The sequence below is a fragment of the Thunnus albacares genome, chromosome 4 (assembly GCF_914725855.1).
Source record: "Thunnus albacares chromosome 4, fThuAlb1.1, whole genome shotgun sequence".
Classification (NCBI taxonomy): Eukaryota; Metazoa; Chordata; class Actinopteri; order Scombriformes; family Scombridae; genus Thunnus; species Thunnus albacares.
Genome location: NC_058109.1, coordinates 20,027,421 through 20,537,967, shown reverse-complemented (window position 1 = coordinate 20,537,967; position 510,547 = coordinate 20,027,421). Strand labels below are relative to the sequence as shown.

The window sequence follows — 510,547 nt, the reverse complement described above, 5'->3', positions numbered from 1 at the left end:
AATCTGGGGAGGAAATGAGAATTAATATTTTGCTGGAGACTTAAAGGAGTCTTAGGGGGTATTCTGGCCTCAGTTTGCTTTGAACTGCTGTAGTTGTAAATAAGTAAACTGCTAATTACTGTAATGAACAAATGCTCATTCATACCTTTCAAAATCACTGTGAGGCAAAATATGAGTTAAAATAATGAAAAGTTACACGTAAAAACCATCATTAAAATTAATTTGTAAGGGAAAGTGCTAGAAAAATACTAACACAAACATAGTTTTTCAATTTTACAACTCAAAGAAATGAAAAATGGTCTATATATATAGCACGTCAATAAAATGTGTGATTTTTTTCAAAGGAAATGGACATGGACAAGGAAATGTGACATCATCAAGGCAACATATTCTGATCTACCGATTATGAATGGGAGGATGAGTTTGTTGGCAAATGAAAAAAATATTTGAGCCATAGGTTTTTCAGGAGAGGTACTATGAAACAGAGACAGCTCTGTACACATGTTCCTAGAAAATCACCATAGGTGCTGCCAACATGTGTTTTTTATTGTACTTTTATTTATACTTAGACTGGATTCATGACTCGCCTGCTTTAATCTTTAGGAAAGTCTTGGAGGATTCAACCAAGATGCCAAAGATGACAGAAGTACCACAATTCTTTTTAGAGCTGATTTTGCTTTAATGGCACAAGAGAGTCAGCTACCAAGTGTTGTTCTGTTTATAAATTATCTTGAACTGAAGGTCATCTGGTCATTATGACAGACAACAGGTGACAGTGGTGAGCAGATACATTCCCACATACTAGAAGTAAAGCAAACGTATGCAGCTGAAATTTTATTGGCAATGTTGTGCGATGCCATTGTTAATGTCCATGTGCTACATTCCAGTGATTCCTCTGAGCACACATATCCTCCTTCTTTCCATTTGTGTTGCTCAGTACGAGCCTGCTACGGAACTTAGAGACTAAAATGAATATGATGACGATTTTTAAACTGATTGATGGTGGTGACACATTACTGAAGAATTTGAATTTTGAATGTGGAAACCATAATACATTTTGAAAAATTCCTTATATCCAAAGTTACACAAATGGTCACAGCACTGAAAAGTGGGATTTGTCTGCTACTGTGTGGCTCCTTAAATTTCCAGCAACACACAGTTGCAAACCCTCAGGGAAAAGGCTTCTGGTCCTATCTACGCCACAAACCTTTTTTGTGGTTTTGAGCTTGGAAAATGGCAGATCCACTGGAATTTGAAAGGAGTAACATGACGGCTGAAGGCAGTTAAGCGCTGACTGGAAATTAAAAAGGACAACGATGAAAAAAGGATAATGATAAATTCAATCTAATGATGTAACTCGTGAATTTGTAGTGAAACTATTTAATGACCTCTCTAAAAACTAGATTTTTGGTGAGCTACATGAAATGAGCCAGCATGTGAATAATGAAGCCTGAATGACAATAACAAAAAAGAAAAAAAAAAAGCGCAGTTGGTGCTGAAAATTGCAAAGTTTGGTACAGCTAGAACATTCCTGGAGTTCAGCAGAAAGTAATTAGTGGATTAATGAATGCTCGCCTTTTCATGGAAGTCGTAGATGTGGAATAAAGTGATGGGTTTTTCATGGTTCTATGACGATGAAAAAGAAAAGAGTCAGTCAGTGCTGCAGAGCTTTGAAGGAGTTTCACCAGATAATGTTCACTTAGACTATTTGATTACAGAGTAAAACTGAAGTCGAGTAATCTCACTGTCAAGAGTTTGGGCCTTCTGAGCAAGTGTGCAGTATGCATAATAAGATGTAAGCAAGATGTAAAAGGATTGATGGTTAAAGTTAGGTGGATGTAGTTGGATAGTCTGTCAATACTCAACTTTGCGTCAAGTGATTCAAATATGTCAGTAAAGCATTTTGTGAGCTTTAGTAATATAATCTGTAGATCTTATGTGCAGATATACTTTGGTTTAGAATCTGTTAGAATATTGTTAGTAGTAAGCTGTGTACTATTTCAGGGACTAGATCCTGCTGAGTCTGCATAGACCAAATATTTCATAACAAGTTGGCATGGTCTGTCTCATTTCAAAGATTCCTCCAAATGTGGCTGAGAAATACAGCCTGAATTCAGAGCACACAACCCATATTTACTTTGCAGTCCTCAGTATCCTGCAATCCACTCTGTTTTCATCGATGTGTAAAATCCAGGAAGCTCCAGTGGTCATCAGTCAACAGTAAATACAAACTAGACCAATGAAAAAGCCACTGCAAGAGGTAAATAAATAAAATAAGATAAACTCACAGGCTGTTTACAGAAAAATATTTATATGGATTTGCAAGTTGTCCATCATATGTTGAAGTTAAATGTCACACCTTTTACCTTAAACCTACACTGGTTTGAGTTTACTGCAGGTATTTATTTTTCACTACAGCTGGGGGGCAACTTCTTGACTTTAGGAGTTGCAGGAACTCCTAACACACCATTAGTTCTGGTCTCTGTGAGGATAAAGTTAAACCTTCTCATTTGGAGAGGAGGTGCAGGTTCAGCCTGGCCTGCAGGTCTTCTGAAGGGCCCACCTTCGTGTTCTGAATCCTTTGAAATATCCAGATTCTGAACTAGGACACAGGTGCAGTATAGGGCAAAATGTTTTTATAGATTTAATAACGGCTCAGCAGTTATTCTGCAGAGATTTGGTCAACTTTGGTTAAGGATGAGTGCTAAATTATAAACATGGCAGTAATGTAAATACATGTGAAGCACTGTGAATTCAGGTGAAGAGGTAAACAGCATGAGGTCTGGCTTAAAGTTCCTGCTGACAGATCAAAGGACGGAAAGCTGCAACAGTAGAAGCCTAATAGACTGCTATGAATGAATGCTAAAGTGGAAGGGAAGTACGGAAGACTTTTCCTGCCATGAAAAAAGCAAATCAAGATGACAAGACGGGGAGAAGTCCAGGTTCCTTGCGGTTAAAATTAACTGTCAAGGAAATAGGGTGAAAGGAGGAGAGATTACAGATGGAAAAAATGATGCTGTAGGAGAACATCTTCAGAAAAGAGCGATTTATATATATATGTATAATACCAGGCCCAGTTCAGAGTGATGATGAACTAGAAGATGGAAATTAAGACTGCACACATGTAATGTTATAATTTAAATTGAAAGATATTTGATGGGTGAGTTATGGTGAAGTCAAATTTTATTTTAAAATTATGAATTAATGACTAATTAATTAATCCAGTGAAAATGAAAAATACAGTGTTGCTCTGTCCCTGTGTTCCCTGTCTGTCTCTACTGTCAAAAATCAACAATGTGGCTACAAAACATCATAAAATACAGAAGATATAACTATATATAATTGGCAAACGATAACTTGCATGTGTAGAAAGAGTGTTAGAAAGAGTTTTTTTGGGATATTTATTTTGAGTTGACAAATGTATATTGTTTGTCCAATCATATATTAACACTGATACATTTTCTTTAATTTGCTGGTGATTACTTTGAGTATTATAGTAATAAATTGATATTTTCACTTACTTCTCCAGCCGCTGAACCCTGCACAGCCCCCGCCCTGCCCCGGCTGATTCCAGTTGCTCAGCAGTTCCTTCTGCCGTTCCCACAGATATTGGGCTTTGAGTTGACAGATCTAATTAGAGACAAGGTTCAGGACCGAGCCACTGATGAAGTAAGAGACAAAGGATCTGCACGCTAATACTTTTGGCTCCTGCTGCTTATGTAATCACTCAGTACATGGGGTTCTCAGCCTACCATTTTCCTCTTGGTGATCCCGTGTCATGAGGTGCATGCAAAAAGTAGACCAACGCGCTGTAGGGTGCTGTCACTTCTAGATCAGTGGGTGCGTGATATATTCTGTGTGCTAACATCACTTAAAGCACTACACTGAACCATTAGCTTCATAGAAGACAGGGAGCCGGTGATTTCTGAGATTATAGCCACACATTTCAGAGGCTTGCAAGCTTAAAGATTTAAGTGAGTGTCCATAAGCAACCTTAAGTCATACATCACAGCAGCTCGAGACATATCTCACTAAAGCATAGAGCTGCAAGTTGTAACTTGCAGAAGGCAATAACTCATTCTCTTCTGAGTCCTTCAGGTGGGCCTCACTTCTGAGAGAATCCCCTGCTTCATTACAGGAGCTTCCTGAGTTTCTGCGTGGGCTTTTTTTAAAGTCAGGATCTGAGACATCTGCTTCCAAAACAATAACAGGATAAGGCCTCCTGCGGTGCGTCTGGAAACGTTACTAATATGCTGGATTGCCCACACTGAAGGGCATTTGGAGGAAGTGGCAGTGAATTCTGAATGAAAATAAAACAAACAAGTGAACAATACCCCTTACCTAATGCTTGTTTTATGTTTGTGGGACAGAATACACGTTTCACTCAGTGTGGCAACACAAGCAATAACCCATAAATCATATTTGATGTTTTGCTGAGAAAAAAAACCTGAAGGCTATATATGACTCATGCCACAAAGGGGTGAAGATTGGAAACTTGGTAGAACATAGTGATTAAAGACGTGCTATTGTGAATCACTTCATTACAAACTGTGGTAATGTCAGATAAACGTAATTGGGTTTTCCACATTCACATTGCCTTAGTTTATAAAAGCACTGAAATTGGGCTTATCATACATTATGACCAGTAAACTGTAATCCTCTTCCTGGTGCTGTTATTGGTATAATAAATCAGGGATGTCATCTCTATGAATAATATCTCATTTATTATATTTCTCTTTTTCATTTTATGAACACACCATGTTGTGCTGATTACTGTAGCTGGAAAGTGTGTTGAAAATTCATGGTAGTGGCTCAATACATCGACCAATTGAAGATACACAAGTACTACTCAAAACTATATGACTTGCCTGACTATTTTTTCAGTGCTTTTGTGTTTGTGTGTGTACACTTGAATGAAGAGACTCAAAAAGAGATTTCCAGCTTCAGAGTTGGTGGAATTGTAAAGCTGACATTGCAAGCAGCGAGACAAGTGATGTCAAAAAGTGTATGCCACTCTGATGGCGATTCTACGCTGTGACTTGAAGCAAAAATAAGAAAAAAATACATTGACAGCTGTCAGGTACAGCGGTTGTTTGATAAGCCTGCATTTTATTTACATGTTTACATGATTTGAAAAAGCATTTAATGTTTTAGATTGTCAAATCATCTGACAATTAACCTATTTTTAACAAGGTTGTAATCATTTGATACTTTTCTTCCTGAGTAATTCTCAAAGCATTTGGTGTAAAATCAACCCAATGCAGCAAATAAGGATCATGAAAGATATAATGAATAGAGTGCAACCATTTCCACTGTGACCTCAAAGCCTTGAAATTCAAGGGTATGGTGAGAGCAGAGAAAGAGAAAAAAAGTCTGTGTGATATTGACTAATAGGCAGAGGTTTGTTTGGATAGCTGAAACAGAGGAGACAGCGCCTCAGCTCATCAGTGTCAGAGCAATGGACACATTGACAATATATCACAGCCTCAATGTGACATTGTTTAGAGTCTCTTATGGGTGTTCGGAGCAAGGAGCAGAATATGAATATAAGAAGATATCTCCTACCTGCCACACCATGAGCAAATATCTGTGTCTCACAAATCCCCTTTTGTACTCACATTTTAGTGTACTTATGAGATAAGGCAAAACCAGCTTTTACTGCACATACACTGTGTGCTGTAGCATTTAAACATGCAGAAAGCAAACAAAATAAATACTGAACACAGAACTGCTTGTGATAAATCTTACTGCATGGCATTAAGTTGAAACAAAATAGATAAAAACTACATCTCTTATCTCTTAGTTTGGAGGAAAGCACAAGTTCTACCTGGAGTTTTGCCCAGAATGTTATCAAGACACCGTTGTTGTAATCGTGTAACATACTGTGATGGCTACAATGGGATGAATCGTGGACAATCAGGAGTCCTCTGTATGATCAGCCCACCTATGCATACGTATTGTAAGACAAGTCTTTTAGTTTGCATCATTTAGGCATTATGACATTTGATTTATGAACAAATGACCAACTGTGATAGATGGATGGACGGTTATTTTTGGACTAATGGGACACATTCAATGCCTATTCAAAGGAAAGGGCTAATACTTCATCTTGAAATGTGAAAGTATTCTCTATGACAGACATGTGTATTTGCAGTCAAAAATACAAAAGAGGAGTGGGTAAAAAAAAAAAGAAGCTAACTTGCTCTGTGTTTTTGTGTCAAAAACATGATTCACTTTTGTCAAAAACAAAACACATTTTCTATTTATGCTGAATTTCTCTTTAACAATCAGGCTTTTGTGATGTATCTGTGCAACAGGAAGATAGGAATCTGAATCTACAAAGAATTTACCTGTGGTATGTGAAAATGAGATTGAAGCACGAGCTAATTCACATTTCTCATATGTAGTCCTTGAATAAACGTAATCCTGTTTGCTACAGTAAAAAGTCTTACAAATAAACCCTTGGATGTGCTTGAAAATTGAACAAAAAATACTTTTTATGGTTTGAAGCAAGCGTTGCTTTTAAAGTAATTATACAACCTCAGACACAGAATGATAAGGGATACTTGGTTGTAGGACTTTAAATTTCATCAAGACAAGCAGGCTTGCCACAGAGCTGTACGTGAGGGAGGATAATCAGCGCTCTTTGAAATACCAGTTGCTCCCCTCTCTTGGACCATTACCTCCAAATACACCAGTTAGCTGCTGCCATTGTACTGTTTGTTATCCTTTGTGTTTGTGTGTGTGTGTGTGTGTGTGTGTGTGTGTGTGTGTGTGTGTTGCTGCGGGAGGTAAGGGGTTTTTGAGTTTATGGCACTATTACATACACCTGAAAAACTGCATCCTTGCATCTAAAATCTGCTCAGCAGTACGCCTGTGGCTCTCATTTCTAATGTAGTTCATGTCAGATTAATTCTGCCACCAGCCACTAAGTCACAGTGATTTAGAAAACCACTTAGAAGCTGCCATCAGTAAACCAGACATGCTCACGTCTGGAGAATGTGTCACCGCATTTTGAAGCTTTTAAGGGAAGTGTTGGGTTTCTGTTGTTTACTCCAACAATGACAAATCTGAAGTGTTCAAGTTTACTGGTATCTTGAATAATAACTTACACCCACCTCTTCCTTCAAATACAACATTGCTGTTAAAGTCTGAATAACAAAATAAATACAGAAATACAATCAATATGCAAATGAAATCAGTGGATAACGGGCAAATAAATAATATATAATATGTGACAGAGAAAGGGGTGTACGCCTCTATAAACATATTTATATTATATGCAAATCCTGACCTGGCAGTGGGTGGAAATAATACATTGTATATTAAAAAATATATTGTGAAATTACGATGACTGGTCTTTGCAAACATGAAAAAAGTGGTTTCACCCCATGGTACATAACCTTCATTTCACATTTACACTGTAGTCACACCTGTGGAGCGACTGCAGTGACCCAGATACACACTTCAGCAGGAGGACCCACAAACAGTTGGTCATTTCAAGAATCATTTTTTGAAATGTGTCTGATCTCAGCAGCTCCAACACCCACAAACAAACAGTACAATTGCTTTGTAAAAAGGGGCTCCATACCTGACATATCTTCCATATTTTACTGTCTCCAGGCTCAGAAATATTACAATATCATCCCAAAATATTTTCCTGTGTTGTACACATGGACATTGAACACAGTGAGGGATGTTTTATGTTTGTTTTTTTTTTACAACAAAAAAAAATCTATGATGTGGTGAGGGATTTGTCATCTACTATTGTTGCGGGCTGTATGTCTGCTTGCTTTTGTGTGTATCTAATAAAATAAGCCATATAAAATCAGATAATGAAATAAAGATAGAAAATAATTAAATGGAAATAAATGTGAATGTCAAAAACAACCTCAAACAATATACATCGACATAAACTCTTTCACATCTACATATAGCCCTCTGAGTTTGCTATTTTGTAAATTCGTCATTTTATAAATGATCATTTTCAGCAGGACATGCTGTAAACAAAACACTAACACATAAATACAGAGCCCAGGAGGTGTCAAGGGGAGGGAGGGGGGATTCAGGTGCACGGCTCAATTATTAGGGCCCTTGATTTAATACTTCTTGTGCATTAATTATATAACTCATTCTCTCGATTTAATCATTTGCACACATGAATTCTAATTTGTGTTCTTGATTTAATATCATATGTATTTTGCCTCTACTGCTCGTGTAGAGGGCAGCAAATGCATTTGGCTCAACCCATTCAGTCAGCCAGAAGTTTGAAGAAGACAAAGAAGTAATTTATGAAGCGCTCCAAAACCTGTGAGCTGAGTTTTTATGAACTGTATGATATCCACAGTATCTTCAGAGTTATTATGGCAAAACAGTCTGTAATCCTGTAAATTTTGTTTGAGGGATCTGGAAGATAACATAATGTTGTGTTTAACAGCCAAAACTCTGTGACTCAAGTATATCCATATATCTCAGTCCAAGATCAAAATAAAGGGACAAATGGCAAGAAGGTGAAAAATTATGCTAAATTGAGAGTGTGAATTAATTCTGGAGCATAAGTTACTAAATCATGTGCACAAATTATTATTTTGAGAGCATAAATTACTAAATCCTGTATATTAATTATTAATTTAATATAATCAACTCCAGCTGTGACGCAGTTTTGTTCTGTCATACCACACTGAGAGCATTTCAGAAGTGGAGTGTTTTGTTGCAGCAGCGCCAGAGAGAAGAGAGCCACCCCTGTACCTGGAGAGAAAACCAGGGACAGGGGCAGTCATGGCTAGTCTCACGATACCAGACAATCAGAGATCTCCACCTACTGAAATCTGGGGATTTCTAAATGCACGGTAGTTGTTTGAACAGTGGCGAGAGTGGTCTCTAACAAACCTTCGCCCCTTACATTTTGAAAAGAAACGCCTTACTTGAAATGACGCTCTCCCCCCATTCTCCTCCATAGTGAACTACATGTCACTGTCCCAATATGAAGGGCTGCCTTAAAGACTTCGGATTGGTTCTGCGATGTAGGATTTTTTTTTTTTAACTCTCTAATTGTTTCCACCAGCTTTAAAAGTGAAACCTGGAAGACTGTCCTCAGATTTTCCACTACCAAGATGAACCTCTCGTGGTCCATGGTGAAAAATATCCTCTGAGCGGTTGACTTCTGGCCTGTTGCCACCGGGTATAACGTAATGTTGATGTAGTGATGTGATATACGATTGGGAGTCTGCACAGGGTGTTATTTTGGAAAGTGACCTGATGATCTATGCCGTTCTTGTGTCTGGCTTCCTGACCGGCCTCGATCTGCTCTGTGCAGCTTGACGCGGCTTCTGTCAAAAATAGACTAGGCATGTATGTTTAGCGCAGCGCCACTCCTGGGATGCTTCTGAAACTCGCTGCAGCATGTCTGGTGGGATCACAAGCATTGACTAGAATGGCCGTGATCAGCTCCAGCAGCCACATCGGAGCCTGGAATGCAGACACAACTGGTGGGATCAAGACGTAAGTCAAATATTAAAGGAAGAGTGTGATTTATATCTAGTGATGAGGTTACACATTACAACCAGCTACTGTAGAAACATGGCAGTGCACCACGGCGGCCTCCGTGGAAGGGGACCTGCTCCCTATGTAGATATAAAGGGCTCATTCTCAGGTAAGGACAACACAACGGTTCTTATTTTCATGGGATTATACACTAATTAAAACATACTTATATTACACTTATACATACTTATATTATATTGGAATATTATATTCCAAGTCTGTTCCACTAGATGCCACTAAATCTTACACACTGGTCCTTTAACTCCCCTTTTGGCTTCGGTTTGGTTTCCAACAACTATATCTGCACCAAAAATATTTGGCTCTTTACCTGCTAAATGCACCACTATGTTCACCAGCTAGTCAGCAACTTTATCTGTCAGCCATTTGGGCTGTAAAAACAAAACAAAGAGCTGAAATACACTAATATGCATTATAGAGCTGAGGGGAAACTGCAGACTCTGTGATAATTCTCTTAGGGTTCGTCACTATGAGTCATTTGATCCATTTTGTAATAACAGAAAATTTGATTAGCACAGCTTTAGCAACAAATTTTGTTTACATGGTTAGATATGGTATAGTTGGTCTGATCATCTCACCTTTCACAAAACTGTTTTTTTTTAATTAATCTTCATTATGACAGCAGTGTTTATGTACAGAGGAGGAACAATCCTCAGACTGTTTAAATATGTCAGATAAGAGACTGGCAGGTTTATAGTCCTGTAATATGTACATGTACTGCATACAGCAAGTATTACACTATTCAGAGATCATGCATTGCATTAGAAATCAAAATTTAGTCACAAATGCACTTATAAAACTCCTCAAATCTAATAGATTCCTTGAGATTTTGCAGTGCTTACTTGTATTAGATTTATGTTGATGGTTATGTGACAGTCCAATGCTTCTGTTTCTACGACTACTGTTCATCCAGATTTCCAACTTCATGCTTCAGCAGTTGTTTGAGTATAATAATGTTATTGTTAGACAGTGGGTGAAAATCATGTAAGCGAACTTCTGCCCAGCCATCCTGCCCAGCACCAAAGAGTATGGAATCAGTGGTTAATAATCCCATTTAGTTGAAACAAAACATAATCCTCTTAGCAAGTGAAACTTAGATTATTAGTCAGTCCTCTATCACCCCATTAAGAAGAAGACTGAGGATTATGCTCACTCTGCATTAGTGTCAAGCTTTCCATTTAGTCCAAATAGCCGAGTGTCCATTGTGCTGGTGATGAATTTCACATCATTTTCCTTCATTATCTTCTATTGCAGATGGGAGAATACAAAGCTAAAATGAGCTCAATCAAATTCAAACTCAAATGTCAGTAGAATAGCTCAAGTCAGCTTACAAAGCTCATAGGGCTTTTTTTTTTTTTTTTATAATACATAAAAAGCCATTTTATGTGTATGGACCTAACAAATCACAGTCTTTAAAAACTGTACTTTTTGGATTAACAATGGACCAAACAATATGTGTAATGTAACTAGTGATGGACAATCAGCTCTATGGATATTTTTAGTACATTTGAGCTCATAGTTTTGGTTTTACAGCCTGCACCTTTACTGTTTTGGTTCACTCATCAACCCACTTTCTAGACTCGGCAGGCAGCTGTTTTTAGAGAAAAAGCTCTGATAAATCCATTGCATACAACCTGCTCAGCACCAAACGACAGTGAAAGTTAGCAACTTGTCTGTACATAGTGGAGCATTTAGCAGCTAAAGAGACACACAGGAGTTGGTGGAAACCAAAACAGAGCTAAAAGGAGAAGGAATATTGGACTTACTTTCACTGGTGGGCCAGAAACACGACTCCAAATGAATGCTGATGTGACTCTGTGTCTGCTGGATGTGTAAGTAAGCAACAACTATGTCAACTTTCAGTGTTGTGAGTACAGCTTGTTTCTGCTGTCCCCAAGTGGCCAAAAATCAGTTAATGCAAGTTTAAATACCACAAGCAATACTTCAAAGTTAGGGGAACAATTGCCAAAATCTTCTATAAGTCTCAGTTTGTTGCCATGTCCATACTTAGTGTGTTTATTCTTTTAAGGAGAAAACAAAAAAATATATGCTGAGGATAGTTATGATGGCCCCTTAACCAGTTGTATTCCCAGATTTCCATAAAAATATCTTGGAATACTTGTGTTGCTGTTGACAATATTGAACAGCTCTGATTGAGAGGAAACTCAACTTAGAGCTTGGCCATTTGTCGGTTTATTAATAAACTGGATCCAGGCATCTTGCTCTCATTCAAATGAACATTCTTCACTCATTCAATCAATTGTGGCAATTTTGCACTGAGCAGCAACTGTTTGGCCTCTCTCTTCAGTCTCAGCAGGGCTTTGGTTGTACCTGCATCTGGACACTCAAAACCTTCCTCAAAGGAATTTTAAAGAGCAACAAAGTCATCTCTTAGGTCCATGGTGAACTCATTCTTCATCTTTGAGCTTGCTTATTGCATTTTGTCTTTCATATATGGATGCTGCTAAACACAGTTTCAAGGACCATGCCCACCAGAAAAGTGGTGATTTAGTTTGTGGATATTTTGATGTGAAGTATACACTCACCAGACACTTTATTAGGAACACCTGTGCAAATATAATACAATCTAGTACAACAGCTCTGCCATAAAAAAGCTTATACATTTTCAGTTTTTGTTGACATTGTCAGAAAGGTGATAATACTACTTCATATTTATTATTGAGGTCGTAGTGGGTGCTGGTGGTGTACTGGAGTGCATTATACTGTATTCAAAAGTGTTCCTAATATTTTGCCCCCCTTATGTATGTTAATGGAGTGGACAAAATATTAGGAACACCATTCAATATAATGCACTCCAGTACACCACCACCCACTACAACCTCAATAATAAACAGAAAGTAAAATTATCACCTTTCTGACAATGTCAACAAAAGCTGATGTATGAGTTTTGTAAATGTAGAATTCATGGCAGAGCTGTTGTATTGGATTGCATTAGATTGCACAGAAGTACCTAATGAATTGGCTGGTGAGTGTATATATCTATACAGAGCAAAGTCTGCAAGTCTTTCACTATTCTCATTAATATTTTCATGTCCAGGATTCCCTGATACTTTCTCACACAAGGTTTTCATGAGTAATTTATGCTCAAATGATCCTAAGCACAAAGGGGATAAATAGATACGGTGGGTCACCTTTTGAAGCTGCTAGTAGCACTTGTCCTTCACATCCTCTCTTGTGTGTTTGTATTTTGACTTTGGTTGTATTTTATTTTGCTTTGTAGATTATTCAAGCTATGTTCAAAGAAGTTGTGAAAACCTCAAAGCTCTTGGCACAATTAGCCTTGCCAAAAAAGTCTTGGATGAAAAGCCAGACAAAAGTGATGTCCTGTCTGCATGTGTTGAGTTGTATTTGAATAAAGACCCATCAAGGGGCAAGTGTTGCAACCTATCTGGTATGCAGCACTGGTACAAATGTGGCCATTTGTGGTCCTTCAAGGGGTTGATATTTGGACATGATGCTAGTAGCACCATCACCTAAAAACTCCCTTACAAGACTTCAAACAAATTAGGTACTTTGATCTGAGATCAACCATTTAAAGATTTTGCAATTTTTTTGTTAAAGTTGCAGCTACAATGAACCAACCCACTCCTCCCTCTACTACTGCTGGTCCAAGCCAAAGGCAAGCCCAAATCCCCTTTAGCTAGTGGGAGGATGACTGAGGAGAGAGTGAATGGGTGCCACCCTGCGGTGACCCAGTTCATAGTGAAATACCGAGTATGGTGTAGAAAAGGCCAATGTGATCACTGAGCTGAAGGACATGCCAAAGCTGGCCATCACATCAGATGGATGGACCAGCCTCAGTCAGGACCACTATCTTACTGTTACAGTGCACTACACAAGCCAGGGCAGTGTAGTTTGCACTATCAAAGTTCATTCATGGTCACAAAACCACTACCCTTACTGACATGGCCAACATTTACACTCTGTCAGCACTTCAACAAAATCCAGTTCAAGTTGGACATCCTTGATGTCAGTGAAAGTAAATGGACAGGTTCTGGTCAAATGGTGACAAGCAATGCATCAACCTTTCTCCTCTCAGCAAAAGACTCAAAGTCATGTCTCTTATTTTATATAATCTTGCTGCCAAACCCTTCACTGAAATAAGAAAAAAACACCAGTGACAGATGGAGTTCTATCTTACTGTTACAGTGCACTACACAAGCCAGGGCAGTGTACAAATCGTAAACCAGCGAAGTAGTGGCAAAGAAGATCTCTGGGAGTTTGAGATAGAGTTTAGCAAGATTGTAGCTGTGACTGTTGATAATGCTGGCAATATGGATGTTGCCATCAAGAGGCTACACATCCTAAAAATAGGATGCTTTGTGTACACATTGAATCTGACAGCATCCCAAATCAGAGCAGTGATCATGTTGTTCAAGAGATCCTTGATGTCCAGAACAGTCTTGAAGGAAAAGCAGCAGCTCCTTGGTAAGAAGCCAGTTCAACACATTGAAGTATTATTTTGAAATTCCCAAATATATGTACAAGGACATAGAGATGTTTGATCATTTTATCCTTAAAAATGCAACAAAACTGTTAAAAATGCAGTGTACAGATTATACAGTCTGGTCAAGATCACATTTGAATCACATGCAGTATGTTCTAAGAGGCTCTGTTTAGTTCTCTAATGCTGATTAATGGATGTCTTCTGCCTCTGCCAGCACCATGGAGCACAGAACACTAACTGGATTTGATTTTATATGTTATTTAATTTCCTGTCGTATCCATGCTAAGTATCATTACAAACAATGTTTTGTCTCAGCCGCAGCTGCAATAAACATGCATCACTGGACTGATTGAAATGATTGCCAATAATATCAGTCCAACTAATTTCGAAACAACAGAGGAAATCTTTTACACAAATGCAATGAACAAATTGGCAATGGCAGAGATTTTAATCACTTTCATTTGGTTACTCACTGTACCCAGTCACACTCAGAGTTTGATCGGAGCAGTGTTGTGTCCATCTTAACCGTAATGCATCTGTTCTCAAGCTTGGGCCTAATTTTGTGCAGAGGTGTGATCTCGACCACTATGATCAGACTCTCTTCATGTTTTACAACTAGCTATATTGGTAAAGATGCCCTGTGGGAAACCACAAAGTAGATTTCCTTCTAATGATTTCATTAAACATTAAGTCAAATTAAGTCACAGTATAAACGATGAACTAGGCCTTAAATAAGATTACACATTATTCAACTGTGTGATAATTAATTCCAGAAAAAATGTAATAATAATGTATCCTAATTACAGGAAATACAACCTTCAGATATGTGGAAAATTAATGATCCTGTAAAAAACATGAAATAATACAAATCATCAGGGATACACATGAAAAACATCATCAGGCTAGATGATAATCAAATATAGATAATTTAATAATTGACAATAAGACTGAAGCCTGCTATCAGAAGAAGTGGAAAACATTTCCCCCTCAAGAGCCTGTTCATGCACTGGAAAGTAATACTTAAATATTTTAACATGCCATTAAAATGCACTTCAACACAACTCATTGAAGGTTAAAGTTTAAATTGCAGAACACTTGATATGATTGACTGAATATTACACAGTAAAATTAAAGTGTGAATTTAAACAAACCACACAATTAATCTCAATTTCAATCTAATGTCAGACTGCATAAATATATGTGTACATGCATTGAATATGAGTAGTTTGATGCCATAACATCAAAATCCATTTGAAATCCCAACATTGTGTACAAAAATGACTGACTGAGAAGAACTTGGACATAGTGCCACATCAATTATTGATGCTATTCATTTTATACAATCACAAAATACAACTCAACACCACGCTTGATAGAAAGAATACAACAGAAGCCAAAGTGACCACAGAAGTTCTGTGGTCACTATGTATTTGGGACAAGACAAGAGTAAAAACAAAAAATAAAGAAATAAAATAAAACAATATATTACTTCCTCATATGGAAGACAAGGACCTTTAAGACATAACTGGTCATTCATTTTGCTGGAGAAACATAAGGTCATGACGTTCCACCCGAGCCTGCAGTGATGGATGAGGAAAACTAATTTCTAAGCTATTCCATTACTGTCTCAGTGGAACTGGGCCTGTTGGACTGTGCAAAGGAGGAGTTATATCATCCATCCTAAGCATGTAAACAAAGAACTCCAGCATATGTGCCTCTGCACACAGACCTGAATCCCAAAAGGAAGAGTACATCCTCTTGGTTTCGTAAAATAATGTGTGACTAGGAATGGGTACTGACACCCAGTATTAAACGGGTCCCTGGGCTAAATTATTAAAGACCGTAGTATTGATAAGCTTTGACGTTATCCGTTCTGCTCTCAGTATTGGAGAAATTAAGGAAATAGATTTCCTATTTATTTAGGCTACATAAATGTTATCTTGCACCTTTTATCTCCAACTCCGTTTCTAATTTGCAATAAGATTAAGATTTTCAACTGTGATGCATTTTTGCTATTCCCAATGCAGAGAGATCTCTCTCTCAGAGCCTGTTGTATGTGCAAGGGGCGAGGGCCAGCTCTCTCTGCCTCTCTCTCTCACATGCACACACACACACACAAACAGACCTTGTGGCGATGAGAACTAAATGCATAAAAGTCTGATTACACTTCACTAGAGTTGATGCTGACAATGTTTATTGTCAATGTTCAAGTCTTTTGCATGTAGCGAGGAAAAACAAAAGCAATCTTATGAAACATCTAGCAGAAGTGCATCACATACACGCGGAGAAATGCGCAGTTTTCAACTGCCTAGCTTGTAGTTCATCTCTTGTTGCCCCATCCACCTCCGGTATGTTATGTATGCCAGCAGCCTAGAGCCCACACAGAGTTAACTAAATTATACAAACATGGGTTAATGACTAAAAGTAACAATTAGCTAGCTGATTATTTAGCTATAAACATGAGTGTGTTCATAAATTCAATCTGAAATGTTCAGAGCATCCTTCAAACTGTCATTCAGAAATTCACAGCTCCAGTTGCAGAGCACTCAAGCATCCTCTGGACACTCAGTCTGGACCAATGGAGCGGTCAGGTCAGATTGTTAGCTAACATTACAGGCTATCAATAACATTTTGGCAGTGTAGTTGCTAAGTTACCAGCCTACGACGAATGAAGTAAAAAAGTTAGCTATTTACCAAACTACTGTGTTATTTTTGATCAGGGTATAATCAGGAGCATACCTGCAGATTTGGGTCATTCATAAATTTCATTACAGTTCTACTATCTATGACACTCTGTCCAGAGTGCTCTGATCTCAGATCAAATAGTCAGATCGAATTTATGAATCATTTAAAGATTTTGCAACTTTTTTTGTTAAGGTTGCAGCTACAATGAACCAAGCACTCTTCCCTCTACTACCACTGGTCCAAAGACAAGTCCAAAACCATTCACAATTGCTGCTAGTGGGAGGATGACTGAGGAGAGGGTGACTGAGTGCCACCTAGCTGTTCATAGTGAAATACTGAGTATGGTGTAGAAAAGGCGATCACTGAGCTGAGTGACATGCCAAAGCTGGCTATCACATCAGATGGATGGACCAGCCTCAGTCAGGACCACTATCTTACTGTTACAGTGCACTACACAAGCCAGGGCAGTGTAGTTTGCACTATCAAAGTTCATTCATGGTCACAAAACCACTACCCTTACTGACATGGCCAACATTTACACTCTGTCAGCACTTCAACAAAATCCAGTTCAAGTTGGACATCCTTGATGTCAGTGAAAGTAAATGGACAGGTTCTGGTCAAATGGTGACAAGCAATGCATCAACCTTTCTCCTCTCAGCAAAAGACTCAAAGTCATGTCTCTTATTTTATATAATCTTGCTGCCAAACCCTTCACTGAAATAAGAAAAAAACACCAGTGACAGATGGAGTTCTATCTTACTGTTACAGTGCACTACACAAGCCAGGGCAGTGTACAAATCGTAAACCAGCGAAGTAGTGGCAAAGAAGATCTCTGGGAGTTTGAGATAGAGTTTAGCAAGATTGTAGCTGTGACTGTTGATAATGCTGGCAATATGGATGTTGCCATCAAGAGGCTACACATCCTAAAAATAGGATGCTTTGTGTACACATTGAATCTGACAGCATCCCAAATCAGAGCAGTGATCATGTTGTTCAAGAGATCCTTGATGTCCAGAACAGTCTTGAAGGAAAAGCAGCAGCTCCTTGGTAAGAAGCCAGTTCAACACATTGAAGTATTATTTTGAAATTCCCAAATTTAACAATTTAACTCAATATTCAACTGTGCGGTAATTGAATTTATATTGCATTTTGTTGTTATTTCAGGCCTTTTGCAACACTCACTCATATTTGATGTCAAGACCAGATGGAACTCACTCTATCTAATGATAGAGAAGTTCATGGAGCAGTATCCAGCAATCCAAGCAGCAGCCTTGGACCCATGACTGCAAAAGGCAATGACCAAGGACAACCTGGACCACCTGAAGGATGAGGTCTTCCATAAGGCTGAGGAGATTGTCCAGCTCATGACAATCCTCTACACATCCACACTGTGTGTGTCATGTGACAAGAATGACATTCTCCATTCAAGAATGGCCATTCTCCAAAAACTGGACGAGAGCTTCATTGTGAGGCATAAAGATACAACATTTCTGGCAACTGTCAAAGAAAAGATGTGGGGGAACCTCTCCCAGGGCTCTCAGGATGAGGACATTCAAGCCTTCCTGCATGAGGCCACAGCAATGGACCCCAGATTTAAAGGGAGGCCGGTAAGTGATGCCACTTGGGACAGACTGAGGCAGTTGTTGAGGCCAACGTGACAGGAGCAACACCAGTCAGAGACAGACAAAGAGCAGCAGTAACAGGAGGAGGAGTCTGAAGGAGAAGGAGGAGAAATGGAGGAGACAGACTCTCTATTGTACAAAACAAGGAGTGCCTTGGAGGAGTTGTTCTCAGAGGAGGACAGGGAGTTGAGGTTGACAGTCCAATAGAACACCTTGTCCCTCACCCTCAGTGAGTGTGTTGACCCAGAGTTCAGGCTCTACAAAGGCCTGCCTCCCGTCCCCATGGCTGAAGATCCTGTGACGTGGTGGTGGGTGAGGAGAGCTACTCTGCCCCTCCTCACTAACATTGCAACAAGCTAAGTTTGTGCTCAAGCCTCCTCCACCCCTATTGAAGGGGGATTTTTGGCTGCAGGGAATGCTTTGAGCCAGGAGAGGTCCTGACTTCTGCCAGAAAAGGCAAACATGTTGATCTTTCTCCGGAAGAACTGTTAAGAACTGTTAGGCCTTTTGCAGCCTACCTGCATGCCACACCATGTTGTTCTATAGCACTGTATTTTCTTTTAAAGGAAATAATTTATTTTACATTTCCATCATGACAACATTATAGAGTCTATAACAGTGATTTGTTCAAAACATTGCTTCATTGTCTCTTTTGCTGTAGATAATTGTTTATTTTATTTATTTTACATTTCAATGATCACATTATGGTCTGTAATAGTGAATTTTTCAAAACAGTGTTGCATTTGACACTCAAGAATGTTAATTTATATACAGTACATACGAAAAAATAAAGCAATATTAATTCTGTTGTTAATTTGTGTCCGTTTTCTTTTTACTCTCTCTTTCGATAAGAAAAATTGGATCAGATTGGATTGATAAGCAATATCAGTAAGAGTAGCAGTACCGTTAAAATCTTAACAATACCCATCCCTATATGTGACATTAGTAGAAAGGAACCAAAGTAATTGTGTGATTGTCTGTAAAACAGAAGATAAGTGCCAACATATGCACAACATCTCTACAGGCACAGCGCAATTAACTCCTAACTCTATTATAGAAGAATACCCCCCAAAATCTGTGTGAGGCATGGTGGCCAGTTGTGCCATCAGATTGACAGTCTGTCTTTGTTGTTTTGTGTTTATGTGTAACTCACAGACTTGGTTCAGAGCTGCCACTTGGGACTGGGGCTAGGAAATATTTCCAGGCAAGTGTAATGTGGGGTCCTAATTAGTTCCACCGAGGTTAAGATACTATCCAGTGTGGAGAGCGGATACCAGAATTTGAAAACATCATTTTCTGAGTGTCTGGTTCCCAACAGATTGGAATTATTTTTAGCCTTAGTGCTTTTTTATTTATTTTTTTTAACATCCTGCACTCATGAAACTCTTCCAAAACTGCTTAAATATATTCAATTTTCAGTAACTAACGCTATTTTCCAAAATATTACAAGATGAAAGTAAGGGCCAAATGCCCTGTTCTTTGGAAAACTTTTAACTCACACAAATGGATAAATTGAATTGCAACTGCTGTGACTAAAAGCGGATGATTCTTGTCTTACAGATGGCAGATAGGGAGGGTTGTGTAGATCTTGATGAATGAGAATGAGAATGAGAATGAGTGGCAGGCTGGGCCCTGGGGTCTGAGCTGTAATGAGCACAGGTTTACACAAACAGAGCACTGCAAACATACAAAAAATGGTTGTTTTGAGAATATTTTCCAGGATTTTCTTTCCTCGGTGATCAGGTTTTGTAGCTGCAGCAAACAACTGTCATCCTATAATTAGTCCTGTTAGTATTCATTGCTTGATATACACATGTTTAGTTACTGAAGTGTTTCCTGAATTATATCGCTAACTGGGTACCTGCAGGCTCTTTTTCTCTTCAAAGTGAGTCCCTGAGCTCAGAGGCTCCTTGTAGCAGAAAGGGATTGTCATATCAGAGAACAGGAAGTCAGACAATAAATTGCCCCCATGGTTTAGCCCATCCAGAAATCCCAGGACATTGCATTCCACTGCATCTTAATTGAAATGTTACAGCCAACCTACTCAAAGGAGGCGGCTGTAGTCATAGTTTGTAGAAATTACAAGAACACCATGGAAAGTAAATTAACTCAATTTGAAGAGAGGATTTAATGCCAAGAGAAACTAAATGAGAATGCAAATGTTCTTATGCTATTTTACATTTTCAATAGCCAGTTTCTCATTTGATGTCCACAGCTAATGTCTGCTCATACTACACTGTCAATAGAAAATGTGAAAAACAACATTTAATAGCTCTCAGTTAGACTGTACTCAAGCTGTATGAGCTAATTTAACTGTCAAAGTTTTAAGAAAGTAAAGGAGTAAGAATTGCTCCTCAGTTCCACATTTTTTATTTTGGTTTCACATTTATGAGGAAGTCTCTCATTTATTTTTAGCATGTTTGAAACTAAACTCTGTCTGCTGAGCAGCAGAAGGCATTGCAACAATTCTACATCTCATATCCATGCATAATGGATGCACTTCACAACAGTTTAGTTGAGAATGATGTAAGAGAGAAATGATCTGAGTGGAAATCTCACACTTTTATTTTCTGTAAAGGGAAAGGAATATATTGTTACGGTAGAAGTACTAAATGTAAGCTAAACAGTAGATGAATGTACTGGCAGCATCATGTGAACAATGTTATTTTCAGGGCAAGGTGGCAGCTAGAAGGAGTAAGAGGGAGTTTATGGATGTAAATGACATCTGTCACCCTGAAGCATCTGTCAGTACAGGCAGCAGAGCATATTTCCTTTTAAAATGTTTCTTCCCTGATCCTGCAGCATGATGAAACACAGTAGAAAGTACAAAACGTACATCAAATAACACACAAGGTAACTGTGGACAGTTGCAATGTCATATACTGTGGCACACACAGGATTATATAGTTGGCCCCCAGTGACAAGCCTCTTGCAGATAATAGATTTGACAACATGAACACTGTGTGCTGTCTCCAAGGAACCGTTTAATTTACAAGCAGTTGAAATGATTACATGCACAATGTTCTGAACGTATTAACACAGAGCTGATGTTTTCTTTCCCCCCATCGTATTACGCTATTTACAATCCCCTTGACAACTGAAAGCGCTGTGATCCGGCTCTATTAAAACACATTGTCTATCTATTTCACACTCTGACAGAGATCATTCAGGGGCACATCACTGAGGCAGCCAGATTTCTGGAAATGGCAATGCATGAGTTAATAAAATCAACTCAGTCTAAATGTCAGCAGTCTAGAAAAACACTGAGCAGTGATTCACTTTTCACTCTTTATAAAGCCAAACCTACAGTAAGCTTATGACCAGTCTCAGACTCAGTCACTCTGCAAATCTTTTTTTTTTCACCACATTCACACATTATTGATATTTTTTAATCTTAAATTGATTTTCATTTTATTAAAATAATCCTGAAATAAAGCTGATGTTAATGTTCTGTGGGGTTTTATTGTTTTGTAAATCTCACATCATCCTTGCACAGCAGCTAAGAGACGGATCACTCTTCCATCCCGCTGAGCCTCGATCAAATGGCAACAAAAACAAATACATTATTTGTTTCAGCAGATGAGAGGAAAGCAAATGAAACATTGCCCTCTGGAAGGACAGCTGGGTTTCTCGCTACGGTAAATCTGCTGCGTGCCGTGTTGGAGATGCAGGGAAACATTGGTAGGCATAGCATGCCTCACCACAGGTCTTTACTCCTACAATAATGTGATAGACAGGCATTACACTGCTGGAGTATCTAGGAAAAACAAACAAAAGTACCGTGAGGACAAATACTAAGAAAGAACCTCATAAAAAACATCCTGCAGAGATCATTGCTCCTCTAAAAGAAATGGTTTCTCTGACCTTTTACATGACAGCCTATAACAAATCCCTTCAAAGATACATCTGTTTTTACTCTCCAATTTCAGTTTCTTTTTGAGTTTTAAAATTTGGAGCTTATCCATTATCAATAATAACTGACATTATTGCACGAGTAAACATTAAATATGAGTCACCACTGCTGCTCAGTGTACCTAACTGAACCAACATTAATTCTCCTCAATATAAAGTGTAATGGTGGCTCTTTGGCTGTAACAATAACATCATGGACGAAAATCCAGCCAGGACACATCACCAAAATCTCTTCTGTATCCACTTTTGACTCTAAAAAACAGAATATGACACAGAATAAACAGTTAAATCTCCTTATTGGGTTATATTAGAGGACTAAGCTATGACATTCTTATATGTTATCGTTGTCTTATTTGATGATACAGTAAAGATTAAAACACACCAATGCATCAAACCCAGTCTGAAAATGTTCTAATTTACTGCTGGTAACACACACCATCAACAGGTTTTACCTCAGGAAAATCATCTGGCACACAGGAAGTGGTTACTTTAGTGTTTAACTCAGTTGTTATCATGAGCAGCAGTATTCACAGTGTCTGACAGATGTTGAGGCTGGCACCTGGAGAAAATCATCAAGGAAAACCCAAGAAGGAAGACTCCTCACACTGTTTGACTGTTGAGTGATTTTTGAGAAGGATACAAAAATATCACAGTTTTGCAGATCAGTAAAGATTGTTGTTTTTTATTAAATAAAAATGTTCTTTACTTTGTCAAATCCTTTCATGTTTCATCATAGCAATATAACTTTCTACTTCATAAATATAAATTGATAATGTACAAGGAGATATATTTTATGTTCATCTAATCTCTGAATGTCTGTGTGTAATGGTCCAACCGTCCACCAAGGAATCATCACAAACATGAAAAATGCCAAAAATGACACAAAAAAGAAGGGTTAGTCTGTAAGTGGGACTACTGAAAAAGAAAAGAAAAAAAAAAATCAATCCCATGACCTCCACCCAGAAGGGCTCCAGTACTGGAGGGCATGCATGGTTGTCCTGGTGTTTTCAATTTCCTGCTGAGTTCCCCAATATTTATTTTTATTTAACCTCTATTTCTGTTTAACCTTTGCATAATGCCAGACAAATACATTAAGAACAGCTTCTGACAGCCAGCAAAGAGGGAAACATTGATGATAGGGTGGCAGGAGAGACAAGGAAAAACAAAATGTTTATAATATATGGGGGAAAAAAACCTACAGTACAGAAGCCCTGGCAGAGACGTTATTTGTTGAGAAGCACTTGCATGTATGCCAGGAAATGTCTCGTAAACAGACCCAGTAGGCAGAGATAGAAATGAAATTGTCCAATTCCAGAGTCTTTTGCAACTCATTCCAGTCACTGTGAGACACAAACTGGAACTGGGAGTGGCTAAGAGGCGTTTCAGGCAGATGTTACAGCAGCCTGATGTGATTTGTAATGATGTGGTGTGTTCTATAAAGAGTGAAGGGAACATTAAAGTCTGATAAACATCAAGCCACAACACCCTTGCAGGCAAACATTGAAAGGGATGATTTTTTTTTTTTTTTTTAACTGAGGGGAACAGCAACTTTTTTCCTATGTGTCCTAAACAGTTTTTAAACCAGCAGCTGTTGAGTGTATAAATGTAAGTCTCATTGATAATCTACTCATTTAATTCACAGACTTGTCATGATTTGGAAAACCAGTTCTCCCTCCGGTGATTTCCCATTGCGATTTACTTCCCCTCTTGCTAAGATAACACTACAAGAATTAAACTCTGCAGACCCAATTCACTGTCCTCTATGGCTCCGCGTGTTCCATCTTATCCTCATACTAACCTAAATAATCGGCTCAAATGATGAGAATGTGTTTTGATCAAGAACAGTTTAAAAATAATCGAATTTCACTCCAAATATGAAGATAGAATGGAAGTTATTTTAAATCATTAAATCGTTGATAACTACACTACAGACTGAAGCCAAGTGCACCACTGATTCTGCACATGTAAAGCATGATGGTTGATGCTGCAGGCACATACGCATATTTCAAGGTGGTGGTACAAGAGATTATAAGATTATCCTCTCATGCATTGAAACAGTGCAAATATAGCAGAGAAAGATGTGGCAATGCAAGACTATTACATAAATTAAGCTAAGCTTGATTTTGATGATTTTAATATCACAGAAGGACCTATGTATTATTGCTTGTTTTGCAATACAATTCATTATATTCTGAGGAGGTCTCTGTGTACAGGGTTATAGAAAGAAAGTTTCACTGGCAGTACATATAGTTCACAGAATACGTCTTTAGTTAGACCACAATCACAATTCAAAAATTAATTTTCAGTGCTCACATACCTCATATTAACAATCGAGATGAATCAGGGAAAACTGTGCTAATCGACACAGCAGGAAACCTATTAGGATGACAGTGGAGAACACCAACAGTGTGACAAATTGCAGCATGTCCAGCTGCAAGGACTTATGGGAAGACAGATGGACGGAGGAATTGTATTCATCTTCTGTAAATAAAAATCATCAAGGCAAACAGTGGCTACTTTGGGGAATCTAAAATATGAAACATATTTTGATTTGTTTTAACACTTCTTGTTTACTACGTGATTCCATGTGTGTTATTTTATAGTTCTGATGTCTTCAGTATTGCTCTATAATGTAGGAAAAAGTAAAAATGAAGAAAAACCCTTGAATGAGTAGATGTGTCCAAACTTTTGACTGGTACTGTGTATCTTTTATTTGTGAAGCGTGCACAGTTAAGAAAGGTGCTATGTAGGTTAAGTTTATTATCATTATTTATGTGTTATTGTGATGGAAAACACCATATCAACTCTACTGTGTTTTAGTGGTAACCTGGATAATCTGTTTTTCTGCTCTGCTTTGCTATTGTGACTCAGCAGTTATCATCACTGCTCTGATCAGTGGTCAGGTCAACACATAGAATAAAATCATATCCAAATAATATTACTAAATGGGTTTGCAAATTAGTTAAGATTTTATGAAGTATCAGCAAATATGGTTTATTACTACAGGTCCCTGAATTGTGGAGGTAGCGAGCGCTCCTTGAGTTGCGACTCTGTCAGAAATACAACAGAAGGGCAAATGGTGTAACTGTTTACAGCACGACCAAACACACATTGTTTTAATAAAGAAATCAGTCAACAATAATTGCATCTGAGGTGTGAGTAGTTTTCCACACATCAGTAAAGTTGGTTACCTTGCTGAGGAGTTGGACATGTGCAGCCTGGTTGCCTGTAGCTCTGTAGCTGCTCCCTCTTATTCCATCACTCTCTGCAATATTTAAAACTGATCCACTGTCAAGATATTCAGGAAATATCCTTGTCATTTGTTTTTTTTTTTGGTGAATGAATTTGTAGTAGATTTGGTAGAATCTTTGACAAACGATTGTGGTCAGCAGTAACCTCAGTGACAAACACATGACAAATACATAAATACTGCAGCAGAAGGAAATGTTTGATTTGCATTAGCAGTAACTTAACACAGCTCTGATACAGCATTAGCAGAGTGAACAGTGACGCTGATATCAATGAGATAAAATTATGCTGGATTGCCCTGTGAATCCATCATGCATGTGAAGCCAATTTGAATCCAGCACAAGAATGGCAGACTCTGCCACCAACAATGAAAATTACTATATGGAGATAAGGTAATTATTGAATATCAATACATCAAATGGTTATTGCTGAAAAAAATGCAGAGCATAAATACTACCTGGTTGGGTTTAAGTTCATGAAAATTATGACTTTAAGCTAAATAAAGCAGTAAAAAACCAACTACGTTATCAGAAAAACTATGACACAAAGTGGAAAACAGGGCTGTTTTTCTTAGCTCAGGAAAGGTTTATGTTTTGGAGATACATGGTTTTCACAGGAGAGCAAAGCTTATTAATGAACAGCTTTAACTGCACTTGATATGGATTTAATACACTTTACAGCACCTGTCGGGGTGGGATTCAAGTAAGAGGCTTGATACATGAGGGCTCATCTCAAAATTAATTATGATTATAGGAGGTAAGAACCGGTCATGTTTCAATTAAAAAAAAAGCCTTGATGATAATGTTTTTCACCTCTAATTAACCTCTCGTCTGGAGGATGTCTCTCAACATGATATTATCCTTGATAACAAGCACTGACTAACCAGCCCTGAACGAGAAGATAAAAAATATAAAGAAATAAAAAATGTTCTAGTGGTAGAAGATTTGTTTAACCTTCGATTGAATTTGCAGTTAAAACCACAACACACATGAAAATGTGAGTTTGAATGCAGGGTTATTCTATACTGCTTCAACACTCCAGGCATAAATACACCAAAGGGAAGTGATCTGTAGTTATATACTCTATTGATCTCTGTAAGTTCTCTTTTTTGCTTGCTTTTCTCCATACAGAGGTCAAAGCACAAAGTCGGCTACAGCACAACAGAACCAGAGCAGATGGGTATTCAGTGTCCTGCCCAGATGACACTGAAGTGCTGCAGGATGTTTGTGTCTACTTTTCCAGCCAAAAGGAGGTCTCTCAAATGATTACGCAACCTGCTGTTGAGTGACCCATTCACATTTCTCTAAGTCCATAAACAAAAATGTGGGTTTATAATTCTATTGAGCAAACTTTTACTTCTCCCAGAGGAGCAATTAGATTTGAGCACTCATTAGGCTGACTCAGATATCACAAAACTAGGCACCAGATGCAGTACACTGGCTTCAATAGTATACAAGCAAGGCTTGGAAAAACTACAAGATTATTTTAATTGCCCGGAAAACTGACTCTAGTATCTGTATCAATATCAAGATTTTTTTTAACAAAATTCATACTATTTCGGTGACGTAATCTCACTATGAGCACAGTTTTTGGCATTCAATGACATACCCAACTCCTACTGAACCAATGCTTTACTCCAGTGCAGAACTAAAATGACTGATGCATGAAGAATATAAATTCAAAATATAATCACATCTAATGCTAAATGAATGCCACTCAAGAAGAACACAAATGCAGAAGAGCATTTAAGTGAATTCAAAGGGATTTGACAAACATCGATGGCAGACTTTGTTTTTGTTATCTAAGGGAAAACTGCATAATCGCACTTCAGTATGAGGGATCCTCTAGTGTATTCATGCAAATTTCTCAATACTGCCTGTGTAACAATAGTCATTTTGTTGCAAAAACCTACACAAATCTCTGAACAGTATCCTGTTCAGGATTGATAGAGGAACCTAATAGGATCATCTCTTCAAACCCACACAAAGAAACCTGCATATTAAATAGGACACATTATTCCAAGCGGTGGTGTACGTGCAGCTAGGTTTCTTCACCTTGTATAACTTCTACAGTCATCTACACATAGTTTAATTTAGCCATGTACCATTACAGTGGGGCATCACATCATGTTACATTAATAGGAACATTAGATAAAGGTATGTATCTGTTCTAAAAGGTATTTATGTGCTTTGCTCTCAAACCCACAACAACAGATTGAATTCACCAAATCACAGACAAATTGTGTGTTTGTTCAACAGTTTGCTCGAATCCAGCATCTGTCAGCCCACATTAAATCATTAAAACATGCCTGTGTTGCAATTGCACCATTGATGGGATCCTACCCTTACCTGGAGAACAATTAACTAAATTGCCATGCTCCCATCTGGCATGGTAATTAAATGCATAGATTCAAGTTGTGTGACGCAGTGAGCATTTTATATCAAACTGTAAACTCATGAAAGGAGAACTGGGATCCTTCAGTTGGATGGCCATGTCAAAACAATTCAGACTGAATGTTTTATTCTCATCAAATGAAAGGCTTTTGAACGGAGCTCAGTCAGTGCTCACAGTAGATGACAAGGCTTAAACAGTGAGGAAGGTGTGTCCACATACTTTGTAGCTTGTCCAGTTATCTTAATGCAATCTACTATTTGAACATCTTACAATCAAAGTTTGAGATGCCTTAGACTTCTAAGTGGAATTAAATCAAACACTGAACTCAGAGCAGAAGAATTTAGCCAGCTTTGACAGGAAGACACCGGTAAATACTTCAGTCATTTTTACAATACATCAAACAATATACATTCTTTAATAAAATAACATAAGTAAACAGAAACACTATATGTACAGTATATGGCACAGATGAATACTAGAGCTGGGCTACTTTTTAAAAAGCTACAATTTTCTGATGTTTTATCGTTTGCAGCTTTTGTGACCAATGATTACTGAAGTTGCAAATAACTATGAGCTGTTTCCACAGTATATAATATAGCACCCTGTCGCTGTATGTAGCAAACAAGCTATTTGATACTGTAAATGACTGTAATTCAGTCTGTCAGCCCAATATAGTAGCATTTCTATCTTTCTGACAGCAATGTGTTAAATCCTAAACTTGAATCATTCTGTCGGTGTTGTTCTAGACAAGTATATCAGGGATTGCAGAGGATTTGCATCTCTCTATCAAAGTGCTCACTCTTTGAAAGATGACAACAAAGTGTTCTCAGGAGGGCTCTTAAGGTCTATCATTATTTTGCATACTTTGCAACTGATCGATGACATTCATTAAAGTTACCACGGGCAAAATATAAAGCAGGTATACACTTGACTTAAGCATGACAGAGGCCTGCATATTAGTCTGATTTTTAGTAGTAAAACCAATCTCTAACCTATTTGAAAACTCTGCAAAGATGCTGGGAGCTGTCAAATAGCTCAATAATGGCCAAAGTCAGCATAAAGACTGTACAATGGGTCCTTCCAAAACAATAAGATGTCAAAGAAAGTACAGGATGAAATAGGAATGTGAACAGATCAATTCAGTCTCCCAAATAACACATCTGCTGATGTTTATTATGGACAAAGTCTGTCTGGCGAGATTCAGTTAATTATAGATTTTGGCAGATTTCTACAAAAACTCCTTTATCTGTGTCTCCTACTGTGTCTTCAAGTCTGTTACGGTGAACATGAACTTGCCAGTGCTGCAGGCGTTTCATTCGACCAGGTAGTTATTTGCATTCATTTGGCAGAGATCTCCATCATCATTTCCTTTTCGATTGAAAGGATGAAAACAATCACAGCTCTGCATCCTGAAGAATGGAGCTGGAAACTACTGCTTTAGTTGAACAACAGTTCAAGTTAAATTATATTTCATACTAAACTAAAAAACTATTATGTAACTAAAGTTCAGTAAGGTTCAAGGAAAAAGAGACCCACAGCCTTGCATCTTGTTCAGATTAGATCTTTCTACAAAGGTTTTGATGTGCCACAAGTTTAGAAAGAATACTGTAGTGCTGATATAATCAGCAACCTGGAAGTAAATCTCATAATGGAACATACCTTTCATTTTACAGCCTGGGTTTTGTTTTGTTTTGTTTTTAGTTCAGGTCATCATTCTTACTAGTTTTGGTGATATTTCAGTCAATGAGGTCTGGTGACATGGCCGCACCAGTGGCCACAACTTTATAATAGAGACCAGTAGACCAAAATATTGATGTGAAGAAGATGAACTTTAACCAGATCTTAATGATCATTGTTTTTGGTGACCTCAACAACCCCAATGTCCACATACTGTGTGTTTTGCCTTGTTAACCTGTCCTGGCCTGGGGTCACCTTTGCAAAGCATGTGGTAGCAGTAAATACAGCACATCTTCAAGACATTTAATTTCCCAGGCTCAGCTCAGGACTTGTTATCCATTTACAAAATTCCACTTGGTCATCTCAAGTATTTCCTCACATGTGATGTGACAGCATGATTCTACTTCGTCTGTTGTCTCCTTCAAACTATACAAACAAACAAAACCAAAAAACTGGTGGTAAACAATAACAATTCATGGTTTGACTTGCAAGACTTTTTTGCAAGATTTCAAGAGCATTCTTGAAGTGGTACGTGAGTGAGTTAGTCAACTGGAAAACTGCATCCACAAAAGACGGCAATGAGATTGAGATTCAGTGTAGAGGATTTTATGGTTAAGCTGATATTTCCAAGATCAAGAATGAACCTTCAGTCTCAACATTCTTGTTGATGTTCATTTTCTTTGTTTTGCTTGTGTTTAATTTGAGTTTTTCCTTATCATTACTAGGGTCTATGTTTGGATACAGTGGTTTTTATACACTATCTCATAATGTGGGCATTATAATGCCCATTGAGACTATAATTGAGAGATATAAGCTTGACTAATAACATTCAGTTTCAACAACTGCAGGCCCTATTTCAATAAATTCTAGTTCTCTGTGTTCAAATTTCTATCTAAGCTATATTTGACAAGTCCAACATATACAATATCCTGCCAAAACCATTTTTTGGTTTTTCCAATTGGTATAGCAGATGGAAAATCTTTTAAAATATGCAGTTACTTTACACATACTAGGTTTGATGTTGCATTTTAAAAAGGAAAGCCAAGGTAAAATAGTAGCATTGGATTAAAATGTCATGAAAATTAAAAAAAAAAAAAAAAGTGTAGCACACTTGTCAAAAAAGTTTGACACGCAGCCAAATGTGTGCCTGGATTGAATCAATTACCATGAATTGTATTTGTTATGTCTCTTCCTCACATATTATTTTGAATTTCTAATTTTCAGCCAAAATGAATAGTTTTTGAAAGAGAGAAATAAGAATAGGTGGTAGATTTTCAAGAGAATGTGTCACATACAAAAGTAAGTTGCAGTGTTCTATATTGGAAGATAATGCTTGACATCACTTGTTTTTAATGAAAGTAAAACCTATTTTCACAAACCTTCCTTTAATTATACCAGTGCAGTGTGCTGCTTGTTTTAAGCTACACTGATCAATCAGAACAGAGAGAAGCTGTTTTTAAAGTCCTCCTCCACTCAAAAATGTCCAACAATTTGTCATTCCAAGCAGAGGATTTTTATGTCCTAAAAAATGTCTGGAGGGGAGCTTTAAAGATTATAATGAGGTAATCGAAACCTTTCTTCTTTGGAAAATCCATATTAGATAAATTATTATTCAAAGCAACAGTGTTTTATATAAATCTTAAACATGTTTGAATGTCTGGAGATTTTGTGTGTTTTGTTTTATTTACTACCCAAGAATTGTTTCCTTTAAAATATTTTTGGGCAAAGAGCCCCTTATAAGCCCCCTAAGGTGTCATTTACATTCTGCACAATTGTGTTGTATTTGATCTATGTCCTTTTTTTGCGCAACTGAATAAATATGAATATAAGAGCAAAAGCATATGATCCTTTGATACCACAGTAATTCTCATTTGTTGTTTTTACATTTAAGACTATAAACACCAAAAAAAAAAAAAAAAAAAAGAAAGAAAATGCACTCAGAGCGCAGATCTCCACCAGGTGTGTGTGGTGGCATGTATTGTCTCAGTTTTCTTTAAGATGCATAGAATAGTGTAATGGTATTGTAACTGAGCATCCTCATGGGTTCACCTAACTGTATAAACTTAATAAGGTAACAATAAATAGGAAGATAAGTCCAAACTTCTCACTTGCTGCCCCAAACTGGCCAGTTGAGAGGAGTGAGGAGTCAGCAGTCATGGTGGTATAAAACAGGTTTTTCAACAACTGTGAATCACTGCGACCACGAGAGGTCCTTGAGCATACAGTCATAAAGGTGCACAAAAAATATTGGGCTGATGGGTCTGGTAGTATGCGACATTAGCTACGGACAGATGGACACATGGACACCACACATGATCTCCTCCAGGTTTATGTCTGGCAGAGATAATGAAGCAAAAATGAAGAATGTTTTTGGTCTCTATAACTGGGCAAATTGCTTCCTCCAGAAAAAAAGAAATCACTGGCATTTCTAAATGTGAGGCAACTCTACATACTTGCCTCTGGGTAATTCCTCATTCAAGTGAAATTAGTCATTTCATTTGTTTTAAGAAAAAAGGTTTTTAAGCCTAAAAGGCTTGTTAACACTGCTGCCATTTTGTCCTTGAGGCTGAGCTTAATGAGAGCTGCAGTCAGAGAAGTTCATGCAGAACAGTCGGTTCTGTGGGTTAATTTGCCCTGTTGGTCTGCTACTCTGCCCTCTCGAAACAGTCTCACTGATCCCTCACCATGACATTCAGATTGGTCATCCCTTCTTAGGAGGGGTTTTGCCGGTCACAAAAGGCTGTCACGGCTGTAACAGGGCATTTGGAAAATGAGCAAATGTAGATAAGGATCAGAGAGGGATATCATTACACAGATTTATGAGGTTTAAAATTCATTGCACTTTGTGTTGGACACATGACAAATCTCTCTTTCAACATTGTCACCCAGACAGACAAAGTAAAAGGGTACAGTCTCTGGATCTTTCCCAGAGACAGTATGTGTATAGAATCAATGATATCACTGCCTGCTTTACTGCTTTTAAGCCAGGGATCATTATCCAATTGGTACTTTTCTGTGGTTTCAAGCAAGACACATCCCTGCTAATTAAGTCGGAAACAAACAGCACCATTGTAAAGGAAAGACGTCAGGACGCAATGGGATCTGAGGTGTGTGGTATAACGAGAAGAACTGATATGAGTCCAGTGATGTCTGTCAGTGTGACCCTGCTTGGTCTGAGGGGAAAGACAAGTGAGTCAGAAGCAGCATGTTTCTGTCCAGGCTCCGGGCAAACTCTGTTTTCAATCAAGGTTGGGTCCCAAATGTGTTCCTGCTCACTCTCCCATGCACATATACATAAACACAACCTCCCCCTCTAAAGTGTTTACACACTTGCTTGCTTTGACCTGGGGTTTATTAAATTAAACTGACCCTGCTTACTTTTCTTTCAAAGAAAACAATCCATTTGAAAGCTACAGATTTTTTGCATGCTTTGAAATTGGAAATGACAGAGGAACCCCAAGTGACTTAACTCTGAATTTGAGTTGGCCAAACAACAACCCAAATATGAGGGAAAGTCCTAATGTGCAAGCAAAGACGCATATATGTAGTCATTCGGTGAAAAAAGTGCAGTTTTATGCATTTTTTGCTAATTCAATAAGTACACAACAGAAACAAAGTCCAAAAGTTTTGATCTGTACACAGTGTACAAAAATTCAAACATCTATTTGTGACTACAGGGGCAGTTAATGTTGAAACATAATTTGCATATGATCATCTTCTTATACAAAACTACTGATTGCTTACAGGTTTATTTCAGTTTAAACTGGATTTTACGATGGACTTAAAGCATGTAACAGATACAAAGAGTGGAATAAAGTAAAATAAAAAATAAAAATTTTATAATGTAGTATTAAAACTACAAGCAGCAAAAAAAAACTGGATATTGAAAGGTTGGCTACAAGCTGTACAAATGATGTTTACTTATGTCTACTTTAAATCAAAAAATACCAAACCAAATCTCAAAAACACTTAATTGCATTGAAACAAATTCAAGTATTGATTTTATAGTCCTTTTACTCTTGAGGTAGAGGATTTCTATAATCTAATGAAATACTGAAGGCTAAAGGTCATCATAGATCACAAGACTACAAATTATGTTAAACATTATTTAGACAGTTAAAAATGTATTACTACCAAAACACATGCAATAAACAGTGCAACTTCAGAGTATCATAAAGAAATGCCAGACAGGAATGTGCATAAAAAAAAAAAAAAAAAAAACACCTTGACTTGCTTGAAAGTCAGTCAAAGGTTTACTGGCACTGATTTAGTAAGCGAGAGATCTCTCTCTCTCTCTCTCTCTCTCTCTCTCTCCTTCACCAGTCTTCCATCTCTCCTTACATTTTACGGCGGCGTTTTCCCAGAATGGATGAAACGGCATCACTTTCTCTGGAGCTGGATGTTCGCTTTTTGAAGGCAGTCCTCTCTGTGACTCTATGAAAGAAGAAGAAAACCCTTTAGAAATTTCTGAATGGAAGAGAACAGAAATATGCTAAATTTCTTTTAAAAACAGTAATGATGTATCCTTAATTTTGTGTCCTGAAGGCTTTAAGAGAAAAGTAATGTCCTATTTTGTAGTGAGACATCCTTGCTTTTATTGCACCGCTCCACACTAACTATATACATTAACTCAACGTCAGCTACTCTGCTTCTGCACACAATCTATGAATACCAAAAAAAAAAAAAAAAAAAAGCTTACAGCAGTAAATCACCAACCAACCGTGATGTTCACTTCTGGAATATGAATCAGCAAATGAGCCTCAGAGGATCATCTTAAAGCTATAAAGACTTGCATATTTTTTTTAATCTACAGTTTTACGGGTGCAAACAGTCTTCTTACATTACATTTATGTAACACATACCACCCAGAAGTGAAGCTACTTTGTCGTTACTGAGAGAATTTAAAACAGAGAGAACTGAAACTACCAAGCATTTATAGTAGTAATTTGTGAAATTATGGTGCATAAAATATGTATCACACTGTAAATGAGCCAGCTGTTTACCTCTGCACAGGTGTGATGTGATTCTCAGCAGCAGGTGCACATGAGGAGGTGAACACTTTAGTCTCTGACAGCTGCTGGAGCACAAAAGGACACAAGAGACAACATTATTTTAAAAACATTTTGTTGTGACTAACAGACTTCATCAGCAATGTGCTAAACCTTTATGTCAACCCACACTAACATCCTCACTCCAGTCCTCCGCTACCCGGTCTTCCAAGGGATTCCAGCAGGCACTTAAATCTCGCCTTCTTCTCTCCTGCCATCCACCAACAGACCTGGGTGTGTATCTTGAGAAAACAGGCAAGACGGATTTGAGAAGAGGAATAAAACCATACAATTTAATCAGTTCTACACTTCAGTTATTTTCTGGCGAGGAATCAGCCAAAATGATTACTTTAACCATTACCATTTTCTGTGGATTAAATCTACCATGGCTCCAAAAATAGTCCCAGCACATGTGGCAAATGAGGAGTGTAACAGCCTATTTGCCTTCAGTTGCTTCAGTGTAACCAGCAGTTCATGCAGTCAATTAACACCAAAAGCCCTTTTACTTTGACCAACTAATGCAGTGGAGATGGTGTAAATTCTGCACACTGTCGATGCATTTCCTGGGTGCATTCATACTTGATTGTCATGCTGCTGAGAGTGATAGAAAAATTATTTCACTCTATCTTGAGCAGCAGGCTCCTTGACACCCCTCCAGCAAATACATTACAATGGACCAAGTGGTTGCTCACACCAGTAAAAATCACTTAGATATAACAAATGTCGTTTGCCGTCCAATTAAAAGGAAAAATGAATGTTTTTGCTAACATAGCTTTTGCACTAGTGCCTGTTCATCCAGCAAAGTGACAGAAAATAACTTTTCCATTTTGACACTTGGGTGGCTGAAATAACTGATTTCTCACCAGAACATGAACAACTTATTTTGCTTTGTAGCAGTAAAAAGTCAATTGTTTTCAAAAAGTTAGATCAACTTAACTTTAACCGGCCAGAGTGCAAGTTTTTATTTATCTTGAACATTGAGTTAACTTAACCTACAAATTTTGGATCTGTCTTACAGCACAGGCAAAACATACAAATTCTGTGCACACACTGGACGTAAACACTGAACCCCCGACTGATTTTATCCATTGACAATTCTAATAAAGTTGATTAAAGCAAGACAACCACATCCTCAAAAAAATGTTGACAATAAAGATAAAGCGGCGTTACTGTGTGGAAGGCTGGGAAGTTGTAGCATCAATAATTCTGAATATTTAACTGAATATTATCACATATTGATACTAAGATAATGCATGATTATCTCAACACAAATTCTATCCCTTTCCTAAACAATACAGTGAATGGAATTTCCAAAGATCTTGTCAAAATCTTGTAAAATGTACAAGGTAAATGAAACTCATGGACTCATTACACACTGAATGTGATCCATTTAAAATAAACAAGTGTTTAGACATTTTCATCATAGTCATTCTAAATTAAAAGATGATGCATATCACAGTATTTTATTACATTTTTCTGACACCATTTATTAAACCATGTTTGTTCTCATTTACTCGGGATGACATACACACACACACACACACACAATTCCTTGTTTTTATTCTAAAGGAAACTTCACTGTTGCCAGAGAAACACAGCTGGACCGAGTACTCCTTGTTACTAAATAACTTGTTTTCTCCTTATAGATTACCTATTGCCACATCAATATTTGTTGCTCTGCAGCTCAGGATGTTGTGTTAGGTGAAGTAATCACCTGACATAAACTGGTGGACGGAGATCTCCTCCACAGGAAATGGTTAGATAACATGTCTAAGAAACCAAAGAGGAGCCCTAAAACCACAGTGTCTTACATGTGGAACCCCTTAAAGCTTCAGCTGATTATACCATAGATGAATCACCCTCCAGCCAGTGACGAGGTCCTATGTGTCTTTTTCTTGATCGTTTAGGCTGGAAAAACAAAATTCCAACACTGGAATTTGGGTCAGAAGTCCACATGTGGGTAGTAGATGGATAGAGAAATATATAAGTATAGTGGATTGCCGGAAAGCAGGCGGTTGGCCACAACGCAAGCATGAATCATGACTAAAACAATCATCAGTTAAATTGTCATCTTTGCCAGAGTCTGGTACAGGCTGGAGGATAGAGATAAAGTCTTCCCAGATGAAAAGAAAATTTCCTCTCACACTTGTTGCAAGTGTAGAATTGGCTTTCTCCTATTGAGTTGATGAGGCATCTCAAGGCCCAATACTTCTGGTACACTATGACGATATGCAGAAAAGCGCTGTGTGGAATGTTGACATTAGGAGTGAACGCTGGCAGGTTTGGACTTTGCCTCAAGATCGTTCAGAGAGAGATTAAGAACTGAGCCTTGATTACCCACAACAAACACAGGGTGAAATGACATTCAGATGCATGTATGTGCTTCTGTTATTTTGTCAGCAGTGTGACAGTAAAGCAATCTGTATGTGAAATATCCTTAAAACAGACCTGCCTGTGTAATAGAAACAAACATGGTATCATCTGAATCAGTTTAGAATACTAAAAACGTATATACTTTACATATAACAGCCTGTTATTTGTACTTGCCCTTCCGATGGCAAGAGTTAGTTTAGCACCACAAGACTGAATGAGCTATGGGTCAGTTGTTTATGTGAGTCCTCTGGGGCAAAGAGCTATGTGTGACTGGCTTAACACACTGTCTGAATCATTTAAATGAGATGAGAGCAGTTATAGCAGAGTACCAAAATGGTACAGAAAAAAAAAGAATAAAACAGAATGCAGAGAGTCTGCCAAACATATATTATGTCTGATTATTAAGCCCACTTGTCATAGCTATAATTTGTTCAAAATATGACAACCTCTACCCCTGGACAATTGAATTTATTGCTGACATAACTCTTGTTTCTGACAGTTTAATTGGATAAAATAATCTATCCGGGAAGGTTAAGTTGTCAAAACAATCATCAGGAGCAAAGCTGAAACCAACTACAAGAAAAACGGCCTATTTGACAACAATTTCATGACAACATAACTGCTGGCTATCTTGCTGCCTCTTGCTGATAAGAAGTAACTTTCCTAAACTTTCTAAAGGAAAAACAGTACGTCATCACAAAAGGAACAGGCACAACTGATTGTACACACAGTCCAACTTTAAGCCTCAAGTGAAAAGCAACATCTACAAATGCAGGCTCAAGGACATACAGTGCTGCTGGTTTTGCTGCTCTTCTTGTTTTGCTGTGGTTCCAGGCCAAAAATAAGTGCCTCTTAACAAAATTATGGTAATCTTGGTCGAAAGCAATTACAGGGGAAGAATGTCAAGACATTATTTTATGAGATCCAGATTTTAGAAACTCCACCACATATAATAATACCCCAAAATTAATCAAAAATCTTTTATCTCGACAAACCAATAGAAACATTTCATTTCACCTGATACAACTATGCAAGTCACAGAACACGCAGACAGACGTATTCATGGTATGGATCCCATTTGTGCTAGAGCTAATTCTCTACTCTGACAAAACAGGCATACACCCACAAAGGATCCTTTGACTTCTAACAGACAGCTGGACAGAAAAAGATGGATGTCAGCGTGAGTAGAATCCTCATGTACATCAGGGGAAGATTATTATTAAAAATGGTCACAGAAATAAGATTCACCTACATACTCAACCCATCAACCCCATCTTATAATATAAACATGCAGAGCAAAGTACAACTACAGATATACAGTGTAGACGTAGGGGCATTTAGACAGTACATATGTATGTCCTAAACTGTGCGGTGGAAGACATTCACCTCAGTAAATTAACTGTTTTGTTCAGTTTGGCCTATGAAACAAATAATTACAGTGTAATTACTGGAATAAAGTCTATTTACACTCAATGTTTTGGACCGTGTGAAACATAAATTCAAAAAAGTAAGTTCCACCCAGAAGGCTTTGTCAGTGTGCTAGTTGTTTTTTTTATGTTAGCTACAGTTCGCGCACATGCTACCCTGCAGCTAGCATCATCATGTGGCAATGATTGAACACAAATGAGAGGCCAGATCTTGAAATCAATCCCATATCATTCACCTCCCCTGTGCAGGAAGATTATGTTTTCCCAGTAAATTGTTGCAACTCTGGACAAAAAGTGGCAAAACAGATGGAGACTTTGTGTTGATGCTGTTAAACCAAATCCAAGAAATGTTATGACTCTGGAAATTGCTTCATTAGACATGCCTATGTATTTGAAAGGGCATCACCTGAGTCTGTGAAGCAAAAACTGACTGGCAATGGCAGTCCTTCTCCCCACCATATTCCAGAAAGCTGACCCACCCCCCGTAGATAGAGACCAGGCCAACACCATTAGAGTGTTTATTGCTGCAGATAATGTCTGTGACCATACTAGAAACCACACAATCCAACAATATACTCAGTACTTGAGAAACACTATAATGTCCCTTCACATGCACACAGCTTTTGAATTTAATTGAAGCAATTATGGTGTCATGTTTTCTTTTAGCTTACACTTGTATGTACACATGTATTATGACCCATGAGCCAATGTTTTTCGAAATTAATTACAAGAAATTCTATCTTTTGTTTTCTCAGCTGGCACAGCAAAAAACAAATATTACATTAGTTTTCTAGGACAATAGCAATGACAGGAAAATCACTTACTCTAGGTTTCTGGCAGGCTCTGGACCAAAGATATCTGAAATAGAACTGCAAGGAGAGAAAGAGGAAGAGAAGAAAAAGAAAAGACACCATGTAATATACAATTTTTACTGATACAGAGGATTTACTGTAGCAACACATTATTTCTATAAAACAATATTACTGCATTGGTTTTTACCTGAGTACCTGCCCTGTCAACAGAGTACCGATTCTAAATACACTGTGGTGTTCCTCAATCTATGAATAATATATATTGTTTTAGACTCATATGAACAGGCGTATTTATCACATATCCTACAGACCAAATGTCATTGGCAAAGCCATGCCTTGACAAGATCAATGAAATGCCTGAGAAATCTTATGGCCCAGAATATTACTTCTAAACATATACTGTGAAAAATATGGACGTAGCCATCGCAATGTCACCGACTGGTTTCTGAAGAGTGGTTTTGAAGCTCAAAGTGGGTGGCTCCGCCCGTCGCCATCTTAGCAGTGCCCGACTCCGCCTAACTCCAAGCTAATCCAAAATAGGCAAAGAGGTTGAGCTGAATGAAGCCTGGTTGCTGAAACAAGCCACCTAGCACCTAGCGACCTGTCACTCAAAGCAGCCACGTCCTTAATTATGCATAACTTTACGACTTAATAAAATTTATACGGATGAGTTATAAAAAAAAAAATTCACCCCCTGTACAGTTGTCATGAAAGGAGAAATTAGCTATAGAGACCAAAAATGTTTTTTGTACCAGGCTGTAAACATGTTTATTTCTGCTGTAGAGTTGGGCATTTTAACATGGGGGTCTATTGGGATTGACTCACTTTTGGAGCCAGCCTCAAGTGGCCATTTGGGGAACTGCAGTTTTTGGCACTTCCGCATTGGCTTCATTTTTCAGCCCTGAAGGTTGCCGCTTGCTTCTAAAGAGTATAAAAATGTAGATGTTGTATTTTTCACACCACCTTATTCCAAAACAAATCCTCATTTCTCTGCCTGACTTCGAGCTAGAGGCAATAGATGTGTGAGGCTGCCAGAGGCAAACGCTTCATGACAGGCCAAACTACATAGAGCAGAACTCCCCTTTCATGCTGTCAGTCAATGAGATCTCACCAGCTGTATATGTCTCCCTTGCATCCTATATTGTAAAATTCTTCCACCTTTTCCATTTGCAGCTAATATAAAACCAGACAATGCAGCACTAACTACATCACATACAACCACATCTGCATTTGAAAGACTGCTGTCAGACACCTCTGAATTTATGGTACACCTAACGGGCGAAATTGCCCATTTCATACCGCATCAGTGCACCCTCTGCAAAGACAGTAAAAGGGGGGTCTCCTGTTGCAAAATACAGTCCATTGATGGATTTATATCTCTGAGAATCAGCATGTGTTGGTTCAGGCGTGATCTCTCTCTCCATTTATCATCCCAAAGTACAATTAAAAGCCTCACTACCTCATTGGAAAACAAGTGAGAAAAAATAGCAGAAAGAGAGAAGGGTGAGCATAAAAGAGAAACTAAACAAACAACTTTACTTTGTATTTCCTTATGGCTAGTTCCTAAATTAAGAAAATAGATAAAACTAAAAGCCTAACTGCATCAGAAAATATGTGAGAGAAAATATTAAGGAGAGAGTGAGGGAGAGGAAAGAGAGTGTAAAAGAGAGGGTTGAGCATAAAAGCGAAATTAAACAGAAACCAAAACACATTACTTGGTCTGTATTTCACTGTGATTAATGAATAAAAAATGTATACAGATAAAACTCTCAGTAACATTCAGGTAGTGGCCACACAGTGGATTTCATGCACTGCCAAATGCTGAAATGTTCTAGTTCACAGTAAGAGTCTGCAACTGCGTCACGAATATTAAGAATGTTTGGTTTGTGGAGATTCCCTCCAGAGCCAGTCATATCTCCCAGAACAGTAGGATGTTAATGAGGTACTGCCAGGTGTGCATTCTACTAGTGGCTCTGCAAGTGGAGTCGCCAAGGCAGATCAGCTAGTAGGAGGTCATCATAAACACATGAGGCTCATCATCCTTAAAGTATAATAATGGCAAGATCACACTTGTTGGGTCAGGTGAACTATAACCTCAGATTAGGTGATGATTTATGCTCCGTTATTTTTGTGTGACAAGCAATTCCATTGTGGGCATATTGTAGAACTGAGTTACAGGTGAGTTTTTCCAAAGTAATTGTGACTTAGCAGCAATACTACATTTGTTACGGATGAAAAACTACTATCCCACAAATCTGTAGCTTTGTGTGGAAAGGTTAACCTGACGTGCTAGATGGTTAGTTATATAGAGCCACCTGAGCAATTGTCCATGGAAACTGTTTGGAAAAGGGCAGGCATTTTCAAAAAACACTTGTCAGGTGATTGGATGAACCATCTCTTTATCACTGTCTATCACCATCTTACCTTATGAGGAAGTTGGATCTGAGAAGCTGTTTGGTCTGAACCACCAGTGGTTCGGACACAAGCTAATAGCTTGAAGCCTGACAAGATGGATTCTCGCGTGATCTTGCTAGTCCAGCTGCGTTGCAAGGACATGGAAAGGCAGCCTGCTGGCATGTTGCCAAGTTCCCCATTCTCTCTCTGTGCCTCAAGTACACACAGACACATGATGTGTTGCTGTGTGAGATCAATGTGGGGCATGCACTGTGTAATTGGTCCTATCATTCATGTGCAATGCTCCATCGGCACTCAAAATAAAAAGACTTCCATACTACAGATAAGAAAATGACCATTCCATTGTTACTGAAACGTGTCATGAGTGTTACGCAGTTTCTGTTTCATTGGTTTTCACTGTGTATCTCTGTGCACCACGGTTAGCAAGTCACTATCATCAAGCAACCTTAACCATGTGTATTCAATTCTGTGTAATCAATTCAGATTGTCTGACATGCTGAGGTGGAATTATTGGATTTTATTTGCATATGGAAGTAATACACCTACCAACTTGGTGTATGAACTGATTTTAAAAAGTAGAGAGAGGTTTTGGGAATAACATTTCTCTCAGATGTCTAATGGCTTAAAAAAAAAAAAAAAAAAATCAAAAACACAAGCTTAACCCGAAGCTATCTGAGGTCGGGGCAACAATCCAAGCTTAAGGCCAGGCTATCACCGAGGTGGAGGAGCGCATTTCAGATGTGAAGCAAGCAGTGCTGTAACCAAAGAGGCTCTGCTATGTCTGTTGAAAGAACAATGCAGGCTGTGGGGAAAAAGAGACAGATCAGGAAAGCAAATCCAGAGGAAACAACATTCGGATGCATGGTGTGACTGAGGACTCCGAGGGCAACTCAATGATCAAGTTTGTGGAAAACTTATTGACCACTGAGCTCTCGCTACCCTACAGTATATCCCTCCAAATACAAAGCCTTCATAGAGCTTTGACATGGAATCCAGGACTTGATTCTACTCCGTGATCCATTGTTTGAAACTTCCTGCAGTTTGACGTTAAAGAAACCGTCCTGAAGTTTGCTTGGAGGAAGAAACTTAAATAAATAACGAGCTGATTTTTTCCTCGATTATGATTATGCCTATGAGGTGATGGCGAATTGCAGAGCCTACAGGGTATTAAAAAAGCACTCAAAAAGAAAGGCATTTGCTTCCCGACTCCATTCACAAGGATTCAAATTCACTGGAGCACCGGTCCATGGACCTACAAGGACACGCAGGAGGCCACACGGGAGCTGAGGGTGTGGGGACTTTGGGTGACCACCACTAGAGAGGACCCGGGCTCCAGCTTGGAGGAGAACATACTGAAGGCATTTCCATGGCAACAAGCAGATGCCAGAGATGAGGGAAAACCAATGAAGACATGAGAGAAAAGCTTCAGTAGTTTAGGAGACCATCCCAACATTAAAAGAATGGAAACCACACAGAACAATATGTGAATTGACTGGGAATAAGGGAGGTAACTTTTTTTCTTTCCTTTTAAATGGTTACCCACTGACTTTATTCTGGGAGGTCTCTGTAATTGTTCTGATGTTCTCGGGCACAATGTTACTGTTTTGTGTTAAAAGTAGGGGAAATCTGTTTTTGTATTTTTCAGTGTAAGAAATCTGAATCTATGGAGGGTATTACCTTACATAATGTAGCACTTACAACTAAGACCTTGAGTATATGCACCACATGGTGGCTCCATCTTGGAAAAATGTCCACAGTGTTCTGCAGGCATTTTTCAGGATGAAATTTCATTTTAATTTTAAAAACATGTACATTAGTGATCTAGAAGAGCTTCACTGTGCAGAGCGAGATAAATAACTGTTGATGTGCCAACAATAAGGCCTGATTTTGTGAACTGTATAACTTATATAATGTTTTTTTTCCCTCCAAGTGCAGAATTATTATGGGTTAATATGAATATGCATGTATGTGCATGTGCACATGTATGTATGAGTATGTGTGTGTATATATACATACAAATTCTGACCAAGAAACGAGAGAAACAACAGTGTTGAAAAGCATAATCTAACACGACCTTTGATCCAACACCTATCAAACAGGGTGAAATTCAATGTTCAGCCAGCAGGTCATAAGACTGTCAAGACAGTCTACAATTAATCAAAAATGTCATGCACAGAGTGAATTAAACAAAATGAAATAGCTGCCTTTCAGAGCTTCCGTGATAAGGTTGCCTCAGCATACATTATTCTTGGTCTTACAAACAGTGGGTTTTCCCCTTTGGAAATGCCATAGGCCACTTCTACAGGCTGTATTTTTCAGATTTGGTGCTGCACATTTGTGGTCTAAAACCGCTGGTATAAAAAGGTTTATAAGTATGCTGGTTCTGTTAAAAAACAATTTCTGCTTTCCTTTTACAAAAACATAATAACATGCAGTATTTATTTGATGCAGCAGCTATTGCAGCAGCACAGCCGCTGACGTGCTCTTAAAGCTTTGTGTCTGGTATTTTTTTAACTGCGTCTCTGCCTTGAAATTAAACTAATCTTTATTTGGGCCTGATTTGATTGCAGTTACTTATTATTATTTAAAATGGCAGCTGATAAATCTGTCAGCTACAGTCAGCTACCAGTTACACTAAATAAACATGTACTGATAACAGACACTGGTGAAATATCATCGGCCAGAGTAGCATAATTAGAAAGCTGCTAAATGGAAAATAATAAGCATGTTTCAAAGTAACTGAACCTGATCCAGATAAGATTACAAGGTCAAAACAGCAGGGCACTGAAAAGACAATCTGAAAATTGGTCAGGAACTAGTTCTACAGTATCATATAGTGGGTACTTGGTCTAAGTTTATTGCATGCAGCGCTTCATGGCTGGCCTTAGAGATTACAAACATACTCTCAGTCCTTCTATAAAAGTCAGCATACACAAGCGCAGTCAAAAATTTGCAGGGCGTTGATATAGAAATATGTAAAATGTCTTCATTAGGGACCAACTTTGTAGAAACTTGCATCTGTTGTTGTAAAAGCCAGCTGCCACATTTACATTCCTAATAAATTGGTAATGCTTGAGAAGCCTCAAATTAAATTCCCTTGACCAACTTAAGGTTTATACAGTGGAAACCGTTTATAGTGATCATATCCATCCAGGTCAAATTGATCACTATAAGCGGATGATTATTATAACTGATTTTTTTCTTTTTCTTAATTCCTCATGCAGACTACCGTCTAGTTGACATTTGTATATTTATTACATGAATATAAAGTAATAAAAAGGGAAGCTTCACTATTTGCTGAATTTTATTGACTGTTTCAAAATACAGAACAGCTGTTTCAAGTGCTTCTTGTTTCACTGCTGCATCTCACTGGCTCGTTTTTGGCAGTTTGTCAAAAGCTTCAAGGAGACTACATTTTTCATTGACAGAAAATGACATTTTCCCTTTCTTTTTCCCCGTCATGGTTTCAATGTGCACACAGCACCAGCCTCCCAGCCCGAAGCAGATGGGTTGTGCGTTGAGGCTGCAGGGATGGGGGCCGCCGCGGGGATGGGGGCCGCAGGGCCGCCGCAGCAAGAAAGTTGAACTAGAATCAACTTTTGGAGAAACGCAACCTGTAATGCTGTCATCCCTGCCATGAGGCAAGACAGAAACATTACTAGGAAGAGGGGAGGACTATTCTCTTTGTTTGATAACGTTAAAGGTAAAGTTAAGCTTTGCTGACGGCTTCCCGACTCATTTTAAAAAAAGATGAGAGAAAGAGAGAGACAGAGAGAGAGAGCGAGAGAAGCAGTGGTTGAGCGTGCTAGAGAGTGTATGAGGAGAGCGAGCAGTGGTAGCAAGAAAGCCGGTGAATGAGAGGAATAAAACGTTATTTTCTGATTGTTTCGCGGAAGTTACAAATAATCACACCCATACCCGCAACACCTGATAATGGTAATGTATTACCATAGTTTAATTTTGTTTGTGTGTGTGTTTTCATTTTGGGTGTTTTCATGTAGGAAAACACCCAAATGTAAAGAAAGGCACGCAGGGCTTTTGGATGAAAACTCATATTATCCGATTGTCACATTGTCTCATCTCTGTCAGATTTATTTGTATGAATGAATGTGGCTGAAATTTGATTTGAAAAAACTTGTGCTAAGAAGCTCTGTTCTGACTCATTTTAAAGTGTCTGATTCCTACAATACTCTGTTGACAGCACAGAAAAGAGGCTATCAATATCAGTTTTAATGGCGTAGGAGCTTGTCTGGTTCTTAAGCCCCACATGTTAGGCTGATAGGCTTTATTTAGATATAGTAAGTGATCTTTTGCTATGTTTAATTATACTCGAAGTCATGATTGAGCCATGATTTCCTATTAATGCTCTTGGTGCTTAATTGGGAGGAAAAGAAGATCTGAAAAATAAATGAGCATTTCAGTCAGTAAATTTGTGCTTTTGGCAAAATTTAAAAACTACTGGAAAAGAAAAATGACAGTGAATACCAACTGATGTTTCTTATGTTCTGCTGCAACTCACAAACCTATAACCTATAACCTAGAATATACTTTTTGCAGTCAAATTAGAAACAGGCAACAAACAACCTCAGGGTTTTAATGAAAATATTCCAATAAAAAATGAAGTGTAGGATGTAAATGGTAGTAATTTTAGTATTTCTGCTTCAAACAGTCTGCAGTGTTACAAGTTAAGTGAAGGGGAATATAAAGGCTGAAAGAAGATGTCTAAAGCCTATGTGGTGTGAAAGAATAACTACTCACACTGATAATCTGTCAAGGTCCAAACTGAAATCCTATGTATTATACTGTGCTTGATTCAGTCACATTCCTTTTTTACTCAGGATGCATTACCATTACACTATTATTTCTTGTTAACCCCAAAGCAATTCCAGTGATTTTTCTATGAAACAAATTACAGTCAAGTGCATAGTCGATCTGATGTTTATTTGATACACTGTATTGAGTGACTGTGTCAATTTAACATTTAAGGGCCTAAATGCCTGTACTTGGTGGATATGCTCCAAGTGAAGCAATACTGTTACCCACGACTACACAACACTTACTTTCTTCTACCAAAGGATAGGCTGAGAATTTGCCACTGAGCACGAGTATGTTGCAATAGCTGGTTCTCCTGTTTGTCCTTTTGTGCTTGTTAACAGATACACAAGAGATGTTCGGATATTCAAAATAGAAATTGGCAGAATCCCCTTGATACAGTATTTTATCAATGTGCAGATTCAGTATGCATTGTGATTCTGTATTTACCGTAATGTTACACTCCATTTCCTCAAGGATTCATGTATTATAGCAGTTACACTCTGCTTTCTTAAAACAAGACTGAGTTCAAAGTAATCTCTGATGATCATCACTGTGAAATTAGTCATATCCAAAGTGTATAGAGGTATCCAACCAACACTTAACAACGACAGAGTCTGAGGGTGATCAGTCAGGATGTGTAACTTATCAAGGACTCACCTGCTGATGGACACGTCACTATTAGCGGGGCTGGGTGACAATTCAATCCTTCTCGTAGATGGCTCCTCATCAACCTCGTCATCCTCTATCTTGATCTCTAAGCAGCTCTTTGGTTCTGCAACTTGATCTGAAAGAGGAAAAAATATATATCATCATGTCAGACATTTAGGGAAAAATCAATCATTGGAGAAATGGTCTGTCAAACGGTGGACGCACAAAATGAATTCCCATGACAAACTAGTCTCCTTGGGACACTAGATTCTTTGCTTCATTTAGATTGCATGAACTGTTTGATGCATTTTCATTCACACATGAAATCACACATTAATTACAGTTATTGACATATCTTTATCCGCCCTTAGCTGATGAGCACCACAGTGGAGTGCACAGTCATATTGTGAATTTAGGATTGAGAAATACACTGAGTGCGCTTTATTTTTATTTTGCATGTAGTTAGACAAACTAATTTCTCATAGCAAATAATTTCTAATCGTTTTTCTATAGGAATTGTTGTTTTGTGAAAAAATACATAAGACACAAGGTGAACTTGCCACAGCTGGTCCCTGTTGGGATCAGGTGACTCACTCTGGAGGGTATCTGAGGGGCTTAAAGGTGTCCTGTGACTAAATTGTATTCTATTCCTTGAGAAAGGTGATGAGTGTTGCAATACCCGCAGAGTGTGTTTTTTGTGTATCCTTTCCTTCCTCAATGACTTCCTGTTTGATACGTGTCTGCCTAGTGGTCTCAAGGCGACTCCGGACCTGGGCAATCAGGCGGGAAAAGTCACTGCTGTGCTGCTTCCCTGTGGGAAAATAGCATAAAAAAATAGCATTAGTAAAGAAGGATGGAATTTTTAATGGAATGAATGCCATAACACATCCGACCTTGTATGTAAAGTACGCAATACGTACTATGCAAAACCACGTTGTTATTTAAAATCATAAGGGTGGCATACAGTAATACAGTTGTTGACACTGTACGGTTGACTAGATATCTTTCATGGAAAGGTTGGGAAACAGGTGACAGACACAGCCGACCTGGGGGTGCATCGAGGAAAATAATATACAGAAACAGATGGAACCCAACCCGCAAATAGGATACAGGCTACCATATCTTGGAATAATATCTATGGTGAATGTAGACTGCTATTTCTTTGTGAGACAACAATATCTGTAACATGCCAGGCTGATCAGATAAGTATTTTGACTTGGAAATGACAATTTCCAACCTTGAAAGGTTGAATAGATTTGGAGGAAGAAAAGATTTTATTCATGAGTTTCTATACTTGAATTGAAATACCACAGATACAAGCACCAAGATGAGATGACATGTGAAACAAATTATTCCTACTACTTGACATTATATCTGACTATGAATGGAAGCAGGCAGAAGAACAATATAGGTTATTAAGAAATGATCCAAATATAAATAAGGGATTTATTTCATGTGAACACAGACTAGAAGATTAGGATGACAGAACTGAGAGATTTAAAAAAATATTTATTTGTACCTCAACATTGTAATTAATGTTAGTTCTACAGTGTGAGCTAAAGATGAAAGAATTTCATGATTGCCGTTTTTGATCAATCTGAAGTTAATGAAAATAAATTTGAAGGAAAAGCCCCTAACACAAACACATTCAAAAACATAGCGAAACCCAAGCAAAGTCGACAAAAAGTGTGGGGCCACAGTTTTTGTTACTTCTGGTTACCATGATTAACAACAGCAGAATTTGACAATATGAAAAAATAGGTGTTTATTTAACTTGGAGGCCTTCTATTGTTTATTCGGGTCCCCATTAGTTGTTACCTTGTCAACAGCTAATCTTCCAAATTACGTCCATATATGTTTAAATTAAATATTTCCATTAAAGATGCTGTAGGCAACTATGGACAAATGAACAAGAATTTTCAAAATACTGAAAAACAAAAAGAAAAATCAATCCCCTCCTGTGGTTTTAGCATGCCAACATGGAAAATCTAATAAATACAGCTATTTTTTAATTTTTTATTTAACTAACAAATCTGTAATTTAGCTTTAACAATAATTGCCAGCAAAACTATATTTTCCTTTTACCACTGCAGGAATAAACCCACATGTGAGAGACTGAGTGACTCAATCTCTTAATGGAGAGTGGGCGCCACTCTGTTAGTATGAAACAAACAATGATTTTCAAACTTCATGACCTTGGAGCAACTCTGTTGCCTCAGACTGATAACTTTATGAGCAAAGAAGTGCTTTTTAGCCAACGCAGTTGCAAAGCTTTTACATTGTCACAGTGCCTTTTCATTTACTGACAAAAGCGTGACTCCTAAAACCCATCTGATAGACTAGACTAGACTGAATGGTGCATGTCTCAGTTACAAGTTATAATGAAATCTCACACACCAGCTTTATTGTACAGACACTGGGATGCAGCAGCTCAACAGACTCGACAGGGCAAAGGTTAAAGGTTAAAAAACTAAAAATGTCCATTACTCTGTTAACCAAAGTCTACAGAAAAACAATGACAGACCAACTCAGGCATCACTTCAGTCTGAAGGATTGTTTTGAAATTTTTTTTTTAACCCCTCCCAGAAATCTGTAACATTTCTGACAGCTGGGACTAGTGCTGCAACGGAACATAGTTGATCCGTGATCCGTATGGATCGCCCCCCACGGTTCAGCACGCATGTGAACTGCAGATTAATTGCAAAATTTAATGTCTCATTTGAGACAAAGTAAACAAACTGCTGTAAGTACAAGTCATGGACAGACAGCGTGTACCTAACAGGGATTTAGAAGAGCAACGACCAAACTAGCATCTAACGGGTCCGAAGTGACATCTGCAGGTATGTTAACATGCTGTTTAATGTGCTGCAGCTGAGCAGCTAATTAACTACCTGCTAACTGAAGTTAGCGGTGCACTTTTCCCCAGGCAATGTTTCTTTGGTGGCTCGTTCAACAAGCTAAGCTGCAGGACGAGACGTGTGTTCATGTTTGTAAGTTATCATCAAAATTTGATGATATGGACACAGGCTGTTGTTTTATTCACTACCATGTTTAAAGGAAGAAGGTATCATGCCTCATATTGCACTTTAACAACTGAGTATTTAATATTTCATATATTTTAATATTTTATTCAAACATTGGACATCTTGAATGTTGTTTTCATTTAAGACCATGGGAAAAAAGTTCCTTGCTTAAGGTGTTTTACAGAATAAATGGAAAGCAAAGTTATATTTGTCTCCCTTTTTTTTGCTGATCCAAAAAATGATCCGATCCGTGACTCAAAACTGCGTTATGATCTGAACCGTGTGTTTTGTGATCCGTTGCACCCCTAGCTGGGACACTTGTCGGTCAAGCATACATTAATCTTCATAAATCAAGATCAGTTCATTACTGAGAGCCTGATTCCTTGGGGTGAAAAATAATATATTTTAAATTTTAAATTCATGTCAGAATTCCCCACTTAATGAATTCCATGGTGGTTGCCACTTATAATTGGGCCAAAAAATAACATTCACCTTAGTTTTCTCTACCAAAAAAGGGGTTTAGAAACTTTAAAAGTGGCTACTGAGTGTTGCTCCAGAATGTAACTCCAGTCACGACACAGTTTTTTTCAATGATCGTTGAGAGGCACGCATACACATCAAACTTCTCCGGGGCTCGTCTCACAAAGCAGGATTTCCAGCTGTTTTTGCCTTGCAGTTATTCCAGTTTGTGGGAATGTTTTCTAAATAACCAGCTACTGATTATATTAGCACTAAAAGAACATGTCACATTAAGAAAAAGCTGCAAGCTCCGGGTGGATACGGTGTGGCTGTGTGTGTGCTGCCTTCACCTTCCTGTCTGCTCATTCACCATTCCCCATGCTGGCAGAGTGAGTCATCCACATCCTCCTCTGATAAATCAAGAGGTTATCACAGCAGTGCAGCTATTTTTAGAACCCACCTCGTGTGAGTCATCCATTTTTCAACCAATTTTAAAAGTTAGCACTACAGAGGTATTTCATCTCGTTCAACCATGTCAACGTGACTTCTGATAATGCTCTCTAGTGCTGATATTGTGGTTTGACCTCTGCCCTGATGATAAAACACAGACTTGATTTACAGTCCTATGCATCTTTACGTCTCTGAACAATTATCTATGAGCTCATATTAAACAACAAAAAAAGGTCAGGCAGACACATTTTCACAAAATGCTCTGACAGACAAAGTTTTACATTTTCATTCCACCCCTTGCTGCTAAATTACTCACTGAAGACACAGCCACTGCTTATTTCTGTTTCTGGTAATGTGTTGTGGAACATAAGAGGCTGGCTCCTAATAGAAAGCTTCTAGACTGAATAAAGTAAGACTGAGATTACAGCCGACTACACACTGAAGATTCAAAATAGTAATTATTTTGCTCGAGACATAAAAGTCTGCAATATTGTGAATATTGCCTATTCAGTTTCTAGAAGATCAGTCTCTGCCTCTCCACTCTATAACTATACAACAAATACTCAACTTCCACAGAAATAACACCATGCTGTTTCTGTGATGGATTACCTCTCAAGTAAGATTGAGGTCTTTACTAGTGGATTGTCCTTCTGAATTAGCTGCCTAGAAGGTACTGAAGTAAATGTATTGATCAGTTTAAACACCTATGGTCTGCTTTGGAAAGTAGTCATCACACATCGTCATTAAGATGCACAAAGTGTATCTAATCATTAGACCATTTTTTAGACATCTATTTAATAAGATAAGATATATAAGATAAGACTAGATTTCTCAAACTTTTGTAGCTCCAACTTCTGTCCTGCTTTGTTCTGTGGGCAATGACTCAGGGAGATTTTTAAAAAGTGGCCATCTGATAGTTTGACAGAGTTTTTTTTTTTTTTCTTTTTAACATAAGACTCCAATCATCAAACAAGGCTTTTCTCAACATTTCAAAGCAGAGGTGGGACACCTCACCTGAAATAAAAGCCTCCTCGATTCTCAGAAGATATGAAATAAAACATAAGTCTTGAGGGAAAAAAGAACAGAGTTCGCTTACCACCTTTGCTAACAATTTTTCTGAGGGAAACCAAGATTAAATCTAATGTTATGCTTTCGATTCAGCCCTTGTCTGATGAGTTTATTTGTAAAACACCTTTCAAACAAGATGCAGTTCACAGAGCACTACATAAAAAAAAGTCAATTAAATGAAAAATTAAATATGAGTTGAAATGAAATAGAATACAAGAAAGAATGAAAGTTAGAGTAGTTGTAGTTTCGGAAAGGTTGTAGCAAGTAGATGGAGTTGTATGGTAGATAGTAAATTTTAAATATTTAATACAAGCTTTATTGAAAGTTGTTTGGTCGCAACTATGATTTTAATTGTAATATCCCTCTGCAAAGCTTGTTCACAGAGAACTCCTCAGACTGAGATTTATAACAAACAATATAAGAAAAGTAAAAAGCTTAATGTTATTTTCTAGCCATGTTGCCTAATTGAGACACAGACTTGTTGTATTGTCTGCTTATCTTGACGAGCTGTCTCTTTGGAAGTGGTAAACCCAGTATGATTCACAGCTTCACACTCACTCCAACAAGAGGATTTCAAAGATAAGCACTCCTCAACTCTTACAAGAGCATTAATGTATACTGTTCAGGTAGAATGGAAAATCACATTTAAGTGTTTTCCAATATTATTTTTTAAAAATGCTAGAAAATATATGGTCACGGTAAAAAGGAGAAAGCAACATCACAAAGCACTTCAGTGAATACAAAATTGATCAATTCAACTGGAGCTCAAAAACAGATTTATTTTTGGAGGGAAGCGGTCCACCTCTCTGGGGTAACAACTTTTTGCATTTTGGTCCCACTTGTTTTCATTTCATACTCTATAGTATGTCCTTTTTCTGCATAAGACAGCATCCATGCAATTTTATAACTGAAGCAGTTTTGTTTTGCAGTTTGGCCATTCAGCTATTAGGCACAGAGGGTCAGAATGTCATCTACACCTACTGTGTCGCTAAAGTGACGAGGTAAATGTATGATATACCCTAGAACCTTTTAGAAAGTCAGAGTTGATATTCATGAAATGTGTTCTTTACGTCTAATTAATGACCTTCTGGATTTTTAATCAATTTATCCCAAGGCAATCATGCATTATTTGATTATTCAGTACCCTAGAAATGCATCAAGGGGGAAAATGAGACTTGATGTTTCATTTTCACTAACAGCATTAAGATGACTTTTTTTAGATTTAGTAATCTAAGAGTACAGAATGTCTTTGGAACTTTGTTTTATTGTGATATTATATTCCCCTTAGATTTTTCCGTCACCAGTCAGAAAGCAAGCACCCTGACACACCAAGCCAACCATCAGCCATTGCGGTCATTGGCTACCTAGCACCAGTAAACGCAATGTGTTTTTTCCTCTTCCACAAGACTAGACAGTACCAGTTGCAACGTTTTCTCAGTTCTTATTATGAGCAGTTAATGGAACATTTTAAACTGATTCACAATGGCTGAAAATGGCTTGCTAGTTTATTTTTAACTCCAATTCTGATCAGTTGGAGTTTCAGTTCCATGTGCACATTTGTTTAATCAGTTGTTTTCTCTTCTCGCGACAGACAGTACAGCATTTCTTTGCATTGCAGTCAAATGTACCTTTTAACAGAGGACATGAGGTGATGCAAAGCAGTTTAATTTGTTGTTGACCTTTGTCAGCACTGATTGGACAGAGAGGTCGGCTTGGTGAGTCACAGCTCTACGGTGTCAACATACTGATAATGAAAATTACAAAAAATATCACTTACTATAATTTGAATGCAACTCTTCAATCTCCTTCTCCGACTGATTCTTTGAGAAAATCATGACCTGCAACAGGTTGAAATGAATTAAATGACATAGATTAATATCATCAATGAAAAAACACAATATGACAATATCACATATACATAAGCAAAGCAATTGCTCTCTGTAGCTTGGCACAAGCCAGCCAACCAAAATTGCTTTCTACTCCTATTGTAATCAGGAAGTGCTCAAAGGTGGCCATTATAGTTTTCATTATAAGCATCTTTCATTCATGTTTCTCAATAAAATACTCACTATCTATCCTTAATGCTACAAACACTCTGAATTCATTTCCTGCTTCTACCTACTTCACTCCTTTTATGGCACATTACAGCCAACAATTGTCAGTACGAGGAGGACCTGCTCATCAGTACTGCTACAGTGCCACAAGAGATCAAGAAATCCACAGGGAAATACAGAAAAATAATAATTCAATCTCTCGAGATATCCCATTAAGCAGTTAGTACTCACAGGTTTGGCTTTCCCCTTTAGCTGATTTCTGATCTTCTCACTGGCCTCCACCTCTTTGGCTATATCTTCAGCTGTTGACAGAGGAAAGAGAAATCTTTATTACTCTTTAGATCACAAATATTACCTGTTAATATGAATTGTGCCATTGAGCACGTAAAAGGTTGTGGCCCATGAGATCACTGTTCAAAACTGAGGCACTCCTGGAGATACCAGTAAAGAAAAACATAACCTATAAGATATGTGTTGGTACATAATTCTTGTATGCGTTATGTCATTTTCAGTTCCATGTGCACATTTGTTTGTGCATTCACTCATATACTGTAAAGAGCTTTTTGCAAAGCACATGTGTATGTAAGGGATTCATTAGGTGATGCAAAACTCAGAGCCCTGTATAGCGAAAACTGTGTTAGTACACATGTAAAAGGACAGTATGTAAGTCAACATATGTTTACACAGTTCTTACATACACAGCATGAAACTTTGATGGACTTTTTATGATCAAGTTTGTTTCATTCACTGCAGTGACACATACACTTCATTAAGTACTCAGTGCCCTCACCTGATTTGGGGTTTGTGGAGTCACACTGGGCATTGTACATGTGGACAAACTCCTGGTGTCTTTTGATCATTTGGTCTCGAGAGCCCTGCACTGAGAGATGGCATTCCTTTAGCCTCCTCTTCAATTCCTGCATGGAAAGCAGGTTGTACACCAGCTTCCCCATCGGACGTCTCACCTTGCCAAGTGAGCTGCAAAAGACAAGCAGACTAATTTATTTCCGTAATCACCAGATACTACTTGGAGTTAGTTGATGGAGGCATTTTGTTCTGCTGTGACTACACTGAATGTCTTGGACATCATAAGCAGAATAGAATCATGAAAATGTCAACTTACTCACATCATACAGTGGAAATATCAGGTCATCTCATACCAAATAATATTAAAGGATCGGAGTTGCTATTTGTTAACCTGGCAAAGGTACATACCTCTGATGATTCATGCTCATTCATACCTGTTATAATCAGACAAGGCTGTCAAATGTGTGGTTTTTAGCTATATTGTATATGTGTGAGTTATTAGGGTTGGCAAGAAGAACCTTCTCCATGCAGGCTGCATACAATAAGGTCAGAATATTAAAACATCTGCAATTCATCATTATGACATCAAGGTCTCCTCTAGATTAAGTGTTTTGTGCCGCTGCACAAATACGACCAATCGTTAACAGAAAATCAAATTGCTGCACATAGCATTAGTCACCCTGGAAAAGCAAGTTTCAAGGGCCACTCACAAGGATTAGCCTCTCAAATTATGTCATAGACGCTGACTTTAACAAAAATATGGAATCCAATGACAGTAATTGTACACTTCTAGTAATAATCGCAATAATTGCAGTAATTCTGTCATTTTAGGCCAAAAAAAGCTGATGACACTAACTGAATGGATTGAGTGTCCAGGTCTTCAGGTTTTCAAAGATAAAATAAATCATCATGTTCTCCTTACTTTATCTAAAACATAATACATGGATACTTGCAGTGGAAAGAATAGATTGCAGTAAAATCCAACTTCACTATGTAACTGGCTCCATCCAAAACAGTCATTAAACCCCCTGGATGGACATCTGATCTTACGTTTCTGAGCATGTTTCATAGATTTCCATCAAACACTCTGGATATGGTGACCCTGGTATGTAAACAGGGCTTTTCAGGTGATGCTTGCAGTCACTACACCCAGCAGATGTTTGTCCAGAAATGGCCCCATACACATAATAGTTCCTAAAAATCACATCTTACCCATTTAATATATTATTTAATCTATTTAAAAGCAGCGATAGTATCTAAAAGACGCTGTAAGAAACATTGATGCACTCCAATACCCCTCTGTCAACATTATCATCTTTGGAAAATCTATTAAGTGTCTTTACTTTCATCCCACCTCCCGAGAGAGTATTATAGCTTGAGCAAATACCACTGCAGTGCCTCCCTTTGAGTGATCAGTAAGTGGCTATTTTACCTCCTCAAGCTTTCCTTCTTCTCTCCGCTGGTAAGACACGTGTCTAGATGCTTGTTGATAAATTGCTGAGACACACTTACAGAACACACAGGGCACTCCACTGCAAAAAGACACACAAGAAGATATTATTAGCAGCTTACTAAAAACAATAAACCCGTTTTTGGTGCTATGAGTCATATTCCCCTAGCTACCATCAAAATAGGGGGAAAAAAACACTAGCTGCTATAACACTGTAAGTCTTTCATTTACAATTTAAATTAAACAAATGAGGATATCCTAAACAGGATACACATAATCTAAAAACAGCAATATCCACTAATCAACTGCAAAAAGTAGAACAGTCCTTTGCTGAAGGACCATACCAGTGCATCTTAGCCCCCTTGACTAAAACTCTAACTCCTGATCACTTCCCAAAGTACACCATACATTTTTTAGATGGTTTCAGCTCATGTCAGTACACTACACTAATATATAATGCATAGACTTGAAACTCGCTGTATACAGGTAATAAATCAAAAACCTCTCACACAAAAGTAAAAGGTGGCTAGTTTAATATGACAGATTTTCAATATCAAGCAACATTAAAGACACAGCTATTTCTAAAAATATCAGTACGGAGGTCGCACCGCTCTAAGTTTCACCGAGTGACCTCCAGGAATGTTCACCTAGTTGGCTACAATGGAGTCAGAAGGAAGGGGCCCTATCCACCGACAAAACAATTAAAACAACACAGATTGATGAAGTTTTGTGTTTGGTGCTGAATATTTTTACTATAAATGTGGGTTTGACATAATTCATGTTTGTCCTTAACAAGTAGAATAGTTTGCTTTGGACAAGCTGTGTTTCCATTTAAGTTAACAGATAGGCTCTTTTCTCTTGTGTTGAAGTGCTTGAAACGTGCAGTGTTGATCCCACTTCACACATATACAGAAAGAGAATTAAATTATAAATATACTTAAAAAAATCTTTAAAAGCTAACATTTGACATTTTGCAGCCACAAGCTGATTTCTATAAAGTATTTAAAATCCACCAACTAACCCTAAGTAACAAATGATACAAGTATTGAATATAAACCCCTGAAAAATACACACAGAGAACAGCAACACTGGAAGTGTGCCAACTGTGCATGCCCTAGAGAAGCAAACAGGAATGCCTGTCTCATCTACTGTATGTATTTACTGTACTCCTATTCTCATATGTTTGTCGCCCACATTATTTTCTTTTTCAACTTTTTCTCCTCAGCTACATTCAGACTAAAAACAGGCCTATGTAAAACAATATAAGGGGCGGTGCTGGTGCAGGTGTGTTGTTTAAAGTACCTGTAACAGATTACTGCATTTAAAGGTTTATCAGAAAAACACAGCACAGGTTTGTAATATTTACATATAATTACAGACTGGATTTTACAGCTCTGAAGAATCACGGCTGCAACCTTGTTCACTAGTGCGCACATGTGGAACACATCTGCATCTGCGGACCCCGATTGTACTTTGTACTATGTATGGAACCGCATTTGCATCCGTGGTCTGTGTGCACGTCTGCAGCTGTCGCGGGAACATGGAAACCATGAATTGGCCTTAACTCGTATTCTCTGTACGTAGGGTAAATGTTAAAACTTCAGCAGCTTTTTCTTTCTTTGCCTGTGGATGGCTACCATCAACAGTCTACATCTGCAGCTGTAAACTACTGCAGTTACTTTCTTTTCCAATTAGGTGGAACAGTTTGTCAGCTATAGAACCAGTCACAACGTTTGTTTACATTAAATTCCGGGTAGAAAACCTCTGTGTCATGTACATACAATTTAATGGCGCAGAGTAAAAACAAATGTCAGTTTAAGCAAGTAAAGAAGTAAACAAAGAAGTGTATGTAAATAAGTATAAGTAGTGAGTAGGAAAAGTAATTTAAAGTAAGTACAAGTAAGTATAAATGAGTAAAGCACTGGTAAGACGGCTTCCCACTATGACAAAGTCAGTCCGACTGGCGGTGAGATGTCCCTATTGGGTAGATTTGATATATCAAAAATATTAGCAAAGCAACACAGTGCATAAAATAAGCGCAGCAGAAACGTCAAATAGGTTGGACCACTGTGTTTAACTATCTATCTTTAAACGTTACATTCACGGCTGAAAATGACAACAGAAATAAACAAGTTTGCTGATTTCACATACTGCATCTCCACAATTCAAATCAACTGTTAGTTGTCTACCCGTGATTCAATGTATACAACTGATCTGACGATGACCAAACAACTGTCCCTTGATGTGATTCTGTAGGTAGCTACACATAAATGAGTGAGATTTTGTGAGTGAGTTAAAAAGTAAGTTAGATGCGATGAGTCACAATTCAAAATACAAGTAGAAAAGCTTCACCTTTGATTACTGGCTTTACATCTTTTGATGGTGAAGAGGAATGCGCAGTCTCATTCCAAGTGTCAATACTGTTCGAGGCTGTTTCCTCCTGTTTCACTGTCATCAACCCCTGCATAGATGACTCACCCACATCCATCGGCTCTTCTTTCACATTCACTGGAAGTTGAGCAGTTACCGAATGTAGGTCAGCATCATTTGCATTGTGGATGCTTGTAGTCTGTATCTTCCCCTGCTGAACACACTGAGAAACCAAACCATCTCGCTGGGTGTCTTTAGTGGGAGATGTTTTGGGCCTCTTCTGGAAAAAGTGACTCAAAACAGAGCTGTTACACTTCTGGCTCCTCTCTCTGGGAGTTTTGCATTTGACAGCTGAAGCAGGGGTCTTTGGCGATATTGGAGGAGAGTCAAAATTTGCTTTTGACAACTGCTGCCTGGAAAAAGAAGAAAGGCAACATTTATGTGAAAGGAAACATGTGAAATATGATTTTCACACCCAGACAGCCACATGTTTAAATTCATTCTGATGCATACAGTAGCATCAGTAGCTCTGCTTCTCTCACAAGACAACAATTTACTTATCTAAAGAACACTGTAAAAATGCAAAAGTATAATTACATAAAACATATTATGGAGGAAAACTGACTCAAGATCTTCTTGAAAAACCTTATTGAGCACTTTAAAAAGAGAAGAGTAGTATGTGCCAATAAATACTCTTACAGTAAACTGAGCCCTTTGACTATAAACTGCACTTGGTCAATTATCTCGCTCCTTTCAGACTGAGCGTGAAAATGTAGACACATTGGCTACAGACTTGGAAATGTGGAAAGCAAACAAATTGCAGCATGGTCATTAGTTGGCAATAAAGTGGAACCAATGAGGTGTGTGATGTTCTGCTTTCCACATTTAAAACTTTTTATCTGCGCTTACTGTCCCCATTAGAGCAGGTTCACACGCATACATGCATACATGCGCACACACACACACACACACACACACACACACACACACACACACACACACACACACACACACAAACACATACACACACACAACTGCCTCTTCGCACAACTGTGATGTGGAAGCACCCCTTACCCCACAAAAATCTTGAAGAAATATGTCCCCCCACTATCATTCAACTGTTAATAATGCTGCAAAAAGCCAGGTATGCCTGTTACTGTTCAGTCCATTTAAATTCTTAATGTTGAACATTGTATTGCAACTAATTATTTTTAATTAGCAAAGTGCAATACATTTAGAGGTGTTAAGCAAAATACCCAAACAAAAATCATAAAAAAGTATCTAAATCATCATGAGTTGATGTGAAAAGTAGTTTGTTTCATAAGTTTATTTATTTTATATATTATATTTATTTCCCTGCTGTTAATTTGTATTCAAACATTTACCTTTAATAACTGTAGTGTTACTCAACATAGAAAACAGGAGTCTCCTGGATACTTTAAATATACTATCAACTCTTACATGATAGCCATTAGTTGTATGCATGTTACCTCATTTGAGCAAATACGTTTTTTTCTCCGTTTGTTTAAGCAGTTTACTGGCTGTTGCCATGGAGTGGACACCAGCCACGAAGCACAAATCAGAGTATATTGGTATATTTAAAGTGTATATTTAGAACACTTGTGACACATTTAAAATTAATAACCAACATTACAACATAGTTACACTGTGACAGATGTTTATTCCGATGCCACAATTCAGACTGCTATGTGACAGTTGGTCACCTCTTCTGTATATAAATGCTTTCTCTGTAGTGCCATAAAGACTAGGTAGATACTGTGATGGAAATACAGTGGCCCCAAAAGTATTTGGACAGTTAAACTATGAGCAAAATGTCCATGAGGTTCATAAAGATATTTCATAAAATGTTACATAAACTGGTATTTGATCCATAGAAAAAACACATTTAGCACAACTCTAAACTCTTATCTTTTTTACTAAAATAAATAAATCAGGTTGTCACTTGAGAAAGCATGAACATATCCCTCTAAATGGCAACAAAAACGTTTTTGGGACAAGTGCTGATTGTCAAACTTAATGGAATATGTCCACAGGTAATGTGATAAACTATACCTGTGGTTACTCTGCTAGGAACACCTGTGTGAATTTGAGTCATTTACTTTGTAAAGATACTATACATTACTGTGGAACTGGTCAGTTAAAAGCAACTGCAAAAATGGCAAAGACAAGTGAAGTGAACTCAGAGAAAAGGTCAAGCAAAGTCCAAATTCAACCTACATGGATCTGATGATAGAAAGTTTGTGTGGAGAAAGCCAGGAGAGGAATTCCAACCAGATTGCACTAAGGGTATGGTAAAGTATGGAGATGGGAACGTCAAAGTCTGAGGCTGTTTTTCTTACAATGGTGTAGATGAACTTTAATGTATTGATGGAATCATGATCTCTGATGAGGATTTTTGTATGCAAACTTAAAGAAATCCGCCAAAAAAAATATTCGAGCGACTAAAGTGAATTTCTCAGCAGAAAATGATCCAGAGCAAACCAGCTGCCTGTTGAAAGAATACTTTGCCCAAGAGAAGATCAAAGTCTTAAAATGGCCCTCACAAAGCCCTGAACTAAATCTCATAGAGTACCTATGGGATGCCACGGAGAAAAAAAAAAGTCAGCTTGTCTGTGCTCTAGTGTGGATGAACTGAAAGCTTTGCTAGTTGAAGCTTGAAGGAAACTTTCACCACAGCTATTACAGAAAGGGTTGGTTCCATTCCCAGACGCTGTCAAGCAGCTCTGCAAGCTAAAGGATGGCAAACTAAATACTAAAACACTGAAACTATGATCTTTAGTGAAGCCACTATTGGGTATCCAATTTTTTGTCTTCACTTTGAACTGTATGTTTATCATTTAAAAACATAAACTTCTTTTTGTGGAATATTTTGCTTGATAAGTGTGTGTGCGCCATCATTCTTTAAAATAAATGCCATTTGCTTTGACATTTTATGCAATGAAATGCATGCATTTAAGTGTGGCTTAAGTGTCCAAATACTTTTTGGGGCCAGTGTATCACTATTCTTACAACATTTAATAATTTCAGCGATAAGACCTTAACTGAACAGCCATTCCATTGTTGTTGTTGCCTCATTCCAGCACTGACATTGTATTAAACATATTTCATAGTTCCTCCTCAAATATAAGATTCAAGGTGTGCTTAAGCATGACTAAATTACATTCTAAAGATACACAACAGTTCAACCTCATTGTATCTACAATTCATTTTTGAGCAGCAGAAAGGAGACTCAGGCCATTCATAATTAATGGACCAGGTCTTTCTAGTAGATAAGAATTCAATAGATTTGGAGTGTTGGAGTGTTTTTAAACATTACCTATTAACACTAAATGACACAGGACACAAAAAATGATTTTAAAAAAAAGTTTGGTTTACATCAATAAAACAGTTGTCAGATATGTGAAATACTGTATAACAGAATGAACCCCTGAGTTTAGGCACTGTTTGAAAGCATATTGATCCTCCAGGTCTAGACTTGAAGTAACCAAAATAGCTAAAAGCCAGTCAATACCACCTTCTTAAATTACACATACTAATTGAATTTAAGTTGTCCTGTCATATTGATTCCCTCTACAAGTTGATTGTTAATAACCTTTTACAAATAGAAAGGGGTCTTAAATGCACAGCTATAGAATTTCTAAACTTACTGACCTTAAACACACACAGTGTATATGTTGAGCTACACACCCGTAAAGGTTTTTAACGATTATTTTGTCCACATTTCTCACAATAAACGATACCTCAATTATTATTCAACCCTAATGTAGAATGAAAACATACATTACTTTAGTGACAATGTATTGAAAAACGTGTTTTTCCACTTGTTTTATGAAAAAATGCAATTAGGTTATTATTTATTATTCCAATACCTACTTTAAAAAAAAGCAATTTACTATTAAAAAGTTTGAGGGTACTGTACTAGCCCATTATAAAACACAATGACAGAGTTCAAGAAAACAAAATGTACTGAATCCACAACAGAAAGGGGCACTGTGCCCTTGGTGATTAACTAAATGACATAGCAGTGTATCTACGTCTCAATGTATAAGATCCACTTCCACCTAAGTAAATGTGTGTACTGAGTGAGAGGAAAGATGACTGGTTAGTGTGACAATATAAACCTGTGTCACTGCAATAACAGCTAATTGTTTGTTAAAGAAATAGGCCTCTAGTTTAATGGCAGTATATGAGTGCAATCTGCAGATAGCTACTTAGTGCTATGTTGTCCACAAAGTTTCACAATGAAAAATGTGAAAGGAAGCAATCCACAAATAGCCTGCTTGCTAATGCAGAAAACCTAGCAACCATAGGCTGCTATAGTAACTCAAATATTCTCCCCTGTCATGCTCTGTACAAAGTTTTTACACAGACCAAAACATGGAATCTAAAACAAAAATACTATTACATTTGGGACATTTATTTCAGAGCAAAGGAACTCATCCAAAACAAAATTGTTTGAGACAAGTCTATTGCTACATAACAACAATACTTTATGACAGAGTCACCTATCAAGGAATCCTATTTTTCAGACACTCAGTGCTAGACAACAGGAAATTAAAAAATGGGAGAAAGAGCAGCTGCGAAAGCCACTCATTCGCAACGGCGATGACAATCAGAGGGTTTACAGTTTGAAGGGAGAACTTTCTGGGTGTTGATAACATTGAGGTGATTGATGAAAAGGGAGCAACATCATGGCTTCCTGACCAATAACAGCACTCAGGCTTTATATCAACATCAACCCAGATATTAAAGAAACAATTCAGATGACTTTAGTTTTAGTTTATGAATTTATTTGTTGGGGACAAAGCCATTAACCAGGCTTTTTTCATGTTTTTCCTGAACAAATATTAAAAGGAACGCTAAAACGTGGATCACCCATAAAACTCAGACTGTTATCTGTTTCTAAAATAGCAAGAGCTAAACAAAATATACATCCTAAAGGATGACATCCTAAAGGCTGTTCTGTTGTTCTTGTATCTTAATATTGTCAGTATTAGTTTATTTCTATCTCTTTACCAAACAATTGTCACACTGCAAGAAAACAGCTCAACACTTACTAGTCTGCCTCAGACAACCAGCGACTGCAGGCATATGGCTAGCTGCACCCATGTGGCCACTTCTACCAATAACAAGACACTCAAATGTAAGGAAATGTTTACCTACGCTGTGATAGTGTCACTGGAGAAAACGAATTTTAAGTACCAGGAAATTTCCTTTAGACCAGCTCTAGTCACCGCTCCCTATGCCTACATCCTGCTGTAATGAAAAAATATCAGCCCTAAAGCAACACAACACACACACATAACTACAATACAACCTTGGCTGACCTCAGTTAATGAAAACAAAATCCCCATTGGATTTGCAGAAAAGCCTTAATTCAGAAATAGATTACTGAAAGGCCATTATAAGTGTTTCTCCAATGCTGTTAAACGAAGTAAACCAATGCGAAGTAAACCAATGCGAAGTAAACGGAAATTGGTTCCCTTGTGTATATACTGTAATATTCTCAATAACAATGGGATCCCCTGAAATCACTAAAGTAATAGTTTTCTCTTCAATTCTTTTTTTCTCTTCAAGATGTTTTAAATGGTTGTCATTGTAGTCCTATTCCCTGATCTGCCACTTTTATTATTCTATTAGTCTATGTCTGAAGGCAAAAGAACTGAAAATAATCACCCTAAAAATAAAAACTACTGTACTTTGTAAATGGCTGTATCAAAAGGAATTGCTCAGAAGTTGTTCTTAATCAGTGCTGGCCTTCAAAGAGCCATAAAAAAATACTTGAACAGTACTTGATGATAAATTAAAGTATCATTGCTCATTAAGGACCAACAAGCCAGTTCAGTCAGAGACACGTATCAAAAAACTGGCCATTAATTGCAAATGGTTACAGAGTTAGTGGAAAAGGCTCTGCTCTCTACGGGAACTCTCAAAGAATCAAAGCAGCAACAAGAACTAATCTTCAATTAAGAATACAGCATTAGACACACACACACACACACACATATATATATATATATATAGTACACATGAGAATAAACATTAGCAAGATAATAATACCAAAGCTTCAGTGACATAAGGAGGACTTTGGAGTGGAGTTGTAGCAGCAATCAGTGTTGGGAATCAGCAGAGTAATGGTGAGCACTGACAGTTTAGAAAGGCCGCCATAAACACTTGTATGAACATGATTGTATATTTTTAGCTTACTGATGCATCAATATGCTAAAATGTTGTGACAGCTGACGCAAATCACCTGACATGCCGGCGACTTCAGTGCTCTGCCTGAACTAACGCTATGTTCCATTAAATCAGTCAACACCAAGTGTTTTGGTTTTCTGACTTGTTTATGCTGACAAATGTGAGTGATTAGGACAGTATTCATCATCACCATGCAATGCAGTTGCCTATATTTCTTATTTTATATCATTCACACAGATAATTGTAACCCTTTTAAAAACAGCTACTGATGCAGTGTGCATTCAGGTCCATTTGCAGAGACACTTTTCAGACATAAGACAGTTTAGTGGTCATTTGTAATGTGCGTTATGATTACCTTGCCGTTTGAAAGTTTATGACCAAGTCATCCAATAAACGGTTGTTTCTTAGATCTTGTTCTGTTGCTTGCTAAAAGAAAAGAAAAGGCGAGATATGAAGGAAACCTGTCTCCTTTATTAGATTAATACAATAAATAACCAAAAAATCACCTGCAAATATGTCATCCCTCTTGAGATAGTGACCGTGATGATTATGCAAATGAAACTTTACAAATTCAAGTCAAATTTATACTTACTGCATTGCAAACTGGACACAGCAACTTATAGGCAAAAAATTTTCTGATGCACAAGGAGCAAACTGTAAAATGAAATGCAAACAAAATATATGTTATATTTAATCTGTTGGCGAACAGGTAGATAACTTCCTTTTTTTCCAAAGTTGTTAGTCAGCATTAATTTGTACTGAATAATATGTAAAAAAATACACTTGAAATATTTTTCTCTTTAATGCACACAACTGTTTTCGGTCCACATATGAAGAGGCTCTAGTGTGGCTCAATCACAGCCACGTGAAGCAAAAAAGTATGCAGAATCTATGGACATAAAGAGATGTAGGCAAAGATGCATCCACCTATAATAAACTTGGATCACCTTAAGCAGGGAACTCACTCAACTGATGTTGAACTCATGAACCCAAATATAACAGCAGGATGTTGGATCCAGAAGGACACACTGTCATGACTATTGTATGGCTCACTTACTCGCAGTGATAACGAAACCAAAGTTAATATAAACCATGTTTAAACAAGTGGCCGACAAACACACACAGCAAAAATATTACACTCATTTGAAAAGACATCTCTAATAATTAAAATGTTCAACTCTTTCTCTATGATAAGCCCCCTGAATGATCGTCACAAGCCACTTTTTCCCCAGACTTTTTATTTTTTCAAAAGAATCTCATCTGCGAGTCACTTCATGGTGTTGCCCTCATATGCTTAAGTTTTTGCTAAACTTCATGAACAGTAATTAGTACAATAACTCCTCTAAAAGCTGCTCTGCTTCTTACTTACAGTTGTGGGAACATTTAGTCATCATTGAAATATTGAGGAAGTCGAAGCAAATGGGACACCGAAGCAGGGCATCAACATTCTGTAGATGAGAAAAACACTGATCAAAAACAGAAACAATTCAACTAATAATTAATTGTTTGTCAATAACTTTTAAAAAATTGCCTGGTAATGATACATCATGACATCATCGTGACAGGCTGGCCTGTGAATGACAATTTCTGGGGCAAAACTTAACTAGCATAAACATTCTCAACAGAGTAGCTCCAATTTCAAACATATAGCATTAATTTATTCAAACATTTTAGAATCTAAATATTTTTTTATTTCAGCGTAATAAAATAAAAACATGAATAAATGAGTGGATAAACATAATGAATGCAGATGCTTCTTCACGGGTGCACTGCATGGTACAATTAAGCAATTAACATCCAATCTTGCTCTGTGTACATGTATAAAAATGCTAACAGGCCCAGTTAATTCTCATTTTGTATCAAGATGGCAAGAAGAAAAGATCTAAGTGACTCTGAAAGAGGGTTCATTGTTGGGGCACAGATGGCAGGAACTTCAGTCAAACTGACTAAAGTAACATCTGCATTTAGATTTACGGGAAAGACATCAGTAAATAGGGTCAGAAGTTGTGGTCGCCAGCGCACATTTGATGACCTTGATGCTCGTGCATTAGTGCGATATGAAACGAAAAACAGAAGAGCAACTCTTCAAGTACATAAACCCCTCATAACAAAGATGAACGTTTGAGAATTCAGTGGTGCAAAAACCATAGGCACTGGTCTACAGAGATGTGGAAAAAAGTAATATGGCCAGATGAGTCATCCTGCACTATATTCTCAACAAGTGGGCAAGTGCATGTATGCTGTGCACCAAGAGAAGGATACAAGTCTGTATGCTTGACCCCTACAGTGAGGGGATCTGGTGGCTCTGTTATGCTGGTGGGCATTTTACTGGCATGGTTTCAGCCAACTTGTCCCCTTAGAGGGAAGGGTCACTGCAAATCAATACAAAATTGTTGTGAGTGATCACCTTTATCCTATGCTGAAACATTTCTATCCTGATGGGAATAATCTCTTCCAGGATGACAATGTCTCCATCCATAGGGAATGAAGGGTCATTGAATGGTTTGATGAGTGAATCATATGCTATGGCCTTCACGTCACCAGAGGTAAACCCAATTGAACACCTATGGGAGATTTTGGACCGACGTGTTAGACAGCGCTCTCCACCACCATCATCAAAACACCAAATGAGGGAATATCTTTTGGAAAAATGGTGTTCATCCCTCCAGAAGAGTTCAGAGACTTGTAGAATCAATACCAAGGCAACCCAACACCTTACTAAGACACTTTATGTTGGTTTTTCCTTTGTCATCCGTCTACATTAGGTTAGCTTAATTATACAATACAAATAATAACTTCATCCTTGCTCATGTCATGGAATATGTCAATATGGTGTTGGACAATGTTTAGCACTTGGTTTAACGTTACTGTCATGATACATAACGTTAACTGAAGTTTCCCAAAATAAATGAGCTACCTGATATCACCCTTACCTGCTAACTAAGTTATGTTTACGTAGTTTAATTATTTGTTTTAGCAGGGTAGTATTAACGGAGAGTGGCAACTTCTACCCTCTAACAGGCGATTTAGTATCCCTCAATTTAAACGCAACATGCTGAAGAATTATTTTATAGGCTACATCAATCTATCCTGATGCTAAACCAAAATCAGTACGCTGCTAACTGAGATCTGAATCCAGAGGTTATGATGTGATATGTATGACTGTTTGATGTGTTTTTGTACGTCAATGAAAAGAGTCATCTGTGTAACTGCTTGTTTAATCTGTGTGTAAGTTAAACCTCTTAAACGGAGCTGCCTAAGAACGCAATTAATAATTTAATTCATTTCAAACTGACAAATAAAAGTTCGTATCGCATCGTATTAAACGTTTTGGGTTGCTTTATTTAACGTTAAACATTGACTTAATAACGTTATACATTTTGAACGGACAGGTTTGACATTAACGCCAGCTTATGTGCCACGAACGATAACCTTTACTTAGCTTGTTTTGTTAATATAAATCACAAATCTGTTTGCGTTGTAGCTGTAAGATTAAGTAACGTTAGCTAATGTTACACGAGCAATTGTTAGCACACCAGTCAACTGTACTAGATAATAGCACTGGATGAACACATTCAATTGCTATGAAAAGGTTACGTTACTCGTCTTTTAGGTTAAGGTCCAAGGGGTAAGTTATTCCATGGATGTAGCTGTTTGGGTATTCATTTAGCTAGTTTTAATTTAGCAAGCGGCTATTAGCCAGCATGTTAGCAAAACAGGCACATTTCAAAATAAATATGGCTACAACTTACTTTCAGACATGCAAGGCCAGGTGGTAAATCCGTTTCAGTCTGCAGGGCCATGTCTGCTAAATAAAAAAGCAGCTATAAGAGAATGTTACACAACTTTTTATCTGAGCGGTCAACAACAAACAAAGTCCCGCTCGAAGGGATGCAGGATGCAGGACTCTTCTTACGTCATTTGACGACTTCCGCTGAGTGCGAGTTACAGATTTATGTCCTGCTGCTCATCCGTGATCCATGAAGAAGAAGAACAGGATTCATACGTTCAAGGCTGTCACTGTATAACTTATATTGTATCACATGTACATTACAGAATAATAGGCCTATTGCCAAAATACTTTTTGCACTATTGACCCTGAAACCCTAAACCTAATTTGTTTAATGAATATTTCATGAATCTGTACAATCTAAACAGATTTTTTTAATTGTTTGATAAATTGGAATAAATGTCAACAAAATGGTAAAACAAAAGCATTTGTATAATTAAGCATTGTACTGAAAACTTTTGGTATAGCACTGCACTGGTTTCCATGTTCACTTGTTTTTTGAAATGTCTATAAAAGATGCCGTATGATTCTAAATGCCAATCGACTTTTATTTCTGGATGATTATAGTGTTTTAATAGCAGGTAAAAGCTTCATTAAACCAAATCACCAGGATGAACATGATTAACGGTTTAAATGTAGTGAGTCCCATCATAGTTTAAAGACTTTTTAATGATGAGTACTGAGAGTGAACCAATTTTGAACAATCTATGATTATTCAGGGTTGCTTGTTATGTAAGACACTATAGAAAAACTGTAGAAAAAAGCACAGGCAAGCTTCAGTTAAGAATTAAGCTGAAAGATCAAAAAAGCCATAATGATTTTGTAAAGACTGCATTTTTAGATACCACTGAAGGGAACTAGGTTGAATGAAGGAAAGATAAGACAAGACTTTACCAGATGTTTGTATTTCGTTTTATCAAGTCAACCCCTCAAAATTTAAACTATATTAAATCTAACTATGACTACAACCAGGAAATCTGAGAATGGAAATGAGAATTCCATAAAAATGGACTTACATGTGGTGCCTCTATCCTGACAGCCTTGCTAGTTTTCATTTCATTTGATAAGGAGACAAATGATCCTGGATGGCAAGTGTCAGTATACAAAAATATTTAACCACTTTCAATGTTACTATTGAATACATGTGTGTATCCTTGACAGTTGGTTTCAGATTCTTGATGTTACTGATGGAAAAGTCTTAAACTAAACAATCCCTTCACTTGCGTTGTGGAGTTATCATAACATCTTGTCCTTGAACTGGAAAATGATTAGCAGGCTTTTAAGGGGCCTCACAGACAGTGAGCATACAGTATTGTAAGGAACTTTCACACCGGTAAGCTATTACCAGAGGCCCATGACCACCTATAAAACATCCCACTTCAATTACTCCCTATGTTAATATCATATTTTCTCACTCCTCACAATTACAGTCAGTGACAGGGATCTTGTTGTCTGCTATGATTGTATTTTACATTATTGTCAGTTGTATATCCTTGATTGAGTGCATGAAGAGAAGGTAGTTAATGTTTGTTTGACATCTCCTTTCATTACATGACATCAAAATTGAGTTTAAAATGTTCTGCCAACCCTGCCATTTCATTCTCTTACTTGACCTGTAATGGGTGTACTGCACCATCGGAGGAACATGAAAACCCCCCAAGAAATGATTTCTTTCAGACAACCTCAGCCTCAAAACAACATAAATTTAAGCTCTCAGAACAGACAAGAAATACAAAGTAAATGTTGTGCAGATGGTAATGAGCCCTCAGATGAAATGCTGACCTTGAAGGTAAAGACACTGTCTGTAAAGAGACATTTCTGAGTTGATCTGTGGCACAAAGCACTGGTGTATTCCAACTGACAGCTTGTAGCCTGTGGCAATTATAGTCTTCAATATCATTGATCTTGTGTCATTAACAAGCCACTAAGTGGTCCATATCTCTGCACTCTGGGTTCTATTGTTCCCAAGACACGCATACATGTTGCACGTTAAATGTGTGTAAATCCACAGCGGGGATGTGACAATTTCTTTGTTTAAAATGCTCACCAAGATAACCCAACCATCTTCAGAAACATCATTTTGTAAACTCAGTCTATCCTTTTTATACAATCATACTGTATTTTCATGTTTGCATGCTTGCATGTCACAGCTGAATCCGGCTGATGCTGTTAAACAAATTGATATTCTAAAAGGAAGGAATCAGCACACATGAAATGAGTTTCCATTAAGGTTTGACCACAACTTAAAAGCCCAATCAGTAAATTTGGACTATATTTCAGGCATATTTACACACATATTGGAAATAACTGACTTACAGAAAAAAGCATGTGTCAAAACTGATCATTATAAGTCTGTATAATTTGTTTACAAACATTGCTCATTTAAACAAACCATTAAAACCTTCATAAAACATTAACAACTTAATTAAAATTGATTTGTCTGTGTATTGAAGGACCTGCCAATCCATTTGGCAGGGACAGATGGGTCCAATTTTAAATTCTGATAACCTTTTGTTTATTTTCTTCGTTCACCATAGTACAATCACACAATTGATTAAAAAAATGAAAATATTATCAAACATGGGCAGGCTCTCCATGACGCATACCAGCAGCATATACAGAGCAACATACTCTTCACAGCTTGCTTGTTAACTGATTATTCAGCAGCACAGACACTGCATCACAGATATTCAGTAATGTAATGTAAGATTTACACCAGACAACAAGACATTATCATGTAAATGTATTTATGTTGGACCATGTCACATGTGTGCTTGAATGTGATTATTCAGTCACATGAATATTCAGATGAATTTACAGTACCGGTCAAAGGTTTGGACACACTTTCTCATTCAAGTGAATGGGAAGATGTGTCCAAACTTTTGACCGGTACTGTATGTGCAGTAATTGGATTTTTCCTGGTGGTTTGGATAATGAAATGCCTGGAGCCTTTGGTCAATTAAATCATTTCACAGTGTTACCAAAGCAATAATGACTCTTTCCGCACAGTCTCTATAACATTACCAAACAATTTGGTCACAAGGCTTTTCCTGCAGAAGAGGATGAGACCTTTAATTTGCACAGCTGTTTGGCATTTATCACAGGAATTGTCACAGAAAATGACATGCCTTTGTAATAGGTTGCTGTCATGTCATGTTATCATCTCCCTTTTTGTTTTTGGATGAGAATTATTCAGATAATTTTTCTACCATTCATGTTTTCTTCTGTGACTAATGTCATGCCCCTTACACAGCAAGGAAGTCAAAATGTGTCAGGTGTCAATAAAATTGTAAATGTCAAGGCTAATCAGGCTTCTATTTTTCAATTTATGGTGTTAGGTCTGATTAACTGAATTCATTCAGCCAAAGATAATATTATGCAGCTTTACTTTGACTTCTCCTGATTGAAGTCTTTATATTGAGACAATATCTTCAGTTGTGTGTGTGCTCCTTCATTTATTCTTACTTATTTGTTGTTATTCTTACTTAAATCACAAAAGACATGGCCCATGCTTTGAATTCTGCAGACTTATACTGAATGAGTAAATGCCCACACAAAATTGTTTTAAAGCACCACAAAATATGAACCACGTTACAATAAATACTTATGCAGAATTGATATAACAGTGACACATGAACTGACACACGGATAAATCATACTGAATGGACTTAAAGGCTGCTTTGTATCAGATTATGCAAGCTGGAGTTAAACCACTGTCCTCTTCCAGCACTCTGCTAAGACATTTTGATGGGTTTGGAAACCGGGAATGTTCATTTAGTGGATGCTCAGCCAAGCAGTAATTACATGCTTATATTAGCAAGATGACATGATGTACTGAATGCCTTTGAGACTCCGTTTCATGTTCTCAGGTATTATGTTACAGATTAAACCCATTACCAGGTATTTTACTCAGGGTCTATTTCAGTCTGGAATTTTTAAATGTGCTTTTCAGTGCAGCGTTTTATTACTGAATCTGTGTGTTTAAGGATTATCTACAGTACATTAAATGTTTTCTGATGTAACGTGAGACTATACCTGTCAAGTTAGGTTTTTTTCGTTATTCTGGGCTTTTTTCTAACTCTCTCCTCATATCATTATACAGATAATATCAAACAAATGGTCTCCACCAATCTTTCCTAAGAGTGCTGGTGAAGATTTTTTAGCGTATCTAAAGCCTTCATACTCCTGTCACCCCGAGTGAACAGAGAATAAGAAAATTATCTCAACAGCAGGGGTTATGATTTATTCATTTCTTAAGAAGGGGGTCAATTGAAGGCAGCCAGAGTTTGTCATATTGAAATCATAAAAAATATAGATTTTTCTTCATCACATCTTACTTCTTTGAGAACATGAAAGACAAATTCTTTGTTATTTCAAGGCTATTTAATAACAAAAGAAAGGTGATTAGTTCTTAGCTTTTTAGAGGAATCAGGCAACCTTTAAGTTTATTAAGGTAGAAAAAACTCTCCAAATGACCCCTGTTCTTGGAAGTTATGCAGGAATATGGCCCGACTAACATGTCACATGAGAAAGAAAGCTGTGAGGAAATCTTGTCCAGCTTTTCTCTGGTGAAGTGCAGCATCTGTAGTACTTTGATATGGATTAAAACAAGCATCACACATAAGAAATACATCAAGGGAACTGCAACTGAGGTTCAGGTTCATGATTTTATGCAGCGTTGTAGTAGCCTGTTGCTATGATTGAAATATGGTTCAAATGATGGGAGTATACAGTGGCAGACAGGGAGAAAATCTGTATTGCCTTTTTCACTTAAATATGTGCCTAAAGCAAGTTCCAACAAACACACTATAGATCATTGAAAAATATTCATTAACTTCCTTATGCCCAGGAAAAACGGGCTTTCATGTGAAACTAAATCCCTGCAGGATTAAAAGTATTTTGCAAATTCAAAATTGTTGCATGTGAACATAAATCCCGGGATGTCAAACTGCGAAGCTTAACATTCAGTCCAAAGGCTGAGGGTGATTTGTGGTTCATATGTACACATTAACAGTGGCTTTGTCTGAAACATCTGCACCATGACATACATGCTGTCGGAGGACTGTACTGTACTTTGCCTTATCATTCTTAAACTGTTATCTATTCTCCACATGTACATCTCTATCTAATGAGGCTCTTAGCATGTGAGTCATCCAGTCCTGTGTTAGCCAGTGAGCAGGGCTGGATCTGTCTGGGATCTTAACAATGGCAGGAGCTGTGGGAAATGAGTGCAAACAGATGAAGTCAAAGCTGCGTCTGGTGTTAAACAATGGACTTTAATAGGCCAGATAGCCTTGTCCTTGAAGATGCCAATGACAGAGCTCTGCTTTAGTGATTGATTCTTGATTATTCTTTCATGTGTTGTGTGTGTATTATTTCTACATTGTTAAAATTGTGTTTCAGTTTCATTTAACAGGAGCCAAATGACAACAACAACGTGTTTAGTGTTTTGTACCCCCTGATGCAGTGGAAATAATTTGCAAAGAACCTCAGCAGCAAAAATATAAGAATATTTTTGGCTATTTCTCCCCTTATGAAGCATTTTGGTTTTGATGCCTTTAATATTTACTACAATATGTTTTGAAAGTAATAGACGAGGGATGAAGGAAAAAGAACATTTCTTCTATCAATTCTCATCTTTTGTGGACAAACTGTATTTTATTTTACAGCCTTCTTTGTAATGATCAAAGTACTTAACTCACATTACTCAGAGCATGTGGAATGGAACTGAATTGAATTACTCATCTGTAACAAAGTGACTTTAATTGACACAATATATTCTCATCAGAAATTCTATATTTACACAATGTATTATACAGGTTACATGAATATTTTATCCTGAAATCCATTCAGGTGTTGAGCTGGTAGACGTCCTTATCTGCAGTCATGTCCTTTGTATGTGAGCATGCACTTAATTGAAACTTTGTTTGAATTAATTGCTATAAATTGTTGTTAACCATGGACTGTTAATTAGACTATACAGGATGTTCACTACAATCAGTGACTAAACGCACCATATTAGTTTCCCGATCGGTTGAATTGTAATGCTAGTTTATATTCTAATTATTTGAAACAATATACATATCACATATACAGTAACTCTGAAATCAGTCTTATTTCAAATATATTTGGTGTGGTTAGTTATATTCAAAATATATTTAGGATTTTATCATGATTTTTATGATGGGTTTGGGAATTTCTGCTAGGACATTATAGAGAGACGCAAAAGATCAGAGAGATTGTCGTGAGGCAGACTGTAATGTTTGTCAGTTCATGGTACCTTGTCCTTGTCGGGTACAAGGACACTGAATCTGAATTTCAAAAGATAAATATAATAGTGATATTTATGCAGTTTGTAAAAGCCGTGTGACCTACAGCGGTATGGTTGAAAAGAAAAACTGTCTACAATTCAGGTAGCTGCATTGGGTTATCAAACTCATGAGTAATAAATTAATTCTCTGCTTTCCAGGAACATTTGCATCAACAATAGAGAATCAATGAAGTATCCAATAAGACATTTAATCGTTATGTGTAGTAACAACAAATAAGACCATCTATCCCACAAATAGCCACAAGATGAAAGCTATTTGTTACTAATCATATTATTGGGGTCATTTGTTTTCACTTGAATCAAATAAACAAATATGCTATCAAAGGGTTGTGTCGTAATGCAGGTTCAGCTCTGCTTCAGGCCTCAGTGTTGGCATCTCTCTTCTTCAAAAACTTCACTTCAAAGTTCCAATATCACTGCAGAGCTACATTTGACATGCCTCTGCAAAAACATCATAAATATAAACAAGGAGCAATAAGTTCTCAGAGCTTTAATGTGCAATCTATGTGCTTGTGTTTGTTGTCAGGATGTATTATCAGGAGTTGTGTGTATATTGATTTTGTGTGGTATGCCATCTAGTCTTCAATGTGTTGTGTGTGAGGGTGTTCATGGAACAGGGAAACAAACCAGGCCGACTTGCTCTGTGTCTTTGGGTTTAATTTATTATGCATGCCATATACAGTATGCACTACCATGCTGCATCCCCGCACATCAAAGATACAGGCGTAGCTGGAAATGTCACCGGATTCAGAGGTGTTGCCGTCTGCTATTACCTTGAAAGTCTGATGATTGTTCACGTTCCTTTTCCATTCATGCTTGATGAGGCGAGTCGTGATGTGACTTTTTTCATAAATGCACAGAAACTGATAAGATGTTCCGTATTCTGAGTGAGGTCAGAAATTTTTATGAAAATGCATCAAAGTAAAATTATTGATTGCCCTACAGCATAAGGTATTAAGTATTTGAGGGATCACTGCAGCACTGATATCTGCCTGACACACTGAGACAAACTATGAAAAATGAAAAAGCCTCATGTTCTCATCTTTTCATAGGAAACTCCCCTGTCTCCCTCCTGCAAGCAATATCTGGATGGATCCAACCAAAGCTCTCTCTCTCTCTCTCTCTCTCTCTCTCTCTCTCTCTCTCTCTCTCTCTCTCTCTCTCTCTCTCTCTCTCTCTCTCTCTCTCTCTCTCTATCTCTATCTCTCTCTCTTTCTCTCTCTCTCTCTCTCTCTCTTCCTCAGCTGAAAAGTCTGGTTTTACTCCCTTCAAACATTCATGTATCTGGCCAAAGTATCTTTGAGCAGGGCACTGAACCCCTCCCCAACCACTTTAAGTTGTTGGGGATGAGTAAATGCTGAAATCAAATATACATTTTAACTCTGCACTGTATGTCTGCTCAATGATTGCCTCAGTACAACTCAGCAAAGTCATGAAATTATTTTTTGTTTTTGGTCAAATTCCCAGAACAAACTATTATTTTGGCCCTGATGATTCATTTTTGTGCTGTAATAGATTTCATTAGAAATGATGTTAAATGAAAGACCTTTCCACATCCATGTCTCAGCTACCACAATTGTACAGTACATTGTAACTATTCTGTCACCATACAATACATCGTGTCTCTCTATTATTCATTGTGATACAGCTTGTGGTAAAAATGTAAAAATTGCTATTTCAACACACAGAAGTGCATGTAATATGGAAATACATGAAATAAATTAAACATGATTTCCCCTTGTTTACATTGTTCTATTCTGATTATGAAAATGAATGATCTACAGCTCACTACTGGTCCTCTGGGGCTTTTAATGGGCTTTTAATTGAAGAATGTAACTGCTTAACCATTAATTATTTTGATGAGGCAAAGGTGAAGGGAGAGAAGCTGAAGGTTGAAACAGGAAGTTATGATAATTCCATCCTGCTAAGAGATTATGTGTTATTGAAGAGTTTGCTCTCATTTGCGTATTAATTAGAATGGACAAAAAGCCAAATTAGGCCACTGGAGGGGGCTTATGCAACTTATGTTTTTCAAACCAGCTGCAGCATCTGTCCTTCACTGATGATGCATACCTCGTCCCAGAGAGGCATCAAAAAAATGTATTTGCCAGCGGAAGCAAAGACAACAGCAGATTTGTTTGTCCGTAGCTTATTTCACTTCTTCTTCTTTATTCTTTACAAGTAACCTGCACTAAATTGGCAGTTTGTCTTTGTGCTAAAGCCACTCTCCATGGGCAAAACCAAAATGTATGTCCTAAGATTTGACATCCTTGTCCTGTAGAGCCTAAGCTCAGCAGGGATGTGCCACTGTGCTCATTAATTTTAGGCGATAAAAGGAAGCAGAATCAGTTGTAAAACCAGAATTTTATCATGCAGCATGACCGTAACCAATCAAGGAGAATCTGGGTTGTACTTCAGGATCTGATTATTATGCAGCTTGTAAGTTGATACTAAATTCATGTCACTCGCAGAAGAATGAGTCATCAGTGTCTGTGTTTTTTTCTGTTGTTGTAATTAATGTAATTTAACACACGTCTTTTCTCATGCCATCCTAATGACCATTTCTTCCTTTCTAGTTCACAATATGCATTTCCTTTCTTCATGGATAAAGGTAATATGCAATTAATTTTAGTAGTAAGTGAATTTGTATTTGATAAAAAATAGTATTGCTCATGCAATTATTCCTCAAGTCTGATCTCTCAACTTTATAGAAATACATAAATGGAGATCCCAGATTGATTTTATAACTTGATGTGTGAGATCCACTAGATCCATTGCTAAACACAGTAAGCTCACCTGCTGATATTTACTTGTCAGTAAGTGTTATACCTTCCAGAGTATTGAAAAATGTGAACACAGTTGCTTGATGAGCATGGATTTCTTAGGTGGAACAAATTGAATTTTGTTTATGCTCTGTCAGGGTGAGATTCCGATGTAACGCTCTATGACCAATGGACTGGAAAGCCAATTTCAAGGGGCGTTGTAACCATCTAATTTATACAAAACTCTGGGCGTTCTCTTAATGCTTGTTGCTAATCTTTACAGAGAAATCAACAGGGTGCTGACTACGCAGTCTTCATGGAAAGCTCATGTTCATCGGATACTTTCACTGCTGCAGTTTCTCCATCATGTGGCCACAGAATGAAGTACAGACTCATGTCGGTTACTCTTTTGGTTTTGTATTTTAAAAAAAGTTACTATATTTTATATATGTTAATGCTTTTGTTTGTTTTTTAATAGTAATCTTAAATGTCATACCAGCACCCTCCCTTTTCATGTTTAAATTGTTCAGTTTTTCAAGTCTGTCTTAAAACAATAATCAGGTTCCCATATAAACACTGGAACAGGTTTTTCTCACAGCAATTGTTCCTCATGTACATACTGACCATTAGAAGATCCCCTACAAATGCATTTCTAATCTAAGTGCATTTGTTTTGTCCTTGTTTTGTGCAAAAAAATGTGTCTCAAAAGTTTATCTGAAGATATTATGAGACTTCACTTTAGTCAAATGTTGTGGATATCTTCCAGTCTTTTTTAGTAAAAAATTCCCTCTTTGTGTCTCAACAGACAGTTTAAAATTGCAAAGCTATCCTTTAACATTATTAATATTTACTATCTGCCATTTGAAGTTTTCTTGTTCTGCATCTGCTGTAAAAACAAAAAAAACCCCCACAATAATAATGCTACTTTTTTCAAAGATAATTAGCTTTCACACATTGTGCTTGTATTTAAAGTATGGTCAGTTATACAGAGACTAAGGGGTGTCCTGGTGGCCTAGTGGTTAAGATACTGTACATACTATATGACAGCAATCTCCTCAGTTCAAACCTGGCTGGGTACCCTTGTTGAACATCATACTCCTCTCTCTTCATTTTTCCTGTCTGTATCTGTTTCAAATAAAGGCAAAAAATGCCTAAAGAACATAGACATATCTAGAAAAAAAGGTCTCCCTAACCTGTATTATCTTTGGGATTTCAGATTTAACACACAAAAAAAAAACACTCGAAATATCCAGATCACAGAGCAATAATGGTTTTATTTGGATGCAGGGGGTTTTCAACATCCAGTCAGTGGTATGGTGTACATTACATCACAGGGTTTCAACCAACCAGACACTCATCAACAAACAGCATCACTAGACAAACAATTAAAGAGAAGGTAAACAGTGTGACAGCGACTCGCACTCTGGTCCTCACAACATGACAGGCGCTCAGTCCGCTCTCTTACTGTGATGTACTTTTTTTTTTAATATTAACGTAATGTCTTCTCATGTCAGTAAACAAATAATGTTACCCATTTCAGCATACATTCCAGAAAAGAAAATGTCCATGTACATCACATGTAGGGGAAATAAGAGTGAACCAAGTGCCTTATAGCCTCTACAAGAAGAGGGTCCATATCAGTCCTGCTGTTGCCAACGTTACTGCAATGTTTTTGCTTTGAAAGGGAAGGAGAATGAACAACAAGAGTTTACGGCTCAACCACAGCACAGGCAGTTCACAGGGAAAACAAAAATATGAAAGAAATATTCTGAGATGATTCTACTGAACCGTATACCAGTAGATTGTGTGTACAGTAGTTTTTTTTTTTATAACTCCTATTCCTCAGGGATCACCCAAGCACAGACGAGCAGTTCATGATGATTCTTCTGTAATTCAAGAGGAATATTTTAACACAATATACTCCTTGGAGTGTTTGTGTATTTATGTAGGTTTGATGACTGAGTAGCAATAGAAAGTAACGCTAAAAAAGTAACTTCAGTTTATAATAAACATGACAACTAATACACAAAATATTACAGTTAAAAAAGTAAATATAAAAGTCCAATAAAAATTGATGTTGTGCACAAAAGGCACTCAAATTGTCTGCTCCACTTACACAAGTGTCTATAAATAAAACAGTCTAGTTAAATACAATGATGATAATTTCACTTTTTGAAATTGTGTGCTTTCTTCGTATTTCAATAAACTTTTTTTTTGTAACATTATCTTCATAGATTTAAACAGGTGCAAAACTGTAACCAAGAGAGACAAAAAATAACTATTTATATGGATGAGCTTAATGATTGTAATAAGTAGCTCCAGATCATACTCATAATGCCCACGTAAGGTGATGGCATCCACCATTTCGTTGCAAGAAGCAATACCAGCAGGAACCAGCAGAGGATGCCAGTGCACTGCATGACTTTGAATGTATATTGACTTTTTCTGGCTCTATGAGTTTTCTGCTCTTAAGAAAGAATCCTCCCACCTCTGCATATGTATGTGTCTGTCTGGAAATAAAACAGATAACAAGCAAATACTTTCAATTTACAGTGCGTACAGTTACACTGTAGAATGTACAGAACGACTGCAGAGTGACGGTGGGATCAGTGCCTGGTTTACATGCTCAATCAAGATATCAAGCTTGTTATTTCTCTTTCACTTCTATTTCAGCAACTGCTACAAGCGGCTTCATTCATCATTCCAAACCCCCGTAAATGTTGTTAAGGCCTGTTTTTTTTTTTCTTTAAGTCCAATATTTAAGTAATTTGTGCGTTTTACCAAGGCAAGGCACCACATACAGCCATTGTTACTCCCGCATAATATGAGTCAGACATTACAGCGCAAAAACATGCACAATAGAGCAGGCTCTTTGGGATGCAGGTTACAAGGTCTCTGGACTAGAGCTGTTAGAATGACAAAAGGTACAGTAGATATACGTATAACACTGAAATGTTCTCTGTTTAGTTTTCCTCCAACAAAATAAGGATTAATCTACAGTCGAGGCATAACTGTATCTATCAACAGAGATAAGAGAAAGGCAGGAAGGAAGGAAACCGCTGTGATAACAGTATGTCACAACATCTACTTCTCAAGTTCCTCAGGGTAAGTATCACATTTTAAATTTGAAAGAGGAACTGTCACAGGGTACACTTGAATATTTCTTATGTAATAATAAAATCATTCAAATCAGACTTGAACAGGAACAACTGCAAACTATTTCAAGATGAGCAAATGTGTCAAAAATATAATGGAGAAACATTTCTTCAGCCTTTATGGTGTGTTCAACCGCAATCAGTTTTCTACAGTATGGTTACCAAATGCATTCAAAGCACACAGTAGGCAAGATAAATTATTTGAACTCTATTTCACACAGCCAAAGAATATACTTGTTTACTGAGGATTAAAAGTATGTTTTGTGGTTAGTTGCGATCCTTTCAAGTGCCGTTCACATCAACCCTTTGCCTTTTCTGTATCAGCCTGTACAAGATTAACACTTACAAAAATTACTAGCTATATATTATGTACAAGTTTACCACAGGATTCCTACAATTAGTTGGTGCATTAGTTTTCTGCATTTAATATACAGGACATTGAGGAAAAAAAAGGAAACAGCAATGTTAAGTCTGCTCACTGTCCAACCGTACATGGTTGAAGAGGACTTGCTTTGTTAAGCTCTGATCAGTACTGTCTAAGTGATCATCTTCATGCCAGGAAGCTTTATCTTTACCAGAGGAAGTGAGGACTGCAGGTAAGACATTTAGGATACCATTGCCACACACATGGCAAATTTAAAACATGATACTGTTATGATCCCCATGTATTAGATTAAATATTTGGACATCAGAAACTTCATTATTATATATGTTTTCACCATCATGAATAAGATTTCAAACTAATATTTTATGCTTCCACTGATTAACAAGCTTTTCCACTGACCATATGAAAAAAACCCTCATCGTCTTTAATGTTTCCCTTATTTTCTCCAAACCCTGCATGCAGAAGTATAAAACGTCACTATGTTTTTACTTTGCTGAACATCCACTGTATTATAATACAAACAGAAAGCATGGAAACTTCAAGTAAGTATGTATGTAGAGCCATAAGGCCTTTGACCTAAATGGTAAACAGACATGATATTTTAGCCTGAATGTCTACACCAGTCCAGATGAGGTGTTTCATACACATCCGCTGGACAATGTACGCTGGGTGGAGACTAATACCAGAATTTTACACAAGTATTGCTTCACTTGCATTCAATGTATCTCTGGAACGAGAACATGGCCACAGATTTTGTTGAACTTGAGGTAAAACTGAAATACATGTATTCTTATTCACATCTACTGTAGACAAATCAAGTTTCAAAGAGAGTGGAGCTTTATGCTATCACACCTCTACAGCTTCTTCCACCGCTTTATCACCATGGTAACATACTGTAGGCTCGCTTCAGGAGCTTCCTGAATATATGAATTAAGTCAGGCAGAAAACACAGAGAAAAATATCCATATCTGCTTGTCACACATCGACACCCATTTCCATAAGCTTTCCCCTCACTTGGGAAGCTTTATAACCTTCTCACTTAGCAGGTTCCACCTTTGCTACATAGTGCCAGATTTATCCCCACCATCACCGGATGTATTCATATTAGAACCAGCAGCCGTATTGTTACTTGGAAACATCTTCTCAGTGGGAGTTACAGCAGGGCTGCCGACGCCTGAAGAGCTGGAGCTGCTTGAGCGGTGCTGGGTTGGAGGAGGGCGCACTGGCCTCATGGGTGGGGGGCGTAGCTGAGACCCAACCATCCGGGCGGAGAGAGCAGGCTTGAAGGTGGTCATCATCTCAGAGGTGGAGCTGCTGCTTCGGCGCATGGCTGCATCTGGGTCACGGATCATAATGGTGTGCAGTGGACTGCCGGGCTCAGAGCTAACTGGGTTCTTCATGGGTTCCAGGGTGTCCAAGACCACATCAGGAGCCTGCTTAACGGTGTTCTGTCGCTCCAGTTCACGTAGCTCATGGAGTGCTGTTGTCATGGTCTTCTCTATGTCCTGGTAGAGGAGAAGTGAAGAGTACAGAACGATCAGGAATAACAGCTAGGCAGTGTTATGGGATATCTAGACATACAAGGACAATAGTGTGTTTGTACAGTTTTAAATACAGACTATATACAGTTTCAGGCACCTATTGATAAATGTGATAACTTTAGTAAATGGTACATTTTTGTTGCATGTTAATGCAGTTTGATCACAGGTTGATTTGAGAAGTCTGTACTGCATTACCTCACAGCAGCAATGTGGCTTTAACAAAAATAACCACTCAAGAAACTTTAAAGTATTTGTAAATGAATGGAAAATAGCAGAATACTGGAATAGTAGACATATACATCCAAATTTATAAAACACAGCAGTATGGTTTGCAAAAAGGTTAGCATAAGTGATTTGTAGTAAATGGACTAACACATGCACAACCACCAGTGCAGTCCTTTAGGTTATTCTACACAGAAATGAAAATCAGGTAACTTTTTACACACAGCTTCAGTCAAGTTACACTGAATGGCTGCAGCCATTAGCTGATAAGGAGACTCTGGTGCAGAACCTTCGGTGCTCTTTAGCTTGTTATTCAGTTCCAGGCCTTGAGGTGTTTTTATCTCCCTGCTGCAGTCTTTCTCTGACATTTACCCCAAGACCCAGCTGCTGCTCTCAGATTGACAGCTACAGCAGGGAGCCTCTTTCTGTTCTACCAAACCTACCCAATCTGCTTACATGCTATATTTGTCACACCTCATATTATGTCTCCTACTGGCAACACAGTCACCAAACAGAGATATAAACAAATGCTACCAGAAGAGAGAAATTCTGTTCCTTGATATCACTTTTGCATCATTCTTTTCCGATCAGCTTGTCCTTGATACATGATTTCACACTCATAAAACATCACTGACATAATAGAAGAGCTTAGTATTGTGCCATTTTAAAAATGCTTACAATTCATTTTCTAGTATAATATATACACATTACAGTAATATCAATGATTACTTGATATTATCAGCAACTAAAACTCCAGAAGGCAGTTAAATGATAAGAGAGTATAAAGCAAAGCAGGAAACAGTCCAGTGAACTTCAAATCACACACATTCACGTTATGAAATGCTCTTCCATGAGTAAAATCCAGGTAAGAAAACCTTACCTCAGCCAGAGCTTCGGTCTCCAGTGATTTGTGGTCCCCGAGGCTGCTGTGACGAGTGGCCCCTGGCATCGGTCTCAGCGGATGGCCCTCAGGATAGGCCTTTCTGTCTGGGTAGTTGATGCTGCCTGCACTTCCAAAGGTGCCAAGGCGCCTCTTTTCTGGGCTCTCCATACGACCCTTGCTGATGGACACCTTGTGGGGGCTGCTGGGACAGGCTGCAGCCCGAGGTGGAGTGTCAGCCACTCTGGTTGGGCTGTGGGTGTCCGTGCCGCTCCGACGGCGTGGGATTGCAGCTCCATCGGACCGTAATCTGACCCTATGGAGAGAAATCAGATCAGACCAACGGACAAACAGGAAAACTCCTCAATAGTACAAAACTTTTAAACAGGAAAGGTGTTTATTCTTTGTTGCATCTACCTCCCCATGACTCCTCCAAAGTTGTAATCGGGTGATTGTTCACATGGTGATGGGACGTCGTTTTTGGATGAACCTTTATCATCCAGCAACGGTCCACTGCTCGCTTCACTATCTGCTTTCTGGCTGAGGTTATCTGAGAAAGCATCATCCCTAATGGTAAGGAGCATAAGATATGCACATGAAGTGTGAACGCTGACAGTCATTTATTACATTTTGGGAAGTAATATAGGGAGAAACTGAGTTACAAAACATGTTGTAATATTGTCTGCTTTACTGATGATCATTTCTAGAGATTTAGAGATTATGTAATACAAGATAACCAACAACAATGGCTAAAACACAGTTCTGCTGTTACTTACAGGTCTTGCACTACAATGTATTGATGTGGGATGAGACCATCCACACCATTGTGACGTCCCTCCCACCAGTCCTCAGACGCTCGGTGATACAGAAGCAGAGAGGCTCCCTTCTTGAAGGAAAGCTCTCTTGGAGTACGTCCTACATAGTCAAATTTGGCAATGGCTTCGATCTGTTCAACCTCTGAAAACATAAACAGACAAAGAAACATCAACAAAAAGCTTAATAGTTTAATTGAATTTAGTTTAAGGCACAGATAGGATAGTTTAGGCTATTTCTTTCCACGACTTGATCGACAACTTAAATGCAGACCCGAAGTAAATTGGTGTCCAAAACAAACAATAATACATTCTGAGAGATTTGAATCTGTGCTTCTAGTCCTTTATCAATCTGTGGCTGTGGTACATTATGTTATTACTTCCAGGAAGTTAAACTCAGTATGTCTTTATGGCTTTACATTGTAAATCACTCAGCTACACTACAGTTACAAACCTGAACTAAATCAAATAAATGTGTTTGTGAGTGTGAGTGTGTGTGTGTGCACATACTGTACATGAAAAAATGTGCGCATCAAACACAAATCACATGTTTAAAACTTAAGTAATTATTGAGCTACTGACTGTATGACAACCAGCCACTACTGTTAAAACATGCTGTGTGAACTATTTAGAGTAATATAAATTAGATTTAAATAGAAGATTTTGTCTAAAATTAAAGACATATCTACAGTGTACTTCAGTAAGCCAGCCAGCAGAGGTCAGTAAGGGTTAAATGAACATCAATCAGCAACAACAAAAGTCCAGTTAGTATACATTTTGGGAACTCACCAGAGGGGTGCAAAGGTGTTTAAGAAGACAGTTAAAGTAAGAGAGAAAAGGATGAAAAGCAGCTTTATTCAAATTTGGTTTCTATTATATAGTAATGAAAAGAGTAAAAATATTGTCATCACAGCATGGTTAATTAGTTCTTAATTTAACAACATGGTTTTTCCTCCAAAAACACTGTCTATTGCCCAAGAACACCCACATAACTGCTACAGAAACACTGCAACAACAGAGCCCATAATATCACATAAGTCTCTGAGCAATGAGGCCAGCAAGAGCAGAACCTGTAGCAGGCAATCAGCCTTTGCTCCTCTTCCAAGTAAGAAAACGGAAAAAAGGGTCAGCACTGATTACAAACGCAGCCAACAGCACAGATGAAACTCTGAGATAGGATTATCCCAGTCTGACCCAACATGCTCCATACTTCATGGACCTGTCCATTAAGTCCTCACTCACAGCACAGGAGATATTATTGTGTGTATTACCCGCATTTCAGCTTTTGTGCCTGGCCCAGTTATGCATTCAGAACTCAGAGGAGAATTGGGGAAATACTGCACAAAGGAGAAAGTCCCAGGAGAATTGCTGACTAACGCTGAACAAAGAGCGAGCAGGGGAGGAGGGGGGGATGGAGGGAGTAATAGGGAGAGAGAGAGAGAGGAGAGACTCACACACACACACACACACACACAGAAGGACGGATCAAAGAGGCAGTGCTGCATGCCAACACTGTTTACTCAACTTGCCTTCAGCTTCAAACATCACATAAGCCTCTGCGATCATAAGCTGTTGCAGCGCAAACATCATTCACCTTTCAGTCAAAAGCACTTAATAAAAAAGGTCAGTCTGCACTCAAGGCTTTTTCATCCACAAAGACTTCTAAAATCACATCACACATATTCTTATGTGAAATCCATGTAATACTATTTGCCAAGATGTGAACTGGTTTGATAAGTTTCTCTTTGAACGATCAAACAGCCAGGCAGTAGCATCTATCAAAAAAACAACAAAAAAACAACAAAAAAACCATACTTATTTCTAAAGTATTTGAAGTATTTTCTCTAGATGTGATACTGCTGTCAATATTTTGTATGAAAATTGAATTGCTACACCATGAACTTAAAGTCTATTTGTAATATCTATTCATTATTGGTAAAATAGTAGTAGCATTTATTTGTGGGTTGAGAAAACACAGCACACGGTAATAACTAAGTCCCTAAATAGAGTGGAAATGAGAAATGACAATTATGATGTACTGACCTTCATCACTGGTGTGTGGTTCAGTGCCATTGTCAGCCTCGTCAATGGTTCCTGGTTCACTGTGGGGGCTGTCACTGCAGTGAGTGAATGGAAGTGAAAGAAAAAGGTTAATTAATAGGATAATGGATGTAAAATGTTGCCTTGTTAAGAACACTTGTATATTATGTAATATCTACATGAAAAGAGAAGGATTATGGTTGTTGAATCTCATCAATTGGATTAATGAAATGGTATAAGATGTTGTCATAAGTTGTTACTGATATGTAGATATTGGAGCATGACAAATATTTATTAACTATTAGCATATTTAGGCTGGTGATTAGTTGATAAAATGTCACATATTTCCCTGTTAAACTAATTACAAGTCAGAGTTGACAGACCTGTAGCCTCAACGTAACTATACTTTGCTCATGTGTTCACCGCCTGATTGAGCCCATACTCACCAGTACTCCTCCCCACCAGTCATGCACTTTTCATACACTGGGCCGTCAAGCTCCCGTTGACTGGGAAAGATGACTTCATTGTGGATGATGATAGTCTTGATGACCTCATTAACATGTGCCTGGCATGCTACAGGATCCTGGCCGTCTGGGATGGGCATCAGGGTGGGACCAAAGCAGATAGCCAAATTGTATGGATCCATCATGTTCTCATCACTGTACTGGGAGAGACTGAGGGACAGAACATGTTTTACTAATGTAAACTCATCTTTAAGACAAATATGTGTAAATTTAGTTATTATCTAGTGTTTGTGTTTTGAAGTGATAGTGCTACAAGTCCTTTTTGTATTTTGGTGCTTCAGCCCTTTTGTCTACATTTGGATTATGGTATATTCCATAAACTGTTTGACTAGTTAAATTAATTATAATTATATAATTAATTATAAAATATTGGACCTGCAATAACTGATTTTTTTTGCCACTTGGGGGAAGGAGAAACAAGCTACACTGACATGTTATCACATTTTAAGTTGATATGGCGAACATGTTAGCAGACACTTGCTTATTTGCACATCCAGTACTTACAGAGCAACATTAGCATTCATCTGAATTCCTATTTCTGGTCACCTGGTAAGTTTAAGTCCCATATTCACTCTCCTTTTAGCTTTGTTTTTGGTCTCTACCAACTCCTGTCAGAAATATATGCCTCTTTAGTTGCTAAATGCTCCATGTCTATGTTCACCAGCTAATCACTAACTTTGTCTGTAATCTATTTATACATTTATACATCCATTTAACTGAAAACAGCTGCCTACACTCTATTAGAGTGGTGAGATTGAACCAAAACAGTAAAGTTGCGGGCTGGAAAACCAAAACAATGAGCTGAAAGACACTACAAAGCTCCATAGAGCTGAGAGGAACTGCAGAGTCATGTGATAATTATATGTGGGTTTGTCATTATAAGCGCCGCTGTTTACATAAAAGTAGTCATATGGTCCATTGTTAATATAAATATATTAATAATTGATTTTAGTTGCTTTAAGTTAAGAAATATCAATCCTATAATAATCTGAAAACAAAGTGCTATGTAGCGGAGACATCTCTTGAAGAGACATCTCTTAAAAAGTCACCAGCTTTAAGTGAAGTCAGATTTGACATACAGTATTACATCCGTCATTGCACAGCTTAGTTAGAGATTTGTATGAAAAGTACTCTGATCAGCCAACCCCTTCAACAAATCAACTTAGCCTGCACGCGCCACAACCCACTCTTAGTAAACCAAATCATCCAGTGCTTCAAGAGGAAGTCATAATCAGGCCATGCACATAATCAACAAGCTGCGGCAGAGCAGTAAAGCCACAGCTGGAACAGCTCCGACAAAGAAGGGGGTATAGGAGTAAAATGAGGGGTATGAAATCAAACTCTTTGTTCTGCAGGCTAACGCAGTAAAAGGAGCATTAATAACATCCATTATCAGTAGACAGGTATACTACTTCAGTGAGGCATGAGTTTCCGAGCCCGTAAATAACTTCTAAAACACTGCAGACAGATGTAGCAATAAATAGCTGGTTGTCTTTTTCTGTATGCTTTTGTTTATTTGTTTATTTGTTTAATTGGATCCCCATTAGTTGCTACCAGGGTAGCAACTATTCTTCCTGGGGTCCACGGGATTTTGCCTTTCCACCTGACTGTTGCTATTCTGTCTTTGCCTAATATATTGTTCAACATGGATTCTCCCCAAAAGAAATACATTTACATGTAAGTTAAGGTTTAAGAGTATGTGCAAAGAATAAACTCATCTCCACATTCTCTTCTGTATACACCAGGACCTGTTGCCTAAGATGTAATGTGAATGTGTATAAACTCACTGATTGAGAAAAGCAAAAAGGTATCTCATCACAATAATGATGGTCCGAGGAAGAGTCACAATAATCTGCTGGATATGATGCGCTCTCTCCGCTCCAGACTCCAGCTCTGAAACACAGAATACAGATATAGAGATGTATAACAACATTGGTTTACATTGTGATAAATGGGAAACAAATATAGCTTTGAAACTTATACTTTGCCTATAACAACACAGTCCACTAAAATATAGTATAAAGCTGAGTGTAGCAGGGCAAATTGATCAAGTGAGAGTACAGTGCTGAAGCAAAACGCATAAGGGATTCTGAAAACTGTTATTCGACACTTTAATAGATGCCCTCTCCTGCCTTTCACCAGAACCCTGAGGCGCACTGAGTGATCAAACTATTAGAAACAGCGGGGAAATGATTCTGCGGTGAAGTTGCACACGGCAGGCTGATGTGGACCTCACGCTCCTCTTCCTACTGGCTTTCTGTTAAAAATCGGGCGGAGAGCCCTGGTGTTAAGATTGCTTCCATGTGCTGCACCACATGCCTTTCTCTTCTTCAGTAAAGCTGAGTTTCCAAAAAAAAACTGTAAGGTGTGTTTTCTCTTTTCTTTTTGCCTGTTCACTAACAACTGTTATGGCTTTGAATACTTTCTGCTGTACGTGACTCACTGATGGTAGAGATGAAGTCCAGGAAACGCTCCTTTGGGAAGATTGGGTTCTCCAGTCCTCTGAAATACAGCTTCAGCACCCCTGCCACTGAGTTGATATCATGCTCATTCTGGTCATCAATCAAGGGATCTTCACCTGATTAACAGAAATAAGTATGCTTTCAGTGCTGATATTTTTTTAAAAGTATTCAATGGCTTTATCCTTTTTATGTATTGGTGACCTGATATAATGCCATCTGTTATTTTGTAGTACCATACAAACAGTAACTTACCTCTCTCAAATGAGTTTTTAATATCATTGACCTCCACCTGTGATCCCGGCACGCGGAATATGCCTTGCTGCTGCAACCCTAAAAGAAATACAATCCAGAATTTGCAGATAGAGTCAGACTTAGCTATCATTATCTCCAAACCCCCGTGCCAGCCTCATGAAAGCCTATTGGAAACACATAACACAGAGCAGGAAATGTAATCTAGTCATAAAGGGAGATGCGTATTTTTCCAGGAGAGGGCCCCTCAGTGAGGCTGCAGCATATGGTTTCAGTTAGAGGGCTCCTAATCAGTTTTCTGGAGTTTCATTAGGTCCAGATCCAGGGGAAAGGCCTGCAGGCTACAGCAACGAGCTGAAGACAGATGTGAAGGTAGACAGGGAGGAGTTAAAGACAGGGAGGTGGGAGGAGGGGTGAACTGACTAAACAAAGACCAATGGGACTTTCAAAACTCTCTGTGTGTGATCTATTGTTATGAGCTTGTCAAATCACCGGCATGCAGCTGAGCGCCTCAGAGACTGAGGTGGAGAGCAGAGCAGGTCAATCTCTGTGCCTGCAGCTATTTGCGGGAATAGATTGCCTCGTCCAATAGTTGCTGTCACTTCTCATGAGGCTGGAAGAGTTTTCAAAGGACCTTCTTTCTTTTTCAGCACTTTCATTCAGAAGTAGTAGTTGTAACAACATGATGTGAGACTTACCGTATAGATTGATGTATCTGACACAGCTCTCAACAACAAGTGGAATTGGTTGACCTGAATCCTGCAATGAAATGATATGAAAAACGAATAAATACAGACAATTCAAGACAAAAAAATAACAAAAAGTAATGCATAACTAAAAGAGGCAGTAAATATAATATTGCATTTTACTCTTATATGGCTGTTGATTATATAATGATTATAATTATTATATAATGATTGTCATTATTGTCATTGAATGTCATTATAATAATTAAAAATCTAATTGCTTGTCCTTATGGCTCATAAACATTTCATCAAGCAAATCTAAAGAGCATTATTAAACAAACAAACAAACAAAAAAATACAAGCAGCTATTATTAATAACCTGATGTCACAGAATATAAACAGTTGTGGAAAGTAGTAGCACACAAGTGAAGCTGAGGCAGTAGGAAGTAAAATACTACTATTAGTCAAATAGTTTTAGAGCATCTTGAGCCATGACCTATACTCTCTGACAACAGAGGTACCTGGATGCGGGTACGGGCATTCCTTCTTCCTCTGGGACAGAAAGCAGCAAAGCACAGAGCAGCAGAGGAAGAAAGGCAGAGAAGCACAAGGTTAGAAAAGCTCAGGTGACGAATGATCCCTCTGGAGGTTAAAGAAGGCTAAGCACAGGGACTGGCATTAGGAAAGCTACAGAGATGCAGTAAGGGTTGGGTGCAGTAAGGGACAAAGCAGACCCACTGCTGTCTCCTGCCTCTCAGTCACTCAAAGAGAGACTGGATTTAGAAAGAAAGCCAGAGATTGTAAATTTTTCTAGAGGGGAATAAAGAGACAGCTGACTGCTGCTCTGTCTGCACCAGCAGAACCACGGAAGGGAGGAGGAGGATTAGAGGTTAAACAGAGGCGTTACATCATGATCAAGGGCAGCTGGAAAAGGGAGCAACAGAAGGCCAAAGTGAGGAAGAGAATGAGAGTGAAGGCTCTAGCTGCCTTCCCCTCCTGCTCCACAGGGGCCGCTCAGTCATACACCACCACCAGAGGGTACCTTGATGAAGGTCTCCATATTGCCGTTAAACAGCTTATGGTTATACATGGAGCGTGGCCTAGGCTTCCGCATTTTCTGTGGTTTAGGGGGAAGGGTGGGGGGCCTAGGAAATGATGGACAAAAGGAACAAAAAGACCATATTCTGTGAAACTGTAGAGCAAAATGTAAAGGTTCAAAAGCAGGTATGAAAAACAGAGCAGTAAAAAATCCCTCTGCTTCGGTAAAGTCACGAAAAAAGAGAAACATTTTTATTTAAAAGCTGAACAAAAAAAGACATTGAGCCACTTCATCAAAGAGGTCTTTAATCATTAAAGCATGATATGTCTGCCCTTTAATTACTGCTGAGAGCTCGGGGTGTAAAAAACTCTGGATCTTCAATAAAATACTTTTTCTTGACTTTCTGGAAATACAGCACAGATTAATGAACATCATTAAAAAGGCAAATAAATCAAGCCCATCAGCTGATATTTCATGTAGTCATGTCACATACCTTGCAGCGATACAAGGCATTTGAATTCTGCTGAGACTCATAAATGCATGATTCCTCTCAAAAAATACAATTTCATGTTTCTTGTGATGTTCTATTAATAATAGAAATCCCCCAAAACTACTGTTAATGTTTTCTCCTGCATCATAACATCATGCATGCACATGTTTTCTCTCACAAACACACAGAAACATGCAGGCGCAACTTATTTTTGACAGATTCAGCAAGATGCAGCTGAAGGTCATTTTAATATTTATGACAATCCTTTGTGAAAGACACCACAAGAGCCACATTTAGTGTGTGCAAGTGAATGTGTCGTATCTGTGGAGGACAGCAACAACGGCAAAACCATAGCCAATGCTTGCCAATCTGTTTTTCAGACATTTTGCATTTTATGTCTGTATATAAGATATAGAGCATGACATTATTTTGACATGGCTTGATAGTCATTGACCACAAATAATGAAAAGCCATGCGCTATTGTCAAATATAAAATATACATTACATTCTTTTTTGTTATTAACATTTTTATAAATATTTAAACAGATTTTTATTGTTTGTGACAGCTATTGATGTGCTTTTGTCTTCTTTTCTCTTTGACAGTAGAATTGTACATTCTAAAAATCTGAAATCTGATGGAGTAAGCAGATGCTTCAACAGTGAAAGGAAGGGGTCAGAAATATATCACACGAGATCTTACCTTGTAGTTCCACATTCAGCCCTTTCCCCTGTGGAAAAAAACACAAGAGGGAAATTTAATATATTAGTGTCTTTATGGTGCATATTAGACAGACTCCAGTGTCCAGCCTCACTGAAGGGAGAGACAACATGACTATTGAGAGAGAGATGAATGGAGCAGTGCTAACACCATTCATTGGACAAAGCCATTGAGTAGTCGTCACTGAAACCTCAGGGGACCCAGAGGACACGGTGGGGGCACGGGCCTCCTCTCAGAGTAAGGAAAAAGGGGCTGGCGACAGCAGTGTGTGTATGTTGGGGAGGGAGAGGTCTATCAGTGGTGACATGGAGCAATGTCTGTGCTGGCTCACTGAGCCTTTTGTTATAATTTGAACAACACACACACATGTTATATGCCTATGTACACTGAGTGTTTCTACAGAAAACACCATCAAACTCTGCTATAAGAACGATGATATGATAACACACATACTACTGTGTGCTAAAACAGAATACAACAGCTTTCTAAATGAAGTCAATTCAAATATGACCAAGTGGGGCTTCATGAGCTGAAAGTAAGAGTGTGTCTTTGTCCGGCAGTAACTGGACTATCAGCTGGAAGGGAGTCAATGCCCCCCAAAAAAAGAAACAATGGCACCAAAGCATTCCAACATGACTTCTTTACTCAATCTAACAATGGACAGAAAGAGCAAAGGCTAACCCATTTCTCAACACATCATTCTGGCAGATGGGACAAGGTCTCTGGAGCATTCATGTGAAGAAACAACAGCACATTTCCCAGACATCATTCCACTGAGTGATATCCCTGTCTACCTCTGACCAACAGACCTCAAAATTACACTGAGTTTCTCAAACATGAGCAAAAAGTCAGAGCTGATTTTCCCTTAATTTCATATCCCAAAGTGCCAGAGCAACTCAACAACAGAGATAATATATTGTGCAATCATAAAAGGTGACAAGCACAAATCAAATTCATTGAACAAGGGAATTGGTGACTCCTTATCTGGTAAACAAGGGCTGGCAGATATCCAGGCACCATCTTCTCTTGCCAGTGATTGACATTTTGTTTTTATTAATAAATGTAAACGCCATGTGGCACCCACCAGACTCATCTTGTACCCTCTGCCATGCTCACACACAACAACCCACATACACAAACACACTATCTTTGGGTAAGAAGCAACGAGCTAATGAGCACGACACAGCCCTGATTGATCACCTGAATAATTAAACATGGGTGGTACCTGGAGACGCCATATGCCATGTTCATACACTCTCTCAGCTGCTTCACCACAAATATACAAGCAGATCTGTCCAGAGACTGATAAGACCTATAATATAAGTGTTTATGAGTATAACAGCATGTAAGTTGGTTGTTTGCCACAGAAGAAATCACAAGAACAATTGACAAAGCTCACCAAAGTAAAATAAATTAAGTAAGACTTGAATAAATTTATCCTCAGTGTAAATTCTGGAGATATGCTGTTTTTGGATGTACCATTTGTGCTATGAGGTCTCAGCTGTCTGAGCCTGATGCCCTTTTCTATTAGGTGAACCCCAGGAGCAGCTGCAGAGATGGATCTGGGCCTGGTCCTCCTGATTGATTGGGCGTAAACTGTTCACGGCTGAGGTGACAAGGGGACCCCTAGGGAGGGGAGGGGCCAAGGGAAACCTTTTTTTTTTTAAACCCTGGAAATGGAAACCCTCCCTGTGGCTACACCATATAGAGACTAACCGGATAATGCTTTAACCAGTAGAGATAAGTAGGAAGGGCAATGAATACCTCAAAGTAGCTGTGGTCTGCTTTTGGTGTGATAGTTTCTCATTTAAATATCAACTGTCATTGCCATTTCCTTCCCTAAAAAAATCTGTCTTTGTAGACTCCTATACCTCATTCCCTGCTGCTTATTAGATATGACCTGCACCACTATAACCCTGAAGGAAGTGATTTTACAGAGCTGTGGCAGGATTGTGAGAGCCGTAATTACAAGATGAAATGCTAGGTCAGGCGCATGTCATTAAAAAAACACCACAGACAGTAAAGTCAGATCAAAAGAGGAGGCTCCTTACCTTCTCCCAGTGTCTGTTTCAGTAAGTCATGCTTGGCCTGCAGCTTAATGATGAGGTTACTGCCATTCAGGTACTCCTTGAATTTCTAGACAGAGAGATGAAGGCAGCAATGTGAGGGCAGCTGTACTAATCTAGTGTAACATGAGCCAAGTCAAACAATTCAGTGTCACTCAAATGAGCATAAATCCAATCTGTTCTAGTTTTAATTTAAATTCTATTTTCAGAGCGTGTGGAAATTATGACTGATGGCTTGATTTTGAAAAGCTGTGCGAAGCGGGAGTTCATAGCAGGCGGTCATTAGCAGCTTCGACCACTAGACAAATCAAAATTGACATGAACTCACTGAAAAGTAGAACATTTCAGTCTCCTGTTGGTTCGACCTCCTCTTGGCTACATTCAGCTTGCTCATGTAGGACTCAGAGGCCACAGACTTAATGGATTCAGTGGAGCGACTATGTTGGAAGGCATCCGACACGTCAAAGTCCTCCACCGTCAGCATGTCCTGCAGCGTTTGCATGGTGGCATCCAAGGTCTTTCTCACCTGCACAGATGGGGAAGTATAGAAAAAAAAGAAGATGACAAATGAAGCATCATATCTTATTCAGTCTCGGTCATATTTTCCTTTTAACAGGAAAGAAATGCATTTTATTTTCTCCAAGCCTTGACAGAATTGAAGTAACTGATGACATTTTCAAGGGCAAGAGTGAGTGATGTACAGCACTAGCATATTTATATCAAAGACAAATTGACCCCTGCACAATAAATGACCTTGTTAGTTGCACTGAATAGAATAGAAGTTCAGAACAACCCCCAGGTCAGGCATAAATCAGAAAAGGAGTTGAAAATGATGAGTGTCTGGCAAAGATACAAACTGTACGTAAAATTACTGAAGCAGGCTTTTTGTTTAGGGCTGAGATTGATAAAGCCCATTTCTAAAATGGCATGGCTCGTCCATTATCCTCCAGAGCACATGACACAGGGAGACAGGGAAGAGGCAGAGCCGTTGGCACAGGCGAGTCTAACAGGGCTTGGTTATTATCACCTCCATTTGCACTTTTGTGTCTGCAGCTCTTAATGAGAAAGCCCTCTCTTCATCATTACAATAGACAATTTTATATAACCTCATAGAAAACACAACATTGGGGCTATGACAATATTCTAAATATATTCTCAGCTCCCGCAGAGCAAGGGTCATTGAAGAGTAATTGCAATGAGAGCAGATGGTGATGTGGCCCTCGTATTTGGCTCTGGGGAAAATGAGACAGGCCTCTCTGTTTTGGGGGTTGGGGCTGGAGGTGTTGGGGGGGCTGGTGGTGCTGCTGGACAGACACGGAGCCATCATAAATCCTCACCTCCTCATTCTCAATCTTGAGAGTAGCTAAGCGAGACTGCAGTTGGTGATAGCGCATCAGGAGTTCAGTCTGGACAGGCTGCTGGGCGCTCACCTGGCACACCTGAGGAGGAGGAGGACAAATGGGTTGGAAAGGAGCAAATAGATCCATCTGGAGTTTTCAGAGTTGCTTTATAAAAATCAAAAATGTTCCTCAGTCAGTGGTAACAGAGACAAATCTTTCACAAGAGCTGCAGCATCCAAAGGGTCTCACCTCATCTCCCATGTGTGGCAGGTACTCAAAGCGCATAGGAGGGCAGAACACCTGGTTATGCATATCCATGATCTTGTGCTTGTCACTGCGAGAGTCCAGGTTGTCCACTGCATTCTCTATGATATCTAGTCCCTCGTGACGTGATGTCTCCAAGTTGTACTCGGCAGATAAGTAGGTCCTGAAGGTTCGTGCCAAGCTAGCATGGTAGCCCAGATCACAGCACTGTGGAGATATAATACCTGATAAATGGCCAGGAAAAAAAACTTTGCACATGTGTTATTGGATGTAATGGCAGAAGGTATGTAGGAAAATGCATGTTGTTAAATAATTCATTTGACAAACTAATATAAATTTATCAGGGAATATGAATGTTTCAGTGCAAAATCGAGTCGTAACAGTTCAGCACCCTCCTTCCTGTTCAGACCTAGTTCATGGACTAAATCCCAAATTATATAGAGGCTACTTTTCAAAAATAGAAGTAGAGTTCACAGAATTACAGGAGCTAGCGCAGTAGGACACCTGGGATAATGACAGAGCCTTATCACACAGAGCAGTATGAACTAACCTAATTAAGCAGAGGATGATAGAGAGGAGGTTTAGAGGGAGCTTGAGGCAGCTGACAGTTCTGTGAATCACTAAGTAAACGCTCTTTAGCACTGAGGAAGTAGTCCTTGGTGCACAAGCCTCATTGCACCACTCAGTCAAAGTGGCTCAGTGGACTAAAGACTAAAGGGAGCAAATTATTATTAAATTTACATTATTAAATTATATTTCCACATCTTTTCCCAATTTATTTCATAAGACATTCAATTCTGAATATGTTCATGTTTACAAGTTCTACTCTACTTATTATGCATACAACATGTTTTAATTTTAACTGTCAATCACATTTAAGCACCACAAAGGATGTATTGTATGCATAATCGCATAATCGTAGAATATAAAAAGTCTACTGGTTTATATTCTACTTTTTTGGGGGGGTCATTTAGCTTTCAATATATTCATCTTATTTTCCAGATACAAGCCCTACTTATATCATACTGACACCACTGACCTACGGCACTCATCATGGCATTCATCATTTCAAGGCAGCGTTTCTGTAACGGTAGAACAAACTGAACATGTTGCTCTGAATTATATTTCAACAGTTCAAAGTCACTGATGCTGAATGACAAAGCCGACTTCTTGCTGCATGAACGTCTGGTTTGATGTGTGGTGGGCAGTTACTCTGACATGACAAACACACCCTTTTCTTCCTCTGCCCTGTTGGTGGCAGCCAAACTAGTCATGCTCACAATCCCATTCCCTGCAGCTCAGCAGGGATTTGGGATGACATGGACCTTTCAGTTTCCAGACACTGGATCCATCAAAGCTGCCCGGCAAAGAGATTTGATAGCCATGAATCAGGGTCTCAGTATGCCCAGCTATCGTGAATATATCACCATCACATTTCATGCAGCCTAAAACAGATTAAGCTACAATCTGTTCAAATAAACCATACTATTTCAACTACAGTTGTTCTTTTTTTAAAATCAGAAGTAATGTTCCTTAAAGCGGAAAAAATTGCTACAGTTAAAGAAATCTCACTGTAATCAAATCTTATCATGCCTGACCTGGAAAATGTGCATCTCTTACTAATCTCTTGTTATTGCTGATGTAGTGCCGTATGGTGGTCTGGCCTCAGGGAACAATGTGACAACCAGACCGTTAGCACAGAAAGAAAAGGGAAGTAACAGGCAGACTGGAGGGTGACAGCCTCAGTGATGGAAATCTGACCATAAGGTTTAAAGTTTCTTGATTGCCACCGACAGCCACTTCTTTTCCATCTGCCAAGAAAACGCTGCGACATAGGCCTTGGAAATAAAATATGACTACAGAGAATGAGTCAGCCTTGGTTTTCACTCCCCGACAATCAATGACAAAACAAAATGAATTAATGCAGTATGCTGCAAAGTGAAACACATTGAAAATTGGAATGACATGAGTAATATAATCACTAATTAACACAGTATAGATTATGATAACTATAGCACATTAGCACCACAATCTGAGATCTTCAGATCAGGAAATACTTGCCTGTGTGTGCACTGTGTAAAAGTGGAACTGGAACAAAATAACAAAACAGACAATAATGTGTGCAATAGCATTAACATAGGAAATTATACGCATAAGACAAAAAGAAAAAGGTCTAATCTCCGCAAAGAGGTAACTATTCTGTATGTATACATATTTACAGAATAGATTCAGAATGTTTCAAATGATCTTGTCTAAACTGCCCAACAAAGTCTTCTTCATCTTAATCTTCATCTGTTTGTCTGCAGGGTGACTGGTGGCAGGTCACCCGGGGCTGAGAATCCAGTGCCAACCACATTAACCGCATTCATGCCTGCATACACAGAGCCTCTGCTCACCAGCTGACTCTGACCGACTTCCAACCATTAGCGGTTTGCAAAACAAAGTCATCCTTTTAAATACTGGTCATCAGACTTTCCAGCAGTGCCACTGGTTCACAAACTTAATAACAGTGACTCCATATTTACTTAAACCGTACATAATGTTTGGGTCAAATTTGACCCATTTCGACATTTGAAAGCAATAAAAAAAACCTAAATTACATTTTTGTTTAAGCCCAATATTGTATGACTTTTCCTAAAGTGGCCCAGAATATACAAAAATGGAAATATTTCAAAATTATTTATTTTTGTGCAGCTGGTATATATTTTTGCACATAGAGACACCCTCCCGGGTCAAAGGGGGTCAAAGGGTGGTTATAGGGGAAAACAGTGAAACTATAGATTGGCATGTCTGTGTATTTCTGTGATTGGGACAGTGGGGACAGAGTTCAAGGAGGACCATGACACTGTCAGGAGAACTGCCCGGGTTCCCAACATATTGCTACATTTGCCAGGGTTCCCACCAGACGGGCTCATGTAGACCTTTGAGGTGTTATGGGGGATCTTGAAACAATGAAAGAGTAAAACAGTACATAGGCATCATCATATACGCTGTACATACAGCAGGGACATAGGGCAAACAAGCCTATACAAAGTAACAAATCAAACCCATCAATTCCCAAGCAACCAACATAGTGGTTGCCCGACACAGTCCTCCCTATAGTGGAGGGCAGCTTTCATAGGACTATAAAAAGCACCTGAGCCCCTATTTCACTATTTTGGTGGAGTGATTTGGTGGATCTGTTATTCCAAGAAGAAAAATGAGACAGTGGGTTGAAGAGAGAGTAGGCTATTAAAGAAGGATGACAACACAGAGAAAATGGAGGAAAGGCCCTTGTGACCTCTCTCATGCAAAAGTGACGTCACCTTCCCCACATGCCAGCCGCAGCAGCACAGTAGTCCAAATCTTGCCCTGATCAGTCTGCAGTCCCACAGTTTATTGCCACAAGGTTTGAAATTTGTAAGCCAGTTTGTTGTTTTGTTTTATGACTAATACACTTAATGCAGAGTTAATTGTGTACAATTGACAGAAAAGGAGGGCATGTGGTTTACAGGCAGTGTTGATTGATAGTTTTAATGGTTATAATGAAACCTAACATTCAAAAATGTTGATGCATCCCCGACTTTCAATATAATTCATAGAAATAATTATGACTGTTATGCTTTCCTGTTTTAGATAACATAAAATCATAATATAGTATGATTGTGAATGTATTTTCTCTATAAATGAATAATGTCAGACCTAAAGAAAACACTCTCTCTGCTCTCTGAAACATTAACGAAGGATTAATCATCCTTTTAGTAATGACTGGTGATATATATATACATATATGGATGCAAAATACATTAGTGCCTCAAAATTTGATAAAGGGACTAATTATAGAGGGATAGCGAAATTCCCAAAAGCTGCATCAACGTAAACAAATGAGTGAGGACAAGACCAGGGAAGAGGAGTGGGGGAGACTGAGGAGAAATGATTCTGTTAACACTAATAAATTAAACTGAATTAATTGAACTGAGCCCCTCGAAATTGAAATCGTCAGTAATAGTAGCTGCGTGATATTACATAGCATCTCTAAACTAATTCTCATGTCACCTGCAGTCACTCACCAGCATATCAGTGTTAGTTTTGTTATGTAGAAATAAGTATTGAAAAAACTGATGGCAAATGCGTTTGTTGGGGCCAACAGAGCAGCTTGGAAACAAACAGCTAACAGGCTGCGAGTGAATGAGACGCGGGAACAGATGGTGAGAAAAGCGACAGTGCTGTGGAGTTAAATCAACATCAGATATCCCAGCTGAGAGATGTAAACAAACACATGTGCCTCAACGCATACTTACATCAATCATATCAGAGACGTCATGGATGTAATATTTTGCCACAACTGCATTTGTTGCTGCCAGGTTCAACAAATAGTCATTCCGGGCTTTTGTGCATTTCAGCTTATTCTCTGAGTACTTGGCTTGCCTCTGGGGAGGAGAGAAGAGACAGAGCAGATAAAGGAAAAATCCATCAGTGTGGGAAAATCAAGCAGTAGGGAGGGTTTAAGTGTGTGCTCAGGCAGCCGAAGCTTTGGGACCATCAGACAGGTAAAGATGGCAGGGAAAGTTTGGAGAAACAGACTCCAGAGAAGCTGTCTCTAGATAGTAACATGTTAAGTGGCACAGGCAGGCTTGGATTTAGTTTTTATTATTATGTCTCTCAACGCTAAAGTGGAGGCTGCAGAATGTAGATGCTGGCAAAGAGACACTTAAAGAGGCTCTGGCTTAGTGAGGAGTAGAGTTAAAACACAATTTTTGCATATTTGTAGTCTTAATGTCATCCAGCATTCTGCTGGCCTGTATCACTAGAGTGAATTTAAACAAATACAACTGTGCTTGGCACTAAATTTTATGAGGGAAATAACAGCAATAAATAGCAGTTTCATAAAGTGACATTTCTGCTGAAACACAACATATTGACTTTGCAAATTCCAAACAGTGATACTTTGCTCATTATCTTAATTGTTTGTACATTTCACCATACGTGGACATTTTATATCCAATTTCACAAAGCCACTGTGATGCAAATTTCAGCAGTAGGTTAGAAGAAAAGAGATTAACTTTTATTCCTCCCTCTTCCTCCTCAAACCTGTTTGCAGGCAGAGTAATGAGACAACTGCAACAGCTTAGAAATGAGGCAGAGCAGGGGAAAAAAAGAATATTCATTGCTACGCTGTTATAAATAGTGTTCCCAAGCCAAGCAGCATCTCTGAGGATACCAGCCTGAGGAAGGAGAAACACTGTCGTGCCGACAGTCTTTTGATTTCCTGTACCTGAGAGATAATGGGAGTTTCATTTGCATGAAAAAATTCCAGAAGAAGATCCAGAATAAAAAATGCATGGGTGCATCTGAAGTACATTGTGCTCCAGAGACCACCAGCCCTGAACTGCTGGCAGACTGCTGAGACTACACAAACTAGAAATCTGCATAAGCTGGAAACTGAGTTGGGTTATTGGCCTGAAGTATTGCAGTTTCCTAAGTGTGTATCTGGCTGCGGACCCTCAGTATACTCGTGAGAGTCTGTGACATCTCACTGCTGTCTGTCTGCTGATCTATCCCTCTCTCACCAAGTCAAACAAACAAAATGAGCTGATTTTCCGTCTATAAAACCCGACTTTCCTAACCTCGTCATCACTCAGCTTTGAGGAGGAGCTTCTTAAAGGCATTATACATCCAAATGGTCAACTGATGATTTAGAATTATTAGCAAAAGGACTGAACAGAGCTATGTAATATGTAAACAAACACAACACTATCGACAGCTTAGGCATACTCACCTTCTCTTTCATCTTCTCAATTTTCCTGACCGAGCTGCGTCTCGGTTGGCGGTCCTCGTGCCGCAGGAGGTTAACGTTGAGATCTCCTGACTTGCTGAACTGCTTCTCCTCCTGTTTCTCAGCATCCTTCAGCTTGCTCTCTGCACTGATGCTCTCAGTGTGGTACATGTGGTATGTTTTCATCACCTGCAGAAGGAACATGGAAGAAATCCAAACAGATTGACTCAGCTTATTACATTTTACAGTTTAAGTTAAGAGGTAACCAGTCAGGATATCACAGTTTCATCAGGCACCAGTTGCTTAGTGTGTCACATACTGACATGAAACATTTATCATCAGTGCTGATACTGCCAACAACAAGGAAACAATAAGCAAAGATCATATCTTCCAAAGTCTTGAATGTCCTTCCCTTCCAAAATCTGGTTTGATCTTTGCTTTTTCATGGTGGCCTGGTGGATCAATTTGGGCATCAATACAGCTGAAACACAGATGTCACTACACATGGAATGTGTTAAGTGAATCCAGAGGCCCAAGGTTGTGTATGGTTTAGTCAAATTTCCAACTCACCCTATCATCCCCCTTCTCACTGCGGCTTTCTTCTCCATGATTTCTACAGTAAACTCTTCATCACCTCAGGCTTGTTCATTTTCAGCTCTTTTGTGCAGCGTCATTCTGCCTTCTCCACAGTTACTTCTTCACTTTGATCTCTGCATAGATGCTCATACTTTGACACTCAGACATCCCCTCATCTACTCCAACATGGTGATGACAAGACTGTAGTGACAGAAAACCTAGAAAACCCTCATTAGGCACGACAGAAGCATCCTGCATCTTTCTTAACTCGTCCCAGATGCTCATTGAGAGAGTTTCTCCCCTTGGAAGTCCATTTGTAAAGGAGCGTCCAGATGTGAGCTGCGTCTTCAAACGTCTTGCATTTTTGGAGCCCTGAGAGTATTCAGAAACGTCGACCAACAACTCAGGATGTTAGACAGTTAACGTAAACAGTAATTTATTTGTTTCCTTCTCCAGGTTTCCTGTGATCAAGTAAGTTATACTCACATGGTGCTGCACTTAAACAGCGGGGTTCCTTTTATCTCTATGAGAGCTACTCATCAAAATCACATGTTTGCCGTGGGGTCACTTGCAACTATAATCTTTCACTGACCTCCAACCCTGTGATAGTAATATTTACCAGTACTGCCACTTTAAAAGCCTCTATCTGTGCTGGAATAAACACTTCAGATGGTGCAGAAACTGTTAACAAAAGTGACAAAGAGCTGGAAGGCAAACACCTGAAAGTAAAATATATAGAATGAAAGACGCTTGTCTATTTTCAGAGTGACATCGATGAAAAAAAACTAGGCTAACATTCCTCCCCAGGCTGTCAAACCATTTATTTCAAATTCCTCTGAAAACATGCCTGATTTCCAGCCAACTTTTAACTATCTAACTACAGGACCCGCAGCTAAAGACACAAAGTAATTTGCAGGAAGACTGAGCTTCAGCTGTGTCTACAGGAGGTGTGTGTATAGTTGAGTCTTCTGACTACAGCCAGGGGCTATTTAACTCCTAAGCAGACTCTCTGAGCTGGTACGAGAAAGCCAGCAGTGAAAGAAAGGCTGGAGTTTTTTCTTAATAAATTCAAAGCCAGATGTAGATACTTCTATTCAACATAAATCTAAATATTCTCGGGGTGTCCTTGTGGCTTATAGGGGTTTAAAGCACTGACCATGATATCTATGTCCCTGGTTAGACTCTGGCTGTAGACCACTGTTGAGCATCATCCCTTCTCTTTCTATCTATAAAAAATAAAAATAAAAAGTAAAAATCTGCTATTAAGTCTAAAAGGTGCTTATAGCAATATTATAGTAAAATATAACTTGGGCAAAAATCTAACCAAAACAAAATTTAAACAAATTTGCTTTTTGACACAGTCAGATGGAACAACTCACTTTCAAGAAAGTCCTGATAAGACAGTTTATTTTTAGAAATTAATCCATTGTAAGGATGGTGAATAAGGAAAAATATGAAAACATGAGGTACAAAACAACTCTATCAAAACACAATATCAAAAAACATTATACAATTAAAATTATTACAACACCAGATCATATTATTATAAGATTATCAATATTTTTTGAGCAGGCTAAGTTAGTCCAACCATATCTTTTTACATTCATTTTGTTGTGATATTGTGATGAATGAATGACTACACATGAATGAATGAATCAATGCATGAATGAAAGCTACACCAGCACTCTGAATCTGTGTTGCTGTTAACAAGAGAATAACAGTGTATGAGGCTGAAGAACAGACATCAGACACAAGGTGGTAGATCAGAAAGATAAGATAAGCTCAAGCTTTATTGATCCCTGTGGGGATATTAAGTCTGTGTAGCAGGAAATTAACACAGGTTGAAGCAAAGAACACTGAGTCTCACAGAACAGTGTTGCTGGTCAGTGACTGATTCCTCACACATTCAGGCCTTTGCTCACTTTTCTCATTTCAGGTTCGGTACTAACAACAAGCCACAAGACAACAGCATCTTCGCTCTCAGTAATACATCTGCTGCGGTGTCATACTTTAAACAATATTTGAACAATAGCTTCAGCTCACAGTCTTACATCTCTCCCTTACCTCCCACTGTGCAGCCAGGGATCCAAATGGGATTTCACAGTTTTCCTTCAGCAAAATTTGTTTTGTTGGCAGCCAATGAAAAATGTTAGAAAATACCACTAGGCAATTACCATGTGGCCATGGTATTGATTTAGCTATTTCTGTACAATAAAATACTAACAGGGGTGCAGTCATAAAAAACAATACTTTGTTTCCTTACTGCTGCCCGCGGGGCATCTAGAGGAGAACTCAGATCGGTCAGTCACTCGTGAAATACTTGAAATCTCTATGTCTGCCAGTGCACTGCCTGGGAAAATCATTTCCTACAAATGATGTCAACTATGTACAGCCCTTAATTTCAATTCATTTCAAAGATCTTCACAATGAAAGAATTTACAATAAATAAAAAAGGCCATTCAAGAAAACAACAGGAAGACCTTTTAAACATGTGAGGAGGTACAAAAGCAGGGATCCCCCTTCAAATATGGACAAAAATCAAATGGAAAGTTAAACCAAGAGAATAAAAATTACATGTGAAAATGTATGTGGCTTCATTGACTAGCATGAAATTATAAATAGAAGAATGTGTGTTATCGCAGCAATGAATTTTCCACCTTAGCTGTGAAGCTTCACACACCTCCCACAATCTTTTTCTCATATTCAGAAAGAGCCGGGCTATACGTCAACATTTGGATTTTTAATCTTCAGTCGGATCACAGCTGAGGCCAAGTAGAGCATGAGAAAAGACTATCTGAGAATTTTATCATCACACAACATTGTATTCAGCTTGTGAGGGGAAAAATTAGTGAACTTATCGTTCATCACTCTAAATCCAGCAAGAATTGGGTAATGATCAGTTTCCCAGTGTTTCAGACCTCCATCATGAACCTGAAATATACTCTGATAGTGGCTGGAAGGCGCAAGCTGCTGTACAGGGAAAATAGTTGCATTTTCATATAAACATAAAGATGGAAAAGAGTTTTGTATAGCAGTCTTAGTCAAATCTGAAGCGTTTGACCAACAGCATTTGTCACAGTACCTTTAAAATGCATTTGAATGTAATTAACCTACAAGCACTTTTCATTATCTCATGTGCCCCACAACACTGATCTGCTGCAGCATCCAAATGTACAGATGGCACTATCAGGGAGACTTGCCAGCAGTGCCCTTTGGTAGTTTGACTCTCATCACATTGCTCAAATGAATAAGTCATATAAGGCAGCTCTGCCATCTCCTCTGTTGCACTTTGGGGGGTAGAAGATTGCTGAAGTTGCCTGGAGCTCATCCAGTTTTGGGCACTAAGCCTCCCTCAATAAGAGCTCATCTTTGAAACAGTGAAAGACCAGCACAGTATGCCCACATCCCTGACATACGTTTATTTATCTGCAGAGTTTCTGCAGATAATCTCATTATTTACAATTCAGTTACTGAGTTTTTACCAATTATTGTACAGCAAATACAGTACAACTGTAAATAGTTGGAGAAATAGGTCTAGAAAAAAATCTACAGCTACAGCAATGTTAATTACAAACATTTATCATAACAAATGTTAAGATTATTGCTTATGTTTTCTGACAGTGTTATAACAACACAGTCTGACAGCCCATTCAAAAATATAAATGAATGTCAAAAAATGTGGGCTTGGAGGACATGCTGCCTTCATTAATACTGCCCTCTAATCATGTTGTACTGATTTTTTATTTTTAAAAAGTCAGTTGACAGTTTGATAATATAGAATACAAAAACACAATGAAATATTAATTATATTATAATATTTATTATATGATTATTATTTTTTTGCTAAAGCTGCCCCAATTTGGCTATAAAGTACAAGAGGAAACATGCATCCATACACCCATTCACCACCTTTTTATATTAAAACATATGGGGAGCAGCTGCAGGTTGCTCAAGAGGAGGTCGCTATGAAAAAGAAGGAGAAAAAAAAGCAATTTGGGCTGTGAAAAAGCTGAGAAAAAAGATCCGCTTTTTAGAGAAGCAAGTGATGTGAACTGCTTTCCTTCTCAGGCGGCAAATCAAAAGGAAGAAGGAGGCCGTTTCGCACAGCAACAATGATGGAGAAAATATCACAGAGAAACTGGTCATGAGAGTAACTGACTATCCATAGCAAAGCCGAGTGGTGGCATCAGAAACAACAAAGAAGCTGAGCTGGAACAGATGACCTAAAATGAATGAGTAAGTCCATTGTTATGGAAACAAGATGCACATTATGCAATCTGCTTATTATTTCCCCTAAAAAGCTCTCTAGCTGCATTTTGCAGATACAAACAAAATTATGCAAACACTGTCTAAAAAATGCTGCGGTCAAGTGTTAAAGGCAAGCAATCAGGTCTTTCACAGGCCTCCACAGACACAACCAATGATGTGAACCCTGAGAGGGACTGCTGCTACCAGATGTGAATGTCACATGAGCCCAGAATGTGTTTCACTTAGAGAGAAATGTCATACTTTCATGACTAACAACTGTCCGTCTCTCTCCCTCACTTATCCTCACTATCATCATCCTCATCTTCAAAAGGTGTACAATAAATAAAAAGTTTTGACAGAGAAATTAATTAAATAATTGATACACAGCCTGCATGGTCACAACATGTATTACTTTTTCTTGGTGTGTACAAAGTCTATTTTTTTGCAAAAGAAATTAGACTTTCATCTAAAGAGTAAAACAATAAACAGCCAAAGTGAAAGCATTCAAGAAGGAATAAAAGAGAAAACATGAAAGAAAATGTCAGGAAGACAGAGAGAGGAAACAGAACTTTGGATGAGCTCAGTGGTAAGAGGAGGTGGGAGGGATCGATCTGTAGGAGGCACAGTGTATTACTTACAGTATAGAGTTCATTTGTCACCTTCACCAGCTCCTCGTGCATCTGGATCCCGATGTCCTTGCTCTGAAACACAACGAGCAGAGAGAACAAGGGTGAGAGAACAAATCATGTTTAAGCCTTCAGCTGTGACCTATTGGAGCAAACTACGCTGACACCATGACTTTGTGAGTCCAGCAACTATTGGATGGATTGGCACTGAATTTGGTGCAGATATTTTAGGACATGAGAGGATGATCTGGTGATCTCCTGAGTTACCATTTGCACCCACCTACCCAGAGGTCAGAATTTTTCCACTTGTCCACACTTCAAGTTCATTAAAAGGTGACTAAAAATGAAATAAAATAAAATGTAGCCCTTTGTCCTAGTGACACTTTCAGGCCAAATTTTTTGTTGTATCTCCATGTTTTATCTGCATTACAACCTCACAGGGATATTAGTACTGCAGCTATAAACTTCTAATCTTGTTGTAACAGAAGAAACAACAACAATCCCAACACAGAAAACAATAGAAAAGTCTGCATGAACAAAGATTGGACTGGGGGGAAGAAAAATCCCGACTTAACATGATGTCATATTTTGTTTTATTTGTACTTAATGTTCCGCTGTTTTATGTCAGATTAATTGAATTCTCAAAAGTTTGAAAATCTACAATCCAAAGCGTCGCTGCTCCCCCTTCCCTCTGTCTCAACAGTTCTTTCTTTCCAGCCAAACACGAAACAGCTTGCATGAGGAAATGAATGAAACTATGGGAGGACAATAAATTCAAAAACTAATCTTGTGCCTATTTGCACAGGGATTAAAGCAAGAAAAGATATGTGAGCCTGAAAAGTTGTCCAGCAGGAAATGTATACAACGTATTGCATTAAGTATTATATTAATTTAAAACTGAAATCAGGCGTGGTGCATGAGAACTTTAAGCACTGTTTGCATAATCACAATAACATACCAATTTAGACAGTCCTTTTTAGCAGACCTATTGTACATCTCTACTTGTTATTGAATAGCAAAAACACGTAACTACGTGCCTTTCATTTCCTGTGGTTATTGCATGCTACAGTACAGTACACTTGATATTTAGACTCTGTTAGTTTCACGCACTTAGTTTCACCCTTTAGCTATGTGTGAGTGTTTGTGTTTGTTCTCTGCCACCAATTTCATTTGGGTGCATTGTGTTTTGCTTGGAATAACACTGAAGAAACTCCCACAAATACACCTCATGAAGCAGCACAGTTAATCCTTCTTGCAGCTTTTTTAAGGCAAATGTACCTTGACTCTTTCACCGTCATCATACTGCACAGCAAGCCTTGAAATCCAAAACATGAGACACACATGGGCTGGAAGGGAAAATGCAGTAACTGATGGAGTGAATGTAATAACATCTGTTTTCATGTGAGAGAGGAATAAAGCCTTTATTTGAAAATGCACCAAAAGCATGTCTCAGTGTGACGGTCTGACACATTCAAAAAAACAGAAGTAACACCCCCTCTAACTTCACAAAGCTATAGGAAGTCGTTATGTTTGAGAGGGGTGATGCAAAACCATCCTCAGTTCAATCGCAAACAGGAAACTGTTTGAACTACCAGCCAGTTTGATTATAATAAGTTTGTCATTACATTAATATTTCCCAACATTACTAGCCAGTATTTAATGCTACCATGTAGCGGTGAACTCTCAAACCTCACAATTTTATTTACATGCTGGGTCCTCCGTTTCAGCTTGTTTTGGTTTGTTTGATTTAGTGGATATTCATTGAAAGTTATAACTAAAAATATAGACAGATATTCTACAAAACATGACTGTGTTTTAAGTTACTGTATCAACATGAATTGTAGCACAAAGTCCATTTTTAACTTTATTCCTGCATGTATCAGACATAGGTGTGATGTCTATAGGGCTGCAACTAACGATTATTTTCATTATCAATTAATCTGTCGGTTATTTTCTCCATGATTCGATTAGTTGTTTGGTCTATAAAATGTCAGAAAATGGTGCAAAACGTTGATAGCCGTTTTCCACAGCCCAAGATGGCATTCTCAAATGTTTTAGTTTGTCCTGACCAACAGTCCACAACCCAAAGATATTCAGTTTACTGTCACAGTGGACTAAAAAAACAGAAAATATTCACATTTGACAAGCTGGAACAAGAGAATTTGAAATTTTCTTCTTAACATCAATATGTCCCTCCAGGGACTGTAGCAGCCCAGTTTAATGCTACCATCATGTTATCTGTATATATATTTAGACAAATTTGGACAAGATACTTGATATTCTATGATTCTATGATGTTGTCAGAGACCAAAAAAAGTTTGCAGGAGCCAAAGTGCAACCCTGAGACATCTGATAATTACTGCCGTGTGTGCCGATACTGCACATAATTGCCGAAAAAAATCTGGTGGCTAAACTACAATCTCTCACAAAGTCTGGTTGCTGTGATGAATGAGAGCATGTAATGTGAAACACACTGCATTTTGGCATGGTGGACAATGGCCTCGTGATGTAAAAACTGATTTATGGGAAATAAAAATGAACATCTGCTGGAGAAGACAGTCAAATGTTTAGTTAAAGCTCTGTAAAAAGGATAGTAAGTAAGAGAAACTAATAAAATGTTTTTTTTTTCTTTGTCAAGCTAATGTTTATGAAGTCAAAAATGAACTTTCACACTTGGCTCTGCTAAAACTAAAACATGTCCAACATTCAAACATATTCCAGATTTCAAAGGTTTTTGCAGATGACAAACTGAAAGGAAAAACTGTTAAAAGTGTTCAGATGAATTACAATATATCCACGTTCAAATGAGTGAAACAATGAGACTTGTCTGTTGGAGATGGATGCACAGAGCTAATGAGCTGAGCTACATGTGGGCTGTTAGGCTGCAGCTAACAATATCTGTAAGCTGCATGCTAAAGTGAGCAATGTGTGACATTCAAATATGATAATATAATTAAAAATGGAGGGGGGGGGGGGTTTGCAAAAACCCCCGGAGCTCAAGCTTTCTTAGAAACTGTCACATTAGTGTCGACATCTGACTCATTTCTATTGGTGCAAACAGAACGCTGCAACTCAACAAGATATATAGTGGTACTTTCACCTATGAATCACTATGAGAAGTATTGTTTTCTGTCAGATTTTGCAATATATGTACTTGCGCATACACACATACACACACGCACGAAAACATACAAATCCACTCAAACCACACCTTACCACTGTTCAGAGGGATTCAGATGAAAGTTAACGTGTTTATCCACACCCTGCTCTGCTAAAATAACTGTGCTTGAAAAAACTTGTTAACGGTGAGTCAGAGACTAAACTAATCATCAAAGAGGGAAAAATTCATAAAACAAATTCTTGCTCCAACAGTTCTTTTCTAAATTAGATTATTAATTCTGCCCAAAAGAAGAATAACACAGTAACCTCAGTAGTACAGAAGGGATTTGCTGTTTTTGCATTGTTTTTATCTGGAGTGCAGGTATTAAGTCCAACTCAAACAAACATCGGACTGGATGTGATAAATGGGGAAAATCCTTTGAGGGCTGCAGCAGCTGGTGAATGGCATCTGTATGCATCGGTGGCTCTGAAGTGAGACAGACTGCAGCATGTACTGCAGAGGCTCAGGGGGAGCAAGGAGGGTTCAACCAGGGAGTGAACAAATGTGATGCAACGCTCTGAAAGAGATGTGGCATGTCGGCCCTTATAGTAATGCCAGCGAATATACATTGTATGCATATTGATTGTTATTGGGCAGAAAGAAGGGAAATTCTGCCCTCTGCACATTCACATTTGCCACACCTACTGTAATTGTATTAGTTTCCTTGTTATTACTGTATTTATTAGGAACACAGTCTTGTAACACTGAACCTTTCTACTGAGATATGACCTTCACACCACACCAGTAAAATATGGAAGCTGGGGTGTTTCCTGATAATATCTGGTTCAAAGCTGGTCCTAATTTAGGTTTAACCACCATAAGATAATTAACATGGTATGAGATGATAAATAAAATATATTGTTAACACTGTAAGTCACAGCTGTGCTACTGCAGTTGTTCATATATTAAACAACAAAGCCCTTGATTTTTTTTTTTTTTTTACCAGCTCTCTTTTTGTCCTTGATTATGTTGCCATGTCAATCATCCAAAACTCTTTTTTTCATTTCAGTTCCACATTTTTTAACATTTTTCTTCAGAGCTTAATGACACCATTTTTGATACATTATTTATCGCCTTCCAATATGTCTGCCAGCTAGCAGCCAGCAGAGCCATCCATTCATACTCTCAAATGTAGAAAAAGTTACCTGAAGCCACATGGCTCAAAAAGGATGGCACAGTCCTGGCACAGTCTCTGACACACACAGGCATCCACATAAGTACACAAACACAGACACATGCACATGTTCACACACACGCGGTAATATCTGAATGGAGCTTCGTAGGCAGAATGGAGCTCACCTACAGGAAGGCCTGCAAGGTGAAAACAGGGTTCTGATGTTTGGATAAGGCCTCAGTCATCTCTGCTATGTGCTGACAGAGAGCCAAATGTTTCTCACAGTAGTCGGGGCTGCAGAGTATTTGGTGAGAGAGGTCTCAGTTCCACATTTCCCCATGCTACTTCTACTGCTCTGCAGGCCAGACAGATCTCATACACCTTCTAGTAACTCCATGTGTGCTGAAACAAAGCTTGTAAGTACTGCAGTTCTGTTGGCTACCATTAGTCTGCTTAGCTTGCGAGGATTCGTGAGATCACAACATCAAGAGATTGTGCGAGAATCCATCTTGTCAGGCTTCAAGTTGTGCGCTTGTGTCCAAACCACCGGTGGTTCAGACCAATCAGCGTCCTATGAGGGTTCTCGCATGATCTCGTAATCTCGTGAAAAGGTAAGACGGCGATGGACAGTGACAGACAGATGGTTCAGCCAATCACCTGCTGAGTATTTTTTTGAAAGTGCTTGCCCTTTTCCAAACAGTTTCCAAGGACGACTTCTCAGATGGTTCTGTGTAACAAACCATCTGGCGCATCAGGTTATTAGTCTGCATAGCAAAGCCAGACTGAAGCCAACATTTAGAGTAATGGCTTTCATTCCCACAGCTAATAGTAAGCTTGACAGTTTTACATTAAAGGGATACGTAGATATGGAGTCTACACATGTAGCCCCCGAAGCTTCGTCATAGGCTATGCTCCACACTGCCTCAAAAATACAACGAGATGTTGCAACAGCAGTAGCTACGGAGATACCACATGGGGACCACAAGAACTGTGATTGGCTGCTTGTGCTTTCTCCTACAAGTTTTTAATGTACAGTACCAGTCAAAAGTTTGGACACACCTTCATATTCCCTTGAACGAGAAAGTGTGTCTAAACTTTTGACTGGTATTGTAGGTGGAGATTGTTGTACTTCTGTAAATCTAACAAAGCCCTCCCGACTGCAAACCTTCAGCTCACCATGAACACCACGTTCTATCACGGTGAATGAAGGAGTGTAAACACGGTGACTGCACAGGAGTAGTCTACTATTCAGTAATGAAACAAGGCTAATCATAAGTTACCTGGATGTAAGTATGTGAGTGGCCCACCATCACAAAGTAAAGGTATACAATCAAATTATGATATAGCCTGATAATGTACAATACATCCATCTGGGACAAAAATAGTAGTAGTGAACAAAGAGGGAAGAACGGTGGTCCCACTGACCTTCTTGAACAGGCGGATGACATCCTCGCAGATCTGGGCCAAGCGGACAATCACATTGTTGGTATAGATGTCACTGAGGGTGGCATGGTCACGGCTCTCCCGCCTCGTCTGGTTCAGCACCAGGTACCAGCAGTTTACTGAGGACAGCAGGTGCTGGTCTTTCCTGGAAAACAAGAGCAATACAGGATTGTTAGAATGTCTCTCAGAATAAATCCAAATCTGGATAGTGTAGCTATCTGGCAATGTGTTTTTCATTCTTTATATTTGTTTAAAATTTTCAGTTTTATCAAGTGTAATCTCAAGTAAAAAAAAATATGCTAAACGGTTTCTTATCCAGTAACTTAATGATTACTGTAAAGAATATCAACAATACTGCAGTCTCGTATTGACTTTTTTGCTGGCTAAAGACAGCACTGTGGTATTTTAGAGGCAGTAATAATGTTGTCTGACTAATGATGAAGGCATCCGCAGTTAACAATAAAAGTTAACACCACAGCAACAGACACAATCCTGGGTTTTAGTAAAAGAAGACAACCTGTTGTGGTATAAAATACCAGTGTTTCTTCCTCCTTTCTTTCATCCCCATTCATCATTTTCTCTCTGCCATCCACCATACTCCAAATAATGCTATGGTCTGGTAGGGCATCAACTGGTTAAATTTATAATGCTAGTGACCATAATGATCCAGAGAGTCATGGGCCCTGATTGCTGCATAATCAGTTTAAACTGTCTCTGCCTCGGGTGCTTTCAAATAGAAAGACTAAGGCACATAGACACAGAACGAGACAGGCACACACACACACACACACAATCCCTTCAAACCCATACCCTTGTCTGGATCCTATCGGTGCATTAATCAATCAACCAACTCCGAGGAAGAGACAAAGAGAGAGAAAGAGAGAGAAGGAAATGAGAGCAAAGGAGGGAGAGAGCGGGGTGGGGGATAGGGTTTCACTGTGGAGCAGAAAAAATTGATGAGCAGCACCAACATCAAAGAACCCCCTTCAGAGAGCCTCCATAATGCTAATCACATCTAATGAAGTTGATATCTAGCTACTCCAGAGTGCTTTCCCCATTATTACTTTACTTAACTCTGCCCCGAATTGCACTTACATCAGGCTGATGGGATACAAACACCAGCACATCATTCTCACAACGTCAGTACAGGGCAGAAGACTGGTTGGCATGTGTAGCAAAAGTAATCTATCCATTTATTATTGGGCCTGCTTCCTCAAAGTGAGATTAAGAATGGTGTCGTGAGATCCACTTTGTCTGAAAAAGCGAGTCAATTAATTTGGTAATTTTAAAGAGTTGAGAAATCCGCCCATCAATCAACGCCACATTTCAGTCCTGCAATCTTGAAGTAATAATGAAATGATTAAACTAAATTTTCTGTATCAAAATAAGATGAGCAAATCTGACAGACTTTGCAAAGGATGGGTAGGATTTAGGCTTCCTAACAATAGAAGACCTAATGTAGACCATGTTCTGCTTCACTCCTCTGGGATGGCCTATTTCTACTGTCTCACCATCCCTCATTTTGCACCAGTTCTGCTTGACCGACCTATCTGCCTGTAAGGGATGCAGCTCCTCGGTGTATAATTGCTGTTTGTGGTTGAGAGGTTTGGGGAACATGCACTTCTGCTCTCTGCTAATCCCTAAAAGTGGTCAGAGATGCTTCATCATATCCCTGAGCACAACCAAGCTCCCATTTTCCTACCTTTTTATCCTCCTCAGCTTCCCACTCCAACACTGCTCACTGTGCTCTATTCACAGAGGTGAATCCTTGATCAAACTTGCTGTGGACCTGCAGTCCTCAATAAAATACTGCTGGTAAATCTTTAGTCACTTTTTTCCTATAGATTATTAGGTGTTTCCCTTGACTGGAGTACCAAGTTATTTGCTTTTCATGTCACATTGACAATATCAGTAACCTACAATTTTTGGAATTTATACTGTAGGTATTTTCATTATTGATTAATCTATCGATTATTTTTATGATTAATCAATAGTCATTTGGTCTATAAAATGTCAGAAAATGGTGAAAAATGTTGATCACTGTTTCCAAAAGATCAAAGTGACCAATGATTAGAAAAGCAGCAAATCCTTTCATTGAGAAGCTGAAACCAGAGAATATTTGGCAAAAGGATTAACTGATTATTAAAAAAGTTGGCAATTAATTTTCAAATCAATTAATCAACTAATCATTGCAGCTGTGTACACAAAAAACAAATCATGTTCATAATTCACCAAACAAGACTAAGAGTCTACAACCATGCTAGCGGCTCTTTTAGGCACAGCAGTGCTTTGCTAATGTCAGCATGCTAACATGCTCACAATGACAATGTTAACATGCTGATTTATAGCAGGTATAATGTTTATCATGTTAACCATCTTAGTTTAACATGTTAGCATTGCACTAAATACAGCTGACTTTGATGGGAATATATGGCAATGCAAAATTTTGACCTCTAAACCACAATTGCCAACCTCATGGTGGTGCAAGAGGAAAAGTCAGTGGACAACTACAGTCATTAGGATTTATTGTCAACCTGTACAAAATGTCATGGCAGTCCATCCAATAAATGTTGAGATATTTCAGTCTGGACCAAAGTGGTTGACCAACACTACCATCCCTAGAGCCCTGCTGCTAACATGGCAAAAAACACACTGCACAGGACTTATTTCCAGAGGTATCACTGCCTATTCTTACATCAACTTTGACAGTTTAAAGCAAAAAAATGTACAAGGGTGATCTTGATTTGATTTTGAGAACAACCAAAATGTCTTAAAGTGGCCAGGTACAGATTGGTAATGCTGAGGGTTAAAGCCATGCAGAGAGACAGAGACAAAGGACACAAGATTTCTTTTTCCCCAGTCGCTGTCCTCGTTTCACAGGAATTAGGAGCAGAAGGTCGCTAATTAGGCCTGCGTACCAACCACATCTCTGGGAGCTGAGTATTTTAACACAGTAATAAATGTAGCTCCTCGACTTGTTTTATGTGTGAGACACTAGCTTTTCTATACTGGCTCTTCATGAACTAGATCTATATATCACAGAGGACCAAATTCTGCACACAGACTTTTACACACCTCCATTTCTACTATGTACACACTTCTCTTTGCTGGTTTCCCATAAAAAGCTGAGTATCAGTCAAGAGCATGCAGGTCAATTAATCTAGAGGGCTTCAAAAGGGTTTTTGGTTTTGGATGGCTCCTTGCCCTCGGTATTTATACACAGGATATCATTAACATGCAGAAGGCAAACGATGAGTCTCTAGAGAAGTGAGAAGGAAGAGGCGGAGGAGGAGAGACGAGTGCAGCTTTCTGGCATCCTATTACATCTGTCTCATCCTGCAAAGCACTGCCTGACTGTCTCCATGGTTTCCACAATTTCTGCTCTCTCTCGCTGTCTCCGTGAGGAAGAGACATGGAGTTTAATCTGTGAATGCATGGGAGAGTGTGAAGAAGATGAGACACGGAGACAGGGGAAGTGAATAGGGAAACAAAGAAGAGTGTATGGTCAGAGAAGATCGTGATAATCCTTTGATTCAAGGATAAACTGATAGCAAGCTACCTCCATAATGTGCATACCCTGAACAAGTAAGCTTTGTATAGAACAGTGCCCGTGCTTTAGTCATGGTTGCACTGAATGCCACCATCTAATCACCCAGAGTCTATACGATGTGTCTGAGCCAGGATTTCCAGAAGGAAGTGTGCATTTATCAATCCAAGACTCAGCTCTGTGAAGGCCTTTAATCCCCTCCACACTGGCTGTCTGCTGCTTATCAATGAAACAGCCGAAAGAAAGAAGGAGCCAAACACAGTTTCAAAAGACAAGGGGCACGTGGGCACATGCCGCTAGCTTTTCTATTCAAATTCCCCTTGCCCTCATTTTCAAGCAGGGCATCAATATGCCACATTGCTGATTTGCACATCATTTAGCAGGTTTTTTTTTTTTGTGAGGAGACACACTGCCAACATTTGATAATGTACAGCTGCACAGACGCAGGGGCCAGAGCAGAGCAGAGATCTGCAAGATCTGTAAAACAAACTGCAAACCAGCTAAAGTATTGATGTTGCACACGCTGACTTCCACCAGCTGGACTTGTCATTTTGACAAGAGCAGTGTATTGATAGTGTACTGCTGTGTTCAAACAACCCAAGCCTAGAGATATAATTTAACCTTTGACCCTTTGCCCCTCAGACCACCAGAGAGCAGCCATGGTTCAACAACATGGTTACACTAAATGGGACTTAAGCCATAGATGCACTTTGGTGCCAGTACCCAAAGGACACAAAGCACCAGTAAAGTATCTGGTACTATCCTACAGTTGCAGACATCATTTCTCATAATTGTATCATAACTAAAGCATGTGTCACCGTTTTTAAATGTGTTCTGGACACAGACTGCATCCCATTTAATGTTTAATGTTGGGAGATGTTTTTATAAAAGAAACTTGCTGGATATCCACTGATACATTTTCAAAGCTGTGCCCTGCTGACCACGGAATTAACAGAGACATCAATTGGATTTGAGCAAAGGCAACTTCAAAACTGAAAAAGCTCACATATACAAAGATCTGGCATTCTAAAGATACCAAACACTTTTTCTCCCAGCTCTTGCCAAACCAGTCACTTGGATATTATACACACAAAGAGATTAGCATACACACACACACACACATACACACGCACATATCTGGACACCACTGCAAGCCCTGTCTTATCTCTTCCAGACAGGTTATTCTCTGTATCAATATTGCATGAATTGCCTTCTAATGGTGCTATGTTACATCTATATCTGTCTGTATGACAGACGATACCAAGCCAATCTAATTTGATGAGGTACATCATAAATCCCATTCATCAGTCCCATTCCCATTCTAGCCTTTTGGGTACATTTACATTTGTTTGAATGTTTGTCCCTTTTCAAATAAAATAAATTGAAATTCATCATACACCCTGAAACGTCTGCTCCATAATTAAAATCAATTTAGCTGTTGTCTCTTAGGATCTGTGAACCAGTAGGAGAAAGGAAATGTTGCACTATCTGGCATAGCAACTGCAGTATAGAGCAGCTAAGTAACCCTTCAGTGTTTCTTTTCACTGTGGCAAATGAGGTAAACTGGAGGAGCAAAATGATCCGTGGTTGGGTTGCTGCGGTGTAGCTGTAGCTGCAGTAGCTGTAAATCACAGTGGCATTCAGCTTGCTAATGAATCTGCATTGGAAGGGTTCAGCCAACAGACTGTAGGCTGTGATCCAACACATATGGAAGTCTGTCCCGGTCAGGATGACTCTGTTTTACTGCTCTGTTTTGATGTCCTTCAAAAACATAAAGGTGTATGCTCAATATACGCGCCTGCTTTTGAAGTATTCCTCTCGAGTACAATACAGAGTTTAATGAGATTTTACTGAGACTTATGCAGATTTGTCATAACGGATAAAACACCAAGTCAAAGAGCAAAGACAAAACCAAAAGCAGCTAATTATGTACACAGAATACAGAGTTCTATCAGGCTGTTTTTTTCTGTTTTCTGTGTTTTTGATGGTGCATGGTTGGGCTTTATGCCCACAAAGTGCATTTATTGGACAAGCAGTGTTTTTCTTGCCTAGGCCAATTTGGTGTTTTGGTGGCTCATCATGAACTTAACCTCACTAAAGTGGGAGGAAAGGCACAGTAAAGGGTGTGTCACAGCTGATTACCAGGATTTGTGGTTGCCCGCCTGCTCAGACCAGGAGTGCATGGCATGAGGTGCAATCATGTTATGAGCCTTTTTGTGGCTTCACCAAAAGCTTACAAACTCCACTTTGGGTAATATATTGGTCAGTTTAAATTGGATATACCCTTTACCTCTAACAGAGGCACGTCTTTACAGTGTTCATTATAATACATACATAGATGTGTGTGGTGTGAAAGCCATGTCAGACTTTCAGTATGTAACAAACGAGTAGTAGCCTCCCACCCACATTTCCTTTGTGGTCTGTCATTGCATCAGTTCGCCTCTTTAGTTCATGCTGTTATTGAATAGTTCATGTTCTCTGAATGAATGGACTGGAGAGCATTAAGGGCACTGCATAAAAAAAGTTTTTGCATTAAAAATGTCAAATTGTTGTCAAATTTGATACCACTTTACTGTATATTTATGTGTGTGTGTGTGTGTGTGTGTGTGGCCACTGTCAAGATGCTGCACTGGGACTCTTGTTGGCCCTGTGGCTGTTAAGTCCACCAAGATCTTGGCAGTGTAAAATGTAACATCATTAGAACATGTGTCTGAGGATTAGCTGTTTTTTCTAACACCTGTCTATCGCCATGTGGATAAGATCAACTGTACAGTGCAAAGGTTAAGCCACCGTGTTGCAGCAGAGTTCTGTCTACTGTCAGCCAATTCTTAGACGCCACAGCATAGCCTGCTTTCTCTAACACAGCTGGACTCAATTATCCAGTCAAATCCTCAGCCACTTCACACACACACACAGCTACCCCACATACACTACTTGTATATATACACACACTTCTAAATGACCTTGTGCTATGGAGTGTCAAGAATGCCAAAATACCATCATGCAGTAAAAGTGCTTTTGATTTGCTGAAAATGCTTTTTTGTGGAAAGTAAGGCACAGTGACAAAAAATATCCCTAAACTTTAATCAAGGTTTGTAAAAATAATTGTCACCCACTCAGTTTGCATGTGTAAATCACACTTCTTAAAAAACACCACAATTGTTGTCAACTTATCACACATGTCTTGATGTGGAAAACATTTAAAGTGCTACATTGGCTGCTAGCTGATACAGGCTACAATATCGTCTCTATAGGCACTGACTGAATCTTATCCTCTTTTTTTTTTAATGACATATGAAAGTCTCTTGTTACAACAACATACCAACTTATCATTTTATAATGAGAAAAGTTTGTTTAAATAACAAACGCTCATTTTGTGAAATAAGAAAGTTATGCGATATAACGAGATAAAGTGGTATGTTGTTATTACAAGAAAAGTTTCTTGTTAAAATTGAATAATTTAGTATCTAGTAATAACAAGAAAAGCGTGTCATTATAAGACGAAACTATCTTGTTATACCATGAAAAAGATCTCGTAATAACATGTAAAAGATGGTGTTATGATGAGAACAGATTCTCATTATAACAAGAAACTAAGCAGATTTTTTTTTGTGATGGTGGGAGCAATACACTGGATGAAATTTCAAAAAGGCAGACAGTGAAAGTATATCTGTTTTTGAGGATCACCTGGTGAATAATCATTGTTTATCGAAGAGGGAGGCTGAGCCTGAGGGAGGCCCTGATTGCATTGTTCACACTGTAACAATTAGAGCATATAGTCTACACAATGTATTTTTACTCTTGCACTACAATATATGCACATGTAGTATTTACTATGCTACTAAATGTATTCTTTGTGTTGTCATTTACTGTATTTACTGAATATAGTACCATAGAAAATAAAATCACTGTCTCCATTTTTAGTTAGACATACTTGTTCATATGAAGCATTTCAGAATATGTTAGGAATGCGGTCCTGTTGTTTCCATTTGCATCAGAATAAGAGCTGGGGTTAGACTACAGTACCAGTCAAAAGTTGGGACACACTTTCTCATTCAAGGGAATGGGAAGGTGTGTCCAAACTTTTGACTGGTACTGTATATGTTGGTGTAGACTCAAACCCGAGATCTGCTGCCAAATCTCAGCTGGGTTAGTGCTCCCATTTCCAAACTGAACTAAGCTTGCCTGCTTGCCCGAGGTGCTTGATTTTGGGAGCAGCAGAGCTTAATTTCATGCCCTGCGTGAGTCATGTACCAATGTGTTAGCAGTGGTTTCTGTGCAGAAGATCGCTATTTTCCTCACTAGCATACATTTCAGTATTTCGAGAGCTGCAAATCTAAATGGGTCAAGGCTGCAGGTGGGCTGATTTTGATCTGATGACATTCACTGACCTTCCATCACTCTGAAGATCTATTTGTCCTTTTTGTGATTGAACTTTGCCATTGCTGTTACCTTTCTCTTCAACCCACTCTCTCAATAAAATATTACATGTAAAATAATGAAGTTCAGTAAAATAATTGACCAATTCATCCTTGTCAATCAATAAGATTACAGTTATACAGTGGTGCTTCTTTTGTTGTTAGCTCTCCAACCACAGAGGTTCATAAATAATTAAGTCAAAAATCGCCAACCAATAACACTGTATGTATTATTTTTGCTAATATTAAGCTACTATCTTGGATCAGTTACATGGTTAATTTAAAGGTAGAGTCAGTCATTCTGGAGAAAGTTTGTTGATATTTGAACTAAACACCCAAAACTAATACACCCCTCCCTTCGTGCTCCTTCAGAAGCTCCGCCCCCCAAATTCATGGACGTGCATTACCAAGGCAATGACCAAAAGAGAAATATGGCGGAATCCAGAGCCATGTGTCAGCTGTAGAGTGACTTCTGTTCCTCTTACACTTTATCATGAGCAGAAAAAAATTTAATCTCATGTGAGCACAAGAGTCCATCCACACTCTCCACCTCTCTGCAGCCTCCCGACTTCTCACTCGACTTGCGTTCAGCGTCTCTGTCCACAGAGAGGACAGCGACCGGACAAAGTGCGTTCATCAGGCTGAATGACAGAAGAAATTTACTGAACCAAAATAGTTTGCATGTCGGCTCCACAGGAAGAAATCGACAGTGTTTGTATTTATTGATTCAATAATACGGTTATTAAGTTCAAAACACATATACAGCAGGATATTTGTGTGATTTAAACAGCTGCCTGCTCAGATTATGCTTCACTAAACGCGACAGAAACAGACTTGGAGCATAAAAAAATGCGGGGGGTCTCCGTGAGACTGTCTCGGATTCAGTTTGGATTGATACATTTAATAAAATGGAAGCGTATCTGTTTCGTGAGAAAACACTTTCTATGTGAATTGGCCACAGTCTCTCTCTCTCCAGTTCGCAAGTCCTCCCCCACCATTCAACAGGTGGTAGAGATGGGGGACTGTCATGTCCTCACACCATGGATGTATAAAGAGAACTGGATACAGGGTCAGAGGTGGGGCCCCATTCATTCCTATGAAAGTTGCACAGTGGCGCATGAAGCTAAAAAAGTCTTCTTCAGCATAGCTTCCGGATCTGTGGGGCCCATAGAGAAAGCGCACTAGCGACTTTCACCTGCTGAGCCGACTACTTCCAGTTTAGCCTTCCGGCTAACTTGAATGGGGATAAAACAATTCAATCATGTGGTTCCTCTTGACTTTTCAAATGTTATCGGACTGAATGGACCAAATTCTGATTGTGAAATGAGTCATTTCGTGGGTGTTGTGACACTCAAAAAAATTCATCCGCCGGTTTACAGACATCTCTTTCACAATATAACGCTATGGTGAAAAGTCTTTTTGGGCCCAATAGCATCATGTGAAGTTGTAATTACACGGTTTAGCCACTATGTCAAATTGGCTTCCCGGGGACTTCCTGGGGGCTTGCTTCACACAGACAGCTGCTCTGATGACTGAATTGACAAATGACAAAAAGTGTTTTGCTGCAGAGATGCAGAGCTTGCGTAGAGGCTGCCACATTTGTTCTTAATGGACGTGATTCAACACATAATGAAGCATAAAGCTTCACTAAAAGCTTTCTTCTACAATGTTAAGTGCTAAATTATAGCACCAAGAGTGCATTGGATTTGTTATGTCCACCCCTCAACAGTCTTAAACTTCTTTAATGAACTGTCATGCCAGAACTAGTTGACCTTTAAAGACGTCATAAAGATCTCAACTGTAATAATAGATATTCCCTCACAGTACATAAACATAATGGAGTATATTGTTGTAAAGTTCTGCACTGTAATCAAACATGGCCATGTGATTAGCAGCAGGGCTCGGTCTTACAGTCAGGTTATAAACAGTAAGATGTTTAGAGGGGGATAAAGTCACTTGGCCTACAGATCCCTTTAATTTGGGATCATTTTGGGATCTGTACATGCATGCATTTTAACTCTGCAGGGAGAGGAACTTACTTGAACTGTTGGTGTTCCCTGGAACTGCGGATCTTGGAGGAGAACCTCTCAGCCAGTTTCTCTAAGCTGCGGGAGTACTCCAATTCAATCTCCGCTTTGCGCCGGAAGAACTCCTGCAGGTCCTGCAGCAGCTGGATACGAGACTCAGACTGTTGCTCCAAGCATTTGAACTGCTCCACCAGCTGGTTACGGATCTCTGTCCATCAAAACACCAAACAAAAATGATATGAGTCAACTGTTTACTCTGCTGTCACAACATGCCCTGGTCACAAAAACAACCCGACATAATGATGCCATTGCACTGCATTATCATGAAGTGTACTATATTATTGTTTGCCCAACAGGAGTAACTGACAATTTGAATCTTTTTTTCTCAAGTATCTGTCTTCCACACACTTATATCAAGTTGCAGGAATTGTTTTTTGAATTGCCACTTTGTGAGACAATGCACAACATTTCTAAACCGCAACATCATTTTCAAACTTATAGTGTTGCCAGGGTAAGATTACAGAGGCTAAGATGACAGGTGGGCGGTATATAACGCTAGTGTTATTATTAGTGCTGCTGTCCATATGAACCCTGTTGCAGATTTCAGATTGTTTCTTTAGTCAAAGGTTTTTGATATTGCTTTCCGGCAGATAAAGATACCGTGATTGATATAGTAATTGATCTGCCACCATGAGTAAACCTGTGGGAACTAGGGGACTCAGTTCTTTGTGAGGCAGGCATAATGTAATTAAGCAGGTCTCCCTCAAAATCTGAAATGTAACACAGTGTAGTAACAGGTAGTGCAGTGAATGGTGGTGTCAGCCAGTCTTGACATTAATATAGTTGTTGACTTACTGTCTAAAAATGAACACAGTAATAATTTATTGATATAAACAATTACCTGTAGCAGGTTTAAGCTATGGAACTTCTTAAAGGAACAGTTTGATATTTTGGGAAAGATGATTATTTGCCTTCTTGCTGAGTATGAGAACATTGATGCCACTCTCATATCTATCGGGTCAATATGAGGCTGGAGCAGGGAAACAGTTGCTATAGCTTAGCTTAGCATTAAGACTGTAAACAGCTAGCATGGGTCTCTACAAAGGTTACCAGTACCTCTAAAGCTTAGAAATTAATATTTTACATGTTGTCTGTTTAATCTGTACAAAAAGTGAAGAATAAAAATGAAGTTATGGTTTCTTAGGGACATTAAGTGCCAAACTATTTCTTGGCCGGGAGCTGTGACTTCCTTTATTCTCGGCTGGTTGCATGGCAACCTCACAGTGACAACAATAATCCATAGCAAACCTAATGAAGCACTGAGTGAAACATGTAGCTCTTACCGGTGTTAATAAAAGATTGTTATCAGCTGAACATTTGTGGTTTATCTTTTTTGACTACATGTTCCAACAGTTGCCAGCGCCTCCAGATCTGAGCACTGGGTGCAAAGCTTTTCTCCCTTTTTCACACGTATGTCAGTGAACTATTCCTTTAAGATCAATTTTTAAGTGTTTTAACATAGGACTGTGTCCAGTTTCTTATACTGTGTGCAACTACAGGGAATAACTTGGATGGCTTGAGCGTGTTTAGCTTTATCTAATTGTAACTGATAAAAATGACAGTTACACATAATATATTCCCAACAACATTTACACGAGCCAAGTAGGGCTGCACAATTAATCATGTATAATTTTACAGTATATCGCAATTTTAGCATTTATAGTGAAAGATTTCTTTACACTACTTCAGACTAGCAGCAACAAAAAGCCTCTTGGTTGAAAGTGAGAATGACCAGTGAGGCTTGATGCCAACCCTTTAAGATGACCTGTGTGTATGACCTCTCATAAGTGTCTACACTGTGGACATACTGTGAGCTCAAAACTGATTTAATGAGAAGCTAATGCACTCCCCCGCTTGGACCAAGCACTGTAGTAGCGTAACATTTCTCCTCAAGAGGAACCTGATTCTGCCAGCCAGACAGCAGATCCTCTACTGCCAGTGGGAACCCACGAGAGAAACCTGATTCCTCTTTGTAGTGCTGTCATCAGCAGCAATGATGCCTCGACTCAGGAACAGAGAAAGGCCTATTTTGCAGAACAAACACACAGCCTGCTGGAAAGACCTTCAGTAAACAGGATGAGTGGTGTCACTTCTCAAGAGGAAGGAAACCTCCTGAACTAATGAGCATCCTTTATTAGAAACCGGAATGTGTTTGATCATGTAACCTTAAAATCTCTTTACTGTCGCATAAAACCCTGTTTCCAACTCAAATCCGAGTCAACCCTTGAGGGAGAATTAAATGACATAAATGTAAGATGATAGCACAGCCAGCAGTGGCTTCATCCCTGTGCTTGCATGCTCTCAGTGTTTCTCCTGTGATCTTTTGCAACAAAAATACACAATCTAACACATTATATGCTGTTTACAGAGAATTTATTTGGCTCATTCAAGTACATTTTCCTTAATTGAAAAGGACATTTTTGTATTTCTGTGTTTATTTCTTTCTTTAAAAGGTCTGCATGGAAAAGCAGTTGAAAGCACTGAGTGACTTAAAAATCTACCAGAATAGTGCATTCATGGGCAATTCATGTGCAAAGCAGAAAAAATGAACTTTCTAATTGTAGGTCGCTGCATGTTGCAACATCCTTGTGTTACAACATGAGTTATTGCAAGTAATAACTTTTTAAAAAACAAGGACAAGGAATAGATTTTGCACATATTCGAGCCATGTTAGCAACCTCCTGCCAGACTGATGAGCTGCTGACTGAATGGTGAAACCACAGCAGTGACACAGACTGTGTTTCCATGCTGTTGAGGGTATAATTTGGTCTGCCAAACCCTCCTCATGGATATATGCAGGCTCTGACTGCTGAGGAAGCTTGTCATTTGAACTGAAACAGTGATGTTGTGCAGGGGAGTCTTTTCTCTCCCTGTGATGTCGTGCCGCCTGGCCTCAGCCTCGAGCGTCATGCTTCACTCTGTGGTTAACCATTGTCCCAGCCCTCCCTTTTATCCTGGGGCCTCCCTCTCCCTCCCAGCTCTGAAGGGCTTAAAGCTCAGTTTCTGTGGGAGGCCTGAACCAGAGAGCAGGGATGCCGCTTCGGTCCCGTCAGGAATGTCTTGCTTGTTCCCTGTTTGCAATGATTTTTCTATATTTTTTTCTTTAAAAGGGTGACACAGTGCCACAGCAGGCGAGCCAAGGAAAATGTTATGCTGATGTGCATGAGTGACAGGGAGGACTTTTGAAAACAGTCTTTCACAAAAAGGGAACTCTGTACCACCAGCTGCAGCTCCGCATTTGACAGACGAGTTTGGAAAAATAGGTCACGCACACCAGAAGTGTGCCCTTCCCTCTGAGAAACCATGAGCAGTTGGAGAATTATTCCCTAAGTATTCCCAGCTCTTTGACTGGCTTCATTCGCCGTGGTTTATTCAAAGTGAGGGACCCCTCTGTGGTTCTTTTCAATCAGCAAGGAGGAGGAATGCTGTGAACGTATGTCTGCAGTAAAAGTGAAGATGGTTGTTTATCTTTTTGAACACCACCAAAACATGTCTTGTACACTATTATTACACTATTAAAGAAGGAAGTCTTTCTGGTATCCATAATTGGTTTCTGCTCTGGTTTGCTACCAAGTGAAGAGAGTTAAAAAAAACAGTGTTTATAGAGTACATAAAGAGCAGCAAAGCACATGCAACAAGCCTTCACTGCTTTCAAGAATGATAGCTGTTTGAAACCACCAACATAGTGCTTTTAAATCTGTTAAAAATATTCATGTTTGATGTTAGAGACCTGTCTCCTTCTACATTATCTGTAAAATATGTAGTATATGTAGTATAGTATAAATGCCTCCTGAACTACACCTACTCACTCATACCTTGCTAACTTCCTGACATGTATGTAACAAGGCTTTGAACCCACAAATTTCTGTGTAAACACACTTGACATGGATGCCCCACTTTCAGCCGTTCTGGTTTTCTTGGAACAAAACCGTATTCTAGCTAACATGTCTCTGAGCATAGACAAAGCATTTTTTCACAAGTGGGCCTCTTAATAAAATTACACAATGTTCAGAAAAATGAATAAACCTCACTGATTTATGGAATGCAAAAGGATATCTGTCTGCCTGTTTAACTATTTAACTTTTAGCACAGCCCTTTGTTTGAGAGCAAAGCAGTCAAGGTATCAAAGCAAGGGCTCGTTTGAAGCTGTTGATCTTTAATTTGAGAAGTAAATTAGCATTTCAAACAGCACTTGTGAATATAATGTTACTGGGTTTATGGATAGTCAAGTACTCCCAGTACAGGTGCGATTGTTGTAATTCTTTTAATTCAAAGTGAGCAAGTTGTTGCTTGATTAAGCACACAGCTATTATCTGTTGGCAGACGTATTGTGTGTTGTGCTTCTATTTAGAGATGGAGCCATCTGCTTTTTTCTTTTTTTAAGGAAAGAGGTGGGGGTTATCTTCAGACAAAAAAAGCTGATGGGGAAAAGGGAGGATGGGGCTACAGCAGCTGAAATATGGTTCAATTCTGGTGGGATCGTACAAATGAAGGCCAAAATCTTTGTCTGAAGGATAAATATATCCTTCAAAGCTTTCAAACAGTCTTTAATTGGATGGCCAGAATGTGTGAAGACATTATAATAAAATTAGATTTTTGCTTGTTAAATTGAGCTTTATATGGACTTGTTGTTACTAGTTAAGTTATATGCAAAGAAATAATATTTCTGTGTTATGCAAATATTGTTCTTCTTTCCCATTAGTAACCACTGCTTCTGAACAGTTTGATATATGAACTATATAGTAATTAAGTCCATCCTCTAAACCTGCAAATGATGCTCAGCCAAAGCAAAAATAAATCCTGAAAGCTGCATTAATCCAATAACATTTCTAATCAGTGGTTTTCTGGAACACTAATGACTAATGATTAATCATAATCATTGATGAGTAATCATTGATTAATGATTGAGTAGTACAAGTAATAGTACACCTGGTATAAAAATACATTTGTTCATAACAACAATTCATTAATTTTGTGGGGATACAGGAAAATTTGTGTAATTTGTTGAAAGTGTATCCCCAGATAGCATACAGAAGTGGGCCACTTCTTCTGGCCCAGACAAAATGGATGTGAGCCTGAAATGGCCCACATGTAAAATTACAAATATGGCCCAAATATCCCAAATGAAATGTGGCCCTTTTTTGGTAAAGATGCCATGCTCTCAGGTATGTGTATTCTCGATGTGAGCCAGTTCTGGTTTATCTGGTTTGTTCTTGGTTTGTTCTTGGTTGACATACTGCTTGACATACTGCTTGCTTGTGGCCCAGATCTGGGAAACGAGAGCGGACCGCCCAAGTGCCATCATTCCATGAGGTATGTGGGCCAGATGAAAGTGCCAAAAGTGTCGGGTGTGGGCTAGATCTGGGCCACAGAAATTTTGCTATCTGGGTCTGTAGAGTGAGCAACTTTATTTGTAAGATATCATTCACTATTTGCATCAATATCACAACAAAATACACATCAGTTTTAGATCTCCGGCAGCTTTATTCCTGCTGCTCTTTATGTTACTACAACTTTATTATGACATATTATGAGAGCAGACAGTATATAATTATGGCAGAGACTTTACATTCCTGACCTTGAGTCCATAAATCATCATTATAAGTTCCCTGCCCCTTCCACTGGACACCTGCTCCACAACATCATATCTCCTACACTGCTTAGGGACAGGAATTGAACGCACAGTGGACACTTGTCTCCTCGCAGAACAGGAAAACCTCTGAAAACAATGGTAGGATGTCAGAAAGCCCTGAACTTTGACCCTCACAGAACAAATTCCTGTATTGGCAGCTGTGTTACAGCACAGAATGGCGATGGGTCTGCAATGACTCCAGCTGGCATAGAAAGATTAATGTTTGGGTCAAGGTTCAGGTTGAATGAACTAAAAACGGTTCACTTGAATGAGACTCCACCCAATCTTTTGCTATTAAGATATTATTGCAAAAATATGTCTTACTTGGTCACATATGTATGGAAATCAGAGAAGTAGATTATGCTATAGGGGTGGTTTGAAAAGTTTTTATTGATGTTTGAAACAGTCGAGTTTCTAGTCTACAGGGGGGTGATGCTCAAAATATTGTGGGTCAAGTTTCTCTTTAAAGAACTCACAATATCTGTAATATTTAATTTTGTTTTTCTCCTCCAAACATCAGCAGCTCAATACACAACTGTCTGAACAGATTCAATTGATTTGAATTAAAATCTTCAGCACTTCAAGTATTATAGCCTCTGATGTATTCCAAGCAGGGTGTGGACACATTTATTGAGCTGAGAACAATATGTCATTTATTATCTTATAAGAATAGAACCTGTGCCTCTCCCTGAAGTCAATTCAGGACACCAGTGACGATGCAGTGGTGCAGCATCTTATTGCAAGCCTGCCTGTTTAGGACGAAGGGCCACGTGATGTCTTGACGCAATGAAGCTGAGATAAAATTGGAGAGCAATGAATGAGGGAGCAGAGGGATTTTCTGCAGAGCATCCTAAGGGCAGAAGGGGAAGCTGGGCTGCACAGGACAGCAGGAGAAATGGTTCATATCACAGCAGGGTAACAAAGCTAAAATATAATCTCACATATGGTGTTTTTTCACGGTACATGTATCCTCTCTGCAGATCATTTCAGCCATGTTCAGTCCAAGTTTGAATACACTTTCTCATTCAAGGGAACGGGAAGGTGTATCCAAACTTTTGGCTGGTACTGTACATTTAAGTTAAGAGAGTTAATAAGAAGCACAGATTCCACGTTGCACTTTTTTTACTGGATAGTAAGTACTGGATATTGCTGCAGTGAGTGAGGAAGAACTACATGTCTTCCTGTAATGGGTATAAATTATAAATCATAACCAGGCTCAGAAGGTATTAAACACTTTGAAAATAATGTCCTTGGGCGTTCACATCACCATGCAGTAAGACACACAGAGTATGTACTGACGACACACACACACACCAGACGAAAGCAACTCTGAGCCAAATTCACTAACCTAATCCCCAACTCAGCTCTGCAGTATCTGGGCTCTACGCTGCAGAGCCAAATTCACATGAAAAGCAGACACAGACAAATGCAACCTTTATCCAGACCTTAATTCACTCTCTCTGTCCTTCATACTGAGTCTCATAATACAAGTTCCAGTCACTGAACTAATCTCCCACTTCTCTGTCCTGTTTTTTTTTTTAATCCCCTAATGATTAATGCAATTTTGGATTCACAAGGACATGCTCCTGATGTCAGCGCAGGTTCTTCTCTGTCTGCCTCTATCTCGTCTGTTCCCTCATTAGCTCAGACTGCTGCGGCACATGTACTCAAAGATAAGACAACAGGACCTGAGACCAATCATTGGCTGAGCAGAGGTGAGCTGATGGTGCATCCTACAGCAAGATGTCAGCTGTCAGTCTCTGGGTCGTCCCTCATCCTTAATCCTCCCTTCTAATTATCTGCTGCTTTATCGGATTTTCCAATGGCTGTTCTGTCCAACTAAAAATCAATGCAGGACTGGGCTGTAAAAATGTCCATCAAATGAGCTTGTCTGTGCATTATTTTCACTAATTTGTAAATGAATGTTATCAAGGCTACTGTGTGTTATTCAACAAACAATATTAGATAATAAGCTTGATGATAAACAGCAAGACTGCTCATTTAAGCTTCCCAAACTGTAATAAACCATAAACCACACTGCTTTGAATGAATACACTCAACTCAGCACGTTCTATGAGTCTGATGCTTCAGGGAAGCCCGAGAATGAGCCATAAACCAGAAACACGCCCTTAAGAGCGTAGCTGTCGGTCACTGCTGTATCCAGGATCCAGCTCTGCGGGGCCGGGCTGTTAGGTGTCTCCATGGCAACACGGGCGTGCACTAGTCCCCGGGGAGCAGCTTATTGGAAAGGAGATGGAGTCTGATGGATGCGGATAGGTGGCAGCATTGAGTGACGAGGCACGTGTGAGAGTAACGAGACATGGAGCAAATGTGTCTATGAAGCTGATAAGGTAACCACAGGGCGTCAGCATCTGATCAAAGCATTTTTCGATCAAAGCATTTCCCTCGGAACACAATTTGGCTCGTGGTATTTAAAAATGCACCTCCAACAATGTTTAGCTTTAACTGTATGGGCCTCTGTAATGACAGCTAAAGTGAAACAAAATCAAAAACAAGATCAGCCCTTCACTGAATGAAAGTAGGTGAGACTGAAAGCACAGTTCAACTGAAAAAAGATTTAAAGAGACATGTCATCTTTTTTTGCCTTTCCTGAGACCATCTGGTGAGTCACAACCAAAGGAGCCCCTTATTTTCTGCAGGTTTTAGGTTGACATTCAGTTCAGTTGTTCTGGTTCATGTTCTAGAGGCATCATACACTAGAATTTTAGTAGAGAAACTAGAGCTGAAACAATCTGTCGATTAATCAGTTACTCGATCGGCAGAGAAGTGATCGCAGCTATTTTGATATCTGATTGATCGTTGAAGTTGTTTTACAGGATCAAAAGCAAAACAATGACTAGTTACAGCTTTTCTACTGTAAAGATTTGCTGCTCGTTGTTTAAAGTGATAATAAACTTAATATCTTGAGGTTTTGGACTGTCACCTTGGACTGCATGAAAACTGCAGTTTCTGACGCCAAACAATGAATTGGGAATAATACTGTGAGGTTACATTACACTGAAAATAATAATTTGTTGCAGCCCTACAGTAAACAACTCATTAACAGCGATATAACAAAATGCCACAGTTTTGTGCTCCTGATAACTAATGAGCCTGTGCCACATATGGTTCTATTTCTACTGTCAGCGGAGGGTAAAAGGGATTTGTGAGCTACAAATAGTTACACTCTTTCATTATCTCAAGTGTATTGTAGGACATGTGCTTCAGTGGTACATAATAAAGTTAATCTAGCAGGTCCCAAGCTTGCACTATGGACTTAACTAATTACTTCAAATAGTGACTTTTTCATAGTCTCATTTTAGAGTTATTTTTGTACGATGACCTTATTTCCTCTGTTTCTAAAGTTACTCTCTCTCAGCAGGAAGTTCTTTTATAATCAGATTTTTTTTTGCATGTATCAACCTAGGCCTCTCATTATTGACACCTGTTGTGTAAGAAAGGCAAATAATAACATAATTTCCTATGACTTGCTATATTTCAACTCTCTAGCAGCAACATTTGGTGCATTTTTAAATATCTGCGTTCATGATTTTGTGTGAAAGTGTGCTCTATAAAAATGGGAGCAACTGAACTGACAGCCACCTCTCTCTCTCTCTCTCTCTCTCTCTCTCTCTCTCTCTCTCTCTCTCCATATATATATATATATATATACACCTCTTTTACATTGTTGGGCTTTATTAATTGTCTCCAGAAACTTCCCGGTGCATGTTATGACATACAGTACAATGTCAATCCTTGCATACTAAACTACAGGTTTTAAATCATAGCATCCATATCATAGCCTTAAGCATCCATTTAAACTTTCACAACCTTCTCAAGAAGGTTTTTGTCACTGCATGTACACAAAGCACACTGATACTACCGATATAATGCCAGGTTATAAATTGACTGAGGACTGAACCCAAACACTCCGAGTCTCTGAGTTTATTGGCACATGGGAGAAAATATGAAATATTAACCACATAAAAATAGGGCTGCACCTAACAATTGTTTTCATTATCAATTAATCTGCCGATTATTTTCTCCATTATTTGTTTAGTCAATGAAATGTTAAAAAAATTGTGAAAAAATTGCATTCACAATTTTTAGAGGCCGCAAAGACCTATCAGTCCAAAGCTTTAAAATATTAAAAGTCATATACAGCAAAGGAAAACAGCAAATCATCACATATGAGAAGCAGGAGCCAGAAAATGTTGAGCATTTTTGGTTGATGAATGACTGAAACGATTATTCAATTATCAAAGGTAGTTTCCAATTAATTTTCTGTTGATCGACTAATCAATCATTGCAGCTCAACCACAGGAATACCTCTATGCACATCTGAGGTCAAACTGTATCTTCACAACTCAAGTCAACATAAATCCGTAAAAGGACACATTCAATCTAATCATTTATTTATGTTAAAGAATTAAATTTGCTATATAGTCTTGTTCATGCAATCAGAAGTATTCATTCAATAATTGTTAATTTTAGAGACTCTTCCAAATAAAGATTTAACAAGCATGCTTTGTTTCACATGAAATTTAAGTGTAACAGCCGTGTGACTTGATTTGAGTCCCCCATGCAACAAACAGCAGCGCTTTCCTGGACTTATGATCATGGTGCTGAACGATATACTTCTCCAGACAGTGTCGATTTAAATTCTTTCAGCATAGAAAGACTGAATGAAATGAGAAGTGAAATCATGCACCAACTGGCACTAAATAACCAAGAAACTGAAGTGGGTTTTTTTTCTGTTTGAATGGACCCTTGTCTACTTCATCAATGCCAGCACACAAACCAAAAAAATATTGTTGACTGTGCTAAATGATAATCTATGCGTGGCAGATCACCCACTTCATGAAAGACTGATTATCTCCCGAATCCTTGTGAAACAGACAGAACAAACTCTCAATTTATCAACTGGCAGCTGCATTCATAATACTGAGCTTATAGAGAAGAGAGTCAGCAAGTCAAGAAAACTCCTTTATATGACGGCCACTAATGGTGGCAGAGAGCATGATGACAGTCCAGTTTGACATGAATATGTTGTTTTTTCTAAAGGGTTAGAGACAGGTGGATCTCTTGTCATTTTTGTGACACTTGCTTGGTTACTTGCCTTACTAAAACACATCTTTAATAGCTCTGTAATTAAATAATTTAGAGGATACAAGGTTTCTGACACATGCACATGAAGAGTGTGGTGGCCAGCATACAAACTCACACTCTTGCTGCCTCTTACACTGTCACTGCCATGAGAAATACACAATCAAATCACACTAATTTCTTCTTCTTCAAAAACAGCAGCACCAACGCTACTTGAGCTTCCTGTTTGTTTGACTAGTCACTGCTAGGCCATACAAATAAACCAACTTTGAATGAAACCCAACATTTATCGGACCACAGAATCAACAAGCTGTCCAACCTCAAGATTATTCTGCTTGGATGACAAGTAGATGATTTTCTCTTTGCAAATGTTCTCTAAGTCAGCAGCAGGTTTGCCAAACGAGCTGGCAGCTGGAGGATCCAAAGCCAGTGAGTCAGTGTGACCATTTCTTCAGCTCCCAACATGCCAGTTTCTACACCGCCAGCTTCACGCTGCCCAGCAGGGTGTTAATAGGTAACTAAGCAAATCACACCATAAGGGTAACAAGCTCTGATCGACTTGTTTACATTATCATCCGAGCAAGACATACAGTATCATTAATAAACCTAAGTTGGGTTCACTAGACGTACTTTGTATTTGGTGATCATTGCTGCATTGCTAACACTGTGAACTGTGAACAGTTTTCTGTATTTATCTCCCTCAGCAGAGTAGCCATATGTAGCCTGGAGCAACAACAAACAGGAGACACACCTAGTGTCTCACATAATTCTCATCAGCATTTAAAACCAACAACAGTTTTTAGGGTCATTAGAAGGCTTTTTATAATGCATAAGACATGCTTTAGATTTATTTTCATATAAGCTATGAAGCTCGTGGTTTCTGTTGTCACAAACTACACCTCATTTGTTGAGATCACTCTGCTGTTACTTTAAATACTGCAAGCTGATGATTGACATGTTTATAAAGCTGCAAAGAATATAACATTATATCAGTTAGTAATCTGACATGACAAGGTGTGCGTGATTACATGCTATGAAATGGCACTTTCTTGTAATTAATGCATCAGAGACTTATGAGTGTACTCTGCTGTAGAATTAGAGAAAACACTTCAAATATCATGAAGAGCCCTGTGATATGGTCAGTTACACCCACAGTCTTGTTAGAAATGTATGTTGATCAAATTACATTCAGGTTTTTATTAGGTCTGCTGGGGAGGTTAAGCTTGTTTGCATTTGGTCTGGCAGAGAGGAACTGGCAGAGACTAGCAATGAACAACAAAAAGAAACCTGAACCCAGAGGTGTAAAAACCACGCTTCCTTTTCAGCATCACCTCAAGCACCTTGTGTGTGTGACTGACATGGCATTAATATGTGGAGGACACTCAGAAATTTCAATGAGCAGTTTGTTTGCATTCATTTCCTTGATCAGAGCAGTTTGCTTGCAGCCTGGAGGAAAAACAGTTGAAAGCACTTCCAGTCTTCAGTAATTTTTATCACATCAAAAACTGTGCTTCCTCTCAACAATGCAACTCATTTATGTGTGTGTGTGTGTGTGTCTGTCTGTATGCATGTCTCTGGTGTCTATTGGTGTCAGGCTGTGTAATGACTGGTGTGGTCGTGCCCGAGTAAGACAATGGTTACATCTAGGAAATGACTTCCATCGTAGGCCATGAGCTCTATGTAAAGGGCAATCGCAACTAAATGGTTCAAATAAAAAAAATACTCTAAATTATCAAACAAAGCCAACAAGAGAAGAGACATTTATCTGCAAAACACTGCAGAAAGAACACTGTTACTAAAGATCCAGTATGCCAGAAAACAAGAGTAGAGCAAAATCGTGCTGCACTCCCAAGCACAATGAATCAGTGATTCATTGCGGAGTTTGATTCAGGAAACGCAGCCAACAGGACAGGCAACCTGCTGTCCTTCAAGTCAGAGAACAGTACAGCACAAAGATGTAAACACAGGACCAATTTAATCAAATAAATGGCTTCACGTGGTCTCGCCTGGGCAAACTCACCTCTTGAAATGTACTTGTGTCATTTAGAGCTGAAACTATATATTCCAAAATTATTTGGTACTTGTCTTATGTGATAGTAAACTGAATGTCTTTGGGTTTTGGACTGTTAGTCAAACAAAAAAAAGCTATTTGACACCAAATTTATGTTTTTGTCAGTATTTTCTGACTTCAATCAATTAACCAAGAAAAGAATTGGCTAACTATACAGTATATTATAATGAAAACAATGAATGAAAATAATTATTAGTTGCTTCATAAAGCTAGCCAGCTATGATTGCTGAACTTTTGGGCAGCCTGGTGGCCTAATGGTTAAGGTGCAAACCATATACCCACAACGTCTACTGTTAGATTTCTGTCCAGTGGACCCTTGCTGAATGTCACACCCCTCTCTTCCCTTGCCTCCTGTCTCACCACACTGACTCTCAAATAAAGGCAAAATGCCAAAAAAAACAATCTTTAAAAATAAATAAAATGATTGTTGAACTTTTGATGCATCCAATTTTGTATACTGTAGAGACTGAAGGTTCAGTTCATTCTTATCCTCGCGTTGGGGTTGGGGATGTATGATATTTTAGTCTTAGAACCTCTAGTGTAAACATCAAACAGCTGCTGACGGTTAAACTCGAGAGCAACACTTCACACGCTGCCTAAACCTTATAAAATGGGCAAACGGGAGGAGACAGAGCTGTAGTCCAGCAACCACACAGTGGTTAGCTGCGAAACGCAGTCCAAGCCAGGCAGCCTCTTTCTGTTCAGTGCATGAACCCTCTCTATTGACATGCTAATGCAAGATCTGCCAGCTGAAACAGCTTGAATGAAGTGAACACCATCTCCCAGGGTCCTTCAGAGACCTCGGCTTTGGCAGCCAGCCTCGAGGGTCGTCAAGGATTCATTAATGGCACTAAGGGGCTAAGATTTCTGAGTTGTAGTTTTGTTACACTGCAACAAAGGAATCTGTGTCCTGTATTTTGACAATTTGAAGTTATGATGTGCTTTCTCACCTGCAGCTATCCCATTTAACCAAACCCCATAATTACAGGCACCAGCAGCGTTTCTTCTTTGTTGTTAAACTGCTGAAACCAAGTGATTTTTTTTCTATCGCACATCTATTAGTCCTCATACATAATAAAACAACCTTGCGATCTTGTTATGACCCAATCAATGACACACTGATGATTTGGCCCCTTCTGCCATGTACACATTAACCATAAAGCAATAACTCAGAATAAGACAGGTGCAATTTCCAATCTGAATTTCATTATGGCTCACTCACTGCCTGGTTCAACTCATAACATTGCCATTGTTGTGAGGTAGTGGATGTCGGCAGCAGAGCCCTCCGTGTCTGTAGGCTATGCAACAACATACCAGCTGTGAATGAGAAACAAGCTGCATTCTCCATAAATTAACATCCTCCCTCCTCACATAGTTCAAGGGCTCTGTCTAATGCAAACAAGAGCAGACTGGGCCTGGAATCACGAAACAAGAGCATTGCTCCCACGACAGAGTCAGATCCAAGCTGAATAATTGATGCCTGAATTATCAAAAAAATAGCCTGGGGTCAAGTGGAAAGCAGCAGAATAAATGGGCATTGATAAAGCAGACACAAGACATGTTTTACACAGTTTTCTGAATGACCAGCACATGCCACAAGATAAAAAACTGAGGTTACAGAGGCAGAGAAGGTCCAGTAGGGAAGAATCAATCAGACCAGCAGCTGATCCTGTTCACACATAGAGGAATATGTCTGTAGATCAATCCTACAAATCCAACTACTCACGCTTTGAGCATCTAAAGGTCTGGACTAGTACATAACTGGAGGGATGATCAGCTAAAGCCCCCGAGACGTAACATTAGTGAAACCACAGAGAGTGAGAGTGTTAGTAATGGGTCCAGGGCCTTGAAACTGAACCCCAGCTCCACTTAGGGAAATGTCTGCACAAGACCAGTGCACTCTCTGTTTGTATGCATAGTCATTTTTACACTACATAGCAGAACAGTTCGTCACTTATCATGTGATTGTTTATTTGGATGCTCTGTATGGCCCCCCTTAATCACTGCCTGCCTGTATGAACTTGCGATATGCTGTTTGTGATTAGGTCTGTGGATAAAAGCTGAAGCCATTGAGACACTGAATATGGAAAAAAAATATGACAATTGAAGTCCATATGCATTGAAGCTACTCACAAATATGTGTTCAACATCTCTAACCACAGTGAGCCAAATACAGGCCCCCAAAATGTGAAAGAATGAAGTGCAATAATGCAACCAGTCAGTCCATCATTTTACCCGGCAACTAAACGTGCAGAACCAGGATCCTAAAACCACATTATCATAAACATTCAGCAAAGAAAACCTCTCTGCCTGTAGGTGAATAAATGAAAGAAGCCTTTTGCACGCAAGAGAGAGAAAAAAAATACATGAAACGCACTCTTGTCATTGGATTGACTGTCACGGTTTACCTGTCATTTCCCGGGAAAGTCTATCAGCGCCATATGTTTTAACATTGTACTATACAGCGTTAGCTGTTAGTGGTGGATTGCACAATATTATAAGAAAAAGACAAAACATGCAAGAGCCAGCCTGATACACTGGCTCTTTGGTCAGGCACGGACAGGCTCTGCAGAGACAATGCACACAGCGCGGACACACACATTCACACCGCACCTTTCACTTGGGTCTCATAGTCCGCAATGATCTCCTTATCCTTCTTGAATTTCGTAGATGACATGGTTCCTCTGGTTTTAGGGTGAGACCCTGTAAGTCGAGAGCTCTCTTGGGTTTCTGGTGGTGATCCCCGACTTGCGAGGTTGCAGCGCTCTCCTCCGTTTTATCTGCTTTCTTTCCTAGTGGCTCTGAGCGGAACAAAAGCTGTGTAGTTGTTGTATTCCTGCAGTCCGACTGTTTTCTATCGTGGATATAATCAGTGCAGAAATAACATTTGAGCAGCAGCCCGATGTTGCATTCCTCTCTTTTTCTCAGTGCCTGCTGGGCTTTTTTCTCTGACAGAGGAACCGAGTCCTCCTCCTCCTCCTCCTCCTCCTCCTCTTCACTGGTACCAGTTAACTCAAAGGCTTCAGCAGGGAAAAAAACAAACGCGAGCAGCTCAAAGCTATAACAACATGATGAAGAGGAGAGGGGAACGACGCTTGAAGGTTTCAAGCAGTCAAGTCCTTGAACCTTCTGTGGCAGTGCCCAAAAATGATCAGACATGCGTACGAGGAGCGAAGCAGGCAGACACCATCCGTGCTCTGACAAATTGCGCTGCAGGGAAACAGGAATTTAAAAGATCGTCACGTGAGCCTCCTCATATTGTCAACCTCCCCCGCCCTCATACACACACACACACACACACACACACACACACACACACACACACACACACACACAATTTATGCTATTTAGATTTATTGTTGCCACCTTTTCTGTTGCACAATTTACACAATTCACACACACACACACACACACACACACACACACACACTTATCATCATCATAATCAAATATTACTACCTGTTGGCATGCTGCTCACATTTTTAATATAATCATATACATTTTTCCAGAGGTAAAAATAGCCCTAAGTGAAAATTTCACCTCTCTTTTGACTTCATCACCATGGGAACCTCACACTTTTATCTCTGCATCACTTTCACCATGGCTACTGTTTTGGGGATGTGGCACATCTCAGCAGAGGTTTGTGAGGGATAATCTCTGACATGCTGCTCTGTCACACACCACAATTTGTGAAATAAGAAGCCTGGTGGTTGAACGGCTCAGACATGACACACCAGCCACTGATGCTTTGATACACAAGCCATTATCTTTAAAAGGGCAAATTGCCCCTGTGCAACACCCTCCTTTGTTGCAAACAGGTGTGTGTGTGTGTGTGTGTGTGTGTGTGTGTGTGTGTGTGTGTGTGTGTGTGTGTTCCATTGTTTACTCCACCTCTTCTTCTCTGCTGGCAGATCTGCTGCTGACAACTTGAGATGAGTGTGACAGCAAGAGTGACATCAGAGACAGCTACGTCTTCAGCTTTGTATGAGCACAGAAAGGAAATGAAACACCTACAGGCAAGATTGGGTGAAAGTGAGGTGAGAAAAACATCTCATCATGCATGTAGGTCAGCAAACATGCATGATAAAGGGAAGGAATACAAAACCTCTCAAAGTTGATTAAACTGTCCACAGAATTTAGTGTACATGGAAAATAGAGTATCTGAATTCATGAAGTGAAGCAGCTTTTCAAAGCATTGTAGTGACAGGGACTGAGTGTGTTCCTGACAGATACTGTCATCTAGGTGCTTCAGTGCGTTTTTAACAGTCCAGGGGACTCGGTTTCTTGTCTGTCATGTCAGCTATTCTCAGTTAAGGAAGGCTGTTGACTCACAATGAGGTAGCACAAGCCTGCAAACTGCCACTCTGTAGAAGGCCTCTGCATTTAATTTCTGTCTGCACCACACAGGCTCCAATGTATATTTCAAGCTGACAGGTAGGAGGGCTTTTTTTGTTAGACTTTAGATCTACATTCTGCCGCATTTTTATGAAAAATGTAAACAAAAAATCTTTCATTTATAAGTTGTAACTAATAGCTTTATTTATAGTTTATTAGTCAAATACTAATGTTTTTTAAAAAGGTTGTAAGGTTTTAATGAGAAAAACAGATTGGTTACCAGATTGTGAAAAATCTCTTTGACTGGTGCTTATTCCTCCCCGAACATGACGCTTCGTCTTTTTAAACAGCTCTTCAGTTCATCAGGAAGACTTCAACACTGGAATCATTCAGCTCATCTTCTGAAAATGTGCCACTGGTCCAAAATTCTTTTATTAACAACTTATTACAACTAATTACACAGACTTTATGGGGTGTTGGAAAAATCCTTTACGAATGACTTTAATGAACATTTATACATCTACTGCAGACTTGATGAGAGAAAGTGATATATGAGAATATGAGAAAGTGATAAACCAATGAACATTGGATTACCAACATATATAACTGATTTTTTATCAAATAGAAAGGACAAACACCAGCCAAAGGGATTTGTTGTTGTTTGTATGAATGGAATAAAATCTATAAAGCATAAAATACATCAGTCATTTATTAATTAAGAATAAATGAAGCCACAACTTTATACAGGGTGCTTTATTAGAAAGTTGTGCCTGAGGAAGACCTGTAGTTGATTGAAACATCACAAATAAAATTAAAGGTAGGTTTGATTTAGTGTGCAGCTATCCCAGCACTTATCCCAATGAGGTTTTGTGGATGTGCACACAACTACTCTGTTTTATTAGAAAGTTCTACCCAAAAGATTTTGAAGTTGTTTCAAATTATAATTCAGTTGATTCAACCAACATATCATTCTATGTTTTATATGGCATGGACATGAATTGCTTTGAGGAGATAACTAACAAAATCACTTTCATGTGGCTACAAGTGCATGTCAGTCAAAAGCACATTGTTAAGCCAGAGCCTCATGCTTGTCTGCAGCAAGTAACGCCAACTGAAAACACAATGTAATATGAAGATATTAACGTGCACAAATGAGGTGGAACGATTAGCTAGTCACCCAAAAGACTCTAATTGAACAAATACAGAGACAAGAAAGACCTCCCTCTCCCACCCAAAGAATATCCATTCACCATAAATGCAGGAATATACTCTAACAATGCCCTCCTGCAGTCATGACCTAAGAAATCAAGTTCAAATTCTTTGCTGGTCTTGAGATGTCAAAATATATTTTCTGGTTGCTGAACACAGCATGCACAACCCTTTGCAGGAGTAAAAGCCCCTGAGGAACTTTAAATGGCCCCTAGCAGTGTGTGTGTTTATATCTATGTCTGTGGTGTTCAGTGAGTCTGACTGGACATGAGAGAGAGACCAAGAGAGGCGAGAGTGTCTTCCTGTGTCTCACTGTATCGCGCCGTCTTTTGCATCTTTGCAGTTCTGGTGGTGATTCTAAGTTGTTCGCCAGGCCTTATGTGTCAACTACATGTCTGAGGAGTATACACTTCACTTGTGACACGCCAGCTTTGACAGAGTACTGAGAGGCCTGCTGGAGGGCTAGAGTGACAGCAGGGTGAATTCTGCTTTTGTTTGTGTTTACCACAGCAAAGTCAGCAGAGGCCACCTTTCTGTAATGCCTTCATCCCTCCCACAATCCCTTCAGTGTGACTCACGCCTACCTCTCTCATCAGGAATCTCAGAGGGGAGGCCTGGGAACCTATGACTTCACTTTTTTTAAGGCACAAAGATCCATTGTAAGATCCTTTTGCTGTTCCTTTCTAAAGAACAAGAGTGGGAACTGCTCTAGTCTCCATTCACAGCATAATAATAATAATAATGCCACAGTAGGATACAGTCTGGGCCTGAATGATGTGATAGATAATTATATAAAAAAGTGTTGAGGTGAATTGTTTTGTAGTTAAAAATCTCTTAGAGAATACCAATATCTTGCACAGAAAAACTTATCTGTACAATACTGGAATAGTTTTTCAAATAATCTTTTTCAAAATGACCCACCAAGAAATGTAATTGTTTCTTCAGTTTTTGAAGATGTTTTTTTCTTTAAAATTTACAGTATCATGTAGTTTGAAGGTCAAGAGTGACAGAAATTGTGAGGATAACTTGCAACAAAGTGTTAACCGAACCAGGGGTGTAATGGTTTTGGCTACATTTTTTGCTATGTTTTTAAAATTACTAATACTTCAGATTATTTACATCACATAAATACATAAACACAGAAAGCCCATCATTCATTATATTAATATCAATAGTATATTTTTACTCCTAATTTGGAAAAAGTCTAGAGAATATGTCACACTGTATGATGATTCATGTGAAGGTGCACAACTCAGGTGTCACACTGATAACCTGACCTGAGGGAGAAAAGACAGCAGATGAACTTTTTCCTAATATTTTCTTTCACCTCCATCCAGAGGGAGCTTTGTATGAACATGTGTGAATTCTCATATCACCCATAATTGAAACACCTTTAATTTAAAAGATCTATGCCCTGTGAGTCTCAGAGGAATCTTCAAATAGGTAGCATGTGATGTCACAACCCCTGTAATCCATGATGTTTCAGTAGAGGGCTGATGTGGATGTCAAAGTGTCTGATAAATGGTGAAAAAAAGTATAGGTTGTGCCATTTTGAATCTATAAGATTGTCAAACTGGCAGCACTGCTCATTTAAAGTAAGTAGTTATAGTGTGATGTTACTGTTTTGAGCTGCACTTTACAGATCAGCAAAATATTGCATGCATCCTATTTAATTTCATGTCATTTGCAGTCATAACTCTATCATTCTTAAAGTTTACAACATTATAAGTGAGATTTCTGCATAACCTCTAAAAGACTTAATTGTTCATGGTGGCGGATTAGAGCAAATGTGCAATGGGGGAGACTCCAACACTGGCTGTGATCTTTGTGTTCTGGACACAATGCATATAGTGTTATCAAGAAATCATTTGCCTTGCTGATGTCAACCGTCTGTCAGCTGCATGTATTTTCAGCATCATAAAATGGTGCTACGCTAAATGTTTTTTATGGTTCACATATGCACATATCTCTGGGCAAATATAGACTGCTCTTGAAGCTGGTTTCAGGTTATGACTTTTTTTCACCTGGTTAGTTAAAGGCTACTGAGGCGCTGACCTCTGTCTTTTGTAAGACAGTCAACTACAAACCACTGACCATCTCTATTCTAATCTGCAATACTTCCTTGATGCTGATTTACACTGTCATCAATCAATCATTGAGCACTCATGCTGAGAAAGAGCAGGCTCTTTGCTATGCCATGTATTATCTTCCCTAAGAAGAAGGCTCATATCTCTGTAACTGTCACTTTTATTCCAACAAGTAATACCACAGAGAGAGAGAGAATAATCCCACCGAGGGCTCAACACTGGGAGAAAATCCCACTGTAAAGTCTCACACAGTTTAACATACCTGACTGCTTTGAGGATATTCCCTTATGCTTGCATGCTTGTTTTGTCTCCACATTGCATGTTATTGCAGCTGAGGCTGATTAACATTTTAAGACAGAAGCATCTCTCTGTGTTGTATGGATAACGCCTGAATACACAGAGGTCAAACAGCAATGTGGTTGTGTCTGTTTGCTCTTCTGTCAAAGCAACAAACCTTGAGCTGCAGTAGTTTTTCAAATCTGAGTTTCCTTTCATCGTCAGCTACCCTTTGCTTATTCAGAGGGAATAAATCTATTCCATGCATTACGCAAAAAGTTTCCTCAGCTAATGTGTTTATAAAATTGTTAAACTGGCCATTTTGGATTGTCTGACTGTACTCTGTGCACAGACTGTGCAACAGTAGCCATCTGTTGTGCAGGACTTTTTGTTCCCTGAAATCAACACACTCCCACTCGTCTCTCAGACTTCATACTTACTAATCAGTTGGAAAGAATGAAGCTGGCTTAAAACAAAAAACAACAAAAACAACAAAACATTTTCAATAAACATACTGTATATAGTGTGGAGATGCAACCTATGGTATGGGTAATTTATTTTCCTTTCAAGGGAAGTACTACAAAGTACTGCACTGTCTTGTAATTGGGATTAGGTAATATACCAATAAACTTAACCACAGTGAGTAAGAAAACTGGTAATAATAATAATAATAATAATAATAATAGTAATAATAATAATAATAATAATAATAATAATAATAATAATAATAATAATAATAAAAAAGAGCTGCTTTTTATTTCTGGTGTTTGTTGATAGATAGAGAATTATTTTTAGCATCCACATGAAGTTTAAGCCGTTTCTTCCACTGAACAGAGGTACAATTATCACACAAGGAAATGTGATCCAGAGGAGAAGACAGTTACTCTTTGGATAACCTTGATTTATCGAAAATGTTAAATGACAAAAGGAGATAAAGGTTGACTTTAAAGGTACTAGCTGAGGGAGAGGTTCTTATTTTTGGCTATACTGATATTGTACCCACTAAAAAAGCCTAAATCCAGCTTTGTATTGTTACTATGAGCGACTAGTATGATATGGGTTTAACTGAACTGGAGTTTCACCTTATTGATGTTATTTTTGATAAAAGCATACTTAAGTTCATTCATGTAATTGAACATAAACATCAGAAAAAATGTTATTAGGCAAAAAAGTGGGGATATCTCTGTGAACCCAATGTCCACACAATTAATTACAACCATTGGTTAAATGTGAATAACAACGTATACCCAGAAATTACAGACAGAAATGTAAGGAAAAGGAGATGCTGATCCTCCATTATTTCTCCATTCTTACCCACCCCCTTACCCCCTCAGTGTGCCTCTCTCTTTCCATGCACTATCTCCTTTATTCTGCCTCTCTGTGGTTTGTTGTTTACATATTGGCTAAATGGTTTTGTTTACTATTCCTCCACTCTGCGGCAAAAATTATATTATGGTGCCCTCTGTCGATTGCTTATGGTAAAGCTGTACCCGGAAGTAATAGCCGATGAAAATGAATGAAAACCCATCTATAATGGAGATGAGTCCAGTTAGCAACAATTTCCTGTTTTGGTGTTTGGCTTTCAGAATAAAATAAATCCTTTCAGATTTAAAACAGTTGTAGTAATGTGATTTAGTAGGCTATTTAAACCCTATATCCTCTGATCTGTCACATATACATGGGCCACTGGTGTCAGGAAACAATGTAAAAAACAATAAAATGTAATCTTTTCTTAATTACAGAGGCTCCACATGGTAGACTGCATCTATTGTTTCACTTTATATAATTTGTATTTGTCAGGCTTCTCTTGTTGGCCTGTACTTTATCAATAGACAACATTTAAGCTGTTGTCTACTATTTCAAGAGAAACAAAAACAGATGACCCTCAAATTCAGCCATATAGTGTACACTTTATTAATATGTCAAACGTGCTTTCCAGTGGAAGAGTCTCTGAGAATTATTATTTTGAAAATGGTGAGTAAAAACTTAATGTTCATTTTATTCTCTGTCATTTGACCAACTCTATTTTCCAGTAGTACAGTGAAAGACATAGTTTGAAAGAAAGAAAGTCATAGTCACAGATAATCAGCATAGTTCAGGTTCCTTCTAGAGGTAATTCCATTTGAGGGTAAAAAAAAATTGTTTCCATCCTCATGTTAACATGTGTCTAATTGTGTGAATAGGAATAAGCAACCAAGTTCATCAGATGTCAGGTGTGAGTCTGTGGTTGCAGCTGGCCAGTATTAGTATTGTGTATGGGTGACTGTGCAAGAGTTTTAGGCACTTTAGATGTTTGAATTCTGACACATAATGTGATACCATCAGGTAGGCACCTCCTGACTGGTCACAAATTTATTCTGCAGGATAACAAAGACCCAAAACATACAGCCAGAGTCATGTATGATTATTTTAAGCAACAAGAAGAACAAGGAGTCCTGCAACAGATGGTATGTCCTCCACAGATCCCTGGTCTCAACATCATGGAGTCAGTCTGGGATTACAAGAAGAGACAGAAGCAACTGAGATGCATAAATCCACAGAAGAACTGTGACAACTTCTCCAAGATGCAGGAACAATCTACCTGCCAAGAACCTTGAAAAACTGTGTGCAAGTACATTGAGGAGAACTGGAGCCGTTTGTGGTCACACCAAATATGATTGTGGTGTCTACTGTTTACTGTACTTAATTGATAAATACTTTTGAAAGCATCCTCACTTTACTTTCAGTGCCTAAAGTTTTTGCACAGTACTCTATATTTAAAATCAAAGATATAAATTCATTTTAACTACCTTAATAAACAAATAAATTGTTCAGTGGACACTTTATCATCCAAATCATTGACCGTGTATTGCAGACTTTGAGGACGTTGTTTCAATCCTTAAACAAACAGAGTTTTAAGTGTTTCTGTGTGAGGATTAAGAACCTCTGACTCTGATTTGTGGTCAGTTTAGATTTGTGTAGATAATGGTTTTATTCTGAAGGACTCCGGCTGGAAGTCCTCGTGTTGTCGCTGCTAAGCGGAAACAATCGTCGCCTCGTGTTTGACAGTTTGGTCAGATTCTGGTTATCAAGTTTAGTGCTGCTAACCTCCACAAGATTGTCTTCAGCTTCGACAGTTCAACCGGTGGGCTTATTACATGAACACACTTCCATGATGTAGCAAGAGTTTCAGATAAAATAAATAACAGTGGCCTCCTTGTCATTTGTTCGTAACAACTTTTTAGCCTCTGAAAGCTAACGTTAGCCAGCTAACTTAACCCACGTTGATGCTAACCCCTCCAGCATTAGCGTGACATCTTTATTTACAGTGTTTAAACGAACAGTGTTTCGTACTAACTCGTCACAGCATGGAAACTGTCCTTTGATATATATTGTTCCCTTGCAAATTTCTCTATTCTAGTCATTAACAAAGTGCAGTATTGTCAGTTTCAATTAGGGTTGGGCGATATGGGCAAAATATCACGCTATATTTGACCAAATACTTCAATCTCGATGTTGCGACAATGTTGTAGGGATGACTGTTGGCGCTTTCACAAAATATTTACACATGTTTTGATAAATAATCGTCAGGAATATGGCTATAATGACTAAGTACAGCTTATAACAGTCTGGTAATTTCAAAAAATCACCATACTGTAATGCAGCCTTTAAAACCAGGAAAAGACAACACTTATGCCATGTCACGATATCTAAAATCTATGACAATATCTAGTCTCATATTACAATATCGATATATTGCCCAGCCCTAGTTTAATGCTCTCTTATCAATTGTCTCTCTTCAGATGTTACATGTGACTCACTGGCACCAGCTGTCACACACATATTACTCAGTTACACCTCTTGTGTCTAGTGAAGGGCAAGCAGCCTGCAGACATGTCCTCCCAGGAAGATGGGGCTGCAGAGCAGGACCCTGAGACCAAGCTGTCCGACTCTACCTCCACTGAGACTGATGCCACCGGTGGAGCCATCATCACTGTCACCATAGGGGCAACCGTACCCACAGGGTTTGAACACACTGCTGCAGAGGAGGTCAAGGAGAAGATTGGGGTTGACGTGCGAATCAGCAAAGATCGCGGTCGTATATACTTTCCAATAACTACTGACAAGCTTTTCCAGGTAAGATGAGACCAAGAGCAAATGCGAGAGCGTTTCTAAATGCTAAATTGTGTTATAGACAGAGGAAAATTTGATTTGATGCTAAATAATAGTAATTTATATGTACAATACTGTTTATATGGAGACCAGTGGTGATATACTGGAACCCCCAGTTTGATTTTACCTGGTAAAAAAAAGTGTGCATGCAGAAAAATCTTCTAAAGCATCTAAAATCTTAGACTTAGGGCCACAACTAAGAATTATTTTCATTATCGATTCATCTGTCAATTATTTTCTCAATTAAGCAATCAGTTGTTTGGTCTATAAAATGTCAAAAATGTCTATCACTGTTTCCCAAAGCCCAAGATGACACCCTCAAATGTTGCTTTGTCCTGACCAACAGTCCACAACCCAAAGATATTCAGTTTACTGTCATAGGGGACTGAAGAAACCAAAAAATATTCATTTGTATTATATTCTACTAGAAACCAGAGTTGTGAACAACTCTAATCTGTCTGTCTTTCTCCCTGGTCATTGAATTCCCCTCTGCAGGTCCATCTTCTGAGGTCTGTGGACAACCTGTTTGTTGTGGTTGAGGAATATGATCATTACCAGTTCAAAGAATCAAAGGTAAATTACAATCAGCTGTATTCTGTTGTAACTGATGTTAAGCACATACAGTATGCATTATTGTCAGGGTCACAAACACTGTGTTTCATACAGGAGGAGACATTGGCAGAGCTGCAGGAGCTTGCCTCCAAACTCCCCTGGACTAATGCCCTAGAGGTCTGGAAATTAAATGGCACCCTTAAAAAGAGAAAAGTCCACCGGAGAGGAGGAAATGTCACCAAAGTAAAGCCTAACAGTGAGACCATTGACGCAACTGTGGCTGACACCGAAGAACAAGAACTACCTGAGGCTGGTGAAGGCCAGACAAAGGCGGAGACCACACCTGACATGGAGGCTAGCATGCAGGACTCAGAGGACACAGCACCCAAGGCCAAAGTAATCAAGTTTCGTGTGACGTGCAACAGGGCTGGTGACAAACACAGCTTTTCCTCTAATGAGGCAGCCAGAGACTTTGGTGGGGCCGTACAAGAATTCTTCCAGTGGAAGGCGGACATGACAAAGTTTGACATAGAGGTATGCATGCTTGTTCAGACTGGGCTGACACTATACCATTATACTAGCAGCGAATACCATTGTACTAGCCAAAACTCTGACTGTTCAGACACAGTTCATGCATAAACAGTATGAGCCAATGTTTCATTTAAGCAGTAACAAAAGAAACAATAACAGCTCCGTTACTTAACACTTCCCATGTAGATAAGATTGTCATGCCATGTGACAAGTTGAAAAATGCCACATTTGGCTCCAGCATTGTATCACAGATTGGAGGTTAGGTGTGGTAACAGTTTTTAAAATAATATACAAGGTTTTCACACAGTGATAATGATCTGTGGCCTTTCTTCATTCTGTAGAGTTTGCTCAGTATTTTACTGCTTGGTAGCAGTTGCCAGTTGTGTGTAATTTGACTATTAAAATGTATTTTGTCGTTACATTACATTCATTTAGCAGATGCTTTTGTCTGAAGCAAACTCATTTAGTTCATAGACTAAATATAGTGTTAATAATAATTCTTGTTTAGCTGATATTCAAATGCATATTTTGATGCATGAATAAATATTTAGTTAATTGCTCTATATGTGTTTGTAAGTTTCAGTTTACTGAAGATATGAGACTATAAGATCAAAGTTGCAACTAACAGTAATTTCCATTAACAAGCAATGTGCTCATTGATTTCTCAATTAGTCCTTTGTTTACTCTATTAAATGTCAGAAAATAGTGAAAAGATGCCCATCACAATGTTTTAGAACTTATCGTGACATCTTCAAATTGCTTGTTTTTCTTGACCAAGAGTCTAAAACACAGAAATATGTAATTTACTATTAAAGGTAACAAACAAAAGAGGCAAATCCTCACATTAGAGAATCTGTAACCTGATGATTTTTGCATTAAAAAAAAACTAAAAACAATTTATCCAAATTAAAAAATAGTTGGCAGTTTATTTTATGTCAGCTCTATAGATAATGTTATATTTAATCATGTACTGTATGTTCCTGTACTGTAGGTCTTACTAAATATACACAATGAGGAGGTGGTGATCGGCATTGCACTCACTGAAGAGAGTCTTCACAAGAGAAACATCAGTCACTTTGGACCCACCACTCTTCGGCCTACCTTGTGCTATGGCATGCTCAGGTAACTCTTCCAACAGTTACACCATGTGATCTCGATTACCTTACACTATCAGGCTCAAACTATTCTTTGAGTGTCTTTGTAGCAATGAGGGTCCATGGGACATACATTTTGTCATTTGCTAATGTCAGAGACGGTGAGGCCGTGTCAGTTTTTGAGTGTATCAGGTCCTTTACAAGCGTATATTTGAGACCCTGAATTTAACATTTAATTTACAATCAGAGTATTGAAATAAATTTCATTTTAATTCCATAATTCTAATTGGCTGGATGATTTTGGTTCAGAAAGTCAAGGTTATAGTTTTGACATGACAAAGTTTAAGGAAAAAAAACCCAATATTTCCACTTTTGAACCACTCTCCTATTGACACTCATGTCATGTTTTGTACAAAGTTACAGAGAAAGAGTTGGTGACAAAAATTCTGCCAATGCGTAACCACAGACTTTCACCTCAGAGATGAACAGTTGCTTACTCTCAGTTACACAATAAACACACATCAAAATGAGAAAAGGGTGCTGACAGACAAGGATTAAATTCTCAGGAATATGAAGTTTGCTTATCTAATCGTAATCTTCGAGAGAACTGTTTTTCTTTGCACCTACGCAAAGTAAAGTTGCCTAAACCTGCATTCACACCAAATTTGACAATGCGGTACGTTCCCGCAGGGCTGTGTGGAGGTATGGGCGTGTTTAATAGTTCTTTAGAACATTAACACCATGAAATGATCAGAAAATAATGTTTGATTTTCTCTGAGTCACCGGTTTCTTCTCGCGCCACTGCTCCTTCTCTTCATTCACTCTGTAGCTTGCTCGACCACCGCTGTTCTCCGCCTTTCTCTTTCATGCTCTAGATCGCTTGATTTTTTTTAATGAGTCGGAAAGTCAACAGCATGGCCTAACTTTACTTTTAACGTTATCAAACGAAGAGAAATGTCCACCCCTCTTCCTAGTAATGTCTTGTACTCCCTCATGGCAGCGTTATACAGCTGTGCTACATAGTAAACAAGGTTCTTCTTCCCATTAGCATCTTTGGTTTGATTGCCAGCATAAGTGATTTACCACCGTGTTGGATTGCGTTTTGGCAGAAGTTGATTTTGGTTCAACTTCTTCCTGCACAGCTGCTGCGGTTTTTTGCTGCACCCCATGTGGGAGATTTCTCTAAGTTGTTTCTCGGGCTTGACAAAAACACTTCCATTGAAAAGCTGACACTGAGGTAGGCCTGCTTGCCCTTAACAAGTAGAAACATATCCAATATCATTGCCCTAGCCAAGACAAACTCTTCCCTGTTGAGATCAATTCTCAATTCACACACAGACTCAAATAACAGTAACAAAAGACAACAAGTAACAAACCACATAGACTCAAATATAACTGCTGCGTACACCATTATTACAATCTAATGTACTGAGGTGCTATTAACTTTGCAACATCCAGAGTTTTTTAAGGTGGTTGTTTAATTTAACAGGGTATATAATTGATCAACATATCAGTGATAGTGCAAGCCAGATGTTTGCATGAAGCATACAGAGTAGCAGTCAGTCCAGAACTGAGGCTTGTGGTGTATTATAATTATCACTGACCGCTTTTAAAGCCCTCAGTAGTTTCAGAAGTGGTTGTGACAAGACACCGGTTTATGGTTTGTACAGCAGAAGCAATTAGCCTGAGTAATTATTTTAATAGTCCATTGAGACACAATATTATCCCAATGCATCCATTGGGATAATATTGCACTTACACAAATGCAATATTATCCCAAGTTGAAAACATCATTTCAATAGCAGTAGCAACTGTAGTAAACTGCATAGTGCTGTGATCAGTTGTTGCCACAGTTAGAGATTTCCAGAAAATTTCAGTCAGTATATGCCCAAAAATAAATTTGTATAATTTCACATTCTGCATCAATGAACTTATCTGACAATTACACAAAAAATCATTATGTGCATTCTTAACAAGTACAATAAAAGCTGTGAGAACAAATACAAATCAAAACAATGTGATGCAGTGCTAAAAGTGACATAAATATGACTTGGATAAAATTCAAGTATTTCACATTTAGAGAGTCTACTTGTTGCAGTATAAATTGGCAATTGACTGACACACAGTATTTGAAGTTACTAATGTATCATACAAATAGAGATAATGGTGTTGAGGGAGGAGAAGTGCAGATTGGTGTAATGTTAATTGCAGGGCATAGGGCAGTTTCATTAAGTAGTTTCACCACTTTGTGTTTATAAGCACTATGTTCATCATTCTGGCAGGTCAGTACTGTTTCTGCTGGTGCTGGACTCTGTGCAATAGGTTTGGTGTGTTGATAATGTTGTGATCATTTCTCACTAACTCCTGCATTAAATATGCAGTATGGGTGCAGGCAGTTTTTTACCCTGGTTTACAAGGTCTTGTGATCAGAGGTAGAGCAGTTCCTCATGAACAATATACTAAACCCCAGATTTCTCCTGATGGCCAGGCAAGAGTGTTGAATGGCAGCTCCCGCACCATCTGTGTGTGTTAATGGGTGAGGAAAAGGCAAAATTGTAATGTGCTTTGTCCTACTAAAGTTGAAAAGTGCTGTTGAATAAATGAAAAGGCCTTTTCAGAATCCAGCTGACTTGATTTAACCCTTCTAGATATGTTATTTCATTTACCATTTATATCCATACCTTATTGTCTGTTGACAGGCTGTGTAAACCTCAGGCATCAGATATAATACTTGATCCAATGTGCGGAACTGGAACTATACCATTGGAGGTAAGACATAACTTCTGCACCCAGACTCGCTATCTGTCTGTTCATTTTGGTCATGATTTGTTCAAAATATATTTGGTGTAATCAAATTGGCCTCCATGGGTGAAGTACAGACTTCACCCATGGAGCAAGTTTCAAAAGATCAGAGACTTTGTGAGTTTACAGAGAACTTTGCTTATTTATGTTGTTTTCAATCATCAGAGATGGAAAATGTAAGCTTACTTATCACAAACCTGTTTTACTTGGATTGAGCTGTTGGTCACATCTGGACTTTTCTTAATGTTATTAGAAAATAGATTTCCTTAGTTGACAGATGGTTTGAATCTGAGGTTTAACAGATCACAGGAACTTTACACAATAACAAAACCACAGACTACTAATTCTGCTATCGTTTTCTTCATCAGGGCGCCATAGAATTTCCCAGTTCATTCTACATTGCCGGTGACAACAATGACATGGCAGTTAACCGCACAGTCAATAATACACGTCACATCCAGAAAAGGAGGGCAGACATGGGCAGGTGAGAGTGAACAGCCCAACATCTTAATAGAAGTTTGTTGGAATACATGTATGTGTAAATGATGATCACCATAATGTTTTTTATGTCTTTAAACAGTGTATCTGGATTGCCCATTGACACTGTGCGGTGGGATCTGTGCAATTTACCCATAAAGACCAGCTCTGTTGACATTATCATCACCGACATGCCCTTTGGGAAGAGGTACCATAACAGTGGTGTACATGAGTTCTTAAATGCTACCTATAGGTCATACTAAATAAGTTGTTAATTTTTGTTTATAATATTGTAAAGGCCCAGCCAGAGTTGAGTCCACCTGAACCACAGTGTTGGTTGCAAATGTATTAGCATAAAGAACATACACAAGATTTCATCTTTTGTTTTCTTGAAGAATGGGCTCAAAGAAGAAGAACTGGGACCTTTACCCCTCATGTCTGAGAGAAATGGCCCGTGTGTGCAGACCAGGCTCAGGAAAGGCTGTGCTGTTGACACAGGACAAGAAGTGCTTTGCCAAGGTACCGTTGTTCTCATGCAGATACAGGATTTTCAACTAAGATATTACTGAAAGTTCTCCGGAAATAAGATAGTTACATGAGAGCTTTCAAAAAAATCACAGTGTTAATCATTTCCTGCCACTGTCTTCCTGGTAATGATTCATGGCAGCTGCTGTTTGCCTCATCCAAATGTTTAGCCAGATAAACACTTGCTGGCAGACTTTATCAGGAGGGATTCCGACCGAAAACAGTCCTGCGTTAAAACAGTGCAGGGGGCTCTGTTGGTTGGTTTGTGTTGCTACATGTACCAGAGTGACATGAAATTACGATGCAGGAAGTCCAGTTAAAGTAATAGATCTGTGAATTTGATGCCAAATCAGTTACAAAGTAAACCACCAGGAATGTGCGCTCACATCTATGTGATTTTACCAATGCAGCACGTTATTGGATGACATCGCATTGCATTGTCTGCATTAGACTGTCACCATTCCAATGAATGAGAGGGCTGCATTTTTTCATGCAGGGCTGATTTCAGTCTGAAGGCGACCTTATGAATAAAACAAGTGTCTTTCTCACTAGCTTTATTCATCACAAAACTAACACCAGTAAACCAATGGGATTATGACCAACAATGAACCCCTGAAGCTATGGCAGGCAACACAGATAGGTGTAAGTAAGTGCAGCAACAAACACACAGGCAAAACACTTATATCCATTCAGAGTGACAATGATGCGTGTCAAACCTACAGTGGAGTCTATCTGTACGGGTCAACGCCTGTCAGCCACCCTTCCTCCCGACCAAGGTTGGACGCAGGCTGGCCATCAGGAAGGGAAATTTCAATTCTATCACTATTTAAACATCATTTAATTGACTTGTTGAAAAGAGAGATGGAGAGAGAGAGAGACAAAGAAATACAAAGTTAGGGAGAGAGGGATTGTGCCTGTGGACAATCAGAGAGGTGAGAATGAAACTTGATTTTTATCTGGTAATTATTCGATGTAATTCTAGCTGTTTATGAACTACACGGCAGACGGGTGTCTCTTCCAAAAGTGAGAAGTAGGTTGACAGCTGTCTCATGACTGGCTCTGTGGCAGGTTAACACACGTCAAGTTGACCTAAATCTTACAAGCTTCTACCGTTATCACTTGCACATTTTCGTCCCTTTCTGACGATGACACATAAACAAAAGATTTATATTAGATTTTTGCTCCTTTTGAACTCCACTTTAAGGCTGCATCATTTTTGATAAACACGCTCCCCGTTCAGACAGTTTTATCAACATGCACCAGCTGGGTTAACAATTGCATTGTGGGAGTTTTCAATTTAGGTCACATAGTATGCCTGACAGGTGCTACTTTAAATTAGTGATGAATAAGGTAAAAGTATATGCAACCTTTTTACCTATAATAATGATGATGACATAATACTAATAATAATAAGCATTACAGTACAAAATATGTGTTTTGTGATGACCCCTGGTGTCATCTTTGTCTTGCTGTGTGAGGTTGATTAAGTCCTGGCTGCACCACAGCTCACACACTCTCTGCTGCTTTGCCCCATGGCTGGGGGCTCGTCAGGGATCTGTTTGTTATAACCTGGCTCTTTGGCCACAAAGAAATAGGAGACATGTCATGTAACTTTCAACAAAAGATAATTTATTGAATCCAAATTAAACCAAATTGAACCAAATTCAAAAAACTGAAGATAAAGCATGGGGTGTGGATATCAATAGCGTCAGTGGTATAGGGTGTGCATGAATATAAGATATATGTGTGTGTGTTGTAAGGTGCAAAACAAAGGCAAATGGACACCTGAAGGGGAAAGGGAGAGAGAGCTGCAGCAGCCACGGGGCAGGGTGGCAGAGAGAGAGGGAGCTGTGCTGCAGCCAGGATTTAATTAACCTGGGAACACCCTCAGGTGTGAGCTAACGATCACCTGCAAAAGTAAACAGGCATGTGAACCACACAGCAAGACAAAAGTGATAATAATGTCTTAATAAGTCACTGTTGTAATTATCATTAACTGCTGATGGGACTGGGTGCCAACTGCACACTGTGTGCCCTCTGATGCTTTGCCATTTGCATGGAGCAGACACATGTTCCTAGTAAAACAATACACAGTATTGGGAACAGCTAGACTGATTTGAATTATCTCCACCCTTTTATAATCAATGGTTCTGCTGTTCTATTTCCACACATCACCTCACAAGCTTGAGCTGGAGTCATGCAAAGATTAAACTAAACATTGCACTGTGTATACAAATATGCAACCTGTTGCTATGGAAGTCATTTCTAAAAATAATACATTTGAATAAAGTTGTCTCTGTTTTGAAGTTGTTATCCAGCAGTAGCCTTCTCATAAGCCTCACCAACTGGCGGACTACTCAGTCACTTCTTGCTAACCTGTCTATCTGCAATAATCCATTCTGTTTGAAAACAAAACTGCTTTCAGGATTTTGCTTAATGTTTCTCAATATTTCTGTTAAAAGGATTAAATTAAATTTTATTGCAGTGACAAAACTTCATCAAAAGAGCTAGAAACCACCACAGTCTACATAGACGTGAAATAGATAGTGGTAGCCAAAATGTGTAACATCCATACTGTAACTATAAGCACAATAGACATAAATGGCTATCTAAGCCCACATTCCAGAGGAGAGTGAACAGAAGTCACATTTCTTAGTGATTCTGTGAACTGAACTTGCTCTCTGCAAATACCCTGAACTCTAAAGTGCAACACACTGGCCGTATCGTAAGGCGTTGCATCATTTGACACCCATAGCGTACACCAAAGGCATCATACAAACAGAAAAAGAAGTCAAGGCACAGTAGCCGGCATGTATAAAACCCAGAGGTGAATTTAAAAAAAATAGCTGCTTTCTTGGAGCACTGACATTTGTCATCAGAGGTTGATATGTGTCAACGTCATACTGAGATTATGACCACTTTGCAAAGAAAAGGGATGGTTGTGTTCAAGACAGCAAATTAGCAAAAACATAAAATTAAAAAGGCTTGATTGTAGTCAGTTTAAGCATTGATTAACCAGGTTCACCACTGAGACTTGGTATTGTTGCTATGGTTACCTGAAGTTTAACTTATTGTATCTTGCTCTCTGATTTACATTGGTGTTTACACTGTTGAACGATATATACAGTGTCCTGATATTCTATCAGATTAACAGCCTCATCACAGCACTCCTGTCACATCTCTCACATTGTAAGTGTTCTAATATGTACCCACTACAACCTTAATAATAAACCTTATGTAGAATTATCACTTTATGACAGTGTCAACAAAAATTGAAAATATATAAGCTTCATAAAAGGAGAATTTACGGCAGAGCTGTTTTATTGGATTGCATTAGATTGCACAGGTGTTCCCAATAAAGCACTCGGTGAGTGTGTATGTAATTTTCTTTAACACCCCACCATAATGACATTCTCAAAGTTTTGCTATGTTGATTGCATTAGATTGCACAGGTGTTCCCAATAAAGCGCTCGGTGAGTGTATATGTAATTTTCTTTAACACCCCACCATAATGACATTCTCAAAGTTTTGCTATGTTGTACTCTACAAACGAAGTATTGGTGGTTTCATCATTTATAAATGCCAGTGGTTTTTATGTTTATACAACTCCATCACATTTATACAACCTAATGTGGTCCTTCGGTTAAAAATCTTGTTCCAATTTAAGCCAATTTATCCTGAAATAATCTCTAAATAATCCCTCCATAGCCTGAGAGAGGCAGGTTTAACTCAGTTTAGACACAGCATCATGGAAAAGACTCTTAACAGCTGTATTTGTCTAAGCAAACATCTTGTTCCACAGAAAACAAATGTCTCATTTGTTAGTTTGCCCTCACAAGATTTATGTTATCTCCAGGCTCTATCGAGAATGGGCGGACTGTGGAGGAAGATGCACACTGTTTGGGTCAATGTCGGGGGTTTACATGCTGGAGTCTACCTCCTCAAGCGGACCGGAGCCGTGTTTGGTCAAACTCCTGAAGACGTCTATGAATCACGAGGAACAGTTCACACACATGAGAAGGGGGATAAGAAAGATGACGAGGAGCTCTCTTAATTCACATCCGGTGTTTAAGTTCTCGTAGAATTAACGTTATTTATATTCTCATTGCTGATTTAACTTTTCTTTTCAATTCAGGTTCTCTGGTCAAGTGTGCCAAGCAGTTTTAGTGTATATTTTTTGTATTTCTCATTCGGTTGAAAAGCTATTTCCATCTACTGTATCCACTTTACAGAAACTGCACATTGCCATTTGTTGTGACTAATAAAGGTTGAAACAAAAAAAGTCAATTGATGTAAATATTAATCATTTAATACACTACAGTGGCCAAGTTGATTTGTAAGTGACCTATTTACTATACAGAGATTAACCCTGAGTGAACAAAAACTGAAAAATGTTTCATAAATTTGGAGGAATATTTTATTTTTGACATGCTGGGAAGGAAATGAGGGGAAAGCCTCATAGATTTGAGCTTCAGGCTTTCCCTCCCGGGACAGCTCCTTCACTTCTCCATTTCTGACGTGCCGAACTGACCATACAACAGGTGGAGACATATGTGGGTAATTTCAGCTGAGATTAAGTCCAAAAAGGAAGCGGGAGTTTGTGTGTGACTCAGAATGACACTAATGGAGTGTCGCGTACGTGAACATTTGCATGCTAAAAGTACACCTCCTTCAGCCTTCCTACATCCCTCTAAGTTGTTCCCAAACTAGGAAAAGACTGTTGATTTGTGCAGTGTTGAATTTGATGTAATTGGGGTCTTGCAGGAACGAACAACTGGTAAGAATTTGGAGAAAGCTAAACATTATTTTACACCTGTAAACAAGAGTCTATGTAATTCTAGTGGTTTCATCATGAGCATTTTCCAAAATAAGGCAGAGAAATAAGAAGTACACCTTACACCTAATGAAATCTGATGTCTTTTGTAGTTGATTAAGACTTACTCTGTCTTGCATAAATTCCCATAATAGATAGCCTTACTGTATATCCTGCAAAACAAGTGTTAGATGGGAATTAGATTAATATCGTTTTACTTCCTTGAGTGTCCTTGGTTTACTCTTTTTTTTTTTTGTTTGTTTGTTTGTTTGTTTAAAGAATGACGTGGTATATGCTTCATCATGGAAGTTTTAGAGTCTGAAAATGTTATGACTGGACCGGTCGTCGGCTAATGACGCAATTGCGTGTAAGGAAGCCACATAAAAAGCATGTGTGGGTTGAGGACAGTACAGTGACTGAGGAGTTGGGACATAAACACACGAGATGATCTGGACCATTTTTCTGCTCGTCCAAGCTGCCCTGCTTTATTTCATTCTCACACACAGAACCAGGTAAGTTACTATGTGGGTCACCTGTGTTGTCTTTAATGCACTGGATATATGCTTAGAACAAAGAAAGCAGAGGAAGTTATCTGTTATGACACTGGAATCGTTTTTTTTACATTTCCTTTTAACATTTGTGTTTACATTGTCTATCTTTCACCCAGTGTATATTGTTTATGATACAAATTATAATGTTATCAAACATTTTGCGTCACTAAGAGCAGGTCATTAATAACAATACCATTGTGATGATAACAATAATAGACTTACCACGCGTTTTATCACCGCACCCAAGCAAACCCATTTAATCTGTTTAAGTTAAGGTTGTTTCCACTCCGGTCTGAGGAATGTGGCTCAACTACTACAGTGGTAGAGATAGAAGTGTCCTGGGGAACCTTCACACCTCACTGGTCTTTGTTTTCCTTTTGAGAAAATAAAACAAATCTGTGATGCAATGATCATTTTTCAACTAATCCCTGTTACTGTTAACAGTGACCTTTACCTCAAACAATAATCTCATGATAAAAGGCTAGTCATACAAACCAAACACAGACTGCACTCTGTGTACACTGAGAGCTACTGGAAACCCTAAAACTAATGTTGTTGTTTTTTTCTACTGGCAGACAATAAGGGATACGTATTTGTCAAATGAGATAAAATCACAGTTTTATTTGTCCAGGACTGTGTGTTTGGTAGTGTCCTTTAATACTGTCATGTCAGGTGGATGAAGTTCCAAGAGAGACAGATCAGTCTCTTTGAATTAACAATACACCTTTATATTTATTTGATAATCAGTTTCAGTTTTTATTTTTACTTTTTTTCTTTAGATCCAAGTCTGAGCCACCTTTAGACAAAGGAATAATCCCGTGGTTAGGCCATGCACTTGAATTTGGCAAAGATGCTTCCAAGTTCTTGAACCGAATGAAGCTGAAACATGGCGACATTTTCACAGTGAGTAGAAGAAACTTAAAGATGATGAACTTTTGACAAAACAGTCTCACCTCTGTAGATGTTTTTAAATGTCTAATGTCACTGTAAGGACGTAACCTCCCCGTGGAGGAGGTCTTAACATGGTTCAGAAAATATGAAAATTTAAACAAATTCAACACCAACAACTGGGCAAACAGGAAGATAATATGATATTATTAAAAGCAGAAGTTCTACAAAATAGACCTCGATATGATGTTGTTTTGCTATTTTCAATGTCAAGAAAGAACTTTGAACTCTGAATGTAATTTTACAATAGACGGCACTGAATGCTTAGTTAGTTTTGAGGCTAAATTTGGAGGGATTGCGTGAAAGGGAAGTGAATTGAAATCAAACTTGCTGTAGAATTTTCTGCTTGTTTTCATGTTACACAATATAATCTGGAGGCACTTCTGCTTTTCCAAATGTAATTTACACATTTGAGAATATGTTCATATATGCTGTTAAAACAAAATACAAAGTTTCATATTTCTTTAACGATATTAACAAATCATTTTCTTAAAAATGTAATCTAGAGTTTTGTATTGATTCAAGATTAAAGGGAAACTTTAATCCCTGAGAAACATAGTAAACTAGTGAATTTGCTTTCCTTAAAAAAAAAAACTGTAGTTAAGATATAAGATATATAAGAATAATCCCAACTAGTTATTGTGATATAATATCACATAATCCAATTCATGATCATTACTTGTAAATAAGATTATAAGCCATTTTCACTGCTTTTAACACTATATTTTTTAACTGACAAGCAGTTAACAGGCCTGAATTACTCATCTTCCTCAACATTATACCTGTATCTCATATATGTCTGCGCTCATTGATAGGTGCGTGCCGCTGGACGTTACGTGACAGTGGTGCTGGATCCACACTCATACGACTCAGTAATCAATGACTCCGGTTCCCTGGACTTCACTCGATATGCGCAGGTGCTCATGGAGAGGATCTTCAACTTGCGGCTCCCATATCACCAGCCAGCTAAAGCAAAAGCAATGATGAAACAGTATGTCCTTATTATTTATACTCCAAAATGAGAGCACGTACTGTATATGTTCATTTTCATATTATATTAATGTGGAAGTGAAATTTGTTCGTGGAAATCCGCCCAACTTCCCATGAAGTCTCATGAATACGTTGCTGGGGATATTTCTGTGGCACACCCTTCCCATTTTTGATAAATCTTGTTTTGTTATTGCTCAGTTGTGATCTACTACTCAGATTTAATCTGAGTTAAGAGTGCGCACCTTTCCCCTCCTTTCTTTGCTACTTGTGTAACCACTTCATCTCAAAGTTTGCTAAATATAATACCTATGTTATGTTACTAAAGGGGAAACATAGGTAGGGCTAAGTCAACAAGTGAGCATAAATAATGTGTGTCAGTGGTTTCACAACACTGTCAGGAATCCCTTTGACTGTACAGTAGTTCACTTTTTCTTCCTTTGTAACCTCAAACCTTCTGTGTCCGCAGGCACTTCCTGGGAATGAATTTTGCTGCCCTCAACAGCGCCATGAGCAGGCACTTGCAGGCCTTGCTGAAAGCTGAGATGCCTCAGAACCAGAAAGACCAGAAAGAGGAGGGACTGTTCAACTTCTCTTACGGCGTGCTCTTTAAGTAAGAACACCCACATGCTATGTCAAAAGAAACATGGGTTCATGTTAAAAGCACTCAGATAAACAGTTTACACACCAGTCAATCCTGCGGTTGTCTGTTAGTAAATACAGCAAGAATAATGAAGGATGACTCCGCTCTGTCACGCAAATGTTTGAGGACACCTTTGTGGTTGAACATGCAGCCCATTTTTGGTAGAGCGGATGTGAATCAAAATGTAGCCTCTTCTTTTGCAGCTTTCATGATAAGAGGTGTCATTTACTAAACAGAGAAGAGTAGTGGAGTCAGACCAGAATACATCTGGAACGTGAAACAGTATATGATAGAAATGTTTACCAGGAGGAGATGCTTCACAGTGTGTGGGCCAATGGAAAAATACCTGCTGAAAGTGAAGTGCTTGTGTGTGATGGCTTTCAAATGGAAAACCTGTATGGGCTTATTATCTTTCCATCAAGTGTAAAAATGGTTACCATTCATCAAGTGCAGGCTCCCACACTTTCTCACACTTTGTATCTACTTTCTCTGTAGGGCGGGGTACCTGACGCTGTTTGGAGGAGAGCAAAACAACAACAGCACAGATCCCTTAGAAGTCTACAAGGAGTACCGGAAGTTTGATGGTCTCTTAACCAAAATGGCAAGGGGCACACTGAAGCCAGGTACTAACCGCACACTAACAATTCTCACAATTAACCACTAAACTTAACGCACCCGCTGATATTATTCATCAGGTGATCATCGGTCAAAGAACAGTTATCTGAAAGCACAACTTAACTGTCATTAAATGATAAAAGTTGTCTCTCAGCTATGATTCATAAGAAGTGTCGATCTAAATCATCGGCTTTACAAGCCATGAATCAGGAGAAGATGTAACTCGTGACATCACTGTTTATCTTTGTCACGATGTCTCCCACTAATGTGCTTTGACATCATCAATCGCTGCTCCCTGTTTTGTGGTTGCCATGACAAGTCTCACTTCCTAAGCAGTTACTTACCTAGCATTTAGAGGTCTGTTTATGTTTTTTGGGGACTTTTACGATTCACCTCTACAGACTATGATCTAACTTGTATATACAGCTGACTACACCTTATTTCCTCAGGCTTTGTTTTCCTTTGTGAACTGTGTCATTGCACATGATCGAATCTGTTCCACCCATAGTACGCAGTGAAGTCAGCTAATTACAATATTATTGCGTACGTCCTCCAGTTGTGCCTGTTATACCTGTCCATTATTGAAATATTGTTCTTCTCCCACCTTTTGTGTACAATTATATCTATTCATTTATCATGGCATGTCATTCAACAATCAGATTGAGCTCAACTGTTACTATTTTCCCTCTGACTCACTCTCTCACTCCCTTTTTGATGTTTATCTGTGTGTGACAGAGGAGAAGAGGACAGCCCAGACTGTTCGGCAGAGACTGTGGGAGCTTTTGGCTCCAGCAGGTCTGACTGAGGACTCAGGGTCAAGCCCTTGGCTTCATGCCTACAGGCAGCTCCTGCAGGAGGAGGGGGCCGATGAGGAGACGCAGAGGAAGGCCGTGCTGTTGCAACTCTGGGCTACACAGGTGAGTGAGACGTCAGAAGAATGGAATGATGTGCAAAGCGATCATTTCAATTGTCGATCAGAACAAGAGATAAGGTGAGGTGCCTGTGTAATCCGATTAACTTGATGCTGCTGCATTCCTATGAGGTTGTTTATGTCTGAGATGTCCTCAAAGAGACTTGAATTCAAAGTGACATAGGGTTGCAGTACGGCTCTTTGGCACTTGAGTGTGCTGTTCACCTCTGCTTTCACAGCAAATCTGGAAAGAGCCTCAGGAATATAAGATAAAGAATTGTAATTGAACACAGTGTCTGTTTTGAGACTACTTCTTATCATCTTGGACCTTTAAGAAGAGGGAACGTTGGCATGTTTACTATTTTATGCCTCAGAAAACAACTTGATTGATAATTGTCACTATAGCACATAGTCTCCTAAAGAATCTGTGTGTGAAATGAGTCAAAAAAGTCAAGTATCAGGCTATAATTGCGCCTCCTCCCATCTTAAAAAAAAGAGAAGGGGATTTCTGTTGGTCTTGTCTTGTGTTTTGCTCACATCTAACTGGACTGACTCATACAGTCTTGGCTACAGTCCTGCTGGAGGGCTTTATTGCAGCCAGGGTGTTAATCAGAAATTTACTTCAACATTTGTCTTACCCTGCGGACTGTTACTCATCTTTTATTGTACTTGTCGCCATGGTTTACACAATTTTAGTTGAATCACATTTTCAATTTCCCTAAATCTTCAGTGGCAGACATTAATATATTTGTTCATGATATACTTGGACATTCAGAGGTTTTGTTAGAGGGAGAATTAAAACAGTTATAACAAACTGTTTTAATATTCAGTAAAATCAAGCAGTAAAATATTTCTATATCTGTGCAAAGTCTCCTACACTCAGTTTGGAAGGCGTGTCGTGGCCTTGTGACGCACATTTTAATGGAGACACAAGTCCTGCCATCAGCAGTGGACATGTTCTGTAAATAAAGCATTAATTACACTTTGTAGTGTATTTGAAGTGACTAAGGAGGCAATTTCATGGTAATTTATTCACTATATTATATTTGCATTGTTCACTATGTTATGTAACTACTCGTTGTGGTTTGCCGTAAAACTAAATAGCTTCGATGTCCTGCCCTTGGACGCAGGCAGATGGCAGGGGACCTAAGGTTTCAAATGGCTTTCCTTTTTAAGTAAACCATTACTGCGCTGTGCTTTGCTGGTAGTGATACTATCCAGAGCTTCTCATCTCAGACACATGAGAAGAGGCCGTTTGTTTTTTATCTCATCAGCACTAATAATTTATTAGACTATTTGATTTAATTTAACGTGCGCTTTTGTTCAAACTCTAATAAAACATCATGAATACTATGGGTGTCATGTGATGTTCTTATTTGCTGTTACCAAATAACCACCTGTGCTGTCACTATGCAACGGCAGAGTGAGAGAGACGACCTTATTGCCGTGCTCATATGAGTCTTTGTTTGTTTCCAGGGTAATGTGGGTCCTGCTGCGTTTTGGTTGTTGTCTTACTTGTTGACAAATCCTGAAGCTCTGACAGCAGTGAGGAGGGAGTTCAGCGAGATCTCACAGACGGAAACATCTGAGGCTCCTCAGCTGGACAGACCTGCGAACACCCCTGTGTTTGGTGAGTTAAATTCCAGTTTATGTAAACAGGTGGATGTTTATTGGTTGTAGGGTGTCTTTTTGTCCACAAGATGAGGTAGAAACAAAAGTCTGAATTCACAGTTTGACACGTTTACAGAATGCAACATAACATCCATATGAAGTGTAACTGGGACTAATGTAAATTACAAAATCATCATCATCATATTCACATTACATTTGAAAGAGAATTATTCAGCTAAAAGCACATCAAAGTGCAAAAAAAAATCAACAAATGAGCTGTTTATATATAAATCCAAATTCAGAATATTGTGCAATTTAGTGACTGCGAAAATCTGAGAGGCAAAAACACACAGAAAATAGATGAATGCCACAGAAATGTGAACAAAAATGTATATGACCTTTGTATTTGCTCTTTATAAGATGTTCACAACCTTTCTTTTCACCCCTTCCCAGATAGTGCCTTGGAAGAGACGCTCAGACTCACCGCTGCCCCCTTCATCACCAGAGAGGTAGTGCAGGAAAAAACCCTCCACATGGCTGATGGCCGAGAATACCTACTGAGGAAAGGAGATAGGGTGTGTTTGTTCCCCTTCAACAGCCCTCAAATGGACCCTGAGATTTACCACGAGCCACAGGTTTGTAGTCCTGTCTTATTGAAATAATGGCTTTCCTGTTCCCAACCTCCCCCACTTCATCAAAACCCACCTGTGCTGCCAACAGGAATAGAAGTAATTGTCTTAGGGACTAGTTGGAGGCAGACTTAAGTGTAATTAGCATCTGTAGTTTGTTTATGTAAGGTGGAATCAACGCCTACACAAAGTTGACCCTGTATTACCCAGTGAGAGGTCAAACCCAGAGCTGTGGACCATAGAGGGATTAGCCGAGCACTTGAACTGAAACACAGCTAATAGGCGTGGGAAGGACACTGCAAGGCTACATAATAAAAATCTGTCCTGCATAAATCAGACAAATAAACAGACATTAAATTGTATGATTAATTATTGAATGCATGCATCTAATGTCTGCTGTGCAAAAAAAATTTGTTTCCTTTTCAGAAATACAAGTACGATCGTTTCCTGAATGAAGACGGATCAGTGAGGAGAGATTTTTATAAAGGAGGGAGGCGGCTGAAATATTACACCATGCCATGGGGTGCAGGGACCAATGGCTGTGTGGGAAAACAGTTTGCCATCAATACCATCAGACAGTGAGTGTCCCAGAATTGGTGCACTACATAACTGGTTAAAATGTTCCACAGTGGAGGAGTTTGTTCCATTTATTTGTACGAGAATGTCCTAATTCAGTGTTTTATCTGTGTTTACTCTCCAGGTTTGTTTACATGGTGTTGACTAACTTCGATTTGGAGCTGTGTGACCCAAATGCTCAGATGCCGGAAGTGGATCCTGGTCGTTATGGATTCGGGATGCTACAACCAAAGGGAGACTTGCTCATCCGATATAAAACTAGGACTACACACTAGGACTTTCAAGTCAAACACATCAAAACATATATTTTTATGTACATTTCAGCACATGCACATTGTTTATAAAGTGTCAATATGCCCTTTGTACTTTTGTATTCTATATTTATATACAGTATATAATTATTTTGTTATTTAACAATAAATGTAAAACATTATGTATGATACTGTGTTGTCAAATTTCTTTGAGTGTTTCCAGCTTCTTAAAAATGGTCCTTTACAGCCACACATTGTGAGTAAAACTAAAATAATGATGCGGTGGAAATTTGACGAGCACTCACAATGTGTCATTTTAAAGGGCTGTGGGAACACTGGAGCATGGCTCTATAGTGAGTATGAGTGTAATGAGGGGACTGGCTGTACTGTAAACAGAGCCAGCCACACATCTGTCACACTGACACATGCCTGCTGTTTGCAGAGTGAAGCTGAGTGGAAAGTTTAGATTTGTGTGCCGTTTGGAAAGCAGCTGACCACATGTACTAGCAGGAGGAGATCCGCCACAGATTGTGAGATAATGTGTAGGTTATTTGAAGGGGAAAAACTCTATTTCTAGTCACATTTCAGTGTTTCTTTCAGTTTGGATCATGTTTAGGCCATGATGTGAAAAGATGATATCAAAGTGTGGATAAAATCATAGACAAAATCACACTCAGGAGAATTTGTATTGAGTCCTCTTGTATGGATTAATGGAACCAAACGATTCACACTGTCTTTGCTAAGGCCGTGAAAAATACTATTGAACAGAAATTCCTTATATCATACATTGTATTTTTTTTTTTTTTTTTTTTTACATTTTTTCACTACAGTATATTCACGTCCACTCATCCAAGAAAAAAAAATATTTCAATGGGGACTTACAGCATGTCTGCATGTCAATAGTGGTTTACTGCATTATACCTTTTAGTACTTCCATAGATCCCCTATTCCAATAGGAACATGTAATGTGTGGTAGCCTCAATTCGATCTGCAATAATCCTGCCGGAAACAATGCATTGTAATAGCATTATTATAATAGCTGTAGGTCTATTTTAACTTTCTGAAATAAAAGATTTGAAGGCCTATAACACTGTTTTCTACACACTGCTGCACAAAGCAGAATTACAGTGTATTGTGGATGCTCTTAGCTGCGGCTCTGTGAGGGTTAAACTCGCACAGGCTGCGCCGCTGGAGGAGCCTCAGTGAAATCAGCCCCTGCAAGATCCCGCTCACAGTCACAGGCGCCGGCCAGCAGGCATACACACACACACACACACACATACACACACACACACATACACAAACACACACACACACACACACACGCACACACTGTGATCAGGTAGAGGAGAGCTACTGAGAGTATCCTCGGCTGCTCTCTCTAGAGTCTACTTGTTGAATCACCACAGGAGGGGTGGTCAAAGCAGACTGGACGTGATATCGATGTAAAACAATTATATTTCTCAACATGTCGGGAGGTAGCTCATGATGCCTCCATCAGCTTCCAACAGAGCAACGGAGACCTGGACGGGTATAACAAGTTTTAACGCGTTTAGCCTACTCTTGAAATGTTGCTGATGTTCGTCCGCGAGGTGAATCGGGATATACTATACGGGAGACAGGTATGTGTTATATTTCTTTACTGTGTTTACATCTATGTTTGGCTTCAGGCTTCATTTTTATAGGCTAAAGAGCTTTGTAGCACTTGGGTACAGTTGGATATTCTATGTCCTGCCCTTATTTTGCTTAGCTGGTCACTATTATAATATCTGCTGTTTGACTGTCAGCTCATGTAAGTAAATGTAATGTTCTGTTGCATGACTCAGATATACGCAAAGTAATGTAGTTATTTGTTCAGTTTGGCTCGGTTAAAATTAACTTTATATATCCGTATATTTACTTGTCTTTTGAAAATACATGATTCTCGATATCGGCATATAACACTGCCTAAACTTGTAGAGAGATAATGTGTTATGGGCTCTTAATCAAAGTTGATAATCGGTGTTAGTATTAGTCCCGCTCAATATCCCTTGAGAGAACAGTTCAGCAACACATTCACATTTCTCATTCACAACTACGCTTGCCTGTATGAACCGGGATTGACGGCTGTCCCACTCGAGCTGAGACGTTTCAGCACCAGAGTCCGTGGACAGCGACAATCAGCAGAGTGACAGACAGGCGTTTCAGCACCGGACAGCGCTCACAAGTAGAGTCCAGTTTATCATTGGCCCGGCTCTCCACCCCCACCGCCACCCTTGTCAGCAAGAAAAGCGGCTGTGCCTCTTAAAGCTGATTAAAATATCTATTTCGTTCTCTGATGAGTGGATAAACCACCTGACATTGCTACTGTAGGACACCGGCAGTGCCAGTTTAACAGCGCCTAAATAATTTCTTTTTTTTTTTCTTTTATTACAGCGACAGGAAAAAAGGACAGACCCTGATGCGGTCATCTACAGGGCCATGTCTTCTTAATCTACCAGACTGTAACTTCCAGTCTTTTCAAGTGACGGAGTGACTTTGAGTCAAGATGAACAAAGGGGTATCTCGGTCGGCCCATACGCTGCCACCGGATACGATGGACATCATCCGGAGCAAGAACCACTCCCGTCGAGTGAGACTCAACGTCGGGGGTCTTCTCCACGAAGTCTTGTGGAGGACGCTGGACAGGCTGCCCCGTACAAGACTGGGCAAACTGAGAGACTGCAATACCCACGACTCTATCATGGAGATATGCGACGACTACAGTTTGGATAACAACGAGTACTTTTTCGACAGACACCCAGGCGCATTCACGTCCATTCTGAACTTCTACCGCACTGGAAAGTTGCACATGATGGAGGAAATGTGCGCCCTGTCATTCAGCCAAGAGCTGGACTTCTGGGGCATCGACGAGATCTATCTGGAGTCCTGCTGCCAGGCCAGGTATCACCAGAAAAAGGAGCAGATGAACGAAGAGCTCAAAAGAGAGGCTGAGAACATGAGAGAGAGGGAAGGCGAGGAGTTTACCACCACATGTTGTTCCGAAAAGAGGAAGAAACTTTGGGACCTCTTGGAGAAGCCAAGCTCATCGTTTGCTGCTAAGGTAGTGTCCAAGTCAGCTTTTCACCCTGCTCTTCTTATTGCCACACTGCCAGGGCACATAAGTGAAAGTAGTAGGTAACCTGAGAGAGAATAGCAATGCATTGCAGCCAACAGGCCTATATTTCTTAAGTTTTAAATAATGATTTTCCATCAAGTGGAATGAAGGTTGCTGAGTAGGTTCAGGCCCTAATGAGAAGTTTTTAAATTTGGAAAATAGTTAAGGCAAAATGAGAGAAGGGGAGCATGAGAATTTTAATATCCAGAGGCTAGTATAAATCTCACTTTGAGGCTGGTTTGATCTGATGTCTGCCTTTCTTTTAACCTGAATCAGTGCTTTTAATCCGTATCTTTCAGCATCTGGACTGCAAGAGGGAGAAGGAATGAGAGAAAGAAATGCTGTTGTACCCGGAGGTGAAAGTCAAAGCTTTCTGCAAAGTTTTGCTTATTCATCTCTGTGTGTAACAGTATAACTTTGGGAACAAATTTTGTTCCTCCACTTAAATCAATAATCTTAACTAGGTGTGCTTTCCTGGGGAAAAAAAGACTCATGTGCAGTTTTTCTGGTGTCAATTAAAACCCCCTCTGTTGGTGCTTTTTAGATGAATACACAACAGCCTTCATTGTCTCCTTTTATTGGATTTAGTCAGATCCCAGTTCCTAAGCCAGTATTGTCTGCATGCAGCTCTCTTGGGGTAATTATTGAATGTTTGTTTTTCATTGGCAACACCAAAGCAGATGCAAAGACAGACACTTTTTGTTAGATTAATAATGTCAGGACTGCAAGGAACCCTACTGCACAAATACATATTTTTAGACTATCACCTCCTTTCAACATTCACTCCTCTTGGCTTCATTAGCCACCCTTGCTTCATTTCCAGCCCTGTATTCAATCATCCAGTTCATTAACAGGCTCATAGCTCACACTCCAGGAACAAGAGTATTTCACTTTGCTGGATCAATGGGTATAGTCATGTTAACAGAATTTTTAAGTGAACTGACTTCGCGAAAGATGTGACTGGGTAAACTTCCAATTAAAATATTAAATATCTACCCAACTGTATATCACCAATACAACAACTGTTTTGGGAATCTGCACATTGAGGGATGTTGCCCTTTTCAATCATTTGACCTTTAGCAGGGAGAGTGAATGAGAACAGTTCAGCATATTCTGTGCTACACTTCCAGAGAGGATGTCAAGCTTTACTCATTCAAAATGTAGATTGAAATTATAGCCTCACCATGTATCACAGATTAAAATGCCTGACAGTGATACACTTGGCTCAGAAACATGTTGCAAAGACAGGACACCATCTCTGTGGGAAGTCATGTTTGGCATTCCAGACACAAACGATACCATGGTCAAATCATTACTCAAAGAAATTTCAATGCATAATTCATTCAATTCATCTATTGAAAAAACCTGCTCCATCCCTGATCTTGAATAAATAAAATTCCTAATTATTTTTCTTAAATATTCAATCACAGTGCTCAAAGACATGCCCCATTTAAGACACTCACCCCTCAGTTTTCTCTTGAGCTTTCTGAAACCATTACCAGCAGAAACAAAATATCACTTTACACAAGATCCTCTGGTATTCATGCCGATTGACAGACCAACTAGTAGCAAAGGAAATGTGTGTTAGATTAAAGTAAAATCTGACTTTAACACCTCATTTCAGTCAAACTGTAATGCTAATGCATCTCCAACAGATTATCTCTAAAACTGAACTTTATTGCAGCTGAAGCTATTAATCATCATTTTATGTTTGGTCACATGTTAAAGATCAAAACCATCTAAAGCAACAGAGGTAGTGGTAGAGGTTTACCAGATCCACTTATTTTAGTGGCGAGTAGCTAATTTATTTTTTTATTTTTATTTTTTTACCGGTAATCACTGAAATAGAGGTTTTGTCTGAGTTGCCAGTTGACACTGTGTACACCTATTGTAGTTATATATAATTAAGTCAAATACATAAGTCCTACAATAATTACTACCCTTACAAAACTGTAAGGGTAGACCAAAGTCAATTATTGTTGAGACTATGGCCAAGAAGTTTGAAAAACTAATTTTTAGCTGTTTCAGACCAATCAGAATATATCAGCAAATGCATTTAAAAATAAAAACATTACAATTTTTAAAAACTATCTAGTGAAAAACAACACTCTGATCTGTCAAAGGCTTTTCATATTGATGATCAGATTTATTAATAAATTGGATTTTTTGGAGGGGATGATTTTGCTAAAAGCTGGTTTATCTGGTAGAACTCGGGTTATATTTGCTGATGGTATCTAATCAACCCCCTTCAAATTGACACAGAGGTTCCTCAAGAATCTATAGTGGGTCCTCAATTATTGCCAGTGTATATTAATAATCTAATTTGTCCATTAGACATTTTTATGCAGATGACACCATCTTGTACACACCAGTTGAATCATTAGTAGATGACAATGTGTTTTTTTGATGCTCTTCATTTGTTTCTCATAATTTTTTGTTTTAAAATGCTTATTAACTACGTTTTATTTACAAAAATACATACAAAAATACTGCAGCTATTTCTCTTCCAGCTATCCAAACAAAAAGTTTTTTTTATATCTCAAATAGAGAGATGAGCTCAAATCTAAAATAAATGTCATATCCATATTTTGACTTGTTGGAGATAAGCTGTACTCTCACATTGCTCAACTTACCTTAAAATGACTTGATTTGAAGACTTGATACAGAGACAGATGCCATAGTCATGTGAGCTGCATGAGTATGTTAGGGATTGTACATTTTTCACCATTTCTCATATTAGGCTTTTTCTCCAAAACCTCTCACAGAAAATATTTCCTTTGATGATTTAAAGAGTATTAAATACTAAAGGATCACAGGACTGACTAGACAAAGAGAAACCATCTATCAGCTCTGGTTTAAACGATTACACAAGACTTTGAAAGTAGAATATTCTCTCTTGTTGTATAATGTTTAATCAATGACTTTCTTTTGTTGTTGATTGTTCCTTAATGCTAACACTATAGCCTGTGTTTGAATTGTGCTTATCATCTTTCATGTAGTTATTCTCAGGTTTCTTATGAAAACAAATTTGATTTCAGTGACACTACCTGAGCAAATAAGTATTTGAATCTGAATATTTACTCAGTTCTGCTGTTGTTCACTGAGCTCACAGGACCATGAATTAATTTTTTTTGTTATAAAATAATAGTCCAGAGCATGACCAAATATTCATAGTTTTCTTATGTAACAGTGTTTGCACTGCAAATTTGAAGTAGGCTCATGACATGGTCCATTACACAATAATTAATTAGGAATCAGCACCATTTGCATTTATGCAATATTTTGTAAAATTATTACACATCAGCTTCAAAAACATCTTAACAAACACAATTTCCATGTCATGAATGTGCCTTTAGGCTCTTGACATTCATTTTTGTACATTTTAACATCGGCTCATGTCTTTCCTCCACTGTCACTGTGCCATTCAGCTTGAATGATGTAATTCTTCACACACAGTCCAACAGAGCACAATTCATTCCCCCCAGCACAGCTCTATCTGCATGCAAGATCTCGTCCTCAGCTAAACACAGCCAAGCTGTACATGCTGTTTGTATATTTAAGGGACAGGGAAACTTTTGAATGAAAGTGGGGGGGTGACGGGGTTGTTTGACAAATAGGGCTATTGCCTCATGGTTTAGTTTTCCATATGAGGCAGAGAACAGTAAAAATGTCAAATTGAGGTTAAATGGCAGCCATTAAATGCAGCCTTGTTTCTGGAGTTTAATTGAAGAGTTGCGTCGGTGACATGGCTTGTTCCCAAACACATATTCCGCCTCATTTATTTTTCAGTGCTGATGAAATTTTAATTGCACATTAATAACGCTTGACTTAGTACCGGAGATAGAAGGTGTGATCCAGAATATCTATAGCTCCAGATGTCATCTCATCCTGAACCTTTAGGAGTTATAACCTCCCCAAAAATACACATAGGCAGCAGTGCTCGTTCTAAGACGAGCCATTTTTCACGTCAAAGTAGCAGTGAAGGACACCATGTGCATGTGCAGCACTGGATAGTCTGTCTTTCTGCTTGGAAGTGTTGAGGTGTTACTGAATAGTTTAAGGCCCACTTGAGTCTGCATTTCTACCATGGGCCTGCCCGCTAAATTATTTAACATAACAATATGGACTCCTGGAAACACAGGCAAAACTTTCAGGTAATCATTTCATCAATAAAAGATAAGCTCTTGTTGATACTGAGCAGTATGTGCCGAACGCATATGTCGTCATTTTTAATGTAGCCCAATGGGAGGAAAGGACAAGCGGGTTGTGAATGAAACCAGCCTATGTAATACAGCATGTCTCAGCAGGCCTCTGTTGCTCAGTACTCCCTAAGGTGCAGTTCAGTCTCGAAGGGTTCACAGTCGCCCTATAAATCATTCTCCCAGGGGTTTGGCATTAAAACCGTCACCACAGTAATCTCTGAAAATAGCTTAATTTAAAGGCCCTTGATAACTTCTATCTCATCAGTGTATTATGAGCGATGAACACACAGTTTCCTGCTAAAGTTAGAGGAGTTTAGGTTATTTCACCAGGAAGATTTCAGTGTCTGTGTTTTTGTCTGTGCTGGGTTGAAAGAGGTGATGTCACATACTTCCAGGAACCAATCATAATGAAGCAGTATTTGAATCATCTGATGACAGTGGGATGACAGTGCTGCTAAACCGATCAATCAAATATGATCAGATATTTTGAACTTTGATTGTGACTCATTTAGTTATGAATAATGTTATTGAGAAATACATTTTAAGTTTCCATGTGTGTAAACTTTAGTCAGTTTCAGCATAAGTTACCTTTCATAGTTTTAATATGTGCAACAGTATTATTGCAAAGTTAGATTCAATTATTACCAGAATATCCCAAGAGATATATTTCATCTCACATGCTTCACACAGGCATGGCGTCATGAATCTGGATCAGATTAGCTGCTCTTTTCTTTCTTTTTTTCTGCTTTGGGTCAGTATCAGCTAAATATTTAATGCCTTGGTTTTGTTTCAACATTGTAAGCACAAGCAACGTCCCAGAGCTTAGAAAAAGAGAAAACAAACATGTGTTTTGACATATTGAAAACACATCAATACACCTCAAATTCATAATGTGAAGACAGTTGATATTGTTGAAGACATTGTTTACAGTACAACTTTTTGGTAAAGTGACTGCTGATTGTTAAGTTTCATAGAAATAATGTTGACACATGCAGCTTTCACTTAAGAGACTTTTTTGACATTTTGACACCGTGGGAATTTGAATTCCTGTCTTCTAAAAGCATTGCAGAGCTCTCTACACTCAGTAAAGCTTTGGCCCAGAACAGGATACTGAGCTATAAAAACTGACACTTAGCTCTTTTTGCCTTGGCAGAGGCTGTTTGAACTAATTGCATGGAAACTTCTCCTCTCAGTGAGCCAGAGACAGCCATGACTAGAGGCAGTTAACTGCAATTCTTATCATCAGATATGCCCGCTTGACTTCACTGTAAGCACTTTGCTTTGTTGTTTGTGAAGTCTGAGATCACTCTGTGCACCCTGGCTATCGCTCTGTGTGGTGTCAGGGTGGAGCAACCCACTGTGTTCTGTTACCTGCGGCACATTCACCCCATATGGCCTGGCAGACCACTTTTTGTAAGAATGGGAAAAAATCGATGGCAAAGACATTAAGATGTAAGGCAAGCTGAGTAAAGCAAGGACACACCCTGACCAGCCATTAGAGAGGGAAGACGTGTGACTTCCCACAGACCACTGCGTGCTGATATCTCTGCACGAGGGAGTGCAGTCGCTCATGCTAACCTCCAGTGCTGTGTCACAGAGAGTGCAGTGACATCCAGCGATACTATGATTTTGTGGTCTCTGTTGTTATTTTCAGCTGTGTCTCCAAGTAATGGAGCAGTGAGTTTCCTCCGTCTGTCCTTTCCTCCCTACCGTTTTTTCACTCTGTTTGTATGTGTGTTGTATGCTAATAACCAGGCATGGGACTATTGAACAGGGTGTATTTTATGAGTCGTTTTCCAGGGTTGTTGCTGGGTGAAAGCAACTCCTCCATTGTGCTTCAGTGAGCTTTGAATAGCGGTAAATCAATGGCGCACAGTTTCCCAGCTGCCAGACTGATTGCAATCCCGTATATCGCCAAGAAGGCTTATGCAGAGTCACGAGGACTGTTTGAAAGATTGACAGATGGAAACAAAGTCTCTCTGACTCTTATCATATCATCTTTCTGTTTTCCTCTATTGTACTCCATCTGCTCATTATTCATACCCAAGTAACCTAATCAGCATGTAGGCACTCATTATTGTGCGATTTCCAAATGTATACAGATAATAACTATCCTCATACTCCATGACGCCCATGAAAATTCCAGTTCTAGCTTTTAATAGTCAGCTCCCAGACCAACAGTACCTCGCGCACTTAGAGGTGCATCCAAAATCAATATTTAAGTAGCCACACTTAGAATAGTAGTAATAGTAGCAATAGGTACAACTTTTTACTAATTCCACTTTCTTATTTCACTTTCTTTTTACACATTTAGATTGGTACATTTGAAGACTAGCTTGCTTACCTGTTTTGTTTTCTGCTCAGCCTTTTTCATGATTTCTTTAGCTTCAACTTCATATTAAGGCTGCACTTGAAAGAGATCAGTATTGTGCAATGGCAACCACGCAGACTGAAACGAAGCTCTGCTCTAAACTGAGACATTAGCATTATTGATTTAAACGTGCCTTTGATGCTGTTTGATAAGCGTGCGGAAACGCATGAGTGGAAATTTCCCCTTAGAAAGTAACACATCCCATCAGAGTGGCTGCTAATCAATAGAGACAATCTGCCCATCTGTGAACTGCAGAGATGAGGATTAAATTGTTTGTGTAGTGGGCCAGAGTGCGCTCCATATGCATCTTATTTGCTAAGCCTAAATGATTTCTCCAGGACTTCAAAGACATATGTTGCAATCAGAGCTTCCATATGCATTAGAGCCACAGTTTCCTGTACACTTGATAAATGGACTTTTAGATCCTTTATGCTTGTGACGATAAACAAAATCACTGTTAAGGTACTAATCTTCCATTTCCTCAGAAATTACCAATGAATACTTTTTCCAAGAACATGATTTAGTTCCTGTGGTCAATGACTTCTTCATTAATGGACGTGCTGTGTTACCAATCTGGACAGACCGCTCATTTTGCCTACCAGCTACTTTTCCTTCTGGACCTCTGAGGCTAATTGACTCCATAAATGACCTAATGCACAGGCTCGTTATACATTATTTCACTTCCCCTGTGTGGCTGTACATTGGGTCATACTGCAGGCATGAGAAAAGCTTTCCTTAACAGATTAAATTGTGGAGAAAATAGTCATTATATACGTTTTAACAGCTTTGATTTCTCCCCTACATGCATGGGGAGAAGGTTATATAGGATTAAGTGTTGTATAAGCACATGAAATTCTCCATCTGAGGTCATGACATGGAAAACAAAATTGGAGTTATGAGGTTTTCACGTGACAACTGCAATATGATTTTGCACTTGGGGATAATATGTTAAATTAGAAGCTCTCTTAAATTAGAAATCACTGTCATACACACGGTGTCTCAAACTTAAAGTGGCAATAATCAATATTTTACAATTTTAACAATGGATGAAATGATTGTGTGTATGTGAAAAGGGTCACTCATGATAATGGACCCACAAATAGTTATCACATGATTTTTGTTCACTGTGACTGCTCACATCACATCAAAAAAATTTCAAGATTTGTCATTGAAAAAGCTCTGATAATCCCTCTGTGCACTACCTGTCCTGCACCAAATAGCAGACAAAGTTAACAACTAGCTTTTGAAGATAATTGAGCATTTAGCAGGTAAAGAGCCCAATATCTCCCATTACGGAGACCAAAACAAAGCTAAATGAGTGAATTTTGGATTTACATTTACCAGATGGCACACACAAGTCTATATGAATGCTAATGCTGCCCTGTCTCTGCAGGGATGTGTAAGTAGCAACAATTTCACCATATTAGCATGATTATGGTAACATGTCAGTGTTGTATTTATGGCTTTTTTCCGCTGCCCCTCAGTTGACAAAAAATCAATTAATGCAGATTTCAGTTTTTGCTTGAAAACACAAAATGTAATTTTGAAGAAAAACTTTTCAGAGCATTTGAGATGTCATATTTTCACTGTACATTGGCCAGATACTCAATGTGATGTCTGAGCAGGTGGAATGACAAAGAATTCATACATCAATCCATTTCACCAGAGTAAAGAGGGCTCCTTTCTACTCGCTGCAGTTTGCAGCATATGGTTTCAGGAAGAAGTAAGCAACTGTAGCCCTCTGAAACCTGCCATTGCCCCACGGTTTCCATGGAGAGAGGTGATCTAGCTTATCGCGCAAGCCAGCTGGGGCAACATGCACACACACACAGATTCCCACTGCATAGTATCTCTGTTTGACAGACCGACAAAATCCATGCTTTATTTTTAGCACAATGCCTTATCTGGCTTTCCTTATATTCCTCACACATTGGTGCAACTGGGTGTCTGGCTGTAGAGGTCTGACATTTAAAAAGGTGAGAGGTCAACTGTGAGGGGGCGGAGAGACACGACTACTTTGCTGCAGAGCTTCATTCATTATTCAGATGGACCTGTCAGTGAGAGAACATCACTCAAGAAGATGTAGAGTGGTGTGGGGCCCAAGTGGTCACCTGCAGAGTAAAACCGAAGTTTCCAGAGAGTTAGACATTAGAATCCAAATCCATTGCGTGCTAAAGCTACTTCTTAAGCTACAGTTGTACACCACACACTAAGATTTCCATTGCTCACTTGACAGCGTGACACTGAAAAGGTCAGTTTCCAGCCACCCATACAGGAATGACAGGCATGACTGAATAATGCAATGAAACTCTGTAGTCAGTCCAATACATTTTCTGACAGCCGATCTATTTTCTGCGGAGCCTCAATCTGTGTAATCCATCTCTGAGCTTTCACAGATTCCTCCTGCTCTCTGTTGCTCTTTTGGCTTCTTACCCAAACTCAAGTGCTACATGTGCTTTACCCTGCTTGTTATCAATTGGTGACAGCAGAACAAAAAGATTGCTCATGCATTTTTAACCAGCTACCTTCGTCATGCACACCTCATCCAGGGTCACTTAGCCGTAAGGCAAATAGTAAAGAAACACAATGCAGTGATGCTGTAATGGAGGAAGTTCAGAGCTTTGGCCTTTTGTTTGGCTTCAGTACCAGAGCTCAAATGATTTCACCAGACACTATACTTACATCCACTCTTAGTCTTTGTTCCTCAACCATGATATCCTCTGGTCATTTGAGATGGTTGAAGGAGAAAGCTCAGTCACATTTAGAAGAAGCTGTGTCAGGGAGGAAAGATTGCAGCGCTATTATCTATAATGTAAGTTATTCTGAAGCAATTACCTCTCAAGAATAGTGCTGCTTTCTCAAACTGAATTAGTCCATTGTCTTCTCATTACTCTAACAAAAAGCTTCTCAGGTAAAGAAAATTAAACAACATCTAATTACTATTCCACTATAATGGCTTAATGATGAGCAGAGTGCATCTTTTGAATAATGGCTGTCTCCTGTAGGCTCACTATTTGAGACATGGCTGGTCACATGATACACAGGGGTAAGGTTCAGCTCACGTATATTCAAATCAGCCTTTTTCTTCCTAAGTCCATTAGCTTATTGTTATGTGTCCCTCTCAGGCCGAGAGGCGCTTTGTTAAAAGAAAGTGAAAAAGAAAGTGTTCTGAAGCTAAAGATGATGGTGGTAGCTGAGCAGCACAGGTGTTTTTACAACAACACAGACAAAATTTGTATCTACAAAAACAGGCAGAGCATTGTGAGCCGGCGTGTAGAGATTTAAACCGTAAAAAGCACAAATTCTCAACATGTGTTTTCTTTTGGATAAAGAATGCAGCTGTAGTATTTGAAGTCCCTTGTCTCTGTGAAGACGGTAGGAGATCCATGTATGCGCCGCTGCTTACAGTTGCTGTCAGACTAAGGAACAGTAATTACCTGAACTTGATACAGAACCCAACACCTGAAAGCTCCATGGACGAACAGTGAACAACAGGGGTTCAATTAACACAGGATCACCTCCAGTCTCTCACTGTTGGGCATCACTTCTGCCATGGTAGACGGGCTGAATCAAACAAAGTGTCAGGTTACAGCTGTTGCAAGCATATCACCTTGCAATGTTCTGGTAAATGCTGGTGATACATTTAAGTATGAAAGTGCTGCAAACAAAGGAGACTAGCTTCCAATGAGTTTATCTACCCGAGACAAATGAAGTTGCTAAATGAACTGATATACATGAAAAAGGAGAAATACGGAGACTACACACGTTATGTGACTGAAGTAAAATGTCAGCAGGAGTAGAGGCAGATGGGTGAGAGAGATACCCATTGTTCTCCAGTCACGTCTCACTCAATAGCTTCCACTCTTTAGCAAATAGAGTGACAACGCAAAGCAAACACAGGAGCAATGTTGAAAAAAAAAACCCTGTCATGCAGTTCTCATTTTACAGCTCACTTTGAGTGTGAGATGTTCACATATAGAGAAGAAAACTCACCAAAGTTCTAGATCTAGTTGTGTGATTGGTGCACATTTCAAACCCCCACACTGAGTTTGAGATGCTTTGCTCTCTGAGGCAAGTCCCAGCATGGTTTATAGAGATAATGCAGCTCTTGAGGTCAGGTTGGTTTGAGTGGGAGTGAGGTTACAGGTTTTTCCCAGTGTCCCCACCTCTAATGATTGTCATAGATTTGTCCAGTGCTGGGAGATGAGATCTTGCCTTTGCTTTGTTCTGACCTTGTACTCACCTCTCTGCATACCTGTGTGGACCCAAAAAGAGCAGCTGTTGCATTAGGGATCATTCTACTAGAACCAAGGCAGTGTGTGTGTGTGTGTGTGTGAGTGTGTGTCTAGTAAAAGAGAAACAACTGTGGGGAGTCCAGTTCGATTTCTGGATCAATGTGTCCACCTACTCTCTTTAATTCTTATGGAACTGAATAACTCATTCAAACCGAGACGATCAATAATGACAGAGAGCATGAAAAACCTGAAACCTGAAAAGGGTTTTTTTGTTGTTTTTTATTTACAGTTTCATGAATTTTGTATGAAAAACAAGAAAACGGTCATAAATTCACAGAAGAAACTGACATTGAGGCTTACTATCCTTAGAGGATTTGTGTTGCCTTTTGTTAATGGTGTTTGTTAAAAGATTTAGAAGGACAATGCAGAAGAAGTGCGGTTGTTAATATTATACAGGGTGTTGCTCATCCTAATGAGGCACAGCCTGCGAGGAGTGAAGCCACCTTAGTGTGACATCCAGCACAGCCCCACCAGATTTTCTACCTTAGCATAGTAATGGCACTCCTCTCCCAAGGGGCTTCTATAAATAAATACGCTGTCACACACATGTATATGCACACAAACACACACACACACACACACACATACACACACATGCATGAACTAACATTTTCCCATCCTGTCTTTCAAACACCTCTTCCTTTTTAGCCTGTTACTTTCCTACTTATTCTCTCCCCATGAAACACACACATATCTTTAAATAGACGCATTGATGTTGTAATTTAGTTGATTGTTTGTGACAGGCTAGAACCTTTTCATTGGAGTACATCAAACTGTTTGGCAATCATCTGATTTTCCAACGGCAGACTGTCAGATTGAGAGTATGTCTCTTTTTTAAATCAGCAGAAGGTACGGCAGAGGTGTTCTTTCATACAGAGGAAGAGAGGAAGAGGGAGTGTGAGGGAGCGAGTGAGAAAAAAAAGCCTTAGTGTAAAATAGACTGGCACTTAACTGATTGGTGTGATAGCAGAGTGTGTGTGGTGACGAAGAGTGGTTAGAAGGATGTAGTTTTACAAGCTAAGCGAGGTAGCTAAGCTAAGCTAACTGCTGGCTACAGCTTCATATTGAACTTACAGATACTCTTTGTGAGTGCTACTGATCCCGTCATCTAACTCTTATGAAGAGAGTGAATAAGAATTTTCCCCCAAAATTGAATTACTTCTTTAAATAAGGATTAGCCAGTGGTGTCCTGTGTAAAAAAAAAACAACACAAGCGCTTGCTTGTAGGTTACTTATTAACGGCTGCTGTAATTGCTACCTAATGGGTGTTTCATTTGCATTTAATGGTACAGAACAAATACAAGAAAATAGAAGAATGTCAGAAAACCCAGACACAATATCCCCCAGAAAACCAACTGAAGTACCGAAGAGTAGACAGTAAAAGGCAGTTATAGACCAACAGAGGCAGGATCACTCAGGATGTCATCTAGAAATAAAGAATTTGATAGATAAAAGAGTCTACATGAGCAAAAATTGTATACTTAACATGAAATTACAGACAGATTACAACATCTGTCTGCCTGATACACTGAATGATGAGTGTTTGTGTGCTGTATTTACAGTATATGCATACACAGCATGTGGGTGTGTGTATTTATCATGCTTCTCTGAGTGAGTGCAAGCTAGAGGGAGAGAGAGAGACAGAGAGAGAGAGATGTGATGTGGAAAAGAAAAGCTTTTCTGGGTCAACAGCAAAGAATTGCAGCAGACTTCGCTGCAAAACTGAATATAAGGACATATTTTGTTTTTTATTTGAAAATGTTTCTGTTATATAGCAAGTCAATCAACTGTGTATTTTATCCTCCAGGTTGAAAACTTCAAGTCCTGTCAGTCATGCAGTTATGCATTAGAGTGAGAAGAGCAGCTTAAAATATGTAGTGCGAACATATGGTGAAATGAGAGTGGATCAAAGGCCACATCCTTGCAGTATTTGTATGCTAATATTGATGCTAATTATGTGTGACTCCTGTGGTGTGCTGACTGAGGAGGAACTGATGTTCATTTGTTGTAATTACATTCAGGAGTAGCACTTTGGGTAGCAGAGTACTGTAGGCAAGCCATATGAGACTCAAGAGATCACCTTAGTGGTGCATGACTCTGTTTGCCAGGATGACACCACAAAGGAAGCCCCATGGGAGTGCCTAGAGGCAGTACACCTCCTCAAGTAGTTCACCTGAAACCCTGTGGCCACTCAGCACATCGCAAGACTGACATGAGCAGGTTTTTCTCATTAAAAGGGTCCCACGCATTTATCTGAATTTAAATGCTGTCCTTAGCATACCGCACTGCGTTACACTAAGAACCAGTGTAGCTGATTGTTTGGCAGCACAGAGTGGGTGGATGTGTGAGTTTCAATCACTATCCCACTAATCTCCAGGCAGCAGTCCCAGGAGTCCCTGTTCTCCCAGTCTACTGCCAGAGCCTCAACCTACTCTCTGCTCTCATTTCTCTCGCTCCTTCCTCCGCCTACCAGACACCAGCCACAAGCACATCACCTTAACTCTGTCTGGTGTGAGATATAGGCCATGGAGATATATAGGCACCCTGGTCTTAAGTGGGCCAAACAGGAGAGGAGAGGGGAGGAGAGGAGAGGAGAGGAGAGGAAAGGAGAGGAGAGGAGAGGAGAGGTGAGGAGAGGAGAGGAGAGGAGAGGAGAGATGTGGGTCACAGGCTGAAGGTTAGGAAATTATGGAAGGCGAGTGGGCAAGAGGTGCAAAATGACTGTACTTGGTCCAACCTTCACTTCTGTCCTCTGCTACTCTCCAGTGGTGCTGTTATTATTATTAGTAGCATGTACAACACCATATTCTATCTTTATGTTTGCCCTTCCAGTCTTTTGTAAAATCTAGTTGCTTCTGTCTGTTCATATGTAATCCCTCTTTGCTTTCTTCCTTGTCTACTTTGTATCAGTTTTTATGGTAATGAACACTATCATCACAGTTACATTATATGCGTTTAGAGTTGCTGGATTAAGCTCAGTCTGCGTGCAACGTCAATCTCTCAAACTACTTTGGGCAGCCCCATCCCCCTGGAGAACAGAAGCTGAGAGTCAACGGGTCCTGTGTAAACCGAGCAGCGTGATGTAAATTGAAAGGGTTAGTGATCTGTGGGAAACTTGACTCTCTTGTCATTACATTAACACATTTGTGGTTCCAGATGCGGAGGACAGAGACACAGACTCAACTGGAACAGTTTGGGTCTCTCAGGAGGAAGAAGAATGTTACATTCAGGATGAATTGATTGATTGATTGTGGAGTTTCAGTTATTTTTTTCAAGCAAAAATAGTGAAATTATTCCCAACATCCTGGGTCTAGCTTCTCAAATGAGAGTGTTTGCTGCTTTTCTTTGTCATATATCTTTGTGAACTGAATGTCTTTGGGTTTTGGACTTTTGGTTGAACAAAGCAAAACATATGAAGACATCACTGTGGGCTATGGAAAGTTGTGATGGGCATTTTTTTTTTGACATTTCATAGACTAAACCTCTTTGAATAATAAAACGGCTTAAAAAAATAAATAACAGTAAAATTAACTGCATATTTTGCCTAATTTTGAGCTGCTACCATAAAAAATAACTCAAATAACAGCATAACTCTAATATAAGCTTCCTGTTTTTTGTGCCTGTAGTTATATGTGGTAAAGTGGACCTGTAATTAAAGTTGACAGATACTGTCCTTTTTCATGTAAGACAAAGTGGTGCAGAAGACAGCATGTCCAATTCAAAGTAATTTCTTATATCTTATGATGCCTTTATGTAATACTGTTCCTCATGTGGTCAGCCCAGTGGGTTTGCAGCGGGACAGGGCTTTGAGAAAATGAGAGGAGAAGGCTGCTTATTAGAGCCTCTTCATCAACCCTCTGCCCAGATCAAAATCAGTATTAGACGGAAATCCCGGGGGCTATCCCATGGAAACCTTGACTCTGTGGATAATGCCAACAACAGCATTGCCAAATCTCTAAGGATTTGCTTTCTAATCTTAGCTTGATCTCACTCTCTCGCAGTCTAATGCCAAAAAGTGATTACAGACATGCTTGCAATTCTTGTTGTGAAACATACTCACTGTGAACAATGAGGATACCCAAAGAATAAGAGATTTAAATTGTTATATTGCATTACTGACAGATTAGTAAATTCTAACACCTTTTTTGTCTTGTGTAGTACAATCAAATATTTAACAAATTTTGTATGATTGTCTGGGATATAATTTAGTTAAAGGTCTGCAAAAAAGATGTATAGTTCAACCAGGAGAGCACAGCCTTAGAATAAAGCTTAATTAATGAATTCATTAGGTTACTTATAACATGAAATAATTTGGATTAACACAGACTTGAATAGTGGAAGGCCAGAAGCTGAGTTAGATGAGATAGTTGAGGTCCTGGATGATTGTGGTGGAGGAGGAGTAGGGACTCTGAAAGCAAATGATGTGTGTATATATTTGACAGGAAGTTATGGTTGGTTTGGTTACTTAAGGGATTTAGGAGTAACCACAAAAGAGAGGTGATTGTACTGATGGAATGAGAACAAGAGGGAGATGAATTAACAAATTTAGGGATGAAAAACAGGAAGAGAGCGGAGTAAAAGGCCGTAGAGAAGTATAGGCATGTTATAGGAGTGTTGCTGTGATGTGGCTGAATGTCAACTACAGCTTCATTAGTTATGACTCTGTGAATTGACATGACCTTTCATAGTTTTAAGACAAAAAGGCGACACATGGCTGGTGGGGAGGCTCCATTTAAGAAGAAAACTTAACTATAAATGTCCCGAGAGGATCCAAAATGTGAAATGTGTTTATTGATCCTCGAAGAATTCTCTTTATATTTGCACCCCTTCAGTGATATTGAAGTGGGGTCACAGCAACAGAACAGCACTTCAGCAGAGTGGCTGCTTGTAAAAAACTGCTTGTGACATTGAAAGCCGTGAAAGATGGTCTGTCTGCTGCTTGGAAACCCTGCAGCTTCACTTTAATACATTAACCAATACAGTAGTTGGTGGGCAGGACAGCAGCTGCACTAGCAACAGAAGAGGCAGATTAGTAGTGGGAAGGATAACAGCTGCAAAATTAAAACGGCTCCCTGATTGAATTCTTTCATAAAGGGAAGCGATGTGACTGCCTATTGGGTAGACAATAAAGTTCTGTTTACTCAACCTAAAATGAGGTTTGATTGGTGAAGGGGGGCTGCATGTGGTCACAAACAGGAGGTGAGGTCAGATCAGGTAAACTGAGGATCATCTGAAATGGGTGGTAATGAAGGTAAAACAGATCATTTGTAAACATGTGGACTTCAGGAGAGCATAGAGGGGGTCAGGAGAAGCAGAGGGAGACTGGTAAAGTGTGTTTTTAATCTGGGTCAGTATATCCATGTATGGCAGTGATTGGCTGGGCCAGCATGCTTGACTGTCGGCCAGTTTACAGCAGGCTGGATGGATATAAGCAACGTGTGGAGCATCAACCACCAGTCTGACATGTGTTTAGTTTTTGTCATGGAGTGTGGCTCTCTACTTGAGTTACATGCCCGGGAAACTAAAGTGAGAGCATAGAACTATAAGACAACTGTGTTTTTAATCATGATTTTATCTGGCTACTCACATCTAACCGCAGACTTGTGTCCTTCTCTCTGCCTAATGTCTCAGCTCCAAGATCCTCAGGATGGCAGCAGCATTAAACACATCCTTCCATAATTTAGGCTTTTGTTCCACTTGCAAATCATCGTCACATTCACTTTATACAACTGGGACACTTGGCCATTACAGACTGTTTATACTGGCGGTGTGCCAGCCGCTAACGATCCACAATCATTTATCATTCCAACAGCATTATGATGGCAAAGGTTAGGCTGGACACAGAGTGCTAATAATGACACAATTACACTCACTAACTCATCGATAATATCTATTCCATATTTTATATCTTAACATTCGCTGTCTGGTTTTATTTAAGAGCGCCATCACTAAAACAGAGGCAATTGATCATTGTTGTTTGTGTCATATTTGAAATACATCTTAAGATTAGTTTGAGCTTTCACACAGACTGCAGCCATGAAAATTGTATTATGAGTTGTACATTATTATAATACTTATGCTGAGAGAAAAAGTACAATCCTGAAAGCATATGTCTCTTCCCCCCATTGCATTGGTTTCTCCTTACTCTAATTAATGGTCTGTGCTTGATATTAGGGTTTTGTCCCTTTATGGCTCACACAATATGGAACCTGTGAAGCCCTTTGACACAAGGCTGTGCAAATAAGCATCCATTGACCACAAGTAGCAACAGTAGTAATTGTAGCATATGAATTTTAGTAGGATTATTTTTTTCTTTTCCCCGCATATTTATGAAAACACATTTCTGTGTGTGTGTGTGTGGTTATGTTCATTATCAAAACATAACTTGTCAAATTGACTTTTTGTGATATTCAGAACTGACTCATCAAGTGCTAAGCTGGCTCCCTGAAGCCTGAGAGAGATTACTGAACTCACCTCTCAGTGTTACCAGAAATCCTGAGTGTCAACATTGATGTAAAAGTGTATTTTTTCCACTGTGTGGTTCAATATGATCACATGTCACTGACCTCTGTTTTCCATGTCCATGTTTTTGTGAATGCCTTGCTGCATCTGTTATGCAAATGCTAAAAAGCCTCATGTCACCATGGAAACTATCAGCTGAACTGTACACCAAGGTACTGCAGTCTCCCCATGAGGAGATCTGCGTACGCTCTGTGGTGCTTTGTGCTGCTCTCTGGCTGGTCATGTGTGTGTTAATGTCCTTGCATGACATCAAAGTGTACTGTATGTGGGACAGAATATAAAAGATGGTGTGCGAGTGAAGCAGAGAGAGCATGTGTGTTCTTTTCCTCCTCTGTCATTACACCATGACAATTAAATCCTCTGCATTCTGCATTGATGGACCAAACCCTGTTTCTGATCATCAGTGTGCAAATCCTGGCTCTGTCAGCCACACAGATCACATGCAGCAGCCTGCCATTGTTTTCATAGGCCAAATGCTGTGACAGACAGCTGGGCACGCTTTTCTGTCTTATTACAGTCTCTGTCCACTCTTATTACAGCATGACTGAAAGGCCCCAGTGGCCCTAACATATACTGAAAATTTCACTGTAAACAAAAACACACAATGCAATGTACAGTTGACCGTATGTAAGTATGGTATATGCCTACAGTTACTGCACTGTTGTGTGTTAAAAGGCTTCATCCCAAAGTCTATTGTAATGAATGTTATATTTTTGTATCTCAGGCCTTTAAGCTCATAATGAATGTTCATCTTTTAAAGGTTAGATCCCTCTAAACTGTTCTTGTTGTAAATGTCAGACTCTCTGTTTCTGTCTTTCTTTTTATCTCTCTTTCCATCTATCTTTCGTTCTTTCTTTCATAGAAAATATATAATGAAATATATGTTTCTTAAATTCAAAACCTTGCTGGATTGTTGATTGGTGAAGTCAGGGGACAGAAAACTCCAGTTGGTGATAATTAAACAACTTAATTTTACCATTTCACTGAGGTGTCGCAGAAAATAGGTCACTTCTAAAGTTTTTTTTGGTCTGTTGCCTTAGGGCCCTTTAGTGCCTGTACATCTGAGCGGCATACATTATACACCATACACTGCCCTTCAAACATCTTTTTCTCTTGGTCCCTCTCTGCATTATGTATCCCCGACCTCGCTTCACCACTGAGGATGAGCGGGTGTCTCAGAGCGCCGTGGTCTCCAGAGAACAGCACAGTTGGACAGAAATGAGATGGACAGGGAGACATTTAGTGGTCTGACACTGATGTTGGAGACATGCTGTACTGACACACACGCACGCGCAAGCACACACACACATGCGCACACAAAGCTGCGGTCTTCAGTGGTCAGGCAAGAAGTTCCTTGGTCTGTCCTTCCACTCCTACTGAATCATTTAAGAGGAGACTCTAGTACACAGCAGGTGTTTCACTTCTACAGAATGAAAAATAGATGGTTTTATGTTACACTTAGCATCTGTGTTAAATGTATAAGAGGAGTATTCTTAGATTTGATTTGCTATAAAAGTCTGACTTGAGTATTCAACATGCAGCTAATAGTGCACAGGGTGTTGCTGACAGAAAGTGATGTGTAAGGTGAGATATTTTTATCCCATTTGTCACATCTGAACAATTTCATTTTACAAAAAAAACAAAAAAGAGCTGAATGTAGAATTGGAATCTGCCATACAGTTTGGATATTTAATGCTGTGTCAGCTGGATGCTTAATTCTCCACGGTAGATGCTGAGGCACAAGTGCTTTTAGAACAAGACTCTGGGCCATTTCTGTCTGTGTGCATTCAGATTTCTCATCACAGATTTTTATATAAAGCTGACGATGTCGATTGGAGCACAGTACATGTGCCATCTGGCGTTACAACTAATCCTTATGCTAATCATCATTTAAACAAAAATATCTTCTTACCCAACAGAGAAGGATATGACAGACACATGCACTAAGAGGGGACTTAAAGTATCAGTGAGGAAGAGGGAAAAAGTACAGAAAGAAAATAGATTCTGCCAGGCATCCGGTGGCACAGCACTTTCTATAATTGCAACCTAGTGAATTTGTTGTCATGGCTACACTGAATGGTGGGCCTGGCACACTGGGACCAGTTAAGATAATTTTAGTTTTGATGCATTAGCAGTTTCACAGGTACATACAGAGAGATGAGATGTGACAGACTGAGCTTCTCTGCCGCAACGATGGAATTGTCTGAAAAACTTGAGACTGTCTGCTGCTGCTGGAGTGTGAATCAACACAACATCCCTCGAGGGATGTAACCTCAGCTCTCTCAGGTTAAAGGAATAGTTTGACATTTTAGGGAATATGCTGATTCCATAAGATGCATATAAAGATGGATGTAGCTAGGTGTGACATGACCCATTGGTTTGCATTGGAGCCAGTTTGAAGCCCAGAGTTAATGCTTATGATAAGCGCCATCTTTTTGTTTGGAGCATAGACTGTATATAAATATGAGTGACATGTCTCCACTTCCTACCACTATGCAAAAGTGAAGCCAAAGTATCTAGTATCTGGGAGCTGCCATCTTGCTTGTGGGACGTCATTTGGAGCTAAAGTTTGCACAGTGCAGTAGAGTCGGGCACTGGGACACAGGCCTGTGGTACACACCCCCTAAGTCATCCCACCACCTGACAGAGGTTTGAGAGCGGCTGTCAATCATGTCATCACACCCCCTTTTTATATTGTCAAATAATTTTGGAGCCAGGACCATGGATGTATAAAGAGAACTGGATACAGGAAGAGTGTCCGACTTTGAAGCAAATTTGACATAGCAGCCAAACTGTGTAATTACAACGTCATGTGATGAACGCTGGCCCAAAAAGGCTTTTTCCCATAGACTTACATTGTGAAAGAGACATCTGTAAATCAGCGGATACATTTTTTTAAGCATCACAACGTCCGTGAAATGACTTGTCTCACTATCAGAACTTGATCTATTTAATCCAATCACATTTCAAAAGCCTAGAAGAGCTGCACAATCAAATTGTTTTATCCTCATTCACGTTTGCTGGAGGGCTAAACCGGAAGTAGCCAACTTGGCCGGCGAAAGTCAATAATGCGCTTGCTTTATGGGCCGCACAGATGTGGAAGTAATGTGGAATGAGTTGAGCTTTTTTGGCTTCATGTGCCACTGAGCAACTTTCATAGGAATGAATGAGGCCCCACCTCCGACGCTGTATCCAGTTTGCTTTATAATCCATGGCCAGGACCTTCCAAATAATGAGTGCTACCTCAGACCTAAGCTATGCTAGCTTACTGGGAGCACCGAGCAGTGCACACTTGGGCTAACGTTAGTTACTGTAGCTAAATTGTGTTAACAGGGCAGGTATCATAATCAAGTAACATTAAACTTAAATATCGCAACAATATTCTGACTCAGTGTGAGTCCTGGAGCCGTGGAACACAACAGGCGAGTGAACTGTCAGTCAACGCCCACACCATAGACATCAAAGCTACTATAAGTCTTCAAATCCTATTAATGGCGCAATAATTTCCAAAATGACCTCAATAACCTCGATCACACGGATTGATTACAGATTTAGCAATTGAGACTATTGTGACTCTGAGAAAAATATTGACTTCTTTCTAGAAAAAAGTTCACACTTTTTGAATGGGAGTCAGTTGGAGCATAGAGGCTGGTGGTGGCAATGCACTTTAAGACACTTCCACACTGGCTTCAGCCCCAAGCCATTACTATATAAACTTTTGTTTCCTAACCTCAATCCTGCTGTTATATTAATATTCTTACCTGTATGTTTAGGATTCTGCCTCTGTGTGTGTGTGTGTGTGTGTGTGTGTGTGTGTGTGTGTGTGTGTGTGAAATTTCATATTTGTGTGTCTGATGTTATATTTGAACCTTAGCACAAAGACTAGAAACAGTGGGAAACAATTAGCCTGGCTCTGTCCTAAGGTAACATAATCCGCCTACAGTAGCATCACCTCTAAATCTTACTAATTAACATGTTAGGCTATATCTCGTTTGTTTAAAAAAAGTCTGGCACATAACTCCCCATAAAAGCACAAACTGAGGTTTTTAGACTGACTTTTGTACAGATTAAACACGTGAAATATAACATGTCAATTAGTGAGATTTAGAGCTGCTGGTCTTTATTCTAAACTAAGCTAACCATCCCCTGGCTGTACCATCATATTACACCTGAGAGTCAGATTTAGTATCTGTCTTGAATGTCATCAGATGTCTAGCACTGAAACTGTAGTGTAGAACTGATATGGCATTATACAGGATTATGAGTAGCGACCAGGCCTCTCCTCCTGTTTCAGATGGTGTCCATAGTAAGCAGCCCAGGTAACTCTCTCCACTCAGTGCTGACACCCAATCGTGTCACAGGAACCCTGTGACATCTGCTCTTTTGGTAAACACCAAACAGGGCCGCTGTGCAACGGAGGCAGGTTACCGGAGACAGGAAATTTGGTGAGCGTTAATCAGCCGATACCAGATCAGTAAAGGCATCTTATTGGCCTTTGTGTCTGCTTCTTGGCACGTGCTCATATCAAGTTTCAGGTCTGAGATGCAAGCATGTGTTGAGGCTTTCCTTTTGTAGCCATTGAGACGATGGGCAAGTAAATACTGTAGCAGAGCTTAATGGCAGAAAAGAGATATTCCTCCTCATCAGAATGATGTAATGAGGTCTGGGCTTACGAAGCTTTCACTGGAAGCGACTCAGTTGTTTTCTATCATTCATTCATTCTCAGAAATCACTTTCTCTGACAGAGGTCGTGAACTTCGTTGTCTGATGTAATCTCTGTGACTTCTGTTTGCATCCCGGTAATAATCTGCTGGTGGCCATCACTTCTGTTTAGGCCGCCAGTCTGTCTCCTGATGTTGATTACTTGCTCTAATTGCAGTTAAACTTGACTCGAATTCAACAAAATCTGGTGGCTTTCTCCACTGGTACTTATCCGCTTGTGTAATGAACACATCACCACACAACCTATAATAAAAGATAAAAAAGAAACAATTGTTACACGCTTTGCTGTCAAATGGTCCAGTTTCACAGAGTTGGTGGTGATTCAGCATGATAAATTCAGTTCTTTTTTCATATTCCTGCCAACGTGGCTGCCAGTTTCAGAATGAGCAAAGACCATAGCAACAAGAGACAGCTGGAGCTCCAGTCTGGAAAAAAAAACAAGTATCAAGAACAAAGCCAGATTTTGAGTACTTGTCATTTTCAGCTGGGTGTGATGTGAGTATGCTGTGAGCCATGAGGCCTGCCTGTGTGCTGTGTCACGCCGGCATGAAAACGCCCACTGTATACCAGGATTGTACATCTCAAGATCACAGAAACCACACTTATTCCATTAGTAGGGCTCAGTTATGCAGGCTGTGTGTGCAACCTGGAGGAAATCCTCCCCAGCCTACTGAGTGTTCCCACAGCAGGTTGATACAGTCAGACAAGCACATGCTGTGAAGAGGACCTGCCTGTCTCTCAGACTCAGCAGAGACAGCAGATAGGGATGGCATACTGTTCATTAAAGGTTCAGCGCATTTCACCTCATCTGAAACTACATAAACAAGCTTCTTGAGAGGATGCCAACAATTTTGCTCTTTTGTATACAAATTTGTGGTAAACACTCACTATAAAAATAAGGCACACAGTCACTTATCATTTAGAACACCAACATATATTGAAAAATGTAATTTTATTTGAATATGTAGTTGAAGTTTTTATTATTGTGTCATGCACAGCCATCATGGGCTTACAAGACTCTGCATATTCATGTTAGACCAAGATGCTTCGTGTACAGTTTCAAACAATACTGCAAAAAGAAAGAAAACCTATTTGAGTAATTTTTAAATTTTTACATCTTCATGTCTACAAAAAAATGTTAATGACATAACATTATTGTATACTAGACAACAAAAAAGTAATGGAAAAATCTGAATTAATACTAATTAAATAGTCTATCTTGTCTTCTTTTCCAGGCACTTGAGACAAAGTTAGCAACTTAAACACATCAAAACTGAATATCCATTCCACTCTTTGATCATCACAACGAGCCATTTCAATAAAAAAAATTGTCAATCAAAATTAAATTATCATTATATGTAAAATACAAAAGACAATGGGACTCACTTTCCACTTCTCCAAAATCACACACCTCACATACCTTTTGTCATATGAACTACTTGTTAAAAACAAAACAAGTATAGATTACATATTTCATTTATATTGAGATGCATATGTATGATTTACATATACATAGAAAATAAATGGCAAAACATGTTCTGTACAGAAAAGTGTTGACAATTGCTAAATGCTTGTATACAAGGACATACTCTACACATTTCACAAAATTGCAGAAGGGCTTTAACATCTATAAAAAGTTTTACAAGGAATGCATTTTCAACACATGCAAAAAAAAAAAAATTCTGGGGATCAATCTCTGGTTTGGAATCAATAGTCTTATATCATGAAGGTGTCATGGATCTATAAGCCTCCTTTGCACTGCCAGTAGATCAACTCTCACCTGGTGTTTTATCACGTAATAATCTCTAATAAGTCTTTCATTTCATGCTTAAACTGATTTATATTCCTGACAAAATGACTCAGTTGGAAAGAGGGAGAGATGTGCAGCAGCCCAATATAGCATACACGAGATAGGTTTGTTATTAAATTCTCTGAAACTTTTTTAAAAATTTTGCACATACAGCAGGAAATCCGTTATTATAATCTTGTGGGATGCATTCTTCAGTGTACATCTGATAACACAGGTGTTCCAGATGTTTCAGAGTCAGGTTTTGTGTCCCAGGTGAAAGGCCAGTGGCAAGAGCACAGATGTTTTATCAGAGGCGAGTGACTCACAGTGCTACAATGCGGGTTTGTACATGAGCCACAGGGGAGCAATCTCTCATCTCACTTTCTCACTCTGTCACTCTCTCATTTCCTCTTCATTTTTCACAGTGTCACCTCTGTTCCTTTCATTCTCTCACCTTTTCTCTGTCACACACCCCAAAATATACATCCATGCCAGACACTTTGCTTGCTTGAGTGCAGTGAAAACACACAAAGACTTAAAAAGTTGCACATACCAATGCACACACATTTATGTTGTTGATTCCAAAAAATATTTATGAAAGTGCATTTATTCCCTGACTCTTAACATTAACTTTATCACTTAATCATACACTATCTGAACTTAATTTTAACTTAAACTGCCATCCCTGACCATTAAAAGAAAGCAAAATGTCCCATAACAACTTGAGTGTATTTTGGATTCATAAGGGATCAGATAGACCTACAAAAATCATACATGTGCACACACACACTGTGTGTCTGTATGCCTCGTTATTTTAGCACCACCTTGAAACCTGAAAGGACACATCCTGTGCGTAGCCGCAAGCTCAGTAATCCATCTCCTTGTCTCCTCGTCAGCACAGGAGGCTCATGGCACAGGATAGGCACAGGCTCCCTGCTATAGGCTTAAAGGTGGGACAGAAAAGGTTGCCAGGCAAGGTGAAACGAGGCAGATGAGGTAGAGGGCACATCTGTGCGAGACACAGGAGGTCTTGTCAATTTGAGAGATGCCTAATGATGTCATTGCCTAGTTTGGTTTAGAAACAGATGTGAAAGTTAGACTAGGGGAAATTATGTAATTATAAACCATTCATTGCTTTTCAGTCAGATTGTGATATAAAGTTATAAATAACTTAATAAGACTTTATAAGACTTATTGCTACTATTGTGTCTACTGTTCATTCTTTTACATCAATTTAAGCTTTTTAAGCTTTTTCATTTCCAGGCTTTTTAATTTACAGCACAGCTTCTGTAAATAATGCGTATTAATTCATGCAAAAATGTGAAAAATGAGATGAATAACCCTTGCTGGTTAAGAAAACTGAAACAGAATGGGGAAATGTACAGTATTTAATTAGAAAATTATTAACACTGTGTAAATGAAGCATCAGTAAATGACAGTTGACCTCTCAATGATCTCTTTTTTTTTTTTGTTCTTCAGCTTACTCCTTAAAGATCCTGCAGGAAATGGGTGTTTCTCCTCCCATTCCCTGACTCTGTTATGTCATCATTTTTTACTGGTAACAGTAAAAAATATTTCTCTTAACATTAAAGGCGTTGCTTGTTGTTTTAGGGGGTTGAAAACCAACAGTTCCAACAAGAACATGTCATTAGCCAAACCCACATAACTTTATTTTAAATCTTTGTGGCAATTACAAACTATCCAAATATACCAAATGTCAGGCTGAATTTGGGGGAAATGTGTAAGTGATGTGCAAGACATTTAGAATATTTCCATTTGATTGACTGGTGCAGTCATACACAACGTGGAGTGTGGTTTGAATATTTCACTCAGTGTAAACATTATATGGCTTCAATGAAGAGTTACAACACTCAACAACATTCAATCATTTCATGGCAAATTTCAAAGTTGTTGATACATTTTACTCAATGCCAGAAATGTCAACCTCATTTTGTTGCTAGAGGAAATATCAGGTGATCACCAAAGTCAGAGGGATTCTTCTTCTGGTGACCATGAATATCTGTAGAACACCTCATGGCAATCCATCCTATAGTTGTTGAGATATTTCAGTTTGAACCAAAGCTGTTGGACCAACAAACTAACAGGCTACTAGCATGGCTTGGTGAACAATCCAAAACCATCCATTATTTGGTCAAACTAACAAGTTTTGCCCATGTAGTCAAAGCCTTATATAGTTTATTCTTCTGTGCCGCAGACCACCATTGTACCATTGTTGTTCAAAAACTATCAAAAACACAATAATGAAACATATACTGTGGCACGGGGTGATATATTCCATCATTATGATGTGCATAGAAACTGTAGTTTATCCGACATACATCGTCCTGATGCTGTAAATACTCACTAGCACGCCAAATCTGTGGTTGAAAATAGTCCTCGATAAGTGCACTGTTTACTCCTGCCTGAGTCACATTTACTAAAAACAACAATGCTCAGCTGCTTTAGGAGAGAGTTTTATTTATTTATTTTTATGAAACTACATATTCATGACCCATTTTTAAAGATTTACATTTTCAGTAGGCTTGAGGCTGAGTTCTACAGACAGGGGCAGGGAAGTCAGAAAGTTTTAAGAGACTAACTGTTGGTTTTAGTCTTTTTATGGGGTTTGTTGACTGCAAAATAAACATAATATTGCCAGCCTTATTTAAACCTACTTAAGGGGGAAAAAAAGGAGAATCTGTATATTAAAGGGTTAATTGTAATTGGTTTAAGTGGGTGACAGGTGAATGTAGTTTTATTGCACCACAGTCCCTAGGTGGAACTTTCCAAGAAGGTGATTGTAACCCCAGGGAGGAAGTGTTTATAGCTGCAACAGGCTTACTTTTCTCCACTTTGTTTACTGGCAGCGTAATCCCATCCATCTTTTCCATTGTAGACTTACATAAAAACAAAAACACAGACACTGTATCCCGTAGAGGAAACAGAACCACAACAGACTGTAGGAGGAAGGTCAGCTGTCAGTGCACAGGGCCAGAAAACATTTATTGGCAAGTCACAGAAGAAGTAGAACAATAAGAGGATTAAAAATGCCACTTTGCACTCAACATGCCCAAAGAAAATAAAGTGAGTGAGTCACCGTGTGACATAATCCCTCCATTGATTCAACTCATGTGGTGAAAAGGGCAAATCCAGTTACAAAGAGGACAGACCAGAAGTGAATCAACATTTCACACAGCATGACGCAAGGGAAGACCCTAAATACAGGACAGAAAAGATTTCTTCTGGAAACCACAATGCTGCTTTATCCATCATGTCATCTGCTCTCAGCCCCAAATGCTAGTTGGGTGTTGTACTTCTGTTTTTCATTATTTCCTTATACGCCCTTAGTCTGACTCTCCTCTTTGACCTGACTGCTCTCTCTTCCTTCAGTCTCATCTCCTCTGCCTGGCCTCTCCTGACCTCTCTGTCTCTGAATCCTTCAATATATAAACCTCTGTGATTCAACAGTAATTAAACATCCTAACTACCTAAGTCCTCAGAAGAAAAACAACTCTTCCAAAATTTATCGGCCCAATTTTGTGAAACGGGATTGCATGTCATTATCTGGGTGAACTGTTGCTGTTTGAATGGAAAAATGGCAAAGGGATAACACTACGTTGACAGCAACTTTTATTTCATCAAGCAAAAGGATGGAAATACACTAATAAGAACAGCTTATCGTGATCACTCACCGGAAAGCAATTTGATTTCTGAGAGTGAGGATGTTTCATCTTAACTCCAGTGATCAGATTGAAACGGTAAATATTCTAAAAATAAATGAACTAAGTTAGTTAGGCTCTGACTAATGGCACTCCAATGAGTGCTGCTCATGTCTACTTTTGAGCTTGACAGGATCATGGCTGAGGGGTAAGACAGACAATATGATTTTGTTGCAACATACTTCTCATACAAAAAGTTTTCTGCTGTGAAAACTTGTGACTACTGTAATGCATTGTGACTGTCATAAATCCAAAATGACCACAGCCTCTGTTCTCCATGATGGAACAAAATTGAATTTTTTACAGCCGCCTTTCAAGCTAACAGTGGAAAAGGCTTTGATAATCAAAAGACAGATTTTGGGAGTTTCATTTCAAGTATTTTTGCAACTTTTCTATTACACTGACTGAAATGGATGAGACTGAACATAAGACTGCAGGGAGAAGAAGGAACCCAGAAAGCACAGAATTGAGTTGTCCATCATTCCTCTGCGAGGGATGTGCAGTACCTGAGGGTGGCTGTTGATAAAACATAGAGGTGGAAAAATCTGTCGAAAGCCATGAAATGCTTTCCACTCTTTGGAAACTAGCGCAACCTAGCTACATACCAAGAAATTGTTGAACTCCTAATCGTGATGGGAAGACTCTCCTTCCTTGTCTATCCCTCCTTCAATCGAGCATGAAGCAGAACTGACCTTATGTGGTGAAAGCAGTGTGAAAACTAGGCTACCTCTCTGGCTCTGCAGTCCGTCATGGCCCAGTGAGCACCTACTCACACACCTTTTCCAGGACAGGATAGCTTGCACTTCAGGAGGATATTAAATATTCAGTCTCCTGTCTCTTGGCCTGTGGGGAAGGGAGGTTTGAGGCTAATTACTGAGCTCAGAGTGAATATGCTTAGTGTGTCTGTGTGTGTTTGTGTTTGTTATAGACGTGTATACGTCTGAGTGTATTTGCCAGTCATGGCTGTGAAGAAGTAGCAGTGGTCTTAATAAGATTCAGCTCCGCTGTTGTCAGTTTATGCAAACAGGAAGCGAGGCAGGTTGTCCCCATGACCTCAGTGCTCATCATTAAGAGCTAATGAGGTAACACAAGACTAACCATAACCCTCTTTAACAGTGCATCTGTGTCTTAACGTCCCTGCTGCATTGTGAAGTATATTCATCCAAACACATTTTTGGCTCTGGTGCCTTTATACACACTTTACTCTAATTGTCTGTTCCTCTATTTCTGTTCCGCTCTGACGGGCAGCTATATAAAAATGTTCATATTCAATTTCCTCATTTATGAAAATGTATTTCCCCCTCATACACAAATCACACACATCAAATTGCCTAACCAAGGAAACTCACAAGTTTCACTTCCAAAGCTTTGACCGGGTTTGCCTCATTCCCTCTGTGTCACAGATTTGTCACTGTGCTGTCATCCCTATAATCTCTTCTCTGGCTGACCTGGGTTGGCATACGTCCGGGGTGGGAGGGGAAAAGGTGAGTAAGAGAGAGAATTTGACGGAAGGTGGAGCTGGTCACGCATTGGTTGTTGTTCACACGCAGAACACACCTAAGTTCAGTTTCAACGCTGTCTTTTGTATTCAGCATGATTCATTAGCCAGTCTCCAGGCTGGTCAGTGCGTCAAGCTAGATTAGTCTTGATCTGATGAGTGCGGTTTCCACTGGATGGCCCATTTTAGAACTGAGGCTCAGTCGCAAATGGCTCTCTGCTTTTGTCTTGGTCTATCAAAATGCTACTGCAGCAGACTTTGGGGTTTCTGATAACATATCTGACCTAAACGTTCTCAAAGAGCGCTGAAAGCAATGACTCCAACTTTTACCTGGTACTGTTAAGGGTGACGTTAATGTTTCATGTTGACATTAGTTGTTTTATACTCTTGGGTGTGGTTATTCAGTAGCAAAAAAGCTCCCTCTAATGGGTCGTATTTGAGAGTTTTCATCCGTCACTTGGGTCTCTTGGGATCCAGACCGGGAGGCAGGCTATTTCAGGGAAGGCCCTGATAGAGTTTAAATTTCAGTCTGCCCTTTAATTCACTCTCACAGCAGAACTATTTGGTTGGTGAAGTTGAAACGCCTTTACCCTAGTCTTTCTCCTGCCCTCCCTCACCTCTGCCCCAGCAGGGTTTCTCTGCTCTTAGTCCCTCTCTCCTCAAAGGCCAAGGTAGGCGTACAAGCAGTCACCTGTCAAGATTAATTAAAGCTTATGGTTGCTGATTGGTACGAGGGAATAATCCTGCTCGCCACTGGCCTGGGACACAGCCTCCACAGTGACCTTGTGTTGGATTTCACACTGATTCTGGGACAGGAATAATAGGTGTGGCACATCTACTCACCCACAACTGTGCAGCCGTCTTAATCCCCAGCACTATGATCAGGCCCTATTGTACTCAGCAGATTATATCATTAGTAGCTGGCTCAATGCTTGAGAGGTCTCTGGTAGTCTGTCAGTCACGCTCACTAAATATGCAGGGTGTGCTTTGTAAAACAAGTAATACATTGTGGTTTTCTTTTAGCCTTGGGCATTGAAGGATTGAAAGAGACTGAATAGAAACGGAGAGGGAGACGGTGAAGAGCAAGTGTGGCTCGCTTTAAAAATATGCATCAACACAATCTCAAACTCTCCCTCCTTCACTGTCTCTCTCTGTAATGCACATACCAAGACTTGAAGAGAAAAAAAGCATCTGCCCCAGAGATCACATTAGCTCTGACCTTATTTCTTTTGAAATGCTGACATGACATTTCATGAATGCTTTGGAGAGAGTAGCCAGAAAATTAAATGGGCCATGAACTAATATCATCAGAAAATGCCATCACTAGTTGGGATATTTTAGCCGGCTTTGAAACGCAATTTGATGTCACAAATGGAACCAGTCTGACACATTAAAATGGAGTTTCTCATAGGACCAGTCTTCTTCCTCTGACATTGTCAAAGCACTATTTCACTTTGGGGCATTTTAACTTTCAGTCATCAACTGTCAAATGTATCCTTTACTCTGCCTTTCAACATTTCAAATTGCAAAAATACATAATTACTCCTTCAAATGTATGATTGTACATGATGTAGAAATACTAGCTGGATCTAATTTTTTTGTTTGCTGTGTATACGATTGTGATAAATTTAGTTTTCAACATGAAAGCTTAAAAATTGGTGCCAACTACAGGTTCAAGGTTTTGAGAAGGACAATTGCACAAACTCAAAACAGATGGCAGTTAACAGATAAGTCCTTGCATACTCAATGCAGTCTTTTAATTTTCAGTCTAGGCGACCATCGTCAGTGCAGGGATGTACTAATGATCAAATGTTGGTTTCTTGTTTGACAAAGATTGAAAGACTGGATTGAACATGCAATTAGTCAGAAACCAATTGTATTTTGTTAATAGCCTAAGTAAGTACCTTGGTACGTACCCTGCATCTGGTTAATCACCTGATCCAACTCACTTTCAAACTTTAAAAAGTGAGCTATTTTTCAAAGTTACAAACAGAACAGTACTGGTGGCGGTAGAGGAAAGGTCAGGATATCCCCAAAGTCATTAGGATTCATCTTCTGGGGATCATGGAATTAAAATGAATGCTTGTACAAAATGTCATGGTAATCTATCCAATAATTAGAAATATTTTATTCTGGACCAAAGTGATGGACTGACAAACGATTGACCAACCAAAATGGCACAACAGCACAGGGCTTTATACATTATTGTGTATTCTTCAATATTTTTCAATATTGTTTTCTTCTGTTTTTTCCAGATCCTGGCAATTATCTCTATCCTCTTCATTGTGTTGTCCACCATTGCCTTGTCTCTGAACACCCTTCCAGAGCTGCAGGACACAGATGAATTTGGCCAGTCCACAGACAACCCACAACTGGCCCACGTGGAGGCTGTGTGTATTGCCTGGTTTACCATGGAGTACCTGCTCCGCTTCCTCTCTTCGCCCAACAAATGGAAGTTCTTTAAGGGTCCTTTGAATATTATTGATCTGCTGGCCATCCTGCCCTATTACGTCACCATCTTCCTGACAGAATCCAACAAGAGTGTGCTGCAATTTCAGAACGTCCGCCGTGTAGTCCAGATTTTCAGGATCATGCGGATCCTGCGTATTCTGAAGCTTGCCCGTCACTCCACGGGTCTTCAGTCTCTGGGCTTCACCCTCAGGAGGAGCTACAATGAGCTGGGCCTGCTGATCCTTTTCTTGGCCATGGGTATCATGATCTTCTCCAGTCTGGTGTTCTTTGCTGAGAAGGATGAAGAAGACACCAAGTTTAAAAGCATCCCAGCTTCCTTCTGGTGGGCTACAATTACAATGACCACAGTAGGCTATGGAGATATCTATCCAAAAACTCTACTGGGAAAAATAGTGGGGGGTTTGTGCTGCATCGCTGGAGTGCTGGTGATAGCCTTGCCTATCCCCATCATTGTGAATAACTTCTCTGAGTTCTACAAAGAGCAAAAGAGGCAGGAGAAAGCCATCAAAAGAAGGGAAGCTCTGGAGAGGGCTAAGAGAAATGGTAGCATTGTCTCTATGAATATGAAAGATGCATTTACCCGCAGTGCAGAGCTTATGGATGTGATGGTGGAAAAAACTGATGAGAACACAGGAAAAAAGGAAAAGGTACTCGATAATCATGTGTCTCCAAGTCTGCAGAGAGAGAAGCCCCAACTGAAGTCACAAACGAGCCACAGCAGCCCCATCAAAACCCTTGAATCAAGCCACCAAGAGCAGGCGAAGCCCTCTAGCAGCCCTCAGCACCTCAGTGCTCAGAAACTGGAGGAGACGTACAACAAGATGGCCAAGACCCAGTCACAACCAAACCTCAACAGCAAGGAAAAAGGGCCGCTATCCAAACCAGTTAGGCAGAGAGCTGAATTGGAGATGGGAACCATCCCTGCTGAAGCCATCTCAAGCACAGTGGAGGCAGTGACAGACATCAGAAGCATGTCCAGCATTGACAGCTTCATCAGCTGTGCCACTGACTTCGCTGAGAGCTCTCGCTTTTCCCACAGCCCAGTCAGCAACATGCCAGGGAAAGTCAGCACCAACCCCAGCCTAGAGCCCACCTTGGAGAATGAGCATGAGGGATCCCAGGGTACCACTACGCCCCTGGCAGGACGAAACACCATGACTGGCCCATATTCTGACAGCCCCAGGAGCCTGCGCTCCAACAACCCACTCAGAAGCCGCTCGCTCAAGGTCAACTTCAGAGGTGGGGAGGATTCAGGGACAGGGGCCCTCTCAGATAGCTCGTCAGTGCAGAGCCCTGAAGTGTCTGTCTACACAACTGCCAGCAGCATGACACCCAGCAAGAGCCCGGAGAATTTACTGCCTAGCATCTTCACATTCCACGATGCATCCATCAATAAGTTCATTGATGCTGACACAGATGAGGAGGAGCACTTGCATGATGGTTCAGGCACCAACCCATCCCAAAGACTTCTGGATAAAGCCAGCCCCAAGTTTGACCATCAGTCCGGCTTCCAGCAAGGGGTCAACCACATGGAGGGCCTCCAGAGGAAGCTTGGGAACAGCACACTGCCACTGGAAGGGCAGGAGAACCATGTGGCTCAGGAACTACAGCCACTTCAGGGAGAGAAGAGTCACTCTAATGCTTAAAGTTCTGATGAATGAGAGACCACACAGGAAACAGACAGGAGAAAAGGAAGCAAAGAGGGAGGGGGAGCAAATATGAGTACAGTGAACTCCACAAAACTGAACTTCCAAAAAATATGTAAGGCATTGGAAACATTTGCAGGAATATTTGAACAATTGCAACACAAAATACTTATCCCATGAAAATACAACAGTTGTGGACAATGGGAAATATCTTTGTGTTCTGCTCTCAAACATTTTCCTACAAATGACTCCTGAATAAATGAATTTCGGAAAGGACTGATCTAAGAGGTTTTAAAAATGGCAAGGAATGCCCATCAGATCATTTTTACTATTTTTACCTTTGTTTTAGCCCACATTATCATATCTAACAATTACAGCCTATGTATAAGAGTACAGTATATCATTTTTATAAGCAAAAACCTATTTTTCTGACATCCCTGGATACCACTTTAAAGCCGATAGCAAAGGCTGTCCAATCAGTAGCAAACCACAGAGGGCATTGAAACATGGCACTGCAAACTGGGGAACACATTCAGCTGAGATAGTTCACACAACTATGTTGTAGTGTGAAGGGGGAACATAAATTTTTCTTTAAATTATAGTGTTACAGTGTTTAATTGTGGCATTACGAAGGCAAAGTGTTGGGAAAATGTATAGTTGGCGTCCTTTAACTTCCTTCCTTCAAACTGGCCTTAGTTCATGTTGTCTCCCATGTTTTACATTCGTGTGAGTGAAAGAGAGAAAGACAAAGACACACAGCATATACACATACAAGTGTGTGCAAAAATGATCTTTCACATACAGAATATTTATTGTTATGTTCTTGGTCTCTTAAGTGTGAACTTGAAGAGTATCAAGTGTTTCCGTCTGTTTCTTTTCAACAGGAGTTTAGTGTCTTGCTTGTTGATATTTTTTACTGCACAGAATATAGTTAGACAACACAGAGAGACACTGTGAGGCTGCATCCATCAATTTCCTTCTTGTTCCCACTGTGCCCGACTGCCGGCAAGAGAGAGCACCTTAACATGATAATTATTTTTATTATGAACACAGAAAAACTCTTTATTCTTGTTTGTTTACTTTTTTTTGTTTGTTTATTTCTAAATGTCTATTGTGTGTCCTGCAGATTGGTGTAATCTAAGTTCATTCTGAAATCTGGAGAATTATTATTATTATTATCTTATTCCTAAACTTTCTCATAAGTGTTACAGAGAAGTCATCATTCCTATTGTAGCTGATCAACTGAACTTCATATAAAATGAAAGTGCTTATGAGCATCACCATAGCTGGAAAGACAACACTGAAAATCACAGAGATTTTCCATGTTGACATTCCAGTTTTGTAGGAATGTGAATATTGTACATGTATAACTATAAAAGTAGAATATTACAAAAATACACATTTATTGTACCAGGAAAAGAATCAAAATAATTTATATTTTTAAGATATTTTCTAAAAGAATGGACTCTTAGACAAATATATTGTGCTAATCTCATAGTTTTGCATTTCAATATACAGTATGTACTGCATTGTTTTGAAGGAGTTGCATTTATTAGACAATATACTGTAGTAGATACATTTGTATTGTTTGCTACTGTCTCCCTGTAAATGTCTGTCCCTTTGTCCTTGTGCAATGTGAAGAACCAAAGAAATGTTCTTTCTGATAACTTATACAGACAACAGTAAGTAAGCATTCCTTTTCTAAACAGCAGACATACTTCAGGGAGCCATACTTGCTCATTCGGTACAAACATGTAAGCTGGAGAACTCACAGATGAGAGGTCAGGCCTCTGAAGAAGAAAACTGTTGACAGGGTTCAAAAACACAAAATGAAGAGGGAACACACGCGCTTTAATTTACATCCATTTTCAAAAAAGCTAATTTGATTATTTACACTCTGTGGATTTTGGCAAGTGGTTCGCTTCCAGAAATCCCAAACATTATGCTCATATGAGTTCACATGACATCCCTAACAAACATAAAGCCACCCCATGGCTATAGCTCGCCACTCAGGCACACAAACTGCATGGAGGTACCTTGTGTGTCTGTGGGCAACTTTAGTCCAACCGAATATCCTGCATCCTGCTTTTCTGTATGCACCTGATTCCAAACATATGACCAAGCTGGGTGTTAATCATCTGGTGCCCTCATGCTCGTTCCAACATTAATCATACAAGCATGGTTTAAATAACATTGTTAACTTTATAACATATCATGCAAGCATTCTATTAAGCATCTACTTTTAATAGTAAATCATTAAGCTTAAGTATTAAAAAATAGAGGTATTTACTCTGTATGGCTGTTTTCCATTGCTGCAATCATTACACATAATATGAGTTAGATATTTATGTGCCTTTGCTTTTAACACCTGCCTGCCCCGCACACAGAGACAGTTACTGCTCCCTGTTTACTGGCGCCCAAATGACAATTAAACAAACTACAGCAAATAAATGCCCAGAGAACTGGGTCATCATGCTGTCAGACTGATATATTAGACATTCACACCCCTCCCTCTAATGTCTGTCTTGTGCACTTACTTAAATGCACCAAACATTTACATGAAAAAGGCCCAATCCACAAAAAACAAACAGGTGCAGACTCACTCAGTAGAGTGAGCAATCACTGTTTCCATGGTGACAGTTTAGATGACTGCATGGCTCACATTTGATGCAAGCAAGTAGCCTAATTTGTAGTGTTGGAGTCCTTAAAGGCTCAAATAACGTATAGCAAATATACACAGCATTTACACTCTTTTCATGCATTAATTTATTCAAACATTCATCCATCTCCTTTTTCCCTCCTAACCTGTGGCTTCAGTGTGCTGAAGCCTCCATTGTTAAAGAAATTATGTCAACAGAAAACTGGGCTGTGGGCCTTTCTACTGCCACATCATCCTTTTATTCTCTTAAATTCACTAACACACACACACAAACACTTCAGCGAGTTACAAAAGAACATAGCCTGACCGCAACGTCAGCCACAAACCCCCTGAAACTAAGGTGCTGTTGCTATGTGTATGTTCACTTCAGCTACCTAACTCCCATGGAGGGAGTGAGTGTGAAATGTAAATGGAATAGGAACAAGCGGTGTGTGACAGAGAGAGCTGTGCAGCAGATCTGTCAGTCTGATTACAACTGACATCCCTTTTGATGGCTGGAGAACTATACGCTCCTCCACTTTGTGTCCAACTTCAGCACAAATAACTCCTCAACACAGAAAAGATGACCATTCAAAGCATTGAATCATAAGGCATTCATAAGCTCTTTCAGCTCTTTTGATGCATTTTTGAGAGGGTAAAAAATCCCTCAGGCAAGATGATGGCCATCATGTTCTGTCACTGAGAAAATTACATAGTGAGATTATGCACACAGAACTTGTGTGTATTTTTCTACTACAAGGACTGGCCTCGTGCTTGAGTCTTTTGTGCAGAATGACGATGCAAAATGGCAGTTGGGGTGAGGATGCGTTCATTTCTGTGATTCTATAAATATCATCCTGGGCATGCAAAGGGAGGGTCTGGGACAGCAGGAAAGGCTCAGTTACAGAAATGTCTTTGGTCAGATGGTGTCATGGAGCTCTGAGAAACAAACTTTGTAACAAAGCAGTCTGGTAGAGGAAGGCTAAGAAGGCTGTTCAGCTTACAGGAAACTATACAGTCACTGGTGTGTGGGATTTGTTGCAGCCCAGCCCTTAACGCTGCATGGTAATGGGATAAAAATGTCAAACTGACAAATGGTCATATAACTTTCACTACTGAAGGCTTTCGAGACCCAAAGAAAAGACTAGAAAGATAGAAAGGGAGGGTGCGCTGCACAGTGAAGAGTGAAGATTCATAAGCATTCATCATACAACACTCAGACATGCAGTAAATAATAACAAATCTTTGGAAATGAGCCTCTCATCATAGTGGACTTACATCCAAACAAGCCATAGTCTATTTAAATGGTTACAATTTTTTTTTTTTCTCTGTTGGGTGAATGTTATTAATGTCCTTATTGCTTTTTATATCTTTTTTTTTCTTTGTTTTTTCTAAACTGCACTTTATTGATTTTCCTGAATTAAACAATCTGCTGTCTAGTCACCATGCAAATAAAAATGTCACCATATAAAAGGTACATATTGGTTGAAATACAATGCCCAAAAGCACAAGGTATAATATGATTATGTAACCATTTCTTTAAGCACAATCTGCTGCATAAGAGGTTTAAGCCAAATGCAGATACATAATTTAATTTTCAGAATCTTCCCACTTCTTTGGGGAAATAATCACCTCTGTTCAACTCACACAGGTAATGTTTGTTTTGTAAAGTTTCATACTTTGTACCAGTTGACTTTGTAGAATATTATCTTTGTGGTTTCCTGTTGTTCAACGCATGTAGCGCTATTAAACTTTGACACACAGAACTTGTAAATATAACCTAAGAAGCTATAGGAAAATGTCTATGATGAGCAATTTGGAAGCAATTTTCTCCTTTTACTGACTGATGCTTAATAAAAGACAATAATCCAGTGTTGGTCCTGTGAGCCTCACTTCATCAGCGGAAATGTGTTTTTATAAAAACCACTGAATACATACAACAGGAGTGTAATACACAGATGGTGAATACACAAGATGGTGAGATTGTGCAATGCCTGAGCTGGTGTTTGGTGAATGGAGACTGTGTATATTATACAACAGCACCCTCCAGTGTTCTGTATTAAAATTAAAACATATCAAAGTATTCACTTCACACAACGATTGACATTCATGGTAACATCTAGTCTTCTTTAAGTAAATTTTTGGAAACAATTATCACTGGAAGATGATCAGTTTGTAGTTTCTAATAAAAGTTGACAATTGCAGTTCATAAGGTCTATAGCAGTCTTATATTTTACTTTTCTGATTACCGATTTGGTCAATAAAATGTTTTTTAAAAAAATGTGGAAAAATGTTCATCACAATGTTCCTCAGCCCATGTGACATTTACATTGCTTGTTTTTCTAAAACCCAAAGATAATAATACTTACAATGTTATAAAACAGAGAAAAGTAGCAAATCCTGACAAGCTTTGTGCATTTTTGTCAGACAAATTATTCAAATGATTAAGCAATTATCAAGATTGGATACAATTTTCTGTCAATGGACCAACTGCTTTATCCACTAATCATGTTCAACACAATTTTATTGAACTATTTACAACTATTTTGATTCACTAAAATTGAGATTATGATCAAATGTATGGTATACTGGTCGTTTCCATCACAACCATTATCCCTCTTTTAAACAACATCTTACCAGAAAGAAAAGCCAAACTCTCATCAGATAGAGGTCAGTTTCTTTTTTGGGTCATGAGGTGTTATCAGATCAATATTAATGTAGTTAATTCTCTCTGTTTTGTGACATTTCGTCATGCTACATTATGACCACAGTTTTGAAGAGGATTACATCACAGTCAATGCCAGTCACAACTTCAGGCTTTTCCCAAGACGACATAAACAGTCTTAACTGCCATGAGAAGCAATCTCTCTGCAACAAAAACTTTACCAAAAACCACTAAAGCCTGCGTCAAGTACACTTTAGTGTTTTGAAACAACAGAATGAAATGTAACAGAGGGGGGAAAAAAGAGTAATTTCCCAAAATGTACGCTTATTAAAAATTTTACATATTAGGGATTTGTGCACACGTGCTAAGCAGTTTATCACCTTAACAGTTTACTCTGGTTTGGATAATCCGCCTCACATCATGGATCAGGAATAACTTTCTATAACAGATGAAAGGAATGTCTACGTGATAGATGACCAGTTGTGGAAAAAAAATACTCAAAACATCATACTTGTGTAAAAGTAGTTTACAGTGGTCAACTGTGGCAGAGGCACAGATCTTACATACAAGTCAAATGAAGCTCAGAGTAAAAGTTACAACAAAACATTAATTGTGATCTTTTAAAGACAACTTTAAAAGGACAAAAGAACTGCGTCCACATATTGAAAGACGTTAACTCTCTCAGTTGACTGACCAAAAGCTGTGATTGACTGCATTACTTTGATTAAAATCTAATTACGTTATATCATCATATTTAGTTAAAAAACACTAAAATGTTTGGTTACTTGAAAAAGAGGAGAATGTCTGGTTTACAGACTGTGGGTAAGAAGTATTGTAGTGAAATCTCACTCAATAACCACTCTTCAGCTTCAGTGGTTACAGCACAGGAGGAACAGAATGAAAGCCCTCACAGATACACAAAGCGTTATTAAAATATGACACCTTCACATTTTAGGGTGAAGACAAAAATCTATTCCACCTACAACAGTAACTATAACCTGTGTCAACCTTTGAGTGACACCACAGAGACATCTATTGAGTCTTTTGTTCTTTTGGTTTCTCCGCACTATGTTTTAGCCTTTTGAAAGAGCACTCTGAAAAGTCTGCAGAAACACAATAATTAGAGGCTGGTCTTGTTTGCCTCAGAGCTCACTACATAACCTACTGTTTCAGAATATTTTTGTTGTGTGATGAGTCACAGCTGAATGCTGAAACACAAAAAAACTGGAGCCACTGCATACTTGACTAGACTGCTCAAACTATTAATTAAAAAAAGCTTCAAAATGAACAAGAGAAGTGTATGCTCCTAAAGTTTTTGGTCATGCAAATTCAGGTAAAAAACACATTAACATGGTGAGAGATGACAGTGTATTCGTCTATAATTTGCATGTATGGTTTTGTCCAGTGTGTCATATGCTGGCTTTGGCTCTGGACTCCAGAGAAAAGAGACTTGAGTGTTTTCTTAATCCCTGCCTCATACTCAGCCACTGTTTATGAAGGAGTTACGAATGTGCACGGGTTAGTCAGTCAGTCATTAGACAAAAAGCCCTTCTATTGGTGGCCACCATCAGTCCCCGTCCTAATCCCAAACACACATACACACACACACACACACAAGTTATATAAAATGGCCATCCAATCCCACGTCACACAGGGAAACAAACTCCAAAGCTTGGCGGTCTGCATGTGTGGCTCTCTAACTTCTCCTGGGTGCAGCAGATAAGGACAGTACTGGACTCGAGCATCATGATAGTTATAGTGGACCTGCTGCTGATGCTGATCGACCTGACCTACTCCATCCTGACAGCCGTCATTCAAACTTTCCTTCGGCCGAGGTTGAAGAGCATCGATGGGGAGCTCTGTTTGATCACAGGGGCCGGGGGCGCGCTGGGTCGGCTGTTCGCGCTGGAGTTTGCCAAAGAAGGAGCGCGCCTGGTGCTGTGGGACTGCAATGAGGCTGCCAACGAGCAGACTGCCAAGCTGGCGCGGGAACGTGGTGTCCAGGTGCATACGTACACCGTGGACCTTTCCCGCCGCCAGAGCATCTATGAGACGGCGGACAAGGTGAGAGCGGATGTCGGGGATGTCTCCATACTGGTCAACAACGCAGGCGTCGTGGCCGGACGGAGGCTTCTGGACTGTCCTGACGAGCTTTTGGAGAGGACTTTGCTCGTCAACTGCCACGCGCTTTTTTGGGTGAGACTTTGACGCACGCATCTTTTACGCACGAACACTTCAGGCAGTGAATGTCCACCTTTGCTTAGAACCAGAGCTTACAGCATCCACCAGCCCGACATGAATTACATAACATCTATTCACTCTGCTAACCCCCCCTCTCTCTCTCTCTCTCTCTCACTCACACACACACCCTCACGCATCAGTGTTTGCGCACTGATGTGTGAAGAGATCAGAGCAGCCTGTGGCAGCCCAGCTGGTACATCACATCACAGTATGGAGTTGTTTCAGTGTCTGTAAAAGTTAATATGAGGTTATAAGGGGCGGCAACCTTATCCACTCATCCCCAGAATAAAAGAAGCCCACCGGTTAAGAAAGCATGTGATTCTGCTGTTGATCCTCTTAAAGCCTGCAGTCCCATGCTCTAACAATGAATGGGTAAGCTCATAAGCACCAAATATCACGGACATCAGCGACAGACTTACAGTAGGTGGGCGTTTCCTCTATTTTTGTTAAAGCACCTTCAACACTCTAATGTTTCTCATCTGGTAGAGGAAGGAAAACTAGCAGCTGTTCCAGACCCTATGAGCAGCTGGGTCCCTATTAAACCTTAAGTGCCCCCACTAAACATTATTATAAACATTATACATACACAAAAAATATCAATTTAATAATAATAATAAACTCATAACTCATGGGCATATCCTCAAGAAAGTAGAAACCTCCTAACAATAAGGCCCATTTCATCTCAGATTATATTGCATTTAAGTAGTGCATATTCCCATATTGCCAAATAAAGTAACAATTAATCAAATTGACACAAACCAACTACCAAACAGTTAATTCATGGTTTGGGGGGCTGGTCGTCTGAGGCCACAGATTCAGGTTCAAGGTGTTGTGATTTTATTTGTGGTAATTAAAATATGGTTTTGTTTGAGAATATTCACCATTTACCGTAACACATTGCAATAATATGACAGGTTCTGTGGAGAAGAGAAGCCATGTGACAAAATCTTTAGACAGGACACCTTTATTTCAGTTGATGTGCTCCAATTGTGTGAACAGTATTCCTTGACAAATATTAATTTAAGGAAATTTTAGCACACTAAGTAAAGGTGAACCTGAGACCATTTACACGTCTTTTTTTTTACAAACTGTTAATTGGGTAGCTGGTTTGTCCCCATGCTAGAATATTTCAACATATTTGGATGCTCGAGCATTTGTTTCCTAACCTGACTCTCATCCCATAAATGCTATTACCATACAAAGTCCTCCTGTGTTACTTATAACAATTCGCATTTTCACTTGAAAATACTGTAGGGTGCTGTGTGGTAAAAGAGGGGGAACAATGTTGATCTAAGGCTGTGGATGAATTAATCAGGCCACCTTCTTTATTTGTTATACTACTGTAACATTATATTTCCAATCCCAACAGATGACAAAGGCCTTCCTGCCACAGATGAAAGCAAAGAACCATGGTCACATTGTAACCATTGCCAGTGCTCTTGGACTATTCAGCACTGCATGTGTGGAGGTAAGACACAAGATGAATGACTTCTCACAGCCACAAACAAGACACATCCTAGATTATATTATGAAGAACATACAGTGATGCTTACTGACTAGACAACTCTTAAATGCTGATCACATCGTTGTATCTTCGTTCCCCTCCAGGATTACTGCGCCAGTAAGTTTGGGGCTGTTGGTTTCCACGAGTCACTGACCCACGAGCTGCTCGCAGAAAACCTGGATGGCATCAAAACTACTTTAGTTTGCCCTTATATTGTCGACACAGGGATGTTTGCAGGCTGTGAAATAAGGTGAGATTCCATCGCTGATCAATACACTTTTTATTAGTGACAGTAAAAATAATTAAATGCTATATTCTCCACTTTGTTTGCCATCTATCAGGAAGGAGCTTCGGAGTATAATTCCACCTCTGAAGCCCCTATACACTGTACAGCAGTCCATGAAAGCCATTTTAGCAGAGCAGCAGATGATCTGCATTCCTCGCCTCATGTACATCCCCTTTCTGACACGAGCGTAAGTACTGATCAGGTCATTTATAAAACAACACATACAGTATCTGTTTTTAAGCCCAGAGGGGGAATGCCATTATGGATGAGAAATATATTGGAACCAAAGACAATAACTTGGGACTTGTTTTGTTTTCTTCCCTTCCTTCTCCAGATTGCTACCTTGGGAGGCAAATGTTGCAACATATCGCTTCATGGGAGGAGACAAATGCATGCTACCCTTCATCAAGAATGTTGAACAGAAGACATCCAATGGCCATGTCAAATCCTACTAAAACCCCTCTGTCAGTCTGTTTAATAACATTGTTAAATAATGGACCAATGCAAAAACCAAAGGCTCATATATCATACATTATTTTGTTATCTGAAGGGAGTGCCCAATACCAGTGCCACAACAATGTTGGGTCATTTCCAGTTATACAAAAGTATAATTGGATCTGAAGGGCCGGGATTGCTCAGTGAAAAGGAAACTTCTTTAATGTAAGAATAATGTTATTAATCTCTAAACAGGAGGAGGCACAAAGTAAGATAAATTAGTCAAAACACTGTTGATAGAAAAACTGATGAGAGTGCAATGATAACCGATCTATACAAGTGCCTCTTTTTATTCACATTAACAAACAGTGCAGAAACAAAGACTAGACATTAACAAATCTACAGGAAACATGCAACAGAAAAATATTAAGCTTTATGTTTGAGCCACAGACTACGGTCTTCTTCAACCGTTAAAATAAATTCAAACAGGAAAAAAAAAAAAAAAGCGCTAAAGAAATCCCTCCCATATGATTCAGATGTTCAACGTTCCACAATGTTGCTAAAATTTACCTCCGCTGAAATAAACTGATAATTGCATCAGAAGTTGATATCCAAATCCTTGTTAGCCTTTGCCACACAGCAAACAAAGAGCCCAAACAGTGATTCAGTTATGTTAACTTTTTGGTCATGTCTTTTAAAAACCTTAAAAAAAAAAAAAAAAAAAACTTCCATCAGAGAACACACCCTAAATTCAAGAAGAACTGTAATTTCTCTGGCAAATCCATCATATAACTGTCAAGTCAAAACCAAATCTGTAAAGACTGTAAAGTTCAGCTGAAGCAGGTCTCTGTGACCTGGAGCCACTGTGGCTACTCCTGCAGTGTATTGTGGTCTCCTTACTAAGCGAACACCATCACGTCACTTTCAAACCAACTGCACGGTGGCCGCCTGTAAGTAACCCTGCAGGAACTGGAGAGCTTCTGCATTCAGACTGGTGCTCAGCATTGAGGGAACCTGCACCAAAAACAAAAAAAGAAAAAATGGACAAGAAGCGAGATTCACTTATTTGCTTTTTGTAGCAGAGCACATGCCGTTCATTCGGCAACAATCTTCAAAGTTCTTTTATTCCAAACACAACTAAGCCATGTTATGACATATAAATCACCAAAGATTAGTTTTGGCATAACACACTAAACATCTGCTGCATTTCTAAACATACCCTTCCTGGGCAGGCAGTAGAAAGCTTGTGGAGCGACTGGGCCAGCAAGATTTTGGGATTGCCGACAGCATCTCCGATCGGGTCGTGCTCCTTCTTCCCGGCAAAGGCCAGTTGTGAGAAAGCTGTCTGATAGCCTGGTGTGTCTTCAATATCAATGAAGTGCTCATCATCTGGGATGCTGTCATCTTCTGGCAGCTCAAACAGGCCGATGAGGGCCTGGAGCAGTGGGGTCCTGAATAAACACATATAAACCCAAATCACTGGTTAATTTGTTTGTCTGGAATAAAACAATTGGAATCCAATGTAAAGTCAATGCTTAGCAAAGTGCTAGTTTCAGTAACATCATCAAGACACCAAGAAAATCTACACAAATGTGTCATTTTTAAACTTGTACTGCTGAAAACTTCACTATAAACAGGTCAGGGCAGCTTCTGCTGCTTTACTTTATTCAGGGGTAACCAGTAACATCCAATTATATGCAGTGCTACCTACTACACTAAACTATGAAAAACATTAAATATTGTACATAACAGTCATTGATATTCTGACTATAATAATGTTTATTTATTGAAAGGGGAACTTAACAGATTTTACACATCAAAGTATGTATACAGGTCTTGGGGAGTACTACTGCATATGTGAAAAAGGTTGTATAAAAAAAGCTTTTTGTGGCTCCAGAGGGAGCTGCACAAAGTCTGATCAATTCCCTCAAGTGATGTCACTTGAGGCAACGTTGGTTGGGGCGGAAAACTACAAGTTGGAAAATGAAAAACAAGCCGGAACATCAGATTAGATGATATCTGATATTTAACAGATATTGAAGGCTCTGTTCAATCACTCTGATTAGACCTCTAGAGTCAGGTAGTAATTGGGTGGACTGATGCATAATTTCACCAACAGAAGGGTGAGGGTGTCAATCAAACACAGTTTGAACCTGCCCGCACAGTCCTCAAAGGATGATTCATCAGAGAACTTAAGTGAAAACTGTGAAAAAGTGAAAAATGTGCGATGGATGCGTCAGGGATTTAACCAAGTAACTGCATGAAGAAAATAAATGAAAAGGTTGTGTTTCATTGAGGCTGATTTCTTACCAGAGTTTAGTGTACTCTGTGTCCATCATCGCAGGACATTCAGTAAGGATTTTTGTAATGCCGACAGCACAGATCTTCTTTTCAACTCCTCCAGACACCTTCTGAACCTCTGGAATAACTATTTTCTCCAACACCATACCGAACATTCTGCAATACAAAAAGTTAACAGGATTAATGCACCTTTTCGCTGGTCTGCAACGAGATTAAACGTAGGACACACTGTAAACCTGCAAAGGCTTTGGGATTAGGAACACAAGTGTTGTGGTTGCAGATTGTATTTAAATTAATGCGCCCCACTCTCATTTTCTCTCTTAGTCTCTTTTTAGACTAATCGTTTAGTCAGTTACATAAATTAATACAATCCGGTCTAAAAATGTGTCTAAAATGGGACATATAGCAGTGTTGCAGACACACTAGAATCACCTTTGATACATTTTTGCCATAAAACTGAGTCACTGTTGGAATCCTTTGAAACCTCTGAGTTCAAGTGGACCACAGCTGCTGTCCCCTATGAAAGACCAGGCTACACACTTTTCAGAGCCACCTTTAAAGTCTAAAGGGGGGTGAGTGTTTGATATTCAAAACGTAGGTTTTTGATGGAGTATTTCTTAAAATTGTGTCCTATTTGAAGTAAGTAAAGTATAAGTTGTCATGTTCCCACTGTGTTCCCACTCCTTTTGTATTCAAAATGCACTTACTTAGGCTGGATGCTGTCAAAAATCTCTTGAAGTGCAATAGCTCCATATTTGACACCATACAGGTTGATAAACACCAAGAAACCTGTGAGAAGAACAAAAAACAAGAAGTCACAAGATGTTACAAGTGAACAGGCACACGCTCAGTCACTGACCATAGTCGAAAAATTAACAGCTCATGAATGTAGGAAGTGAAATGACTGTACTAACTCTTGATGAACTTGGTGGTTTTGGAGCTTTGTAGCCTCTGGAAGAGCAAAACGAAAATCTGTTTCCTGTACTGAGTGATTGACTCTCTGACAAAAGAAAAAAGGAAGTCAACAAAACATGTCAGGACCTCAACCAATCAATTTCACCAGGCACAACATTTTATCGATAGGCCACTGAGGAGACCAATTATAATCAACTTACGGGGGCATGTGCTCTATGATGCTGTTGAGCAGGTAAAAGCCTTGGTGGTCGTTGGCCTTGGAGGCAATGAGCTTTTGGAAAACTCCAAGCAAACCCGGCTGAGGAGGAAAGATGAGCAAGACAAGACCCAAACATCAATATACAGGTCACACATAGGATAAATTATATAATCCATAAATACATCAATTTAACTGCAGACATTTACAACATTACTATTTTTCTGCTGGACACAACACTGTCACCACTCACTATTTTATCGGCAGCAGAGCTGGCAATAGTGGCACCTCCCTTCTCCAGGTAAGCCTGAAGCAGGCGCACCAGAGGAGGGATGTTCCCTGTCCTTTCCCATAGCACAGGCTGCAGCAGGTGAGGGAATAAAGCCATGTAGGAAGCGGGAATAGAGTTGGAGTGGATTTCTAGGAGGAGAGACATCACCTGGAACACGTACGGGAGAAACTCTGTAACACAAGACAAATGGAAGATGAGTTGCCTCTTATCAGCCACCAGCAATGTTTATCAGCGTGTCATCTACACAACGACAAATCTATTTTAAAAAAGGCACACCCTGGACATCGTTCTGAAGGATCTCTGTGAAAACAGGGAAGAGTGCTTCCTCAAAGCTGCTGACAGTGGCGGGGTTGGCCTTGCAGGTGATCCGAACAGACAGGCACAAGGACTCAAACAGGTAGTGGTTGAAGTGTGGCTTGCTGGGATTCTGAAAGCAAGTGACAGACAAAAATGGTAAACATGAGTATTCCTTGAACAAACAGGCATCTTTGTTAATCTATCTGTATCCATTAATAGCATGAAAGTGCAGGTTACCTTGCTGACTAAGAGGAGCTTATGAGTGAGTTGACCAATCAGAGTGGGAATGTAGGGAACAATGGCCTCCTGCAGCAAGGAGAAGCTGCGCATGATGGCTTTAAAAATGAAAAGAAAAAAATAAATAAATAAGAAAAGAAAGGAGACAACATGATGAGACTACTTAAAATAACTCTGAAATTGGTCTGACTCTGACTGAGGAGCATTCAGAGGACAGAGGAAAGTCAGGCTCACCTTTCATGATGTATTCATTTTCTGATGAGCCAGGAAGAGCAAGTGCCTTGAACAAGTTGTTGAGCAGCTGTTCAGTAAAAGGTGCCATCTCTGCAGGGATGATACTGGAAAAAAAACAAAAAACAATGGTGTAGCTTTACAGCAAGATGCAGAAATGTGAGCAGACTCTGCTATATTGTTTCATCTCAGTTGTCTTTTGGGAAACTAATAAGACATTGTTGCAGTGATATGTAACTGTATATATACAGTTGATTCCAAGGACATAAAGTAAATAAACAGGCAATCATCACAATACTAAGGATAATTACACATCACACATGTAAATATTGGCTTTCACCTAATGTGGGTTTGATGTAAAGCTTGTCAAGTTCTACCACTAAAATTGATCTTTCACTCCTAAAAAGTGCACATATTGTTTGTCATCCCAAATACATTTAAAAAAAAAAAAAAAAAAAAAAAAATCAGTGAGGTGATTTGAGGCACCAGTCAGAATTGCTCTCCATGGACAATTTTCCTTTTAATTTGTTATAAACTGGATAGGGAGAGGTTACAGAATTTAGGAACTAAAGGAGAAGATATATAGGGAAAAAGGTGAGAGCAATGCTGGAGGCCAACAACTATTTTGGTTTATAGCATCTTTCACTTTATTGATTGACACTTACAGTGTTGTGTTGTTGGGGCCTCTCATAGTAAACAGCCTCTCCAAGGCGTGGGCAGCGTACGTGTGCTCCACAGTGCTCTCTGCCTGCAGGTGAGTTATCAGTAGAGGAACAGCCTGCAGCAGCTGCTCCTTAGGAAGCTGGAGGAAAAGGACAAAAGGGCCTCTGTAACATATTCATCTGGGCTTTTGAAATTTAAGTTGCGGAGAAAAGGAAGAGTTCATACCTGGCTTCTGAAGATCATGACATACTTGATGGCATCTGCCTTCAGCACTGGGAACTCATTAACTGCAATAACGGCATAATCGATTAAAGCTTATTGATGTGTATACTCAAAATTTGGACATTCAAATGTAATCAGTTTGCTGTTACTGTCACAAGATGCACTATTGCATTTCTATCTTTATCTTAACTGCTCAGCTACTAATCAAAAATGAATACAACGTCAAAGGCAACCATTACCCAGCTGTTATAACACAAGAGACAGCATATTGAGGCCTTTGAGGGTATTCTTACCGTTTTGGGATTTTAAGTCTGGAAGAATGTGGTTCACAAAGAATTCAGTGAGATTCACCAACTCGTTGGCTTGTGTGATACCATGCTGGTGGGGAAGAAAAAGACAAAAATAGGAAACAACCCAATCATATCAATTTCATCAAACAGTTTATAAAAGGTGCACAGTATTAACAGTTGTATATTCAATAAGACTAAAAATCTATGTCAACAATACCTTCTGCGTCTGTGCTTTCGATGCCAGTGATGTGACCAGGTAGATGGCGGCATCTTTGTGTTTCCAGTTCGACCCAGGGTTCTTGGCGTATTCTGCCAACATTGAGTTGACATAACCAGAGAAGATTGCTGTGACTGGGCCCTCGAAAAATTTACAAAGGCCTCTCACCAAGTCGCACGCCGCCCTACGCCGAGTGTCGATGTCTGAGAAAGGATGGGGACATGGTTATAATAGGCAAGGTTTTGTCAACTGTCAATTATTTGCCAGGCTGTATGTGGAAACCTTCCCTTGAAATTTTGCATACATACATCCTACCTAACCAGCCAATTACACATGTGGACTTACACTTGTCTTAAATGAGAGACACCTGGCTGGTATTCCAAACAACCGTAACATTCACAATGTAAGAAGGAAATAGATATTTTCTTATGTCTTTACCAGATCCTTCAAGGTCCCTCCGGATGTATTCCTCAGAGTTATCTTCAAAGGCCTCCTCATCTGCACCTAATCAGAGATTAAAGGCAATCTGGTCAGTATAAGCGCACATTTGTATCCAAGCTAGCAGATGACTGAATCAGTCTGCTAATGATAACATTTCCAGGTGAAATCCGAAGACTCAGAGAAGAAAGTATTTACTTACTTCTGAACTCCATGTTGGGAACAATGACCTTCTCACAAATGCTAGTGAGAGTATTCTGGTCCTCAAATAGATGCTTGTAGTGTGGCCTTTCACAGACCGATGCCAAGAACTGAATAGCGTTGCTGACAAGCTGCAACAAAGACGAGGTTGTATATTGTTAGCGCAAGGAACATGAACTTAAAAAAAGAACACAGAAATTGAGTCGGGGATCAGTACGCTCACCAGGTCGTATTTGACTTCCTGGCCTGTAGAAACTAACAGGTTCCAGATAGCAGTGACGAAACGAGGCAGATACGGCTGGAATTCTTCGTCATACTTCTGAGCGTAAAGAGCAGCGTTGTCACAGATCTGAGACTTCAGCAACTCCAAGAGACCCGCCTCCTCCTCATCCTAGGGAGTTGTCGTAACAGACACAAACACATAAGTTAAAGACCACTTTGTAGCGCAGCAATGTTGGAATTTTTTGCATGAGTAAAAAAAGAAGATACTTACATCTGTTTGTAAAAGTTTATTATCCAAAGTCAGTAGGCCATGAAAATTGGTCATCCAGGTTTCCATGTTGTCTTCAAAAAACTCTGGAAGGTCCTGTATAATAATGCAGAGGGCAGTTCTAAGCAGAAGTTTCACATCACTGATAAATTTGTATTTTAATAACAATGCTATTACTGAGAATGCTTGTGCATCGTTTGCTTGTGTTTATTACAGGGCTGCTGCACACTTTTTGAAATCAAATTTGAATGCTTTTTAAGACTTTGAAAGAGAAAATTTTATACCCTTTCCACAGCAAAATGAATGCACATTAGGGTTGATCTTTATGTTTGAAATCAACTTGACAATAGGGCTGTGCAATATGACCAAAATATCATTTCCCGATATAGCACATTTCCTGTAAATTCAATAAATTAACAGTTTGTCAGTGGAATCACGAGTTGTGATCTGCAGGAACCCTGATTATTGTTAATAACCATCTCCTTGAATTACATTTCAATCCAAAATAATAAAACAAAGTAACCATGGGACCCCATTTGGATAATTTGTTATTAGATTTTTTAAATTATTTTTAATGCCAAAATGATTGATTGGCTCTAAAAGGCTTAGATCAGCCACATGAAAATAACTATAAATATCTATATATGATAACTACATAGTATGCTCATTGCATCAATCTTGTTCGTATCTAAGCAGTTGTTTAGGGACTTGATATTAACTTTTACGACACAGGAGAGCTTTAAAAACAACACTTACACCAAAAAAAAAAAAAAACAACACTTCAATGTTTAGCTGTTTAACAGCAAGAAACATTGTATATAATGGAAGCTATACAGAACGGCTTTCTGTGAAGCTCTACCAAACCATCAAACAACTGCTGAGGTCTGAACAGAACCCATAGCTCACTGTAAACAAGCCTTCTACAACAGCTGTTAAAAAGCTGTACACAACCAGCCAATATATCTACCAAATAACTACATACAAACGTATTAGGGCTACCAACCATTTGCTGTTGCTTTAATAATTCAATGTAGTGTGATTGAGTACAAGAGGTGGCCTAACTCTGGTACAGAACAACTTCAGGTTTTCAAAACAGAAACAGACCCGAGACTTTCCTAACCATCAAGAACCAAGAAAACAACAACTACTTCTTATGTATTCTTTATTACCTCAATTATGAATGAGACCCTGCACCTGTCCAAAACATTTAAGTATAGACCAAACCGAACGTTACCTGGAAGTTAAGACTGTAGAAAAGCTTGGAGATCAGAGTGAGGGAGGAGAAGAGGACCTTCAAGGCATTGATGTCTGTAGCATGAGTCTGACACAACTCAATAGTGGCCTGCAACAAAGAAGACAGAAAAGTAACTATAAATGCTTGGTCACATTAGAATGTCATCATGACTCAATCTCAATATTTGTTAGATATTATATGCCAAATAATGTACTTGTAGTACTTGTAAATTATTACAAACCTTGAAAAGCTCTGTCAGAGGTAGGGCAAATGTGTCCAGAACTAGTTTGATCTCCGACCAAAGTTCATTTGACTTGAACTCATGGCGGTACCTTAGGAGGAAAAAAAAGCAGAAAGGGGTGAGACAAGGCGAGGGGGAGAAAAGCTTTGAAACTTTCTGTATTAAGTTAATCTTTTTTTTTTTTTTTTAAAGATTCCACAGATTAAGAAGTTAGTGTTACCTCTTGAAGAGGGAATGTGCAGTGCGAAGCACTCCATTGATGATGTGGAAGTCTCCACTTCTGAAGCGGGTCACCATCTCTGTGAGAAGGTCAGGCCACTTTTGAGGGAAGTCTTCCCTCCCTATGATGCTGATAGCGTCACTCAACTATGGAAACAGATGAACAAACAGTGGCTTGGTTGAGAAATCTTCGTTCACACTTCAAAATCAGGGCAGAATAGATCAGACCACTTGACACACTGTGACATGTGATAATGTACCTGTTTCTGAATCTGTTCTGGGCTGCTTAGCATCAGATTTATGATGTTTGCTTTGATTGCCGTTCGGTCCTGATCAGAGATTTTGTTTGGTTCATCTTCAACCTTTGAGAAAACAAATCACAAAGTTGGATACTGAATTCAGTGTACATGTCAACAAGGCAAATACAACAGTTCTGTTCACACTTCATTCTAAATGCATATTTGTCCCTTTATAAATATGACTGACTGCATGATACAATCTAATTCTTAATGTCTGATGTTGATATTAATTAGTGAGACTCACAATGCGCCAGTTTCTTTTGATGTAGTTTTTGAATGTAACAGCGGCACAGACACGAATCACGTTGTCTTGGGACTTCTCCAGCAAAGTGAGAAGTAATAAGGGGTAGTTCTGGTTTCCCTCAACAGACTCAAGAAACTTTTCAGCTAGGAAAGAAAAAAAGATAAACAGACAACAGATGTAGCAGAGCAGAGATTACAAAATCATGTGATTAATTTACATAAATAGGTCAATGAGAACAAGATTCTTCTGAACAGTCTTAAAATATGCAAGTTCATGTGATATCATGAAGTTGTATTACCTGGACGTCGGACAGTCGGGTCTGGGTCCAGTGTTTTCCTGAGGAAATCTGTGAGGGTTTGTAGGTTAGCATCATTCAGCTCCATGCTCGTAGCCACTGAGGGTGAGAAACCAGTCAGTGAATCAATGAAAGAAAAAACACGGATGACTGACAGTGCTTTTCTCAAGAGGCTAAATGGCTTACTACATATGAATGAACGTCTAAATGCTGCGTAATGCTGTCCACAAAATTTAGCAATGCACTTACAAGCGTGTGTTTTGCCCCCTGAAGACCGCACTAACAGCTACTTAAAAGTTACCTAATGTATGTCAAGTTTAACTGCTTAATTCATCTTAAAAGCTTAAACGTCTAACAAGACCATACCACACTTTCTGCATATCTTGTTCATAGGTCCTCAACTAATTTGAGTCATTTAATGAATTCAGTCTGTCGTTGACGTTAGCTTGCTAGCAGCTAACCTAGCTACACCGGCTACATTGCCTCAATCTGGACGCCAGATCGGTATAAGTCTTAACGTGTGAGCTAACTGGCTAAAGACTGTCTTCTGCAAGTTCAAAAATAAGCACATGGTGGTCGGAATATTTCATCAGCTGGAACTTATATAAAGTGATATTTAGTAGAAGTCCACTATTGCTCCATTGTCCCAAACTAAAAACATAACGGAAAATACTATCTAAAAGTGGCATGGAAAGCAATATCCCATTTCCAGTGAATAGACTGATCCATCAGCTAGTCAGCTCCAGGTAGCCTGCTAATGTTAGCGCTAGCTTGCTAATATGTTTTGCGCTAACAATAAAGTTAGCTCATTTCTGAACAAAACGCATTCAAGATATTAGACTGTGATCCAATTTACAAGCCTGACTCTCTCATTACTGTCAAAAATAGCCGATGCAATGAGACATCTTACCGTTACAGTGAGTTTCACTCAAAGGATGGGGAGTCACACTTCGGACCGCACACTCGTAGTCGCCGTGCCAGCTTTCAAACGTCTGGAGCAAAAAGGAACTGCGCGGTCACTATACTGCGCAAGCGCAGATGTCACACCAGAGCTGTAAGGCACGCCCCTTGTTTGGCCTTCACCAAGTGCAGCAGCACAGGACAACTATTTACACTAAATAATCGTTAAAGATCTCCTCCAGACATGTTTTAAGATATATAAAAATACTTTGCTTGGAATAATAATTTGTGTCTACTATGGTTTGTCCACAAAAAAGTTCAATAATCTCATTAAAATCCCTAAAATGACATATTCTCCTTCTGCCTCATTAAAAAGAAATCCAGAATCTATAGCTAAGCAAATATTAATTTCAAAAGTTTAACTGCTGGACACAAGACATCCCCTACTTCACTATAAAGTCCATTCTCAGTGTATGTGGACTGGAGCCTTCAAGTTTCCACATCACACTTTATGCAAGTTGCATACTGGACCATGATTGGCTCCAAACCAGTTCAACAGATGAATGCAAAAACAGACTTCTAGTGTAAAAATCTGCACATAAATCATTCTGCACAGTGAAGCCCAAACATCCAACTGTAGGAACAAGAAAAACACATTTTTGTGTGGAGAGGGACTTAAAATATTCCAGTAAATTGTGATTCATCATTTCCACCATATAAAGGCTATATATGGATGTCAAATGTATTTTCTTCTTTTACTCATGGCTTTTAGAACATGCTAAAATTAAAACAGTGACAGCTATTATAATACAGTTCAAGTGAAGCATTTCAAACATTTACATACAACGGCTCCCACTTAGTCAACTCTTCACATTTTAATCATGAAAGCATGAAGGCATTCATCACAGAATGACATGTCGTAACAATAATGCACTTAGAACAAGATATCTGAAATGTAAAACGAAAAACAGCTTCAACACAGAAAGCAGCTCATATGAATACAAACACATTTTTTTCAATATAGCGACAACACAAAACTTTTTTAGTGAGCTTGTCCCCTTTCCTGTCTCACAGGTCTGGGTACAGAGGCTCAGAATATGAGCATGCTACAGGTTGTGCGTCTGACGGATGTTTAAGGTGTCTCGTAGCATTAAGTCACGGAGTCGCCAGAGTGCATCAGCCATTGTCTTGTGGGCCCCCTTACTCTTCAGCCAATGGGATGGTAGCCTGCTCTCTTGCTCTTTAGTCAGGCGCACATCTTGTTTTTGAACTGAAAGTGCAAAAACAAATTGCAGTAAAAATTTGACACCTTGTTTAGGGAATTTCACCATTTAAAATGTATTTGTAAATATCAGGATTAGTGAATATGATAATGATGTATTATTTTGAATTAGTTTAATTAGAAATAGAATGTTTCAGTGCATGTGTCTTACCCCCTAAAAAAGAAAAAAAAGCTCTTGGATTAATGCTCTAATATAGGTGCTACCAGGGGTCACTGATAAAAGTTGAACAAGCATGATCTCTAAGCTATATTATCCCAAGTCACCACCATTTTATGTGGATTTAATCAATGGCAAATAAAAATACAAGATTAACCTGAAAGGGCTTGGTCCCACTTGCTAATGGTAGATGATTCTGCAGTAAGGCCCTCAATGTATTTGAGGTATGCCTCAGAGTGGAGCAGCCTCTGAGACTTGGCTGGAGGGGACACAAACATTGGGGTGGAGGGCTGTTGGAGCGCAGGTTGTCCCATCTGGCCTTGTCCTGGGTATGGTGGTGGAGCCTGCTGCCCAGCACCCATCAAACCCATCTAGACAGAATATAATAACATGAGAACTCCATTATTTCTCAAATTGGAACAGACAGCATTTGATTTTTCATCCCTTTCTTGATATATTTAAAGCCTCCAATTCATAGTTGTGTGTCATGTCTAACTGTGTCAACATTATGTAACTAACACATAATGGTTGAATCTACATAGTCCGTTCGTTAGGACTTTAAGCATAAGATTTGCCATTTTAGCAAACTATTTAAGATTGGAATAAAACCACAAATATAAACAGTGATAAACAGGGAAACAAGAATTTCACTCTCATATCTGAAAATGGTTTAGGATGGCTTAAGGTGAACTTACCTTAACACTTCTTTGATTTGATCAGCAACATGTCTTTAACTCTGAACTGACGTGGTTTTCAGTCATTAGAACATTAACTTTTGCCATTGAACAGAAGGTTTTGAGTCCACGGATTAGACTGAACAGATTTAAAAGCTCTTTTATTCCTCAGTCTGTCAAACTATTAAATTAGAGCTTGGGTTTTTCATTTTTCTTGACCTGTGTAGGTAAGCATTCAATGTGAAAGCAGGTGATGAAACTGATTACACTGCAGCTGCTTATTATAATATCTGATATTTATATTTTTAGTGTTTGTTTTAGCTAAAGACATGTATGTTTTATTTTGTATGAATGCCATAACAGTGTACACCCTGTGATGCAAGACACATTTCTGCAAAATCTGATAATAAAATGAAATGAAATCAAATTAATTTGCTTTCTTTCAGAGCAGAGATTACCTTTACCTGTGATCCATGAACGTTTCCTCCTCCAGGTCCACCTCCCATACCATTGATGCCTGTGAGGATATTCAACATCAAGACAATGTCCCTGACAATATTTGCACATTCCTGAACAAAACTGCACAGCTCTATTATTTTTAAAAAACAAACATACTTATTCTTATAACAATTTTTTATATCTTCTATTGTTAATTTGTCAGTTATGTTTCTTTTATTTTGCAGTACTTGCCTGTTTTTGTCTTTGCACTGTGCTTATTGTTATGCATCATCAGACCAAAGCAAAATTCCTTTTATGTGGAAACCCACTTGGCAATAAACCTGTTTCTGATTCTGATTGTTACTCAGATTCTGATGTCAAAAAGTGCAGTGGGCCACTGGATATTCACAAATATTACATTAAAACACAATACTAGAAATCAACCAGTGTCATTTTCTCCATGTTAGAACTCTCATAAATGCCAATCGTTAAAGGATAAATGCTTATTTCTTAATTTATAGTATAATCCAGGTTGTGGTAAAGAGATTAACATTTGTGTGTGTGCGTGTGTGTCAACCACATTACCAACAAGCCTACTGGTAATGAGCTGAACAAATGACCTAGTCCCAGCTGAGGCTATGTGCTCTCAACTGACTAGTCAGCAACTTTAAGACCTCAGCCTATTTGTACAGGTAGCCCCTCCTTTTGGTAGACAGGAAGCAACTGCGTGGCAGGTGGGGTGGCTATGACAGCACTCTTACCAAAGTACGGCATTCCAGGGAACCCAGGCATAACGGACAGGAGATGTTGGGGAAAGACAGGCACCCCCATGTGATGTGGTGGTATGCCAGTCATACTAACCATGCCTTCAACATGGCCCTGCAGGGGCATCATAGCTGACCTATATGCACCCATCATACCTTCTTAGGAAGGAACAGTAGTAACACAAAACAGCAACATGCATCAGTCAAACATGCATCAGCTACTTAACTACCAAGCATGCATTTATATGTTAATTGATATGCGTTAATGTAATCACCAGATTATTATGATGGACATGAATGGAATTAAAAATTTTTAAAAAATGCACACTGAGAACAATTTGATGCACATGCACTACTCTCAAGCACTAATTTATGTTCAAATCCCAAATCTCAAATGGTGTACAGCAACATTTAAACTTCACGTTCTGCATTCAGATGCAAACTCTCAGCTCCATGAGCTATAATTAGAGTGTCCATCATGTGGAGTCTACTATGATGTGAAGGTTAAAGCATGAAGGGTGTTGTACACCAAATAAGGTTTGGGCTTATGAATTAGTTGAAACAATGTTAGAAGCAACATAAAATTAAATCACAGCACTGCAACATCACAAACATGCTGACATGGGTGTGATGAGGAAACTTAAAAATGTAAAGAAATCTAGCAGTTCAGCTTCTTATTCCAGCCTTCTAGAATACACTGGAGATCCATCTGGATCTATGAGGGGTTACCTGACACAGGCGTCATGCTGGGATTTAGCATCCCCATGGGGGTTGGGGGAGGCACCACCCCCATCAGTGCCCCTACTGGGGTACCTGTTCTAGGGGACGTCTGATGCTGGGCCCTCTCACGCTCCTGCTGCTCGGCCACTTTAGCTGCTCGCTCTGCAACACAATAAAGTACAGGACATCAGTCTTATATGATTCACAATTCTTTAAGCACAAACATCTGGATAAATACTAGAATTAATAAAGGTTCCTCTCACCTTCATACTCTGCTTTCCTGGAACTCTCCAGGTTCCTCCACTCTGTGCCAACGAGGCGGCTCAGCTCCCCGAAGGAGAAGTCTGGGTGTTGGGCTTTGATGACCGCCCGCATCTCACTACTGAACAGGATGTAGCCACTCATGTTGATCTTCCGCTTTGAGCCCTCCTTCTTTGAAAGACCCTTTATGGATTTTGGCGTGGACTGCAACCGTACACAGGACAGCTAATTACAAAAATCCTACCAGCTACTGTTAATTTTTAACATTTTACATGTGTAATTAAATATGCCCACCCTGACCTGTGGAGGGGTATAAGGCATGATATCCATGTCACTAGACATGGAAGATTGTATCTGAGGAAGAGACTGATCCCCTAGCTCGCCATCATCATCCCCAAGATCCTCTAGCTCCTCATCTGTCATATCAGCAAACTTAGCCTCCAGTTCCTCAATTTTCCTGTCCAGCAGAGGAGAAGGTTCCTTCTGTGGTACTATGAGCTTCCTGCATAAGACAATTAGAAAATACACTGGGTAACTAATCCGCCTTTTCCACACAGTTTCTACATGTAGGAAATACTGGCTCCAAGACTGCCACAGAACAGGAGTATAACATGTTATTGTATCTAACATCAGTGCATGTTTACTCTGCAGTGCTTTAACAGAGATACTTGTCATACTTTTCCACCTTCTAACAGTGCCAGACATCCATTACATACACATGTAATGTACAGGTTATTCACCTAAAATAGTAGATTTCATCCTCCACCACCTTCCCAGATGGTGAAAAGCGTTTAAGACCCTTGAACTTCTTCATCTGCTTCTCGCTCTCAATGTAGCGACTCTCACAGAGCAGAACGTTCTCTTCAGGCACTTCAGTTGGCCGGCATGACAGGTAGTCCTTGAAGGACGACACTACACACTTTCCTGTGAAACAAAGTGATTCAGTGAACTATAAACATGAAACATAATGCTATGTTGTATTTTGTGTTTTGTTTTATTGAGTTCAACCCAATGTACAGTAATGGAGGATACCTATGATGCAGGTCATGGGACAAGTCTCCTCGAGGTTGCTAAGAAACACTTCCTTTTTATAGAACATCTTAGTGGGTTCATGCTCTGTTTCCTCTGGGTGGATGAAGATGGGACCGTAGAAGTAGCCTGCTCCATCTCGCATCCACATTTTCTCAATCCTGTTCAGTTTTTTAAAAAGTTTAAGCTGCACATTGAAAATCAGACAATTGTATATTTATGGATACTGTAACTACACCCACATCCATTCATATGGAGTCCACATGCTCATAAATGATGGGATGCAGTTGACATGTGTCCCATGGTGATTTGGAACTGAAGCATTTAGGCTATTTATATTAAATTGCATCTAACACATCCTGTACACTGATAAGACTATCACACCATAAGTATATACTGTTAAGCGTATGAATGCATTTACTCCACCTGCCCACTCGGTGGCGCACTAGTCCATGAGAACCAATGTAGACACAGTCTCCCACTTTCAGCCACAGGTTGTTGTAACAGAGCTGCTCATAGTACTGACACCCTGGCTCCCCATTGGTCATATCCATCGGAACATCCTCCCGCTCCTGCACACACAAATTTATTTTTCTGACAGCAGGCTGTGTTTTTTATCTGTGTTCTGTTAATCTCTATAGAAACAACCAACTTGAATTACCTTGTCTACAATACCATCTGTCAGTTTGCTTTCATCAGTGATCTCTGGTGGTTTCTCCTCTTGTTTGGGGGCAAACATGGATGCCACACGGACTACAGGCAGGGGGACCTCTCTTGGAACAAACCGAACTGAGCTCAAGGGCATGGTCCACATCTTGATCTTCTTGAAGGACTTGGACTTGGCAGAGTAGCGCGACTCACAGACATAGACATCGTCTGCTCTGAAGCCTTCTGGGTGGAGTTTGAAGTACTCCTTAAATTCCACACACAATAAATATTTGGTCAAAACTCAATACACATTCAAACATCCAATGCTCAAAAACAAAACCTATACCTGACAAATATGTAGTAAAAAGACAGCATTTACCTTGACAAACATGACCACGCATTTGCCCAGAATCTTGCTGACAGGAGCTTTGTTGTAATAGTCGCTCTTAAAAACTTCCTTCTCCAAGAACTTCCGTGTGGCGAGATGAAAAGTTTCATTTGGCCTGTAGAACCAGCAGCCGTACAGCCACTTCTCACCTGCGTTCATTAAAAGTGGAAAAAAAAGAGACTGACTTAGATCTGGTCTCAATAAAAATGATGCCTTACTGAAATGGAACACTGACTGAAGATACTGTATGATAATAAATATGAATACTGCTTTTCTTACAAATACTAATTATTTTCTGATTAGTGCTAAGGGACTGACCAGTGTCGTCTTGCCAAAGGCGTTCGATGTAGATAATATGGGGCTGGAGGTTAGGCTCTGCAGGCTCCACATACACGTAGTCTCCCACATGGTACATACTGTCCTTGAAGCTGCAGTCCTGACTGTATGTGCGCTGCAGGGTGGATTGCCATGATCCTCCAACAGAGTCCTCCCTCTTCTCAGCTTCTGGGAATTCACAACACACTCAGTAAAAACAAAGCTACATGCTGAGACAACGCACGGTAGGTCAGCACTTTTATATACTGTGATCTTTACCCCTTTTCTCCTCTTCCCTCTTGATTTTGTCCTCCTCAAACTCCTTGGGAAGCTTCTCTTTCTTCTCCTTTTCCACATCACTATGCAGATGTTTGGAGGTATAGCTGAGAGCAGGAGACATCAAGATCTCTCCATTCTTGCACAGCTCATCTCTGATCCTGATGAAGAACTGCTGCAGTTCCACAGCATCTTCAAAGATCTCAGAGTCGGTCCTGTAATGAACATATGGTGTCACATTACCTTTGGCTTCATTTTGATGCAATAATCCTACAACATCAATGCACAACAAAATAATTTCAACAGTACCTCACCTATTCAAACGTCTGGCCTTTTCCAGCACCTCAAACATGTGGTCCTGAAACACATCCAGCCTTTTATAACGGCCTTGATCTACATTAGTTCTGATAATCTCAAAATTGAGTGCCAGCTTTTCAGTATTTGCAGGATCGCAGGCAGGGATCTCAGCTAGTGAATCGCTGTAGCAACGGCCCTCGTCATCTTGGTGACCAAGCACGGAAACAAATAGGCTGCGGATAAGTTCTTGGATGAGGCGTGGCACATCCGGCACATGGCCGTCATCTCCTCCCTCCAGGTCACGCCTTGTCTCTAACAGCACCCTGTGCAGCACTAGAGCATCACGATAAATCAGAGACTCGGGCTCGTTGTAAGTACAGGCATTGTTGAACATGAGCACCAAGTCCTCTACCAGTGCATCCACATCCTGGTATTTATTGGCCAACATGTGGCTCTTGATCTTCTCCATGTCCACCGGTTTCTTGATGGCGATGTAGTAATCAGGCAGCTCAGCACGGGACGGCAGCCGCAGGAAGATTGTGCTGAGGCGACGGCCCCGCTTATCTGTGTAGTTCTTGACCGACTCATAGAGCTCATTCAACTTCTGCTGTAAGGGTGTGAGATACTTGGACTTCTTCAGAGTAATGCTGTTCTTTCCTGCAATGAAATAAAATAATAAAAGTGTATGCACGTTGATAGTGACCAATCTTTCTGCTCTTTGATAGTTAACTAACTCACAGATTTGCTTCAATTGGATTCTGTCAAATGTAGTCACGTACTTATTTTCAACTTTGGGGACATCATGTCATCCTCATCTGTCGCTGGCCCAAGATCCCTGCGTCTGTCTTTCATTATCTTCTCCAGGATGTCAGCATCATTGTAGACCTTGATAAAAACAAAGAGGTTAATCGTGAAGAGCTCCTGCTTCCTATTAAAACTTTCTCTCAGGCAACATTTTACTTACAATTGATTATAACCTTCAATATAATATTTTTTTCAGACATGGGAATGTCTCTAAAACATTAGGGATTGAGAAATTAGAAACTTAGAAATTAGATTGAGAAATTAGAAACTGAATAAAAGAGCATAAATGAAATGCTTACCTGGGAGCCTTCTTCATTGTAGTGTCGAGCATTACGGAACATCAGCTTCATATCTTCCACCATTGCATCTTCAGTCATGTACTTGTCTGAGCGGATGTTGTGCTCAATCATCCTTAGGTCCATTGGTTCCAGGATCACCTTGTAGTAGTCCGGGTAGTCCTTCTTGGAGGGCTTGACCATGAAGAGATCACACAGTCTCCGACCAGTGCCAGCTTCCCGTGCCTCAGCCACAGCAGCTAAGAGAGTTTTCATTCGGTTTTTCTTTGTATTCTTCTTGTGACTGGGAATGAAGTACATATTGACAAAGAAGTGTCACAAAAAACACAAAAAACAAGCCACGAAAGAGACTTAAGGAAGTAAAGTGTGACAATATGCACCTTTTTCTCTTTGTGCTACTGGTGTCAGACGTGGCGGAGGATAACATGCTGTCTCCATCATCATCATCTCTCTGTAAAAGCTCCTTTCTCTTCATCTAGACAGATAATGGGTGATGTATAACTGAAATAGTTAGAATTCTTCTTAAAATCAGCATGTCTTTGGTATTCAAGAATGCAAAAAAAAAAAAAGTAAAACATTCTCAGCAAATCTAACACAGATGCACAACAATGACAACTGGGAGTTTGGACTGACCTGCTGAATGTGTTGAAGTTTGAGTGCGCGCTTGTAGATGGAGGAGTGAGGAACATTGTAGCGTTTGGCGTTCTCAAACATCAAGGTCAGATCAGAATCAATATGCTCAACACTTTCATATTCATTGTTCTTCATCTTGTTCCTGTGGGGAATTATGGGCTCTCACATTTGGGAAGGAGGGCACAGAAATACTGTACTGTACAGTGAGTGTGTGTGATGCCATAGGGGTAGAAAATAAAAAAAGAGAGAATGTTGGTGAAACAAAATAAAACAAATCAATGATGAAAACATGCAAAATTAGAAAAAAATAGGTAGAAGCAGAATATCTAACTTAATATTAGATATCTGAAATATCTAACTTAAATAGATATTAAACCCCAGAGTCTTTTTTCTTTTCTTTTGCTTTACTTACTCCTTACTCTTTTTTGCTTTTCTTTTGGGCTTTCAATTTTAATATTTTGATGTAAAAAAAATCAAAACATATTGAATCTGTGTTTGACATCCCAAAAGGTGGAAAAAATTAAGACAGATTCCTTTCTAGAAATGTTGTAGTTACTGAAACCACATAAACAATGTTGAGTACTAAACTTGTTTGGTTGTTATGGACACATACAAACACATGAAGTGATGCTAGCTCTGTTTTTGCCATACTTGATCTGATGGAGGCAGATGGGTTGACTGATCTGGTGGTAGTAGTCGGGATAGTCCTTCCTGGAGGGCAGCTGCAGGAACGGTTCGGAGATAAGCTGGCCTTGGCTGTTCCTGGCACCTCGTACGGCTTCATACAGCTGGAAGATGGGGTTACTCATGTCCATGTTGGAGGTCATACTCTCTGCCTCAGATTCCCCCTCATCATAGTGCACGGACCCTAAGCGATGAAGGAAGAGACGAACCAATGATGACATATCTGTCACATTGCAACATTACCCAGTAGATGCACATGTCTGTTAGATAATGACATAAAGATGTACCCGAGAGTATGCCTTCCTCATCACTTTCATACTGAAGAGCCATGGTGATAGCTGAGAGGCGGTCTCCCTGGGCAGACCTTCTATTTCTGTCAGAGTCAAACAGAAAAAGAGGAAGTATGACAGAGTTCAAATCTAAAGTTAACACGATTTCATTTCTTCATATTCCTAGTGTTGTCTCCTTTGTACCTGATGCGAATGCTGGACTTGATTGGTTCTCCATGTTCCATCTCAGACTTCTTTTGTGCAAAAATCTTTTTAATGGTGTTTGCATCCTGGAACACATATGTAGGTCATAGGTTTGTACGTCAAATACTGCTTATGCTATGCTCTATGTATCAAAGTCTAAATTACACACTCACCTTAAACACCTGCGATCCAGGCTCATTATAAGTTTTGGCATTTTTTACCAGCAAATCTATGTCTTTTGCCATAGTGCTAACACTCCTGTAGTGGCCCATCTAAAAGCAAATACATTTATTGGACATTTTATCAACAAAGTGTTGTAAATAACTAAATGTATATTTAAAAGAGGAAGTGAAAGTGTCATACCTGAATCTTTTGAGCAATGATTTTCAGATCTATTGGCTCCTTAATGATGGCATAATAATCTGGATATTGCTTTTTTTTTTTTTTTTTTTAAAAAAAAAAAGGGAAACTTCACATCAAAGCCAAGTAACTCATTTTTCTGATAATTTCTTAAGTCATACTGAGGTGCTCCTACCACTTTGGAGGGCAGCTTCTGGAACAGCTCACTGACCAGACGGCCAGTAGGCTCGGTGTAAGACACCACAGCATCTAGGAGCTGCTCAAGGACCTCTCTCAAGCAGGTAGGTGCACTCTGTCGTATACAAGTAGAAAAACAGTATCACCATCAATGATATAGATATGTATATACATACTTATTCAAACTATAGTGGAAAACAACTATAGTTGTCAACAATTATAACTACTTAAAGTTAAAATTAAAGTTAAAGTTAAAATATTGTTTTTCCTTAAAACAACTGGAAATCTAAATCTGTCAGTGGTGAGATTTGCTTGCAGTGTGTTTTCACTTGACACAACTGACAATATGAGACTATCACAATGGTATAAAGTGTAATGCATTCAGCTATGATCGTGCTTTATGTACTAAACTCATTTAGTCATTACAATGATAATGAATGCAACAAAATTCTTCAAATTATATAAACCAATCCCAAAGGAAATCCATGTTGTAGGTATAAAGTTTCTAGGGCTGCAACTATGAATTATTTTCTTCATCAATTAATCTGTCGATTATTTTCGCAATGAACTGATTAGTTGTTTGGTTTATAAAATGTCAGAAAATTGTGAAAAATGTCAATCAATGTTTCCCAAAGCCCAAGATGCAACCTAAAATGTCTTGTTTTGTCCTGACCAACAGTCCACAATGCAAAGATATTCACTTTCTATAATTTACGACATTTAAGAAGCTGGAACAAGAGAATTTGGACATTTTTCTTTAAGAAAAGAGGACTCAGAATGATTAATCAATTCTAAAAATAGCTGGCTATTCATTTTCAACCAATCAATTAGACATTGCAGCTCTCAAAGTTTCTATCATTCATTATTCTTGATTGCGTTTATTTATATCTTGTATGTCATATACCACAGTGGAGGTTGATGTTTGCCCTACGTACTAAACTATAAATCCATGCTATCAGTAACATATGCAAATGTCACCTCATCTTCAGTGGACCCTCCGGGGTTGTCTTGTGTATCATACCCATCTTCCTCATCATCATCATATTCCCCTCGCTGAACAAACTCATTCTTGGTTCGCAGGTAAAGGTCCCACAGTTTACAGGCTGCCCTGTACTCAGGACTGTCAGACTACACACGAGAAAAACATTCATTTTATGGTTGTAGCCTGAGCCATAATTTTATTTCCTTCATACATCATACACACAACTTTTATTGTTTTTAATCATATGTTTGTTACCTTATAATACGTTTTTGCATTGTTGAATAAGAGCTGAAAGTCACTGGTGAGTTGTTCAACATCATCATACTCCTCCATCTTTAATTTCTGCTGGATCTTCATCATGTCAATAGGCTGAGACACCACAAGGTAATAGTCTGGTTGATTCCTTTAAGAAATGGAGATTTGTAAATATTCAGTCTAATGTTTGTGTTAGATTGCTTGATTGGTATTAATAGTAATTTCAGGATATAGTAATCTGCACATATTTAACGATAACTCATCCCTCTCCTCACCTTCGTTTAGGAGCTCTGATGAACAGCTCACACAACATCCTGCCCTGGTCATCCTTGTAATCTCTGACTGTGTTGTACAGTTCGTGACATACAGCAATCTGCAAAAGCAAACATTAAACACTAAAAGGGATGCACGTCCTTCCCAGTGTCAGCTACTAAATCAATCAGCGTGATAGCATAATTCTGACAGTATGTTAAAAGAAAAACAGTGACTGAAATCTGTAAAATTACAGGATCCACAGTTGGAATGTTTGAGGTCCTTCTCCTCTTTCTCCCAATTGAAGACACTAACGATGAAGCCTGGCTATCGTCAAAATCTCCTCCACTCACACTGCTAGAGGGGGAGGTCGCCCTTCTCCTTTTCAAGGCCATGACGATCCCCTGAAGCAAGAGAGCCAGTAAAGTAAGAGGTATTACTGCATGGAAAATATCTTACATTAGAGACATGAACATTAGAGTTTTACAACAGAATCTAAACACCGTATAAACTATAGAAACAGAAAGAATAACCTCAATAAGGGACACTGGCTGAGCATCTTTATTAATTCTTTATTGATTCCTCACAAGACATTGTTCCTAACCTCATACTAATACCATTTTCATTGTAAAATGTGACTACTAGCTGTTTTTTTAAGAATATTTAGAGCTGGCAACACTTATCTCTTATTTGGTGCACTTGTTTTGTCTCCGTGTCCACTTTGGTTGTTGCCATGTTTGCTACAAGTATTTGTTCTGTCAGGAAAATGTGACACTAACTACACATGCTCCTAGAAATCACTATTGAAAAAATAATACCAATAGTTTTAGTTTCAGTCCATGCCATGTACACACCTATTACATTATGGAAATATAATGTCACTATTATGCTTTTTGGAATATGATTTGAAAACAATTTGGTGTCTGTGTGGTCAACGCAATGTTGAAGCTGCAGCACTTACCCTGAAAGTATAACCTGCTTATTTCAGTTGTTATAAAAAAAAGTATAATTATTGCTACTTACACTTTGCGCAATATAATGTATAGTAAAGCCCAATTGATGTATTGGTCAGCCAATATTATCGGCCAATATTGGCCTATCACAGATATATTGTTTTTTTGTTCTGTGTTTTGTTTCTTAATAGTTATTTATAATTACTAAAATGTGTGTTTATATATATATATATATATATATCTATATATATATATATATCCTGTATATACAAGATTATCAGCTGATATATCAATATCAGAATTTTTTTACTCCCTAATATCAGTATTGGCATTGACCACAAAAAGCCAGTATCGGTCGGGTCCTAATGTTAAGTGATAAATCATAAGGATTCCACTGGTTACCATTACAATACTGATGGACTAAGCAGTCCTTAATAAATGAGTGTTTATGTCTCTCGTTTTACAGATATTAAATAATGTATTACAGTCAGAATACAAGCCAACGCAATTCATTAACACACTTATTCTTTATGTAAAAACAGAGGAAAAAAGACAACATGAGACTCTCTAGAGGATGAGCAGTGAAGAAAATGGATGAATGAAGAAAGGGGAAAATATTTATTCCAAACAGTTCTTTTGGCAACATGGTAGAAGACTTAAAAACGATTAATCTGGGCATATTTTGCTGTTATTGTTTGTTTTGTTACTTCCTACATGTGATCCATGATGGGGATTTTGTCACACGTGTACATGGACCCCTAATTAAATGGACTCCTAATTAAATGCTTTACTTGAGAACTCTGCTCCTATGTGGCAACATAATTTAGCATTTCAAATGTTTTTAAACAATCCCGTGCAGCCTAATAATAAGTTTTATGTTCCTTAATTTCAGTGACAACCCTGCCAGCTGCCTTGAATCACCTGAAATGACCTTTCCTGTTACAGCAGGACCACTGCTGGCAGGTCTGCAGGTTTGACTCACCAGAAAATGTTCCCTAATGTCACGTAGCTGCGCACTGCAGACCAGTGTGCACACACTGGCAGTGAACCGGCGCACAGAGCAGCAGCTGTCTGTCCACGTACCTGAGTGTCACTCAGTGTGCACAGCGCAGACACAGACCACAGGACAGCTAACGTTAGCTACAAATAACGGCTAGCCTTCTCCATCATCCAGCGTCAGAGCCGAGACAAAGGCATCACTGTAATAATGTTACAAAGCTGCCGCTAACAGCTTCGACGACACTTGATGTTCAGACAATATTTCAGTTTAACTACTTCACATAGTTGCGTGCTTACCTTTCGCGAACACGTCAATAGACCCACAAAATCTTAACCATCAAGAAAGCCAATCACTTATCGATTTTGGACAGAGGGACAGAAGTGTGAAGTTAGCAACAAGCTAACTGACACTTCCGCTTGTTTACCTTCATAATAAAAGCTTATATCCATGAAGACAAAGTAAGAAAGTACATTTACTCATGTACTGTACTTAAATGCAGTTTTGAGGTACTTGTACTTTACTTGAGTATTTACATTTGATGCCACTTTATACTTCCACTCCACCACATTTCAGAGGGTTATAATTAATAAGAATGCTCCTTGTTTGGCACCAAATTACTGTTTTCTGATTGGCTGCTGTTTATGATCAATAACGAGACTTTATTAAAGTTTGAATGTCAAATGTCTAACTGTTGCATTTGTTTAAACACTTAAATATAATAAATATAATTTCTATTCACATGGCTTTTTTCCTCCCAAGGAAACCAATGATAATGATATTCTGTCCAGTTAAATCTATTATTTTGCATTCAGTGACATGCTTTTTAATGATATAACACAGAGTAATAATCAACATTAATATTCTGCGAAGACAAATAACCTGCATTTTAATTGATGGGGGTAGTAAGGATAATGGATAGGGGGGCGCTGGCCCAAAAAAGGTTGAGATTTAGACATTGTTATAAAAGCATTTTACATAATGATTCTCACTTCTCTTTTGCTTTTAACGTGGAGGTTTGTGAGATAATGCTCACCCCTTTAGTATACAGAAACCATATATGGTAGACAGTGGTGGAAAGTAACTAATCACGTTTACTCAAGCACTGGGCTAAAGTGCAATTTTGAGGTGTTTGTACTTTAATTGAGTATTTCCATTTCATGCCACTTTATACTTTCATTCCACTACATTTCAGATGTCTACAAGTTGTGAACAGCTCCACCAAATAGTGATTTTTCCTTCTAAACTTCTGACATGGTTTCATTTCAATAAATGTTCAAATGATCCAATATTTCACCAAAAATCAAAGATTAGAGAAAAAGTCCAAAGACTGAAAACAGATTTGTGTATCAGAACTTTGTTTTTTCTTCTTTCCTCTCCCATTAATCATCTCACGACCCCTCAGATTTATCTGGTGACCCTTTGGGGGGGCCCGACCCCTAGGTTGGGAACCACAGAACTAACTGTATATAAAGTAGTTGAAACTAGCTCCACATCTAACAGCTACAACAGTAACATGCTGCTTACACACTGATGCTTCAATTGTTAATAATCTAATGATGTCATATATAATAATATATCAGTCAGAGGGACCAAACCACTACTTTTACTGCAATACTTTAACTACATCAAGCTGATAATACTTCCTGATAATACTTGATCTACTTTTACTTAAGTAGGATTTTCACGCAGGACTTTTACTTGTGATGGAGTATTTTTACATTGCTGTATTGGTACTTTTACTAAGTAAAGGATCTGAATAGTTCCTCCACCACTGATGGTAAATGGCGCAATCAAAAAATACAATGTGTAAACTACGACGTCACTGATTTCCTGTTAGTTGAATTACAATTTACAGATTTGCTCACCATGAAACCTTTCTTTGTCAAATGAACAAAAGCAATTCAGCTCTCTCTACATAAAGCTACACCATTAGCTATCCTTTAATATATATCCCCACTAGGGCTGAACGATTTTGAAAAAATATCTAATTACGATTATTTTGACTGATATTGTAATTGCGATATGGTTTTGCAATATTAGAGTGAACGATCATTTTTACATTATTATTCTCATTTTCATTGAAAAACATAATAAAATCATTATGGTGTGATTTTTGCAGGGATCTGTACCAAACAAAGAGAGGAGACCATCCCATTAATTGCTCAGCCCTAATCCCCACAAGCTCATTTTTGCCACCTTCACCATCATCAAAAGATGTCACACTTGTTTCCATGTATGATGTGAACAGCTTAGGCCTACAGTTTTTACACATAGACGATTAGTTTCAAGTCCTTCCTGATTTCATGTTATGTTGTGCCATCATACATCTGACTGTTTTTGAGTTACAGGTTCAGTTATTTCTTTATTTCTTCTAGTTGTAATTTGCTGTTGCTATGTTACCAAACTCATCCTGAATCCCAAATGACAATATGGTGCCACATGTAAGATGTGCACTTGGCAGTAACAGTTTTTAAATACAAACTGAGGTAAACCCTACTAGTGACTTGATTTTAGTGTTTACTGCCATATTTTCAGATCATTTTTTCATAACTTAAAAGTGAATGATGATGGTTTGCTATCTTTTGTTGTAATTTATTAACCAGACTAATGTAACTACTAGACATTATAAAATAGTCATGTTTGCTCATGTCAATAGCTTATAGAAGAGAAAATAACTATATGGATAAGTAATGGGTAAGAAAGAGAAACTGTTCATTTGTCACTTGTTTATGAAAATGCTCTAAATTGTCTTCAATCCATCTCTACTGAGACATTTTGCAGGCAGTTCAGACTAGGTGGTCAAATGGCAGTATCACAGTGGTCTGTCATTTGCTCAACAGTCTAAAGGGTTGCCAACCAAGAAAAACTGCCCCAGCCTCACACCCCCGAGGCCCCAAACTCAATGAGAGTAAAGGCCTATTATACATGTCTGTGCCCTTGCATGTTAATCTTCATTGACTGACCCTATCGGACAATATGTTAGCACAGTGCCAGGAGCAAGTAAGTACATGTGATAATGGGCTAATCAGTCCACTAGTTTTATTTGCTGGGCAGCTCGCTAGAGGGTCACATGCAATTGCACTGCCATTGTGAACATGAAGAATTTAAGTATCAAGCAGAGAGAATTAATTAAGAATAATTAAGTAGAAACACAATACATGATAGGAAAGCATCAAAATGTTGATGTTGGTTTTGTGGACAAGCAGAGGGTGGTTTGTTTGGAAGGATAACAGGGTTACTGGTAAAACCCTGTTATCCCTGAGTTACTGGGAGATAAATGAACAATGAAATAATTGACTCCAGAAGACGGTTGTAATTTAAGCCAGCTGCTGTAAAATATCATGGAATTTTCCTTTCAATATTTCATGCACCCTTAAAGAGGATTCATGATTACCACTCCTCCAGTTTGGACAGGTTTATACCACATTTTTGAGATATGAGCAAGTGTATCCATGAAAACAAAAATATTGCCTAGAATGTAGTTTGCAACAAGTGCCACAGTATGATAATAAAACAGGCAAGACAATAATAATCAGTATTAATGTCTAACATCAGGGAAAAGTATGAAGTCAAGCCAATGAAAACGACTGAACAAATGAACTGTATTTCAAATAATGAAATAATGTTCAGGGTCATTCAATGTGTTTAACAGGAAGTAGCATATAATGCACTAAATTGACAGGACAAGTAGTTATGTCACTGGCTAATATTTATATATTTCCCCTTGAGATGAATCAAGTACTCTCTATCTATCTACCGTAAATCCTCAAAGGAGAAGAAGAAATATCAACAGAGAAGAAACCTGGAGCTTCAGCAGCGGCTTTAACTACAATAAGAAAAACCAAATCCAAGTCTAGACCTCATATACTGACGGAGATTTGTCAAACATTGTACAGAATTCACACAGGTGAGGTGAGGTGGGTTTTGTTTGGGTACCAGCTCACATGGCTGTAGAGGAAGGCAACAAGGAAGCAGATAACATGGCAAAGAATGCTGCTCATGAGGATAGAGTAGAAATAGCTCTACAATACGGTCTGTCACAATATTGTTCAACCATAAACAAGTCAGTTTAAAAATTGTGGCAAAATAGATGGGAAAAATAAAAGAAGGGGATGGCTTAGTTTGCAATACAGAAAACTGTGGAAAGAGCAAAAAAAAAAAAAAAAAACAATTTTGCCTGCAAAAGAAAAGATTCAGTTGTAATAACCAGACTGAGGCTTTGGCATTGTGGGCTTAGGAATGAGCTGGCTCTGATTGGAAAACACCTGGATGGAAAATGTGAGTGTGGAGGAGCAGAGACAGTAAAACACATTCTCATCCAGTGCAAGAATTACTCCTATCAAAGGAGGAAGCTGTTCAAAGACCTGGGAGCATTTGGAGGAACTGTTTTTACTCTGCACACTATACTCAACCTGGATAACTGGAGTAAGATGGAGAAAATGCTGGAATTGGAGTGTTGGATTATACAACAAAATATAAAGAACTGTCAAAAAGGAGCAACCAATAAAAAACAATAGCATCTAGTCTGGTAAAAGCAATGGGAGGAAGAGAGGAAAGGACGATAGTTTTAGTTCAGAGAGTTCAAAAGAAAGTGAGTTGTGCAGGAAGTAACAGAGGAAATTAGACAATAATACCAAGACTTGGATTTGGACAGACTAAACAGTACACTATTCAAAATAGGTAAACATAATCCAGGCAGATGTGAATACTGTGGGGGAGAAGAAACAGTCGAGCATCAGAAATATGAGGCAGAAAGAAGGCATCTGATTCAAAACCTAAGAAAGATGAAGGTGCACTTTGACCAACAAAAAAACTCAATAAATAAGTGTTTTCAGTATCTTAGACTACCTAATTTGATTGAGAAGATATGAGTTTTTTATGAATATAGTAAATACTAGACTTTCTGATCCACCCTCCATACCAATTGGTGGCGGTAATGCGCCAATTCATTGTTTGCCAACCGCCGATTAACCTCAATAAGAAGAAGAAGAGACCCGGAGCAGGAAGTGTATATTCCTCGGCCCCATGTGTTGCTGTTCACTTGTTCATTCATTCTTGAAACGGCAACTTTAGCAACATCACCCATTGTTGTGTTTTTACGCAACATAGACACCATCGTGTTTTTAGGATACGATAAACTGCAAATAAACTAGACCAAAAAAAACTGTGGTGTCATTAACGCTAGCTAGCTAAGGCTAAGATAGCGCGAAAGTTGTTTGGAAAAGCATATCTGTCTCGAGTGAAGATTGCAAGTGCGTTGTCTGGATGAAAAGTGCTGTGGATACTAGCATGATCAAGGAAAACCGCTGGAACATACCCCCCAATGCTCCGGCATGCATGGAGAAGCATCTGTGCTCGGCGCAATACAGAGCAGGTAGGTAATAAGGCAAGTTAGTGTTGGTTACTCAGGTAAACACGTGGTGCCGCTAGTTGGTTTGTTATTAGTCTGCCCACATCTGGACTGATGTGCAATGATCTTCTGGTTAAGTTTGGTGTATATACAGTCCAGCAAAATGTTGAAGTCTCTCTCCACTCAAAAATGTGTTTTTCCTCTTGTTGCTACAGTTGAATGTTTGAGGTCCACTGTGCAGAATGATGTATGTGCAATTTGACAATAGAAAGCTGTTTTCACATCTATCTGCTGAAAGTAGAAAGATTCTCTGTGCTCATTGAAAATCTTACTTTAAGGGTGGGCCTACGAGCAGGATTTGTGACATCACAACCAGTTTTGAAGCCAATCCTGGTCCAGTATCCAATTTACTCAAGTGTGATGTGGAAACTTGAAGCCTCCAGTGCACAAACACTGAGAATAGACTTTACAGTGATGTAGGATAAATTTTGTGTCCTGCAGTTAAACTTCTGATATGAAATATATTTACAGGTTCATAGATTTTAATGAGGGAGAAGGAGGAGATGCAGATTTTAACCTGATTATTATACTTTTTTCTGGAAAAACCTTATCAGACACACATTCATTTTCCAAGCAGATTATTTCTGTATGTGTTAATACATATGTCGGGGGATCTTTAAATAAATAGCACATTTGTTTATCATAAGGCTTTAAAATAGGTACAAGTGGCTGTGAGAATGAGCAACCATGTTGATTAAACTGCATTTCACAGCTTAAAGATGAGCAGCTTTGACAATTGGATGCCAGCCGAATTGAAGAATTTTGCTCTAAATGACGGCTGTCACTGCAGCATTAAAAATACAGGTGTTTTGTTAATGGGTTTTTTTATTATTATTATTATAATCTCTTTTCTCAGATGGCACCCTGCTGCTTGGTGCCTCCAGCCTCACTGGCAGGAGCTGGCAGGGCTCTGTGTGGATCTACAGTGACCCTGAACAGGCCCCCAATGAGGGATTCTGCAAAGCCGGTGTGCAGACTGAGGCTGGTGTCATAGATGTCAAATGGGTGTCAGAAAAGGGTGTCGTTGTTGCATCAGACTCTGGTAAGATTCAGACTTAAGTCATAAATCAAGCAGTAGGATTTAGATATGATTGTTAAACTGGATGTGTTTGACTGTGCAGGTGCCTTGGAGCTGTGGGAACTGGCAGAGGATGAGCGCCTGCTGGTGAATCGCTTCACCAAACAGGAGCATGACCATATTGTTACCACAGTGAGCCCCGTAACTGGAGCAAGCAGCGCTGTGACTGGCAGCATGGACTGCAGGTTAGACTCTGTTTTACATGGATAAACACACTGTTGCATAAAGTGTCGCTGCAGAACAGAGGCATACTTTTAACTTTGGTATTATTTATTTATTATTTATTGGTTTAATTTATCACTCCTTTCATCACAATTCATCCATTTCCCTCTCTTCACTACAGAATTAAAGTCTGGGATCTCAGTCAGGAGATGGTTGTCACTACATACAATGGTAAGAGAACATCTCCAAACTCTTGTCAGAATAGCTAGATGGTAGGAATGGACCATGTTAATTTATCTTGAGGACACATTTAGTTCAAGTTTCTATTTTTGTAGGTTTTTACATTTGTCACTAAGTGTATATTTCTCTTCAACCTAAAAATCTATGTCACATGTATTGTCTATCATTATGTGTATTTTGGTGCAGATCCAGACATTTTCTAATATTAAAATACAGTTTTAGCTGTCTTCTGAAAAACTAAAGGGCTCACTCACAATAGGTTAGTAAAACCATAACTGAATATGCCTCTTTATTCCTCCCTCAGCACACACACAGCCAATCAGTTGTGTTGCCTGCAGCCCTGCAGACGATTCTCTCTTCATCTCCTGCGGTCAAGTAAGATACCAGTCGTCATCATCAGTTTCCATGTAGTGTTGTGAACACAACAACAAACAAACAATAAATAACAGAACCTGATGCAAGTAGAATTTCTAAAATACTGTGTAACAAAGATAATCCAGCAGTAATTAAGATGATTAATTTGTGAGAGAAAAGAGGACTGTAAAAATACATCCAAACTTAACCTGTTGTAATCTTTTAGGACGGCCGTGTGTTGATGTGGGACAGAAGGAAGCCAAATAAACCAGCCTCAAGAATAGGTGAGCAACCTTTCCCAGCTTGGACAACTAGGTTTTAACATTTTTTCCAGGTTATTGACAGTACTGGAATTCATTTTGCTAAACAAGGCCAACTGTACATTACAGATTAAGTGTCACCAGCCACCTAGTATCTATTAATAGTCTGTCTAGGTCATTTCTTGGTGTTGGATCCTGTCAAGATGCTGTTTTTAATTATTATGCATCTTCCATTGCTCTCTGTGGTTTTGTTTTAGATTTAGAGGCTCCCAGCTGTTCGCCTACAACTGTAGCTTGGCACCCCCACCACAGAAGCACCATTGCTTTTGGTAAGGACCAGCAGTACAGATTGTTTGAGTGACAGAGGCTCTGAATTAGTAGTCCCTGTGTTTTTGATCATACTTATTGTGCCTCAGGTGATGAGATGGGCAGAGTGACAGTGAAGGATTTCCTGGGAACAGAGCCGGCTCGAGTGGAAAATGTCCACAGCCGCAGAGTTAACGGGCTAGCCTTCTCTACACATAGGTAAACATAAATTCTTTCAGTCTTCATAGTCTTTTATCTTGCTCCTCTCTGAATTTTATCTCCTTTCTCTTTTTATCCCAGTGCCTCCTTGCTAGCCTCCATTAGCGATGACTGCTCCCTCACTGTTATGAACTCTGAACTCCGAGAAATGTGAGTCTTTGCACTTCACACTAAAAACCCCTGACCAGTCTCCTGCACCATTCAAAATACTAATCATGTATTCTGCTTCCGTAGATTTAGAGATCGGCGACACCAGGACTTTGTCAAAGGTGTGTGCTGGCTCCATGGCAGCTCCAACACCCTCACGACTGTAGGCTGGGATCACCTTGTGCTTCACCACACAGTGGATCCAGCTGCTGAAGCTCCCAACTCCTCCTCTTAGATCCAACAGATGATCACATACCTTGGAAGAGCGACGTTTAAAATCACTTAACCTCCTCTCTATTTTTGAGGGGTGTATCTAAAAAATTAAATCTAACATGTCAGTCAGGAGATATGGATTAAAGTCGCTCGTTGTCATTCAGTCCCCGAAAATATATGCACAATACTTTGGCTTTTGCTCTTCCAATCCTTGCCTTGATGCATTAAAACTCTACTGTACAATACAGTCTCTCTTCACGTCTTTCATACTGTATAGCATTTCCATCCAGCTGTAATGACATATGAAGCCACCCATTTGTATTCAAAGTTTTACATTAAAGGTAACTTAATGTTGTAATAGCAATACCATTTTGTTATTTATTTGTGTTTTCTGGTGTTCGATATATGTTATGTGTACCTTATCTGGGTTCATGCTGCAGATATTTCCCATATACTGTATACTTATAAAACGGTGTGGCTGAGGCAGACCCTATTGACCCACTGCCGAGTCAGACGAGGGTAGTATGTCTATGTGTGACAAGTGTGGGCGGTTGGCTCAGAAGTTAACAAGATTACATGTGTGATCTGCCATCAGTGGCAGGTAAGGTGTCATTGCTCATCTGTGTATGCCATAAATATTTTCACATGTCGCCAGCACAATGTGAAATGGCTAATAATATAAACTTTACCATAATAATAATAATGTCCTCAGATGCCATTTTCTATAGTTGTGGTGAACAACAGCAATGTGGCCCACCATGGTAGAAAGCTGTTATTTTTAGCCATGCTAGGGGCGTGGCTCAAGGGATGGCAATGTGAGTCAGTCCAGACAGAGAAATATCAACAACTAATGAATGGATTGCCATTACATTTAGTAACTTTTGCCATCTCACTAAACTATAACATAAATATTATTAGCATGAGCATTTAGCTCAAAGCACAGCTGTCCCAACATGCAATCTCAGAACTGCCAGCATGTGAAGTTGAAGTATTGTTTCACAGTATTGTGTTTGACAAGTAGCATGTCCTTAAAAGGAATTTGGTAAATTACCCATATCATCAAAGAGTACATATATATATAAAATAAATCCTTCTCTCACCCCCCTCCCATGGGGCGGGGGTGGTGGTGGTGGTGGTGGTGTGTCTTCCTCAAGCTTGGGTCCTCTACCAGAGGCCTGAAAGTTTGAGGGGTCAATGCAGTATCTTAGCTGTTTGTAGGACTGCTCTTCTGGACAGAGACCTCAGATGTTGTACCTGGAATCTGCTGGAGCCACTCTCCCAGTTTGTGGGTCACAGCCCGCAGTGCTCCGATAACCACTGGCACCATTCTTGCCTTTACACCCCACATCTTTTCTAGCTCCTCTTTCAGCCCTTAGTATTTATATATATAGAACATATACATAATATACAATATATATACAGTACATGCATACACATACAATGCACACACACACACACACACACACACACACACACATATATATATATATATATATATATATATATATATATATATATTGTTAGGGTTCATACTGTACTGTTGTGACTGAAGAGATGTCAGAGGTAATTAACAGTGGAATTTCTGTATACTGAGTAATTAGATAATGTTTTACTAGATGTGATTAATTTGAGAAATTAATTTTAATACTGAGATCTACAAAGCTCCTGAATCTAGCCTCACCATGTCAGGAAAAATGTTACATTTTCAACATTGCTGATGAAAGTCTTTATGTTGATAGTGGAACTATGATGACATTTTGTTAAAATCTTGCTCATATGCACACCAAAAAGCACAATGTTGGCTGTGTTTCTGTCTACAGGGTTCCTCTCATGGGGCTTTATGTTGCTTTTAATTTTTTCACTTTTCATCAAGTTTTGTTAGCCATGTGAACTGCTTCTGATGTAGAGTTTGTCTCCAAGTCAACTTTCACTTAACTAATGACCAACAACGTAATGTCTCCGTAACATTTTACTGACTAAGATGTCTTGACACTAACACAACACATTAAAACCATACACAAAAAACTCAACAACATTTAAATTACTGTTAGTATTTATTTTCCAGTTAGGGAGTTGTTGGACAACATTGGGTGTAGATACACAACTCTGCTTAAAGACTTTATAACCAATATTTTAAATATTTTGATTACACAACCTTAACATGTACATACAACTACATCTTACAGTATGTATGTTCTATTTTAATCTTATACAAACCAATATTTACAGCATAGCAACAGAAATGTAGCTACATTGATACATGCAGAATAAATGTTATACAGATGGCAAAACATTTCCTAGATCAATAAATATGAGAAACAATCCTACTAGCACTCGTCTGAATTTAAAGTTGGCTTCTTTCCATGGACCTACAAAATGTAAATGTAACAGTGAAGAAACATTTCAGTTATGGGACATGTAATTACAGCATGAACCGCAATAATTATATTTTATATTATTTTTCTATTTTACAATCAAGATTACAATAGATTCAATAGATTATTAAATCTACTGAAGACTTTTCATGTTCTACAAATGACTGTATAATGTACAGTCATTTCACTCAGCATATAGTTTACAGCAATGAAGTGTAAAGAATTTTATTAATAGAATTTGCTCATATGAGTTTTATCCACATGGCACTGAGATAGATTAAAAGCTGTGGTTAAAAAGGCAATACATACCTCTACACTGAATAAACGGCAGCAGCAAAAAAAACTTGGTGCATGGTCTACTCTCTCTTTATACTTCAACAAAAATAAAATATAAAAACAGAAAAGAAAACACTATTTGACAGTGTGTTTTCTGGAGATTAGGCAATACATTCAGACTACACTATTCATAGTAGAGCGAACCATTGTTAGGAGACATTTTCAACATATCTGACAACCACATTTGTGTAACTCATTTGTTCAAAGTGCTTTTTCCCCCATTGTACAAATTCCTTCTGATGTAAAAGTACATTTTACAATCAAAAGCATTATGGGCTATATATTGAAGAACACCTATCTTATTTACTCCTCTCATGGAGAATCCCCTTTACTGACAAGAGTAATAGGCTGTTTGGTTCCAGGCCGAACTGTGAATGTCATACCATACTGATGTTTTGACTGTGGTCCATTGCTGAAAAGAAGAACACAATCACGATTATGAGTGGATACTTTACCCAAACATTGGTCTTACTGGCTAATAATGATGGTGTCATATTTGAGCACAGGAGGTCTTACCTGGTGGTAGCTTTTTTTGAGGACGTCTCCTGATACTTTCTGACCACTTTACCCTCCAATTCCCGCATGTCCAGGGTTGCTGCTTTCTTGGCCACAGGGTAATTCGTGCTCTGTGGTGTGGCTTTGGGGACAACAGGGATCTTAGTGTCCTCATTAGACAGGGGGGCACCCCAGTCATCAGAACTGGAGTCTACATCTTTCATGGGAGTTAGTTTGTGGTCCATTTCCAACATCTTCTTCTGTAAGATGCTCAGGAGTGTAGCCTGACTGGGCGAAAGAGTAGGTGGTAGCTGAGTAGGGGCCACTTGCGGTTTTGTCTGAACTTGCTGCTTTGGTTTGACATCAGTGTCAGGAGGCGGGAGCTTTGGAGCTGCTGGAGGGTTTGGAGGGTTAGGTTTTGGTGGAGGTGGTGGAACATGAGCTGGAGGGAGAGGGTTTACAGTTGGCGTTGGTGTCTTTTTTATGGGAGGATCAGGTGGACGGATGGAAGGAGGGGGCTCCATAATCTCATCAAAATCGTCAAACTCTGGCGGCGGGGGAAGTAATGGCATACTTAACTCCTCTTTATTATCCTCACACTGTGAAGATTGAGACTTTGGCAGGCTTTGCTCTGGATCTAGTTTCTGCACAACTTGGTTGCTCACACTTGGGGATGCAGCTTCTGCTGTCCTACTGAGAGCTGGACTGGTAGATGGTATCTGATTCTTGATCAGTGTGGTGCTGTCAGATTTTTCTAGAGTCTGAATTGTTTGCATATTCTCCACAGGAATGAGAGACTTTGGTCTCTCCTGCGTCCTCTCTTGAGATGGTACAGAGGAGGGTGAGCTGGATCTTGGAATGACAATAAAGGAATTGCGACTTGAGTCACTCTGGTGAATGCTCGTACTAGGCTGCTCAGTCTTCTTGGCACTGTTTTCCCGTGACAGAGTCGATCTCTGCTTTTCTCTTTGCTTAGCCGCCATTAAGAGAGCCAGCGGGGAAGCTGCAGGTCCCTCTCGTGCCCCACTGGTTTCACTACTCTTCAGGTGGCGTAGTTTACAATCTAATAATGGACTGAATTTGCGACTTTGACTTGGAGATTCATGTTTGCCTTGGCTAGTTTCTGAATTCACCTCAGTACTGTTCACTTTCTGAAGCTGTGGTGATGTTTGATGTGGAGTCTGAAGAGGTTTCTCTGTTTCTTGCTGTGCTGAAACTGTCCCTGTATTAGCCTCCTTTTTTGGTCCAGGTAGGGGTGACTGAGAGGGCGGGGTAATTTGTAAGTTCTCCTTAACATCCAATACATCTTTGGAAATTGGTTTAGATGGTGGTGCCACCTTAGGGGCTTTTCCATCTACCTGGACAAGCACTGGGGCGGACATACCAGACCCAGAATCCTCCAGGAGTAAGATCTGCTTGGGTCTGGTGTCACGATCCTCATACCCACTGAGAACAGAAGGCCGAGGAACATTGTAAAGCTTTGCTGTGTTTTGGGGATTGAAGGTGGACAGTGTGGGTGTTTGCCCAGGTGGAGGTGGAGCAGGGGTTTGTGGTGGGGAGTCAAGGTTGGAGATAGAGGACAGTCTAATGGGCTTTGGAGGTGGCGTCTTAGAAGTCTTCTGTTGCCTTTCAATAGGGGGCTGTGGTGGGGCAAATTTTGGATGTTCAGGAACTTTGGCTGGTGGTGGGATAGAAATGGGTATGGATGACGTAGAGCTGCTAGAGCAAGTAGATGGAGGCTTTGGCGGAGCCATTGGTGGGGGTTTTAAGAGGCTTAGATCCTCCTCCATGGAGGGTGCTAGTGACATGAGTTTTGGAGCAGGCATGGAAGGAGGCTGAAGGGTTGCCAGGTCTGGACCATCTAGATCACCTATGAAGTCTAGTGGAGGAGGGATAAAAGTCCCTGGAGGGGGTGGAGGGGCCACAGAGGGAGGAGGAGGAACAAATATTTCCCCCTCCACCAGGTCAGGCACAGAGATAACTGATCCGTTGGATAACCGATCTCCACCGACTACGAAAGGAAAGAAGACAGAGTATATTTGAGAAAAGATCAGTGCTGTTGTGCACTATGGAGCATGAGCATTTACACTGTTTAACATGTGCTGCTGTCTTATGTTTGAAGCTTTTACACAATGTAGAAATAACACTATCAGAGACATACTGTGTGTCAACAGGATTATAAAAATACAATGAAATTCTATGAAGGGCAACCATGCCAATAATTCCTGGAGTATTCTGGATATGATTAGGTACTTTCAAATGTCACATTCACTTGTGTGTAGAAATGGCAATAGAAGCATAATAACTACAGTACATACATCATAAAGAATCCATTTAAAGCTCAAGTAAAGTCTAAAGCCTGAAAAACAAGTAAGATGAGAGCATTTCAGAGCAAATGAAAAACTATGCAATTACGGCATGCAAGGAACAGTTTTATTGCAAATTATTATTAAATGGATCAATAGATCCATAGATGTAGAATTGTTCACAAATAATTTTAAATGGGATTATATCTACTTCTTTTCATAAATGCAAACACTCCCATTCTGTAAATATGCTTGCCATCTGGTATGGACCCTTTCAGAGAGGCTATTGAGCAATTGCCTGGACAAACATTTACCTGCCCTGAATTTTCAACCCATTCTGATTACTGTGATCCATCAACCAAGTCAAAGTTAGGTTACCACAAATGATCAGGAGTGTAAATAATAGAATTCTAGGCTTTGCCATGTTAAACTTAGAGTACATATTTGAGGTAGTTAAGCGATAGACGCTCACCTGAACCATTGGTCTTTGGACCATTGACATGGGGGAGGAGAGGGACTTTTGGTGTTGGGACAGCAAACCCTTGAAAACTCTCAGATGTGGACTGTGAGGAGAAAACAAACACCATCAACCTGTTGACATTTCAACAACTGAGACATAAGAAAGAAAGCACGGTTCAGGAACAGCGCTAAAGATGAAATAAACTCTACATTGTGTTGTAGAGGTGCCGAAAAGATCTTTTTTTTTTCTCCCCTTGTATTCCTTCACTTGTGGAGTGATCAAACCAGTTTTCAACAATTGCAACGCTCAGTGTACCTTGAAAACAGGTTAGCATGTCCAATACTTGTTAGATGATTAACAGAGCAAACCTTGCTGCCAAAATATGTAATTTCCTCTTAGGTTTTAGTATTATGAGGAAGCTAGCGTATGACAATTCACAAATGCCTTATTATAGTATATAATATATGAAAAGCATTGCCATGAATGACAGACCTTCTTTTTTACTACAACTTACTGTTCTGTACTAAAATGCATTAATTTGTTATCTTTGTCACCAAGTAGAGCATATTTTTAGGTTATTCTTAGGTTTTCCACAATGAAAATGGAGGTGACATGTTTCTGAGGTATCCTTTTTTATACACCACACATACTTCACTCATGAGGAACACTTGGTGAATCAGAGGATACACCTATTATTCATCACATTGACTTGCGTTAAGGTGGGCCCGGCAGAGAAAATTGCAGGCTGTCACTTAGATACCTGTGTGTTTGTGTCTGTGTGAGAGAGACGGAGAAAAAGCCAGAGAGAGTGAAAGATTTGCTGTTCTCATCAGAGCTCAAACAATGCTAAAAATAAACACAGACTGTGTTGACACAATACAAGTCCATGAGATTTAACATGGTATATGCCCTTCCAAAGGGCAGGAAACCTTTCCAGCAACACGTAGCATATTTTACTGTTCTACCTCTTATTGCTGTGCTGCAGGTCCTTTGAGTAATCTGCTAGTTCAACAAAGCAACAAGCTAATGACAGTTTCACTTGTTTCAGAAAAACAGTCTAATTAGGTTATTAATGAATTATGATCCTGAAGTTGCTCAGATACTGTTTTTCTGTATTTACTGTGTTTGCATACATGTTACAAACTGTTCAAATTCTAGACAGATATGTAACATTCTTATACATATAATAAAACTGTTCTCAAGTACTTTATGTGCAAATTCAGCCAACTATCGACGTTCCAAAAAATCAAACAGGTCTCAGGTTCAGGCAGCTGCAATCTTAGATAGCCACTTTCTTTGCTAATAATCACAGGACCAGATGTAACTTCTGAACACTGCACCACAGACCAAGGGCGTGTCATTAAAAATGACGTATGATCCATTTGATTTCATCTGTTTGGTCCCTGCGCCATGACTCACTTTCATCTGTCACAGCAGTGCTGAGCTGTCCTGCCCATGTGCTGCTAGGCGTGCCGCGTCCAACAAATGCCACAGACACATGCACAGAACACTCCCAAACACTGAGGCGTGAACCAGAGCAGAGATGAGCTCTGTGTGCATATCTGCACCATGACGATTTAATGGGAGGCGTGAGAGCAAACAAACTGCTCATGTAGAGGGGCAAGTAAAAGTGAATCTTTCTAAACCACCTAAGAAATTAAGCTGAAAGCCCTTGTCAAAGCAATGATTGAACATAACACTGTACTGTTCAATTGAGCTTTGCTTTTTCCCTGTGATATAATCTTTATTGTGGACAGCATGCTGTGATATCTCATTGAGAGTTACGTCATCGTCAACAGCTGTATTGAATATCATTCCAAGAAAAACGTCAAGTTTTATCACTCCCACATGAAAGTATATTTAAGTTTTTAGATAAGAAAGTGACTTTGCAGCTCTGCTTGACTTTCATCAGACAGACAACAGCTCCAAACTCTACTGACTCCAGCATTAAACATACTAAATTACAACCAGTTACTTAACAACACACAGGCCTTGTTTTTCCAGGTTCATACGTGTCATGGCACTGGGCTTATTTAAGCCAGATTTAAAGGCACTCTGCCAGTCAAACACTAAACTGACCTTTATCAGTTCATTTGCATCTGTGCAGCTCTTCATATACAGACTTTAAGATTCAGTAATCTTTAACTTGTAGGTAAAAGACACAGTGGAGACTATCAACACGCCTACCTGTTACTCTACCATCATAAAGTGAGTGATAAATGTAAAATAAAATAAAAATCTATGTGCAAAATGAAGATTTCCTGAGATACTCACATGATGCTTGACTGTGGGTCTGGCCCGCACACTGGCAGTACCCGACTCTGGGATCGCTGATGACCCCAGCACCAACTCCACATTATCTGAGGAAATAAAAAGCAAAGCATCATTAGCCTCTGGCAAGCTTCTGGTAGCAAAGCAAGTTTCTACTTATTATTTTTGCCCTTCAATTTCTGCTCAAAGCTCTGTGAGTTATTGTCCTTGTCATTGTGCAGGTAATGAGATACTTTATGCCCTGAATTGGTCTCTTAGTGGTTGTCAGCCTAATTATCTGCTGTGTGGTCGCGTGTCATTTTGTTGTTGACAACAAAATAGATATGCGCTGCTGATGGTAATCTTATTTACTATTGTGTTGAAGTGAAAGCTTCAACAATAATGTTAATCACATTTCCAAATAGAAATGTGTTATCACTTAAAAAGCAATGTATAATTGATTTCAGGAGGGTTTTTTGTGATATATTTAAGTTAAATTCATTGCATTGTATGTATTTCTGCTCTTACTAAAAGAACTGGTATCAGTTGACAACTAAACATTTGTGTTTTTAATGCATTTAAAGTTCTTTTTGTATTTTTTAACTGCAAACACAGGAGCACAAGGATAATGAGTTTTGAAGTCAAACTCTAAAGAGATTATTTATTATTGCTTTTCTTATTATTCACTATTAGTGGAAAGGGTCAGAAAATGGTCTTTATCTCACTTACACATAGGCAAAGGGCAAAGTTGAGTCAAAAGAGCAATGGCACTGAGGCAAAGACCCAAAAACTAAACTTATCCTGATTCCCCCACCGGACTTTAGATGTAGAGGTACACACAATGACAGAGCAGCTGAAAAAACATTTTGCTAAACCTTACAATAACAGATAATATCAGAGGTCAGGGGGGTTGTTAGAGAAGAGACATTTAGAAGTCGTACATTCCTTTGCTGTTCATTTCAGTGTTAGTCGTTTTGTTTGTCCAAGTGACTGATGAAAGAGACTTGTCACTGAGAGGCACTTAGTGTCTATGTTCTGTCAGCCTTCTATAGTAACACTTTTCACATCACAGCAGGAGAAAGAAGAACCAAAGAGCAAGGAAGGAGCATGACATTAAAAAGGAAGAAAAAAAAAATCATGTTGTCCCCTATGATGGTCATGCAGTTTAGACCAAAAATGTGATTATGTCACCTCGAATGACAGCAGAGGGGATTGGCCATGGTGTTAAACCAGTCTAACCAAATGATTAGTTTCCCTATTGTGCGCCTTCCTGATTTAAATATGTTCAAATGTTCTTTCTCATGTTGCAGCTTTGCATAGCAATTGCACTTGTTTCCTGCTCTCGCCAATCGAATGGAACCAATGTCACGAAGAGAGAGAGAGAGAGAGTGGATGTTGTCTGGGATTTGTGTTACCGTAACATTGCGGTAGAGCTTTTAAGTTGTCTTTTCCTGGTTGTGAGGGCTGCTTTAAATTTAACTGATTTGACATGAACAGTATGTACATTAATAATGAGCTCTTCTCAAAAATGGCTTGTGCAAATATGTTCTCATAATCTCACAAAAAATCTTCATTTAAAGGTTCACTTACTATTCTTTTCCAGAACTTTCAACCACATAAGCCATTCAGTTGTTATAGTATGTATATTATGTTGTTATACTGTGTTCTTACAGCACCAATAAATAGTTTGGATCCGAAACATGTTGTATTAATATCAATGTATTTAAACAAGAGTAATATGTTTTTTTCATGTCATCAGGATTATCTAACCCTACTTTAAGGTTATCACATGTTTTTCTGGATATTTCAGTCTTGATGCTACCACAAACACAACTTCATATAATTTTGTTGTGTATCCAACATTAAAAGCTGACTCACATTCACCGAAACTGTGTCTTAACAGGTCTGAATCAACACTAAACCAGAACGCTTGAAACCTCTGGTTTAGACATGATTTAACTTGCATATTATTAGATATTAGAGATATTCAGTTTTACAAATGTTTTGGCTGGAGTTTCTAGAGATGTGTGTCTGCTGCACCTAAACCACAATCCTTTATTTCCTTTGAGCATTGTTCAGGCAACACAGGACAGAGGTCAGGTCACAATTAAGATGTGTAAAGTAAACCTGATTTACCAAGAAGGGACATTAACATTTGAGAACAGGTTTTACATGCATGAATATCTCATTTATCAGGACACATCATACTATAACACTAAATACTGTTGAGATTTCCTGTATAATCCATTTATATTATCAGTTTTAAAGTCCATATGGGCGTTTCATTGAGACAAGTAGACTTTTCTCTATGTCATCAACACGTACAAAGGTCGCCTTATTCTTCAGTAACTCGTTTATGTTAACACTTATTCTACATTATAGCCTATAGGCCTTGTAAGTAGTGTTACTCACCCATGTCCTTGATTTTGATATTGGTGTCGAAAAGAGACTGGTTCTTTCGACCCAAGAAGTTCAGCGTCCCCCTCTTCATGATTTTTGATTGGTTACTGTGCAGATGTTCGATTCAGAAGGGCTTATTGACACATGTTGATCAATACGGTAAACTCCGAGGTAAAGCAGGTGGGCACACACTCCCTTGTTACGCGACAGGTGCACCACTGAACACCTGGCTCCTGTGATTTGGTGTAAAGTTTTCGGGACAGAGAGAAAATGGAGCTAACCCCGCCTCCTCTCCTTTCACTGTGCCTCCCTGTTTTTACACTCCCAACAGGTGAGGTCTCAGCTCTCCTTTACACCGACATTCCAGCACAAATCACACAAAGCTCCCGTCTTTAATTTGCTCGGTTTAATCGCTGCTCAGCTTTGATCGCCGTCAAATGAGCCAGTCATCAACATCTGCACCTCAAAGCATTGTGGTCGATCTATTTGACTGCGACAGAGGTTTCACTTCGTGGTTTTTTTGGGACCTGGAAAGAAGACTTAACGACGAAAAGACTGAACGACGATTTGATTAAAAACCATTGATTAATACCCATCATAAACATGTTCAAGATCACAGTTTAACTTTAGAGCTGCTTAATAAGAAGCCAAATAAGCTTTTATTTTATGTGGATCACAAAGGGCCTTTGTGTTGGATTTCAAAAGGATGTAATATGTTATTGGCAAATCAGCTGCTCTTATGGTTGTTAATGTTAATATGTAATAAAAGTGTCATTATGATCATAAATAAGTTCAGTTCATTTTTATTGCACCTTTTAAAACCAGGTGACTGATTAACAGGTGTACATAAAATATGACATAATAAGACATCCAGGAAATATATATTATAAATAAAATTAAATAAATATTAAATTAAAAATATCAAATAATATTTAATAAATATTAAATGTTAAATATTGAGAAATAGGATAAAATAGGAAAGAACATAAATCCATTATTTCAAGTTACACAGGTGGAGTTTCTTCTACAGTGTTGGTTCCCCCTTTGTCTTGAGGCTGGACCTGAAACTTTTTGTGAAACATTTGGTTAGAAATATCAGAAATATACAGTATAATAAAGCCAAACCACAGAGGGTGTTAAAAGTAACCCAAACAATCTTAAACTGGATACTAAAATGAATAAACTGAGTCATGCAGCCAGAACTGGAGAGACATTAAGTGTCATAACATTTATTCTTCTGGGTGTTTGCCCAGTTAGTTATTAAATATGGTTGAAACCTTATGTTTTAATCTTTATTATAAATCTTCAGCATCATTTAGGTCTTACCTGAATCCCACAGCATTATTTATGTAAGGATGGTGAAGCATGTGACTTAGGGTTAAGCTGGATAACTGCGAGGATGATGCTGAAGAGTCTTGGCTAAAGAGGATCAAGAATCCTCTAAAGCTGCGAGTGAGCTAATATCTGACAGCGATCGCACACCAGCATCCACCTGGGAAGGCCTTTGTGTCTTCTTGGTCTCAGAGCCATGGAGGTTAACAGGAGTTGATATGGTTGTTCACACCAAGTAATTAAGTCAATACCAGTGGCAAGTAATTAAGTACATTTACTCAAGTACTGTATTTAGTACAATTATTCAGTACTTTTAATGTATATGAGTATTTTCAGTTATACATTAAATTTTTGGAGGCAGAACTTTGGATTAGTGTTACGGGGTTAAGTTAAGTATGTGGACTTCCATCATTACCTCACTATTGTATCTTTCCAAGTTTGATAATAATCCAAGTAGGATAAGTCACCATTGATCAGATTTATGTTACATGTGTGACAAAAAAATCACATTTGAATGTAAATTGTAACTGGAGGAGGACCTGTTTTGTCGCCATGCCTTTACGTAATTACATGGATATTTAAAATATTCAGACTCTCCAGAAAGCCAGTCAATCATTTTTTCCCCCCTCATGGCTACAGTCACAGTGTTGCTGTCAAATCTGTCTGTCGCACCCAAACCTTTGCTGTCCTGGCGACACACCGGACTGGTCCATCCAGTTCCTCTGTCCCTGGTTTTCATGCCGACTGATGCGAGGTGAAATGTAAAGAATGTGCTGGCAAGAGCCTCTACCTGTTTCACAGTGCTGAACGTACAGCTCTGCTCTACTCAGCATATCACAAAAAACACAAGCGGTGATAGTTATGCACATCATGAGCTCCTTGGTTCATTCATTCATTCATTTTTATTATTCAGTTGTTTCATTTCTTTTCTTATTGCTACATATGTTGATTCAGTGAGGAGAACAACAATGATGGCAGTTTTTTGAGTGATGAATAAAACTTATATCTTTTAATTGCATATAAACTAATAAAAAGACACTTTGTACAGTAAATAAAATAGTTTTTTGTGATAATTTTTCATTGTTTTATATCTTAAAACAGAGCAGAACAAATAGGTCAATAGTAAGTGTTCTTTTGGTCTGCTATTGTCTCACCAATGTCTCTCCTCCATTACATAATGTCCACTTGCAGTGTTTGTTCACCACTTGTGAAGAGGAGAAGCAAGAGTGCAAATCAATACATTCAAACATATAGTATACATGCAGTACGTGGCAATGGCAAATGAAAAAAAAAAACTAAATGAGAAAAAAATATAAAATAAACTTCCTTTAAGTGTGCAAGTTATTGAAAAAAAACTAATACTTCTAGTTGACCCTGTCCCCAGGCCCCCCTGCCCACCCTCAGCTCACCCCATAAGGACGCCAGGTAGGTAATTAATAAATTATAATAAAAGTTTCTTCATGTGTTATTGAAACATCAGGGTCCTGATGGCAGACATTGCCAATGCAGGCACCCTTTGATCACATTTAACTTTAGTCACAAATCTTATAGGCCTTGACCTATATATTAACAAAATCATAAATGAGCACAATTACAGCTGACATGCTGCACTGACTTTTGGTTAAATCTTTGACTCATTTCAGTGCACTATCCCTGTTAAATAAATAAATAACAAATAAAACAAAATTCCATTCACCTCTATTGTAAGGGGCTGGGGGCATAACTTTTGTAATTTGGCTGAACTGACTCTTTAACTTGCTGTAACAAAACCTCTCAGTCTTATATCTAATTTTCCTTACAGCAAAATCTTTTGAGTAGCAGGGGACAGTCGCTCTGGAGGCATATTGCTGTCCTGCATCAGCAGCCCACTGCAGTGCATCTGCCAGCAGATGGAGGAGCTTTAAGAGGAGCTTTTAAGTAACCCAGTGACGGCCTTCCCTCCAATGAAACTAGGGTAAGTTGAGAGATCATGTGGGACTATAATGAGCAGACTTAAGGAAAGGAGATTTATGAATATGGTCAAATATTTTGAAACTGATCTTTGCTGCAAAAGGCTGCAATACTGTATTTTAAAAATGAGTTTTTTGACCTCCAGTCCAAACATACATACTATACTGCAACTAAGCAACTGAGTGTCCTTAAACACAGTTCATGATTTATGGTTTATACAGTTTTTAAAAATTATTTCAGCTCTGCCTTTGGGAGGCACAAGTTGTGTTGCAGATTTCATTAAGCACAATAGTACATAGAAACTGCATGCAATGTGTCTAAGTAACACTCAGTGGCAGTTGATAGTCAACTAAAAGAAGGCATCAAATCTTAAATATCAATTTTTGTCAGCCGGTGTCCTGTACAGATTTATTTCTGCTCTTAATTATTTAAGTCGCTCACAAGTAAAGTGGATTACAACTTCTGAGCCTTTCCCACAGACGCACAGAGAGATGATTGGCTAACGAACACACTGCTGCTTACAAACAGTTTTTAGTCTGCATACGTGCCATGCCTGGATGCTTGGTGGAATTCTGGCTATGGTTTTTACAGAATTTTTTACATCTTTATTTTAAATAACAGACATGGGAAACAGCAACGGGTCGACAGTGGAGGAACTACAAGCTTGTGAGAGTCATCAGTGGTACAGAAAATTCATGACTGAGTGCCCATCTGGACTTCTCACTTTCTACGAGTTCAAGAAATTCTTTGGCCTGAAGAATCTATCGGAGACGTCAAACGCCTATGTTGAGACTATGTTTACAACGTTTGACATGAATAACGTAAGATATCTTATAATCTTCTGCCAGGGTGATGTATTTATTCAAATGTCACTATGTCAAGAAAGTGGAATATTTAAGTGTACTCATCATTATTTGTTTTTCATTTTTACTGAATAACATTGACAGTAAAAAATTTTCTAATTGTATTCTTTAGATATAAAACAAAAGATGTGGTTAAAAAATATGTATGTGTTTTTAGGTAGATAACTTATGGTTATGCTGCTAATATGAAAAATCCAAACCATACTCATAATGTACCAATAACACTGATAATACCACTACTACTACTACCAAAAATGAAAATTATTATCATCCTCATTCTCATCAAAGAATCAATCATCATCAAAGATCTTAAACAAACATGTATGTTTATTTGTTTAAGTGCTTTCGCTTTCTACCAATTATATCTATTTCATGTTTATTAATAGGCTGTGGCAAACTGAACTGTATGAGTGGAGAAACTGGCTTATGTTTTTTTTAAACAGTGTGCTTATTTTGCTCCAGTGTCAACTTGTGTTTTCATTGGAGCAAAGTTGATTGTGTTATCTCTACTAATAGAAATCTGTTGGAGAGGAACTTAGCGTATTAGAGAGGGGGCTTATCCCACGCTGCTTACCCAAGTGACCCACAGCCTTAAATGAGACAGGTGCAACCTGTATATAGATACATGTTAACTACCAGCATGTACATGCTCATTAATTAGGAGTGATATTCTTGTCATGTGAATTTATCTCATTCATTGTTATGTGGTTTCAAACAGAAATGTGTTTGTTTTAGTAATTATGAATGTTGTATTAGATGTTTTATGGAGGTTAGTTCACAAGAAATTTATGTAATTGGCTGATGACAATATCAAATGGTGTCCTGCTCCTTTTTTTAGGATGGCTACATTGATTTCATGGAGTATGTAGCTGCTCTGAGTCTGGTGCTGAAGGGAGGAGTGCAGAAGAAACTTCGCTGGTACTTTAAACTGTATGATATTGACGGAAGTGGCTGCATAGACCGTGAGGAGCTGCTTCTGATAATTAAGGTGCGTCATGTTAAAGCTTGATGAATGGCTTAGTAACAGACCTAAGAAAATCCCAAGCACTGTCCCGACACAACCTGCAAAGGATCTCAATGAGATGCAAGGTAGCAGACATGAGGTAGTGGAAATCCAATCTCAAGCTTAGAGGGGTGTGGCTCATACTGTGGTGATGCAAGGTGCTGAGACAGATAGCTGACATTTAGCTGACATCTACTGGTTAGGAAATGACATACAGTTTTAACATGAGCTTGTCTCTTTGTGTCATGCTAGTCCATCCGTGCCATCAATGGAGTTCCTTATGAGATGTCAGCTGAGGATTTTGCCAACATGGTGTTTGACAAGATTGACATCAATGGAGATGGTAAGATCCCTGTCACACCATCACCATCACACTGACAGCATCAGAGCTTGTAACATTAGCATATAGAAGAATATAACTGCATAATAATTGTTTAAATGTATGATTTTCCTAACTGGACACTAATGTGAAACCAGAGTTGTTTCATTTGGCATAAACCACAGTTTTGATGCATGGCAAGTCTATAACTATACATGTTAACCATAGCAAATTATGCAGTGAATATTTAATCTATCACCACAAACATCAGATACTTTGGTTTAAGTGTGTGTGTTTATCTATTTTGCAGGTGAACTGTCCTATGACGAGTTCATGGAGGGAGTTCAGAATGACGAATTGCTGCTGAAGACGCTAACAGAAAGTTTGGACCTCTCTCACATTGTTAACAAAATTCAAGGGGAGCTGATGTCCAAAACCTAATTTTCCAACTTTATGGACCCTGAAATATACACTTATGTGTGACTGTGCCACGGCTGATTGAATGAAGATGTGGGTTCAGGATAACCCATGAATAACAGCATCACCAGGACAAAAGGATGGGGACTGATCTTTGGATCATTGTTAAAGTGCAGCTCCAGTTGTACTGTTTTTATCCCCACACATTCATGGACCAGCAAAGACTTTCCTCGCGAAAATTATTCTACATCATAACTTCTAATGCTTTCAAAAGGGCCATTAAACACTCCTTGGTGATCCAAGTTTTCATATTTATGAGCTATATACGCATGTAGGCCTACATAATGAAGACAAGTTTATCTATATTGTCCAACTGTATCAGGGTTCAAGTGCATCGTCTGATGAATCCCAGCTGAAAGGCTGATGATTTCTGTCCAATGTCCAATTAAGTGCCAATATTGCCAAGAACCTGATAGCCATTGCATGTGGTCTGTTGAGCTTTACATTTTTAGGTATCAGTAGAATTTGGAGACACTTAACTTATATAAATGCAGTATTTTATACACAGTAGCATCCCCCCTCTGATGAGCCATTATAGAAATGTCACTGTTGGAATTTTTGTAAAGCATTTACAGTAAAACTGTTTCATACTCTGAGTTTGATGTGAAACACAGATACAGTAGCTGTACTGTATATTTTAAAATAAATGATAAACTGTATTCAACTCACAGGGATTTTCCTTCTTTACTCTTCATCTGAAGGCATGCTGCCTGCTCAGGGAAAACACAATCAAGCTGGTTTATTATTCAGGCTAATATATTTAGCAACGTTATGACAAGGCTTTTAAAATATTTTTGTCCTTCATTTGTAAATTGCAGACCAATGTCAGACAAAAAAATCCTACAAAAAAGTTCCTTACACTGTCAAGTCTGTTGGATAAGGAGTTTGTAAACGATAGTAAGAAATATAATAATAATGTCATGTAATTAATTTAGATATGCACACATTCCTAAAGGTAAGTGAGAGATGGAGCAGAATGTATCTTTGTATAATCAATTGTAGTTGTAAAGTGTTGTAAAGTCACAGGTATCCAACATTCATGTAATAGCTGAGTAAGTGAGTTCAGTTTGATCACTTCTTTGTTTTCATTCCTTCTAACACTTGAAATGAAAAACAAAGTCTGTGGAACAGGAACGCTGTTGGCGCGTAAATGTATTATGGTTGTTATCGGTGTTGGTGTGTGCTTGGCTGAACAGGCTCTTGAATGTGCCAAAAAATGTTATCCATCAACTAACTTTGTCTGACTCACACAGAAGAACAGGCAAAATTCATGAAAAGGACATGAGGTCTCAATGAAGTCAGAATTTTTCACAGTGTTTGATGATTTAGTTGCTCAGATGGTGCACTGTATATCAGTGGTCCCCAGTCTTTTTGGCATGTGACCCCTTAAAATGAAATAATGTGTACTTTGTAATGCCTCTTCACGGGCCATGACTTTACTGTGGACAGTTTGGCTAAAGCTTGTCTTTTTTCAGTGGCCTGAAGAAGTGACAGTATGCAGTATTACACAAGAGAAGGCAAAAATTAGACTCAATTCAGAAAATTCAAAAAACTGTGTGTCTCTCTCTTTTTTTTAATCCCTTGTATGATCTGGTGACCCCTCAGATTTACCTTGGACCCCCTTGGACGATCCTGACCCTGAGGTTGGAATCACTGCTTGCACATCGTTGCACCGCAACAAGCACATCTTTTGTGATGCTACAGGCAGCTGGTACCAAATTAGCTAAATTGTCCTCAAAACAATCCAACACACCAAAATGCAAAATCATATTATTAGCATTACACACACATGGCAACATGGCACATTATGCAAAACGTGCCGAAACCAGGTAAACCAAAGGGAAAGACGTGCACCAGGATGGAGGACACACGCATAGAAAAGCCATGAGTAGTTTCAGGGAGTGGCTTGTTATTGTTGGGATGTTTTGGCTACTATTAGTGACGGGATCATCACAAACTGTCCACTCAACTTGTGCCACTTCACAATGAATGTGTTTGTTCTCTTCTGTGGAAACTCCCGCTCTGCTCCTGCCAGCTGAGTCAAGTCAAGTCAATCATAAAAAAATAAATATTGTCAGCCAGTGTGCAATTAGGATTTTATTGGCTGGGGCCAATGTAGGGATATTCCATCTAGATAAGCCTCTCATAGCCTCTGAAACTATATTTAAATGTAAAATATACTGTATTTATTTTTCTCTTTCTTTCTTTAATAAATAATCTCTGTACATGATCATTGCTCAGTAAAATTAAGTTATTATCAGAGAAAAACAACCATGTAAATGCTGTCAATAGGTCTATATACCTACTATATGTATGCAATGTAACGTCACTTTTTTTTACCATTTAATATTTATCTCAGCACTCTTTGCACTATTGTATCCTTTATCCTACTCAGTTCACAGAAACGGTTTGACCTGTTTATAGACATTCCTTGTGTACATTTCTGAAGATTGTTATGTTGTGTGTGTGAATGCATTATGAGCCACTAAACTAGAGTTAAATTCCTTGTATCATACTTGTCTATAAATATAATTCTGATAACTATCGCAAAATCTGGCTTAATTTTCTTGAGTGGAAACAGTCAAAATAAAACTGTGCACTACAAAAGCTATTCATGTCGAGATCAGATTATCATGAGGCTAATTTTGGCCTCATGATAACTCCTTTATTCTCCCCCAGGTCGGTTGGCTTCAAAATGCTTAAGAAACTAGACACCTCCTCCCCCCCGCCCCCTCCCCGGTTACTCAGAAAAGGTGTGTCACCGACGTGACGTCACGCGTGTACCTGAGTTTCGGTGAGGCAAGGGGAAGGGCCAAGCCGACTGAAAAACATCAGCCCTTCTCCGTTCTCCGAGATAAATTTTCCTCTTGTATTTATTATCAACCAGCTTCGTAGGAGTGAAAGTGAACTTACATCAGAAGGAGTTTGCAAATTTTTGAGGGATTTGCGAAGGAAACAGACTTTTTACTCCAAGCTGTTGGTTTGCAGGCCGACCAGGAAAGACTTCTCTAACTTCCTGGTTCGCCACAGGTATGTATCGTTCTCCAGTATCGTGTTTGGTTGTTTTGTTTATTTGAATTTTTGACTGATTCGATTGTTATTCTCACATTTAAAGATATCTTGCCTATCACGTAAAGTCCAACCTGCAAGAAAATGCAGTTTTAGGATTTAAAAAAAAAAGTGTTCAGTCTGTCAAAGCGAAGCTATGGTGCTTAAAAATGTTTGGAAAATCCGGATGAGCAGGATTTCGGTGCACTTGTGCACAGCTGCTGCTGCTGCTGCTGTTGTTGCTGCAGCCTTCCCTGAATGTTGGGGGAAAACATTTCAGATTTCTTTTCCACTGTCGGCTGACTGGTCTGTGTTTTCTTGCCAGTCAGGATGTCAGTGACCCCTCGACGTGTGCGTCTGAAGCCCTGGTTGGTGGCTCAGGTGGACAGCGGCCGATACCCGGGTCTGGAGTGGATGGACCGCGAGGCCATGCGCTTCAAGATACCATGGAAACACGCAACACGACACACACCCCAGCACGAGGACGAGGACACCATATTTAAGGTTTAGACTTTAACTCATAACAGATAGTAATGATAACTTCAGCTGAAAGAGAATTGTATGTAAAGTGTTTTGTTTGGCCTGACAGTGAGGACTTGTTAATGTTTCACAGGTCCAGTAACCATATTTTATCACTCCTAGTTTAAGCAAGAATTATGCTGCTTCATACCTGTTAAATCTACTGGAAATCATGCCTGATTTTGTAGTCAAACCTCAACATCTGTTTTTTTTAACACTGTTACATAAAGTCTAACATCAGGAAATAGTGGAGTATAGTACATATGAGTAGGGGAGGACTGGCATTGGGTTTGTATTTGTGTTGCTACTTTGCCACTGTTGGGACATCTTGTCTCAGTTTTTGAACGATGAACTCAGTTTTGTTGACAAGAATTTAATCAGTGAGAGTGTGCGTTCTTGTATGAGTTCTTTCAGTCTCCTTTGTGTTATGTCCCCGTGCCCCTGCCACACTGGAATAAAGGGATGGTTGATGCAAGATTATAAACTCAAAAACCATCTTGGGACCAAACTTTTTTTAACTTCATATGACACTGTGCATTTGCTTCATGAAAAACGTCTTTAGGGGTGACACCCTCCTTAAATGTTTTTATTTCTGCTGGCATAGTTGTGAATACATTTCATAATCTACAGCAATGTCTCATGTTTATTAATGTACATGACAGCCAATATCTTTGTCATCTTGGATATCCCACATCATGCTATACGTTAACAACATGTAAAAAGTAACAACAAAATGCCAACGTGTGACTCTTGTGCATACATATAAACATGTTAAAACAGGACTGTGATACTGGTATTTTTAAATGTTCCTGCAGGCATGGGCTGTGGAGACGGGGAAGTTCCAAGAGGGAGTTGATGAACCTGATCCTGCAAAGTGGAAAGCGCAGCTTCGATGTGCCCTGAACAAAAGCAGAGAATTCAACCTTGTCTATGATGGAACCAAAGAGGTCCCCATGAATCCGCTGAAGATATATGATGTCTGCGACATCCCCCAACCCCTCAGTAACCAAGGTGAAAAGCAGTTATCTCTGTCTTCCTGCAGCTGTATTATTTGTCTTCTCTGTGAGCCTTAAACAAGACGATATGGTTGAATATGGATCAACAGTTAATCAATTGTGCCTCCATTTCTCTTGTCTCAATTCACCCTTTTCAAACAACAGGCTCTTCAGATGCTGGTTCTTGGACTCCATATGAGGACGATGTTGGTGAGGAAGATGTTCCAGATACACCAGAATCTCTCCCTCCATACCCATCCAATGGTGAATGACTTGCCCTCATTTATCACTCTTTGGCATAAATTAAAAAGGGAGAAAAAACAATTCAAATTTGAAGATTTTTTTCATTAAGTGAAGAGTGCTGTAATATCTAATTGATCCTTCTCTCTTTCCTCAATTAGGCACTAGCCCCTCTCCTCTTATTTTGTGGTCTCCTATGGGCTCAGAATCCTCCATGCAGCCTCCCAGTTGTCCCCCCTCAAATGAGGTCTGGCCCAAAGAGGAACCAGTTAAAATCTGGCCTAAAGAGGAGCCTGTGGATGTGGAGATGCAGCCCACAGCGCTGAGTGACATGCCCCCCGCTCCTCTGCCTGATCCCTCAATGCATCCGCCCTCTCTACCAGATGTCTTTTTTGCCTCTCCGGAGAGTTGGATCAGCTCCCTCCCGAGTGAGTGTGCACTTATTCTAGTGATCACCACACATAATTTAAAGGGAAAGTTCACAGAAAAGCACCAATGCTTATTTTTATGTATTGTTATGTGCATTATGCTGCATTATTGAGCATTTTGGGATGACCCACACCTGCTATCTCCAAACCTTCAAGGCCTTAATAAGAGGATTTTTAAGCTTCAGTTGTTCATCACTTTAACACGTGTCTACATATGTCTGTGACTCAGTGACCGACCTGGAGGTGCAGTTCCTGTACAGAGGGAAGGAGATGTGTCCCACAATGACCATCAGTAACCCACAGGGCTGCAGGCTTTTCTACGGAGACCTCGGCCCCATGGTCAACCAGGAAGAGCTGTTCGGGCCGGTGAACCTGGAACAGTTACGCTTTCCAACCACAGAGCACATTACCAACGACAAGCAGAGAGTCTTCACTAACCGCCTGCTGGATGTGATGGACAGAGGTCTAATCCTGGAGGTCAGTGGCCACGATATCTACGCGGTCCGTCTCTGCCAGTGCAAGGTGTACTGGTCTGGCCCCTGTGCTCCAAATTCAGCCGCACCAAATCTTATAGAGCGACAGAGGAAGGTCAAACTCTTTTGTCTGGAGTCTTTTCTTGGTGGTAAGTAGAATTCTTTTATAGCTTGTTTGTTGGATTATAGTCTTTCCAGCCCTTTTATTTTCTGGAAAATGCAATTTGCTGTGGGTAATAATTTTGTTAAATTTGTACGGTGTGCAGGTGTGATAGCCCACCAGCGTGGCCAGACACCAAGCCCCCCTCAGTTTGAAATCAGCCTGTGTTTTGGAGAGGAGTGGCCTGATGGGAGGCCCAGAGAGAGGAAACTTATCATGGTTCAGGTGAGAAATGTAGATGTTTTTTGTAACGAGAGTTAAGTGATGAATCTTTTTGGTCATCAAGGGAACTTTTACTGCTGCGTCATCAAACTTAATCTCTTACAACAGTTAAGAGAGTTATTTACTACTCAAAAATAGTTTTCATTATAGATTAATCTTCCAATTATTTTATTGACTTAATAAATTAATAATTTCATCTATAAAATGTCAGGTGATTTCTTCAATTGTCTTGTTTTTTTTCAACCAACAGTCCAAAACCCAAAGATATTTAGTTTTCAATTATATAACAACTAAGAAAAAACTTTTTGAAAATTATTTTTTTTCCCCAAAATTTAAAAATGATCAATCAATTATCAATTGATTGATTGATCAATTCAATTATATAACAACTAAGAAAAAACTTTTTGAAAATTAATTTCAAAAAGTTTTTGAAAATTAATTTTTTTCCCCAAAATTTAAAAATGATCAATCAATTATCAAAATAGTTGCAGATTAGTTAATTATCATGATTATCATGATTAATCAACTTGTTTCAACTCTAAACTGTATATAAATATTATACTGCATGGAAAAAAAAAACATTTTTAATTGAGGAAAAAAAGCAGTAATATTTCCTATTATCTGAAGGATATTAAAGATATAATTCAACTTCAGCTAAAATTCATTTACACCTTTTTGTTTGTTTGTTTTTTTTACACACCTCCAACCTCTCTCTTCTCATACTGCAGAATAACTACATCCTTGTCACATGTGAACCACAGGACTGTAGATAAAGTTTTTTGTGTTGTGAGTCTTTCTGTGACTCACTGGCCCTCTGTCCCTCCTCTGCCCTGCAGGTCATTCCAGTGGTGGCCCGTATGATAAGCGAGATGTTCTCGGGAGACAACACGCGATCCTTTGACAGCGGCAGCGTTCGCCTGCAGATTTCAATCCCAGATATCAAAGACAACATAGTGACCCATCTCAAGCAGCTGTACTGCCTGCTGCAGACCCACCAGGGCCAAGATGGCTGGGCGCTGCCTCCTGGCTCAGGCCTGAACATCGTCCAGGCTCTGCAGGCTCAGTGAGGAAACCGCACAGTGGTCTGTCGGCCAAAAACAACAGTGTTTCACACTGCTACTGAGAGTTACCTACTGTTAGCAAAGATGTACTTATGTGTAATCATATTTAGAAGTATGCACACTTTACTGTAGGATTCATAAGTTTTTCAGCTTTACTCTAGTATGACGGTGCTGTGTTTCCTGTATATAGAAATAGTGCCTTGAACCGTCTGCATCTGCATTGCATGTGACGACTGCATGGGCCAAAGTCCTGCTTGGTGCAAGGCAACATTTAACATTCAACATAGTTAATGAGTTACAGAAATTGTCCTGTGCCACTTTTACCCAAAACAGGTCCGTGATTACCAAGCTCCCTTTGAGTCTGTTCATTCAAGAAACCAGTCCAGAGCGCCTTTCATCTTTTGACCTCATGTATTTTGAAGCAACACATCTAGCATGGGATTTGTATATTTTGGAAAATATAGGCAAATTTGAATTATATTATGGAAGGATAAAAGTTTCTTCTGTGATTCATGGTTAACTATAGTGGCCAGTTGTACTCATGCACATGCACACAAATGGGAGTGTCTTTTTTTTTTTTTTTTTTAAAGCAAATGATTGACAGAAGTGTCTACTTTCTAGTAATTCGGCCTGCAGTTTTGTCTTAAGCTGTTTTATTTTTCCATTTCTACTATAGGATATTTTTTTATACATACCATTTGATTTTAAGCCATCTTGTGTCCAGGCGGTCATTTAACTAAACAACATTCAGCTATATGGATCTGTTATGAAATGGATGCCACTGCACTTTGGGTGCTGAATTGTGTTTTTATGGCTAGTTGACTGTGAGTGCATTTATCTGTGATTTTATGTTTATTTTATCAATAAAAATACCAAATTAATGTTGAATTTTATGAATTACTTTTGAGTGCAAATACAGTAAACTTTCTTTCTTGGCAAAGAGTAAAATATGTCTGTAGCCTTATTTCCCGATTTACTCTGGGTGCCTGGTCCCTTCTCAAATAGCTGTTCGATGTTGACTGTTCCATGTCCAAACAGTGTGTGTTTACATTTGTGCTCCGGCTGACTGACTGGTGACGCTGCAGGATGAAGGTTTGTGTGGTGATTGCAGCCTGCACCTTATGAATGTGCTTATGTGACATTGCTGACCTCTAGTGGTTTAGTTGAACAGCAGCAGGCCTGAGATTAGCATAGTGATGAGTAATGTCTTTTGGTCCAGTGTCTAAAACTCCATATAAGTTTATTAGTCAATTAAATTAATGTGATTGCAAGACAATAAATACCAAATATATCAGTAGACTGATCAATATATGAGTTGTTGCCCCTCAGCACGTCATCTGCGCCAGCTCCTCTGCCAGCAGCAGCTCTTTGACTTTATCTAATAACGTCCATTTTTATGCGGATGATAACATCTTGTATGCCATCGGCCCTATCACAGACCAGGCCTCCAGTTAACAGTCTGCTTTTGACAACCTCCAGACCTCTGTTTGATTTAAAGCTTGTTCTAAACTCAAAAAAGACTAAATGTGTGCATTTCACAAGAGCACAAAACATTGATGTTCCAACACCTATCTATGCTCTAAATTGAGAACTAATTGACACAGTTCAGCATTATAAATACTTATGACTTTGGTTAGACAGCAGGTTGTCCTACAAAACTCGAACATCTGGCTCAAAAACAAAAAATTAAAATTGGATTCTTCTATCTATTAACATGATTAGAATTTTAATGTTGTTGCTGGTCAAGGAAGAGCAAAGTTGAACTATTTTACATACTGTTTGGTATTTCAATTTCATTTATAACGTCATTTAATGTATAACACACAACATTATTATTATAATATCTTATATATGTTCTTGTAGATTAAGGGTTTAAAATTTGTCAAATATATGTAATGACTTGAAAGGACAATATTTCCCTCTGAAATGTAGTGGCGGTATAAAGTTAAGGACAAAATTGAAATACTCATTAAAAGTACAAGTACCTCAAAATAGTAATTACTGTAAATTCAGTTCTTGATCTACTTAGTTACTTAACAGGCATGATTGCTGTGATTTATGCAGCTTGTTATTCAGCCACTGGTTCTTCTGAGTTTCTGGATGGATGATATGAATCTGCAACAAACTCTCATCTTGACATTGCATTTAAATTGGACTAAAAATAGATGACCCACTTTAGTTTTTCAGATTCGCACATATTACAACTGCCTGGTGAGATCCTCTGTGCTAAATATGGCCATGTTCACTATTGTGTGTTCGTTACATCACTAAAGAATTCTTTAGGTTAATGTTTGACAGTGCGATTCCTCCTCAGTTGACATAAAAACCAAAGGGCTGCAGGTTTTATTATGGAACCAGTTGCCCGTGATGGAATAACACTGTGCCTGTGGTTTCAGTAGAAGAAGAAATACTGAGATTCTAACTGCTTTAGCTTTAGAAAATATTGATGGAATTTGCGTCATTCCTGTTTAACTTCTCTAATTGCTCTTCTTCAGTGGTGACCAGATTATACATATTAAGAAGGAGACATCAAGAGAGACACTTCAAAGCATTTAAAAACTGAATGCTGGATAGAGATTAAACTGACTTTTAAAATCTATATCACTAAAGCACAATGAAAAGGTAGCTTTACAAAGATATGACCCATGCTAAAGCAAGTGTGTAACAATATAAAGATTGCTGATCTGTTTTTAATTCATTAACTGTCTTGTTGTTTTCTAAGAGGAAGAAAAATATAAGAGTTGGGACGTTGTGGCTACTAATCCCACCACATTGTAAACTGGAATGTGATGTCAAAATGCTGAGAGGGCACACAAGTTCTCATTTATAGTCCTGGAAAAGGTCATTCCATCCGTATCTGTTAACCTTTGGGATCTCTCACACCCTCAACTGAGTTGGCTCAGTATTTCACAGATCACTTTGCTACTGACAGTGGACTTTGTCCTTCTCCTTTATGAGGAAGTCTTGGGTGTTCTTTGCCGAGCTACAAGATTAAAAATATGAGTAGAACTTGTAGCTACTGAAGGGTAAATAACACATAGGGGAGTAACAGCAACATTCACCTGCCAAACATCAAAGGTAAGTGATTGTGAATCTCCACATAAACTGGATGTGTCTTTGTTGTTGCATTTGAAATAATCTATAGGGAAGAGTTGCTGAGAGAATGGATCTCATTCAAGACAATTATGATGAAGTCTACGTGACCATAAGCTTGCTTATACTCTTTAAAGTTAACATATCTTTACAGCAATTATAATTCAGAGAGAAGATGTCTTGGATTTACAATATCAAATGTGTATACTGTATATGTATTAATCAGTTTAGTTTGTTTTATCGTATTTGCCCAGATCATTTGTCACATTTCATATATAAGTCAAACGTCTCTTTAAAATATGTTAACTCTTGAAATACTTCAACAGCACCACAAAGATGCCATTGTTAGGTTGATCCCAGTGTTGTGTTTCTAGGTGACTATAATAGGCTGTTGATTATATTTATTTATATTTATGAATTTATTGCTAATAACAAAAGTGTGGTATGCAAAGACTCATTTCACTTCCAGCACATAGAGAAGTTGTGTTTCTCAACTAAAATTCAACATGAAGTTTTTTGAAGACTGACACCACGACAGACCTCTCAAAATGAATGATTTATGATTCATGATGATGATTTATTTTCTAATGCAGGCTGCTGAGTCAGCTCACTTAAATAACTCATAAATCGTTTCATACATGATATTGCAGGTGTATCAGTTCATTTCTGAGGATGCTCAGGAGCAACAGTCCGTTTGGCAATGACACTGGCAGCTACGCAGGATCAATTCAGTCTAAGTATGTATTTAACACTTTTAAGTGGTCGATTGATTCATTCATTGATTCATTCAAGGATTTATTCATCAGCAGATTATCAATGTTGTGAATTGCTTACATTTGTTGTGCCAGTGGTTATTCCACGATGGATGAGGTGTCATCACAGTTGTCATGTATGTCGACGCCCAGTGCAAAGTCAATATACTGTAAGTTAACTCTGCTGTGCTTAACAAGTGGTTACATCTGTTCAGTTTAATTTTATGATTAACACAGAGCTCTGGTTCATGTGTCAACAGTGCAAAGGAAGGAGTATGCAGTGTCGATGAACAAGATGCTGAACAAACTTCGGTACAGAGTGGAGGTATCATAACATAATCCGTACAAATGTGACCCATTCTTAATCATGCCGTGTTTAATGTTGTGTGATTGCCTCTCTGCTACAGCACTTGTTCACTTGTGAACTGGATGGGAAGGAGATGAGAAGCATCGCTGACTGTGTGGAGCGGCTGAAGCTGCTGGATGGGATGGGTCGTGTGTGGGGTCAGAACATGCTGATGGAGGTGCGCGGCGCCAACCTGCTGCTCACAGACATTGAAACTAAGGTAAACACCACATGAGACCCTGATGACAAATTAAAGGGAAAAATCTGATGAGAATGGTCTCTCCCCTGTGTACCAGACATGAGGGGTCACTGAATCATCATGAGTATCAAAATAATGAGAATTACATGCTGTGGCCTTCACTGTCACCAGATCTCAACTCATTTGACGTGTTAGACAGTGCTTTCCATCACCACCATCATCAAACCACTATTTTTAATACAATCAGTCATAATATCCTTATAGTAAGGTGGATTGGGCTTTCTGGCACAGACTAAGTCTTACCTAACAGATCAAGACTACTTTGTCTATCTTGGGGAATTCTATTCAGAAAGAGTAAATATTGCTTGTGGTGTGCCCCAAGGTTCAATCCTGGGCCCCAATCTTTTCTGATGACTCTATATCTGTACTTCATCTGATGATATGACCCATGTCGACAATCTTGTAAATTGCATTTCAGGAATTAGTAAATGATTAGCTCATTATTTTTCCAGTAAAATCAGGACAAAACACGGGTTATCTCATTTCACATTTCGTTGCACATTCTCTCAATACTATATCTGTGGCTATGAATCTGCTGGTAATCTTTGACGGCAATATAAGTTTTGAAGGACACAATAAAGTGGCCTTTTACTAAGGACATTCTCAAGGCCACACCATTTTGCTTTTTGGAATCACACTGTATTGCATGTGTTAAATATATATACATATATATTTATACATATATAAATAGTTTTATCACCATTATTATTATTATTGTTGTTAATAATGAGGGAATATCTTTTGGAACAACTGGATTCACTTCTTCAGTAGAGTTCATAGACTTCTAGGGTTTATGCCAAGGGGCACTAAAGCTGTTCTTGGAGCTTCTTGGGACACTTTTTGTTGGTTTTTCCATGAATTTTGTCACCCATCCATATGTCTGCAGAGGTCAATATCTCAACATCTTACCTCTGTGTTTCTTTCAGGAAGAGCTGGAGTCCATTGCTCTCAGTGACATCCTGGAGCTAAAGGCTGTGCTGAATGCTGCAGTGTTTAACTCCCTGCTCACAGTGTCAGTCCAGCCCGGGAGAAAACAGACCACCAGTGTCTTCATGTTCCAGTGTGAGGAAGTCAGGGTGAGAACAAAAACTTGGAAGCAGCATTTATTATGACTGAGAGGCGAGCAAAATGAGTGAATGTCTTGTTATGTACAGGCTGACTATGTTCAGAAGGATCTCTCACGAGTGTTGTCACAAAGGCAACAGGATTCAAGCATCAGGTAAGAACCTACAGTTAAGTCACTGAGCACACTTTGAAGCTTTGCTGATTTTGACAATCTACACTTCTTTTTGAAGCAGCAATGCAGGACCAATAGCAGGACATGAAGGAATGAAAAACCTTCGTAACACTACAACAACTGAACCCAAAGAGCAAAAGCCTGCAGTTGATCCAGTGCCCCGGTGGACTTCACCTGACTATGGTGAGACTGTGACAGGTCATATACAACTCCTGCATTGAATATAAATCATGTTAGCCTCTTATCAGTCTGGTTTTGGTTGCACTTGTAGAAGAGGATGATGTCCCTGAACCTGAACTGCTTGTACATCCAGAGGAAGAGGAAGGCGAGGAGGAGGAGGAGGAGGAGGTGGAGGAAGAGCCCTTACCATCCAGAGGGCGGGTACCAACACCACTGCCCTCCACCACTAAAGAGAACCCTCTTCCTCCTCCACGCACATACACAGAGCTGGACAGGAATGTGGTTAGTGTCTGTTTTATAACATTTAATAAATGCAGTGGGTAAATATTTATGTGTAAATATGGAACTTATTTTCTGTCTTTCTTTACAGGAAATCTTGAATCATATTTTAAGTGACATTGAAGTCTTCATGGGACAAGTAGCTGCGGTAGTAGCAAAAAATGCAAAGAAAAAGAAGAAAAAGAAGAAAGGAAAAGGTAATTACATGCAGACAATGAGGACAGATATAGAATTGTTTTAACAAAAGTACCAAGCGTGTTTGTCATGTGTGCATTATGATTTTCTAGTTATGGACGGCATGCCGCCTGTAGGAGAATTTGCAGGGTGTCTCCACAAGATCAAAAGTGGTTTCAACCTTCTGGTATGTGTCCTTAATATTATTCACAAACTATCATGATTGGTGTTGTTCCTCTTCACATTGTGATGTGCAGTACACGTAACAGCTTTGTTGCTACGTATGATACATGAAAATGTCTTTGTTCTGACAGGGGGAACTCAATGGAAAGATTAGTAATCCCAGTGCCCCTGGATTTGTCCACTCCTTTTTCTCAGCATTATCATTTGTAAGTCATTACATCTCTTACATTTGACTCATTCTTAATAGTTATGTATTTTTTAGAAACTTGAACATGTGTTATATATGTATTTTTTGAATTGATAATAACTTGTAGATTTTAATTGGTTCAAAATCACAAATTGTAATTCCTATTAAGAGGGTTTCATGTGTGATTTAGTTCAGTTGTATCAGCATACAATATTTTTGACACTATTTTCTACTTGTTGATTTTTTTCGTGTTGCTTAATTATTACATTTTTAAAATTTTGTTCAGGAATCTTCACTCCAGAATTAATGGATTTTCTGTGATATATATGTTGTAAAATGAGCTATTTATGAGTAAATGTTGGATCATGTTATCCAAATTGTTTGCTTACTTGGTTGACTATGACATCTGCATTGTCTCATCAACTAATTGGTTCTTATTTTAGTAAATCTGCAGCCCTGCACCAGACCTAAAAACAGGATTAGATTTGCACACAAACACCCTACTGCCCTTGTTTTTTCTAATCGTATTTTTGTTAACCAGGTGGTACCTCACTGCCCTGAGGATCTGCCACCAACAATTGTGGCACCTCTGCTGACGCCTCAGTGTATCCGCCTCATGAGTGAAGAGGCCTCTGCAGAAGAGGACCAGCTGTGGCAGTCTCTGGGAGATGCCTGGAACATTCCCAGGTGGGACACTGGGCAGTGTTGGACCAAATTTGCTGCTGTTTTTAGCATCTGCACAATAACAAAATCTAAGCCTCATCTCATTACACTTCTCTTTGACTTTTACACCCATGTTGCATCACAGTACTTTAAACATTTTTGCATGTTTCTTTGGTTTGGAAAAATGTGTCATACTGTGCCTATGCAATATGTTTTTTTCTGAGAGTAAAGTAAGCCATATACCAACATTTCATATGAATATACTGTATATATAATATACTGTATATAGGATTTGGGTTCTTCTTCCAAACATGCACTCAAACTATATCCCTGTCCAATCCCAGTAATGATTTTGACATTGCTTTTGACCAGTACCAAATGGCCAGAGGATGATGAGGACATCCCAACCTACACTCTGGAGTTCTCTGATGGCTGGCAGCCTCCTGAGGTGACTGCAGCACCTGAATCCAGGGAACCTGTGAGCAGACAGGCAGGTCGGAAACCTGCAACCAGCCAGGTAAACTTTCATATAAAAATATTCAGTAGGAGACCAGTGCAGACGGACAGGTTGTGTGTCAGTATAATGACTGCCCACAGGCCTTTAATTCTAGTTTAAGTTAAGAAAAAGAAGAAACAAACATAATAAGACCATTTACTTTCTCTGTGTAGACTTCTGCTTGGGTAACACCGCCTCCACCTCCAACAGCACGGTACGCACAACCAGATAAGTACAATTCAGAGAAAATCTGAACATTTTAAAACTCCAACTTTTCAAGTTTTTTCTTGCCCTTTGTTGTGTTTTTCAGCTCAGGTGAGTCAAACCTGCGGCAAATGCGTGTCATGCTTGACTTCATCTCAAGAAACCACAGAGAGCTCACCGTCAGAAAAGGAGAGGTAGTTGAGGTGAGAATGAGTGACATGAACCAACTACTCCTCCTCTTCTTTCCTCCTTTGTATCAACTATTTTGCAATCATTGCAACTCAAACAGAAAGCTCCACAATTCTTGAATACTACATCTAGTCTGTGCTTTGTCTATCCACAGCTGCTGGACTCATCGAAGCAGTGGTGGAGAGTGAGGAACAGCAGGGGAGAGGAAGGTTTTGTACCCAATAATGTCCTTGAGACTGATGATGAACAACCTGTCAAGGTGGTTACCACACAGCAAACTACAGAAAGCCTTGAAAACTGAAATAGTCAGAAAGCAGTGTCCACACAAAGAAGGAAAGAGTTGACAGTCTTAGATTACACCGTTTTCTCAAGCATTGAGGGAAATGGAGGGGATGCAATTACTGTTTCAAGCTGCACTTCACTAAATTTAGCATTTACTTCATACACAAATGATGCTTTTGTGTAATTATATGTCACTCCTCAGAGATTTTGGCCTTTTGGCTGACATTCACCAGAGTAGGTCAGAGCAGAAATGTTGCCACTTCTGCAGAAAATAAACAATTAAAAGATAATTAGAATATAATATAGAATGATTGCAAAATGTGAAATGTGACTCATTTGTTTGAATGTTTTATTTAAACTTCATCATTTTCAAACTGAATGACAACTCTGTGACATTTTATTTTAAGGCTGATGGTGTCATTGGTATAATATGCTGTCTAATTTTCATTCTTATAACATTTAAGTCAAATGAAAGTGCATTATCGCTCTACTTTTGTAGCAAACTGGAGGTTCTCCTGTCCTGACCAGGAAGTCCAAGCCTGCAGATGTGAAAGCCTGGCTCGAAGACAAGGGCTTCAGTAAAATGTAAGTACACACAGATATTACAACACTATTAAACCTGAATAGATTATTAAAATCAACCAAGTAAACTTGTGTAATAATTTTTCATTTTATGTAATGCATAAAATTTGGAACTGAGCTTACAAATGTGAGCAGTTGCTTTAATGACATAAGATAATGTTGCTACTACATGACAAACTTAATATTCAAGTTCACTAAGAATTGGAAAAATAACAAACATTCACTATATTATCTCTGAAATGTAAACCTCTGGCACAGGGCTCAATCCTCGGTCCAGTTTTATTCTCCCTGAATATGCTTCTCTTGTAACAGTTTCTTACCACTGATGATACAAGACTATACATGAATGATGTTCTTAAACTCTAATACTTTCAACAGATAATCAATTGCATGACTGTTATGAAGAGGAGGGTCACACGTCATTTCTTTCTAACTAAATTTGCCCTTGCCATTAATTAAAACATACAGTACATTTTTGCTTTATACTGTAAATGATCAACTACAAACCTGGATCTGATCTTTGATTCCTAAAATTCGACAAAATCAAGTCAGTGCTGAAAGTTTTTTTTCCAGGTTTAGACAATCAAAGAATAAAATGCATTAAATGGACTGGCTCCTGATCACACATCCCTACTGTAACACAATACTCTTTAGTTCATCTAATGGGGACCTTTTTATCTCTTCTATGCTCTAAATCTTAACTTCAATCGAGTGTTTTGTTTTTGCAACACTGAGACTGTTGAACATGTGCTACTTTCATCTAATTTTAAAAAATGTTTTAGTGTTTGAATCTGCGCAACACACCGTACACTGTGCATTACTCCTTTGTATGTAGAACATACAACATGTGTAACATTTTAATACTTGTGCAGCATTGTGGTTGCTTTAAATGCGCTTCAGCAGTTACTTTGGGAAATCGCCACCACAAAACCAACACGTTAAAGTCAAAATGACACTTTTCCTGCTAAAGATGGCCCCTGATATTGAGGAAGACTCTTTCTCTTGCAGCACTGTTCGCTGTCTGGGCGTGCTGAGCGGCTCTATGCTCCTGGGGATGACCAGAGAGGAACTGAAGACAGTGTGTCCAGAGGAAGGAGGCCGAGTCTTCTTCCAGTTACAAGCGGTCAAGTCCACTATGGCCGTAAGTGATAGATCTCAGTGCAGCTTCATTTGCCTCCATTGTCTGTCTGGAGATTTATTATGATACCACTGATAAATGCTGGTGTAAACACAGACACTCCTCTTCCTGTTTTGTGTTTCAACACTACAGGCTGTCTATTAAGTGGGACCAACAATACAGTAAGAGGACATCAAAGAGGATGGAGAAGAAGAAATCATCATGGACCAAAAGAGGTCACGAGTGGTCAGAAAATATAAGCTTTGAACTAATATAAAGCAATGAAGTAAAAGATCAGCTTTACAGTGTCTGAAATCTTTACATTTTGTCACATTAACAAGAAATATGCTACTCATTATATCAAATCAGACACATTTGCAAATGTATATTAGTAAATGAATACATTCAGAATGGTTTAAAGTCATTATAGTCATTATATATTATAGAACAAATTGTCTGAATTCTGTAACAATAAATGGGGCGGGCACAAAGCCTAATCTATTTGGTTGTTATGTAACCTGTAAATAAAAGTTATACTGGACACAATACAAAGGTTTAGTGAATAAACATGCTTTATTTAACTGTTCAGACATTACACATGAACTTTAACAGAGGCATCTGAATCTGTAAAACACTGGCAATCCATTTCAGGCATTAATATGGCTACAGATCAATGGACACAAAATTAGGCAGAATTAAATGTCAAAAACTAACAAGACTGTGTAAAAACAAAGATAAAATATCAGTTGAACACAAAAATATCTTGAGTGTGAATATCAGAGTATTTGTAACTAATGCTTTGTGAAGTTAGTACACAGAAAGACGTAAATCAAGCTGACAGTGCAGACAGTGATTTGTGAGTATAGTACCGTATATATTTGAGTAACATGTTTTTTTTGTGTTGTCATCCAAGAAATTTGATCTTGACTTTTCTTTGCTTTTCTTTAACTTGTGGATAACTTTGTATGTGTCAGTTGTTGCTGAGGACAACACAGAGCTGCAACAGCAAAATGACTAACAGAGTATTTGTGAGGTAGGGTGCACTGCTATGTCATGAGTGCACAGACAATATGAAACCATGAAGTGGACAATGAAAACAGTGATAACACACCACACCAGACTGAACAGAGGCATCGCTCAACCTCCTAACTTCTGCATCAAGAACTTATCCCATAATGCCCTCACTAAGTCTTAGAAAGTAGTCAACAAGATAGTTGTTAAACATTAAAACTGGGAAAGGCCAACAGAGAAATGAAGCTGCAGTAATTACAGTATAAAGACTACACTTTGTGCTTTGTAAAAGGTGTAAAGTAAAAGGTGCAATATTTCTTGTTTTAACGGAAGGTGGGTTGAAATGAGTCTTTGCATCCAATAAAACCAGGAAATGCCAACTCTATACAATAAATGTCCATTTTTTTTAGCCATGCTGGCAGCATGGTTCCAGGGATGGCAATGTCGGCCTGTCGGCCCATCACTTTGGTCTACACTGAAATATCTCAGTAACTAACGGACGGATCAAAATGAAATTCTGAACAGACATTCATGGTCCCTAAAAGATTAATCCCACTGACTTTGATAATCCTTCACCTTTTAATCTAGCGCCACTATGAGTTTGTTTTTTGAAGTGAAATGTCTCGACAACTATTGGATGGATTGCCATAAAACTTTGCACAGACATGAATGTCCCTCTCAAGACGATTTGTATTACTAAGTGATCACTTAACTTTCCTCTAGCGCCACTGGCAGGTCAAATTTAAATTGGTCCAATACTTTGGTGACCAAATACCTGGAAAACTAATGACATTCCCATCAGCCTCAGCCGTAGCTTGTGTTCACTGCTAATTAGCAAATGCTAGCGTGCTATCACGCTGAACTAAAATGTGTTAGCGTTTAGCTCCCAGCATCATTGTGCGTCAATATAACCTAACAAGGCTGTAGACTCTTTGTTATGTATGTATGTGTGTTGGGAGGTTGGTGTCTGACGTGCTACTGTAGAGCCAACTTTTGGCTTTTAAGTAAGAGGTATCAACCATGTGCCTAGTTCACAATGTGAGGGAAAATGGCTGCTGTGATATTAAACAGGCATAGCAGACTTAGGCTAGGCTAAGTCTATACTTAGGCTAACAATAAAATCATATTGAGAAAACTTCTATTTTCATGACATAATACTAATCCACAATAATCAACAGCAACAAAACTAAGTGTCAACCCTTGACATCAAAATATTGTGAATATAAAATTTCTTATCTCTATATCTCGCCTTTAAAAAAATACACTTTGTACATGAAATCCAACAATCACACAGATTCCACCATGTTCAGCGCACAACTCCAGTATCCCTTTAAAGACCTAGAAGCTACTGTATTCTTGCTGAACTGAAATTTTATTCTAATCATCTACTGTTTATAGCAAACGTGTATGTCCTTATACGTTACAGTTACAGATAGAGGCCAACATTTTCTGATGCATTCTCGTTTCCTGCCCCTAACAAACTGGAAGTCCTAGTGTTGGAATCAAAAATTATGTGATATTTAGGTTTAAGAAGAATGCTCACAGTTTGATGGGAAATTAGAGTGGTGTAATAACATGATGAGTGTACAAATACAAAAATTGGAGGCATGAGATCCCAGCTTTGATCAGATTTGGGGTGCGTTTTTAAAAAATGCTACAAGAACCATGCAACAATCTTAACCATTTCCCAGCATGGTTTGCTCATTTCTACATGGTGAACAATGCTGAGTTTGAATATGTTTGCTAAAGATATATTCTCAAACAGATTTCTGACTCGAAAGCTGGTCGGCAGCCCTAAATTTGTTTAGATGCTTTACATCACAGCTTGCTGTAAACAACCCATTCTCTCCTGCCATTCATTATTCATGCATGCATGCAAAAAGCACTTATAAGCAGAGAATCAGAAAAAAAAAATCAAGGTTCCTCCTCAAACGAAGGCCAAGGTAAAAGCTATTTTACACCAAGCATGCAGCCAGGTGGTCTCAGTTCCATTGGTGTGGATAAAACAGCACAGAGGCCTTTACCACTGAGGAAAAAAGATGCAATACTTGTTGCAGGTGATAAAAACATAAAGTTTATACATGAAAACGGCTTGAATAGAGACAGGCATGCAGTGCCCAAAAGCTAAGAATGAAAAGGCACTGTGAAGTCTTGGTGCATATGTACAGTGCACTGCATGCAAAGGGAAAAAAACGCCACGACTTTCTAGTTTGTCCACCAGGGAAAGAACGAGTGTGGTCAGGGCCCTAAGCAGGTACAGAGGGTCCACATCTTCATGGCCACAGTGAGGTAAAGGTACACGGGTGTTTTCCTTGGATGATGGTGAATAGATCCATGTGCCCAAAAAAAAAGCTGTGGTTAAAATCCACAATGCACATTTTCCCTCCTATTATCTCCTCTACCTCAGAAATATACCATCAAACCACAATACATTCCTATATTTACTGGAACTCATTTCATTTTCAGCTAAAAAGTATCATTTGCATCATGGAATGTTTGCAGTCAACCACAGAAAGTCTGCTTCTCTCTGTTTCTCTCTTCTCTGTGCATTTCTGAGCTCATTTAAATCAGGGAGGAATAATGCTGTGTGTGCAATTTGGCAAATAAATGATCTGAAACCACACCAAGCTCCATTCATGGTTGATCGTCAGTACTGCAGCATTCAGAAAGAAGCTATTTCCCTCTTATTTTTAGGACTCACTGATTCGGTCATATCATATATACGCTTTAAGTCACCCTGAAGTGGCTTAAAAGATGAAACGTGTCAACGTTTGTTGTGTAGGTACGTTCAACCTTCACCAACAACACCACTGTGTTATTCTAATAAAACTGCATCTCTATTCCTTCATTATACGTTTGTATAATGAAGATGATAGATGCATTGGTTAAGCAGCATGACTGTATAGTGGAAGCAACGTTCAGAGCAGGTTTGCAGTTAAGAAAGTTGAAATGTGCTGGTTGTTAGTGTCTGTGGTACACAGATACTGCAGAGATACTACATGCTGTGTAATATATCTGGTGAAACATATCACTGAATAACATCACAAGCATCATTTAATGGCTTTAGCACTGACTTCTAGTGTTTCCCTGCTGTTGTTTTCTTGTCAGGTCATCCCCTCTAACCTGCATCGTGCTGACTGACAGCGGACATGTCACAGAGAACAATAGAAACTCTTTTCCAACGCATTATAGGAAAAGAGTTGGGGAAAACCTCTAATCAAAATTAAACCATAAATGGAGTTAGAATCCTCTCCTACAACATTAAAATGACTCACAAGAAATAGAAGAACACTGGCAGCACCATATCCTTGGCTTTTTGGTAGTGGTGTGGCTGTCAGTATGCGGCATAACTTATATAGTGATGATTAGGGGTGTTAATACTGTAAGTAGGATGAACAGACAGCAGATTTGCTCCCACACCACGGCTCTTCAGTGTCATGCTGGGTGGACCACAGGATTGGGGATTCACTGGACGAGGACTAATTGATTGTGATTTCAGTGGCGTCCTGGGAGAGGGCCCATGGACAGAGTGTCCTCCTCATCAATGGTGTCCAGCTCTTCTGTGCGTACAGCTTGAGTGATGAGCTGAAGCTCCTCGGAGAGCGTCTCACTGCGGTATGCCACACGGATGTCAGGGACGTTGGTACGACGGATGTCATTACTCACAGGACCCTCCTTGGAATAGTTGGGGCCCAACCAGTAGCTTTTGGCCTGAAGTCAGGAGAAGATATATGAGTGGGAACCTCAGAGATACAAGTAAAAAACAGAAGGAAAATATAAAATCTGACAGAACTATTGGACATGTTTGCAACAGAGAATTGTTGGTAAATTTTGAGCAATAATTATTTTAGCTTGATTCAATGGGGACACATTGAAGGGTTCAACAGAAAACAATGCAAAGACTGTGTCACATACAGGGATTAACTATGTCAACAGATTAAATACACAAAATAATCTCTATACTACTTTACCTTGTGTGAAAACCCGCTCATGAGAACACTGTTTCTTGCCAGCTCACACATGTCACAGGAACTCAGCTTCCAGACTTGAGTGGCAATGCTGTACTCCTCCATCAGAGGCTCCTGGGCCCAAACAAACACACACATTACACACACACACAAACCAAGAAAAATGTCATTTCATCCTTGTCACGTCCAATGATCTTTTTGCACTTTGTACCTTCAATGTAAGCCATGTGTAGATCCAGAGAAACGTACATTTATTCATTTGGCAGGCGTGAATAAATGGTCATACTGACCTTGGTGAAGTGGAACTGAAGGGGATCATCAGTGGACAGAGAGACCATGAGGCCTCTTGACAGGTACTCTGGCAGCGGGTTGCGGTGGTAACTGAGGAACAGGCTGTTGTTACTCAGTGGTGACATGGCAATGCCAATTTGAGCCAGGTAATAAAGATACTGCAGCACCGGGGCCTGAAGGATATCAAAGAGAGAGAGGGAGGGACAATGAAAGAGACACAAATAAGTAAATACAGCTGCAAGCTACAGCCACTTTGTGATGCGAGTACTTTGCCTCAGACTTCAGCAGTAGACTGGCAGCCTTGTTTTGCTCAGCCCTGCTGCATCAAGTCAATTTACACCTATCAGTGAAAGCCAAGGTGGACCCAATAATTTGTGCCTCACTTGCCGCTTCCCAAGAGATAATGCAGTCCAATCCAATACAACATTGTCACCAAAAATTGCCATGAATTGAATGAATTAATTCCTCTCTGACAAAGTCTCAACAAAAATTTAAAATTAAGAACCTGAAAGGTTGCATTCACTGCACTGATATTATATTAGATTGCACTGTATGTGTCCAGGTGTGCATGATATTGTGTTAACCCTTTTTAAGCTATTTTAAGCCTGATAAAGCCTCCTGATTTTTTCCAGATACGCTTTTTGAATGTTACACAGAAAAGCAATTATAAGAACAACATTCAACAGTATTTCAACATGTAAAAGCCAAACATTTCCACAACAGTCGTCTGGAAACAATCCCGTAAGTTGTCCTGACCTTTCTGAGCAGCAGGCCGTGGGAGATGTTCTCTGATAAGATGAAACCTGACACCAGGTGGTGGATCGGCCCCGCCTCCCCACAGTGAGGTCGCAGCACAAACGTATGGAAGCCTCGCCTCCTGTTTTAGACAAATGTATTTTTAAAAATGAATTAAAATCTTGTTTATTTTGTATTTGTTTTGTTGAAATGAAGGATCAAAGATTCGCATGTGTTATAAAAGCGTACAGCTGCCCCATACTGTACCTTCGCAGGTGGTTGAGCACAGTCATGTTGGCATAGGTGTAGTAGAGGTAGTAGGAGTAGGGTGGGTTGTCCTCTTCTGTCCAGTTCACTGGCAGCGGACTGTCAAGATTGAAAATGTGGTGCTCGGGTTTGGACTCATCATCTACGCTGTCAAAGCCTACCACCTATTGACAAACAAATAATAACAACAAAAAAACAATCAGTCTCTTTAAGTGTGAATCATCACGATGGCTTGGATTTCTTGTGGAGTGACTCACATGCTGCAGGAAGAGATGCAGCTCAGGATGACTGCGCGGGTTGATCGTGACTTCAAACAGAGGCATGAAGATGTTCTCCAGCATCTCCTGGAAATTAGCCAGCTGCTTCTTTGTGTGGTACACGTCACTGGAAAGATGGAGATTGTTATAATAAGATACAAACAGCTATATATAGCATATAGAACAGTGACACAATTTGTTACTACAAAGATCATTTGTTTTTGTAAAACTTATGAGAATCTATTTCATACTGTATGTAGATTTCACTGTAAGGGGATAATGCACGTTTATATTACTTAAATGTTTTTTTTTTTATTGCTTGTTTTTTAGTTTGTTTCCTCTAACGTGGGCTGGGACCACGAACAAGAGCTAGCTTTTCTTATGATGTGTTCGTATCACCCGAGACAGGAACATAACACAAAACACAGACTGAATCATATCACTCACAAACAATTTCATTTTTTGTTTTGGTTCACTCAGTACAGAACCTTTTATCTTGCAAAACTGCCATTTTATGTTATGTTCATATATTTCTGGAACAGATTTGTGTCCTCAGATTCTACAAAAACACCTGGTATACAACATGCTCTGACAATTTCTTCTTGAATTACTCTCATCAATATCACACCTAGAGGTTAAATGCTGCACATCTCAGCTTCAAAGTAAAGCAAGTTGGGGTGTTACTTACAAAAGCCGAGGCACCTGGATAAGCCAGCGCACATTATGAGAGTACACTCGATGTTTGACAGCCCACTGGGCCAGCTTGTCCCATTCGTCTCTGGAGCGGCCATAGATGGACAGACGTAGCTCAGAGTTCTGGTACTTGCTCTCCTCCAAGTCATACATCACTTCCTGGATAAATAATGACAAAGGATATTGATGTATCAGTTTGTGTATATATTGTAATTTTTGGTGTTAAAACAATTGTATATGACTTTTTCCATACCTTGACTATGTGTGCAAAGTATTTTCCTTCAATGTGGTTGTCAGTCTTGATGAAGATCTCTCTGAGGATGGATTCTCCAATCGGGTTGTATTTGGCATTGAACTTGTCGAACCGATGGAAGGTGTTACGGTCCTGTTGAGAAAAAAAATCCAGTCAAATCGAATTTTTTTATCTATACAAAATATGCTTCTTTTTAAATAGTTAGATATTTGAACTGTTGCTGCCATTCCTCACCGCGTGCATATCCAGAGTGTCCACACTCAGGTCGAAGGCTGTCAGGTTCATAGACTCAAACACCTCCTTGAGGGTCTGGCCCCGCCCGTTCTCTATGTGGACAATCTCCTCCGGGTATTTCTTCATGGCTCTCTTGATGAATCGCAGCAGGTGCTTCTGGTTCATGCAAGAAGATGCATGTATGTGTGTGTCTACCTGGAGTCAGAACAGAGTGGAGCAACGGCACAAAAGATACCTCTTATTTGACTGAAGGTTTAGATTTTTGTCGATGTGAGTGGCAAATATGACTTCACTCCCGGGCCCATACCAGGATCAGTACCACTTATCATTGTTTTCACTTCACAAAGTCTGATTAAAATATTTACATCATAATATGTAAACAGTTGCGCTGCAGTTCAGTTATTTGGCTGACATTTATTCTGCTACTACATTGTTTTTGTACTGAGGGGACTCTGTAAACTACGCACAGCCCATAATCATAGTGACGGATAAACAAGTTAAGCCAGCAGTAGCTGCTATTTGTTGGCTCTTGCCTTTCGTATGTTGTAGAAGTCTCTGTGAGGAACTTTCTTCTGAGCTGCCAGCTCTTTCATCTCATTCAGGAGGATGTGCATCTGGAATTTAGAGCTTAGGTACTGTAGGCGACGGTAGCAGAAAGACTTGCTGTAAACACCACACACAGGGACATACAACATTTGAAATAAAGCTAAAAACAAAACAAAAATTAAGCTAAAAACTGAGATAAAAGCACATTTGCAGACTTATAGTGTAAAAAAACAAACACTCACACTGGCCCGTTGATAATGAGGGCCATCATAACATTCATATCTGCAATATACTCTTTCAGGTCAGGATACGGCAGGTCCAGTTCTGAACTTCTGAAAAGGAGGATGTTGAGGAGTTGTTAAAACCTAAAAGTATGATTATGCAAACATTAATAAACACATTACTAGACACATACTTGTCCATGTTGGTTTTCTTGGTGTAGACATGGACTACTCCATCCACCATCTTGCAACCATATCCTGTGTCTGCCGGCATATTCACGGGGTCCTGATTGTCGTAAGGGTGTGTCTCTGAAACAGGTGGGTGGACGGGGGCATCTGGGAAAACAAGAGATAGACAATGATTAAGTTACATCATCCATGCCACAAAAATATCTTGATTACAATGATGAACCGATGATGAATGAATGATGACAATGATTAACAATGACACAGTAACTGCTCGGGTAAAAGAGGAAAATTATACAGGCTTTTATTACAGAGTGGCCTCTGGTGTCTACTGTGTTCTCATTTTATCTACTTTTGGATTTGGTAAGAAAAATAAAAAAACCTACAAAAAACACAGTTGAGGAGTGTTTCTCCTTTACTTTATTGTCAATTTTTTGTCAACTAGTTCAGTGTGCGTACGTGTCCTCTTTAAACCCAGCAATTCCTTGCTGTCTCAATATCAGTAAATATACCCATTTTCTTGAAAAGGCTCATGTTAAAGACTGCCAAGCATTCTCAGGCTTGAACATGTGCATGAGTTTTGGTCCTATAAAGCCCCTTTGTAGAGAAAATTGTGATGCTGCCTTGAGCCTACAGTAATTATATCACCACATGAGCTTGCAGAGAGCTGAAACACCTTGCTAATGCAGTAAGGGAAGTGGACCCTACCTTGAAATTGGCTGACTCATAGTCAAGTCAATAAGAAATAAAGCTATTGTTATTTTAGTGGAAAACTGCGGAGAGTGAAAAGACTATAGTCCAATGGAAACACACTCCACACCTCATGTAGAGCTGATGCAATTATTCTTGGTATTCTGAGGTATAATAAGCAAGCTTCCCTTGCAGAACAGGGCCAGGTACGCTTGAAACACTTACAGTCTCTCTATCAACAGGTTTTCACAGAACAAAAAGACAGCCAAAAGAGGACGAAGTCTAATTAAAGGCTTTTCTGATGTCACTGCATGAGTTAGCAAAAATCACCTTGTCTTGGCCACAGATAAAACAAAGTTCTCAAAGTATGTGGCTCAGCAATTACTGTCTTCATTGGGATACATGCGAATTTCAACAAAACCAAGAATGTGATGCCTCCAGCATGTAGTTCAATCCTGATAAACACTTTCTAATTGCTATTTCTTCCAAATTGTAACAGAATATGTTTTTGTGTATGCATGTAATACCAGCATCTACAGGGGTCTCTGGTATATCATCATAGATTCCCTGTTCCAGAGGCGTCATCCCAAGGTCCTGCAAGGCGTGAGCTGTGGTCTTACAAAAGCTCTGCATGGATCGGTTTATGTACTTCTCCCGGATGAATAATGCCTTCACCACACACTTGGCAGCATCTACCAGGTCAGTGAAGGGCACCTGGGAAGATATAAATTATGAGAATGGGTGTTAATGGAAAAAACCTCACTGAAAGTAGTTAAAATGCTGGTGAAATCATTCAGAAATCATATGAGACAAGTTTAATAAAAAGCTCCTCACCCCGCACTTTTCCTCTCCAGATATTGAGACCCGCTGGTACTCTCTCTCCATTGGCATTTCCTTCTCCTTAAAGCCATCATCAACAGTGTCCACACTCGCCTCCTTCATTAACCTTAACAGATACAGACACAGGAAAGGAGAGTTTAAAACAAGAGAAAGGTAAATAGAGGCCCGGAGGAATGAGGACACATTGATGGAAAACATGTGGAGGTAAGCAGAAAAAGTAAAAAAAAAAGTAAAAAGTGAATGAAGGAGAAGAGTATCCAGATGTTGTTAGTTTTATACTCCCTGACATGAATTAGATGTGTTTAAATATTAACACTCTTCAAAAGCAGACTGAAAATTGTAATTTTAATATATTTGCTATCACCTCAAAAATGTTCTCACTTAACCGTGTAAAACTGAGTGATTAATTAAATCAACAAAATGTGAATAAGTACAAGTGACACTAAGAGCTAAGATCTATAAATAAATCTATATGAAAAACCTTCAATAGTTAAACTACAGGGCTGCCCAATGCCCAGAGCTCTAAGACTTTCTCAGGGTTCACAGATGGTACAAGTTTTATTGCAACTGGAACACAGGAATCTCAGTTATGAAGAGATCAAATCGAGATCAACAAAGTATGGAAATCCAGTTGCAGACTTCTCGTTTTAGAGAGTTAAAAAGTAAAAGGACAGTGTACCCATTTATAAAGTTACTGTATGTCTATCAAGTCACCAGTAGAGGGAAGATGTGGTCCATCTCAACATGCTGATAATCTCTCTCAGTAGCTCTGGAGTAAAGTTCTTACAACAGTTCAGAGTTCCCAAATACTGCAGACAAGTATAGAGGTTAATACTAAAATGTCAGATGTGTACTAAGAGTACAAGCAAGCAATATATAGATGAACTGAAAGAATATAAATAACCGAAGAGCCTGACAAAACATACATACTGAAGCAGAGCTCACTCACTCTAGGTCTGCAGCACTGTCGATTTTCATGAAGTCCTGTTTGGCGCGGAGCAAGATCTCTGGCTCAAGCCTTGGGGTGATATGCAGCGGCGCAGGATAGTGTGGGCAAGGAAGGGGGCAGATGGGCATCAGAGGTAGTGAGAAGAAATTAAGCACACAAGGGGGAGAGAGACCAAATACGGGTATATGCACAAGCACACACATGAACACACACTTCACTCAAGCAGTCTCTCTCTCTCTCTCACACACACACACACACACACACACACACACACACACACACACACACACACACACACACACACACACACAGATACACACATACACACATACACAAAGCATTTTAGGCATTAAGTGATCAAGGTGATTGACACAGACAGAGAAATATCATAAGTTAGTAGTGGTACACCCTGATCAGTAAACAGGGGCTTGCAGGGGGCATGTCACGTAACCACCCACACGATCAGCTTAGTGGTGCAGAGAGCATTAACCCTGGAAACCAAGACACAGCCTACCTCCCTATAAAAGTTTGTGTAGAAGAAGATGGAACACCAGGACAGGCACCAAGTGCTGGCTAGCCCAGTTAGCTGTTTGCTGGGGTTAGTTAGCCCCCAAACTGGCATTTTGGAAGCTGATAAGCATGTGTGCACGAGTGAAAGCAAGGCTAGGTGGAGGCAGTTATGTCTGTCTGAGGTACTGTAAAGAGTATATTTTACTGGCTTTGTATGTGTGTGTGTGTGTGTGTGTGTGTGTGTGTGTGTGTGTGTGCGTGTGTGTGTGTGTGTGTGGTGTGTTTGCATTTCCTCACTTAATGTCCTGGCTGATTTGCCTCTCCAGGCGGTGCCGACGCTCTTCCAGCTGTTCGATGGGACTGTCTTCCGGGAACTCATATGGAGCACTGCGCATCTCGCTCTCTGCCATGCTGCGTGTGAACAGCTCCTGGTGTAAACACAAGTTATACCATTTATGGAATCATAAATCATCGATTTCAATGCATCCATGGACATACGAACGACACTGAGGGTCCTATTTTCCTGCCAAATCGCTGGGGCAAACACAGTCTGTGTGCAATTTACCTAGTGTATTTTTTTGTGTCTGCACCTATTTGGTAATTTCCTGGCACCAAATGAGCGTGCTTTCACCAACATTTAACAATAAAATAATCTGGAGTAACGCGATTGTCCTCAGGATGAGTCCTGAGCTCTATCAAATCCATCTGGACATTTTTGTTCAATAAAGGTTCAGACTCAATTTAGAGAATCAAAATATTTTTTCTTTCATTATTACAGTGAGTTTTTCAGTTGTTTTTTTTGGTTTGCAACGCTGATGGTGATGGTCAGGAAAATAGTACCCTGAGGCTCACATAAACCCACCAGCTACATTTACCTTGAAATAAAGCCATGAAATGCCATACAAGACACTGAACTGATATCATAACAAATAAAAAAACTTCACCTTTCTGATTTTTTTGTGCAAGTGATTTTCAAACTTGCCAACTTCTATTTTCGTAAGTAGCATATTCAAATAAATAGCAGTAACAGCTGATTAAAATACCTTGATGACTAAATATCTTGATTTTTAAACAGATCAATTTTTCACTTAGTTTAAGATTACCTCTGCAATCTCTTTGTACTTCTCTTCCATGGATGTTCGCAGGTCGATTGGGTAGTGAGAGAGAGGTGTCCCTGGAAGAGATCGCTGGGGCTTGAGGGGTTTGGGCCCAGATGCACCACACAGGTCTGTAAGACAGACACAGACAGAGTTACAGTGTGTGACAGCAACACATAATGTCATTGTGATGTTTGCCTGATGTTTCTACTGAACTGTTTATATTTTGAGTGGGTTCACATTGGACAGAGATTGCTATATGTTTTTTGCATCCGGTGAAATTAACGAATATGAGTTGAACGCTACCTCTTGTCCTTTTAGTGTTGAAAGATCACATCCAACAATGTTTTATCTTTTCTGAAAAGTAACTTATACTGAGCTATATTTTTCTTTTACTTTGTAAGAAGTCTTATCTCAAACACAGCAAAACATATATAATGTGAGGCATCTTCGCAGTGTCCAATAAGTCACAGTGTACAGCCAACTGCCAGCAACATCAAGCGCCATGTGTAGTATCTGACAGAACACATGTGGTACAGATACACATAGACCATCAGGGTGTTTTGCAGACTGAAGGTGATTCAGTAACGATGATGTCACTTTACAAAGTTAGCAATTCTTAAATCATTTCACAGTCTGTTAAAAACAGAAAGACAAATATGTAAAAGCAGACAAAAGCTAACTATAGTACCTTCACAGACAAAAATAGAAAATAATTTACATTTGGTTTACCAAAGATTCCAGTGTGTGGTGGTATGAGTGGGGAAAGCTATGATTTTAGCAAACACAAATTTAGCTCATACTGTATTTTTTACACTGTAGGCGAGACTCAAGTGAACCTTCAAACAAATGGACACATATTTAGTTTAAAACTTGAGAATAACACAAACAAAAGGTCTTTACCACAGCTCTTATCACTCCATGTTATGAATAACTAGAATATTAAGACAACTGAAAGCCTTTTTCTGATTAAGTCTACACTGAAGACATCAAAGACATCAGCTCCACAAACTAAACATTCAGAAGTTTAACAAATCCAAATAGGGCATAACCACAATTACCTATGAAGCTCTGGTGACGATGGCTGTGGCTGTAATCTGAGCATGAAAATTCTTGTAAAATGTCAAAGAATAGATCCGGCTTAAAAGAAGACAGCTGTACCAGCAGATGTTGTGTCACTTCAATCACACATGGGCATGCACACACTTGAAAAAGAATAACCCTATCTCAAATGTGCACATTCATACGTGCATACACACACCTGAGGTTGACACACAGGGGCCTTCCCCACTCTAGACTTGCTGGAAACAGATGACGCCAGCCACTCAAGATTAAACCAAACACAGTAGAAGAGAGCTACAGAAAGACAAAATATATTTGTCTCCGAAGTCTGAGGTACACTGAGAAACATCAAATCAACAGATTCCCATGTTCTGTTTAAAGACAGCCCTAAATGCAAGTCAAAAAGAATGATAATTTAAAGAGTACCATAGTTATGTGCACACACAGTAATTCACTCATAATAAGTCTTTGGCTTTGGAAGTGGTGTGTTCACTCGTCTCTATAATTGGTGCAATTATTGGTGCTGTGTCTGGCCTGTGACAATTAGTCTCTGCCATCTGCTGTCTGCATGGATTCAGAATGAACAGAGGGTAACTCTCCACAGTAAACTAATACTGGCATTATACACTGAACATCTCAATACTGCAGTTAGAAGTCTCCAAGGATGTGCGTTACAGTTATGCCACAATCCAATCATATGCTTAAGGATGTAAAAGTTGTGCTTGACATACATATACACTATAGCCCAACCTATACTGCATTTTTGAGGCCAATACCAATATTTCAAAATTTAAAAAATCTAATGATCAGCTGATTTTTTTTTTACCATAAACACATAAAATAAAAAAAACATTTTTTGCAGGGATCCCTTAGGTTTGGTTATTACAGAACCATGACTGTAAGATATGTATTGAGCAGGACATTTTACAGTGGAAAAATAAACTTACGAGTGCTCGTTAGTGGATAAACTATGTAACTCTTTCTAAATTAACTCAAATTTTTTGATACTTACAGCCGTCATCAGAGCTGCAATGATTTAACTGATTATCAAGATAGTTTGCAATTAATTTTCTGTCAACTGACTAATTGATCAATCGACAGAAAATTAATCGGAAACTATCTTGATAATCAGTTAATCAAAAAAATACAAAAATTCTCTAGTTCCAGCTTTTAAAGTTTCTTCAGTCTTCTATGGTAGTAAACTGAATATCTTTGTGTTGTGGACTGCTGACAAGACATTTGAGGACATGAGAAATCAGCATTTTTCACCATTTTCTGACATTTTATAGACCAAATGACTAATTGATTAATAATCGACAGATCAATCAATAATGAGAATAATTGTTAGTTGCAGCCCTAGCTGAAATATATGCCAATATCTGCCATTAGCTAATATCTATTGATATATTGGTCCAGCCAATTTATCAATACACATGTGTGTATGTAGAGTGCACGTGTGTGTGGATGTAAACGCATGTGCATGTTCACATGGACTAACAGATGACTTCAAGTATAGAGACACACACACAAACAGAGTCATCCCCAGTATAGTATCCATGTAATCCTCCGGCCTTTCCACCACAGATGACTCTTAATCCAGCACCCCCGACTCTATTTATCTCAGTGACATCATTGTAGTGGGAAGCACAAACCTCTCTACATGAAAACAGAGAGAGCCTCAGCCGACAACAGAATTAAAAACAAAGAAAAGCAAACTTTGCCAAACTATGTCCAATTATCTCTGGTGAGTGTTGGCTGATCTTCTGTTCTCCACACTGATACCTCTTTCAAAAACCATCCAACCGACACGGAAAACACAACAAAAACACAGCCAAGACCCAACCAACAAAACAACAACAGGGGCCCTTGTCTGTGTTTACTGGAAAATTAAAAAAACTCAACTAAAAACTAACATGTAATTTCTGTAAATACTTACTTATGAAAATCTGTCCAATAAAGAGTATGTAAATAAAACTGAACTGTTAATTTATTTTGACACCCCTGTGTTAAGACAAAGAAGCCATGATGGACACCAGCCATAGATCGTACTTGATTGTAAGCTTAACCTTGAGACAATCTGTGTGACTCGTTTATGAAAGAGACTGTGGATCAATATGGGGACACAGTACCTAATATCGCGTATCCTCATTTCCTCTATTTGGAACAATACCTGTCTGTGAAGCCTTGACATAAGCACTTTTGGTCTTGGTTTCAAACCACTGTGCAGATTAAGATTGCATGAGAATGTGTTTTGGCACACAGGGAGGCCAAAAAACCCAGCCTGCAGCCTCACCTCAAACCTGCTGTCTACTGTGTGTGTCTATTTTTGGATGAAATGCCTCAACCTGCCCATGTTCATGCAGCCATTGTACAAGTTAATTTCTTAAACCACTATGTAATATTGACAAAGGTCTCCGTCTCAGCTTTCTCTCACATCCCCGGGACCTGAGTCTGCACACCACCCACATGAACTACCCACCTGTTTTATTTAAACCCTGCCAGAGAGACAGACATCTAGTATCTGTGGAGCTGCCTCTGCTCTATTAGGATCAATACAATCCTTCCAGCGTGTCTCATCCTCCCCGTCTCTCAGGCCAAAAGCAGCAGCGATGCAGCTTGGCAGACCCACTCTTTCTTGTTCACTCAAGCAGTGACTGGGTAAACTAATGTATGGTTCATACTGAAGTAGTCAAACGTCAAACATAAGACTTTGACTCTGATGAAGACACATAAGTGTCGAAACATTAGTCTGTTTGCACAATTAAAGGTTGTGAATTAATCAGCGTGCTCCAGTCCTTTATGTTCTCTGGAAGCCTGCCATCCTCGAACTGGGAAGCACCTGATTCAGTTGCATCTTACTGGAAGATACACAGACAAAACAGTATTTCAAGTAGTCAAACATAACATTGTACAGTGTGTCCATGAAAATTATTGCAATGACCAAAACAATCTATATCTAATTTGCGAACTTTATTTCTTCTAATAAGCTGTAAAGTAAAATAAATTATTTATTTACTTATTTATTACATTTTCCTACATAATGTAGAAGATGCAACCAAATGACTTATTACAAATTATACTATCTTTGGTAAATCTTTTTTCCTCTTTTGTATTTTACATTTTTCCCCCACATTTCCTATTCAAACAAGTCAAGACAGAATCAGCCAAAACTTCCTTTAAAAAAGTTGGTTAAACACACACACACACACACACACACACACACACACACACACACACACACACACACACACACACACACACACACACACTCTCACGTCTGAAAATGAGCAAAAAAAATGTATGTATGATTGTGAGGCCTTATCAATCATTTGTTTAAGGGTCATATTTAATACAGGAGTTGCTATAAATCATCTCGGTACACAGTTAGATTAAAACTCTGCATGCAACAAACTTCAGATCCCATAAGCGCCACATTGTTACCAAAACCTCCCCTTCAGCCCTACTGTCTGAGCCATTTACTATGATGATAAACTATGATTTGCAGAGAATTAATGAGATTTGGATGCCACTGCAGAGAAGAACAGTGCTTCCCCTACTTGAAGAGTCAGTTATCTCCCAGTTTAATCTCTACATACAGTACATCTCTGTCCTTCTCCGTAATTGATGTACATTTCTGTCAAGTAATTAGTTTATGCTTACTAATTAAATTTTCAAATCGTCAGCTGTGTGACATTTTGCTGAAAAACAGACATCTATTCCTAGTGCATATTCAAAGAGCCAGTTTTCACCACAATAACAACACCCAAAGTAACTGTTGTTTTACACCAAACATCTGGCCTTGCACTGTCTCATCTACGTGGATCTCAACTTGTCTCCTCCAACCTTCACTCAAAGTACGCAGCACTGGAAACGCAAATACCAAAGGAACAGGCAGAGTGCCCCACCACGACTCTAGAGCCAGTAGCATTTTATGACCTATTTAACCAGTTCATGTGTCAGAGAAATAATGAGTAGAGCTGCAACAATTAGTCGACTGACAGGCAATGAATAGGCAACTATTATTATAAGTAATTGATCATTTAAGTCCATTTTCAAGCAAAAGTTCCAAACATTTCATGTTCTATCATTTAATGTGGGATTTTGCTGTATTTTCTTGTCTTATTATTGAAGTAAGTTGACTATCTTTGGGTTTTAGACTCGGACAAAACAAAACTTTTAACAATTGAGAACATAAATGTCAGATTGAGTGATTTACTTATTTTCACTTTGGTTATATTTTTGGTTTTATTGAGGATTTGTATAATCTCACAATATCAGGCTACAATTGTCATTGTGGTTTGGCAAAGCTCAAATATACATTTACATGAGTTTACACCAGATAATTGATGGTTCTGCTTTTCACTCAGATATCAATATGAATCTTTCCTGAATCTAAAAAACTACAACTGTTTGGGGGAGAGTTCTCACATAGACAGGAGTCATTTTATTTGGCAGGAACTGTTTGGCAGTTATACTTTTGTTTCCTTAAGTTAAGTTAACTATAGCTGCAGAGAGGAATCAACTACTGTGCTGAGCAAACATTCTTTGTTTCTGCTCTCCTTTCTTGTTTGACCTATTTTTAAATTAGACACATCTTGACATGATTCCATGAATTCAGAGACTCTGTTCTCCAGTGGTCCAAGCTGACCCAGAGCCAATATAGAAAAAAATACACTATATATTTGTTTTCCAAATGCAAAATCACATATAAAATAATCATGCTGATGTTTGTGTTCCAATTTTACACATTACATGATGACACCAAACTCCAAACTGGTGTCAAAACAAGATCAATGACATTTTTTTTTGTAGTTTTTTAACACAACTTTCTCTAAATCACTAATTTACACAACAGAACTTTGTAGAATGATAATGTAATGATCATATCATCATATAATTCTGCTGAAAGTTGATAAACAGTGATACTGAAATATTGCCCAGTCCTACTCGGAAGGCACTATTGTTACACAGCTCACCATATGTTTGTACATATATTATTCACACATGAAAACACCAACACTGTGAGCTTCCATTATCAAACCACAAGAAAGATAGTTAAATGTTCTACAAAGTAAGTGCAGCTGGCTGTGGTATATACATTTTTTATGCATTTTACTTACAAGTACACTATTTACATTCATGTTTTAATAATCATTGAGACAGTAATTAAATGAAGATTATCTCCTTTATTATTTGCAGTCATTTGGAATTGCACTAATACAAACACAAGAAATTCTGTTGTCTGTTGTTACAAAGCTTAATGTCATGCAGCAGCAATGCATGACGCATCTTAGTATGTGAGAAACTGCTTATGTATAATGACAATGTGTGTGTGTGTCTGTGTGTGTAGCTGTTATGGTAAGTCTCCAGGAAATGAAAGTAAGTCTATGATGTTGTCAAAGGTGACCTACGTGTCTGTGTGTATAGTGTCCCATAGCAACGTGGTTTAGGTGTTTTTTTTGACTGTGCATCCAGTGTTTAGAAATGTTTGCTTTTCTATATAGATTTCACTTAATTCCCTGAGAGACAGAGTGATGACACACACCTCAGACGCTCCTTAGCAACCACAGATGAGAATAAACCTCGGCTTTGGGTCTTCGTCTCAAAAATATATGATCAGTACCTTGCAAGCGCACAAACGTGGGTGAAGAAATTTGACAGCTAAAACTACTGCTTGCACATTCACTTTGTAAACTGTTGGGGTATCATTTTCCTCAAAACAAAAACCCTTAACGAACGTCTGCTGGATAGACAAAAAAAGATTTAATAGCATACATTTAAAAAAGATCCCTCTTGGTACTGTGGTAAGAAACATTTACTTCAAGTGCTATTCAACAGCCTTTAAGAGGAAACAGAAGACCACAGGTCACACTAGTCACTGCCGTCACATACACCAACACAAAAACAGATGTCAGCTGTTCTCACAACAACAATGCCATTATAAACATCGGGAAGGTCGACATGGTCAGGTGAACGCTTAAAACTGAGACCCCAGCATTATACAGCATGTCTCTGCTCACACCTACTGTCTGAGTGCATCCACTAGAGGTGATCATTTGACTAAGATGAACAACACAGTGTCAATAATGATGCTATTCAACTGCGATTCTAAATGACATATTTATTTTCTTCCACCTTCAGTGGCTGCAGTTGACACTCTGCTTGCTGCATTTTTGCTTCACCGAACACTCTTTTAGAATGTGTGCTGTATACTGCATGGTTTATATTTTGTTTTCGTCAGCAAACTCATAAGAATCTCTGTGATTAATCCGCAGGGAAATACTACTGCACCATTACTGGACTGTAGCAAACAGCAGCAGCAGGAGGAGTAGATGCCCCGAATATTCACTCACTGCAACAGTCAGACACTGCAATAAACTATGGAACACATCAAGCTTTTACTAAGATCAGCATCACAGCAACAGACCAACCTAACAAACACATGATGTAGTGTTCTCTTCCATATGTTCATCCTTCAAGAAAACACTGACCTACTGTCTTCTGCATGCTGTCAGGCTATTACAGTACACAACAACTGTGTTTACCGGCACCTCATCTGTCACTATGAGCTTGCTCGTGCATTATTTTTAGGGTGATAAGTACCATGCCTAACACAGAGCTGATGAAACTTCTAGTATAACAGTATTCACATTAACAGACTGGTACTGTTTATCATTAATCGGCATTAGGTTACAGTACCTCTATCTCACTGTCTTGTCCTGTTCTCACAGTATCCGTTACGGTCGCAGTGGCCTTGTCTGAGCTCTTGCGGGATGCTGGGACATGTAACTAGGCCTGGGACGGCTGATGCACCCTCCCCCGCTGGCACAGTGGAAGAGAGAGAAATGACAGCAAAGAGAGAGAAGACAGAGACGGGATGTGCTCTCTCCTAAACATAAGCGGCTCTAACACCAGAATCAGACAATTTTCTCTTTTCTTTGCTTCTCCTTTTGTAACTGTCGCAACCTCCAGTTTGATGGTGAAGCAGTTTTTTTTCCCCCCTTTCCCCTGATTCTCTCTCTGCCTCTGTCTCTCAGCTGCTTCCTGGATTACACCGGTTTTCAGTGCATGAACAGCACAGTCTTCAAGCTCCCGGATTTAAATACTGGGTTGGAACATACCACGTGGCAAAAAAGGGGAGGGACTGGGGTGAACCACTTTATGCTCTATTGTGCTGTAAAATGGAGGAGGCCCTGCATCTCTGGCCACTCCCAATAAATCTACACCTCCCACCTCTTCATGAAACACACTGCTTCAGTCATCTCATGACCGTAAACCATGTTATGAATGTTTGACAAAACATGTCTGTTAAAGAAAGGTTTTGTTTGCATATAAATGTTCCTTTTAGTATTTCCAATAAAATCCCTTTATTTGCATCCTTTGTAGTTACCAGCACTGTAGCGCTGCAGTAACATCATTGTTATTCTTTCTAACTTGTTGGTTTTATCTGTTTTAATTTGCTTATTGCTCTGACTTATTGTTATTATGTGCTACTTTCTCTAATTTTTCATTTGTATGCTTGCTGTTTGATGAGTCTGTTCTGATTTGTTTGTTTTTGCCAAGCGAGACAATCAAGATTGAACTCTTTTTTATGTTTTAAATCATTTTTGTGTGATTGTCAGATGTTTGTCTAAAATGTGAAGACTTGTCTTGTTAAATACAGGTGTGTGGATACATGCATTAGAGCTCATTTACATACAACACGCAATGTTATTTTCTCCGCCGATCACATGATGCAAGGGGAGGCTATTTCCCTCTTCTCTCACATGACTGCTGTATGGCACAAGGAAGGCCTGTGTGCTTAAGTACTCTGCTAAACCTCTATTAAAGTTCCATTTTTAGTGAATTTTCAAAGCAAAGATCATCAAGGAATTTTCCAGATGAAGGGTTAAACCAGAGGCACACACATATACACACACATCAGCATGAAAAACACACAAAAGGCAGACACAAACCACAGCAGGGACTGAATTCTGGACAGATCCTCATTTTTGTACAATACCATCGAATACAAATGAGCCAACTGCAACAAAAGTCAAGCCAATATTATCAACAAGACTCAGGGGAAACTATGATGACAATATTGCTCTACTCGTCTGACGCATAAGTTAGTGTTTTTTCATCTTTCATACTACCATATCCAAACTTAATATTGTGCTCCAACCCAGTTTAAAAGGCAGAGAGATATAAACATTCCTAAATCCTCAGTGTCCTCAGAAGTCATAATAACTCAGGAACCCTGCGATACTAGTGAAGTCTGGTTGTTTATAATAGAGAGCAAATATAGACGTATGTGACGTTAACAGAGGAAGAAACTTTCGTAGCTATGAACCACAACATCAACATCAACCCACCGAGTGTGGACTTAGATACACAGCACACTCATTGCTCTGACTGCCATTTGTGACGTGCTTAAAATGTGGTGGTCAGTGATGACTCCACTTCCTGTCTGCTGTGTACTAAGTAGGCAGGACTTTAACAGACAGGCTGAGTTCTAACTACACCATGACAAATAAACAACCTATTTAGAGCTTTTGCTTTAAACCACTTAGAATATCACGCTAGCAAACACAAGAAGTTTGAGAAGAGTCTTTAATAAATGGAGTCAACATGTGGCTTTTAAAAAGTCAAAAAGCGCTAAATTCTAAAATTAATCTCAAATGCTACAAATATCAGTGGTTCAATTTCATACAGCAAATTATCTGGGCAAGTATAATTCATGAAAGACAAAAAACACTGAATGATTAATAAGAACACAGAAATAAGAAGTTTGAAAGCACATTGCTCATGATATTCACTTATACAAGAACGCAAGAAATGTGTCCTCATTCCACTGAGGCTTGTGGTGGTGGCGTACAACTTGATTACAGATCTTAAAAATAGTTTGACACAGTGGAAAAGAAGAATAATTAACCTGGAACAGTTTCGTACACAAAAGATGAGAATTGGGGCAGCTGTGGCTCAGGAGGTAGAGCGGGTTGGGACCAATAGTCGGAAGATCGACGGTTTGATTCCCGGCTCCTCCAGTCCGCATGTCAAAGTGTCTTTGAGCAAGATACTGAACCCCAAATTGCTGCTGATGGCTGTGCCAGCTCCCTGCGTGGTAGCTTGCCACCATCGGTGTGTGTGTGTGTGAATGTGGCTCGCAGTGGCTTTGAGTGGTGAACACCAGAGAGGTGTTATATAAATGCGGTCCATTTACAAACTGATGTGTCAATTTTTATGTTTTCATCATAGTGCAGGGGGTGCAGTTTTCCAGCCAGTAAGTCAATCAAAAAAGGCTGTTGCTGCAACCCAAAGCCAGCTCCAGCATCAATAAGCAATGTGACCTGAGTTACTCAATACCTAAAATAATAATAGTAATGATGTTGTCTGTGCAGAATTGTAACCATAAAATTCCTTTTCATGAAAACACAATCAAGAAACATAGAATATCTCTGGACATAATCTTGCACTTTCACAGATTACTTAAAACTAGAAGACTGATGGTGCAAAGTTTACAACTGCAAAGTACATTCAGTTTATTAGCATATGAAAATGACTTTTAACAGTGGCAGGAATTGAGACTACGGCCCAATTTAATGGAGTTGCCGTCTCAAGTTCATTCACTTGTGAGCATTTACATGCAGGACAATGTAAAGGAGATTGTGTCAACAGAAAGGTACTTGAGAGGCTTTAGATGAAAGTATTCATATCTACAGATAAATGTCATTTCTATCCAGTGATTCTCAGCCACCTGAAGTGTAGAAGATTGATGTGACTGGCAACCTGTCCTACAGTGCTTGTGGGGGTTTCTTATGCATGATATTTCTGTGAATTTCCACTACTACCTTGAGGTAAATGTTTTCTGTGACTTTCTGTTATGAAACTGAAATGGCATGCCTTGTAAAGGATAAATGATGCATGTAAGTATGTGTTATGCCACTGATGGCTTCACTTACTTACTACAATAAACTCTGAGAAGTATGCTACCGAATGGTGGTGTGAATTTTAATTTAGACCTGTTTTCCTTACCCAAATAGTCTGAGGTTTGGTTTCTTTTTCAATACCAGCTTGGGCCTCTGTTGTGCTCAACTCATCATTTTCCCAAGGGACTAATCAACAGCATACGGGAGGAGCTGTGCACCACTTTTCGCTCCTTTTCTCCCAGAGGAACACAGGAGCTGGCATTATTATTAGGGCTGTTGTCAAGCAAGCCTAATCTCTAACTCTGCCCAAACATTCCCATGTGAATAAAACAGAGCAAACATTTAAACAAAAATACTCAGGGATTCTCAGCATTCAGACTGGCACTGTGTATCTCAGGAATGGTCTCAAAACAATGAATCTTCCCAGCAGCCCATCACACACAAATACACACAAACTGTATATCATTATACACAGATATGAGATGCACACCAACAGTCTCACATTCCAGAAGAAACAGATACAGACACATGCATTCAACCCCCTCCCCACTCTCCAATCCTGTGTGATTATCCAGACTACAGTTCTGTCAGTGCTGCTCTCACCATATCTGAATATAGCAAAGAGGAGCACTGTGTCACTTGACACTGTCAACATGTACCGTAACACAGTACTTAGCAGTGCTTCGACATCAAGAGGTTACTGTAATATCCCATTCCTGAGACCAAAGGTGAGTCAGGGAACAAAGCTGGAGGCAATAAAAAGATTGTTGCTTCATGGAGACAACTAAAAGTGAGGAGGCTTCTGATAACACACGTCCTGTTTCTAGGAACTTCAATAGAGTATGTACATGTGTCCACATGTACATGAACACACCTTGTTACTGCTGTCTTTACTTTGATTACTGTAAAACAGCCATGAAAGAATGCTAGAAAGGCTAGAAAGTCTTTTATGGTTAAATCAAACTTTAGCATACAAATTGAACTTATTGGAACTTACTGAAGTTGCATATTCACCATGCAACTAATGATTATTATTAACCAGCAAATATTTACTTGCTTAATAAATTAATTGATTAATCCTTTACTCTATGGAGACTTAAAAAGAAATTGAAAAATTGTCCATTGCAATTTCTCTAGAACATCTTCAGATGTCTTGGTCCTATTAACAGTCTGACTGTTTTTGCATGTGTTTCCAAACAAAGGGAAAATATGAGCTGCGAGATAATTATGTCAACGAGTTGGGGAATGGTGGGTGAGTGCTTCCTTGACTCATTGGGGTTACAGGCCAATAAAAACCGGGCAGGGACCAAACTTCAGCTGACACCTGCTCATCTGTGATCAAATGAGATGGATTAAATGAAAATGGATCTTCATTACAAGCCATGGCATGAGCAGGGATGCTTAACTGTACCTCAGTGATGAAATACAACCCCTTCATAACCATGTGTTATGCACTGTCTGTCAGCCTACAAATCGCCCCAGTGAGACCAGTGTGATAGATACGTTGTGTGTGATGGCATGATGTTGAGTCAAGCTCCTCTGAGCATGTGAGTGTGTGTTTGTTTACGGTGTGGTGATGATTAAAAGGACAGATATTGCGGCTCTAGTGACTATCTAGTCAACCCTGCAACAACAGGCCCACCTGTGATAGCTTAAGAGGTCGTCATTTCTGGTTCTCCAAAATCCCTTTTCCACCACTGACTGACTTCCTCTGTTACATGGGAAACAGCTGAGCTATTCATAGCAGAAGAAAAGCCAGGAATTTTCCACTCAAACACGGAGCAAACTGGTCCTCAGTCATGTCTGACTGCAGGACAGGCAAAGACCTGAGACACTGACAACCAGCCACTTGTTTAACCTGTTAAATGACCCACCTGTGGGACACTTTAGCCTCTCTAACTTTGGTACAGGATCAACTATACTCATTCTGACCTTGTGGTTGTAGAATTTAAAGAGTTGCCTTTCAAATGAAACAACGATTATGAACAGCAAAATTTTATTTTGGGTAAGTTATTTTCGGGCTGGTGCAAAAAAATACAGGTGCCTGGTAAGAAGTTAAAACTGATGGTCTGTCTTTACAAAACACTTATGAACCAGAGACTCCCTCTAGTGGTGATATAGACAAGTACAGAACTGTACTTATGAAATGTGCTATTAAAATGTACTGAAGAAAAAAAGCAGTTCATCAGAAAATGTTCTAAATATTTTTTTAATTTTTTTTGCAATTTTTTCCAAAATGAACCCCCCATATACAGTCCATACTATACAGTCAATACTTCCATACCTTTATGGTAGCATTTAGTCAGTTCCCTCAATTCTCTAGATTTTACAGTTTAACAATATGAAAAATAGGCTCAATTGTGCAGTGACACTGAGGTGCTACTTTGTCTCTCAGTAGTGAAGAAAAAAAACACAAGCTAGTAATCCCTACAATATGCTGTAACACCCACAACCACAGCTGTGAGGCTATGGAGCACTGAGGAGGGACTCCCTGTGTTTGCTTGTCACATGTTTCAGTCTACTGCAGGACCAGCTGGTGGGGGTTGGGAAGAACGAGTTGAGGAGGCACAGGGGATGCCGGTTGTGCAGGTCCATAGGGCAACAACATGTAGATGTGCTAATGATTCAGTCAGCAGTGTAACAAAGCCTCCCAGGCGTAACAGAACAGAGCCCGCATGACTTTGCATGTCATGTGATAAGGAATACACACAATTTCAAGAAACAAGTCATGACAGGATCAACAGTGAAATATCCAGGTAACGAGTCAGGGATCATAGTGCCTTGCAAATGTTATTGAGTTGACGACATACTTGAAAGGAAAATCTGCTGCAACAAAGTCATTTGACAAACTAGACTACCAGACAGCCCACAAATTAAAGGTACACACCACCGTAGTGTCAAGTTAGAGGCCAGCAAGTTTGTGGAAATCAAGCGAGAAGCCTCTGTATCAGATCACAACAGAGAGTGCAGCAGTGAATCATGCTGGAGAGAGGAATTCCCTCCACCTCTCCGGCAGATACTTAAATAGCCTCTATATATCACGTCATATAGCTTCGGCTGCAAAGCTAGGACATTACATATTCTGCTTCATATGATGCAATGAGGGTCCAGTGGGAGAGAGCAGCCTGCAGACAGAGACAGATTCCTGACTGGGTAATCAATGCTTCCACCAACAAATCAACACCGACACTTACATAAGAGAACTGTTTCAACTGTGCACGAGTGCTGGAGATAAAAATATATTTGGAAAAAAAAACGAAACTTCCTTCCTAGATTCTTGAAAGGATAGATGCAGTAGAGCAGAGCTGTTTCTTGTATTGCAGCGAGAAAGAACACAGGAAATGTTGAAGCCTCCAGTTCATGACTTGAATATAACACCAACTGCTCAAGATGCAGCTACAGTAGATTATTCTACAGCAAAAAATTGACATCGAGAACGCTAACAGGCCGGTGTGGTCAGAGCAAAGCACTGTAATGGGTAGCCTACATGTGGCTCTTATGACAGACTGGGAGTGCAGAGGGCTCAGCCAAGCGGCTAATTGAGAGGACTTAAATGACTGCATGGATGGAGAGACCTCTAAGTTATTTATTACTGCAGCAAAGACAGGCTTCCTCAGCAAATACAGTATAGTGTGTGTCAATGTGAGTTACTGCCTGAGATCTGCTGCCGCATCCCTCCAAAAATATCCAGCATTTGTGCTGTGCTATGGCACACTGAGGATGTAGCTTATAATTAAGTCAATATTAACATTTAATTGCTTCACAGATAAATTGCTGGTTTAACTTTCTAGTTTGTCCCCACAGAGACCAGTCAGCATCAACATCAAAGGTAATGAAAGAACTACAATCGTTTGGCCTGTCTCCCATCACACTAAAATGTTAATCAAACTCCTACGCATACCTTGTGAACTGACACTACTGAGTAACATGCTAATTGCAAAACACCACCATATGCCAGTGAGATAAAGGCCTGTTGTGACAAAGCCTAATTAAAATATGAAAGTATGTGTTTACCGTGTTAAAATATATATTTTATTGTTCTCACCAGCATGCAAATGTCAATAACAAATATCTTCTTTATAGAATATTATCTGAGAGTGTCATATTCATCCTGTAACTTACAAGAATTTATACATTGAAGTCAAGTAAAATAGCTAAAGTCTGTTAAACCCATCCATTCAAAAAGCAGCTGCAGTGACATGGACTCTGTTGCAATTTTCTCAGAGATCATCAATCTAAAATACACTCAACAAGATTGAATCAAAGTTTAACATAGTTATCACATCTGTGATGCTGACAGTGGAATCTAACTGAAACTTGAAGGGAAGATGAAATACAGCCATCTTTAGCTGCTACAACAAAGAAAACCTTCAAGATTAGAAGACCAAAAATAGTGTCCAACTTTCATCGTATGCCAGTTACTGATATGATGATAGTTTATTTTTCTCCACATGGCATATTAATATAAGTAACGAGCTTCTGTGCCTACAGTTGACGAAGGTATTTTTGTCATATTGACACAGGCGAAGCTGCAAGATAAAATGATCCCACTGCTCTGTTGAACCCAAACTAATGAGATAAGAAGAGGCCATAGTCAGGACACCCATGATAAACTGCCATTGCTACAAGGGGAGGGCAGCGGGGCCCGCTAAGGGCTGAGCATCCGTTTACAACTTGATGATAATCAACCCCAGGGCAGCACTAAGTGTTAAGTCTCTGCCACAAAACAGCATTAAAATTTACAAGTTAATTAACAGTTGTGCATCAGTGCACCATTAGGCCAAATGTTTCAATTAATCTGCAAATCAACTGCATTTCCAAGACTTTTTAAAGGAAGAAGAACTAATACAAAAATGGATGTATGTCTATTTTTTTGGGCTACCTACATAACAGCTATATATGGGAAACACACTCTACTGTACACTGCATTGTTTCATCAGCAATATGTGTAAAATCCATAAAAGCAGAATCTGATCCATGTTTTAGTTTGGCTGCCTTATAATGTATTTATTGTATTAATGTATTTATTAACTTACTAACTATGGTGTTACTAAATTATAAACTTTTTGCTCAGGGTGTCAGTTACTGAGTTACTAGTTACTAGAGTTACTAGCCTAACAGTCAAGATTATTATTTACTTTAGCACTGACACGATTAGTTGACTAACTGACTGACAGAAAACTAATCAACAAAAATGTAAGTAACTGACTGATCATTTTAGACAATTCATCAAATAAAAACATCAGCCATTTTTAGATTCACGTTTCAAAATACAGGGTGTACAAGAACATGTAATGTGCATTTGTCCATATTTTTTTTTGTTCAGTTAAAATATTCTTTGCAATGAAGTGCATTACATTCCCACACAGAGCAGCATGCATGAGGAATGAACTTCAAACTGTGAAATTTAACCAATCTCTCAAAATCCAGTAGAAAACAAAACTCAGCTACTAACTAGAGTTACAGCAGTCCTCATCTCTGTAAACTCAGTTCCATTTCTTATTATTCCTGGTGAGCATGCATGAATTCTTCAGTGCTACTGCACATGCATCTGTGTAATTTTATGACTCTACAGTCATATTAAAGCTGAGAGTTTTCACACTCTTTTTATGGGACCCCCTCTCACCCACACTCACCAGGGCTGGTGGTGCTCTTGAGGCCCCCCCTCTTGTGAAACGAGGATTTAGATTTAGGCTTCCCTTGTCCATCGCTGGTGGATGAGGAGCTGGAAGAAGAGGATGACATCTTGCCGCCTGTGCTCCTGCTACTACTGGAGCAGAGCAAGGCAGAGCTGCGCAGTGGCCAGCAGAGGGAGAGAGGAGCACTAGCTCTAATGCTGGAGCTCTGTCTCACGGTGGGGCAGCGGGGCGGCAGGACCCATACTGAGCCGGTAGAAGCTCCTCTGCAGAGTTGGCTCCTCCTCCCAGCCAGCAGCAGGTCAGCAGGCATGCTCCACAGCAACGAGCTGAAAGGCAGCCCAAGGCTTCCCCAGCTCCTGCTGGGAGCCATCCTCCTTGGTTGCCCTAGCAACCAGGGAATGAGCTTCCTGTAGCCGATGCAGGGGAAAACATTCACAGAGGAGGGCATTGCAGATCAAAGTCTGTAGTTAGCATGACAGCCAGCAAGCCTGGAGACCGACTACACCCCACCAGCTGAGCGCCAAGGTGAGCGAAGGACAAAAGTTTTTCCACTCATCTAAAAATAGCATTTAGATACACTAGACATGAGAATGTGTATTCAACCACGAAAAAGGCAGAGGATCCAGATGAACGGCAAGTTGCAAAAGAAAACAAAGAACTTAGAATGGTGAGTGTGGATAAGCACAGAAACCAGCTTAGTGTGTAAGCTGACTAGTGAACTTCCAATCGTCTTTGCTGGAAAATTCAGAGGGGAGACAGACAGCCTTAACACACACAGCACAGGCCCGCCTGCCATGAACTATTATAAACAGTGACAACCAATGCCCAGTTAGGCCAGTAATCCAAGCCATGTCAAGTGCGTGCACAACTTTCGCTCAACTGGTTGCTGTAATTTAGGAGCATGAATTATGAATGAATTATTTCACACGTTTATTAAAAGTGTAGTAACCACACAAGCTTCCAAACGTCAGCAGAGCCCAAGCAAGCAACAGAAACAAAGCTCATGTGGTTTTGTTATTCTAATGGTGCATAACTTTAAAGACAACGCAAAAGTCCATTTTTACTGCCTGAGATAATTCTCTAATTTAGGCTCAGTAAAGTCAGGTCCAATTAAGAGGTTTTCATGTCACAGATCAATAAATATAGATTCAAAAATGCTGAAAGACACTGACTGGTGACTGTCTACAGTGACACTGGCCTTACAGTGTATTTTAAACATCACTTGCCTTAGTCGTCAGGGCAAGAGACATAAAAGAGTAAAGATCCCCATCTAGTGGTAAGAAAATTTTATGCAGTTGCACAAAAACATATGTGTCCCTTCAGAGTAAACAATCGTTGTTCAGGCAGCTTCAGTTTACCAAATCTGAAATTGTGCATAAGCAAGAAGGCAAACCTTTTACTTGTACACTAACAGAAACTCAGCATTAAGTGCTTTGAATGTGGCAAACTGATGTTGCCATAAAGTGTGATAATTTGTACAGAGAGCTGGCACTTGGTAAAAAGCCACTTTAAGATATACTGTACTCTGTCCTCTAACTACACTTAAACACTTCAGAATTATGCCAAAAAATGTTGTATATAAACTGACATCTGGAGTTACTGTGCAGGCTGAACATGATCAAGTCTTATCAGAATTCTCAATGTTTATTTAGAACAAATTAAAACATATGTGGATCAGATATTTAGTCATACAACTGTGGCTTATTATCTGAGACACTCAAACCTAAAAACGTTTAAACCTATGATGCTAATATCTAAAACTAAAGCACAATCTATGCAATATTTTTTGTTAGGATTACTGTGAAATTAGGCCAAAGCGATTGAAAACTATTAAACTCCGGTCCCAAACTACACCCTGCAGATTTTGAACAGACCACAACATAAAACAATCAAATTAAATGAGTGTCACAACAAAACCCTGCAAAGATGAATCTGGTGGGTGGCTGACAAAAGTGTAAGAAGTCAAGGTTTATCTTTGCCAAGTTAAAAAAAAAATCTTGTTTCAGGGTTTCTCCAGCCTTTTCTGAAATCTGACCCAGTTTTTGAGTGAGCTGACGCTCACCATCTGGTGCAGCGGCAGCAGCAGCAAAGGCTAAAAAACAGAGGCCTACTTTTTGTTTAAAAGAAAAATGAAATGCATGAATATGTCACATTTAACTAAAACCAAATCACTTATATTCTCAAGGCCTTACCTGCAAACAGAAGGCAATTATGTTGCCCTGATAGATCTTGTTATTCCCTCTTTGGTTTTCTCTTTGCCTCTGCTGCTTGGTCAAGCTTTCTGTCTGCACACCCCTTTGCTAAAAATGAGACCACTGTGCATATCAATGGCTGCTTGGGGATTTTTTTTTCACTCCTTCAGAGCAAAGCTCATGGAATTCAGCATTTTGTTTGCAGAGGCCATACGCCAAAAAAAAAAGAGAAAAAAAACCCCACAGTGTTCTCTTTTTCCATGTATAGCCTGTTTATAAGTAATGTGACCTGCAAAATGCCGTGAAGCTCAATTGAGCAAAGCGTGCTTTTCTCTAATTAGATTACATGCACATCACATTCAAAGGCTGACATTGATGAACTTATGAATGACAAAAGCAAATCCAGGATTATTTTAGCATTTCACAAACACAGTCATGGCATTAGACTATTAATAGCACCGATTCCACTGATCACAGCACTGGAGAGTGACTATTTGCTAAAATTTAACTTAAACTGAGCACGGTGGGGTTTATTTGTTTTACACTTTCACTAGATTTTTGATGATAAACCGTACTCATCTGTATTTTTTTTTTTTTTTTAATGCAAGAATTAGGACAACAAAACCAGGATATTTAAGAGAGGTTAGCATGGAACCACTTGTCTTTGAGAGAGATTTGTTAGGAAGAAAAGTCAACTTTGGGAAACATTACAGTATTGAGGAGAGAGACTGATAAGACTATTGATCATATAACTATGCTGCTGAGTGGTCTCCAAAAGCTCTACTTTTGCATTTTACTTGGGCAGTTTCCAACACTTGTAGACTTCATCTGAAAATATCACTACTTTTATAAACCTCACACTTCAGTAATAATTAGGCCAAGTAATGATTGTTTTTCCTTATCTGAATGGAGGGTCTAAGGACAGTGTTGTATGATGTAAAGCTTGTAAAGCATTGAGGTAAATTTATATATTTGGGCAACATAAAAGAAATTGACTACAGCATTCTAATAAAATAGAGAAAACCTGTATCACTGGGTGTACAAGCCTCTTTGGTTATTGCAAGGCCACTAAAGAATGTAAAGTGCCCAACAGAGACCTCTGAAGGAGTTTTAAGCTGCTTGAGGTAAGCAGTTATCTTAATAACATTATGGGTTATGCAACCTCGACAATAACTAGGTTAAGTGTTTGTGTTGAATTGCTCTTGACAGATGTCTGCACTGTGTCACTGCTTGTTGACTTACCACCTGACATAGCTGAAGACTTAGCTGGCAGCAGATGTAGACTGTAGTGGCACAAGAAGACCGGAAATGTCCTGCAGAAAACACACAGCACGGTATGTAAAACTGGCGAGAGATAACGTAGCTAGCGGGCTGATGAGTTACCTATTATACTGAGACCTGTTAGCTATTATTAACGTTACTGTTACTGTAAAGTTGGAAACTATCTAGTAAGTTAGCGTTAGTTTACTACATAGTAACGTTTCACATAGGCTAGTGCGTTAGCTGTTCACTACAAACCTCAGTGACGTTAAGTTAGTTAAACTATCTGTTAACGTTTATTACCTGACGTAACTTCTCGTCAGTAGCCGTTAGCGTAACTGTCGATAAATTTCACCTTGACTTGACCACGTGGGTTTGTTTTTTTTAAGGCAGTTTCCTCAAAAACAACAAGAAGTTTTAAAGGAGCCGCCCGCTGTGTTCCAAGGTTTAGAGGTTACTAATGTTAAAATAGAGCAGATACATTACAGCCAGATGTCCTGTCGGGGGTTAGACACACACACACACACACACACACACAGAGGGAAAGGGTAGGCCGGAGAGCCAGGTCCAGCCCTCAGGATGCATTTTGCTACTTTTTTTTCCATTATATTTCCTGTTAGCATGTACTTTGGACCATCAACCACCTCCAACGCGAGGCTGTTTGGTCTCAAGGGGCCCCAAAACTCCCTTTTGACATGTTTCTGGCGAAGTGATGTAAATGCAAATTGTTAAGGTACTATAATTGCATAAATAGTTATACAAGTATGAAGTTTGGCAGGAAGTATCCTGAAACAAAGGGGGCAGTAGCTTGCTGACATTCTATTTTAAAATATTACCCACAACATCCTCAAAAAAAACAAAAAAAAAAAGACTGACTGCTTGACCAATTCTCATCAAAAATGATCATTTTCCAGCACTTTATGGTGAATGTCAAAGCCTCACTTGTATATAGAAAACTCACCAAAGTTCATACACTTCAATTTGAGCCCAAGATGACCTTTCTGTCTTGAAAATTACACTTGCTGTGGCTGAAATTCTTCACTATACCTCAAATCAGAGTAAACAGAATTTTCAGATGCATCTAACAATATTAATAGGGCCTCCCATTTGTCCATGTCAGTTTTGTTGAATTTAACTGTCATTCTTACATTACCAGGTATGGGGAAATTTAACTATAACTTGGTTCTCATTTTGCTGTTAACAATCACTGAGGACAATTCCTCAAAGTGGAGTTGAAGAAGTATTGAGATCTTATACTCAAGTTACCACAATGTAAGGATACTAAATTACAAGTAAAGTCTTGCATTCAAAATTACACAGAGGTAACAGTTGAGAAGTATTATCAGCAAAAACATACTTATAATATCTGTAATAGTAAAATTAATCATTATGCAGGCAGAATGGCCCCTTTCAGTGTTGTATTATTGTAAATTGTATAATGGAATTATTATTATTAGGTGCGACTACATGTAAGTATAGTTTCAGTGTTGTAGCTGGTCAAGGTGGAGGTTGTTTTGATAATTTTACATACTTTTGGATAATGCTGCAACTACACTTAATTTCATTATCGATTAATTTGTCAATTCTTTTCTCAATTAATCAATTTAGTTGTTTGGTCTAAAAAATGTCAGAAAATGGTGAAAAATGTTTATCACCATTTCCCAAAGCCCAAAATACAAACTTAAGATTTCTTGTTTTGTCCTGACCAACAGTCCACAACCCAAATATATCCAGTTTACTATCACAGAAGACTAAAGAAACTAGAAAATATTCGCATTTATGAAGCTTGAAGCACAGAAGTTTAGCATTTTTTCTTTAAAAAATGACTCAAAATGATTAATCGATTATAAAAATAGTTGGCGATTAATCTTCTGCAACCAATCAATGAATTGAATAATCATTGCTGCTCTGCTTTTGGATAGTTTCATTGCAGTACATTGCAAAGGATCACATTTTATATGCATATTACTGACTTTTAAACAACAAATCTTAACCTGTAAATAACTAAATCTGTAAAATGATGTGGTGGAGTAATACAGCATTAAAATCAACAGATAAGATGTATAACAATTAAGCAGATCCTATCTTAACATGATATTGATATGATGCTCACTTGTACTGTACAAGTTTCCATTTTTAATGGTAAACTACCAGCATTTGATCAGTAGGGATCAATAAGATTTGAAGGTGTAGATGCATGGCTGTGGTGCCACATGTAGCTTGTCGTGCTAGTAGTGTGGTGTTTTGTGAACTGGTCCGTAATTAGAGCAATAGCTGATGATTTTCCTCAGAGGTGGTGATTAAACCCTTCTTACAAAGCTATTGTACCTTATTATATTCATACACACAAGATATTTTAGAAGCACACACTCACTTCACAAAGTTATCTGTGTTTTCCTTACTTTATCGTTTCTCTCTCTTACTCTCTAACAGATACTGTCTTGTCCTCCCTTTTTACATGTTTGTCTGGGTTTGTTCCTGCCACAGAATCTGCCTGCAACCCTCTTGTCCATCTGCTTCCACCTCTTCTTGATAAACAGCGGCGTGATACATGTGACGCAAAGGACCAACCTCCATCTGGAGTCAACTTTTTGGGTTTGTTCAGTGACAATATTGGCCTCACAAGACAAGGTCAATAACAATTACAACTGAAATAAGATTTTGAGGGAACAGCTGGTCTCTCCATCTTTACAGTGGCAGCAGAATACATTGAGGACTGCTGCTCAGAATCTCCCCAAAATGTTCATTTGAAACCAAATCTTACCTTGGCTGCTGTATCCCATATGGCTAACAGCATTATACTGTATAATCATGTGCCCTCTTGGAGTTGGCCTACTCCATAAATATCTATCTCTACACATGATGTATGTTGATTTTATTTTGTAAAACTAATTTGAAAAATGATTTATTGAAGCTGCCGTAATACATATTTTTATATTAACAACGGATCCAATGAATAAGTGTAGTGTGAAAAGTGTCACTTGGTCATAGTGGCACCCAACTTGGCAGTTCCCCTGAGCTCTATGGAGCAGTTTAGCATCACAGAAAAAGTTAGCAACTAGCTGATGAACATAATGGAGCATTAAGCAGCTAAAGGGTCAGATATGTTTCGCAGGAGTTGGTGGAGACCAAAACAGAGCTAAAAGGAGGGTAAATATGTAGATACAAACACAACTCCAAATGATTTCCACTGTTACAGCACAGTACAGTACTTGCTAACATGTACACCTACTTTATAGGTGGCAGTATGTGAGTGTTTACAGCTGGTTCCATTGCCCCCAAGTAACTTAAAAATGTCAATTAAAGCGGTTTTAAGCTTGTATAGATTCCACTTTGGTCTTTTTAATTTGTCAAATCTTTGTTCCATAACAAACTGAAGCACTACCTACTTTTGTATTTTGCCTTTTCTTCAGGATATCCACATATATATATGCCCCTCTCACTTCCCTCTTTCACTTCTTCTTTTGGCTCCCTGTGCACCCCCACACTCTCCATGTTGTTATTCATCATTTCATTCCAGCCAAACGCCCTTTGCCCTTCTGCAAGCACTCAGTACATACTGACAAATGTTTTACACTCTTTACCTTATGCTGATGTAGCCACAGTGTCGTACTGTACAGGCATACCTATTCTCCACTGTGTCACTGGCTTTCTGAAATCTGTTACAGGAACATGTCGTGTCCCTTATTTGCCATCATCTTTTGTTCATTGCTTCTGTTTTTCTTGTATTAGGGAATTCTTTTTTTATGTGTTGCAATTAGCTTTTATCTTAACACATATACATGTGTAGTATATTTTCAAAAACAGTTTTCGGATTTTGTTTTGCGTTTCTTTCATCTCTCGCCATCATGTTAGATTGATTTCATTCCTAATAACTGGTGTTATCAGCAGCACTATTTACGCATATTACTTTAAAATAGCACAGTGGTAAAATAATTGTTACTTTTGAAAAAAGAACCAACGTAAATGCAAGGCTAAAAGTCTACTTATACAAAGCACATTTATGTATACAAACATTTCACACAATATGAAATAATAATTCTGAATCTGGATTATGATACTAAAATCTTCTGTATCAGAATATATCTTTTATGTTTACATATACAGTACCAGTCAAAAGTTTGGATACACTTTCTCATTCAAGTGAATGGGAAAGTGTATCCAAACTTTCGACTGGCACTGTATATTCCGTAGTTATGAAAGTAAATAACTCCAGCATTTCCAGGAAGCAATGAAAGGTAATAACTAAACACAGAGTACAGCAGAATGTGGGAAGCCAAAATATCAGAGTTTACAGTATGAAATACTCACAAAAGCAATCCCAGATTGTGATAAAATAACAAAAACAAACGTCAGCTCTGAATTAGCCTGGAATATATTTTAAGAAGTCACAGATAAGGGTGTCTTGTTGGATTCTGAATAGAGCAGGCTCCTCCTACCGCCCACTACAGCACTGAGAAATGTCACTAGGTAATAATTTCCATGGGGATAGCAGAGCCTGGTGAAGCTGGGGGCGGTTTGACTGAGGTCCATCGTTGAGGTGTGAGGCCTGTCGCACACCAGCATCTTCCAACTGAAACATAGCATCAAACAGTAGCAGGATGGATTTGTTTAGATTGAGTATCTCTACATTTTATTCTGCTCTCAAGAAGGCTAGATTAGGTCCATATCTGAGCAGTGGGAGAAAACAGAGAGTTGGGAGTTGTGCAAATGTAATTCATTACATTTTTACAAATCTATTTTTCTATCTATCAGTCTTTCCTTTCTGATGAAGGTCATACCAGTGGCTTTGGCCTTTGAAGTTTAAATGTTACCTTAAGGTCAAAGTGTTTGAACTGCATCCTCCTACCCTCCTCTTTGCAGTGGGATATCAAAGCAAAGCAGGGAGATTATGCCACACACACTGAATTACATAGTACAAATACAGAACACTGAGATGTTGAGTAAAAGATGCTTTACAGACCCTAAATGTAAAGCAGGTATTTGGTATCACTATTTGTGACAGAAACCTCATATTTTAGGGAGAATTATGAAAATGCATCGGAAATGTTTTACAAACATAGAAACTCTTTATTACAACAGTATCTCTCGCTCAAATTTTAGCCATATATTTTCCGAACACATTCATATCATTGCAGTACAGTGGTCATTCTTTTATTTTAGAAAAAACTATCTCTGAACAAGTGAAAACCCTAACACAAACATTCAACATCATTCACAGTTTTGGGATATTTTAGACGTGATGAAAAGAACATTATCAAGCTCAAGTTTGATTTTGGATTGGCATTGTCACTCAAAAACAACCTTTGGAAAAAATATCTTAAAAACCCTGTATCCACATTAAGAAAGGAAGTGTTTCAATAAAACATTTCCACATATAGTATTATCCCTAACAGTTTGCTATAAAATATTACTTCAACTCATCATCAAGCTCAAGTTGAAAAACAATATCAAAGTCTGCACCCTCATTTCAAATAAAACCTCAACAAGGAAATGTTGTCATAACATTAAAATAGTGTGCAGGAATCATACTTGACATGGAACTGCACAGGACTGGATAATATTTTTTTTTCCCTGCATCTGAGGTACTTTAAAAAACCCTGTCAAAAAATCTAAATGTATTCTTCTTCCAGGATAATAATCTCCACAGCTGAAAAACACACAAAGAAGGCAGTTACTGCATACGGGTCAAAATACATCAGCCTCCTTGCAATGAAATTCATAACAAGTACTCACCAATAAAAAGAAAAATGGTTGTGCAGAGTGATATACACAACCAACACTTATACAGTTTTACTAAACATAACATACAGTTTAGTACATCAAACGATGTAAGGAAAAGAATCATGTGCATCAAGAGAACACTGTTTTTTTAAGATCTATGTCCAAATACACTGATAAATAGAAAGCTGGGTGACCCTTAAAATGAGTTATAAACTCAACTTAAATCCTAAACTGTGTCGCAATAGATCTGGCTTGCTTTTAGGAAAGGATGTGTTTGGACAAGCACCAAAGAAAGGAGGACAAAATTCAGAGATTTATCTGTAAACAACTTGTAGCATTTCCATGACCGTTAGGCCACAATATGTATACCTCCTAATCCAATATGATCAGATTAGTTTAAGGGTTATAAATGGCATTATCACTGATGAAAGCCCAACTACCAATCAAAAGTGACAGAAGTGCTTTTCCTTCAATGGATCCTGCTTTATGGTCATAATTTTGTGTATTTTATTGCTGTCTTCTGTGACATTACTTTACTTACAGTTTACCAAATCATTTACAAAATCATTTTCAAAAATAATCAACTGTCCAGAGTCTCAAGAAATTAATGATTTGGCATTAACATATACACTCTGTTGGTGTGTGGAACCATTTAATCTTCATTTATGAATACCGAAGGCAATTCGTTGAAATAGCAGAACATCGCTGCACAATAATAAAGTCATTAAATGAGAGGGGGCCTGTGTATTTCAAGTGTTTCCTAATTTGAGATCAAAAGGAATATTCTGAAAACATTTAACTCTGAAAACTATTCAGTTACCTTCATATAATCAAACAATAATTAATGTGATTTTTTTAAATTAAAAAAGGCTTTAACAAGTTACATCAATAATAATTCACTGAGTCATTTACTGTACAGAGCTGAGCGGTTGTGTGGAAGGCCAAAATACAGCCATTTTTTAATTCTAGCAGTAATTTCCCTGTTCACAAACAACAGTTTGAAATGCATCTCAAACAACTGCATTTAACTGTGTCATCGTGACTGTTTTCAAAAACTAGGATGAAAACCAATGAGGCAAAGTGCAATGATTCAAATATACAATTTAAAGTCATTTAAATGAACTGAGTTATCTGTTGGCCAGCTTTCAACATTTTTTCACTGAAATGACTCCTTAAACACTTGAATGATCAAAACTAGACTTATTTTCAGAAAATAAAGATGTTAAAAACTTAATTGTCTGTATATATATGGTTGTTTTTCGCCTGTTCAGTCTCAATAAACTCTGAAGTCTCCTCTGCAATTTGTCCAGGGATACGGAAATCAATGGGTATGGGCTGTGCTGGCTCAGGTGGTTGGGACTGAGCCACGGGGCAGCAGGCCTCCCCCTTAGGGCTGGAGGTGCTGTGAGAGTTTTGAGGATCCAAGTTGCAGCCAGTGCCCTGAAGAAACTGAAGGAAATTCTCCTCTATGGATCCCTCACGGCTGGGAAGTCTATCCTCCACCTCAAACCCTGCTCGACGAAACAGGCAAGGCAGATGCTTACCCAGCTCCTCTCGGATCTGTCTGTTAAGACAGCCATAGAAGAAGGGATTGGAGGTGAAGCAGAAGTAGCCAATCCAGGTGACCACCTCCTCCAGAGAGGCCAGCATGGCCGGAGGGCTGGCAGCAAGTGCTGAATACAGGTGGAAAGTAAAGTAGGGCAGCCAGCAACAAAGGAATTGTCCACCTACTGCTGCCAACACTGCTGCAGCCTTTCCTCCCCCAAAGGGGCGCTGCGGAGTTGCTCTTCCTGTCCCAGTCCCTGTACCAGAGCTAGTAACCATCGTGGAGCGGCTGCTAAGTGATTCCGACCGCTGGCGCCGAGGTGTGTCCATCCAGGTAGGCAGAGGCCCGTGGTGCATGGCTGCTACTCGAGCCACTTTAAACATATTGCAGTACACAACAAGAATGACCAGCAGTGGACACAGGAAATACACCAGAGTAAAGAGGACCATGAAGGCCAAGCGGTTTGACCCTCCCCCTGTCCAATGCAGTGAACAGCGCCTGTGACCCTGAGCAGGGGGAGATGGGACAGCCCCACCTCCTCCTCCGCCAACCCCACTACTCTCTAGAAGAGGAGTTCTTCCACCTTGCAGGAACCAAGCGAGCAGCGGCAGAGCAGACATGGCCAGGGCTTTGACCCATATCCCCACCAGCACCGAAGCTACTAGGCCAACAGTCATCTTTACTTCATAGCGCATGGGGTGTATGATGTAGTAATAACGCTCCACATTGATGACGGAGATAGAGAGGATTGCAGCGCTGACGAGGCACACACTGAGGAAGAGGTAGCTCCTGCACAGGGCCTCCCCGAAGAAGGCTCGGCTTGAGAGCATGCCAAGGGGCATCAGCACCAGGGCTGCCAACAGGTCCACCAAGCACAGGTGGAAGACAAAGGCAAACTTGTGGAGCTGTGGGGCCTTGGCAATGACCGCCATGACAGCCACATTACCCACCACAGCTAGCAGATCCATGAGCAGCATGGCCAGCAGGGCTAGCGACTGGGACAGAGCCCAGCCCTCAGGCAGAGAGGAGGCAGACACGTTGGACATGAGCTGTGGGGGTGGGTGGGAGGAGTTCCACGTTGGCTCCATTGAAGGGTGGGATGAGGCAGGCAGGCAGAATCAGTCACAGGCCCATCACCCATCCTTCACAGCCAGGAAGTACGGCCAGAGAACAGCGGCTTGAAAATGAGGTCAAAAGCTGCCTTGTAGTCCGAAGGATGATGTGATCGTCAGGAGGTTCAAATTTTACAAATGTACTAAATCTTCATGTCTGCCATCAGTCACAACCCACCCTAAGAAAAAAGATAGACAGAGTATGATAAGTCTGTGTACCTGTTTTCATCTGTATTCCTAACACAACCTCTTTTTTTGCACTTCTGGTTTATTTGAACAAATCCTACCAATCAGTTGCTCATGCTAAGTCTCACTTTTGCCCCAGCTATTATTAAGATTAATTCACTCTGATGAAGTTTTATAAAATCCTCCTCAGCTTCTCAAATCTCTGTTAAGGCAATCTTACTGATAAGGTAATCCAAAGCCAACCCTCAAACCAATTAACTCATGTAAGTATGCATTATTCAAGGCGGGGACATTTGCCACCTTTTTAGCAGCTAGCTGATAGAACTGAGTGAGTAAAATGAATTGAACAATTAGAATTCATTCACAGTTGAGCCACTTGAACAGGTCATGGTTCCTGATTCTGCAACCAAATCAAAATGTCCAAAGCACATGTGTATCATAACAGTCATCCTCTAGAAAAATAAAGGGTTTCAGATCACCTTCTTTACACTTTCATTAACATCAAAAAATGTCAAAGATAAATCTAGTCTGGTTCTTGCTGAGAAGCTGCAGGTGATAAATGTGTTTCAAGCACACATCCTGTCAATGCATGAATGCAAGATAATTCCCCAAAACCAATCCTATCACTAAATAGGTAATCGCCCTTCTCCATCATATCTACACCTGCTGTGAAATCTATGATATAAATCTATATGCGTACACAGGGTGTAAACTGACTGTGTATGAGTATGTTTTCCGACAAAAATACAATTGCTGATTTCTGGAAGGCCTTGTCAATGTGTACACCACAGGTTCAAGATTATATACATACACACTAAGAAAACACTACACTCATTACCCAGTAGCAATTTGTTATTTTGACCCAGTGTTACACACAAGTTTTAGCTAAAAATGGTCACAAATGTATTGTTTCTTGTACAAAACGATGTGCATATGACATTCAAAAGATAAACAAGTTATTAACAATCAATAACAAACCAAGTTTGGGTAAATATCCCAACAGTAAAATAAAAAATAACACTAAACTGGGTCAAAACCGCCCCTTGTCTTGAGTGGCTTTCTATGTAACATTAACCCAGTAATGTGTTGGCGCTATATTGACCCAAACCCCTGGGTGTGATTTTTTGTGTGTGTGTGCTTTTACTTGCGTACATGTACCGCAATAGCATATCTGCCACCAAGAAAGCCCTGATCACTTGGCATGACTACTGGTGACTTTACTGTTTCAGATAGAAAACCTGAGGGTATTTGCAGGTAGCAGAAGCTGTCTGCATATCAGCTGTGCCTAGCCTTTACAGACAACCAACAGACATGGTGGCTGCTGGTATATGCATGTGTCAGATGAAGAAAATCCAGTTGCTTACTACAATATATGCCTTCTGCCACAGATGTAACAAAAGCCCAGGGTGCTCTGCCTCGCATTCAGTGATAACAGAAGGAATCAGGGCAAAAACTGAGCTCTAACCTCCCTCATCACCTATGAATGAGCTCAGTAAGCTATGTCTCTAAATCACACACAGGGGTACTCCCAATTCAGTTTAACCCCACTGCCTGGTTTAGTCATGTCTTACCGCCTACTCATTGATATATTAATCATTAATGCATTACACCCACTGTATAAAGCAAGGCCAACGTTCTGTATATCATATTACAATTGAATTAGATTTATTCATTGCACTCAGCAGTATATAATCATCAGATTAGATGAAGAGGATGAGAACAAGCGAGAAAATGTGGTGAGAATCAGGGAGCGTGAGGGGAAGAAACAGAAAGAGAGAGAACAAGGCAGAGAGCATTATGTACCTGAATCAGAATATTTCCTGATGCAGCTGTCTGCTGCTTTGGTCTCTGAGGATGAAAACCTGGTTTTCCACTGCTGAGGCACACAGTGGACATCAATCACTGTGCCTTGTGAATGCTGCTGAGGTACTTCCCACTGTAAGAGCCTGTTTCTCCTCCCGTCCCTTGATCTGCCTTTTGCATCCTCTCCCCGGATGACTACAGCTGTGGCAGCAGAGGTTTTTCTGAGCAGCGATGCTGATGTAAATGCTTGCAAAGGCACCAGCTCACTCTCTGGTTTCCCCCTCCACTCACACACAGTGACTGCAGAGATGGAGCAGGAGGCAACTAGAAACAGGACCAAAGCTGCTGTCTCCACAGGGTCCTAGTGTCCTTACTCTCATGTCAGTTCTTACCCTCAGAAATTAGGAACTTATATACAGTGTGATGGAAATACTAGGGATGTATTAGCATTGCGAATAGATTTTTTTAGCTGTTCTGTCATGATGGCTCTAAGGATGACTATCTGTCTGTTAGTCCAACATGTTTCGATATCTCAAAAACTATTTAACTGTCATGTACAGATAATGATCTTCAGAGGATGAATCAAATTACTTTGATGATCCTCTGATGTTTCCTCTTGCGCCACCATCAGGTCAAACATTTTTAGCTGCTGAACAGTTCAGATTATAAGAGGACACCTTTAAAAGTACCAAATGCCTGACAGCTTCAGCTAGTACTTTGAGATAATGCTAATCTTTTATCGTGCTAACATGTAAAATGCTGACCTGATTTTAAAAAAACATGCTATATCCATGGTTAGAATGTTACCATGCTAACTGTAAAAATTTTACATGCTAAATGTTAATAAACACCATGCAGTGTCAACATAGAGACTATTAATATGCACGCTAACTGTAGGCATGCAGACTGTATGCTAACATTAGCAAGTTAGCAAGCAGGTGGGACTCTAACAGGGATACAACAGGACTGCAGGAATGTTGGCTTGCTAATTTTAGTATTCAGATTAAAGCACAATTTAGCCTAAATTCACTTCTGAGCCAAATCTGACGATGCAGAACTGAGCTGAGTCCTAAAGCTGCCACTCTATGGGGGGTTAATGATGGCGTTACTTATATGACCTTTCCTCTTTCTCCACCCTCCAAATATGGACTTTTAATCTTGTTTTTCACACACTTGAGTGTAAACACTTTTCTATTCTTGATATATGACCTCCAAGTGACCTTTTGGTGTTAAATCCTTGCACGCACACGCACACACATGATGCATGACACCTCGCCCTCATATCTAATCCTTTATTTCCACCCTTCTCTCATCTTTATTTATTTTTGTCATTCAGTAATGATTTGGGTAGTAATTTCAGGGATTAGAGTGTCCTCCAGTACAAGATTTACTGAGACAGTGAGGCATTGATTAGGCCAGGCCTCAGCCTCCACCATCCCAGCTTCTCAAACTGGGGCTCCTGTTGCCACGGTGATCTTTTTCATATACAGTCCATCTCATTGCTCTGTCTGTGGAGGACAATGAAATCTGGGCTATTATGGGTAAGGCTACTCTACTGAAGAAGCAGGCATGGAGCTGCTGAGTCCTAGGTGTTTTTCATTTGCATTTGTAAGGTTCCCAATGATAACACACGTAACATTTGCATTTCATGGAGATCGCATCTTGCACCTCTTTCGCCATTAAAAAGCATGTTTGATTCTGCAGCACATCTCATGATTGATTGATTAATCTAGTTCACTAATAGGCTTATTAGAATAATATCGCTGGTCAAGTCAATGTGAGAATGGGGGTCTTCTGGTTGAAATATTATACTGTTTGTTTCTTTCAGCCCACATATCAGTGTAGTTAAAGCACCAGGAACAATAGAGTCAGTTATGAATGAACTGGTTGCTTTACATATACTATTAAATACTAGAGCTACAATGATTGGTCGATTGACAAAAAATGAATGAACCATTTTGATAATCAATTAATCATTTAAGTAATTTTTGTAAGCAAAATTATCTGGTTTTCTGCTTTTCTTTGACATGTATGTATAGTAAACTGAATACTCTAGGATTTTGGATGGTTAGTCGGACAAAAAAAAGTAATTTTTAACCTTCATCTTGGGAAAATTGTTCACTTCTCTTTGACATTTGACTGACAAAATGATTAACTAATTAATTGAGAAAATAATTGCCAGATTAATCAATGACAAAAGTAACCACTGGTGCAGCCGACGTATCATTTTGCCATTTTTCACCATTGTAAACCAATATTTCAGAATCATGTAAATACTATTTTGTCCACAGTTTAATTGAAATACCTTCAAATATTATACATCTCAGTAGCAGACAACCATGACCACTTTTTGTAATCAGATTCCTCACTTTAACTTCTATGTAAGCCTTTAATGACTGACTATCTTCTAAACTTTTCTAAACCTGACTGATTACATATCAATAGCATCTGTCTCTCCTTGTCAATTCTTCAAACATGACACATGCCTGGACATCAGAACATAAGAAAACACACTGCAGTTGGGTGGAGACATTTAATGGACAGTGATTACTACTGTTGTTATGGTGAAGATGTATCAAGATGTCTGGTAACACTGGGGAAAGATGGGAAACACATACACATGCTTGTGTAACACCTCAAACAGTCTATATGAGTGAAACGACAATGCAAGTATGTGATGTGGTTTTGTGCATTGTGTAACTGTGTGACCGTCTGCTCGCATCTGCATTCAGGCATGTACACCTGAGCATGTGTGCATGTGTGTGTGTGTGTGTGCGAATGTGTGTATCAGGTGTTGACTCATGACAAAAATAGCAGAGTCTTGCTCGGCCGGCAGCGCCAATCACTGCCACCACAAATACAATGGTTTCCATGGCAACCTTGAAAATAGACTCCACATTCGCACTCAGAAATAGCAAAGGACGCTGCACTAACCCCAGAGAGCCCCTACTGCCAATAATAACTACCCATAGATACAGACGCACAAATATCAGCTGCACTCAGAAATAAAATCATGCCATTACATTTACCAAAACATAATTATTGCAACCTACACAAACAATCAACTCAAATTCAAATGCACATTTAGAACGGGTGTACTGAGGCATGGGAGAACATTAACCAGCGTTGTGTTTAATAACATCAAAGAAAAAAAAGCATAAAGAGATTGTTCACTGAAGCCCCACAGTACCTGACATGACTGGTGCACAGATTCTTTAACAAACGTCTTGTGAGCGTCTCACATTAATGAAATGTACACAAGTAGGTGTCATATCACGTTTTTTAGATGTCTTGTAAAAGTAGAAATGTGTTGGAGTGATGTTAGTGGTGATAAAGGGTAAAGTGATGAATGTTGCCTTGGAGACACTTGGGGAGGAAGGTTTATATCTCCGCAGACTGTCAAACAGAGGATGGAGGCACAACTAAAACAAAGTGACTGTGAGTAGTATCTGCTGGTTTATTCTATTTATGCTACCAGTGAATGTTCTCCAGTCTGCAGCGTTATCATTCCTGAGATTCGTGTCTTGTTTGGAAGTGGGAATTATACACAATGTCAGATAATATCGTGTGTGTATATTGAATCATATCAGACACAATGAGTTATAGAATTTCTTCCTGAGTCACTGTACCTCTGAAAGCAGCCATGACAAAGCTAAACAGTAAAAGTTTCCACTGGAATCTATAAATATTGAATTACTTTCAGGCATGTAGCTGCTTTGATGCAAATGTATGTAGCTTGTAAAATACAGTAAATTCACAATATGCTTTTAATGATGAGGTGAACTCTGTAAATTTGGAGGAGCTCTTAGAGATCAAAAAGTTTACCATCAACAGCTACAGTGATTCTGTGAGATAAAAGTTGAGGTCATATCTCATGGTAGCGGTGTCTCTGTGGAAACTGGAAAGTGGAAACTGAATGTATGAGAAGAGAAAACATCCAAATAAAGCCTGTTAAATGTTTGTTTTTTTTAGTTTCATATGAATCTCATTAAACACTTTTGTTTCTGACAGTCATGGCTGGCCTGAGGCTTTTACTCAGCAAAGTTTTGCAAATAACTCCACAAACTTGCATCTTGAACACGTCCTTGAACATGCCGGTCGAGCCAGATGGTGGCAGTGTGTCCACTGTATTGTGCATGAATTACAGTAAAGCTGCCTGCTTCACCCAGTGTAACAGAGATTACAGTCATTTCCCCAAGAATTATTTTGGTATTGCATCATCTCATGGCCGCACAAAGTTATACATAAATATCAGATATAAATATAATTTTTTTTTTAATTTTTAAATATAAATAAATATAAAATATCCATGCACATAAGCATAAATGCAATACACCAATACCAAGCAGTGAGTGGCAAAATGCAAACAAGGGTTGTATTTTTAACAAGTTATTGGTTTTGAATGAGATTTTCTGTTCTGTTTTAGATGGAGATGTGAATCTTAGTCCAGTTCAGCTTGTAGTATGAACTTTTTTTTATGTGTGTGCAGGATCATCCGGTGCCTAATTGTTCTTCTCTAACCCAAAGAAACCATTAAAATGTTCTTGTTCTTGGTTTGTTCTTCAAACAGAGAGCTTAAGCTCTGAGATTTGTTTGTCTAATCTCTCTGTGGCTTTTAAGGAATACTGTATCATTGTCTGATACATCTGACTAACACGTTAATAGAATTACAATAAATCCTTCAGTGAGGAAATAATGAGGCTCAATCTTTGCAGTGACTTTGAGAGAAGATGTCATTAGGTGTTTGATGCTGAAACTCCAACACAAACACAAAAATATGCATGCATCCAATATCTTTTTAATTCAGTTCAGTGTAAAAGTAACTATAAATCTGCTTGTATGTGCCAAATAAATTCCAAAATCAAGAAATAGTTTTACCTTTTACCTCTAGGCCGACGACACAGTAAAATATACATGTAAAACACAAAAAAGCACCAGTACACTCACACTTTTACTCACATCGTGTTCATATATACAATATATTGCCATTCTATAGTGAAGTCACTCAGAATTAGTCTGTGAGTTATATGAAAAGCCTGAGACTCTGTTGTTAACCACTGAACCTGTTATTTTCTTGTAATTCAACACTAAAGTCCAAAAGAACCGAAAGGAAGATCTGTTGTGTCGTTATATAAAGATTATGTAAAAGCAACTATTATCTGCCATTTGACAACACTATCCACATGATACACAGGAAATCATGATGGCACATTTGTAATTTTATATCCAATCATCACAATGACCTGTAATGTGGATGATCACCAACAACAATCAATCACGTCCAGTGTCAGTTCTTACAAAACACTTAAATCCATTTACATTTACGCAGCTCTTCACCAGAGAAGATGCTGATCTCATTTATCTGATGTGAGCTGGGTTTGATATTACTCTAACCTGCTGCCACTGCCCCAGTGCTGCACCTCATTTATAATTCAGAAGGGAACCGTTAATCTTCTGAGAGCAGAACGCCCGTCCACAAGGCCACTGCCTAAATCAACCCTGCCATGTGATAGCCTGCTTCCCAGCCGAATACACATCAGGTTGAATCAGCTTTGTGAACAGGCTGTTGTGACAGCAAGGAGTGAGTTTACATGACTCGCTCTGTAGCTAAAATCACAACTGTCAGGAGACAAGAAAACAGCGTAATGACAACAATGCGAGTGAAAATACTACTACATTCATCACTGAGAGTGTGTCAGTGTTGAATTAATAATTATGGCTTTGCAAAGCTGCATCAGTTATGTCGTTTGTTAAGAAGGTTTATGGATTTTAGAGCCTTGGTCTAGCTCACTTATGAATTCCACCTCATGAAAAAGGCCTCTAGGTCACATTGGTATACCGTATTGTGGCAGCAATGCTGCACATTAGAAGAACAATCGATGTCCTAATGCCAAAAACACTCACTGGTAATGATGGGTAATTACTGCTACTGAGATCCATGTCTCATTATTATACAGTGGAGGCTGCAGATGTATTGTGTCTGCACAGTTCAGTCCAAGCAACGCAGTTTGCATACAGTATGCGGTTCTGTAGAGAGTAGAGAGGGCTGAATGTTACAAACATTTTAATTAGTAACACAATGTACCATGCTTAACACATGTTAGTGCAACTTCAGTATAAGAGGATTCTGACCGAGAAAGTAGGACAACACATGGTAACAGTACACACGCCTTTCTTGTCCAGGTGCCCATGAATCCAATTTTTTTTTTCTGATTTCTGCCTCCCAAGGATTCCCAACACTCTAGAAAATATTTTTCTTCACAAAAGTACAATGTTTCAAGCTAACATTTGCTGTTTAATAGGTATCTATAATGCAAACACAGACTATAGCAGTGTGTAGATCGGATATTAAAAAATGTCAAAATGAAAATGTGCTCTCTCCGTCGTATAATTCCACTCTGTTCCACAATGTACAGTTATACTGATGTAAGCATGGATCCCTACAGACATCCAGCGAAAAGATTAATAATGATAATATCAGATAATTGGCCTCAAGTTACAGCACTATAGATGAGCTCATTCATATACACCATGTTATCCTCTCTGTGTGTTGTCTCTTTGTTTTGACACATGCATGTAGTGAGTTATTTTCTGGAAGTGTCAGGAGGAGGTTTACATTTACTCTCTAGCATTTACTTTTTATTTGTTAAATCTTTATGTATCATTTATTGTTCCAATCATGAATAATTTAGTAAAGACATTGAAAAAGTTTACATGATAGCAACCCTGTATTTTAATAAACATGATTCTTGAGACCTATATTTTTTAGTTGAAGTGAAGGTATTGTCTTTCATGTTTGTTAAAACACTCTTTAACAAATACAGTCACATTCTTCTGCAATACTGCAGATGTTTTGTTTCACTTTAAGTCGTCTCCTGGTATAAGGAAGGAAACAATTAAAACTCTTCACACAATTACTATTCACTTGTAATGTGAGCTGACAGTGTGATCACAGAAAGGCTTTGATAATGGAAAAATCCTTCTGTTTAATGCAGTCGTTGGGTCCATTTGTTTAAAAGAAGAGGAAAATGAGACAAACAATTCCTCAAATTACAGAGATCACCTGTACGAAACATTTACAGCAGGTTCAAATCCACAGATGAAATTACATATCTTTTATTTCCTTTGCATAAACAAAAATGTTTCTGCCACTTAAAACAAAAATGGTTTACATTTCAATACATTTAGGATTTCTGTGGACAGCTGGATGCATATCTGCACAATGTAACACTGTCTGGGAAGTGAGACCTCACTGTGTGACTCGATCCATTGAAATCTTGGCCCTGATTTATTGTCACAGTTTCAACCTTTTAATCTAGTCAACCCTTTGCTCCCACTTGGCGTCACTTCTGTGTTTACCTCCCTGCTATTTGGCACTGTTTCTAATACACGGTTGGATAAATCTCAATGAGCCATATGTGCTCGCATACGGACACATTTTTTTTTTAATTTTTTTGTTTGTGAATCATTTTATTATTGTTTTGTTCACTCTTCTTTCCAAATGTCTCCACATGACAATCGTTTTATCCTGCAAACGGAGCTCTCACTGTTTGCTTTCATTTACATCACTCCACCACCCTCACCTACTAACCTTGGCACCATAGCAACCAGACCTGTGCACCATTTCATCTTCACATCACTTTTTATGTGAGGGTTTTTGTGTGACATGACTTTGTGGCCAGAAGATTGATGACAAGGGATTTAATTTACTGCTGTACTTGAGCTTCATCTGTCATGGTGACGTCTGCATCGTCACCCTCTGCCCCCTCTTTTGCTTTGGACTCCCATCATAGACCCAGCATGTGTACTCTGCCATTTTCCACCCTGTTACATTGCTATAAAGATATTCTCAGTGAGTAAGATCACCTGTCTGCTCACCTGTTCCTCATTCCTCTGTATTAAGGCCAGTTTTCAGTACCAGTTTGTCAGATTCTCTGTTTCCTTGCTGTTGCAGTTGTACAGTGTTCCCTGAACATTACCAGTTCCCTTGTTGTTTACATCCAGCCTGATCATTTTCTATATCTACATATCTCCCCGATGCCAGATGTAAGCATGAACATCATACCAAGTAAACTGTGTTGGTAGTCCTTACTGCTTGTCAGATATCCCAGCTGTCACAGCTCACCATACAATGAGTGTAGTACATGTCAAAGGCCAGTGTAGTTTCATACTGTGTATGTGCATTTACAACTACATCTCAAGGCTGCTGATGTGTGTCACAATGCATCCATAACGAGGTTGGAATACGAACCAAGCAAAGCGGCTTGGGACAGGACTCAATGGCTTTGAAAGCTCTAGACTGACTTTGTGTCACCTGGTTTTAGACTAATTTAATTGAAAATTTATTTGCTGATAAGCACCACTAAGGCGAAGTATCCACTGATGTGATAAGGGCCCTCATGTACAGTAGGTCCTGCTTGTCCCTGTGTCAAAATCTAGTTTTGATATCCTCATTTTAGCGGTTTTGTGCTTACATGTTGCACATTTTTACCAAATAACTACACAGGAAACTTGGGGCATGTAGTATTTCAGCCAAGAGAAACTGAACACATCACACACACACACACACACACACACACACACAAACACAGTGGGAGGTACGAGTGGTTAAAAAGGGGCTTACTAGCAGCTTATTAGCAGATTAATATAGTTGTGATTCCAAAGCTAAAAAAGCAAAAGCTGTCAAACTCATCGGACTCCACAAAGACAGGCTGGTCAAGCCAAGATAGAATAACCTACAAAGAGTCTCTATTACACAGAAACTAAAATGAACGCAACAAGGTACTGTGCTTCATGTTTATATCTAACTGATGTAATATAACAGTTCACAGGACAAAGCTCGGCTGGTTATGTTAACCACGCATGCTGCTCTGAACTCTCCATATTGATCCCTCACACACACTGCTGCATGCACATCACATCCTGTGCTAAAGACTGCTGCAGCTCATACACACACACACACACACACACACACACACACACACACACACACAATGAGCATTTGCCCTGTCCTTCACCAGAGTAATAAGATGAACCAGAAGGAAGGGCTGCATCATTAAAGACACGGTTGCACTGAATGAGCAAGACAATGCCGCCTTAAAGGGAAGAAAAATTAAACCATCCCAAAGGACCTCCCTCCTTTGTTTCAGGGAAAACTGCATCATGATAAAGACCAAATTAATAATCTAATGAGGGAATGAAAGGACAAAAGGCACAAGCAACCTTCAGGAAACCTCCTCCTCGTCATCTCAAAGACAACTCATTGCTCAGATGTACATAGCAATCAAAATCCAACATGTTTAATAAATATGTCAAAACATTTAAATACAGCAGCTGATTTCAGACACATAATTTCATGTTGCTATGGTGGCCAGCTAAATAACATTGTACTTGACCAGCTCAGTATGAGAACATCCTACTAATAATATTGGATCCATACAGTGCAAAGTAATTTTTTTTTTTTTTTTTTGCTTATTTGCACACTTCTATTTTTATTCTTTATTGTTTATAATATTGTAGTCATGTATCTTTTTTTTGAGAGGTGATGTAAATGAGAGAGAGAGAGAGAAAGAGAGAGAGAGACAGAGAGAGAGAGAGAGAGAGAGAGAGAGAGAGAGGAAATGTGACACACCTCCTGCTCTGCTGTTTGCGCCCCTCAGATCAACTATCACATTCTTGCGTTTTCTCATCAGTGAAGACCGCAGAGAGGCTTTTCCGGGCATTTTGTGTTGTACAGTATGTTCGCCTGTTCGTCCCGGTGATGGACAGGAGGGACCGCTGATCGCCGCCGCTGCTGCTGCTGCTGTGATGAAGAGGATGGTGCTGTCCTGTAGCGGATCACCTCCGAGGCTGGACTGCTGAAGACTTCCCCCTTTTTTCTCCTCTCCGCGTCTTAAGAAACCGCTAAAAGGTATAAAGCACCGACGGACGAGACACTTCTGCCTGATGGGACAATGTTTCTGACTGGGTGAGGAGATTTGATAATGGGATGGGAGGAGGAAACAAACAACAGCATGTTAATACTCGTTTAATTATTATATTTATCTTATAATTAAATTGATGCTGATTTTAATCCCTAAAATTCACTGATGGCGTTGTGGTGACATTTTTTGCTGAGCAGCCAGAACTTTTTGACAGGGACCTGGCTGCTGCAATGCACCTCCGGGTGCGTTGGAGCATGAGGTGCTGCAAGCATTAATGTGATTACATTCTGCATTTAAAGGAATTGCATCACAGTTTTAATTTTGATCTTCAGTAAAACAATGCTAATTGATTCATTTTGTTGCACAATTTGTCCTTACAGCTCCATGAATCTCCACTGTGAAGACTAGATCAACATATTCAGACTCTTACAGTTTATAAGCAGTCAAGATGGGGCGGTCGCTCTGCCTTTCCCGCCGTGCTACTGAAGCAGTGTTCAGAAGACGCAGCTTCATCACAGTTCTACCTCTGGCTCTGTTACTGCCAACAGTGAGAGTCAGCGGGCAGTTACTGGGAAGCTCCCTGGACTGCCACAAGACTTGTGTGTGTGCCAGCAACATCATCAGCTGTTCCAGGATGAATCTAACCAACGTTCCCACAGAGCTTCAACCATATACAGCTGTGCTGGATCTCAGCTTCAACTCCATCAGCAGGCTACGAGCTGAGTGGACCCCTGTCAAACTAAGCAGGCTACACAGTCTGCTGCTCAGCCACAACGGCCTCACTTTCCTCTCCTCTGAGGCATTTGTTAATGTGATAAAGCTTCGTTACCTGGACCTGTCCTCCAACGGCCTCCGCCAGCTGGACGAGTACATCTTTGAGCCACTGGAGGACCTGGAGGTGCTGCTGCTTTATAACAACCGCATCTCCCAGATAGATCGTTCCGCCTTCTCTGGCCTCAGCAACCTGCAGAGGCTCTACTTGAGCCAGAACCAGATCTCACGCTTTCCCTTGGAGCTGGTGAAGGAGCGAAGTCGGATTGAATCTCTTAGACTGCTGGATGCCTCCTCCAACCGAATCAAAACTCTGCCCCTCAATGAGCTTCAAGCTCTGCCTGCCTGGATCAAAAATGGCCTGTACCTCCATAAAAACCCTCTGCCCTGCAGCTGTGAGCTGTACGGCATGTTGGCACGCTGGAACCTGAAGGACCTCAGCTCTGTCACTGACTTCAGGGACAACCACACCTGTGTGTTGCCAGGCAAGAAAGAAAAAGTGGCCACACTGGATCTGAACAAGATCTATTTGAACTGCAGCGAGGTCAGAATCATGGATAAAGAAGCCTTTCTGGAGCAATTCCTGGTCCTGGACTGTGACACAAGACAGAAGGATATTATGAAGAGCTGGGCGCTGCCAGGAAACATCCCTGTGTCTCAGGCTAACAAGACTGCTGTGATGCTCAAAGATGGCAACCTCCAGATTGGGCCCCTGCAAGCAGAAGACTCGGGGGTCTACACCTGCTACGCCACCAGCAACTCCTTCAATGAGACCCTGTATGTCACTGTAGAGGTGTTTAACTCCACCATGAGTGGCGGGCTGGAGAACCTGAAGACGGCCTACACCACCCTCGTAGCATGTCTGGTCAGTATAGTTATGGTTCTTATCTACCTCTATCTCACACCCTGCCGCTGCGCTTGTTGTCCAGGACAAGGTCTGGAGAAAAACGACCCCACAGACAGCCTTCACTCTTCAACTGTAAGCATCTCTCAAGCACAAGAGGAGATGGGGCAAGAAAGGGGGGATGGCGCAGGCAAGGACTTCTCTTACAGACATGTGGGCTTCCCAGAAGCCAAGGACCAGCTGGAGCAGAACGGCAGGCTGAACCCAATAGGTGAGGAGGACGAGGAGTGGCAGGAGGACAACAGAGAGAGAAGGAGGTCTGACGCAGAGTCTGTCAGCTCTGTGTGCTCTGATACCCCCATGGTGGTGTAAAAGACAGTGGCGGAGCCTGCGTGGGTAAGGTAGTGATGGCTCACTTTGTATGCTTTGAATGTGTGCAAGATTCAAAAGTTAGCATCTTCCAAAAGCTTTAGCCAGCTGTCACAGCTGGAGGCACTGATGTAGCTGCATGTGCTATTTATAAGAAATAAATTACCAGTGCAATATCTTGATGACAGCAGTTTTAAAAATACACCCAAAACATTCTGTTAATGCCCCAAAATGTGGTTAAAACAGTTGCCTACAATATTTAAATGTATTTATCTCATATAGGATTGAAATTGTAATTTTTTGTTTGTTTGTTTGTTTGTTTGTTTATTACTTAACCACACAGAAAGTGGCATTTGTAAGACACAAAAAAATTACTTTTTGTTCTCAGTGGACATTGCAAATTGCCCTTCAAAAATGCAGTTCATGCCATAATTACTGTAATGTCACTTTTACTGCAAATTATTGACTGGACCTAAAAGAAAATGCAAAAAAAAAAAATGTTTTAGAAAATTTAAAAAAATACTATCTTTCAGCAGAGACGGCAAACAGCATGAAACAATTTCTGATGTTATTCCCTCTGAATATCCCATGCTGCACTTTTTCTTCTATGCACTACAAAGATGAAGAGTTATGAAGATGTTAGACTGAAGCGGCCGCTTGAAAGAGAAGCTAATTTTTATGCAGAGCTCAGTTATTACTGCAAAGTGTTCAGTCTTTATGCTATATTTTACATTCCTGATTTGTTTTACAGGACATCCTACTCCTCCTGAGGATTACTCTTATGCAATTTTATCAATTTATATTATTTGAGATTTGAGTGTGATTTAATGCTCAAGAGATAATGGGCGGCGGTAACTGAACTTCTGTTGAAGTGTTTTTAAATACTGCTTTGACTCTTTTTTTTAATTTAATGTTGTATGCAGGTTTATTTTAAAGTCATTTTGGATTTTTCATAATTACAATCATTAACACAGTTTGTTTTGTGATATAATGTTGCTACTTCTGCTGCAATTCAATTTATATTGATCAGAATTTATATTAATTTAGATGAGTTTTTTTTCTCCATAACAAGAAAAAGAAAAAGTTTCCAGATAAACCAGACGATGTGGCAGTTATTCATATTGCTCACATACACACTGTAGGTATTACTGAAACTGAATTCTAGTTATTAACATCAATATAAACATAACTACTGACTATTAGCACAAATGTATGTGAAATATTGATTAAGATATGACTGTAATTTAACCCATCATTTAACAATTTTCCAAACGATACTGCAAGAAACCACATGGATGAGGTTCAACGTAGAATAATTGACTCCAATATCACAGTTTCTGGTTCAGAAAAATAAACACTAACAAGCTAAAACTCATTTAATAATAAAAAAAATACATTCCACAACAAGTAAACAAAGTCACCCAGCTGCCCACAGTCGGTGCAGCTGCTGCAGGTTTTGTCTCTTGAGTACAGAATTCAGCCTCAGTTCTCTAGCTTGAAATGTTCTGGTTTATAATGTAAAAAAAAAAAACAACATATATTATAATGCCAATTGAATGAATTCCTCTTTAGAGTAAATTTTTCATGACAGTGAGTTCAAATTCCAATAATAAATCTATTGTTATGATGCAGTTAAATTTATATGTCCAGTAGACTGGCGACATAAATGTGCATCCTGCCATATTGAGAAGTTAATAGCAGCCAGGAAGCATCTCCCAGAGGAAACAACTGAGAGCGAGTACCATCTACTGAATGCTTCTGGACATTAGTGCCCAACCCTGAGCAAATCAACAAATGCCAGCCAGCCAGCCAGCCAGCCAGCAGTCTCATAAACACGGTCAGAAATAGCAGTTTGGAGTTCAGCCAACACGCAGGCCCCTCTGGCTGCCTGATACAGCTGAAATGTAAATATAAGAGTAGCAGTTTTCAGCAGTTTCAGTAGCAGATGTCCTAATATTAGTTTCATTGCTAAAATACCTTGATTTTTCATTTCATTTTAGGTTCTCATATTTCAATTTGAATATCATATGGTGTCACAACAAAAGTCACGTACAAATAATGTCACAATCTTAAATTCACTCTGGCTTTGATCAAAGAGCACAGTTTCTAGTAATATTACCACTGCTAATATAGAATAATTAGTAGTAGTAATCAAATAATAACTAATAATAATAGAATTAGCTTTAGCTTACAAATTGCTGTTAAATTCAGGCTGCTCATTACAGTCCATACACACGTCACACAGTCACACCAATCCCAGATGATAGATGTAGCCATGCACAGTTCTTTTTTTTTTTTTTTAAGAACAATTAATATCACCTTTCACTTCTCATGGTGCTTTTTCAAAAGAATTTTGATAAATAAACACCTTAACTAAATGTCTCTACATGAATTTAAGCACTGAGATTTGTCCAGACGTTGTGAGCATGGTCTAATAGTATTATAATGTAGCATCTTCATTATGTTATATCTCTCAAAGGGGCACATATCCACTGTATGCTAATGTCTCTTTTTTTCCTCTGGAATTAACCTATAACCAAAGACTGAGTTACATGCCGAGAGCTAATAGTCTACATGTTCAGTGTTTACAGTCATATTGTCAGAAGTATGTTGAGGTTACCTTCTGTATTTCTATTTCAATATATGCAATCCTGTATAAGGACTTACTGTATTTTATTATTTGCTGTATTATCTTGTGTCTTTTATTGTTTTGTTCCTGTACTTCTATTACATAAACTACAAAAATATGGCAACACAAAGTGTCCACAACATCCTGTGAGGTGAATGTACTGAATGTGATGATGACCTAATCTTGATGCCTGTTTAGGCAAAGATCAGGCTTTAGTTCGCTGAGTATGAAACTCCGCCAGCCTCTGTTTCTGTGTGACACTAATGACGTGGCCTCGTTCATTTGAAGGTGAAATGCAAGACCGCACAGATCGCTGGAGAGGAAACTGCTCACCCGGGGAGTCATATTTATTGCACCTGTCCCTCAGACTTATTTTCTTTTGGCAACATTCGGTGTTGCTGGCTTTTCACCCTTATTTGGATTGTTGACCGCTGGGTCTCCCTCTGCAGAGTGCACAGTCTAGTCTGTATTTACTTTACTGTCCAGGACAGAACTGTCAGCTGGATGAGTTTAATGTTGACCTCAGACAACCTAATATTTAATGTCAAATTTACAGCAGTAAACCTCGAGTCTGTATTAAAAACGTTAGTTGTAGTAGTTGTTTCAATAAGCATAAACTTAACATTATACAGAACATGCTACATCTCTTTTTTTCATAGGACAGTGTAGCAATTTTGTGCAGCATTATTATTAAAAGTGATCTTTTTGTATAGAGGTTGGTCCATCTCTCTAAAAGATGCTGCAGTGGGAAACCTCACCTGCAGCCCTGCAACTCCTCCACTGGATGAATGATTGAAGAGGTCTGCAGGGAAGTCCATGTTCCCTGTTTCAGTAGCTACTGTGTCACGTTACCATGTTTACCCACAATACAGGCAACATGAGCCAGGTGTGTGTATTTAACCATTTGGAAAGTGCAGCGCAACAATGCAGTATTGAATTCAGAGGTGAAAAGTATTTCATGAAATAGAAATAAAAGAGGCATGAGAGGGTTAATGATCAGTGTCAATGCACGCGCTTACATGGAAAAGAGCTGAGTGACGCACCCTGTTTGAGTATCAAATCACAGATTATAATTAGAACAATGCAGCAGCCTAAAGAAAATCTCAGATCACTGAACATCACAGATGCAGATGGCATTATAATGTAAGCCGGCGCCTGCTGACAATGAACGAGTGGCATTTGGTTCTGTGGTTTAAAGTCTGAATTCTAAGTAAGATGACTCATCCTTTCCTCATGCCCCTCCCAGGAGCCTCACATGAACGGTGAAGTGACTGCTGTGTGCTGTTTAGTGAGTCCTCTGCCATCTAGTGGCTGCCAAAACCCAGATCCATGCTGGAGTAAAACATTCAGATTGATTCTTGACAACAAAGACATGACTGAAATGTCTTAAAGGCAGCATTTTATTAGTTTCACTTCCAAACATTCATGCAAGATTATTTGTTTTGTAGTGAATATAAATAAATAAATAAATAAATAAATAAAAATAAATAATAATAAATACAATCTGTTAATTTCTAAATGTCTCAGACTCTTCCAGGTTGACAAAGACCAGAACAGCTTCTGACAAGTTACTACAATCATTTTAAACTGCCAAGCTCTTCACATGGATCCAGGTGCCTGGTGCAAACCCTGTCCTGCACCCAGACACAGACTGGGATCAGAGTGAGAGTGAGCTAGGCCACAATCTGCTACCACTTTTAACTTACAAAGAGCTTATATGTTACAACCAGCAGTGGAAGTATTCGGATCCTTTACTTCATTAAAGTACCAATACAGCAATGTAAAAATTCTCCATTATAAATAAAAGTCCTGCATTGAAAATCCCACTTAAGTAAAAGTACATAAATATTATCAGCCTGATGTAGTTAAAATATTGCAGTAAAAGTAGTTGTTTGGTCCCTCTGACTGATAATATTATATATGACATGATTAGATTATTAATACTGAAGCATCAGTGTTAGAGCAGCATGTTACTGTTGTAGCTGCTGGAGGTGGAGCTAGTTTAACTACTTTTTATACAGTTAACTAGTTTAGTCCAGTGGTTCCCAACCTAGGGGTCGGGCCCCTCCAAAGGGTCACCAGATAAATCTGAGGGGTCATGAGATGATTAATGTGAGAGGAAAGAAGAAAAAACAAAGTTCTGATACACAAATCTGTTTTCAGTTTTTGGACTTTTTTCTAATCTTTGATTTTTGGTGAAATATTGGATCATTTGAACATTTATTGAAATGAAACCATGTCAGAAGTTTAGAGGGAAAAATCACTATTTTGTGGAGCTGTTAACAACTCATAGAGATCTGAAATGTGACCCCGACTACACACTGCTTTTTGTAAGATGTCAAAAGCCAAAAAAGTTTGGAAACCACTGGTTTAATTTTTAACAATGTGTTGTATTTTAAAAGCTTGTTATATTATCCATCGTGTCAAATATTCATATGAAAAGTAACTAAAGCTGTCAGATAAATAAATACACTGGAGTAGAAAGTAGAATATTTCCTCTGAAATGTAGTGAAGTGGAAGTATAAAGTAGCATAAAATGGAAATACTCAAGTGAAGTACAAATACCTCAAATTTGTACTGAAGAATAGTACATGAGTAAATGCGCTTAGTTACTTTCCAACACTGGTTACAACTACTGGTCTTTCTAATAGTTAATAAATCCTTTATTAAGCTATTAATCATTTAAGCTATTTCAAGACTTTTGGTTTGCCAGTTTGTTAAAAAAAAAAAATCCCTGGTTAATGTATTTCCTCCTCCAGCTTTGTCTTTTTGCTAACTCTTTAATTCATCAATAAGACTCTTAAACCAGCCACTTATTTCTGGAAAAGAGCTGCTGAGCACACATACTATGATCCATAGTGATCATGCATGTCAATAAAGGATTATGGATTTATCATTATGAAGTCTGCAGTTGTAAATGTTAAGTGGATTTTCATTTGGATAAACTGCAAATTGCTCGTATTAATGGATTATGACTGTTCTATAAAGTAAACATTGCTCTAACAATGTCTTAAATATTTATGGATTGATAAAGCTATTAATTATTAACTATTAGCCTTTATAAAGTATGCCTTATTATTAAGTTTCTGTGCTTGAAATACAAACCTTTATAACGGAGGCTGATGGAGGAAGAGAGAAGCTGTTGCCATTGAGGTTGAAGACAATATCCGACAGAGATTTGTGTTGCGGCAGCTCACAGCAGCCTGTGAGATAAAGATGAAACATGTTACTGTTTTAAAACCCAGAACACTGCACTAAATATGTTTAATATTATGTTTACTAAGAGGAAAAACATCCGAAACACTCACATCACCATACTGGTCTGTGAATGATTAACCAACCATTAGAGACCACCACTGCTTCACAACTCCCAGAGCAACAGTGTTCCCATTGATGGTGCTGCTGCAGCATACAGGAAGTATCATTAAAAAATTAATATATTACATAAATCATTAGCATCAAATGGAATTATCGGACCTTCAAATAATGTGTTTAAAGTGGAGGGAAATTACATAGATTTATAAGGAAAAAAAGGTTCTTACCTCTGAATTTGGATGTTTCCAAAAGTTAATGGCACGATACAGAGCAGTCCAGTTAATGCTTCCACTGTAATATGAGGGATCTGTTCCCCCCAGAATTAACACACTGCCCTCTACAGAACTGGAGGCACAGAGATTTTTTTTTAAACTGAATTATTCATATAAAACACTATGTTGTACATGAGATAGTAAATATTACCTTTGTGTCAGCGGTATTTTCATGTTCTTGACTCAAACAAGTTGTCACCTGCTCAGGTATACAGAGAACATGTGCGAGGGGATTCTGCTCTGGTTCCACATGTTGTCAGATTTACAGTAGGTGTGCCTCCATCAAGTGACATGCAAGGCCAGTTCAAGAATCCCATCCAGGCATACAGACCCCAGAAAAACTGTCTCTGTTTCAGTGAGGCCATAAACCTGGTGCTCCACGTTGTGGTCACTTATCTGACAGCAAACTGTCCATTTTATGGATTATGTGCTGCATGGTACATCAGATGTTTGTCAAGGATCTAATGTTGGCTTTGTGCTGGCCTGAAGAGTGGACGATCCTGAGCTGTTGAAATTCACATGACTGTCTAGTGACACAGAGAGAGTGAGGTGAAGCAACAGAGGAGAGAAAAAGGTTTCAAAAAAACCTTCACTTCTTACCAGGCACCCCTATTTTTGTGCACCTGCCCCAACATAATGTACCCAAAATAAAGAGGTTGCTGTTCATGACCGTGGTCTCATTTGAAAGGCAACTCTTTAAATTTTACAACCAAAAAGAATGGACGTAAGTGATCCTGAACCTGAGTTACGCTAAACTTCACTGCAGTTTTCAGTTTGTGGTGTAGTGTGTAAAACTATATCTTAGCATATTAGTTTCTTAAAAACTCTGAGCACATTTCTTGTATACTACCAAATTACATAAGCCTTTCAAATAAATGTCCTAAGAATTAATAGTCACACAGCAGCTACTTTTAGGATATTATTGAAAAAACCTAATTAAGTGTTTGACACACAAAACTACACACTGAATACTGAGTATTGTCTGTCTGTTAAGAGTGGGTTCTTACCAACTAATAACAATAACTTTTATTTATATAACACTTTTCAAACAAGTTTACAGAGTGCTTCACAGACATAAAAACAGAAAACACACAGTGCAAAAACTTATTATTATTTGTACCAAATCGCACCACCCTTTCTGTAAAATGTCCTAAAAATTAACTGTCAAATACCTGAAAATTACTCAGGAAATTAGTATAAAATGAAGGGACCTGTAAAATAAAGGGTTACCGAATATGCACATGCTCTCATCGGGGGAAATAACAAAAACTAAACATCTTCATTGTTAAATTCAACTAATTGATTATAACAGAGTTCTTACCAGACGCAGAGCTGCTGCAACTTGAGGAGGGAACCCAAAGGTCAGAGGAGCCGTTGTCAAAGAGCACTTTGAAGAACTAAGAACGTTATTGTTGCCCAGAATAAGATTATTCAGTTAGTTCATGTCTGTCATTGCACAGCGCAGATTAAACAGTGGTCACATGCAACTTACATCAGGGTCAAAGGTCACGGTTCCCACATTCTGCTCATTCCTTGGCAGAAACTTTGCAGAAGAGTTGTATGGAAACTTCCTCCTGTACTCTTTAAAGAGGCCTCTCTCCTGCAGCAGCAGACTGGCCGACTTTCCTCTCATCAAGGGAATCCTGCACGGACGCGGTCTCATTAACAACACATGGACTCACATCCATTATTTTAACAGAGTTTAGCAAACATCTGGAGGCCTTCTCGCAAACATTTCGAGAATACTTCAGACCTCATAACTAATCCTAAAAAGGAGTTTCAGACTGGGAGGGATTTAGTGGTGTAGAAAATAAACTACAGTGATCTTAGCAAGAAAAAGGTCAAGAACCAGCCTTGTCTCGGTGGGACAACGGGTTTGATCATGTTGTGTTCTTCAAAAATTGGCATTGATCGTTCAAGATTGAAGAAGTGTGACGGAACAGCTGGTCTCCTAGGCGACAATTTTCATTATATCAAACAAATACAAAAGTATTGATCAAAACACATACTGACATTTTGGGGTTTTCTGGGTTTCAGGATGAATTTTCTTCCTCCAATAGAGTATTTTAAACCTCATAAAAGTTCTCCTTACGCTACAAAACATCTAAGTTTTTACAGGTTATTTTGTTTATTATTGAGCCCAAAAATCTTTTCTTCAAAGAAGGGAAAAAGTCTACTAATGGCATGAAATTGAGATCAAGATGATGGCACAAGGGAAACTGCACTATAAAGTGTAATTACTGTATCTCACAATTGTTTTGCAGTGTAATTTCACCACTAAGTTGTCTCAAAGGCATCAAATTCCTGACAAAGCTTTTAACCTATCAGGATTTAATCATTTTTAAATTAAGAATGAATGATATAAATCACCGTTCTGATCTAGAAAGCTTTGTTAGTACAGTTCTGACACTGTGAAAAACATTTACACCACACAGTTCAAAACTAGGCATAGAAAAATATGAATTTGTGCTCTAAAGTCACTGCACATCTTACTCGGAGACAGCCAGTAATGCCAGCAATACAAAGGCAGACTTCATCATCTCCAAAGTGGCCCTACGAACATCTCACACAGGAGCAGGTCAGGTGTTTTTTATATGGAGGTCAAAACTGGTCTCAGCGCCTCCTTTTTAAAGTAACACTTATAACAATTGATAAGAAACCACTTTAAAAAGCCTCTAATGAGTGAATGAGTGAAACAAAAGGAGCCAAGTATGTTTCTCCGGATGCCCTCTAATCTAATGTCAATCAATTTCAGTGTTAAGAATATAACGCAACAACTGGCAACTTTTCTGACTACTTTTATCAGTAATTTATCCAGATGAACCACTGAATGATAAAAAGATGTTGAATTTGTGTGAAGCCTCTAAGAATTACATTAATACTTTTCACAACTACAGGTGATAAATGCCTCAAATGCTTTTTGATAGACACATTAAAGATCTCATATGTTATTTTTGACCATGTAGATTTAAGATATACAGCATTTATATACATAAACAAAATGTTTCATTCTCTTGCTTGTTTTACAAACCTTCTTTGGCTTTGAACAACATTAAACTCTTCGATTTAGTTGTCTTGATGTTTTTTTTGTGTATTAAAAGATGGATTCAGTAATCTTATGTCAAGCAGTGCAAACACAACCAACTGAAAAAAATGCTTCTCAGTGTGTTTTAAGTCTTTGAGGTTATGAAAGATCAAGTTTATTTCACCACAGATAATTACACGTTGAAACATCGGCTCTTTATCTGATATGATCAGCTACATTTTCATTTCAGCAGCCGCTCCCACAGTCCACAAATATGTATGATCGTTTATAAGTGGTGAAAGCCAGGTGACCTCTGACCTTTCCCAGAATGTTTTTCTCTGTTGACTTTTCTCATCCACTGTAGGCACTTACAGAAAAATATGAAGTATTAGTGAATACAGCAGTGATAAAAGTCCCTCTGTGATGAACTCGTGTGCTGTCTCTTGTAATAAACATATTTCACTTATTAATTTGAGTTCTTCCTGCATGATTCCCAAACTCAACTTTACATTAAGAGGCTTCTCAAGTAAAATGTTAATGGCCTTTAAAAGTTAAAAAGCAACTGTAGACTTAATCATACTGACATCAGTGTTTGAGAGGTTTAATGTCTCATTAATTTCTCACCTGTCAACCATGCTGGATAAACATTGTTGACAGATGACCAACTGACCAACTGGATAAGCTTATCACATTACTTGACCTGAAGAACACTGATACTATATCATTTCCTAACACGTCCAACACGTGTTCTGTTCATGTTCTCCTGCAGTTTTTATATTGCTGGATCCAACTCTGCCCTCTAGAGGACTGAAAACCCAGAACAGACCACTCAAATGCATCCTTCCTTTCAAAATCTATAAGCACTTTCACACAGTCATTGAAAGAGGATGTATGTCACGAAGAAAGACATGAAATCAGCAGGTATTTCAAGAAGAGCTGCTTTTATTCAAGAATAGATCAAACACAAGTGACATTAATTAATATGAGATACTGTAGGTATCAAAAGTGCAAATACTTTAAAAGCAAATTTAAATTGTATACTCACCAGAGCATGGTTTCCCTCATCTGAAGAATGCCTTCAAACAGTTATTTAATGTGAACTCATAACTTCAGAGTTCATTAAAGCTCTAAAGAGGTCAATCAGACAAACTGCAGGAACTGAACATGTGAGTCTTTTCTAAGAAGACAAACAGGAGAAGAGTTTTCTTTCTTCTTTGTCTCCATGTTGAAGAGATCACCTGAAATACTCAACATTTTTAATTATGACCAACTCATATTCAAAACATGTTCAGGCACTTTTAAGTCCAGAAGATTCAGAAAAAACTTTCAAAAGGTAAAAAAGTTTTGACTTATGTTAGTTTGTTATATTAATAAATTAGCATATTGTATTCACTATTATATAATTGTCGTACATTTAGGGAAGTTGGATTATATATATACTGAGTACAGATGCTCTGCAACTGCAAGAAATATGATATTTAGCTTCTTCTACTTGAACTTGTTTATTAATAGAGTTTTCCCATGTTTGGCTTATAATGTCATCGTATTTTATAATTAACCACATTATATTTATATATACTGCTGACTGACATCAAGCTGTCACTAGAGGTGGAAGATAACTAAATACAATGTTGAGGTACTTTAACTATTTTATGCTACTTTATACTTTTAAGTCACTACATTTCAGAAGGAAATATAATTGTTTTGTTTATTTTTTCCTCCACAGTTATGTGACAGCTATAGTTACAAGTTCCTTTGCAGACGGAGATTTTAAAAATTAACATCAGTTTATAAAATATTGCTATTCAACTACTCACCAGTATATTAAGTTAATACACCAAAATCTGCTCCACCTCAACCAGCTATGACATAAAATGCTGCTTGTGTTCATGCATCTATAAAAATAATCAATTATATATCTAATATATATATATATATATATATGTATAAAATATTTGAAGCTTTAAATAAATTTTGCTGCTAATATTTCTACATTTTTAGTTACATAAAAGTTTGAATACAGGACTTTTACTTGTAACAGAGCACTTTTACACTCTGGTGTTGTTTCACATCAGTAAAGGATCTTCATACTTCTTTGACCACTGACTATGACTCAGTCTTGCAGCTGTTTTGATTAACAGTAGTTTCTGACTGAATTACTGGAACATTTGTGACCAAGACTGCAAAAATGTTTGTAATTTGGTGAGAAAAGTCCCAAAAATCTCACCAAAATATACCAGAGGGAAGTCGTATCAACAAAAAGCAACAGTACTTTTAGGTAGATCTTCTCCAGTAATGACAGAAATGCAACAGGATTTTTTTTTTTAAACAAACTACAACCTCAAAACTTCTCCACATAAACTGCGTTCTATGCATCAGTTTGGTGTTTACTCCAGCACTATTGAGTTTTACCAGTTTTTGAGTTGGACCTAGTATGTTCAACATATTAATACGTACCCAAGTCAGCTGTTTAGGCCATCTCCATACGTTACCTGTGGAACAGGAGCTGGTGCGGCCAGAGTGAGACTAAAACCTGTTACACCTCACAGCCCCAGGAAACCTCGAGTCCCAGCCGTGGCACCATGTGAACACCTGGAGGCTGCAGTGAAGCTACTCAGGTCCCTCTTTGCTCGGAGATGAACCCAGAAGCAGTGACGAGCAGGAGCAGCACTGTCCTGATGATATACATCCTGCAGCAGATTCTGACTCAATGACAGCAGGACACTCTTCACTTTGCTCTCAGTTTGGCACAGAATCTTTACAAAAGCATGTAAATCAGATCATGGTATCAACTAAAGATTAGACTCTGGCAATCTTTTCTCTCCTCTGTTGTACTTCCTTTCCAATTTACGGCAAAATAAAAGAAGATGCTGTTTCAACCTCTCCTCCGACACAGGATGAGAAGTGTATGAAGTCTGGCCCTAGACACAGAGCTTCTTCTTCAAAACTCCAAAGCAAGAACAATAAGCAACTACACAAATGAACACTGCTCCTTCTCAAGCTGGCGCAGGCGCTGAGCCAACACCTTTCGCGACAGATGAGAAAGAAGACCGGGGCCTTCGAAACACTGCTGAGCCTCCGCCGAGAGCGTCGTCTCCATCCGACGACCCCCCGGTGATCTTTTGGCAGAGCTTGATGTGGCGAGTGATGAACCAGACCACACCTCCGGACACACAGGCCAGAGGCGACTGAGGAATAAAGCCACATATCTGAAGAGACACCGTGACTCTAGATTTTGCCTTTTGCAGGCGGACTGAAAAAAGTATTATAGTACGGCCAAATATCAATCTGAATGAAGGTCACATGAAAAGCTCTTCACAAAGAGGTCATTCAACAAATGATGATCAACAACATGGAAACACAGAACTGAGTGAGCGGCTTTTCTTCCCTTGATCTCACACTTTGCTCTCCTCTCTGCTGGGAAGGCTCCCACTGTCAAAGCGACAAAGCCTTTAGAGTTTGATAGACAATTCCAAGAACAGAAAAGGTCACAAAAGTTGTCTTCCGAGGCACTCGTGTTTCCCACGAAAGAGTAAATTTATTGAGACAAAATCTATGAAGTGCATGTCGCACAGTTAGGTATACTTCTTAGGCCCATTGATGTTCTCCATTTCTCTCTCCAGATATCCTGAGTATACAGCACAAATCTTTTTTTTTTCTCCATTTGAAACACAGTACTCAAATCAAAAGCATGAAAAACAATCATTAACAGTCCTTTCAGAGGAAGGCGTGTTAGGCCAGTGCAGAGCTGCTCCTCTCAGAGGTTTTCATCACACAAGTCCACTGATGGTATAGCAACATTTTCTAATAATAGACTCCTGATAAGTTATAAAAGATGTGCATGGCATACAGATAGCTCTTAATTTATAGGTTACATCATCTTTTTTTAAAAAAACAGTACATGCTTTGTCTGGGGTAGAACTTGTAATTAGTGGATTATAACACAGAAAAAATGAAAAAAAAAAAAAAGTTCAATCAACCAAATTGTATGTGATGTAGAGGGGTGGATACAATAAAAGCAACCCTGTATAATATAATGCAGTTCAATACATACTATATTTTTGAAGATGGTAATATTTTAGTCTTGTTGAGAACAAGAGGAGTTAATTCAATATCCCGCTAATAATATTAGAGCTGAAACAAGAAGTCAATTAGTTGATTAGTCGACCAAGAGAGCATTATCCTGCAACGATTTTGATAGTCAATCAATCATTTCTGTGAATTTTTGAGCAAAACTGCTTCACATTTTGATGAATCCAGGTTCTCAAATGTGAAGATTTTCTGTGTTTCCTTGTCTTACATCATAGTAAACTAAATATTTCTGGGTTTTGGATTGCTGGTAGGACAAAAAATGCAATTTAAAGATGTCAACTTTGGCTTGAAAATGTCCTCTTGGAAAAAATATGATGATTTTCTGAAGAAAAAAAAAAAAAGGAAGATGAATATAAGCTGTAGCCCTATATAAGGCGGTCCAAGACAACACACTCAAACCATGGCTTAGAAATGAAAAACCTGTCTGTAAGAACGTACAGCGGTAGTATTTTTTATAAGGTTATTGTATTGAACTACATTGTAATGTACAGGTGCTTCCTGCTTGTGTCCACCCACTACATATGGATACCAGTGCTTAGAGAAAACAAACAGGAAAACTGCATTCATTTCACCTTACAATGTCACATAACCTGCAGATGTGGCTAAAAAAGGAGCATTGACATTAATGTAAGTCATTATACTATAACCCTTAATGCTCTTCTGAGTGTATTTTAACATATCTTAAGAATAAATCGTGAAAAAATAGTCTGTGGAGATACCAAAAAGATTGATGTCTACAGAAATGATTTTTTTTTACAATTTTGCTTTAAGCAGGATTGGCCAAAAATAGGAAAGCTGTCATACTGAAAGTCTGAATAAAGAAGTGTTCAAGATCTTTACTTGGTCAGCACAAAGTAATACAGATGCACATCTGGAATATGTCTATGTATGAGCAATGGGTAAAGCTTTATAGCAAATAGATATATTTCCTTAAATCAAGACAGAATTTCTATGTACATGAGTTGGATGTCTTTTGTAGCCCAGCTGTACAAACATTGCAACAGTACTACAAAGTCAATGAGACTGACCTGAACAGGTTAAATGAAGGCTGTTGTGGACCTTAAATTCTCTGTTTTAAAGGCAGGAAATGAATGAAAGGGTATAAATGAATTGTGTTTCTTTTGTAAATGAGATAAGGCAACATATAGTATTGATTCACAGAACTGTAGCTTTCAGCAAAGTACCCTTCAAGTAATGTACATTTATCTGATAACTGAATAGCAGAGGGCAGAATCAAACTTATCAAAATGTATCTCATTCAATCTGACTTTAATTTCAATACACCTTCAACAGGATGAAATACGAGCCACTAGGCACGAGAGGGAACTTAAAATCAGAACCCTGTCACTGCTTCTTATTCTGCTTTGTTACCATTACTTCTCTGATTTTACAACTCACAGTACAACAGTTCACATGTGTGAAAAGAGACATTTATAATTTTTTTTTTTCATGATGCTCCTCTGATAATGACCATCACCATGTAATCGTCCTCTGATTTGGCAAAGGCTTTGGCAGAGGCATCCACGAACTGCTGAGAGAACTCACATGGGGGGAAAGCGTGAAGGACTCCTCCGTGGTCCTTGTCACGGCTGCCCCCCACAGGGAGGCTGATGATGCCCGCCGCCTCCTTCTGCTTCAGGTAGGACACCAGGTTCTTCAGCGGTCTCTCGGTGGAGTTACTGGCGTCCTGAGCCCCTCCGTCCTCAGATTTTCCCGGCACGGCCAGGAGGATGCAGTATCCACTGGAGCCAGCGGCCTTGATGCGACGAGAAACTTCTTCCAGCTTGGGCTGGTCCAGGCGCAGGCGCTGGCTGATCTTCAGCTGGGACACTTGGCCTCCTTTGGAGCCCTCCACCAGCAGACTGGTGGCCACCGCCATGTCCCCCTCCAGCAGGTGCAGTGATGTGGGGAAGCTGCTATTCTTTAGCAGGAGGACGCCCTGCCAGGCCTGACTCAGTCTCTGTCCTCCAGCGCCCTGCTTAGACTGCTGGCCGGACTTGGAGGAAGAGGAGTTTGAGGAGGGATGCTCTGGGCGATCCTCCCTCCTTGCTGGGCTCTTACTTGAGTCACTGGTTTTGCGTTTGCGGTCCTTCTCGGAGCAGGAGCCTGGCACAGTTGGGCTAAGTGTTCTTCTTCTCTTGTCTCCAAAGCCAGTGTCGTGGCTGTTCTGGCGCTCTCTGGCAGGAGAGGTTCTGCCAGAGCGAGGCAAGCGTTCAGGGTCACTATAACGTCCCCCATCTCGGCTGCTCCCTCCAGGGCTGCGCTCTAATGAGCTGCCATGGCGGCGCAGACCATAGTCACTGCTGTCAGGTGAGCGATCCAGCCGCCACCCGTCATCCAAATAATGTCTCCTTTTGCGGCTTAGATCTCTGCTTTGCAGCTCCCGCTCACGTTCTATTGACCAGGTCTCACGGGAATGCCTCTCCAGGCGATCTATGGGTTCAAATCCAGCTCCTCGCATCCTGTCGTGGACACCCAGGCCAGACCATTCAGCGCTGGAGTAGAGATCCCGTTCTCTGTAGCGAAGTGGCGGGGACCTCTCTCTCACTCTCACAGAGTCATTAAGGCGGTGAGAAAAGGGCTCAGGGACTAAGTCATAGTGCGGCAGAGGGAGAGGGAGCTGCATGTACTGCTGCTGCTGCTGGTAGCGGTGCTCTGTGTCCGCAAAGTCCACTCTGAGTCTCCTGTCAGGGCCACCGAGAGGGAAGCCTCGCATGTGAGTACACGCAGCCTGAGCAGCATCCAGGCTTTCATACTGAATGTAAGCCCACGCCTCACCTTTCCTGTAGTCTATATTCCTGATGGTGCCGAAGCGGTCAAACTCTTTGGCCAGCGCAGCAAGTGGCACCCAGGGTCCAAGGCCCCCCACCCACAGCCTGGTTGTGGGTGTAGGTTTACCATAGCCGATTTTAATCGGGTTGTGTCCAACTACTTTCCCTGACATCGCCACTTTGGCACGGTGAGCCATGTCAAGATTTTCAAACTTGATGAATCCATAGGTGTTGCTCTGGCCACGTACTGCTCGCTTTATGTCCACCTCCGTTATCACCCCAAACCTGTCAAACGCCCGCCGCAGGTCACTCTCTGTCACACTGACGTCCAGATTGCCAAGAAACAAAGTCCTGTTTGCCCTCTGGTCGTCCTCAGGGGTCATCAGGTCCTCATCACGGAAAACAGCACATTCAGGGATGAACGGGGGCCGATTCCTGGCATCGTACATAGAAAAATCTCTGTCTCCTTCCAGGTCTCTGAGGTGAGGCGGTGGAGGAGGGGGGAGACGGCCCAGCGCCAGCTGCTGTAGCCGGTAGTCTCTGTAGCCCAAACCAGTGGGAGAGAGAGGTCTCTGAGAGTGGAGATGCCTGTGTCCTGAGGAGAAATTGTCTTTTGAAACAGGGGAGCGACTTCTACGTCTGTTCATGTAAACTGTCTCGATTTTCAGAGGCCGGTCGTACAGCACCAGCTTTCCGCGGGCGTGTTTGGCCGCCCGGGCGTCGTCGGGCCTCCTGAAGTTCACATACGCCACCCGCATGTCGTTTTCTCGACTTATTTTAACACTGACGTCACCAAACTTCTTGAACTCGTGAAACAGTCCGTCCTCTATATCCTCGTCGTTGAGCTGGGAGCCCAGTTCACTTATTTTGAGAGTCTTGTACTCACTTTCATGGCTCGCCGGAGGCCGCGGGTCACTGCGTGAACCGGACCTGGATGTTTCCGCGGCGACGTCAGCGCCACCGTGCGGCTTGCTCCCCGACACAGCTCCGTAGTCGTAACCGCTACTTGTCCGACTGGATGAAGTATGTCCGTCTGAATCCCTCATATCTCTTTTGTCACCGTGTAAACTTCTCCTGGACGAAGCGCCGCTGGAAACTGAGCCGTTGCCGTTGTTGCTGCCAACCGTCAGCACTCCGGTCTTCTTGCTGCTTCCTCCTCGGTCTCTGCTATCATCGAGCACCCGAGAGCGTTTCTTCACCGGCGATCGCTCTTTCCCCTTCATCTCCACAAGTCGATATCAGCAGTCTGGAGAAACAAATCCGTGTAAATGTACACTTTGACACCGGATTCCGCCTAAACTGTCTCAACTTTAACGCGGTTTCCACTGCACTCTCAAGCGAGTACTACTGTACGGGAAGTCCCGCCTACTCGCCTGTAGAAGAAGCTGATTGGCTGGACGGAGTGTCAGTCATGTAAAGAAGGAAGGCCGCTCGCCTATCATAAATAAGGGTGCGGCTCTGCTTTGGGGTCAAAGTAACAGAAGGCAGAAGTTGAAAGTGATAGAAAGATAATGATTGAGACAGACTTGAACCGCAAGAAAACGGAAGCCAGCTCTTAACACAAGTCTTATCTTCGTCCTGAATAAAGTTATTATTAACAAAATATAAAAACATATGTAGTACAAGTCGATTTACATGCAAGAATGACATAATAGAGTTGAAATAATATAAAATCCACAGAGTATGTACAGCAAGGTTACGTGGTGCCCTTGAAGTAAGGACTTTGAGAGTGTATTGAGCAATACGTGGCACGGAAACAGCACTTCACAGTGGAGAAGTATATAACCCACTATTTGACTATGTGGCGCAAGCTGTTTGCAGTTGTGCAGTGGTGCATTTGAAAAGAGGTCCAGCAGGTCAGGACATAGTCAGTAATCAGCTTTGAATAATAAAGTATAATAAAGTATATAGAATATATGATGATATAAGTATAGTCTTCACTATGATGGATAGAATAACATGCATGAAAGTTTTGTGGAACTTAGAAGAAACACAATTGCAATACAGAGCACATTTGCACAGAGTAATGCAGACAAATCAACCAAAGGTCATAGTAAATCGCAATGTAATGGATGGTAAGAGGGACAGATATGCTCAGGATGAGTTGTTGTTGAGCAGGGATTTGAAGGTTGGATATTTTTCCAGAATTTATTACAGTGCTGTTAGCTTTAATAAGACAATATTTATTCTTAACAAATACTGTAACATATCAATGAGGGCTCAGTATATCACAGAGGTGGAAAGTAACAAATTCAAGCACTATAAGTATTTCCATTTAAACCTACTTTATATCTCCAATTCTCTACATTTCAGAGGGAAATATAATATTTTCTACTACACTTCATTTATTCGATTAGTTATTTTGCAGGTAGGCTTTTACTCATAAAACTTATCAAACTCTTTTTAAAGGTGCAAATACTAAATAAACAACTCATTGCCTCAAATTACTATCTTTTATGTTATTATCAATAGTTACTACTTTTTTTTCTTTATTGGTGCAATATAACAAAACAAAAGACATAAGACAAGACTGCTAAACAACAGTGGACATGACAGAACATACAGCCATTAAGACAGGACAGCATAACAAACAATGTCATATATCATACATCTATCATACAATATCAACAATGTTCAATGTCATAAAACTCCTTTAATAATAATTCTGTTACACTCTGATGAGGGTCATTCTGTTGACAAATGAGTACTTTTAACACTTTTATACTTAAGTATTATTTTGCTGATAATACTGTAGTTTTACTTAAAACTTGAATGCAGGACTTTTGCTCCTAATAGATCATTTTTACATTGAGGTGTTTCTAAGCAAAATATCTCTTCTGCCAGTTAGTATTATTTTAAATGGGATGGATAATTACTGCAGATAAAAGGCTTTCACATTTCACTTTTTATTTATTTTTCTATTTATTTCCAGTTTCAGTAAACATACTTTTTAATATGATATATTTTTTTCGTGCAATAATGCAAGAGAAATCATTGAGGGTGCGGAACTAGGTCACAAAATAAAGCTGTATATTCTTGATCACTTATCTGGCCAACTGATGTCCTGAGAGCTTTTAAGCAGAAGCTAATAACTTAAACAGAAGATCCATTCATTGTACAGATACATGTGTCTTTACCAGCTGCTTTTACACCTGTCAGCCTGAGGACACTGAAAAACATGTTCACAAACATGTTTTACCACTAGAGGGCAGAGAGGTTCCTTCCTCCTAACAACTACTACAGTTGTAGTTAATCACAAGACAACAAGGTAAAGTACCAACTGTCCACACTGACAAACACTCAAATTATAAAATACTCATTGAATTATCAATGAGCATTGACTGGAAGTAGGCAGCCTCCTCCATCGCGGTCAGCAGTCTGAAACTGTTCACTCAGAAAACCTCAGCCAGTGTGTCTCAAAGTCCAGACCTCAGATGATTTTCTTGGTTATTGTAACGTCACTGCTTTAACATTGCAGAACTCTGAATGTAAAACAGTCTCTGTGATACTATGCTGTTCAAAACAAAAAATACTCAAACCCAGTTTAACTTTATTCTGTTTGAAAAAGGGATTTGTGATCAAGATTGACGGCATTTTATTATCAGCACACTTTACACTCACATTTTCATTTGGTTTATTTTCTGTGTTTCAATTTCTTCTTTCTGACTTTAATAACAATTTCAAAAATATAATAGAAACAGATTTTTTTAAACACAACAAAACAAAATAGACCAACACACCCTGAATATACAGTATACATTGCTACATACAGTATGGTAAACAAATCCTAACAGTCTCACTTGCCATAGCAAGCTATATCATATAATACTGAAATCCAATTCATTAGTTTACCTTCTGTAATATCCTGATTTGCTGTTACATTTCCTGCCAGCATCAGCTCAAGAACATATAGTGTTCCTCCTAAAGCCTCCCTATCTGGTCACATGATGATCTGACCTTCAGATTATTTTGAATTAAATTAGTTTCAGAGGCGACCATGTGTTTATTTCCATTTTAATCATCCCGTTTACTCTTGATTTTCTTAATTACACTGTGCCAACACTAGCTGAGCCGCCATCCACACAATACCAATCTGTGTTGTCTGTGGGCTATTTGTCAATGTGTAGGTTTCATTATTAATATTGATAATAAATAGAAATAAAGGTGCTGAGGCATGTATTTAGGGCGCTCCCACGCACAGGATTACAGCCTGCACCACATCAGGGGGAGAGGTGGTCGTCCTGTTATTAAACTGTGTTGCTTTATGGCTCAAAAAACTGTCTATTCACTCTCCGCCAGACCACTTTGATACACAGATACACACAGCCACAGCCACAAACAGAGTTGTACATTTCTGCAAATTGATTTCTGTTTTGCATTTCTTTATCTGAGCTGGATGATGTCCTTATAAACTAAAATCTTCTTCATGATGATAGGATGTTTTTTCTGCCCAGGCTATCACCACATACTCCTATTAATGGCAACAAAGTTCACTTTTACGAGCCAAAGTGTGTAAATGACAGAGAATCACATCTTTTTCTTTTTTACATTATTTTAACAAAAGGACTTAATCATCCTTCTGGTATCAAATTTTGTCATATTCATTATAATTCTCTCTGTATCTCTGTATTTTTGTGTCACTGTCGAGTGAGTCTGACTCTATTATTGTTGCATCAACCTTGTTGCACCAACAATACTTACTTTAAAAAAAAAAAAAAAGCATTACGCTTTGCTGCAGGGGTATTTTAAAAGGATTATTCTTCCCAAAAAAAACGGGGACAGGACCTTTGTCCTCAACCCTGTGAGCTGGACAGCATGGCCCCTCTTTGAGAGACCATCTGGTGAAGTTCTTCTATAGACTGTCACATGCTCCTGCGCAGGACCAGCAGGGCAATCTGCCACCCAGTATTAAATGGGTTTAAGTGTGTCTATAAAGATAGTATGAGAGGGTAAATTTGTTCCCGCTTTAAATCTCCACCCAATATCCAGGTCAGCGGTTTGTCCTCCTCAAATGGAGCAACCAGACATTCATCCATCAGCGGTGAGGTGTGCTGACAGTAACATTCAAAAACAGATGAAATGGTGATTAACTTATAAACAGGAATTATTGACTTGCAGGTACAGAACAGGAACGGATGTACACACTGTTATTGACTGCTAACTGCTAATTTTAAAATATTAAGAAGATATGATTCATTTCCAGGTTAATCTTAAATTCACCAACTTTGAACAGACTACAGCAGACAGGCGTTTCATCTGTTAATAACCGTCAAAAACAGAATGACATGCAGGGGTTTCGGTTAATGAGCTGTCAAAAGGGGGAAATCTGCAAAGGATTAGTGAGGGGGAAAAAATGCTTTTAATGAGTTTCTATTTTTGTGCATCACTTTAAGGTGAACAGCGTGACCTGACCCACTGCACCCAGCTGGCTTTCATGTGACATAGATGCTCAGTAACAGATCTGTTTGTACATTTCTGTCATCAACGGACCACAAGACAACCAATCCCTCACCTGCGTAACCCAAACCATTATGCAAGTCCCATTGTATCGGAGGAAAATGGATAATCAAACTGAGAGCCAACAACATACTGTATGTCTCATCACTACAACTATCATGATGCTGATTTAATAATGATACCAGGACAAACTCTCACACAACAGTTCTGTGATGAAAGATACACATCGTCTTCATGTGGTGGCGTACGGCGGAGCACTGCAGTGTGCCTGCGAGAGCCCAGCATGACCCACTTTCTCCACTGTCTGAACACCTGCACAACACCAGCATATCCCTGTGCACTGATGCACTCTGGGAAAGCACAAGTTGATATTATACTACTATGAGAACAGACAACGTAAATCGCCAAGAATGTTATGTGTTTTTTAGCACATGTGAAATAAAACAAGCATGAATTAAACCCCTTGTTCACTTTCCTACATTATAGGTAAAGGTTTTAAATACATGAAGAGGTCTTGTTTTTTGTCCCTTTTTTAAAATATATTTGTTGTGTTTTGTTTCACACAGTACTGAACTGATTTTGCATGATGCTGAAATTATGTAGCAAGAGAACAAACCTTCCTGGCAACATCAATTATCTTTAACCCTCTTGTCTAACAGAGACATCAAATTATCAGCGCATTCATCACAAAGAGCAATGTCGTGCATGTGGGCTGAAAAAAAAGTAGACACCAATCTCTTTAACTTATCCATTCACATCTGTCCGAGGTGTTCACATCCACTTGCTTTCAGTAGAAATGACAGTTATCGATTTAATTATGTTTGTTCAAGTGCTTGTACTAAGAATAATGGACTAGATAAGTGATACCACAGAGCCCAGTGCAGGCTGAAGCTTTTTTTAGGAGCTGAGATGTGACCCAGACAGCGCGAAACACAAGGGGAGAAACAGGAGGGAGGGAGGGAAGGAGGGAGGGAGGGGGGAGAAAGAGAGAGGGAGAGAGGAATATAAATGAGACTGGAGAGAAGGAAAAGTACTGGGCGGATGTGGTGTTGCAGATGCAGAATGCATGAGCGCACGTGAGTGGGAAGTGGGCGTGGGGGAGCACAAAAGAAAGCAGGCACTCAGGGAAACGGGGGCTGCAAAGCAGCGAGGAGAGATAATGTGAAGTTGGAGGCGACTGAAGGTGAACAGCAGAGAGGAGTAGAAATGTGCTATGAAAAGGTGGCTGCTGACGTCAGCCACCAAGGACCCTGAAAAACAGTAAAAACCAGAAAAGGTCTGAAGTCAAGATTGCAGGGAGTTATTCTTCATGATGTGAGAAAGGATTGTGACGAGAGAAAAGAAAAGAATGCTGATGAAAAAAATGTGGTGTGATCAAGAAAAACATACATCAAGAAATCCACAAACTATGACTGTGGTAACACCCACACTGAAAGAATCTTAGAGTCCTGCTCCACTCAAAAATGTGTCTTTCTTGTTGTTGGATGTTTGAGCTTCACTGTGCAGAATGATGTATGAGTTTAACACTAGAAGGATGTTTTCACATTTATCTGCTGAAAGTGGAAAGTCTCTCAGTGCTCACTGAAAATCTGATTTTAAGGGGCGGGCCAATGAGCATGATTTGTGACATCACGAATACTTTGGAAGCCAATCCTGGTCCAATATTCAACTTACACAAGTGTGATGTGGAAACTTGAAGCCTCCAGTGCACAAACACTCAGAATGGACTTTACAGTGACATCTTGTGTCCAGCAGTTAAACTTTTGAAATCAAATATATTTGCATAGTCATAGATTCTGGATTTTTTTTAATGACAGAGTAGGAGGAGATGTCATTTTAAAGATTTTAACAAGATAATTGAATTTTTTATGTGGAAAAACCATATTAGACTCAAATTATTATTCAAAGAATAGTATTTTATATACATCTTAAAACATATCTGGAGGAGATCTTTAAGCTTTTCAAGGGTTAAATTTAGATAAATATGCTCTATGAATAGCAACTAATATCCAGGATTTTATTTAACTATAAACTCTGCAGATCATCATTGTGGAAGTGAAGCTGAAAAAGGGGTTTTATAGTATGTACAATAAGACGGGTTAAATGCAGGCAGAACAAAGCTGCAGCTCCTCCAACTCAGATGGGACTGCTCGGTCATTTGCTAACCAGAGAGGGCAGCAGCACCGCTGTGCCAACAGTCCCACAAGCCTGCAAGGTTGCTGATGCAGGCTTATTAAAAAACCCTGAAAAATTATCCAAGTGGTTCACTGAATGACACACTGCTGTCCAGTTAGCAAGTGCCCTGCAGCTGGTGAGGCTGCACTGTATTACTGCATTACTTCACAATCACCTCCCTCCCAGCATGTTTTCAACCCTTTCTCCTTGCATTATCAGACGTTATTATCCTCCGTAGACTTGTTTCAGTTGTTGTTCAGTGTTTTCCATTTTCATCTCAGAGATTTCTTGTCAGACATTCTCTCCCAAAAGACGAGGTGACAAAAGGTTGTGGAAGCAAAAGAGGGGTGAGAAAACACTGCAGATGATTATCTTTAACCGACTGTATGCTTCTAAAACTTGCTAAAACAAGAGAAAAATGGAAGGAGGGCAAACGGGGTCACTCTATGAGTAAAGTACAGCTACTTAAATGACTTATGATTTGGATTGTCACCAATAAGATGCCATAAAAACTGAAGAAGCCAAAGTTTAGTCAACCAAGCAGGAAAGGAAACCCAGCAGGTCACACATGTGTGCAGATGTTTGAAATGCTTTTTTTTTTTTTCTCCAACTAGGATAAAGCAATTTATGGAGGGATGAATGCAGAGCTGAGAGTGCAGAGATGAGACAAAGTCTGTCATTTGATCCTGAGGTTGCTGTGGCAACTGTCCCCAGTAGCCAGCTCGAAGAAGGTGTGTCAAAAGCCTCCCCAAAGCTGTAGAAATAGGAGAAACAGATAAGACCCTGCAGAGCTTGTCTTGAATGCTGCATTCTGGGAATGTTTTAGTTTAACCTAAAAACAGTCTGAACAACAGATACAGGTATGAAACGTGATTTAAATGTAGCTACTGTAGAGGTCATATGTTGCTTTTTGTGGCCACTTCAAACTGTATTAATGTTTGTTAAACAGGATTTTGTTTAAAACTAGTTAATTCCACATGTTTACTCCCCTGTTTTATGTATCATCACATTTTACAATGATGCAAATGAGGAGGATTAACCAGAAGCAGGTGAGGAAACTGTCTCTGATTAAGACATCTAAGGAGGCAGAGATGTGGGAACATGGGACAAAATAAATCCATAAGGTCAGGATGAAAAATGGCCCCTCGATGATATCGTCCTCCCCTATCTCGGTGGTATTAAGGAATATTCTGGCGGACGGTGCCTGATTTATGGTCCCCTGGGTGTTTGTGTCTGCTGCAGTCTTGTTGCACATCCAATAGTCTTAGTAGAAAAATGACCACCCATTTCAAGTCCAAAGATGAAGCTGTTCAATCAGAGATTAGTGCAGAGTAAGTAAGAAATATGTTTTTTAGTGGATTTTAATAAAAGTATCTCTATCATTGAAGTTGACAATGTCCTTCTTTTCTACATTTCACTATATTATTCATGTATTATGAAATATTATGCATTTATTTATTTACCATGATTAATTAATAGAGAAAAGCAAATTGTTGCAAATTTGTTTCTCAGTGTGGAGAGAAACAATCTTTTCTCCACTGATTTTTTGTTATTGGGGGTGAGGCTATGAAAACCTGCAGGTTTACTGAGTGTACTGAGTTTACCTTTAAACTCAGCCCTCTGGGCATCCTGATATAGAAGTGTTGAATGGCTTAAATTTTTTATCAATTGGAAAACGCGCTCTGGCCCAACCTTTATCAAGTATGACGAAAGCTGCGTCAGACAGCAGCTTCCTCAGGTAGGAGTGGATAACCTTGACGGATCCGCGCATAGTTTTGCCCCCCTTTCTCCCCCCTCTCCTCAGCATCCCACCTCCCCGCTCAGAGACGCTGTTGTGATGGGCGGGAGTCTCCAACAACAAATGAGTGGCAGGTGATAATTTGTCATTGATGACAATGAACGGCACTTTGTGCGTCACGGTGCGCCCTGGACTCTCCACCCTGCATGTTAATGGTAGGCAGAGCAGCATGTGATCCTCCGTCCTCCAGTGTCCTGCGAGCGCTCAGTCAGTACCACACCGACACACAAGTGCTGCCCAGCGGATGTATTCATGCATCTCTCCAGATATTCTCTCAACACTGCGTTCCTATTATACCCTGGATTGTGTTGATCGCTGCAAAAGACTCACGGTGAGAAAAAAAATGTTTGGTTTTTTAATTCTAACATCCTTGAGCATCTCTTTCTGAGAGGATAGGTGTTATCACCTGGATGTACAGAGGTTTAGAGTGAAGTTCACAGGCAGCTGGGAAAGAGTTGTAATTGCTTTATTTTATGCCTTGAAATTTAATTATGAAGCAAGTGTTCGAGTTTGCGCAGAGGTCAGGAAAATAATCGCTTTTGACCTTGATTGTGCGTGTGTTTAAAAGTCATCGCGTTACTCATGATTGAGCAGGAAAATCAGAGACAAAATATTGTGCTATCAGAAGCAGCGCCAGATGTGTCACCAGGTGTTCACAGTGAATGATCTGTGCTGTGGTGTTGATTACTGAGGGAGCTCAGGAGCTTTTCACAACCTGCAGCAACTAGATATTTTCATCGGAAAAAAAAGTGTTTGTAAATGTTTTGGCTAACTGTGGTGTTGTTTCAGACTGATAAAGCAGGCTGGTAATCATAGGATCAGTAATCGATTAATGAACAACTGTGGACAGTTAAACAAGACTGATCACTGGAGCTAATAGTTGCAGAGTCAGCTGATTTTATTCTAACTACTGTAATTGCATTGTGTGTTACTGAAACTGTTTCAGAGACCTCTATCTATTGAAATATAACTCACAGAAACTGTTTTGGTTGTGTTTGTTTGTTGCCTTAGTTTGCATGAGACAGTTACTTTAGCTCAGATAATTTTGTGAGAACAGTGATGTGTAAGAGTGTATTTGTGGTTAAAAGTGAATGATAATGAACGTATGACCCTGTTGTTGTTGGTGGAAATTTACCCGTGTAAAGACTGATTTCTTAAAATGCGTTATTTTGTAAAATCTGCACTCAAATTTTAAAGTTACCTCAGTATTATTTACTTTTAATTTATAGTCATTTAGATATGTTGCTGGTGATGCACAATGATGTGTTGATTGCACATTTCGAACAGTTTGTCTTGACTACAAACATTCATAGACTATCATGTGTAGCAACATGCTATTAACAGTGAAAAATGTCCATCACAATTTCCTGGAGTCCACAGTGACATCATCAAATGTCAACAGTCTAAAGCCCAAATATGTTCGATTCCCTGTAACGTAAGACAAATCAAAGCAGAAAATCCTCAAATTTAAGAACCTGAAACCATCTTTTTTTGTTGTTGTTCACAGAAAGACCTAAGCAATTAATGGATTATCAAGAGTTCCTGACTATTTACTGTCAATTGTCTAATAGATAAATCATTGCAGCTCTAGATAAACCGCTTTCCTGCATATTACAGCAGACACTATGAAACTACATTATTATTATTGTCCTAATATAGAAAATTACTCTTATTGCACCCTCTGCTGTTGATACGATATTTGTTCTGAATAAGCAGAAGTAATATAGTGAAGATGAGTCCTGCACATACAAGTTAATAAGAATCTCTAAATAGGCAAAGAAAGAGAATAAATATACAAATATCAGGCAGATATATACACAGGTTTTAATGTATACACACGGCTAAATACAATTCTTCAGTTTTTAACTGTGCACCAATAATGAAACTCTTCTCCCAACGACAAATCTGTAACCGACCTCAGAGAAAGACAGCATTTCAAGCCCACCAGAAGGCTTTTTCCTGCCATGAGAAAACACGCCTTTAATGTTGTATAAAATGACTCCACACAGTCTGACTCTTAGCATCCGCTGGGGTCATCTGAACTGTGCCCCCCCCCCCTCCCAGCTGGATTATTGGTTGGGTGAGTTGATGTGTTTTCATTTCTCAGCGTTGGCTGGATGATTGATATTACGTGTCTTGTATACTATAGTGCAGGATTGAATGACAAGACAGAAAGCAGCTTTACAGTTAATGCACACAGGATTATGAAGACTTGTGAATGGCCGAATGGATTATTATTGCATCATAGGCTCATCTTGACATGCACAAAGGAGGAAATCTGTTGTGGTGATGAAAAGATAAATTGAAAGAGTGAAAGAAAGCAAATGCACATCCTGAGCGTGTATCGTGAGTTAAATCGAGGAATTTGTGCGTGTTTGTAAGTTTGTTTTAGGCTGATGTAAGCAGTGAGTGTTGTGACACGGCTCATGTGCATCACTATTACATCACACGCGAGGTGCGGCATCTTCATTCAGCTCCGGTTCTCTACTGGTTCCCAAAATTGACCTTCTGCTGTAACAGGACTTTGTAAATCAGTGGCTACAACCACAGATAATCAATTATTATGAGATAGCCTCTTATTTTCTTCTTCTTTTCCTGTGACAAAGTCTTCTCTAATCCCACAAGTTGTGCGGTTTTGCATTTCAGTGGATAGCAGGCTTTTCATAACGGAGAAACGATTCACTCAATAAGTAATGAGCCTACACGGAGGCTGGTGATGTAGATCAGGAGAACACATGAGGGCAGTTCATCCAAAGCATCATGTTCACTTCCTCCACTGCGTTTGGGTTGAACCAACCGCTCCCTGACAGAGGGGTGAGGATGGATGTTGCTGCAAGGCTTCAGGGGATTAGTGGATTTACAGGAAAAAAAAGCTTCACTAAAGTTAAGCTTGCAGAACAGGGAAATTAAATAGAACAATTTGCAGGATTGGGAATTTTTTCGGAACCTAAAACATTGTGTGTGAGGCAAAGAGCTGTGGTGTTGTTTTGTGTTGTTTGTCTGTTCAAGTCTCTGCCACGGACAGATTTAATGATTTTGGGGCCCCAGGCAAACTCTGTCTTGTTTTATTTTCACCCTTTCTCTATCTGGGAATGTTTGTATTTGCAATGATAGAAGAAGTACTCAAAATTTGTTCTTAATTAAAACTATTAATACTGCACAGTAAAAGTCCTGCATTCAAAATTTCACTTAAAAGTAAAGAGTGAAAGAGAAGTATTATTAGCACAATGTACTTAAATGTACTTAACTTGTGTTTAAGTCTTATATAACGCTGGATAGTTTAATGAATGCTAATGCATCATATGTTATATATTTTATTATACCAGTAACATTTATCTGTCAGGTAAATATAGTGGTACAAAGTTTTCCTCTGAAGTAGAAGTATACAGTTGCATATATTTTAAGTGTTTTGGGGGCCTTTTTCAAGTTATTTCAGGGCACAATGAGTTAAAATAGTAACACAAGTCAATATTTTTCATTTCTAAACATCATAATAAATCTATAGCTGTTTGGGGCCCTTTTAGTTGGGGGCCCCAGGCAGTTGCCTACCTTGCCTCATGGTAAAGTCCGCCCCTCTGCTGAGTTTTTGCTGAAAGAACCAGGTTAGGTTTACACCCAGGTGTGACAAATGTTCTCTTGTCTACATGTGGACATCCTCCATGACTCTGGAGAGGAATAACCATGTGCTACAATCCAGTGTTTTATCACGAGCTTAGCCAAGCACTAAATGGAGGAATAATTGTGTCAGTGACTGTGTGAGGTGTTATTTAAGGATCACAGCCAGGAAACAGAAGCTTTAGATTACTGTGCATCAAATGGGCCTTGAAATGATGACTATTTATGTGATTTTTGTCCAATAATAGAACGTTATTGCATTTTAATTTTGATGATGTCCTTGAAATACAATTTTCTTATTTGACCTTTCTGTTTCTCTGATGCAGGACTGAGGCCCAGACCTGCAATCCAGCTGCCTCTCTTCAGCATCTCCCTCATAGCTACATCCATTCATCTCAATCTCTTCCTCTATCACTTCTCTCTGTTCCTACCAGTCTCGGTCTCGTTCTCTCTTACTCTCTCCACCCCCGCCCCCTTCCCGAACCCTCAGCCTCCCTGATGCCTAAGAACAGCAAGGTGACGCAGCGCGAGCAAAGCCATGAGCACGTCACAGAGTCGGTGGCTGACCTGCTCGCAAACGAGGAGCCGCTCGACTACAAGAACAGCTCCCTGAATGTCGGAGGGGCTGCTGGGAAGAAAGGCCCGCAGATAGAGGTGCCCGAAAACGATGGACGACCTGCCTGGAACAGCAAACTGCAGTACATCCTGGCCCAGGTGGGCTTCTCTGTGGGCCTGGGGAACGTGTGGCGCTTCCCTTACCTGTGCCAAAAGAACGGAGGAGGTGAGTTCAGCTGCAAGGCTGCACACAGTCGAACAAGTGACTGATTTCATTTACAGTAACATTTACTGATTTTTAGTAGATTTTTACTGAACAGTTCCTTCACTTTTTCAGTTGTTTTTAAAACCAGTAATTTCATTTTAACTTAAAGCCCATAGAGGAAGCACACTGTCATTGTCAGAAATGATGAAAAGATAATGACACAGTTAGAGAGAGGGGCTGAATCAATTTTCACCATGATTGTTATATTTCTTATATTTTTGTATATTTTTATAACAAACAAAACATTTTCCTTTTGAATATTTGAAAGATGGAGCTGTAAATATGTTTTTCATGAAGTACTAGGCTATACATCAAGACATACAGAAAATACATTTTGTCAGCTCTCTCAGAGTATCAGAAACCTTTTGGAAATAAACAATCAATGATGAAACAGCTTCTGAACATTATTTAATCCAGTTTGAACTCTTGTTCTGTTAGAACTACAAGGAAAGATAAAAAAAATTCAACAAAGTAACCAACTTTTACTCTAACTACACTTAAATTAGGTAGTTTTACTTAAGCAGCGTATGCTATTATATACATTTTATTTCCACCTACATAACAGTAATTGTGTTCACTTACAGCATGTCGGACATTCTAGTCTTTCCACCATCAAAGGCAATGGTTATACAGTTTATATTGGAAATCCAAATTCAAACTTGCACAGCTATGATTAGCACCCTTTGGTCTGGGCAATAATTCAATATTATCATTTATCAACTTTCAGTGGAATTGTGATGTGATAATATGATGATACCATGTTATCATTTTACACAAAACAGCTGCCCAATTAATTCATCAAATTATGCAAAATGTAATTAAAAACAAATGAAATGAGTTACTGTAGTTTTTGTTTTATGTGCATGAAAAGTTGTGTCTTTTGCAATGCATAACAGTAAAACACAGGTCACTGCATTGAACATCAAGTTGATTATGTGAATTTGCATATTTTCACCATACAGTGATAGTGATACAAAAAGATATCGAAAAAATATTCTCATGAACATGATGATATTTAACCTTATTGCCTTATTTGACACAAGTGATTTGTTGTTGAATTATGGCTGATTTGATGATTTTTTTTTGAGGTCAACATCTGCCTAGTTTCCTGTTTGTTACTTCAAGCTAATCAGTCATGTTTTTCGTATCTCAGTGACCTTGACCATCACAAACTTCATGGCATTTCCATTCACCACAGAACTGCCAGGAGAGCGGCTGTATTGTACATAAAAACAGTCATGTCTAAATATAGCTGCACTATTGATTACTACTGCTGGCAGAGCCGGCCGAGCTCAACTGATACTCTGGTAAACAGAAAAGAGCTCAATAAAAGAGGAATGTAACTGTATAGTACAGTGCTGAGGAATTATTTTGGTCTGGGATGCATGTAACCGGAGGTGTAAACAGTGTAAACCTGTGTGAAGAATACCCTGTCACCGTGGATCGACAGACAACGCTTTAGCCGCTGATGTTTTTGTGTTCGCTGCCTCACTGCCCGTGTCTGATTTATTTCATATAGGCAAGATATGCTGACAGTAGACTCACTCCCAGACAAGCTGAGCAGCCATTTTTCACTCTGTAAATGGCTGCCAGACAGCCAATTACAGACACATTAAAGGTCTGTGTTGTTTAGGAGTTATCACTGTGTGGGCTCCTCTCACTTTTCCTCTATTCTTCTCCTTTGACATGCCTTTCCTCTTTTAACATCCTCTATCAATCTCTCTCTGCTGTCACATCTTTATGCTCACGACTATATATGGCTCCGGTTTAAATAACCCGTTATGAAGTGGATTTGCTTGAAGGTGCTTAGAATTTGCAGTTTGTCAGCAATGTGAGGATCCTGGCAAAGGCCCAAAACGCCTCACTACATTTAACCTCACTATCCTCACTACTTCTTGCTCCAGCATTTCACCTCCTCTCCACCTCATTACTCCACCCGCTACGAGATGTGTGTGCCACTGTATGTAATCACTACTTCTGATGTATTAATAATACACATTTGCCTGCTATAAGTCTTTATATATCCGGGATGATGACTCACCCTGCACATAAAACACAGTTGCATCCTGATTATGCCTCCCTGGATTACACCGCTCAGGGCCAAATTTAGACTTCCATCAAAAGTGAAATGAAATTCAAAGACTATTAGTCAATGGAGCCGGGGACCCTGGTGAGGAGCTGTGAGAGGAGTGGGGGTGGCTGGGTTAATCACTCAATCACAGTATCACATTTTTGCAAGATGCACTGATGCAAAACTGTTGAACTACTGCGTAAATGTTGCTGATTTTAAAACACAAATTAATACAATCGGAAATATTGTTTATACTCATCACACTGTTAAAGGACCGCATCAATATGTTAGCATGTTTTAGCCCATTTACTAGAAATCGTGTACACACTTAATCACCAGAATAATGGAAACATACAAAGTGCAGGGGAAGCCACTGTGTCAAAAAGGTCTTGATTCGAGTCTTGGGTCATTTCTTAGGCCATTTGTGATGATGCTGTTGTTGTATTGGATGGCAACATATTGAAAGCCATACTAGTGGCTCTGTGAAGTTGTACTAGGCACAGCGATGCTCAGAGCTATACACATCTTAGTTTAACATGCTAATGTTGAATAATTAGCACAAACCACAAACACCAGCTGAGGCTGATGGGAATGTCTTTAGGTTTGCAGCTATTTGGTCACAAACCAAAGTATTGGACAAATAAAAATTTTAACCTGATGATGGTGTTGAATGAAAAGTCAAGAGATCATCAAAGTTATTAAAATTCATCCTGAGGGGACCATGAATGTCCAATGGCAATCCATCCAATATTTCTTGAGACACTGGAGGTAAAGGAAGAGTTAGAGGATCATCAAAGTCAGTCGGATTGACCGTTTGGACACCATTGATATAAAAAGTTGTAGATATTTCAATCTCGACCAAAATGGTGATTCGACTAACCAACCAGGTAAACAGGCTAAAAGTTATAAGGAGAAGTCCACTCTTACATAATCTGGAGAAAAACATATTGTTTAATTCAGCAACAGTGGAATCTGTTGTTTTTCTTTGTTGGTTTACCAACCAAACACGGCATTTTCCCTGGTCTCTGTTTTTCAGGTGCCTATCTGGTTCCCTACTTCATCCTCCTCCTCATCATTGGTATCCCGCTCTTCTTCCTGGAGCTGGCAGTGGGTCAGAAGATCCGACGTGGTAGCATCGGGGTGTGGAACTACGTCTGTCCCCATCTGGGCGGGATAGGGATGTCTAGCCTGATGGTATTTCTTTTATTTAATTTTTTCTTCAAGGGGCGTAACTCAGACTGCATTGTAACTGTTAAAGGCTATAATGGCGTCTCAGAAAAACAGTTTGACAGCAGCATGGTGGAGAGAAAAAGGTGCGGGTCCGCTGATAAAAATCAGCGAAGTTGTTATGGGGAAACAGCTGTCAAACCCTGCAGTTAAACAGAAGCACATCTGCTGAATGTGCACCAGCTAAGGGATAAAACAAAAAAAACAAGCTACTCCGTTTATGTGATTTATGATGGTGCTTTCTTTTCTGCCTAGGCAAACACTTTGTAAACTCTCCTCTGTCCTCCATCTATCTATCTATCTATGAATTTGTTAGGTTTTTGGAACCCTTATGTATGTATGTAAGTATAATGTAAAGGCTAAACAACCATGAACCTGATATAGCGAAGAGCAGGATGACATTACAGGAACATCTAGAGTCACCACAACATCCTGCCTCAGCCTCTCGTGGGTTTATGGGAGGTACTGACATGTTTGAGAGTGAAACGTAGCCTTTCTTTAGAGTTGCTCGGCTGGTGCAGAAGCAGCTATAAATATCTCTTAGAGGATCACTGTTGAAAAGAGAGCACTTTAATTATTCATGCTTTCCTCAACCTTATTTAGCTGCTGAATGTCCTGGCTGGCAAGACTGCTCAGAAAGACTGACAGCAACATGGGACGTGCACAAAGCATGTTGCTGCTTTCATATTCATATTTCTCTCACTCTGTACTCTACATCTTATTACACTGGTATAAAAGACATAGCACCTTATAGTTGTGATTCCTGTTAATGTAAAGTATGCCTGTTATTTACGTCATATAGCAGAAGGCATACTGTAAAATGTCAGTTACTGTAATACATTTTCTTTGGTAACTGTATGTCTATCTATCTATCTATCTATCTATCTATCTATCTATCTATCTATCTATTCAGGTGTGTGGCTTTGTAGGGCTATACTATAATGTGATTATCGGCTGGAGTATCTTCTACTTCTTCCAGTCCTTCCAGTATCCTCTGCCGTGGAGCGACTGCCCTATCAGAAAGAATGGGACACTTGCCAGTGAGTGACATTAAATACTAACTAATACAGAATAAATTTACTATGAAGTACTTTTCATGAAGCAAATAAATGCATTGGAACAACATTTAAAACCACAGTTACAGTTCTTTCCCAGTTGCTTTGGCACAATCGTCAAATGGAAATCATGATTCTGAAATCCACACTGCATTTTCTCACAACAGTATGTGTATTTTCTGTTGCTGCCACACAGAATTAAAATGTCCAAGTACAAATATCTTCAAACGACCCAGTGATGGACTGAGTCACTCTGCTTTTCTTTTGAACTGCGTTACTCATCAACATGCTCATGGTATAAATTCTCCCTTGCAAAAATTTAAAGCCAACTGTCACAACCTTTCACAGATTTTAATTATCTGGCATCATCATACAAAGATTAATCTTGCATAAAAATTCAATTAGACACAATTAGCTCATCCTCAGTTGTTTGCGCAAATAATCACATGTTTTATGAAGGTATGGCAGCTTGTAAATATGAAGCAGATGTTTGGCTTAAACAATGATTAAGGGACGTGTCATTTTGGTAGCAGTGATACACTGATTGACTAATTTATAACACATTAAGTCAAATCTTTTGGGTGACTGACAGCCAGTGTTTCAGAAAAAAGTGCTTGAGCTATTGAGAAAAACTAGAATAAAATGAAGTAGAACTTAAAAGATACAAACAGACAAAAATGTTGACAATAATACAGTTTTTGTGCAGTAATAAGTTGCCCTAATTTAACAAAAGAAATAAAAGTGCAGTAAAAGAATTCATCAAGCAAAGACACAATCAAAAAGGATTTTTTTACAGTAATTTAAATTTCAAAGTTGGGATGTATTTTATCATCAGGAAGTTGGTTCCATATGTGTGTAGCTTAGTAGCTCAATGCAAACTCAATCTAAATGACGGACTGGGTTTATTTCTTCAAGCAAATCAGAAATATATTTAATATATTATAGGACATTAAGAGGTTTATAATACAGACCAGTGTGTGTTTTTGTTTCATTTTAATTCAATCTGTTAAATCACCTTCCATTACAATATGAATGCTTTCATCTAATATCAAGAGTGTGTACGTTTTCAGGATTATTTGGTGTTTGGAACAATATCCATTTGTGCCATTGTATTGTTCTGGTCAATCTTTGCAGCAGCATGTATACAGCTCTTACAATAATACCTCAAAGGGCCACCGTGTTGCAAGGTTTAGATTCTGTGTTCGGCCTCAGTCCACACATTGACACACCTAAGCAGATCAAACAAATTACGTTAACTTCCTTACAAGGTTCTGTCACGACTACATGGACATAATCCAGATTAAAACCCTCTGGAGTTTATTCGATTAGAAGTGATAATAGCATAACCCCGTGGCGGCCAAGAAACGCTCAGCATGTGTATGACTCAGCGAGGCTGAGCCGGCTGGCAGATAGACGGGGAGTAGAGATTCAGCCGCTCAGACTGAAGGATGCTCATGCTGAAGGACAGAAACAATGAATGTCTGTTTGTCATAGATCTATATCCTAGATCTATAGATCTACAGTACCTATATACATGTGACCAGACAGTAGCTGAAAAACAATCATTTCAGCAGAGGTCATCTTGATTTCCTCAGTTTTAGTTTATCATATCTTATTACATTATAGTTTAATTTACAGATCTTTCCCTGCATCTATAGGTGTCTATGCGTCTGTGTGGGTCGTGTGTTTGAACCCACATAGATAAATCTGCACCAACCTGCATTATTACGCTGAGAATCATAACACTGCTGCCTCTAAACTCAGCCATACACAGTATATATCATTTTCCCAAGGTAACACAAGAATATACCACCGTATGTGTGCACTGAAGAAAAATCTCAGGTGTGATGAATTGGAGGTTCATGCTTTGCATAATAAATACACACATGACCTTGTTTAGCTCGCTAACATCTAAGAGGTGTGAGCCAGCAGAGAATTGAGATATTGACCCTGAGTAAACATTCTCAATCTCATTATATTTCACTTCCTGCTGCATGTTCATCTTCACACCTCTTTCTTTTCCTTCATACTCATTATCACCTAACCTAAACTTAACATCTCCATTTCTCCAGTTGTGGAGCCAGAGTGTGACAAAAGCTCCGCTACAACCTATTTCTGGTACCGTCAGACTCTGAACACCACCAGCACCATCGCGGAGAGTGGTGGCCTGAACATCAAAATGACCCTGTCTCTGCTGGTGGCCTGGATCATCGTCTGCCTCGCCGTCATTAGAGGAATCGCCTCCTCGGGGAAGGTAGCGAAGAGGATGAGACAGAAATTAATCATACAATGAGAGAGAAAAATCTGAAGGAGACCAACCTTTCCTTAATCTATGTTTTTGCTCTCTGCATTCAAAGGTGATGTACTTCAGCTCTCTTTTCCCGTATGTGGTGCTGTTCTGTTTCCTGGTCAGGGGTTTAATGCTGAAGGGATCGGTGGATGGCATCGCTCACATGTTCACTCCCAAGGTAAGACTACTTAATTTTTCCGCTCTTTCTCCCCCTTGATATTTTGAGTCAATCACAAACTGATGAGTCTCTTGCCTTTTGTCTCACAGCTGGAGAAGATGTTGGAGCCCCAGGTGTGGAGAGAGGCCGCCACTCAGGTCTTTTTTGCCCTGGGTCTGGGGTTCGGAGGAGTCATAGCCTTCTCCAGTTACAATAAGATAGACAACAACTGTCACTTTGATGCCGTGCTCGTCTCTTTCATCAACTTCCTCACCTCCATCCTGGCCACGCTGGTGGTATTCGCCGTGCTTGGCTTCAAGGCCAACATCATGAATGAAAAGTGTGTCGTAGAGTAAGTTCAACACTTGCAAACGCTTTCTCTCCACAAGGGGCATACTCGCATGTTGTCAAACCTTAATCCAAAAGTGAAAACACAAAATCAAAATTAGCAGGTATATAAAAGCGTGACAAGAAAAGCAGCCACTTGTTTGTCCAACTGAAATGGTTAATCATGTCGGTTCACATCAGTTGCTGTAGATTAACATGATGAAAAATGTGACAGTTTGAATCATATCATTCTTCACTTCATGTTGTAAGTTGTTTTAAAGTCGTCTCACTTACCTCTAGTGGTATCTAGCCATGCAGTTTTACCAGCTAAGGTCTGGGGATGGATTTACTTCACGTCTCTGCAATTTCTGCCTCCTCCTCAACACAATGGAAGCAAATGGAATTTTGTTTGTGCTCCTCAAAGCATTTAAATTTTTAATACAAACCAGACTGAGAGTTTACAGTCTAAGGCTGTACTAAATGCTAAAATCAGTATGCTAACATGCTGATGTTTAGCAGGTTGTTAACCATGTTCATCGTCTTAATATGATGTGTTAGTGTGGTAACATTTACTAATCAGCACAAAACACAAAACACAGGTCAGGGGATCACCAAAGTCAGTAGGCTTCATCCACTGGCGACCATGAATGTCTGTACCAAATTCCAATGCAATCCTTTCAATTATGTTGAGATATTTGAGTCTGAACCACAGTGGGGGACTGACATACTGACAGACAGACATTGCCATCCTAAGAGCCACACTTTTAGCTAGCGTGGCTAAAAAATTCAAAGTTAATCTGTTACTCTGGGAAATGGATACACCAAAGGTGTGTTAGTCTGTGACATTTTCAAACAACAGCAGTAAAACCAAAACTGCAACCACATGGCAAGACACCAAGGGAGATTTTTTTCTTATTTTGGTTGGTTGGTTAAAAGTATGAGCATTTTTGCACCACCATACTACATACCATACATATATAAATGGGTTTTATACATACTACATACTTACTACATACATACAATCAGATTGTTTACCATCTGTATTACCATTTGTTAAAGAAATTGTAGCTCCAGTGGTTTAAGTGGTTATCACGCATATTACCCTGTGATATAAATATTGTGCAATAACATGTACATAATATCTTTTCATCGTCAAATCCAAATCCAAGACTGTATATATAGTGTACATATCCTTTCAGTATGAGGACATAAAACTACCTCTGTATTTAGATTAACTTCTTATTCATCGTGTTATTCCTGTACAAACAATTTGACCATATAGTTCGTGGTCTAGTTCTTTGCTGTACATATTAGCTACATGTTTAGCTGGATATCTTTTTTAGCTCTATGTCTGTATCCACATGTAAATTTGTTCTCTGCACTATGTGTCAACTAACTTTGCTTTACTTTACTAAAGCTGATTGTGATTGTGATTTTGTCTTTTTATTTCCATAGTAATGCTGAGAAGATCCTGGGATACCTCAACTCAAACGTCCTGAGTCATGATCTCATCCCTCCACATGTGAATTTCTCCCACCTCAGCACGTCAGACTATGCTGAGATTTATGGGGTCATCAAGACAGTGAAAGAGGGCAGCTTCTCCCAGCTGGGTCTGGATCCTTGTGTTCTGGAGGATGAGCTCAACAAGGTGAGTCTTCGCCAGTTTTCTACAGTCACATCCAAAGCATGTTCTGTATATGACTCTTTTCACACCTGTCCATACATTTCCTTATTTAACTCCTCTGACTGTGTGTCTGCAGGCTGTCCAGGGCACCGGCCTGGCCTTCATCGCCTTTACGGAAGCCATGACACATTTCCCAGCATCTCCGTTCTGGTCGGTCATGTTCTTCTTCATGCTCATCAATCTCGGTCTGGGCAGCATGATCGGCACCATGACTGGCATCACCACACCCGTCCTCGACACCTACAAGGTCCAGAAGGAGCTTTTCACAGGTAAATCTCCTCTGCATGCGGCCGTCGGCCCACTATAGGGTATTAGCGATTGAAACCCCTTACTCGGCACTTAAAAAGGATTAAAGCACATTTGGGAATGGGCTGCATTAAGCTCTGATTTATTGCTCTGAGTGTACTGAATGCAAAATGCTCACACGAAACAAAACAGCTTACTGGCAATAAAACCATCTTATTTTCCATTTTCTCCTCTATTAGACCTAAATGTTTGACTTTGAATGTACTTTTTTCTCCTCTTCCTCAGTGTGTTGCTGCATTGTGGCCTTCTTGTGTGGACTGTTGTTTGTTCAGCGCTCAGGGAATTACTTTGTCACCATGTTCGATGATTATTCTGCCGGGCTGCCTCTCACCGTAGTGGTCATCCTGGAAAATGTGTCTGTCGCTTGGATATATGGCACTAAAAGGTACAAGCAGCTGTAGATGTGTGTGTGTGGGTGAGTGTAAAATTGCACAAAGGGACATGATCATTACTGTAATGTCTTTGCTGTTCTGACTGTTCTGTCAGATTCATGCAGGATCTGGAGGACATGTTGGGTTTCCGACCGAGTATGATCTATTTCTACCTGTGGAAGTATGTGTCCCCTATCTGTCTCATCGTGCTCATCTCAGCTACAGTCATAGAAATGGCCATCAGCCCACCAGGATACAACGCCTGGGTCCAAGAGCTGGTCAGTCAATGTGTGTGTGTGTGTGTGTGTGTGTGTTGACAGCAATCTTCAATTTTCTTGTAGATTTAGTTTTCTTACCTCAACAATTTTTGTATTTTCCCATTAAAGGCTTTTTTGGTGGTTTTTTATATCTGAATTGAGTGTCTAAGGATAGAGGGTGTCATATATTGTTCAGATACAAATAAATCTGAACAATATATATTTGAAAATAAATGTTGTGTTTTGTGTTGGTTTTCTTTCATCTTCTATACCCTCAACCACCACACTGTTTTTACGCCTCATTTTTGTCATAAGGGTTTTGTCAAAAAAGGCTCATAGACAAATATTTGTTCCTAAAAAGAGCACTTGTGTTTTTTGGGGTGTTTTTTTACAGTGTGTGTCTCTCTGCATGTATGTAAGATTAAAAAACACATTAGAGTTCTCCACTATTGCAGAACAAACAAACTGCTCAACTCTCACAGCTTGTACTTAAAGGCAAAGATTTTAATTCTTATTCTCCTCACCATTTGGAGAAACATTGTTTCCTTTTTTAGTTACACATACTCACTAAACCCTCTATGTGCATCTGCAGGCTCAGGAACGCTTCCAGAGCTACCCTCCCTGGGCGCTGGCCATGTGCTTTTCTCTCATCGTAGTAGCCATGCTTCCTCTCCCAATTGTCTTCATCGCCCGTCACTTCAACTTGATGTCAGACGGCTCCAACAAGCTGTCTGTCTCCTACCGTAAAACCATGATGAAGGACATTTCCAACCTGGAGGAGCAGGACGAGGCCAGGTTCATCCTCGGCACCAAGCCCGGGGAGGCACCGTCATCGGTGCCGGCACGCAGAGCCTACCTGGCTCCTGGAGGGAACAAAGCCCTGGACCCCAACTCCCTGTCTCCAAACAGCTGCTACGGTACAAGCTACCAGAATGCTGCCATCAGCCCCACGACGCCGACCACACCGACCACACCTGTCACACCAGAGTCTGACTCTTGACTCCTGTCTGACCCCATCCAAACACCCCTCTGACACCCATTCCCGTAGCACAGTTTACCTTTCAGCCACCATGTCTCCACAGGGGGTCACTTCAGCGCCAAGAACCCCCACTACACTGCCCCACTAACCACAAAACTATAAGTAGCTGCCCAATTTATCTGAGCACACACGTCCCAAAATGACACAGAGGAACCACCTGAGAGGATGTCCTAAATGTTTTATGTTTCCCAGCATCTGGACAAGTAGTCGGTTTGGAGATGTATGTTAACTCGTAGAAAAAGAGAGACAAAGTTCACTCTTTACAGCTGATGAAACACTGGAATCAGGGTGAGATTGACAGTGACACGCTGTATATCTGTATGTATTCTGTATTTAAAACCATCAGGTCTATGTGCTTAAAATGAAGTTCTGTGATCTGCTTTTCTTTGCCTTAGTATAAGGATCCTCAGCAGACCCCTCCCCCTCCCCCATCAAACTATGATGCACATCCCAGTCTGCACAGTGCCGGGGATCTGAAAGAATGAATGTAGTGGAGCCGGTGTGGTCCTGCTGGATGAATATGGTCTGGAGCCATAACAGGTTTTGACTCAGTACAGTGGCACAGAGCCAATATGAATGTGAGTTAAATTATTTGAAAGTTTTGTTGCTATTGTCTGTAGCAGTACTGTGTGTCAAAGCCATACAGTCAAACACAGAAAAGATTATTTTCTATTAGAAGTTACGCAGCGATGTCAGTGTGTACAAATAGTACATCAACACTGAGCACTGATATGCACCTCTGTTCCACGGCTCTGTACTAGAAAACACTTCTCATTGTGTTGATTTGTTTTCACAGGGCTCTCTGTATTATAAACTATGCTTAAGGCTGCTCTAAAGACACCCATTTGCGATCCATCCTCACCCAGAATCAACCTCCTGCTGTATTTCGTGTGTAGCCAGTATTCAATGTTCTTGTTCATTCTGTAAAGAGTGATGTGCTGTAGTATGATGTAGGATAATATACAGTTTGTGTTACCTAGAGGAGATCTAAAGCCACAGTCTCATCATCCATCACACACTCTATAACTCGTGATATAGGAAATCACTCATTTCAGTTTCTCCGCCAAAGAGTAAGAAGTACATCACAAAACACTTGAAATCTACATGTTTATATTATAGAATAAGAGGGTATGCTGAATTGTGAACTACAAAGAGCTTGTTACACAATGCAGCCAGAAAGTACAGCTTGTTCATGAGAATTCAATGGTGCAGTGTGTAGAATTTAGTGGCATCTAGAGGAACGGACTTGAAGGATGAGGGGAAGGGGAGGTTATTCAGTTGGTTGCAATCTGCAACCTCACCACTAGATGGCACTAAATCCTACACACTGGTCCTTAAAAAGCAAATGCACAGCCTGATTTCTTGACACAGTTTTGACTTTCTTCCTACGATAACAACAATGCTACAAAAGCACAAAAGAAATTCTATACAATTATTATGCACAAGCCAATTCCTGACCCTAAGTGTTGACCTATTATTTTGAGCACAATATTCAGGCACACAAAAAGTAAGCAATCGTAGTACAAACCCAAATGCAGAAACTCTGCTCACAGTATTATGAACAATGGAAAAATCAACAATGTACCAAAAGGTTTAGGAGCTTAAGGACCAAAACAGAAAAAATTTTGATTGAGGACATTATTATGGAATATTAAACTCATCAGCTCACTTAATAGCAGGAAATACTGTAAGTCTCGGCGTCCTCACACACACAAACAAAAAGCACATGTACATACATGCTCAAACACACATGTACACATTATCTCTAAGTATTTGTGGAATAATTAACCTCCTAAAATGTCATTGAAGCAGCCCATAAGAGTAGGTTAACCCAGAAGACAGCCTGAATGGATAAAGTTAGGATGGACATGCTTCATTTTTGTACACACTGATAGTAAATAGTTGTGCAAAATTGTCTACAAGTTCAAATGGAGCACATTTAAGTTGCTGTTACATGGAAGAAAATACCTTTATTTATTTTTTTAATCACAATATATCAAAGCCATGGTGTTAAGGATTAAATGGACTATATTTATATATTCCTGTATATTTACGGTGTATGTAGATGTGATGGAAATAACAAAGATATATCTTTTAAAAGTGGCCAGTATCTATACTGTATATTTTAATCTTGTGTGATGGTTATTTAAATTCAAAGACTTACTAAGATCTATTTTGTAGTTTGTGTAGCTCATTTATGCTGTGGGATGTAAAACGCTGCTTGATGCTGGAGGTAATGTGTGTCTCAGTGTAGTCGAGAAGCTGCTGGTTCTCTGTTGTTGTTTATGGGAGCTGTGTGTCCCTCTGGCTGCACCTCGTGTTAGGTGACGTCCACTCGCCTGTCTTCACTTTAGGTTCACTGGTCTACTTGTTTTTAGCCACACTAGCAGTTTACCATGAATCCTTTGACTTTTCATCTAGTACCACCAGCAGGTCAAAGAGGTCAAGCAGGTCTTGTCCAACTCTTCTAAAAAAATAATTCCTGTAAGCTTGAGCTTCACTTTCAGATGAATGCAAACATTCTAGCTGTACACAAAAACACACTAACGTAGTGACAATTACAAGCTAAGCATGCTGTAAGTATACTAACAAGCTAACATGTTACATGAAATATCAGACAACATTTGCAAGCACATGTTAACATGCTAACTGGCATTCAGCTCATAGCCCAGCTGAGCCTAAGCACAGCTGAAGCTGATGAAAACTGAGCCAAATCTGAAGGTGCACATTAAGACAGAACACAACGCAAATGTTTTCTTGATTTACTTGCACAAATTTAAATGCTGGAGTGATTTTACAGCTTAGGCTCCGACTGAGTCTGAGTACCCAAGTTTTAACTGAATCCCACTAACTCAACTCCAGTTGTTTCCTCTAGATCCTTCTCCTTTTTCCTTTTGTCAATGTATGTTCATGAAGTGGAGTAATATATCTTCAGGATAAATTTTTCACTCAGGTTCAAATATTTTCAAGTTGTGTGAACGCGTCTTTACCTACATTTGTGTAAAAAGCCATCAGCTCGCGTTTAACTCGTTCCATTTGCTTGTACTCGCATCTTTCTTTCAACTTTGTGTCACTTTTTGTATAATACCTCTAAAATTCACTTTACGTTCAGTCTGAACCTTTACAATGTAAAGCTGAGCCTGATGAGCTGAGTGTTTAGGGGCTTAGATGACAACATGACCTCTCTTCTGGCGCCATCCTTAGGGCAAACTTCATTTTTTCCTCCCAATAATAAAGATATAATAGCGAAGTAATATTTCACCCATCCACCAATGTTGTTTTCTGGTGTGTACTTAGCAATACAGTCTCACAGGACACTAGTGTGGCTATAAACTGATCTGTGAGAGCCAGACACGTCCTGCTGGGAGTGCATCATGTAGAGATCTCTCTGTTGTTCACATCTGTAAATAATCTTGTGTAATCAAACTGTTCTAAAACTAGATTTTATCCATGTGAAGTATATCAATGTCTTAAAAAGTAACTGTTTTAGCAGTAAACGTAACATAAAGTAATAATGAATGTGATAAATGCACTTTTTTCACTAGGACTGCAAAAAAAAATTGCTTTGTTTTGTTGTCCTCATAGCAGTAAATTCAAGGTCTGTTTAAAAGTAAAACCAAGTTATTTAAATTACAGAATGATTGTGGCTTAAAGAAAAAATGACACATTAGTGTAAGTTCATAGCAATGATTAGGAACTGCCCATTAAAGCCAAAGGGATATTATGACTCTTCCTTACATGTGCTCGAGTGTGTGAGCATATGGATAATATAAATGTGTGTGTACGTGTGTGTGTGTGTGGGTGTGTATGGGTGTGTGGGTGTGTGTGTGTGTGTGTGTGCTCTATATATTGGTGTAGACTCCTTCTTATTAGCTGTGGGTGCAGGGCCTTATTGAGCACACGTTTCAAGCACTGTCTGTACAGGAGACACATTTAGAAATGTCCCTTTACAGCTTCTCTCTGTCTTTCTCCTTGGTCATCATGATTGTATGATACTGACAATTATTGTAAAAATTGTGAAATCACCAAAAAATATTAATAATAAAGAGTGGACAAGCTGCCGTTTGATTATGGATTTTGTTCTTGTTCAAAAGTGAGTCATAACTCTGTCATTGTTTTTCAGCCTTTCAATTGTGAGTCGAACTGGACTCGACCTCCACACAAGAGTATTATCTTTATTCTCAACCTCCTTAAAGGACGGAATCACAATTTTTTCACAAGTCTGTCTTAAAACAATATTCAGGTGCCGTCCAAGTGAATCAAATCAAGTAGATGTCTTTCAACATTAAAGTATTTTTAGTGCAAAAGTCTCTCTTTTTGTTACTATACTTCACTGCAGCTCAACAGGGAAACACAAAGAGGGAATTTTATGCTAAAAAGACTGTAAATGTGGTTGGTATCCACTTGATATGGCTAACTCAGAGATTAATTATCACTTTAGTGATCCCCTGAATTTTAATGTGTCCAGTACTTTGTTAATGAATATGAATATGTGAAGTTTTATGAATATGTTTATGAATACCTACAAAGCTATTGACATTCCCTTCAGCCTCACCTGTACATTGTGTTGACTACTAATTAGCATATGTTCACATGCTAACATGCTAAACTAAGAAGGCACGTTTCATCTGCTGTTTGTAGTCCTTTAATGTTACTCACAAAGACAGAAATGATATAAATGGGTTAATAAATAATAAGTCATAAAAATAAAACTATTTCTTATATTGTAGTGCAGAGGGTGAATTGAGGAGTCTCACAGCCTGAGAAAAGAAGCTGCTCTGTAGTCCGGTGATACGACAGCAGATACATCTACTCAGTAGATGGGTACCAGCGATGTTCTGGGCAGTTTTAATCACCTGCTGCAGAGCATTCCTGTCTTGGGCCATGCATATCTCATGCCAATCTGTGATGTTTGCAGCCAGGATGCTTTCTATTGCTCCTCTGTAAAAGTTAACAAGAACTTGAGATGGGAATTTTGTCTTCTTAAGTTTCCTCAAGAAGGTCAGTCATTTCTGAGCTTTTTTTTTTTTACTGGGGTGGAGATGTGTAATGTCCATGACAGGAACCTAAAACTGTTCACCTGCTCCACCTCAGCTCCACTGATGTAGACAGGGATGTGTGTCTTTGCCTCCTTTTTTCTAAAATCAACAATCACCTCCTTGGTTTAGTTGACATTGGGCAGTAGGTTGTTATCTGTGCACCATTTATTGTGAGCATATTAACTATATGCTCACAATAAATATATATTCAAAATAATGACACTACTGCACCCTGTCAATCCATCTGAACAAAACAAATCACTTTAAAATGGGAAAAGATTTGGACATTACATTACAAATACAAAATACCAAATACAATTAAGGGTTTATATACATACACATATACATATACTAGTCACTATTAGTAAATATGTACAAAATGTCTGTGACAGACATTACTCTGCCTCCCTCTGGCTGAAGTATAAAATAAACTCAACAAAAAGGTTTGGTGTTGAGTTGCAGCTAAGAATGTTTTTCACTATATTATGAATCTCCATTTCATGACCACTCATTTGTGACCAATCATATGCTGATAACATTAGGTAAATTATACATTCACAGAATGAATTTAGTTACAAAAAAAATCCAATTTATATTCTGTGTAACAGAAATCACAATCTATATAGAAAGGTTATCACAATTATTATACATGATTGAAATGCTGTGGTATGTTGAATCATCTTTTCAGCTGAGTTACATTTGTTGACAAGAAACTGTTCCTCAGTTATATTCTGTAAGGCAGAGGTTCCCAAAGTGTGGCCCAGGCACCAACGGGGGTCCTTGAAGGAATCCATAGGGCCCCCATATAAAACTGAGATATAGTTTAACCTCAGAGTTGTTTCACTTCCTTGAGTTCAGCACAATGAGATTATTTATAAAGATGGTAATGCTGTTCAGTGGTTTCACTCTCTAACAGAGTTTTGTATACAAAAATATGTAATTTAGCTGTATTTCATATATCTAACGATAAAAATCTGTGCTTGTCTAATGAGAACTATAGTTCACAGTTTCTTGTCTCAGATCAGAGATCCTGATGCAACTTTTCTCTCCCAGCCAGAAGCCCGGATACAGCGGTTCTGTGAACTCTGCTTCAACCTTGTAAAGAAACTTCATATTCTCTGACACCTCGTAGAATGACAGAGTTCCCTCTCTGAACTTCAGATAAACACCAATCCTGTGACTACTGGGAGATGTTGTGAGTTGGACGCTGTCAGCTTTGTGGCTTACAGAATAGTTTGTGGACCGATCAAGACTCCAGGAGTTCGCACTGCCCCCCAATGCTGACAGTCTTGTGCGAGATTTTCTGTCTATTCCTTTGTAGGCGAGGGCAATCTCTGCCTTGTCTCCTTCTACCTCTATCTCATAATAGCAGCGCTCGGCCTGCAGTCCCTCCTTGCACAGCACCTGTCGCCGGTGGACAAACCGCTCCTGGCAACGAATAGTTGGGCTCTTACATTTCTGAGGGCACAACCTCACCTCTTTGCCCTCTTTGGAAAGGAGCAGGTCCTCATGAGCTGTAGTGGGGTCCAGGGTTAATTCACATGCATCTAAAGTATTGAGGAAGAAGTGAAAATTATCACTGTGTAAATAGGCCATAGGCTATGAGTTAAAGCTATGGTAGAGAAGAGGACTGTTAGTCTTCTTGTTAAAGATGAACTCACACTGAAGAAACTCTGCTCTGGTTGTAGGCTCCACAGTCTGTCCAGTTACAGTGTTGTTAACTTCAGAAAGATCTATGAGACAATTTCAGAGCATCATTAAGTGTCTCTACTGAAAAATTAGTATTTTGACTTGTCATGGCAGGAAGAGCACAAGTGTAATTACTACCACTATTAACAATCAGGCCACTCCATTAAAGGGCAGGTACGTTGTTTTTTGAATTTTTTATATCATTCTGTAGCTTCACATTAGTGTTCCATATGGATTCAAATCCGAAAATTCAAATTTTGGTCGAAGTACATATGTTTTAACATCAAAATGCTATTTTCCCAAGCCCTTCTAAAACCCTTTTCCCACGTGTCCTGACATAGGTTTCTGTATGATGATGTTGCTACAGATAAACTGATATAAACCTCCGAGCCCGCCCAGCCAGTAGCCACAGAGATGGATAGAGCACTTACTGTTGCTGCTGCTCTACTAAACATGCTAACAGACACACAGACGGAGCACTCGCTGTTGCTGCTGCTCTACTAAACATGCTAACAGACACACAAACGGAGCACTCACTGTTGCTGCTGCTCTGGTAAATGTGCTAACAGACACACAGACGGAGCACTCACTGTTGCTGCTGCTCTGGTAAATGTGCTAACAGACACACAGACGGAGCACTCACTGTTGCTGCTGCTCTGGTAAATGTGCTAACAGACACACAGACGGAGCACTCACTGTTGCTGCTGCTCTACTAAACATGCTAACAGACACACAAACGGAGCACTCACTGTTGCTGCTGCTCTGGTAAATGTGCTAACAGACACACAGACGGAGCACTCACTGTTGCTGCTGCTCTACTAAACATGCTAACAGACACACAGACGGAGCACTCACTATTGCTGCTGCTCTGGTAAATGTGCTAACAGACACACAGACGGAGCACTCACTGTTGCTGCTGCTCTGCTAAACGTGCTAACAGACACACACAGACACATAGACGGAGCACTTGCTGTTGCTGCTGCTCTACTAAGTGTGCTAACAGACACACAGACAGAGCACTCACTGCTGCTGCTCTGGTAAACGTGTTAACAGACACACAGATGGAGCACTCACTGTTGCTTCTGCTCAAAGTTTAAAAAAATAAACTCTGAGCTCTCCTTTCACCAGTAAACAGCTCCGGATCAGAGCAGAATCCAGTGTGACTCACGGGTGTTATTTGTCCCTCCGATCCAGGTTTTCTCCCAGCTCTCTCCTCCAGAGCTGCAAGCACTCAGCAGCGGCTCTGTCTGGTGCATTTATAAACATTTCCAACACTCGGACTCAGTGTTCATAGTATATATAGACTATTTTTCATGCTCTAACTTACAGTGAGCAAGTGTGCTAGGAAGACACTGCCAGCAAACTACCTGCGTGTGTGTGTGTGTTTGAGGGGGAGGTGGCACTTAACCCTAATGGCTGAGGGGGCGTCTCCACTTGAAAAACCCGGAAAGGGACACAGGTGGAGTGTTCCTTTAAGTGTCCCAGTAAGTCATTCCAGTGAGCCAACACAGTCAATACCAGGACCCTGAAACTGGCTCACTTAAAACTGAATTTTATTTATTACACCTCTTCTTTTTCTTCCATGACATATCTGCCACAAAAGGAGTCTATATCATAAAGGATTAATCCACACAAATCAGAAGAAACAACAACAAAAATCTGCCCATAGGTTTGGTTTCCTTTATCCAGGTTTTATTATTATTATTATTATTAGATATTTTGGGATTTCATTGACATTGATTTTTTCTTTTAAGTCTCTCTCTACACTCACTGTTGACAGAATAGTTTTCATAGGGACTATTTTATCAGTTGAAAATAGTTCCAATAAAAACTGTTCAAAGTGAGGTCTCAAAACCTGGAAAAAGAAAATAAAAACTATCTGTATGGCTAGATAAGATTTTTTTAAATTTTATTTGTGTATTTTTTTGTAATTGAAAGTGGTCCTTCAAAACCACAATTAAGTTATTCTCACTTAAACTTAGAGGTTTATTGAAACGGACACTTATACCTTTATGTTATTGTCTTAAGATTATGTTATACTGCCTTTAGCCAAAAGCACATTGTAAGACTTTGTTCTCTCTGCTTCCTGTGTGAAAATGTTCCCAATAGGTATCAACAGAAGTGAGCTGTGGGAGTCGCTCACCATAACTTTTTCTCATTTCAGAGAAATTCCTGAAGGGAGGAAAGGCAGATAAGGATTTGGCCTTCAACTCATAATTCTCAGATGACCGAAAGAAACTCACTAAAGATACAGTGAATTACTTGAAAAAATACCTAGTTGGGTGACGGATATTGGATGTTATCTATCACTACTATCACTGAACTTCATGCATTATCTCTTTCAGCCTAGAAAACTGGGAGATCTGCATTTGCAAATGTGAACTTTGTTTATTACAATAAAACTCAGAAAAGACAGATGCTCTCTGTGAATCCATCTATCATAAACAGGAAAATTCCCACAACATTTAATGATTAGTATACAGATGTAATGGGGCAGCAAATGGCAGGATATGGGTACTTGGCAAAAAAAAAAAAAAAATCCCATAAATCAAATCAAAATACTCCTTTAGTGCTAAAAACCAAACTAAACACATAATATCTATATGGAGTACCAGTCAAAAGTTTGGACACACTTTCCCATTCACTTGAATGAGAAAATGTGTCCAAACTGTTGACTGGTACTGTGCATATAATAATACATTATATCTTTTAGATGTGTATGCAAATGACCCTTCTTCTTTTCATCAATCATTGACTGATTAGCAGCAGGTGTGGAGCAACACTTAATATACACAAAGAAACACATTCACACATACAATAACTCACTGTACAACAGCACATATTATATATCATACAAAACTAAATACAAAAAATAATCACATATATTCCACATGTTATGGGTAACTTATGAATATACATATACTGGCTGAATGGATGAATGAATGAAATGAATGAACCTTTGGAATAAGTGTAAAAGTGTATGGTTTGGGGTTTGTATGATTAATTATGTAGTTTTATATGATGAGTAATGATGGTGTGTTGTGGTTTCTTAAAGCAATGCTCCACACCTAAAGCTACACTATTCAAGCTTTAAAGAAAGATATAATTCTGAATGCATTAAGCTTAGTTTTTAGACATAAAAGAATATTTTTGCATGAACGTTGTTGCACATTTTGGGAATTTTAAGTTTTATCTTTTAATGTGATTTTTTTTTTAATACTTAAGAATTTTGATGACAGAGGGTTTCAGTGTGTTTCAGATTTCATAAGATGCAACAATTATATTAATCCACAGAGGAGGATAAAATTTTAAATTTAAAAAATACATGTCATTGTTTAAAGTACACACCATGAGACTGTGAGATACTGGCTTCATCTATTTCCTGCACCTCGTCCTCCTCTGTCTCCTCTTCTTCTGATTCCTGTTGTTCTCCACTGTCAGCTGTATTGAATAAAAGGGAATAAAAAGCCATGAAAAGCGTTAAAAGAAAACTATGATTTGAGACAATATTTCCGCTCTTTAACAAATATACATACCAGTTTGAGAGATTGAGACAAATTCTTTGTCACAAAATGCTTCCAGTTGCCTCCCAAGCTGTTCAACAGCCTTCTTTATGGACTCAAAGGGAAGGAGTGGATCCTCTGAAACCTGATGGAAAGCGTGGTGATGGTCTTCTTCACAGAGACGCTGGAGTGAGGGCCATTCCTGTGAGGAGAGACAACTTGATCATCATCCACCATATAGAAACAGGTCAAACTCCCTACAGGCGGGGATGTGATCAGAATACCTGCAGGAAATAGACATCGCTGTCTGTCTGTGCCAGGCGATCCAGCTCAGCCTCCCTTTTCTTCATTTCCTCCATTTTCAGCTCCAAGGTCTGCAGGGAGATCCGAGTCTGAGCTGCTGTCGCCTCCTCCTGAGCACCGATCAGCTGCCTCACTGACAGGTAATGTCTCTGCACGGAGTCAATGACACCGGCCAAGACACTTTCACAGTAGTCATCTGTTTCTCTTGCCTCCTCCTGTTTTACACACAAGTCTTTGAGATCAATGGAGTCCTGTATCTAACTGTATGAACAGTGTGAACAAAAATGTACACAATATGGACAAGTCCTCCTTTACCTGAATCTGTTCCCGAATCTTCCTCATGTTTTTCCATTTCTCTTCTTGTTTCTGGAGAATCTGCTTGGATTTCCTCTTTACGTTCTCCAGCTCCTCCTTTAGTGTGAGTGTGTTGGATCGAAATACACAGGATTGGTTTAGTTTTGTGAGACTGGTTTTAAGCTTGTCAGTACAGTAAGGTGACTTTAAAAATAGGTGTTTAGTATGTGAGGGAAAATCCTGTTATAATCATGTGTTTATTTCCAATATGATCTTACTTTTGCAAGTATGAATAGATGTGTCACACATATCCAACATGATATTACAATGTTTACTGTTTGTTGGGAAACTAAATATAAGAAAACTCATTATAAAAGAGTTTAGCCAGGAGGAAGGTTGAAACCTCTTCCTCTATGGTGGCAAGTGGCAGAGATGTTGTGAAGTACAAAGGATAAGAGAAGAACAACATGTCTTAAGCCAAGAAAATGTCATGACCATGTAATTAAAGGTTGAATAAGTGAAGTCATGTGTATCCTGTTGTTGGCTACAGTTAATGTGTTTTATCTCAAAGTACTGTAACAGCTGAGGAGAGACTGCTTCTCCACCTGCCTATCAGCCAGGTTGTTAAGCGAGAATGAGTTCCATCTTCCAGTGTTTCTAATGACTGGATAAAATAATAACAACACAGTAAATTAGTGAAATCAATATGTGTTAAAGAGGTCTTTTCTCCTCCTAAAAGTCTGTTCATATCTGACAGAGAGCCCCAGTTTTCTGTCTTTCAGGACATGAAAAAATGATCTACTTGGATTTATTCAGCACAAAAGCAAAGTACAAAGTACTAAAAAAGCAAGCAAAAATATCAAAAAATCCACCAAAGAGCTTCACTGGAAACTTGAAACCTGTCTACTAACTCCTCTCCTTAAAGGATACATGTCCTTTAATACTCCAGGTTAAAGGGAAGGTCTTCCTAAGATTGTCCTATCTGCTATCTGCACACATATATTGTTTAAAAGCATCTCATTGGTTTCGTGGCACATGCATATATTATAATATTCAAAGATATACATAAGGATGCTATCATGAGAAGCTATTGTGGAAAAAGGTTAAAAGGTCATCTTTAACATAGTGGCTGTTCATACAAAAAGCAAATGTCCTGTGTTAAACAAAAATCCGCTTGTCATTCAGTTCATTGAAGTATACTGTCCTCTGGTCAAAAAGTCCACAGATCATAAAACGTATTATAGTGTGAGGCCACCCCTCATTAAGAAGGTCAGAGACTGTTCACCAGGTAATAGATCGAAACATTGGCTGTAGTATACAGACAGAAACAGATACTCACAGACAGTGTGTTAAATCCTGATTTATGGGGGTTTCTGGAGGAATAACACCTCCTTGTTCTCAGTGCTGCTCTGACACTCTGCTCTTTTGACCTCTCCTGGGCAGAATACAAACACAGGCTCCTGCAACTCTCCCCTTACAAAGCAATGAAGATCGATTCATCCGGTATTTGAGCACCAACACTCATCTGCACTGGACAAGAACTGATTTTTCAGTTTCCACAACACGTAGCATCCTTTTTGTGCCTGATGATGTGCATAATGTATGTGGGACTTGATCATAGTTGGTGGCTCTGTCCTGAGTTTTGAAAGTAACCTTATTTTGTGGCAGTTTTCCACCACGATTGTTGGAAACTTTTCTTCTTTTGATTTGGTTTTTATCTGCAAACTTGCTGCAAATTCAGTGGTAACTGATTAACACCATATTGGCTCAAATCAACCCAACTCATGCCCACAAAGTCCACCCGAAACTTGGGTGTCATGATTGATGACCAACTAACCTTTAAGGTTCACGTGGCCTCAGTCGCTCGATCGTGTCGATTCTCCCTGTACAACATCAGGAAGATCAGACCCTACCTGTCTGAGCATGCAGCACAACCCCTGGTACAGGCTCTCGTAATATCACGAATCGACTACTGCAACTCCTTACTGGCAGGCCTCCCTGCATGTACACTTAAACCTCTGCAGATGATCCAGAATGCAGCAGCGCGTCTGGTCTTCAATCAGCCCAAAACAGCACGTCACCCTGCTGTTGATATCCCTCCACAGGCTCCCAGTTGCTGCCCGCATCAAATTCAAAGCCCTGACACTTACTTATAAAATAGCAACTAAAACAGCTCCTGCCTACCTGAACTCCCTCATTCAGGTCTACACTCCCTCCCGCTCACTACGCTCTGCCAACAAGGCACCTGGTACCATCACGACAACAGGGCTTTAAGTAACTAGCTCACTTCTCCTCTGTAGTTCCCAGGTGGTGAAACGAGTTACCAAACTCTGTTTGATCTGCACAGTCCCTCTCAATCTTTAAGAAACGACTAAAGACCAAGCTCTTTCGTGAACACCTCTGCACTTGATGAACTGTAGGGAGAGAAAAAACAAAAAACAAAAACACATGCTTCTATGCACTCTAATCACTGCCTTGTTGAACTGCCTGGTGGCATCTACGTCCTATCGAGCCCAAACTTAAGCTTTATGGCACTTCCTCATGTTGTTGTCTCCTGACTAGATCCTTGCTTGTGTTGTATCAGACTCATATGTACGTCGCTTTGGATAAAAGCGTCTGCTAAATGAAAATGTAATGTAATGTAATATTCCAAAGTTTCCGCAGTAAGGAAAGCAAGTTTGAAGTTTGAAGTGAATTAAAAACATTAATGTCTTTTTTTTTCTATCTGCTTCCTCCGCAGTTTTTTTTAAGGTGAAGTTGTAGCACAGGAACTTGAACTGCAAATGCAATGAACCACAATTTTTCAGACATCACAGACCAATTATTGTAATCATGCAAACTCCTGCCAACTCAGAGACCTCTGACTGATAATACAGTGAAAGTTGACTCCCGCGTCAAATAATAAAAGCAATCTGTAATCTAGTGCCAAGTTTAAATCTAGCACATGTAAAAACACCAATAAAACTAATGAAAGACTGCTTTCTCCACTCACATATCCAATATTTGTTTACAGCTGATAATGTGTCAGAAATGGCAGTATTTATTTGTCTGTTTGTTTTACATACCTGTTTCCTCCTCCGTTCCTCTCCCACCAACCCAATTGTGTGTCCTCCGTGCTCAGCTGAAGCGCACTCTTCACATATAATCTTCTCATCAGTGCAGCAGTAAACATTCAAGAGTTTGTTGTGCCTCCAACACAAAGGTCCTCTTGATGTCACTGTGCAGCTGCGGGGTCTCTTCACTGACTCTCCCGAGCGCTGCTGCTTTCTCTTCTCGACGCCTGCATCACACCTTTCTGTGTCTCTCACCAAGTCAGCCAGAGTTGTGTTCTTGATCAGCTGGGGTCTGGAAGAAAACGAGCAACCACAATCAGGACAGCTGCAGGAAAAGTCGCTTCTCTCTTCATGATCCCAGCAGTCCTGAATACACTGCATGCAGAAGTTGTGGCCGCAGGGAATCGTCGCAGGATTCCTGAGAACTTTGCAGCAGATTCGACAGCAGAGGTGGTTCATCCTCACGGGGACACGGGGATCTGCCATGTTTGTGCAGAGAAAGGCGGTGTTTCACTAGTTATGTTTCATTTCCTCCTGGAGTGACTCAGTAGTCTTGCATGTTCGGTTTCCTGATTTCAGAGTGGAGATGGGTGTGACTAAAATATTTGATCTAACTTCAAGAGGGAGGGACAAAGAAGATGAAGTCATGACAAGACGGTGTCGTTGTGGGGGGTTTTATGACCTTGGTAGTTTTTTTTGTTTGCCAAGTTTTAAAACATTATTATTATTATTATTATCAGTTTACAGTATCCAAAAGAAAGTGCATTTTTACACAGATATCCTCCACATCATCTTCAATACTCAGCACTTTCTCACACCGTCTCTCAGGTAGATCTTGGTATCAACTATGATATATTTTGAGTAATAACAACAGCATCAAACCAGAAGTTTGCACTGAATGCTTTGTCAGGCAAATTTCTCTTGACGTGTTGCTTCCTTGTGATAAACATCACGCCCTTAGGCGACGTACGTACTTTCTGACAGTTCACCTTGAATATCTATTTCTCTTTGTGGTCAAAATCAGAACAAACACATTTATCATACCATAGAGCTGCAAGTGCTGTCATGTCAAGACCGATTCAAATTAAAGAATCTTAATTTTGTACCTCTTGCTTTCTTTTTAATTACACATCTATAATAATAATCAGGAATAAGATTAATATCAACAGCATTCCCTGACAATCAGAATCATAAAATCTGTCAAATATCTGAATATATGTTTTCTTGAGGTCTCTGGACATAAAAATGCATACCTAAGAAATTGTTCTTATAAATGAGTCCAAAAGTAAAATAAAATTCAAATATTTATTGACTCGATAATAGTAAGAAAAAAAAATGCTGCATGAACGACAGTATCTATTTTATTATAGTATTTAAGTCAATGTAAAACAAAGACAAAGCCATGATAAATAAGTTTCACAATTTACAAGTCTTTTCCATTTCTTTAACCTTTATAATAAAACAAAAAGATGATGAAAAGTAGAAAAAAAGGAAAATGGTTCTTTTACTAGAAGTTTTTCCACTTAAGTTATCCCTGCATGTCTCAAACCAGAGCTTCACTGATCCTGTTTCCTTTCACAACCATGTGCAACCAGTTTTTCTACACAACAAAGCAAAATTAAGATACTAAAAAAAAAAAAAAAAAATCAAGGCTGTATTTGTAAATATACTCAGTCTGGTAGTCAATGAAAGTCTGACTGATCGCCTCCATGGTCCCCGGGCAAATATGTGTAGGCGGTACTCAGAATAATGCAAATAAAATTTAAATCATTTGCAAATGCAGAGGAGCAACAAAGAATAAGTCAGGGAAAGAATAAATCACCCCGTACAAGCAATAACCGTCAAAAAGTAGTACATGTTTCTATTTGTACATACAGAAAAAAACTACAAAAAACCCACCCATTCCTCTCATCTCAGCTCATCAGATGAACCTAAGGAATGTTATATTTATTTCAACATCTTATATGTGCTCACACACACCTCTGAGTCTTAACAGTTACACTTAAATTTATTCCAAATAAATCTCTTTAAAATTCGGAGTGAACATACTGTCATGTAGTGCTTCAAGGTCAAAGTTACTGACCTAACGGGTAAGAGGCACACAGAGGAAATGTAAATGTAAGGTAAAAGTTCATTATGGTATTTCATTAAAAACTGTGGGTGGCATTAGTGTGGGAAAAGTCTCAAGGAACCTAAATACAAAAGGCTGATGTTTTTTTTTTTTTTTTTGCTAACAAGTGGATTGAAATCACAATAATGCTAAATTTCTTCAAGGCAACAGTTCATCACATAAAGCGTTCGATCAAACTCTAAAACCACACTGATCCAGGCTGATGATTGAGAGCCAACACCCGGGTGACCTTTGAAAATGAAATCCATCCGTCATCTTCGTTCTGTACAGGACGCGTAACATAATACTTTGATCAGAGTTTGATCAGCGAGTGCACTGTTGGTGGTTTGAACTCCTGATTGTTTTATTACTCATTTAAAAGAACGAGCGTGTTGAGAGTTGCTGATTCTCACTGTAGCAGTTCCTCCCAGGAAATAGGTTTGGAGAAGACCTCGCGCTCCAGCCAGAGGTCATAGTTCATTTGGAAGTCCTCTGGCAGGTCCACCCGCTGTCCCAGAACACTCTGCAGACAGTTGTCCACAGGCAGGAAGTCCGGATTACTGTGGGTCTTGTCGTAACGGCGGCTGTTGAAGCGTTCGATGTTGGCCCGCAGAGCGCATTCCTCTGCCTGGAAGTCCCAGGGACGAGCATCCAGATCTGCCAAACAAAACAAGTCAGTCATATTTAGTGCACTTTAAACTGCTCACAGTATAAATACAACTCAGCAGGTGTCCGACTATTCTGACTTTGATTTTCACTCACCGTTTCCGTAGGCCCAGTCATCATTGAGCCGATGTCGGACCTTCTGGTAGATGGCGGACATGGTCTTCATGTTGCTCTTCCTCCACTGGCGTCCCAGGTATTTGGTTTGCACTTTGAGCAGCTTGAGGACATAGAGCTGCATCATGGCCTGCTTGACCTTCAGCGCCCTCTTCAGGATGGGAGCGGACTTAAACACCACCAGCATCTGGGCGAGAAAACATGAATGTCGAGAGCCAATATATTATCTTTTTTCTTCCAGTGAAGCCTGTCGGTTTGGTCTAGACTGAAATATCACGTAACTATAGGACGAAAGGCCATGAAATTTTCAACAGATATCCTTGATTTATCTGATGTAGTAAATGCTATCTGATGAGTCGTACTCTCACCATAGTTCTGGAGTGCTTCCACTTGGTCAGTTTGTTGAGGATCCTCAGCAGGTTGATGCAGGAAAACAGATTCCTCCAGCAAAACTGATTGTTGTCTCCTGCTTCCTGTTAACAGACAAAATATACACACACAAAACATCATTTCTACGTTCTATATCTGTGGTGAAACCAACAACTATAAAATGACAGAAATCAGAAAACGTACCAAACTTTCTGCAGTTAACTCAGGGAGCTCGTGCACCACGCAGTGAGGAAAGTCAAGTACTGAGATGCTATTGGGAAAAAGAAATTGAGAGCAATGAAATAAAGAAAATATAAGTAAAGTTCATGACATTTCATGTAAATGGGAGTCATGTTCTTTCTTTAAAGACATGCTACCTATTCTTAGCTGTGATGTAAGACATGATGTTCTGGTTGAAGAACTTCAGAATGAGCGGGATGCAGTTGGCAAACACTAGATGTTGAGCCATGTACTCAAACTGTGAAAACAAGCACACAAAGACAAATTTGGTTAATACTAACAAGAATGAGGGGAAGAATTACTTTCTTAATATTTCAGAAAATATCCAACACACTGAGTTGCGATGTTAACAAGTGTGTGATGTACGTACTTGGTAGATGTGGTTCAGTTTGAAGTGTTTCAGAAGCAGCAGCAGGATGGCAGAGATTGCCTTCACGATGATCTCTTTGTGTCGATTGACATCGACGCCAAGTTTCATGCTTTGCAACACCGTTGTCCTGCAGAGAGACACATAACCCATCAGTCACCTCTTAAGATTCTACAAAGTCTTTTACCTTGATGTTTTTTTTCTTCTTTCTCTTTAATATATCTTTCACACTTACATTGAGTTAAAAACTTTTTACACCCTGCTAACCAGGCACTTGTTACGTGCCTACACTGCCAAAATGTACTTATAGCATCTCTCCTGCTGTGTTTTACAAGCTAGAAGACATTTTAAGATACAATAATCTGCTTACAAACCAAAGCTCTTGACGCACAATCATATTTTAACTAAATTCCAGTAGCAGTATCTGTGTAGTTACATTCACTATGAAAAGTAAAGCAGATATCAGTTCTCCTTTTCCACTTTAGGAATAAATGCAACTGTAATATTGTTACTAAAGTGAGGATGCTCTCCTCGCTCATAATGTTGCACTGGAGGATGAACCTCTGAGAGGCACGTCACTTACGGCATCTCCTCTGGCAACACATCAGCCAGGATGTTGATGGAATCTGTCTTGGCTTTGGAGGTCGGAGCTGCTGCGAGTAGGATCTTCAGCAGAGCAATCTGACATCCAGAGAGACACACCGAGATGTCAGTTACAAAACAGTCTGACATTTGTTCTGTATTCAACAGTGACTGTTTACATACTTGTAACGATAGTGTGGAGGGGCTGTAGATCTAATGGCTAAATTGCTTCAAATTTTTTATTTGAGTTCTATCATTTGTGCTGCTTCAATGGAAATTTGTGTGATTTGTGTGAGACTGCCGGGTCATAAAGGCTGAAAATGTCACTCTAGAAAACACATCAGGGAAGACAAACAAAACTGTAACATTGTCTGTAAGCTTTATAATTTAACATGACTATGCTGAGGAAAAACAATGGTCATTGCTCGGTTATTTAAAAAATGAACCACCTATGTCACAAAGACTTTCAGAGTGCAATGTGAACATACTATTGCGACTTATTTCAGTGGACCACAGCAAACAGACATGTTGGCCTTTCAGGTTATTACCTGAGTCTCAATTTAGCTGAATAAAAGGAACTGAAACACATTGAAATTTAATTCTATAATAGCTACTTTCAGGATCCATTCACATAAACTTTTAGTTGTATAAACTTTGTGAAAGTGTAAATAATAAATACAGTGTTAAGTAAATGGTACCATAATGCAAACCCTCCTTGAAACTATCCAACCCCAAAAAGCACTAACCATATATTGAGGTAAACTGGGCAGAATTCCCTGATAGAGCAGCTCAGTGGAGCACATCTCCACCTCCTCTTCACCCTGATAAGGAAGCAGAATGTAAGACGCACAAATAACGTTGTCATGACATTTGAAGACAGTTTGGTCTTGCAGACACAAGGTGTTTAAACTTCTGCCAACATTTAACCAGAAGTAGAGTAAAAGCTCATCCTACCCGTCCACCCCCACACTGCATAGTGCCAATAAGTTAGAGAGCAAACGTAGAGTGCATTTTCTACTTCAACAATTATTTAAATTCACAACAAAACAAAACAAAAAAAAGCTTGTAAGAGCACGATAGCTCAACTACAGGTCAACACCGTCCATCTGAAGAAATTCACAAATGAGGCTGCTCTCTTATCTCTATGGAAAAGACATAATATTCAGAGATAATAAAATTCTGTCTAGGTCAACAGGTTTTTATTAAAGTAAATGATTTTCGTTTCCACTTACCCCAGACAGAGGTGTTTTCTGAAACTCCTCCTCCTTAGAAATCTGAATCTCAGCTATGGAGACGTACTTATGCTGCAAAGAAAATGAAAACTTGATATGTGAAAATCCTGCAGAACTACTGTATTACTTTTAGGATTCTTAACATATTCTCTAGATAAAAAAACCTATTAAACGAATTATGATGAACAGTGACACGATACCTGCTTTAACGTCTTGATGCTCTCATGAATTGGCCTTGGCAAGCCAACAACAGTATCCGTATCACTGCAAAACATGCACAAGAATAACCATGTTTTAATTAATTATTTCAGGGGTGTGCTTGCAGAGTGCAGAATGCTACAGTATGATTTGTTTACAGCTAATGAAAAGCAAACTTACCTTCCAAGTGTGTAACCAATAAATTTACTTCTACTTGATTCCAAGAAATTTTCAATGTCCTTTTCCCTGTTGGAGCAAAGACAATAATGTCAAAACCAGAGAGGTATTATTGCGATAGCTTTCAAAATGTTACGTAGCCATTGTTTTCATCCAGCCAGTCAGACTGAGCACTACCTGACTTTAGGAGCCCACGGCAGGCCTTTGGGGAAGGACACCCTCTCTGATGGAGGGTGAGGAATAGGGGGAGGCATCACCTCATCCCTTTCTAGTGGGAAAGTCTCTGCCTCTATAGAGTTGTCATTGTCGTCGTTGTCATCCTCATCCTCACGGGAGTCATCAGCCTTGTAAGGGTCCTTTTCATTGAAAGCATCCAGATTATCCTGTTTGATCAGCGCCTTTATAAGAAAAAAACAAAACAAAACATAAAGATATCATTACATTTTGATGGATGATGGGGCAATAGGTTGAAAATAAGAAACCACGCTGTATCCTGAAGGTAAAAAATACCACAAAGAAAAAGAGATAATTCAATACTGAGTAATATGATCAGATGACATCAGCCTGAATGACGGTTTATTGCCTCAGGTAAGATGTGTCAAATGTACAAGATCATCATATAAATGAAACAATTTTAGGATTGCAGTAATCTGACAACTGCCTTTACTAAAAATAGTCCTCTATATAAATGAAGTAGTTAAAAATGTGTTGCCTACAGAATTCATAGTGTTGTTTCAATACTATAAAGCAAAGACTAGTACAGACTGGAATAGAGTGACACCTTTGCATCATGTTTCTATCGTGCTACATTGAACTTCATGCAAATTTAGTAAAAACACTTGGCTTTGAAATGTTTTACTTTTAAAGCTGCATGTAACAACTCTGTGAGTCACAGTACAATTAAGGTGGATACATACAAGAATTATTAGTGTTTCTGGTATATTATCCTAATTGGGTTAATAATGATATATTTGCAGACATCCTTGAGAATCACCTGCATACAGGGGTTGATCCACAGTCATGGCAACAATACACTTGTAGTTGGCTTTAACCCACAATATGTTTGGTCGGAGAGCAACAGCAATCCTACCTTGTGTTCACGACGCGCCCGTTTTTGTTGCTGCTCTATGAGGTCAGATGCAGACGCAGGAGGAGAAGCGGCTCTCATGCTGCGTATAACTCGGATGCTGTCCTCCGGGAGAGGGGGAAGACCCAGCTCCTCACGCTTATGAACCTTTATGCTTTGGAGCTGCTCAAACCCTCCGAGTGTGAACTGAAACAGACGAGCAGGATTTTAATTTCTCTTAACTCCAGGTGTGACTTTGTTGTAAGAGAATCTAATGTGATAAGACCAGAATTTGTGACCACAGTCATAGCAAATATTTTCCGTCTCTCACCAGTATGCTCTTCCACAACAGCAATAACACCTTCTTCATTGGAAAATGGGGGGCATGACCGCTGCAGAACTTGGTAACCATACCAAAGAGCATGACGGAAATGGGCTCGTTGTTGAACAGCGGAGATCCTGGATTAGAGAAGCGGTATGGAAATGGTTTACATGGCAGGGATTGTTTTTTTTGGCATATGCATGGCATGACTGCAACTTTTCATGGTCTGATTAAATTTACCCAGTTCTGCTCTGACGGTTTCCCTGATGACTCTCCATTCAGGCCTGTCCGCTGGGTCCTCCTGCTGAATCGTTTCTACCATCAGGTACATTATGTTAAGCAGGACCCTGAGATCTGTGCTATCAGCGAGGGAGATGGCTGGTTTCCTGACAGCACTGCTACAGGCAGCACTGTTACTGAAGGAGAGAAAATTCATATTTGTGATTATTAAAATTTGACAACAGAGAAAATGTTAACTGTTCACTTAGAATAGATGTTTTCCAGACTAATATCTTTTAGCAAAAACTAGGCGTTTTGAAATTTATGAAATCTGTGAGTCTAGAAAACTGACAAAGGACGTACTCAATCTCCATGTTGAGCAGTTCGACCAGAGCAGAGAAGGTCCCCACATCCAGCAGCAGGAAGACGTTGTATCTCATCCAGTGCTGCACCTCAGCCTCAGAGCTGCACTCGGCAAAGGTTCCTGGAGAGAAACAGATTTGTCAAATATCAGCCAAAAATAACCTCCTTGATCGATGCTGATCCAGTTTTTAGTGATGTGGACTGACCCTGAGCCATGTACAGGATGGCCCTGGCAACCTTCAGCCTCTTCTCCCGGGCAATCACCTCCAGACTGTCCAACAGGCGCATGGCGTGAGCTCTGTGCTGAGCTGCATCAAGCTCTGTCCACTTCTTATCAGACACTGAGATACAGTAGAGATGGATATAAGCTTCACCTTCTTCAACTGAGATGTAATTAATTGTTTACAATTAATTCATAAGATTTGATTGAGTGACTGTATGTTTAACTACATACCATGTGCTCTGAATTCCTCCTCAAAGCACTTCCTATTAAGAGCAAACTCTGGTCCTTCAGTATAACTGTACAGCTCTGTAACACACATACAGAATATATATATATACATATATATAAGCAAATACTCTATACACACTATATGCTGCAAACCCTAAAAACATGAAGTTCGGAAGGACAAAGAGGAGTCCATGATGACAAAAGGTGACAACTAACCACATACCTGAAAGCTCTGCGGCCCACTTGTCTGTATCTGCATATTCAAACTCGAGGTCTGGAGACTCAGACAGCCCCTGTGCACAACATATCACACATTTTATGCCATTATGATTAGAAATATCATTATTTTTGATTAATAATTCAACTGTTCACCTACAAACTGCACTAATTAGACAGACAGATACGTGCTACCAAATAACATCTGCTGAGTATTTAATTATATTTATCTAAGCTTAAAGGGTCGGTTGACCCATATAACAACTAATAACATATTTCTCACTTGCCCCAATTTGTATCTGGGCATTAATTGGGATAATCCATAAACATGAATGTGAAAATATATTTCTAGTGTCAAACTCTGCACATATATCATTCCGCACAGTGAAGCTCAAACTTTCAACTGTAGGATCAAAAAGAAAAATATATTTTTGAGTGAAGGGGGACTTTAAGTAATATTCTGAATGCAGGAATACACATCAGCCCTAAAGTCTGGTGTTTATATGTTTTTCTATGTCTTTCTTTTTGTGTCTCTATATCCATATTTTCTATTTTAAAATGACAACAGGTCATAACTCCTCTTGCACTGGTTAGAAACAGGTATTTTTGCATAAGAAACCATCACAAATCCTCCACTGTCATGCCAGAAACTAAACTCCCTTCATTTTTCTTTGTAGATACATGGGAGCTTGTTATGGAAATTCTTGCATTAATCATATAACTGTGTGCTTCAGCTGTGTATTTGTGACAGTAGATGAAGGACAACTGTTAGGTTTGTGCATAAAAACAGAGAAAAACATGTACCCGAGAGAAAGAAGTGAGTGTGCAACAGTTTAACGTTTTAGAGCCACAGATAGACTCTCTGTGGGTAGCTAAGACATGGACTGTGAATGAACACAGCACGAGCTGATAACCTTGATTAAACAGTATCATCACACTGAGCGCATGAACACAGAGTGAGAAGAAGACATGCTCATGTTGTACAAAGAGAGTGCAAACTGGACAAGTGGTCAGTTGTACAAAACTTGTGATACCATATATGGAGATTGTTTGTTCTAAGTATTTAAGGTCATGGGCACATGACTTGGCCACATGCCTTCAAAGTAACTGTGGCAGAAGATGCACAGCTGACCATTAAGGGAATGTCTGCTTGTATAAATATGTACTTGTAACTCAGATCACCTCTTTGCTGCGGAGCTCAGGGGACCCACAGGCATGTGTGAAGAATAAAAGGCAGCTGGTACTGTCTCTGGTATTTAATTACCTTTCTCACCTCACTAGACAGGCTGACCTTTCAGCTGCTACGACAAGCTCCAGAGTAGTTTAAGTTATACCTCTATAAAGTGACATACCAATCCGATACATTACAAAGAAAAGTCAGATTCCTGTCAGACAGCTCAGTCTGGCCTGTGACGAGCTAACTAACGTTAGCCTATGCTAAGCTACACTGCTGTTCTGAAACAGTTCGATAAAACAGGACTGAAAGTGATCCGCTGTGTAAGTGAGGGCACGTTAATTCAGTGAAACTCAGTTTCTGGTGTTAAGTTTACGTTGTCGAGTCACAAATAATAGTGAAGCTAACGTTAGCCTGACAGAGCTAGCTAACGGTTTGTTTGACAGCAGAAAAGGTTAGTCTGTTTATGGTTCGCTGAAATAAATCACACACTTATGTCTACGTACCTCTGAATCTTTTCTGGGGTTGCGGGTAAATTCGCCTCTGCTTTTGTTAGGCAGCATAGCTCTCTGTTTATTGTTTACAGGTAGCCCACCACCGTTTCCACCGACGTCCATAATGTTTTCGGCCGCAGTGTCTTCTCGCGAGACGAGACCTGTTCTGCGAGAACGGACATGTCCATCTAGTCCATTGACGTAGGCTGTCACATCCTCTACTTCTTAAAGGATAGGTTCACAATTTTTCAAGTGGATCTTAAAACAACGGTCAGGTGTCCATATGAACACTGACAGAGGTTTTCCTCGCTGTAATCATTCCTCCTGTTCATACTGGCTATTAAAAGATCCCCTTCAAATGTGTTTTCAATGTAAGTGATGGAAGACAAAATCCAGTGCTCACACAGTCATTTTGTGCAAAAAAGCATCTGAAGCTTATATGAGGCTTCAGCAGTCTGAGTTAGTCATATCAAATGGATATCTTCCACATTTACAGTCTTTTTCACATCAAATTCCCTCTTTGTGTTTCCTCGGACAGTGTTTCCCTGTTGAGCTGTGATGGAAATATAGTAACAAAAAGATTAACTTTGACATTAAAGATTTGACTAAATCTTCATATTAGCTTCAGATAAACTTTTCAATAAATCTTTGCACAGTAGGAGGACTGTGGATTTTGGCCCCCTTCACTTACATTGAAATTTGCATTATGAAGGGATCTTCTGATGGTCAGTATGAACAGGAGGAATGATTACAACAAGAAAACTCTCTTTGTTCATTTGGGCACCTGACTGTTGTTTTAAGAAAGACTTGAAAAATCAGCCGTTGTGAACCCGTCCTTTAAACCCCAATTCCTCCCCTTCTCTGCTCATTGTGTACATTATTCCTGCACTTTTACATGAACCTTAGTTTATTGTGTGATAATTAAGTAAACACAAATTAATTTAGGAATATGCACCATGTAAGCTCAATTATATAGTCGATTTTGACCCTCTTCAATACAGGGCATCAGTATCAGGTAATAAAACGGGACCTCATCGTGTACGTTTATGTTTATACTTTAATAGTGAATAATCCCAATATTCCCAAACAATGTTACAATTAGTCAAATATAGACAAATCAATTGTCAAATGTGAATCTTGGGGGTCCCTTGGGGGTCTGGGACTTTGAGGCAGTTGCCCATGTTCCCAGAATAGTAACTTATGACTGTATCTTGATCTATACTTGTGACACGGAAGCTATACACTTGATGAATGATGTATCAGAGCCATTTTCAAATTGAAAGAGCAGTTTATTAAAGGGAAGAGTGCACATAACTTTAACAGGGTGTATACTGCTGTAATTGTGTTCTTCAAACTAAACTACAGTTACAGTGTTGAAAATATAGGCCTACTTTATAGCTAAAACATAATTTACAGAACTTTGTCCCCACATGAAAAAAACTTCAAACCAGCAACAGTGTACAACTGTCAAATCACAGTGGTATAATATTTGAATTTGACAAGAGTCAAGCTGTTTGCTCCAGTAATAACACATTCATTTGTCTCTACGATAGAGTTAAAACAAGGGTAAAATGTTCGTTATTGTTAGTTAAAGCAAATGGAATCCATTATGAAAGGCATTTTCAGGTGCCATTATGAAAAGATCACTGTGAGTAATTTTGATGCATGATTACAAGAAAAGAAAAAAACTTGGACGAAAAAATACATTAGAATCAATGTAAAAAGTAAATAAGTACAACAGAATATAAAATGTTGCTTACTAATGTCTAAAACTGTTAGTCATATTACAGTAATGTATATTTGAATAATGCAAAACACTGATTTCACAACTCTCCACCATTGCAGAGGTCAAATACTTTGACAGAAGAAGAAAACTGAGTGCGTTGCTGCATAGCTATCACTGTATATTGCAGAATAACAACCATGTTGGGCATTACCACACTTTGAGAAAAAAAACCCAGTTGTACGTGTGAATATAAATTACTAAGTGAGTCACAAGGCACTGTCGACTGACCTGTAACCATGGTTACAGCGCTCATCTTGCTGCCAATGTCCTCACTCAAATACCCTTGGCTCTAATGCCCTTTAAAGCTGCAAGTGCAAAGATGAAAGCACATCATAGTCGCCCACTGAAGGCTACTATTCAATAAAACAGCACGAGTATGTGACAGAAGACCAACATGTTCAAACAAAACTGAAAATACTCCACAAAATTAAATACAGAAATCACCTGTAACTCTGGGGATGAAAGTTAAGTTTTGTGAAAGGTGATGTTGCTGGATACCATGTGAATACATGTGGAGCAACGTCTTAACATATCAAGGTGGTAGCGGGGACGGCGATACCGTCAACTGTGTGGAGTAAGGTCAGCCCGCAGACCACCAGGAGGGTAATACAGTATGTTAAAAATGTGTTGAGGAGCTTTGAATTCAGCAAGACACAACTTACTGCACACCATCTAGTTTGAATTTAAAAAAAAAAAAAAGTCTCACAATCACTCAACTAAGTCATTCAATATGGCCCTTAATTCAAAATAATATTGAGGTGACATAAAGAGAAGTAAATGTGGCGTAATAAATTTGTGCATTTAACAAGCCTCACAAAACAGTGATTAAGTAGCTACAATAAAGTTGTCAGGAAACACGATGATTAGAATAGCTAGAATAATGGTGCAAAAGCAGAAGGTAACACAACAGGTAACACGAACACAACTGTCCTGTCAAATGTGCTGACAACAGAACTTATCCATGTCTAGGTCTAGAGCATTTGGGGATATGAGTTTACATTTCTGTTATTAAGTTATTATTCTGTTATTAAAAAGATGAGTCCTGAGACCAATCTAACAATTAACTCTTTGAAAATACATTTATGAAATTGGCTCATTGGAGGCTGTTGCGTATACAGTATAAACATACTGTATGAAATATAGTAGCATGTGACTGGCGTATGCTATAAACAGAATATACATAGCTGCAGTGGTCAGTTTACTCTAGACAGATAAAACGGTAATCTCAGGAGAAAGACATGGACACTCTGGTCAGACTTTGCAGAGCTGAAAAATATATTTACAAATGATTTGAATGAGTTATTTGAATGCCCTGAGGTGCAGATACTATTCTTACCGGACATCGTAACCTCATAAATGGACACATTGTTTCAAGAAAATAAATGCCAAGCTCTCTTCTCATGTTAGCTATGATCAGAAAGCATTGAAGCTCCTTTTTTTGCCCTGATCAGCTGAAAGTTAGCAGAAATGTGAATGATACTACAGAGGTCAGGACATGTTGTCTGTATCTAGTGGATGGAATGTATTGAGTGAGTGCTGCCACATCGAAACAGAAAGAAAACCTTAAAGCTGCACCAAGTGATTTTTTGGCCACTGAGGGGCAGAAAAACAAACTCATAGAAACACAGCATTGATTTACAGTCAGCTTATCAAGATGTTATGGCTCTTTTGTAAGCAAACGATTGCCTACTTACACGTCCAGCAGACACACAGCAACATCTAATTAAGAGTCATATTTCTGGCCACCTGACAAATTTAAGTTCAATGTTCCCTGGACTTTTAGCTCTGGTTTGGTCCACCTACTCCAAGGAAAAACATGCAGCTTGACTTCTTCACCAACCAGTGGTTTACATCAGCTCCATGATGGTTTTATTCTAGGCTAGACGTGGCTGTCAATGGCTGTCAACAGTTGTATATAAACAATGAGCTAAAAGAGGCTAAAAAGCTCAGTGAGCTTCAGAGTTTTGAGGGTTCTGCATTACACGTGACCCTTTAACATTACACATAACGCTTGATACAATGTTTATATCAAAATATCTCTTAATGCAGGTTTAACTGATTTCACAACCATTAACTTTTGACAACTGTAACCTCTTCCCTCTCACAGTTATTTGGCACAATATTATGAAACATTACTCAGTATCTATCTGAACTCTAAAACAACCTAAGAGCCAGCAGGTGTGGAAATAGATGCACCAGAAAGTAAAAATCTCAGAAGACAGCAGATATAAGTGCATAAGTGTACAACCAAATATAAGCTGTGCATCCTGTGAAGAGTAGAAAATACAATATATACATAAACCTTTCTTTTGTCTCAGGGATAGGTAATGTCGAGTACTGTCCACATTTAGGTGTGCTGAGGTGTGGCTCCTTGCAGACTAATACCTGTGCACAGAGAAGCAGATTGAGTTGGGAAAGCCATAACAGAAAAATGTTAACAATAATAGCTATTTTTATCTTATAAGTGTGTTTTTCTGTGTGTGAGCTATTTATCAATTACAAAACATTGAAGAGTCAGTAGTTACAGCTACTTAAATATGTGGATTTAGTTGCTTTCCTCTACGTCAGATTGTTCAGATTTTATGTGTGTTGGTCTGATAAAATAAGCGCTATTAAGATAAGATATGATTGATGATGATTAATTATTAATATTATTCAACAAGAAAGCCATAAATTAATTTTGATTTTGATTTGATTGATAAGAAATTGCTAATGGTTGCATACTTTGCAGCACAATTCTACGTACAAAAGTTTGCATTCATGATTTCTAGACTTGTACCTGTAGTAGTTGGGTTTAAAAGGACCGTTCTTGTTTAGGCCCAGGTATTTTGCCTGCTCATCGCTGAGTTCTGTCAGGTGGGCATCAAAAGTAGCCAGATGCAGACTGGCAACATATTCATCTGAAATATAGATATATTTTAGTAAAAAAGAGACAAAACATAGAGAGGAGGTTCAATAGAGAAAGAAAATACTTGTGTCTGCTAGTTGAAGCTGTACTAAACAGTTGAAGTCTGACTTAGATCATCAGTTACAGAATTAGTAACACCAGAGGGCAGAAGTAAGTCCAGAGGAAGTTCAGAGGAAGAGATTTTCAAATTACATTGTACTTGTAATCTCAAAATGCACATGCAAGACAGACTGAGAAAGAAATCAGTTGATGCACTCCAGTGCTACAACCCTGCCATGAGAAAGCTGCTTGTAATCTATGAATACTTTAAATACAATGGGTCATGTAAAGTATTCATATATCCTCACCCATCTTCTTGGGAAGCAGGTAAACATCCTGCTTGTATCGTCCCTCAGGAGCATTGTACAGCTCTATAAGGGCCAGGGCCTAAAAAACATGGATCAATAATTCAGTTGTAAATTGCTGCACTTTATGATCGCATGAAGAACAATAAACGTACCTATGAACTGATTACAGAGCAATAACAACACATGTATGAAGAGAAGCAACATACAATTATTTCCTCCACTGGCAGGATCCTATTTTATATAACTGAAACAAGCTCAACTATCTTCTGTGTCTTTCCGGTGTTTTATTATTACTGATGACATTTCCAGGTCAGAGCATGCGCTTATCTGCCAGGATGGCCAAATAATTAGAGCAAATGGAAAAGTACATGGTGAACTCTGCTATCCGCAGTGGACTGCAGCACTTTCTACTGCGCATAATTAGCTGCTGCACAGCTTATTGCAGGCTGTTTGGTGGTATCAACATGGTACCTGAGTGGTGGCTGTAATGGACAGGACAAAGGTAGGAACAGTGGAGCAGCTGAGGTTCAGGAGACGTCCCTATGGAAGCAAACAACACTATCAAAACAAAGAAAGAAAGCACATATACTGTTCCAACATAATAAAACCTTTCATATCAACATAATAAGTTATGAGCTGAGATTATATGCATGTCATCTGTATTTATTACAAGGCGTACAGATGTAGCCAGTTACCTCAGCCAGAAGGATAACTCTCTTGCCATCAGGCCAAATGACGTGATCCACCTGAGAGCGCACTCTCTCCCAGGTCAGCTCAGGGGTCCGAAGACTTGCCTGGAAGAGATGAGAATTTCAGTCATCCACACTTTCTTTGTGATTGTTCAACGGATTGTGATTGACCTGCCGCTAAAGTCATCGCACAGTGATTAGAACTGAGGCATCTCAAATAAACTTTAACTCAGCCTGTAGGACAAATATAACTTTGAACTCTCTCATCATAAAAAGTAGTTTACCACATCAATCTCCGTATTAGAGTGACCCATGTTGCAGACAATAGAGCCATTTTTCATTCGGTCCAGCTGGTCTCTGCACACCACATTCTTGTTCCCTACAGAAAGACACAATCGTCCTCCATCAGCAAACATAATCTGCATCCGCACAAGATGTAATAAGCAAAAAGCCCCCAGGACAGCTATAAAATATTTAATCCCTTATCAGTGCATCCCTTTGAGTAGTTCCACTATCATGTCTTCATGTGGAGTTACCAGTGCATGTGATGATGACATCCACCTGGCGGATGACCTCATTTAGCTTCACCACCCTGAATCCGTCCATGCTGTTCACACAAAAGAGGAAGAAGCGGTTCAGCATTCAGCCTCGTCAGGACAATGACAAACAGGAAAGTATGTATCATTTATTGACAAGCAACTCAATTCAGCTGAAGGGCAGGGCTCCCTGTTGTGTTGCTGCAGAGTGGTTAAGTTCAAGCTATCTAATAATATTTTGTTGAATAAATAACAAAACAGGTTTTAAGGCAAGCTTGAGCAACTGTACAAATATGATATCTGTGATGCTTTTTTTTCCTGTTCATATAGTTGTAACATTTAACATATTCAGCATGGAGATCATCCCAGTTCTCGTTTTCCTCACCAGGCCTGCAGGGCACAAATGGGATCAATCTCTGTAACATAAACGATGGCTCCCAGAGCTTTCAGAGCTGCACAACAACCTTTTCCAACCTGCAGAGACAACATAATACACTGTATGACTAGCAGAGTTAAACATGCTGATTACCTTTACCTTACTAAAATATTCATGTTGTTATTATATAATCATTCAGCATTGCAATGTATCATCATTAATATTTTCACAGCTATATGCTTAAGAAAAATATTAAATGTCGGATGTTAATGTTAAATGAAGTATCTCACCTCACCGTACCCACATACAACCACCTGTTTGCCTCCAAACATGACATCTGTGGTTCGCTTCAAGCTAGAGAGGTTTGAGACATAAAATTAGCACATTTAGTGGAAGTGAAAAACTGTATCTGTGTGACTCCAAAATCTGACAAACAGTGAAATGTTTTGTTGGCGCAGCTTATCGGTTTCAATAAATATTCCAGTGCAATACCTAAAGTGTTGTGATTCATAATGGAACACCTGCTACAAGACAACCATGTACCTTTGCAGATAATTACTCAGTCGGAACAGCAATAAATTTAGGGTGGGAGGGGGTTGTAAAAGCATTGACCCGACACAGAGCTGTGCAGACATTGTTGCTGAGTACTAAGCTGTTCATATGCTGTCTTGGTGATAATTAACAGCAGGGTAATTCTTGTTCTCAGGCTGTGTAGCTGAATGTTGATCAGAGTCCAGACAGTTTGCATATACACAGTAGAAGAGTAATACAAGCTATTTTTAAAAGCTAATGAGGTTATATTTGGCTTTGGTCTTAATGCATCAGGTGCCTACTGCATGCTCACTAATCAATAATACTGCTGCAATTACATAATAGTAACTGCAGTCAAATGACTTGAATAACTGAATGTGCTGACAAGTTCATGTCTGACTGACAGAATTTGAGCAGCCAAGCCAAGCTCAGAGCTGAGCCAATGTTTTCCAGTTGGAGGGAGTAGGCAGGCATTACATGAATTTAACTCTGATCTCAACAGTTTTAGAGTGTATTAAACTCAAACAGATTTATGACACGATACGAGCAAGGGCCTTTGTTAGATCTTGTTCTGTATTTCTTCATAGGTTAACACTTTAGAGCTGTCCAATAAACAATCTGTACGAGTGTTTTAACATGAGTTGGACTTGTAGTTGTTCAGCCTTCCAATTATCAAATACCTCAAACTCAAACTTACTCACCCGTCCAAGATCGACTCTCTGCAGCAGTACAGGTTGTCAAACTTCTGCTTTGTCACAGAGTCATTTACATTCATAGCTGGCACACATAGTTTTCCAGCTTTAGAAAGCTGATACAACCTAGAGAGAGAAGGAAGAAACTTTTCACTTCCTGTCAAGGTGTCTTGCTGTGGGTGCACGACTACATAATTTACAGGAAGTGCACATCTATGAAACAGTAAACCACCTGTGAACCCCGGTGACACTCTCCTCTACAATGCCCCTGATCTTCTTGAATACATTAGGGTATTTCTTGTACATCCAGTGTGTCAAGTCTCCTCCATCATCGAGGATCTAACATGTAAAAGTAAAGAAAATATTGTGATATTTGTTAATGAACATGAGTGTAAAAGAAATGTATTACATGACAAATATTTATGTGTAAATTTAATTGAAATAAGTTGAATACTGCTTTTCTGGTGTTTTCAGGAGTGCTTTATCTATATCATCCACATATCACAGTCTATGGCTACAGAAACAAGGGACTCCAGAGTGAACTACCCCTCACTAAGGTAGAAAGATCAACTTTTTAACATACCATGTTAGGCTGCCAACCCTCAGTGTTGACACAGCGGTCAATACACCACCAGAAATCATCCTCAGATTCCCCCTTCCAGGCAAACACGGCCACACCTGAAATATAACACATGGGTAATATTTTCAGGAATGTCATCTTGTTCAATCAGTCTACATAGATAAACATGACCTCTAATCTCCAAAAACAGAGACTGGAGAGACAATATCAGAGTCTATATGATGCCATTAAAGAAACGCTTTCTAAGACAGTGAATGAGGGTAAATTTATTTGCACTGGGACAATAAATTGTTCTGACTAAGAATTCTAAGCACTGTATTAATATCGTGTCTGTTTAAGTGACATTTGCACTTTCCATGTGACCTCTAGTTTAATGAAAATGTTTTCTTAAAGCAGCTCAACATAATAGTAGACTATGCACTACAGCAGTAACTCACTGAACAGCAGACAAACCCCCCCCAACCTCCCAGTGATGTATTATCTCCACTCTGTGACTCCTAAATCTGTATTTACCCCATCAGCTTGTCAGATCATGAAAGGCCTACTGTAGAAATATAGTACATACTTAAACCATAACATAGCAACCACAGATAAATGTCTCAAGTAGTGCTGTTTCTTCACTAAAAAGGTCAAATCTTAGATGTTCCCGTTAACACTGCAGGGCTGATTTAGTGTTTTTTCAAGATTTCTCATCAGTATCCCTGGTTCTAAAACACACATGATAAAAAATTCAGATGAAAAAGCACATCTCTGCTCATAAGAAAACACCTTATGCTAATCATACAGTCTGACACAAACATATCATCAGGTCCAAGGAATATTTATGATTTTTACATCTCAGTGTTAATAAGGCGGCAAAAACAATGTAACGAACCTGTCTTCAATCTCACAACAATTCCTTGTATTTAATCAACAGCCTTTATGGAATCGCAGGTAAAGTGAGTCACAGTGTTTGATCTCCAAACCTTAACGTTCTCTGCTGCTTACCTAACTCTGACAGGGCAGCAGCCACCTCGTTCTGTGTAGAGTATATGTTACATGCAGTCCAGCGGCACTGAGCCCCGAGAGCCACCAGAGTCTCAATCAGCACCTGAAAACACAGATGAAAGCAAGAGGCAAACAAGAAAATGGTCAAATAAGACAAAGCTATTCACAGGTAAAAAGTAGACTGCACATCAATCATTTTATGTCTATTTTATGATTCAATAAAACAGAAGGTTCAATGAACCAGGTCTGTTTTATACCCGTCACACTATTATTTGAGTCAGTGCTACGAGCTGTTTAAGGACACAGCTTATTGTGTATTTTATGAAACAACTCAAACAAACAAACAACTCTAGAGTACTTAAATTATTTCAGATTTGGTTTAAAGTTACAAGAAAGCTCAATTGTCTTGAGTGTATGTAGTGCAGAAACTGTGATTAAAATAGACCTAAAATCAAATCCTGATTAATAGGCACTATCACACTGCAGCCTTGGGCGTTGATGCACAATGTCAGAGAGTTATCTTACTGCAGTCTGTGCAGTGATGTGAGTGCAGCCCACAATTTTGGCACCTGCCAATGGTTTCTCACTCTGTGCTCTCTTCCTGAGTGAGATCAGCGCTGACATATCTGAAAACAACAGAACATTAAAAGGTGAGTGGGAAGGAGAGCAATGCAGGTGATGCAAAAAATAAAAGAAGATGACCAATTCTTTACATACCCAGTCCCCCTTTTCTAAAATATAGCTGGATAAAACCACTCTTTGTGAAAACACTAATGTATTTTGCTTTTCTTTAGAACAGCTTTGTTTTAAAAAAAAAGTCTTCTAAATAGTGTGGTAGTATGGTGTCATTTGTGCTCTGGTTTTGTGCTTTAACTAGGTCAAAGGATATCTGTCAGATCAGCAAAATCTGGAGGGATACTGGCAAGAAAGGCAGTAAGCAATTCACAAACAACACTGTAGTCATCATCAAAGTCATCATCATCATCATCTCCCTCTCTCCCTTACTGTCTGATTTCCCCTCCTTCTCCGATTTATCTATAAATCTAGTGTACGTTATGTGCAGTTGAGTCTTCTTGCTGACTGACCCAAAGCATCAGGGGAAACATGTTAAATTCATCTATAGATGCCTGTAGATTGGCTGAGAAGTGCTACTTCACGAATGCGGTTGTCAAAAAACAAGTGCTCTTTGGATCCAAGGACATATCATGACACCCCGCCAAAAAAATCTGTGAGCTGTCACTTGTTTTTAAATGCTCTGAAGAAGACTGTGAGTTGAAACATGTAGGCGCTAAGCCCATTTATTGAAAGCTTTTTAATTTTTGCAAAGCAGTGTGCCTTAGAATTTGTTGGTCATGACTCATTGATCACAAAGCAGTCAGTACAAGTCTGTGTTAAATAAATATTTGGTTCAAATGTAACAAAGCCTGATGACGGCCGTGTAATTAATTAGACACCATTCAAGTAAAATGAGGTGACTGACCCCTCTGAGTCTTACCTTGTTCTGCTATCTCAATCTCACGTCTCCCAAACTCAGCTTGCTTGATGTTCTTGACACAGAAGTCACTGCTGCCCTTGGAGTTGACCTGTGTTTTGTCCCGTGGTGATGTCTCATCATCAGAGCTATCCGTGTAGGATGCAGCTGTAAAGAAAACACAGGTTTTGAAAGAACTCATCCAATTAAAGATGCAAGTCGTAGGGATTAAACAGAAAATGAAAGCCTGAATGAGCGTTTGGACAAATGTTCATCAGTGTTCATTCTGTTCAAGACTTGTAAATCTTTTTTAGGGGACTAAATTGGGATGAGGACTAGATGAGAGATTGGCAAATACAAATTAAAATATATTTCTTGTACAACTAGAAGAAATTTCTATAGACGCTGGTGCACATATTTATCTGGCTGTTAGTCACTCCTTCTCACCGGAGCTGTAGCTGTCTGTGGACGACTGAGAGATGGAGCGGGACAGGGAGCGACGGCCTGCCTTGGTGGGGAACCTGCTGAACTCCTGCTTGTCCTCCACAAACTGGATTTGCTGAAACAAAAACAAAAGTCATATTACACACTGTAAGTTCTGGGGTCTATTCCAGAAAGCAAGTTCAACAAACTCCAGTCCAACCCTGAACTCTGAGCTGATGAACCCGAGATGGGAAACTCAGAGTTTTCAGTTCCCAAACAGCTGATCAGAGTCAGTTCAATCAACTCAGAGTATGTTCACTCTGAGTTAAGCGCATAGTTGATGAATGAAAAAAGTCATCATCAATGGAGCTCTGATACTAAGAGTCACCATGGCAACAGGTAAATAAAAGAGATATTAGAGATATTCATGCATGTGTATGTGGACAGTGCACATTTATCTTTGCAAAAAAAAAGAGCCTGAGTCAGAGCAGGAAAAGTGTCAATAAGTTCAGACAAAGTTTTATTCAGTGTTGTACATTAATTCATCATTTACCAGACTTACATTTCCTTAATGATGATAAAGTGGAATCTGACTGTGTATCAGGATGTAGCTACATTACATTATAAATATATGTGTTCCGCTTTAATTTAATGGGGGACAAAACACAGGAGGAAGCAACTGAAGATGAAAAATATAGTTAAAGATTTAAAAAATATAGATCATAGAAATAGAAACATGACTGTGAGCTCACAGCCTGATCCAGTAATAATGTGTTTGGTGATTTGCTCTTGAAAAGGACGTTGAAGTTAAAATAGTAGATTTTAAATGAAACAGCATGTGGTGATGCTGCTCGATCCTGCTCACTCAGAAATATTAACATATAATCTCCAACATTATAGGAATGATGTAACCTCAGTGCGACCAATCACATCATGAGTGACAGAGATAATTATTCACTGATCCTTCATGTCTGAAGCTTCATACCGATTTTTCAGATTTGAACTGAGATTACACATTATATGCAATAAACATTTCAGTGTAGGAGCTGCTCTAAAAAACTGACAGCTGTGTTGTGTGTGCAGAGAGTCACAGTGTTATAACAGAAGGACATTTATTCTGAGAGTGAATTCACGCTGTGTAATATTTAAATGTCAGGGCAAAACCTGCTGTTCAAAGAAATGACTGATGCACATAAAAGCGGTAACTTTATAAAGTCATTGATTAACTAAATTAATATCCAACCAGGATTTTGATTCTGACAGACAGTAAACCACCGCTAATTAATGTGCTTCAATATAAGCTTTGATACAGACTGAATGAATGAGGAAATGAGCCTCTGTCTGGCTCTGAAAGAGGGAGGAGACGGAGAGAAACTCAGGGTTGGCTGGCTGAAGAAAAGGTTCACAGAGTCGGTTACCATGGTAACTGACCCTGAGTTTAAGTTAGCTCTCTTTCTGGAACTGAAAACCCAGAGTTCCCCTCATGTCAGGGTTAACAAACTCAGAGTTTTCACTAAACCTGCTTTCTGGAAACACCCAGTGCTTCTATAGAAGGTTTGAACTGAAGCGATTTCAAACGCATAACAACTTCAGCCATAAAATGTAAAGCTACACTATAAGCAATTACACTACTATGTGTACTGAGTAGAGCACACTTCAAGCCCTTTGGCAAAAATGGGAGTTGGACCATTTTTATTTTTGTCTTGCTGAGATCTTGTTTATATAGATTTAGCTTTGACAGGATTTGAATGGAGTGGAATGAAGAAAAATGAAGTTCATACTAAAAACAAAATGATAATCCTACTCAAACTAGTAAACTCATTTTGTTGTGCTGCTGAAAATAGACGTCTGACTGCAGCACAACCGATATTGCGCCATCAAGATGGATGTTCTAAAGTTAAGCTGTCTAAAAAAAATTCTGGTTTTCCATCCATGTGACTCATGGTTGCAACATGATTGTGAACATCCCCAAACTTCACCGTAGCCTTGTTGCTATCGAAAACCCTCCACACAGACACAGTCACAAAATTTGAGCCTCTGATGGACAATCAAGGCAGAAAAGTGAGTCCAGAATAACTTATTAAATACACACAAAGCTCTCCAGCTTAAAATCAGTATTTTCAATAAGTTTCTAAAGTTGTGTCTAACAAATTTTATTTAATTGAGAACTAAAAATAATAATAACCCATGAAATGTGAAATGTAACTATTAACTTACACAACTATTAGACTGACTTTCTCTCTGTGAGTGCTACCATTGCTTTGCTATGTTGCCTCTGGTCAAATATCCACTGCTGCCAGTTTTGAGCAATAATTTCACTTTACTGCAGTTTTATCTCTGATGTCATTTTTCTGCATATCAATGAGTGATGCATCCATATTTAGATATACATGAATATGGTGCGTGTCCACACATATGTGCATGTGTGTCTGTAAGACGAAGGAGTTGGTTTTTTGTTGTGTGAGCTTCGCTTTATGCCTGGTCAGCTAACTTTTTACACAACCAGTAAAACCAGAATTTTTTTTGTTGACATGGATTTTGCATGCATCAAAGCGACCTGAGATAGTGGGAAAAATCGTCTTGGAGCTGTAACACTATGTTCTCTTGTGCCAACTATTGAGTGCAGGTATGAAGAAGTGAACGGAAAGATCTGAAAACCTCAGCAGTTTCTGTAATGTTTCGTTTTCTTTACCTGCCAAGCAAGTTAGGAACAAAGTTGCTTTTGTCTCAGCCAAAAAAATAAGTGTGTAAGATTTAAACTCAAATCAGATCATGAGGAGATTGGATTACAGTTTAATAAATCAGCTTACAGACTATCATCCGAGCGTGATTGAGATGCCATTCCCGTCACCCCGCCTCATACACTTCATGTTTGAATGAGAGTCAGGCTCTTCACTCTGATCCGGTCGGTCTCTGGTTTCTAGGTTTAAGCCTGGTACTGAAAACCCTCCACATGCCAGTGAAAATAACATAGCAACAAAGAACAATGTGAAGCTGTTTTCTTGAGATTAAGGTGACAAGACACCACATATTTTACCCTGGATTAGATGGTGGGGGTTGCAGGGTCCCAAAGACTGACTGATACTGAAGTTTTATTTCCTTCGCATCTGATCATTAAAGAGTTGTGTGAAAGATTGTTTTTATTCACTGAATTACAAAATACTTTGAATTTAACAGAATCTTATAGACACCAGGACTAGTTAATGACACATTATGAGCTGATGTGGTGTGTTTTAGCAATTGTTTTACACACTTTTACTATCTGTTTTTGCCATTTGGGGACAAAAAAGTTAAAGTTGAAGTTAACTAAAGTCTAAATGATGCCACGTTTAGCTCATTTGCCCCCAGACTCGTATTGGAATCTGTGAGAATGTGCAACTATTGTTTAAATGAAACCACAAAGACATTTTTTCTAATGTGCTTTTTCCTAAAACTATTTCACTTCATCTTTCCTTGCCTACAGTATTTGTTATTTAATCAATGTATTTTTTTTTAAATGCCCTTCAGTGAGATTACTGTGACTAATTTGATGAAAGAGACATGACTGACCTTAATCACACTAGAAACCATATTTATCCATGATTTCCAACCTAATTCCCATGTATAATCATTTGTAGGCTTGCACCTAAACATAACCATCCATACCTAAACATTAACTACAGGATATAAACTTTAAACTAAACAACTACAATGTAATACCTAAACATAAGATAATCATTTCAAAATGTATGTCTTCTACTGGGCTTTGACCCTGGATCACTGAAAGCATAAACCACTAACATGCACCCAGCAAAAAGTCCTCTTTCTAGTCACAAAATACTCATTAGGGATAAAAGTCGCTGTCACCCATTTTCCATAATCCATTACTTCCATGCAGTATCTCACATAATGTAACCAGAAATGAAATTATATTTACATTAGCTGTCTGTAGTTCGCTGTGGAGAAGCTAAATATTAGTATTTTCATCACATCCAAGATTAAAGCTTTGCTTTGCTGGGTTCTAGTTTTATGAAAGAGCTATTGAATATTCTCATCTGTCTAGATCTGTCCATCATACATAATAACATTTGAATTATGTAAACAGTATTATCATGACCTGATTTCTGCTTTATTATTTGGAACAGGAAGATATCTGTTGATAATATATGCATCCCGGGTGTTAAGGGATGAAAAGCACTCTTCTACCTGATGTGCATGACTGATTTCATTCCAACTTTATACTCCTCTACCAAACAAAAGAAAATCATACTGTCATACCGTACATACTTTTCTATGTGGCATCCATTTAATGCAAGCTAATGACTGCTGTAATATAAACATCCTCTCAAAAAGAGAATGAGGATGAGAATGGGGATGTGAAACTGGTTAACTATAATAAAGCTTGAGCTGAGAGTTTTCAGATTCCTGGTCACAACTGAGCTACATGTTTGCTCAATGTAAAAAGACAATAGAGTGTGTATTTGCCTGAAACTGGTATTCATTTGTCCACTCCGACTGCAATGAGGTGTGCAAATACTTTCCATTCTTGAGCCCTGAGGATTCAAGATGCACTTCTTCCTTGTTCCTTGATGCTCTAATGTTTTTTAAGTGTTAGGTGGAACAAACCAGCCTATTGTGCACTTGGCTTGGATATCATAAGCAACTCCTGCCATTTCTGTGACAGACATTGTCAAATCCAAAAAGAGCAATTGAATAGAAGAGGGAAAATAACCTGTGGTAATGTGTTTCTTACGTGGCATTTCATTAATGCTCTCAAATTACTGTCTAATACTTCTAAGCATAAGACAATCTGCAAAACCTGCTTATTACTACTTCAAAATTTGGTTTGAGTGGGGTGATTTAAACCATTTTTAAAATACACACATTGCATGATTTGTAGCATACACATAAAATGTACACTTCTTTCCTCAATTTCAATCTTCCTGCTTCCCCATTGACTTGACTCCTCAGTTTCTTGAGACATAAACCAGGCTTTATTTTCTGTTTCACCTTTGGTGTTAATATGGAGTTAGTGGAGACAAAACCAGAGCTAACAGGAGGGTTAATATTGAGTTTACATTCGTCAGGAGACCAGAAACATGACTGGATGCGATGTGTACACAACTGTCTATTAATACAGTTTAATATGCCAATGCTGCGCTTTGGCCAAAAAAAAAACAATGAATGTTGTTTGAATCAAGATATAAAATTTCTTCAGCTTAAAAAATGATTAAAACAAACATTTACCAATTAACTGGGAGACAGACAGAAGTTCAGGTTTACCTAATTTATAAGGAAAGCTCATATATAGGTTAGGTGTTCTAGTTTATCATGTTATAACTGAGCCCATCACTACCTGCCAGAGAGAGACAAACTGCAGCCACAAATGAAGTTACAAGCTACAATATGTTGATAAAACTACACTGTCAGACATTAGCGTTATAACCTACAACCTCACAGTTTGTTTGTTTTTTACATCTGAATGTCCGCCGTGGAGCTGTTATACAGAGACTTGGCTGAAGTCTTACCTTTTTCACCGGCTTGTGAGTGGGCACAGCGCTGAAGGCGGACGACAGCTCTCCCATGGTCATCTCGCTGTTCTTGCTTACGGTCATGGCTGAATATTTTTCCGCTACGTTTTCGCTCTCTTTCACCTCTTTGCTCGCCTGTTTCACCTCTAACTTCGCCTCCCCGGCCGGTTCTGACATCTCGACGGTGGCTGTCAAACGTCAAACGTTACCTGGTCAGAAATACAACCGTTGAGTCCTGCTCTGGTAGTAACGTCACGTCACAGGCTAACGAGATCCTCGCGCTGCTAGCTGGCTACTCTGCAACAAGAGACACGGAAGAGAGACTTTCAAATGGCGTACATGTAAAACCGGAAATTAAACGCAACAATAGAGTAACTTAGTATGTGTACTCGACTTTAAGTTGGTGCTGACAATTATCTGTGTGCACTCAGTTGAGGTGGGTTATGTCCTGCAGCGTTGTTTCCGCCGCTGGTTCAGCTGTCACCTGGCTGAGTAGCTTTGTGGGCGGTGACCATGGTGACGGAAGCTGAGGGGGCGTGGATTTATTATGATGCGTTCAATACAAATGGGACAACAAGAATAAAAACAGTGTCAACCAACATGATAGATTTGTAGATTTGATTTATTGATTGGGACAGTGTGCATTAAAGATGTACTGCATCGGAGTTAGCCCGAAGCTAATCCGTAGTCCGTATCCGTAGTCCTCAGCAATCAAAACATACAACAGCACAACAACAAACAGTACAAAGCAAAAAAAACAACAACAAGAAAAACACAGAACACAGAAGACACCATACGAAATACAAAATACAAAGCTACACACAACAGCATGTCACATACACCCACAATGTCAATTATAAATTAATAATGTAAACCTGTCATATTAAAAGCAAGACTACCTGCGCTAAAGGGAAGACCATAGATAAAGTTTAGACTCAGTGGTCACACAGCTGATTGGTCTTTAGTAGATTTTTTAATTTGGCCTTGAATGTATTGATTGAACTACAGTTCTTCATATCATCAGGTAGGGCGTTCAACTGAGTTGTGGCTTTTACAGAGATAGCTGACTGCCCAAATGCAGTGCGACGAAATGGTATGGTACAATCTTGTATAGAGGATCTAATAGAACTTACCGAGTGAGTGTACACAAAGTCACATAGTGGAGGAGGGGCCAAACCATTTAAAATTTTAAATGGCTAAGCACAAATTTGAGAATAAAGTAAATTGTATTTCTCCAGTACCCTACAGTGATGGAAATGCAAAGTTTTTAGAGTTTGTTTGTATAAGGACTTAAGAGGTTTTATGAGACATATGGGACACATATGGGAAAGAATCATAGCATAGCATGCATAAATATCTTGGCTGCATCCAAAGAGAGACAGTTTCTAATATGTCTAAAATGTGCTAAGAGAGGGAGAGGGAGGCTGTGTGTGTGTGTGTGTGTGTGTGTGTGTGTGTGTGTGTGTGTGTGTGTGCGTGCGTGTGTGTGTGTGTGTGTGTGTGTGTGTGTGTGTGTGATGTATGTTCACAAAGTCCCATTGTTTAGCAGTCTGATGGCTTGGACATAGAAGCAGTCTCTGAGCCTGCTGGATCTGGCTCTGATGCTTCTAATACCACTTGCCTGATAGTAGCTCTTCTCTGGATGTAGAGGTACTGCATGGATGGTAGTCCAGTCCTGTTAATACACTGAGCAGCTTGCGCATTACATGTGCAACGTCCTTATATTTGCCTATTAAAACCTCAGTAAGACTTTGTATGGGACTGGAACACAGCTACTGTGTAGAAACAGTCGATTCCCAGTTGTTGTAAATGCAGCATTAAACTCATAGGAATCCTGTCTCAGTGCGCGTGCTCCCTTGTACTGCTATTGCAAAGTAAACACTACCATCACTTGCTTTAAAGTCTCTTTTCACAACAAAGTGTGGTGGTGAAATTTGATTTTTTTTTTTTCTGCATGTGTGCGCATATTCAAATAATATACAGGGCACAAGCTTGTCTGACAAAGTTCTCACAACATATTTCAACCTCCACTGTTACATTATTGATTTATTGCACGTCACCTTCATAAATTTCATACATTTCATTTCTTTGTCTGTAGTGCAGTCCATATTTCCTTTGTACAGACAATATTTCATTTCAAGTTTTATATCCCATTTCAAAACTATTATTATTCCATTCTGTAAGTAGATTTTAAATTTACCTTTTTCATTTAGTACTACTACTTGTTTATTTCATTGTTAATATTACCTTACTCTTGTTCTATTTTTATTCTTCTGTGTTGCAGGTGTGTTTCTATTAATTACATTGTATTTCAATGTTTTTTTTTCCTGTATTAAGGAGTAAATGAGCTTGTTTCAATGACATTCACACACAGTTGCTGCCCAGTACAATCTCAGTCCTCTATTCTCTCTCACTGGGCCTCAAAAGCATCTCTGCAGAACTTGTATGGAGTAGAGAGCATGGTACACAACCATAAAACCTGACTGAAAAGAGTGTTATGGATGCTGAGGTAGGCTCCAGCCTTGGATGAATTGAAGTAAACTAACCTCAAAGCAAATGGAAATCATTGCAGGCATGGCTGTTAGTGAGCAACAACATCAGTGGTCCATGGTGCATGAGTAAAGATGTGCTGTGGGAATGTCACATGGAAGAGCAACCTGACAAAAGCAAATATAACACTCAAGAACTCAAGAGAAAGTGAGTTAGAGTTAGTTACGTCTTTGCATTATGCTACATCACATAACTTTATTTCCCATACCTGCTCTCTTCAGATTACAGGAATATACAAGAAGAGTTAAGGATACATCCAGCAGATTCAGATTAAATGGAAACAGCACAATTAAAACTGGAATGGCAAAATGTGATGGCATACTACACTATTTCCTCAAATGCAGCTTTTAATTTCTCACCTCTGCAAAATGATGGTCCTCACTCACCAGGGTAATGGGCAAAACTGCTGTTACTGGTCTACCAAACCAGATTATTTGATTTTCAAGTAAGATTAAAATTGTAATGTTTAAGTATAAAACCCCAGTTGGTTGAGTTTAGGCATATACTAATTACATCAGCAACCAACAAAATCCCAATTTTTCTGATTTCCATGAGGATTTTGAGCAGCACTGTAAAGATTGTAAATGAGTGTAATGCTGTTAAATGCATGAATATTTTGTTCAAATTTACTTTTATTTATATTGTTGAATTATTTATTTATTGTATTGTTCATTTTGTAAACCCTTGTATTTTACTGTTTCCTTATCCTTATACTCTGTGTCGTTAATTGAATTTGTTCTAACGATTGTACATTGTGCATAATTCTATTCAATAAAGGTTTACTAAAAAACTACCCACGGTTTAAGCTCCTCTGTCAAAAATATCGAAACAGCGCCAACACTTCATTGACTCCAACGCTGTGGCCAAATATGGTATCGCAGCTTTTTTACACCAAGTGTGCGTTCGTTAATAAATCCCGGTTGGGCGCTATAGTCATCCGTAGGAAGTTCTCATTAAGTATTTTTTACAAACTCATCCACTGGATTAAATTAAATTGGTTCTATGTGACATCAAAAACGTGTTCGAAGCTGTTAAATTTAGTAGGTATGATGAGAAGGAGGGTTGTAAGGATTTTTACTCTCACAAATAAAAACTAACTCCGCCCTCCCGGGAGCAGCATCCTGGTCACTCTACTGACATTATCCGTCACGCCATTTTCCATCGACGACCGAGACGAACAAACCGGCCGGAGAGGAAAAATATAAACTGTGAACTGCAACAAACACGGTAGGGTTTGAACCAAATTATTAATAGTGCATTGTATCGGAACTGTATATTAATGTCCTGTTTGGGTCGATTAATCGGATAGTCACATTCATTTAGTCTATTGTTTGATTTCTGTGTTTGCCGCTGCATGACACCAGGCCTCGGAAAGCCGACAGCCATTTTAGCTACCGTTTACCGGCTGTTAGCTATTGTTAGCTACGAAGCGTCGAAGGAATGTCGAATGTGAAATAACACATTTTAAAGGCGGATGATATTAGTGTTAATTTAGTATGTCAGTTAAAATAGAGACCCGAACTTATTCAGGGCTCAGCATTATCTACGGCGAATAACATTTTTTTTTGTGCTAGGCTAAAGTTAGCATAGACCGCGAGTCCAACCGCAGGCCTAACTTCTTTCAAAGAAGATTCAAATATTATTGAGAATTGACTACAAAACATATTTCAGAGTAATTGCAGTATGTCCCTCACGTAAGTCATTGATGGATAATGTAGCTTTAACACACTTATGTTAACATGTACCGTTACGTCGTTGTAAGTTTTCTGGATGATCTGGCGGCTTAAAGCATATCGAGTTTTGAATATTTAACAAAATGATTGGGCTGAAGTTAACGCTCATTTTCACATTTGCACACGCTCAGTTAGTTTAGTTCACCTCCCACATAATAAAACTGGTTGTGTGGTATTTTACATACTGCAGGAACATCGTAAAGTTTCAAACAAACGTCTCATAAAGACGTAAACTGATTACTTTGAACAGATTAATCTGTGCTGTGGATTTGTTTCACTCAGGGTCACTTTTGTGATTTAGAGCCTCTGTTTAAAGGAGAGGTCATTTCCTGAACATCTGTCCCATCTACCTGTTGTAATAATAACAAATTCTCTAATTTTGTTGTTTAATTTTCAGATCCAGTCATGCATCGTGACTGTCCTCTTGACTGCAAAGTCTATGTTGGAAACTTGGGCAACAATGGAAACAAGACAGAGTTAGAGAGGGCATTTGGCTACTATGGTCCTCTTCGCAGTGTCTGGGTTGCTAGGAACCCCCCAGGCTTCGCTTTTGTAGAATTTGAAGATCCTAGAGATGCAACTGATGCCGTGCGTGAGCTCGATGGAAGGTAGGCTTGAGATACAGCAGATAAAACAAGAGCAGGACTCTTCTTGCTACAGCTGCAATAGCTAATGATTGGTTGTTTTTACAGGACATTGTGTGGTTGCCGGGTACGGGTAGAGCTGTCCAATGGCGAGAAGCGCAGCCGCACCCGTGGCGCTCCCCCTTCGTGGAGCAGGCGTCCTCGAGATCGAGATGACTACAGGCGGCGTAGCCCACCGCCCAGGCGAAGGTGACCTATATGTTGTTGTTTGACAGTGGCCAGTCGAGACCAACATTTTGTTTATCTTGTACTTTAATCCTGTTCTGCGACTTGCTGATTTCACTCTCCTACCCACAGTATATTTATGGGTAATTGTTTGTTTTTCCAGTCTAGACCTAGTGTTTGTAATCTTTTGTGCTGAGTATGCATTTGTGACTGCTGCTATGTGTAAGGCTTGCAGTATCATCTTCATTGACATTATTTGTCGTTTTATGTAGGGAGCCAAACAGATTCGTATTCATAATCAAAAAATGAAATATGACGTGGGAATAGGACGTTATACTAGGTTATGTGGTGAGGTTCTTTTATTGCATTTTAAAATCTGTCCGGCAAGAATTAACTTCTGCTTTGGGCACAAATGCTTCTTTTGATGTGTACATATTTTATGTACACTTTCAAAAGGTTTCTACATTGTAAATGCTTAAAAGTGGCGAATTAGAAATGTGAAATAGGAGTGGGTTATTCCTATGTCGCAAAAAAAAAAGTATAATCTGTTTAAAATTTGGGGGGGATGAAAGTGCCAAATGTGATGCATTTTTTCTTTTTGTTTGAGGATGCTTTTTATTTTTCATCTATATTAATAAGAATGAAACCCGTTGCAGAGCCACCACCATGCCTCTTCTCACCACCCTCTGAGTCAATCAACTAGTCCTCTTTCAGCATCATGTGACTGCTGACCATCGTGCCCCAATCAGCTTGGCTGGTGCTGTCACATGACCCGGGCATGGCCAGTCGTCAGGTTGCACCAGCCCATTGGTTCCTCAGCATGCCGTTCTCAGCCTCCTCCTCCTTCAACCTTAACCCAAACGGCAGCGGCCCACCTCACATTCCCGACCAATCAGCGTATTTCGTTCCCAAATGTCTACAACCTACCAGCAGCAGCCTTCGGCTAACCAATTAAAGCAGGAAAAAAGCCACAGCCAACCCCCATCTGCCTGCCACCTAATCACCTTGCAGCATCTGGCCAGTCCTATTCAGCCAATTCTACCTACCCGGCCGACAGTCTGCCTCCCTTTCGTCATATCTAGCTTGTTGAAAACCAAAAATACTAGTAAGTTTTCCTGCTTCATTCAGTACACTGCTGATAAAAGTTTTGAAAGTGAAGAGACAGCTGGTTTACAAAGGTTGTTCTTTTTTTATTATTTGAATCATAAGTTTGTCATTTTGTCCTCACCCATTACTGTAAATCCTTGTTTTTAAAAGGGGAATGGTCCACCATCAAATGTCTGGAACTTCACATTTCCAGAGATTTCGATTATAGATAATCATCTGGTATGTCTTGGGGCTCTGAGCAGAATTATGAAGTCACATGAATCAAAACTCTTCTCAACCCCCTCCAATGAATATCAAAAGTCTTTGTTTTTGTGCTGTATGGTTGGTTTTAGCAGATCGTAGCCTGGTTACGTCTCACAACTTATTCCCATTGACCAGTATAATGATTTTGTGACTTATCCTCCATTTCCCTATGTTCTCCTTTGAAGTGCAGTGGACCAGTTTCATACAGATGGTCGCCTCTGTGTGTTTTTTTTATTCCCACACTACGGCCTGTCCACAGTGCAGTGTTCAATCCTCAGATAGGGACAAATATTGCTGGTTAGCTCACCTTGGTGTTGTAAAAAGCCTTGAGGCTCAGGCACCTTTTTAAAAATCTCTCTAATGCTCATTGCAGGGCTCATCTTAGTCTACCACTTCAAATTTACAACCTGACTTAATCTAAAAATACCCTCTTTGTCCGAACTAAACTGGCTTTTATTAGTTGAACAAAGAGGAAGGCTTGAAGCAAATGTTTGGTGCACATTGTACTGTGGCATAGGTGAGAGGTTATTTTCCAAGCATCTTTATGCGCTAGTCCATTGTCAGTGACTTATAGTTTCTGATTTGGATAGTTGTGTTCCTGGACAAACACCTTTTTCTTCTTCGAGTCTTTGACTTCAATTTTGAATTACTGAGATAGACAAAGGGCTGTGTTGAAGGAGGCCCACATTTTAGAAGGATTAAAGTAATGTAAAGCTCTACGGGAGATTGACACGTCAGTCTTTGTTCTTAACATTCTTGTATTTTCCCCGCGCAGATCCCCACGTAGGAGAAGCTTCAGCCGCAGTCGAAGCAGGTATGTCGGCTTTCAGATTGTCCTTTATACACACAGACAGAAATGAGCAGTTCAACGCAAGAATGCATCTAATTGTTGGACACACCTTCCCATTCTCTTGAATGAGAAAGTATGTATAAACTTTTGACTGGTACTGAACGTATGACCATCACAAAATGTGTCAGAGTTTTTTTGTCGTTGTTTTGACTTTTCTCGACATGTCCTATATGTAGGATATGTTTAAAATCACTATATCAGGGCACCCTGGTAGCCTACTGGTTACCTCATGTTTCCTGTCTTTCTGTACTTTCAACAAATAGTCAAAACTACCAAATGTATCATCTAAGTCTAATATTGGATTTAGATTATCTAATATATGCATATATAAATATCAAAATTCATTCATTTTTTCATGGACTAACAAGTTAATCAACTAACTGTTTCAGCTCTAAACATAAGCCAGCATGAGAAGTATCTAGTAAAACCAGCATGACGTTCCTGTAAGTAAGTCAAAGTGAAATTATGTTGACTTAATGAGATGGTTTTGCTTTTACAGGTCTTTCTCCAGAGACAGGAGGAGGGAGAGGTCCCTCTCCCGGGACAGGAACCACAAACCTTCGAGATCTTTCTCTCGATCAAGGAGGTACGGATATCCTCATGTGATTTTAAAAATAATTCTCAAGATTTTGATTACAAATAGATATTCAAGTACACCAGCAAGAAAGATGATTGTGTGTAGTCACGGTTTATGAGTCATACACACATTACTTTTAGTCTTAAGTCTTTAGAAATGTTTGACAATACAAAGTGAAGTTTAGTAATATGACTCATCTATTCAAACTACTGTTGATCCATTTAGGGTTCCTCTAGAGGACACTGCACCACTTAAACCACATCCTGTATTTGCAGATAATTAAACTTGTTTGTTTGTGGTACTACTGCGAATGTTGAAAGTGACTTTCTTGTTTATTTCTTTCATGATGTAGTAATGTTTTTTTCTTCTTCTTCTTCCCTGCAGTCGCTCCAGGTCTAATGACAGAAAATAGAAGAATGTCTGTCAGGTGTAAAGGGAGTTGAAGAAAACGGTTGTACAGGCTTTGCCGTTTCATATGATGGACATCTACATGACCGTCAGGTCATTTTTGTTTTGGGTTTTTTAAAACAATCAAGCATTTTAGTCTCCCCTTTTCTTGTTCTGGTAATTTCAAATACATTGAGTGGGTTTGTACAGATGTGACGCCTCATCTAAGTCACGTCTGTCTTGTCAGTCCTGAAACAGTCGAACCACCCAGCATTCCAATTCACCAGTTAATCTCTGAAGAGTTTTGGTTTTTGTCAATGAATGTACTGTGTAGTTTGACATAGTGGTAGTCCCTCATTTTCATTGTGTAAGCACCAGTCTGTTTGTTGTCTTTTTTTTTTTTTTTTTTTTAAGGAAACATTGTAATGATGTGTAAGGAACTTCCACCTTTTGATTGTCTGTAAAGCCGACCTATTTTCAACGTTTGACTTTCTTCATACTGAAGGTTTCCATCTGTTTAATGGTTGGTTATTTGTAATAAAGACAAACTCATTCAAGATGCAAAACTCTGGCATCAGTGGAAAAAAAAGTGTAATGAACACAAGTCTAATTTTTGTCTATGAAGTTTTCCATTATTTTTCTTTTCTTTGATACTATGTGAAATTGTCTCAATTAAAAAATACTGGTTGTTAAAAAAATCCTACATTGTTTATATACTTATTTCCTCTTAAAATATCAGCATACTGTACTATTACATACACCTAGTTTCTTTTCCACCAGAGGGCACTCTTGCAGCATCAATCAAGGATCTGAGTAGGAACTCTGGCTTTGGTCAGTCTTCAAGATCATATAAATGTGAATTTATTACATATGTTTCCTCTGTTGCCAATGGCTCCTCTTTGTCTGGTTTGTGTGCTTTTGGTTTTTCAGCATTTATTTAGCAGTTGTCGACTGAAATGGAGTTTTCATTTTTCATGTCAGTGGTTAATAGTGTATAGTAGTAGTATTAAGTAGAGTTGCAACGATTGATTAGCTGCCAACTACTTTGATAATTGATTAATCGTTTTGAGTCACTTTTTTTTTAAGGAAAAATGCTGAAATTCTCTGATTCGAGCTCATGTGAATAGAAAATACATTTGAGTAGTCATCTTTTGGTAAACTGACATTTTTCAACATTTTATGGACCAAACAACTACTCAAATAATTGGAAAAATAATCCATAATTGAAAAATGAAGATTAAATCTACTTAAGTTTTATCTGGTCAGAAATCTTGGTGTAGATTTCTATAATTGTGTGTTATGATGTGTTCAGATATCTGAAAAGACACCATGAGTAAGATTTGTTTAATTTAGGATTTGAATCACAACTTAGTGGTCAAAGCATAATGAGAGAAGCTGAGGTTTTGACTAAATTAATTGTAGATCCTATTAAGGTAATAAATGGTGAGACTCGCTATAGTATTTAGTAAAGCTGATGGAGGCGTTTAAAATTACATTTTTAAGATTTTGTGTTCAATATCAAAACTGCATTGGGAATTTGGACAAATTTAACATACTTCAACAGTACAGCTGTAATTGGTTGGTTGTAAGTTGTCCCATTTGTCACACTTTAAGGAAGTGAAGGAGACACTGAAAAAAAAAAGAACCTGTAAAGTTCATACCCCTGTCTGTCCCAGGAAATTTCCCTCCATTTCTGTCGTACAGGGTGTCCGATATGAAGTTGTTATGTAATCCGGTTGACTAAGAATTTAACCCTTTCACCAGAATAGATAAGCCATCCAAATAATGGTGTTCTTGTGCTGCTGATAAAAGTCAATGTATGTGCGCAGGATATTAAAATGTGTCTGATTTCTGTAAGAAGTCTTTAATTATTTTCAGTGTGCTAAAAGTAACACGTTATTCACCAATATTACACCATAAAGAGTGTATTTAGGACCAATTAAGGTTTTCTGGTGACACTTAATTGGAGTTTTAATTGCTCAGTGTGGTTAGAAAATGTGTTACTTCTAAGTCTACAGCTGTGGATTTTTGCTGGTTCCCACAGACGGTTTTTATAATGGCACCCACTTTTCTCCCACTGTCCAATTGCTTTTTTCGGTCACACCCCTGACAGTCCCACGGCTCCGTGTTCACGCATCCAGTCCACGTGAAGCCGGCATAACACACAAGTCTCTCAAATCTACGCGCGCTTTTCCACGTGAATCCGAATGACATCACAGAAGCGATGACTCATGGTATCCACGGAGACGGGTCTCACACTCAAGGAACTCGCGGGAATCCACTCAGAAACCTGTGGTATTTCCACCCACTGTTATGTAACGTAACAGTTTCCCCAGAGATAAATGTATAGCCGCCCACGGAGCAGAAAGCAGGAGTAATGAGAGTCTGAAAGACACCGTGCTGCTGCATGTTGGAGCTAATTTTAGATTCAGTCAAACATAGTTCATTTGAGTTAAATATATCAAACTTAAGTCTATCTATTTAATTATGTATCTTTCTTTGTATCTATCTATCTACAGTAGTGCTTGAAAGTTTGTGAGGATTTGCTCTATTTCTGCATAAATATGATCTAAAACATGATCAGATTTTAATGCAAGTCATCAAACTAGATAAATAGACATCAATTAAACAAATGAGGAAAAAAAAATCTTACATTTGTTCATTTATTTATTGAGTAAAATCATCCGATGTTACATATTTGGGTGTGGCAAAAGTATGTGAACCTCTAGGATTATCAATTCATTCGAAGGGGAAATTAGAGTCGGGTGTCTCAGTCAATGGGTTGATAATCCAATGTGAGTCTGGGAGGTCCTACCTTATTTAAAGAAGAGAAATCTGGGTCTTTTCTATCAAACTCTGAACTTCACAACACATGATTGTGGAAGTGTGTCATGGCTTGAACAAAGGAGATTTCTGAGGACCTTAGAAGAAGAGTTGCTGATACTCACCAGGTTGGAAAGGGTTACAAAACCATTTCTAAAGGGTTGGACTCCACCAGTGGACTGTCAGGCAGATCATGTACAAATAGAAGAATTCCAACACCATTGTTACCTTCCCCAGGAGTGGTCGAACAACAAAGGTCACACCAAGAGCAAGGCATGTAATAGTCTGGGAGGTCACAAGGGACCAACAAGGGATAACATCTAGGAAACTAAAGGTCTCTCGTGCAGTGGCTACACTTAATGTTCGTGAGTCCACCATCAGGAGAACATTGAACATCATTGGTGTGCATCGCAGAGTTGCAAGGAGAAACCCACCACTCTCCAAAAAGAACATTGCTGCCGTATACGGCTTGCTTAAGACCATGTGGATAAGCCAGAAGGCTATTGGAAAAATGTTCTGTGGATGGATGAGACCAAGATTGAACTTTTTTGGCTTGAATGAGTTATGTTTGGCAATGAGCAAACACATTCCAGCAGTTGTACCAGCAAATTCTACAGGAAAAAGTCCAAGTATCTGTCTGTGAACTGAAGCTCAACAGAAAGCGGGTCATAAAGGAAGACAACAGCCCTAAACACACAAGTCATTTTATCAAAGCAGAAGAAAGTTAATGTTTTTGGAACGGCCGAGTCAAAGTCCTACTGACCTTAATCCTATAGAAATGCTGTGGAAGGACCTGAAGCGGGCAGGTCATGCAAGAAAACCCACCAACATCCCTGAGTTGAGACTGTTCTGTAAAGGGGATTGGGCTAAAATTCCTTCAAGCTGATGTGCAGGGCTGATAAACAGTTACTGGAAACATTTAATTAAAGTTATTGCTGCAAAAGGGGGTTACACCAGTTACTGAAAGCAAGGGTTCACATACTTTTGCATCACACAGATATGTAAGATTGGATAATTTTCCTCAACAAATAAATGAATGAAAGTTCAATGTTTTTGTCTTCTTTGTTCAATTGGGTTCCCTTTATCCAGTTTTAGGACCTCTGTGAAAATCTGGTCACCTTTTAGGTCATTTTTATGCAGAAGTAGGAAAAATTCTAAAGGGTTCACAAACTTTCAAACACCACTGTATCTATCTATCTATCTAAAATTTTTGGAGTTGGGACTGTTGGTCAGACAAAAACATTTGACTTTCGAACATCTCGACTTTGACTGATATTTTTCACCATTTTCTGACATTTTGTTGACTAAACAATTAATATCTTAAAAAATAAACCACTGATTAATTGAATGGAGAAACTAACCTGAGCTGAGCTGAGCTCTCCAAGACCCAAAACACAATGTCAATATCAACTGAAATTAAACTGAAAGGGGCATCACCAGCTCGCTTGTTTACAGCTTCTTTGTGCTTTGGCAGGACACCTGCAGTCCACGCTGTTGGCCCATAACAACCCATCCAACAACCAACCAGCTGCCTCCCGGGAATAAAAACAGAACACATTTAAAATGCAAAAACAAACTGAAAGCCATAAAAACTAACCACATTATAAAAACACAAAATGAACTAAAATGCCATAAAATATAATAAGATCACTGAGAGTAATTTTAAACAAGTGGGTTTTGAACAGTGATTTAAAAGACAAGACAGAGTTTGCAGCTCCGATCTCCTCAGGCAGGTCATTCCCAAGTGTAGGAGCCCTGACTGCAAAGGCTCTGTCCCCTTTATGTATCAGTCTGGACCTTGGAGCAACAAGAAGTGACGCAATCAGTGATCTCAGGGAGCGGGAAGGGGCATATAGGGCAATAAGAGAGCTGATATATAGCTTGGAGCAAGGCCTCTCAGGGCTTTTTGAGTAATAAATAACATCTTAAAATCTATTCCTAAAAGCAACAGGTAACTGGTGAAGGGAAGCCAGGATCGGTGAAATATGATCATGCTTCCTACACGGAGTTAAAATGCTGGCTGCAGAGTTTTGGATGAGCTGGAGACAGGAGAGGGATTTTTTGCTGATGCCAGGGAACAAGGAATTACAGTAGTCCAATCGACTGGTTATGAAAGCGTGAATGACATTTTCCAGCTTTTTGGCAGAGAGAAATGGTCTAATTGTTGAAATGTTTCTGAGATGATAAAAGCAGCATTGAACCATAGAATGAACATGTTTATCTAGGGTTAAACAGGGTTTGATAAAAAAAAAAAAAAAAAAAAATTTAAATGACACCAAGGTTTCTGCAATGCTGAGTTATTGAATGGGACAAAGACTGTTTGAAATTTGGTTATTTGCACTGTCTTGACCTATGATTAATATCTCTGTCTTATCAGCATTTAGCTGCAGGAAATTTTGTGACATCCACATGTGGATGTCATTTAGACAATTTAGCAGGTTGACATGGTTCTGATAGTAGTTTTCAGGGTCACAGTTTAGATAGATCTGAGTAAAATGGAAACTGATATTATGTCTGCGTATGAGGTAGCCTTGAGGGAACACGTAAATGGAAAAGAGGAATGGACCTAGTACGGAGCCCTGGGGCACCCCGCACTGAAAACCCGTTGTAGCTGACCTAGACTCAGCGATACCAATGCAGAAGTGTCTGTCTTTTAGGTAGGAACTATGAGGGAAAGTCAAAGGAGGAATATGGTGTTTCAACAGTAATTTTACAAATTGAGACATTTCAGATATACATCATTGATTAGGTGAGTGTCAGAAACAACTGTGTTAATCTGACATTTCAGTGTTAAGACTTGTAGACTGCTGATCAAGTGCTGCAGTTAACAGTAATATCAGCACTTTTTGGTAAAGGTACAGCATATATATATATATCCTGTAACTGTCAACATATTGTCTCTCATTATTCATGCTGTACATATAAAGTCATAGTACTGTCATATACTAGAATAATGATCATTCTGTGATTTTATTCATACTGTTTGTGCTGGGATTTGTACATTTTTATACATTAAAATGTATTCAGTTATCTGATGGCAAGGCTTGTATGAATAAATATTCAGAACTTTCATCAGATTATGTACAAAACCATACATAGTCATATCCAGCTATATCACATAGTTCTTGCTGATGTTATATATATGATATACATTTCTAGGATCATTTTGTAATTCAGATTTTTATTGCTTTTATCTTTGGTGCATGACTGTACAACATTTGACATTGTGAGACATTCCTTGTTGCTTACAGTACATGTAGCATCAGTGGCATAAAAAAACACACACAAAAATACAAAATAAATAAATTCAAATCAGTAGTGCAAGGGCTATGCTAATACAAACATAACAAGGAAGACTATCCACCCAACAGATTGTAATATTAATTACTATCGGGAAGCAACATTCATACTACAGGTTTATCAGTCGATGTGGGATCATTAAAATGGAATCAATGTTATCATAATAATTCACTCCGATAACACAGATAATGACACATACTGTATTTATCTGCACAGTTACACATCAGTGTTGCCAATACTTTTTTCATAAAGGCATCAGGCAACCTCACCTGTCCCGTAGGCAGAAGAAGTCATGTATTAAGGTTACATACATGTTACACAACCACATTTGCAGGTAAAAAAGTAGCAAAGAGCCTTGATGACCTTGCGTTACTAAATAAATAGTTAACTAAATGGCTGTGCGCTCTATTTAGTGCCATCCAACTTTTCACTGTGGATGCAGAACAAAGGCTTGAATATGGTGATGCCACATAATGAACAAGACAATTCCATGGCTCTGCACTGTGCAGCTGCCTTAGAAATGAGAAATAATAAAGTGCCTACTCATCTGTACAAATGCAGTCACACAGCTGCTGCTCAGTCACAAACAACATGCGCTTATTGTATATTTCCAGTGAGTTTAAACTTCATTAACTTCAGTACATATCACCACTGAATATAGCTCTACTGTCGATGTATACTGACTGTGAACAGCCTCAAAATCTGAGTGAGTTTCCCTGGTGTCCCGTCAACCTCCTACTCAACAAAGGACTCACTGTGACGTCAGATCAGTTGGGCCTTTATGCACTGCATCCTACAGTTAGGAACTAGGTTGAAGGGCAGCGTGATAGGGCTGGGAAGCGTGAGGAGTTGTCTCTTGGCTGACTCGTTGCCGAGATAAACAAACCTGGCTTCAACAACAAGACAACTGAGTGGGTGGAACAGACGTCTGAGTACTAAACAGTACGTAACCTTTGTGAAACTCATTGAGAGACTTGTACAGGCTTGTTAAGAAACTGAATTAAAAACCCAGACAGTTATGTCATAATACCGCTTTATAAAAGGTAACTGAGCAAACTGCAGGCTAGTCTAAATTGCTCTTAAATGTTTAAATCAAAAAAGCCCAAATCTTATTTATTGTCATTTTTTCTTGTAAGACTTAATATTTTTTACAAGTTAATGATTTGGCCAGTTTATTACCTCTGACTAAATTCTGAACAGTTTAAACACATTTTTAAAAAACTTTTTAAAAGAGAATAGGGACATTTGTATGAGCTGCCCGTGCACAAATATAAATATGAGATATTGCATCAGTATTTCTATTTTTTGTTAATTTATAATTAAACTCCACTACATTCTAGAAAGAAATGATGTACCATTTACTCCACTACATTTAGAGCTTTAGTCATTTTGAAGATTAATATTTTTACATACAAAACATATTATCTAATAAAACAGGATATAATACATTGTTATAAATTCACCTACCATCAATACATAAAGTTAAAATCAGTAATGATAATCCAATAATACAGTGTGTTATTTATATACTTATATTTATATTACTTTTTATGCTTTAAGTACATTTTGCTGCTTATACTTTTGTACTTTTACTTAAGTAAGATTTTGACTTTTTGCATTTGCAGTGGTATAAGAAGTAGCCATTGTCTTTACTTATGCAAAAGTAGAGATATTACTGAAGTCCTGCATTTAAAAGTGTCCTTATGTACAGTATATAGTCCCACCAGCAGAATATACTCAAAGTATCTAAATAAAAGTATTCAATATGTTATTATATATTTTATTATTGAATAATTATTACGGATGAATCACATGTAATTTTACTTGAGTAAATAAAAATGTGCCTGCGTTCTTGAAACCTTGCATAAACCTTGCATTCTTTTTACCTAAAACTTCATTTATTTACAACAAAGAGGTACAACAGTTGTTTTACAACAGTAAAAGATAAAAACTTTGCGCAAGCCAGAGAAATCCTTTAAATACATTTAAGTCCACTCATTGTAAGTTCTTTTAGAGTTCAAATAAATCAGTGGTTCTCAAACGTTTTCATGTCAAAGATCCCTAAACTGACACAAATAAGACCAGGGTCCCCCATCTGATAAGATTTTTGCTTTTAGATGTTTTATTACAGAAAGTGTATGAAACCTATGACCAAAATAGTCATACATTCTGTCATTGTGTTACTTATGGATGGAATTATAGTAAAAATAAATTTCTCCTTTTTTCTGGAGACCCCCTGAAAGCCTCTCAAGGACCCCTGGGTCTCCCCGGACCCCACTTTGAGAACCACTGAAATAAATGAGTAGTATAATTCTTGGGTAAAAGAATGCATTGGGATGCCAATTTTTTTTTCCTAGGATGGGGAATTCATGACCTGCCGTACTCTGCCTCTGATTGGCTAGTACTCATTGCCTTCGTGCCATTGGTCAGTGATATGGTAAGAACATCAGGATCAGCCAATCAGACACAGAGTAGGGTGGGTCATGACTTCGCCGTCCTAGAAAAGTATGGCATCCGGGATACAAGTATAAGTCAAACCGAAGACGTACCGGACTGGGGTGGGCTATACATTCCGAGCTGGAAACTTTTCACGTGCGCTCGTGTGTTTACGGGGTCAAATCCACGTGTGTGAGCGAGCAGACCCCGCCTCTGCACGGGAGGAAGGTCCCCGCCCACGAGTTCATAAAAGTTTAGCCTGACAGTGTCTGTGAGAATACTTGGAGAAATAATCAAGTGAGTTGTGTTTGTCGCATTATTCCAGTGGCTCGAAAGACGAAGGCTGTTTTTACATTGGAGCTGGTGTGAAATCTGAAGTCAAAGAGCAACAAGGAGGCAAAAACAGACCGCTTTCATTCAAAAAGTTTGAAATAAGGAGGATTTTTTCTTTCGTATTGGAGTGGACTACAGTTGACTGAAAATGTAAGTAAAACTAATATTTTAAAGACATGTTTGCATTTGCCGAGTTATTGTAGTGTTTTTGTTGTTTGTAAACAACCATAAACAGCTTTTTCAAGTTATGTCTAATAGCTTGTAATATATATCATCATATTATTAGTATTCAGGATGTGTTTTCTTTAATTTATTCTCCATTATAGCCTACAAATGACTTGTTTAAGTAACTTTCAGCTTCAACCACCCAAATGACCCGAAATCATACAACACTGTGGGTTATACGTATCAACTTTCGAGTTTTCACTTTGTCATTCAAATTATCTTCCAAACTCATACAGACTTCATGTCAGTTATTTTTATGTGTGTGTGTTGTATGGTGACAGAGAGGGGGGTCGGCCAAGCTCCAGTGACAGCCGAGTTTGCACTTGACTAGCCGACACGAGCTCTGGGCTCACGTGGAGTGTAGTAAACTGGGCAGGGTCTTCGCTGGCAGTTCTCCGCCCGGAGCCCGAGCCTCAGCCGGTGCCTCAGCCGCACATGTTCTCCCGCTCCCGCCACAGCCTTGAATCACTCCTCCCCGCCCCGCCCGGCTCTCTTCCGTCACATCCCGTGAGGTGGAGAAAGTAAAAGAGAAGGGAGGGAGGGTGTGAGGGGGTCATGTTGTGAGTCAGCAGTGTCCCCCACACCTACGCACCCCCACACCCCCCAAAAAATTAAACTTTCTACTCCACTTCATCCAGCAGAATTGATTAAATTTTTGATCAGATTTGATCAGATTCCTCGCAAATGAAGGAGCCTCACCTGACCTTAGGTTCACAGTTATGTAACAGTGGGTGGGGAGGTGACGATGAACTCAGCAAAAAGAGAAATGGTCTTCTATAAAATTAAAGATTTTCTTATGTTGATTATATTGATTACTTTTTTCCCCCCTATAATATCCCGAAGTTTCTCAAGGGGTCCCAGATGTTCCCCAGACCCCATTTAGTAAACTGGTGGCAGAACCTCAGTCAGAGTAGTGTTTGACTTTGATTTTTGACTGTGAAAAGTCATTTTAAATGAACAAATATTAAATACTACACTTCTTCCATGTATTCATTCCTGTAATAAATAGTAATAACAGCATACAAATAATATAAAAACGCTGATTGTGCCATTTTTAGACACCAATAAATAATGATGAACAGATAAAAGACAAATTGGTGAACTGAAAGCTTGATTTTGATATCAGTGTAATTCTGAAATGAGAAAAATATCTGCTCCAATCATAATACAACTTGTTCACATTTAGTCTTATCATTGAAAAAATGTTCTTGAAAGAAGAATCTCATATTTGTTGCCACTTCCGAGACAAAACTGCTGAACTGTGTTGCAGTAAGTTGCAGTTTATAGGTAGTTTATTTATTTTAAGTGTGTCGAGCTGAAAACGAATGGAGTGACTATTCTGGAAAAATGCCACATTACATGACCTCAGACTAGCCAGCTTCGCTCTGCTCTTTGGCCAAGTCACATGATTCAACAAGACCTATTGGACCAGATTCTCATTCAGATTTTTCTATTTTTAAAAACAAATTGGCAGAGATCCTTTTGGAGATTACAGTAAAACCACGTTTTACTGTCAAAAGGTTTGTGTGTCTGACTGTTAATGCGGCTGATAAATTAACAGCTTGTTGTTATTTGTACATTTTAGTGTTTGCTGACAGAATTGCTTTGCATTTTCTGTCAGCTCAGCTTTAGTTTAAAACCAGAACAGTTTCAGTACTCACAGTAGATGAATATTCATCTATTTAATCAGCAATATCAAACTTCATTAGTGTCTCTAATATTATTACGACTCTAATTACAATGACCTCTCCTGTCCTGCAGTGCTTTAGCAGGATAATTAGGCAGGGCTGGTACAGCTTTCTCTTGATTGTTCCCTGAAATGGGAATCCTGCCCAGCCCTTCCCGGATGACCATAATGACTTATTATTCCCCAGAGAGACAGCTGATTCCTTCCTGTAGCTTTTACAGTAAAGTGCTTTACCCTAACACACATAGTTCAGTATCCTAATGTGATCATGGTGAAAGATTTAATTACTAAAAATCCTCCTCCCGTCAGATCCTCATCAATGAACTGCTCCGAACAGTATGAGCTGCATGACTGTCTGTAGATAGTCTGACGGGGCCACCTGCTGGCGACTCTGTGTGCTGGCAGTGGTCACAACTGGTGCCGAGGACTTGTCCTTACATGTCTGTCTGAGTTATGTCCAGGCATGTACCAGTAGGAGGGCTCAGTGAGTCACTGGCTGCTCTCTGTCTTATAAAAAGCTCCCCAGTGACATCAGTCTGAGATGCTCTGTAATGCTCACTGAGGGAGCTTTAACTGCTTAGAACAATGGTAAGGCTTTTTTCTACTTTAAAAGTTTGAGGCGTTAATTAATTTATGTTAAATGTTTTGAGTTTTGAGTTTGGTAAGGAGTTGTAGCATTGATTGGAGTGCATATTTTTGCAACTAACATGTTTTTTTGTCAGCTTTTTCCTCAAATAACCTCTGTTCCTTCCTCTTCATTTGTGTCTTTACAGTGTAGAATGATGGCTACTCACAAGCGGATCCTGAGCACCATGGGGAACGGCCCCACACGGCGAAACCTGTTTGGCCCTGTCGACAGAGAGCAGCTGCAGGTGGAGTACCAGGCTGCGCTGCGCAAAGACCTGGAGGAGGCTTCGCTACGCTGGGGCTTCGACTTTGTCTCGGATAAGCCTCTGGAGAGCAGCGATTTCCAATGGGAGGGCATCCCGGGTACCAAGGTGCCACTGCTCTACCGATCCTGTATGCTTGGTCTGGGAAAGGCGGAAGGTCAGAGGGCAGCAGAGGTGAAGGTTTCCCCTAAAGCAGCAAAAGTGGGGCCATCACAGAACGAGAAGGAGAACATCCCACTCAGCCCAGAAAGACGTGTACTCAAGCTGGAAAACCTGGAGAAAACACCTGAGAAAAGAGAGAACACAGGACTCAAGAGGAAACAGACAAACATTACAGGTACATATACAGATGTTCTAACTATGAATAAGTAGAGTTGTGGTTTCACTTGGATCTGCTTGCTAAATATCTTCTTCTGTATCCCTACAGATTTCTATCAGGCTAAAAGAAGAGTAGTGGGTATGCCACGCAAATCCGGCGAGTGATTTCCGGTGCAGTTTGCTGAAAAAGTGCCAACCACGCAAACAGTACAACGCTCAGGAAATACAACGTTCTGCACAGACTCTGCACAGTCACTCACCAGGAGGTCAAAAACAGAAGGGGACCTCCAGCTACACACAGGCATCATTACTATAAGGTTAATTAGGGTACTGTATTCACTCTGAGGGGGTTGGTGTTTTCCCACGTGGTAAGAAGGGGGACATCCGAGCAGAGAAGATTAACGGTAATCTCTCGAATCAGTGGATTTATACTCATTTGGATCAAGGGGATGCCAAAGTGTCGACTAACATTTCCTACTGTACATTCCACAGTGCTGAAAACGCGGTCACGTCCCTGCGTCTGGACATCTCCGCTTTGTAGAGACTCTGTGCCTCTTGCAGTGCCGAGATACCACGGACAAACACATTACTGTATACACTTGAAACACATGATGTGTCGGTTTAAAATCGTTCTGTTTTACAGGGAAATCAAGGAATGCCTGTGAGAAAATGAGAGAAAATGGTAGAGAATGGATGAAGCCCTTTGGCTCCTTTTGTTGAATCCACTGTTGTGTTTTTTTTTTTTTTTACAGCGTTTTTTCTTTATGTGTATCATGTGGGCAAGGAGTCATCTTTAAGTGTTTTGGGTTTTTTTACAAGCACTTCCTGTCCAAAGTGTATTATACTTTATATATCCTGATGTACAATCATGTTCTATCTACCAACATGTGCTCATATGAAAATGCTTGAAGAGTTCTGACATCCTGTACATGCAGTTGCTTTGCTTAGATTATAAAAGACAGAAGTGCCATCATGTCCTCTTCCAGCCCTCCCATCGACTGCATTTTGATTGATTTTCAAAGCAGATCTCCACAAGTGCCCTGTCCAAACTCTGACATGTGTACAGCACCAGATTGTAGGTTAGGAGTGTAGCACAAGGTCTTTGAAACACTTAAAAAAAAAACACTTATATTTAGATTTTTATATCAGAGATTTATCTATAGAGTTTAATACAGCACTGTTAAGTAGCATTACCATAAAAACACTGCAGTATTGCACATACAAATGATAGGTGGTGTACTCTGAACACCCAGTATCAAGAGCCTTTTACGGCACTTGTTTCGGTATTTTGAAGCTCCATAAAAGACAATCGGTCAAAAGTGTTCTCAAAAGTAAATGTATTAAGCTAAAGCAAAGTGCTTTATTCTTTTCTATTTGAAAGCATTAGTGCAATTTAATAGAAAATGTGTTATTATCTGCCTCAAAGCAAATTATATGTTTCTTCATGACACTTATTTATGTCTATGTAGGCAAATCCTGCTGCTATGGGTAATCTGCATGGGTGTCGAACAAGGTCACTGTAATGCTAATCCTTATGATCTGACATGCGAAGCTAAGATAACGACAGCATTACCCCAAACGATGAATGAATGCACTTCTGTTTATAGATGCTTGTGCACAGGTGCGTCATGTTGTTTTATGTCAGAAACTACAAATGAAAAAATCTATCCTTATTTATTGTGAGATACTACGCCTTATGTTAATTTAGTTTTTGTTGTTTAATTATTATGAGAATTCCAATAAAAAGATTAAAAGAAAGTTTCCTGTGAAAGTTTTGGTTCATTTTTTGATCACTCTTGTCATGCAAGTGAGCGTGTGTTTGTTTGTGAGAGAGAAAGAATGATGAATAAACTGATAAAAAGTATGTGAAATAGTCATAAAGAGTAAATTTTGCTGTTCATTACAAAACAATAGCACCTTTTCACAGGCTGAAGGTCTCGTATATGAGAATATAAACCTGTACTAGTTGTTTAGTGTTGGAAGAAGTATTCTATACAACATCAAAATATACTATCTATATATACTACATCATACAGGTTGAATGGGGCCGCTGTCAGTGTTGTATTGTTATTTATTATATTACTGTATTGTTACTGATGCACTAACATGTAAGCAGCATTTTGATCTTGTAGTTAGATCTTATGCCCTTGTCTACTTCCAGTTGTTTCCTACTGTAATTTATAAAAATAGAAACTACTGGAGAATTTGTTCCACAGCGCTTTTGAGTCACTGTCCTCTAATGCTTGATTGTTTTGCCTCACTTGTAAATCCCTTTGGATTAAAGCGCCTGCCAAATGACAAAATGTGGATGCAAATCTATAAAAAGGCATGACATTTCTAAATTCATTAAAAGAAATGTAAAAACCTTTTGAAAAACTTAATCTGAACAGTATCTGTAGCATAAATGTGGAGTAAAAAGTACATGATTTGCCTCTGAAATGAAAGAAATGAGTAGAAATACAAAGTGGCATAAAATAAAAGTAGTCAAATAAAATACAAGTACATACTTGAGTAAACTGGCAGTAGTGAGGTTACACCTGGCCGACAGCCAGTCAACAGATGCCAGAGTAACGTGACACCTACTTACTTTCAGCCAGCTGCATTCAGGACCAGTTGTAATCAAGACACAGAGGATTATGTGACGCAAATCGGTAGTTTTGGCCTTGGAATTGGGTCAGTAGTAACACCTAAAATCCCACAAGTAGACTGGTTGGACTCTGGATGCTGGTGGGTCATAAACTCGAAGGACTCCACATGAAATATTTCTTCATGTTGTGTCAGAGTTCAGTGGAGAGTTAAGCTTTATACATCCTGGACTTGACCCTTTGACCACCTGACAATCCTGTATGTGTGCCCATTGTGTGAACATCAATTAACTCTGTACCACTTGTGCTTTGTATACTAAGTATACTTGTACTAAGTGTGTGTTCGCTGGGCAACACCCAGGTGTGAGTGTGTGGTTTTGTGTAACATTCCTTCTGTCTGGGCTTAGCTGTGAAGAACGACCGAAATGTTCAAACCACAGAAAGCTTGTTTGAAGAAAATGAAGGGAAACAGGAGTGTGGCATAAAAGAAATTCCAGGTTATCAAGTGAACAGTTAAAATGGATTAATAAATATGGGCTAAAATATTATAAAAAGATACGATGCATGGTATATTTTTGTAGTAATTATTAGAAGCTTTTTTATCCCTAAACATCCACTTGAGCTGTGGTGAAAAGTAGCTAAGTACAATTACATTTACAAGTACAATTTTGCTGATTAAGATCTTTCATACAAAACCAATCAGCTTCCATGTTATAGATTAAACTACCCAACAATACATGAAGAAATTGAAATGAGCTCCATTTCCAACAGTAAAATGCTTCTTGTACATTCATACCTCATTAAAAAGTACAACTGAATCACTTAATAAAACCTATTTGTGTAATAGTGGCTATGTAGTGACTTGTAGGAATTGTGCTGTGAATGTGTAGTTTATGTATAACTCAAGATATACCAGTAGAGTCCTGTAGCAAAACAATATTTCCAGTAGTAATCAAGCAGAGAGTTTTGCTACTTGGTGTTAGTAGTGAATAAGTTTGTGTAAGTTTGCTTGTATAGTGAATATGTAGTCACAACACTACAACAAGACTATGTTTTAAGTAGTGATCTTTATTATTAGGTTGTTTATGTAGTTAGTTACTAGTCATAAACTCTGACAAGTTTTATTTCTAGAAGCTATATAAACATTTTGGAGAAAACATGGTAATCATGTTTATTGTTCAATACAAAATACAGACAATCAGACACTTTAAAATGTAACTTTTTTTTATAGCCAAAGCAAAAGTATCTCATTTGGGACATGCTTAACATAATATTTGTGGCAATGAGAGAGAATAACTGCATCATTAATAATAAAGTATTACATAGTATAGCAATATAGAAATAGATAGAGCATATCAAGTCAAGTATATTTTATTTATATAGTGCCAAATCACAACAGAAGTTATCTCATGACACTTTTCATATAAAGCAGGTCTAGACTGTACTCTTTAATTTACAGAAACCGGAAAAACTCTGCTTTAACGGAAAGAAACCTCGAGCAGAACCAGGCTCTAGATGGGCGGCCATCAGCCTGGACTGATTGGGTTGAGAGAGAAAAAGAGAGACAGCGATGCACAGCAACAACAATAACAACAATAACAAATATAATAATAGAAATATGACTAATAATAATAATTCATGTGTCTACATAGCAAGTACTTTTACTTTTATTACTTTACTTTAAGTACATTCTTCATGATTATACTGCTGTATTTTTACTTAAGCATGATATTGCAAAATTTGCACTGCTGAATTGATACTTTTACTTTAGTAAAACATTTCAATACTTCCACCAATACACTTAAGTGCCTGGAATTTGATTTTTTATGCCACACCCTCCCATGGAAGCCATATTTTTTTCATCTTTTCAGTTTATTTGAGGTTTGCCTTTACTTAGATGATGACAGCTTGTTTTCATGTCTGTCTGGTGGGTATCCCTCCACACACACACACACACACACACACACACACACACACACACACACACACACACACACACACTAACATGCACAAGTCAGCTCAAACTGAGATCTGAAGCTTTCAAATAGCCCTAATTTGCTCAATCAGGCTTCTGTTGTTGTGATACCACACTCATCCTTTCTTTGTGAGGAGCAGCGAAGGGAAATGAAGAGAGTGAGTCAGTGTTCAGACAAGACACTGTGTATTTTGGCAGCACATCACTGCAGCCCCACATCAGCGCACACTGAGTATATGTGTTTGTATTGAGGGGTTTAGGGGGGGATGAAGAGGGGGCCCTAGCTGCCAAAGGCCCCTTCTGTGTCCCCCTCCCTCCCTCTCTGCTCTGGCCTCAACAGCACAGAGGCACCTGCACGCCTGCGCTAAACTCTCCCATGCCTCCCTCCCCCCCCCCCTCCCGCCCATTTCCCTCCATCATCTGTCCCTTAGCTCCCACATCCATTATAGGGCAGGACAGCTAGCGTTTGCATTTAGACTGAGAGAGAGAGAGAGGTAGGGGAGTGAAAGAGAGGGAGGCGGAGGGAGCATATGACACAAAGGAGAGAGAGAGAGAGAGAGAAAGAGAGAGAGGGAGTGGGAGGCTGCAGATATCGATGGTATTAACAATGGAGCATTAGGATCCGGTGAGGTGATAGTCAGCCAGACAACGGCTGAGGGTAAAGATATTTGAGGAGGGGGGCTCCTCCTCGGTGTGCACAGGGGGGAGGAGGGAGGAGGAGGAGGTGGAGGAGGATGGGCCTCGAACACAGACTTGCAATGGCACTGCAAAAATTGGATTAAAGCAGTATGGTAACGTTTCTAATTTAATTTATCGCTGTGCTGGCTTGTGTCTCATCCTCATGTGTCCGCATCCTCGCTTGTTGACATCCATCGACCATGTCTCTCATGTGTGTGTGTGTGTGTGTGTGTGTGTCTCCCGCCGAGTGAGCGGCACAGACGTATATCCTGCGTGTGTGTGTGTGTCCTCTCGTTTCTGTGCCATACACATCTGTCACCTCCATCTTCATCACAGCCCTGCTTCTCCTCCGACGTCCAGAAGCCTTTATTCATCACCCTGTGCTTTTGTTTTTTAAAGGCACCCTTTAAATTGGAGCATCAGCCATTGCTGTGTTGTCTCTGTTGTGTTTTCATCCCTTCACTTACGAGACATCGCTTGTAGCTGCTGCATAAGCATCTCTGACAATATCAGGGGACGATTAACCACCAGGGACTACAGTCATCTGTTTTTTTTTCTTTTCCATTACGATGCGATTGTAACCTACTTTATTAAAAAAAAAAAACACCGCCTGGTTTGCTTCGCTCTGGCTGATTCATATGATGGCACAGGGAGCTACAGTATGCGCTCATCCTATCACACTGTCACGCAAATAAATACTAATAAATCCCTGCGCCGTCCCGTCCAGAGAAATTAGAACAGCGCTATGAGATGTTTGGTGTCATGTGTCCGCCTGAGCTCATGTTTGCAGGGTCTGATTACAGTGTTTTGACGTCAGGCAGAGGGGTCATTAACAAACCCGCCATCTGCCAACCAAGCTAGACATATAAAATGTAGTACTGACCAGGGGATCCCCTCATGCGTCAATATGTCAGCAGAGGGCTCATTGTTTAAAAGGATTACAACCTGGTGTTTTTCTAACAGCTACAAACTGATCCAGATGATATAAGAATTTGTTTCTATCTTTACATGATGAACATTTACACAAAATATCATCATCATCATCATCATCATCATCATCATCATCATCTACATTGTCATAAAGATGCTTTAAAATAATTAGTTTGTGGTGAAGATGAGTGTCTGAGGCTCTGCTGAGCAGGAAGCAGCATAATTATGTATCATCTAATTAATGCATGATGGCCTTTCTGTGTACTCTCTGATTCCTCCATCAAATCAATTATAGGCATTACCACCAGCAGAGGAAAGTAACTAACTGCAAGTTATTTTTATGTGCTCTTTTTCCTTAATGTAATCAGTAATTCTACTTTAGCTTGAGAGGATATTTGGCTAATTCTTTATGTCAACTTTATGTTATCTTCCAAAAAAAACCTCTTTCTTCTGAGTTCTGAGAATATAATTTTTGGAGGTTTTGTGTTGAGTTTATCAACATTTTCCTTGAAAACACTGTGTCAATTTATTATTGGAATCTTTAATCTTCATATATATTGAATTGTATGTTTGTCTGTGGACACATTTCTCATTTTTGCATATTCACCTGGCCTGCTGTGCTCTGATCAAAAGGCTCTCTGGGTTACATTAGCAGGTGAATGAAACAAAATAATTGGAAGTGTACCAACTGAACTCTTTATCAACAGTATTTTCCCTGTAATTAGTTCCAAATCATCAAGTTTTTTTATAGGAAACTTCTGGAATTTTTTAAAAAGAAATTGTAGACTCTTAAAATAAAGTAATACTGATATTTGACATATCGCCTAACTATTTTTAAAAAGCCTAAAATTACAGAGGCGCCGCCAGATGCAAGACAGGCCACCAGATGGATATTCTGTCTAAACTTGAGATTAACTTCTTTTCCCACATAACCCAATCTGTGAGGAAAGGAGGTTTTAGGAAGAAAAGCCAAATAATTACCGTCAGTTATATTCAGGACGCCACACTGGCCCTTTCACTGTGCCAGAATAATCTTCAAAAGAGCTTCCTTTGTAGTTTTACTTGAGTAGATTTCAATACAAGCAGTGTGTCTTCTATTTGAGTAATTCATGTTAACAGTACTTCATCTGGAGTAGCTGCAGTACTCTTTCCATCCCTGATAACCTCCTCCTGCCCTCTCGTCCCCTCAGCTGGACAAGAGCGAGGTGTCAACTCTAGGCGTACCCTCCACCACCAGCCATGGAGGTTCTGACAGTAACATCAGTGCGGATGGAGCCGGGACAGTGTCTGGGATCATGGCCGGGGGTGCTGAGGGTTCAGTGGCTGGCGAGCCGCAGCGGACGCGTGCTGCTCTGGAGCACCTGCAGCAGAAGATCCTGAAGGTCACCGAGCAGATTCGTGTGGAGCAGGAGGCCCGCGACGACAACGTTGCCGAGTACCTGAAGTTGGCCCACAACGCAGACAAACAGCAGGCGTCCAGGATCAAGCAAGTGTTTGAGAAGAAGAACCAGAAGTCAGCGCAGACCATCGCACATTTGCACAAAAAATTGGAGCACTATCACAAGAAGCTAAAGGAGATAGAACAGGTAAGTGTGTACATGCAGTTAGTTTCCATATAACCCTGGTGATACCTTTATGTGGAGCTGTTTTTGTACTGTGACTGTTTTGAATAATTATCTCATGACTGACTCAAAGAAGTGCTCTATCGTTGTGAGGACAGACCAAATATAGACTGATGATTCTCATCTCCTGACACTTATTTAAACCAACGCATCATCCCGTGTCTCACCTAACTCTCTACAGGACCTGCTTTCCTCATCTATCTTCCTAAAGTTCTCTCCCGTAAACCTAATCACCTCTCTCCTACCTTTGAGATCCTCCACTTCTCTGCTTCCTCATTTCTCTTCCCTCTCTACAGAATGGACCGGCCCGGCAGCCTAAGGATGTCCTGCGGGACATGCAGCAAGGATTAAAAGACGTAGGGGCGAATGTTCGTGCTGGGATAAGTGGTTTTGGAGGTGGAGTAGTTGAAGGGGTCAAAGGTGGAGTGTCTGCCCTCACCCACACTGCCGTGGTCTCCAAGCCGAGAGAGTTTGCCAGTCTTATCAGGAACAAGTTTGGCAGCGCAGATAACATCGCTCACCTAAAGGACACGCTCGAGGACGGAGTCGGGGGCCACTCTGACGACACCCCCACACCCCGTGCCCTGAGTGGAAGTGCCACACTGGTCTCAAGCCCCAAGTACGGCAGTGACGACGAGTGCTCAAGCGCCACGTCCGGCTCCGGAGCAGGTAGTAACTCTGGTGGTGCCGGAGTAGGAGGAGGAGGGGGGATGTTAGGGCCAACAATGGGGAGTCCCAGACTGGACGGGCACCACCACCACCACCATCATGTGCATAGCTCCTGGGACTCTCTACTTGAGGGCCTGCAGGAGATCAAGGCCAGCCAGGCGCACATGGAGGACGCTATCGAGGACATGAAGGGTCAGCTGCAGAGCGACTACTCCTACATGTCACAGTGCCTGCAAGAGGAAAGATACAGGTACGGACCCCCCCCCAAAAAAACATTGACAGTTACAAGCTATTCAAAGCATCTATGTACAGTATCGTCCTCACAATGTAGTTCACTTAAAGGGTAAGGACGTTTTTGTTACTGTCAACAAATCCAAAGAAACCAATCCAAAACTGACAATACTGTAGTCTGTCTCTCAATACTTTCCGCCTTCAGGACCCCATTCATGGCTTTAAGACCCAAGCTCATTTGCTCCTACTGAAGATCTTTAAAAACAAGTCACCAATATATACTTTTAAAAAAGCAATATAATTTCCTAAAACACCTGGGCACTGCAGTTTTAAGAAAATTTTATTTGGAACAGGATCAGATCTCAATGCGTCCCCAATGCATCTTGGGTGCATTCACACCTGTACTTAGAGCTGTTCACATGTGATTGGATCACTTGAGACACATGTTAATGCCAGGTGTAAACGGGGCCTTAGACATGAATTTAGTGCACTAGTGAGTATTTATGGTATCAGGACAGTATATGTGCTAACGACTCAAAATACACAATAATGCTCATGCTCATTGTAATGAAGGAGCATGTTTTTAATTATTTTTGGACAATAATAAAAGTTCATCTATGGACATTATGTAAAAGTTGAAGTTTTATTTCTCTGCGATCCTTTGCATTTTAAAATTTTAAGGATCTTTGTGTGTGTTTGGTTTTGTATATTCAGGTATGAACGACTTGAAGAGCAGCTGAATGACTTAACAGAGCTGCACCAGAATGAGATGACCAACCTTAAACAGGAACTTGCCAGCATGGAGGAAAAAGTGGCGTACCAGTCCTATGAGAGGGCAAGAGACATTCAGGTAAAAAAACCCTAAAAAACCCCCAATATTACTGGAGTCATTAAAGCCCCTGAAAACTTGAATTCATATCTGATTTGTTTTCTCTATGATATTTAATATTTAGACTAAATAAAAAAAAACATCTTTAAGTATTATTTGTCAAGAGTTTAATGCTTAAAAACTCAGCTGGATTGTGTAGGTGTGGTTTAATGAGGTTTGATCCTGATTGGTGCATGGAAATATGTGACATCACAGTTTTCCAACAGAGCCCCACCCACTTCGAACCACTGAGAGGAGCACAGACAAAAACACAAATACAAAGACACAATATCTCTCATGTGAAATAACCAAAACTCTCTTAACTTTGAAAGAAAATAGCACATTCATGTTGGACCCCATCACTCACAGTAAGAGGTTGATCAAGAAAATAAAATTTCAGGGTCTTTAATTGAAGCTATTGTGGAAATAAATCAGCCTGTGTGGTCACTCTTTGTGTCCGGGTCTCTGGGTTTGTGTAAATACAGGAGGCTGTGGAGTCTTGCCTGACCCGCATCACCAAGCTGGAGCTGCAGCAGCAACAGCAACAGGTGGTCCAGCTGGAGGGGGTGGAGAACGCCAACGCTCGAGCTCTGCTGGGGAAACTCATTAACGTCATCCTGGGGCTCATGGCCGTGCTGCTGGTCTTCGTCTCCACCCTGGCCAACTTCATCACCCCACTGATGAAGACCCGAGCCCGGGTCGCCGCCACCGTCCTGCTGACCTTGCTGCTGTTCATCCTGTGGAAGCAGTGGGACTTTGTAGAGCCGTGGCTGCTGCCCAGCTGAGCTCCCTGAGAGACTCCAGAGGGACCAGAGCAGAGAATCAGAAGCTGGATTCACCACTAAGGATTCAGACTGAAATAGAACGAGAGCCACTGCACTTTTTCTAGGCTGGCAGAGGACTACACACGGCACTTTTGCTTGAGGAGCGGACAGGAGCGTTGAGAGGCGTTTACAGATGACAAAGAACTGAAATTTCTCTGCTTGCCAAGTGACAAATGACATCATCTCATCGGTGTTGATGACCAATCATTGATCGCATTGCTGTCACCAAAAACTTTCTTGCAAGAAATCTTTCGGATCGTCTTTTTCTAATTATTTATGATACATGAATTACAAGGACCAGAGCAACTTATAAAGACTGTAAAAATGCTGATCATGTTCGCTGTAACCTTCATGTTGAAGCTATAATACATTTGAGAGGAAAAAGTTTTTTTTTTTCATGAATGTTATGTGCTCATGCATGTCCTCATATGTGCACTGAGATGCATCTAGCTGGCATGAGTTAACATTTCATTAATGACAAACTGAATCTTCTATAACTGCCATTTTGTTGTCAGAAACACAGTGCAGATATGTTCGTTGTATCTCAACTCGGTGTCATTCCTGGTTTGTCTCACAATCTCCTCTGGTGTTGAAGCTGTGACAGTTTTAGACACGTTTTTCTTTCTGTTTTTTTCTTTTTTAAGTCGAATGAACTCTTTTCAAAAGTTAAAATTCATCATAATTATTCAACAATGTAAAATCTGTTCTGTCCATAAATGCTATTTCATAAGCACTATTGTAGAACTGCTACTACCCACAGTGTCAAATTAACTGGCATGTCAAATTGTATCAAAGTTTATATCCAGTTTGCAAAAAATAATTATTGCTGTTTTATTAAACAATGTAAGAAATAAATGATTTCTTATATTAGGCTGATTTTGAATATATGCTTATCTTTCTTTACTGAGACAGAACTTTCTGATTGAAATGTTTTTAGACTGAGATGACTGCATCTTAAAACTTAAAACTGTAAATAATGGCGCCACTTTTTTAATAAGGCATCCTTTATAAAGGGTCTATAAGTTGTAATTAATGGCTGTATTAATAGTTAATAAATAGTTTACCAAAGCTATGGTAAGTTATAAGACATTAATAAGGGATCTGATCCAAAATCCCAACATTTATTTCACAACCTGGCGACCCAAATTTTTCTTTTATTAATGTTTTATTATTACTCTAGAAAATATTAGTAAATGATTTATTAGTATTAATAAAGCAAATGGTAGACCCGATTAAACCCTTTACAAGGAGTTCCTTACTAGAGAGCGGTACTGAAATAATAATAATAGTTTAAAAGCTGAAACTTTTTACAGCTTCACTTCTTACGATAAAATGATAATAAAATAACTGAAAATTGAACACGTTTAATATGTTCAAGTAATATCATCAACATGAATCTGCATGACTTTACAGCTGCTCTTTGAAATAGAAACACATTAATCTTTAAGTGCAATTGATCATATTTAATTGCAAATTACATAAAAGCACATTTATAATGACAAGTTTATTATTGTGTTTCATCTGGTTTTGCCTTAGATTTCTGCTGGCAAAAGGCCAATCTTTAAGTTTTTAGTCTTGACAGAACTTTTAGCTGAGAACACAATGCTGCTTTTGTGCTTATACAGTTTAATTGTTCTTATGTAACGTTTGCTGAACAGTGGCCACTGCAGCTAGAAACGATGATATGGGATCATGCTAAATGCCAATCGCTAAAATGCTAAACTATTGTAACAGTAGCAGAGAAAGTCAGCAACTGACTTTATTATACAGCAGTAATTACCTCACATTTGCTAATTAGCCACCATAAGCTACCAAGTAAGTGTATTGAACCGAACAATGGTGCATTTAATTGCATGAAGATGACTTTCAATTTGTAAATGGAGGAATGTGTTTACACAGTCTCACTTTAAAGATAATAGCAGTCCCATAATTTACCAACAGAAGTAATTAATAAAATCTTAAAAGCAATACTTTGTGGTTTATGTCACACTCTCCATCTGTTGTTGCTTTATATGTTTTCAATCAAATGCATTCAGGACTGTTAGATGAAGAGATTTACAGTATATATATAAAAAAAACTCATCATGGTACATCAATGAAAAAAGGGAATGGAGGACCAGTTCACTGCAGTGCGGAGAAATAATCTTCAGAGATTATTTACATTTAATGCCCTCTCATCAGCAGCATCTTGGTCTGAACCAGATTACATTTATTCTAGGTTTCAAATCTTTAAGACAGCATCAGAGAAGCAGAATTAATAGGAGGCTTCAGATCAGCTGCTAATCCTGTGGATTATTTCAGTTCTACTTTACAATGTCTGCCTCAGTTATGAAGCTAAACTTGTGAAAAGATGATTGCCAACACATTTTTTTCTATTCATGTAGATTGAAGATGTATGTAACCATCTTTAACATTATTGACACAGATGTTGCCAGTGAAGCAATTTACAAAATGCTCATAACCTGAACGAACCCTCCTACATCTTTTTTGACATTTTGATTAAGTAAAAATACCGAGAAGTATCTGAGATAAAATGAACACTCATGTTTTCGAGAAGTTAATCCCTTAAAAATGAATACAACACACAAAAAAAATTTCAATTTTGTTTTGTCTTTTTAATAATTACTGTCAGGCAAAACCCATAAGACCATTACATTTATGACAGGTATTCTTACAGTACAAGACAGAACTCAAGGGGATCAGAGCCAGTGGCATGGCCACACCTGACCACTAAAAAGTAAGACATTCATCGTCATTAGATTGTTCCAACTTTTACATAGAGTTCACAAGTGTATTTTGCATTTGACTCGTATCAAACACAACAGTTTTTCTTGATTACCTAGCAAATTCTAAAGACCTTGATAGAAACAGCAGAGTAGAAAAAAAACATTGTATAACAAGCAGAATAATTCCTGATTTTATCTTAATTTCCTGTCAAGATGCAAGATGTACAATATATTGCTTTCAGGTGCTAAACTCAAAATGGGTACCCCATGTCTCCCAAAAACACATTCTTCAGTATCGCAGTCTGCCCTTTTCAGTCATTTTGATCTCCTGCAGGTAAAACACAGGTGCAGTGTCTCCAACCCGGGCTCAGACTAGTCTAACCGTTAAACCACAGGGGGAGCTGCCGTTTAAAGACGTTACAGGAGCTAAAAGATGAACAATCACAAAGATAGGACCAACGATATTAGCCCCTCCTCAAAAGTGCAGCTTCCATCACTTGTCATCAATCAATCAAGTGTCTGAAACTCATACTTTTTGCTTCTTTTCATGGAAGTGAAACATAGAATGACTACAAAATAAACTAAAAACACAAACTAGTCCTGTTCACTGGGAGCACACCAAGGCCTCGAGCCTAAGACACAGTATCCAGTCACAGCAGTACAGTTGAGGAGAGGACATGGTGAAGTACAAATGACACAGGGATGAGTATTAAAAGTTTCCTTAACTGACATTTCACGATAATAAAAAATCTGAACAGGAAGCAACACAGAGTCTGGACTTCAGTCTGTTATTTCACAAGATTCCTTTCATTCAAAGTGGAATTATTCAATGGCGTTGAAAGATGTAGCTCTTATAATATTTAGTGCATTGGGATCTAGAGGTGTAACGGTATGTATATTCCTCCCGAACCATCGTGGTATGGACGTTACAATTATGTGGTAGCTTCTAGTTTAATAATCCACTTATTCCGACGTGCGGAACAATAATTCTGGAGCACGAGTTGCACCTGGAACGTTTTGGCAGCGCCCCACTTAACTGTTGCACGCTCATGGTTGTATGTTATGCTTTCACTGCACCTGGAATGACTATAAACACATATGATTTCTGACGTGGTTGGACGGCACGTCATAAGAACCAGTTCTGGGAGAGAAAAATGTAGTTAAAAAATATTGCAGTAAAAGTAGTGGTTTGGTCCCTCTGACTGATATGTTATTATATATGACATCATTAGATTATTAATGCTGAAGCGCCAGTGTGAAAGCAGCATGTTACTGTTGTAGCTTCTGGAGGTGGGGCTAGCTTTAACTACTTTTTATACAGTTAGACCATAAATCAGCATAAAACAGCTGTTAGCAGGTGTCCTTACTCTAGGGCTGTAGTCTGCTGGTCGATTAGTTGGTCGATATGTTCTCGTCTGACTAAATTCTCATTGGTCGAACAATCTCCATGTTACTTTCATAAGGAGAAAACTACAACACCAATAGCTTTCCAGGATTAATCCATTATTTCCTGTGGCGGGAGGGACAGACTAACAAATTACCTGTGAAAATAGGGGTGTATTCAAAACACCCCCGTTGTTTTCACAACTTTGAACTCGCCCAACCTAATGGAGACTGCTGGGTCTAACCGTACTGAACGTTTATTGAACGTACTGAACGTTTACTGAATCAGTGTTTCTCCTATAATTATCACAACAAACCCCCCGCCAGGCCAAGAAAATATTTTTTAATGCCAAGAATAATGCCGATTTCCATTCATTTGGAAATCAATAGCGTTTGGGAGTCTCTGTGCAGCGCTGTTCAAGTACTTGAGTCAAACTCTGTCTCGTTGCCTGGGAAACTATTGGTAGCGTAACACCGTTGAAGAATACGGCGTAGTGTGTAGTGTGTTTGCGTAGCGAGTGGGAAAGAGCGAGAGGCAGAGAAATGATGGTGGATGTGAGTGGACTAATCGATTAGTTGAAGATTATGTACGATTTCAGTCGACCAAGCTTTTCTTTGGTTGACTACAGCCCTTGCAAGAAACAGAGAACTTGTTTTCTTTTTCCATTGCAGCAACTAATCTGTTTCAGTAATAGTTTTGGCCAATGAGCCATTGTTTCATTCAAAATGAAAGACCAAAATGTTAATTCTACCTTTCTTTTTTTTTCTGATGTACTGAAATCGTCCTGAAACATGACCCCCAATCCGAGGTACATACCGAACCGTGAATTCTGTGTACCGTTACACCCCTATTTGGATCAAATGTACAGTTACATATAAAACGCACATTAACAACATTACTGAGATCGTCTCTGAGAATAAAATGCTCCAAACTCCAGAGTCTGTGTTGCCTTTCAATGTAAAATGCTGTCTCAGGAGAGCGCCTGGTTGTTTCCAGACTCAACACACATGAGCCTGATTGTTTTTAAAAAACATGGACACACAACTTGGTGTTCAGCAGGACAGAGTCGGACCTGCTGCCACAGTCTTCAGGCCATAAACCAATATGCTGGTCCCACAGGCAGAGAAACCTGTGGCCTCATTTATGAAAAGGTTTGCTATTTGTTTTTAACCTAAAATCAAATAGAATCCACAAAAATTTAATGCAAATTCACAAATTCTTTCAATTTATCTTGTAAAAATTTCTCTATCTATGCCATAATTTTCATCTTTCTCATTTGGATTAAGCTGCTAAGAATTTTTTTGTTACACCTTGACTCATGATTGTGGCTGTCCTACTGCCCTCATTGCCATCTTTTTTTAGTAAATCATTTCAAAGTGATTGTTTAATGACATCTGGGAAAACATCAGAGAACATTTTCATAAATGCAGCCCTAAGTTGCCACGTACAGGTCGACATCACAGCAAGAGGTACCTAGGCAGACCTCTGGGTATAGAAGAGAATATAGGCCTGAGTGTTGCACACTTCCTCCACACTGCAAACCTTCATCTCAGAGTCATTACAGTGGACCCAGAAACCTGAGGACAAAAAGACAAAAAAAAAGAGGTAAATAAATGACAGTGAATACATGCACTTAATCACAGGCTTTCATAGGTTGATCTGGCCTCTTCCTCACCTCCTTCTGTATTGTAGCAGTATGCGGTGTAGTGCCCTGAGCCAAAGCCTTTACCATGATGCATAACTACAGCAGAAAGATCGTAGGTGTAGCCTCCTCTGTGGACAGAGTGACCTGAGCCTGTGCAGCAGTAGGGTTTGATGTTCAGAACCTGGTCAAAGGCCACATGGACGCCGATCTTCTCCCTATGGTTCCTCCCCGACCACCTGCCGTACAACAGGGACTAGTTAGTCACAAGCCTCGTGATAAATATGTATGCTCCTTTACAAAAACACTCTGTATTCAGGCACAAAGAGCGAGAACAAACAAAGCTGTAGTTAAAAATGTTTTAAATACTAGAAACTTGCCTGAAGCGTTTGAGGTGCAGCCGTAGAACCTGAGGTAAACGGTAGATCAGAAGCTGCTTACATGCCTCTGACAGAACTAAGGGCTTGTGGGATGTTTTCCGTCTTTTTTCTGTCAGAACACAAAACATGGAGATGGTAAATTATTCTGTAGACTAATTAAAATACATATTATTGATGTGAGGCTTTGCTTTGGTGCAGAGGTGACACACTTTCTTACAATATACCAGACTTTGTGAACAGTTAAAGAAAACATTTTCATTAAGGCTCATAGCCTCCTCTAAGGCAGTCAACAGTGGGCGAACACTCCTCACTTCATCAGCAAGTCACTGGCCTGATCCCCATGTCCCCCCTAAGCCCAAAGCCCTGAACCCTAATGGACTTAACTGACATCACCTGATAAGTGCTTGAGTGCAAGAGGCTGCAAGGGCTTGAAATGGTTTATAATGTTTTTTTTTTTGAACGCTTCCGGGCTTCCCCTGGAAAGCCTGTATTTAACGTCACAATGCTATGAACTGTGGGTAATTCCCTCGGGCAAAGTCTGCAGAAATGCAGACTTACAGAAAGTGTCCATAAAGGACTCAAAAAGTCTGCGAAAGAGCCCTCATGCACTTGACGACTTGACAGTGGAACAGCCCTAATCCCTTGCAGACTAAGTGTGGGCACAGGGATCCGGCTGTTGTCCTCAGTCCCTGCTCGTCATTGGCTGAGGAGATAAAGAGAAGTGTTGGCCCGCTGCTGGAGGCGCTGCCTCTCAGTCACTGAATTAATGTCTCCAAATGCAGCCTCCCAATTTAGAACATTTTTTAATTCTTGTGGAAGTGGAATTGAAATAAAGACTTTAAGACAAATTCAATCAAAAGAAATTCACATAATCACAAAAAAATTTAAATTCATGCTATTCAGATAGAGCTTCTCCTGGCACTAATGACTTTCTCAGTGAAAGTCCAATTTCCTTTTCCGAAGGAACTTAATTTGCATAAGTATGTGCAATGTTTTCAACACACATTATTGAGAAAGCTGTATATCAGACAATTGAATGTAGGGCTTAATCAGAATAAGTCAGTCGAGTCTGGTGAATCTAAATTATTCTGAATTGCTGGAAGACATCCTGAATTTGTTCCTAATTTATTCCAATTTTTCAGTCCAAGCTGCAGAAGGCAACTCTTAACAAAAGAGAGATGAAGAAGTTGTAACATGTTATCAAAACCTGGTGGCTTTGCTTTGCATTGCACTAAACATTGTACTAACTGTTGCAGTGGTTGCAGGCATAGATGCTGCCTTCAAGAGCCTCCATCTCTGTAAACTTGGACAGCATCTCGGTGAGGGTGCAGCTGCGCTGGTAAGCTGTAGAGCCAGAGCCTTTGTCTACACTGTGGTATCTCTCTGGAAACTCCAAAGACAAATCCCAGAATGGCTCCACTGTGTTAGACTTGTGCTTACAGGACAGACAGGTCACCTAAAAAGTAAACAAAAAGAAGAAAAAAAATCTCACTTTTCATACAATGAAGAACAGGTCAGGACTCATTCGCTCCAGTTTAAAGTTGTGTTGCTCATTGATTACATAAATGGATCTCTGTTCTGTAAAGACAATACGTGTCCTAGTTTATTTTGAGTCTTTAACAGACAAAAAGCAGTTGATAAGCATTGTAGCAGTGGAAAAATAATATAAGACAGTGTTAATGTATCATTATAATGATTACATGCAACAACTTCTGCCTGATTTTCTTGTATTTGTATCCCTACTTATTCCTCTTGTGCATTTTCCTCAAGACTGAAAATTACAGATTTCTCTTAAAAAATGAATGATTTTTGAACGACACTACACTGTCCAGAGTGTCATATTCAAACTACAAGAGGCTTGTTGGTGTGGACAAGTGTAGAAAGAAAAGCGAGTCTGTACTTATAACAGTAAAGTTTTTCATTGCAACGACCAATTATTCCTTGTTTTGTTTTGTGAAATACAATTTTTAACATTTTCTGAAGCAAATACCCCACGTTTAACATTGCATACCGTGATAATTTAAGCCGAGATACTATAATGTTTTCACATCAGCATAGTTAAGTTGATGGTCTCACCTGGCTGAGTAGCTGCCCATGAAAAATGGTGTTCAGAACCTTTAGCACTTGCTTGGAAAGTTTCCTCTTCGTGATGGGGATAACTATCCTGCGTTTGGACCCCTCTGTGTCCAGCTCCTGCTGCACCTTGTCCAGCAGCTCACACAGGAACTCCTGGGCGTCCTGCTGGTCATAACCGCGGAAAGCTGGGATGAGGTTCCACACAGAGTGCAGCATGGCGAAGGGAGATACCAAAGACCACCGGCCTGACCACATAACCCTGAAAAGTGTATGCAACTCATGGCACAGAGACATCTGCTGGCGGGTTGAGCAGCGAGGCTCCTTGGGCTGGACCAACTCGGCGGCCTGCGGGGTAGGCGGGGCGCTTTCTTTTTTGCCCACCGGCAAATTCCAACTGCCTGCCTTCCCCATGCGCCCAAGAGGGCATCCTGACAGTGCTGTGTTACCACTGCTGACTACACCTCCTGCCACCCCCTTCATTCCCTGGGAGTGATTGGTCTTGGCCAGCAGCTCCTCAGTCTCACACAGGTCCAAAGTGAGAAAACACTCCCTGAATTTCTGCAGGTGGCTCAGCACTTGCAATATAGAGTTCATGTAGCATGTGTTCCCCAAGTTGCGCAGACCGGTGACACCAGGAGCGAGTCTCCGGCGTGTTACCGTGTGAGTGGAGTAGTATCGCCTCAGTTTAGCAGCTCTGCCATTCTGAGGAGCCTTACGGGACAGGGTTAGAAGGGAAGGCTTCTTGGAAGGAGGAGGTAGGCGTTCTGGAGGGTCGCGAAATTTGCGAGGAATGAGTGTGATGGTTGAACGTGGCGCCTGAGTAAGAAGCCTAGCACTCTTTCTGGGAGGGACATTGCCAAGCTCTTCCATGAGTCTCCTTTTTACCTCTTTCTTTTGTCTTCTAGCTTCCTCAAGTTTCTCTTTCCGCTGATCCTGCAGCTCCTCGTGTTTGCCCATCCACCTCTGAAACATCTTCCCAAGGAGAGCTTTCCTCCTGTGACGCAGGGCCAGCTGCATGGCAGGCTGCGGCCCACCTTCCCCAAACCAGGGGGTGCACTCCCCCCCAGTCGAGGAGCGTAGTGAGCGACTACCTGGGCTCCGAACAGTAGAGAGTGCCCCTCTGAGGAGTTTGAGGTCTCCCTCTGCGTTATCATTGAGTACATAGTCTCCACAGGCAAAGCAGAAGACATCCAGCTCATGCACCTCCATAGCCAGTGGGTGGTGTGACTCCTGAAAGTGTTTCAGCGAGTGCTCCTCCATGAAACGTCCACAGGCCACGTGGGAGCACTTGAGGCAGGCCCACACTGAATCTGTGGTGCTGCAGTCCACACAGTGCCATTTTTGTGGGTTGAGGATGGAATGGTCGTGGCCCAGACGAAGGCGTCCCACGTGCTTACAACGATCCATCTCTCCAGATACACATGTGGCCTCAGTGATAGGACACACGTCCTGTAACCGAACAGCGACTCATTCTGAGGTGGGATTTATAGGAAAACATGAAATAAGATTAGAATATGACAATAGAATCCACTGAATTGAACAGTTGGACTAATTATTAAAATATATGCTTACTGTAAAGGTAGTTGGCTTGTTCGGGTTTGGGACAATACATTATCACAGAAAACTCAACAGCAACATTCAGCTTTATCATCCATGCCCACCGTCACCACCGACCCTCACAGGAACATTCTGAGAAACAGGGATGAAATTAAATTAAACAGTGCAGAGTTGTAGTACAATCCTGGTTAATTACAACAAAAGCAGACTGCTTACATCATACAGTTACATACTCAACAGGTTTTCAGTTAAATGATGAGACAGGACACCATTAACATTACTACAAAATGAAAATTGTCTACAAACAATACAAAGAAGACACATGCTGACATGACAAAACTACACCTTTCACTACTGAGATATTGCTCCAGAACAGGTTGATAGTGTAATATTAGATCCTTTACAAAGGTTTTTTTTTTTTTTAAAAAAAGAAGCTCAATCCAATTTTTTCTGTGTTGTAATGTGAACTACGGCTGCAACTAACAATTATTTTCATTATCAATTAATCTGTCGATTATTTTCTCGATTAATTGCTTAGTTGTTTGGTCCATAAAATGTCAGAAAATGCTGAAAAATATTGATCACTGTTTCCCACAGCCCAAGATGACGTCCTCAAATGTCTTGTTTTGTCCCAACCAACAGTCCACAACCCAAAGATATTTAGTTTACTGTCATAGGAGACTAAAGAAACAAGAAAAAATTCACATTTGAAAAGCTGAAATTAGAGAATTTGGACCTTTTCTTTTCTTAAAAAATTACTCAAAACGATTTATCAAAATTAGAATTATCAAAATAGTTGCTGATTAATTTAACAACTAATTTAACTAATCGATTAATTGACGTAGCTCTAATGTGAACTTGTCTAGAAATTCTGCTCTCTGAAAATCTACTATTCACATACAATTTATAATTAAAACAACTTATTAAAAACTATAATAGACCGTGAAAATGTTAATGTGCCTGAAAACAAAAAACTCTAAACAAAATGGGGTGAAAAGATTTAACTGAGCAAATCAGCATAGAGCTACAGCAACAGTACACTGCGTGGAAAACCACTTGATGCATGCAAGATTGTAAGAGGATGATTTTAGTTAAAGCCTATTACCCCCTGTGTGCTTACGTTTTTCTTTCTGGAGGTTTCCCTGTGTCTTACTTTGGGACCCTGAAGCCCATTGAGATGTTGTGTGTAACACTGGGTTATATGCAAATAGACTTGACTAGACATTGGATAACACAAAAGCAGTTATGCTTTAGTTACACAGATGATGTTCATACTGGTCATATGCAAGTATCACAATTAAAATGAAATACAGTGTAGCTGTTATAATGCATTGCCAAATAAGCAGTTTCAGAAATGATCAGGTGATGTTTAAATGTGTTCAGTAAAAATAAGCCTCGATTGAAACCTAACTCAGCATGCTCATTTCTATATAGACAATATTAAAACCATTTAAACAGCTATAAATACAAGCAGAAATGTTGGCATGAAAGGGAATGGCTGTCTGTCCATTTAAATGATGTGGTTAGCGTTAATTAATTGTCTTCACCACCAGTACCAGCGCTGCCATTCTTTTGTTTGTTTTCATCTTTGTTCAAAATAAATTATCCACTCCTTGCAGAACTGACATTTTTATTGAAAAGACGGTGTTAACTTGCAAACTGGTGCAACTGGTTTACAGCAGCATGCCCACATCGTTGTTTGTTATGTTGTGCTATTGAAGGTGCATGTTAACCGACTGTGTCTATTTAACAACGCGTCTGACTGACGGTGATATTCACAAACGTTGTTTTATCCCAGACTGTTTCTGTCCCGTGTTTTCACGCCTGTTGTCTCGTTCAAGACTGGGTGGCTCTTATCGCCATGCTAAGCTAACTTATCCAACCATCCCCATGTTGAGCCAGAACAAAGAGCAGTCAGAGAGCCACTCTCCAGGAACATCCAACAACTTTGTTGGTCTGAAGCAGCCCGGCGAGCAATAAGTTAGCTAGCCCCGCTAACCGCTAGCTCCAGCAGCTCTGCACGGGGCTAGCATTGCCTAGCTGTGTCTTACCGAAAAAGGCACTTTGTTAAAACATAAATAAAACGGTTGGCACCAAGTAGCTACCGTTTATGTTATTAGCTTGCAGCCGCAGCTATGGTTAGCTACGAGGCTAACGCGTTTGCTGAGGACAATCGAAGTTAACGTAACGGTTGTTGTTGGTGGCCAACGTTAACTAACGCCGAGCAGCTTAGCGCGCTAACTGACTGCGCCGTTAACCGTTTAAAAACTCCCCGGTGACATTCATCACTGAAAGCCGGTTGATGAAGTGTACATTAACGCCGGGCCTTATCTCTGCTCGTCACTGCATTTGTAACATCTGATAATGGGGGAAACTGTGGGCAACGTTACCATCGCCAGAGTCCGTCCATCCGGTTCACTCAGGGCTGCTTGTTGTCCTCCTCACTCAGATTGAACAACCCAACTCTCGATCCGAGCCCAGACGCTGCTGCTCTCATTGGACTGCAGCTCAGCGGCAGCCCGGCGCTCATTGGCGGGATGGCGGAACAACAGGCAGCAGGATGGACCGTCCGTCCGTCCGTCCGTCCGTCCACCCACCGAGGCCACATGGAACAATAACCGAGGCAAAGAGGACATGTACCCCCGAGCCCCTGATCCCAGTGTGCCCGAAAGCCCCGTGTTCGCCCCGTGTCAGCTGGTTTGTGGTAATCTGATTTACAAAAAAAAAATTGAGTATGTGTACCACTTAAGCTCCTTGCTGCAACATATCAATCAAATCAATATCTGGATGCACCTAAGTTTCCTTAAATTAAATGAAGTCATTGTTTCCTCAAATTGAATTAAATCATTGTTTTTGGCCCCCCAAAAAAGGAAAGTGGCTGTGAGTGACCACCTGAAGATCTTTTATTTTATAACTCCAGATCCACTGTAAGAAATCTGTGTGTTGTACTAGATTGAGACCTCAGTTTTAGCAGTCATATCAAGTCAATTGTGAAATCAGCATTCTATCACTTCAAATATAGGACCAGAATCAGAGGTCTGTTGTCCAGACATGACCTGGAAAAGCTCATTCACGCTTTAGTTTTTAGCAGACTGGACTATTGTGACTGTAACTGGAGACTAAATCCGATCTGGAAGCTCTGTCATGTGGAAGAGCCTTGTTTCAAAATCTAGACTTGGGGCATGTATCACTGCAAATCGTTGTTATTCAAGTTAATGTTGAGTGAAACTGGTGCCATGTATTAATCCAGCAGGGCTGCAGGTTGGAAAAACATGCAGTTGGGATGGAAAGTTTTCAAACCTCTCATCTTGTCCAAATTTATTGTTATGGTTTTTAAGTGACCCATGTTCATACCTCATACTGACAGCTTCAGAAAATGGAAACAATTCGTCATAAATAAAAGAACAAAACATAAATGTTAACATTAGTTCAGAGCTTTGTTGATTTTACCAGTTTATTCAACATTTCCCCCTCTTGGATCCTCTGACCTTTTCACATTCTTTGCTTAAAGGACAAATTCACAATTTTTCATGTCTGTCTTAAAACAAACTACAAGCCTCCTTCGATGCAAAAATGTATTTAAAAGTTTATCTTAAGCTAATATTAGGCTTCCATCGTCAAAATTAGTCAAATCAAGTAGTGCCAAAGTTCTTATTTTTGTTACTATACTTCCACTGCAGCTCAACAGGGAGACACTGTCTGAGGAAACACAAAAAGACTGTAAATGTGGCAGATATCCACTTGATGACTCAGACTGAAGCCTCATATAAGCTTCAGATGAACTCTTAAATGCATTTTTGCACAAAATGACTGTGTGGAAACACTGTGGATTTTGGCCTCCATCACATTTGAAGGGGATCTTTTAATAGCCAGTGTGAACAGGAGGAATGATTACAACCAGGGGAAAACCTCTTTCAGTGTTCATATGGGCCCCTGACTGTTGTGTTAAGACAAACTTGAAAAATTGTGAACTTGTCCTTTAAGAAAAAGTAGCAATAACACATTATAAAGATCAGAAGTGAAAGTCCTCCATTCAAAATCTTCCTTAAGTAAAGGTTTAGAAGTACAATGAGCAAAATAAACATATTTACAGTATCAGAAGTAAAAGGTATTAATTCAGCTGGATGGAGACTGAGTTTTACATTATTATACATATTACATTGGTGGATTATTATATGGTAGACATGATTTTAAATATTATGCACACCAATGGTCCACCCCTACAGATGTTTTCACACATTTTGCCTGATTAGACCTCTTGATAAACTAATTACACATAAGCATAATACCTCATAACAAGATATCTAATAAGATAACCAAATAGCAAAACTATAATTATCTGTCATTTTACTTGCTGCTAAAAGTGTACCTGCTGTAACATCTCTTGGGGTGATTACAACCCCACCAAGAGGACATCTGAAGTATGAGAGTATGATTATAAAAAGATCATCACAGAACACACAGATTCTGTCTACTGTTCTCCACTATGTCTCTTTAATACAAGATGTTTTCATCAAATAGGAAGGTGTAATGCAATTTTGAGGCTCAAAAAATGGCCATAAAAAAATCCCGGGCTTTCAAAAATGCCTGGATACCTTTCTGATCCACAGGACCAGAATTAAGGCAACATCAATACAAACATAAAAAAATAGATCTCTCCATTCCCGCTGACAATTCAACGCACATTACTTCCTGGGATTTGCTGTTTACGAAGTTTGTTGAACATCTCCAGGTACTGAGTCATGGTGTCGACGCTGTCTGCTGGTGCGAAAAGCCCTTCAGGCTTTGCAGCAAACACAGACGGCAGTTCAGGGACGCTGGGGCCGAGAAACGACTGCATGAACTCCTTCACGAGATTCCAGCAGTCCCCTGGAACCACACAGGGACAGTACTCCACCTGAAGAAACACACCAACAGTTGATATACAGTCACAGTGGGTAAAATCTAAATTTCTACTCTCACTAGTATGATCTACATACCTCTACTGATATCCCTCGTGCGCTGGAGCTCATTGTCACAGTACCAACTTTTATCAAGAAGTCACAGTAGCGGTATCTTGAACCACGACACTCCACCTTGTGGCCCTTGGCGTTTTGGAAGTGACTTTTCAGCTTCACCATGAGAACGTCAAAGTTTGCATCGGCTATGAGGCAGGGTCCGCCTTCGAACAGAGCCAGGCAGCTCAAGGGAGTTTCAGAGTTGTGCATCACATATAAGAGCTTGGTGGGCTGACCTGTAATGGATAGATAAGACTGACAGTCAGAGGTGTTACGTTTATTTAGTCAAGTACTGTGATTATGTATAGTACTGTTGCTTTACTGAGTGTTTCCACTTAAGATAATTTACTTTAACACAGCTTCTTAAAAGGGAAACATTGTGGTATTAAATTCCACTAATGTTTGGCTGATAGCTGTGAGTAGTTACCTTCATAGTTAATGATTTAGACGCAGAAATGTAAGAAAATCTTTAAAATATGAAGCACTGTTCAGCAGCGTGTAGATATTTGTTAGAACAATAAGGTAATACAGTGTAGATCCAACTTTAAAGGAGACCTATTATGCTTTTCCTTATTTTCAGTCATATATATAATGTTACAATGTCGGATGTTCACACTAAACGTGGCCAAAGTGTCAAATAATGAGGTAACCTTAGAAAGAAATAATCCCTGTGAGCAAAAAGCACTGGCTTCACACTGTTCTGAACCTTCGGTTTCCAACTTTTTCTACTTTCAGCCCAAGCCAACGTCAGCTGCTTGTACTATTCCTCCCTGCGTGACTTCTAACTGTTCTGCTGAACAAATAGCTCCAAATTTCTTCATATATTGTTGTGTTGACCAGTTCGGAGGGGCTGCAAGCCAAGCTGCTGCTAACGTTTGCTCAGCTTTTTTCTCTGACAACTTGAGATCCAGACATTCAGCAGGTTTTTACCAGGAGCCGAATTCTCCGCAGATGTCTCCTCTCCAAAACAAGTGTACATGGGAATTAAAACCAGTAAAAACACTCAATAAAGCAGTTTCATGTAAAAAAAAAAATCAAAAAAAAAAAATCAGTGTCTCTCTGACACTGTTCGGCTGACACAGGACGTCTGGGAGGGGCTGCCAGATTGTAAAGCCCTCTGAGGCAAATTTGTGATATTGCATTATATGAATAAAAGTTGACTTGAACTAACGATTATTGTCATTATTGATTCATCTTTTGTTTATTTTTTCCAATTAATCATTTAGTCTAAAAAATACTGAAAAACGTCCGTTAAAATTTCAGAGCCCTGGATGACATCTTAAAAATGCTTGTTTTGTTTGTCCAACTGTCAAAAACCCAAAGATACTGACTTTACATTGTTATAAAACAGTGAAAGGCAGTTAATACTCAGATGAGAGAAGCTGGACTCAGCCATCGATTAATCAGGTTGATTCATTTTTTGAGAAGAAAATTCCAATAAATATGAATATGTTCTGGTTTCCTTAGTCTTCTATGAATTTAAACTGAATATCTTTGGGTTGTGGACTGTTGGTCGTGACAAAACATTGTGTGATCGACATATTTCACCACTTTTTGACATTTTATGAACCAAACAACTATCGATCACTAGAGAAAATGATCAACAGATGAATTGATCATGAAAATTATCTTAAGTTGCAGCCCTAGACAGCTATCATTTTGCATTTTTTGTTTGATAAATTACTGTTGACAATTAATTTAATTGACTAATTGCTTCAGCACCAATTTTAGTATTAAAGATCCCCTAAAGACATGTATTAAGACATGCAAAAATACTCTGCTTGGAACAATAATACGTGTCTGATATGGTTATATTACCATGTTAGAACCCATAAAATTGCGTCTACTCCTTCTCCCTCATTAAAATTTCCAGATTCTATAAATATGCAGTTTACCTGCAGGACACATGATGTCTACTACTTCACTGTAAAGTCTATTCTCGGTGTTTGTGCACTGGAGGCTTTTCCACATCACACTTGTTTAAGTTGAATATTGTGTGAAAACAGCCATATAGTGTCAAATTTTGAACATGCATCATTCTGCACAGTGAAGCTCAAACATTCAACTGCAGGAACAAGAAGAAAAACACATTTTTGAGTGGAGGAAAATGTGCTGCCTTCTTATGTTTTTAGAATAAAACTGCTAAAATAAAAAAGTAAAAAATTAAATATTACCGCTGACATTTCCTGTTGCATGGTATGTCTCACAGTCTACACAGAAGCTGCCCTGCTTCACCGCTCCCAGCTGCTCCAGTTTCTTGTGCAGCATGTCCACTGTCTGCTGCACACTCTTCCCCTCTGCCACAGGCACCTGGCACACACTATGGGACACACAGACAAAACACCATATCATGTTAGAAAACATCCAATCTGCAGTCAGGTGTTATCAGAGGCGTTTAATGCTCCTGCAGAGCATCGTGTGAATGAAACAAAGCGATGTACGGTGAGAAACATATGTACGGTGTTAGAGGAAGGGTGCTGAAAACGTGGCTATATGGGAATCATATAATGTTGCTAAAATTGTTATATTTTTTAAAATATATATATAGATAAAACCATAAGCATCTCACCAAGTGACCCCCATTGATGTTTTGCCTCCAGTTGCTTTCTTGGCTTTCAATGGAATACATCCGGGTGAAAAATGGGTCTTCCGGTAATGTTAAATATAAAATATAAATATATATTTAACATTTTAAACATTTTAAAGAGACATTCTTGGCAATTAATGATGCTGTTTATTGATATAGCCTTGATAATAAAACACTATCATGCCAATAAAGCTGCTAATTTTTTGCTAGCTTAAAAAAGTTCGGATGTTACGTGCTGAATTCAGCTACGTCACTTCCCTCGTACGGAAGAGCTGCACGTGTTGAGCAAGGGACTGTTTACAGTGTTTTAACAACTTGACTTTAGCTCGCACATGCCAACACCAAATACCAACATTGTAGCCACAGCTTTCATCAAACTGCAGTGATGCCGAAAGTGAAAAAGTCCAAAGGAGGAGGAGAAAAGAGCGGAGCGGCGGTGGCGCTGGCCGACCAGATCCTGCAGGCGGACACGGTCCGAGCCCGAGGCCGGGTGAAGAGCAGAGACAGCCGGGCAGAAAACGAAGACAAGTACGTAGACGAGCGTTTGTCACGGAAGATCTTACAACAGGCCCGGATTCAACAAGAGGAGCTTCAGACCGAGTATGGCCTGGCACCAGAGAAAAAGAAAACACCAGTCACTGTCCTTGGTACGACTTATTATTTAACTCTTAAACTGCACCCACAAAGTTGGAAATGTTTATATTCATCATATAGTACATATGAGTGTTTATATATCCTTTTGGTGTGGGGCTGTTTTTCAAAGGGCCCCTGTTATTAATCCCCCCATATTAATTTGCAGAATACCAGCACAACACTGACATAAGTGTAATGTTCACGTTATACATACATTTGGCTATTATATGTAGGTTTAATAACCTTTACCCTCTATGGACTGTGGCATAATTTCAATAATACAAATCAATTCCTATGTATCTTCTGAGATTTGGAAATTAATAACTTACTTATACTTATTCTCAGAAATTTGGTTTACTGACAGAAAAGTGGTAAATCTGGAATACTATATTCTAAACTACACTGTATACTATATATTCAAAGAACAGAAGTTGATCAAAGACCTTGACACATCTCACTGAGTATATGTGTTGAACATGCTTGGTTACGTAAAGCTACATTAAAAAATTCACTCAGTCGTGGTTTAACTACTTGGTAGATATCTTAAACAGTAGAGTGCTTCACAAACATCAGTGGTGCTGTTTGGTTTATTTATGCAAGCATCTTATTTGACCGTTTTTGTTTTGTAATGACATTTCAGGGTCTGAAACTCAGGACGCAGACTCCGACGAGGAGTGGCCAGCGCTGGGAGAAGCCGGAGCTGGTGATGGCGATGTTGAATGTGACACTGAAGTTGTCGTCGACCCTGACGACGAGAAGGCCATTGAGATGTTCATGAATAAGAACCCCCCAATGAGGCAAGATGCAGCATCATTCTGACTTCATCCTGAAACCAGCTGTAGTGATTGAACTTAAATGACAGAAATCATCAGCTCAGTTTCTGCTTTAGACGTCTGACTGTTTTCTCTTTGTGGTTCTTGTAGACGGACCTTAGCTGACATTATCATGGAGAAGATAACTGAGAAGCAGACTGAGGTAGGAACAGTGATGTCAGAGGTGTCGGGGGTTCCAATGCCCCAACTTGACCCAAGGATAATAGAAGTGTACAAAGGTGTCAATAAGGTGAGTTGTCTTAAAATGAAACCCTTACATGCATCACACACCAACATATATACAGATGGGGACAAATTAAATGCTTCTAACTAGGGCATGAGCAGATGATGAGTGCACTCATGTCAGTAGAGCTCTGCAGAAATCAGTCAACGCTCTGCCCGTCACTGTCAGGCCTGACTGTAATTTTGAAGCACATTTAAATTAAATTGTAATTTTTGTTCTTTTGATTCAGGTTCTGTCAAAATATCGCAGTGGTAAGTTGCCAAAGGCTTTCAAAATCATCCCAGCGCTTTCAAACTGGGAGCAGGTGCTATATTTGACTGATCCAGAGACCTGGACTGCAGCTGCCATGTACCAAGCAACAAGGTGAGTCCCCAGCTGGATTGGTTCTCATTGATGATTTTACGCTGACAGAATAATTGTGTTTGCTGCAGATATTTCACCACATTTCTTTTTTTGTTTGTTTTTGTTATAGAATCTTCTCCTCCAATCTGAAAGAACGAATGGCTCAGCGATTTTACAACCTGGTGCTGCTGCCTCGAGTACGGGATGATATTGCAGAGTATAAGCGACTCAACTTTCATCTCTACAGTGCCCTGAAGAAGGCTTTGTTCAAACCAGGAGCATGGTTCAAAGGTGAGACAGAAAGTTAACCTTTTCAAAGGAATAGTTTCATTTTGCTCTACTTTTGAGAGATGAGAAGATTTATGTTAATAATTTTGTGGTAGATGCGCACATCTAAAAACTTTAAAACAGGTGCTGGACTGAAGAAACAATGTATGAAAGAGAAAAGAAAGTCGGCACACTGTAGCAGTTTAGGGGGAAATCCACAAGTGATGTTTCGAGCTCTGAAGAAGAGCATGTAGCTCGAAACGTCGCTTGTGGATGTCCCATTAAACTGCATCTAAAGAAAGGGGAGCTACAGTATGCAGACTTTCCTTTTTCTTTGTATAAGATTTATATTAATCTCATGTCTGTGTGTTGAGTACAAAGCTAGAGTTGGGACGTGTAGCTTAGCTTAGCATTAAGAAGCTGGAGGACAAAATCTACAGCCCTCGTTTTGTGAAACAATGCATTCCAAAGTTCAGCTGACACTCATATGATGCTTCAGCGAGTGGATATAGAGTCAGTATGGAGAGTAGGATTGTTACAGCAACCAAGACCCATTTCCACGTACATAACGACATGTCAGTATTGTATTAAGACAGAAAACCCGAACCTATCATTTAATTGTTGAGGACTGAATGCATTAGTGCCAGTCCTGTTTTCACCATATTCTCAATGGTTCCACCAGTTGGATGGTAAATAATATCCCACTACCTCTGTGAAGTAAAATTGATCTTGAAAGCCTGATTGTACCACCAGTCATATCCCACTCACCTTCCTCTTTGTTGGTGAAATTAAATTATCTGTGGAAACATTGTGTTGGATTTCATATCCTAATATGCTTTGCAGCCCTTCATGTTAGCTATTACCAGTTTCATTAAATGTCCAGTTAATGCGAGGCACAGCTGTGGTCACACATGACCCTTAGGAAAAAAAACTGGGTAAAGTAATGAAAGAGAGGATTTGACAGAAGAAGAAAACACAAGCTTTCTGGGACGCATCACATTTCTCATTTCAGTGCTAAATTTAGAAACGTTATTCTGAGGACATTGACGGAGGATTAGCCAGTGTCCACAGGGTAAATAACACCATTGGCTCTGAAAGCGCAGTAATTAACACACTCATATTTAATTGGGTCCTATAATGTTTCATATATGTAGAATTTGTTATGGCCAATGATTATCAAGGATAATTTTTTTCCCCATTTAATCCTGCCAGTCCTGTGTGATTGTCCCCATTTGACAGAACTGTTCTCCCCAAACATCCCATGACCCATATTATGAAAACTTCCAGTATGAGACACCACCACTAGGTGGCAGTGTTACTCACAAATATACTATACTGTGTACTACAGCGGTAGGGTAATAGTGGCCCATGGGCCGAATCTGGCCCTCCAGCAAAAACATTTGGCCCCTGAAGAAAGCTGAACTTTTCACTTTCATAGTTTAAACCAAAACTTTTGTTATTTTTTCCACAAATCTGCTATTACATCTGTAGTCTGGTAGTGCAACACAGAGGAAACATTTTCATTTTTGCCAAATTTGTATTAGTATAAGTTGTTGTTCCTCACTTGTTCATGAGAAAAATGACATTTGTTGTTGGATATAGTCCCAAAAGAAACAGTTTCATATATCAATTATATTCTTAAATTAATTAATAGAAATTAAAAAAAACGAAATATTTGAAAAATACAGGACTGTGTTTTCACCCCCCCATTCAACAACAATGAAAAACTGGCCCATGATGTAATTCCAGTTCCATCTGGAATTACATCATGGTTAGTGTAGTAACTACTGTATTAAACTTCAAACACTTTTGTAAAATGTAGGCTAAAATGAAAGTTTGTTCCAGTTCAGTGAATGCATCCTGCTGTCATCTGCGTACGTATCGATTCTTATTTGTACGCTTTTAAATCAGAGAATAGCTTGCTATGTCAAAATCCATTTACTGGTGAAAGGGAGTTTTATAGTTGTGAAAACAGTTGTGTAATGCGCTCTGTGGCTCAGGAGGAGCTTTGTCAAATGTTGCTCACATGTCTTCACTAAGGTATCTCAGTTTGGGCATGAAGACTACAAACTTTTAACAGAACGTGTGCATTACAAATTGGAAGCAGAGAGGGTTGAATGCAGCGTTCAGTAATATAAAAGTGATCATAATTTTCACTTTCTGGCTTGCAAATAGCATTCATGTCAGCAGCTGTAAGTTGTAATTAAGATTTTACTGCTCTGATATATCTGCCTCAGCAGTTTAAAATACAAAAGTGCCTGATAACCAAACAAATAAAGTCCAACATTAAAAGTAATCCATTCGTTGTTAATGGGTAGTGTTGTATTGGCAAACTGCAATCATACAACTGTTGTAAACATGAGGATCTTTCTCATCTCTACCATCCATCCTGTATGATGTGAAAGCTTTATGGGAATTGTAGGATCTAATTTAAAATGAGGATATTTCGGTCTCTGTGTTAATTCTTTTTTTTTTTTTTTACCATTCTTATGTTAACCCGTCTCTGGTAGGTCTCCAAACTTTAATGAAACGTAGTACTCTTTTAATATTTTGTGCTCTCTCCGTCACACAGGTATACTGATTCCCCTCTGTGAATCTGGAACGTGCACTCTCAGGGAAGCCATCATCATTGGAAGCATACTCACAAAGTGCTCAATCCCTGTGCTCCATTCCAGGTAAGGTTTCGTTTCACTGAGACACACCAGCGGACAGATGTCAACATCTTATTGTCAGATATAAGATTCAAGCCAGTTATCCTTCAAAACTTTGTTTTATGTGATACAGGCAAAGTACGGCATGGTGAAGGTTGCATAACGCGGATGGTTGTGTAACGTGCATGCTCAATCTTTCTTGTCTTTCAGCGCCGCGATGCTTAAGTTGGCAGAGATGGAGTATAACGGCGCCAACAGCATTTTCCTACGTCTCTTGCTTGACAAGAAATACGCCCTGCCTTTCCGTGTCCTGGATGCCTTGGTGGCTCACTTCCTGTCCTTCCGCAATGAAAAACGTGTGCTTCCTGTGCTGTGGCATCAGAGTTTACTCACCCTGGCTCAGCGCTACAAGGCTGACCTGGCATCCGAACAGAAGGCAGCACTGCTGGAGCTGCTCAAGATACAAACACACCCTCAGATCTCTGCAGAGATCCGCAGAGAACTGCAAAACTCAGAGTCGCGGGATATTGAAATTGGGCTCCCTGTTACAGTTGAAATGGACTGAGGATTCATTGTGGTCAGGAGCATCCTCCAACTCTGATGGAAATGTTCATGCTTTCTTTAGCATGTAGAAAATCTTGTTAATTCTTTCTTTATTATTCCTGTCCTATGAAAGGTCAGTTTCCGAGATCACAGTGACTCATTACAGTGTCTCAGAGCCACAATTTTATTCGCTGCTCGGATTAGTTTGCACATTCAAACGTGCACATCAGTAGTGATGTGGCAGTTCGAATTTCATATTGTGAATCTCTGAGCTTTTTCCTGCAGTTTCAGTGCAGTGATTATATGGGAATACCATATAAAACTGGTATTTGTGTGTATTTGATGAAGAGCAACTGTTGTTTTGAAGCAACAATTTGAATTAAAAACAAACTAAATCTTTGAAAGTTGGATGGGGATCAGTTGTTTCTCTTCATTGCATGTTCACACCTTTTGAAGAGACACACAAGAAGGTAAAAACTGGGACTGGCTATTTGGTTTGAGTTTCCAATATGTTCATGACATTAATGAGCAACGGCCAGTGTGGTTTTCATACATGGAGAATATTAATTTCACCTGCCTGGGTATCTTTGAAAAGGAAACAAATTCAGATGATGAACCATTAGGGCCATCTGTGACCTGTCAAGTAGACCAGAAAGGGTTTTTAACAAAGCTTTTCTGACAGTCTGTCAGTTGGTCAGTCCACCATTTCTGTATCTAAAAAACTATTACACGGTGGCCAGGAAATGTACAGACATTCACGGTCCCCAGGGGGATGAAGCCTATTCTGATTTTGGTGATTTATCTGTAGCATCACCAAGCAGGTCAAAGTTTTCACTTCTCCAGTGAACTATCTCAACATGGATGATGGATGGAGTGTCACAAACTTTGGTACAGGCATTATTCCCAGACACTGTAAGAACCCTCCTCCCCTGCTGCGCTACCATGATTTTGAATGTCTCGACAATTTGATGGATTTGATGAATTGGTACATTCATGTTCCTGTCCCCATTATGCCTTAAAGCTCCACTCCAGACATGTTTTGAGACATATATAAATACTTTGAGTGATAATGTGCATCAAATATGGTTTCTGCACAAAAAAAGGACAATTCCCTCATTAAAATGTTTAAAATGAAAACTAGTCCTTCTACCTCATAAAATGGCTCCAAACTATTTGTGATGTCCAACCAAAGAGGCAAGAAGAAAAACACTTTTTTGAGTGAAGGGGGACTTAAACTTTAAATGTAGTGCCATCATCAGGTGACAAGTGAAAAGTCCAAGTTTACATTGGAATACTTTGGTTTATGACTAAATACCCACAAAACTAATGTAGCTCTGATTCCCACCAGCCCAGTTGTACGTGGTGTTTAGTTTAATTCTAGTAATTTTAGCATGCTAACATGCTGAATTAAGATGATGAAAATGATAAACATCATAGATATAGAAACTATATGATGATCTGTGATAAACATAGCTACTTAGGTTTTTTTTGTTTGTTAAACAGCTTTATTGAAACAGGTAATGTTATACAAGTTTGCAGCACTATGCGTGCTATGCGACTAGAGTCCACAATCACAAACACACCAGGGGGATTAAAGGTTGTAAAAAAAAAATAAAAAAAAATTAAATATCTTATACCGTAAAGCCTACAGTGGTTATACGTTTTAACGGCTCCTACTAGGATTAGCATCTATGGCTAGTTTGCTCAGAGCACCGACGTGTCTTCCGTGTAGCAACTAACAGCCTCATAAAGCCGTTTAAAACGACTTTAAACGCGTAGTATTACTTTTTTTTTCTGTTGGACCATATTGAAAATTATTGAAATTCGGCTTAAATGAAAATATGACGTCCTACAGAGACTCTTATGTATGCAGTTTGTGAAGTTGTAGGACCGTTATCAGTTGGGAGCTAACGTTAGCTTAACGGTTCATTGATATTTTAAGGTGTTCTCCGGTGTATATAAACGGTTTAGAAGTAGAAATGGTTGACTGCTTCTGCATTCAACTTAGCAGTTGAATAAATGGATCTTTATGCGGATGAAAAGGTTCAAAATCGAGCCAGAGATCAAAATGCGGCTGAAACGCAGGGTGAAGTGTTTGTTCGGGCGGGCCGCGACCCTGCTGTCACCGGGGACGTGAGAGCACTACGCAACCTGACGGTCCTGGAAAACACCAGCCAAGTGTCTCCCTCCTTTGATGCGGTGCAAACAGATATCCAGCCTTACATGAGGAGGATACTGGCAGTGTGGATGTTCCAGGTAGGCAGAATTAGCCAGGCCTGTCCCAAACTGAAAAAAAGCCAAATTTACAACGATAACTTGAAAGTAATAGAGACAGTCGGCTCTTCCACAGGTGTGCGAGGAGCAGAAATGTGAGGAGGAGGTATTTCCATTGGCGGTGCATTACCTGGACTCTTACCTGCGCCGTTTTACCATTGAAAAGTCCAACCTTCAACTCTTGGGGGCTGTTTCCATGTTCCTAGCCTCCAAAATGAGAGAGACTGTCCCCCTGACTGCTAGCAAGCTGTGCATCTACACGGACCACTCCATTTCAGTCTCTGACATCCTGGTAAACCTGTTGTACATGACCTATACATGTTATTTGAGATAACAGAGGTGCAAAGATTTAAAAAGTGGAATTTGTGTATATCAGTCTATTGAGAGAGTCATGATTATCTTAAGCAGAAAATATTCAACAATCTCTCTAATAACAACTCCCACACCCAGCTTTATTTCTCTATAAACAACTTCTACAACACACAACTTATTGATCTGTAAAATAGGGCTTTAAAGTGTGTTCAAGAAGCTCCTGAATCAGGCCCTACAGTCACCAGGACCTGGTTTCCCCAAATGAAAAGATGTACAACACATTTCACTGAGATTAGATGGGTGTTAAGATGTTATAGGGGACCATATATTGTGAAATCAAAAGTTCAAAAGCTTTTTTTCTCTATAATAAATAGATAAAATCTGTATCCACGTAATAAAAACAACTTCTGTGACACTACTCCTGTAGTGGAGTTTTTGATGGTTTATTGGTTCAGAGGAATGTGTTTGTGTATTGTAGCAGTGGGAGGTAGCGGTGGTGTCCAGGTTAGACTGGTGTCTGGCCTCTGTGGTACCCTCTGACTTCCTGGAGCCAGTTCTTCACGCTCTCCCCTTTGTTCGACCAAACCACCTTCAAAACATGCGCAGGCATGTTCACTCCTACATTGCCCTGGCAGCCATAGGTAAGTTACACAACGATGGGAGGGTTTCTCCAAATACAATTCAGCAAGACACAGTTGGGAGTGGATAAAAAAATATTTTGTTTTCACCTATTTTCTTGTGTTAAATGATTTCTTTGGTCAGTTAAGGCCATTTTATTGTTTGAAGGCAATTAACTCAGCTATCGTATATCCTTTGCAGTTAAATAAAGTACATTTTTTTTGCCGGTTTAACAGCTAGTGAGCATTAAATGTAGCTGGTTACTGGTGACTCTCTACGTAACAATTGGCACAAAGCAGAGCCATAACTTTGATTACGATGTGTCAGCAGTTCATTTTGGAGACAGAGAGCTGAGTTTGTGTAATCCTGTATTGTCTGCTGTGAAAGACCTGCGTCCCTCTATTCAGCTGGCTGATTTCCCACGAATCTCTGTGATGCTGCCCGAGGCAACAGGTCGCAGGGATACAGTCAGTCAGGCCCTTTTAGACAAGCTATTTGACATTAAAACCCATAAAATTAAGACAATTCCCAGCTCCTGACGTTGTTCACACCATTCAAAAAGGTGTCTGAGCCGGAATTGAATGGCTGACTTTTTGTCTCAGCATTTCTCCTGCCTGAAGCTATTAGGATATCATATCAGATGATCATGTTTTGGAAATGTCTGGTGTTAAGCACTTGCCTTTGTCTAACAGGGTGTGTACACAATGGTAGCATATGTCTAATTACCTACCACCTTTCCCTTACTGACTTTCTCATTGTTGCAGTAGTCTTGTGTGTAAAGTGCTTATGATAAATAGCAACTACTAGATGTGATTCTTTTTCATTTTTAGTGTAAGTAATCTATTTTTAATTTATTCCCAGACTGCAAGTTTTCAGTGTTCCTGCCCTCCACTGTTGCATGTGCCTGTGTGAGTATTGCTACGCAGAGGCTAAAGTTAGTGGACGACTCCTCTGATTCAGTGATGAAGTTTTTGGCCGACCTTCTAGCCATTGATCTGGTAAGGGTAATGTATAAGTGGCATTTTCAGACAAAGTAAAACCATAATATCACTTTTAACTTTTCCTTGTTGTGCGTATTTACTGGTGTGTTTGTGACTATTTTAGCAGTGCCCCGAACAATCAGTCTGAGGAAAAGTAGCAACTGTGAAATCCATTTTTGGAAGAGCAACACATGTAATATTGGTCAAGATCCACAGAAAAAGTCTGTCCATGACCAACTGATGACCTTATGATTGTTTTTCTTTTTCATCTGACCCTGAACAGAACTGTGTTCTCCTCTGCTATGAGCAGCTATGGACTGTGTTGGAGCTCAGCCTGCCCTCTTGTTTCCAGGCTAGCGTTTGCAGATCAGGGGAATGCAGCTCAGAGATCAGCTACACCCCGGCTGACATTCAGGATGTTGTATTGACACCGGTGACATCACCCGAGGAAATGAAGCTCTAATACTCAACACTCCTCCCTGCCATCAATTGTACATTGACAGCCAGGAGAGAACAAGAGGTAGCAGGCAAAAATACGCCATTTAATTTTAATGGCTCTTTGCATGTTGACTGAATGTTACTACAGTTTGAGAAATGATGCAAATTTTTCTTAAATATCACTCTGTTGCTGCACATTTTTAAGTATTTTGTAATGGCTAATGCAGCTTTGAAATATAACATTGTTGCTCTTGCTTCCCTTATTCTGTTACACTTAACTTTTTGTGATATTGACAGTTGAGTTGCTTTGAATCCTAATAGCAATGTTTGCTAATTTTTTAATGTAATATCTTCTATTCACATGTATTCAAATACTGTGCAGGTATATGAATGAATTGAAAATGTAACATGAGCTTTACATATGGACAGTTCTAAGTTTTAATGGATGTTTGCATGCATGTTTAACATGGTAGTGAATTCCCTTGTGACTACATAGAATATCAATACTGTTAAACTACATAAAACATTGGCTTGTAGGTCACTAACAACAAGAGGCAGCACTTGAGTACTTTGTTTTGTTTTTATTGATTTCCTCATCCCGCTAACAACAGCGTGGCAGATCACAAAGTCATTTAATGGATAAGCCAGTAAACTTTGGCACAGATAGTTTTAGCTGCAGTCAGATAATAAAAATATTCATAGAGCCTGCACACCTGCAACTTCTTCTGGGACAAGAGACACAAAAACTGTGATGAAATGCCCAAATTGCACATTAAATTACACCAAAATAAAACAAATACCATTTTAGATCTGTCTTCCCATAGGCTGACTGCATTTTTCCAGTTTGTCACACATAAATGATCAATTATCACCAGTGACTGAGTACAGCTCAATCCTTAATACGATCCCTTAGACTCCAGAAATGACAAGAACTTCCAGTTGAAATTTAGAGAATTCTTAGTTTACTTTTACACACAAATACTGGCTTTAAATTCCTGATCAGCCTCATAAAGTAGTGTGCCAAAAAAAAAAGTCACAATTAAATGAAATCATAATAATTAAATGAAAAAAAACATTCTTTACATTCCAGTTTCTGAACAACAGCATGGTTTCAGCAGATTCTGGTTACTGACTTGTGCAACTGAAGTAACATGAAATCAATAAAATGATGAGCGCACAGTTTATTTATCAGCTCTCAGGTTTCGATGGTCTGATAAAGTGCTGTTCCAGGCGCCGGCTTGATGTTCTGATTCAATGCCAGCAGGACAATCTAATTCAGTAATCGCAGTGTGCAGCATGAAATTTCATACAGACACAAAAACATACTGATGTGCTTTTCTTCGACCACTGGGGGTATTCATAAAGCAAGATTTGCACATAAGCAAATAAGATATTTACAAAGCAAATGTTATTAAATCTAATACATTTAATTCTTGAATCTATTTTTGCAAGTTTTGTTTTCCAGTGTTGAGTAACCAAGATCTTTATTCTACTTTATTTTTTTATATGGCTAACCTAATCTTGCTTTGGGAAATTATCGGCCCAGGTATCACACCTGAGCCTCATGACCAATTTCCAATATTCAGTTGAAAGTTGAAAGGTCCCACAGTAACGTGTGTGCCACATTATACATAGCATAGTTAGCTGAAGCTCACAATTTAGTTTCAAAACTCACTGATTTCTTAAATTGAGACCTTCAAAAACCATGAAGTGGCATAATGTGCCCCACCTTCCCTGTGAAACTGCCACCTGTGTTTGTGTACCAGTGTCGGCTTGGGAGCGAAAGCAGGTTCTACAAGTTGCTTTTGTTGTGAGTCAGTGTGTGTCATGATTATTATTTCAAGTCATTATCCAAACTTAGAGCAAGTCATTTCAAGGAAAAACAACACTTTAAAAAAACGCTCTGAGAGCTGAAGTCCCTGTTACAAACAAATGTCCTCTTGGCACGTTTTGCTTGTGCTTAAATAAAGATAAACAAAAAAAGATCCAGAAACATTAGCAAAATTGCTCTTTGGTATCCATGAAATGTAATTCCTCCCCCACATCCTAAAATGCAGTAAAAGCTGTAGTACATGGTAAAAGAGAACCGATGCTAAAACTGAACCTATATGTTACTGATGTAATTAGATAAACATAATGTTGACAGATGATCAGCTTTCACAAAGCTAGAATCCAAAACAGCGATTAAGTCATAAACACTTCTCAAACTGCTCTGGTGAGAATAAATGACACTAACTGGATTAAAAAATATTTTGCAGTTATAATATAAGCAGATGTCTGTTTCCCAGTTTATCATCGCTGAAGCAATATGTTCTACAAACTGTTCATTTTTGACATTGCAGACCAGTGTTTTGGTTTCATGTTTTTGTATCAGCTACACTTTTGATAGTAAGTTCTCATGTTGAAAACTAAACTGGAGCTCCTGATCGACCAACAGCAGCTCTCTTCTCCTGAGAATCTTTGAAATAGACATTTTCTAGTGCAGATACCGTTATAATTTTTCTAAAATACAAAGCCATCTGGCAATTATTAGCCTGTTTTACTCAAATTCAAATTACAAGCTATTTAATAAACTAATTGAAGTAGGTATCATTTATCAAACGCGTTCTGAAGTACAATCCGATGTTTAACAAGAAGTTTCCTCCCTTTTTGGTACAATTTGGTGCAGCTCCCGGAGTTCGCCAAAATAATCATCACTACTTTGTGCTGGTAGTGTCACATAATGCACTTTGGCTATCATGTCAAAATTGCAATCGTTTTAAGATACTCAATGAAAAACAGTTCAATATTCAGTGTCCTTCACTTATCACTGGTCTTCAGCTTGCAGCAGAGCCCCGTATAATCATGGCCTGTTTGTAAGCCTCTGTTACATTATCACAGTCTGTGATAGAAAAGGCACTGTCAGCCACTCCAGACTCGTAGCAGTTCCAGGGTCTCAGCAACCCATCTCTAAGGATCCTGTCTTCTTGGATGTCCAGCAGGTTGTCAGCAGATACGCATCCTCTCATGCTAGCCTTGGCTGGTTTATCCATTTGTGTTGGTGGTCCTACACGGTCTGGTAGATCCAGTTGGTCAAAGGACTCTGAAGACAGAATGCTGTCCTCGCTGATGGCCCCGCTTGGTCTCGACCTGGTGCCACTGCGGGGCAAAGAAGCCGCCAGCTGGTCCAGAGAGCCAAACTCCTGTAGCCCACCTGAGGAGAACTTCCCGTTGCGCTTCAGGATGCCTTTCCTGTAGGTCGGTGCTGAAGGGCACTCTTTGGTTGGTGGAACCCAGCCGGAGTCACTGTTCTCAGGAGAGGAGGAGTAGTACCCAGACTCTTGCTCTGTGGGCTTCTTTAAGATACCTTTGCGAGGCAGCAATGCAGCTGAGGGGGCAGCATTGGCTGGTGTTGACAAACCCAAGACCTTCTGAGGTTCCGCTGAACTTACAGCTGGGGTTTCACTCATTACCTTCTGTTTCACGCTGTTGCGTCTCTTTAGAATACCCTTGGAAGGTCGAGTGTCCGTGCTCCCTTCATGAACGGTCTGGGAGACATTGTTCTCCTTTCGCGATCTTCGCAGAGAGCGCTGCCGCACTACTTCCCCGCCACCACCCTGCGAGCGGAGCAGGCAGCGCATCTTGGAGCCGTTCTCCAGTAAAGGCCTTGATGTACGGCGCAGCCAACTAGCGACGCTGGCCAGCCCTGCAGGGTGAGTTGTTGATGGAGAGGCTGGTGAGGAGGTCTGCTCTACTGGACTGCTCTTTGTCTCAGCCAGTAATGGCTGCTGGTAGCCCCAGTTAAGCCACCAGTGTCCCGCAATCTCCTCTATTGTAGCTCTGCGCTCAGGATTTACCATCAGCATCCAACGAATAAGCCCACATGCATCTGATAGAGAGCAACAGAAAAGAAAAACTCTGTTAATTTGTGTCTTCAACTAGGGAAAACAATACATTGTCATAAAATAAAGTGCAAAATATACACCAAAATAATCTTTCAGTCGCTTTGACGAAAACCTCAGCTGAAAGACTCACCAGAAGGGTTGTTGGGTTTCCGGTAGTTTCCGGTGCTAATCTGCTGGACCAGGATTTTGTGGTTGTTTCCGTCAAAAGGCATGGTGCCGTGAACCATAGTATAGAGCAGCACCCCAAGGGACCACGTGTCCACCTCGGGCCCTCGGTACGGCCGTCCATTTACAATCTCTGGGGAGGCATACAGAGGGCTGCCACAAAACGTTTGAAGATACTCGTCACCGTGGTAAAGGTTCGACAGGCCAAAGTCTGCGATCTGCAAGAACAAGAAGTAGACGTCAAGCTGAGCAATGTCAGAACTTTTGTTGCTTTTCTGTGTGTCACTACCCCTCGTCAATTTCTCATAACACATATTACTCTTTTTAAACATTTCTAATGACTGTAAGTCTTTGTGTAAATGCTCATTTCTGTTTGTGTGGGACTTATACATACCTTAACATTGCCATTGCCATCTAGTAAAATATTCTCCAGTTTCAGGTCCCGGTGTACTATTCCGTTCTAAGAGAAAAGAAGAAGAATAAATTATTTGCATAACAATATTTCTTACAATGCTAACAGGCCATTACACATCAGTTTACTGGAAATTGTCTATATTATATAAAAGGATTAGTCATTACTGGGTCAGAACACATTCTTTTCCAAGTGAAGATTTTTTTCTGGTACGTCAGCTATGCTTCATTGTCCTCCGCTCTGTAGGGGGGCATGCCTTTGACTCAAGCAGAGTTTGAACTTGGTTTGCCTTCAGAAATGCAGGTCAACTGCTTCTTACATATGGGCACTTATTGTAGCAACAGACACATCCTTTTTAGGTTGTGTAGTATTTATTTATTGTAAAGATGCAGCCATGGAGGAACTTTTGCCTGTAATATTTTAAAATTCATCACCGTGTAAAATATAACCCGTGACATAAGAATTTATATGGCCTCTTCCTGATTGCATATGACACGGAAAATACAATATTTACTTAGACATCAGGATTCAATAAAAGTGAAAAAAGACAGATGGTTAACAGAGGGCAATTCCCTCTGTAAAAACTGTCCTGCCAATATTTATAAATGCTGTGCAGCTACAGTAAAATATAGTGTGCTCTAAATGTTTGTAATTACAGTTCTGAACTACAGCAACAACTGATTGTGTGTGTTTGCAGAGCCCTTCTGTCCCATCACACACTCATTAGAGTGTGAGACCATGCGTGTGTGTGTGTGTGTGTTGGGATGGCTGGCCTTTAGCCCTGACGCTGGCTCTCTACAGACCAAATGTTCATTCCCTTCTGCATCGTTCTCACAGCCTCCCTGTTCAAATCAGCAGGCTGACACTGAATAATGCCCATTATGTAACTTTGGGGGTGCCGGTGCCCTGGAAAAAAACAACGAGCCAAGCAGCCAGTCTGAGTGGAGCTCTGCGTCATTAGGTTTGACGTAGCAGCCATGGGTGAAGATCTGACAGGGTCTTATATACTCTATTCTGTTTTCATGCATTACTTATGAATTAAGACATAATATCAATTTCCCCTAGATTATGCTTTCTGTAAACATCTTTATATGTTCTGTAAGACCGCATTACATTGAGAAAAACTGCCTTACCTGATGGCAGTAGTGCACAGCTGATACAATCTGTCTGAAGAAGTGCCTGGCCTCCCGTTCAGAGATGTTCCTTTTGTCACAGATGTAGTCATACAGGTCCCCCCGGCTGGCGTACTCCATCACAATCACGATTTTGTCCTTGTTTTCAAATACTGAAAGAGCAAACAAACAGCATTTACTTGTTTTTGAAATCCAAATTTTTTTTGTCTTAAAACATGCGACTCCAAGCATTTAAATGGGATACAGTACACACATATGTAACATGTTGTTAATTTAAAGCATATTTCTGTTTTCCATCTTCTTGTACAACCTCTAGATCGCACTCGTTCAGATAAACAAGGACCCATGATAATTGTACAGCAAAACAAACAAACAAAGGTGGACAACACTGAGCGATGACCATCTCATCAGGCGTGAAGGCGCATTGGAAGCCACGAGGCCCTGCACATTACGCCACAGCGCTGACAGGGTTCAGCTTTGGTATCGGTGCTTATGTAACCTGTAACCACAAAGACTTGCGTGACCAAACTCTCTGAATTCAAACAGAGACTGATTGAGAGATGTCCTTCTTCCAGGGATCACGTTTCAATCTGCATGTGGCTCAGAGATTCAACTCCGAAAGTCAAACAACAAAGCTACGCTCGAATATACACACACACAAAAAAACACACACACACACCCTACAATCACTAAATGTGTGTGTGTACTGTACCTTCATATATGGTGATGATGTGCGGGTGACAGAGTGAGGACATGATCTCAATTTCTCTGCGAATATGAACCAGGTCTTGCTCATCCTTGATCTTCTCCTTTCTGATGGACTTTATGGCAACCTTGGAAAAAAAAAAAAAAAGGAAGAATATTTGACTGCTTTATTTTTCAGAATTATTTGAAAAGTGAGAGCTGAATTCTACTTTAACGACAAATTAAACATCAACACAGTGGTCAGCAGCTTTAATAAGAAATGCCTTCCATATAAGGATCGTCCTGTTGTGAGAAGAACAATGGGCAGTGAACTGAAAACTCTGCTGTGTTGTTTCAGACGAGGCAGAGGGAATGCCGGGTCAAGTACTGTCTGCTGTAAAGAAATCTATTGTCTGCTGTTATGTCTGCGAGAGCCACAGAATACGGACATTTAAATCTGAATAGTATCTGTCCGTGTCTGTGTTCGTAGACCTATCACATACATGTCTGTATGTTGCGTTTATTTGGAGCTCAGATGCCTGAGATTCCTCTGCGCGCTGAGTGCGTCAGCCGTCTACCCCAAGGTGGAGGGGTGTCATGGGGCACCGGGGGGCACTGGTAGCGGGGTGTCCTCGTTTCCTCTCCCTCTTAACCTTCAAGGCTATATACTCGAGGGGGGGGAAATGAGTAAAGCAGCAACTTCTCATATCAGTTTCAACACACGACCCGTCTCGCATCATGAGTCACCGTCTGGTCTTGGTGCTCCTCGGTGTTCAAAACCACACTGACCTTTTTTTCCTGATTCTGGGAGCTGAGGTTTCCTGCGTTTGTTTGCAAAGCTGTCAGACAGGGCTGAAGTCACACTCATGATGAGTTAACACCCCTGTGAGGTTATCTGCGTGTGTGTGTGCGGTCTTTGTTGCTGTCAGTTTGCACGCAATAAGCACTGAGAGGTTGAAATCTTTGATATTTCACACTCAGGTCTTGTACAAACACACTAAAAGAATAATTTTGCGCTACAAAAAACAAAAATCACAAAAAACTCACCATTCATCACTGAAAAAGAGTGTCTAATTGGGGCGTCATGCAACCCTACTTCAATCTATACTGAACGCCCCCCCCCACCTAAATGGGTTATGTAATCAAACTTATGCACTTAGACAATGAGAACAGCTATAGTGGCACAGCGCACGCAAGATGAAGCCACCCTTTATGTTGTGTCACTCCCTGTGTTAAATTACATATCTTTGCCCTTTACGCTGCCAATACAAAGGTAGGCAGATTAAAAACAAAGCAAATTAATCGTCTACTCTATTTATATTCTATGCAAACTGATATTTAAGCCATATTTGTTGCAATTGTGCTAATCTGTATTTTGACAGTTGAACACGGGGGGTTTGAGGAACGCGGATCAGGGAGCTGCCTGGAGGGATGAATCCCAGACACCAACTCATATCCTATAAAAGCACGCCGCAGCAGCGGCGGCGGCGGCAGCGGCAGCAAGTCATGCAAGACGATGCGAGAGCAGAGACGGGTGTGTAGACAAGGCTGAACATGCATCTCTACCTGTTGACTGCAGGTACTGAAGGGAAATTCCTGTTTCTTCCTTGACTTGTAAGTGCTTTCACTCTCAACAAACACAATCTTTTCACAGAGAGCATTTCTGGTAAACATGACTTGGCTGCTGAACCAGACTTAACAACAATGGCAGTTCACTTCTAGGGCCAAGTATTTTTCTTTTGTTTGTTTTTTTTTAAGCAGTGACAGAACCTGAAACTACTGAACCACCAAAGTGGAAAAAGCATTTACATCCTTGCTTTTTGTTTTTGGTAATTTTCCTACAATTTACATTTCCTGGATAAATGTTTGATACATTAAGATATAGAAAAAAAGGTCCTCTAGCAGAATGCAAATTATCAAGAGTACAACACAGTTTGTACAGCAGCCCTGAAATGAATCCTACCTTCATTAAGTTTATATCGTTTTTAAGAGTAGTGTCGATTCATAATTAAGGTCATTTTGGAGGTGTTGAATTGTATTGCTTTAAACTGAAATGTCTTTCTACAATTTTGTCAACCAATAGCACCATAATCCACTTGTAGCTGTTTAGAAATAGAAAAGCTTGAATGTCTAATTTTTTTTTTTTTTTAAATCACAAGTTCTGACTGGGATAGACTTGCTAACTCCTCTATGTCCCCTTATCTCTGGCTTATCTCTGTCCAGTCTACAGTATTTATACGTTAAATACTTCCCATTTCCCCTTAGGTCATGGAGAACTGGAATCCACCTGAAAGGCAAGTTGCATTTTCCCCCCCTGACTTCATCAGAAACACATAATGAAAGCTACTCAACTTTCCCGTGTTAAACTCTCCCCACGGGACAAATTCACTCTGTATTGCCAACGAAACGCCTTTTCCTTGATGAATAAAATAGGGAAGTGATTAAATGAATGTCTGAAATTGATAATATTGATAATAAACGAACCTTTTGTGTGCAGTGACAGGTTTACAGGGATCATTTTCAATCATTCATTATGTCAGAGTCTTTATAGGATGATCTCGATCACACACATTGCTTTTGTTGGCAAGCCATCTTTCTTTTTTTTTTTAATACACCACAAATTACCACTTAAGATATTGTGTTTGCCTCAGCGATGCAGAAACTGATATAATGATGTGGAAATGCTTGCACAATTTTATTTTACTTCACACACCAGACCAAGACTGTGTAGTTGTGCCAAACCTTTTAACCAACAGAGCATTATCCACACATTTCATAGTGCTCAGTGAGAAGAAATGTTTAGATTAATACATACTGTATATGGATTTTTTAAAGGCTTATTCTGTGCTCTTATGAAATACACAGACTGGACATAGAGTTCAAAAAACACTGGGAAAAATGAGTGCAAGCCCCCCCTCTAGAGCAAACAGAGAACTCTTAGGCAAACTTCATCAGCAAATACACTGGACCATTTTAGTGTTTGGCAATTCAGCAATATGGGTCACACGTTTAACAGACTGTTGAGTAGTTTTACCCAAATTAAAATCCAAATGTAGACGTCCTTTGTGCAGACGGTGCCTCTAAAAATAGTACAAACAACAGGTGGCCAACAGGACAGTAGAACAAACAGACCTTAATACTGGCTGCAGATGTGGGCATCGTTGATTAAGGCATTACAGTTGGTTTAAATGGTAAAATGGTGATAAGTGAAGATAAAAACCTACCAGTCTACCGGATCTTTCCTTGGCTTTCTTCACTTTGCCGTATGTTCCTTTCCCGAGAGTCTCCAGAAACTCGTACCTGTGCTTCAGGTTGTGTTTGTGGTGGTGTCTCTTCACGGCTTGTTTTTTCACGGGCACCTGGGACGGAGCTTTCCCGACATTTTCATCGGGTAAAACTCCCCCGACAGGCGGCCTAAAGTTTGACGAGAGACGGGCAACACTCACGCCGTCCATCCTGACAAAAACGCTGATGTATTTTTTTCGGTTTATCAACGGACGCAGGTGTTGTTGCTAAACTGCATTCCTCCGTCTGGAGCTTCTCTCGTTGTCGGTGAAAGTTGCTTTTAAGTTACTCAGGTAAAAAATCAGATAAAGATGTAAATGAGCTGCCCCAAGTCCAATTGTGAGGCAGATAACTAAAACTAAATGCTGGAGACAGAGACCGAAACATCTGACCTCACCGCGGAGAGTATCTTTCTGTCTCGCAGTGCTGGCACCTACTAGCAGCAGGTACATAGCATGCTGGGAGAAGCGGAGCTCCGCCTGTAGCTGGATGGCAAAGTTTTTGTTTTCCTAGGATGGCGAAGTCATGACCCGCCCTACTCTGCCACTGATTGGCTAATAGTCGTTGCCTACGTTGGTTGGATTGGTTAGAACTAGGGTAAGAATATCAGGATAAGCCAATCAGAGGCAGAATAGGGCGGGTCATGACTTCGCCATCCTAGAAAAAAATATCGCTAGCCGCCGGACACGTCAAATAGTCGAGGGGCGTTTCAGGTACACAGAGGAGCCTTTGATTCTCTACGCCGGGCGGTGCCGGTGAAAACACAGATTGAGGTCAGTTTATGTGTTCAAATGTGTAGTTCTCTCCTGGTGTTTTTATTACTGTTTAAATGCATCTATTTTTTATTGAAAAAAAAAAATGCATTTTTTCAAGCCTCAAAACAAATTGAAACAGATTAAACAATGTTCAAAGGTCCCCTCCTGACGCATTTTAAGACATAAAAATACGGAATAATATTTTTTTCTGATATGGTTTTCCAAAACCCCCCCCCAAAAAACAACAAAAAAACCCACACATCTTAAGGTGAGCACAGGGAAAGTTTCCACTTTCTGCAGATAAATGTCTTCTAGTGTCAAACTCTTCACAAACATCATTCTACACAGTGGAGCTCATGCAGTCAAGTGAAGTAACAATAAGCAAAACACATTTTTGAGTGGAGGGTAACTTTAAGTTCAATGGTGCTTCAAGTTTTTGTTATAAACTGTGTAACAGTAGTTGCAGCAGCAGAATTCAGTGAAATAAATAGCTGTTTAGTAGCTGTATAGTATACTAGTAGTAGAAGGCTATGTCAAAACACAAAATGCAGATCACTCAGCTGGTGGGTGACTGCTGTTACAACCGGTGTGTGCAGATAAGTAGAGCGAACGCACCAAGTGAAGTGTGATACAAACCCTGAACTTCTATATAAAGCCGTGCAATATAGGCTGTACCTTTAACATGAAATATTTTGCACAAAACAAATATATACTTCTGAGTTAATAAATACTAAAGCATGAATTTAATTGATTATATACATAAATTATACGTGAGTATTGTGGCCGTCTCCCCGAATCATCCACTTGAGAAAAAAAAATCCAAATACTGATGAATGAGCCGGTGATTCCATTTCCAACATAACCTACAGTATATCCATCCACAGCTGATTAAGACTGACTGTAAAATCACATATTTAACTCACACAGCTCTTCAAGAGGCAGTCTGCTTTGATTTCCTCGATTCCACAAAGATACTACATTTCAAATCTTAGCTGACTTCATGGAGATAAAATACATGTTTGTGGTTAATAAACTATTCAATCAACTTGACTTAGTCTGTGGTGAACTGAAATGAATAAATTATAGGAAAGAGCATGGATTGGATTGGTAGTGTCGTTACAGCTGTTGGCCACTAGAGATCAGCATGCAGTCACCAGCTGCAACAATTTAGGTTGACTGATCTGAACCATTGACTTTAAGAAGTAAATCTTTGACAGTGGCTCTGTTAAACATCTTTGTACTTAATACTAATAATATGAAAACAACAACAAAACAGTCAGGACAGGATGAGCTGACATCCTGATTTCAGGAACACTCAGATCTAACACCTTAAGCCAACTGGTGCATGGCCAAATTCTGTCTTAATTGACCTCCTAACCCTTTGTGTTTGCCTCTCAGCTGTCTGAGCAGTGTGTCAGTGTTTCTTCACCCATGTATGCAGAGGAAATTGTAATTGTAATCAGAGATCGGAAGGAAATGCACACAATCTTGAAAGAATAAGACTTAGGAAAGATTAGCACGTAGACAAGAACAAAGATTATTATAAGAAAAATTGTTGAATGTAGGAAACATAAATAAATACTGATCACTGTGTATTTGCACAGGGAACACATTTACATATAAACATTATAAATCACAAAGATTTGTCACTAATAGTGTTTTATACGTCAAATATTTTATATTTATGAAATCAAAGTCTAGAAGCTTTTCTAGACTATCAAAAAGTGGGACATTCAAGATGTTGCTGATGTCATCCTGCCAGAAGAGTGGTTTACTGGGAGCATGGGGTCCTTACATCATGCCCAAAACTGGTTATCTCATTTTTTACCTTTTTCATAGCCTCTTTATCTAACAAAAGTTTGTCATATAGATTGATATATGAGCAAAAATATGTATTTTATATTAAACCAAGAAGTGCTGAAATGTACCAGATATGAGTAGTTTATGAAAATTTAACTTAATAAACCTCACATTGTAGAGTCCGTCAGAAAAACAGAGGTATAGATTGTTTCAACTGCGCATGCTCAGTCTTCTTTGGACCACAAGCATCCAGCAATTACATTTATATGCTGATGATGGTGCATATAACAATGAATAAAGAAATTCCTTGCTCCTTTCACTTCCTAATATGTGCTAACAAATTTGTCATTTGAGGGAACTAATTAGTAATTGAAGGGTACGAATGATATTAGATTTTTTTTAAATCCCTTTTACTCATTATAAAATACCATTGCTGCAAGCAAAACGAATTAAAATAAAATTAAGTTAATTATGAGATTATTAGATAGAAATTCAAAATGAAGGGATACTAAAGTCAGAATCATAAAGGGATATTCCGATGACTTGGCATTGCACTTTCATTATGTGTAGGAACTCACAAGAGACAGATTCAAAAATCAAGGCAACAGAGGCCGAGATATCCTGACCTTTAGTCCATAGTATGCATGGGTCAAGGTCCAAAATACAGTGGATCCTATATTTCCCATAATGCCACTAAATAGCGTCTTTCATTAGTCCCTCCCTGCCTGGTGCATGCCCACGTCTCTATCAAACAAGCTAAATTCAAGATTACCCTGGTGACATCATCAGGGTTATTTTCTTATAGTTAAAGAAAACTCCCATGAGAGCCGCACACAACTGTTGTCATAGGCTGAGTGGTACTCTTCAAGACATGTAAACCAGTCTTCATTTGTCAAATTGGTGGAGCGCCCCTTTAACTTTCTAAGTCAAAAGTAAATATTTTGACTCTCTAAATCAGGATTATGAGATGTTACAATTGTGAGATAATAAGTCAAAATGTTGACTTTGAAAATGTTGTCTAATAAGTTTGACCTCTAATGAGTATAACATTTAATCTATGTTTTTGTTTTGACAGAAATGGGCTTCCATAGAGACTCCTTGTATTTAGGAAATCTTTCCTTTTTTGTCAGTGGACCTATGTTTTGCCACTGGAAACAGTGACATTGCACTTATTGAGGTCACATTGATTTCGGTTCCCGCTCACACAGGCATTCTGGGTAACGAAAGAGTGGACAAAATACTTTACTATCTATCTATCTATCAGGGAGACACTTATATTCAATTAAAAATAGAGTGGGTGATGTGAGAAACAGGGAAGGAAACAGAAAAGAGGTAGTGATAATTAGATTAAGAATAAGACGTAGCAATTTATACAGCACCCTTAATATTATAGGGAAGTCTTTGTGACCATTGTTAAATACCAGAAACTGTGGATCATGTAGTCATCAGCTGCAATAAATATAGATCAAAGGGACAGGACGTGATGGAGGAAATGAAAAGATTAGGGCTAACGGGCAGGATTTAAGAGGAGTGTGGTGTTAGAGGACAGGGCAGAAGATGCTTGATCAGGACTGATGGAAAAACTGTAGGAGTTCACGAACTCCAGAAAATGGCAGTAATGCAAAACTATGGATGCCAGCTGGCGTTAAACCTCAAATAAGAAGAAAATATTGCACTTGCATGCACTTCGACCACAGGGTGAGCCATCTACATGCTGTACTGGACCGAAGCTGCGACCACAACCAACACTCCTACATTCCCCAGAGTGCAGCGCGCCATCCCGCACCCCGCCCTTTCCTTTCCCTAGCTTTGGGTCTGATCGACTTTCTGTTTTGCAGTGATTTCATTGCTTGGCCTTAACTGTTTGATTTGACTCGGACAAACCTCGCCCTGCAACAGCACCGCCACCACCACAGACTGTCCTCTTCATCATCACCGAGAGAGAAAACATCAATCTTCTCTCTTGAGTTTGTGTCGCCGTCTCCCCCCAGGCTGGAAGATGTCCACTGGCTCCTCCGGGCCACAGCCAGTTTAGGAAGATCTTATCCCTCGGAGGAAAAACAACGTTTTTTTTGTCGTGCACAGGCCGTTGTCATTGAGAGGCAACTGTCAAAGTTGGGCCCCATCTTTTTCTCTTTTTCTCTTTTAACACGGAGCTGTATGGCTGTGAAACGGTTGAAGGCTATGACTGTTGTACCGGGCCGAGGAGAGGACGGGACGGGGATGCCATCCGACTAGCACCGCTAACCGTATCTGGAGCGCAGTTTGGTCGCAAAACACACATTATTTCAGCATATTTGTCGCCATTGAGGTCTTGGTGTCTTCTGTTTTCCTTACTTCTTAACCAGCCAGTGTTAACTATTGGCGACGGCAAACACAACATGCAGAAATAGCGGTGACGTTTTAGCAAACTGTAATATCTCACCTCAGAAACACTAAAGTTATCTGACACTGTCGAAGTTAAGCTAGCTAGCTGTGCTAGTCAGCTTCCACACAACAACAAAAGCCAAATGCCTCACTTTTATCCACTGACACGGGACACTGTTGTCTGTCCAGCACTGGCACACTAATGTTAAGTGAATAAAAGTGTCATTTTTTATAATTATTTGACAGCACAGCAGGTGGGTGGACGAACTTACTCGTTAACTAGCACCCAACGAGAAAGGTGTGATAGCAGGACACTTGTTTCACTGGTTTGCATTTGAGTTTTGTCAACTGCGACGTATAATTAAGGTCTCTTAAGTGTGGCACCTGCTCTGGTAAATCTCAAGAAGAAGAAAGCAGCCTCAACCTGTTGATCATGGAGGGAAACGTACAGCAGAAAGCGACTCCTTTAGCTCGGGAACTAACACGGATATTTAACAGCTACAACAAACACACCATCCAGCTGAAGAAGAACCTGAAGGAGACTAATGTATTCTTCCGGGAAATAAGACAGAACTACAGCAATGCCTGTGCATCAACCATGAGCTCCGAGTCAGCTTCTCTGGAGGCAGGTAAGGTTTGGACACATGGACATACCTGTGATTGCACCACAATGTCACAGTGGTTTTAACATGTTAAACACATCCTGGATGTTGACCAAAAAATAATAATATCCACAGCTAACAAGGTGCTGCTGCCAAGTGATTTCTCCACCAACACGTAGACCTGAAAAAAAAATGCATTTAATTAGGATTTGGAACTAAAGAGATTAAGCCCCCCTCTCAAAAGCATGAGCAGACTAAGTGCACCAAATATGCTGAGATTTCTGCACTCACTAGCCTGTTACATTAGGCACTCATTCATCTCTTTCACATTAACTTTGTCTTGTGTGTGTGTGTCAGTGTTTGGTGAGGTTTAATGAAGGTTTAAAAGTTTGGCAAAAATGTTTTTTCTTACTTAAGCAAATAACCAAACATTTCATCCATTTCAAACTTTCAGTATTTTAGGCTGCTTGACCATATGATTCAGATGCTTCTTTCTATGAAACATTGATTAAACGCACAGGAGTGATGGTATGCCGATAAAGTGTAATGCGTCACATCTGCAGGAGTGGCTTGCTCTGTCAGAGTGGGTGTCCTGTGCACAGAGAAGGTCACAATCATTTTCTCCAGTGTTGAATGAACAATGTTAAGCAGAAGATTAGCCATAATCAACAGAAAAATGGGATAATGCCTCCCTTTCATGGGCATAGCCAAACGCATATCCTCACCTGCTAACTAGATTCACCTTGCAAATGTCTTGGTTACACTTATCTTGACAAAAATGTGCATCACATGATGCAGCAGGATCACACAATAGTTCTCAATCTGTTATGTATAGGTCCGAGCTGAACGCCTGCTACGAGTTAAAGAGGTTGTTTAGCGTAGTCCATCTGCTGCACACAGGTCGTGCAGTCAAATGCTCAGCACAGGTCGGCTTTAATGCGTCATGTTAGGTCAAATGGTGAATACCAGTAGACGAATGCTAGATTAGTGTAACAGTTACAGTAAAACCACATGTATGTAAGAAAAGAAACGCCCTGCTATATGAATATAAAGTAGGCCATCGCTGCGCTCTCCCCTCTTTTTGTTATATAACTGTTTTAGACTGTGACTCAGCATCACTGAGGATTATGTCTGATACCTTCAATAATAAGGGTGAATTGGTTCCTCTGTGTGCTCCACATCTCAGGGTTTGATCCGGAAATAACAGTCCAAGGAAAGATAACAGATTAAAAATGTTTTGTCTTTCTTAAGTTGCCACCAAGGAACAGCGATTTACTTTATATTCTGAAAATGATGCTCAGATACAAAGTATAATGTGTCATTGAGTGTCACTGTCTCTGCCTACAGTGATGACCAAGAATTCCTAAAAAAACAGATTACTGATTCCAGGAGTGAACAGGATTGATTAGGGGTATTGATCAGGTTTCAGATAACCAAGTTCTGTTCCCAATCCACCACTTAAACATATACCCCCTTTTCTTCTTTCTCTTCCTCTAGCCCAGTTTAGCTGCATCTCTTTCCCCAGCCATGAGGAAGAGTTCCTACGCAACACTGTGGGTGCTGCCCCGTACATCGTGGTGCTGGGCCAGGACTGTGCTGCCCGTTACCAGCTGCTCAACTGTCTCCTGGGTGAGAGACTGCTGCCACTGGGCCCCGAGGCCGGAGAGGCTTGTGAAGGAGTCCAGGGCACTGTCTGCAAAAGGCGGAAGCTGTGTTTCACCCACGGGAGGCAGACACGGCTCAGTTTGGCGCTGCCCGGCCAGTATGAGCTGGTGCACCAGTTGGCAGCTAACTGTGGCCGCTGGGATACAGTGCCCCGGGAAGACCTGGAGATCCACGAGGAATGTGAGGACCCAGCACACAGGCTAGCAGAGCTGGAGATCACCCTGCATCATCCGCTGCTTCAGGTAGGCTTTGAATAAACTGTTTATGTGATGTTGGTCTTAACTGGTATTTATTAGTTTCCTTGAACTTTAACACACTCTGTATCTAGATACATATAACAGGGCTGAGTGATATGACTAACTGATAAAGATGTAGAATGACACGAGGCAGAAGCATGTGAGAGGACGAAAAGTTGATGGGGTTTTTTTTGCATACTATGCCTTTATTAGAGTTGACAGTAGAGAAAAGAGGAGAGACAAAGACGAAGTGTGACATGACGCAACAAAGCTCCTCGGCCAGACTCAAACTTGGGACTTTGCGATCAATGGTCACAGCCCCCGGTCACTAGGCACCCCGTTTTTTTTGGGGGGGGACAGCTTACTAAAGCAGCAGTCCCAAACCACTGGGCAACAAGGCATTTGCAACCGGGCTGCAAGAAAACGATATGATTCATAAAAGAAAAAAACAAAATTGTTTTTTTCTTACGTTTTCTTGGTTTGTTTTGTTTTGTGTGGATCAGCAGTAAAACCTGGAGCCGACTTTTGAGTTGTCTTTCTTTTGTGGTTGTGAAACTGGATTGAACTGAACTGATTTGGGTTTGTGGAGAAAACAAAACTGATTTTTTTACAGAGTTGATTGAACTCCGAGACTGTGGGACAAGTTACGCATGTACGCTCACACACACACACACACACACACACACACACACACACACACACGCACACACACACACACCGATATTTATGATTTAATACACCTATTGGAAACTGCATTGAGTTGTGAGTTGAGTTCTGTTTTTTGGTGACGTATATTTTCTTGCTACTTGCTATTCGCTTTATTATTTTGTATGGTTTGACAGCTATTTTCTTTCTATTTTATAATTATTATTTGATTTATTATTTTAGACTTGACTACGACTGACACCCTCCTTCATTTAAAAGTGGGAAAACGGCTACAAAAAAAGTTACTTACATGTTACGATGGTATTCACTTATAAACCTAACCTATATTCCGGTGGTGACTAACCCACCCAACACCCATTATTGGTATCAGTACATTTCTAGCTCATTTCCCAACTCTGATAAAGGGTATAAGGCACCGATGGCATCATATTCTGCAACAAGAACATTCATTCACTGTTAGAAAAAAAAAAAAAGAATCTGCCTTGTAAAATATTTTTTAGTTTTTTGCTTATGCACATGACTCCCCTTGCATTAGGCCAGTGCGGAGGACGTCTCTATAGACAGGCATGTAGTATTTAGTGGCTTCAGTTATTTCAGGTAGGATTAGTTTGGATATTTGTATATTTTGAAAGGCACCTTCAGGTGAATCTAAAGCCTGTGCATGGTGCAGTTTGTATGAATATGTCCCTTGACAGGAACAGATTATTATCATTCATTCATTCATATTGTGATGGCATTATAATGTATCTAAAGTCTGAGAAAGATATAATAATGATGATGATAAGAGTTTGAGGCACTACTTGAAATAAGTCATTTTATTCACAGTGCGCTTAAACTACAGCTTGTTTTGTAGTTTTATGTGAATAAAAACATCTGATTTTGCATATGCAGACCATGTTGTGATATACTGCACATCAAACTATCTTTTAAGCCCGAATGTGTGTTTCTATTTCTGTGTGTTGGTATTTCCTCCTGTTTCCCCTGACAAAAGGAAAGATGATTTTTTTTTTTTCATCAGTGTTTCTGCCTTGATCCAGCCTTTGAGTTCACACATAGCTTAGCTCACAAACAGCTTACTGAGCAGAGCTGATTATTTGCTGTGCTGTTCAGTGTTTTACCTGATTTGTGCTACTGTTCAGGAATACATTCTTGTTTCTCATTAAGGTTTTGGACACTCCTTTAAAAATAGGTTCACAAGTTAATGTCGAAGTTACTTGGAAAAAGGAAGAATTGTTGCACACAGTAGTACAGACATGCTGGTCTTCAGCCAGTGCGACCTGAAAATCACAATATCTTGTGGGAGTGAATTGATTTAGCATGGTGTAAGGATTGTAGTCATTCCTTATCATGTGTGACACGTGGAAATTAGTCTCTAATCCTTTAGACCAAGGCCCCTTAGCGAGCATCACACAGCCCCAGAAACTAGGCCTAGCTCTGCCTTGGGGCAGCCCACCCGCCCAGCCCCCTTACGTAATGCCACTGGTCTGGTGCGATTCACATGACTAGGTCATGTATAAAAAATCCCAAACCCTTTGCTGTGATGAAGTTTCCATGGTTACAACTGATTCCTGGGACACAAAAAACAAAAAAGTTTCAGTTTTTTGTTTTTCTTGAAGCCTAAAACGATGATTTTGGGTGAGCTGTGTTCACAGAAAAGACCCATTCATAACTTTTATCAAATAGTTTTGCTTAAAATCAAATTTCTCTAATGTTGACACGAATTATATACACAAACATTGATTGCATATTTGTTTGAGACAAGAGCACACCAGTCAGTCTGTCAAATCTCATTCAAGTAGCAACATCTGGGGCTGAAAAATGAAGCCAATGTTTAAGTGCAAAAAACCCCAGTTCCTCGAATGGCCATTTGAGGCTCCAAACGTGAGTCAATCCCCATAGACCCTCATGTTTAAATGCCCAACTTAACAAGCAAGCTAGCAGCTAGCGTTCGGGGTCAACTTCACCCTGTCATCCAAATATTGTCACTTTTGACTCCAAAAATCCAAGATGGCGACGGTCAAAATGCCAAACTCGAGGCTTCAAAACAGGAGTCCACAAACCAATGGGCGACGTCATGGTGGCTATGTCCATTATTTTTTACCGTCTATGGTCTTATGAGTGTTGTGGAATAACTTAATCTACTCTAATTTAAATGTAAAAAGTTTTAATTAGAATTTATGTGTAACTACATTTTATTGCACTGCTGAATTTTTAAATGTGTGTGTGTGGTAAAATCCATTGTGTGGATCTTGCAGTACTCTCTTCATGGTCTGTTTGTCATTGTGTTATAAAAAATAATATGTTGGTATAGTTGATTGAATATGGCTATAGATTTTAAAAACGTTTTTAACCACTGCTTCAAGAAAAAGAAAAGCATAATAGATGAACTCCTAAAAGGAAAATGTCAGTGTTGGGAGTGAAGCAGTCATTTTACACCCTTGATCGTTTTCACGTGTGACTGAGAGGCGTGGGATCCGCAATCCTTTATTTGGGTCAAAAAGTTTGTCACACTTGAGAGGACACCAGAGTCTTAACTAGCCAAGTTATCCATTGTCATAATATACACTTTATCATAGATTAGAGACAGAATCATCTTGGCTTTCAGGTTTCTGCTGAATGAAAAAGAGATTAACATGTTTAGGTGGAAGTAAGGCACAGAATCTCTCTGCTCACTGTGGTATTCACACACTCCTGCCATAATCACAGCACCCTGCTTTAGAGGCCACCAGATGAGAACTAACTTGCTAATTAGCCTTTTCTTACTCCCAGAGTTTGACCAACCTCAACTTAAGCACACGGTGACTCAGAGGACATAAAGGGTGCTAACCTATCGCCACATTTCTAAAATTCTTTGGAGGTACATATTCTGTCATGTTTATTGCCAGTGCTCCATGAATTCACATAAGAGAGCCTGCTTGTTAACGAAGGGCTGCGATATTGGCAGTCACTCTTAAAATATGCTAATAGAAGAAAATTCTAATTTCTTAAACAGCCATTTGTCTTGTTTTTTCTCTGTATAACTGGGTCAGACAGTAGTCCTTTTTTAAAGACATGTAAAAAAAAACAAAATAGTAACTTCAAAATCGCCCATAGACATTCTCTTGAAGGGTTGTTGTTGAAAACTGACTGCATTAAGGCAATTCAAACATTGTATTGATTTTGATTGGTTGTGAACAAATGTTTGCAGGCTATCTTTGTTCCAAAGAGACTGCTCAGATGGGCTCGGCCCTTGTTTCTTGGAGACAGGACTGACTGTCTCCTTTGTGTAGCAGTGGGTCATTTCTGCCTCTTTTCTCTGGCTGTCTTTTCCCCCCCGTCATGGTCTCCCTCTCAAGCTCTCTCCCAGTCTATTTTTGTTAATGTTGTTATTTATCAAGGGTTAAGCAAACCTTTTTACTTGATATTTTTCTGCCCTGTCACAGACATTCCCAAGACCACCACAAATATTAATGTGCCGTTATGTGTTCAGAAATAGAAGGAGCATGTGATATGAGTGGATGTTTTTTTTTTTTTTCTCCCTTTTGCATTGGAATCCCTTTAAACATCTTCAAACATCAGTTGGTTTGAAACTGTGCTCCAATCGCCCGGAAACACTTTATATAACAGAAGTTATAGTTTACTGCTAAGACATGGTCGAGTGCATTTTTTTGTCAGGAGGTTAAAGGCCTTTAGAAAAGTAAAACTCTTTATTTTCTACTGTTGGTCTAAAATATTGAAACCTGTCCACAGTGAGGTTAGTCACTGAATTTTTGGGCACTCAAAGGCAGTGGAAATAAACTGTGAACACAATACTGACACACTTTCACTTTTTAAGTTGAAAATAGCAAAGTTATTAGCATACAGTTCCCTGTTTACACATCTAGCAGATACAGAACAACATTCATATTCATTTGGAGTCATGTTTCTTGTCACCTGGTGAATCTAAGTCTGAAACTCACTCTCCTTTTAGCTCTGTTTTTGGTCTCCACCAACTCCTGATGGAAATATCTGACTCTTCACCAGCTAGTCGCTAACTCTCTGAAAACAGCCGCCTTCTGTGGCAAAAAATAATGCTGGTGAGAGTGAACCAAAACAGTGAAGTTGTGGGCCGTTAGACCAAAACAGTGAACTGCAAAATGTTATAAAACTTGTTAGAGCTAAAGGGAACTGCAGAGTCAGGTGATAATTCTCTGATTGTTCGTCAAAGCGAGCGACACTTGTCACAAAACACATAGTTATTTGATCCATTATTATTATTATTAGAAAAATGTATAGCAACTATTGATTTCCATTTACCTCCATTATTTTTGTTCGCTGGCAGATATCTCAGCAAAACATTAGCAAATGAATCCATCGGTATCCTCCAAGTGGAGTCTGACTGAATGGATACCACTAGGAGTAAATGTGAAAATATGTTTTTGTTTATTTTGGGCGAACAGACACTTTTTTACAGGACCATGTTTCCTAGTAACTTCCTGTATATAAACAACTTTACTTGTAATGAAAGTAACATTTTTGTGGTTTCTTTGTGGTTCGTCATCAGGAAGCGAAGGTCATGGTGGTACCTTGTCCGAGTGTCCAGCCCACAGAAGAGGCCCTGGAAGACTGCACTCGCAACGTGATTCCCATCATACTTTATGCCATCAACCAGGACTCCCTAAGCACAGAGCAGGTGGCAGAGCTCTGGAAGGTCAAAGAGATGCTCTCCTTTCCCATCTGTTTTGTCCGCATCCCTGACACCATGCCAGCATCCTCCCCAGAACCCGGCCGCCGTGCAGAGAAGGAAAAGGAGAGAGAGAAGAGCGCCCTCCACAAGCAGTTGCTCTCCCTTGGTTTCCTAAACAGCCCGACAGGAAACTGCTCCTGTGGGGCCCCTACACAGATGCCCACCCCGGGCGCCAAGCCCCAGAGCATGCTGGGTGAGGCTTTTGAAAGACTGCATCGGTTGCTGGTGCCTTTTGCTCGCCAAGTGCTTCAAAATCAGCAGGTGGAGGCTGCCAACCTGCTTAATGGGCTCCATTGTCGCTGTCTAGATCTTTTCATCAATCAGGTCAGAGAATGATGCCTCGCGGCACTGTTAATATCGGTCACTGTTTTACTGCTTCATAGTCATTTGACCGTTGTCACTACCACTGCACTAACAGCTTGGTCGGAGTGTGCTGTGACCCAGGATGCCTCTGAAAAAAATCATCAACAGACCTTTGTCCTTTCTGCTTCATCCCCCTGCAGGCCTTTGACATGCAGAGGGACCTCCAGATAACACCCCGCAGGCTGGAGTACACTCGTGAGAAAGAGGGCGAACTGTTCACCTCCCTCATGGCCATCGCTAACCGCAAACAGGAAGAGATGAAGGAGATGATTGTGGAGACACTCACCAGCATGAAAGAGCAGTTGCTGGAGGATGCTGCCAACCTGGAGTTTACAGGTTAGTAAGTAAGCACCCTGGTTAAATACCACAAGGCTGGCAGAGTTTCTCTTCTGTCGTTGTTCAAGAGTTTATTAATCAAGACACTATTTTACAGATGGTGGAACACACAAAAATACATTAAACAGCTGGTGTACGTATATTGGAATTAATAAATTTGCTCCTAAAGGCATAAATTGTTTGATTAGGACACATTTGATTGGATAAAATCAGAATCTTAGTCAGATAGTAACAGGCTTTATTTGACAAAAATGTCGGAGTTAAGAAGATCAGCAGAGTTGTGATGACAGACAGATTTTAAAGCCTGATTAAGCTTGTTTGTAATAGTGGCTCTAATGCCATCAAATCAAGTCCAGGTAGATGTTCGCTAAAAGCTACAAAAACTAAGCAAGTATCACCATGAAGATCAGTAAAGCGAATAATTATTATTTAATTGTGCAGTCTCCCAACCAGGATCTCTCTTTCTGAGTACTTCCAATTTAATTTTGTTTTTTATTTGTTTGTAGTATATAAACAGCAGTCCATACACTAATTAATTAAAAAGCTTGTGATTTGAATTAATATTAATGAGTTTTTTTCCCCAATACTCACCACACTTACTATAATTATTCAGTTATGATTTTCCATGTCTCATGCTTCAAATTATGACTTCAAAATAAGTTGAGAAGCAGTGAAACTTTAAATGTATTAATTTACTTGTTTGTTGTAACAAACAACCTCTATGAAGGGTTGAGTTATACCCCTGTTTGATATAACTATAACTATAGCTATTATAACTTAAGTATACCCTATGAATCTTTCTGCCAAAAATGTCTATATGAAATTAGAAACATACTCTTCAGTTGTATGTTTTATTTTAGATTCTAGGAAGTGGGAAACATGATTTGCTGTTACAGTCTCCTGTAGCTTTGATTCTGTGGTTTAACATTTGATCATTCAATTATGACCACACGTGTGCCTCATTTATTTTGCTCTCATTTTTTCAAGTTAATAGGAAATGACTCCCACTTAATTATGTCCCCATTACAAAAAAAGGCTGATTTGTGGGACTCAGGCTGCAGCCTGTTCAGATTATCCTCATTTAATCCTTCTTAGATTTGTTATATTGCTGATGTGTCTCTGAGGGGGACAAAATGGACAACTGGCTTGTCTGTTCTGTACTGACCATGAGTCTCAAGTCTGCAGCCTGACTCAAAGCCAGTTTCTTTTGATGTCTTCAGACTCTAGTCAGACCCGCAGGGACATGGCTGAGCCAGCTCTGTTTCACAATCTGCCCACAAAGTTTTGCACTTTCTAACGGCTAGTTTTGCTGAGTAAAACCCAACACAGGTGTTTCAGGTGTTTTTTAATATCGGACCATGTTTCAGAATTAGTTGTTAAGTGTGTTGGTCAGTAATCAGTCAGGAAACCAGCCATATGCATTTTTTCACCTCGACCAGAATAAGTGGCTTCAACCAGATTTTTCTTCTGCTCTGGCACCGTGCGAACACAACAGTTAAACCTGACAACATGAGAGTAGCTCTGACGTAAAGGATTAAGTCTTTGAACCAGAATGTATAGTGAGTTGAATTGCAGGTTTTACATTTTATGATATAGAAAATCATAAATGATAGTTAGGTGAATTGGCAGTGCATTTTCATGAGAAACTTTGAATTTCAAAAAACTAAACCTCCACAGGATACCTTTAACATTTTATTAATGTTATCATAAATGGTGCATTTTAATAAGAAATATTGAAAATTAACAATAACACATTAATTGACAGCTATAACTCTATAGGAAGTGTATTAAAATGTGTTTCAGAAATGAATTGTTTAAGCAGTTATGAAGATTTTAGACTTATTGCACTTATAATCAATATATTGTACACTGGAATCTTTCTTGCCAAAATAATAATAAAAGGAAATGTGCATTTTACCACATGCCTGGGAAGTGCTAAGCTGCTTTCTTTGAACTGCAGACATCATCGTAACGACTAACGGAGAGCCTGTTACGTCAAAGGAGATCAAATCGTGCATCCACCAGATCCAGGAGCTGATAGTGGTTCGTTTGAATCAGGCTGTGGCAAATAAGCTGATCAGCTCTGTGGACTATTTGAGGGAGAGCTTCGTAGGAACTCTGGAGCGATGTCTCAACAGTCTGGAGAAATCGCACATCGATTCTTCGGTCCACAATATCACCTCCAATCACCTCAAACAGGTGGGCAGTAGTCTATGTTTCTGACAAACAGCAGTCTTATTTAGTGTAAATATGCTTGAATGTAGGCAAAATATTAATTTCTGTCATAGGTGACCTATTATGCTCATTTCCTTTCATTTCTATATTTTTATTCTGGGACTCCACAAGAGTAGCTTTGCATGATTCACATTTCAAAAAACTAGTTATTTATCTTATACTGGCCCTTTATGCAGCTGCTCAGTTCAGCCTCTGTCTCGAACAGGCAGTCTTAGCTCCTGTCTCTTTAAGGCCCGCCTCCTGATGAGCCCACTCTGATTCTGATTGGCCGTCTTTCAGGAAGCCTGCTTAGGGGCAGCCATATCAGAGACGTGTTAAAGGGAAACTTCAGTATTTTTCAACCTGGACCCTATTTTCCCATCTTTTTGTGACTAATGGGAACAACAGTTTTTGAAATTGGTCCAGTATTGATCGAGAGAGCGCTTCAGCCAGCAGCTGCAAAACAGGCTGCAATGTAATCCGAGGGGGTAATATCACCCCGTCAATGTACGTCCACTAAAGGTGCTTGTTTTTGCTACTGACAGGCTCAGGCTCAGATTAATAAACATAAAAACATTTTCTTTCACTCAATCCAGTCTGTTTGTTATTCTGTCTAACCAAGTCTAACTCAAGGAGAAGTCTCATTCTGAAATCTTGTGAGAGTTGAGTTGTTGTCAACTAAATATTCAGCCATGACAGAGATGGAGAGAGGAGTGCCGAGAGGAGTTTGTTGCATTAGAGTAAAGAAAGCGTAGCTTAGTTTTATCTAAATTTTCAAAGTCATGGCTGAATATTTAGCTGATTTCGATAGCAACTCAACTCTTGTGAGATTTAAGAACAAGACTTCTCTTTGAGCGGGACTTGGTTAGACACAGTAACAAACAGACAGGATCAAGTGAAAGGTAAAGAAAAACACTTGACTTCTCTGTGTGGTCCTTTCTATAATACTATCAGACACTTAAAGTGACAACCACATGCTTTAGTACATGTGGTTGTGCAGTTGGTTTTTACCTGTCAGTGGCAAAAACAAACACTTTGAGTGGACGTACATTGACTGAAAATAAGGAAAAGCATAATAGGTCCCTTTAAGTGAGTCAAGTGCCGATAGAAACAGTGTCAGCAACAATCTAAATGTTTAGAGGGAATTTTTTAAATTAATATTTAGGCTAGAAACTGATAAAATTATAGATGATATTGGTACATGACTCTTCTTCCACAACTATTCAGTTACATGGACTGTTATAAGTATACATTTACACAACAAAGCAAAATGTTAGCGTGAGCTAATAGAGGGTTTGTAAGGAAGCAAAAGGGTCAGAATCGGGTCAGAGTGACGCATGCTGGAAAAATGGAGAACCAAAAGAAAAAGATTGGCTTCAGCACCAGAGGCCTTTAGACTTGTAGACAGCATATTGTGGTTACTTGCACTGCAGGGTTTCCTAATTATTTGCTTCCTACTCTGATCTGTTCCAGTTATTAAATGCTGCCTATCACGTGGAGGTCACCTTTCATTCAGGATCCTCCGTCACACGACTTGTGTGGGAGCAAATCAAACAGGTAAGTATCTAATAAGAGTTTATCCATAAGAGTTTCAAAAGGCTCTTTGAATGGTTCCCTCTGAAGGAACGTTTATTAAATAACTTTATCTCTCTCCTAGATAATCCACAGGATAACATTTGTAAACCCCCCTGCCATCACTCCAGAGTGGAAGCGGAAAGTGGCCCAGGACGCCATAGAAAGTCTCAGTGCTGCCAAACTGGCCCGAAGCATCTGCTCCCAGTTCAGGACCCGCCTCAACAGCTCCCATGAGGCCTTTGCAGCATCCCTGCGCCAGGTTAACTCTCTCTTCTTTGCTTCTTTCATTCCCTATTTTATTTCCACACCTTGCTTCTAGTATACAAGTAAAACATAATGACTTTTTCTGATCTTATACTTAAAAATTGAAAACATTATCACTGTCATCAAACCACTAGTGGATGTAAACTCAGGTTCAGATTACAGAAGGTTTAGTGAGGATTTAACTCCAGTTGATTCTTCGCAACCATGTCCACATTCAAAAGTAGGCTGAAAATGTAACTTTTAACTCTCTCATTACATAACAGGTAATGAAATGTGCTACATAAATATTGTTTTGCCTTGCCAACATTCATAGGAAAATTCTGGTTCAGCACAGAATATGTGGTAATGTGAGAGACTGACATTAAATTTTCACCTCCTGAGCTGCTGACAGATTTATCCATGCTGATAATTATGAAATTATACTCTTTTTTTTTAAAAATTAGAGTTAATACCTGGATGGCTACACCACCACAACTTTGAGTGGAACTGCAATAACCAGTAAGAGTTACTACAGGTTTAGAAGGAGGAGGAAAGAACAGGGCTTTTAAAACATAGAGAGGACAAACTGATGTACAGTATGAGATGGAAGCAGGCAGGTTGAAATGTGGTAAGAACCCATGCCCGATATAACACAACTTTTAAGACACTATGATCAAAAGACACTGGGAGAATTTGCATCAGGGTGACAGAACATTATATGACTAGTTTACATAAAGCGTTGGCTGATTAGCATTGGTTGTTCTTTTTAGCTTCGCTGTTTTCTCATACAAATATCTCAGCCAGAGTTTGTATGAGCTGCGGAGAACGTCCCCACAGAATTGACCTCATTTGACCGTGACATTTATTCTCTGCTGCTTCACCTGAATACTTTGAAAGCCTTTTATACCTTCAGTATCACTGACTAGTGGGAAACTCAAGGCTGGTAACTGACTAATTTCTTTCTGACATTTATTAAAACACTTGCATTGTCTGACAGCTCTATAATATCTATGTACATATTTATCTGCAGCTTTTATTTGCTCCCATTGAGCTCTTAAGCAGCAGGCCCTGCACAGCTCACGGTTTAACATTTCACTCCACTTCACTTGGAATTGCTTCGCTTTTTAAGCCCCAATATGCAAATAGTTGCGACTCCCTCCTTGAAATCCCTGACGAATCAGTTTCAGTCAAATTGCTCTGATGATAATCATCACATGACAGACAGTGTGGGTCACATCACTGACTGCATTTCCATGCTTGCTAATTCTTCACTCTTAATGCGGTTACACAAACGCGCTCATTAATTGTGGCAGTTTTACAGAGGAGGTGATGTTGGTAGATGCTTTGTATGTATGTTGGACAGAAATATCCTAATTTAATTTAGTTATTTTGTTGCCTGAGTGAACGAGTGCAGTGCAAGCAAGTTAACCTAATAAAATAACATTACCATCACATTCCTGTCAGAAATAACAGAGTTACAGAGCGTCCATGAATAATAGAGATAATATGTTGGTATGCTGTATGATATGGAGGAGCTATTGCAATGAATGCGACTGTAAATTGCGCTGTGAAGGCAGAGATAGCTTGCAAGATCAAACAGGAAATTAAAAGCAGGGTCCATTTTCTGTGCTGAAAAGAATACATGACAAAGACACTCAGCACTCTTAATTATCCCCCAATTTACAACAGCGTGATGTTAATAGCCTGTTACGGCGTGTCAGAGACTCCTCACTCAGTGTATTGCAATTGTCATATTTCATAGTTAATCTGCTTTTTATTATCTGCTACAAACACTGGCATTTGTAAAACAGAAAAAAACCCTCATAAATGTGTGAGTAGAGTTCTGTAGTAGTGTTTATGTAGCAGGCAATTCAGTCCATAACAGGCAAAAACAGAGTAAATTAGAGCAAAATGAAGATAAGAAGTGTTTTTCATACTGTATAAAGCTCTTTCATTGATGCAACAGATTTTTTTTTAGCATGGTAAAAGGTTTTATGTGTAGTTTTTGACAAATGTGGGTTTCCCCACTTGCAGATGACAGAGTAGAGTTGAAGGTGCATAACTTTCATCCATTATCCTAACTAGATGGTTGTAAACCACAAAGTTGATTAAAGTTGAAAATATGAAGGAACTTGGCATATTTTACAAGTAACAACATAAACTTCATCATCAAGGAAAAACTTATGATAGCTACTAAATTATGGTTATAAGTAATTTACTAATCTGATTATAATGTAAGGAATTAACACTATCAGTAGACAGTTTGCCAGGAAACTGAACACAATGTTTACATGTTGAGAGTGTTGTGAGCAAACGTTACAGTATATCAGGTCTCATGTTGACTTTGAAGCTCCAGCTATGCACAAATCAAACAAGAGTGATGAGAACACATGAACTCAGAGGAGGGAGTGTATGAAAACAGCCGCCTAGACAGACATCAATTTACTTTCACCCTCTGGTCACAAAAATGAAATAGATCAAGCAGCAACTGTGTGCTGGACAGGAACTCTACGTTATCTGCTCTGACAAATGACGACATCGTCAGAGGTCACTGCAACTGGCCAGCAGTTTCTGAGAACCTAAGGGTGGTCGTCCTTGGCAACAGTTTCTATGGTGATAGCACCTTCATGGCTTTTCAGTGATGTTTTTTCATGAAAATAGGACAAAATTAGATTTTACCAAATAAAATAACTATTAACAAAGGAGACCAGTCATTTAGCAGCTGTTCACAGTTCTTAACGCTAACCGTGAGTTGTTGTTATGTCACGTGTGGGTGTTTCTAGCTGGAGGAAGGGCACACAGGGCGTCTGGAGCGCACTGAGGACCTATGGCTGCGTGTGAGGAAGGACCACGCCCCTCGACTGGCCCGCCTGTCTCTGGAGAGCCGCTCTCTAAGGGATGTGCTGCTGCATGGTGAGTCATCACCACGAAATCCTCCAATTGCTCACACACACACACCCACACACGAAACTCGGTCTGCTCACATGTTCCTGCAAAAACATCCCAAAATCAAGGCCAAAATCAAACTTAGAGAGACGGTAACCACCTACATTGTGGTTACACAGCTTTTTTTTTTATAAACTCTGCTGCCTGTGTTCAAACTTTTCTTTTACTTTGAGTAAAAAAACAAAACAAACAACTGCTTTTGTTTTTTCTGACAGGCAAGCCTAAGCTTGGACGAGAGTTGGGCCGGGGCCAATACGGAGTTGTGTACTTGTGCGACAGTTGGGGAGGACACTACCCATGTGCCTTAAAGTCTGTTGTCCCGCCTGATGATAAACACTGGAACGACCTGGCTTTAGAGTTTCACTACACAAGGTCAGTTAGTGAGACCGACATGAGTAAAAATAGCACACACACACGTGAAGACAGCTGCTTTGGCACATCCTCAAGAAAAGTTACTCAATACTCATCAAAGTTGGCAGCACGTCAGACTGATGAGAGGTGTTTATGGGAAATTCACACCAAGCAGTTGCAAGAGAATCATCATCAAGAGCGGTGATCTTTTCATTTGACAGTTGCCTTGTTATTAAAGCCAAACTCCACCCAGTTTATAAAAACGTGATTTGACTGTTCAGGCCTCGAGGCTATTCTGTGAACAAATCAACATGTTGTTGGAAGCGCCCGTGTTGTATTAACGCTCGTCTGCTTCAGCTGTCATAGATCTGAGGAATGCAGGACCTTTTCAAGCTGAGCTGGACCTGCCCCAGTGTGCACAATAAGACTCACATTAATACACAATGACTCCAACATGACAAATTCTCCACTTTCTGATCATATGTCAAGTCAAATCAAGTTTAAAGTAAAAAATCTCGTTAGGACATTGATACAGGCAGATGTTACATACACACGCACAAGTACACACATGCACATGTATGCACACAGACCTAGATAAAAGCTAAACAAAATAAAAATGTCTTAAGTTTATTCTTAAAACAGGACTGTGTTGGTGCAACTGCTCCATACTTTAGGAGCATAAGCACTAAATGCTCTGTCACCTGATTTGGAATTAACTCTGGGAATTTGGAGAAGAAGGCTGTGCTGGGACCTGAGAGCTCTGCCTCATTGATAAAATGCAAGCATCTCAGATACATATTCAGGGGCCAGGCCATTTAGTGCTTTATAGACCAGAAGTGAAATTTTAAAGTCAGTTCTATACTGAATAGAGAGCCAGTGAGTCTTTTTAATCCTTTAACATCCACCCTTTTTATAGAATTTTTGCCTATTTGCCAAACTGAAATGGAAAAGCTTATAACAGAAGAACTGTAAGGCCATGATGCATGTATTAGCCTTTTTTGACAAGTGACATCTTCTAGTTTCTGGAAATGTGCTTGTTTGTGGCTAAAACACAAACAAAACTATTATCAGTTCAAATAAGGCTCAAAAAAGTGTTTTTGGTCCTCGTCTATAATAAATCATATTTGAATAACAATAATTAGGACTTGCTTTATGCTAGAACTATGCAGAACACCATAAACCTTCTACATCTTTTCGACCCTTATAAAACTCCAGACCTCTAGGTCTAACCTTATGGTAGGTCGGGAGTTTTTAGTTTGTGGTGTCACTGGTGTTCCCGAACCTCTCCAATTGGCCAAATTGTGTTAATTGCATTTACTCATTACTGTGTGATGCTACTGCTTACAACTGGCTTGAGCGTGTCACCAGCAACCCGGTGGATGTTAAGAGGTTAAGAATTGGAGTGATATGGTCAAACTTTTTGGTTCAAGCAGTTGAACAGTGAATCTGTTAATGTTATCCAGGTACAGTGAGATATACAGTTGGTTATCATAACTATGATAACAGCAGAAGCATATACAAATTAAACAGTAGAGGTCCAAGAACGGACCCTTGTGGAACTCCATACAGCATGTCAAATCTGTTAGAGCTGAAATCACCCAGAGAAACAGGAAAATATGACTGAAATATTTTATTTTTCACCCCTCTTCCTCTTGGTGTGTGTTACTTCAGGACCCTGCCAAAGCACGAGCGGCTGGTGGACCTGCACGGCTCCGTGATTGATCACACTTATGGAGGTGGCTCCAGCATTGCTGTGCTGCTTATCATGGAGCGGCTGCACAGAGACCTCTATACAGGCTTGAAGGTGACTTGATAATGCAGTGGATAGTAAAGGAAATGTATCATTTTTAAAGCATTGTATTCCTCTTTCTCACTTCTTTTTCTTTCTCCTCTTCATGTTCTGTGTCGTCCGCCTCCGTCAGGCTGGTTTATCACTGAGAGAGAGACTTCAGATCGCTCTGGATGTGGTGGAGGGAATCCGCTTCCTGCACAGTCAGGGCCTCTTGCACAGAGACATAAAGCTAAAAAATGTTCTGGTGAGTGCAGAGCAAGCTCAGCAAACATCCTGTTTTCTGCATCTCACATCACTTCATATGATCCACTGTATTGATGTGCTGATTTATCAGCAAGCTGTTGACAGCAGCAAGTATCAGCTTTAAAAAAATCAATATTACTATTGGTCCATTATTACTTACACTGATGTTGTTTGACCATTCAAACAGGCAGATGAATAAAACTATCATAGTGTTAAATATGTTTAAAAATAGTCTTTTTTTGTTTTTTCTCTTGGTTTATTCATTCATGATTGACCCATAAAACTAATCTTACCTTAATCAAACTGCATGTGCTCTTCACTCTTATATCATTGTAGAAACAAAGCATTGAGAGTTTTGTTTACAAAAAAAATATCCTCACAAAGTCATTGTGAATTTCTCACATTGCTCAATTTTCACTGCAAAATCCCACCTACTGTGAATAATTTGAATCCAGATCCATAGAAAATGAATGAAGCATGATTCAGGTGTATTCAGAATACATAAAAATGTGTTCTGAAATTAATTCTGGTGGTTTATATAGATGAAGTTTGACGTTTCCGCACCTGTTTGTTTTTTTTTTTTCAGAAAAGAAACCTCTGAAATCCTAGAAAATCCATGATTTGTTGGAAGATTTTAGCACATGTCAGTCATCAGTCGGACAGTCAAAAGCAGTTGTTTTTTTTCTCTCTTTTGTTTCTGACCAAACAAGTGCTCAACTCTCTTGATATCTGGTGTCCCTTCTTCTTCTTCTTCTTCTAGTTGGACAAACAAAATCGTGCAAAGATCACTGACCTGGGCTTCTGTAAACCAGAGGCCATGATGTCTGGCAGCATCGTTGGAACCCCCATTCACATGGCTCCAGAGCTGTTTACAGGTACGATCGCTGAACGGTCACACTGTCGATAATTACATCATGGAGCAGCTCCTGTGGTCAATCTTCAAACAGCTTAATTGGTCAGAAGTGTCTGAAAACACAGCTGCCAGTAGCTCACAAAAGTTCATGTCACATTCCTTCTATATTCACTTAAGATGCCAAACCTGTTATGTAACCTTTTACATACATTATGTCATTATATCTTACGTCAGAATTAAACCTAATAGCTTTTTTTTTAAGTTTACCTCTGAATTGTGACATTTCTCCTGACAGGAAAGTATGATAACTCCGTTGACGTCTATGCCTTCGGGATCCTTTTCTGGTACCTCTGCACTGGTTCAGTTAAACTCCCAGAAGCCTTTGAGAAATGCTCCAGCAAGGACCAACTCTGGAATAACGTTAAAAAAGGTGAGTAATGTATAATGCAGATGAAAAACGATCTGAGGACACACTGTTGTTTGTCTTGGATATGTTTTTGTCCAAACGGCTGCCGGGGGCTCACTTGTGTCCGTGTCGTCTCCAGGTGCCAGACCGGAGCGGTTGCCCGGTTTCGATGAGGAATGCTGGCAGCTGATGGAGGCCTGCTGGAATGGGGACCCTTCCCAGAGGCCCCTGCTCGGTATCGTGGAGCCCAGCCTGCAAAGCATCATGGTCCGGCTCTGCAACTGCGGCTCGGAACAGAAAAGCAGCAGCCTCGAGGACTCAAACTGAAAACACTCCAGACAAACTAACACACGTGTGATAGGGATTCTGATCAGAAAAGTATTTTTGTTGTATTTATGAAGAAAGGAGGTGAACAGGCGAAAGATGAATTATGTCCACCTTGTTCACAGATGTTGGATTTACGTTATTTATGAGGAGTTGATACAGACCAGAAGTTTGCAATATGTGTGTTTTATTGTTTGTGCTTTGTGTATTTGTATACAAACTCCACAATATGCTTTTCTCATAGCTGCCGTGCTAATTGCTACTGTTATAGAATTGATACTAGATACAAATTGTTTTAAAAGTAGTCCATTCCCAGTATTATGAAAAAAAATGAATATATAAAAGATTAATTTTAGATTGTATTTAAACTGAACATGTCTGCATCTATACAAACATCTTTTTTAATAAAATGATCTGTTACAACAAATTATTATGTCATAAGCTGTTGTCAGGTGGTTATTGCAGATTTTGACTGAGGTAACAAAGTTTTAACAGCACTTTCTGACTCGTGACCCCTTAAAACGAAGCAGTGTTCATTTGCAGCCCCTTGTCACTGGTTGCTTGTGTCTGCTGTGACTGTTTTAGGTGATTTTTTCCTACCTTGTTTTATCTGAACTATTTTTAGAGGCCTGAAGAGATGCAGTTTCCAGAAATTCCCAATGGAAAAAAGCTTAAAAAATGAACAAAAGTTTTTTTTTTTTAGCTTTCTTATCTTCTTAATTATTCTTTCAGATTTTATCTCGCGACCATTCACATGTTGTGAATCACTGCTCTAAACAAACAAAACCCTGGAGATGACTCATTTTAACAAGTTTCAAGTAGTAGCACACATTCAGGAAACATTTTGAGGAGAGAAATTCTGCATATTTTAGGGTTGTAGTTACAACAAAGTGTGAGCATGAACACTGTTGAATCACATTCAGTTGCTGTGACAAAGCCGCAGAATTTGAAGCCTCCTTCGACAATGTAAGTGCAGTTTTTCTACTTAGTCAATAACTAGTTTTACTATTTAACTTTTAAGTATGAGTCGATTCTGAATTGTTTATTATTTATAAGTTGAATTAAACTTGTCTTTTTTTTACATTTAAGAATGAATTCTTTAATCAAAAATGTTAAATCAGTACTGAAAGTAATTATTTGCATCTAGTAGCGCTCTACTGATGTTTTGTGAGAGCAGTTTAATATAAATCTTGATTTTTTGTTTCCATTTCAGGCTCAGAAGCAGCTGGAGGTCAACAGGACGGATAAATAACTGGAAGTGAAGTGTCTGTTTCTGACTGAAGATGAGAGCTGAACGTGATGAAGAAACAGGTAAGTAGCAACAGCGGCACCTAGTGACTTTTATGCCTCATGAGCCTGAATGCAAAACAACCTCACTGCATCCTGCA

At 39.3% G+C, this 510,547-nt stretch overlaps 30 protein-coding genes, 1 long non-coding RNA gene and 1 pseudogene across 59 annotated transcripts; 17 read left to right on the top strand and 15 right to left on the bottom strand.

The window, feature by feature from the left end:
• Positions 1-33,119: 33,119 nt before the first annotated feature.
• Positions 33,120-68,927, bottom strand: rad18 (RAD18 E3 ubiquitin protein ligase). 4 transcript variants are annotated; one of them, XM_044349678.1, is made up of 15 exons: positions 68,759-68,927; positions 66,376-66,454; positions 65,599-65,660; positions 65,362-65,432; positions 58,770-59,200; positions 56,400-56,499; positions 54,951-55,138; positions 54,392-54,462; positions 53,884-53,944; positions 47,786-47,917; positions 47,116-47,242; positions 39,241-39,285; positions 34,747-34,858; positions 34,572-34,645; positions 33,120-34,002 (listed from the first exon to the last, which is right to left on the bottom strand). In XM_044349678.1, the coding sequence occupies exons 1-15, from the start codon at positions 68,807-68,809 to the stop codon at positions 33,906-33,908; spliced, it is 1,701 nt and encodes a 566-aa protein (XP_044205613.1). In that variant the 5' UTR covers positions 68,810-68,927; the 3' UTR covers positions 33,120-33,905. The 4 variants fall into 4 exon arrangements, with proteins under 4 accessions (XP_044205613.1, XP_044205614.1, XP_044205615.1 ...); XM_044349679.1 differs by having other exon boundaries at positions 34,572-34,642; XM_044349680.1 differs by having other exon boundaries at positions 34,753-34,858.
• Positions 68,928-79,143: 10,216 nt separating this feature from the next.
• On the bottom strand, positions 79,144-139,776 carry srgap3 (SLIT-ROBO Rho GTPase activating protein 3). Of its 4 annotated transcripts, none has more exons than XM_044349298.1 (22): positions 139,159-139,772; positions 123,689-123,884; positions 113,667-113,829; positions 107,980-108,042; positions 102,521-102,706; positions 101,043-101,171; positions 96,748-96,969; positions 96,496-96,597; positions 95,487-95,684; positions 95,144-95,228; positions 93,075-93,102; positions 91,888-91,990; positions 90,858-90,918; positions 90,163-90,240; positions 89,892-90,026; positions 89,236-89,341; positions 87,371-87,598; positions 86,928-87,001; positions 84,849-85,029; positions 84,490-84,639; positions 84,073-84,388; positions 79,144-82,934 (listed from the first exon to the last, which is right to left on the bottom strand). In XM_044349298.1, exons 1-22 carry the CDS (start codon positions 139,220-139,222, stop codon positions 82,488-82,490), a joined length of 3,315 nt encoding a protein of 1,104 aa, XP_044205233.1. In that variant the 5' UTR covers positions 139,223-139,772; the 3' UTR covers positions 79,144-82,487. The 4 variants fall into 4 exon arrangements, with proteins under 4 accessions (XP_044205233.1, XP_044205234.1, XP_044205236.1 ...); XM_044349299.1 differs by lacking the exon at positions 91,888-91,990 and adding an exon at positions 91,367-91,397; XM_044349301.1 differs by lacking the exons at positions 79,144-82,934; positions 84,073-84,388; positions 84,490-84,639; ... (3 more) ...; positions 89,236-89,341; positions 89,892-90,026 and adding an exon at positions 91,367-91,397 and having other exon boundaries at positions 90,160-90,240; positions 139,159-139,776.
• A 7,681-nt stretch (positions 139,777-147,457) lies between these two features.
• thumpd3 (THUMP domain containing 3) lies at positions 147,458-158,872 on the top strand. 2 transcript variants are annotated; one of them, XM_044349414.1, is made up of 10 exons: positions 147,458-147,576; positions 148,303-148,568; positions 149,100-149,177; positions 149,271-149,690; positions 150,679-150,809; positions 153,481-153,550; positions 153,952-154,067; positions 154,164-154,268; positions 154,456-154,579; positions 158,442-158,872. In XM_044349414.1, the coding sequence occupies exons 2-10, from the start codon at positions 148,326-148,328 to the stop codon at positions 158,637-158,639; spliced, it is 1,485 nt and encodes a 494-aa protein (XP_044205349.1). In that variant the 5' UTR covers positions 147,458-147,576; positions 148,303-148,325; the 3' UTR covers positions 158,640-158,872. The 2 variants fall into 2 exon arrangements, with proteins under 2 accessions (XP_044205349.1, XP_044205350.1); XM_044349415.1 differs by having other exon boundaries at positions 148,235-148,568.
• Positions 158,873-159,648: 776 nt separating this feature from the next.
• On the top strand, positions 159,649-167,305 carry LOC122980951 (prostacyclin synthase-like). Its single transcript, XM_044349416.1, has 10 exons — positions 159,649-159,910; positions 160,729-160,852; positions 161,713-161,888; positions 162,354-162,497; positions 163,023-163,150; positions 163,878-164,059; positions 165,529-165,682; positions 166,117-166,298; positions 166,719-166,870; positions 166,993-167,305. The coding sequence occupies exons 1-10, from the start codon at positions 159,843-159,845 to the stop codon at positions 167,141-167,143; spliced, it is 1,461 nt and encodes a 486-aa protein (XP_044205351.1). The 5' UTR covers positions 159,649-159,842; the 3' UTR covers positions 167,144-167,305.
• A 2,133-nt stretch (positions 167,306-169,438) lies between these two features.
• Positions 169,439-208,001, top strand: LOC122979994 (potassium voltage-gated channel subfamily B member 1-like). Its single transcript, XM_044347658.1, has 2 exons — positions 169,439-170,201; positions 201,629-208,001. The coding sequence occupies exons 1-2, from the start codon at positions 169,647-169,649 to the stop codon at positions 203,489-203,491; spliced, it is 2,418 nt and encodes an 805-aa protein (XP_044203593.1). The 5' UTR covers positions 169,439-169,646; the 3' UTR covers positions 203,492-208,001.
• Positions 208,002-210,357: 2,356 nt separating this feature from the next.
• Positions 210,358-213,765, top strand: LOC122980196 (retinol dehydrogenase 10-B-like). Its single transcript, XM_044347969.1, has 5 exons — positions 210,358-210,990; positions 212,405-212,503; positions 212,644-212,789; positions 212,881-213,012; positions 213,160-213,765. Exons 1-5 carry the CDS (start codon positions 210,541-210,543, stop codon positions 213,278-213,280), a joined length of 948 nt encoding a protein of 315 aa, XP_044203904.1. The 5' UTR covers positions 210,358-210,540; the 3' UTR covers positions 213,281-213,765.
• cse1l (CSE1 chromosome segregation 1-like (yeast)) lies at positions 213,586-500,836 on the bottom strand. Of its 2 annotated transcripts, none has more exons than XM_044347907.1 (25): positions 500,833-500,836; positions 499,413-499,426; positions 222,488-222,496; positions 222,205-222,306; positions 221,946-222,091; positions 221,726-221,816; positions 221,485-221,592; positions 220,254-220,346; positions 219,984-220,151; positions 219,762-219,891; positions 219,560-219,625; positions 219,122-219,324; positions 218,908-218,992; positions 218,618-218,679; positions 218,395-218,531; positions 217,733-217,836; positions 217,499-217,596; positions 217,241-217,391; positions 216,926-217,134; positions 216,677-216,774; positions 216,476-216,561; positions 216,269-216,350; positions 215,571-215,717; positions 214,480-214,711; positions 213,586-214,274 (listed from the first exon to the last, which is right to left on the bottom strand). In XM_044347907.1, the coding sequence occupies exons 4-25, from the start codon at positions 222,235-222,237 to the stop codon at positions 214,185-214,187; spliced, it is 2,619 nt and encodes an 872-aa protein (XP_044203842.1). In that variant the 5' UTR covers positions 222,238-222,306; positions 222,488-222,496; positions 499,413-499,426; positions 500,833-500,836; the 3' UTR covers positions 213,586-214,184. The 2 variants fall into 2 exon arrangements, with proteins under 2 accessions (XP_044203842.1, XP_044203841.1); XM_044347906.1 differs by lacking the exons at positions 499,413-499,426; positions 500,833-500,836 and adding exons at positions 222,786-222,881; positions 223,693-223,805 and having other exon boundaries at positions 222,488-222,630.
• LOC122980155 (protein polybromo-1-like) lies at positions 224,543-238,219 on the bottom strand. 7 transcript variants are annotated; one of them, XM_044347898.1, is made up of 30 exons: positions 238,097-238,219; positions 236,102-236,251; positions 235,871-235,968; positions 235,596-235,743; positions 235,337-235,486; positions 234,357-234,473; positions 234,185-234,253; positions 233,995-234,093; positions 233,822-233,907; positions 233,636-233,721; positions 233,316-233,532; positions 232,665-232,806; positions 232,412-232,506; positions 232,035-232,314; positions 231,711-231,816; positions 230,949-231,588; positions 230,638-230,849; positions 230,362-230,547; positions 230,035-230,192; positions 229,669-229,920; positions 229,434-229,579; positions 229,011-229,168; positions 228,719-228,902; positions 228,273-228,480; positions 227,981-228,182; positions 227,727-227,879; positions 226,995-227,156; positions 226,254-226,312; positions 225,279-225,492; positions 224,543-224,952 (listed from the first exon to the last, which is right to left on the bottom strand). In XM_044347898.1, the coding sequence occupies exons 2-30, from the start codon at positions 236,240-236,242 to the stop codon at positions 224,789-224,791; spliced, it is 4,932 nt and encodes a 1,643-aa protein (XP_044203833.1). In that variant the 5' UTR covers positions 236,243-236,251; positions 238,097-238,219; the 3' UTR covers positions 224,543-224,788. The 7 variants fall into 7 exon arrangements, with proteins under 7 accessions (XP_044203833.1, XP_044203835.1, XP_044203836.1 ...); XM_044347900.1 differs by having other exon boundaries at positions 228,279-228,480; XM_044347901.1 differs by having other exon boundaries at positions 226,260-226,312; positions 228,279-228,480.
• On the top strand, positions 242,775-246,555 carry wdr77 (WD repeat domain 77). The gene is made up of 10 exons (XM_044347966.1): positions 242,775-243,174; positions 244,067-244,252; positions 244,332-244,473; positions 244,632-244,681; positions 244,995-245,065; positions 245,271-245,328; positions 245,562-245,633; positions 245,721-245,829; positions 245,911-245,979; positions 246,064-246,555. The coding sequence occupies exons 1-10, from the start codon at positions 243,066-243,068 to the stop codon at positions 246,209-246,211; spliced, it is 1,014 nt and encodes a 337-aa protein (XP_044203901.1). The 5' UTR covers positions 242,775-243,065; the 3' UTR covers positions 246,212-246,555.
• On the bottom strand, positions 248,225-257,369 carry LOC122980165 (uncharacterized protein C6orf132 homolog). The gene is made up of 5 exons (XM_044347924.1): positions 256,824-257,369; positions 254,436-254,521; positions 252,174-252,264; positions 249,417-251,406; positions 248,225-249,312 (listed from the first exon to the last, which is right to left on the bottom strand). The coding sequence occupies exons 1-5, from the start codon at positions 256,900-256,902 to the stop codon at positions 249,213-249,215; spliced, it is 2,346 nt and encodes a 781-aa protein (XP_044203859.1). The 5' UTR covers positions 256,903-257,369; the 3' UTR covers positions 248,225-249,212.
• On the top strand, positions 259,970-263,365 carry si:ch211-103a14.5 (guanylyl cyclase-activating protein 1). The gene is made up of 5 exons (XM_044347986.1): positions 259,970-260,097; positions 260,715-260,914; positions 261,795-261,944; positions 262,212-262,302; positions 262,589-263,365. Exons 2-5 carry the CDS (start codon positions 260,717-260,719, stop codon positions 262,717-262,719), a joined length of 570 nt encoding a protein of 189 aa, XP_044203921.1. The 5' UTR covers positions 259,970-260,097; positions 260,715-260,716; the 3' UTR covers positions 262,720-263,365.
• Positions 265,512-270,782, top strand: irf6 (interferon regulatory factor 6). Of its 2 annotated transcripts, none has more exons than XM_044347948.1 (8): positions 265,512-265,785; positions 266,129-266,307; positions 267,138-267,333; positions 267,483-267,581; positions 267,719-267,985; positions 268,215-268,607; positions 268,725-268,843; positions 269,677-270,782. In XM_044347948.1, the coding sequence occupies exons 2-8, from the start codon at positions 266,134-266,136 to the stop codon at positions 269,905-269,907; spliced, it is 1,479 nt and encodes a 492-aa protein (XP_044203883.1). In that variant the 5' UTR covers positions 265,512-265,785; positions 266,129-266,133; the 3' UTR covers positions 269,908-270,782. The 2 variants fall into 2 exon arrangements, with proteins under 2 accessions (XP_044203883.1, XP_044203884.1); XM_044347949.1 differs by having other exon boundaries at positions 265,525-265,785; positions 266,133-266,307.
• Positions 272,860-282,217, top strand: eps8l3a (EPS8-like 3a). 2 transcript variants are annotated; one of them, XM_044347940.1, is made up of 20 exons: positions 272,860-272,979; positions 273,645-273,731; positions 273,843-273,916; positions 274,007-274,071; positions 274,154-274,312; positions 275,278-275,427; positions 275,506-275,570; positions 275,650-275,771; positions 275,860-276,050; positions 276,139-276,244; positions 276,335-276,408; positions 276,536-276,610; positions 277,133-277,278; positions 277,627-277,771; positions 277,924-277,964; positions 278,061-278,157; positions 278,298-278,402; positions 278,925-279,010; positions 280,016-280,148; positions 280,278-282,217. In XM_044347940.1, exons 2-20 carry the CDS (start codon positions 273,667-273,669, stop codon positions 280,287-280,289), a joined length of 1,911 nt encoding a protein of 636 aa, XP_044203875.1. In that variant the 5' UTR covers positions 272,860-272,979; positions 273,645-273,666; the 3' UTR covers positions 280,290-282,217. The 2 variants fall into 2 exon arrangements, with proteins under 2 accessions (XP_044203875.1, XP_044203873.1); XM_044347938.1 differs by having other exon boundaries at positions 275,647-275,771.
• On the bottom strand, positions 280,679-313,585 carry LOC122980157 (AMP deaminase 2-like). 8 transcript variants are annotated; one of them, XM_044347915.1, is made up of 20 exons: positions 313,237-313,583; positions 312,916-312,986; positions 300,634-300,756; positions 292,879-293,003; positions 292,073-292,203; positions 291,266-291,334; positions 290,311-290,422; positions 290,004-290,190; positions 288,795-288,936; positions 288,622-288,711; positions 288,367-288,496; positions 287,834-288,028; positions 287,600-287,731; positions 287,342-287,505; positions 286,654-286,780; positions 286,397-286,560; positions 286,151-286,271; positions 285,394-285,567; positions 285,107-285,217; positions 280,679-284,846 (listed from the first exon to the last, which is right to left on the bottom strand). In XM_044347915.1, exons 4-20 carry the CDS (start codon positions 292,906-292,908, stop codon positions 284,631-284,633), a joined length of 2,295 nt encoding a protein of 764 aa, XP_044203850.1. In that variant the 5' UTR covers positions 292,909-293,003; positions 300,634-300,756; positions 312,916-312,986; positions 313,237-313,583; the 3' UTR covers positions 280,679-284,630. The 8 variants fall into 8 exon arrangements, with proteins under 8 accessions (XP_044203850.1, XP_044203846.1, XP_044203847.1 ...); XM_044347911.1 differs by lacking the exon at positions 300,634-300,756 and having other exon boundaries at positions 313,237-313,585; XM_044347912.1 differs by lacking the exons at positions 300,634-300,756; positions 313,237-313,583 and having other exon boundaries at positions 312,916-313,001.
• LOC122980222 lies at positions 309,924-316,253 on the top strand. Its single transcript, XR_006403009.1, has 3 exons — positions 309,924-310,006; positions 312,883-313,007; positions 315,421-316,253. It is a non-coding gene; the product is annotated as an uncharacterized LOC122980222 (long non-coding RNA).
• Positions 317,622-322,111, bottom strand: LOC122980182 (G-protein coupled receptor 61-like). The gene has a single exon (XM_044347951.1). The coding sequence runs from the start codon at positions 321,289-321,291 to the stop codon at positions 319,888-319,890; it is 1,404 nt and encodes a 467-aa protein (XP_044203886.1). The 5' UTR covers positions 321,292-322,111; the 3' UTR covers positions 317,622-319,887.
• LOC122980177 (amphoterin-induced protein 1-like) lies at positions 332,116-337,995 on the top strand. Of its 2 annotated transcripts, none has more exons than XM_044347945.1 (2): positions 332,116-333,214; positions 333,608-337,995. In XM_044347945.1, exon 2 carries the CDS (start codon positions 333,676-333,678, stop codon positions 335,212-335,214), a length of 1,539 nt encoding a protein of 512 aa, XP_044203880.1. In that variant the 5' UTR covers positions 332,116-333,214; positions 333,608-333,675; the 3' UTR covers positions 335,215-337,995. The 2 variants fall into 2 exon arrangements, with proteins under 2 accessions (XP_044203880.1, XP_044203879.1); XM_044347944.1 differs by having other exon boundaries at positions 332,116-333,271.
• Positions 339,423-343,964, bottom strand: LOC122980613 (annotated as a pseudogene).
• On the bottom strand, positions 347,955-352,719 carry LOC122980161 (RNA-binding protein 15-like). The gene has a single exon (XM_044347919.1). It carries the CDS (start codon positions 352,536-352,538, stop codon positions 349,992-349,994), a length of 2,547 nt encoding a protein of 848 aa, XP_044203854.1. The 5' UTR covers positions 352,539-352,719; the 3' UTR covers positions 347,955-349,991.
• On the top strand, positions 360,761-380,016 carry LOC122980160 (sodium-dependent neutral amino acid transporter SLC6A17-like). Its single transcript, XM_044347918.1, has 12 exons — positions 360,761-361,076; positions 364,687-365,141; positions 368,288-368,445; positions 369,392-369,518; positions 371,606-371,787; positions 371,891-372,001; positions 372,091-372,332; positions 373,763-373,955; positions 374,068-374,260; positions 374,523-374,682; positions 374,784-374,946; positions 375,518-380,016. Exons 1-12 carry the CDS (start codon positions 360,892-360,894, stop codon positions 375,923-375,925), a joined length of 2,577 nt encoding a protein of 858 aa, XP_044203853.1. The 5' UTR covers positions 360,761-360,891; the 3' UTR covers positions 375,926-380,016.
• Positions 380,598-390,930, bottom strand: LOC122980175 (tripartite motif-containing protein 16-like protein). The gene is made up of 7 exons (XM_044347942.1): positions 389,858-390,930; positions 386,814-386,909; positions 386,480-386,713; positions 386,229-386,397; positions 386,041-386,133; positions 382,665-382,736; positions 380,598-382,550 (listed from the first exon to the last, which is right to left on the bottom strand). The coding sequence occupies exons 1-7, from the start codon at positions 390,329-390,331 to the stop codon at positions 381,988-381,990; spliced, it is 1,701 nt and encodes a 566-aa protein (XP_044203877.1). The 5' UTR covers positions 390,332-390,930; the 3' UTR covers positions 380,598-381,987.
• On the bottom strand, positions 391,137-400,363 carry strip1 (striatin interacting protein 1). Its single transcript, XM_044347920.1, has 20 exons — positions 400,218-400,363; positions 398,545-398,614; positions 398,325-398,399; positions 398,077-398,211; positions 397,871-397,991; positions 397,529-397,704; positions 397,298-397,425; positions 396,991-397,173; positions 396,078-396,298; positions 395,904-395,969; positions 395,726-395,789; positions 395,526-395,597; positions 395,040-395,114; positions 394,295-394,392; positions 393,715-393,841; positions 393,482-393,582; positions 393,309-393,375; positions 393,104-393,208; positions 392,718-392,922; positions 391,137-392,612 (listed from the first exon to the last, which is right to left on the bottom strand). The coding sequence occupies exons 1-20, from the start codon at positions 400,326-400,328 to the stop codon at positions 392,365-392,367; spliced, it is 2,448 nt and encodes an 815-aa protein (XP_044203855.1). The 5' UTR covers positions 400,329-400,363; the 3' UTR covers positions 391,137-392,364.
• On the bottom strand, positions 401,474-417,562 carry LOC122980176 (S-adenosylhomocysteine hydrolase-like protein 1). Its single transcript, XM_044347943.1, has 18 exons — positions 417,453-417,562; positions 417,039-417,338; positions 411,556-411,667; positions 411,133-411,276; positions 410,163-410,263; positions 409,638-409,740; positions 408,654-408,748; positions 408,303-408,409; positions 408,080-408,196; positions 407,138-407,201; positions 406,857-406,945; positions 406,472-406,542; positions 406,220-406,314; positions 405,942-406,040; positions 405,718-405,786; positions 405,247-405,325; positions 404,771-404,891; positions 401,474-404,376 (listed from the first exon to the last, which is right to left on the bottom strand). Exons 2-18 carry the CDS (start codon positions 417,216-417,218, stop codon positions 404,370-404,372), a joined length of 1,653 nt encoding a protein of 550 aa, XP_044203878.1. The 5' UTR covers positions 417,219-417,338; positions 417,453-417,562; the 3' UTR covers positions 401,474-404,369.
• srsf3b (serine and arginine rich splicing factor 3b) lies at positions 420,551-426,000 on the top strand. The gene is made up of 6 exons (XM_044347992.1): positions 420,551-420,818; positions 421,722-421,932; positions 422,017-422,157; positions 424,259-424,297; positions 424,833-424,919; positions 425,295-426,000. The coding sequence occupies exons 2-6, from the start codon at positions 421,730-421,732 to the stop codon at positions 425,320-425,322; spliced, it is 498 nt and encodes a 165-aa protein (XP_044203927.1). The 5' UTR covers positions 420,551-420,818; positions 421,722-421,729; the 3' UTR covers positions 425,323-426,000.
• cdkn1a (cyclin-dependent kinase inhibitor 1A) lies at positions 433,943-439,067 on the top strand. 2 transcript variants are annotated; one of them, XM_044347990.1, is made up of 4 exons: positions 433,943-434,339; positions 436,411-436,689; positions 436,875-437,328; positions 437,419-439,067. In XM_044347990.1, exons 2-4 carry the CDS (start codon positions 436,687-436,689, stop codon positions 437,472-437,474), a joined length of 513 nt encoding a protein of 170 aa, XP_044203925.1. In that variant the 5' UTR covers positions 433,943-434,339; positions 436,411-436,686; the 3' UTR covers positions 437,475-439,067. The 2 variants fall into 2 exon arrangements, with proteins under 2 accessions (XP_044203925.1, XP_044203926.1); XM_044347991.1 differs by lacking the exon at positions 436,411-436,689.
• Positions 442,378-449,629, top strand: tmcc2 (transmembrane and coiled-coil domain family 2). Its single transcript, XM_044347950.1, has 5 exons — positions 442,378-442,660; positions 444,668-445,063; positions 445,396-446,018; positions 446,714-446,849; positions 447,353-449,629. Exons 1-5 carry the CDS (start codon positions 442,658-442,660, stop codon positions 447,650-447,652), a joined length of 1,458 nt encoding a protein of 485 aa, XP_044203885.1. The 5' UTR covers positions 442,378-442,657; the 3' UTR covers positions 447,653-449,629.
• On the bottom strand, positions 453,113-461,119 carry usp49 (ubiquitin specific peptidase 49). 2 transcript variants are annotated; one of them, XM_044347931.1, is made up of 7 exons: positions 459,847-461,119; positions 457,472-457,588; positions 455,900-457,371; positions 455,072-455,279; positions 453,824-453,932; positions 453,477-453,682; positions 453,113-453,378 (listed from the first exon to the last, which is right to left on the bottom strand). In XM_044347931.1, exons 3-7 carry the CDS (start codon positions 457,304-457,306, stop codon positions 453,275-453,277), a joined length of 2,034 nt encoding a protein of 677 aa, XP_044203866.1. In that variant the 5' UTR covers positions 457,307-457,371; positions 457,472-457,588; positions 459,847-461,119; the 3' UTR covers positions 453,113-453,274. The 2 variants fall into 2 exon arrangements, with proteins under 2 accessions (XP_044203866.1, XP_044203867.1); XM_044347932.1 differs by lacking the exon at positions 459,847-461,119 and adding an exon at positions 458,577-459,831.
• med20 (mediator complex subunit 20) lies at positions 461,929-473,050 on the bottom strand. 2 transcript variants are annotated; one of them, XM_044347981.1, is made up of 4 exons: positions 472,949-473,050; positions 464,628-464,773; positions 462,436-462,689; positions 461,929-462,353 (listed from the first exon to the last, which is right to left on the bottom strand). In XM_044347981.1, the coding sequence occupies exons 1-4, from the start codon at positions 472,963-472,965 to the stop codon at positions 462,132-462,134; spliced, it is 639 nt and encodes a 212-aa protein (XP_044203916.1). In that variant the 5' UTR covers positions 472,966-473,050; the 3' UTR covers positions 461,929-462,131. The 2 variants fall into 2 exon arrangements, with proteins under 2 accessions (XP_044203916.1, XP_044203917.1); XM_044347982.1 differs by lacking the exon at positions 472,949-473,050 and adding an exon at positions 465,023-465,187.
• bysl (bystin-like) lies at positions 465,299-470,940 on the top strand. Its single transcript, XM_044347955.1, has 7 exons — positions 465,299-465,687; positions 466,314-466,470; positions 466,597-466,735; positions 466,959-467,092; positions 467,202-467,362; positions 469,911-470,013; positions 470,200-470,940. Exons 1-7 carry the CDS (start codon positions 465,426-465,428, stop codon positions 470,552-470,554), a joined length of 1,311 nt encoding a protein of 436 aa, XP_044203890.1. The 5' UTR covers positions 465,299-465,425; the 3' UTR covers positions 470,555-470,940.
• ccnd3 (cyclin D3) lies at positions 472,171-483,915 on the top strand. 2 transcript variants are annotated; one of them, XR_006403007.1, is made up of 7 exons: positions 472,171-472,788; positions 472,883-473,098; positions 473,597-473,759; positions 474,598-474,734; positions 475,000-475,236; positions 482,815-483,011; positions 483,698-483,915. XR_006403007.1 is itself a non-coding variant. In XM_044347970.1 (5 exons), the coding sequence occupies exons 1-5, from the start codon at positions 472,552-472,554 to the stop codon at positions 475,177-475,179; spliced, it is 933 nt and encodes a 310-aa protein (XP_044203905.1). In that variant the 5' UTR covers positions 472,171-472,551; the 3' UTR covers positions 475,180-477,391. The 2 variants fall into 2 exon arrangements, 1 of the variants encoding a protein (XP_044203905.1); XM_044347970.1 differs by lacking the exons at positions 482,815-483,011; positions 483,698-483,915 and having other exon boundaries at positions 475,000-477,391.
• On the bottom strand, positions 475,716-485,482 carry nuak2 (NUAK family, SNF1-like kinase, 2). Its single transcript, XM_044347941.1, has 6 exons — positions 484,657-485,482; positions 481,461-481,581; positions 480,749-480,900; positions 479,598-479,663; positions 479,169-479,421; positions 475,716-479,022 (listed from the first exon to the last, which is right to left on the bottom strand). The coding sequence occupies exons 1-6, from the start codon at positions 484,885-484,887 to the stop codon at positions 477,971-477,973; spliced, it is 1,875 nt and encodes a 624-aa protein (XP_044203876.1). The 5' UTR covers positions 484,888-485,482; the 3' UTR covers positions 475,716-477,970.
• On the top strand, positions 488,580-509,589 carry dstyk (dual serine/threonine and tyrosine protein kinase). The gene is made up of 14 exons (XM_044347917.1): positions 488,580-490,268; positions 491,739-492,148; positions 497,331-497,837; positions 498,017-498,212; positions 500,173-500,411; positions 501,900-501,983; positions 502,084-502,260; positions 505,028-505,157; positions 505,406-505,562; positions 507,213-507,345; positions 507,464-507,577; positions 508,337-508,451; positions 508,725-508,859; positions 508,975-509,589. Exons 1-14 carry the CDS (start codon positions 490,073-490,075, stop codon positions 509,160-509,162), a joined length of 2,781 nt encoding a protein of 926 aa, XP_044203852.1. The 5' UTR covers positions 488,580-490,072; the 3' UTR covers positions 509,163-509,589.
• Positions 509,590-510,547: the final 958 nt, after the last annotated feature.

What these genes read in the sequence shown, in the direction of transcription:
- LOC122980196 (XM_044347969.1), top strand. Translation starts at nt 210,541, where the DNA reads ATGATAGTTATAGTGGACCTGCTGCTGATGCTGATCGACCTGACCTAC. An exon ending in TTTGCAGGCTGTGAAATAAG is followed by an intron (nt 212,790 to 212,880) that starts GTGAGATTCCAT and finishes GCCATCTATCAG; the next exon opens with GAAGGAGCTTCGGAGTATAA. An exon ending in ATCCCCTTTCTGACACGAGC is followed by an intron (nt 213,013 to 213,159) that starts GTAAGTACTGAT and finishes TTCCTTCTCCAG; the next exon opens with ATTGCTACCTTGGGAGGCAA.
- wdr77 (XM_044347966.1), top strand. Translation starts at nt 243,066, where the DNA reads ATGAAAAGTGCTGTGGATACTAGCATGATCAAGGAAAACCGCTGGAAC. An exon ending in CGTTGTTGCATCAGACTCTG is followed by an intron (nt 244,253 to 244,331) that starts GTAAGATTCAGA and finishes TTGACTGTGCAG; the next exon opens with GTGCCTTGGAGCTGTGGGAA. An exon ending in CAGAAGCACCATTGCTTTTG is followed by an intron (nt 245,634 to 245,720) that starts GTAAGGACCAGC and finishes ATTGTGCCTCAG; the next exon opens with GTGATGAGATGGGCAGAGTG.
- cse1l (XM_044347906.1), bottom strand. Translation starts at nt 222,870, where the DNA reads ATGGAGCTGAATGATGCTAACCTACAAACCCTCACAGATTTCCTCAGG. An exon ending in GCACATTCCCTCTTCAAGAG is followed by an intron (nt 221,817 to 221,945) that starts GTAACACTAACT and finishes TTTCCTCCTAAG; the next exon opens with GTACCGCCATGAGTTCAAGT. An exon ending in CCTTCAGAACGATGTCCAGG is followed by an intron (nt 217,135 to 217,240) that starts GTGTGCCTTTTT and finishes CTTGTGTTACAG; the next exon opens with AGTTTCTCCCGTACGTGTTC.
- med20 (XM_044347981.1), bottom strand. An exon ending in TGCAACAGGAAATGTCAGCG is followed by an intron (nt 462,690 to 464,627) that starts GTAATATTTAAT and finishes TATCCATTACAG; the next exon opens with GTCAGCCCACCAAGCTCTTA. An exon ending in CACGAGGGATATCAGTAGAG is followed by an intron (nt 462,354 to 462,435) that starts GTATGTAGATCA and finishes GTGTTTCTTCAG; the next exon opens with GTGGAGTACTGTCCCTGTGT.
- ccnd3 (XM_044347970.1), top strand. Translation starts at nt 472,552, where the DNA reads ATGGATCTTTATGCGGATGAAAAGGTTCAAAATCGAGCCAGAGATCAA. An exon ending in TTTCAGTCTCTGACATCCTG is followed by an intron (nt 473,099 to 473,596) that starts GTAAACCTGTTG and finishes TGTGTATTGTAG; the next exon opens with CAGTGGGAGGTAGCGGTGGT. An exon ending in ACCTTCTAGCCATTGATCTG is followed by an intron (nt 474,735 to 474,999) that starts GTAAGGGTAATG and finishes GACCCTGAACAG; the next exon opens with AACTGTGTTCTCCTCTGCTA.
- nuak2 (XM_044347941.1), bottom strand. Translation starts at nt 484,887, where the DNA reads ATGGACGGCGTGAGTGTTGCCCGTCTCTCGTCAAACTTTAGGCCGCCT. An exon ending in AGGAAAGATCCGGTAGACTG is followed by an intron (nt 481,582 to 484,656) that starts GTAGGTTTTTAT and finishes TTTTTTTCCAAG; the next exon opens with GTTGCCATAAAGTCCATCAG. An exon ending in CTGTGCACTACTGCCATCAG is followed by an intron (nt 479,664 to 480,748) that starts GTAAGGCAGTTT and finishes CTTTTCTCTTAG; the next exon opens with AACGGAATAGTACACCGGGA.
- LOC122979994 (XM_044347658.1), top strand. Translation starts at nt 169,647, where the DNA reads ATGAACAAAGGGGTATCTCGGTCGGCCCATACGCTGCCACCGGATACG. An exon ending in GCTCATCGTTTGCTGCTAAG is followed by an intron (nt 170,202 to 201,628) that starts GTAGTGTCCAAG and finishes TGTTTTTTCCAG; the next exon opens with ATCCTGGCAATTATCTCTAT.
- LOC122980155 (XM_044347898.1), bottom strand. Translation starts at nt 236,242, where the DNA reads ATGGCCTTGAAAAGGAGAAGGGCGACCTCCCCCTCTAGCAGTGTGAGT. An exon ending in CCTTTGGCAAGACGACACTG is followed by an intron (nt 230,193 to 230,361) that starts GTCAGTCCCTTA and finishes TAATGAACGCAG; the next exon opens with GTGAGAAGTGGCTGTACGGC. An exon ending in GATGAAATCTACTATTTTAG is followed by an intron (nt 228,481 to 228,718) that starts GTGAATAACCTG and finishes TGTCTTATGCAG; the next exon opens with GAAGCTCATAGTACCACAGA.
- bysl (XM_044347955.1), top strand. Translation starts at nt 465,426, where the DNA reads ATGCCGAAAGTGAAAAAGTCCAAAGGAGGAGGAGAAAAGAGCGGAGCG. An exon ending in TGTACAAAGGTGTCAATAAG is followed by an intron (nt 466,736 to 466,958) that starts GTGAGTTGTCTT and finishes CTTTTGATTCAG; the next exon opens with GTTCTGTCAAAATATCGCAG. An exon ending in ACCAGGAGCATGGTTCAAAG is followed by an intron (nt 467,363 to 469,910) that starts GTGAGACAGAAA and finishes TCCGTCACACAG; the next exon opens with GTATACTGATTCCCCTCTGT.
- si:ch211-103a14.5 (XM_044347986.1), top strand. Translation starts at nt 260,717, where the DNA reads ATGGGAAACAGCAACGGGTCGACAGTGGAGGAACTACAAGCTTGTGAG. An exon ending in AGCTGCTTCTGATAATTAAG is followed by an intron (nt 261,945 to 262,211) that starts GTGCGTCATGTT and finishes GTGTCATGCTAG; the next exon opens with TCCATCCGTGCCATCAATGG. An exon ending in GATTGACATCAATGGAGATG is followed by an intron (nt 262,303 to 262,588) that starts GTAAGATCCCTG and finishes TCTATTTTGCAG; the next exon opens with GTGAACTGTCCTATGACGAG.
- LOC122980165 (XM_044347924.1), bottom strand. Translation starts at nt 256,902, where the DNA reads ATGAAGAGGGGGACGCTGAACTTCTTGGGTCGAAAGAACCAGTCTCTT. An exon ending in GACCCACAGTCAAGCATCAT is followed by an intron (nt 252,265 to 254,435) that starts GTGAGTATCTCA and finishes TTCTCCTCACAG; the next exon opens with TCCACATCTGAGAGTTTTCA. An exon ending in TCCAAAGACCAATGGTTCAG is followed by an intron (nt 251,407 to 252,173) that starts GTGAGCGTCTAT and finishes TTCCTTTCGTAG; the next exon opens with TCGGTGGAGATCGGTTATCC.
- LOC122980157 (XM_044347908.1), bottom strand. Translation starts at nt 309,929, where the DNA reads ATGCCCTCCTCTGTGAATGTTTTCCCCTGCATCGGCTACAGGAAGCTC. An exon ending in ACACTCTGGATATGCACGCG is followed by an intron (nt 287,732 to 287,833) that starts GTGAGGAATGGC and finishes TTTTCTCAACAG; the next exon opens with GACCGTAACACCTTCCATCG. An exon ending in TTCAGTTCCACTTCACCAAG is followed by an intron (nt 285,218 to 285,393) that starts GTCAGTATGACC and finishes GTTTGGGCCCAG; the next exon opens with GAGCCTCTGATGGAGGAGTA.
- srsf3b (XM_044347992.1), top strand. Translation starts at nt 421,730, where the DNA reads ATGCATCGTGACTGTCCTCTTGACTGCAAAGTCTATGTTGGAAACTTG. An exon ending in GTGCGTGAGCTCGATGGAAG is followed by an intron (nt 421,933 to 422,016) that starts GTAGGCTTGAGA and finishes TTGTTTTTACAG; the next exon opens with GACATTGTGTGGTTGCCGGG. An exon ending in TCTTTCTCTCGATCAAGGAG is followed by an intron (nt 424,920 to 425,294) that starts GTACGGATATCC and finishes TCTTCCCTGCAG; the next exon opens with TCGCTCCAGGTCTAATGACA.
- LOC122980175 (XM_044347942.1), bottom strand. Translation starts at nt 390,331, where the DNA reads ATGGCAGATCCCCGTGTCCCCGTGAGGATGAACCACCTCTGCTGTCGA. An exon ending in GCGATGTCTATTTCCTGCAG is followed by an intron (nt 386,398 to 386,479) that starts GTATTCTGATCA and finishes CTCTCCTCACAG; the next exon opens with GAATGGCCCTCACTCCAGCG. An exon ending in CAGTATCTCACAGTCTCATG is followed by an intron (nt 382,737 to 386,040) that starts GTGTGTACTTTA and finishes ATTGTCTCATAG; the next exon opens with ATCTTTCTGAAGTTAACAAC.
- thumpd3 (XM_044349414.1), top strand. Translation starts at nt 148,326, where the DNA reads ATGTCCTCCCAGGAAGATGGGGCTGCAGAGCAGGACCCTGAGACCAAG. An exon ending in CTACTGACAAGCTTTTCCAG is followed by an intron (nt 148,569 to 149,099) that starts GTAAGATGAGAC and finishes TCCCCTCTGCAG; the next exon opens with GTCCATCTTCTGAGGTCTGT. An exon ending in AGGAGGGCAGACATGGGCAG is followed by an intron (nt 154,068 to 154,163) that starts GTGAGAGTGAAC and finishes GTCTTTAAACAG; the next exon opens with TGTATCTGGATTGCCCATTG.
- cdkn1a (XM_044347990.1), top strand. An exon ending in GAAACAGACAAACATTACAG is followed by an intron (nt 437,329 to 437,418) that starts GTACATATACAG and finishes GTATCCCTACAG; the next exon opens with ATTTCTATCAGGCTAAAAGA.
- LOC122980177 (XM_044347945.1), top strand. Translation starts at nt 333,676, where the DNA reads ATGGGGCGGTCGCTCTGCCTTTCCCGCCGTGCTACTGAAGCAGTGTTC.
- rad18 (XM_044349678.1), bottom strand. Translation starts at nt 68,809, where the DNA reads ATGGCCCTGCAGACTGAAACGGATTTACCACCTGGCCTTGCATGTCTG. An exon ending in GACTAAATGTTCCCACAACT is followed by an intron (nt 65,661 to 66,375) that starts GTAAGTAAGAAG and finishes TTCATTTTACAG; the next exon opens with TTTGCTCCTTGTGCATCAGA. An exon ending in TGTAAAGCCAGTAATCAAAG is followed by an intron (nt 56,500 to 58,769) that starts GTGAAGCTTTTC and finishes GTCTTTTTGCAG; the next exon opens with TGGAGTGCCCTGTGTGTTCT.
- LOC122980182 (XM_044347951.1), bottom strand. Translation starts at nt 321,291, where the DNA reads ATGGAGCCAACGTGGAACTCCTCCCACCCACCCCCACAGCTCATGTCC.
- LOC122980176 (XM_044347943.1), bottom strand. Translation starts at nt 417,218, where the DNA reads ATGTCAGAACCGGCCGGGGAGGCGAAGTTAGAGGTGAAACAGGCGAGC. An exon ending in CTCACAAGCCGGTGAAAAAG is followed by an intron (nt 411,668 to 417,038) that starts GTAAGACTTCAG and finishes TTTTTGTTTCAG; the next exon opens with CAAATCCAGTTTGTGGAGGA. An exon ending in TGTCATCATCACATGCACTG is followed by an intron (nt 406,315 to 406,471) that starts GTAACTCCACAT and finishes GTCTTTCTGTAG; the next exon opens with GGAACAAGAATGTGGTGTGC.
- dstyk (XM_044347917.1), top strand. Translation starts at nt 490,073, where the DNA reads ATGGAGGGAAACGTACAGCAGAAAGCGACTCCTTTAGCTCGGGAACTA. An exon ending in CCTCCAATCACCTCAAACAG is followed by an intron (nt 500,412 to 501,899) that starts GTGGGCAGTAGT and finishes GATCTGTTCCAG; the next exon opens with TTATTAAATGCTGCCTATCA. An exon ending in TTGCAGCATCCCTGCGCCAG is followed by an intron (nt 502,261 to 505,027) that starts GTTAACTCTCTC and finishes GGGTGTTTCTAG; the next exon opens with CTGGAGGAAGGGCACACAGG.
- LOC122980951 (XM_044349416.1), top strand. Translation starts at nt 159,843, where the DNA reads ATGATCTGGACCATTTTTCTGCTCGTCCAAGCTGCCCTGCTTTATTTC. An exon ending in AGATTTACCACGAGCCACAG is followed by an intron (nt 166,299 to 166,718) that starts GTTTGTAGTCCT and finishes TTTCCTTTTCAG; the next exon opens with AAATACAAGTACGATCGTTT. An exon ending in GCCATCAATACCATCAGACA is followed by an intron (nt 166,871 to 166,992) that starts GTGAGTGTCCCA and finishes TTTACTCTCCAG; the next exon opens with GTTTGTTTACATGGTGTTGA.
- srgap3 (XM_044349298.1), bottom strand. Translation starts at nt 139,222, where the DNA reads ATGTCATCTACGAAATTCAAGAAGGATAAGGAGATCATTGCGGACTAT. An exon ending in AGGGAACACCAACAGTTCAA is followed by an intron (nt 113,830 to 123,688) that starts GTAAGTTCCTCT and finishes CTTGTTTTCCAG; the next exon opens with GAAAGACCAGCACCTGCTGT. An exon ending in TCATCCGCCTGTTCAAGAAG is followed by an intron (nt 108,043 to 113,666) that starts GTCAGTGGGACC and finishes GTTGTGTTTCAG; the next exon opens with AGCAAGGACATCGGGATCCA.
- tmcc2 (XM_044347950.1), top strand. An exon ending in CTGCAAGAGGAAAGATACAG is followed by an intron (nt 446,019 to 446,713) that starts GTACGGACCCCC and finishes TTGTATATTCAG; the next exon opens with GTATGAACGACTTGAAGAGC. An exon ending in AGAGGGCAAGAGACATTCAG is followed by an intron (nt 446,850 to 447,352) that starts GTAAAAAAACCC and finishes GTGTAAATACAG; the next exon opens with GAGGCTGTGGAGTCTTGCCT.
- strip1 (XM_044347920.1), bottom strand. Translation starts at nt 400,328, where the DNA reads ATGGACGTCGGTGGAAACGGTGGTGGGCTACCTGTAAACAATAAACAG. An exon ending in GGGCGCGTCGTGAACACAAG is followed by an intron (nt 396,299 to 396,990) that starts GTAGGATTGCTG and finishes TTTCTTATAAAG; the next exon opens with GCGCTGATCAAACAGGATAA. An exon ending in CCAGTTTACCTCAATATATG is followed by an intron (nt 394,393 to 395,039) that starts GTTAGTGCTTTT and finishes TCTGGATGTCAG; the next exon opens with ATTGCTCTGCTGAAGATCCT.
- LOC122980161 (XM_044347919.1), bottom strand. Translation starts at nt 352,538, where the DNA reads ATGAAGGGGAAAGAGCGATCGCCGGTGAAGAAACGCTCTCGGGTGCTC.
- LOC122980160 (XM_044347918.1), top strand. Translation starts at nt 360,892, where the DNA reads ATGTTAATGGTAGGCAGAGCAGCATGTGATCCTCCGTCCTCCAGTGTC. An exon ending in TGGAGGATGAGCTCAACAAG is followed by an intron (nt 373,956 to 374,067) that starts GTGAGTCTTCGC and finishes GTGTGTCTGCAG; the next exon opens with GCTGTCCAGGGCACCGGCCT. An exon ending in TGGATATATGGCACTAAAAG is followed by an intron (nt 374,683 to 374,783) that starts GTACAAGCAGCT and finishes CTGTTCTGTCAG; the next exon opens with ATTCATGCAGGATCTGGAGG.
- irf6 (XM_044347948.1), top strand. Translation starts at nt 266,134, where the DNA reads ATGTCAGTGACCCCTCGACGTGTGCGTCTGAAGCCCTGGTTGGTGGCT. An exon ending in CCCTCCATACCCATCCAATG is followed by an intron (nt 267,582 to 267,718) that starts GTGAATGACTTG and finishes TTCCTCAATTAG; the next exon opens with GCACTAGCCCCTCTCCTCTT. An exon ending in TCTGGAGTCTTTTCTTGGTG is followed by an intron (nt 268,608 to 268,724) that starts GTAAGTAGAATT and finishes TACGGTGTGCAG; the next exon opens with GTGTGATAGCCCACCAGCGT.
- usp49 (XM_044347931.1), bottom strand. Translation starts at nt 457,306, where the DNA reads ATGGATCGTTGTAAGCACGTGGGACGCCTTCGTCTGGGCCACGACCAT. An exon ending in ATGGGCAGCTACTCAGCCAG is followed by an intron (nt 455,280 to 455,899) that starts GTGAGACCATCA and finishes TTTACTTTTTAG; the next exon opens with GTGACCTGTCTGTCCTGTAA. An exon ending in CTGCTACAATACAGAAGGAG is followed by an intron (nt 453,379 to 453,476) that starts GTGAGGAAGAGG and finishes TTTTGTCCTCAG; the next exon opens with GTTTCTGGGTCCACTGTAAT.
- eps8l3a (XM_044347938.1), top strand. Translation starts at nt 273,667, where the DNA reads ATGCTCAGGAGCAACAGTCCGTTTGGCAATGACACTGGCAGCTACGCA. An exon ending in GCAGGATCAATTCAGTCTAA is followed by an intron (nt 273,732 to 273,842) that starts GTATGTATTTAA and finishes TTGTTGTGCCAG; the next exon opens with TGGTTATTCCACGATGGATG. An exon ending in CAGTGCAAAGTCAATATACT is followed by an intron (nt 273,917 to 274,006) that starts GTAAGTTAACTC and finishes ATGTGTCAACAG; the next exon opens with TGCAAAGGAAGGAGTATGCA.